This window comes from Taudactylus pleione, unplaced genomic scaffold (genome assembly GCF_031769625.1).
Source record: "Taudactylus pleione unplaced genomic scaffold, aTauple2 ptg000040l, whole genome shotgun sequence".
In the NCBI taxonomy this organism is placed as follows: domain Eukaryota; kingdom Metazoa; phylum Chordata; class Amphibia; order Anura; family Myobatrachidae; genus Taudactylus; species Taudactylus pleione.
In genome coordinates, this window is record NW_028284442.1 from 25,290,876 (window position 1) to 25,867,591 (window position 576,716).

Consider the following 576,716-nt stretch of genomic DNA (forward strand, 5'->3'; position numbering starts at 1 on the left):
TCTGCTGTGTTGGAGAAAGTGATGATTTCTTCAATTGATGATCCAGCCGTGCTTTTGTAAGCAGGCTATGGTCAGTTGAAGATGGTTTTGTAAAACAACCGGAGTCTGCGCCAATATCAGTTCATCCAGATATGGCAGAATTCTGACTCCCTGATGCCTGAGGTAGGCTGTGACTGCCATTATTTTGGTAAATACCCGGTGAGCCGTAGATAGGCCAAAGGGTAGAGCCTGAAATTGGAAAGCAAACTGTAAAAATTGCTGGTGGGATGGTGTGACTGGATGGCTTCCAGCCCGGGCTCCCGATCACAGGTTGAGGCTTGCGATCCCCACTTGACCTTGGGGTATCAGGGATTCCCGCTTACCATCAGTAACCGCCTATCACCGACTCCGCCAACTGCACTGTGGGCATAACGATGTTGCCGCCACCACCACTTTAACATCGGCGTTTGGAACCGCTTCTTAGTTACACTCAGGCTCCTACCACCGGCGCCTGGAACCGCTCTGCTGCATATGCGTCAACTGGCTGCAGCTACACCTCCTGTTTGGTGTCGGCTGTTCCTGCCTGATCCCTCGCAATTAACCAGGCTCCTGCTGCGTAGCTGGCAGGGGGCTTGAGCTTCGGAGACACTTGGTTCAACCCAGAACAGTAAGAGAACGGAATAGCATTTGGCGCAATTCTGTTGGTCGCAGGGTACAGATGTAGTTTAATTAAAGGCAAAAGGTGTTTATTGCTCAAAGTCTTAAAAAAAGACTTTCCTTCAAGTTGAAGGGGAATAATCTGCATACAAGAAATCTTATCCAACAGCAGTTCTTCTCCACAAAGGATTTTCAGAGATGTACAATTTTACCAGGCACAAAGCCTTCTTTTATGCTACTTTAATACACATTACCACAGGGGGTAAGTTCGCTCTGTGGTTTCCAACCAATCTCCTTAAGTGCATGTGCTGGTCACATGCACATTTAACATTGTCCCCTATGGACAGGGGGGAGTGGACACTCCCCTGAGCCTGAGACTACCTGGTGTTTTGGTCGCCACCCAGGAGTCGGCTCGTCTAGGGCCAGGGGAGGTTTCCCTCCAAAACCCTACTTCCAGGAATTTGCTAAGGGACCAGGCCAGCCACCTCTGCCTGAATCTGAGCTTCAGAGGTGGGCAAGCAGGATCCCCGGGCAAGGTTTCCTGGCAATGGAAAGGAAGCTATTTTGAAGCTCCCTGAGACAGTTAGCTGGCTGCCTTAGCCAGCTTTCTATGCACCTCCTCATACCACTTCCAGGCATGAGGTTGCATAGGACATTTTATTTCTTCTGGAAGGGGCTGGAGAGATCCAGCAGCCCACTGAGGACTCTGGATCCCCTAGCTATCCAGAGCATCACAGGTAAGTGCATTCTCTTTAAATTATACACTTAAAATCATACATTAAACACATACATTTTATGTTTTTACATATACACAAAGCCTGTGCCCTGCATCAGGCTATTACACACTGCAGCACTGTAGCCCAGGACCTGCTGTCCTGGCTCAGTGCTGCATAAACCATTTTGAATATATTTATTTGTTACCGTGCCCAGCGCTCAGCTCCCTTATCCCTGCAGTCCCGGACTGCTGGGGCTCCACCAGGGGTTAATCCTTCTGAGCTCCGCAGCACAGAACTCTAGCTGCGAGCGCTCCATACTGCCCCTCTCAGCGCTGGGGATTCGGAGAGCCAATGCTCCCTGTCCCCCCAGCGGGCGGCCACGCTACCCTAGACAGCCTCGCTGCTGCGCTGCACTGGGAGCCGGCTTCTCCGGTCTCCTACTGGGTGGCCTCTCCTCTATGCTGGGGTATCGGGAGCCAGAGCTCCCGCCCCCAGCCATCACCGTTCTCCCCTCTGCGCAGCGCACCAAGGGTTAACTGCTGGCTACGTTGTGCTGTGGAGCTGGGGGCGCAGGGAACAATGCTCCCAGTCCCCAGCGGTCACTGGGGCTTAACCAGCGCCACACAAGCAGCCAGCTAGCCTGGTCCCCCCTTCATGTGGTGCTTAGCCCTGCTGTCCGGGAAACTTGTCCCGGCGGCAGCGGCTTCCTGTTGGCCTGGAGAACTTGGGCGCCGGGAGCACTGCTCCCGGTCCCCAGGAGCCAGCACTTAGCTCTACCGTTTCCAGAGGATGCCTGGGGGCTGTAGCACAACACACAGCCCCCGGCCCTCCGATGCAGAGCACCTCACTGGGTAGCTGGGGCGCCGGGAGCTGAGTTCCCAGCCCCCAGCGGTCGGCGTCCCACCCTGCCCTCCGCTGCCTGGCTGCAGTAAGCAGCCGGCACGTAGGACCAGCGGCATCCCTCTGGAGCTGGGACGCCGGGAGTCACAGAGCGGCTCCCTGCACTCCATTCTTCCCCGGTGTGGCACACCGGGGGTTACCTCATCCCTGCCGCAGCCGCCAAAGCGGGGCTGGACCGTGGCAGAGATATCTACTTTTAAAACATTTAATCAAAGCACTCGGCGCCTAGCGCCGCTAGTACATTTTAAATATGGCGCCTAGCGCCCATTGTCCCTTTGGTAAATGGCGCTGCAGCACAGGGGTTAACCCCTTCAGTGCTGCAGCAGCCATTAACCCCGTGTGGCTTCCCTCCGGCCACAGATGGTATAATAGGAACATGCAGATATACATCCTGAATGTCCAGGGAAACCATGTAATCCCCCGGCTACAATGCCAAAATAATTGATGGGAGAGTTTCCATACAAAACTTGGGTACATGGATAAACCTGTTGAGGGTTTTTAGATTTAGTATAGGGCGATAAGCCCTTTTCGGTTTCTGAACCAGAAATAGATTGGAATAATAACCACTTCCCTGTTGCGACACAGGAACCGGGATTATTACCCCCGCCTGCAGCAGTGAGTGAATCCTGAAGGGCCAAAGCCTTGACTGCATCTGATGGAGGATCTGTGCAAAAAACTTCTGGGAAGAATGCCTCCTGAAAGTGTGGGCTTACCCACTTCTTGGACCCAGTCATCTGTTGTTATTTGACAGCAAAGAATCTGCAAACTGAAGAAGTCGGCCTTCGACCCTGGGATCCCCCAGGAGGAGGCCCGCTCCATCAGGCCAGGGATTTGTCATCCAGTTTAGAAGCTGGATGTCGTGCCGGGCCAGACCTCCCTTAGTTTGTCGCCTTGACATTTTGCGAAAACTAGACGTCTTAGAGGAAGGCTATTCCCTTGCTCGTCCCTGAGGACGGAAGGAACGAAAAGAAACCTGTCTACACTTTATATTCGCTGTAGATGGCAGACCTGCTGAATTTGAAGCTACCAGAGTAGCTATTATGTTATCAAACTCTGCTCCAAAAAGTACTTTTCCATAGAAAGGTAAGACTTCTAGGGTCTTCTTTGATCCTGTATCAGCTTTCCAGCATCTTAACCAAAGGGCCCTGTGTGCCACTAATGAGGCTGCTGATGCTTCAGCATCTACAGCAGCTCCTCAAAGATAGAAAGCCACTTCTTGTATGTGGGAGATATACATAATCTGTTCTCCGGTAGCATTTGGTAGAGAATCTTCCAATGCTCCCATCCATTCTTCAACAGCTTTGGCTTCCCAGGCTCCAGCCATAGCTGGATGAGTAACAGCTCCAGATGATGAAAATATTGTTTTAAGACATGCTTCAATTTTTCTATCCGTGGAATCCTTCAGGGAAGATGCTGACGGAATAGGCAATGTAGCATTACTGATTAAATGCGCACATGAGCATCCACAGTAGGAGGTACCTCCCGCTTAGTACATACAGAAGCCAGGAAAAGATACAACAATGTTATTCTCTTATTCACATAAAAACGTTTGTCAGGGTTACCCCATACCTCATCCATAAGCTCAGTGAGCTGTTCAGATACAGGAAACTGTTTTGACTACCTTCCGGTGGTGATTAAATGCTGGAGCCTTCTTACCATGAGCTGGTTCATCATCCTGATCTAGGGTTGATTTAACCGCCTTCATCAAAGAAGGAACATCCACTGTGGACAGATGGTCCTCCTCCGAGCTAGACCCTGGAGGGGAACCTTGCACATCAACTGATTCCTCTGATGATGTGTCTGAATCTATATGTTGAGCAGACTGATAAAGAGATAATTTGCGCTTAGGCGCCTTAGTAACTACCGGTCGGCTATCAACATTAGATGGAGCCATACTTAGACTAGAATGGCCATAAAATTCCTTCCAGGAAGGATACATAGGAGGTGCAAACATGGCATGCTGTGGACACCCCCTTCATTACCTGGGACAAAGAGGATACCCAAGATGGCTCTTGTCCAGGGACAGGTAAACTGGACTGGTAAGGTGTCTCTTTATAACAGACAACACACAAACCATCCTTAATGTCCTGAGGGGACAAATAGGCCATACATGATTTACATGAAACCAGCACAGAGGGCTCCCCCTCCTGTATTCCTTTATCTTTTGACCTGTTCAATAAAGGAAATAATTGCAATGTTATTTGACAGCCTTCACAAAATCTTAATGAATGTGAAGTACTCAGAGAAAAACCTCCACCGTGTATGGCCAGCTTTAGGGGCATAAGTATCAAAGCTTGATGTGAGATATATATCGCCAACCAATCAGCCCCAAACTATAATTTCTTAAACACGGCCTGCAAAATGTAAGTTAGAAGCTGATTGTTTGGTGATATATATCTCACATCAAGCTTTGATACATATGCCCCTTAGTCTTCAATTTGTCATTCATACCATTAACTGTAGCACAGTGGTTCTCAAACTCGGTTCTCATGACCCCACATACAATAGGTCACATTTTGCAGGTCACCTAGCAGGTGCACAGGTGTAATCATTACTCACTGACACATTTTTAAAGATCTACAAATGGAGCTAATTATTACATTTGTGATTCTGTGAGGACACCTGAAAAACATGAGGACCGAGTTTGAGAACCTGTGCTGTAGCAGAATCTCAGGTACTTCGCAAAGGACTGGGGGCCTGATTCAGAGACGGACGCTCTGAATGAGCGCTCGCTCTGAATCAGGGCGTTTTTTTTTTGTTCGGCCTCATGGCCGCTCGCATAGCTGTGGGTGACCACCCACAGCTATTGCGAGCGGCCAGGTTGATGGTCGTGATGGTCAAGACCATCGGTCTTGCGCCGAGACCCTTGTGGTAGGGTCTCGTGGCCGCATGCCCCAGAGAGCTTCTGGCTCTAATAGAGCCGGAAGCTCTCCCACTGACATCAATGGTGATGTCAGTGGGGCCACCCCCAAACGGCAGGCGTTCCTTCGGTAACGCCTCCGTTTGGCCAGTCACCCCCCCTGCTCGCCTACCAAATGCGACAACCTGTCAATCACCATCGACAGCTCAACCCCTTTGGTGCGAGACGGGAGCGACGGAGCACCCGTCGCTAGCTGGGTCTCTCACATGCGCACGATGGAGCCGGCTCCATCATGCGCATGCCCAGTGGGCAAACATCGACCCGGCTGCGAGCGCTCAGCGCTTGCGACCGGGTCTGAATCAGGTCCTGAGTTTTGTACCTACTAACAGATTGGAACCATTCCTGTGGAAGATAGAGTATTTCAAACTCCACAGACAATTTAACATTAAAGAATTTTTTTCAAAACCAAGTAGGTTCTAAGCTTCCGATTGTGGATGGTAAAATCCCAAAACAATTGAATAAATTACAGCCTAAGTCAAAATATGACCCAAAAGCAATAAAAACTTTTTCACGTATGCTAGAAACATCCGTGTGCACAGCAGAGAAACCACAATCTAAAACACATAACTTATCTTTTGAGGAACGCAAGGCACTACAGAATTGGAGACAACTGGCATATATCATGACAAGAAATGTCAATAAAGGGGGTTAAGTAGTGGTACAGGATTTAACTATGTAGAAGAAGAAAATTGACCGCCAATTAAGCGATGAATTAACCATTAAACCTTAACTATTGATCTTTCTTGAGAGTATAAGAAGGAACTTAGGGCCTAATTCAGACCCGCTCGCGAGCGCTGAGCTCTCGCAAGCGGGTCGATGTTAGCCCAGTGCGCATGACGGAGGCGGCTCCGTTGTGCGCATGCGTGAGACCCGGATAGCGACGGGCAAGCCGTCGCTATGGGTCTCGCTACAAAGGGGGCATGCTGTCGATGGTAAGTGACAGCATGCCCCCTTTGGTGGGCGTACCTTCCCAGACGGAGGCGTTCCCATGGGAACGCCTACCGTCTGGGGCCGGCCCCACTGATGTCAGTGGGAGTGCTTTTGGCTGATAGAGCTGAAAACACTCCAGGGCTTGCGGCAACGAGATCCTACCACAAGGGTCTCGCCGCAAGCCCGATGGTTGCGATGGTCTTGACCATCGCGACCATCTTTTTGGCCGCTTGCTATAGCTGTGGGTGGTCACCCACAGCTATGCGAGCGGCCAGGAGGCCGCTCTAAAATTAAGGAGGGCACCGATTCAGAGCGAGTGCTCTGAAAGAGCGTCCGGCTCTGAATCAGGTCCTTACATCAATAGTAAGGAAAATATTGCAAACACTACTAAAATAAAGAGTTGTGGAATATCTCAAATCCAGCAATCAACAGGATCCCACACAGCATGAATGTACTGAGGGGAGAATATGCCAAACAAATCATATTGACTTTTTTGACTGGGTGACTAAAATGATAAATCAAGGGGGGCTGTACATGTAGCTTATCTAGACTGTAGTAATGCTTTTAAAACAGTCTCACATTGCAAACTGTTAAATAAACTTGAAAGCATGGGATTGGAATAGGGATGGACATCGATGGTTACTTTTTGTTCTGATGGTAGTGTTTTTACCATTCCATGGTGGCCTTCCGATATTTGCTACCAGAGAATGGTAATCATTTGATGGTATTCTGATGGTGGCTTGTTTTTTTTTAAATCCTAATAGCTATGCCTCCCCTGGCTGCTGTGTGCCTGGTCTGCATCAGAGAATCTTCATACTGGGTTCGTTGGAGGCTGTCTCTCAATGCCTCAGAGACGTGACCCTCAGTCCCTCCTTCCCCTCTCTAGGCTGCTGCTAGGCAACAGGGCATATTGCTAGCTCTGATTGGCTCTCAGTGTCTCAGAGAGCCAATCAGTGTGCAGCCCTCGCCCTGCAGTAGCAGCACTTTACAGTATAGGATATTATAATATGTTTCTGTGGCTAAGCTCTGTGTTGTTGATGTCCTCGTTCCGTCCTCCGAATCCTGGGTGCTGCACTGTCAGTGTTAGCTGTGACACAGCACAGTGTCTCTCTCTCTCTCTCTCCTCCAAGTACTCACTGCCTGGCTCAGCTGGCTGTAACACAGACACTGACTGAACCCATTTCAGCAGCGAACAGCCTCCCCAGCACCTGTGCCACGCATGCTAGACTGAAGCCGGACTATCACTATACATATTACTATGTATATGAAAGTGTACCCGCCGTCCAGTCTCCGCACGCAGCACAGTGCGCAGGACCACTGCTACATACAGTCACTCTCACTGTCAGTGACAGCAGTATGTATGCTTGTTGTTGCTCCGTCTCCAGGCTCCGCCCCTAGTTGCACCCTCGATCCTGTGCCAGCCGCGCTGCAGAGGTTTTTGCGTATACGCACATCATATAGTTTTTACCATCAATTTCTTTTGATGCAATGGTTATTTACCACTGCATCGAAAGTTTCAATGGTGAAAGTCCAGCCGTCAGTTGATGGTGGGCTTCCGATGTCCATCTCTAGATTGGATTCTAAGACGGTTAAATGGATAATGGTTCTAGGACAGGAAACAGAGAGTTGTAGTAATTGGAGTACAGTCACATGAGGGAAAGAAGAGTTCCCCAGGGATCTGTTTTTCGACTAGTGCTTTTAAATCTTTGTTGGTGATATTGCAAATGGTGTGAAGGGAATGTATGACTTTTTGCACATGACATAAAAATATGCAGGGTAGACACACCAGGAGGGGTGAAACAAATGATTGAGGATCTAGGTAGACTAGAGGAATGGTGAAGAACGTGGCAACTACAGATTAATGCTAAAAAAAATTCAAAATCATGCACTTGGCTCTCAAAAACTTAAAGGAAATATATATTATCTAGGGTACTATAATGGAAATTAATGGTCAGGTATTCTCAGCGGCACCGTAGTTTACAAGAAAAAATAAGATTTTTACTCACCGTAAAATCTCTTCCTTGGAGTCCTTGCCTTACATCTAGGTTATGCATAATGAAGGATGGAGTCGGACACTAAGTAGTTGAAAACTGACTCCCACTCCCTATATAACACCTTTCCTTCCACCGTAATGCTCAGTCTAATGTTTAACAAAGCCAGAGGAGACCCACGGAAAGAACTAAGAAAACCAGAGACCACGGGTATCTAGTATGAAAACCAAACTAGGGAGGGTCCTTGACATCCCTCAGATGGATTCAAAGGAAAAGATTCTACGGTGAGTAAAAATCGTATTTCCTTTTTCATCCATCTGGGGAATGCCTTACTAAATTTTGGGAAAGTGTGTGTACGGATGACCAGGTAGCTGCTTTGCAGAGCTGCTTAATCAAGGCAACATGCCGCACAGCCCAAGAGGTTCCAACAGCACGAGTCAAGTGAGCCCGAATTGAGTCCGGAACCGTCACATTCGAGGACAAATATGCCTTCCTAATGGTAGAAGTGACCCATCTAGTGATGGACCCTTTTGAGGCAGGCCAACCTCTTTTTGGTGCATCAATCAATACCAACAGGGTGTCCTCAAACACCTCAAAGACGCAGTACGGTCCAGGTTAATGCATAACGCACGTACCACATCCAACAGTGCTAAGGAAAAAGCTTCACTAGTCACTGAATTCTAGGGAAAAGCCAGAAGGACAATGTCTTGGTTAATGTGAAAAGCCGATACCACCTTTGGCAGAAAGGAAGGTTTAGTGCGTAACACTACCCTATCCTCATGAAAAATAATAAGCAGAGCTTTACAGGAAAGAGCCGCTAATTCAGATACCCTTCTGGCTGAGGCAATGGCCAAAAGAAAAACACCCTTCAGAGTGAGATATCGCAATTCAACGATTCCAAAGGCTCGAGTGCCTCCAACTACTAAATTCAAGTCCCAAGGAGGAACTGGTGGGACATAAGGAGGCTGTATGCGAAAAAACCCCCGCAAGACGGTCTGAACTTCTGGAATGGTGGCCAATTTCATTTGAAACAGGATCGATAAGGCTGAAATTTGTCCCTTAAGAGAGGACAATCTCAGACCCTTAACCAACCCCTCTTGCAGAAAAGACAAGAGGCGAGACACTAGGAACCTTTCAGGTTTGAACTTGTGTTGTTCACACCAGGAAATATATATATATATTCCATATCCAATGATAAACCTGAGAAGTATCTGGTTTGCGTGCCAGTATCAAGGTTTTCACCACAGATTCTGAAAACCCTTTGGCCCTCAAAATATTAAGTTTAAAAACCATGCCGTCAAAGCCAAGCGAGGCAAACTGGGGTGACGGCATGGACCCTGAAGCAACAGATCTGGACAAAGAGGCAGACGATATGGGATGTCTGCCAATATGGTCCGAAGAATTGCGTACCAATGATGGCACGACCAGTCTTTTGCCACCAGAATGACCGGCCGTGCCACAAGTTGAATCCGCTGAATTACCCTTGGTAACATTACCAGAGGAGAAAAGATGCAACCCAGCTGGAACACCCAAGCTGCTGTCATGGCATCCACCAGAGATGCCTGAGGATCCCGGGAATGAGATCCGTACCTTGGAAGATTCTTGTTGAGACTAGAGGCCATTAGATCTGTGTCTGGAAATCCCCATCTGGCAACTATTTCTGCATGATGAGTAATTTCCATTCCCCTGGGTGCACACTGTGGCGACTTAAGAAGTCTGCCTCCCAGTTGTCCACCCCCGGAATGTAAATTGCTGAAATAGCTGGAATCCAGTTCTCTCCCAAATGAAGAATGTAAGAAACTTCCCTCATTGCTAGTCAGCTGCGTGCGTCATCTTGCTTGTTTATGTAAGCAACTGCTGTGGCATTATCTGATTGGATTCATACTGGTAAATTCTTTAGATAACATTGAGCCTGAATCAATGTATATCAAATTGCCCTTTATTGCAATATATTGATAGGAAGAGTGGCTTCCTGGATAGACTAAAGACCCTGTAAGTGTCTGTCCGGAACCACCCCCCCCCCCAACCTATTAGGCTGGCATCTGGAGAGACTGCCGGGTCTGCAGTGATAATCTGAACATCTGCCTGTTTAGTTGAGAATCTGGTTTTATCCAACAATGAAGCAATTGGTTTTCTAGAGGTAGAGCGTGAAATCTGGTAAAAGGAACCGCTTCGAATGAAGCTACCATTTTTCCCATTATCTGCACAGCCCTTGGAACAGAGATATGGGATATCAGTTAAATGGCCCTTATTCTGGATTGAAGATCCGGAATCTCTGCCTGTGGAAGAAACACTCTGTGACACTGAGTGTCAAAGAGAAGACCCAAAAATACCATCCTCTGAGACGGAATTAAATTTGATTTGGGAAAGTTGATGATCCAGCCGAATCTCTGGAGCATGTATAAGGTGATCTGAAAATGTTGGTGCAATAGAGCTTTTGAGGGAGCACTTAGAAACAAATCGTCCAGATAAGCCAACACATTTATCCCCCCCACTCCTGAGTAGGGAGATCATGTGTGCCATAATCTTTGTAAATACTCTGGGAGTGGTGGTCAAACCGAATGGCAGAGCCTGAAACTGAAAATGCCGATGCCCCACTACAAACCGCAGAAGATGCTGGACCCCTCCATATAGGAATATGGAGGTAGGCATCCTTGATATCTATGGAAGCCAGAAAATCCTTTTTCCATTGAACAAATGACTGACTTTATTGACTCCATCTTGAATTTTTCCAAGTGAAGAAAGGCATTTAACCCCCTGAGGTTGAGAATGGGACTAAACGACCCATCAGGTTTGTCAACTAAGAAAAGACTGGAGTAGAACCCCAGGCCTTGCTGTAGTACCGGAACCGGATTACTTCGGAGTTGGAAAGCGCAGAAACTGCCTGCCTGAGAGCCGCCTTTCTGCAACCCTCCATAGGGAGAGGAGTGGAAAAAAATCTTTCTGGAACAGGAACCTCTGAATCCAAAATGTAACCCCTGGTTACTATTTGATTTACCCAAAAATCCAGATTGGAAAGAATCCAATTTTCCCTGAACCTGAGTAAACGACCTCCCACCAGAGACCTTTGACAATCATGTGGATTGACCTGCTAGCTTCGAAGCAGGGCAACTGGTGCCGGGGATACCTCGCCCCTAAAGGTCCCTCTTCGGGAACCCTTTGGCACACCTTGGAAAGCCTGAAAGCTTCCTCTGCCTTGAGTTCGAAAGGAATAAAACCTATGAGATTTTGTTTAAGGTGTAGTTACAGGAAGGTAAGGACTTTTTCCTCCTGTAACCTGACTAATAATTTTTGTTAACTCTAAACCAAAGAACCTCCTTCAAAATGCAATGCCTCTAAAGCATTGTTTTAAGACATAGCGAATGCCTGGCAGAAACAGCCAAGTCTGAAATATGAGACTGTACCTGAATAGCATCTATTAAAGCGTCACCTATATAGGCTAGAGCTTCCGAAATCTGATCAGCTAAGGAGTTAGCTTCAGACTCATCCCAACTGCAGAGTTTCCCTCACCATATCTATCAACATAGAAACTCCTGAATCCGAATGGGAGTCACCTTTCCAGTATGAGGTGTCCTCCCAGTCATAATCCAATTCTCCTTCTTCCTGGGAAGAGGTAGCTGAAGCCTCTTCTCCAGGAACTACTGAGGAATGTCCTGAATGTCTTTTAACGACTGTGGCCCCCCGGTATTATTTTATTTAGGGACGTCACCATCTGAGTGAGACATCGTCCCATATCCTGGGCCCTTCTGGGCTCTACCAAGGGATCAGTCAAAGGAGGAGCTTAAGCACAAGGTATCTCATAATTTTCCTGAAAGTGACGTAATTCACCTATGGCCTCAACCATAGACCTGGCCCAATCAGGTGTCACCGACTGTTCAGCCAAAAATCCCTGTAATGAATCCCCCTGTGAACAACCAGCAGAGAGTGAACCTGGGTCCGTACCTTTTGGTATTTTTTTCTCACATTTTGTACAAGTATAAATAGTGACTGATCCTTGTCTTTTGGAACCCGTGTCTGGCTTATCCATGCTGAAAGGAAAGACAAGTCTACTCAAAACAGCTACCTAAATTCCCATAGAAAAAGTGTAGCACTGAATGAATAGAAAGAAAAGAGGTTTAATCAAAACTCTTATTCACCCATCTGTTAATGCAAAAGAAACCCTGGCTCTAAAAAGATCAAATTCTTTGCCAAAAACCAAAGATAAATAAATGTCACACACATGTATGTTACTGCCTAAATTTCAGAGAAAACAGTGCAGTAAAATGTTTATAATCTATAAACCCAGAAACACCAGGTTAAATACATAACAGTAATAATCCCAGTTCACTGCTTCATCTTGTCAGCCTCCATCCCCCAGTTTCTGCTGTGAGTTCCACAGATTTCAAGCGCTGTGGCTTTGCAGCCAGCTTGAGTGAACTGAAAATAAATACCTGGAGGGGTAGAGGCTTAGCCAGCTGCGGACACCTGTTTACATTAGTCTCCAGCCTCCCCCCGGAGACTACCCGTGGCCCAGCCTGATTACGTCACTGCTGCTCGATTACATGTGCAGCGATGTGCTACTCACTCAGGCCACTTGTTTACCATAGCCTCCAGCGCTCCCCGGAGACTACCCACGGCCCTGCCTGATGTCACCGCTACGCGACTACACATGCAGTGGCGACCTGGAACACAGCAAGCCCCTCTCTCCTTAAAGGCAGCAGCATGCTGCTGCTCTGTAACCCCTCCAATGGCCCAGAAGAAACCACTGGGGACTGAAAGCAGTGTGCTGCTGTGCAACCTGGGGTGGTGTGAGACAAGCCGGCTGACAATCTGCTCAAAAGCAGTGTGCCGGTAAGCAGTATATAATGGCAATAAGGCCTTGACACTTTGTAACAAGTCTTACCTTTTCTTTTGCCTACGGCCCCATCAGATGTGTCTGCCATGGAGAGAGACCCAGGGACTATTAGTTTGGTGACTCTCTCAGGGGCTGTCTTTAGAGTGGGATACAGGTTCACACAGACCTCCAATCTATCTAACTCCCACTCTGTTTGTGCTTATCGTCTGTCTCCGGAAACTAAGCACCCAAATAAAAACATCAAAATAAAGTAAAACTTAACTAAAACCTAGCCAGTGCCTTACTCCAAAGGCACTAAAAACAAGACTGAGTTTACGGTGGAAGGTGAGGGGTTATATAGGGGATGGGAGCCAGTTTTCAACTAGTGTCTGACTCCACCCTTCACTATGCATAACCCAGATGTAAGGCATCCCCCCAGATGGGTGAAAAATGGAAAAAAAAATCTAGGGCTAGCAGTGCCGATAATGACAGGGACACATAGTGCCCCTGTCATTCTGATCACTTCCCTGCATTATTACATGCAAGGCAGCAGTAACCGCAGCACTTAACGTGCACTGTAACTGATTTTACTTACATCGCCCCATCATACATCTCCCAAACAGTGCACAAAGTACATAAAAATATGGTGGAACACCAGGCCATCTCCTGGGGTTCCCTATATCAACCAGTGTCCACATACTTAGATGATTTTTTACAACTGTGCATTAAGGATACCCCTATTTTTCTCAAAGATACTAGTTCCTTATTAACAAAACTAGCTAGGAAATATTCCTACATCTTGCCTCCTATGTTATATTGATGTCACTAGCTTCTATATGGTGATCCCCAGTGCTGCAGGGAGAACAGTGCGGCCGCGGTGCCACCACATAGGGCGGGATGCCCTGGGGACAGACCCTGCCATACTCCCTAGCAGCTGCAGCCTGTCTTGCTCTGTCTCAAGGCTCCAACACTATGTGGGTAGGGACTCCTATAGTGCCGTGTGGGACCAGTGCAGCTGCTTGTAACATCTTTTTGGAGGTTTCTAAGGGTAAGGTTTTACAAATCCCCAGGGCAGTTACTGCCAACGGAAAAAAAATCTACTATAGTGTGGACCAACTCTTTTACCACAGCAAGTACCACCATATCATATACTGGTACGGATATGTGGGTTTAAGACATGATTTTGATCACAAAATCACACTTGCCTACTTTTGAAGAAGCATTACAGGGAGATTGTGAAAGCAACCCCTATGCATGTGGCACTGAAGATTGCCTCTTCTACTCCACCTGTAAAGCGTTCCCTAAAATTCACTTGTGTAAATGAGCCCCAAAGCAGTTACAGAATTAGGTGTATATATGACTGGTAGATAATGGGGGTAAGGTGCAAATGTGATTGCAGGCTGTGCTTTGTACCATGTGTTTAAGTTTTGCAAACCAGGCACATGTCACAATAAAGAACAATCTGCTATAGTCACAGAAAGAACCTCCACACTCTTTAGCCCATGAACCCAATAACGTGAGACGTTTTACCATAGGCGTGACTGTGCATTAAAAATATGCTGTACTATACTATTTTCTAGCATCTTAAATTAAATAAGTCTCTCACTTCCTCCAGGTTCATTTAAATCCTCACATATCCCCTGTAATTCATTACACATCTATGAGCACACAGCCACTCCTGTAGCCATCAGTGTTCTGGATGGGATGCAGTCACTATGTAGAGTTATTTAGACATTGTTGAAATATCATTTGCAGAATGTTGACCCATAGCGGAAGGTTAGGGTCAATGTCGATATGATGAATGCTGACAAAATACGTTTACCGAACACTGCTGGTAATTTTCTCGTAGCACACATCCTCATTCTTTTTTCTCCTCAGCGTTTCCTCCATGGTGGGTGTAGAGTGATGCCATCAGTGTGTTGTGCACAGCCTCAGGGGGATTACTAGACACATCAGGGAGATCACTTATATTATAGGGAAAGACAAAAAGCATGTGTAAGGTATGGACGAAGCGACAGGGGGTGCTGGGACACTGCAAAGAGACTCACAACATAGTGAGTGGTAGTTGGGGGGAGGGGAGCAGGGAAGGGGGCATGGCTGTCACATCTCCGACATGCACCACCTGTCCAATGGCTGCCGCTGCTTCAAAGACGGTACAGACCTAGCCGGAGAGGAGGGGCACCCACTGGGAACGGGGTAAGTATGGGAGTGGGGGTGGCACAGAGAGGGTGCACAAGTGGATAGTGGGGGCGGGGCAGAGCAGGGGTTGGGAGGGGCGGTGAAGGGGCCAGACTAAAGTGGCCTGGCATATGCCCAGTCCCTATATTAGTATATATATATTCCCTATGTTTTATCTTAGTGATTGGTGTAAACCTGTTCTCGCCCCATTATTCATTTAGCACATGGATGTTTTTGGAGTAAGGAGTTCAACCATTATTGAGTCCCACACTTACTTAGTCTTTTTAGATTTCTTCCATAACTGAGAAACTATGTGGGGCAGGACTGCCCCACTTTTTGTCAGCTGGGGTATGCATTCAATATGTCAACATTGATTATGTTGACACCAAAATGTTGAATGTTACGATGTCAACATAGACAAAATGTTGAAATGTTTTATTTAGACATTAGAGATGTGGACATTATAGCAGTATCGATATAGTGCATGTCAACATGTACTGTGTCGACATACAGTATATTGACATTATCGCTGGCATAACGTGTGTTCTCTCCAGATGGTTTGCCAGCCAAGTGGGGGCCTTTGCAATAATGAAATGTTGAAATCCTGACCTTATAGTGATTTAAACTGAAGATTAACATTTTATATGTAAATTCTTATCTTTTTCTTAGAACCCCAGTAATCTGCAGCTTTTTCATAATCAAAATCTGTGGGATCTATTCATGTAGCAGTGAAAAGCTCTTTATCAGTGATAATAGACCTTTTTTTTTTACTGCTTCTCCTTATTCATAGGGTTTACCGTGGACAAATCTCAGATTTCTCCAGTAGTGCCCGATTAGTATAGACCAAAGGTTCTCAAACTCTGTCCTCAGGACCCCAAACAGTGCACGTTTTCCAGGTCTCCTCACAGAATCACAGGTGAAATAATTAGCTTCATCTGTGGATCTTTTAAAATGTGTCAAGTGAGTAATGAACACACCTGTGCTCCTGCTAGGTTACCTTCAAAACATGACCTGTGTGAGGACTGAGTTTGAGAGCCTCTGGTATAGACATTGCTTCCCCATACAGTATTATGGGGAGAGCCATTAATAAAAGCACAGAAAGCTCAGCTTTCCGTTTCGCTTCTAAAAAAAAAATCTTTTCTCCAACTCAGGATAGCGTAGACAGCCTCCTGAGAGGAGAAAAGAAGGGAAGACAACTGTCTGCCCGCAACCTTCCCTGACACCGGCCAATCAGCCGTGCCCAGGGAGAAAGACTCCCCTTCTCCCTGTGTGTTACCGGGACTGTAGACATTCTGTCAGCCCCTGCCCCAGATCGGCCGAGGTAATTCCTTTGTTCGGTTCCCCTCTTTCCCTGTACTGCCAAGCGCATGCACACTACAAATCCTGGATTCAACACTGCGGGCTCCAAGGACCGCAGCAGCTGAAGACTGGATCACCGGTGCCCCAGATTTTGCGTTGCTTCTCAGGAAAGGTAAGTATATATGAATTGCTGCTTAACTCAACTATATAATTTAAGATTATTGTTGTACTATTTCAATTTTTACTCATGATGGACAACAGCTGACCCTAAACAGATATAATTTTTAAGAGAATCCTAGATACAGCCCACTTTCTAATAGGACACAAATATAATTGTAGCCACTTAACTGGCTAATATTTCCAAAAATGTCCCCAAAATTGCCTTTTTTTTATTATTAGATTATGTAGATAATCACTATTTAAGCCAGATTCAGTATAATTTTATTAAGAAATATGCAGATTTGTTAATAAAATTATACTGAATAAGTGTTAATAGCTATTTACATAAATTGACCATTTTTAAAAAGTTTTATATTTAAAAAAAAACCCAAACAAAACACACTTTACAGTGTAAGTCTATCAGGAACGCCCATCAATGCCGCCCCCCAGCAGCACTTGTAACCAGGGGAGGGGAAGAAATATGCAGCTTTCCTAATTCTTCCCCCCCCCCCCCCCCCCCCCCCTTCCCCAGCTCAGGCTGCAGGAAGACTGTAGCCGCGAGTAGCTTCTGAGCACAGCCAGCAGGAGGGGGCTGAGATGTTGCGGCGGTAATCGAGGGGCCACCGCGTGGGCTGAAACCGGCAACTGCTGGAAGATTAGCAGCTGTCAGGAGGCTCCTCTAAAGATGTCCACACACTAAACTATTATCTGCACAATTTGCATGCATCGTAACCGTAAATTGTTAACATTTTTGCAAATCATGAAGTTTTCACTGAGCTATAACGCAACAATGCAAGGTCCCGCAGGGCGTTAATCGTATCTTTAGATCTTACCTACTGCAGGTAAGATCTGGCAATCTCTTTAACAAAGCACTGGAAATCGTTATGGGCGCACGATAGGTCGTTAGTAGTTTGTCAAAATGAACAGTTTATGCACTATATCATTTGTCCGGGACTGCCAGGGAGCTCAAGGATAATCGTTAAGGAGTCATTTAATGTGTGGACACTTTTAACACAGTTGCATGATATCAGGCAAGTAGTTAAAAAGTGACCCAGGTAATGCCCACTTGCTGGATTGACTCAAATATAAGTTTAAAGTGTGGCCCAGAAAATGCCCACTTGCGGATCGAACAGAGATTATTTGGAATAGGCCAGATACTGCACACTTGCTGTTTGGACACAAATAGAATTTTAGAGAGCAGCCCAGATACTGCCCCCACTTGCTGGCTAGACAGGCAGATAGCCAGCGCTGCCCAGATACTGCCCCACTTGCTGGCTAGACAGGCAGATAGCCATGGTTGGTAATCACAAAATTAACCCTGGCGCCTATTAACAGGGTTGCCCTGATACTGCCTGGACAGATTACAATACACACCCTTAAGAGACACGCGGCCGTTATAACATACAGTGTGTGACCGCAACTAATCGCTTTTCTGACAGCGGAAGGGCGGTCTGTGCTAACTGCGCCCTTCCTTTTATAATGGGCGAGATCTGCTCCGCCCTCCAGTCTGACGCCTCCCGGCACGGTGATGCGGCCAATAGGTGGGGCAACCATGACGTTTCCGAAACGTCAGGGCAGCGCGACCTCCGGGTGCGTCAGAGTGCCGGGCGGGCCGGGGGAGGAGTCCTCTGGTGTGTATGTACTATGTAGTACAGAGAGAGAGAGAATATGAACATAGGAACAGTCAGCTGGTTGCCCGGTCCAGTCTATCACCTCATTTGCATCGATTTGTGAGTTTAGCTATCCCGGGATAATTTGAGCTTTGCACCATCTAGTCTAACATATAAGGGTATTACATGCACCATCTAGTATAGCATATAAGGGTATTACATGCACCATCTAGTCTAACATATAAGGGTATTACATGCACCATCTACTCTAACATATAAGGGTATTACATGCACCATCTAGTCCAGTGGTTCTCAAACTCTGTTCTCAGGACCCCATACAGTTTACTTTTTCTAGGTCTCCTGACAGGTCCACAGATGTATTAATTACTCCCTGACACATTTTTCAGGTTGAGCTAATTATTTCACTTGTGATTCTGTGAGGAGACCTGGAAAACATGTACTGAGGACCGAGTTTGAGAACCTGTGATCTAGTCTTAAGGCCCCCATACATCCGCAATTGATTGCGGCAATCGTGCAATTTGCAATCGATTGTGTATAAAAATCTTTCCCTTTTTCAATCGATTGTGGTATCTCTGCAATCGATTGTTTATAAAAATCTTTCCCTTTTTTCAATCGATTGCACGATTGCTGCAATCAATTGCTGATGTATGGGGGCCATGCTATTACATGCACTTACATGCACCATCTAGTCTAACATATAAGGGTTCCATGACCAGATAAATGTTTTTAGAAAGGGTCACTGAATTCTAAAGTGACTGCTAGTGTCCTTTTTATCCTGCAATTAGGGGTACATTATGCCTTATGCTGCATAAACTTTAGTGTGTACCAGAGCAAACCTGCGTCATGAGCCGGTCCTCATACCCGGGAGAGCTTCAGTGACAGATGAAGAAGAACTTTAGGTGACATCACTACTGCCGTGTTTCCCCGATAATAAGACACTGTCTTATTTTTTTGTTTGTTAAAAAAAACACCATAGGGCTTATTTTCAGGGTAGGTCTTATTTTAAATAACATTGACAGCAGTGCCCCTTCTGCAGGCCCCCTTGTAGAAGTGCCCCTTACGAAGGCCCCCCCCCTGTAGCAGTGTCCCTTATGCAGCCTCCCTTATTGCAGTGCAAGTCCCCCTGTAAGTGATCCCCCACCCACCAGTACGGTACTTACCTGACTCGCCGCCGTCCGGGATGTCGCTCTCACTTGCGCGCTGACTGGTTCTAACATGATCCAACAGGCGTGGCCTCACAGGATCCTCAGCGCGCGGGTGACATCACCCACGCACTGCATGACTGGGAACGCTGGTCTCTGCAGCGTTCCCAGCTCAAAATGAGATTTTGGTAGGTCTTATTTTCGGGGTAGGGCTTAATTTGGACCGGGTTACAAAAGTAAGGGTAGGGCTTATTTTCGGGGTAGGTCTTATTATCGGGGAAACACGGTAGTACTCTATGAACATGAGTTACACAGGAGTGATGTCACTACTCTCCTTCTGATGAGCTCACTAATTGACAATATAGATGTACACAACCAACTTGAATATATGTTGAATATGTACATTCATTTGTGTCCTGATGTTTCAATGATCATGATTGAGAGCATGATACTTTTTGGTACGTTTTTATTTCCTTTGTTATTTGCTGTGAGGGCAGTGCTTACTGTGCAGTCTTATATGTGGTATCCTTCTCGTATTTCACCATACAGGAAATGTCTGTATTGTCAGACATCCTCATGTGATTTCTAATCCGTTTCACATGATTCAGCATGTTGAGCCTTATGAGTGATAAGCACGTGTACTTTATTTTTTTTTCTTGTTTTTTGGTTGCGGTATATAAATAAATATATTCTTTTTATTTTGTAGTGTGCAGATATTACAATGTGACACCGGGAAAAAAACCCAATGTAATCCTGGCCAATGATGGAGTGGTTGACCAATTCTGTTAAGAGAGAACTTCACATTGACAAAAACCAGCTTGCTGTTTCTGAGGTGGGAAGTCATGTGATCGCGCTTGTGTCTCAAAAATGGCTTTTGAACCTGAAAGAGCGCAGAGCTGTTCCCGTGCAGTGCCCAAAGCTGGAAGGATTCAGCAGTGTGGAGATAAAGACATTTTTGCAGCGATCTGTGCAGAAATTACCAGTTGGCTGGACAAGGGTAGAAATTCATGGCCTGAAGAAAAGTAGGCTGGCCTACACCGTCACATTAAACAATGGTTTTCTGCAAGAACAAAATGGTGATTCTGAGTCGTTGATCAGGTTTATGCAAAATGTTACTCAGCAGAATTATAAAAACATGTGGAACAAAGCTTACAGGACTTATGTACAGCCCTATGAAAGTTTAACTAAAGTACCAAGCATGCAGGCCTTGGATGCTCTGAAGATGTCTCTTCAGAAAGTCTATGGTTGCTCCTTTATTCTAATTAATAAGGCAACTACAAGTCTATCTCCATCTAAAGAGAGTGCCAGTTTTGTTTTAGGAGCCCCTTCCTGCTCTAATATTGTTCCAGCTGAAGCTCTGTTAGAATCCTCTGACATGTTGTTCATTATATTACCTTATGTGCAGTACTCCTTGTATGATGCTGTCACTTTTAGCCCAGCAAAACTTGCAAATAGCCATGCCAAAGTACTTTTTATCCTGTATAATGTACTCCAGGCCATGAAGGCCTGTCACCAGGCAGGCCTGTCAAGTGGAGCTATTTCCTTATGCAATGTAGCAGTTGATGAGAAACTTTGCAGCCAATTAGTGCCAAACTTTATTGATTATGAAAGGCCATTTGACAGCACGTTGTACTGTAGTAACGATTCAGGAGACATTACAGAGCAAGAGAAACCATCTGGTAGACTATGTACTAATTGCAACAATGAGCTGAAGGAGAGAGTTCTAGGCTGGATTAATGGAAGAATTAGCAACTTTGATTATCTTATGTATCTAAACAAGCTGGCTGGTAGAAGAGAAGGGGATCCAAATTACCACCCAGTCTTACCCTGGGTTGTAGATTTTACTACCAAGAATGGCAGATTTAGGGACTTGAAAAAATCCAAATTTCGTCTGAACAAAGGAGACAAACAACTGGAATTCACATATGAAATGACAAAACAGGCTTTTGTAGCAGGAGGAAGCAGCTCAGAACAGCTGCATGTTCCTCATCATATCTCTGATGTACTATCTGACATCACATACTATGTATATAAGGCTCGGAGGACACCCAAAGCTGTACTGTGTAATCATGTACGCTCTCAGTGGGAACCCAATGAATACCCTGCAAGCATGGAGCGTATGCAAGGATGGACACCAGATGAGTGTATTCCAGAATTTTATACAGACCCCACCATTTTCAAGTCCATTCATTCAGACATGTTAGATCTTGACATTCCATCTTGGTGTAGCTCTTATGAAGACTTCATTCATGTTCATCGAGCACTCCTAGAAAGCAGGGATGTTTCTCAGGATCTTCATCACTGGATTGACCTCACTTTTGGGTACAAATTGACAGGGAAAAATGCAGTCAAAGAAAAAAATGTCTGCCTCCATCTGGTGGATAATCATACAAACTTGACATGTTATGGAGTTGTGCAGTTGTTTGATCAACCACATCCTAAACGACTTCTGGGCCCTGGATATTCTCTCTATGAAGCTCCTACTATAGTTCCATCTCGGCATAACATTGTTGAGATGACTGTGTGTGATGACAAACACACTGTCAATGGCCTTGTACTAGAAGCCATGCCTTGTGACAGTCTTTGGATCAGTGAGAAAGCATGCACTGCAGATGAAGAACTAGAACAAGGGACAGAGGCTCTGGATGCCTTAGGAACTGCTGGAAAGAGCAGTGATCCAGCCCCCGTACCCACTCTCCAAATTACCAGTGCCAGTACCTTCTCAGGTGAAAGCAGAGCACTACCTGGTAAGTCAAGCAGACAATATAAGGGTGCAGCTGATGAAAGTGTGGGCAAACTATCACTCCCTGAAGGTTTTAACCCTATACAAGCTTTGGAAGAACTAGAGAAACTGGATAACTTTTTAGTTCAAGGTTTGTATAGCACCATTCTTCCTGTGAATGATGCTCCAAAGAAGCTTCCACTAAGCCTTCTGGATTTTTTTCAGAGAGATATCCAGGCTCTGGGTGTGATGATGGCAGAGATTATTTTTGCATCGTCAATTCACGCTACAGCCCCCAAAGCTTCTCTGATGGAGCGCTACGTTTTAGTCCGTAATCTCAGTAGACACCATGTTAAAGAGATTCCAACTCCACTCTTGCAAATGCTAGAGTTCTTGTTGCAGCTGCACACCCCAGATGACGTGCTCTTCAGTGACGTGGACATGGAGGGAGAAGTCAAGTTGTTTGAATTTCCGCACATTTCTAACGGGCTTCCCCTGCCCAGTCCCTCACAGCTTCTCAGTCCTTTTTGCTCAACCATTCCTTTCCCGAAGTACTTTCCAAATCTGCATAAATTTATCTTAACTTACCAGTCACGAAGAACAGAAGATGACAGCCAAGGTCGTGAGCTTGTGTTCCAGTTGTGGCAGCAAATAGATGGTATACTTTGCGACATCACCCCCGAAGGGTTAGAGATCATTCTTCCGTTTGTACTGTCGTTAATGACAGAAGAAAGCACAGCTGTGTATGCTGCCTGGTATCTTTTTGAGCCTGTGGCCAAAGCTTTAGGACCTAAAAATGCAAACAAGTATTTACTGAAGCCACTTATTGGTGCGTATGAAAATCCTTCATATCTTCATGGAAGATTTTACCTCTATACAGATTGCTTTGTGGCCCAGTTAATAGTGCGTTTAGGCTTGCAAGCGTTTCTTTCTAATTTACTCAGTCATGTCTTTCAAATCCTTATTGGCGTAGAGAGCTCCAGTGATGAAGGAAAGCTACTGTCAGGAGCTGCTGAGGATGAGGAAAGTGGAGGGGAAAGCCCAGTCTCCGGTGAATTTGGTGAAGGTAGACAGAACAGTGTAGATCACAGTGCCTCTACCCATGAACTCTTAGACTATACTTCTGGAGTAAGCTTCCATGATCAAGTTTACCTGGCAGAAAATGAAGACTTTCAAGGTGGTCTTTATGTCAGTGACCCTCTTCAGCCACCAGAGCCAGAGTCTCTCAGCCTTGGTAGGTTGAGTGACAAAAGTAGTGCAAGTGAAGTTTCTCTAGGGGATGAAAAAGTCACAGATTGCGAATCCCCTCGGGAGAAGGGCAGCATGAAATCTGGGGACAGTAGCCAGGATTTAAAGCAGAGTGAGGAATCTGAAGAGGAGGATGAGCGGGATTCTTCCCCAGGTCTCTCAGAGCTAACTCTGTCTGTCGCCACTGACGCTTCTGCCGATACAATTCTAGCCAGTGATCATGCAGAACTGGATGAAGATGAGCCTGATTTAAATAATCAAACGGAAGAAAAAGAACAAAAGATATTAATAGGTAAGGCATGGATTATTTATTCCTTTTATACATATGGAAAAACGGTCCTTTTATTTCTGAATATTAAAGTGAAATATATTTGATAGTGCATTTTTTCATCCTAAAGATTTATCAGACCTTCTAAAGAGCAACAACTCTACTTGTCCTCCTTTAGGAGGCTTGTAAAATCTCTACCTAATGCTGATCCATTTGAAATGTCCTTTACAAGCTAGCATTAGCCTTTCAAATGTCCAGGTGCTAGTTACTGCATTCTACGCATATGATTGGCACTGTGATAAGAGCAGCTGTAATTGCCACTTATATTCATGAAAACTGGTGCTATAGAATAAAGGTGCTGTATCTGTAAATTAACCAGTCAGATGTTTGTATCCATGTTTCTGCTGCTACAGCTTTCTGGTTAATATACCTAAAGTGGATACGAGCAGAAACTTTGGGGTGAATTTGAATCATTCTTACGTCAGTGCGCATTAGTTTTCTGAAATTGCTATGTATATGGTTGGGTGGGCGTATAATTTAACACTGTAACTATAGAAGTACCATGGCATTCTCTTCTCCTTTTGACTTTCTGACTTTACAACTATTGGAAAACGTATTGAAAAGCTACTCCAGGGTCACTGAGTTTGTGTTAGCGAACTCCTAAACCTAAAAAACAGGATGCCTTATAGAAAAATTAATATGGAAGTATTATTCAAAAATATAGTTAGTGCTAAGCATTTAAAAAAAATTAAAACACGATAAATTAGGGCAAGTCCTTGATCCACACATACCACTCCCACTTTTTGAAAATTTCCTGCAAAATTGGGTTTAAAAATAAATAATAATAATTAAAAAATATATATACAGGTTGAGTCTCCCATATCCAAATATTCCGAAATACGGATTTTTTTGGCATGACTGAGATAATCAAACCTTTGATTTTTGATGGTTCAATGTACACAAACTTTGTCTAAGGCACAAATTATTAAAATATTGTATAAAATGACCTTCAGGCTGTGTGTATAAGGTGTATATGAAACATAAATGAATTTCATTTCTGTACACAAACTTTTGAGCCACAAAATTATTGAATATATTGCATAAAATTACCTGCAGGCTATGTGTATAAGGTGTATATAACGCACACATGCATTCTGTGTGTATATTGTGGTCCCATCCCCAAGATATTTCATTATGGTATGCAATTATTCCAAAAAATGGAATATTCCGTTATCCAAAACACCCCTGGTCCCAAGTGTTTTTGAATTTGAGAGACTCAACCTGTGTATATGTGTGTGTGTGTGTGTGTGTATGTATATATATATATATATATATATATATTTGTTGTGCGTGTGTGTATGTATATATCTCCCCCCACCTACAAATGCATAGAATAATTTTAATCATGCTTGTTGTCTGAAGGATCTACAGCTAGCTATTCTGAGGACCATTCAATTCAGCGCGATGTTGAATAGTTCTGGGAAGAAGTTCCCGGAGCTATTCAATTGACTGCCGTAAGCTACTGACTAGAGGATTTCGACTTAAGTGCCGGCCACGATGCTGTTTCCTAACTTAGGGCGGCGGTAACGGCATTGTCCAACTTAAGTGGTTCTAGTCGGGCTTAAAAGCGTGGTGAATTGAACTCCTTCTTGGGGCTATTCAACATTAACTCTGGAAGTCTAAAAATGGCTAATATTGGTAAACAATAAATCAATTGTACACTTTAATTGCTTATTTTACATTTTATATTTACCTTTGTATAAATTTCCCTCCTGGGCCAGGGGAAGCATTTTCGGGCTGAGGCATAGTCAATACGAGAACAATAAAAACAGCCATAAATACTAGTGGTAAGTTATCCAAGCAATTAGTAACTTGCCCATGATTATTTATTTTACTTTAATGTGTACTCCATTTTGGAATTTGCTGACAGTCGGTCTGAATTCTGATGTTACTTCTGGGATAGTCCCCCCACCCCCCTCCTACGCACCCGACAGGAGCTATACAGTTGTTGCCCCTGTCGAGCGTGATCAGCTTCTGGCGCACCATTTCAGCACGCACCTCCCAGGGGGTGCGAGCTGAAATGGGCGGAAAGTGACCTGTTTGGGTGCCAAAACGGCTTTTCGTGATTGCACCCAGCACTTTGGTTGGGGGTAGCCGTTTCACATGGCTAATTCCGACCACTATGGTAGCAATCGGGGCGAAAATCGGCAACAATTGAATAGCGCCCCGCAATCTCACGTCACTTTAGATGGGAGATCAGGCGCGCTGTAATGAATACCACCCATAGTCTCCAAACACATCTGTTAGTTCCCATACTTAACTCATCACAACACCTCATCATGAAGACCATGGCACTCCTGAAAATAAATCAATAACAATATCATAACATTATCCACAAATATGAATGTATAAATAACCATACACACACAGGCCACACACAGAAAGTAAAATAAACACTCTATAGGATGTCCTCGCCTTTTCTCCTCTATAAAGTACAGTAGTAAAAAGGAAAAAGGTATATATAATAAAATCAAGTGCTGATAAAAGAACTAAAGGGATGCGGGGAAAAAGAGATGCAGTAAGAGGATAAGAAAAAGTGGGGAGGCCTAAGGAGGAGGAAAGAGAGAGAGAAAAAGACCCAGACAGTGCTGGGGGACCACATCCAGTCAGCTTATAAATCTATATTAAGTGGGAGGGATAATCAATAAAATTACTGCTCCCCTCATCCTAGCCTTGATTTTATCCTGTGCTTGGTTGTTTGTCTCGCTGCCCTATCCTTAGACTGTGCAATGCTGCGGAGGGCAGTGTAGCTGCATGATGTACAGTAGGACCTTTTTAAAAAAATTCTTACTTAGATTTATTGAGTCTTATTTTGTGTATACTGAGTGTTTATGAAGCTGTGTGTTTTGTTTTGCAGATACTGCTTGTAAAATGGTGAGATGGCTCTCGGCCAAGCTAGGCCCAACTGTGACCTCCCGCTGTATTGCAAGGAATCTGCTGAGGTTGCTGGTGTCCTGTTATGTTGGTAATTGTTTGTCTCTTGTCTTGAGGAATGTCTGGGTAATGGAGCTGTGGGTTTTTGACAGACTAGAAACTAATTATTTTTGCTGATTTGTATTTCGCCACAGTACTCTGCAGCACCAGGGGGCAGGGTGGGGGTCAGGACTATACTTAAAACGTGGACATGCAAGGTACACAGAATAAATGCAGGCATGAAAAACTCCTTTAGTGTAATAGGGTAACTAATCAGTCTATATTTATAGTTTGTACTTTTGTTCCCCCATTGAGCACCTTTTGTTGCATAGTATATAGCTACAGGCAGGAAGTTCATGTGGTAGCCATTTTTGTTCTCCCTGTGAATAGAAGCTCACTATTGAAGATTGTTCTACGCCAAGTCTCCTATTTTCTATTCAGTATTATATGTAATACAACTTTATAATTCCTAGGTACAAGTAGGTTATAGGATGACCTATGAAAGTGGGGATTAGGAAAGTTATAAGATCTTAGTACAGATGTGTCCTCACACTCTATTGTTGCAGTCGCGCCAAACAGCCCTTCATGACGCGCCAGGTCCCGTCTGTCTGAAGCCGAGTTTGCGACTAAGAAAATTTGTCTTAGTCACAAAGAAATGCGACAAAACCGCTTCCGAGACTGCACTGATTAATTTGGTATGCAACACTTGTATATCTGTGTGCGACTGAGTCTGTATACGAAGTGCTAGAATGCTGCAGCTTTTTTCCATGCTTAGGTCCATGGTGCTTCGCATACAGACTCGGTCGCACATAGATATACAAGTGTTGTTTATCATATTAATCAGCGCAGCCTCAGGAAGTTTTATACCAATATATAACAGACTTTGAAGATTATGAATATAGCTAGGTACATTTGACTAGCACCTGTGTTTTGTCTTTTAAAACTGGATACATGTATGGTTGTGTAGTATATGATGTGGTGTCAATAAATATTTTGACAGTACCCAAATTAAATTGTTAATGGCAACATACAGTATTTCATCTGTTATCTTCTGTGTATCCATAGGTGGTAAGCCTGATGTGGGACAGGGTTGGCTGGTTTGAACCATTGCTTAAACCAAATGGTTTAAAGAAAAAAAAAAAAAAACACTTTTTTTTGTTTTTTTTTTGTTTATTATGCTGTGACTACAGGCACAATGCTGTGACTGGTATTATTCCACATTTTTGTTGCTTGTGGTCTTTATCTGAGTAAGCTGAACCATTGCAGTAAATCACACACACTACAAAGATATAGGGAGGATGAACCAGATAAGAGAAGTGCTAAATCTGCCTTACATCAAGCTAAGACTTTTCCCCCATCAATCCCATAGGGCAGGAAAAAACACAGCTAACATTCTCAATCTTAAAGAGTAAACACCAACACATAAAACAGGCAATATACAGAGAAACACCTCATGGTTTAATCTCCATGTTTACCTTTGTATTTCAATTCAAAACCTTCAATCCTATTGAGATGAGTGCTAGAAAGAAAGACAGCCTCTGTGGTGTCACAAGTATCATCTTGGTGGATGAGCAAAAAAAAAAGCGCAATTGAAAAAAATTTACCTCAATGTATTTCCCATTATTTAACAACTTCTGACTATCTTCAGCTAGTGTAGAGAGAATTTTTTCTTCTTTCAGTTTAGTTCATTCAAAGTTTCGAAACAGACTGGGAACTGAAAAGGTCTCTTAACTAGTGTTTTCATTCAAAATGTTTAATGTCAGTGACATTTCCAGCTCTAATGCTTAACTCCTTTTTATGTGTTTGTGTTTCTCTGAAAAGTGCTTTTACATGTTTTAATTATGTTTAGTCTAAAATTGGTTTTATTGAAAGATGTCAAATAAATCATATCAAACTCTAATAACTTTGGATTGTTAATGTTAGAAAGCATTAAAACATGATTGATCAAGGTTTCTAATACATAGCAAGATTCTTTTGTTCTTCACTTAAACATTAATGCAAAAAAACTGGTTTAAACCTAAAAAAACCAGGGTTTATTTTTTTTTCATAACCCTGGTAAGGGAATAGGGGCCTGATTCAGACCCACTCGCGAGCGCATAGCGCTCGCAAGCGGGTCGATGGTGGGCCAGTGCGCACGTGTAGCGTGCGCAAGCCCCGTAGCGAGTGAGAAATCGCTCCAGGGCTCGCAACAAAATGGGGCGGCTGTCGATGTTGATCGACAGCTCGCCCCGTTTTGTAGGCGGGGAGGGGGGGGGCTGTCAGTAGTGGACTTCCTGCTCCATTAGAGCAGGAAGTCCACTTGGGCTTGCGAGACCTGAGACCCTACCGTAGGGTCTCCTTGCAAGCATGATGGTCGCAATAATCTCCACCATCTCCTGCCCGCTTGCACTAGCTGTGGGTGGGCACCCACAGCTTTGCGAGCGGTCAAGAAAAAAAAATTCCTCCCCGCCCTGATTCAGAGCGTGCGCTCGTATATAGCGAGCGCCTCTGAATCAGGCCCTAGACCAACATGTAACCAATATGAGAATCTAATAACACTATGTAACCATTTTTTGTCCTTGGTAGGAAGTGCTATTTCTTAATTGCTTATGTCTCAACAGTACAGAAAATACCATTTATTCCCCTCAAACTTTGCTTTTGTGACCAGGACATTTTTATTTTTTTATATGTATTTTTTTTCAGATGAAAGAAGGGGCGAATTTGCATTTTCTTTTACACAATGTGAGAAAAAAGCAACGTATGTATGAAAATTAACATATAAAATTGTACAAAAATGACCACAAAAGAATTAGAAGTGAGTAGCTTTTCTGGATTTAGGATTATACAGTACATCACTTTTACGAATCAGCTCCCAGATGTAGTCTTCCATCATGTTCTTGATATACTGTACTTTGTAGCGGCGTTCAAACTCCAGTATATACTGGTGGAAGCGTTCACCTTGCTCCTCCGAGTACGTTCCCATGTTCTCCTTGAATTCCTCAAGATGAGCATCAAGAATATTGACTCTGAGGGACATCCTGCACCCCATTGTGCAGAATTTCTTCACCAAATTCTCAACCCAACTCAACGTAGCTTTCGGCCTTGCGATTGCTTTGTACACCTCACACATCTTAAGAGATGCTTGGACTGAATACTTTTTTGCTCTTGTCTTGATATATTTGCCGCAGACATATCAAAATGCATCTGCAGGATGCTAGCAGCCTCAATGCCATCTCTGAGAAATGCAGTTATGTATCCACTTTGGAAACTGGAGGTGAACTGAACTGGTGGGCTTATACTATAGTAGTTTATATTAGTAGAAAGTTCTAAAATTTACTTCCAGTAATTTACGGTCAGCTCCCATTGGCTAGCTGACAGTGACACAGGAGTCTGGGGGCGGGGATATACAGCAGGGATGCGGCTGAATGTTCTGTCCTGGTGGCGGCTGTGATATGCACCCAGCTGATCCCCCGGTGAGCTTACCATTCCCGCAGACCTGACAATTTGAAGCAGCGTTTGGAGGTACAGTCAGTGTTACTGGGCTCCTTTCTGGCCGAGTTGGACTGCTCTGCATCTCCTATGTTGCAACCGCACTGAAGTATCAGAAATGTCCTGGAAAATAAGAACATTTCAAAATATCTCTGACGAGGGGGTCTATTCACTAATGGTGCATACACACGGTCAGATTGTCCTTCAGATCTGTACAGTAACGATTTTAAAAATAGTTCATATCTGAAGGAAAATCTGACATGTTTGTCGATGAACGATGCGCGTTCCCACTTGTCAGATAACGATATCTGACATCTGATGTGTTTTGTAGTCAGATTTGGATGATTCCATTCATTTTAATACAGGCAAAAATCGTTCAATCGTTCATCTGACATATCTGACCGTGTGTATGCACCTTAAGCCTTGGATAGAGATAAATGGAGGAAGAGCCCCAGCCAATCAGCTCCTAACTGTCATGTTACAGGCTGTGTTTGAAAAATTACAGGAGCTGATTGGCTGGGACTTATCTTTCTCCATTGTATCTCTCTCCAAGTCCTAGTGAATAGACCCCCAGGTCACAAAAGCATAGTTTGTGAGGAGAAATTAGCATTTTCTACTCTCTTGGGGCATAGGCAATTAGGAAATAACACTTCAAACAAAAGGACAAACGAAGAAATAATTTGTTACATAGTGTAATTAACACCTGCAGGGATTGGTTATAGGTCTGTCTGGTGTAAGAAGATTATGGTATCAAATACACCTCTATATTACAAAGGAAAATGTAATAAATCCATCTTGTTTGTTATTTTACCCAGGGCACCAGAGACATCAGTTTCTGACTACAGTGGAGGAGAATAGCCCACTGAATGTCAAGAGGCCTGTATGTGGGGATCAGGTGTCCAAGCCGGTGCTGGATTGTCTGATGCATATGGCTCATCTGTATGGAGAACCTTTTCTAACCTATCAGTACCTGCCTTACATCAGCTACTTGGTAAGTTAAGCTCATCGTCTAAACCAGTGGTTCTCAACGCCACACCTTGTGTACCTACAACCTGTCATGCTTTATTTCTTCGTGCACATGTGAGGTCATCTATTTTAATATCCCACCTGTTTCCACTGACAGAAATACCGAAAACTTGACCTGTTGGGTTTACTTAAGGACTTGATTTGAGAACCATTGGTCTGAAGCAAAGACCTCTTATGTCCCAATACAGGCCTGTAAAGTATTGGCTAAAAGTCAGTGGCACAGTGATTACAGAGGCTTGGAAGTGATTGTACCTCTACATAAAGCTGGCCATACACAAATATATACCCGGGTCTTTGTCGCATCGCATTGCGACGTAGACACATCATCTGCAAAAAAAAGTAGCCCGACGCTAGAAGAGCTGCACAGGACCTGCCGGCTCACTCGCGCCCTCTATGTAAAATCAGATTTAACCTTAATGTTAAAAGAGTACCTGTAGTTTCTGTGCCAAGGAGAGGTTGCTTGTGCCATGCACACCTATAAAGTAGGTAAATAAAACTGAAGTGAATACAGGAACATGTACTTCTTGTGTAAGTTACTGATTCCCAAGGCCATTAATAAATAGACTCTGCGCCATGTTAATAAAGAAGCAATGCCTGTGTATGACAATTGTAATGTGAGACACTGCGTTTCCTTTCTCCTGGATATTTATATCCACCACTTTATCACCATAGATTAATAGTGGCATTTGTGCTGTCGCTTCATGAAACTGGCCTTTAGTAGCAGGACTTTCTTTTCCTCTTGAATACAGTACTTTTGTTATATTTAGCCCTTTTTCTAGAACTGCTGCAAGGAACTAGCAGGAGTGTGGAGCCAGCAAGGAAACGGGAAGTACAGAATTCCTGCCTCCCTGCTTGCAGTTTAGCCAGTGTATCAGTCCTGACATGAAATTCTATTTTTTCCATTTCCCATACTTGTTTGTTCATCTTTCCCTATGATTTACTGTGCTTTTTTTTTATGGTTATTTATTAAAAAATGTTAATATTGAATTTTATCTGGCGATTGTTTGTTTTATTGTATATATGCAAATGTACAGATACTTTACAATGTGTAGCAAATATGCAGCAATCCTGAGGGGCCCCAGCCCCAGTATTTTATTTATCATTTCATAGATTATTTATTTTGCCATTTTTTTTTTTTCTACTCAGGTGGCCCCCAGCAGTGGGTGCAGACTTAACAGCCGCAAAGAAGCTGGTCTCCTAGCCGCTGTCACCCTGACTCAGAAGATCATCATTTACCTTTCAGACACCACCCTCATGGACATCTTACCCAAAATCAACCAAGACGTTCTGCTACCAGTGCTGACTTTCCTGACCTCCACCACTGTTGGGTAATGTTTGCATCTGTGTATTAGTTGCTTCACTTCACGAGAATTGCCGTTCTGGTAACTTTTAATATCCTCATATACCAGGTTAGCTGGATGACCGTAGAACAGCCTGGCTTAGCCCCCTTTTGAAGCAAGCTAGTTAGAGCAAACAATGTGTTTAGTAAAAGTTGCAAGAAGGTATTTACAATTCAGCTAATGTCAATTAAAGTAATCTAGGTGGAAAATTCCTTTAATGTGGCCCTCACACACTGCAATACTGCAAGCAATATTGGTTAGTAACTAGCTCAATGCTAATAATAATCCTCTTGACAGCCATAGGATCATTACAGGGCAAGTTGGCAAATGTAGTGAGAAGATTACTGCTATTGGCCTATGTATATGGTCGTCTACCAAACCATCTAATAGGCCCCAGTGATGCATAAAGTGATTGGCTTAATTGCAGAATAACCAGGTCTCTTCCAATGTGTCCACTCAGTCCAGCAAAATTACAATGTCTCTTTAGTAATATTTACTTCCAAAATTCAATAGGATTTGTCTACCTTTTATACTATGTGATCATAAATCCACCTAATTATATACCTATAATCTGTGTATATTTATTACATGTGCACCTTAATCTGAGTAAATTTATCTCCAGTCTTTTCTTGTGCATTTAAATGTTGTGAAAATGCCCCTTCTGATTTTAGTTTAGTATATTTTGTTTTTTAATAAATGTAGTAACATTGGCTCCAGCTAAACTATAAACAATACTAACAGCTATTTGGAAGCAAAATGCTACAGATTATTTTGCAACATGTAGTGTCAGGCAATTTAGATTTAGGGCCATATTCAATTAGCGGCGAAAACGGACGTTTTTTTCACCATTGGCGAAAACGGACGTTTTAGCAAACAAACAGGCGAAAACGGCTAACAGACGAAAATGGAGAAAAAAAACTGGAGAAAAGTTTTCTCCATCCCAGACCCACCCAAATGATAAATTACCAGGAAAAAAAATTGTAAGTTTCGTACTTTGGCAAAAAAACGGTCGCGCAAATTTTTGACTGAAAAAAACAATAGTTTTCAACGTATTGGGTCTGATTTTTCGGGGGTTGGTATGGATGCGTCAAGTGTTTTAAACATTGCACGCGAGCACAGCAGAAAATATACTTGCACCCATTTTCACATACCAACAATTTACGTGGAACAGTAATTTCCTGGGAAAAAAAAAAAAACGCTTTCTATTATTTTCAACAATTTATTTATTTTGTTCTCCCCAAAATTTGCACGGTCGTTTTTTCGCCAAAGTACGCAACTTACAATTTTTATTCCGTAATTTATCATTAGGGGGGTTGTCCAAAGGGGTCTGAAAGAAATCCCCACATTTTTTGCCAAAAATAGGGATTTTGCATGTTTTTTTTTTCCTGGTCTGGGATGGAGAAAACTTTTCTCCTGTTTTTCTTTCTCCTTTTTCGCCTGTTTGCAGTTTCCGCCACTAATTGAATATGGCCCTTAGGCAGAACAGATGCAGGGAAGAGAACATTTCCTCCAGTGACAAAATTATGGCAATGGTGACTATTTGGCATATACTGTAGTTTATAGAACACATTTACAATTTTGACCTTCTCAATGATATTTTTTAAGCAAAACAATGACACCCAATGTTCATGGTAGCATACATTTATTTGTGCAAAATGTTATCTATACAAAACAGATATAGCTACACCCATCAAATTTGAAATGTACTATCGGTACATTTTTTGGGTGGAACCAGAAGAAAACAAACGGTGTAACGTTCCAGCATGCTCTGATTGCCACTTGTTTCCGTTACACAACAGTTAGAGCCTCGGGTGTCTCACTACTGTAACACTTCAAGGCAGCATCATAGTTTAGCATAGTGATAATGGCTACTGTACATTTACCTGTGGAAACCAAATCTGATCATTTGTACAACCAAATATATCTTTCCACCCTTGCTAAGTGTTAAATTGTTTTGCAGAGCAGATAAAAGCAAAAGGGGATTTCCTTCCCTGCTCTGCAGATTGACTCATTGTCTTTTTTTGTCACTGTCTAACCGCAGACTACTGGTATTGTGGAAGTAAATACCATAACTACATGAAGTCAAATAAATGTAAATATAGAAAGTCGTCCTGTTACAATGTAGAAAAGTCACTAAAGCTGGGTACACACTTAGGACGTGTGTACCCAGGGACGGAACGACGTGATGCAATGATACATGTGCGCGCAGTACACACTGCACAATCCGATGTATGATGGTGAGATATACTATCACATGCTGTATGTAGCAGCAAGGCGCCATTCATGGCATCGTCACATCTGCTGGATGGGTGTGCACACTGCATGATCCGTCCTATACATCGTTCCGCAACAAAACGATACATCGTACTATGGATCGTAAAGTTTGTACCAAGCTTAAGCCTCATTCAGTATCAATGCATGGTAAGTTTGACAATGGAAGTAAATGTCTGGTTGCTGCTGTTGTTGTTTTTTTTTTATTCTTGATTTAAGTAATAATTATAACTTTTTTCCAAACACGTTTTTTTTAATACAAAAGAGAGACACTAACAGAAAAAAACCATACATAAGATGTCAAGTTGAAATACATTTAGGGGTTGATTCAATTGGCTCACCCCCGCATGCGAGTGGGGGGGGGGGGGGGTAGGCAAGTTGCTGCTGCAATGGCGTAGAAACGCTGTCAACAGCAGTTGAAGTTGCCCACTCGCGGCCCGCTCTTACCCTGGAATCGCTTTTTTTTTGTGTGCGCATTTCTATGGGGCTGCAAACAAAAATCAGCGATTCCGGACTTACCTTAAGTGCAGCATATAGCCGCACTTACACTCGGACGTGTGATGATCGCGCCTAATTGAATCAACCCCAGACAGTACAAATGTATGCTAACAGTGAATAGTAACAAGGTGTCAGCCAGGTGGACTCAGCGAAAGGAAGGCACATAACCGTGTCATCCAGGTATACATATATACTCGAATAAAAAGGAAAAGGTAACAAGAACTTTCAATGACTGTCACGGTCAACTCCTCTTACACCAAAACAGGAATGGCACCAGCGCTCCCAAAGTTTGTGACACTTGTGAATAACTTTCCTACTGGTGTATGTGTAACGTTTATGATTGGCTGTGCTGTCATCCAGAGCTTCAGGGGAAATCGTGGGGGCAGTAGTCCTAATATTGCCAGAAGCTCCACATATGGGGTAATCAGCATCAGCACGGACGCCTATTCACTTGCACTGTAAGCTGAAGCACAGTTGGCTGCGTTTGCATCCCATGCGACCACGTCATTAAAGTGGTTAAGAAATAAAGTGGCACTAGTATATATAGAACGGGTAACCTTTCATACTGTTTCGGAACTACACTCTGATGATGATGCCTTGGAAAGAGATAAAGTACCTACCAATCAGCTCCCAACTGGCACTTCAAAGCTGACAGGTAGGGGCTGATTGGTTGGAACTTTCTCTCTTTCCAAGGCTTAGTACATAGACCCCTATAAATCATGGGAACTATAGTCATACTGTGCCCCAGCTGGATTGGCGATGGCCTCCCATCTGTGGCTGATGAACTGTCCCCTAGAAGTACTTAGAGAAGGCTCTGTATGCATTTCATTACCCTATTCATCTATATCATTTGTCAGAAGGGAAGTCTGAGACTTGAATAAATATTTGTACAAAATAACAGCTTTAATCAGCCGCGGGTATTCAGCCACAATGAGCTTTTGCTTCATACCCTTTGTTTCTACTAATCCTTCGGGTCAACACTGGTTTCATTCAGACACAATACTGTATTGTACTTGCAGTAAAAAATATTGTAATACTTGTGATGCAGTTAGTACATAGTAACATGGCATATATTGTTGTAAGGAGGCAGCAGTTTACAGAGCTGACATTGTCTACTGTGTACACTTTCGTTGATGTTTATATGAAGCTAGTTGTCAAGGTTGATGTGATACATAAGGTATAGGTTTGTGGAGATTTGACAAAGATAAGGACAGCAATGAATATTAACCAGAACATAGGGTACACAGGATGGGGAAGAGTAGGCTAATCAATGTGGTCTATAGACGAGCAGTTTTTTGGAGTTTGATGCAGACTGTCTCTGTAGAAGAGTAGTAGTGTGTGAGGTAAGGATGACGACCATGCTACATAAAGAGATTCATGGGGGATGCCATTACAATGTTGGAAAATTTAGAAGCCGGTATCGAAGACCAGCACCAGTAGCGGGTTAAGATCACCTTAGGTTGGTTTATTTTAAGCCATAGCTGCCCATTTCTTCACCTACTGTTACCCTACCCTAGTTGATCTCCAAGCTGCACTTGCATTCCCAGCTCATCACCCAAGTTCTTCAGGCACGTTCGTCCCCTCTTAGCTGTCCTTAGCTGTGGAGCACTGCCTGCAGCTACTACATGTAGATGATCGGGATGGGTTGGGTATGAAACACCCAATGCAATCCCGACAGTCGGGATCCCGGCAGTCAGAATCCCGATGCCGGGATCCCGACAGGGTTAACTTACCAACACTTGTTGGTCGGTATGCTAACCCTCCCCCTCTCCCTACCCTAACCCTCCCTCTTTGGTGCCTGAACCTAACCTCCCCGCATCCTAAACCTAACCCTTCCCCTAACCCCGCTACTTACCTTCGTGTTTCCGGAGCTGGTAATGTAAGCGTTTGGCATACCAACCAACGGGATGCCGAAATGCCGAACGCATCCTGGTTGGGTAGGAAATGCCAACAGTCTGGATCAAACCCGTTCGGGATAATGTTGTACACAAGCCAAGGTTCATAGATGGGGTGAGACGGTGGGTAAAAGTAACACTGTTACTGGTGTAGTCTACTTAGCGATGCGAGAATTCATAATATGGTGGAAAATAGCAGTCTGTAAGTTGTGCAAATATTGTGTGAAATATAATAATAAATAACAGTGGATTAATAGGAAGTTTTGTGAGTGTTTGCAGAAATGATGCAGATAATACAAATGCTTAGTCATATGTATGTGTCTGAGATACACTGAGGGAGTGTGACGGCTTCAAATGGGTATGCAGTATGAGCTAAAGGGAGGGGTTGCCTTAGGGAAAAATAGAATAGAAAGTGGTGGGTGCGTCAGGTAGTAGGAAGTGGGAGGGTACAGAGGATGACCGAAAGTGGGCGGGTGTAGAAGAAGATCATAGGGGTCGATCCTATTAGTCGCGATGATTTCGCCGGCGCGAGTCATCGTGGCAATGGGCGCACATTATGGCAGCCTGCATTTCCGGAAATTTGTTTGCAGCCCCGCAGGGCTGCAAGCAAACTTCCGCCACTTCGGGCTCAGAGCGGGCCGCAAAAGGTGCGAGGTGCCGGTCCGTTGCCGCCGTTTTAACGCCGTTGCAGCGGCAACTAGATCCCTTTGCAGCTAATTGGATTGATCCCTAAGAATAAAGGTAATGGGGGATAAACTGATTTGGAGATCAGACCTACATGTGGGTTTGGGAGGAGCAGAGGGAATAAATGATCTGACAAGGACAGGAATGGGAGGTGGTGTGTAGAAGGCAGGGGGATATAAATGTGGTGTCAGGCAAGTGAGGAGAAGGAGGTAATGAGGAGAAGTAAAATTGACAAGACAGATAAATACTGTAAGTATTAGTCAGGATCATGAAATGGCACAATAAATATATCAAAAATTACGCCAAATATGATAAATCAATATAAATAAGAAATGTGCAAAATAAGGGCTTGATTCAGAGATGGCCACAATACTGATTTTTATGCAGATTGAGTGACTGATAGCCATTGCACATGCGTGTCAATCACACTGCGCAGCAGTTGTTTTGCAATTACGCCCACACAGAGAATCCATTTGCAAAGTGAGTGACAGGTATTGAGCGTTTGGGGGAGGTACCGTGGGGTAGTTAGAATAATGCAGGTCTGTCTGGCCGTTTAAATGCCGTACCATGGGCGTTGTGATCTCCTATGCAGCATTAGAGCCCTCTGCGTGTCTTGGGAGACTCTGAGCCAGACCCTAAGTGTGAAAGTCGACATCATATTTGCATAAGCCAATCTTATACTGGTTACCCTTCTCTAATATAAACTATTTTTCTTGAACAGGTTTCCAAATGGTGCCCAAGCTCGTACAGCTCTCTGTGTAAAGTGCAGCAGCCTCCTGTCACTTATCTGCCTCAGGATAGGGAGAGAAATGGTCCAGCAGCATCTTGGTGATGCTCTCAGAATCTTCTTCAGCAACTTCACGGTATTGCATGAAGTACATCAGCAGGTATGTCGGTATCCCTGCCATTGTACCCCTCAATGCTTGCTACTTTACTGCCATCATCTGTTTGGCAGTGCATGAAACCTGTGGACTGCAGTCAGCATGTACACTCACTCAGATTATTATTTTAATTCGTCATTAGGTAAACGCTATAGGCCATTGTGTGCAATCTCCTGCCAATTACACCATTAAAGAATTATGCCAGCCACTTGCCGCAAAATGGAAACTTATTTTCCTTTTTCAATTTGTGTCCTTCACTTTAGAGGTGGTCCAGAAGCACCGTAGGATGAAGATCTGAGTCCTGTGCCTCAGTGGGTGTCAATATAATACTCCAGCTAGATTAGGACTGTCACTGCCCGGCTCTGTACCTACTCCTAGACACAACACTGAAACAAATGAAAGCATAGACATGATATTAGTAATACACAGTATTCCCAAAGTGCAGAAGAAGAATGCAAACATTGAGGTTGTTAGAGAGACCTGTCATTGTGACATTACCAGTGACCGCCCCCGGATCATATTAGAGAGGGGTACCCTGCAGAGCAGCAGTAAGAGATTGCGTGTAATAGTAATGGCTGACATCTTGCATAGTGATCTGAAAACAGAAGAGATTTGGAGGAGGTCCCTCTGCTAAAAAAAAGTTGCCCTGAATTTCTGCGTCACTGCCATAAAACTTTGTGGGTGTAATTCATGTATATATAGATACAGAGCAGCCAAACTACTAAACTGTATGCTTCCACTACTGACCACATTTTACCTCCCCATAAAGACTTCTGCACACACATGTGCTGTCCCTGCTTATCTTCTGTTGAAAACTGTTTTTTTTAAATGAAACTATAAGGCTATGTTTCTAATATCTTTGATAACTAGCTTCTGTAAAGTACACAATCTGGATTCCCAATATACAAGCTAGATATATCTTTGTATACATTGTGTGAGTGTGAGGATTTTTTTTTCTCCTTTCATTTATTCTACAAATTAGGAAGATGTTTACAAATCTTTGCTGCCCTGTCTATACCCACCACCATCTAAAATTGTTAATCCTCAATGGCTACTTATGGCTCTTTTCTGTTCTGATATGGTTGTTCCTTTCTGTTCTGTTATAAGCTTGTGTAAAGTTGTTTTTTTTTTTTTTTCATGCATCTGTGTTAACTAATGGTTAAAAAAGAACTTACCCTATGAAATTGGCGCAGGTTTTTTTTATTTTCAAATACAAATCTAAAATACACTGGCCATTAAGGGGTCTACATTTCTGTCATTTTGACTACAAAGCAACGTTCAACTTGAAAACTGCTACAGATGTGTCCTCATGCACTATTGCTGCAATCATGCCAAACACAACCTCTCAATGCGCCAGGTCAAAAAACTGCGCCTTCATTGTGATGCAATTAAGACGCACCAGGAGATTGCTCTGATTAATTTGATATGCGGCACTTGTATATCTGTGTGTGACTGAGTCTGAATCGTATAGGAAGTGCTGTGATGGAGGAGCCACAGTTCCGTTGAGCTTCGTATACAGACTCAGTCGTACGCAGATATACAAGTGTCACATAGCAAATGAATCAGTGCAGTCTCCTGTGTGTCTTAGTCACATCACACTGCGACTAAGACGCATTTTCAAGGGTAAAATATTTTAAAAAGTTGCTCAGCGCTAGTAGAGTCACACAGGCAGCTAAGTACAAAATACAGTATCTCTATAATTCTATATAATGGCTCTTAAAGACCTATATCTTGTCGGCTGGTGGTTGCTGACACGTTTGTAATGTTCTTTCAAGCATTTTAACCATGTCTGCATTATAACTTTAAACATGATATTTAAGCAGTGTTTAAAGTTATAATACCAACACTGTCACAGTGCATTAAATAACATTACAACAGTGTTGGCATTGTCAGTCAATATAATGCTGTCGACATAACAACGTACCTTTTAAAGACCCCCGTTGCAAAACAATGCTAATTTGAGAATGGATAAAACCTTGTACTTTAGCACACTGTTTAAGCAAGGACAGACGTGTGTTTTATCAACTCATCAAAAAGCTTTCCTGTAGCATAGTATAGCGTTCCTGCTAGGCTTCCTTTGCGGGGCCCGCACCCTGCCCCTTTTTTAAAAGTGAAAATGTGCCCTGCCCTTTTTCCAGCTCCCTGCTGGGATCGCCACGCTGACAGCCTGCAGGGATGTCTCAGCTCTCTCCGGTTGTCATCTCTTTCCGGCTGCATGGCTCCCCCAGCGAGTGAATAGAGACCGCACGGCATCTATTCACACTGCGGACGAGCTTGGGGGCAGCCCGGCATCTCCGTGAGAGCTGGTCATGCCCCCTACAGTGGTGAAAAGGGGGCGCGTCTGAAGGACACCCTTTTCTAATGACCACGCCCCTTTTCGGGTGCAGCAAAGTGCCCCTGACTGAGAGCCATCCTGGCCACTCTAGAAGGAACACCAATAATGTACTGTATACAGTACTTATTCAACATTCCCATAGAACTCCATTGCTACAGCTGACCACGCCACAGTGCAAACGTATTTTGGCACGTGTGTGTTCTGGTCCATTTGCTTACTTAATTTTTTTATTGACTGTTGAAGTCAAAGCAAGTTTAGTAACCGGATTGTGTGTGAGGCCATAGAGCTGCGCTATCACCTAGAATAAATAGTTCCCTCTGCTTTCTCCCTTGGTCAGAGCTTCAGGGGGTGCTGCATTCAGCTGTTTGTCTCAGAGGCTCTTTTACAACCTCAGGTAGGCAACACTGGGTGAGATTGTGGCTAGGTGAGGAGGGGGACCCCATGCACTACCACCTTAATAAGTGGGAGTGCGGCTTTAAGGTGACATTTAGTCATATACAGCTGAAACCTATTCATTCAATATAAGCACAACTCTTATTGGTCTGATAAACAAGTCTTCTTTTCAGACTTAAAATCTTAATTCAGAAGATACTGGAGTCTCTGATAACAGCATGTTTTCCTAGCTGATATTAACGTTCTCTTCCCAAGAGTGTTCTTTTGTCTAACACACAAATACAGTTCCAGGCAGACATTATTCATCGAGCACACTAATGCGTGGGAAGATCTAGCAGGCAGGGAATCTAAGCAAAGAGTTAGAAAGTATCAAGGCCACGTTACTGTATGAGCCATTGTGTCATCTCCCTCCTCTTATCCCATTTACAGGGTCTGATTTCAGAGGCTCAGAATACAATGGAGGCATCGGTACAGAGTGTCAGATGTTCAGACGGAAGAACACTACTTGTGGACTTGGCTCTGATTGAGGAGCTGGAGAAGGTGTACAATGCGGAAATGGCGTATGCCACATTCATCCCATTTTCTTGTCTCATAGGTAAGCACCTATCATATCTCTCTGCAATACGTGCACCAATCCAAATTACTATATCCAAGTTAGCTTGGTTTGGCTGATACACAGTTCATTACCATAAACTTAGGAGCTGATGTAGAGAAAGACCTACAATGTGAATAGAAAGGAGGGAAAGGGGGTAAACTTGGTAAGGCAAGACATGGACAAATTTGTTGGCACCCTTGCAGCTAATTGAAACAATGCTTCATTTCTCCTAAAAAGTGATGAAATTAAATGCTATGGTCTCATGTATACCTGTATGCCTTTACTATATCATAGTATAAAGTAGAGAAACTGTGAAACAAGATACATTTTTGTTTATTCTCCAAAGATCTTCTAAAATGGCCTGGACAGATTTGTTGGTTCCCCGTAGAAAAGGTAATGAATAATTGGATTGTAGTGATTTTTCAACTAATTGCTTTCTTGAATTAGTATCAGACATCTCTGCAATCTTCTACTCAGTCATTCATCCTATCTAATTATAGAGAAGTAGTCACTCTGCCGTTTAGTATCATTGTGTGCACTACTGTGATCATGGACCAGAGATAGCAAAGGAGAGAATTGTCTGAGGAGATCAGTAAGAACATTATAGACAAGCATGTTAAAGGTAAAGGCTGTAAGACCATCTCCAAGCAGCTTGATGTTCCTCAGACTACAGTTGTAAAGATTATTAAGAAATGTAAAGTCCATGGGACTGTAGCCTACCTACCTGGATGCGGACGCAAGAAGAAAATCTACTCCAGCATAAACAAAAGGATAGTGAGATTGGTAGAAAAAGAGCCAAGGGAAAGGTCCAAAGAGATACAAGCTGAACTCCAAGGTCATGGTACATCAGTGTCTGATTCCACCATCCAATGCTTTTTGAGTGACAGCGCGCCTCATGGAAGAAAACCCAGGAGGACTCCAATTTGAAAAAAACAATGCAAAAAAGCCAGACTGGAATTTGTCAGAATGCATATTGACTAGCCGCAATGCTTCTGGGAGAATGTCCTTTGGACAGAGGAGTCAAAATTGGAGCTCTTTGGCAAGTCACATCACTTCTATGTTCACAGACTAAGGCTGGGTACACATAAGGCGATATATTGGACCATATGTTGTTTTCAGGCAAATTGGAACGACCTATCTTTCACATCGCATAGTGTTTGCGCTTAATCGTGCTTTCACGTGCGTCAGCGGGGTTGTCCCATCTGATGTGCTGCACATCAGATGGGCCGACCACGTTGGCGATTGCATACGGATGAATACGGGATGGAAGGATATATTGCGCGGCCATGCACCGGATCGTGCAGTGTGTACGGCTGCCCGATATGTCTGGTCAGCTGGGATACACATCGTTCCGATGTGTATCCCAGCTTTTAAATGAAATTAAACTTTCAAATAAAAGAACACCGTACCTGCTGTGATAGATGGATGTGGCCTGGTTATGTTTTGGGGCTGCTTTGCTACATCTGGCACAAGGTGCCTCAAATCTGTACAGGACACAATGAAATATCGAGGCATTCTGCAGTGAAACATACTGCCTAGTGTCAGAAGGATCTGAGTCCGTCGCAAGTCATGGGTCCTCCAACAGGTTAATGACCCAAAACACACAGCTAAGAGCCCACAGTAATGGATAAAGCAAAACATTGGACTGTTCTGAAGTGGCTTTCTATGATCCCTTATCTGCTTTCTATAGAACATCTATGGAAAGAGCTGAAACATGCAGTCTGGAGACGGCACCCATCAAACCTGAGGCAGCTGGAGCAGTTTGCTCAGGAAAAGTGACCAGTGGCCAAACTACCTGTTGTCAGGTGCAGAAGTCTCATTGAGAGCTACAGCAATCGCTTGATTGGAGTTATTGCCTCTTTATAGGTTGTGCAACAAATTATTAGGTTAATGGTCCCATTGTTTTTGTTGGTTGACATTTTCATTTGTTTGAAATCCTCTGTTGCATCAAAAATCAAATGCAAAGTCTGATTTTATATAAAATATGGAATAAACAATGATGGATGCCACTTAGTCTCGTCAAATTCAAGTTATTTCAGCGAAAAATAGAGGGTCTTCTTATTTTCATGGAAGATTACCAAGTTTAACCACGTCTGTATAGAGTCCTATTTCAGTTTAATTTTATTTTTTCTAAAGATATAATATTAAAAGATAGATGTCTTTCACCAAAAGGTGATAAGAAAAAGAAAACTGATTAAAACCAAATGGTTGGCGACTTTGTACAATAGGGGGGTATATTTTCTAAGTGTAGGTTTTTAGAAGTGGAGTTGTTGCAACCAATCAGACTCTACTTTTCATTTATCTAGCACCTTCTAGAAGATAATAGCTAGAATCTGGTTGGTTGCTATAGGCAACATCCCGCACTTTAGTAAATATACCACTGAATGACAATATGATATTCAGGTTAGTTACTCTGGTCCGCTCAGTAATTATAATAAATTTCTCAACTCACTCTTATGATCCATAATATTCTGCCACATTGGCCGTGCTATATCCTGTTGATGAGCAAATTGTGGATTGAGTGCTGACACTTCATATCACATCTAATCTATTCACACACTGTTTATTTACCTGATATTGTCTAAATAGATACATTAGTATAGCCCAGTGTGTACGCTTTCCATTCGACTGCTCCATGTGTGTGTATGTATGTGTGCGCACTTTCCGTGATAATGGTCATGCTGGTCAGTATCTTAACCTATATGGGATACATTAAGAATCCAATTCAGAAGACAGATTTGACGTCTATAAGCAGGTCTTATACATACCTTCAATGCTCCATAGATAATCCGGGATGACCATATCATGTCAATTTTGCATACAACCACACAGGTTTTCTATAATGTGAAAAGTATGTGATGCTGTCGTTCTTCTAGTTTATCACAGTTGAATATCGCATATTGTGAGTGTAACCTTTCACTGATATTATTTTTTAGACCCCAGCAGCTAACGCCATCTGCAGATAGCGTTAGCCGTTGTGTCCTATGGGCACTTACCGCATTTGAGCCGGCGGAGGGATCTTCCAGATCCCTCCGCCGGCAATGGGCGCCGCTCATGTGCAGTCCGCGGGACTGCGCATGCGCAGCAGCCCGGAATGCGCTCCGGCCACATCGCAGGGACGGGATCTTTTCGGAGCCAGTCTCCGTGCATGTGCCGGGTCATACATTCGGCCGGTATGATCGCATTTTGCAATACGATCATGGGCGATACTGCATGCCCTGATCGCATTGCAAAATGCGATCCTTAATAAATGGGCCCCCAGGTGTATTGAAGAGAGGAAGGACTATGTGGTGTGATGATTTGTATAGGGTTCTTATTGCACCTTAGAACTATCCCAGTGTTGGGCAGAACATAATTATCTATCTCACTTATCACTATTAGCCACAGCGTGCCCTGCTGCCTTTCCCAGTGTTAATGTAAATTCCAGTCTGTATAGATGGCACTCGGGGTCTCAGTGATGTTAATAAAACATAGTCAAAAATAGCCAACGTTTCAGAGCTGTGCAATTACGCACGCAGACGGCCGACTGTTGCATTCTGTGCATGCGTACGCATCACTGTGCACGAAGGTCTCATTGCGATCGGACTGCGATTGCAGTGACTGCGCAGAGCCATCGCAGAGTGATTGATAGGAAGTGACCGTTCGGGGGATGGTCGGTGAAACGCAGGTGTGTTGGTGTGTTTGAATGCCATTACAGCGGCGTGCATAAATTAGCCACTATGATGCTATACGCAGCTTGGGCTTTCACTGCGTGCGCTGAGGTCAGGCCTTGTGCAAGCGTGCATGAGGCCCCGATGGTACTCGATGTTGCCGATGTTCTCGCACACTTGCAAGGTATTATGGATGTGTGTATGGGGAAGTAGGCATCCTTATGTAGTGCTGCGACAGCATAGCAATCGCAGACATTAGCATATTTTCGCAGCAGAACTGCGTGCATAATCGCAGTTGCGATCCGTAATGAGTCGGGCCCTCAATGTCTTGATAAGAGCTCACAGCAATGCCACCTGCAGATGTTAATGGGTATTACACCATTACACCAATATACTCTCATGCTTGCTCCAAGACGTCCGCCTCTTGTGGTTGATCTTCCCTGCCTGCAAGCACTGAGGAGCTGTAGGAGAGCTTGGCTGAAAACTTCCTTCAAAATACACTTTATCTGCAATATGGCCTTATTATTGTGTAGCTTTTTGAATGGTGCTTCCAAGCAGAGGAGACCTCTGTAATGGCTATGTCATATTTGGCGTTTTCATGGTCAATGACTTGGCATTGGTGCTCGTCCACTTAAACAAACATCCTTCTATCGGCTGGTACATGGGAAATTTAGTGAACGGCGTGTTTTCTCCCAGGAATGTAGCTGTATATGCATTTTGGCCAGATTGTCTAGTGCGTTCCTACCCATGCATTTCCGCAGACGCATGGAAGATAAACATGGGAAGCGCTTTGTTATTCCTTCCTGGAAAACACCATGTAATGACAGCCATATGTTTAGCCTTAAAACAAAATAAAAAATGTAAGCAAGTCCTCACAGAGTATGTCTAACCTCAGTGTAGGCTTTGAGGCCACAATACCATCAGTCTGTCTCGTCTACATTATGTCTATGCTAGTGAGCTTATATATACAGTGAGGTACTGTACATGAGGAAAGCGGTTCTGGAGTAAGTTAGGCTGCATCTTATGGTTTGGATGTAATCTCCAGGTTATTTAGTAATTAGAATGTTTTACCGCAATAGCGTTAACCTGTCTATGCTAATTCTGTAACTGCACATCAGCATTTTAATTGGCTAATTACATATTTTCACATTTTTCCCAACCAAACAAGCTTTTGCAACAGTAGTGAAAGTAGACAAGCCAGTAATTTTTTTTTTTTTTCCTTAGGTGATGGAATTGGTCAATTGGTGCCAAACAATGAGTTAATATGGAAATTAACAATGGTCTATCAAGAAGCCGTACTTCCGAAGGAAATTGATAGCCGAACACAACCCTTTGAGTATAGAGGAAGAATAAATTCTGCTATCTACAACTCGGAGGAAGACACCCAGTCAGGCACTTTTGGTAGCGTCCTGGTTGGCAACCGAATCCAAGTGCCAAAAGACAACCAGCAGCCAACACCAAGGTCATCCTTCCGTATACCCATTTTGGAGAACATCCATTCTGATGAAAATATTTTTAAGCAGGACCTTCAAAAGAGTGCCCACGGACTGTGCGGTAACTGGCTGGCGTACTGGCAGTATGAGATTGGTGTGAGCCAACAGGAACCTCACTTTTACTTCCACCAGATCAAGCTCCAAAGCTTTGCCGGGCACACTGGTGCAATAAAATGTGTTAAACCGTTAAGTGGAGAAGATTTCTTTCTTAGTGGCAGTAAGGACAAAACTGTCCGTTTGTGGCCTTTGTATAATTCTGGCGATGGGACCAGAGAAATCGAGTCGCGCCTCACATACGCCGAGCACAAGAAGACAGTGTTTTACGTGGGCCAGCTGGAGTCGGTGCAGCAGATAGTGAGCTGTGATGGAGGGGTCTGTATATGGGACCAATTTACAGGTATGGACAAAAGCTTGGCAAAAGCAAACCACCACACTGACGGTCTTTTCGTGCTGGCACAGCAATATTCCTATTATGGTGACTAAAAATTGTGACCATGATTTGTTTGTGGGCTATCCACACGTCATGTAGTGCTTCACATGCAGTCTAATTGTTCCACATGCCTATATTTTGGGATATGGTTAGATTTTTGTTTTTCAAAATATATTTTAAATACTGTTACTTAACAGCAACTGACTGCCATCATTCATACATAAAAGTCTTGCCCTCTGCACACATTAATATGATTCATCTAATACCTTGGCTAGAAATATAGCTATATATTTAGCTACATTGTTAGGGATGACCTATGAAATTCATCCTCTAATAGAAGTGCACTCAATTGCCACGCCATAATTTACACAAGTAACAACCCTCCCCCCCATTATCAGCTACATATAGTATGGTGCACTGCCTTGTACCATAGAGGAAACATGTCCGTCCGGTAAACATTTTTTTTTAATCATGTGATCACGTAATTCATAAATGCTTGGTACACGTTTGGCTTGTTTGTTTTATTATTGCAGCCCCCAGTATGTAAGCATGGCCCTTGAAGGATATTCCAAAGTGCATCTTAACTTTTAAATGCAGTTTTGTTCGTTAAACTGAAGAAGACGCATTGTTCTATTAAAAGTGATCAGTGCAGCAGAATCTGTGAAAAAGTCTTTCTCTGTCATCAAGATGGTGATGCCATTCGTCCCTGAAGGATTGGGCTGCAATCTCGCCCGTGTTGGTTTCTAGTGTATTGATATGCTTATGTAGTGCTGCGACAGCATAGCAATCGCAGACATTAGCATATTTTCGCAGCGGGACTGCGTGCGTAATCGCAGTTGCGATCCGTAATGAGTCAGGCCTTCAATGTCTTGATAAGAGCTCACAGCAATGCCACCTGCAGACGTTAATGGGTATTACACCATTACACCAATATAGCCTCATGCTTGCTCCAAGATGTCTGCCTCTTGTGTTTGAGATTCCCTGCCTGCAAGCACTGAGGAGCTGTAGGAGAGCTTGGCTGAAAGCCTCATTCAAAATACGCTTTATCTTCAATATGGCCTTATTATTGTGTAGCTTTTTGAATGGTGCTTCCAAGTAGAAGAGACCTCTGTAATGGCTGTGCCATATTTGGCGTTTTCATGGTCAGTGACTTGGCATTGGTGGTCGTCCACTTAAACAAACATCCTTTTATCGGTTGATACATGGGAAATTTAGTGAACGGTGTGTTTTCTCCCAGGAATGCAGCTGTATATGCATTTTGGCCAGATTGTCTAGTGCTTTCCTACTGTTATTGGTACCTAGTGTATTGATAGGCTACATTTTCACCAGTATTGGTTCCTAGTGAGTTGATAGGCTCCATTCTCACCGGTATTGATTCTTAGTGAGTTGATGGGCTGCATTCTCACCAGTATTGGTTCCTAGTGAGTTGATGGGCTGCATTCTCACCAGTATTGGTTCCTAGTGAGTTGATGGGCTGCATTCTCACCAGTATTGGTTCCTAGTGAGTTGATGGGCTGCATTCTCACCGGTATTGGTTCCTAGTGAGTTGATGGGCTGCATTCTCACCGGTATTGGTTGTTCGTGTATCGATAGGCAGCAAGTGAATTGATAGGCTGTATTGTCACTGGCATTGGTTCCTAGTGAATTGATAGGCTGTATTGTCACTGGTATTGGTTCCTAGTGAATTGATAGGCTGTATTGTCACTGGTATTGGTTCTTAGTGAATTGATAGGCTGTATTGTCACTGGTATTGGTTCCTAGTAAGTTGATGGGCTGCATTCTCACCAGTATTGGTTCCTAGTGAGTTGATGAGCTGCATTCTCATCGGTATTGGTTCCTAGTGAGTTGATGGGCTGCATGCTCACCGGTATTGGTTGTTCGTGTATCGATAGGCAGCAAGTGAATTGATAGGCTGTATTGTCACTGGCATTGGTTCCTAGTAAATTGATAGGCTGTATTGTCACTGGTATTGGTTCCTAGTGAATTGATAGGCTGTATTGTCACTGGTATTGGTTCCTAGTGAATTGATAGGCTGTATTGTCACTGGTATTGGTTCTTAGTGAATTGATAGGCTGTATTGTCACTGGTATTGGTTCCTAGTGAATTGATGGGCTGCATTCTCACCGGTATTGGTTCCTAGTGAGTTGATGGGCTGCATTCTCACCAGTATTGGTTCCTAGTGTGTTGATGGGCTGCATTCTCACCGGTATTGGTTGTTCGTGTATCGATAGGCAGCAAGTGAATTGATAGGCTGTATTGTCACTGGTATTGGTTCCTAGTGAATTGATAGGCTGTATTGTCACTGGTATTGGTTCCTAGTGAATTGATAGGTTGTATTGTCACTGGTATTGGTTCCTAGTGAATTTATTTGTTTGGAACACTACATGTAAGAAACAGATGCACTTTAATGTTAGTAAAAACAGTAGCTGTATGCTTATGTAGTCATTTTCCTTTAAATTTTTCCTGAAGTCAATATAATAATGTTGTTTTAAAACATTGTACTTGGTGTAAACAGTTATTTTTAAGCCCTATAATTGGAAATGTGACATAAGTACAGTTTTAGGTTATATTTCGAACATGGAATGTTCTAATAGAATTCCTGTTCTGCCATCTAGTGGAACATTCTGGTATTGGTTCTTCTCTAAACTTCTGAACCACTGATTTAAATTTACACACACGAGAACCTGTCACTACTTTGTTCTTTTCTCATTGTGCCCTTTGTGTCCCTCCTTCTGGCATAGAGCATAAAAAAACAGCACCCAACTCTATTCAAATGCCCAAATTTGGCCTGAGAGTCATAATTGTATTGCATTATGCCTGCTCCTAAGTTGACTGCGGGTAAATATGCAGGTGAGGTGGGACCCCCACTACTTATACATGGGACAGATGACCTAATTAATACAATAAGCCCTAGAGCTGGAGTTGTCTATTTTAAGCTAAATATGGAAAGATTGTCAATAATTTAGCTACCTTGTATTAAGTAGTTTTTCTTTTCCAGGGAATAATGTGGTCCAATCTATAACAGAACAGGCCATATCAGGATGTCACAGCTAGTAACATGCATCTAGGCCAGGGGTGGGCCATAAGCGGCCCTCCAGCTGCTGTTGAACTACACATTCCAGCATCCTTGCAAGAGTATTAGCATGGCCATGTGGCAGGGCATGCTGGTATGTGTAGTTCTGCAGTAACTGGAGGGCAGTTTATTGCCTCCCCCCTGATCTAGGCCGTACCCCGTGCAAAGCCATCGTGTGTATCTGATATTGGTGTGCCAGTATAAGTGGGACATTTATTAAGCAGTTCAGGTATCATTTTTTTTTACTTTAAAATGGTAATTGGAAAACTGTGTACACGTTATCTTTTTAGTTTGTAGTGTAGTTGTTTGCTGCACACATCTTTGTCATCATTTTGTAGTCATCCTGTTTGTGTGTTATATTTTCTAATGATCCATATAAATCGGTAAAGAAATTAAATCAGCCCGTCCTTATATATTTTTTCTTTACTAATGCAGTTACATAATACATACATTTTGTTTTTGATAGGTACAACCATTCGGACCTACGAGGCTGGCGATACTAAAGTGCCCATAACAGCCGTGGCCACGATGCCGCCTCCGTATTGCAGTGTGATTTTTGGAAGCTCTGACTCAATGCTTCGTTTCATTGACCCCCGGAAGCCAGGGCTTCAGGTATCTGATATCTGCTGATAATGCTTCTTCCCTAACTATCACCTTTCCTGTTTGTCTATCTCTGTTCGTTCTGATGTAAGCTGTGATGCCCAGTGTACCTGGGATGGTCCTCCTGTCTAAAAGCATGTATCTGCTGTCTGTTTCAATGGACGACACGACTCGCAGAGCGCTTTTTCCGATAATGTGTCTCAATCACCAGCAATGCGTAATATGTAACTAACCAAAGGCCCCTTACTGTTGGGTATACCTTTTAAAGACTTGTGAACAACATGAGAAAGAAACTATTAAGTCACTTTACTCCTCTTATACAGTGGAAGCAGGCCCTTAGTAACTATGGTAGAACATGATGATTGCGTTAGTCCTGGAGATCATTTAATAGTGGTGTTGGGAACCGATTTATATGAAGCGCATTGATGCTTCTCGCCTCCGCTCTTGCCAACCAATTGTAGGGATATTTTTTAATATGATCTGTCCACACAAATACTGTCTCTTCACGTTCTTTTAACACATACTCTTTCTCATGGCGCATTTTGATAATGATTAAATGCACTGTATGATCTTTCGATGTAATGTGAGCGCAAAATTAGGCAGAAGAATGCACATTTTTTCCCTCTTCCTCAAATGCAATTTAAAGCGGTCATGGGCTCTGCTCAGGAGTCCTGCACAGCTACAGATAATAACAAATTGCCAAGCGGGAGGGTATTACCTATTGGTGTAGAACCTGGGTGATAACAATAGGTACATGTGGAATGTGAAATGGAGGTTAGTCCACACATTGGTAACAGCGGTAACACACACCGTGATGACAGTGGTGACTATATCAGCGTTAATGCAGGTTATATACACCAGTAATCTGTCTCACCTCTGAGGAGCTAAGTACCGCACAGCTGTGCAGCACCGTTACACTCAAAAGACTGGGTACACACTAGACGATATGTCGTCCAATCCTGCATATTGAGTACATCGTCTAATGTTAGCGACCTCCCCCATCGGCCCTACAGCACGGGGTGGGAAGCTCCATGCTGCATTCTGCAGCATGGCATCGTTGGCGACATCTCCCCGTCTGACCTGGCATGTGTGTATGCACTTGCCGCATGCCGGGTCTCGTCGCCCGCAACCTCAAGCTTGGGTACACATCGTCTGATGTGTTACCCAGCTTAACGCGCAGGGTCATGCATGTGCCATGATGTCATTACACTGCGGTCACCGCACAGAGGGGACAGCACAGGAGCACACTCCTCTCCAACATTACCTTTGTATGGTACAGTATGGCGATGCTGAATGTTTGGTATAGTGATACCTCATAGGTCTGTAATGCTGTAAAAATTACAGAGGCCTTGGTAAAGAAAAGAGAGAGTTATTTCAATATGAGGACCAACATTTATGTTAGGAGAGCATTCGCTCCCCGTGCTCCCACCCTGGCTGTGCCACTGCACAGCGGCTGGAATGCTCTCTCTTACTACCATGCATCTCATGCTTCCTACTTTGGGGAGAGCAGAGCATCAAAGAAGATGAATGACAGAGCGCCTGGCTAATGTAAGCACCAGCATTTTGCATTGTAGTGTGGGGTTCCCTGGTGAGGAATACCCATTATAGTACTGATAAGGGGATTTATAAGCTTGATATTGAAATGAAATACCCCATTTTGAATGTTGCAAAGTAATCCTCTAGTACTCCTGTCTTTTATTTGTACCTTAGCATGAATTCAGGCTGGCTGGCAATGTGAATGCAGGACTTATCCGCTACCTAGCAGTCAGCCCAAATGGACGCAGCGTTGTTGCAGGATATTCATCTGGGTTCATTATACTGCTGGACACCAGGACAGGCCTGATTCTGAGAAGTTGGCCGGCTCATGAGGGTGACATCCTTCAGATGAAGGTAATATACATTCCAGGAATGTATTTATAAAACCTCAGTCACCCTGAGATCTCTTTATCCCAATGTTGTATCTCGTGGTAGCTACTGTTGATGATTTTTATCACTTTCCCAAGCCTGTTACATTTGTGATTATTACACACGTACGACTGCTCTGTGCCCCCAATCCATACATTGTGCTATTAAGTCTCTTCCAGCAAAGCGGTTTATGCCTGCGAGGAGATCCCCGGCTGCAGCAATATGTATTGGGATATTCTAATATGCAGGTCTTGGTTATCAGCAATTTCTGTCTTGTGGCAATCACTTTGGGCCTGATTCAGCGGCGGACGCAAATGCAACTGCAGTCGCTCACAGATCACCATTGCTAAAATATGACTTGCTAAAATATGCTAATGCCTTCTAAAGCCTAGCCGACATAAAAACGCCCACTGCTGCCTTCTCATACCCATCCAGTGTCACACTCCTGCGTAAACATTGGTACCATCGATGCACATCAAGCAGTCACACAGCATGTACGGCAGGTCTGACCAGCCACATACACTGCAGCTCTCCTTACACGCAGAGCGTTCTCATGCTGCCAATGTAATCGCTACAGCTAATTTATGCACTCCCATGAAACTGCGTTGAAGCAGTCAGACACGTCTGCTTTTACTGAACCCCCCCCTCCGTTACCACTTTCAAATGCTGAACACATGACACTCACTCTGCGAATGGATCCTCTGTGCGGACGTAATCGCGATGCACGCATGCGCAGTGGCAGATAATCGCTCGAGCTGCGTAAACTTTGACATTGCGTCCGCTGCTGAATCAGGCCCTTTATCCATAAGGGTAGAAGTCACTAATGCTTCTTGGCAAAAAAACAAAAAATGGAGCGTTATTCAGGAATACCGTCTGACTTTTATCATTCATCTGTAGTAAAAATGTATTACAACCCCAGTGACCACTTATTTTATATTTTTATTTGCAAGTATTACATGCATTGTTATAAACTCAAATAGTTTGGGCCTTGAGAAAACCCCACAGTATAATGGCAAATAATCTGTTTAATTACTGTATATACTTGAGTATAAGTCGACACAAATATAAGCCGAGGTACCTACTTTTATCACAAAAAACTGGGAAAACGTATTGACTCGAGTATAAGCCTAGGGTGGGAAATGGCAGCAGCTGGTAGTGCCCCCAGTAGTAATTCTCTCTGGTTGTGCCCCCTGTAGTAATCCCCCCTGGTAGTGCCCCCAGTGGTAATCCCCCCTTTTAGTGCCCCCAGTAGTAATCCCCCCCTGGTTGTTCCCCCAGTGGTAATCCCCCCTTTTAGTGCCCCAGTAGTAATCCCCTCCTGGCAGTACACCCAGTGGTAATGCCCCCTGTAGTAATGCCCCCCTGGCAGTGCCCCCAGTAGTCGTCCCCCCCCCAGTAGAGAGAGACGTAATAAAAAATTAAAAAAGAATCACTTACCTGAAACCCCCGCTCCTGGTCCCGCCGCTAACAGCTCCTCCGGCCACTTTGCATGGGAGAGACGTCATTATTCATGACGTCTCTCCCATTACCCACTGCGGGAGCCGGAAGATGGCTCCGGCGGCTGTGTGTTTGTGCTGTGTAGCGCTGACCGAACTCCGTCCGGTCAGCGCTACACACTTCACTCGAGTATAACTCGAGGGGGTACTTTTTCAGCACAAAAAATGTGCTGAAAAACTCGGCTTATCCTCGAGTATATACGGTATATCTGTTTGAAAATGAAACTAAACTGACCTTAATTTCTAGTCCCAAATAATGGTAGTCACATTGCACATCAACTTCCTCATCAGCAATATCATCGATTATCGTGGGTGAGCGAGATTGAAGCTGTCAGACCAGTTTCTCTGCTACGTAACTTCAGTTTTAGATTTTACAAAGAGGGAAAAAATATTTTAGATTTCACTTTAGGTTTCTATTAGTTGAACATTTATTTGGCACCTTTTCATGTATTTTACCTTGTACAGCGCCATGTTTTCCCCTATAAACAGATTTTAGAACTACATTTTTTTTTTTTTAACAGAATCCTTTTCCTTATGCATTTTTTTATTATTATTATTAATTAACTTCAGCTGCAGACAGCACTGAATAAGGAAACCTTAATTATTTTATACACCAGGTAGTCTTTGGGAGTATAGTCGGGTCACGATATGCCGATGCGCACATTCCTGTCATGTGATGTTAACCTAATATCACTGATGTTTCTGCACACCTTTATGGGGTGTGAGGTAAAATTATCGATGTCGGTGATCACAATGTGCCGTTCCCAAACGCACATCACACAATTGAATTGCCTCCTTTAAATCCAGGGTATATAAACTTTTAGTTGTGTAGTTTGTTCTGTGTAGAGTTTTAGGCTGCTTTACTCAATTGTTTGATTGATTGTATTTTTTTTTGCATTAATTGACACTTTTCTGTACATGGAACCCCAATAGTGTCATTCCATTGTTCACCATGTCTATCTCATATTCACATTTCATTTTAACATTGTTAAACTCCTCTGATAATTATAATTGTTGATACAGTAGATTTTAAATTATCCATTGTCACATCTCCTAGCACTCCTGCTCCTCATCCTCCTCATCCTCTTCCCAATTCATGTCTTGGGAATCTGGAACTTTTTTGCAAATGGGCTCATCCAAACGGAATATTGGGACATCGTTTGATTCTAAATGATAAAAGTGTGCATAATTGAACATGAATTATGCACGGTTCCTGCAATGTGATCTAGTTCCCATAATGGCTGCCTCTAAGCAGGTGGCCCAGTTAAAGGCTTTTAAGCTGGGTACACACGGTACGATCGGTATGATCTGCACAACCAACAATATTGCTGAACGATTTCCCGTGAACTTTTCTGTAGTGTAGGACAAACGATATTGAGTGTACACGCTGAAAGATATCTATAATAAATATCTTTCAGTGAAGTCATCCTGCCACATCTCTTAACATGAAAATCGTGATGAAATCGTCCAAGTTAGCCTGCATGTACGAACGACCATAGATGATATTATCGTCCATCGTTTGCTGCTTAAAAATGAACGATTTATCGTTATCGTTCATAAAAATCGGACCGTATGTACGCACCATTAGAGGTCAATCCAATTAGGTGCGAGTAGCGAGTTTGTTTCATGAAACTCGCAGGCTTCACACGAATGCGAGCTCCCGAGAATACTCCAATCCAATTAAAAGTGTCTATTCCGCGGTACTCGCAGCTGAGGTTTGCGAATTTACTGCAAAATGTGATGTGATGGAAGTGCATGTAAAAGTGGGGAGACCATCCTGGACCCCCAAAATTTGATAATTTCATTACCAGGACCGTATAGAAGGTAGTTTGTGGGCATTAGGAAAGTACTGAAGGTTTTTTAAATGGTGTCAAATAGCTGATAAGTGATTATTTTAAAAAATTAAAAAAAAAAAAAACTAACTTTTTAATTTACTCTCAAACGAATTAAACGAAAAATGCAAAAAAATAAGTAGGAAAAAGAGATTTTGGGGTACTTTTGGAAAATTGTGAAATAAACTGATAAAAAAATACAGTCATTAAATTTGGGGTGCTTAAACTAATTGGAAACTTTCTATTGTCTAATTAGTCATTAGGGAAGGGGTTGAGCTTGATGTGGGGGGGGGGGGGGGGGTCGCACCGCTGGCCAGTGATGAGCCACAGCCGGCCAGTAACACCAGGGACAGGGCCACACAGAAGGCCAGTTACACCAGGGCCACACAGATTGGCCAGTTACACCAGGGCCACACAGATTGGCCAGTTACACCAGGGCCAGGGCCACACGGATGGCCAGTTACACCAGCGCCACACGGATGGCCAATAACACTAGTGACAGGGGCCACAGCAGGCCAGTGACATTAGCGACGGGGACCACACAGCCGGCCAGGGCGGGGACCTCACCTTTCAGGGCGCTCCACTCCACCAGTGCCACAAAAGGTCATCGTTCTTCACCTCAAGACAGAGCTGCCTCAAGGGAGGCCGGTGCGTCACCGCCATCATCCAGCAGCGGCAGTAGCTTTCGGATGTTTTTCTGTAGGGCAGACAGGCCCGCAACGTTCTGCAGCAAGTCCGTCCCCTCCAAGCCGGTGCTGCCGTCATCTCCCCCATCCTTATCCGATATCACAACAGAGGCAGGAGCAGAGGGGGCGTGAGTGAGCTGGGAGCGTGGGGAGAGTGACTGAAGTCGGAGGGAGCGGCTGCTGTAAAAGGCGGTCCTGGGGATTCTGGGAGATGTAGTACTACTCGCGTCCATCTCCGGCCGGTCTGTGCCCAAGCGGGGGAGGAGACACTGCCAGCAGCTATACGTTGAGAATCTGCCGGTGGCGATTGGTTGAGAAGACACCGCCGGCGGTGATTGGCTGCTGCGGTGTTACACGGGTCCTAGAGGACCCACTCTGTTTTAAAATCCTGTGTATTTTGCGAACAGTATAATTGGATTGTGAGCTCGTTTGGGTAGATTAATATTATTATTATCCTTTATTTATGGAACAGAACCTTTTGCTGCCAGAATAAAGAGAGCACTCCGGTATGAATATTTAAATATATCCATCATGTGGCGAAGGATGCGTCTCCTCTATCCTTTGTAGACTTGCCACCCGCATTGCATATATGTCAGTGTGTTTCCCTTGCTGAAGCACACAAAGCTTTGCAGGATACATAATTGCATCATTCAAATGAAGATCTCTGGACCTCTGCAGAATCCTCAGGTTATACAAAGACTTTAATGCTCACATTACAGAACTCTCTTCTCACACGCCAGCTGATAGATGTTGGGCCTGTTATAGTGTTGGAAACCAATCAGATGTATGTTTCTGAAAAGTAGCATGTTGAAAATAAAATGCATTTATTCTCTATTAAGCAGAGTTTTATCTGCACGTGCGCCTGGTCAGCATCATGCGGACTTGTATATACCCTATACTGCAAACATATGCTTCCAATTCAGCGCCATTTCTCTTACACCTATATCTGCATGGGATGCATTGTGATCTCGCCCTCTCTGAAGTTTGCCTATGTAAGAATGCTCCTTTACACCCCAGTTCAGCCTCTTCTATCGTAACTGTAGATGTAACTGAAATGTGTATGTTTCTGCATCGCCCATCCATGCGTGCGGCCATTTCTGAGCACGTGCAGCACAAGATGCGCATCCACCTTCTACAAGTATAACATACTTCTGACCTCTTCATTAGCCGAAATCGAAGTACACTGCATGTTACCTACTCTCTTCTCAGTCGCCTACGTGCTGTCCCTCTTTCTTGTCAATGGGCTCTGGCGAAGATCAGGTCAGTTTAATAACTATTAGAACATATGACCGCAAATAGCTGATGACACAGTTTGCAGCTGCTGATTGGAGAAGGGATGGTCCACAGCCTGTAATATGTTTGGCCCAAGAGTCACCATGCTGGCCACTGCGTCTGCCATGACACACTGCTCGGTGTTTCTTATTAGGCATAGCTAAGCCCCAGGGTGTGGTATATTTAGTTGACAGTCATCATTTTGACATTGATAAAAATGTCGACATGATTATAATGTTGACAAAACGTCCCTGGTGTTCTAGTGGTGACTTACTTGTTATGATGGGTTCAGCAGCTCCAGTGGTGTCTACCGGTTATGGCGTTCTTGTCCTGATGACTTCCGGCGGTGAGTATGGCTAACCCCTAACCCTCACCATCCAGTGCCTAAGCACCCCTCACGCAGCCTAACCTTAATCCGCTGATGGCTTGTGCATTTCACGTGTCGACATTTCACATGTTAACATTCTGCAGATGTCGACATTTCAACAATGTTAACATCCTAACAAGACATTTTGACAGCATCCCAGAAACAGCGGGTGAGATTAGCTAGCCCCTAAACTACATAAAGGAGTAAATAGATCATGCATGGAGAAGTGCTGGATTTTGAGGCGATGTTTAGTTTTGAGGGGCTTCAGCTAGATGTGCCTGCATTGCGTGAATGGCCGGTGGTTCAAATCCCGACAGCGACAGCCCGGCAAGGGTGAGAATCCCGATCGTTAATTAAGGTAAGTACCGCTAACCTTTCTCGAAACACCCTCCCTTAGGGGTGCCTAACCCTTATCTTCCCCCCCCCGCCCCCCAAGTGCCTAAACCTAACCCCCCTTCCCTGCAGCCTAAACCTAAGTATGTCACAGTGAATAAAATTATCACCAATATTAGAGACCACCTTGGATTTCTGTAACCTGTGTTAAAAATATCAAATAAGAAAAAAAAAAACATTCAAAGAAACATGGACAGTTTTTTATAGATGCCTCTCGTAGACTGTTTGTGGCAATGCTGGGTATTGTTTTAGAATGCTACAGATCTGGTTGTATTAGTGGTTTGGGGGTTGGGGTATTAATTGTGCAATTAACCCCAGGACTATAAGCACATTTTAAAAATACAAAACCTTGTAAAAACTATTCTGATATAAAATTAGTAGCATATTTTCCTACTAATTATATATTTATTTCACCTTTCTTTAACTTTTATGTGTTAGCATTGCAGGTTGAAGGCCAACATGTGTGGGTTGTAAAATCAATATGTACAGTAGGTAGTATTTGTCACTCTGTCAAGTTACCATTGGCTATATCTTCCCTAGTTTTTGCTGCACTTTATATTTTAGAATTGATTATTTATGGTTAAGTTTGGATCATTACACCACCATAATATAATATAATGGAGGCAGCAATTTTATAGGAGCATATGGTATTCCCTTGAGTATAGACTAGTCGCCTATGACGACATTTTAATTGTGTGTTTTGAAGCAGTTTTCTTGCATGCTTTTTATAATGTATTTTATACTTTGAGTAGCTGTTAAAATGGGTAGATAATGATTTATAGCCCAGAACTATATATTTCTCATGGGCCTGTGAGATTTGCAAGATATTAGCCCAGCTCCCAGACACCATCCCTGCACCTCATCCCTTTATTGATATGGCCACTGCTGCACCGCGCATAATAGCCTTCGGTGACCTGTGTGCATCAAACAAAACCGTTTTGTGGGGTGCAGGAATGCCGTGGTTCTGCTAGTTTAGAGGGGGCGTCTGTGAAGGTTTATGGGCCTATATATCAGTCTGTTACATAAAATTATGCAGAACCTGCAGTTTGCATAATTTTATGTATTGTAGCTGTGTAATAAAAGCACAATGCAGGAGATTTCACAGAAATCAGCGGCAAAGTGCTAATTATAATAATTGTATTTATGTCTCCTGCAGGACTATGGTGACTATGATCTGACTCCTATATATTAAACTCCAAAAAGCAAAGCTTTTCAGAGTTTAGCCCCATTAGTTTGTAACCCCCTTTACTCTCTAACAGGGACACCAGGTTACTAACTTCCTTGTGGTTTAGTGTACCCACTTATTTCCTTCGCTAAATATTGAAAATCCTTTAGTTTTATCAGTGCCTCCACCCAAGTATTGGTTGTATGGATGGGCCTACTTGGGAAAACCCATAGCTATATTGTTCAGACTTGCTTGGTTAAGCCAATCAATGTAATTATGTAACCTGATGGTATTATATATGCGGTATACTAATTACACTTTTTAAAAATAAAATACCTTCCTTCTCTCCTCGTTAACGTCCAGGTCCTTTCAATAATGGTGAACCGGTGGAACATACACACGTAATTGTTCATTTATTCCAATTAAGAAACATAACAATTATTTGGACAATACACTATGCCCAACAACCTAGAATATATCAATATACCTTATATACATATACTTCTGCATGTCATACAACAAAAAAAGTATAATATGGAAAAACAATGAACTCTGTAACACTTGGGTATTTTTGGTCCCTTATAAACACTGCAGTGCATTGGGGCACCCTGGGTCTCTTATATCTGATCAATTGAAAAAGTCTTTGAATTGGCTAAGTTGACTTAAGCTGCCCATCCACTAGGCGATGCGGGGGATGACGGCACAATTACGACGCCACTATCGATTCCTACCTATCTATACACTCTAAAATTGTCACTATTTAGCGTTATGAGTCGCACAATAAATTATTGCTTTCAGACTTTGATTGTGGTTCCAAAGCACAAAAAGTTATTATTCACCATAAAAACAGATAGTTACACGCTGTGATCTAAATACAATTAGCGCAAACAAATTAAACAGTCACAAGGTACAGTCGTTACATACGCACGCGCTCTGGACCCAGATCCCGGCATCAATGATGAAACCTCCGTCAACAGCAAAGCAAGAAGACTAGGCTCTAGTTTCAGAGAGTCTGCATATATACTCTTACAGAGATAGGCAATACAATAGAACAGGTTGGCATGATTCCATTGGTTCCTCTTCCTGGTTCTTCTGTTACAGTACAGTTCATAGGTCAATTCATATGGTCACAGTCCAGCCTCCAACAGCTCTTTGTGTCCATTTTCCCGCTGCATAATAAATCTAAACTGGCTGCATTACAGGATACATTTCAATACCTAACTTTCTCTGATCCATAACTTGCAGACACATGTTGCTATTTCTTCCCCGATGCAACCGGAAAACTGCAAAGACACAGTGGTTTAGAATGACATCAAACACGGTCTGCTTATCATGCACTAAACCTTAAATATCAAATAACATGTATTTCACAACATTACTGATAATGAATAAAACCTTAAATATTAACCTTAATGCTAGGGGACCTTTTTATGTAAGTGTGCAGTGTGTAAGTATTGGGGTATTGAGAAAAGACGCTAGTTAGCGTTGTGCGACTACGTGTTTTGTGGATTACACCGTGGTATGTGTTTTGCAGGGTTGATCATATTATATGATTTAGTAACTGTCTGTATTTATATAATGAGGACTTTTAACATCTTTCTATTGCGTGGGAATCGCACAACGCTAAATTATAGCATCGCCGTATGTACTTATAATGTGTGAGATTCGCTAAAATGGCATTGTGCAGATTTAATTTTAAACAGATTCGGTCTCAGCCAATTATCCGGCTTCGACACCGTCGTCTCCCGCTGGGTGAACTGCATGCACTTAACGTTCAGACGTTCAGTGTGTGCAGATCAATCATCCCCGAACATGGCAACCTGACGGCAGTCCTCAGGTTGACCGTCATGTTCGGGCAATGATTGATGTTAAAAACGACCAGTGGGCGCGCGCATCGCTGGTCGTTTTTAACCTTTTACTGCCGAATTTGCGGCCGATTACCAAGCGATGGAGCGATAACAACCGTCGTTATTACTCCATCGCTAGGTACAATCGCCTAGTGGATGGGTAGCATAAGGCTCCTGTGTCCTTTATTAAAAAGGTAGTTGTCAGTACTTCTATAGTGTCATCTGTAGAGTCTATTGCTGATAGATTAGAACATCCTTAGCTTAGTTTTCTTACTCCTGCTACACTAGAGAGATGATTTGTATCCTATAGATATATTTTCTCTTCTCCATTCTGCTACAAATATTGGATAAGCTGCAATATGCAGAGATACTGTCCTTTCTTTAGTGATACTGTATCAACCAGAGCTCAGACACTAACAGTATCTCTCTCATCAGCAGTAATGCAGTACTTTGTAGGACTGACATATAGTTAGAAGGTTTCAATGGTAGCATTATAGTCTCTGGGCAGCTTAGTGCGAAGGCTTAAATAATGTCTGTATAAATGCCACTGCAGAGCCCAATATAGTAGTGTAGTGTCTGTCCTAATCAGCTGATCAATCTCCTCCTTTCAGCCCTCTTAAGGGGCCTATCCATTAGCAGATCTTTCTCTACGATGAAAGAGAAAAGATTTATCTTTTGAAAATTCCTGGGGCTGCTGTGACAGATATCTGTCATGTACATGACAGATTTTTTGCGAACAATAAACAATATTGCATGACATCATCCAGGGAGTGGATTTTTTTTAATGTTTCTGTTAATTTTCATTAAAAATATCGTTCGTTGTTTACTGCTTATAAACTGACAGATATTTCTAATATCTGGCAGCAATAAGCGATAATTGACCAACATGTTGGAGAGATGAAAGACACAATTTGTCGGCTGCGGGAGTGCGCATCTATCATCATTCAGGGCCTATCCATGACAGATAAATTGAACGACATATCATTCAAGTTTATCTGCTAATGGATAGGCCCCCTTACAAATAAGTGACGCTGTTCTAAATATAGGAGGCGCTCTGCCGCTGTGACTCCTTCACATATATGTGAAGCCGTATGCTGCATAATAAGGTCTCTATACTGGGATATGTGCCGTGCAGCTAGATAATTGTGTGAAGGCTCATCACACTTACACTGTTCAGCGCCACTGTCTCCAAATCATATCCTGCTTTCTAGTGCTGGCCGATCAACGTATGCTGATGCTCACTGCCAGCTGGCCGCTGCTGCTCACTCACCCCAGGGAAAGATTCTAGAAGCCACTGCCACTAACTACTTCACTTGTCAGCCACAGTTGCTCTCCCACAGCTCCCGCTGTGACAGGCTTCCTCTCCGGCTCCACCCCCTTGTGCCTAGCAGGCACAGGGGGGTTGAGCACCCAAGGAAGGGAACACCAGACTAACTTAATGCTGCTGCTAACAGCTGTTATAGCACCTCCCTCTCACCGGATCCTCTTTTTCTGACTTTAACCAATTCACTCCTACATGTATCACTCCGCTTATGTTAAACAGGGGCCACCTGATAGCAGCTTCTGCCTGCCAGTTCTGGCACTTTCTTGTATAGTGCACACTACTTAAACATATACATAAACATGTACAGTAGGAATTTAATGTACCTTGATATCTCCACACATATATGCCTTATTTATTTAAGCACTTACAGACTTAAATTACCTCAGAATGCTATGAAGTGTATGTCAAAAGTATACATTTAAATGTTTTTTCTTTAACCCTAAACCAGGGTTACAAGTTTACACCATCTTCAGCCTATGGATGCTCCCGGTGCAGTAAAGAGATCTTTAGATCTGTCTCTCGCAGCCCCTGACCAGTTCCGGAAGCTGCCGCTGTGCGCATGCGCAGTTTCTGCTTACTTCTGTGAAAGACTTCTCCAAAATGCTGGGGATATAACTAACAGGGACAACGGTTACCGCAACCACTGTCCCAGCGAGTTCTTCCCCTTTGTGCGTAGTGGGGATATTTTCATAAAAAATAAAAATATCCTCTGCGATTTGGATACATAATCACACCAGTACCGCGATTATTAGTACATAGACCCTTTAATCTTATATGAAGTTGTCCTTCTATATGGGAGCTATATAGTGTATTTACATGGATTGTATTTATCAGTTTGTTTAAATAAGAGTGTTTTTGTATTTTACCCAAGCCTCAGTAATGAGTAACTCTTCTTTATATTTACCTACCCTAGTGCTCGCTGTGATAGTTTGTTTAACCTTTTCTGTGTCAAGGTGAAATAATGTCCATTCCATCAGAACATTGTTTATTATTTTAAGGAGATGGTCCCTTTATTTAAAACTTGTCTTTGGATATAAGAAGTGTCACTAGCACTCACTTTACCAACATCAGTTACCAAGTGGAGCACTTCGGGGGGGGGGGACACATCTGCTATCATATTGGGGTTTTCGATACAGTTGATCTTTTTGTCAGTTAGAACTGTCTCTCATTTTTTATACATAGTATATGTGAATGTACAATTATATTATTTATTTATTGTGCATATTGACTTAAGGTGCCTATACACGTAGCGATATTTTACACGATTTGCCCGATGCCAATGCATCGTGGCAACAAATGTCCACTCACGATGCCAATGCGCGTCCCCGCAAGTCGTACATCGCATCTTCAGATCTGCCGTGCTGTAGGGCAGATCTGACAATCTCAGTCACGATGCACTGGAATAGTTAGGAGGCACGATAGATCGTTTGTCACATTGGACAGTTTTTAACACCAAATCGTGCCCACGACTGCCGGGGAGTGGCTGGGGAGAGTTCAGGGGGAAATCGGACACAATGTTGAATCGTGAGCACATCGCCAAGTCCTAATTGAATCAGATTCTAGAAGGGTGATTCAGTTCATTGCAATTTGAATAGCGCCGTTGTCCCCATTGTGTCCTACTCTTAAGTCAGGAGATGCAGGTTATTGTGCCTTAAGCAGGGTGTTCAGTCCGCGGTAACCTGCATTCTCTGACTTAAGTGCCGGGCAAGGTGCTTTTAGAGCATGTGCTAAGCTCAAAAACAGCATTGTGGCACTAGTTTAGCCCGATTTCTGCTCACACCTCAGGAGGGTGCAAGCAAAATTCCTGTAGTCGTTGTTAACAGCGCGATCAATTGAATAGCTCCGGGAATTAATTTGCAGCACTATTCAACATCGCACTGAATTGAATAACCCCTTATGTTTAGTAGGAAGCACGAGAGAACTAAGGGCCTGATTCAGCTTCAGACGGAATAGCTAAGCTGCTCACAAGCAGCTTAGCTATTCCATCTGCGCTGATATGGTAATGCAGCAGGAGGCATCACTCCCCCTGCTGCATTACGTATCCGAGCTGCATTGTCCAACGCAGCATTGGATAGTCTGCGGACCATCTGCCGGCTAAGGTGACCCATGGGGTCACGCAGCCAGCCGTCGCAGCTGCAAGGAAGAGGCCAGGAAATTTCCGTCAGCCGATGGAGATCCTGGCCTCTTCCCTCCCCCCAACAGCAGCGACACGCCTCAGTTTCAGGAAACTGAGGCCATCGCCGCCCCCTCCCCACCCCCAAACGCCAGCAGACTGTCAATCATTGACAGTCTGTTGCCACCTTACGTGCGGGCTCACAGACCCGTTCTGCACATGCGCAGAACGGGTCTGGCGCCTCCGCAGATTTCCGAACATCTGGAATCTGCGGTCAGCTGTACACTAACGTGCACTGCTGAATTAGGCCTTGAATTGGGTACCCGGATGTCCTTACATGTAGCTGCCTGTGTGAACATTTTCATATATTTATAAGCCCTAAAACATTTTGAAGCTGCATTGTTGATGTGTCTGTTGGCATAAGGATGGAGAAATGTAAATTCGATATTGCAAAGTCTTGTCCATATAAGCGCATTTCATCATCACATGATCTTTTGTGTATATCGCTTATTGTGCTTCTACTCCCATTTCCAGGGATCGCTGCTCAATTTCTTTTTTACACTCTGCCTATTGAGGTGGGTCTATGTCAGTACTGTCAGTCATCTAGCATGGGCTGCGCACACAGCCCCTCCCCCTCCTACATCAGAGGAACTCCTTCCACCAATGAGAAGTAAGCCCTAGCCTTTCCCACTCTTATTACGCATGAGTATCCGGTTAGGAAAGTGAGAGCATGCTTATTGTTGGTGGAAGGAAATCCTTTAGCTGTAATGGTGCGTACACACTACACAATATGCTCCCTGAGCGATATCATGTAGTGTGTCCCCGGCAGGCTGTGCTCAATGTCGTTCATGACATTGAGCACAGCCGCTGAACGATATCATTAACGATATCGTTCAGCGCTGGGCTCTCTCCCCCATTCCCCAAAATGCAGCAACCTGACGAGATCGTCAGGTTGGCCTGCATGTCAGCCCGATGAACGCGCGTCGTCGTTATCGTTCATTGTTTTGGGGTTAAAAATGGACGATAAAGTGGACGGCTGAACGATAACGATATCGTTCAGTCGTCCACTTTATCGCCCAGTGCGTACACACCTTTAGGGAGGAAGAGGTACTGTGTGACCCAAGCATGACTTACGGCCTTGACATGGACCCGTCTCAACAGAGGTTCTATGGAATGTCAGATTGCTAATGACATTAGAACATAGTGCTGGAAAGGGGAGGTGCAATATAGGAAATTATATATATATATATATATATATATATATATATATATATATACTACACACAAGATTTCATGGTGTTGCAAAGGCAAATTTACATTGCAGTCAATTGGCCTAAACATTACAGTTTCTGGATATAATTATCTTCCTTACCCTAAAAGTTTGTTTTATTATCCAGTGCACTGATGACTTCTCTATCCTGTAGGCCGCAGATGGAAACATTGTGGTGAGTTCATCCTCTGACCATTCCCTGGCTGTCTGGAAGGAGTTGGGGCCGAAGCCTTTACATCAGTTCAAATCCAATTCTGACCCAATTCATGCTCTTGACTTGTATGGCAATGAGATTATAACCGGCACTGTGGCAAACAAGATTGGCATATACTCTCTCCTCGATTCTTCCTCACAGCCAAACAGCACAACCAAACTCAGCTCCGAGAACTTCAAGGGGACCTTAACCAACCTGGCTATCCTACCTACCAAGAGACTGCTGCTGCTGGGCTCCGACAATGGGGTTGTCCGTCTTCTAGCATAATGGACATTGCTATAATTTTGGCGGAAAACACTGAGTACATCATAAATGTGATATTGCTTAACTGCATTTAAAAGATAGCCATAAGCCTGTTACAATCCAGTATTAATATATACCCCTTAGCAAGACCAGCCAGCATTTTGCCGTGTATGGAAAGAATGTAGGATCAGGTGACAGTCCGATCTGCAAAACGTTCATCAGGAGATTTCATATTCATGCTGCAAGCTATGCTCAGATATAGACTGGGTAATTTATGAGTTCAGTCTAAGTTCATTATTTTGCACTGCTAATTAGTAAACTTACAGTCGGCAGAAGATTTGTAGGAAGATAGGTTAATTCTACTCTAAACGAGAGCAGCGTGGTATTGTTTCTCGAAGAGAAGTGAAAGTGCCCCCTCCTCTATATTTGTTTCGTTTGCACTTTAAAATGGCTCCTCCTCAATAATGACATCTACATTATGGGGGGAATTCAATTAGACCCAATAACTTTGTGTAAGGGTTCCCCAAACTCATTCCTCAGGGAGCACTAACAGTGCATGGCTTCCATTTGTCCTAGTTGGCGCACAGGTGTATTCATTACTGCTTGATACAATTTAAAAGTTCCACAGGTAGAGCTAATTATTTCACTTGTGATTCTCTGAGGAGACATGGAAAACATGCACTGTTTGTGCTCCCTGAGCAATGAGTTTGGGAAACACTGATCTATGTAAATTTGCATGTCTTGCTTATGACCAGAATCATTTCAAACGCTCCATTCCTGTTTATTATTTGGAATTCACATAGCATATGAAATACAAGCAATCATGCCATGAAATAAAGTCTAGTTATATAGTATAGTTTCTTACATAAGATGTACTTAGTACATATTGAGATCTCTTATTTTTGAGGGATTTGCAGTAAGAATTGAATATTTACATGTATTTTTCTTTGGACCATAATGAAAATGTAAAGTTTAGAAATCTAAACCTGGGCATCTCAGGAAATATTATAATATACTAATCTCAGGCTGCATTGACTCCACTGTATAATGTTCAGCAATAATTTTTGTTTCACTTTTTTTTTTTCCTACTGATTTAAGTGGCCTAGTTGCATCAACATAGAGATTTTCCAAAAAGCAGAAGTATTAAAGTGGCAAAGCACTTGTGTGTGGCTCATGTCCTGTCTCATACGTTTCTATACTGATAGCTGTTGTTGGATTACAGAGGCAACAAAATCACTGATGTTTGGAGTTCATTTAATTCCAGCTGAAGTGTCCTGGTTGAGAGGAAAAACCTCTCATTGCATTGTAATATGGATAACCGTGAACATATTATTGGCAATTATGATAAATGTTCATGCTTCTATGTAATCTGCATGTGAAATTATTTGATCTTTTACAAGTGCATCATTATTATTATTCTAAATGCACATACTTCCTGTTGATGCACATTCTTATACCTCTCATGAGCTCTGTAATTGACCCTAAACCTGCCTAGATCAAGTAAGGATGAAGTTGCATTAAGTTTGTCTTTTTCATCTTAATGAATGTGGCTTTTATGAGTCATTTCAATAAACAAAAACAATCCGTTTTTAAATAGTGTCTGCAAGTATTTTTTTTTATATTTTTATTACTGTCTCTAACAATTTTTTCCCCATAATTACACTACTCCAAAAAAATTTCCGCATCTGGCATGTGTTTTCACCTAATTTAAGGATGCTGAATTCAGAGGGGGAAAAAAAAATGATTTTCTCTATCACGTCACATTTATTACATGTATTCAAATAAAAGAAGCTATAATAGTTATATCTGAAAAAAAAGATGAGTAAAATTTTCTCGATAGAATTTAAATATTTTTATTGTATTAATTTACAAAATAATAAAACTACAGAAATGCTCACAGTCTGCAGAAACTAAACTTCAGATCTTAAAAATCCAAATTAGACGTAATGTAATTGTTAAAATGTAAAATCACTTTGCTTTAGGGAAATAGGATGTTGACGAGGATATCTGTTTGTACAGTGTCTCATTGGTCCCTCGAAAAAGGAACCAGGAGTAGTCTCCCATCATTGCAGGGTCCCAGCGTCCTTGGTAGCAATGCTCCATTGTCAGAATGTCTTGGTGAAAACGTTCCCCCTGTTCATCATTTACACTACCCAGGTTGTCAGGGAAAAAGTCTAGATGGGAATGTAAAAAGTTAATTTTAAGTGACCTTCTATAACCCTTATTTTTGTAATTGTCTAATAGTTAATTCATGACCAACACATATTTGGCCTCTTTTCTGTTCCATCTGGGGCGTGGGGGGCTTTGGACTGCACACCCCAATTCTAAACCTAATGAGAGGTGCTTCCATGCTGAGACTTGTAGTTCTACAAATATAAAAGAGTAAATGCAAGTGCACACTCCAAATATTAAACACTGCCTATCAGAATAATTATAATAAACACTGCAATATAATAGAGTAAGTTTGAGATGCTTAGCATAATTTTGCCCAAAAATATGGGCCCACCTACCTCATCCAGGTGACATCAAGTGAGTTCCTTACACTATAGGTGTGTACACATTAGACGACGGCAGATTTGATGGACGATTCAGCCAATGGCAGATGCAACAGACGACACATCGTGCGGTTGTACACGCCACACGATTTTGTGAATGACCGCATGATATGTCGTTCCCCTACCGCATCCACATGTATGGCATCATCAGTCGCATCTTCAGATTGAGCTGCATGTAGGGCCAACCTGAAGATGTGACGAACGACGCGGGAGCGTGCATAGTACGTACACACATGATGATCTGAACGATTTTTCTATCCGATCCTTTGTAATCTTGCAAATCGTGAAAAAAAATCGTCTGTGTACCCAGCTTAAAGTTCATGTCCGGGGTATGGGAACCCCCAGCCATCACAAGCCAACCGCCCCAAGGCATCTCGAGGTTTAAGTGGTAAAAGGTGTTAAATTAGTAAGAAGCAGCAAAAGTGTATACCGGCGCTGAATTAAGTTGCTGTATATGATTAAAACACATATGTATCATGACACTGTGATATTAGATATATCGTTACCAATGTATATTTTATCGGTAGATGGTCATGTTACACTATTATACTCATTAATTTCCTTTGATCTCATTTTTATTTATTTTTGTTCTGAGGTTGATGCTAAACCTTAATAGTGTTATAGATTAAGAACTATGATATGCACTGGGTTAATACCAATTTCACCAATTATGCCATATTGGTGATTTTGTATATATAATTATATTCTTTAAAACATTTGAATGTATGCATTACACTATGTTTATACATATATGAATGTTTATAAAATATGATACTCGTGAATCAAAGAAGTATATACTTAGTAAGATCAAATGTAATAAGTCAATGATTGAGAATAATGGCTAATAATATCACTAGGTATTGGGTGGGTTGCTTAGCAACAGGTGATACTAATAGATGATTGGTTACAATGCATCATCTGGTTTACTTCCGTATCATGTGATGGTCACGTGATCGGGTGAATCCAAGGGCTGTATGACATCAAACTTAGTATAGATCAATCAATGTTGGAGCGTTGCTTAGCAGCATCATATACAGAATGTAGATGAGTCAGTATACCACCTGATCCGCTCGTGGGTCACGTGGCAGTCACATGATCGGATGAAACCAGGAAGTGCATGGGAATAAGGTATACTCGATCTAAATGAGTTTTCATTGTTGTAATAGATAAATTTTTGGTTCTAAACATACTTAGGATTGCCTTCATTAATGTAAGTTTAAACTGTGATTATATTTTTTACAATAACGGACGTGTGTGCAATTGATTGTTTTAATTGATATGCAGCTGTTTGCCCTAATTGATAAGGAACAGGGTATTTAAGGAGCCTGAGTAACACATTGGAGATATGCTTCTGAAGAAGCTGGATATACATTTGCCAGCGAAACGCGTTAAGCTTCATTTCTATCGCCTATCGTTTTGGGGACAATGCTAATTTACGATCTTGGACGCTTTGACACATGAATATTGGGACAATGGCTACTATCACCGAAGGGAAGCAGCTACAAGTGGGTCCTATCCAGTCTACATTTGGACACAGGAGATATCATCTGGACTGAGTAATCAGGACATTCCACTTGGTAAATATTTGCTGGACCCTGCATATGGAATATCAACTAGTCATCACATTAGTGTCATATCAATTGGATTAAACAGTCCCCCAATAGCAATTCCATTGGACATTGAATTTTATGCTCCCAAGATATAGGGTATTTTTATATGCTATGTTTTTTTATATTTTATGTTCAACAATAATATGAAATAAATTTGATATAAATTGCACACATCTGTGTTTTAATCATATACAGCAACTTAATTCAGCGCTGGTATACACTTTTGTACATATTCTATATTTCGTTGGGGCAACCCCTACTGGCTGCTTTAAATAACAGCGCATTGGATAATTTTTTATATTTCTATTTATAGTAAGAAGCAGCAGCTATGTGTTGAGATTGTTACATAGGTGAGAGGTAATAGTATAATAAAAAAATGTAACATTAAATTTAGGACCCTTTTGGCACCCAAATTGAGTCTTGATGAGCACTTACTGTGAATAAATACTTAAATTTTTTTGATATCCAATTCCTCATGATATATTTGGATTATACGCACAACATTACCAGAAATTAATATATATCAGTGGTTGCCAACCGTAATTGGGATATGAGCTACTCGAGAAAAATTAAACCTCCTGAAGAGCTACTAACATTTTAAAAAAAAAGTAAAAAAATCTGGCTCATAACCAAAAAATTAAAGATCATTTTAATGAAAAAAAATGTTTTCTATAAAACAACAATGCATTTAATTAATACAGTGATATTGTTGCACACTTTTAATTACCGGCTCCAAGGAGAGGAGCAAAAGATATAGGCAGGACTGCTGTGTGATTTTCGGCAGGGCTGGGCAGAAATCACTCACCCCAAATGCAGTCGACTCCTATGATGTCCAGATAGTTAGGCCTAGAACGAGGTGGTATACTGGACCTCTGATGTCACAACCACGTGACCCGTGGCAAAAGGGGAAAGGCTAGGTTCAGAACAGGGGCCGAAAGTGTCCCCTCGCAGGATCGCTTCGCTCGCCATAGGTTTATACAACACAGGGAAACCAATACAAGGTCAGCACAATAGTATAACTTAACCTGGACAACCACCAAGCACAGAGTAAAACAGAATAGGTAACTTGCATGCACTGTCCCAGCAGTATGATGGAATGAAAACCGCAGCTGTACTTGCCGGCTCTGCACTGAGGTGTAGTAACTTGGTATTCAGCGTGGAAGCTGCCACGCTGATAGGTGACAATACACGGTAGCAGATGGAAGGCAGTATACTTGCTGGCTGAGACAAAGTGGTTGGAGCAGGTCTGTATACAGCGTGGGAGCTGCGGCACTGACCAGTAACGGAACACAGCGGCAGATGGTAAATAGTGAGAATCCACGAAGTAGCAGATAGTCACAGAGAATACGATCACAGGATAGGAGGAGTAAACCTGGGGCCTAGACATGCTAAGACCCAGATTCATGACAGTGGGTACAGGAAGGGAGGAAACCACAATCTCCTGGTTTGTATGGAATTTGGAAACCACTTTAGGAAGGTAACCAAGCTGGGTACGGGGAATCGCCCGGTTTCAGTGAAAAATTAGATACAGAGATCGATGAGACAAACCACTCAAGTCAGACACCCATCAAGCTGAAACTATTACCAACAGAAATACAGTTTTACATGTGAGCCAGCGAGAGTCCACGGATTCCAAGGGCTCAAAAGGATGAGACTGAAGAGCCCGCAACACAAGTGTCAAATCTCATGGTGCCACCAGGGCAATGAATGGAGGCTGAATATGCAGAACTCCCTGTAAAAAAGGGGTCACCTTTTGTTGAAAAAGGGCAGAGTGTGCCAATACCTGAACCTTTAGGGAGGAGAATCGAAGACCCATTTCCCAAACCACCTGTAACTTGGGGCAGATGGAAAACCCTTGGATCCAGAAATTGGACAGAACACCAGTCAAAATAGGCCCCCCACATTCAATGATAAACCCTTGCGGAAGAGGGTTTCCTGCCACAAAGCATGGTTTGTATTATGAACTCAGAGAATCCTTTTGCTCTTAGGATGGATGTCTCAATAGCTACCCTGTGAAAGCTAGACATGCTAGATCTGGGTGAAGACAAGGGCAGTGAAGCAGAGGTCTGGCCTGAGTGGGACATGCCACACATGGCTGCTAATTGACTGTGAAGGTCCATGTACCAGGAAAGGCACGGCCAGTCTGGAATGATCAGAATGGCAGTGTCTGTCTCCAAATTTCAGTTTACAAAGGACTCGAGGAAGCATTGAAATTGAAGGGAAGAGGTAAATTATTGGAAACATCCATGACACCATGAGGGTGTCTACCAGAAGAGCACCTGGGGTCTCTGTTGCGGATGCAGTACAGCAGAAGTTTGTTGTGCCGGGAGGCCATCCTGCAGATGTGTGGAAGGCCCTAACGGTGTATCAACATCTGGAGACTTCGAGGGTAGAGAGACTATTTGCCGGTGTGAACGTCCTGACTACTGAAGTCTGCTTCCCAGTTTTGGGTTACGCCGGAACGTAGATTGCAGAGAGAGCGGACAGAAAACGCTCTGCCCAATGCAGAATGTGGCTTACTTCCCTCATGGCCCCTTTACTGCAGATGCCCCCATTGATACTTGATGGAAGCATACATGACCGCATTCTCCAATTGAGCCATCGCAGCTCTACCCTGAAGAAACGCCTTTGCTTGACACAGAGCCCCGGTACACAGTCTAAATCTTCACAATGTTGATTGGGAGGAGATACTCCCACACTGACCAACAACCCTGCAAGGTGTGTTGGGAAGTTACCATGGCCCACCCCCTGAGGCTTGCATCCTCGGTGAGAAGCACCCAATCCAGAATCGGGACGGGTCGACCCTTGTACAAATGGGAGGACTGGAGTCACCACAATAAGGAGTGATGAACCTCCTGGGAAAGGGTTAACATCTGAAACCTGGGATGAAGGTGGGAGCGGTTCAAAGTGAACAGAAGCACCAACTGCAGGGGTCTGGAGGGAAACTGGGCATAGTCCACCATATTGAAAGTGGAAACTAACTTGCCCAGCACCCCCGCATACACAAGTGTATAAACACCTAACACATCTGAAGCAGGGATCGAACCAGGTTCTGCAAGGACACTCGCTTGTCCCTGGGAAGGAAAACCCGCTGAACCTTGGAGTCCAGCAGAGCCCCCTATGAAGCGAAGAAGAAAGGCTGGATTTGTGTCAAGTTATCAGTCCCCCATGATTCTGTAGAACCTTCATGGTAAGAAGTAGATGTTCCTGAAGGGTAGCCGGTGATTAAGCCAAGATCAGGAGTTTGTCCAGATATGGAAGGATGTGGATCCCATGAAGCAGAAGGCCAGCCACCATCACTGACATTACTTTTGTGAAAACACAAGAAACCGTTGAAAGACCAAATGACAAAGCCTGAAATTGGAAATGCTCCGCTTGCATAGCAAACCAGAGGAACCGCTGTTGGTCTTACCAAATGGGGAATATGCAAATAGGTGTCCTGAATATCTAGAGGTGCCATTAAGTCCCCTGGTTCTAAGGCCTGAATGATAAACCAAAGAGGTTTCATCTTGAATCTTGGAACGCTGAGGAATACATTGAGAGATTTCAGGTTGACAATTGGACGGAAAGAGCAGTCTGGCTTCTGAACTAGAAACAGGTTTGTACAAAAGAATGTTCCTCTCTTGGGGTGAGAACTGGGATTATGACATCGGAGGCCAGAAGAGACTCCTTTAAGGCTTCTGCCTTCCTGAGGTCTACAGGAAGATCTGTAGGAAAGTACCTTACTCAGGAATCGGAAGTTGTACGTATCCAGACCTCAGCGCAAGACAGAAGACAGCCTTCCATGCTGGAAACTCCCGGGTGGGAGATCGTCCTGTGATGTCGCTGGTTTATCCGACAGTTTGGTCACCTGACAGTCACTGGACCAAGTCTGTCTGGTTCTGGACTTAGTACTTCTTGACGTGGGAACTTGGGACCTGGATGAAAGTTGACCCCTTGACTTTCGCTAAGGGCAAAAGGTAAAAACCTTCGGTTTTGGAGGCTGCCATTGTAGCAATGATTAGCGTACTTACAGTGCCCATTTTACAATAAGTGTCTATGGTTGTCTAGTGGAGGTGCTGAGAAGAACGGGATTCCACTGCCAACACCACTGGTGGCCTCCCTGGCGGCGGTGAACAGCCAGGGTAAACAGCAGCTGGGCCCCCGCTGTGTGGTCAGGGACCAGCCGGTGTCACTGACCCAGTCGCCAGTGCGCCGGCCACCAGAATGGGGATCTGTTGGAATGGTCAGTTGGAGCGCATGTGCTGCTGACCGCTCTGGGAGTAAGAGAAAAAAATTAAGTAAAAAATGCTGCATAATAGCAGATAGGAAAAAATGTACCCAGCTCCTTGGGCACTCAAAAAAACTGACTGCTGTAGGCAGAGGCTGGGGTATAGGGGAGCAGGAGCCTGTGCTGTCTGCAATAAATTAACTATTTGGTGCCCAGACTCCTCTGGCTCACCCTATACCCATTGCTCCATTGTTCCCCATGGAAGAAAGAGAAAGCTATTTAAAATGTTTCCAACACATTATATATATATATATATATATATATATATATATATATATATATATTTTTTTTAAATACAGTATAAATTGGCATTTTAATTACATTGAACGTTAAAACTTTCAATTATATATATATATATATATATATTGTGTGTGTATATAGATATACTGTATATATATATATATATATATATATATATATGTATATGTATGTATATATATATATATATATATATATATATATATATATAATTAGTAACAGTTCTGTGAGAAACCGCCCACCCCACTCCCCAGCAGTGTCAACCATTGCTGTTGCTAGGGAAATGGGGATAGGAGTAGGTGCTACACTGCAGTGAGCACTGTCTGCATGCAACAGATGGATCTAAACACTGAACTGAAGATCAGCATCTATAAGTGCAATCAGTAAGTCTGGGTACACATTAGACCACCAGCAATCTCGCAGATACACATTACCCGATGTAATGAACAAAGGAACGATACCTCGCTCAGTCCTTCATTTCACTGCTCAGCCCCGCATACAATTTTGTGTGATTGGCCGTGCAGTATGGCTAACCAACCACATCGCATGCGATCCGTGGGAGCGCACAAATGCGGGTACACATTAGAAGATGTGCCCGATATATCGTTCTGATCTGCCTCAAAACGATATTTTGGACGAGATGTCATCTAATGTGTACCCAGGGTAACATTGCACTGCTGTTTTGACTGTGGGAGAGCATGGCTGCAGTGAGCCCTGTGAACTCCTGCAGCAGTTGGTGTGCGTTCAGTAGTAAGTTGAGGGCAACCGAGAGGTCTTTGCTAGAGAGGAGCAGAGATGTCAGGGGAGACACTGCTGCAGTAAGCTCTGAGCTCCTGCAGCTATGGGTGTGCAGGATCACTGTGGCAGGGCTTTAGGCAATGATTGATCACAGTTACCTGTAGCTGGGGGTGGGAGGCGGAGACTAGAGGTGGAGCCAGGTCTGCAGGGAGTCGTACTGAGCTGTGTGAGTCCAGCAGCAGCCGGCGGGCACTTCTGACTGGCGCATGACGTGACCGTGTCAGGGAAAGCCCAGGCAAATGCTTAATATGGAGGGGGAGGATGTTACAGTACACAGACCAGACAAGCTCAGAGGACATGCTCACTGCATCAGGTTCCATGTGACTCAGGATTCCATGCTAGTCCTTATAATACTTTGAAAAAGATGGAGAATTATAAATCATTAATAGCACTCTGAAGAAACAAACCAAGTTAAAAAAAAATTGTCTTCATTGTGGGACAGTATTGCTGTGAAAAAAGGGCACAACATGCAATGGCATTGGGTGTATATCAGTGAGATCTCATTCTGAGAGTTGCTGGCTATTCATTATTACCTAAATAACAGATTTACAAGTTAAAATAACGTAAAGACCCAATTTAGTACTGGGACAAGAGTAATCCCTGACAATTGCTGATTTGCTTTTTGTTTTTTTCTAATACGAAAAATCAAAAAAGTGCAGTGTGCCAACGATTAGCCTCTGCATGTACTATTTTGTTTGTGTATTGCTGTTCCTTTTAATTTAACTCTTAAGTAAAAAATAAAACAATACACACACAAACACAAGTGTATAAAATGCGTATTAATTCAGGTACTTTATACTTCATCATTTAGGGGAAAAACTATTTTCAGAATTTCATTGGTTAATGAGACTTGTTTTGCCACTTATCCCTTATCTGCAAAGTAAAGTTTTGTTTTTGAAAACTAAATGTCAAAGTAAAGGATAAAGTAATACTGAGGGGAAAAGCAGCCTAGGTCGTCTCTTAAGGTGGGTACACACCAGGCAGATCTCTCTGGCAACCCGCACTAGCGCCGACAGAGAAGCCGATTAGGTAAGCTATATACACTTACCGATTGACGTGTTGGTGCTGACATCACAACTGTGTGGGCATGTGAATTTGCCCGCTCAGCTGAGCTGTCAATCACCAGTGGTCCCTTCATCATGAGTATGGGCGGTCGGCCCATACACATGTTGTTCACAGACATATCAGGGGTATACAATCGCTGATGCGCTCTCGACATTTCGGCCGTTCGATTGAACAGCCAATATATCGCCCAGCGTGTACCCAGCTTTAAGCATGTCTACCCATACTTGCCTAGGTGGGCAGCGATGGGGGGCGGGGCCTGACGGTTTGTGTCATTAATCCCCGCACCCTCGCTGCGAATAGCGCATGATTAAATAGGGGGAGGGGCCAAATGATGTAATTTTTGAAGAATTGAGTCATTAAGTCCCATCCTCTACTCGGGGACCCCGATCTCCATGGAAATGTCCCCATTCTGCCCACTTCACTAGGACGTGGGATGGAATGTGGGAGAAGTGCCTACTCTACCAGGGTTGTGGGGGGTTACCCAAAAAATTGGGTGCCTCCCGTGATTTCCAGGAGAGTAGGCATGTTTTTATCTACCTATCCAGCATCACAAATACTACCAAATATTAAAATTAGGCCTGCTTCTTGGTTACCTGGGAGGAACTTCCCCAGTGAACATTTCTCTTAATCTGAGGCCTTATTTATTTTGTTCCATCACTCATAGACAAAGCAGCACTTTGTTACCTCAAAAATTATTGGAGAAATGTACTTGAACTGAGACAAAATCACTGTTTGTTCCAATTCTGACATCTACAGTGTTTAAAGCAGAGGTGGAACTCCCGGAGGCTGTGGAGTTACTTGCATCTAGGCGCCTGCTGTCAGGGGGGCACACAAATAAATACACATATAACTGCTGCCAGCGGCATAGGCGGCGGTTATAGATGGAGCTAATTGTGGGATCCGGGAAGCCGCTGTTTTGTATTCAGGCACCACCGGCGCTGGCTGGTGCAATAAAGGTTTTCTGTTTATTGCACCAACTGCCAGCGGTTCCTGAAGATATGCGATGCGGCAGTCAGAGGACCAAGGCATGTAGAGGAGTTGGCATATACAGCCAGAAGAAACGGTGAGTGGCGCAAGAGTGATGCGGGGGCAGGAGCTGGAGTGACACTGCAAGGCTGGCAGGAGAAACAATGGGGGGTAACTGGAGAGACAGAAGAAGGCTGCCCCTGGAGAGACAATGCGGGCTGGCAGGAGAGACAGTGAGGGCTGACTGGAGAGACAGGGGTTTGCTTGAAATACAATGGGGGTTGACTGTAGATACAGATGGGGGCTGGCTAGAGAGACACCGGGGGTGTTGGCTGGATACACACTGGGGGCTGGCAGAAGGGAGAGACATTGGAAGATGGCAGTAGAGAAAGAGGAGGGCTGGCATGAGAGACAGTGGGGGCTAGCTATAGAGACAGAGGGGGGCTGGCTGGATAGATAGTGGAGGCTTGCTGTAGAGACAGAAAGGGACTGACTAGAGCTAGAGAGACACTGGGGGTCTGGAGCAAACAGGAGCCACCAGAGGGAGGGGGGGCACCACCATCTATTTTGCCTCTGGCATGAACTTACACCCCTGGTTGAAGAGGACCTGAACCCAAACAGATTGCTACTATAAAAGGTGCTCCTCATAACTGGCATTATTTTACTTCATACACTGCTACTATGTGTTCTATTATGGAACTCTTCCAAACCCACTTAATTCATGTTGGTGTAGTACTAATGGGCAGAAGGGTATGAAAGCATGTCCTGGCTTGGCAAAGCACACCGAAAAAAAAAAATAATAATAATAATAATAAAGAAAATAAAACATTTTATATTAAAACTCCATATACGAGACATCTAGTGCTATGTATAAAGATATAAATGGTGATATATACTTACCTTAAATGCAATCTTAATCTTATGGTGGCTGTGGAAACTGACTCAGCAAGGAACGCAGTTGCTAATACGCACGCAATCGGCCGATTGTTGCGTACTGCGCATGCATCGCAGTGCGTGTGCTCGAACTAGCCATTGCGATCGGGACTGAATTCGCAGTGACTACGTAGACCCATCGCTGAGTGATTGACAGGAAGTGCCATTTGTGGGAGGTGACGGGGGGGGGGGGGGGGGTCGGCTGAACGCAGGCGTGCCAGTGCATTTGAATGCTGTTGCAGGGGCGTGCATAAATTATCCACAGCGATGCCATACGCAGCCTGAGGCCTGATAGTGTGCAACGAAGTTAGCAATTTCTGAGTAAGGTCAGGGCTTGTGCAAGTGTGTGAGGCTGCGATGGTACTCGATTGTACCGATGTTTTCGCAGTCTTGCTAAACATTACAGATGTGTGTAAGGTAAAGTGGGCGTCCTTATGTAGTGCAGCGACAGCATTGCGATTGCAATGAATTAGCATATTATCGCAGTTAAACTGTGTGCGTAATCGCTATTGCATCCTCAGCTGTGTTCCGTAGTGAATCAGGCCCTGTGGCCTGCTGTGATGGCATTTGTCATAGTGGGAGCTGCTGCGCTGTATGTTCTCATAGAGGCCACTATCTGCTAATAATATGCTACTTTAGTTTTTTTTTTGTTATTGACTTAGAATATGGGACAGACTTTCGCAAAAATATGACAGCATGCAGTGAGCATCTTCTGTCTCATTTTTACCTTCCTTTACAAAAGATCACTATATTTGTATTCTGGTAAAGGTCCACTTTAAGGACTCATTATTTGATGTTAAATTTGTTTGGAAATGAAAATCTTTTCTGATTAAGACATACTGCTGACCCTTAAAGAATAGAAAGTCTAAATAATATTCAGAATTATTTAATACCTCCGTATCAAAGCACAGAACTTACATATGTAACTGTGAAATCAAGGTCGCTTGAGTCATGAGTTGTTGACCGTAAATACACTAGGAATATGGTTATTTTTTTGTATTTAAGAACACGTTGGCCTGTATAATTATCTCCTATGTGCAAAACACATTGTACTGAGGGAAATTTGAAAGAACAAAAAAAGGAGGGGGGCATGCAGTTGTATGGATTAGGAATGCAATAAATAATGGATTTATTTAAACCACAGGTTCTCAAACTCGGTCCTCAGGACCCCAAACAGTGCATGTTTTCCAGATCTCCTCACAGAATCGCAAGTGAAATAATTAGCTCCACCTGCGGATCTTTTAAAATGTGTCAGTGAGTAATGAGTACACCTGTGCACCTGCTGGGTGACCTGAAAAACATGAACTGTTTGGGGTCCTGAGGACCCAGTTTGAGACCCACTGATTTAGGCTGTTGATTATACATTTGCACATTTCATAGATAAGATAAGATGTATACAGTATACTTAATAAATATCTTATAACGTATTTCTAGTCTTTTTTTCCCTATGGTATCAACATTATAATTTTGCATGCTACAAGCACAAGTTACAAAACACTCAAAATAATATCCATAGTACATGGATAATGTATATTTATTTATAATTATGACTGTGGGCATTCTATGGCTGTATAGGGCAGCACAAGGGCTCAGTAGGCCTTTGTAGAACTTTCGTTGTGAAACTATGATGTTACCAATCACAATTGTTGATGAATGTTATTACTTCTACAGCGGAGAGAGTCGTCACTGGCCGATGAATTCCAGCTCCCATTAACATACTGATAGTTCAGGCTGTAGTCTACTTTATGTGTGACCAGTACATCGTACAATGAGAAGCATCTCCCCAGTTACTATTGTAGAGACATAGTGGACTTGCACAGACAGTGATTCAGCATCACTAAAACAGATGAAAATATTGTAAAATTGATGATGAGACAAATATCCAACATTTACACAAGCACAAAACCCAGACTTCATGATTGTTCCTATGACTTCCCAGCCATTGCCATGACATTCAGGTGATATAATTATTATAACTTGCCAACATGCTTTAGACAACACTATACAATTAAAATATTAGTATAATTAGTTTCATCATTAAAATTGTTTTTGCTTTTATGATTTTGTCTTCCTTATGGCTTTAGGTTTTGCTTGTATCTCCCGTCTTTCAGTTTTCTTCCCTTATGCTGGGTATACACTAAAGGACGCGTACCCAGGGATGCGCCAGACAACCCCCCCAACATATTGGGTGGCCCGTACACACTGGACGATCCAGTTGCTTGACCGCCTGATATGTCGGCCCCCGCCGCAAACTGCTGCAAAAGATCAGACGATGCGAATGATGACTACACAGGAGCGCGCACTGCACACTATGGCCCGTATTCGATTTGAAGAGTTAAGTCCGGATCTGCGTTAAGTTACCGTCGATGATGTCATTATCGCCTGTTTTGGTTTTCCCCTGTATTCAATTTGAAAGCCTTTCCGCCTAGGCCAGTGTTGGCTAACCTTGACACTCCAGCTGTTGTGGAACTATATATCCCAGCGTGCCCTGCCACAGTTTTAGCATGCCCTAATAGCAAAACTGTAGCAGTGCATGCTGGGTTATGTAGTTCCATAACAGCTGGAGTGTCAAGGTTAGCCAACACTGGCTTAGGCGGAAAGTCAATGCAATGTAATAGGTGGTAAAGTATCGCCTATGAATGGCAGGCGGAAAAAAGTGCAGAATTGGAGTTTTGGGGTGCAACATTTCGGGAACCCCCATGCAGCCTTCAGACAGTCCCCCAAAGGTAATCTGTATAAAAAAAAAAAAGTTAAGGACACCCCAAAATTTTACTTTGAAAAAGGGGGTGAAAAAAAAAATGTTGGGGTACAAACTTAAAAACTAGCGAACTTGACTCTGGAGGGGTCCCCAAGTATGCCCCAGGTGTTTTTTTGATTGCAGGTGTTTGCGGCAGGTGGATTTTCACGATTTTGTCAAGTTCACTTTTACAACTTTAAATATGCTGACCCCCATTTTCAAGTACCCCAAATTTGCTGGGATAACTTATTTTCTGGAAAAAATACTCCTAAATACTATTCTGCATCAGGTATAGAAAAACGTAATTTAGCAGCTATTGAGCCTATTTAAAAACACCAAATACCTTCAGCGAGCCAAATCGGGGGGTACCATAATGAACCCCCATGTCAGAGCATCATTTAGGGAGTGACAGGCTGATTTCCCCAAAAATGACAGTACTTTCCGCTAGTTACAGTATCGCCGGGTGCTGTTTACGCGTACTTTGAAATTGAATACGGGGTAAAGCGTGCACGCGCGCTATACTTTAACTCCTACAAAACAGGCGAAGTCGGGGCCACGTTACCTTAACGCGGCTCGGCTCAAATTGAATACGGCTCTATAGTGCATACACATTGCGCGATTTTAACCGTTTTGTTGTTCTAATGCGTTGGAATTGGCCAAATCGTTAACAAAATCGTGTAGTGTGTAGGGACCTTTACACATCTAGAGTACCAGGCTAATGGCATTTGACACTAAAGTGGCAGGAGCTAGTCTAGGCCTGGCCAACCTGTGGCTCTCCTCTCCAGCTGATGTGAAACTACACATCCCAGCATGCCCTGTCACAGTTTTAGCATTCCCTAATAGCCAAACTGAGACAGGGCATGCTGGGACTTGTAGTTTCACAACAGCCGGAGTGCCACAGGTTGGCCAGGCCTGACTGCTACTCTATACTGTGGCACGAACACATTACTGGTTGGATATTTCAGTTCATACTCTAGCAACAGTTACCCTCCAATAGAAAGCTGAGCTCTATACATGTTTAATTCCCTTATTCAGATCAGTCTATTTCAATTTCAGGATCTGAAGCAACAAAACGAGAAATATCTGTTAGGGGTGGAATACATTTCGAGGACACTGCGCATCCATAGTTACCTAGAACCAGCAACGGTAGCTTGGGATGAGGATGGCTTCATAATTGCTATTATCCGGAGACTCCGAAAGGAAACTTTTCATAGGATTTGTTTTGTAACAGCCAGCGTACAACAGCTCTTGTCATTTCAGCACATTCTAGCTGACTGGCTGAATTCATAAGTGAAAAACATATCTGTGTTGCATGTTTCTGTGTATGCTGGTTACGTGGTTTCACCAGCCTGTGAGGCAATGTTTGTCTGCATACTATTATATTGTCAGTCCCTTGAACAGTACGTTTGGAGAATTCAGTACTTCCTACCCTCCAACATGATCCGTTCCATTAGGTACAAAACACTGCTCCTGAACTTCCCACCTAGTGATGATTGCAGTCACCTGTGTTGAACTAGGTAATTGATGAGACAGGTGTTTCAGCACAGGTGTCTGCAATCATAAATTAAGAGGGAAGTCCTGGAGCAGAGCATTTTGTACCTAATGGAACTGATCATGTTGGAGGGTCTGGTACTTATGTAGTTCATTTTCAGTCAAGAAATGTTCATTGTTGCGAGAAAAATCTTCTCTCCAGGGAGTTTATCAATAAGTAGGCTCAGCCGAGTGATATTCCGATGCCTGGTGACACTGGCTGGCAGCAGTAAGGCTGGGTACACATGTAAAGATTTTCTGTCCAACCATCCAACTAGTTGGTTGGTTGGAATGAAAATCTGGTAACGTATGGGAGTAACTGATGATCAGCAATTTGCTCCTAAATGCCAGAAACCAGATGAAAATGGACGGTCAGACAAGTTTGTTAAATCTTTGATCTAAACAATTTGTTCAAACAACAGTTTTTGTCCATTTTCCGGCGTTTGGGAGCAAATTGCTGATTGTCATTTGCTTTCATACCTTACCAGATTTTCATTCCAACCAATCAACTTGTTGGATGGTTGGACAGAAAATCTTTACGTGTATATGCACTTTTAGAGTAATCCTTGATAAATAAAAGGCTGCACTTGATAAATAGATAGAAAGCTTAGCAGGAATACCCCGATGAAGGCTATTTCCTGAAACAACTTTCCCCAGCAGGGGAGCTTTGTAAAAACCTGCAAAGACATCCCCCATTTTGCATCATTTGACTATGAAAAATAGACCATTTGGTACATTTACCAGATTTTCATTCCAACCAAGCATCTAGTTGGCTGGTTGGACAGATAATCTTTAGATGTGTGGCCAGCTTAAGCTGGCCACACACTAGACCAACTTACATCCAACCATCCATCTAGTTGATTGGTTGGAATGAAAATCTGTTAAGGATTGAAAGCAAATGACAATCAGCAATTTGCTCCCAAATGCCGGAAAATGGACAAAAACTGTTGTTTGAACAACTTGTTTAAATCAAACATTTAACAAACTTTTCTGATGACCATTTTCATCTGTTTTCTGAAATTTAGGAGCAAATTGCTGATCACCATTTACTTCCATACGTTACCAGATTTTCATTCCAACCAATCAACTAGTTGGATGGTTGGATGAAAGTTGGTCTAGTGTGTGGCCAGCTGTAGTGATGACCATCGAAGACTGTACCATTAATGCGTAATGGTTATTAGCGACCAGTAGAAAACCATTGATGGATTAGACATCGATGCCTGAGTGCTGTGCATGCGCAGAAACCCGTCATCAGACCAGTGCATCTGATGTTTTTTTTTTCAACATCGGATGCTGCCATCGATGAAGTGGCATCGGTACCATATCATCGATGTAAAAACTCTCTTGCCATTGGCCAAATAACATTGATAGTTGCAAACAATTGATGGACAATGCCATCCCTAGAGAGCCTTTATGTTGTGGGCATAAAAAAGCAGAGTCGAAAGGGTCATAGCTCCCAACTTCAGGGCAAATTGGGACAATGCAGTTCCAATCATGACGGCAGAACAAAGCCCTCAAGACTTGTCTGCCCACATAAATTCGGGACATTTGGGAGGTAAAGCTGTGTTCAATTAAGTGCTAGACTTATGCTGCATACACATGGGACGATTTTCCTGAACGATATGAATGATAACGATATCGTTGAACGATATATCATTCATTTTTAGGCAGTGAACGATCGACCAACGACCAATGATGCGCGTTCCTGCATGGACGATAAAGATTTCTTTCATCGTCCATGCATGCAGGCCAACTTGGACGATATTGTCAATTTTCCTTTTTCAGAGATGTGGTAGGATGACTCACTGACACATATCTTTGAAAGATCTATGAACTATATCTATGAACGATATCTTTGAAAAATATCTTTCAAGTCGTTGGTGGTACAGATTGTTCCGTGTGTATGCACCTTAATAAAAACTAAAGCCTGACTGGTTTTCACTGATGTAACCCGCACACATGGATGCCAAAAACTTTGATGATATCCCTAGTGTCATTCACTAGGGATAATGGGCCATATTCAATTTGAAGCGAAAAGGCCATCATCGGCGATAATTTTCGCCTATTTTCATTATCCCCATATTCAATTTCAAAGACTCTTCGCCGGTGCGAAAAGTCTTGGAAAGAAAACCGGGGATAACTTTTCACCACTGAATAGGTGGCGAAAAAAAATGCAGAATTCGTGTTTAGGGGTGCAGGCTTAAAAAAAAAAATAGCCTGCACCCCTGGGAGAGTCCCCTAAAAAAGATCTGTGTCAAAAAAAAGTTTTTTAAAAATCAGGACAGCCCAAAAAACATAGTTTAAATTTGGGGTGAAAAAATAAATAAGGGGAGCAAGTTTGAACCTAACGAAATTAATTCAGGGGGGGTTCCCAAGGATGTGGCAGGTGTTTTCTTCATTGCGGGTAGTAGTGGCAGGTGCATTTTTGAAGATTTTTAAAAATGTACCTTAGGGACTTAAAAATATGCTTGCACCCATTTTCATGTACCCCAAATTTCATGCACCTAGTTTTTTTTCTAAAAAAAAAAAAAAAAAGCTAAGTGCTCTTCTTCACCCCTTCTTCCCTGTCGGAAAAAAACACCTGCCGCTGCTATTTAAAAACCATACTTACCTTCCGCAGGCCAAAACGGGAGTACCCATAATGATCCCCCATGTCAGGACATCATTAGGGGGGGTCCCCGGATGCTTTCCCGAAAATTGCCGAATTTTTCCCGATACCTTTACGCCGGGTCCCGTTTTTGCAGCTTTCAAATTGAATAAGGAGATAAAGCGGGCACGCGCCCAATACTTTATGCCTGTCAAACTTCCGATATGGAGCGAAAGGTCCAGCACAGACTTTTCGCTCACATATTGAATACCCTCCATTGTCCTCATGTACTGTATATTGTGGTTCTTAGTGAATTGTTAAGATGGATTCCCATAAATGTTGGTTCTGCCCCCAGAACGGTAGCTTTCACTGTGTGCTGGCAGCAGATTGCCTTTATATAAGCCATTAGAATATCTGGCTGTGTGAAACCTGCTAAAATACTTCCTGAATGTATAACTTTTAATTCTATGCAACTTTTCAAAACTTGTTTTTAATAATCAGAAACCACAGAACATATTATTCCATTAGAAGGTCTCCTAGAAAGGCATTTAAAGCAGCATAATGCTTGTAAATTAATATACACTTACAAGGTATGATTTTCTACTGATATTTCCCATACTCCTCCATGTGCTCAATGCCACAGATGAATAGGCTGCTGATTAGGTGCAGTTATTTAATTACACCCCATGATCCAGGTGTGTGCCACAGAACCTCCAGTATAATCATGCCTGTTATATTATCAACACGTGTCAGTACAGAATATTCTGCTGTGTGATTCTCAACTTGAGGGGAGATCTGACAGGCTGGAGAACTTTCCCCTGTTTTATGATAGTGCACAGAACATTTTAGGTAATTGGCAGCTGCCTGATTCAGAGCCGGACGCTCTAACAGAGCGCTCGCTCTGAATCAGGGCCGGTCTTTTTTTTTTTAGAACGGCCTCCTGGCCGCTCGCATAGCTGAGGGTGACCACCCTAGCGAGCGGCCAGGAAGATGGTCGAGATGGTCAAGACCATCGCGACCATCAGGCTTGCGACGAGACCCTTGTGGTAGGGTCTCATTGCCACAAGCCCCAGAGAGCTTTTGGCTCAAACAGAGCCAAACGCTCTCCCACTGACATGCTCGTAAAGAGATAAAAGTACCAACCAGTCAGCTCCTAACTGTCACTTTGCAGTCTGTGTATGAAAAATGACTGGAGTTGATTGGTTGGTACTTTGGGCCCGATTCAGACCCGGTCGCTAGGCTGCGTTCGCACGTAGCCTGCCAATGTTTGCACTGTGCGCATGCGTATAAATCGCAGTGCATGTACTAGTCCATGCGATCGGGAAGCATTCACTCGCTGTGCATAGCCAGCTCTCTAGAATGAGTGACAGGACAAGCCGTTCATGGGTGGTGACAGGGGATGGTGAATGAAAACGGGAGTGTGGTGGTGCGGTGCGAACGCAGGTGTGTCTAAGCGTCTTAATGTCATTTTAGAGGCGTGCATAATTAAGACGCAGCGTCATAGTACATGTCACATGGTTGATTTACACATTGAAGCACTTGCAGTGCTTGCGGTAGGGTATGGTCAGCCACAAGTGCTGCGTTCGCTTCCGATGGTACTCGATTTTACCGATTGTTGCATACACATCCTGGAGATGACGTGTATAAGTGGGCGTCTTCAGACAGGCTGGTGGGCATCTAAATACATACCGCGATCGCACACCAAGACATAGTGGGCGCGCTAGTGCCTTGCCGTGCGATCGCTGGATCTGCATACTTTGGCTGCGTGCTAATGCATCTAGCGAGCGGGTCTGAATCGGGCCCTTTATCTTCATCTACTTTATCTCTCTCCAAGGCTTAGTACATCTACCCCGTAACCTTCTTACCAGTGATACCTGCAGCCTCAATTGTGCTTCTCTTCTCCAGAATATGGATGTATTAAGAGGACATGTATCAAGCCTTGGAGTGAGATAAAGTGGAGAAGTTGACCAAATAAGCCAATCAGCTTCTGTCATATATCTAGCACGGTCTATGAAATGACATAATCTGATTGGTTGTTGTGGGCAACTTCTTTTTAGCACTTAAAGGTTTGATACATTGCCCTCTTAATCTGCTTTAGTGTTTGTCCTGACTTTGACTACATTTCTGTCTTCTCCTTTTGTACTTTGCTTATGCTGGGCATACACTATACAATTATCTGTCCAATCTGGCTGGTTGGAATGAAAACCTGGTAATGTATGGGACCAAGGGCTCTATTTATTAACATTATTTTTACTAAAATAAAGTGAAAAGGGGTAATATCACACTACAATCTGCATTCAATATGTGGATTGTAGTAAATAGAGCCCCAAATGACAATCAAACAGTTGTTCACAAACACTATGTGACCAGTTTTTATGAGTTGTTCACAAACACTGGAAAACAGACAAAAATGGACGGGGGTCTCTAAGCACTAGATGGCAAGTGGGTCATTAGCATATTTTCATATTAGCGATCCGCATACTTACCGACAATCAGCTCCCTCCTTCCGGGAGGGAGCTGATTGTCGGCTAACAGCAGGGGGTGTGGCCGGTCATTGACATCACATTGGTGGCGGGGCCGCACGATCGCGTCATCGAGGCCCCGCCCCCTCTTCACAATGCCTTTATTTTCGGCATTGTGAAGCAGGGGGCGGGGCCACAATGACGCGATTCAGCGCGAATCGCATCACCACCCCCCCTGCCGTGGGGGTTTCAGGTTTATTCTGGGGGGTGGTCGGGAGGGCTGGGAGATGCCGGGAGGCTTGCCTGCCTTTCCAGGGGTCGGGAGCGGCACCCGAAAATCGGGAGGGTCCCGGCCAAATCGGGAGGGTAGGCAAGCCTGGCGATCCGTGAGAGATCGCACCTGCAATGGCATTAGCGTACATCTCTCTGACTCTGCCCATTGTCTGTTTGTATTAATTTTACAACACAAATTATTTTTCTTTAGCTTACTGTATGGAGCCATCTGTAGCTCGATCTAATGCCGGGTACACACGGAACGATACGCTCCATGAGCACATGGGAAGCAGGATTCTGCTGGAAATATTTTTAGTGCAAAAAGTCACAGATAGAAGGAATATGACGCTTTACAATATGAAAATGGACAGATAAATGAATAACAAGACTAAACTGTAATAAAGGATTACCTTTATTGTGTTACACCAGAGGTTCTCAAACTCGGTCCTCAGGACCCCACACAGTTCACATTTTCCAGGTCACCCAGGTGTATTCATTACTCACTGACACATTTTAAAAGATCCACAGGTGGAGCTAACTTTTTCCCTTTTGATTCTATGAGGAAACCTGGAAAACATGCCCTGTTTGTAGTCCCGAGGACCGAGTTTGAAAACCTGTGTTACACGAATGATAATACAGCAATAAAACATTTGTACATCATAGTAGAATCCGGTACCCCAAAATCGACAATTTAACTGCTTCTCTCGATGGAGTGCATGGGAAAACTGATGTTGTTTGTGGCAAAGTGCTACTCTTCTGGTCATCCCGATGGCACGCAGAAGAATAACCTCCTTTATGTCAGTGTTGTAAAATGATGATGCTCACAGTGAGCTTCATCTAGAGCACAGGTTCTCAAATTCGGTCCTCAGGACCCCAAACAGTGCATGTTTTCCATGTCTCCACACTGAATCAAGTGAAATAATTAGCTCCACCTGTGGACCTTTTAAAATGTGTCAGTGAGTAATAATCACACCTGTGCACCTGCTGGGTGACCTGCAAAACGTGAACTGTTTGGGGTCCTGAGGACCAAGTTTGAGAACCACTGATCTAGAGATTAGAAGCTATCATTAAAATGTAATCTGAATGGGCAGTTGTCAGCATGAGTGAATAGGTCCTCAGCAATTCCTGCAACTCATCATGCACGTTAGCTCCTTGTAAACAGCAGGTGTAGGCTTTACGCTTGATGACTGTTATGGTGGGAAGTGTGGGTGAGATCTAGACATAATAAAGCAAATATTGCTAATTTCTACATTTCCTAAGTAATTTATGTCTTCATGCCCACAGCTGAGTGAAGCAGCAGGAAATTACACCAGCAGTGCAGCAACCTTTGGACTGTTAGTACACAATTAACACCAGAGTTTTCTCTTCTGAGCTGAATAAAACTCTGGCAGATCTGGGGGGTGAGGTTGTTAAAATTGGAATTGAGCAATACTCTTGTGAATCTTGGTTTGTTTAAACACCAACAAAATCTGGATGTAGCAGAGCAGCTAACATCTGTCCCGGAATTAGGAAATGTTTCTCGTAGGTCCAATTTCCTAACCATTGGGACAGTGGTGTAAGTTCATCCGAGAGGCAAGGTATAATTTGGTGCCCCATCTTCCCCCTCACAGCCGCTGACACTGTAATGTAGCAATTTGCATGCAGACAGGCTATAGATAGATGAAGGCAGCAGCTGATGGTCTGATATGGAGCTCTCCATTAGTGTATGGTGGCTTCTCAGGTGCCGGGAAGGGGAGCCATGTATTGGGCGGCCGTGGTGGTACACTCCACGTACATAGTTGCTGCCCAAAGTGGAGTGAATATATTGTGGACAATGGAGGAGGTGCTCCTTCAGAGCTGGTGCCCGGCGGCAGGCACCTCCATTGTCTCCCATAGTTCTGCCCCTGTATTGGGAACTACGATCCAGGCACCGACCTGGATTTGCATTATCTGCTCCCATGCTGTAGGTGACATTTGCTATGCCACCTTCTCCCATCCCAGACCGACATGGCTCAAAGAATTATGCGTATCTAATGAACAATTACAAGCGACCAAGGCACAGCAGTCCCATCACCTCCCCATTTATAGCACAATTATAGGTACATACTGAATAATATAAATAAGATAGCCACTAGCCTGCCATGGTCACCTCTGCAGTTTTGGCTCTCTAGACCCGTTCTTACGGGTGAAGCAGGGACTGATGCACCAGTATGTATATTTTAAACCAAAGACTCCTCATAGAGATTCCCAATAAATAAAATGAACCTTGAAGTGGTCATATCTTCAGAGATATTACCATGAATATGGGACAATTGATGCAATATTGCAGCAAGTGTTACCTTAAAACAACTATGATGCCAAATAATGATCTTACTGGAATCTATAGGACAGTTGTTGAGCATGGAGTACAATATATGGCTGGAAGATGACCGATATCGTTCTGAGTGTGGTCATCTCCTCCTCTAACTGGGTGCTAGGAAGCCGTAAATGATTTTGACACTCGGCCCGAGGGACAGATCTCATCCAAATTGGACACCCAAATTCAATTTCAAAGTCATTTTGAGCAATGGTCTTTATTATACCCCTTTTACACCAGAGCAAAAACCTGGGTTATTGCTGGGTCTACCCGGGTCGCAGCTCAGTGTAAAAAGGTCCCAGTAAAAATAACCCAGGTTAAGTGACCCAGCAATCCAACCCAGGTAGCTACCAGGGTTGGACCCAGGATGGACCCGGGTAATGGTGCAGTGTAAACGGTGCAACCCGGGTTATCTGACCTGGGTCATGCCTAAAATGAGCTGATTGGTGGTTGTGGAGCATTCACCTCCCACTTTTTATGACCTCACAGGTTTAGCAGGGCAGACCTGAGTTCAGTGTGAACAGGGCTGACCTGGGAGTAACCCAGATCGAAGGTGCAGTGTAAATGGGTCTGACCTGGGTCTGACCAGGATTGGAACCATGTCCAAAAACCCAGCTCGGACCTGGGTTTTTGGTGGAAAAGAGGTATAACTGATTGATGCTTTAAATTTACAGGCAAACGCACCAAAATAATCGGAACGTATTGCATAACTCCCATACTAACTCTATCCTGCTTGTGTGCTATTCACATTGAAAATTATGGTATTGTTATCAAAATAAAACAACCAAGTACCAAAGAACACACTGAATTCCTTAGGGACTGCTTTCGGTGAAGGGTTCGCCACGATCGATTTATAATTGTATGAGTTTTGGAAACATTTTCAGAGTGGCTGATATATTCTTCTGTCTTTTCACCTTTAATGTTATTAGAGGTCTTAAGCAGGGTACATACTATGCGACGTACCCGGCGGGGGTGCCGGCATCGGCAACTACGAACGACGGCGGGGGGGGGCATGCTGCATTCGGCGGCATGGCATCACTAACGATATCCCCAGATTGCACTGCATGTACAGATGACTGGGGAGATCATTAACGACCCGCAGGAGCGCGCATTGTTCGACGGTAAGTGCATACACACTGGGCGATTTGAGCGATATATCGTTGAAAGATATCGTTATTGTTCATGTTCAAATAAATCGTCCAGTGTGTACCGGGCTTTATTCCTTCTGCTTCATTTCTAGGGATACATATTACTTATTCTAAAACACTAAGGATAAGAGTATCACCTTTTAAATAAATGTCTATCATTTTTGAGGATGTAATAGAAAAATGATAAACAGAATCTGATTGGTTGCTTTGGACAATACCACCACATTTTCAGAAACTTTAGTAAATCTATCCCTCATAGTAAGAGGCTATCATATACCTGCTTCAGGCTTCTAGATTTATCAACATACATTTTGCCTTATTTGTTGTTTCCCGGACTTGTTTTATTCAGTGTTTAAGGTCTAAGAAAATTAAACATTAAATCATAGCAGCACCCAGAGGTGTATTAGCACACAGATAGGCAGTAAGCAGGAATCAGGCAGCTCTTTTGTATGGAAGGACAGTTACAATGTGGTGGAGACTGCATATCCCTCCTCATCTGATCTCAGATGTGCTGCTGGTGCAAGAGGTGGTCATATAATGCAGAAATTGGCTGTGCCAGGCAAGTAAAATCACATTCAGTGTTATTGTCTGTTTTATGACTTGCAGAGCTTCGCCTGCAGCCCCATTTTTAAATAGAAGCTGGATCTGTGGGTAAAGCTAAGCAGGGCAGAAAACAGAATAAAAGCTTAGGCTGGGGAGATACTGGAGACTAAAGCATGGGTGGTACTGGAGACTAAAGCATGGGAGGTACTGGAGAGTAATGCATGGGAGGTACTGGAGAGTAATGCATGGGAGGTACTGGAGAGTAATGCATGGAAGGAACTGGAGAGTAATGCATCAGAGGTACTCTAGATTAAAGCATAGGAGGTTCTGGAGAGTAATTTAAGGGAGGTACTGGAGAGTAAAGCATGAGACATACTGGAAAATAAAGCATGGGACAAAGTAGAGAATAAAGCATGGGAGGTACTGGAGAATAAAGCATGGGAGGTATTGGACAGTAAAGCATGGGAGGTACTGGAGAGCAATGCATGGGAGGTACTGGAGAGTAATGCATGGGAGGTACTGGAGAGTAATGCATGGGAGGTACTGGAGAGTAATGCATCAGAGGTACTCTAGATTAAAGCATAGGAGGTTCTGGAGAGTAATTTAAGGGAAGTACTGGAGAGTAAAGCATGAGACATACTGGAAAATAAAGCATGGGACATAGTAGAGAATAAAGCATGGGAGGTACTGGAGAGTAATGCATGGGAGGTACTGGAGAATAAAGCATGGGAGGTACTGGAAAGTAAATCATGGGTGGTACTGGAGACTAAAGCAAGGGAGGTACTAGAGAGCAAAGCATGGGAGGTATTGGAGAGTAAAGCATGGGATGTACTGGAGAGTAAAGCATGGGAGGTACTGCAGAATAAAGCATGGGAGGTACTGGGGAGTAAAGCATGGGAGGTACTGGGGAGTAAAGCATGGGAGGTACTGGAGAATAAAATATGGGAGGTACTGGAGAGTAAAGCATGGGTGGTACTGGAGAGTAAAGCATGGGATGTACTGGAGAATAAAGCATGGGATGTACTGGAGAATAAAGCATGGGAGGTACTGGAAAGTAAATCATGGGTGGTACTGGAGACTAAAGCATGGGAGGTACTGGAGAATAAAGCATGGGAGGTACTGGAGAGTAAAGCATGGGTGGTACTGGAGAGTAAAGCATGGGATGTACTGGAGAATAAAGCATGGGTGGTACTGGAGAATAAAGCATGGGAGGTACTGGAGAGTAAAGCAAGGGAGGTACTGGAGAGCAAAGCAAGGGAGGTACTGGAGAGCAAAGCAAGGGAGGTACTAGAGAGCAAAGCAAGGGAGGTACTAGAGAGCAAAGCATGGGAGGTACTGCAGAATAAAGCATGGGGTGTACTGGAGACTAAAGCAAGGGAGGTACTAGAGAGCAAAGCATGGGAGGTATTGGAGAGTAAAGCATGGGATGTACTGGAGAGTAAAGCATGGGAGGTACTGCAGAATAAAGCATGGGAGGTACTGGGGAGTAAAGCATGGGAGGTACTGGGGAGTAAAGCATGGGAGGTACTGGAGAATAAAATATGGGAGGTACTGGAGAGTAAAGCATGGGTGGTACTGGAGAGTAAAGCATGGGATGTACTGGAGAATAAAGCATGGGATGTACTGGAGAATAAAGCATGGGAGGTACTGGAAAGTAAATCATGGGTGGTACTGGAGACTAAAGCATGGGAGGTACTGGAGAATAAAGCATGGGAGGTACTGGAGAGTAAAGCATGGGTGGTACTGGAGAGTAAAGCATGGGATGTACTGGAGAATAAAGCATGGGTGGTACTGGAGAATAAAGCATGGGAGGTACTGGAGAGTAAAGCAAGGGAGGTACTGGAGAGCAAAGCAAGGGAGGTACTGGAGAGCAAAGCAAGGGAGGTACTAGAGAGCAAAGCAAGGGAGGTACTAGAGAGCAAAGCATGGGAGGTACTGCAGAATAAAGCATGGGGTGTACTGGAGAGTAAAGCATGGGAGGTACTGGGGAGTAAAGCATGGGTAGTACTGGAGAGTAAAGCATGGGAGGTACTGGAGAATAAAGCATGGGAGGTACTGGAGAGTAAAGCATGGGTGGTACTGGAGAGTAAAGCATGGGATGTACTGGAGAATAAAGCATGGGTGGTACTGGAGAGTAAAGCATGGGATGTACTGGAGAGCAAAGCAAGGGAGGTACTAGAGAGCAAAGCAAGGGAGGTACTAGAGAGCAAAGCAAGGGAGGTACTAGAGAGCAAAGCATGGGAGGTACTGCAGAATAAAGCATGGGGTGTACTGGAGACTAAAGCATGGGAGGTACTCGAGAATAAAGCATTTGGTGTACTGGAGAATAAAGCATGGGAGGTACTGGAGAGCAAAGCAAGGGAGGTACTAGAGAGCAAAGCATGGGAGGTACTGGGGAGTAAAGCATGGGTGGTACTGGAGACTAAAGCATGGGAGGTACTGGAGAATAAAGCATGGGAGGTACTGGAGAGTAAAGCATGGGTGGTACTGGAGAGTAAAGCATGGGAGGTACTGGAGAATAAAACATGGGAGGTACTGGAGAATAAAGCATGGGAGGTACTGGAGAGTAAAGCAAGGGAGGTACTGGAGAGCAAAGCAAGGGAGGTACTAGAGAGCAAAGCAAGGGAGGTACTAGAGAGCAAAGCAAGGGAGGTACTAGAGAGCAAAGCATGGGAGGTACTGCAGAATAAAGCATGGGGTGTACTGGAGAATAAAGCATGGGAGGTACTGGGGAGTAAAGCATGGGTAGTACTGGAGAGTAAAGCATGGGATGTACTGGAGAATAAAGCATGGGTGGTACTGGAGAATAAAGCATGGGAGGTACTAGAGAGCAAAGCAAGGGAGGTACTAGAGAGCAAAGCAAGGGAGGTACTAGAGAGCAAAGCATGGGAGGTACTGCAGAATAAAGCATGGGGTGTACTGGAGAGTAAAGCATGGGAGGTACTGGGGAGTAAAGCATGGGTAGTACTGGAGAGTAAAGCATGGGATGTACTGGAGAATAAAGCATGGGTGGTACTGGAGAATAAAGCATGGGAGGTACTGGAGAGCAAAGCAAGGGAGGTACTAGAGAGCAAAGCAAGGGAGGTACTAGAGAGCAAAGCAAGGGAGGTTCTAGAGAGTAAAGCATGGGGTGTACTGGAGACTAAAGCATGGGAGGTACTCGAGAATAAAGCATTTGGTGTACTGGAGAATAAAGCATGGGAGGTACTGGAGAGCAAAGCAAGGGAGGTACTAGAGAGCAAAGCATGGGAGGTACTGGGGAGTAAAGCATGGGTGGTACTGGAGACTAAAGCATGGGAGGTACTGGAGAATAAAGCATGGGAGGTACTGGAGAGTAAAGCATGGGTGGTACTGGAGAGTAAAGCATGGGTGGTACTGGAGACTAAAGCATGGGAGGTACTGGAGAATAAAACATGGGAGGTACTGGAGAGTAAAGCATGGGTGGTACTGGAGAGTAAAGCATGGGATGTACTGGAGAGCAAAGCAAGGGAGGTACTAGAGAGCAAAGCAAGGGAGGTACTAGAGAGCAAAGCAAGGGAGGTACTAGAGAGCAAAGCATGGGAGGTACTGCAGAATAAAGCATGGGGTGTACTGGAGACTAAAGCATGGGAGGTACTCGAGAATAAAGCATTTGGTGTACTGGAGAATAAAGCATGGGAGGTACTGGAGAGCAAAGCAAGGGAGGTACTAGAGAGCAAAGCATGGGAGGTACTGGGGAGTAAAGCATGGGTGGTACTGGAGACTAAAGCATGGGAGGTACTGGAGAATAAAGCATGGGAGGTACTGGAGAGTAAAGCATGGGTGGTACTGGAGAGTAAAGCATGGGTGGTACTGGAGAGTAAAGCATGGGAGGTACTGGAGAATAAAACATGGGAGGTACTGGAGAATAAAGCATGGGAGGTACTGGAGAGTAAAGCAAGGGAGGTACTGGAGAGCAAAGCAAGGGAGGTACTAGAGAGCAAAGCAAGGGAGGTACTAGAGAGCAAAGCAAGGGAGGTACTAGAGAGCAAAGCATGGGAGGTACTGCAGAATAAAGCATGGGGTGTACTGGAGAATAAAGCATGGGAGGTACTGGGGAGTAAAGCATGGGTAGTACTGGAGAGTAAAGCATGGGATGTACTGGAGAATAAAGCATGGGTGGTACTGGAGAATAAAGCATGGGAGGTACTGGAGAGCAAAGCAAGGGAGGTACTAGAGAGCAAAGCAAGGGAGGTACTAGAGAGCAAAGCAAGGGAGGTTCTAGAGAGTAAAGCATGGGGTGTACTGGAGACTAAAGCATGGGAGGTACTCGAGAATAAAGCATTTGGTGTACTGGAGAATAAAGCATGGGAGGTACTGGAGAGCAAAGCAAGGGAGGTACTAGAGAGCAAAGCATGGGAGGTACTGGGGAGTAAAGCATGGGTGGTACTGGAGACTAAAGCATGGGAGGTACTGGAGAATAAAGCATGGGAGGTACTGGAGAGTAAAGCATGGGTGGTACTGGAGAGTAAAGCATGGGTGGTACTGGAGACTAAAGCATGGGAGGTACTGGAGAATAAAACATGGGAGGTACTGGAGAGTAAAGCATGGGTGGTACTGGAGAGTAAAGCATGGGATGTACTGGAGAATAAAGCATGGGATGTACTGGAGAATAAAGCATGGGAGGTACTGGAAAGTAAATCATGGGTGGTACTGGAGACTAAAGCATGGGAGGTACTGGAGAATAAAGCATGGGAGGTACTGGAGAGTAAAGCATGGGATGTACTGGAGAATAAAGCATGGGTGGTACTGGAGAATAAAGCATGGGAGGTACTGGAGAGTAAAGCAAGGGAGGTACTAGAGAGCAAAGCAAGGGAGGTACTAGAGAGCAAAGCAAGGGAGGTACTAGAGAGCAAAGCAAGGGAGGTACTAGAGAGCAAAGCATGGGAGGTACTAGAGAGTAAAGCATGGGGTGTACTGGAGACTAAAGCATGGGAGGTACTCGAGAATAAAGCATTTGGTGTACTGGAGAATAAAGCATGGGTGGTACTGGAGAGTAAAGCATGGGGTGTACTGGAGAGTAAAGCATGGGAGGTACTGGAAAGTAAATCATGGGTGGTACTGGAGACTAAAGCATGGGAGGTACTGCAGAATAAAGCATGGGAGGTACTGGAGAGTAAAGCATGGGAGGTACTGGAGAGTAAAGCATGGGAGGTACTGAAGAATAAAGCAAGGGAGGTACTAGAGAGCAAAGCATGGGAGGTACTAGAGAGCAAAGCATGGGGTGTACTGGAGACTAAAGCATGGGTGGTACTGGAGAGTAAAGCATGGGATGTACTGGAGAGTAAAGCATGGGAGGTACTGGAGAGTAAAGCATGGGAGGTACTGCAGAATAAAGTATGGGGTGTACTGGAGAGCAAAGCATGGGAGGTACTGGAGAATAAAGCATGGGAGGTACTGGAGAGTAAAGCATGGGAGGTACTGGAGAGTAAAGCATGGGAGGTACTGGAGAGTAAAGCATGGGAGGTACTGGAGAGTAAAGCATGGGAGTGTTGAAGCTGAATAATTGGCTGAGACAAGTTCAGTTTAAAATGTAATCGCGGCGACGCCATCTTGCGAATGGCCGCAAGACTCCATTTTGGAAATGAGATCGCAAGACACCTTTTTTGTGGTCAGCGTCAATTCAAGTTATAACTCAGGAGCTAAGAACAGATGGCAATGTTTTTGTTAACCTACCAAGGGCAACTGGAAAAACAAGCTTTCTGAGTAAAAGTAAATAAGAAGAGACAATGGGTATTTTTACATACAAATTGGGAATCCCTGGATGCAGATAAAGTATAGTTGTGGCAATTGTAATATAATATCTACACAATTGGATTTGTCTGAATCCTAGACAGGATGGCCCCAAAATTCCACAGCTTAAGGTGGTAATACATTTGCATTTCACACAAGAGTCTGTGAGAACAAAAGAGGTTTTGTTTTCCTTTGAACACACAACAGGTGGGGGCCTGCTGACAGAGGGCATGTAGAACTACAACCCTCAGCCATCCACACTGCTGGATGTTCACTTCGTGTATGAGAAATTATGCACTTAAATCTCACCCATTAATAACTAGCGTCCTTATATCAAACCCTGAATACTCACACACTACATATTCGCACACAAGGTTCCATTAGCATCAAATTGTATGATTCAAGTTGGTTAAGTTAGTTTAAATGCTAAGAAATAGGTTTTTGATATCTAAGGTATTATACATGATAAGCAAGGTGTGTTTGGTTTCGTTCTGATGCGTACGCTTTTTACAGAATCCCGGTGTTATCGGTGGAGAGATTGCATCATGCAAACTCAAGTTACGGATCGCAGAACTTACAAGCAACAAAATGTTTAGTTGATGGAATGTTACAGGAGGCGTTACCAGAAAGACTCCGGCTGTTAGAGGCAGGGAAAGTCTATTTGAAACAACCTGTTAAATGTGTCGTTACATATGCTTCTCCTCTGGGAACCAATGAGATCAGCAGGAAGTTCCCCCTTTGTCCTGTTTCAGTCTGGGGGGGAATAAATACATGTGTCCGAACACTGGTTTGCCAGTTCATGCTGAATTTTGGGTGAACTGAGGATATCTAGTCAGAAGTCTATCTCTGGGTCCAGAGGTGCAGCGTATGTATAACCGTACTTGGGTCTGTATTATTTCCTTTTACGCCTAACTTGTGTATGTATAGATTGCGTGTAACTGACTGTACTTTTACCTGAATAATACTTGTGCGTTGGAAACACAGATTCCACTCCTGTCCTTATTTGCGGTTAAACTGCGTACGCAATTAGCGTTCTGTTTAGAGGTTTTAGGCAGGGTTTTGTCTTAGAGGTTCTAGGCAGGTGAATCTTAGAGGTTTATAGGAAGGAATATATTAAAAGGTTTATTGACGAATTCAACAGGAGGTACTGGAGAGTAAAGCATGGGAGGTACTGGAGAGTAATGCATGGATGGTATCAGGGTTAGAACCACTGCCTAACATATCACAGTGTAACATTGAAACTAATTAGGCTACGTCCCTATTATGTACACACAACATATATTGCAGGATTGTTTGGGCACATTTTCCTGTTACCTTTTCCTACCAATAGAAATTGTGATTTACCAGTAGTTGGGTTTTGTAGTTGTAACTACTACTGAATTAACAGATGAGAAGGATGTTTTTAACATAAGTTAATTAATAACAGATAAATGCATTATTAAACTGGTAAAAAATTTTGAACCAGGTGGAAGGTGACATGTTGGAGCCTCTATTTTGCGACACCTAGTTCTGTTATACAAATGTGTACTAATCTTAAATATTCCCTTAGCCCAGAGGTTCCCAAACGCGGTCCTCAAGGCTGTGCCAACATTTCAGGTTTTAGAAATATCCATGGTTGACCACAGGTGACTTAATTAGTACCTCAGTCAATTTGCTTTAACCACCTGTGCTCAACCATGGATATCTATAAAAACTTAAGCATTAGGATGTCGTTTGGGAAACTCTGCCGCCACTTCATGTTGGGAGGTAATGAGTTCATTCTGATTGGCAATATTACACCAAAACACTACTAGAGGAAGGAGTTCTGTCAGGAAATGTGACTTGTCCTTAATAAATCACTGATGCTGAGAGACCTATCATTTTAAAGTGTGATAGTTTACGAAAAACATTTGATACACAATTTTATAATATATGTAAAACATATTCCTTTGCTTCAGAATAAACCAGATTATTGCAATGAGAAAATAAATGTTTAGAACACAAGTTCTCAAACCCGGTCCTCAGGACCCCAAACAGTGCATGTTTTCTACGTCTCCCCACAGAATCACAAGTGAAATAATTAGCTCCACCTGTGGATCTTTTAAAATGTGTCAGTGAGTAATGAATACACCTGTGCACGAGCTAGGTGGTCTGGAAAATGTGAACTATTATTAGTAGCTCTCGAGGACCGAGGTTGGCTAACCCTGGCTTAGAGGATTCCCCTAGGCAGGTATGCAAATCAGTCCAGGCATCAGCTGCTACAACTTTCATCATGGATTATGATTGGCTTGTGGATTCCTGCTGTACTGCAATATACACTTCAATGCTACCACAACTTATCAGGAAGCACAATAATAGATGAATAATTGAACAATAAATAAACAAGACATTTAAAAATAGATTTCAGCCAAAATACATTAAATGTTATGTCTGCTAGCGATCCCTAGCAGACATAACAGCCACAGATTGAGCACCTGTAAGAAAAGTAGTGATTAATAGGATTCTGCAGATGTGTCAAAGCACTTTCTCCTGATTCGGTCTGTGCTCATACAAGACAAGCTGTGCTGTAGCACTGTGTGTCTGTACTGATGGGTGCTTAGCTGATTGCAGAGCTCAATATTTGTTGAAGTCCTTAAATAGTGGATGTGGAAATAGTGGAAGCCTCATCCAGTGACCTCATGAATGGGCTGAGCTTGCGTTTAAGTCCAGAGAGCCCTCAGTTCATCCTTTTCCTGTGAATGATTCTGCAGACACCGCAGGACATCAGAGGCAGGTGGGTGGTGGGTCATTTGGGAGTTTCATTCTGTCCCAATGAAAAGTTACTCTGTTAAAACTGTTCTATTTTTCTCTCCTCTAAACTATTTTATATTGTGTTAGATAAATGAAACCAGACTAACCTGTAATTATATGGGCGTACTGTAACTGTTGCCTACCCTCCAACATGACCCCTTCCACCCGGTACAAAACCCTCTGCTCCTGGACTTCCCATCTAATGTATGATTGCAGCCACCTGTGCTGAGCTAGGTAATAGATGAGACAGGTGTTTCAGCACAGGTGGCTGCAATCATCAATTAAGAAAGGAGTCCAGGAGTAGAGCATTGTGTACCTAATGGAACGGGTCATGTTGGAGGATCTGCTGTTGTTTCTTTGCTGTTAATGCCATTTTCTAGGGACTGATGATCCCTTCCACTTGGGACTATTATTGGTTATTATTATTATTATTAGTCTTATTGATTTATTATAGAAACATATTATACAGGTTGAGTCTCCAATATCCAAAATGCTTGGGATCAGGGGTATTTTGGATAATGGAATATTCCGTATTTTGGAATATTTGCATTTAATAATGAAATATCTTGGGAATGGGACCCAAATATACACACAGAATGCATTTATGTTTTATATACACCTTATACACACAGCCTGCAGGTAATTTTCTACAATATTTTCAATAATTTGTGCCTTAGACAAAATTTTTGTACATTGAACCATCTACAATCAAAGGTTTCATTATCTCAGTTATGCCAAAAAAATCCATATTTTGGAATATTTGGATATGGGAGACTCAACCTGTAATACACCCCTATGCTTATTGCTGACCCTAATACTCCAGATTTTAAGGATATCCATACTTAAGCGCAGGTGATTTAAATAGTGTCTCAGTCAGCTTGATTAGACCTGTGCACAAGCATAGATATTCTTAAAACCTGGACTGTTGGGGTCAGCCATAATCATAGGGCACAGGTTCTCAAACTCTGTCCTCAGGACCCCAAACAGTGCATGTTTTCCAGGTCTTCTCACAGAATAACAAGTAAAATAATTAGCTTCACCTGTAGATTGTTTTTATAAAATGTGTCGGTGAGTAAAGGCCCCCATACATCAGAGATTGATTGCAGCAATCATGCAATATGCAATCGATTGTGTATAAAAATATTTTCCTTTTTCAATCGATTGTGGCAATTCTGCAATCGATTTGAAAAAGGGAAAGCTTTTTATACACAATCGATTGCATATTGCACGATTGCTGCAATCAATCTCTGATGTATGGGGGCCTTTAGGAATACACCTGTGCACCCGCTGGGTGATCTGTGTGGGGTACTGAGGACCGAGTTTGAGAACCATAGGGGCTGTGAGAATTGTATTATATAATATTTTGCTATGAGTCAATGGGCCGAATTCAAATCAGTGCAATGTTGAATAGCCACGGGAGGGAACTCCCGCAGCTTTTCAATTCAACGCTGTCTGGTCGGGAAGCAGGTATGTCTGAGAATGCCGATTCTCGTGACTTAAACTAGGTGTTAAGGCACGGTATCCGGCATTCTCCAACTAAAGTGCCGGGCGCACGACTGTTAGCGCCGCACTAAGCTGGCAAACAGCTGCGCGCCCGGCACTTTTGTCGGATTCCTCCTTGCATCCCCAGGGGGTGTCAGAAGAAATCCTTTAGCCGCCCAAACAGTGCTGTGTATTGATTAGCTGCGGGAGCTCCCTCCTGCGGCTATTCAACATCGCACTGAATTGAATTTGCCCCAATAAGATATGAATTCAAATTATTATTTTATATGGTGCCACAAAGGTTATCTATAGTTGTGTTTATTCTCTGCTGCATTCATAATATAACATTAAATTTCTACTTTCTGCAGAATGGATACAGTGGTGTTATGCATCATTGTCTTGGCTGGAGTATGCTGTTCATCAGCTGTAAGTATTCTTATTTTTTTATTAAAACTGACGCACAATGTAAAGGTAATACAGCAAACCAATTATATTCTACAGTATTTTTTTTTTTCCCTAAACTAATGTTTATAAAATAAGTCTTTGGCTAAGATCCAGTCTCGCATGCGATCACTGTGGGATATTTGGTAGGAAAAAATTGTATATTTTGCTTGTGCCCCACTGAAAATTGACCAAGATATAAGCAAGGTTTTACCAACCATAATAAATGGAAATGTATTGAAGGACAAATACAGTATATGAGCGCTCCCCTTTTTTTTTTTTTTTATTTTTTTATTTGACTCCAATCCACAAGTAACTAACATGCCATGTTTGCAGGATTTTTGTCTGTGGAAACAGGTAGGATAATTAATGACTCTGCAAAATACATTAACTTACCTGTGCATGATTAAATGATATCCAGGAAAACATGACCTGTTGGGAGTACTTGAGGAATAGAATTGTAAACAATATACCTTTTGGAAAAAAAATTGAATAGCTTTTCATCAACACACAAAAAATAGATCTGATTTTCTCTTGATATACTGTGTACTATGCTGGGGATTTTATTATTTATTTATTTTTTAATTATTTGTGTATTCGACCAAATTGTATCTTCACTGATTTGTTAACTTGGACAAAAGTCCTTTCTTTGCTTGTATTGCAAGTCATTGATTTGGGTAATGATAATCTGAGAGTAAAGTTGGTTCTATGTAGGCTTCAAGATGAATGCAAATATTTGCATGTTTCCCAGAAAATGTACTGAAACGCCAGAGACTAAAGGGCACTGATACCAGAGAGGCCAGCTTAGGCTGGATTTGTAAGCAAATATACCAAATTAACTGCAAAAAAAAAAAAAATGTTCTCTATTAATGCTGAAATACCTGAGATGGCATCGCTTTAGCGCATGCTTAGTAAGACGCTAAATGAGCTTCATGCCGTATAAGCCCCCGGCAGGGAACGTGGTAGAAGAAACCAGCGGCAACTTCGTCTAACATTTCCCATCAGGTCACATTTACTTCTGTGAACATGATATTTGCATTTTAAATATGCCTCTTTACAAAAATATGAAATAAAAATAAGCATTGTAACAGACATAAAAGATACATTTTGTGTAATTAGTTAGTACAGGTTGAGTCTCCCATATCCAAATATTCCGAAATACAGAATTTTTTTGGAATGATTGAGATAATGAAACCTTTGATTTTTGATGGTTCAATGTACACAAACTTTGTCTAAGGCACAAATTATTAAAAATATTGTATAAAATTACCTTCAGGCTGTGTGTATATGAAACATAAATTAATTTCATTTCTGTACACAAATTTAGTTTGAGCCACATAATAATTGAAAATATTGTATAAAATGACCTGCAGGCTGTGTGTAAAAGGTGTATATAATACATAAATGCATTCTGTCTGTATATTTGGGTTCTATTCCATAGATATTTCATTATGGAATGCAATTATTCCAAAATATGGAATATTCCGTTATCCAAAATACTCTTGGTCCCAAGCATTTTGGATATGGGAGACTCAACCTGTACTAAAAAATAGGGACATTTCCATGGACCCATTTTGTAAAACCTACATCTGTCACTTGGCAGCTGTGCATTACTGGCATTGGCATCTCGGCATCATTAATAACTACTGTGTGACAAGTATGCATTACAGGTTGAGTCTCCTATATCCAAAATGTTTGGGACCAAGGGTATTTTGGATATCGGAATATTCCGTAGTTTGGAATAATTGCATACCATATTGAAATGTCTTAGGAACAGGGCCCAAATCTAAACACAGAACGCATCTATGTGTTATATACACCTTATACACACAGCCTGCAGGTCATTTTATACAATATTTTCAATCATTTTGTATCTCAAACAAAGTTTGTGTATATACATGAAATTTATTTGTTTCATATACACCTTATACACACAGCCTATAGGTCATTTTATACTTTATTTTTAATAATTGTGTGTCTTAATAAAGTTTGTGTACATTGAACCATCAAAAATCAAAAGTTTCACTATCTCAGTCATGCTAAAAACATTCCGTATTTCGGAATATTCGGATATGGGAGACTCAACCTGTACTAGCCATATAAGTATATTTTGGTTAGATCACCCCAGTAAATCAACCCAGAAAAGGAGTGTAAAGGTGCCCATCCACTAGACTATTTAATTGAGCGATAACGATATCGTTTGAAAATCGTTTGCAGATTGTTTAAAAAATATCTAAAATAGCCAGCGATGCGCGTGCCTGCTGGTCGTTTAGACATCTATCATCTTCCAAACATGCTGCTCAACCTGACCCTAATGTCATGTTAAGCATGTTTGCAGATGATGAGCCTGCACTGAATGACTGCTGATCAGACTGACAAACGACTGCACGATTACAATGTCTTAATCGTGCAGTCGTTTTGAGGTCTGCTAGTGGATGGGCACCTTTAGCCTGTCTAGGTAACGGTACAAAGTCACATGGATGCAGACTGGTTAGCCACTCACATCTAATGGAGTGAAACCCTATGAGGCACTCCTCTCCTAAACATTTCCAGCCAGTCCCTATAGAAAGCAATGAACTGCATTTGAATCATGTTGGGGTTGTACAGCCTTTAGGGAAGAACTATGGACCTGATTCAGACCCGCTCGCTAGGATGCGCTCGCTCGTAGCTGGGCGATTTTTGCATTCTGTGCATGCATCGCAGTCTGCAAACTAGTGCGATAGATCTGGAAGTGATAGCTCGCTGCACATAGACAGCCCAGCAGAGTGAGTGACAGGAGAAGCCGTTTGTGGGTGGTAACAGGGGTTGGTAATTCAAAACGGGGGAGTGGAGGTGCGAACGCAAGCCTGCCTGAGAGTCTCAACGCCGTTTCAGAGGCGTGCATGATTAACAGGCAGCGTCATAGTACACGTCATCTGGTTGTATTTCACACTGAAGTGCTCGCAGTGCTCGCGGTAGGGTATAGTCGATCTCAAGTGCTGTGATCGCTTCCAATGGTACCTGATATACCGATGGTTGCATACACTTCCTGGAGATGACGTGCGCAAGTGGGCGTCTTAAGACAGGCTGGTGGGCATCTGCATACACAAAGCGATCTCTCGCCAAGACATAGTGGGCGTGCTAATGCCTTGCCGTGCGATCGACTGCCTTGCTGTTGGTTGGCCGGATTTGCATACGGTAAGTGCGAGCGTACACATCTAGTGAGCAGGTCTGAATCAGGTTCTATGTTCCTCTGTTCCCATAAGATAAATGCATTTAATCGATAATTGTCTGAATTAAGTAGGCCACACAGCATAAATCTTTTTTTTACACCATTCTTGCTTACTATCCTGTTTGATGTGGATAATGCTCATGTGAACCCAGAATTGCAGTGAGTGTGTAATTTTCCTCAGACCATGCAAGACTCCTTCATGCTATCTGTCACTATAGTGGTCTGTAAAAAGTAACTTTGTTGTTCTAGGTGTAATGGCTTGCATTATATTGTTGAGTAGAATAGACTGCTTATATTGGTGAATTGCCATGAGATGTTTTGCAATGTTGTGAATTTTGGCAACAGGTTACTGTAAGTGTATTTGTATCTAAGGTCTGTAGAAGTAGGTATATACTTGCCGATATTAAGCTGTCCCCTACGGGAGAGGCAGATTGGAGAGGACCAGAGGGGGTATGTCTTTTGGTGAGGTCAGAGATTTAGTAAGAGTCAATAAGGGAAGTTTTAATGGAATTCTGGAGGAAACATTGAGACAGTTTAGCAATTTGCAGAGTGGTTCCGCACGTGCAAAGCTGTGACATTTATAATGGATTGTAGAGGGGAATTGCCATATAGTTGGAGATTGCAGTGGTCACGATAATGAATGGATTAACCCTTTTGATAACATCTTAAATTAAATGAGAGAGGGCGTACTATGGTAATATTTCAAAGGCAGACAAAAGACCACTGAAGTACTGGAGATGTGCATGGAAACAGAGGAAATTGTAACATTGTAGAGACAGTAGAAAAGGGGGGTGGGTGTACACTATTTTGAACACTTTGGGACATTGAGATGGAAATGGCACAGTCAGTTTAAAATTTGGGATCAAAGACAAATATTTGCCATAGGATTCAATTTGTGTTTTGTCTGCATATTGTAGATGGTCTAAGAGGCCAAAGGAAACATATTGGTTTCTTGACAGAAGAGGTATAATGAAAAAACAGTAGGTTAGAACGGAGCATTAAGTAATAACAAGGGAAGGGGATCATTTGTCATTCGAGACCCTCAGTGAGTGGTGGTTAGAAAGGTAGGAGCTGAATCTGGAGAGAACTGCTGTGAAGTGGTTGGTTGACTTAACTAAAGTTGACATTTTCTACTTTCAATAAGGCACTCCCTGTGGAGTATAGTGGACAGAATGCTGATGGCAAAGGGTCAAGAAGAGCATGGATAAATATTGGTGGTTTTATCAGTTGCTCAAGTAGTTTGCAAGCAGAAGAGAGGTAGAGATGGTCCTTGGAGGAAGGAGAGCTGAGCTCATGTTTGAAAAGTGCCGGTGGAGAAAGACAGGTTGAACAGGTGAGATTGGTGGAAGAGTTGGGAGTGGATGGGATTGACTTGGCAGGTTGAGGTTGAAGAAGAGTGTGACTACCTTGTCTTCCATAGTATGAGAGAAAGAAGTGAGCAGAGGAAAAGGTAGACCAATGAATATGGTGAGCAATTTCTTGACCGATGGTTTTGAGGTTTATGGTTCGAAATAGGAGGTAAAGATATGAGCAGTGAGGGGAGTATGGTGGACAGTGAAGGAAATTGAGTGTGGTATAGTGGCAGCTGTTAGTCGACTGGGTAGAAATTAGGGATCTAAAATAGGTTTCGGATGAAGGAAGGTGAACCGCTCTCACTGGTATAACTGTGGGGGTGGATTGGGGAGGGGGGGGAGAGAGGTAGGGAGAGGGAATGTGCATGTCTCTGGAGGTATGGAGGTTGGGAGTATGAGAGTGCTGCGCCTATGGTAGGAGTACCTGTTCCTACCTTGGTTAAAGACTGGTAGAATATGGGTAAGGCGCGCTCTTGATTAGATGGGGCGGTGTATAGTGTGCATAGGTAAGAGTAAACTGTTTGACAGAGAGACTTAGATGGTAGTGTTGGGTCAAAGGTTTTATTAAGTAGGCACAATGCTGCTTGAGGACAAATTACCCAGGGGCAGTGGGGGGTAGAGCAGGATGGATGCACGGGGGGGAAGGTGGGTGGACCCTTTTAGGGGGCTCCTTACCGTGCAGTTCTGGACCAGCACGTTGTCCCTGCTGGACCTTTGGTCAACAGTCTTATCGCCCGGCAAAGTAATGGTGGAAGGCTGTTAGGGGTGGATGGTGTGGCGGCGTCCCGCAAAAAGTACAACTTACCTACTGGTAGGTGCCTTGGTAGGCGTTGCGATATGGGAATGGTGATCGGCAGTCTCTAGTGGTGTGTAGCGCCAGATCAGCTGGCCATTCTTTGTGTGCTGCGGCTCCTGGTGCGGCTGTGCCTCGTGCTGCTGACACCGGCGATCTTGTTTGTGCTGGCAGACTAGGAGGTGTCGCAGACTGAGTCAGCGTGGTGACTGGACCCGGGCTGGGTAAGCTGACTGCGACGGTCTGGCGGCTCCGTGATGTGGGATGCGCGCCGAGGGTGGATGTCCGGATGTGGGATGCCGTCTGCTGGCGGTGTTGAATGGCTCCTCGTGGTTCCTGCGGCTGAGGTCACCAAGTGTTGGGCGAGGGTGAGAGGGCTTGGTGCCGGAAGTGCTGCGGTCACAAGGCGAGGGTGCCGCTCGCCGGAGGTGCTGGCGGCTCCTTGTGATCAGCGGTCACTGTGCGCGGCAGGGGGGGTCTCTTTGCCTGCAGCATTCGGCCACTACAGGGTAGTCATAGGATGTAGCAATGGCTCAAGTGAGGCAGGGAAGAGGATTAGATCAATGCCATATTAGGTGTTCGTGTGTAAGTGTATGGATTTGGGTGCAGGAAACAAACTAGTGTAGGAGGAAATATTATTGTGGTCAGAGAGCAGGAAGCTGGAGATGGTACAGAAGGGGTGATTCATAGTTGGATGCATAACACATCGCTGCTGTGTCTTTGAACGCAGGAAGCATCTGTAGGAAATAGACTCCTCCTTCTGGTATCTGAGTGATGCCTGCTAAGACGCAGCATCGGATCACCGCTGATGGCAATGGCTGCAGTAATAGCCCATCTGAGTCAGCCTGAAGTATAGATCCTACGCATGCACTGATCTTCTAACATCGGAGATGTATGCAAACCATAGGGCTTGCGTACATCTGTGAACGAGGCTCATAGACGTAAGAAAAATTATGTACAGGTATTGTCCATCGTGACATATGGGAGATAATGTGCACTTGGAGGAATCACCGTAGGAAGTAAACTTGAGGAGGTTAAAGATAGCAGTTCCAGAAGGGTTGTTGATGGGGATGTTGAAACTTTTAGAATAAAAGTGGGTAAGTTAGTAGAATGAAAGTAACAAAACCAGGAGCAGAAGTTCTCAGGCATTGGTACATTGGACCTGGGGAGCGATAGAATTTGGAAATGGAGGTGAGAGAAGAGACTTATTTAAATGGATTTCAAAGGAGAAAAGGGAGAGTTCAGGGGGATGACATGGAAGTTGCAACCAGGAAACAGTAGGAAGCAGTCAGAAGAGCGTTTTTGAGCAATTGCAAGGAGACTGATAGGGAGATGTACTAAGTCTTGGAGAGTGATAAAGTACCAACCAATCAGCTCCTGTAATTTTTTAAACTCAGCCTGTAATGTGACAGGAGCTGATTGGTTGGTACTTTAGCGCTCTGCAAGGCTTAGTACATGTCCCCCTCAATGAAAAAAGAATAGGTCATAATATGATGCAGGGAGGTGAAAAGTGGAAATGAAAATGTGGCTGGGTTAAAGGAACATTGTGAATGGGAACAGTTGTGGAGGAAGAAGGAACTAGAGTGATTCTGTGATGGGAGAAATGTCACCAGCTACTAGGAGGAGAAGGTGGATGGGAAACTGGAACAAGATATATGGGTGAGCGAGTAGTACCAGATAGTGTGGGCTAGACGTGAGATGCGTGAGTGTGCAGGGAGCAGAGCATTTGAAGATTGAAGCAAGGGAAGTAATAAAGAAGGGTAGAGTTTAGATGGTAGAGAGAGGGAAGGTGGAGATAACTAGGAGGAGGGCAAAGTAATGTGCTCATGGAGTGGTGGTGAAAAAGAACAAATGTTGTTTGGGGGATGAGAGTAGATTATTAGCATAGTAATGTGTGACAGTTCTCTGGTCTTATATCCTATTGGCAGAGTATACAAGTCTGGAGATCTGTGCACTGAGCCTATGACCTGTCAGCGTAGTACCTGCTTCAGTAAATTGAAGGACTGGTTAATCTGTACCATGCGTGAACTGAGTTACATATTCAATGCCACATGTACCTTAGCCATGCATAGCAATTTGTCTGGAGGACTAATGTACCCAGCACATCAGTTTCCTCCAGACAAGTTGCTATACCAGGGTACATGTGACATTGAATATGTAACTTAGTTGATTATGCTGGTGGCGGTCAGTTCACGCATGGTACAGACAAACCAGTCCTTTGATTTATTGAAGCTGGTAGAAAAGCAAATAGCATAATGGATGTAACCATGCTTATGGGGTTGCTGGGCACTGTAGTGATAGCGGGAAATACACGGACGGATAGTAGCACTATTGACTCCCACTATAGTGGTGGTGATGTAGTATCCAGTGTGGGCTCTGTATGGCTCTGCAGCTGTGTGTATCCTGGGTCCGTTCACTCTCCTGGAACAACAGGGAGGAAAGACGTGTGGAGACTCCGCACATCCGCAATAGCGCATGTCGGTGGTCAGGCCTGTCTGGCTGAGCTCCGGCAGGTCTTAGTGACCGCCGAGTCAGCTTTCCTTACAGGACACTGGATAGGAGGCAGTGCCGGAGCCCACTTCTTCCAACCTAGATGAATTGGTTAAAAGTTACTGAGTCTGCCAGAATGGGGCAAAGCAAATAAAGAGATGTGGTGGCAGATGGAGTAGGTGATAATAACTAAGAGCATATTTGATTAAGGGAAAATGATGTCAGTAAACCATGGTAAATGAGCACATAGGAGGGGGTGCAAGGTAGTTTAGGTGAAAGTGAGGTCACAAATAGTTTCTTCACAAATCTTTTTTTTTTTTTTTTTTTTTTAGTACTGTTTTAGGAAGCATGTTCATTAGACTGTGTCCAGACATTCCCCAAAGATGGTGCATGAGGTGGAAGGTAACAGGAACTCGCATGAGAATGTTGTCCTCCTGTACCAGTGTGTTCCGTATTTTTTGGGCTAAATGCACAGTACCACTCATGGTGTCATGTCATTTGGTGATTTTAATCAATGTTTGTATTTTAATTCTTCTACATATCAATAAATGGTTTTATCAACCATTGTGCTCAGAGGTGGTTTAAGACAGGAGGGGGGCCCATGTGCAAACTTTCCATGGGCCCCCAACCCTTTGAAATACGGCGCCAGTGCTGCACATGTACAGAAGTCAGCAGACATGGCCACCATCATCTTTGAAAGTATGATGCGGCATTTCTTAAGGAATTGCCGGAATCATGGGTAAGGAACTGTAATGGGTGCAAAATAATAAGACACTATATACAGAACTAAAGGATATATTTAGTCCACACGAAAGTTTGTTAAATATATGGATGAGAACATCACTGCCGTGTCTGACTTTACCAATACAGAACAAAACAATATTGCTATAAAATATATCTTCATTCACCTGTTGATCAAACTGCACTTATACCGTGGTAGATGGATATAGTTTATATATTTTTGTTTTTTTGCAGGAAGTGAATTTGAAAGAGTTGCGTGGAAGTACGACCCCTATTGCTACCACTACTCCCAGGACAACAGCCCCCGCAGACACCGTAGACTCTACCTCTGACAGTTGGTTAGATTTCAATCCTTGGGCATCAACCGAGTTAGCGAAAACTACTCCATCCACCTCAACACCGATACAAAGTACTGAGACTCCTGAGCATAAAGAACACTCTGCTGAAGAGTTTCAAGATGACAAAGACGCCTCCTCATCGTCTGAGAGTGACTGCGGTGGAGACGTATCCCATGCAGAAATGCAAGAATTGTCAATGGCAATGATGGGGTTTAGCAAGGACCTCCTGAAACAAGTCCACCTGGAGTCTAACACCCCAAATATAGTTGTGTCGCCTTTGAGCATTGCTCTTGGGCTCTTACAATTGACGTTAGGTAAAAGGTCTTTAACTGAATAGTTTGCTCACATAGAAGGCCAATAAATTGTTTTTGCACAGCGATTTCCCATCACTTTAGACAGGGCGATATTCAACTGTTTTGTGCCAGTGGAAGCGCATTTTACATTTTCACGCATGGCGCATCCAAATGCACCAGGTTTAGCCACGTAAAATCTAAGTGAGAGCCCAGACTGTCTGGGCACCCAAAACATGGACTTTTCAACTATTTCTACTTGCCATCTTAGACTGGTGCTGCCAGAAATATGTGGGCCCATGGCATTCGTGCCCGTCTGCAGCAACAATTGGAAGCGCTGCGGGAGCTGCACCTGCACTAAAACAATTGAACATCCCCCATTAAGCTGTCATTTATTCCTCTGCTACATGTAGCAAAATATTTTTAGGAAAATTACTTTAGGATGAAACCATCCAGTTACAGTATTTGTGGTTTGTTTGTGCCAGGTAGAAAGTCACACAGAAATGTAGGTTTATGTAATAGCAAAGAGCATCTCAGAAACCAGCCTGATGCTAGATAATTATGTTCTACAATATCTGTGACTGGTGCAGTCATTTGTATTGTTGTGCTACTTGGGACAGCAAGTCTGCAAGATTTTCTTCTAGTTTAATATCAAGCTTTATGAAAATAATTCGCACCAGCCCATAGTGTATGCCAATGTAATCATCAAGACATTGGTGCTTATGTAATTGGGTGCGAGCTTGTGCCTCTGCAGGAATACATGCGTCCGTGTGTTCCCGTATTTGTAAAGCAGCAATCTTTTTAAATGCAAAACCAGCTTGGTTTTGCCTTTTTAAAATGATTGCCACTTTAAAAAGACTGGAACACAAGCATGTATTCCCGCAGGGGCAAAAGCTCGCACCCAATTACATAAGCCCCTATAGGGCCTTTTTATCAATTAATACTTGTGACTACCTGCAAATATCCCCTGAATGTACAGATATCTGCTGCCACCCCCCTTTTTCGCACCCAGTAGCAGGTTTCTATGGAGGCTGCTTTTATGGTAAATGGATATAGATTATATTTTTGTGTATGCAGGTGAACTGCAAATGGTTACATGAAGTGCGACAGTAGATGGCACATGAGCAGTAGTGCGCCCGGCTCCCGAATGAGAAGTGAAGTGATCGCATCTAGCATACCTCAGGAAAGGGCCCCTGGCCCCCCCCAGGTTTATTTATTTTGAATATATCCAGGCAGTGGCGGAGGGGCTGTGAGGCTGCAGGCCCCCAGTAAAATCCTCCACCTTAGTGTAGTCCTTGCAGTCCCTGACTGCACTCTACACTGTGACTGGCAGTGGCTTCCTACTGGAAGCACCATCTGCCAGGCAGATACACAACAGGCAGTCTCAGGGGGAGGTGTCTCCTCCCCCTTGGACTGCCAGTCCGGGCTAGTATTGCAGAGTTTGTCTTCCAGCCAGCCCTACCCGGCTCCTAGGGGCTGCAGACAATGCAGCCCTTTTGGAAGCCGGTGAAAATGCGCATGCGGTGCTCCCCGCCGCTAGTGCACATGCATCGGTATTGGCACATGGCCAGTAGCTACTACTAGGAGCCAGGCGATCATTAATTTCTTATTGCCACGAAAAGCGTTGATAAGAGGTTAGTCATCAGATTGCCAAACCTGATGATCCTTATTGACTCTATTGGCAGTTATGAGACTTGGGGGAAGATGTAGCAAGCCGTGTAAAGAGTGCATTCTATAAAATTAAAGGTAGAACCTGACTGGTTGCAATGGTCAACTTCTCCACTCTTATCACTGCTTGATACATCTCCCCTTAATATTGGGCCAATTTACCATTCTTAGGGGAGTATTAATCAAAGACTGGAGAGAGAAAATTGTGAGCGATAAAGCACTAACCAATCAGCTTCTAACTTACAATTTGCAAGCTGTGTTTCAAAAATGATAGTTAGGAGCTGATTGGTTAATACTTTATTCTCTCACAATTTTATCTATCATCAAGCTTTGATACATAGGCCCCTTAATGCGGGACAGCTACTGTACTGTGATAAACAGTTGTCCGAATGATTACTCTTCTGGCTTCCTGCCCAACTTGCCCACTGGATCAATCAGTCTCTGAAAAGCAAGGTTGGGCTGAGCAGTGACATATTGCAAACATTTATTTATTACCAGTTATTTATATAGCGCACACATATTCTGCAGCGCTTTACAGAGAATATTTGTCCATTCACATCAGTCTCTGCCCCAGTTTAGCTTACAATCTATATCGCCTACCACATGCTGACACACACACGAGCCCACAACCTCAGTGCTGTGAGGCAGTAATGCTAACCATTGCACAGTCTGTGCTGAGTATAAACATGGTAGTATAATTGGAATTAACCCTTCTTATCTAATAGTACTGAAGTGTTTGTAAACCTGTCTGAAATTTTGGGGCCCTAGTTACATTTTATGTTTTTTTTTTTTTTTATAATAACTCTGAGGTTGGAGCAGACATGAACGTGTGTGAAACATGATGGCATTTTTTTTATTACCACTTGAATTTTCTAGCATTATCTTTTCTTACCTTTTTACTGTTGTACTTTAGGGGTGTCCTCTCCGTTTCTCCACTATAGTGTGTGTGTTTGGTTTTATTTTTCTCTTTTCCTGCATGCCAGTTTTTTTTTTTTTTTTTTTCTTATACTGTTACACATTTTTGTTGGTTTTTCAGCAATGTCTGTGTATTCATCCTGAGGTGGTATGTGATGAGTAAGTATTGGAAATAACATGTGTTTAGAAACTGTAGATGTGTGTAATGTTGGGACTTTCTGGAAGTGACATCACTGACACTGGTGGGAGGGGTCAGAGGTCATACCAAGTGTGAGTTTTAATCAGTATACAATTTTATTATATAGATTAAGCAGCTGGCATTATTCTAACCAACAGGTTTAGGCTAGAGCGAGTTGTTACTGCAAAAAAGCAATTTAATGGGAGACTAGACGCTCTTCAGATATAACATGCTACAGAAGAGCATGGCCACAAAATTGTATGGGGTAGACTTACTAAATCATTTAAAAATGAAAAGTAGAGGGTATTGCTCATAGCAACCAATCGAATTCTAGCTGTCCTTCTCTAAAACGTACTATAATAAATAATCGCTAGATACTGGTTGCTATTGGCAACATCTCCACTTTTCCTTTACAGAAGTTTTAAGTGCAATCAAAATTCAGCATATTTCTAATGAAATAGGTTACAATATTCAGTTGGCATCAAGGGCGAATTAAGAGAGGAGGGGACCTGTGTAAAGTCTCTCTCTGTGTGGGTCTGCTCCTCTCTATCGTCTGGCGCAGGTGAGTAAACTCTGGCACTGTCCTCCAGAGGCTATTGCACATGCGCAGGTCTCCATGAACATGGTATCCGCGTATGTTCCTGGTGGCTTGTGCAGTGTTGATGATGTGCAACTCTGGAGAGGCTAGTATTAAACATGGGTTCAGGGTTTGCAGTGTGGGTCCTTGGACTCATGTGAGAAAGTGTACTGCACACCCTGCCCCCATTATAGACCCAACACTTGAGAACTTGTGGTTGTAATTCACCCTTAACCATGTCAGGGAAGGATGTTTATATAGTGTGCATTTTTTTTTTTTTTTCTTTTGTATACCATCTTGTATGGAGTCTGGGATGTGAAATCTGAACTGATCCCTGTATTCAATATTCAGGTGCAGAGAATGAAACGGAAAAGAAGTTGCTGGAGACACTTCATGTGGAATCACTGCAATGTCTGCACGAGAAGTTGCATAAAGTCACAAAGCGGCTTACGCAGACAGCCCTGAGCATAGCTGCTCGCATGTATGTCAAGAAAGGTGCGTGTAGTACTTGGAGACTGAGTTAGGTTTATATAACTCTGCATTGCTTATAGCAGATCTTCTTCTATTCTGAAAAATGCTGATATGAAATGAGTTTCTAAAATAACTAAATACTGTTCCGCAATGGTACACTTCATATGTAGGAAGGTCTGCCAAATGAACGTTGCCCACAACTACAGTAACAGCCCTGAGGAAGGAAATGGAGCGATGGGGACAGTCCTGTAGTAGTAGTGTTTGATTTACCTTTATTAGGGAAGAATATATATATATATTTTTTTTGCATTAATAGTTTTTATAGAATTTTTCAAAGAACAAAAAAACAAACAAAATGGAAGGTACAGCAGAAAAGGAATAGAGAAGGGGGTTAGTGTACCACAGACCATATCTACAGATTTTTGTGATGACAAAACAATAAGTATACAGTAGCATATAAAATACAGTGAGAAGCAAAACAAACAGCATCAAAAACTGGTACAACAGAACTCGAAATAGGGGCTCTCGGCATGATGAACCATTTCTGACAGAGGTGCGTCGCTAAGCAGAAATTCCGCACCCTCCCTGTTGGTTGCATGTTCATGGCATCTAAACCATAGCATTAGTGGTGAGGAAGCAGGCACAGAAAATGGATTATCAACAGTTTCCATCAGTAAGGCAAATTGAGCCTTACGAATGACCTTTTAGAAAGAAGGTGGGGCAGGATTTCTCAAAAATTGCCCCATAGCCATTTTGGTTGCAATTAGAATGTGTCCCAATATATAGCAGTCATTTTTAGCTAGACCTGGATGGTAGACATGGGCTAGGGCCAAGGAGGGGGCGACTGAATGCCAAATCAATACATCTCGCCACAAGACCTGAGGGCACCCCCAAAAAATTTGAAATAAGTTTCCCGCAATTGTACATTACTGCCAGCAATATTTTGTCAGAGCTGGCCACGTAATGTGTAACCGAACAAGAGTGCAGTATGAACCATGGAGCATCTTATATTGCAACTCTGAGTGGTTGGGAACATTTTGACAACCTGTGAGCAGCTAGGTAAATAGATTCCCATTGCTGGGACGAGAGATTCCTGGAGATCAGTTTCCCATGGAATTTGAGCCTTGGATGTCTGACTTTTAAAAAGTTTAATTTTACAACCTCTTGTAGGTTTAGGGAAGGGGATATAAAAGAAGGAAACCGGAAAAAGGTAGCAAGTGGTAACCAGTGAAGTAATGCAAGTTACAACAGTAAAGATCATAACATTGCATCAGGGCATGTCAGAAACTCTGAATGTACATATATATATCTATGTATGTGACCTAAACATGTATATAGACATGCAAATCTGAAGATACAGATGTGCCCAGCTAGTTGTTTGTGCATGGCGCTCCGTTCAGGGCTCTGTGTCACGCCATGGAACGTTACATGATGACTGGACTTGTAGCGTACCGTGGTATTCTTCAACTAAGGATACACTACGGCATGTAATACGGCGCTTACCCGCTGGGTGGCTAGTGCTCCACTGTTGTAATTTGTACTGAATACCATACTGTTAAATTGGATGGATATCTCATTCACGCACTGTACAGTATTTGCATGTTTGCACAATTTTTTATATCATACAGTACATACAGTAAGCTCTTAGAGCGGGACGCAAACCAGTACACATATTGTACATAACTGTATAGTAGTGTAGTTGCCTAAGTTGTTATCACACTATAACTGATACTGTAGATTAATGAGATGCACACACAGCTTACAATGAGATGGGGTGAATTATGCTCTAATGGTGGGGTACTCTATATATACAGTATGTACTAGTACTGTATAATATCTGGAATAGAAGACAATTCTTTTAATTAAAAACCGCAGCGGGTGAGTGGAGTGCCCAAGGATGAGCCCGCTACAGTATGTGCTGTTCTTTATATACTGTAGCTGGCTTGTGGGCTAGTGGTTAGGTGATCGCTTTGCTACAATGATTGTCCCGGGTTCAAGCCCTGCAAAAGTGTGTGTGTATATATGTGTGTATATATGTGTATATATATATATATATATATATATATATATATTTATTTTATAATACAGTTTTTTTTGGGCTCTGTCTGCTCTGGACACTATAGTGAAACTACTGTAGTAGTGGGCTGTTTAAAAGTAAGGCATTACAAACTGTGCGTTTAAAAAGTGCAAACTTGCGTCAATGTCTGCGCTGTGGTGGCTGTCAGCTCCGAGGGGTTACAATGGGATCTGTGGCAAATGCCCAGTGGAGCCAAGCCATACACCATGTAGCGCTATGCCATGGCGTATGGAAGATCATTGCACTGGGCATGCCCAGTTGTCTGTATTACTATGCGGTTGAATTTTCACACTTGCGCCACTCTCTGCTCTGTTCCAGACTTTGACACTATAGTCATTTCATGAGTTCAGTAACTTGTAGTGGATTCTGGGCCTGATTCAGAACCGGACGCTCTGACAGAGCGCTCACTCTGAATCAGGGCCGGCCCTCTGGTTTTGCAGAATGGCCTCCTGGCCACTCTCATAGCTGTCGGTGACCACCCACAGCTATAGCGAGCGGCCATGATGATGGTCGTGATGGTCAAGACCATCATGACTATCGGGCTTGCGATGAGACCCTTGTGGTAGGGTCTCATTGCCGCAAGCCCAAGAGTGCTTTCGGCTCAAACAGAGCCGAAAGCACTCCCACTGACATCACTTGTGATGTCAGTGGGGCCGGCCCCAGATGGTAGGCGTTCTCATGGAAACGCCTCCATCTGGGCAGCCACGCCAAAGGGGGCGTGCTGTCACTCAACATCGACAGCACTCCCCCTTTGGTACGAGACCTGGAGCAACGGTTTGCCAGTCGCTATCCGGGTCTCGCGCATGCGCACGACAGAGCCAGCTCCATTGTGCACATACGCACTAGGCCACCATCGACCCGCTTGTGAGCGCAAAGCACTCGTGAGCGGGTCTGAATCAGGCCCTCTGTTTGAGAGAGAGGTCTCTGTATTTCAAACTGACTGTGCGTTTAAAGCGCAAACTTGCATCAATGTTGATGCTGTCCCAGACTATACACTATAGGGTTTTCATGACTTCAGTAACTGGTAGTGGGCTCTGTTTGAAAGAGCTCTCTGTGTTACAAACTGACTGTGCATTTAAAGCGCAAACTTGCGTCAATGTCTGCACAGTTGGTGCTGTGGTGGCTGTCAGCCAGCTCTGAGGGGTTACAAATGTGATCTCTGGTGCATGCCCAGTGGAGGGGTTGCAATGGGATTTCTGGCACATGCCCAGTGGAGCCAAGCCATACAGTACGCCATGTTGCACTACTGTATGCCATGGTGTATGGAAGATAACAGCACTGCGCATGCCCAGTGGGTCGGGATAGATCACTAAAGCTGCTTAGGTGGATTCAAAAAGGTTTGAATGAAAGCCTTGGGCTACATTGCTTTTTATAGATTCCGTTAGGGGGTAGTATCTAGGAACTGGTACGCTATCATTATTTACAACATGTACAGTGATCTTTTTGGTGTATTCATTCAGGTCCTTCAAATTAGCCACAGATATAAACAGATGTGGCTGGTATTATTAGATTGTATGATTTAAAACATCTGCCTTAGTGCAACCACTATCCTAGAGTCCCTCTGCAAGGCAGCTCCTGTTTTTAGGTTTCTAGATCACAGCCCAGCTGACATGGATAATCATACAAGCTTGGAAAAGAGTGTTCAACCGAGGAAGTAATGAAGAGTTTTTGGAGAGGGAAGACAATTTTTCAAGTGTAAAGTCCAAGAGCAAGTTGGAGTGTGAATTATGCCCCAGCTCTACACAGGAGATTGCTGCTACCACGACCAGCAAACTGTCAAAAAAGGCGTCTCTTAAGATCCAAAACAAAACTGGCAAAGAGAAGAAAGTGGTGAATACAAAATTCAACAATATCCAGACTGACCCATCATTTGATGTGAAGTCTGATTGACTGAAGATTCGAGGAACATTCAAAGGCTGGATGAAGCTTTGGTGCATCCTAAGACCAGGAGTGCTGATTCTGTATGTCCCCAAATTTACAGCAGTGGGTTGGCACCATCCACCTGACACCGTGTGATATTAGTGACTGGCCATCACACAAGAGAGGCTTCGAACTGCCTACATTCGTTGATGAAGGCTGGATAAAATACACAGTGATGGTGTGTTTTTTACTGGGTGGTGAAGATTAAAAGAACTATGCAATAGAAAAACTGAAATCAAGGAGCAGTGCCTTCATTTGATTGGGGTGTGTGTATATGTGTGTGTATGTATATGTGTGTGTGTGTGTGTATATATGTATATATGTGTGTGTGTATATATATATATATATATATATATATATATACATGTGTGTGTGTGTGTGTATATATATATATATATATATATATATATATATATATATATATACCGAGCCTGCACATCCCTAATATATATAGTTTCTGTTTCACCCCTTTAATTTGGGAAACATGTGAATTACACAGGTTCTTTGGCTGATTAAAACTAGGTGAAATGGAAAGTGCCAGCCAGCTATTAAGTTTGTGTAATTCATGTCTGTCCCAAATTAAAGGGATGATAGACAGGATTATATACATTGAAGTGCCAAGTTATGGGACAGGTACCTAGTATCGTGTAGGACCACCTCTAGCCTGGCGAAGTGCAGCAACTCTATTAGGCATTGATTTCACAAGTGATCGAAAGACCACTGGAGAGATGTTGGCCCATGCTTCCAATAGCTCCCTGATATTTGTAGGTGGAGGCTATTGGATGCGAAAGGACCTCTCCATCATTTCCCATACATGATTGATCGGGTTCATGTTGGGTGAACACGGTGGCGACACCATTCAACGGATCTCTCCAGTATGCTCATCGAACCTATTCTGGACAACTTGGGACTGATGACACGCTGCATTATCCTACTAGAATATTCCATCGTTGTGGGGGTACATGAAGGGCTGCAAATGGTCATCAAGAAATGTAACATAGTGGTTACCGGTCTGTGATGTTCAGGCAGACCAGAAGACCCAACCCATGCCACTTGAACACACCCCACAGCATTATGGTACCACCACCAGCCTGCACAATGCCTTGTTGACAACTGGGGTCCATGGCCTCATTAGTTCTGCGCTAAACCTTACCATCAGCCCAAAACAAATGGAACTGTGGCTCATAGGACCATGCTACATGTTGCCAGTCCTCCAGAGTTTAATTAGCGATGTCACAAGCTGAGGCAATGTGTCCGGTGACTGTGTTAACGGGCACTCTGGTGGATCTTCTGCTCCCATATCCTCTGCAAGCTAAAGAATGCTACACTGACCTGCTGGATATGAATCTGGCACCTCCTGCATTGGATGTGATTTGAGCTAGTATCGCTTGTCTGTTGCCACAGACAATTCTGGCCGAATGTCGCTGGTCACGATCATGCACCCGTGGTTGGCCACTGCGCTGTCTGTTGTATGTGCAGTGATGCGCAGTGAGGTAAATGGCTGGGGAGCCACTGGCTAGTATCAGAGATAGATATATAGATATAGATATATATATACACACACACACATACAGTCAGGTCCATAAATATTGGGACATTGACAGAATTTTCATATTTTGTACTCTATTCACCACCACAATGGCTTTGAAATGAAACAAACAAGATGTGATTTAACTGCAGACTTTCAGATTTAATTTGAGGGTAATTACATCCAAATCATGTGAACGGTGTAGGAATATGTGCCTCACACTTTTTAAGGGGCCAAAAGTAATGGGACAAACTAAACAATCCTAAATCTAACTTTCACTTTTTAATACTTTGTTGCAAATCCTTTGCAGGCAATTACAGCCTGAAGTCTGGAACGCATAGATATCACCAGACGCTGGGTTTCATCCCTGGTGATGCTCTGCCAGGCCTCTACTGCAAATGTCTTCAGTTCCTGCTTGTTCTTGGGGCATTTTCCCTTCAGTTTTGTCTTCATCAAGTGAAATGCATGCTCAATCGGATTCAGGTCAGGGGATTGACTTGGCAATTGCATTACATTCCACTTTTTAGCCTTGAAAAACTCTTTGGTTGCTTTTGCAGTATGCTTTGGGTCATTGTCCATCTGCACTGTGAAGCTCCGTCCAATGAGTTCTGAAGCATTTGACTGAATATGAGCATATAATATTGCCTGAAACACTTCAGAATTCATTCTGCTGCTTTTGTCAGCAGTCACATCATCAATAAATACAAGGGAACCAGTTCCATTGGCAGCCATACATGCCCACGCCATGACACTACCACCACCATGCTTCACTAATTAGGTGTTTTTTTTTGTATGAGCAGTTCCTTTCCTTCTCCATACTCTTCTGTTCCCATCACTCTGGTACAAGTTGATCTTTGTCTCATCTGTCAATAGGATGTTGTTCCAGAACTGTAATGGCTTTTTTCGATGTTGTTTGGCAAACTCTAATCTGGTCTTCCTGTTTTTGGGGCTCACCAATGGTTTGCATCTTGTGCTGAACCCTCTATATTCACTCTTGTGAAGTCTTCTCTTGATTGTTGACTTTGACACATATACATCTACCTCCTGGAGGGTGTTCTTGATTTGGCCAACTGTTGTGAAGGGGTTTTTCTTCACCAGGGAAATAATTATTTTGTCATCCACCACAGTTTTTTTCCATGGTCTTCCGGGTCTTTTGGTATTGCTGAGCTCTCCGGTGCGTTCTTTCTTTTTAAGAATGTTCCAAACAGTTGATTTGGCCACACCTAATGTTTTTGCTATCTCTCTGATGGGTTTGTTTTGATTTTTCAGCCTAATGATGGCTTGCTTCACTGATAGTGACAGCTCTTTGGATCTCATAGTGAGAGTTGACAGCAACTGATTCCAAATGCAAATGTCACACCTAGAATCAACTCCAGACCTTTTACCTGCTTAATTGATAATGAAATAACGAGGGAATAGCCCACACCTGTCCATGAAATAGCTTTTGAGTTGATAGTCCCATTACTTTTGGCCCCTTAAAAAGTGGGAGGCACATATTGAAACTGTTGTAATTCCTACACCGTTCACCCGATTTGGATGTAATTACCCTCAAATTAAATCTGAAAGTCTGCAGTTAAAGCACATCTTGTTTGTTTCATTTCAAAACCATTGTGGTGGTGAATAGAGGCCAAAATCTGAAAATTCTGTCAATGTCCCAATATTTATGGACCTGACTGTATATAACTAGATATGAGCGGTTCGGATTCTGTGGAATCCGAACATAGGGGATCCGAGTCCACCCCCCTTTTTTTAAATGTGTGTATGGGGGCCTGCTAATGGGGGGGTTACTACAGGGGGCCTGCTATTGGGGGGTCTACTACTGGAGGGGCATACTATGGGGGGCCTACTACTGGAGGGGCATACTATGGGGGGTCTGCTACTGGGGGGCATACTACAGGAGGAGCATACTACAGGGGGCCTGCTACTACTGGGGGCACTGCATAGGGGGCCTTACTACTGAGTGGACTGCATAAGGGGCACCACTACTGGGGGCATTGTGTAAGGGACACTATTGCTGTAGGCATTGTGTAAGGGACACTATTGCTGTGGGCATTGTATAAGGGGCATTACTACTGTGAGCATTGTGTAAAAGGGGTCACTACTTTGGGCATTGTGTAAAAGGGGCACTACTGTGTCGTAATATAAATAAGAGACACTACTTTATGGTGTAATGTGAATCAGGGGCACTATGTACGGTGTAATGTGAATAAGATTCTGCACTGTGACTCCTAGGGCCGTAGCCCACTTTGTAAACAAGTACTGTGATTCTGCTGGCCGTACCCCACTGGGTGGGTGCACTATTTTTCATTTCTGCCACTGCTGTGTGGCAATGTGTCATAGATGTGCTTTATACTGTGGTGTCTGTGTCGTTGTGCCGCTGCTTTGTCGCTTAGTAACCAGTCAGCTCACTGCAACCTTTGGCCAATAATGTTAAAAACAATATTATAAGCTGTGAGGTGTTCTAAATTGACTGGAAATTAATGTTATTGAGGTTAATAATACTCTAGGAAGAAAAAAAAAAAGACCAATTTATGTGATTTTTGCTTTTTTTTTTTTGGTCAATTTTAGTACAAAAATCCAAAGCCACTCACCACACACACACACACACACACACACACCCGTCAATCTGATGTATCAATATACATTTATTTATGGAAATAGTAATCCACCCAGTGAATCCGCACTGACTTTTCATAAATTTGATCAGCATATCAGAAATTATATGCTGATCAAATTTATGAAATGTCAGTGTTTTAAATCAGTGCGGATTCACTGGGTGGATTGCTATTTCCATAAATAAATGTATATTGATACATCAGATTGACATGAATATTTTGGAGTGCGCCCGTCTTTGGACTGTGTGTGCTTGGTCGCCATATTTATTATGGTGGACCTTTGTGGTAGCACCCCACAAGTTTCTTTATGATGGTGGAGTGCCTATAGAAAATATATATATATATATATTTATTATATTTTCGACTGTTCATGTAGGCATTATACAAAGGTGCAGCAGGAAATTTGGTGAGTTTTGATCACGGATGTGTTGAAAAGGTAGACACGGGAGGCAGTGCCTCACCCGCCATACACTTTTTACTCCAGAGTTTTTACTATAAAAATGATTAGAATAATACAAAGAAGATATTTATATTTCTTTCATTTTCTTATTTTTATAGTCAAAACTTTGGAGTATACCTAAATATGACAGGAAAGGCTCTGCTAACCTGCCTCACCTGACCGCACATTACTGGTATGTGGTAAGGCCTTCCATGAGGTATTCCCAGTACACGTGACATTGTAAATTGAGAACTGTTGAATGTCCACATAACTTAGGAAGTGGAATGTCCCATCTGTCAGGCACCCACTATCGTGCCCCATTCGATTTCCGATAACTCGCGTCACCTTGCCAAGAGCAGCCTACCGCTGTTAATACTGACTCTCGAGATGTGCAGCCGGTGCCTTGCATTGGGGCTCGCTGAGGTGCAGGGGCCCATAGCTGCCTGCGTCTAACGGCATCGCTGCACCCGCCGCCACTGTCCCCCCGGGCCCCACAGTATTTAATTATAATGCGTATCTCAGTGAGAGCGCTCCACACTACACTGTAACAAACACGCCGCCGGCAGCAACGGCTGTGTGTGTTATGGCCACCAATAAGAAACACTCTCTCATTGGCTGCTGCGTCCATAGAGGGAGTGGGGCTGGAGCTCACTCATGAGCTCCGCCTTCCGGCTCCCGCAGTGGGTGATGGGAGAGAGGTCATGATGTCTCTCCCATTGTGCAGAGTGGGGGGACAGAGAAGCTGACGGCGGCAGGAGCGGGGATATGGGTGTTTTTTTGTGTGTTTCTTATATATGTTAGGGGGGGCACTACTAGGGGCATTGTATAAGTGGCACTGCATAGGTGGGAACCACTACTGGGGGCACTGCATAGGTGGGAACCACTACTGGGGGCACTGCATAGGTGGGAACCACTACTGGGGGCACTGCATAGGTGGGAACCACTACTGGGGGCACTGCATAGTTGGGGGGGGACTACCATTGGGGGCACTGCATAGGGGGGGAGGACTACCATTGGGGGCACTGCATAGGGGGGAAGGACTACCATTGGGGGCACTGCATAGGGGGGAAGAACTACCATTGGGGGCACTGCATAGGGGGGAAGGACTACCATTGGGGGCACTGCATAGGGGGGAAGGACTACCATTGGGGGCACTGCATAAGGGGGGGAGGACTACCATTGGGGGCACTGTATAGGGGGGGAGGACTACCATTGGGGGCACTGCATAAGGGGGCCCAACGCATATTCGTGCACCTGGGCTCACCACTCTAGTTCCGCTACTACTGGGTCTGGGAATGTATAATAGTACTCCAACGTAAATTGCATCAACTCTGTTTCATATACAGATTACCCTTTCTTAAGTAATGATTGCAAATTATTTAGAAGTACTGTTCTTCACATCTGACTTTTATTAATTCTTCTGGCACCCACCACTGTAATATTTTTAGAGTGTTCCCTTTCTTCCTCCCCCCCCCCTTCCCTTTTTGTTGTGCGTGTGTGCTAGTATTGCTGTATAAATAAACTGTTTTACTTACTATTATGTTGTGTTCATCTCATAGATTTTCATATTAAAAAAAACTTCAAAAAAAGGTCTGAGAAGCTGTATGGATCAAAGCCTGTGAATCTCGGGCCAAATATGAGGCAGAACCTGGATTCCATTAACAAGTGGGTCAGTGCCGCAACAAATGGCAAGATCCCAAACTTTCTCTCAAACATCCCAGCAAACGTTGTATTAATGCTCCTCAATGCTATACACTTCAAAGGTAAAGTAAACTTTGCTTTCACCTGCTTATTATTTTCTCCATATTGTGTCTGTATAGATGTGTTTCACCCTAAATAATCTGGTGTTCTCAATACAATCCTTGAACAGCCAGATGTACTGGAAGCAAAGGTGTGTACTATTACAGATATATATGATAATATGGAAGATCTGCTAAGTGTAATTGAATCTCATGTTACATACCTCATGCAGTGAGGTCAATGGCTGGGGAGGCACATGTATAAAAACAGTTTTTATATCAAAACTCTGGTATATGACTGGGAATGAAAGAGGAGGCTCCGCCAACCCTGACTGAATGTCCCGGCCTGATCTCATGGTGTCACATTAGTATACCTGTGTGTAGTGCTGGTTTAATACAGGGAGTGTTTAGGACATAAGAGGAGCAGAAACTGTACATTCAAGCTACAATATGTGATCACTTTGTCTCATCACAGGGGCGTATCTATAATGGGTGCGGGGAACACTGGCCCGACACCACACACACCCTGCACCCATAATATTACTGACATCTTGAGTCCCACGTCTGCGCGGGGGTCCAGCACTGTAAAACGACTAGAAAATGGCCGCGGCGGCCATTTTCCCGTCGTATGCGCAGTACAGGGAAAATGGCCACCACGGCCATTTTCTCGGTGACCTGTGCATACATTCTAGACTCTGGGCACACTCTAGTGCCCAGAGTCTATAACTCCAGCTCTGGCCACGCACAGCTCAGTGCGCCGTCGGACGGAGGAGGGGGCCCGTGTCGGAGACTGCACACTGGCCCCCCTCCTCTCTAGAAATGCCCCTGTCTCAGCACAGTAGCCTATCTATAATGGGTGCAGTGTGTTCAGTACACATGGGCCCCAGGGTGAAGGGGGGCTCACAGCACACACCTTTCACCCATTTCAGTTACTTACCTTCTGCACATCCTGCCGTCCACCACGCCTTTATACTGTTAACCTCTTCGGCAATATGTCACTGGCGCCATCTTTCTGAAGTAATGTGAAGACCATGAAAGATACAGCATGGGCCTGTAGTCCTTTTTGTAGTGAAGCATTTGTTTTTCTATCAGGCGTGAGCTTTTATTTATAAAATCTTTGCTTCAGCATTTTGTGATTCCCTAAAAAGCTCCTCTCTGTGTGTGCAGGTGTTTGGAAAAATAAGTTTGATCCGTCTAAGACTAGCAAAGATTTTTTTTACGTGAGTGAGAATGAGACTATGTTGGTGGATATGATGCACGCATCAAAGTATCCTCTGAGCTATGTTGTGCTTGAGAAGCTGGATAGTCAGGTGAGTGCAAACCGCTGACTGTATTCTATTGACGGGTAGGACCTATTATTGATGTATTTTAATGTAAATGTTCAATTGATCTGTAATTCTGAAATATTCATTATACTTTCTGGTGAAAAATGTAAATATTAACTTTGAAATGTACAAAGTAGAAATAATCAACACGTTCTGAAATGTCAATTTATATTCAAGTATAATCTATAAAGTACTGTGTGTTTTGATTAGAAGTATCTATGTATATGTGTGTATCGTGTACGCCTGCTCGCCCGGAAGAGTCAGCAAGTCTTCCACATGGACTTTGCTGCTGCCCACTTCCTAGTGGCTTCATGTCACAATTCGTCCAGCATTGTGCCATCGTGGCCCTGCTTTACAGTGCTAGGAATGTCTTTCCACTTCCCACCTGGCTGCCTCCTCCCAGAGTGGACAGCCAGGGATGTTGGTAAGGATTTTATGTATGTATATGTACACACATTACATATATAGGGCCTGATTCAAATCCACACACAAATGCCGATGTTTACACAGATTGAGCGATTGTTAGCCATTCCGCATGCACAAAAGCTACACTGCACACACGCAGCGATTGAATTGCGTTGATGTTTTCAGTGGGCGTCGCTAAGCACTGGACAGCAAGCGAGTCACTGGCATATTTTCACAATTGTGATGTTGGAGATCGCAGCTGCGCTGGCATTTGTGTATGGATCTGAATCCGCCCCATAATCTGTATAGACTTTCCATGTGCTGAAGCTTAAATTACTGTCCATAAAAAGCATTAATGGCACCACCTTTTTAAACCTGCAATTTGGATATTATCGAAAGTGCAGTGTTGTGTGCAGCTGCACTTTGTACCATAGTAAGCGATTGATTTGTTATACAATGACACATAGGGCCGGATTCAATTAGAAGCAAAAAGCCGTTATCCGCTGAAAAGTATCGCTGATCGGAGCTTTTCGCGTGGTCCGAACTTATCTCAATTCAATTCCAGCAGCTTTTCGCCTATGCGGAAAATCAATGCAATGTAATAGGTGAAAAAGATACGCCTAAGAATAGCAGCAGAAAAGTGCAATTTTTTTATTTTGGGGTGCAAACATTGGGAAACCACTCAGAACCCTTGGGACAGCCCCCAAAGGATAACTGCGTCAAACAATCCCTGGGAAAAAAACATAAGAACACCCCAAAAAAACTTTCATTTTGAGGGCGAAAAAGTACAAAGTGGAGGGACAAGCATAAAACTAGTGAAATAGACTTCTTAGGGTGCTGTAAGGAGGGGTGGGTCAAGTGGTTTTGGGATTGCAGGTAAATGTATGAGGGTGGTTGTTCACATTTTTTAAAAGTTCACTTTAGAGACCTATAAAAATATGCTAGCACCCATTTTCAAGTACCCAAATTTGACTGGACTACTTATTTTTACCCCAAAATACTGCTTAATGCCATTCTTCACCACTTGTGCAGAGACGCTAATAATAAGCTATTGAAAGAACTTAAGTACCCCAAACAGTTTTATTAGTGCTATTCGGACACATTTACATAGATCACCAATGCTGGTGCATCTTTTTGGGGATTCAGGCCTATTTCCCCCAATTCTGACAGCACTTTCCGCCTGTTCTGAATTTGCCGCTTGCCGTTTTCGCGTGGTTTGTAATTGAATTAGGGGTGAGCGGGTTCGGATTTCTGAAATCCGAACCCCCCCGATCCGAGTCCGATCCGAGTCAGGCTCGACTTTTCCCGCCTGACTCGGATTCTGAAATCGAGGCAAAACGTCATCTTCCCGCCTTCCGAGTCTCGCGGGTTTTGGATCCTATATAAGGTACCCACGTCGGCGCCATTTTCTCACTCGGCTGTGGACAGTGAAGAGGGAGGGTGGGAGTTAGGGCTGTGTAGTGTAGTGTAGTGTAGTGCTGCTGTTGTCCACTACTTCAAAGTCCATAGGGGCTGGCTGTGTTGTGCTGTGCTGCTGTTGTTAATAGGGGCTGTGTCCACTACTTCAAAGTCCATAGGGGCTGGCTGGACTGTGTTGTGCAGTCAGTTCTCCATAGGGGCTGTGTCCACTCCAAAGTCCTGTGCAGTGTCCCAGTCCTAAAGAGGTGCTGTAGTGTTGTCCAGGGGGTGCTCTGTCCATCAGGGGTGCTCCCCCCAAGTGCTAAAAATATAATATATTTTCTGTGTTTGTGAATTGTGTGCGCAGTAGCCGCACGTGCATCAACAAAGTAGTGCCAAGCGTGCGCCTGTGTCATAAGTAAAGGGCCGGCTGGCTTGACCGTTAAAGGGTGCTGTAACCCCCGAAAGTACACTCCAGTCCAAACCAAAAAAAAATTATTTTCTGTGTTTGTGAATTGTGTGCGCAGTAGCCGCACGTGCATCAACAAAGTAGTGCCAAGCGTGCGCCTGTGTCATAAGTAAAGGGCCGGCTGGCTTGAACGTTAAGGGTGCTGTAACCCCCGAAAGTACACTCCAGTCCAAACCAAAAAAAAATTATTTTCTGTGTTTGTGAATTGTGTGCGCAGTAGCCGCACGTGCATCAACAAAGTAGTGCCAAGCGTGCGCCTGTGTCATAAGTAAAGGGCCGGCTGGCTTGACCGTTAAAGGGTGCTGTAACCCCCAAAGTACACTCCAGTCCAAACCAAAAAAAAAATTATTTTCTGTGTTTGTGAATTGTGTGCGCAGTAGCCGCACGTGCATCAACAAAGTAGTGCCAAGCGTGCGCCTGTGTCATAAGTAAAGGGCCGGCTGGCTTGACCGTTAAAGGGTGCTGTAACCCCCGAAAGTACACTCCAGTCCAAACCAAAAAAAAATTATTTTCTGTGTTTGTGAATTGTGTGCGCAGTAGCCGCACGTGCATCAACAAAGTAGTGCCAAGCGTGCGCCTGTGTCATAAGTAAAGGGCCGGCTGGCTTGACCGTTAAGGGTGCTGTAACCCCCGAAAGTACACTCCAGTCCAAACCAAAAAAAAAATTATTTTCTGTGTTTGTGAATTGTGTGCGCAGTAGCCGCACGTGCATCAACAAAGTAGTGCCAAGCGTGCGCCTGTGTCATAAGTAAAGGGCCGGCTGGCTTGACCGTTAAAGGGTGCTGTAACCCCCGAAAGTACACTCCAGTCCAAACCAAAAAAAAATTATTTTCTGTGTTTGTGAATTGTGTGCGCAGTAGCCGCACGTGCATCAACAAAGTAGTGCCAAGCGTGCGCCTGTGTCATAAGTAAAGGGCCGGCTGGCTTGACCGTTAAGGGTGCTGTAACCCCCGAAAGTACACTCCAGTCCAAACCAAAAAAAATAATATATTTTCTGTGTTTGTGAATTGTGTGCGCAGTAGCCGCACGTGCATCAACAAAGTAGTGCCAAGCGTGCGCCTGTGTCATAAGTAAAGGGCCGGCTGGCTTGACCGTTAAAGGGTGCTGTAACCCCCGAAAGTACACTCCAGTCCAAACCAAAAAAAAATTATTTTCTGTGTTTGTGAATTGTGTGCGCAGTAGCCGCACGTGCATCAACAAAGTAGTGCCAAGCGTGCGCCTGTGTCATAAGTAAAGGGCCGGCTGGCTTGACCGTTAAGGGTGCTGTAACCCCCGAAAGTACACTCCAGTCCAAACCAAAAAAAATAATATATTTTCTGTGTTTGTGAATTGTGTGCGCAGTAGCCGCACGTGCATCAACAAAGTAGTGCCAAGCGTGCGCCTGTGTCATAAGTAAAGGGCCGGCTGGCTTGACCGTTAAAGGGTGCTGTAACCCCCGAAAGTACACTCCAGTCCAAACCAAAAAAAAATTATTTTCTGTGTTTGTGAATTGTGTGCGCAGTAGCCGCACGTGCATCAACAAAGTAGTGCCAAGCGTGCGCCTGTGTCATAAGTAAAGGGCCGGCTGGCTTGACCGTTAAAGGGTGCTGTAACCCACAAAGTACACTCCAGTCCAAACCCCCAAAAAAATTATTTTCTGTGTTTAGCCGCACGTATATATCAAATCGATATAACATAAATGGAGGACCAAACTTTCTCCGATAAAAATAAAATAGAGAAAGATCAAGAACCACTTCCTCCTAGTGCTGAAGCTGCTGCCACTAGTCATGACATAGACGATAACATGCCATCAACGTCGTCTGCCAAGGCCGATGCCCAATGTCATAGTAGAGGGCACATACAATCCCAAATGGCAAAGTTCAGGAAAATGACCTTGAAAAAGACATTTAAATCAGCTGAAGAGAAACGTAAACTTGCCAATATGCCATTTACGACACGGAGTGGCAAGGAACGGCTAAGGTCGATCCCTAGTATGTTCATGACTAGTGGTTCAGCTTCACATGACGATGGAAGCCCTCCTCCCACTAAAAAAATCAAAAGAGTTAAGCTGGCAAAAGCACAGCGAAGAACTGTGCTTTCTAAGAAGATATCACAAATCCCCAAGGAGAGTCCAAGTGTGGTGGTGGTTGCGATGCCTGACCTTCCCAGCACTGGACGGGAAGAGGTGGCTCTTTCCACCATTTGCACGCCCTCTGCAAGTGCTGAAAGGAGCACCCACAGTCCACTTGCTGATATGCAAATTGAAGATGTCACTGTTGAAGTACAACAGGATGAGGATACTGGTGTAGCTGGCGCTGAGGAGGAAGTTGGTGAGGAGGATTCTGATGGTGATGTGGTTTGTTTAAATCAGGCTCCGGGGGAGACAGTTGTTGTCCGTGGGATGAAAAAGCCCATCACGGTCATGCCTGGGCAGAAGACCAAACATTCCACCTCTTTGGTCTGGCAATATTTCTATCCAAATCCGGACAACAACTGTCTTGCCATATGTACCATATGTAAAGGTGAAATAAGTAGGGGTAGGGACGTCAACCACCTAGGAACATCCTCCCTTATACGGCACCTGCAGCGCGTTCATAAAAAGTTACTGTCAAGTTCAGAAACTTTGGCTAAGACCGTAAGCAGTCCAGGGACACCTAAATCCCGTTGTCCTGTTGTATCCAAGCGCCTGCAAACCACACCGTCAACTCCCTCCTCGTCAATTTCCTCCTTAGTTAGGATCGGAAGTAGTCCTGCAGGCCATGTCACTGGCATGACTGACTCTCCTATCCGGGATTCCTCCGGAGGATCCTGCATTGCTACGCCTACTGCTGCCGCTGCTGCTGTTGCTGCTGCTGGGAGTCGTTCATCATCCCAGAGAGGAAGTAGGAACACCACTACTTTTACTAAACAATTGACCCTCCAACAGTCCTTAGCGAGGAGGATGAAGTACGACAGCAGTCATCCTGAAGCAAAACGTATAACTGAGGCCTTGACTGCTATGTTGGTGTTAGACGTGCGTCCGGTATCCGCCATTAGTGCAGTGGGATTTAGACAACTGATGGAGGTAGTGTGTCCCCGGTTCCAAATCCCGTCTAGATTCCACTTCACTAGGCAGGCGATACCGAGACTGTACAGAAACGTCAGAAAAAGTGTCCTCAGTGTCCTGAAAAATGCCGTTGTACACAATGTCCACTTAACCATGGACATGTGGACAAGTGGAACAGGGCAGACTAAGGACTATATGACTGTGACAGCCCACTGGGTAGATGTATCACCTTACGCAGCAACAGCAGCAGCGTCACCAGTAGCAGCATCTCAGAAATGCCAGCTCGTTACAAGGCAGGCTACGCTGTGTATCACCGGTTTCAGTAAGAGGCACACCGCCGACAACCTCTTAGAGAAACTGAGGGAAATCATCACCCAGTGGCTTACCCCACTTAGACTCTCCTGGGGATTTGTGATATCTGACAACGCCACCAATATTGTGCGGGCATTACATCTGGGCAAATTCCAGCACGTCCCATGTTTTGCTCACACAATAAACTTGGTGGTGCAGAATTTTCTGAAAAGCGACAGGGGCGTGCAGGAGACGCTTTGGGTGGCCCGAAAAATTTCTGGCCACTTTCGCCATTCAGCGACTGCGTGCCGAAGACTGGAGCGCCAGCAAACACTCTTGAACCTGCCCCGCCATCACCTGAAGCAAGAGGTTGTGACGCGGTGGAACTCAACCCTCTATATGCTTCAGAGGATGGAGGAGCAGCAAAAGGCCATACAAGCCTATACATCCACCTATGACATAGGCAAAGGAGGGGGTATGCACCTGACTCAAGCGCAGTGGAGAATGATTTCCGTGTTGTGCAAGGTTCTCCAGCCCTTCGAACTTGCCACACGTGAAGTCAGTTCAGACACTGCCAGCTTGAGTCAGGTCATTCCCCTCATCAGGCTTTTGCAGAAGCAGCTGGAGAAAGTGAAGGAGGAGCTAAGACGGAGCGATTCCGCTCGGCATGTGGGACTTGTGGATGAAGCCCTTCATTCGCTTTGCCAGGATTCCAGGGTGGTCAATCTGTTGAAATCAGACCACTACGTTTTGGCCACCGTGCTCGATCCTAGGTTTAAAGCCTATGTGGTGTCTCTCTTTCCGGCCGACACAAGCCTGCAGAGGTGCAAAGACCTGCTGGTGAACACACTGTCAGCTGAAGCGGAACGTGACACGTCAACGGCTCCTTCTTCATTTTCTCCTGCAACTGGGGCTGCCAGGAAAAAACTTAGGTATCCTAAGCAACCCGCTGGCGGTGATGCAGGGCAGGCAGGACCAAGTTTGGACATCTGGTCCGGACTGAAGGACCTGGCAACAATTTCTGACATGTCTACTGTCACTGCATATGATACTGTCACCATTGACAGAATGGTGGAGGATTACATCGGTGACAGCATCCAAGTAGGCATGGCAGACAGTCCATACCTGTACTGGCAGGAAAAAGAGGCAATTTGGAGGCCCCTGTACAAACTGGCTCTATTTTACCTGAGTTGCCCCCCCTCCAGTGTGTACTCCGAAAGAGTGTTTAGTGCAGCCGGGAACCTTGTCAGCGAAAGGCGTAGGAGGTTGCTTCCACAGAATGTGGAGAAGATGATGTTCATCAAAATGAATTATCAGCTCTTCCAGGGAGACCAGCCTCCAGAAGGTACAGAGGGACCTGTGGTGGTGGATTCAAGTGGGGACGAGTTAATACTTTGTGAGGATGAGGATGTACACACTGAAGAGGGTGAGGAATCGGTGGATGAGGAGGATGAGGATGACATCTTGCCTCCATAGAGCCAGTTTGTGCAGGGACACATTAATTGCCAGCTTGTTTTGTGGGGGCCCAAACGAACCAATCATTTCAGCCACAGTTGTGTGGCAGACCCTGGCGCTGAAATGATTGGTTTGTTAAAGTGTGCATGTCCTGTTTATACAACATAAGGGTGGGTGGGAGGGCCCAAGGACAATTCCATCTTGCACCTCTTTTTTTTCTTTGCATTATGTACAGTTTGGGGCCTAGTTTTTCAAACTGCCATCCTGTCTGCCACTGCAGTTTCACGCCTAGATGGGTCACGTGTTTGTGCCGCCCACTCGTGTCTCTTAGCATAGTCATCCAGCTACCTCGGTGCAACGTTTTGGACATAAAAACACTATTGTGAGGTGTGAGGTGTTCAGAATAGACTGGAAATGAGTGGAAATTAAGGTTATTGAGGTTAATAATAGCATAGGAGCAGAAAAACCTACAAATTCTGTGATTTTAGCTGTTTTTATGCTTTTTTTAAAAAAAATACAGATCCAAAACACAAAACCCAGAACCCAAAACACGGAAGGGTGGTTTTGGCAAAACCAATCCAGATCCAAAACACGAAGAAAGATCCAGATCCAAAACCAAAACACAAAACACGAAAAGTGGCCGGTGCACACCCCTAAATTGAATATGGCAAATACCGGGGATGCACATAAGTTTCTGCATCCAAAACACGCGATGTCGGTGAAAAGTCCGGCAGGCGAAACCTTTTCCGCGGGTGCAAAACTAAATGAATACCGCCCATAGTGGTTGAAATATGAACCTCATCAACAGCCCTTGTTGCCATTGTTTCCACAAGAGGCAGCACTCATCCAGTTGGTTAACTTGCCAGAGGAGGCATGTAGCCTCAAGATAAGTAAACACGAGCAGGAAAAAGCAAACTTCCTCACAGACCCAAATAAAGGTGGCATTTATCCATTCTTCAAGTTAGGACATAAAGTGAAACCAGTGAATTCTAATGTAACATTTATTGGTATTAGCTTTCCGGTGGCCGAGGGCTTTAATTTGGGACATAGAAAAACTCGCTGCTGCATCAGATGTAGCGGCTCTGATTCGGAAACATTAAGTTCCAAATTCCACCAGGGACAAGTAGACCACAAAATGCAATGTTTGAAAACCCAACCAAATGGGTAATGAGTCATGGGTGAGCCATGCAAATGTATCAACCAAACCCTTCTGACAGAGTACCGGTGCAATAAATAGAGCCGATCAAGAGACACCGGATAAATCTGGGTATCACTGCAAGCTGGCAATGACACCCAACAACCCGTCCCCAATTGGTTGATTTTTGGATCGCTGTATCATCCGCAAAAATATCTAAAAGGGATAAAGTAAAAAGAGGCTTGGTGTAAGTAGTGTCAAATTAATAATGTGTGGATCAGGAAATGGGGTATAGAAAATGTAATTTAAAAACGCTTATTTTAAAACCGTTGGTGAAAAGTAAAATACATATATTTAAATTACCACCTTCAGCAATGTGTATAAAAGGTCAATAATGGTATAAAAGCTACTTGGGTAGCAAACCAAACATATATCCTTTATATCAAAATTAAATTTTAAAGATATTTTTTCTGTTCTGGGGTAAATTTACTAAGATGGGAATTCTATTTAAGAAGTGATGTTGCCCATAGCAACCAATCAGATTCTACTTCTCATTTATCTAGCACCTTCTAGAAGATAATGCCTGGAATCTGATTGGTTGCTATGGGCAACATCACTTCTTAATAGAACTCCAATCTTAGTAAATTTACCCCCTGGAGTCATGTTGACTCCCTCACTGCTGGTTTCCTAGAGTAAATTTGCTTTCAATGTATCATTCAAATAAGTTGTCAACATGGTAAAATAATAGTTCCGGTCTCTGTACAGAGTAGGTGAAATAAGATGGCAATCTTCCTTCCTTCCCTTCAATCCTTCCTTCTTCCCACTGTCCAATGGTCTGGGTGTAATGGTGCTGCACCTTCCGTTGCACTTGTGCTGGTATGCGGAATACTGGATGCCATGGGCGGATGGTCAAGTCACCTTGTATGGCGGGCAGTTTGGCACTGTCCTTCTGCATTTTTTTCATGGCTGTCTCTCGTATACTCCTGGCAGCAGCTTACTCCTCACTTTCGGGATGTAGACGACTGGCTTCACTCCAGCAAGTTTATATGCCAACGCGTTTAACCCGTCTAGCGGGCTTAGTCAGGGCTAAATTTTTAAAAAGGCTCTGTATCTCATACTTGCCTACCCTCCCGGGACCTGCGAGAGGCTCCAGATGTTTTTCGGGTAACCCCCCCCAGGGAAAGTAAGCACTTCTCCCGCATTCTATCCACTTTCTAGAGAAATGGACAGAATGTGGAAAAAATTTCTTGCGGGTCAGCGAGTAGGGGGCGGGGCCTAATGATGCGAGTCTGAGAATCGAATTTAGCCACGCCCCTTCAAATATGCAAGACTCACTGAATTTACCATGAAGGGGCGGGGCTTAATGGTGCTGTTTGTCTGGCCTCACCGCCACCCACCTGCATCTCCTCTCTGGTTAGCAGAGAGGATTAACCTGGATGTCGGCAAGTATGCTCTGTGTATATATAGAGCCTGGGTGGATTGTTTTAATTGATCAATAAGTCTTTCAATTATATGATTAAAAGTTACCTTACATAACTTGTTTTTATGTCCTATAAAATACAATTGTGATCCTTCTATATGTACCTGTGTGTATAAATAGTTGGTCATAGATGTTGCTTAATTTGGTTACATTCTTTAAAGTACTTTCAATCTGGGCTTTACTTTAGCCTGAATTGGGAAGATAGACCCTATACCAATCTGTAATTTGTATCATTTGTAGTGATGAAACTTAATTATGTTCCTGTTCTCTACAGTGGCGTAAATTCATCCCAGACGCCCGGAGGCAAGTTATAATTTGGTGCCGCCCGTCACAGCCACTAACACTGTAATTTAGCAATTTGCATGCAGACAGGCTATAGATATACGAAGGCAGCATCTGATGTTCTGACATGGAGCTCTCCACGAGTGTATGGTGGCTTCTCAGGTGCCGGGAAGAGGTGCCATGTATTGGGCGGCCGTGACGGTACACTCCAGGTACATTGTTACAGCCCTAAGTGGGGTGAATATGTTGTGGATAATGGAGGAGGTGCCCCTTCAGAGCTGGAGCCCAGCGGCAGGCGCCTCCATTGTCTCCCATAGTTCTGCCCCTGGTTCTCTATCCTTTCAGAACAAGTAAGTACTTTGGTACGGAATCTATCTCTGAAAAAAATATAAATGTATCAAATATGTGAACAAATTTATATAAATGGATGATAAAGTGCTGAATATATTGTAAGTTATAAAACTGTGTATGTCTAAGGTGCAGCATATACTTACCGCACACTCCTTTGATGAAATTCTAAAACCCAAAATGTATGGCTAAAAAAGTGTGGTTTGCGGTATATTGCACCCGCATTCATATGGTTAACGAGGTGTGTTTTTCTATATTGTGCTATTCGGGCACATGCATCTGTCTTGATATTGTAAAAATATATTATTTTCTTTTTTTTTTCTTCCCCTTTTACAAATCTTCCAAAAAGGTCCCTAGGTCAAAATCTATATTCATACCTTTCGGGGTCCTGGTATCCAGCAGACATATCCACTTTGCCTGTTCTTTAGAGATGGAGGCTATGAATTCACCTCTCCTCCAGTTTTCTGTCACTTTCTTAATGGCTTTGAACTTCAATGATGAAGCAACGCTTTGATGAAATCTTTTGAAATGGGCAGATAAGCTGTGTGTGTCTACTCCTTTCCTTTTTCATCCATCTGGGGAATGCCGTTACCTCTGGGTTATGTATAGTGAGCTGTGGAGTCAGGCACTAACTAAGACTGATTTTACGGTGATTAAAAATCTTATTTTTTAATATTGCGAATGTGCTCCGATGTTCTACTTTTTAAAGGCCTTATTGTTCTGCCTAAATACTGAATTTTGCAAGGGCATTCCAACAAGTAGACTCTCCCCCTTTGGTGTCACATGTCTTCCTTTCTTTGATCTTCACTTTCCCTTTTACAGGTGGAGTCTCCCATATCCAAAATGCTTGGGACCAGGTGTATTTTGGATATCGGAATATTCTGTATTTTGGAATATTTGTATACCATAATGAAATATCTTAGGAATGGGACCCAACTCTAAACACCGAATATTGGTTTTATGTACACCTTATACACACAGCCTGCAGGTAGTTTTATGTAATTTTTTTTTCAATAAATTGTGCTCAAACAGTTTGTGTACATACATGAAATTCATTTGTTTCATATACACCTTATACACAGAGCCTGAAGGTAATTTTCTACAATAATTTTAATAACTGTCATGCTAACAATATTCCATATTTTGGAATATTTGGATATGGGAGACTCAACCTGTACTATAAGATTTGAATGTGTCCTTTCCTTTTAGGTGTTTCTGCTATTAGTTATTTTGCAGCCAAGTTTCATTTTACCTTTTCGCTTGCATTTTTTCGGTGGAATAGCACTGTGAATGAGTCTTGTTCTAAGGTTCTTTGTTTTTTTGTATATCGCATTTGGTTTGTCAGGTAAAATTTGCACCAGTTTCTCATCCTTCAGTACGACTGACCAGTGTCTCTGTAGGATTTTTTTAAAATTTTCTTACGTTCTTATTAAATCTGGTGATAAAAGATAAATCCTTGTGGCTTTCCTTTTTCTACTTTGGGTGTAGTAGTGTAGAGCGGTCTATCTGAGATACTTCCACAAGCTCTTTCGTAAGTTCAACCTCATCATACCCTTTTTCCAGAAATCTTTGTTTCAGTTCTGTTGCTTGTTTATTGACGTTTTCTCTCTTAGAACAATTCCTATATATTCTTTTAAATTGTCCTTTGGGGATGCCCTTAAGCCGCAGGTTCTCAAACTCGGTCTTCAGGACCGCAAACAGTGTATGTTTTCCAGGTCTCCTCACAGAATCACAAATGAAATTATTAGCTCCACCTGTGGATCTTTTAATGCATCAGTGGATAACTAGTACACCTGTGCACCTGTTGGGTGACCTGGAAAATGTGAACTGTGTGGGGTCCTGAGGACTGAGTTTGAGAACCACTGCCTTAAGCCATCTTGGATGGTGATTGCTGTTTCTATCGATTAAAGTATTACAATCTACTTCTTTAGTATGTGTTCTGGTCTCCAAGTCGTCTTTAATGTAGATTTCTAAATCCAGAATGGTTATTTGTGTTCTAACTGTTGATTTGAAAACCAAGCTCAAATCATTGCTATTTATATGGATGATATTCTGTAATTCTGCCTCTGATCCAGACCATATAAACAGGACATGATTGATATATCTATTCCATGCGTATAGATTGCTGATTTATGGGTTATTATTCCAGATGCTGCTATATTCCCATTCCGATACAGATTAACATATCCTGTGGCAAATTTTGTACCCATTGCGGTTCCCCTTACTTGCCTAGAAAATGTTCCTTCAAACCAGAAGAAGTTGTGGGTTACTATGTATTCCATGCTGTTTTAAAATTAAATTAATTTGGCTGGTGGGTATGTCTGTCTTCCACTAAAAAAAAAAATTCATGTATTCACAGTCTTTTTGGTGGTCAATGATGCTGTAGAGTTAGGTGATATCACATGTTACCAGAATGACGTTTTCTTCCCACTTTACATTTTCCAAGACTTCTAGGATATGCATCGTGTCTCTAAGATGGCTTTTTCGTTTAGATACCAATGGTTGTAAAAATTTATTGATCTACTCTGGCAACTTGGAAGACACTAACTTTATTCCCACAATTATAAGTCTTCCTGGTGGGTTTGTGTGTGCCTTTTAGGGAGTTAATAGAAAACAGGTACAGATGGATGTTTAAGTGCCAGGTAATCCTTTTTTCCTTTCTATTCATTATTCCAGACGTGGCTGCTTCATTCAAAAAGTTGTCTTTCTTTTATATATTGTAGTTGTTTGTTGGTTCTGTGGGAAGCTTCTCATACATGGTGGATTCATCCAGGAGTCTGTTGACCTCCTTTTTAGGTAGTCTTCTTTGTTCAGTAAAACTACCCCTCCCCCTTTATTCACTGGTTTAATTATTACATTTTTCATCTTTTCCAGTTTACTCAATGCCCTTTTTTTTATTTTTTATTTATTTTATTTTTTTCTTAAGTTTGGTTGGTAGATTTTGGTGGACATTTTGTTAAGGTCATTTTCCACCATTCATTGAAAAGTCTCTATGAACCCTTTAGGTGGTTAGGATAAAAGGTGGAGCTACTCTGAAGATCTGTATAAATAAATATATGCTCTTTCTTTTTTTTCTATTTCTGATGTTGGTTTTTGGTTACATTTATGGAGATTAATGTAGGTATCAAACTTATTCAGTTTGTCATCGGGTGCGTATTTTGGACATTTCAGTATTTGAATTTGTGTGTTAATTTGATGTTACTTAGATTGACTATAGCTCTTCGTTGTATTTCCTTATTTTTGGTTTTGTTCCTAGCAGTTCTTCCACCTTTTGGTCTTAATCGTTTTATACCTGTTGTGCTCTCTGTATAGGTACAATATCTTTTCTGTTGTTCATATGTCTTCCTAGTGGTGAGGTAAGGTTTTTTGCCATTTCTAAAAAAAACTTTCCATATACTCTTCTTGATTGACTTCTTCATCTGGAATTTCTTGGTCATTGTTAAATAAATTATCTACAAGCAACAAAGTTATTTTTGATGAGTATATTCCTCTGCTGTTCTTATGTCTCTTCTAAAGCTTGTTTCTGCTTCTGTTATGAAGCACTTTCTTTTTGTATCCTCTTCTCTCCAATTGCAGTTTGTTTGGCTTTCTGTCCTTTTCTTAAACCTTTCCTTCTTGTGTTCTCTGGTTCATAGATGGCTTTATCTTTGTGGTATCCATTGCTGGTGTTGCTATCTCTTTGTATCCATCCAGGGTTGAAACGTGGGTAGTTTCTATGTTCTTTGGTTCTGTTTTGGTAATAAAGGGAAACTTGTCTAAATTCTTGATGTACTACTGGTATTGAACCCCTGTTGGTATTTTTCGTCTTATTCCAAACTCTGAGATTGGATTTATCTGTAGTAATCTAGTAAAAGAAACATGGCTGCAAGAAAGCAAGAACTGTACCAAATGTCAAGTTTGCAAAATAACAAATAGCAGAAACTCCAAAGGAGAGGACACATTCAAATCTTATAGTAACGGGAAAGCATTTAAGATCAGAGAGAGGATGACATGTGACACCAAGGGGGTAATCTACTTGTTGGGATGCAAAATTCAGTATATAGGCAGAACAATGGGGCAATTAAAAATGAGAATATCGGAGCACTTTTGCAATTTTAAAAAAAGGAATAGACACACAGAGTATCTGCCCATTTCAAAAGAATTCATCAAAGCGTTGCTTCATCATTGAAGTTCAAAGCCATTAAGAAAGTGACAGAAAACTGGAGGTGACTTCATAGTCTTCATCTCTAAAGAAAAGGCGAAGTGGATATATCTGCTGGATACCAGGGCTCCGAAAGGTATGAATATAGATTTTGATCTAAGGACCTTTTGGAAGATTCGTTAAAAGGGAAAAAAAATAATAAAAAAATATATATATATATATTATTGTAAAATAAATTATTAAGACAGATGCATGTGCCCGAATAGCCCAAAACCGCAAAACACACCTTTTTACCCATACATTTTGTGCTTTTATAATTTCACCAAAAGAGTGTGCGGTAATTATTTGCTCCACCTTGGACATACACAATTTTATAACTTACAATATATTCAGAACTTTATCATTTATATAATTTGTTTACATATTTGATACATTTGTAGTATTTTTTTCAGAGATTGACTTGGAGCTGGTTCATATGATTCTGTACCAAAGTGCTTATTTTAACCTTATACTGGTTTAAATGATAGACAATAGGAATATAATTACGTTTCATCACTACAAATTGATGCAATTACATATTGGTATAGGGCAGGGCTTGACAAATTTTTCTAAAATCTAGGAGCCAGGATGAAATTATAGGAGCCAAACCACCGCCCACCCAAAAAAACTACAGGAGTGAGTAAGGAGCACAGCTCTATGTGTTATGCAACTGTTATACACACTATAGTAGTCCACAAAATGGTCACAGTTGAATGGATACAGTAAAATGGAGGCTCCTTCACTGCTCTGCACAGCTCCCCTGCTCCACCCTCCAGTAATAACGAACCACATTTAACATAAAACAATGGGGCCAGAAAGTACAACAAAACTCCTCTCCCCTCATGGTCACACCACTATCCCTCTGAAGCCGCTTCGCAATCCCTGGCCACACATAGACCCTACTACCGGAGAGTTCTATGCAGCCGGAGATGGGGGACAGCAGACAGCCAGTACATACAGGAGGATCAGTGTTGACTGGGACAGACCACAGGGATCAGAGCAGGTCAGGATTGAGAGGAGTCGTCAGCGCAGGCCGGGACGGACACAGGCACAGCAGTCACCGCAGGCGACACTCAGCACATGCACTCCCATGCATGATATGAACACCGCAATACTATAGGCACGAATCTCTGCCAGAGCTGATGAGGATCTGCTTCCTCCCTCACTGTAAAATCTGGTAGCCATGGCGACCTGGCCAATGGAATTTGTCGAGCCCTGGTATAGAGTCTAGCTTGCCCATTTGGGCTAAAGTAAAGCCCATGTTGAAAGAATGTAACCATATAAAGTAACTTCTATGGCTTACTATTTCTTTACAATCTACATTTATACACACAAGTACATATAAGGATCACATTTGGATTTTATATGACATAAAACAAGTTATGTAAGGTAGCGATTAACTTTTGAGCATATAATTGAAAGATTTATTGATCAATTCGAACAATCCATGCAGGCTCTACATATGGAGCCCTTTGAACTGTTATAATTTTAGCCCTGGCGAAGCCCGCTAGATAGTAACTGCCAGGAGTGAAGCCAGTCGTCCACATCCCGGAAGTGAGGTGTAAGCTGCTGCCAGGAGTACAGTGAGACTGAGCCGTGAAAAAACATGTATGGCACTGTCCATCTAAGGGGACTTGGCCATCTGCCCACGGCATCCAGTACACCGCATACTGGCACAAGTGCAATGGAAGGCGCAGTACTAACACACCCGGACAATGAGACGGAGGGAAGAAAGATCGGGCTTCACACAGCCAGGCTGACAACTTATTTGAATGATACAACATTGAAAGCAGTTTTACTCTAGGAAACTTGTAGGAAAGAAGTTTATTATGACTCCAGAACAGAAAAATCTTTATTTTGATATAACGATATATGTTTGGTTTGCTATGGATTTTTTTCCATTATTGACCTTTCTTGATACATATCGCTGAAAGTGGTAATTTAAATGTGTTTTTACTTTTCACTAATTGATTTTAAATAAATGTGGTTTTAAATCATCCTGCCTACACCCCATTTTGTGATCCACACACAAGTTATTAATTTGACACACTACTTGCACCAAGAATCTTTTTTACTTTTCTTGATTTAACATTTATAAAGCAGGGAAACTTTATTTGGAGTAGAGATGTGCGGGTTCGATTTTACTCTGTCGTGTTCGAATCTCAAAAACTGCATCTCATTGGCTATCTGCTATCACGTGTTTTGGATAGCCAATAAAATAAATCCGAACTTGCGATTTAATTTTGGCAAAAAGAACAGAGTAAAACCGAACGCGCACATCTCTAATTTTGAGTCTGACAAGGCTGCATCTTGGTGTGTCATATAAACATCACATGCGCAGGTGACAGAAAATCTATTAAAAGGGATAAAGAAGGGAGGGCCCTTCTAGAAAGAGCCACCTACTCTGAGACTTGGAAAGCTTCATGAAAGACCGTAACATAGGCCAAACTGAAAAACAAAACCTCATCATCGACGCTACAAAATTAATTCGGAGCCTGAATCAAATGAGTAAGAAGTTGGTAAGGTCCTCCAAACCCTTGCCCCTGTAAAAATGAAATGAGAGAGCCCGGACGACAAAATTCTAGAAGCTACTGTCCTGATCTACCAGTCTCATACAAAACTTAAAGGCGAGAATCAAATGATGAATTCTCTAACCTCTATGTTGCTATTCTCCAATACGCTGCCATTCCAACCAGGCGGACTGATAGCTCTAAAAAGTCCCAGGTCCCAGGGCTGGTGCACTAGCCCCTCCATGTCTGTTCGAATAAAAACCTGTCCGACATAAGAAGGGCGCAACTCTACAACCCGATTTGGCAGATGGGGCCAACTCCCAAAAATGCACCCAATCAAAATCAAACCAAGCTACAGCAATGTCCTTCTGAACATCAGGAATATGATGGGCCTGAAATAAAATGTTAAATGAATTGCATGCACCACGGTTATCGCACCAGAAAACCACACTACTATTCTGCCAAAGGCAAAGCCAGAGTTCAAGAAAAACCATAATAGAAAAGTGTTCGAGAAGAAGATTCCTTGTCAAACCTTCAGTCACCAACTCATCTGGACAGGGAGGCGCACACCAGCTCACATTGTAATATGCTCCAACACCAGATGAGCCTGCCGCATAAGTAAACAATTGAACACAATTGGGCGTCGTAGGGGCAACCCAAATGCATGTTCCATTAATGCAACAAGATTTCTTCCTAAAATTTGAGGTCTCTCCTTGATTTCTGCTTAAAGGCGAATATAATGTGGACTGTGAGTCCTCACCATAGCCGTTCTAATAAATGGCAAAAACCTAATAATTAGAATAACCTGACAGGTGAAATTTAAGAGACCCAGCAACTATTGCATCTGACCTAAAGTAAATTTACCATATTCCATCTGATAAGGTGCTCTGGCTTAGTGAGGCGTTGTCTAAGGCTTTGGCATCTGGTAAAGACCTTCCAAGGTATTCATCTTGATACCCAAAAAGAACAGCACAGAAGATGGCCCTTTAGTTTTATTATGGGTGATGGGAACACTGAACTCCGCAAACAATGCTATGACATCCAAAAAAAGCATGCAGAGCGAGGGGAATATGGAGGGCCACCCAATAAAAAATCATCGAAATAATGAGCCACCGCCTTTTTCCCCCATGTGTTTGGTTATGCACCAGTATAAAAAAAAGTGCTTAATCTCTAGAAGCACGCACCTGATATTGTGCAGCCCATGGGTCGGAACCCATCCTTATAGAATCCATCTTCCATCTGAAAGCCCATGAATCAGAAAGAGTCAAGGAGCAAGGGTAACAGCCGAAACGTGAACTTCACCTCTTTCTTACCCATGAGGGCCCTGAACCTGAAAGATCTCGCCATATCTAAAGCACTGTTAAAAGACTGATCAGTCGCTCTTCAAAGATCTTCATGGATCGCATTAACAGAGAAGCCCTTGGGATAAGCCAGATGTTGAATTAATTTCTGTGGAGCGTTCTTGGGGATCACCCACATGAAAGACCAATCTAATTCTGGAAAAGATGGCTTCGTAAACTGACTAACTATCCTCCCAATTGCACTTCTTGACTTTCTCCTTGACCACATGTAACCTTTCGCCATTTTATATGATTCTATGTCAATTGGTAAGTATACTGAGACTTGATATTATAATAAAATATAGAAATAGAATTTATTGGTTTAACTATGTCCTTTTAATATCTGCAAATCTGAGGGAAATCAGTCATCACATGATGGTCAGACACATTGCTGAAGGACTAAGCGCAGATGTTCAGGTTTCCCTGCTGATTTCCAAATCGTACAGAAGAAGCCCTTGTAACCTATTATAGTTTCTGCTTACAAAGCTGTATTTCTGCTGTTTGAAACAACTCCCTGTAACCTGGTTCTAACTGGCAATTGGGCCATAATACTTTTCTACTCTTCAAGCTCTGTTTGCAATTCTGTTACAAAAACAAGGACTGTGTAAAGGGCCTCAGGTACTAAAACTGCAAGGCATATGAAAAATTTTAACCATTTTAATACACACTTGAAACCACTGCAGAGAAATTGACAGCAAATTGCAAATTCCTGGGAGACCTCACCTGCACCTCCTCCTTCTATGGCCGGGTGAAAACTACGAATGAAACCATCCCTCAATACGGCTGCATCGGCGCGACATGGGAACATGCCAAGTCACTGAGACATGGCAACTATATCCTACTTTGAACCTGGATCCCCAGGCTGTTTTTCTTTGGCTTGATTAGGACCCCTGCATTGGTTGCCAAAATCGACATTTCGACCCAAAGAGACACTGGTCATTGTTGTACGCAAAATCTTTTCCCTTTAGCCTGAGAGACTGGCGCACACTTAACAGCCATTGGCACGCTTAGGTAAAATTTCCAAACCCTGCGTGACCTCCAACCAAACCTTGAAATCTTTACAGCCAAAGACAATAGTGGCTAAGCCATGCTACTTCCGACAGAGCTTATTATTATTATTATTATTATTATTATTATTATTATCATTATCAGTTATTTATATAGCGCATACATATTCCGCAGCGCTTTACAGAGAATATCTTACACATCTGTCCCAGCCCCAGTGGAGCTTACAATCTATATTACCTATGACATACACACTATGGTCAATTTTTTGTGGGGAGCCAATTAACCTACCAGTATATTTTTGGAGTGTTGGAGGAAACCGGAGTACCCGGAGGAAACGCCCGCAAGCACAGGGAGAATATACAAACTCTGCACAGTTAGGGCCATAGTGGGAATCGAACCAATGACCTCAGTGCTGTGAGGCAGTAACGCTAACCATTACACTGTCTGTGCTGCCCATGTGCCACACTTTACCCTTAGTCAATATGAATAAGGTTTGTTACTTACATTTAATACACAGCCTGTTCCATTCAGCTAAGTCATTTCCACCTATTGAGGGTGGTGGGGGAGGGGGGGTGCTAGCACAGATATTACGCAAACAGGCCAGCGCTGGAGCACGGCGATGCACAGTATAAGTAAAAAAGGAGAAGGCGTCCGAAAGAAACTTATTACAGCAGGAAGGAAATTTTGAGAAGGCAGAAAAGAGATGAAGGGGGAAGAAAAGTTAATTGAAAAGAAATGAGCTAAAACCTAAACTATAAAGACCCTAACACTAGGGGACCCACTCTATCAACTCCAAAATGGCACCTTAAAAAACCCACCCCTTACCAAGCCATAGGCTAACAAACCAGCCAAGACTAACAAACCAGACAACACTAAAGCACACCTACACCAAGGTATAACACTTACATGACCGAAGCAGTTCAACCCAGACTTTGGGTATAATTTCTGGCATGCATATAAAATGCATTCTGTCTCCCTTCTCTCCAATAAAATAGATTAAATGTGTGTAATTACCTCTTTAATTTCCTATGGAAAAACATTGCAAACATTTAAGGCTACAGCTCGCAATTGCATGTGTACAGTATAAATAACCTGCTGTTTTCTTTTATGAAGGTGGCCAGGTTGCCTTTTAAAGGAAACATGAGTTTTGTGGTAGTAATGCCGCTCCACATGGATTGGAACCTCTCTAAGACACTGGACAAGCTAAATAAGACTGAACTTTATGGTCGATTACAGAAGGTGAAGCCAACGAGTTTAAGAGTTCCGAAGTTAAGTCTGAACTTTAAACTGGAACTTAGCCACGTCCTCAGCACCCTTGGTAAGAGATTTTTTATTATTATTATTATTATTATTTCACCTATGCACAACCACAGTTTCATAAACAGACTATGGGGTAAATGTAGGAATCAGTTAGTTCCGTGGAAGGCTGCCCATTGTTTTAAAGTAGCAGTCATTTAAAAGGCAAAACCAGGTTGATTTTTGCCTTTTAAATGACTATTACTTTGAAACATCGGGCAGCCTTGCATGGAAATTGTCGATGCCTGCAGTGCGCAGGCTATTACATTTACACCTACTGTATATATAAAACCGGGTACATGTATAGGGAGTTAGAGCTGTATGGCTTATTACAAAGTGATCACATTATGGTTAGTGTTATGAATGCCTGCCATGAACCTGAACCTGCAGAAACCACTTGCTCAGTACTTGACATAACCCCCTTTTCCGAAACTACTATCGTTCACTGGTACTTTGCTGCCTTTAGGACTCTAAAGTAGGGATGTGCGCCGGACCATTTTTTGCTGGATTTGGAATTGGCTCTGATTCGTCGTCCGGCTATGGATTTGGATTTGCCAAACTTGTCATGACCTGGCTTTGGATTTGGGCTTTTTTTTTTTTTTTGTTCCTAGAGTATTCTTAACCTCAATAACCTTAATTTCCAGTCAATTTACACCACCTCACAGCTTATAATATTGTTTTCACCATTACTGGCCAACTGTTGCAGTGAGCTGACTGGTTACTAAGCGATAGATCAGCAACGCAGCCACCAGCGTCATAGTGCTTGTATACACAGAGGGCTAAGGCCCACAAAGTCACAGTGCTTGTATTTTATACACAGAGGGCTAAGGCCCGCAAAGTCACGGTGCTTGTATACATAGTGGGGTTCAGCAGAAATTTTTTTTTTTTTTTTTTTTTTTTTTACACACAGCCACTTGTGAGTCTTTGGACACAGCATATAATCAGCAGAGTACAGAATAGCGCAGCTTACATCAGCGTGCATGGTCCCCCATTAAACAGTCACTTTTGCCAGCCCAGCCACTTGCGAGTCTCTGGACACAGCACTTAATCAGCAGAGTATAGCGCAGCATCAGCGTGCAGTGTACCCCTATACAACCACTTGTCCCACTTAGCCAGCCAGTGATCATCATGTCCCCTATACAGCCACTTGTCCCACTCAATCAGCCAGCCCAGTAGCAAAACCGTGCGCAGTCCGGAGCGTGCAGGAAAAATGGCGCCGAGTCGCGGGACTCTGCGCCTTTTGTAGAGGCGAACTCTCACGAGGATCCAATGTCGGGACACTGATGTTCGGCTTGCAGTGGGGATCTGAGTCGGCGGGAACACCAGGTGGGACTCAGATCCCCATGTTCGGAGCCGTTCGGATTCCACAGAATCCGAACCGCTCATATCTACTCTGAAGCTGGGTACACAGTGACTGCACAATTCCACGGCCCAATACATTGAGCCATCCACATGCACCTCAGGATGCAGTGGACTACAGCGCGATGTGTAGTTCCATGCTGCCTTTAGCAGCATGACGTTGTTTATTGCTTTGTCCCAACTGCTGTGCTGCACAGCAGATGGGACGATGTGATGAATGACCAGCAGACGTGGACGATCAGGCGAACACTTTGCCATGTATAGTTCCAAATTGCGTCTTAACAAATATATTGTGAAAAGGATTGTGCAGTGTACCTAGCTTATGTAGTGCATGCTCCAGATCAGACACCCATATTTAAGAGGAACAGGAAACTTATAACATGACTAAATGGCATAAAAAAACTAAGAACACTATCTAAAAGTACGTACCATTAAACTAAATGGCACTAGCTAAATATGCCAACTTAAACAGGAATAATAGTTTATCCTAAACTTTTATATAGAAAACAGCTAACCAGATCTTCAGAATAGCTCTGGTAATTACACTGAAGAATAGGCTAGTAGGTTTTCTGCATAGCACCGATAATTGCACTGTAGAGGAATGCTGGCCAGCTCTTCCAAGTAGAACAGGTAATTTACACAGTGAAGGAATGCTGAACAAATCTTTCTAGTAGCACAAGTAATTTGCACAGTAGGGAGATGCAGGTTTTCTGCCTAGCACAGATAAATGCACAGTGGAGTAATGTTGGATATATCTTCCAAATAGCACAGATTATTACTCTATCTGATCTGCCTCCTTTACATTGTAAAGAGATCTTCTGAATAACCCAGAGTAATTTTACTGTAGAGACATACTAACAGGACTCTGAACTCCTAAATAGCACAGCTGATTTAATTAGAGAGACACTGGGCAGATCTTCTGCACTATCCAGCTTGATTTTCACTATGAAGAAATGCTCAGATTTTCCAAATCGCACAGCTAAAAGTGCTCCACAAAGCAACATAGAGCATGAATGCAAAACCAGGACTGACAGTATCAGACTGATTTCAACCCTCACAGGAGTCAAAGGTGAATCCCTAAAAAGGCTGAACAGCTAATCCTCACAGTTCCAGAAAACAGCAGTGAACTCTGTTACAGGAATCAAGATTCAGAACCTATCCAGGTACAATGACTCCTGGGGGTAAATTTACGAAAGTGAGAGTTTTTGGATGTGGAGATGTTGCCCATAGCAACCAGTCAGATTCTATTAACTTCTAGAAAATGCTAGTTAAATGTTAAGTATAATCTGATTGGTTGCTATGGGCAACATCTCCACTTCTAAAAACTCTCACTTTTGTAAATTTACCCCCCTGGTCTCCACAGCTGACTGGTGGCCAAAGACTGATTAAAGTCACTAGAGCTAACCTCACCAGGAGCTGCTGAACTGTGCTGCCTCTGGATTCTAGCACTTGGTGTAACTGCAAAAAGCAAATTGTTCTTGGTGCTAAAATATTAAAATATAAATAATATAAAAAATTACTACTTGCTGCTATCTTTTATACCATGTTTGCTTCTACGCTGATTTAGAAGCTGCTGCCATTGGGGATTTTCAGTATTACTGCATATATTATAATTGTAATAGAGTGGAAGCATTGAAGCATTTAAGATGCATTTTATAAGTAATATATTTCCACAGAGATCTACTAAATGTCGGGGTGTGTGTGTGTGTATGTAAAGAGTTTCAGCAAGTATAGTATAATGGTACTAAGCAGTAATAAATACATATATATTAAAGAGTAATTATAAATCTTATCTGGAAACCATTCTGGAGCCCTAGAGAAAAGGTGCTGGTATACCCTCTGCCTTTGGGAATGCCCATTACCTAGCAGATGGCATCCTTTGTGACCCATGTGTCTATGTTCTGTGCATCCCTCAAGACATTAATTAATTTGTATTTAAATAGTACTACTATTTTAATATGAATTCATGTCTGGAGGGATGAACAAATGTTGTATTTTATTAACTCAAATGTAATTTATGGTTCTGCCTTTGCTTGTTTTGTAGGACTTGGCCAGTTATTCGTTAATCCAAATTTAAAGGGGATCTCCGATGAGGCCTTGTTTGTTTCCAGTGTTGAACACCAGTCCACATTGGAGCTCAATGAAGAGGGAGTAGAAGCTGCTGCGGCCACATCAGTCATCACGTCCCGCTCATTCTCCACTTTTAGCATCAACCGCCCATTCTTATACTTCCTGTTTGATGACCTCACAGGATTGCCTCTATTCCTGGGGTATGTCCGTGAGCCCATCCCTGGGCAGGAAAAAAAAGAACCACCCTTCACCTTGGATTTCAAGCTCCTGCCAGAGAGCTTCATTCCAAAATAGGATGTGTTAGCTCTTAACTAAGGTAACACAATCACCTCTTGTAGGGTCATTTGGTCTGACCCATTGAGTGCTCTAGATTTGGAAGGACTGAAATGCATGTGATGGTCTGTATTGAGTCCTTTGTGTGTTCCCATACGTCATGTGTTGAAGAGCCATACTTCTCACCATACAGGACTTTGTTAAAACCATTTCTCCTTTATGAAGATGCTTTGTTTGGTTTTTGTGTTCTAGTCTACATAAATGTTGCTGTATCCCTTCAGATGAGGCACATAACTTCACTTTGGAAATACTGATATTTATCCTTTTTGTGTGTGACCAGCTGACGTCCATGTTTACCTGTTTAATAAAACTTTAAAAGTTTATATTTATATTCACCTTGACACTGCAATGCTTTTTATAGGAGAATTTGGTGTTGTAAAAATTCCACTGCACACTAAATGCTTCTAAAATTATATTCTAACACCAGTGATTTACTATACAGAAGTGTATAGACAATTGCCACATATTTAAAATTGTATTGTGATCCCACTACCCAGTTTAAGAACAAGCTACAGTAGATGCTTTATTAAGGCCCCCATACACGGTGCGATTCAAAGTTTGTAAGATGTGTTGTACGATTGCCCTTGAAATTCTTCCCTTGAAATTCTTCATACGATGTGGTCAAGTGGTGTACGATTGATTGTTCCGATCATAAGATAAGATGCATAGAAGTGTATCACATTGTACTCAAAAGATCGTAGATCTCTGTGCAAAACCATCTGATCTGTGATCCAACTAGAGGACAGTGAGGACGCGCAGCTGGGTCGCAGAATACACAAACTCCTATTTATTTTCATACGATTGGTCTGTACAACCTGTCAAAACTGTCCATAGCGGGTAAAAAATCGTACAGTGTATGGGCACCATTAGATCTAGCTCTGGGCAACAACTGAATTGAACAGTCAACGTACAACTTTTTGAAAATAGATTATCCCATCTGCTCCATTTTGTACCTATTGCCGAAGATACACAAGACCCTAGATAACCCACCGGGCAGGCCTATAATATCAGCACGTGAGTCACTGTTTGTCCCTGTTGCGCGCTATCTGGATAGTTTTCGTCAACCCTGTGTGAGGAAGATTGACAGTTACAGTACCTAATGGACACCACTGATTTTTATAGTTGGATATCTCATCCTTATATACTGTTATCCCACACAACGATGGTATCGCTGAAGTCAGATTAGCTCTCAGAGTCAGATTTTAAGGCTCCACCCATTGAGTTTCTGATAGAATTGCTTGAATTAAAGCTTACGTGTAACAACTTCAAATTTGGGAAGCAGTATTCTCTCCAGACTGTGGGGATTGCAATGGGCAGTAATATCGCACTGTCGTACGCAAATTTGTACATGAATGCCTACGAGAAGAAATTTATCTTCCCGCAGTTTGGAGATGATGATGTACACTATCATCGAATTTTATTTTTTTGTCTGGAGGGGGACATCTGATGCATTGGAACATATGATAGCACATCTCAATGGGTTGCACACTACGATTAGGTTCACCTTGAAATCACACCCTCACTTTATTGATTTTCTGGATGTTAGTTTTCACTACAGACATAGGGTATGGTCACAAACTGTACATAAAGGACACAGTTCGGAACACTGTTGTTTTTTGATACCCATCACCCACAATCTTTGAAAATAAATCTGCCAATTAAACAATTCATAATGCTGGGCATACACTATACAATTATCTGTCAGATATCTCTCCAATCTGGCTGGTTGGAAAGAAAACCTGGTAATGTATGGGAGCAAATGACAGTTGATCATACGGTCTTAAACACTGGCAAACCGACAAAAAACAATTGTTCAAATTGGTCAAAATTTGTGTGTTTTAACCAATTTGTCTAATGACCATTTTGTCTGTCTTCCAGTGTTTGAGCAAATGGTAAATTGTCAATTGCTCCCATACATTATTAGATTTTTATTTCAACCAGCCAGATTGGACAGAGGAATTTACAAAAAATATTTAACTCATTCACATCAGTCTTTGCCCCAGAAGAATCCTTGAGAGCCGAGCCATGCCTGCTGCTGGAAGTGGATTTTCTCATCCCAGAAGGGGACCAGGAAGTCTTCCTAGTAGTGCTTTCCACATGAAAAAGCATTTCCCAACCTGTACAGGGACATTAAAAAAAAAAAAAAAAAGTTAATGGCCTCCAAACTGCCACTTAACCAGCACAAAGATTATTAAGGGGTAAATTTAATTTACTAAAGTGAGCGTTTTTAGAAGTGATGTTGCCCATAACAACCAATCAGATTCTACTTAACATCACTAATAGCTAGAATCTGATTATTTTCTATGGGCAAGCAACATCACTTCTAAAACCTCACTGCTTTCCAAAACAATTGACTGTGAAATAATCCTTTGCAAAGCTTCCACATTGAACATTTCCCAACCTGTACAGGGACATAAAAAAACCCATAGTTAGTGGCCTCAAAGTGCCATTTAACCAGCACAGATATGTGGACAAGCATAAGATCTATGATTTAAGGCAGGGGTAGCCAACCCTGGTCCTTGAGAGCTACCAACAGTGCAGGTTTTCCAGGTCTCTTCACAGAATCACAGCTGTAATAATTAACTCCACTTGTGGTCTTTTAAAACAGGGACATTAAAAAAAAACAACTTAGTGGCCTTGAGTTCAGACTGCTGTTGTACCCACTGTCCACTTAACCAGAGCAGATATTGTGGACAAGCAGAACAGAGTAGCAAATGCAACATTTATTGTTTAAGTCTTACGTTGTGTCTTGAGCACCATGCCTGCTGCTGGGAGTGGATTTTCATCCCAGAAGGGATGAAGACATTGTTTTTTCTTCCCAACAGACACAGGGCCTGATTTAGACGCGCTCGTGAGCGCTATGCGCTCGCAAGCTGGTCAATGGTGGCCCAGTGCGCATGCGCACGACGGAGGCAGCTCCGTCGTGCGCATGCTCAAGAGCTCCGTCATGCACATGCGTGAGACCCGGATAGCGACGGGCAAACCGTTGCTCCGGATCTCGTACCAAAGGGGGCGTGCTGTTGATGTTGAGTGACAGCGCGCCCCCTTTGGTGGGCGGGCCGGGGGAGTGGCTGCCCAAACGGAGGCATTCCCATGTGAACTCCTCCGTTTGGGGCGGCCCCACTGACATCACGAGTGATGTCAGTGGGAGAGATTTTGACTCTGTGACAGCCGAAATCTCTCTGGGGCTTGCGGCAACGAGACCCTACCACAAGGGTCTCATCGCAAGCCCAATGGTCGCAATGGTCTTGACCACCGCGACTATCTTCCTGGCCGCTCGCTATAGCTGTGAGCGGCCAGGAGTCAGCTCTAAATAACAAGAAGGCTGGCCCTGATTCAGAGCGTCCGGCTCTGAATCAGGCCCACAGATCTGAACAGATGTAAATAACTACCGACAGGAAAAAAGGCAATTTGGAGGCCCTTACACAAAACTGCCTTTGCTTTACTTGAGCTGCTCACCTTCCAGTGTGTACTCAGAATTTTCAGCACAGCCGGGAACCTTGTCAGTGATCGGCATGAGACTATTGTACTTCCCCAAAATGTGGAAAAGATGATGCCCATCAAAATGAACTACAAATTCTACGAGGCACCTGTAATGGTGGATTCCAGCAGGGACAAATTTAATATTGTGTGAAGAGGTTGATGTATACATCACCCCAGATTATACCATCACCCAAGCCTATATTGTCATCTCATCCTGTGTTGTGTATAAATTACAGCTGCGCTCCCTGTTAGAGTGGGGATTCATTGTCCACTTTAGGGGATGTGCGCTCCATTTTAGTCCATATCTTCACCACACCCCCTACACATCTTCTGACCTGTGCTACAGGAGGAGCAGCTGCACCCTGGAATACGGTTGCATGGATTTGCCCCTCTGCCTCGCTGAAATTCAGTTAGAGGAGTCATGGGTAGGGACTGGGAGTAGGGACACTATAATCAGACAACGCAGCTTTAGCTGCTTTATTCCATTTTTTTTTAAACCATATCCTCTAATTTCACCTTGGAAAATGTTGTTTATGCAAATTTCAGCAGAGGCGTTTTGTGATGCCATGGCTAACTAGAGATGAGCGGGTTAGGATCTCAGAGATCTGAACCCACCCGAATTTCGGGCATCGGGGGAGATCCAAGCCAAGCTCGGATCTCCCTGCCTGCTCTGGATCCCTCACCCGAATCGGGTCGCAAGGTTTTGTATTGAACAGGCTTAACGCTTATTGGCTGAGAGAGCCGTCTGTCATGGCTCTCAGCCAATCAGCGTTAAGCCCATTGAAAATGCACACAAAAGAAAAAGAATGGTGCCCGCCATCCCCCGGCACCCCCCCGCTGCCAACACCGTTGGCACCCCCACTGGCAGTATCCCCCTCTGCCGACACCACTTCTGCCGACACTGCCGGCACCGCTGCCCCACGTACTCAGGACACCGTCAGCGACTCCCACACTGAGGACACCACTAGCACCCCTGCACTGGCGACACTGTCAGCACACATGCACTGAGGACACCGCTGGCACCCCCGCTCTGCCGACCCCCTGCACTGAGGACACCGCCGGCACCATGCATTGAGAACACCCCTGCACTGCTGACAGTCAGCAAACCTGCACTGAGGACACCGCTGGCACCCCCGCTCTGCCGACCCCCTGCACTGAGGACACCGACGGCACCATGCATTGAGAACACCCCTGCACTGCTGACAGTCAGCAAACCTGCACTGAGGACACCACTGGCACCCCCACTCTGCTGACACCGCCGGTACCATTCACTGAGGACACTCCCAGCACCGCAGCACTGCCATTCCATGTACTGAGGACACTGTCAGCAACCCCGCTCTGCCTACACTGCTGTTACAGTAAGTGCACTATTGGTGTATCCAACCCACACTGTATCCGTGTTGGAAATTAGAAGCTAAACTGCCACGTTAGTGCCACCCACTGTGTCACTTAGCTTAGTCAGCCAGCTAGCTGGATGCAACCTTTTGGCCTTAATTAGATGAAGCAAATAATATTGTGAGGTGGTCAAAATTGATTGGAAATGACTGGAAATAAATATTATTGAGGTTAATTATACTGTAGGAACAAAAACAGGCCCATTTTATATGATTTTAGCTGTTTTTATGATTTTTTTAAAGAGAAAATCCAGAACCAAAACACGAAAACAAAAAAATCCAGATCCAAAACAAAAAAACGAGCGTCGGGGCACATCTCTATGGCTAACGCACGAGCACACACACACAAAAAAGCCCAGATTGAATTAATATTTTGGGGCACTTGGGAGGGAGAGCACCCGAATGAGACAGCAGCCTCTTGATAAACACTGATAAATGTGGCTAACGCGCACACACCTGCATAGCGCTGCATGGGATCGTACTTCGCATCCCCAGATCAAGTGAACATGAAGTAAGCTCTGGAGGTGTGAAGTACGACCCCACGGGAGTGCGCACTGTCCGATGATATGCCCATACACTGTACGATTATAGCAGCAATGATATACCAATCCGTCGGATCGGCTGCTATATCGCACCGTGTTTGGGCACCTTAAGATCATTAGTGATCTCAGTAAGGGCCACTTCTGTGCAGTGGAGGAACACACTTTTAATGGGAGCATAAGAACATTGATAAAGAAAAGGTGCTAGATTCATGGGACAGTCTCACAGAAGTTGTGGGGGAGCTTGCACAGAATTTATTTTTTTAACATGAGCAGGGGTTATCTTTTATTTATTTACTGTGTAGAAAAGTGATATGGTTGGAGACAGTAGTCTACTACTTAGCGCTTATGAGAGACCTAGTTAATTACCTGATATAAAGCTGTTCCAGCATCCCTGCACCACTTTCCGCAAGCAGAATACCCTCACCAGCTGGCGAGCTGCACAAAATCCTGCTCTGCTCTATCACCAATGTGCATGTAACAGTGAGTACTGCTGTTCTTACTGTTACTTAATCAGTGGTCTTAGTTTATTGATATTGTAACTGGGCTGTTCATAGTGTCAGCCATCTGCTGGTGTGTGCCTACACAACTCTGTAATAGCAACACCTGCACACACATCATTTCCAACAAAATAACCACATCTTGGTTAAGTGAAATCCAGAAGTTGTAAGTAATTTAAAAAATAGATACTTCTCACCACAGGGGCCAGTGTTTAAATTTTTGTTAAAAACAAAAAATGTTTTTGAGTCTACGTAATCTCAGACTTTCCACCTTTTTAATGAACTGAAAACTTAATTGACAGACAGTGGGCCACGAGCTGAAGGTTGCCTACCCCTTTCACTCTTATTGGGATGACCTGGATTATTCCCGAGTCGTCACCCTTCACACCAGACCCGGGTCTTGTAGTGACCTGGGTCTTCCAGCATTCAGTGGGCACTTGGAGATGATCTCATCTCCAAGCGCCAATGTCCCCGGTTATGAATTAGTTTTAGGCATGACCTGGGTCATCAAGACCCAGGTCGCACCTTTTCCACTTGAGCCGGGTGGTAGACCCGGGTTGCAAGACCTGGGACAAACACTGCAGGGGCGCTTCTAGAGAGGTGGCCCCTGTGCAGTCACCGCCACAGGCCCCCTCCTCTCTGGCCGGCAGCGCACTGAGCAGTGTGCACTAATAGACTCTGGGCACTAGAGTTTGCCCAAAGTCTATAGCGCATGCGCAGGTTACCGGGAAAATGGCCACAGCGGCCATTTTTCCTATACTGCGCATGTGCAAACGACGGAAAAATAGCTGCTGCATCCATTTTCCAGACATTTTTTACAGTTCAGACACCTGCGCTGACATGGGACTCCGGAGAGGTAAGTATAATATGGGTGCAGGGTGTGCAGTGCGGGCCCCCCTGTACCCAGGGGCCCATGTGTCCCGCACACCCTGCACCCATTATAAATACGCCCCTGCCGGGACAGTCAACCCAGGTTGCACCTTTCAGACATACGCCAGACCTGGGTTGATGCACGTTCACGCGCAAAAACCTTGGTTTTAGGCATAAGTCTGAAAGGGATATTAGATAGTTTAATATAATATTTGTGCTGAGAGATGCAATCTTCAATATTCTGTGTTATTTCATCCACTGAAGATGGTCTCCACAGTGGGACCAATATCCATGAATTTTAAAAGGGCTCCTTGTATTTGAACTGCCAACTATGTCACCTACAATCACAATTATTTTACATAACCCAAACAGCAATAAGTGCTGGAACATTAAGGATGTAAACGTGAGCAGCTATCCTAGTAGTTGATTTGATACCAGCCCAAACCTGACTTGAAATACAATAAGGCAATATGGGAACATGTAATTGAGATACTTGGGGATAAGCAAAAATTCCAACATTTATGTAGGGTCTTGGGAATAAATGAACTATAGTGTGTTACAGGTAGAAACAAATGGTATCTGTTCTAAGGATTTTATTTGTTCTCCTATTATTCTTTTTGGTTATAGTAAAATCTTGTCGTCTAGTTTATCTTAACTGAAAGTACTGTGCAGGGCTGCATTGCCCACAACCTGAAGTCCAGTTATTCCGCTGTAGAACAACTTCCATGTAGGGTTCAGCTGAGGAGACAGATGGCCTAATCTTTAACATTTTGTCCCGGACATTATTCTCCTCTGAAATTACTGATCGTTCCACGGGATTGAACACCAGTCCCTCTAATTATTTTGATTCATTACTGTTTAAGATTGTTTCATGGACCTTTTCTTTTTCTGCATTATATTTTGAAAGTACATTTTCCATTACATTCTGATACTATGCCAATGGGTATGTCTAATTGTAAGTAATATGTTGGTATTATCCTTATTCAATTTGAAATAAAGCAGTACTGCATTACCAAACGAAGATTCTGTGATCTTCTTTGAGAGTGTCCTTGCTCCTCTAGCGTGCACTACTAAATCTAGAGTCTGATCGTGAGTAGCACGTAATCTTCTGCTCATATTCATCGGTGCAAACACACTTGCCCCACTGCTCTGTCCACAACAGTGGTCGTCATCACCTCTTCCACCTACCCCATACAAGGTGCAGCAGATCAGTCTGTATTTGGTATACACAAAGCGCATGAATGGCTCAGAATAGTTAGTAATTTTGGGTACACCTATACACATTGCGCTCCGCTAAACAATTCTCTTGTGTGTTCACATAGTTGCCACTCCGACACACCCATTTAGCGGCCTCAAAAGAAACTGCTAAGATTAGGGCCGGATCAAGGGCCATGTGGGCATCTACACCCCATATACCATCATACCCAATGTCTCCCTAAGGGCGAGATGTACTAAGCATCGCATGCGCATTATCTGGTACATTCCGGCAATAATATCGCCGGTATGTACCTAGAAAATCACAGAGGTCAACTCTCCCAGCAAGAGCTGTCCTTTGCGTAAGAGGGACTTGGTAGGGATCCCATTGAATCCCTCTCAGGGGGCATCCCGAAAAGAAGCCCATAGGCTTCTATTGAGTAAGACCATCTAAATATCTTCGCACATATGAGAAATGCGGTAAAACCCCCAGAAAACTGCATTTTTCAGGGTTTTACCATATTTCTGCCATTAGTACATCCCGCCCCTAAATAAGTAATATTATAAAAATTGCAATATTTTGTGAGGAAAATAGAAATACATTTTTACTGTATGGCCAACCGTGTGGCCAGCTAGACTGCTGATCATCATCATGCTATCATGATGATGGGCCTATTTTTATGTGGAGGCCTGGAGCTGTAGCTCCATCCATCCCATTGTTAATCTGGCCCTGGGTTACGTACCAATGTGAATCGTGTACATTCGCAAAGTTGTGTATGCGCGGGACATATGTGGTATATAAAGTTGAGTGTGACTAATGTTAAGAACAGTTCTGATTTCATGCATAACTTGTCAAGCAGGTCATTATTACAGAACTACTTTGTGGTCTGTACACATGCAAAAATGCTATTGCAGACACATACACAATAACAGTATTAGTCTGTAACACAATGATTTCTTATTGCAAAACCAATTTTTAAGACTCTCATGGCGTACCACTGGAGCCTGCAGTATTGCCCCCTCATAAACACACATAGCCCATGTGAAGAACTGCTACCATGTGATTATTTTGCCAGGCCTTGTATTGCCTGGTGGAGAAATATTTAGGATATGTTTTACAAAACTCCAGGGTGACATTGAGTCCTTCAGTATAAAGATTTCCTAAATCGATTGTACAATCCCTTAAAGGTACTGCTACACACAGTAAATTGAAACTAGCGTAAGCTTTCTTCATACTATGGTGAAATTAACAGAGCAGATTTTCCAAACACTTAGTAAACCTACATATCACAATATTCAGTTATAGTTTGAAGGTCTTGACTACTCGCAAGCCTAAGGTGTCCATGTACTAATACTCCACTTACCGTGAAGAAAAAGGTTCTTCTGCTTTGTCTGTTATCACTGCAAAGGGGGAGGCAGCTACAGCGATGTTCACTAAAAATATCCCCACTGAGGAGAATGAACGCTAAGTCACCCCGTTGGCGGTGATAGCAGAGACTCATTCTGATGCCTCCTGACTGCACTGGGTGGACTCACTCACCTCTCTGCCAGTCGTGCAGCTGCAGCAGTGAGTTTTTCTTTCCAAAACTCTGACAAGCAGCCAAAATGACAAAAAGCTCTCTTCCTGCTTCTCCAGTGAGGAGAGGCAGGTAACGGCAACTAGAGGTAACAAAGCCGACACTGGAGAAGACAGCTGATGGCAAGTGACCTCTCACCTTAGTAACAGCTAGGTCACTTAGCACTGCCATGGTTGCCTATGGCAGTGCAATTTGCTAGCCTACTCTTTACAAAACCATTTAATACATATCGAGAAATGGTATGTAAAGGGATTTCCTCTAGTTTTGTTTAGTTTAGCCCCCTTATTTCCACTTAGTACATGGACCCCTTAATTTATAATCCATAGATCAGTGTTTCCCAACTCCAGTCCTCAGGGACCCTTAAAGCTGGCCACACACTAGACCAACTTACATCCAACCAGCCAACTAGTTGATTGGTTGGAATGAAAATCTGGTAAGGTATGAAAGCAAATGACAATCAGCAATTTGCTCCCAAACGCCGGAAAATGGACAAAAACTGTTGTTTGAACAAATTGTCTAGATCAAACATTTAACAAACTTGTCTGAACGATCATTTTCATCTGTTTTCTGGCATTTAGGATCAAATTGCTGATCATCAGTTACTCCCATACGTTACCAGCTTTTCATTCCAACCAGACAACTAGTGGATGAAAGTTGGTCTAGTGTGTGGTCAGCTTAACAGTGCATGTTTTACAGATCTTCTCAGTATCACAAGTGAAATAATTAGCACCACCTGTGGATCTTTAATGATGTCAGTCAGTAATAATAAGTACACAAGTGCACCAACTAGGAAATATGTAAAACATGCATAGGTAGGGGTCCCTGAGGACTGAAGTTGGGACACCCTGTACTATAGCATTCTTTCTGTCTTTTCATTAATGTCTGGGAGAGTCAAACATTTTTGGGAATTCTCCCACTCTTGGGACAGTAGACCATCCTCCTGCACAGTACCCCATGAAAGCACATGGCCTGGGGGCTTGATGATGCAAATAATAGACTCACCCCCCCCACCCCCCCCCCCCCCACCCCTGTTACTGACAGCTCTATCTTCACTCCTGGGATCTCCTAGGGGGAAAGCATTTTAAAGTAGGTAAGTGCACTCTGTAGCCAGTTTCTAAGCATACAAGGCATTTGGGGTTTTCTATCATGGCAACCTTGTTATATATTTTCAATGCAATACACTGCTTAGCATTCCTGTGCCCATATTGGCTACAGTAGTTGTGGTACACCTGATATTCAAAGATTTCCTGTGCTCCTGTATGGGGTGCGAAGAATAACTTGTGATGTTATTGGATGCGACGTTCCATTTTGAAGTGGAACACCATGTCTATCACAGTAAATTTGCTTCATGGACTAAAACAGGGTACACACTACACGACATCGCAGGCAACGAGAACCTGCATGCGGCAAGTGCATACACACTTGCTGATGCCGGGTTCGACAGGAGGAATTAACGTGTCATTCTGCAGCACGGAATTGTTAGCGACATCCCCCGTTGGCCCTGCAGCAGTGTAATAATAAAGCTGTCCAGCAATATTGGGCTACATGCAAAAGCAGTCAGTATTTAGCCTACATGCAAAAAAAAACTTTATATATTGCATCCCTTCCATTGCAACATGGTTTGTCCAGACACACAATTACTTGCTCTATCTTACTCTATTCCCAAATCTCTTCTGTTGCTCTACATATATCTTTTTGTATTTGTGGTAGTAAACAAGCCCGCATTAGCTTTGATACTTTGTGTAGGCCTCGGAGTGAGGGTGGCTTGGCGGTCCTGGATATGCAGTTATATTATTTGGTTACTCAGCTTGTTCATCTTGGAGAATGGGTTAGTGCAGCAAAATATGGGGATCACATTTGGTTTTGTTTGAATGAGCTGGTGTGTATTTTACTCGTCTCCCGTTTTTGCTGGCTGAAACACCAGTCTGGGGTTGCTCCCCTCTTCTAGTGTAGGCTCGTAAGGTTTGGCCAATTAGCTGTACAGCTTCTTTGTGGTCCTCAGATTGACCCGTGTCATGGCATACTGGGATGTGTTGTTCCATAGCAGCTGAGGTGTCACTGAAATAGTATAGGAGGTATTGACTACAGGCCACTTAGACTTACATACCACAGTAAAATTCAGTAAGTATGGATTTTCATCTTCTCAACACCATGTTTTACAGGTATTTGTAACTTCAATATGCTCTCTGTGCACAGTGTAGGAGGAATTCTCCAATTTCAGTGTCACCAGTCTGCACCTTGACCTCCCGCTCTCCTCGTAAAAGCATCTCTCAACTCTACTCATGTTTGCGCCAGTCTACTCATGTGACTGGCCCACAGGTGTGCAGGGAAAATTCCTGGTGGGCCTTAGTGCCTGTGAGGTCCCTATGCCTCCTCTAGGGGTCAGCATTTTGGTGGAGCTGGATCATGGATGAACTTGGTGTAGTTTCTATGAAAACTACACTAATATTAGCCCTGCTGCCTATCAAAATGGGTGATCCTGACACACCCATTTCTTCCTTTATAACGGGGCTCTGTTCTTTGCATGTCCTCTCTAATGGTTGGCCAAGTCCCTCTGTGTTGTATGGCCACAAACCCTTTAGTGGCTTGACACACCCCTTAAGCCTAGGGCCCTTACTATTGCATTCCCTGGTGGGCCCTTAATGTTCCAGTCCAACACTGTACCTGAATGTACATGATGGCGGACTGGACTTTCATTTTGAGTTCTTCATGGAAGGCTACTGTACATCACATGCCCGATATCAGCTCTATATTTTACACAGGGTATATTGGGCATTGGTAAAGCTTATTAAATTGGGCCACACAGAAGCTACCTTCTGCCCAAAATTTGGTGCACTACACGCTGGTTTCTGACACTTATTGTGGTCATGATCCATGGTTGCTGCGTTCTGGTCTCAGGATGTACATTGTGTAAGTAAAACTGGTATCCCTATTCCCCCTTATGGGATCCTGGGACATGTATAATTCTTCTCTGTATTGGATCTATACCCTCAGTTGTATGTTAAAAACCTTCTGGTATTGGCCTGAGTTTCAATTGTTAGATGGTGGTTCTGTAGACTCCTGTCTTCCCATGTTGGCTGTGTCTGGTTAATTCTACCGTTGTTTATGAATGATTTATGTACACTGGGTGCATCTTTTAAAATGAGACATAACCCCTTTAGCAATTGCTAAAGGGCTATGTCCTCCTTTCAGTAGTTTACCGCTGTTTGGGCTCTATTTACTACAATCCGCATATTGAATGCAGATTGTAGTGTGATATTACCGAGTGAATTCGCATTGCGAATTCAGGCAATATCACAGGCATTTACTACAAATCCCTTACAGGGACAGAGCTTGCGATAAAGCTCTGTCCCTGCAAATCCCCTTCGGAGTCTTATCACAGTATTTTTGCAAAAAATACTGTGAATAAGTGCACGCGCATGCGCCGACCGGTCGCCGCTGCTACCCCCCCGGTGCTAAGCCACTCCGCCGCAATCACGGACCCCCCCGCGACCCCCCCTCCTCCCCCCGCAACCCCCCTCTCCCTTAATTACACTTACCTGCATGTTCCGGGCCTCCGGTGATGTTCTCCATTCCTCCAGTCAGGTGATCTCCCATACTGCACTGGGGCCCAATCAGCTGATGACCAGGCTGCAGTGCACTATGGGAGACCAGCTGACCGGAGGAGAGACATCACCGGAGGCCCGATCACCGGTCCCTGGTCAGGTAAGTAAATTTTTTTTTTTTACTATTTTTTCTTTTTTTACAGTAATCAGCTTGGTGTCTGTTTAGACCACACAGCTGATTACTGGGACCGACTCCCGGCTCAGCTCTCCCCGTTAGAGCAGGACAGGAGGCCGGTAACCGGGGGAGACCCTGGATAACGCCAGGTGGTGTTATTATCAAAGGGCTTTCCCCGATATTTTTTCACATTTTATTTTTAGTAACTCTGGTCAGATCACATTTCACCTTACAATTATGGGAAATACGATCTGATTACTAAAAATAAGTGATACTTAGGGGTTGGAGTAGAATTTTACGAATTCTACTCCAATTGCCCTGCAATAACTATAGGTGATACTAAAATAATGTGAAAAGGGTGTGAAAGCACCCTTTTTCACTTTATTTTAGTCACTGTACCTATTGCACCATCTATAGATGGCGAGAGTGATACGGTCCTCATGTGGACCCAGCAACAGCCTTTCTTGCTTCAGTAAAGTCTTCCATGGATTGCCCAATCCCCGTCAGGTGAAAGTGTAATGCACATGTGTATCCTGGCCGTCCCGCATGACACAACAGGTATAGGCTGCCAGCAACAGCATGGAGAATGCCATCGAACGGGGGCCGTCGCTGACCTCACCGGAGGGGTAAGTAATGTTAAATACCAATAGCAGATACGTTAGGATCGCTGTGATACTAAACGAAATACAGTATGCCGCTGGTAATAAGGATTGTTTTTAAATGGGGCCCTAAGAGGAAATGCCCGTTAAAATTTGCTAGGGTCAAGTCCTTTGGCAGGCCTCTAAATATGCCTTGAAGCAAGAGTGTTCTTCTGCCTATGGAGTATGTACCATGGATGCAGTGGCGTTTCTAGAGATGAGGGGGCCCATGTGCAGTTTCCGACACGGGCCCCCTCCGACGTGGGACTCCGGAGAGGTAAGTAATATTATGGGTGCAGGGTGTGCGGTGCGGGGTCCCCCCGGACCCAGGGGCCCGTGTTCCCCGCACACCCTGCACCCATTATAGATATGTCCCTGCATGGATGCCTGTGCTCGTTCAACTAACTCAATTTGTTTTATGATTATTAATTCTGATCTCCTATACACTCTATGTCAACTTACAAATATTCCTGTCTTTTTATACAGTACATTAGCTGAACTGCGAGCTCTCGGCATCTTCAATCTTTGCTCTCTTTGCAGTGACTTGCTGTTTTGCTTCTTTATTGTCTACATTATGATTATATTGTCTATGTTTTGTATGTGGATTTTCAAACTTTTTTAAGAAAAATACACAATTTAAAAGAAAAATGTCAGGATTATTTTTTTTGTATAGGTTAAAAACAGAAGGATTGAGATCACATCTTTTGGTTCAAAACATCTATTATCTGAACTCTGACAAACTAGCAAAACACTGCATTGAGTAATCACATATAGCCATGTAAGTTTCCCAGCTATTGAACTTAAAGGTAAATTAGGGAAAAGTGGTGATTATGTGGAATCAAAAAAGATTTTATTATCAAACTCTGTTCTCTAAAACACGTAATATGGATTTTGATCTGTATCTATTGTGCTTGTATTTAAATGCGCATTTCCCATTCACTTTTTATTTTTGTTCTAGATTTGATGGAATTCAATCTCTGCCCACTGGAAGAATGTGCTGAATTACTTTTATTATATACTGTTTCCATGGTGATTTACCTTTTAACCTGAATATGATTTTACTTATGCATTGTGACATGATTCCTTAATATTAGTTCATTCTTTATTAATATCTGTTATATACAGTTGTATGTAATGTTCTGTGATTAGCTTTAACAAAGGATTCCCCAATGTCAAAATAACGTGGCTCCGAACCAGGGCAGGACTGGCCTTCAGGCAGTTTTGGCAAATGCCAGAAGCGCCGATGGCCAGATGACGCAGTCCGGCCAGGGTAGCCGAGGGGGGTGAGGGATTAGCATGAACTTAGTGGGCATGCAGTTACAGCCCTTTAAATACAACGCAGCCTTCATTATAATCTGGCTCTAGTCGCGAGCCAATCAGAGCTTGCGTGCCGGTAGCCAATCAACAGCTCCTGCCAGTCTGCGAGCTACAATTGGCTCGCGTACAGCACCAGATTTGAATGACAGCGGCGCTGTCTCCCATGGCTGCGTCTGGGCTCTGCATGCTGGGGAGCTGGCGGGTGGCCCGGCAACTGGCCGCCTGTTGATCTAGCACACAAGGGGAGGCTGCAGGCGGGACATCGGGGGAGGTGGAGTGGCATAATGTTACTTTGTGGGATAATGTTATAAGAGGCATTACTATGCATGGCTTAAATAGAATGGGGCTTTACTGTGTGGCATAATGTGTTGAAGGGGCATTAATGTGGCTGGCATAAGGTGTTAGAAGGAACATTATTGTTAAGCATAATGTGTTAGAAGAAGCATTAACGTTTGAGGCATAATGTGTTAGAAGGGGCATTACTGTGTGGCATAATGTGTTAGAAGGGATACTACTCTCTGTGGCATAATGGAGTACTACTGTGTGGCATAAACTGAATGGGCTGTGTGGCATAACGTGAATGGGCTCTACTGTGTGGTGTAATGTGAATAAAGGGCACTACTGTGTGTCGTAATGTAAATAAGGGACACTACTTTGTGGTGTAATGTGACAAAGGGGCACTGCTGTGTGGCATCATTTGAATTGGTGGTACTATTGTGTGGTCATGCCCCTTCCCAGCGAGACCACACCTGTTTTTTTCAGCGCACACAAAGGGGTGCGCTCTCCCTGCTACACTTATGGCTGGCGGCACCAAAATGTGTAGTTACGGCTCTGCTTTGGTGAGCACAGATGTGTTCTCTGTGTTCAGCACCCCCTGCCCTAAAAAATCTAATCCTCTATAACTGCTAAGCCAGGGCTTGGTCATTTGGAAAAATGCCTTCCCTTTTTTCTGTGTGTGACCTACACCAATGAAGTGCCAGCTTTACCTAACAGAACCAACCAAATACCAATGTCTGACTATGGCACATGCATGAATCCCCTGCAGGATGTGTGTTGTGTGTATTTTAATGCAGAGAATGATGTACACTTGTATGTTGCTCTAATGTTAATTATATTTGTAAGAGCATAGACTAAAAAGTGGGAGGGGTCATGAATAGTAAGGAGAGGAGTCTATGCCAGGAGCCAGATGCTGACATGAGGTGGGCTTGTGTGTTTTAAATGTCAGGGCCTGCTCTGAACCAATATAAAAGAATGATAAAGCTTATCTGACATTTCAGGATGACTCCCAAAGTTGGGTACACACCAGGTCACACTTACCAATTGTCTGCCCGATGTGCCTGGCTTGCCACCTCAACTGGGCAATCTTAAATTGCCCAGCCAGTTGAGCTGTCAATCACTGCCGTGTTCCTGCTGCATCGGCGGGTCGCCCATGCACACCAGCAGATGACCGATATATCTTTCAGAGAATACATACGATTGAACGTCGGTTTGGATGCCGGCGGTCAGAAGACCAACAATGGCATCCCGATGTTCAGGATCCTGACAGTGGCCGGTAAGTAGCCTAACCCTCCCCCTCCCCCCCCCGACATGCCTGACCCTAACCTCTCCCTGTAGTGCCTAAACCTAACCCCCCCTCTCCGCAGTCTAGCAGTCTATCCCTAACCTACCCCGGAGGTCCTAAACCTAACTGCCGGCAGATGGGATGCCAACATTGGTATCTTGAGCTGTTCAGGATGGTGTTGTCGGCATTCTGGCGGCATCCCATCTTTCAGATGTGATTTAGTCAGCATTCCGGCGTGCGGGATGCCAACGGTTGATATACCAGCGCCAGAATCCCGACAGCGTAAGTATTGGGGGTGAGGGGAGATTTAGGCACTAGGGGAGGGTTAGGCACTAAGGGGGGAGGTTAGGGCTAGACATCACAAAGGGAGGGTTAGGGTTGGGACAGGGGGAGAGTTAGTATACCGACCAACAAGTGCCTGTATGTTAGCCCCGTCAGGATCCCAGCATCGGGATTGTGACCACTGGGATCCCGACTGCCGGGAACCCATACCCAAACGCTTTCAGATATATCTGCCATCTGCTGTGCTGCACAGCTGATCGGAGATGTCTGTGAACGACGTTGTTCACCGACATATCCGCTATACACACCTGACGGTGCATTATAGATATAACATATGCTCAATGGAACGTGTGATGTATCCATCAGTGTTTACCTAGCTTTATCTTCCATGTAACAATTGTTCTTTAATAAGGCTCAAGAGAATACAAACATAAAAACACACAAAGTGTAATAGAGACACAGAGGGGCTGGAGATGGAGAGATGTAAGGGGGCTGGAGATAGAGACACAGGGGTGCCTAGAGAGACAAAATGGGGCCTGGAGATGGAGAGACACAGGAGGGCCTGGAGAGACAAAATAGGGCCTGGAGATGGAGAGATGCAGGAGGGCCTGGAGATGGAGAGACACAGGAAGGCCTGGAGATGGAGAGACACATGGGTGCCTGGAGATTAAGAGAAATGAGGGCCTAGAGAGATTCAGAGGGGATGGAGAGACACAGGGGGCCTTGAGAGACACAGATGGGCTTGCAGATGGAGAGACACAGGAGAGCCTGGGGATGGAGAGACACAGGATACCTGGAGATGGAGAAACACAGGGGGCCTGGAAATGTTGGGGAGAAGGATAGACAAAGGGGGCCTGAGGATGGAGAGACACAGGGGGGCCTGCAAAGAGACATTGAAGCCTGGGGAAATAGAGGAGGCCTGGAGAAACTCAGGGGACCTGTAAAGGTGCAGGGTGCCTGGAGATGGAGAGACACTGGGGGCCTGGAGAGGAACAAAGGAGTCTGGAGATGGAGAGATGCAGGGGGCCCTGGAGAGATGCAGGAGAGACAGGGGGCCTGGAGATTGAGAGATTCAGGGAGGGCCTGGAGATGGAGAGATACAGGGGACCCATGAGAGAGAGTGGGCCTGGCTACATCTAGACATAGACTGAGACATGAATCATATGGATGTAGAAGCACCGGGGAGCTGGATAGTGCTGGAGAGGCACCGGGGGGATAAATGCTGAAGAGACACAGTGGGTTATTGTGCTGGAGGTGCACAGGAGAGGGGTAGGGCTGGAGAACAGTAATATTATTTAATACAATAGTTCACCACAATGATTATATTTCTACGTAAGCAAGCATCTTCCAGACAATGCAATCTCCTACATGAAAAGCGAAAACCGGCAGTGTCCAGTGATGCTAAAATTCTTCAGAGTTTCCCCAATTGCAGAGAAACCACCATATTAGGTAAGAAAAGAGTTTTGAGCCAACTGGCCTGTACCTAGTGTAGAGGGATGGTGGGATATCTATTGCCGGCCCTGTTCCCCTCAGTGGCTAGCCACAGCCCCTCTAGGCTCAATGAGGAGGGAGTATCATTCCCCCCTCCACAGACCTGCCCCCTCAACAGACCCACCCCACTAGGGCTGCTTTCTGGTCTGGATTTCCATTCCAATCCGCCCCTGGGTGGGTTGCTGTGAAGTGGACATTGAACTTAGGGAGGTGTGCTCTGAGGTGGACAGTGAAGGTGGGAGTGCTATAAGGTGGACATGGAAAGGGGCAGTCAATGATGATAGGTGACTAGTGTGGGTGTGAGAATAATGAATAGTGTAATAGCTTATGAAAATAAATATGTGAAATATATATATAAATTAGTTCATAACAATAAGAACTTATACAGTAGCCTATATGAGCCCCAAAAAGCTGTAATAAAAAAAACATTTACAGTATGCTGGTATTACCGCATCATAAGTCCCTTATGAGGATTAAATGCAGTCAATAGCTGGACTGCCCCCGGCTCTCTCCCTGCACTGAATGGATGTCGCGCAAATGCGCACAGCATCCATTCTTCTACCCAGGGGCCGGGACTGTTGCACAGCTGCGGCGCTGGAGGTGCCCAACATCCCGACCGCCCGCGGGGACTGTCCCGCTGATATCGGGAATGGCTGGGACGGAAGCGCCCCCTATGGGGTGACGCCCCTGTTCCACCGCACTGGTCGAACATGCCTCGAGCCGGCCCTGAATAATATGCACACAATCTTAAAACTGGAAAAAAATCACTTGTGGAACTACAAGTTCCAAATAAGATAAGTGGATAATATACACACAGTCTTAGTACTGGAGAAAATCGATTGTGGAACTACAAGTCTCAAATCGGGCAGTCGTATAAATAACTGGGTGTAGTTTGTTGTAATTACCAGATGTTCCGGCTTAGAGAAAATATCCCAGATCTGACAGGCATGCAAATTAGCCACCCAGTGGCTAATACATGGGGTGAAAGTGTTGCCACCGGTAAGTACGGCTCCGGGTAAGCAGTGGGGGAACTTGTAGATGGATATTAAGGGGCTGAATAGGATTGCGGAGTCTAGCAGAAAACACCTCTGAAGTGTTTCACATCCCCCCTCAAATGGAGGCTTTATCAAAGAGAATCTAGGCAGCTAGTCAACATCATGTGCAATGAGGATGGGCCCATTTTAATGTGGGTACCTGGAGCTGTAGCTCCATCCGTCTCACTGTTAATATGTCCCTCTGAACAGTAAATGTTTGGAAATGCGTCATGTGGTCTGACAAATAACGTTGTCAATTCCACCATGCAGATGGCAGGGTACTTATATGGAGACAACAACACAAGAGCATGGATCCTTCTTGCATCATCATGACTCTTCAAGCTGGTTTTTCCCAATGGAGATGGATGCTTCCAGAAAGATTCTCCATGTCATAGGGCTCACATTGAGTGGAAATGGTTTGTAGAGCATGACAATGACTTTTCTCTGCTGCAGTGGCCTCCTCAATCCCCAGATCTTCTGAATATTTGTGAGATGCAGTTGAAAGGAAGATCTGACAAATGGATCAGCAAAGATCAAACCATGGAATTGGAAGATGCAGATCATCGCATTTGGGCTACTTTTCCCCACGAAACACACTGACAGTTAGTAGAATCTATGCTTAGAAAAATTCAAACCATATTAAGAGCATAAGGTGGCTAACCTGATTGTCATAATATTGGGCCACTCAGTGTATATAAATAAAATCTCTTCTGGAGCATAACTGTTCCAGCTTGTTACTGTATGTTGATAGAGGGGTATGTGTACATGTATAGATAGTATCTTACCCTGGTCTGTGGTAATTAGTTTTTACTACTTTTTTTTTTTTTTTAAAAACTACTTCTCACATTTATAAAAGGATAATGTTGATGGCATTTTGAAAAAGAACAAGGATAGGGATAGATAACACTAATCTCACTATTGTTACGGTGGGCAAGAAAGTGATGAAGTAGATTGTACACAGGATTATTTTTCTGGAAAAATAGGGTCAGGAACGGTGGGTAGAGTAGAGCTATAGAAAAACAATTCTATATATATGTAGCCCTATATATAATTTGAGTAATATTATATTAGTAAGTATTGTTTACCAGATAAGTGGGAATTAAATAAAGAAAGGGTTGCTAACTCAATGTAAATATATGTACACATATATGTGCTGTGTACAAGGTGAATCACATTCCCATAGAGGGTGATTTATACCATCTCATTCAATCAACTATAGAGCATTCAGGAAGGGACGCATGAGGTAGTTGGATGGGCCCCGCATGGACAGAGCAGGAAAAAAATACCATTACAGGGGAGGTAACTGTCAACTTCCTGATCCACTTACAGTGCTGGCTGTTTTCCGATGCCCCAGGGATCACTAAGGATCAAAATAATTGGTGGTGGCAGGGACCGGCTGATACCTGAAATGGTCCAGGATCTGTTGCGATGGCGACGGCATTAGTGTGTGTGCTCCAGCAGCCGACGTCACCCTTGGATCCGGGGGCAGTCTGACTCAAAAGACGCTGTGTGTCTGACAGGGCAGTACCTTCAGTGAAGCTGGCCTTCTTATGGAGATAGAGCTGGTTATGTGAAGGGAGATGGGCATCTCAGTGAGGAGGGCGATTCCACTGGAGCGTGAGCTCCAGGCGCTTTAATTACCAGAGGCCGCCCTGGCCTGCAGTCGGACTCCGGGCAGCTGTCAAGTAGCTGACAGCCTGTGCCGGGTCCGCAGCAGCAACAGCAGCTCCTGTACTGCCTTCCTGCTCCTGGTCAGTAGAGGAGCTTGTGCTGAGCCCTGATTGGTGGAGCTCAGCACATGTTCATCTGACCCCAGCAAGGGGCGTGGCTACAGCAGCATGTGTGTTTGTATGTGTGACCCTTCCTGCCTTTATGTACTGTATGTGTCCCTTCCTGCCTGTATGTATGTATGTATGTATGTACTGTATGTGTGACCCTTCCTGCCTGTATGTGGTTGTATGTGTGTATGTATGTGACCTTTCCTGTATGTGTGTGTCTATGTACTGTATGTATGAATGTGTGACCCTGCCTGCATGGGTGTGTGTGTATGTATGTATGTATGTGACCCTGCCTGCATGTGTATGTATGTATGTGACCCTGCCTATATGTGTGTGCCTAGGTATGTATGAATGTGTGACTCTGCCTGCATGTGTATGTATGTATGTATGAACGTGTGACCCTGCCTGTATGTATGTGTGACCATTCCTGTATATGTATATGTTTGTATGTATGTGTGACCCTGCCATGTATGTATGTGTATATATGTAGCGGTTATATTTTATAGCACACACTTTTTTTTGTGGGGTGGGGGGGCACGGTAGCACACTTGTGCTCTGGGCTCCCTGGCCACATGCTACACCTCTGGATATACTGTACCAGAGATTGAGTGGATATCCATGGAAGTGGAACCAGGTAGACAGAGTTAGGGTTATAGATAAAATTTATTAAAAGAAGGAAGAGTTTTGAACCCTCCCCTTGTCATAACATAGCAGAGACTATTATAGTGATTTGGGGGAGCATCTGAAGTTAGAGTCTGTGGTCCATATTCAATTTGCTGCTGGACTTTTCGCCTCCATCGCCTGTTTTCCAGCCGGAAAAGTATCGCGCACGTGCCCGCTATTCCCTGTATTCAATTCGGGAATCGGGAACAGGCGAAATTTTGATCGGCGAAAAAATACGGGAAATTTCTGGAAATAATTGTAGGACCCCCCTAAAGATGTCCAGACATGGGGGATCACTATGGTACCCCCATTTTTGTCTGCAGAAGAAAGTCAGGTTTTTTAAATAGCCGTGGCAGGTGCATAAAAGCAGCTTTGAAGAAGGTGATGTAGAAGAGCATTTAGAAGTTTTTTTGGGGAAAAATTACTATGCCCATCAAATTTGGGGTACTTGAAAATGGGTGTAAGCATATTTTTAAGTCCCAAAAAAGATTCTTTTAAATTCTGCAAAAATGCACCTGCCGCTACTCCCGCAATGAAGAAAACACCTGCCGCATATAAGGGAACCCCTCTGGACTCCATTCCCCTAATTTAGAAGTATGTTCCCTATTTATTTTTTTTTAACCCCAACATTTTAAAAAAAAATTTGGGGTGTCCCTATTTTTTATTTTATTTTTTAACTTTTTTAACACTTATTTTTAGGGACCATTCCCATAGGTGTAGGCTATTTTTTTTAAGCCTGCACCTCTAAACCCCAATTCTGCACTTTTCTTCGCCTACTAAAGGCAAGCGAAAAATGATCCCCATTTTTTTTACATTGACTTTTCGCGCCGGCAAAAAGTCAATGTAATTGAATACCGAGATAATTGTAGTAGGCGAAAATGACCTCATCAGCGATAAATTATCGCCGATTTCAACATTTCGCCTCAAATTGAATACGGACCTTTATTGTTATCATTGTTACACTAACCATATCCTGGGACTGGGATCCACCTTTAGAAGAAAGATAAAATTGTGTTCACATGGATGCTGTTCAGGCAACACTATAATCATATTGAGTCAGTTTTAAAATTATATTATTTACAGCTCTATTTACTACAATCCGCATATTGAATGCGGATTGTAGTGTGATATTACCGAGTGAATTCGCATTGCGAATTCAGGCAATATCACAGGGATTTACTATAAATCCCTTGCAGGGACAGAGCTTGCGATAAAGCTCTGTCCCTGCGGATCCCATCCGCACTCTAGTCGCCGTATTTTCGGAAAAAATACCGCGACTAAGAGCCCGCACATGCGCCGACCGACCACCGCCACTACCCCCCCACCGACGCTAAGCCCCGCCCCCGGCGCTAAGCCCCGCACCCCGCGATCGCGGACCCCCGCGACCCCCCCTCCTTTCATTACACTTACCTGCATCCTCCTGGCCTCCGGTGATCTTCTCCGGGCTTCCCGATCAGGTGATCTCCCATACTGCACTAGGGCCCGATCACCTGATGACCGGGCCCCAGTGTACTATGGGAGACCAGCTGACCGGAGAGGAGCCATCACCGGAGGCCCGATCACCGGTCCCTGGATTCAGGTAAGTGAAAAAAAAATGTTTAATTTTTTTTTTCTTTTTTTTACAGCAATCAGCTTGCGGTCTGCTTAGACCACATAGCTGATTACTGGTACCGGCTCCCGCCTCTGCTCTCCCCGATAGAGCAGAGTGGGAGCCCGGTAACCGGGGGAGACCCTGGGTAACGCCACCTCCAGGTGGCGTTATTATCACAGGGCTTCCCCCGGTATTTTTTTACAATTTATTTTTAGTAACTGTGGTCGGATCACATTTCCCATTACAATTATGGGAAATGCTATCTACTTTACTAAAAATAAGTGATACTAGGGGTTGGAGTAGAATTTTACTAATTCTACTCCAATTGCCCTGTAATAACTACAGGTGAAACTAAAATAATGTGAAAAGGGTGTGAAAACACCCTTTTTCACTTTATTTTAGTAAAAATAATGTTAATAAATAGAGCCCCTAGTCACTTTGCATTTGCAACTGTAACCGCAAACTCCATTAGGAAAAAAAATAATATTAAATCAGATTATTTGTTATACTACCACAGGTCTAGCACGAGATACTTACCAGCTCCTGATGAGGAATTATCTACCGCTCATCCATTCTACTTCCTAGAAGAGCACAAAATATAAAGCACGCAAATAAGCGAGACTAGACCTACAGTATAAAGATAAATGCAGTTATTGACTCACACATGGAAGTACATTCCTATAGCCAAAGAGAGGATTGGATCATAATTTATTTGTAATTAATATATTACTTTTAAAAGGATACAAGCCGACTACCATCTGGAATCTTTTATCAAACTAAAACTGGTGCAGGGCTGCTACTGATTGTTATACTGTATTTAAACTTCACTCGTTATACTTTGTAATAATCTTATGTTGGAACAGAGGAAATATGTTAAGTTAATATTATTGCTTTAGGAAAGAGGTTAGTTGAGTAATATGTTGGTTTATATATGTGATGCTATGCAGCAATCATATAAATAAATACTGAATTTTATTATTCGTCACTTTAAGATATTTAGAAGCACTTCAAATTGTCAAAGGGAACTACCATGTTAATGTAATAAACTTATCGCATCCATTTATTACCTAAAGTATATCTATTTAATTCTATGTCACTTACCTGATGGTTAAGGATCGATAGTGAAACGAAAGACCTGTAAGGAAAGTAATATAAATTAGACCTCATCTCTTTTAAGTTAAATAATATTACATCTGGCAGACGTATTTGGGTCTTCCCAAGCAGGCCCAAACCACAGTTTACTACCATATTTAGTTTGGGTGGAGGCACTGAAGTAAATACTTACCCTACTCAGAAAGCGGTTCTTGCCAGTGTTGTTACCAGTGGTCCCGTGCACAACAGCACAGTTTTGTGTCCACTTAGGGTAACACTTGTGTCGTTGGGGTTTTTGCACTTTTTGCTCATGTGCAGTAGCAAATAATCATTCCGTCACATGAACATCAACTTTGCGTGCAGTTAGCAAGCATCAATTAGGCCCTAAGGATGAGTACTGCATAAATACAGACCCTAATGAGTAGTAGTGTAAATGATTTGCAAGGTACTTTTGTCATGGGGATGCTGAAACGTGGTCGCAGTGTTTGACTGTGAAGTCCTACAATTGCTGGACTTGCAGGCCTGATGCATACTTGCGACTATCTGGCTGCCCCTTCCAGGAGGGAGCAGCCAGATCGGTAAGACTGGGGGGGCGTGGCCAGCAAACGGGGGCGGTCAGATGATGAGTGTTTTGCGGGCGGGGCAGGGGCGGAGCCGCGCAATCGCGTCATTTTGGCCTTTCCCCCGCTACACACTGCCGATATTACAGGCAGTGTGAAGCATGGGGCGGGGCCAAAATGACGCGATTCACCGCCGTCCCCGCTGTGGGGGCTTTACATGTAATTGCGGGGGGATAGGAGGGGTCACCGCTGGGAGGCTTGCTTGCCTTCCCGGGAGGTAGGGAGCGGCACCCGATTTTCGGGATGCTCCCGACCAAATCGGGAGGGTAGGCAAGTATGGCCTGATGCCCTCAGTCCCGGTTAGTCTAGGCACCTGACACCAGCTTTACTCTATCAGGTACATTTTATAGTTCTCTTTCCAAAACAGCAAGTAGAAAGGAACAGAAGGACTCTTGTCGCTGAGGAGGGTAAATCCCTATGGCTAGGAGGGGGTTATGCTTATGAGCAATAAAGACACTACAAGAACAAAGAAAAAAACACAGTGCTAGTGAATTACAATAAGCAGGATACAATGGGTTGATTAAAAACAATTTAATTACAATAGACACATAATATCACATATACAATAGGCAAAAATCAGTATACATTTCAAAAGATAAATTAGAAACTCAATTCTGGCACAAATGTATCACTCGGGTATGCCGTGGGATGTGGTGGTGTGTTGGTTACAGGTGTTGGAATCTGTTTGCACTGTAATAAACATGTTTTCTTTTACCTGTTGATTTGGATCTCCGTACTCGCTTCAGGTTCTTTCGCCTCTTTCAGAGCGGTAAGGAAGATAGATCCACAGCAAGGGTTAATCAGAAAGCTGCCTCCGCAGAGAACTGCTTAAAAGGTCAGAAGGTAGTTACTGTATTTCTGAACACAAGCAAATGGAAATATACTACCACAACAAATGTTAATACGATAGTTCACATAAATCTTAAATACTCAATTTTCAGCAAATACGGTAAGCTTGTAAATACCATGTTATGTTTCTGTATGATGAACAATTACTATAACGATCAATACTACACTACACAATGCGTAAGCAATTATGAATTTATGATTCAGTTGAAATACTTTTTGCATCTAATAACTGGCAGTGAACCCAATGTCCCCACTTAGTGCATCCTGGAATGTGCATAATCTGCGCTGATCAGCACGATGGAACTCATATGTGGATATACCCGGGTATAATGTGTAAATGGTTCTCTTGAAGTCACTTTAGAAATGATTTAGAAACAAAATATGGATGTTCTTGCAATTCTGGTTCCTATCACCAGGTGGCGGTGTGGAAGCAGACCAGTGTATAATAGCTATTATACTGGAAAGTTAACTTCACTTCAGAAAACTGATAGGCTCAAGGTATTTTATCCACAATAGTGTCTGTGAGTGATGAGAGCAGGGGCAGAACTATGGGAGACAATGGAGGCGCCTGCCGCCGGGCACCAGCTCTGAAGGGGCACCTCCTCCATTGTACATAACATACACACACCCCACTTAGAGCTGTAACTATGTACCCGGAGTGTACCATCATGGCCGCCCAATACACGGCACCCCTTCCCGGCACCTGAGAAGCCACCATACACTAGTGGAGAGCTCCATGTCAGACCATCAGCTGCTGCCTTCATCTATCTATAGCCTGTCTGCATGTGAATTGTTACATTACAGTATTAGCTGCTGTGATGGAGGGGGCACCAAATTATAACTTGCCTCCGGGCGTCTGGGATGAACTTACGCCACTGGATGAGAGTATAGCACAATGTCACAGATTCAAGACTCACCACTTCTCTGGAGATCTGTGGGTTACTGTTGATTAGGATAGTGTCAATAGCTGTAACAGCAGGATGGATTTTCACTGCTGGGGCTGCTGCAGATTTGGGTGCATTGTGTAACAGTGCACCTCCCGTAGCTGTTGCTGGAGTTGGGTCCAAATCACTTTTACTCTTTATTGGGGGGGGGGTTCAGGTCTCCACTCTCTACTTCGACCCAGGTATTTACTAGGGTTTTTCCCGGGTCTTACACGGGTTGGCAGCTGTCTGAAAGGTGCCGACCCGGGTTTTTCTACTCCGGGCATAGTAAGCAGCGCTTATTGGCTGAGATGGCGTTGCACGGGCTGCACTATTCATGACCTCATCTCTGTGTGCCATAAAAGCAGTCCATTTATTATGACACACTGTATATTGCAGGGATAATCTGTGTTCTGTGTGAAAGGGGATTAGGAGCAAATTCCAGGGTCCTTCCCGGATTGAAAGATATGGGAAAAACCCAGGTTTTAGGGATTTTTCTGTCTGAAAGTGGTTTAAATTACATTGAAGCAAGCCAGATCCATATAAAATACATTGAAACAAACAGAGCCGAAAGCACTCCCACTGACATCACTTGTGAAATCACTGGCATAAGTCAACAGGATCTGTAGACCATTCTGGAGAGCAAAAGAATACCATTCCAGTGAACAATAATCACATGGGAGAGGCCATCGTACATTTTCTGTTCAATAGACTTTGCCAGCACTTGGCAGTGTGGCATTCTGCCTCTGACCTCACTCTTTTATACATCACAACTAGCAGGTCTGAGTCACATACTGTATGTACAGAACAAATACAATCAGTGTTCGTATGTGAGCCGATATACAGATTCATTCCATTACAATAACTAATACAATATCAATAATACAATACAATGTTCAAAAAACATTGTATAAAAACATTATATACTAATATTAAAAATAAAAATCAATCCTAAATACATATACAATGCAATGTATAAATGCTTCTTTTTACATAATGACCTAAGATTCAGAATGTACAGCTCCGTCAAACAGTGGGGATCATTCAGACCCGTTCGCGAGCGCAGGACGCTCGCAAGCGGGTCGATGTTCCCCCACTGCGCATGCGCACGACGGAGGGAGCTCCGTCGTGCGCATGCACGAGACCCGGCGAGCGACGGGCTCTCCATCGCTCCGGGTCTCGCTCCAAAGGGGGCGTGCTGTCGATGTTGATTGACAGCACGCCCCCTTTGGTGGGCGTGCCGGGGGCATGCCTGCCAGAAGGAGGCGTTCCCATGGGAACGCCTACCATCTGAAGCCGGCCCCACTGACATCACTAGTGATGTCAGTGGGAGTGATTTTGGCTCTGATAGAGCCAAAATCACTCCTGGGCTTGCGGCAGCGAGACCCTACCTCCGTCTCCTTCACAAGTCCATCATCATGGACGCTCACATAAGCTGTGGGTGGTCACCCACAGCTATGCGAGCGGCCAGGAGGCAGCTTCATTTTCATGGAGGAGGGCCCTGATTCAGAGCGAGCGCTCTGGTCAGAGCATTCGGCTCTGAATCAGGCCCAGTGCCCACACAAACTATACCTTTTGTTCTGAAGACATTGCAATTTCAGAAACCAATAGCATTTTTGCTCCTTCCAAAGAGTCAAATGACATTTAACCAAAAATGTTTTTCTTTGATATTTTTGCCATCTTAATTATAGACGCTTACTACTGTATGTGTAATAATAATATGGCAGCCCAACAAGGCCAACCATTTTTCAAACTAGAAAATCTACCGCATTAAATGAGGGGGAGCCCTCTTTTTTATTTGACACAAGATAAGGGAGATCTGGGCTTAAGATTCCCCCCATTTGTAAAAAATAGGTTTGTTTTTTTATTACACTGTTTAAGTCATTGTCTTATGACCACCAAACACCTACTAAGGGGGCACATAATTTGAAAGATGGAACTCCCATCTTTTAAACAAGGGCATCACCACATGTGCTTGGGCCAATATAGATGAGATAAGACACAATGTGCCCTCCCCAATCTATGAAAAACATAATTTTTCCCTAGCAAAGGTTGATACTGGGCCTGATTCATGTTGGAAATTACGTGTGTGCAGGTGTTGATATTGAAGAAGACTGTAGACACACACCAGCGGATGACTCAAACAGCCCAGTTACTTAACCAGTGATATTGGTTTATTGATAGATACAGCAGGTACATTTGTTCTGTTACATGCACACTGGTGATGGAGAAGAGCGGAGTTCCATACAGTTCACCAGCCATTAAGTATATGCTGCTTGCAGGTAGCAGTGCAGGATAGCTGGAACAGCTTTAAATTCAGGTATTAATTGGGTCTCTCATATAAGAGCTAAGCTGGAGACTTCTATCTCCTAAAATGCCACTCTACACGGTTTAGACATGCTCAGTAGTGATCTCGGTAGCCATCTTGGAACAGGGCATGAAGCCTCCCTGGAGGGACAGAAAGACTGGAGTCTGGCGCACTTCTCTTTTAACAATTCAGAGGTGGACACAATGCCCATCACTCTGCGATCCTGTGAGAAAATATGCAAATGTCGCCACCAAATGTAGCCACCAGGTTATATATTGAGACGTCCATTAGCGTACAAAGAATCACCATTGGTCACAGCATTGGAAACCCTATAGTAGCTCAGAATGTCCATTGCAAGTAAGACACTGGAGCCTTAACCATTGTGTACAAATTTGTGTCGTGACATTTGGAAGAGGGGACTCCCACCATGCTTTCCCATTCACACTGTATCTCTACAAATCAATTCTCCTTTATTCCACATCTGCTAACTTGTGTGTATGTTACCATACACGCCTACCTTCCCGGTTTCCGCGGGAGGCTCACGATTTTTCGGGTAACCCCCCGCACCCCGGGAAGGATAGGCACTTCTCCCGCATTCTGCCCACTTCCTAGTGAAGTGGTCAGAATGGGGAGAATTTCCACACCTTGTGCCTACCAATTCACCACTGTGGCTGCCCATACTGCGGCCCCCTCCCTATATTCATCCGTTGGTACCATATTTACAGTAGTACATTCATAATGATGGCTCTGCACAGGATCAGTTCTCTTGTGCGCATGCTACAGCTTTTTAAATATATAATTGGAAAGGTAGCGATGCTGGGAACACTCCTGACGAATACCCAGTATACCTACATATATTGGTAACATTAAATGAAAACAGTTTACATAGACCTCAGACCTGCTGGAAATCCAGATACTGTAAGATCACAGAATGAGCTCATTGCATTATTGTGTAGCTGCTTTGCTGTCTTTGAACACACAAATTAAAATGAGCTGGTAAGATATAGGAAACAGACAGTGTCTGGGAGACCCCATATACCAATGTGAGACAGACATCATATGCAATATGGCTACTCCACAAAATCAGGTAATTATTAAGGGAACAAATAATTCAGCAGCTGTTACTGCAGTTTGGCAAAGTTGTTAAACCATTATTTTTTTACAAATGTTCTGCAGTCACATTTTAGTCATAATGTTTAAGTTAATTGTTTAAAATAGCTCCCAAAAGAAAAATATTCCATAAACTCAAATCGGCTAAATTAACAATGATGGCAAGGGAGTGAAAGGGCAAAATACATTACTTAAAAGGTCATAATTTATTATGTTAATGATTATTTTAAAAATAATCATTAAAATCTAAATGCCAAGAGGGGTTACCATAGATGGAAAAATAAATGAGCCTGCGCTTAATAACCGAACTTCATAAACTTGCAGGAAGCAATTGATGTTAATTTATGCAATTATCACAAGTATAATTATGATTTTAGTGCGAGTAAGATACCTGATTGCTTCAGATAAGGCAGAACTAAAATGTGTGTGGCGATATTTGTGCATTGACTATTTTACCATTTTAAAACCAGACTTCTCCCAGGCACAACAATTTCTTACAACACAGGAGCTTAACTTAAAATACCAGATCAGTTATACACCTTTTTATACCACCGCTAAAACGTGGGTTGCTGTTATGTGTAAAAGGGGCAAGGGTTGGATTCCAACCCAGATAACTTGCAAGGTTTAGCACGGGAACGACCCGTGAAATCCTGCAGTGTAGACAGGTAACCCGGGTTGTCCGACCCAGGTCCCGTTTACAGCATGGGGACTTCCAGGTTTCTCGGTGCCTGGAGATGATATCATGCCCAAGCATCGGGAGAAGTGTTCCACTGCACCCGTGTGCAGTAAGAACGGCACCGATCCGAGAATAACCCGGATCAGCACCGCAGTGGAAAAGGAGTCTGACCCGTTTTGGAACCGTGTACAAAATCTCGGGTCAGATCCGGGACATAGGTGGAAAAACAGTATTATTTGCAAAGGGACTAATTCATAGATGTACGCTAATGCAATCACATCTGCGATTTTGCAAAGGACACTGCTGAAAATATATAAGAGTTCTGGTAGACTTACCATTGATAACTCTTTTTCTTCGAGGTCCATAAGGTCCACAAGGATACCATGTTAGAGCTTTCAGCTCCCAGGATGCCTCGGGTCCTCCTCCATATATACCCCGCCCCCCGCCACAGGCCTTCAGTTTTTGTAAACAAGCCTCAAGGCAGGAGAAGGAAAGAGGAGAAAGAAAAACAATTGTACACCAGAAGCACTCTCACATAAGATGAGGGAATCCGTGACCGAAAGAAAAAATGCCCAATGCAGCCAGGTGCGTCAGGGTGGGTGCCCTGGTACGAAGAACAGCCCTATACTGGTGAAAAATCAAAAATGGGGAGCGACAAGAAAGCGCTGCCAAATCAGAGACTCTGTGTGCAGAAGAGATAGCGAGGAGTCCAGAGGTTCAAATGTGGGATCTTGATAGCACCTTAAGAACCAAAGACAGGTTCCACAGTGCCACTGGTGGGACAAAAGGAGGCTGAACTCACAGAACTCTAACATCTGGTAATGAAAATGTTATGAATCCCATTGCCTGATCCATGTGAGACCCCTAGAACCTGGCTAGCGAGATCTTCACCAATAACAACCGCCCGTTGTTCCCTTAAACTATGATACGTTCACCGGTACTTAGGCGGCTGCTTGGACTTACGCTCGGGGTAGTAGGTTCTGATGAGTTGGCAATTGCATCGATGATATGGCAATGATACCGTTGGTGTGGCAAGTGTGTCGAAGGTGCAGCAATTGTGCCAATGTTGCGGCGATGGTGCCGATGTTGCGGCAATAGCCGTAGATAAACAGTCTAGGGTTAGCAAATGGCTTTGAGAGCTGATGGTGTGGCAAGTGTGCCGATGTTGCAGCAATGGTGCCAATGTTGTGGCAATTGCCGTAGATAAACAGTCTAGGGTTAGCAAATGACTTTGAGAGCCGATAGTGCGGCAAGTGTGCCGATGTTGCGGCATGGGAGCTGCTTGGAGCAGCTAAGAAGCCAAATGAAGAATGGTGGTAGCACGGGAGCTACTTGGTGCGGCTAGGAAGCCGTGTGGTGAACGTTGGCAGCACGGGAGCTGCTAAATGTGGCTAGGAAGCCATTTGGAGATTCATGGAGAGAACAAAAGTTGCCTGTGCAGCTAAGCTGATGAAATCCACAGACACGCTATAGTTGGCACAGGTGCAATAGTTCAGTGAGTATAAATAGGCTGCAGCACTTAATCAAGCTGCACCTGTGGATGAGACATCACTTCCTGAGGTGTGCTGATCGCTAAGCAACAGGAGCAACAGGAGTAACCCCGTCTTGCCTGGGAAAGCTGTGAGAAAGGGTCAATCCGTGACTGCACTTGTAACAGAAGCAATCTTTCTCTGGAACCAGACTTACAATGCAGAATCCTGCACTCTCAAAGTGGCCAGGCGGAGACCAAGTTCTAACCCAGCCTGGAGAAAAGCCAGTACCCGGGAAACCCTAAACACCTTAGGGTCATACTTTCTGTGGGAACACCACTGACCAAAAGAATGCCAAACCCTGTAATAGATGCAGGCAGAGCTGGAGAAACCTTTAGCTATTAAGATGGAAGATTCAAGAGCAATGCCGTCAAAGCCAGACAAAGTAAATCCGGAGGCAGGCAGGGACCCTGCGTTAACAGATCCTGCCATAGAGGAAGAGGATATGGACTGTCTATGGATAGATTCTGTAAAGTATGTCAGTGAACCAATGACGTCTGGGCCAAGCCGAAGCCACTAGTATTACTGTTCCACCTTCCTGCTTGAATTTCCTGAGGACTCTTGGGAGGAGGGAAATTGGAAGAAAGAGATACCCCAGCTTGAAGTCCCATCTTACTGCCAGTTCATCCACGAATGCTGCTGATGGGTTTCTGGACCTGGACCCGCACCTGGGGACCTTGTGGTTGTGACGTGATGCCATAAGGTCTATGTCTGGTAGACCCCATTTGTCCACCAAGAGCTGAAACACTCCCGGGTGGAGAGACCACTCTCTGTCGTGTATGTCCTGATGACTTAGGAAGTCTGCTTCCCAATTGAGGACTCCCGGTATGAATATTGCCAAGATGGCTGGAAGATGACGTTCTGCCCAAATCAGAACCTTTGTCACTTCCTTCATGGCTGCATGACTTTGCGTACCTACCTGATGATTGAGATAGGCCACTGTAGTTGTGTTGTTGGACTGGATTTGGAGCAGGTCCTGTGCTTTGTATACTGCTCGCTGTTCCAGAATGTTTATTGGCAGAGGACTTTCCTGATTTGTCCTCCTTCCCTGAAAGGTGTAATGACCTGTCACAGCCCCCCATCTGCGAAGACTTGCATCCGTGGTGAGAAGCACCCAATTTGGAATCCAGAATGGGCACCCTTTGTCCAGATGATCCTTTTTCAGCTACCACAGGAGGGAGAGACGAACCTTTGGAGTGAGAAGGATCCTCTGGGACCTTATTAGCTGATACTGTCCGTTCCACCTGGAGAAAATCAATCTTTGCAGAAGCCTGGAATGAAACTGAGCATACCCAACCATGTCGAAGGTGGATACCATTGATTCCAGGACCTGCATGAATGTATACCCTTCGCTTGGGTACCAGTTTGTGTACTCGCAATGATAGGGCGGCAATCTTGTCCTCTGGTAGAAACACCCTTTGTACCTGAGAATCCAGAAGTGCTCCCAGATGTATCATCTGCTGTGTTGGTGAAAGTGAGGATTTCTTCCAATTGATGATCCAGGCATGCTTTTGTAGGCAGGCTATGGTCAGTTGAAAATGGTGTTGTAAAACAACTGGAGTTTGCGCCAATATCAGAAGATCATCCAGATATGGTAGTATTCTGATTCCCTGACACCTGAGATAGGCCGCCATGACTGCCATTATCTTGGTAAATACCCGGGAGGCCATTGATTATCCAAAGGGCAGTGTCTGAAATTGGTAATGTTGTTGTAGGATAACAAACTGTAGAAATTGTCGGTGGGATGACGTAATAGGAACATGCAGATACGCATCCTGAATGTCCAGGGAAACCATAAAATCCCCAGGCTCCATTGCCAAAATAATTGACTGGAGAGTTTCCATACAGAACTTGGGTACATGGATAAACCTGTTGAGAACTTTTTTGGTTTAAAATAGGGTGATGAGACCCATTTGGTTTCTGAACCAAAAATAGAATACAATAATAACCCCTTCCTTGTTGCAACACAGGAACTGGGATTATTTCCCCTGCCTGCAGCAGGGAGTGAATGGCCACCTTAGCCAAGGCCTTGACCGCACCTGATGGAGTATCTGTGCAAAAAAAACTTCTGGGGAGGATGCCTCCAGAAAGTGATGGCATACCCCTGAGAAACCACTTCTCAGACCCAGGCGTCTGTTGTTGTTTGATGCCAGTAATCCGCAAACTGAAGAAGTCAGCCTCCCACCCTGAGATCCCCCAGGAAGAGGCCCGTCCCATCAAGCTAAGGGTATGTCGTCCGGCTTAGAAGCAGGACGTCTGGCCGGCCCAGACCTCTTAGTTTGTCGCCTGGTTGTCCTGCAAAAACTAGACTGCTTGGAGGAAGATTGTTCCTTTACTGAGGACGAAAGGACCGAAAAGAAAACTGCCTAGATTTTATTGTACTCGTAGATGGCAGACCTGTAGACTTTGAAGCTGCCAGAGTAATTATCATCTTATCTAACTCTGCTCCAAAAAGTATATTTCCATAGAAAGGTAAGGTTGCCAGAGCCTTCTTAGATCCAGTATCAGCTTTCCAGGATCTTAACCAAAGGACCCTGTGCGCCACTACTGAAGCTGCTGATGCTTTAGAAGCTAAAATTCCAGCATCTACTGCAGCTCCTCTCTAATAGGAGGCCGCTTCCCGTATGTGGGAGATATACATCATCTGTTCTTTGGTAGCATCTGGTAGAGTCTTCCAATGCCCATGTCCATTCTTCAACAGCTTTGGCTGCCCTGGCTTGAGCCATAGCTGGACGAGTAACAATTCCCGATGATGAAAATATTGCCTTAAGACATGTTTCAATTTTCCTATCTGTAGAATCCTTCAGAGAAGATCCTGAAGGAATAGGCAACGTAGCATTTCTGACTAAGGGCCTGATTCAGAGCCGAACGATCTGACCAGAGCGCTCGCTCTGAATCAGGGCCCTCCTCCATGAAAATGGAGTGGCCTCCTGGCCGCTCGTATAGCTGTGGGTGACCACCCACAGCATATGCGAGCGGCCAAAAAGATGGTCGCGATATCGCGACCATCGGACTTGCGATGGAGACCCTGTGGTAGGGTCTGCCACAAGCCCTGGAGTGATTTTGGCTCTATCAGAGCCAAAATCACTCCCTCTGACATCACTAGTGATGTCAGTGGGGCCGGCTTCAGACGGTAGGCGTTCCCATGGGAACGCCTCCGTCTGGCCGGCACGCCCACCAAAGGGGGCGTGCTGTCAATCAACATCGACAGCACGCCCCCTTTGGTGCGAGACCCGGAGCGATGGAAAGCCCATCGCTCCCCGGGTCTCGTGCATGCGCACGACGGAGCTCCCTCCGTCGTGCGCATGCGCAGTGGGGAACATTGACCCACTTGCGAGCGTACTGCCGCTCGCGAGTGGGTCTGTATGACCCCCTAAGTGCATCACGTGAGCATCCACAGAAGGAGGTACCTCCCACTTAGTACATTCAGAAGCTGGGAAAGGATACAACAATGTTAATCTTTTATTCACATAAAACCGTTTATCCGTGTTACGCCATGCCTCTACCATAAGCTCAGTGAGCTGCTCAGATTTAGGAATCTCTGTTTTGCCACCTTCCGATGTTTAAACACTGGAGCCTTCTTACTAGGGGCTGGTTCATCATCCTGAATATCTAGGATTGATTTAACCGCCCTAACCAAAGAAGGAACATCCACTGTGGACGGATGGTCCTCCTCTCCCGAGCTAGACCCTGGAGAAGAATCCTGCACATCATCTGATTCCCCTGAAGATGCGTCTGAATCCATATGCTGAACAGACCGATAAAAAGATAACTTTCACTTAGGCGCCTTACCGGTCTGCTTGCAACAGCTCAATGAGCCATACTCCAGGGGAGCGCCTAACTCCCCTAAGCTGCATCAACTGGCTGGGTACACTGGCCTCATGGCAGCAAAAGCATCTGCTGATGATCCCCGGCGTCAGATGATAAGGCCCTGGTGGTCTAGTGAGGACGCGAACTCTCCGGGCCCTGACTGCAGAGGCTTCCGGTGCGTCTTCTGCACCGGAAGCAAGGACTGCCACGCGTAATTCCCCGTAAGTGAGGAATCGCCTTACCTGACATCTGCGCGCGTCCGGTTGCAGTCCGGGTCCCAGCATTGTTGCTAGCAAGCTCAGCCGAGACCCGCCGAAATCACCAGCCCTGTTTATTGTGTTGTGGCCCGGCGGAGGCAGATGGAGTTGCAGTACATGCGGCTTAATTCAGACGCTCAGTACTGCCAACCCGAAAAACATATAAAATAAAACATAAAATAAAAGGTTAGGACTGCCTGAGCAGTCCCCTGTTACAAAGGTGGGTCTGAATCCTGCTGCACCAAACGAACAACTAAAGGCCTGTGGCTGGGGGCGGGGTATATATGGAGGAGGCATCCTGGGAGCTGAAAGTTTTAACTGATTGGTGCATGGATCTCTCCAACCACATTACCCCATGGTATCCTTGTGGATCCCTATGGACCCCGAAGAAAAAACTAATGTTTCCAAAGTTTACCCGAGCCTAGGGACGCCCACTGCTGCCTTTTCATATCCATCCGATGTCACGCACCAACGTAAACATCGGTAACATCGACACAGATCGGGCAGCCATGCAGCATATGTGGCAAGTCTGACAAGCTGCAAACACTGCAGCTCTCCAGACACACAGAGAGCTTTCATGCTGTAAAGCATAGGGCCTGATTCAGACCCGCTCGCGAGCGCTAAGCGCTCGCAAGCGGGTCGATGTTGGCCAAGTGCGTATGCGCACGAGGGAGCAGACTCCGTCGTGCGCATGCGCGAGACCCGCATAGCGACGGCCAAGCCGTCGCTATGGGTCTCGCTACAAAGGGGGCGTGCTGTCGATGTTGAGTGACAGCACGCCCCCTTTGGTGTGGGCGTGCCGGGGGCGTTGCTGCCCAGACGGAGGCGTTCCCATGGGAACGCTTACTGTCTGGGGCCGGCCCCGCTGACATCACAAATGATGTCAGTGGGAGTGCCAAAAGCACACCAGGGCTTGCGGCAGACGAGACCCTACCACAAGGGTCTCGTCGCAAGCCCGATGGTCGCGATGGTCTTGACCATCGCGACCATCTTTTTGGCTGCTCGCTATAGCTGTGGGTGGTCACCCACAGCTATGCGAGCGGCCAGGAGGCCGCTCTAAAAAAAGAGAGGGCCCTGATTCAGAGCGAGCGCTCTGAAAGAGCGTCTCAGGCCCAGATTTCAATAGCTAATTTATGCATACCCATGAAACGGTCAGACATGCCTGCATTTGCCTAGCCACCCCCTGTTACATCCCCCAAACGCTGACTACCAATCACTCACTTTGCGAGTGATTCCACTGTGTGGGCGTAATTGCAAGACAATTGCTGCACGTGCACAGTGTGGCTTACACATATGCGCAATGGCAAATAACCGCTTAATCTGCATAATTATCGGCATTGCGCACATCTCTGAATTAAGCCCAAAGACAGGTGAACTAGAGTGTCTGGGCACAACCTTAACCCTACTTTCGCCTGCATTGCAGAGTTTTGAAGGGGAGAATGGTAGATGCTAATACAATAATGTACTGGGCAAAGGGGGCCAGGCAGAACTAAATGAAAGTCATTCATAATTAGACCTGCATTACATGTATGGATAAAAATGGGGATATTCACCAGTTTGTAGAGTTGTGCGTATTTATGTGACCACACTGCGACAGATGCAACTGATCTGCATGACTCTGAATTGCCCGTAGGTACGTGGCCCTAGCTGCAGAGAAGGTACAGCATGAAAAATTGCAAAATACATCTGCAAAACTGACTTGAGTTCAACACTGCATTAATCCCAGAACGAGCATATGTTGAGGCGGGGATTGGTATGCATGACCCGACGCCGGAAGTCCGGCACCAGTGAAGAATCCGATGGGTAAGTAAACTAACTATACCTAACCCTCCCCCCCCCTAACCCTCCCTTAGGGGTGCCTAACCCAAACCTCCCCCCCTCGTGCCTAACCCTAATCCCCCCCGTAAGTGCCTAAACCTATCACCCCCTTCCCGTATCCTGAACCTAACCTCCGGGGATGCCTAACCCTCACCCTCCCTTAGGGGTGCGTAACCCTAACCTCCCCCCTAGTGCCTAACCCTAATCCCCCCCTTTAATGCCTAAACCTATCTCCCCCTTCCTGTACCCTAAACCTAACCCTCCCAGGGGGGGGGTGTCTAACCCTAACCCCCCCTTCCCCTAGCTTAACCCTCACCCTCCCAGGGGGGTTTCTAAGTCCCCCCAAGAGCTCAAAACCTATGCGGCTGTCCGCGACCGCCGCCCGGCTTACCCTTGTTCGGTTTGCCGGGCGTCGGGCTCCCGGCGTAAGGATAATGCTAGGCATCGGAAATTCACCGCCTTTCATTAGTCCCCTGTCGGGATTGCACAGTTGGGAAGCCGGCGGTAGGCATTTTGACCGTTGGCTTCCTGACTGCATACCGTTGAGGTGATGTATTCCCTATACTTAATTATAAATGAATAATAATTGTGTTCTGGACTTGATCACGAGAGGCAATCCCACCAAGACTCTTGGGAATAGAGGAATTTTGCTGTATATAATCATATGAGCATACTGTATATTCGCTGCAGTATTAATATGGGCAGTTCTGCTTCTGTATAATTAGGTGGGCGGTACAGATATAATATGGGCATATTTGCTGCTATACTATAGACACGTATATTAACACATTAACAATTATTTCCTTGGGCTATGGGCCTGATTCAGCAAGAAATGCAGTTGCTAATACGCACGCAATCGGGCGATTGTTGCGTTCTGCGCATGCATCGCAGTGCCATGCGTGAACTAGCAATTGCGATCGGAACTGCGATTGCAGAGGCTACACAGACCCAGAGCAGAGTGATTGACAGAAAGTGCCGTTTGTGGGTGGTGAAAGGGGGGTGGTCGGGCGAATGCAGGCATGCCAGTGCGTTTCAACGACGTTGCAGGGGCGTGCATAAATTATCCACTGCCTGGCCATAAGCAGCCATAGTGTGGGTGGCTGGTAGCAATTTCTGAGTAAGGTCAGGGCTTGTGCAAGTGTACTTATGGGTCCGATGTTACTCGACGTTACTGATTGTTTTGCTATGTTGCCCTAGTATACAGATGTGAGTAAGGAGAAGTGGGCGTCCTTATGTCAGGCTGCGATCTCAATGTGAATGCAAACATTTAAATAGCACCACTGATATTAGCAACTGGGGTGCGTGCGTATAAGCAGATTTGCGAACCGTAGTGAATCAGGCCCTGTATCTGCAGTATCTATATGTTACAAAGCTAAAATTGACCTTCACCCAGCCAGATAATATAGTCTTAGGCAAAAACACCCACAAAGGAGAAAAAATCATGAACTCGCACAGTTTATTTTTCATGTCAGTTTAGAGAAATCATTGACTATTGGGGAGACAGTGGGCCTGATTCAGATATGGACGCAATGTCGATGTAAGATTCAGTGGAGCAATTCGCATGCATCAAAGCCGCACTGTGCACGCACGGCGATGGATTAGCCATGGCGGTCGCAGAGGGGAGTTATTCACAAATTGAGTGACAGGTAGTCAGCTTTGGGGGAGGTAATGGAGGGTGGTTAGGAAAATGCAGGCATGTCGGGACCGTTTTCAGGGTGTGCAGCTTGAAAGGCTCTGGCGTTTTACTAGGGCAGCTTTGTCTGAGATAGCATAAGCTTACTCAGAAGTTCGATGTGCGACTAATGTCTCTGCTTTTGTATGTAAGCGGCGGATGTGAGACTCCGGAGGTGGGTATCTCAGGGGGGGATTCAGCTTAGGACGGTATGACACCCCGTGCTGCATTTGCAATCCCAGCACTGCGACCGAGATCACAGGCTGAAGATCAACATTGGCGCCGTGCCGCCGGCCACTTGAGTAAGCAGTTTAAAGTACATCTATAAAACATTGCCACACAACAGTGACAGAAATGAAAGATAGTGCAAGATGGAATTGTACTTGGGCCCTTCCACCCACCCTTATGTTGGTTACTAAAAAGGGCATGCACACTTTCTGTGACAGGGAATGCCACTTTTGTGAACACTATGAACACGCAGTGGGCTACGGCCCAAGGAGTCACAGTGTTTGTATACACAGTGGGGTACAGCCCAAGGAGTCACAGTGCTTGTATACACTGTGGTGTACGGCCCAAGGAGTCACAGTGCTTGTATACACAGTGGTGTACGACCCAAGGAGTCACAGTGCTTGTATACACAGTGGGGTACAGCAAACAGACTCACAGTACTTGCACACACCATGGAGTACGGCCTAAGGAGTCACAGTGCTTTGATACACAGTGGGCTAGAGCCCAAGGAGTCACAGTGCTTGTATACACAGTGGGGTTAGGCGCAAGGAGTCACAGTGCTTGTATACACAGTGTGGTAAAGCTAAAAAAATAAGTTTTTTTAAAAAAATATTATTTTACATCTTACATTTACATCTTTTTTACCCTAAAATGCATCTTATTACACTGGAACAGATGGGCATGAGTACAGTGCAACATACATCAGCATATCTTGTACACATAGCCACTTGTGAGTCTGGACACAGCCACTTTAATCAGCAGAGTATAACGCAGCATACATCAGCGTGCAGTGTGCCCCCTTTACCCAGTCACTTTATCAGCACAGCCACTTGTGAGTCTCTAGAAACAGACACTTAATCAGCAGAGTATAGCGCAGCATACATCAGTGTGTAGTCAGTGCCCTCTATACAGTCACCTTACCAGCACAGCCACTTGCGAGTCTCAGCAGAGCAAAGCACAGCGTGCGAGTGAGAGTGAAATGGCGCCGAGTCCCGAGTCTAAAGGAGGCCATACACGGTGCGATGCGTCACCGCCGGCAATCGTGCGGTTCAGACTGCCCAATATGCTGGCTTCCCCCTCCTTCATCTGAATGGGATCGTACATTGCATCCCAGGTCAGATGGTTTTACAGGAAGACCTGGGGATGCGACGTACGACCCCGCGGGAGCACGCAGCACGATATCAGGTACGATATCGTGCCCATGCACGGCACAATATAGTACCTATACCGTGCCGATCCGCATATCGTGCCGTGTATGGGGGCCTTCCTTACCTCTCATTAAAAGGATGACGCTCGGCCTCGAAGTGGGGTCAGCTTGGGTGTTCCCACCTGACTCGGATCCCACTTCGACTTGGATCCCCGGTGTTTGGAGTGGTTCGGATTCCACAGAATCCAAACCGCTCATCCCTAATATATACAGTATATATATATATATATATATATATATATTTAAATATATATATACAGTCAGGTCCATAAATATTGGGACATTGACAGAATTTTCATATTTTGGCCTCTATTCACCACCACAATGGCTTTGAAATGAAACAAACAAGATGTGATTTAACTGCAGACTTTCAGATTTAATTTGAGGGTAATTACATCCAAATCAGGTGAACGGTGTAGGAATTACACCGGTTTCTGTATGTGCCTCCCACTTTTTAAGGGGCCAAAAGTAATGGGACAAACTAAACAATCCTAAATCTAACCTTCACTTTTTAATACTTGTTGCAAATCCTTTGCAGGCCATTACAGCCTGAAGTCTGGAACGCATAGACATCACCAGACGCTGGGTTTCATCCCTGGTGATGCTCTGCCAGGCCTCTACTGCAAATGTCTTCAGTTCCTGCTTGTTCTTGGGGCATTTTCCCTTCAGTTTTGTCTTCATCAAGTGAAATGCATGCTCAATCGGATTCAGGTCAGGGGATTGACTTGGCCATTGCATAACATTCCACTTTTTAGCCTTCAAAAACTCTTTGGTTGCTTTTGCAGTATGCTTCGGGTCATTGTCCATCTGCACTGTGAAGCGCCGTCCTATGAGTTCTGAAGCATTTGACTGAATATGAGCTTATAATATTGCCCGAAACACTTCAGAACTCATTCTGCTGCTTTTGTCAGCAGTCACATCATCAATAAATACAAGGGAACCAGTTCCATTGGCAGCCATACATGCCCACGCCATGACACTACCACAACCATGCTTCACTGATGAGGTGGTATGTTTCGGATCATGAGCAGTTCCTTTCCTTCTCCGTACTCTTCTCTTCCCATCACTCTGGTACAAGTTGATCTTTGTCTCATCTGTCCATAGGATGTTGTTCCAGAACTGTAATGGCTTTTTAGATGTTGTTTGGCAAACTCTAATCTGGTCTTCCTGTTTTTGTGGCTCACCAATGGTTTGCATCTTGTGGTGAACTCTCTATATTCACTCTTGTGAAGTCTTCTCTTGATTGTTGACTTTGACACATATACACCTACCTCCTGGAGAGTGTTCTTGATTTGGCCAACTGTTGTGAAGGGGTTTTTCTTCACCAGGGAAATAATTCTTCTGTCATCCACCACAGTTGTTTTCCGTGCTCTTCCGGGTCTTTTGGTGTTGCTGAGCTCTCCGGTTCTTTGTTTTTAAGAATGTTCCAAACAGTTGATTTGGCCACACCTAATGTTTTTTCTATCTCTCTGATGGGTTTGTTTTGATTTTTCAGCCTAATGATGGCTTGCTTGACTGATAGTGACAGCTCTTTGGATCTCATATTGAGAGTCGACAGCAACTGATTCCAAATGCAAATGTCACACCTAGAATCAACTCCAGACCTTTTACCTGCTTAATTGATAATGAAATAACGAGGGAATAGCCCACACCTGTCCATGAAATAGCTTTTGAATTGATAGTCCCATTACTTTTGGCCCCTTAAAAAGTGGGAGGCACATATTGAAACCGTTGTAATTCCTACACCGTTCACCCGATTTGGATGTAATTACCCTCAAACTAAATCTGAAAGTCTGCAGTTAAAGCACATCTTGTTTGTTTCATTTCAAATCCATTGTGGTGGAGAATAGAGGCCAAAATCTGAAAATTCTGTCAATGTCCCAATATTTATGGACCTGACTGTATATATATCTATATATATATATATATATAAATATAATATATATATATATATACACACACACACATACACACACACACTTTCACTTACTTTGGGATCCTGAGATGCTGCAGTAGGGATGGCCATCAATCATCGATGAATCAAAATCGATGGTTTATGGATGATGTCGCATAATCTTACCATTGATGGCAGCGTTGTCCCGCCCCTGTTTTGATTGGCCCACAGCCCGCCGTTCCCCACCGCACCAGTGGCCATCGAGGGATGCAAACCATCGATGATAACAACTGATGAACCCATCAATTGTAACCATTGATGGACACCCCTCCGATGGCCATCCTGGTGCTGCAGCGAGTTGTTGAAGGGGGTTGATAGAGTCTAATAATTTTGGCTCCGCCCCCTCACCTTAGACATGCGAAGGGGGCGGGGCAATGACCATGGCTAAAAAAACATTTGGTCCTTCAGGGGGGGTTTCTGAGTACTCAGAAACCCCCATGCGTGCACTACCGGTACTGATACCATGGGCAGGGTGGAGGGAGGAGCATGGAAGTGATAATAGAGGGGAAGTAAACGCACTCACTCATGTATCTATGTGTATATGTCCAGGCACGTATTTATAATGGGTCAGAGTGTGCGGTGCACACGGGCCCCTGGGTCCAGAGGGGGCCCACATCACACACCTTGCACCCATATTATACTTAACTCTCTGGACTCCCACGTTGGCGCCGGTGTCAGCACTGTAAAATGTCTGGAAAATGGGCATCGCGGCCATTTTCCCATCGTTTTGCGCATGCGCAGTACAGGGAAAAATGGCTGCTTTGGCCATTTTCTTCTTGCCCTGCGCATGCTCTATAGACTCTGGGCACACACTAGTGCTCAGAGTCTATCAGTGCAGCGCTGGCAGTGATGCGTTCAGTGCACTGTCGGCCCCAGCCGGACTGAGAGGTGGGGGCCTGTGACAGAGACTGCATATGGGCCCCCTCCTTTCTAGAAACGCCACACAGAGGGAGGCCCCAGCAGGAGCGCATGAGCCTGAAAGTGAGGGACACAGGGCCTGATTCAGAGCCGGACGCTATTTGCGGACGGTCGTTCCAAAAAAGGGGCCGGCTATTTAAATTGAGCGCTCGCTCATTGTGATTAGTTGACGCCTCTATGTCTGAGCGAGCGAACGAAAAATGCGCTCGCTATTTTGTAAAGACGCCCTTTGCCGTTCGCATCGCACGTCATCTTCGGTATTTATTTGATCTGGTACATCGAAAGGCATCAGAACTGCTCGCAGTACTTGTGGTAGGTTTTTCTTACCGCTATCTCTGCGAGCAGTTCAGGCTAAAAGACAACCAAGTGACGTGGTAGATGACTCCCCTTTACTAATTATGCACTCCCATTAAACGCCCTTTTGACCGTTAGGCACGCCTGCGTTTGGATCTCCACTCCCCCATTTTCAAGCACCTTCCCCTGTTACCACCCACAAACGGTACATTCTGTCAATCAAATTAGCAGCCCCTCGCTATTTTGTGAGCGCACGATTTCCGACCGCAATGACTGGTTTGCGCATGCGCATTAAGACCCATACGCATGCGCAGTTGTGCGAACATCGCTCATAGCGAACGAGCGGCTCTGAATCAGGCCCACAGTTTGCTGACATTAGCCCAGAGCTGCTTCCCTTGCTACTGCCCAGAGCCCCTGTCACGCCGCTGCTCCTCTGACATTACTGTAATCCCTGTGACCTAGTCAGGAGAAGTGCATTGTGCCCGGACACAGGAGCAGTATGGTGAGGAGTGGAGCGGGAGGCAGGACCATCGACCAGCAGCACTGCCACTTAGTGTTTGTGACGGCACCTGGACCATGATGACGCTGCGCAGTATCTGTGCATACCTTCTAGCCTGCCTCAGGCTGTAAAATAAAGAAGAATGCATATGAGTGTACTATGACCTGTGTTTTTTCCTATTTTATTTTAGGCAAACGGTTTTGCCTATATATTTCTGTATGTCACTTTGTGATCACTATTATTTATTAAACAAGCATTTTGTCTTTCTATTATACTAAACTCAGCTTAGTAATGTTCTGTCTTTGTGTTTTAAATAATGTATATGTTAGGCTTGGTTTTTAGAATGAGAAGTGAAAATGACTTGCGCCAATGAAAAAGTTTCAATGGAGGTTAGGAATATGCAACTCAAATTTTTGGAACTCAACCAGTAAGTTCCTGGAAGATATTGGGATCAAATGGGGTTGTTCCAGTGCTTCTCCAACCTTTAGTCTCAATATGTGTGGATTATATTTACCAAAAAAAGAGGAAAACAAATATAGGGCCTGATTCAGACCCGGTTGCTAGATGCGTACGCTCGCTCCCAGCTTATGCAAATTCGGAACACACCCAGGAAGGCAGGCGATCGCGTGGCAAGGCATAAGCACACCCACTATGTCTTGGCGTGCAATCACTTTGTGTATGCAGATGCCCACTTGCGCACGTCATCTCCAGGAAGTGTATGCAACCATCAGTACATCAGGTACCATCGGATGCTATCGCAATGCTTGTGGTTGCCTTTACCCTACCGCAAGCACTGCGAGCACTTCAGTGTAAAAAACAGCCAGTTAGGGACCATTTGTGAATGGTAACAGGTGCTAATGAAGGGGTGGTTAGAAAAACGCGGGCGTGTCACACCCATTTCATAGGCATGTTGGAACCAGTGACTACGTCTTTATATGCAGTCACACTGGTTAAGGTGTCTTAGTTCTGTCGGCCATTCTGAGTAGCCATAGGATTACTCAGAAGGTGAATGGCCGTCTGATCTGCAAATGATGGTGCATCTTTGTACACAGATGCTATGACTTTATACAATTAAATACCGATGCCGGAAGCCCGACTGTTGAAGATCCCGACTACGGCTGGTAAGTACCTTAACCCTCCCCCTCTCCCCCCTCTAACCCTCCCTTGGTGGTGCCTAACCCTAACTTCCCTGGGGGGTGCCTAACCCCCCTTCCCGTATCCTAAACCTAACCCTCCTGGGGGGGGTGCCTAACCCTAACCTCCCTCCTGATGGTGCCTAACCCTAACCCCCCCTCCCCTCCCCGTAGCCTAACACTAACCGCCGGGTATTTACCTTCGGGATGGCGGTGGTCGGGATGCTGACGCCAGTATCTTCATCCTCTTCGGGATGCCGGAGTTGGGATCTTGGTCCTGACGAGATTTCGGCGTCAGAATATCGGCGGTCAGCATCCCGTCCGCTGGAGTCCTGACTACATCCCCTTTCTGAGTACCCTGAGGAACACCTACCAGTAAGTTCATGACAAATTGGAATCGACTAACAACTCAATAGAGGTTTTTCACAATACAATATTTTTGTTAAAGTGTACTGGTGAGAGGGTCTGTAACTAAACTATTGTATCTAAATTCACATCAATAATACAATGGGAATGGATGACTCATGATAACTGGCAGACTTTACCTGATGAATGTTTTTTGTTTTATTTGACAACTAAATTTTAAACCTTTGATATGTATTTATTTATATATTATTGAAATATATATTTCTATAACATTTCAGTACTTTGCTTGTTTCTCACAAATTGCAATGTGCCAACCACACTAACAATGGTTATTTACGACTTGCCAAACCGCATAAGGTTTTAAAGGATCCATCTGGAAAAGTCATTAAATATACTTTATAACCTGCATTTATGTTCCAAAAGGCATCATTTTCTTCAGTATACTGCGCATATATCATTACTACTAAGCATTAAAGTAGCGAAATTGCTGATATTTACCCCAGGATCAATCTTTTTAGACATGTATTGTGGAAAGTTATGGAGTTATTTAGCAAAATAAATATGTGATGCTTGAAGTGAAGGTTACAAGTTTTGAGCTTAATGGAGCCAAGGCAGAGTTGAATGCTAGTTGGTCATAATTGCTCCAAAATTTTGTGCACAGAACTAAGGGCCTGATTCAGACCCGCTCGCTAGGCTGTGTTCGCATGTAGCCTGTCGATGTTTGCAATGTGCGCATGCGTATAAGACAAAGTGTGCGAACTACTCAAAGCGACCGGGAACCGTTCACACCCTGTATATAGACTCCTCGCTAGAATGAGTGACAGGATGAGCCGTTTGTGGGTGGTGACAGGGGTTGGTCGATGGATCGAGGGAGTGGTTGTGCGAACGCAGACTTGTCTGAGCGTCTTAACGCTGTTTCAGAGGCGTGCATAATTAAGATGCAGCGTCACAATACACGTCACATGGCTAACTTACACACTGAAGCACTCGCAAGGATTGCGATAGGGTATACTCAGCCACACACTGCAATCGCACACCAAGACATAGTGGGCGTACTAATGCTTTGCGATCGCGGGATTTGCATACTTTAGCAGCTGAAGGCTGCGTGCGAACGCATCTAGCGAGCGGGTATGAATTGGGCCCTAAATGCTAATATTCATCCATATGCAGAGCTGTATCCTTCTCTGTGGCCAGACAGCCCCTGTACGTACGTTTGCTTTCATAGCTGTCATTATTATCGGTGTGCACTTGCATCAATCCTGTATGTATTAGGTGCAAATGACGTACTTATGCATGCACACATCTCTGCATAGACTGCAATTATTTTGGCGCGTCTTCTCAGAACTTGCCTACATGAGAACCCCCGTTATTACCACCCAGTTACCCCTCTACAGCTGCAAATGGAGTTGCGTACAAATCTGCATCGCCCGTACTTGGGACATGCGCAGCGCGAAAACACACGTTCTGTGTGCAAAACAAACTTGTGGACCCATGGAAGTGGGTTTACTGAATTTAATTTAAATACTGTATTGTAGCTTACATTCATAGACCCCAATTCACAATAACATGATTAACAAGCATTTTGAGACATTTTTCTCATACTTACCGACTTTAAGCAACTCAAGTCACCTGTGATGGGGGAAGGGCCAGACTATTTGCATAATTAGGCCCTGCCCCTTGCAACAAAATGCAGTGAATGCATCTGTGAAAAGGGAGCAGGGCTTAAATGACACAATTATCATAGAAGCACATCATATTGGCCCCGCCCCTCCCCATGGACCGTGATTCCTGGTATTATTCTCGCCATCCTACATACTTCACTAGGAATGTCCCACCTAGTCACACTTACTAATATATCTGAGACCTCTGACAATCTCATTTGCCACTGCTGGATTCTCTTAGTAATGGGAAAGGTTTGATACAATTCCTCTAATTGAAAGCACTATGACATTGCTGCAACACTGTAAAGTAACATCAGTCTTGGCTGACTGCTAATTTGGGTTGTAGTAAATAAAGGAAAGAGAGTAGTTCTATTTACTATCTTTTTATATTGATTTCATATATGCAAGTAGACTGTTCAGCATTATTTCTCCAGAAATGAATGACAGACCCTTCTGTGACGTTCCCTTTAAAAATGGACATATCCCTAGACCCAGTGGCCATTTTCTTTTTGGCTTTAACCTATTGTCAGCCTACAAGTTCTCTAGGATGCAGTGACGACAGCAATAAGGCACAAAGTACCTCACACCTCACTGATGTCATTAGTTTACAGTTGCCTTATCTCCTTGAATGTCCTGAAGAATCCCTGATTACTGGGCCGGCTCCAGGGGTCAGAGAACCCTGTGCCGGCTCTTAACAAGGCGCCCTTACACCGAAATTGGGGGCGTGACCTAATAATCACAGGCCACGCCCCCTATGTGGCGTTATTTGGAGGCGTGTCCGCATGGCACGCCTCCAAATAACGTCAGGCTGGGGGGTAAAGCCCACCCCTCCGTCACTAGGCTGGGCTTCCCCCAGCCCTCTTCTGTCAGTGAATGGATGCCGCGCGCATGCACGCGGCATCCATTCAAACTCCAGGGTCCGGCACTGCCGCACAGCTGCGATGGTGGGGGTCCCCAACTTCCCGATTTGACCACCCGCGGGCCACTTCAGCCCATGGATGGAACAGCGGGACAGTATTATCCCTCTGAAATCGGGATGCTGGGGAGGGGTGCGCCCTCTATGGGTGGCGCCCCTGTGCAAACGCACTGGTCGAACACCCCTACAGCCGGCACTGCCTGATTAGGATGATACCTCCAAAACTGTAAGGGGTTCATGCACAGGGAGGTCTACGCTAATTTGTGTAGTGGATAGTATATAAACAAGCTCTGCACATGCCCAATATAACAGGTTGGATGCACATGCACGCATTAGGATTTGTGAGAGTCTGGCACTCGTATGTGCCTGGATAGATGGGCAAGGGATGGAAGGGGAGGACTAATGCAAGCCGACTATAGTAAGGCTTATAGATGCACATGCAGCTGGATCAAATGGAGTGAAGGAGGGGGGTTCCCAGCACTTTTCCAACCTTTAGTCTCAAGATTTGTGGGTTATTTTTAAGAAAAAAAGAGGAAAAAAATAGAGTCCAAAAACATACACTGAATATGATAAACTGTATGCTCACCAATCTTTGAATGTAATTGAGCCTTGGGTAATATTGCAATGTTTCCCGCCAGTGATTGCAGAGATTGCACTTAGATAGGTTTACAGAAAAAACATCATAGTGTCTACTGTCGCGTATGGTGAATCGGAGCAAATAAAACCATTAAGACCATACTCACCCTTTCTAAATGTGCTATTCACCTTGGACATCCATTTATAATCCTGATGTCCGTAGGTTTAATAATAGTAATGGAATAAGGTCCTGTTATCCCATTACAGAGAGCTATAAGGGGTCAAATAATCTAGTGTACTAGGGTGATCCTAGAAATAAATATTGCCTTCTTAGGGATGGTCCTCCCAATATAAGAAGACACAATCGATATATAAAAAAATACTATTTATTCAAAGGTGAAGATACTTCAACCTTAAAGCATAAAACATTAAATTATTGCAATTTAAATACATTTTATAATTAAAATATAAGTATTAAAATAAGGACACAAAATACTAAAAGCAAAAAGTTAAATATTATGAGACAGAAAATAAGAAATACAAGGGTGAATGGGGAAATAGTAACCTCAAAAGAGCTGCAACGCTGTGTTGCCTACCCTCCTGCATCCTGTGGAGACTCCCGATTCCCTGTAGAGTCCTCCCTGCCCCGGAGAGTTCAAGATAACCCCTGGTTTCCCCACTGCCCGTTTAGTAGCCGAACTGCACATGTGATGGGAGTGGGGTCTGGATGGGGGGTAAAGAGGGGAAGCTGTGCTAGGTGACAGAGGGGGAACTGTGCTGGGTGACAGAGGGGGAGCTGTGCTAGGTGACAGAGGGGGAACTGTGCTGGGTGACAGAGGGGGAGCTGTGCTAGGTGACAGAGGGTTAGCTGTGCTGGGTGACAGAGAGGGTGCTGTGTGACAGAGGGGGTTCTGTGCTGGAGGACACAGAGGGGGTGCTGGGTGACAGAAGGGGAGCTGTGCTGGGGAACACAGAGGAGATGCTACAAGATAGCAGCTCCGATAGCCTGGGCCATGTATGAACGGTCATATTGCCTGACCGTTCGACCCGCTGTAGCTGTCGCTGCCCTAACCCCACAGCAGGGACAGTGTTGTCCATGCTGTGGCAGCTGCCGGCTCCAGGCTGCGCGTGGGGATCTCGGCTGATGCGCTGTGGTCTCTAGCGGGTAGCACCAGAGGGGGGAGTTAACGCTCCCCCTCTCCGGCCGATGAGATGTTCATACATCTCATCGATAGTGCTTCCTGCTTCGTCTCGGTAGAGAGGCGAAGCGGGAAGCGTTATAGCGGCACATTAAGTGCTGCTATAATACATCTACCCCAAGTTGTTGTAACAAAAGTGTCAGGGACCGGGTGTGGATGTTTTATACCCACTTGAGTAATATAGCTATTGATATTGATGTTTCCCATTTATTTTTGTGCCACGCTTTTTGCTGTCTGCAGTATGAATGTTTTGTCCTGTGTTACTGCATGCACCTATCTGCACTGTTGAGCCTTTTCACATGGCTTGTTACAATACGTTCCTGTCATGCATTCAGCATAGAACGCCCTCGTCCTCCTCCTAACGCTTAAAATGAGGGCGTGGAGATTGCACAACACTGTAAGTATTGGGGTACACCCTCTGGTCCTCCACTGGGGGAGGGCATTGGAGGATTTTTAAACATGAATAATAATAACACTGTGTCTGACTACTGAATTAGTCATTTGTTCTCATGAAACATTTTATGGTCACACAGAATATTTTATAACTTGTTTTAGGTTTTGAAAGCCAAACCAGCTTCATCATACAACATTCATTAAGATACTCCATTCTAACATTTACACAAAACACTGTTTACCGGGGATGAAATTAAATATAATGAAGTAGGACTGTCCCAGAGATAAATCAGAGCTCTAACAACAGCTTGTTCACCCTTTAAGCACTCTGTAGTAGCAGTAGATCAATGCAAGAAACAAAAAATAATGTAAACTGGTAATATATTTCAATGCACTCAACCATCCAGAACCCATTCAGAATCTCACCGAGTACGGTATATTTGAAAGGGTTGGGTACGGGATGCCGGCTCTCAGGATCCCGGAGGTCAGAATCCTGATGCCTGCGTTAAGTATCCTAACCCTACCCCTATCTCTACTCCTAAACCCAACCCTCCCTCCCTGCTGCCTAAAGTTAACCCTCCCCCTGCAACCTAAACCTAACCCTCCCCCCGCAGCCTAAACCTAACCTCCACCCCTAGTGCCTAACCCTAACCCTCCTCCTAGTGCCTAACCCTAACCCTCCCCCCCTAGTGCCTAACCCTAAGCTTCCTGCCGCCTAAACCTAACCTCCCCCTAGTGCCTAAACCTAACCCTCCCCCCCGCAGCCTAAACCTAACCTCCCCCCCAGTGCCTAAACCTAACCCTCCTCCTAGTGCCTAACCCTAACCCTCCTCCTAGTGCCTAGCCCTAACCTCCCCCCCTAGTGCCTAACCCTAACCCTTCTCCTAGTGCCTAACCCTAACTCTCCCCCTAACTCCACTACTTACCGTGGGGATTCTGACTGGTGTCTGGATTCCGGCGATGGCATTCTGAGCATCGGTATCGTGACAGCCGGGATTTAAACGACATCCCACTTTAAACATGGCAATATTAAAAACCGGTAAACAGGCAGAATATGTTGAAAGATCCTAATATGCCTACAAGCCTACCTGTTATCTAATAAATCTTATTCATAAATTATCTGCAGATGTTTATATCATCGATGTATCATGTTTTACAGAATTTATTATCCGTGTTGCCTTTCAACACACATGAGTCTCTGGTGTATTGCAAATAACAGTCCAACTTTCTCTGATAAAGCTTATTATTTTTAACTGTGGAAATTTTTAAATCTGTCTAAGTGTTAGGGCAGAGCTCTGTTTAGTCTCCCGGGCTGATTTAGGGTTGCACCCAAGTCCATTTTGCATTCAGAAGATCTTGCAAGTACGCACTTTTAAGCAACTATGGGTGTTTCAGAGTCGTGCGCAACTGGTTGGCATCTTGGCGCTCACACGTGGCTAAGTATTTAGAGGGCATGTAATGAACGTGTAGACATAACTGCATACAATTCAGATATGAGCATATGCAAAGATCCATCTGATTTCAGACAGACCTCTTACACCAAGGATATTGCTTGTGCACTGTTAGTGATGACGGACGTTTTCAGAAGCTGATACATAGGGGTATATTTACTAAAGTGCAGGTTTCTAGAAGTGGAGATATTGCCAGTAGCAACCAATCAGATTATAGCTATTATCTTCTAGAAAGTGCTACATAAATGATAAGTAGAATCTGATTGGTTGGTGTGGGCAATACCTCCACTCTTATAAACCCACACTTTAGTAAATATACCACATAGCGTCGATGAGGCTGCATAAATTGGACTAATTCTAAATACAGACGGTGATCCACATTTATTCCAAAGCATGCAATGCGGCTGACTTGCATTCGACTTTAATTCAGCTGCTTTGTCTTTTAAACCCAATAAATAGGAATAACATAATTATCACAAACGTTCAATATGGTAAAAGTAATGGATGAGGATTTTTGGGGAGGGTTTTTTGTTATAGCTTTATTTTTCACTTAACTGCTAAAATAAAGATCTCAGAGACAGGTAAAATTGCCAGATCAAAGTTACACATTTTAACGAAATAAAATTCAAAAACATGCATGGATTGCTGCAATAGCACTTAGGGGTAGGTGTACTAAGCCTTGGAGAGAGTTAAAGTGGAGAGAGATAAAGTACTAACCAATCAGCTCCCAAAATTCAGAGGCTTGCCTGCCATCTGCAAGCCTCCATCTTAAACATGTCTTGTGAAGAATGTCTTTGAAACATGGGCACGATTCTATTCAACGCGAAGTGAATAGCGCCGGGGATGAGGTCCCGAGCTATTCAATCCATCGCGCTGCTAAGTCCGACTAAGGATTTCATCTCGCATCCCTCCGGGGATGCAAGCAGAAATCCAACAAAAGTCCAGGTGCGATGCTGTTTTCTGCCCTTAGCGCCGGGATAACAGCATCACATCGGGAATTTTAGTCAGAGAATGCCCGTTTTCGTGCCTAAACACCCTGTTTAAGGCGTGAGAACGAGCCTTCCCCGACCTAACATCGTGATGGATTGAATAGCTCCAGGAGCTCATTCCCAGCGCTATTCACTTCGCTTTTAATTGAATCGTGCCCATGGAGTTATAATTGGAGTTTGAACTGGATTTGGACTTTGGCCTACTCTCCAATCTCAAAAACTGCAGCTCAGGAACATTATGTGGTATTACAATTTTTTTCTTATGTCACCATGGTTATTATTGTGTTGTTCCCATATACTTCAGAGACTGGGTTCAGGACAGTCTCGTGCCACAGCCCAGTCACACTCAACAAACTGCTGGATGCGACAAGACAGCACACTCGAGCAAGGGAGATGCTAGACTCAGACCATTATTTTTAGTTTAACTTTACCCTAGTTTTTATAGTGCTGTCGCCATTGTTTTAATACTACTGTTTTATGCCTTTGCATTTTTTTCTCACCACCTAGATTTTATACTTATGCTAATTGCACACTCTGCCAGAGGTAACCCACGCAGTGCACCCCAGATGGCTGCCTTAGATAATTCTTTATGGGCAGGATAAACAACACGTTGATCTCTGCATGCAGTACATATCATTTTACACACGTTTCAGTCACCCGTATATGTCTTAGTTTCTTGTATGGTTTATCTGGAATCGGTATGAATTACCGCCGGTTCAAATCCCGACAGCGGCTGCCCGACATGGGTGAAAATCCTGATTGTCCCCAGGTAAATATTTCCTAACCTAACCTCCCCCCTAACCCTCCTTAGGGGTGCCTAACCCTAACCTTCCCCCCAGTGCCTAACCCTAATCCCCCCTTCCCCGCCGCCTAGACCTAAGTCCCCCGGGGTGGTGCCTAACCCTAAGTCCCCCCTGGGGGTGCCTAACCCTAACCCTCCCTCCCCTAGCCTGACCCTAACCTCCTGGGGGGTGCCTAACCCTAAGTTCCCCACGGGAGCCCTAAACCTAACCCTCCCCCCCCGCGACTGTCCGCAGCGGCACCCGGCATAACTACGATCAGGATGCCGGGCGCCGGTCTCCCGCCATCTGTAAAATTACAGGCATCTAGATTTAGACGCCTGTCATTTAACCCTTGCCGGGATAAAGCAGTTGGGAAGCCGACCGTCGGGATTACGTCCGCCGCCTTCCTGACTGCATACCGTTTATCTCACACATATTAACCTTTGTAGTGCACCCAAGATGGCTGCCTTGTCTGCTATACCCGTGGGTGAAATGGAAAATATTTGGAACTGATGGTTATGTATGTGAGGTTCTGGTTTTGTTGTGGGCCCGGGGTGGTAATAGGAGCAGACACTGAAGCAGCTTTAAAAATAAACGTGGAGTTTTTAATGAGTGGCTTAACAGACATGAATGTGACAAAACAAAAGTCCAGGTAGAGCACTAAAGTGCACTTGGGAACTGTAGTGAGGCAATGGGAAAGAGTCCAACTAGTGATAACAGAAGGCAGTCCAGTATTCCGGGTTTTGTGAGACTGAAATGAAAGTGCAGGCTGAAGAAAATAATGTCCAGAGGAAATGCAAGTGGAGGCAAGGTGCAGGGTAACAGCTGACACAGGCACTCAGGCAAGGGAGAGGTAATGGAGGAGGCAGGAGAATCCAGCGGGCTGGAACAGGCAGGGTGAAGCAGGCTAGGTAATGATCCCAACAGACAGGTGAATGAGCACAGGAACTCTCTCTCAGCTCTCGCTGAGAAACAGGTTGCACTGGCAATGAAAGGAAGCTCTGCACTCCCTTAAATACCCAGTGCCGTACTGTGACAGGCTAGAGAGAGTATGTGACACACCAGGATAGGGCAACTAGGTCACATATCCGGAGGCAAGATGGCGGCGCCCATGCCAGAACGGAATGGAAACACCACCAAGCCTAACCAGACCAGAGTGACAGTATGCCCGCACAGGACTACGCGCAGCCAATGCACCCCGCCAGACACCAGCGCCACCGACCAGACGCTCCTCGCCATAGCATCCTCACAGGTATTACCTGCCGGCTGGCATGCCGAGAGACCCTGGTCGTGACAATGTAAGGGCTCTGCTTTTAGCTTTTGTGCTTTACAACTTCCCCATTTTGTGTCATCTCTTCTAAGCGTTGCCAATTCCACCCAGGGTAACCAATGTAATGCTCCCAAAATGGCTAACTCGCCTGGAACTTTTCATGGGTGGGTTATGTAACTTTATTACCCAAAATGGCTGAACAAACACTACATTAAATTCATTGTGCCCATTGTGTTTACTATGTTCATTGTTTCTGGGTTTGTTTTCTTCTTGCTGTAACATTAAACCTCTGTGCTATGTTTTTGAGGAGAGAGTGTACTTTATGTACAGGAACAAGCTTAAACCCCTAGGGATTTGTGTGCACAGATAGGAATCAGAGACCCTCCAACATGACCCCTTCCATCTGGTACAAAATGCTCTGCTCCTGGACTTCCTTCTTAATTGATGATTGCCTACACCTGTGGTGAAACACCTGTCTCATCTATTAACTAGTTCAACACAGGTGTCCCTCATTATCTATTTTGAAAGATGGCATGAAAGAGCGTCAGGAAAATGGCTAATTTCACTGCAATTATTTATGGGTGCAATTTGCACCAATACACGGCTGATTTTACCCTACTGGGGTCAGCTGCACTGGCTTACTGGCCAGGCCTTTTCATGAGAGTGTTGGTGCCAGATTTGGAGACCCTAAAGGTTACTTGCTTAAAGGGCAATTGGCCCTGCAGGTATGGTGGAGGATAGTGGAATTGCTTGAAGTGAATTTTGACCATTGGTCTTATGACGCTCTTTTCTTTCTGTCACCAGTATTTTTGGCTTTTTAATGCGAGTAGCATTAAAAGGTGCGAGTTTTAGAGAAGCCCTACTTGTTTTGTCCCCTGATTTTGCAAAACCAGCACTGGCTCTGCAAAGCCCTGTACTGGTTCTTAATATAGAGGGTCCCCCTACGCATTTTGGGCCCTGTATTTTTAGAACCAGGAAAGGCTTTATAATGCCCGGGGCTGGTTATGCTTTTGGGGAGGGGGTGCACGTCATTTTTTTATAATTTAAAACCTTTTACATAACAGTACACACAGAAACATGCACGTACTGTATCTCATGGATATGTGCATGTTTCAGTGTTAATCTGACCTGCTCAGGATGTACTCGCTAGCCTGAAGCAGGTCTATTATTTGGGTAATTTTGGTTATCTTTTTTTTGCGAGTCTAAAACAGACACTATTACATTGGGCGAGTTGATTGTTTTCAATGTGAAAACACCTGGATGCGAGTTGGGGATTTTTAGTAACTCCGAAAAATGCGAGTTTTAGTGAACTGACACCCTATTACATTGGAGAGTTGGGAAAAATTGCAAGTTTAGCACAAACCTCGCAATTTACCAATACTGACACCCTATTACATTTGGCCCCACGTGTCAGAACAGCAGGACGGAGCCGGAGGCGCTGCAGCGGGCAGGTAAGTGCGGGGACAGGGGGGAGGTATGCGGAGGGGGGAGGGGGACACAAAATTACCGCATCTGTAGGCAGTGCTGTGCATGCGCTGGTTTTACAAATGTAATAGCACATGCACAGCATGGATTCCAGCTGCGGTAAGTTAGTGTAGAGAGGGAAACCTATCTTTTTCCCTAAAAGCTGTCATCACAAAAATGACAGCTTTTCGGAATAGATACTTATGGAGAGGAGGAATGATGAATTCCTCCGGTAATTAGGTAGAACTCCATGCAAGTTCTAAACCTAATTATCTCATAGACATGTTGTAGCAGGAAGGCATATGGTGTCATTGCACAGTACTGTATATGAAACTACTAGTACAAGGAGTGAATGAATAAATGGGATTTTATCATTATGTTACAGGGAGCACAGGATCTGGATGTATGGGGAGCAGTTACCCCTCTATGTCCTACTGACACTAAAAATAGAAAAAATAAGTATTACTATTTTTATTTAATTTTTTTTGCTCAGGAGAGATCAATGCGAAACTAAAAACATATGGCCTGATTCAGAGCCGCTCGCTTCTGGCGAGCACTCGCTCTGAATCAGGGCGTTTTTTTTTAGTTTTGTTTTTTTTCTTCAGGCCGCTCGCTAAGCTGTGGGTGACTGACCACCCACAGCTTTTGCGAGCGGCCTGGAGCCCGCCGCGATTATCGCGACCATCAGGCTTGCAAGGAGACCCTGCGGTAGGGTCTCAGCTCTCGCAAACCCGAGTGGACTCCCTGCTCTAATAGACTAGTGATGTCAGTAGGGCCGCCCACAAACGCCAGGCATTCCTAAGGGAATGCCTGCGTTCGTGCAGCCACCCCCCCTCCCCGCCTACAAAACGGGGCGAGCTGTCAATCAACATCAACAGCCGCCCCATCTTGTAGCGAGGCCCGTAGCGACGGAGCAGCCATTGCTGGACGGGTCTCGCGCATGCACACGCCGGAGGCGGCGCATGTGCAGTGGGGAACCATCAACCCACTTGCGAGCGCTGTGCGCTTGAGAGCGGGTCTGAATCAGGCCCATAGCTCCTTAGGGATTACCCTGTAACAAAAACATTCATAAGTAATAATGCCGTAGCATGAATAATAAAAGACCTTCCCTAACACTTAGACATATTTAAATACTCCCACAGTTGCAAAAAAAAAATCTTTATCAGAGCCAATTGGATTATTATTTGCATTGCATTACAGACCCCCTGTGGGTTTCAAAGAGATTTTTTACATCCAAATACTTAGAAAACAATGCCAGGTTTCCTTCTCGGTATAGGCACAATTATTAAGAGAAACAGAAGAAAGGAATAATGGCCCCAGACACGAAAGGAATGTTACTGTACATGCTGCCAAGAAGTCAATTGAAGTAAGGTTCCATTTACAGAACATATGAAAATTATAATCATGGAACCTAAACACAACTCAGAAAAAAAATAAATAATAGTTACTATCCATTTCACAATTACAGTCATTTTCTTGGTCAGGACTTGGAGTGATTTCACTATCTTTATCCCAGAACATTATATTTCCGGGCAGTTGTCTTTATAATACAAACCTAACATCCAAATTTCTCTCAAAGATACATTAATGACAATGAGTCACAGTGACAAGTCTTAAATGAAAGGTTCAAAATCACATTAATTGGCTTAACTTTCAGAGTTCAGATGGCTTAAACTGAACACACACATAGTGACTCAGCCATTTTGGTTGCTTTATGGTGGGTACACACGGTACGATCAGTCACGGTACGATAACAATATCGCTGACTGATCTCCTGCACCCTCCAGGAGTGCTAGATGATCAATATCGATCATCCAGCACACGGCCAAAGACCCGCGATCAATGATCGCGGGGCCCTATATGGATATTGACCAGGTTGGCCTGCATGCACGGGCGATGGACGATATCATTATCGTCCATACGTTCCCACGCATCGCAGGTCGTTGGTGGGTTGGAAGGGACCAAAAAATGCATGATATGAATGATAACGATATGATTGCTATCCTTATCGTTCATATTGAGCATTTTAATCGTCCCGCCTGTACGCACCATTAAACTGGCCCCAAATTGCTTGGTGTTGGGGTCTGAAATTATATAATTCCTCATCGATATCAGTCCTCTACCTAAGACTGGCAGACAGTTACTGTCTGTATCCCACTGAATTGTAGAAATGGTTTGCAAGGTTACTCACATCGTGAGTGCTACAAATTCTGCAGTTCTTGTGGTCATTCCAGATTCTGAATGCAGTCCCCAACCATGATGAGCTCTGACAGCTCGACTTCTGATTCTCTCCATGAGGCTGTATGCTGTAAAATCTGGTCGGTCTAGGTACTGGCCACCCTCTTGCCACTTAATACTGGAGAAGACCCTTTAGATAATTCAACAGGGCATCCACTGGCCACTGATTGACACCAACTCTCCTCTACCTCGAATCTGTAGACACTCTCTCCAAGATGGTGTCCAGTCACACTTATCTCTTTTATCACTGATTTGCCCCCCACTATCTGACATCTTTTCCATTTCTTATGTCTACTTATGCCCTTCTGGAAACCTGGGTGTGTGCTTCTCATTCATTACCTTCGTTGGTTCTCATGTAATGTCAGAATTTGTCAATGGAGGAGGGGGGGGGACACCTATATGGGAGGTATCTGCTATGGTCCCCCATTTTCAAATGCAAAAGCAGCCCCATAGGTTTCTATGGGGCCTGCTAATCTGTCAAATTTTAAAAGCAAAGCAATCTGGAGCTTGGCCTCATTATCTAACACCAACTTCAGATGGTGTTAGCCATTGTAGCCCATGGGTACACTTCACAAAGTTTCCTGTGAGAGGGATTAGAAGGATCCCTCTCTGATACTCTCCTTTCAGTCATGTACAGTCAGCAGACGGCACTTGTGCAGTAGCATGGCCGGGGTCCAAACCTGGAAGTAAAGTGATAGCAATTTACCAGTAACTATAAAATATTCCCACTATACCATACCCTATTCCATTTCAGTGAAGTGTGGATAGGTAAAACATATGCAGATTGCTCCTGTAAGCAGAGACAAAGCATGGCAGAGCAAGTGAATGCTACACCCCCCTGGTAACGAACAGTGCCATGGGGTGCATTGGAAGCATGTGGGGCATGTGGGAAAACCCCCCCCACACAAAAAAAATTGAATTACGAAAATTAGACAAAAATGCCTGTTATATATGTTGGAAATGATGTGCATACAAGGGTTGTTATTGCAGAGTTATGTAGGCACAGGGCTGGCTCCAGCCCTAGCCGCGCCCTGTACGGCGAGGGACTCCTACTCCCCAACTCGACCGCACTGGTCGAACATGCCTCGAGCCAGCCCTGTGTAGGCACACACCAGTGGTTGACTCAAACTATAACCCAAATACTTAACCAGTGATGTTGGTTTATTGATAGATAACAGATACAGCCGTACTCACTGTTACATGCACATTGGTAATGAAGCGGAGCAGGATGACATACAGCTTACCAGCCGGTGAATGCAGGGATGCTGGAACAGCTTTATATCAGGTAATTAACCGGGTCTCTCACAGGAGTCAGTCGGAGACTATGGTCTCCCACCATATCACTCTACACAATAAAAATGGCTGCAGCCACATGTACAGTAGCACATCAGATTGGAGGTCGGACATCCCTGCAGACTCTGGGTCCTAGTGCCTAGCATGTATACATAGTGAAGACTCGGAAACAGTGCAGAAGCACATTGCTTTTTAACATTGTAAACGCTATGCTGACAATATGAAGCAAAGACAACATGCACCTGTTCCATACTAGGCTTAACCTGTACATGTCCAGCACAGTATGATACTTTAGTGTCCTACCTGTAAATAAAGCTTTCAGTTTACTTAAAAGAAAATATCCTTATCTTTAACAACTGAACAGAAGCTACTGGTTCATCGGTGGCAGCAGAGCTGTGCCAAAGTATTAAGCAGAGAACATAGGTTAGGCAATCACTCTCACATGTTGAAAACACAGACTTTGCAGGAGACAGCCACATATGTAGGTAATCCTATAAAGGCCTCAGCTATAACATAAAAGCTAAAAACTTATATCTATGATTTGGAGAAAACATGGAGGAGCATGGTGGAGCAGTCAGTAACTGATTATACTAAGTGTAGCGGGCAGAGCAGAGGATGGCACAGCATGTGAAGAGGAAGAGCTGTGCTCTCCCTGTGAAAAAATATGGGTCGCCTGCTGCCTCTATGTGGCAGTAGGCAGCATGAGACTATGCACAATAGCAGGCGCGCTTCTCCCAACATCTCAACAATGGTCTCCCTCCTGGGATAAGGTGTATGTAGGAATGGCCATCGACCATCAATGTTTTCAAATCATCGATGGTGGCTGGCCGATGTTAACTAGTTTTGCCATCAATGGCAGACAACCAATGGTTCTCTGCCATTGAAGTATTTGTGGGAGCCTATGTTTTTTTTCCCCCTTGACAGGATGGAGCTTAGCCCCGCCCCTGGATGCTAAGCCCCACCCACATTTTTGATTGGCCTGCGGCTCAGTATGCCTCAGCAGCGGTGGCCATTGAGGGGAAGCAAGCCATCGATGGTTCACCATAGATGGTTTTTGTGCCATCGATGGTAATCTTCTCCTTGCAGTGCCCAATGTGTCTGGCGGTGCCCGGAGCACAGACTCCGACCAAGCTACACCCCTGCCTTTAAGCTGTTCTATGAGGTAAACATCATAGCTCATGCCTGGTTATATTATTATTGTAAACTGCCAATCGTCAAATAAGGGTTTATAACCAAATAATGAAAATAATTAAAAGGGCAGTGGAGGGTGGTCATTACTGTTGTGCCAATGAGTGCCCTAATCCCTAATTGTGCCACTGGTTCCATGTTACTTCAAAATCCAACCTACTAATACTTCAGGTCCATCAGCTGGTTATACATACATTTTAGTTTGTATTTATTTATTTTTATCTAATTCTATAATTCCTGCACACCTTAGATAAATGTCTTAAATAAAGTACTAAAGTGAGTGGACATATAAAATGTCATTGCTAGAGGCGGTTCCTACCTCTAATTCCCAGGGGGGGGGGCTTGCTGGCCTGATATATGTTCATGCACGGGATTGCAATCACGAACAGGCGCACATCGGCTGCAGCCCTTAGAAGCCAGATAGGCAGTGGCGTCACTAGGGGGGTGCGGGGGGTGCGGCCCGCATCGGGTGTCACCCTTCAAGGGGGTGACACCTTACCTTACCAAGAGCAAGAAGAGCAACACCGCACCGCACATCACACCCACGGCACCACCGCGCACCGCCGACCATGAGCTGCTGCTGGAGGCGGAGTCTGACACCTTCACTGTATAGCTGGCTGGTCCGTCCTGCAGTGCCACTTGCTTGTCCTCCTCTGCTCTGCCCGGCGCCGCACATTCTCTCACCGCGGCCGGCGTCCAGAGCCACACACAGGCACAGAGAATCTCTGTGCCTGTGTGTGGTTCTGGACGCCGGCCGCGATGACGTCATTGCGCACGCCGGCTCCGCTCAGCCTGATGGAGGAGGAGGGAACCCGGCCTGAGCGCGCTGTGTGCCATGAAGGACTGCGCACCGTACCCCACCCAGAAAGACAGAGTGCTGGCCTGCAGGTAATGAAGAGAGAGGAGACGAGGTAAGTACTGACCGCGCAGCACAGGGGAGGGGGCACAGCATAAGGGGGATTACTGGGGGCTGGAGCCACTGCATAAGTAGCGCTTCTGGAAGCACAGTTTAAGGGGCATTGCTGGGGGCATTGTATAAGGGCACTAATGGGGGCACAGCTTAAGGGGCATTGCTGGGGGCATTGTATAAGGGCACTAATGGGGGCACAGCTTAAGGGGGACTGTATAAGGGCACTAATGGGGGCACAGCTTAAGGGGCACTGCATAAGAGGTGCTACTGGGGACACAGTTTAAGGGGCATTGCTGGGGGCACTGCATAAGAGAGGCAATACTGGGGGCACTGTATAAGGGCACTACTGGGGGCACAGCTTAAGGGGCATTGCTGGGCCACTGCATAAGGGGTGCTACAGGGGGCACAGCATAAGGGGCATTGCTGGGGGCACTGCATAAGGGGTGCTATAGGGTGCACAACATAAGGGTCATTGCTGTGGGCACTGCATAAGACATGCAATACTGGGGACACTGTATAAGGGCACTACTAGGGGCACAGCTTAAGGGGCATTGCTGGGCCACTGCATAAGAGGCATTACTGGGCGAACTGCATAAGGAGCGCTACTGGGGGTACAGCATATGGGGCTCTAATAAAGGGGACCTTGCATAATGCGCTCTAGTACAGGGGGCATTGTATATTGGGCACATTACTTATGTAAATGTCACTATGTTTTACCTGTGATATTGTATTTTAAAGGTATAATGTTAGTTTTGTTAGCTGTTTATTTTCTTACTATTACCATTGCATATAGCGATAGTCCAAAAACAGTACTAAGGATTCTGTGTGTTGCGATATAAGGCCCATGTGGGGGGGGGGGGTGACACCATGAGCTACCACACCGGGTGACACCAACTCTAGTGACGCCTCTGCAGATAGGGCTGCTGTTATAGCAGGAAATTGGCTTCCCATTGGATGAGCTCTCTCTGCTAATTTGGTATGGACTGGCAGTGTCAGGGAGTGAAAACATCTCCCCCTGGGACAGCCTGTCTAGCTGTGATTAGCAGGGAGCGCTAGGCAGTCCCTGTGTGTGGTGGATTTCACTGGGGGGGGGGGCTGCATCTCTGTAGCCCCTAGGTAAAATCCACCACTGTTCATTACTACATGTGTTTGAAGCTTATTATTGCATTGACCGAGCGTATGGTGCAAAATGCTTTTAAAAAACTTAGATCTGCTCTTCAGCACTTCAGATGGGTTACAAAAAGTATTTTGGTATAGAGGAACATGTCTTCAAGTTATGGAGCACTTGTGTAAATGGGCTTCTACTTTAAATAATTCCTTCCTGCAAAATGAAAACTTTTTGAACTTAGGGCCGGATTCAATTAGCCGCAAAAAGCCGAGATCGGCAAAAAGTGCAATGTTTTCGCCTCATTTGCGTGTTTTGAGGCAAAGTTTTCGCTTGCTTACACAATGCTCACTCCCGCTTTTCACCCTATTCAATTGTAAAACAGGCAAAAACGCATATGGGTGACTGCAGCGAATAGTGGAACTGGCGAAAAGGTCAGGTTTCTTTTGGGGAAAACAGTCTGTACCCTTGTACCCTCAATAAAGCCTAACTCACCCAGGTAATCAATATAGAAGTGTATTATTAGCCAAAATAAAAGTAATTAGGGATCTTACTTTGAGTCTAAGGACTGTTATATGCATATATGCATAAGTGTGGACAAATTATATTAAGTAATGTTTTTCATGAAAAATAATTGCTGTAGTTAAATTGGGGGTACATGTAAATGGATACTGGTATATTTTGGGGGTTGTAAAGTGCAGAATATATATATTTTTTAAATATACACCTGTTGCAGCCTCCTGCAATCCTAAAAACACCCATCCATAGAGCACCCCAAAATGCCTATCCCAGTCCCTTAACCGAAAATTCAGGCACTTTTTGCATTTTCACCCCAAAAATGACATGCCTTTTTTGGGGTGAATTAAGATAATTTTTTTTTTGCCTAATTAGTCATTGGGGAAGGGGGGTCCAAAGGGTTCAGAACCAAGTTCCCCCATTTTTTACCCCAAAATATGGATTTTGCACAACTTTTTAGTCTGATTTTGCCTATAGAGTTTTCGCTTAGGCGAAAACGTTCTAGAATTGATTAGATCGATGCATCAGAAACAGACTAAAAACCACACAGCAGCGAAAACTTTTCGCCGATAATTGAGTATGGGCCTCTGGCACAAAAGTAGGCAGAAACCTATTGGGATTTCAGCTAAATGTTCACTTAGCAAGGAACACCCCCAATCTATGGTAACTTCCATATTCCAGTGAAAACATTTTCACTGCTGTAGACTCACCATCTTGGAAAGTTCATGCGCTTCATCATAAAAAGGAGTGAAATTGCGTGAAAGTCTCTTGATGTTACAAAATGCCATTTATACTTCAGTTCTGTAGTTCATATTTGACCTATAGTGATATTGGTATAGAAACCTCTATTGTACTACAGAATTTTCAGTTCAACCTATTGGATGCATGAAAACCTTAGTTTTATACTGGTTAAAAGACTGTCTGAACAGATGCGTGAGAGAAACTTTATCAGCACAAATGTAGTATGACAGCCAGAGTACAAAACTCCCAGTCTAATCAATAATTCAATCTGACATATCCCAGTTGGTAGAGAAACTTGAAAAACAGACAAGCAGGTAATAATTATTTCTGAACACAAACACTCCAAGAAATAAATATATATGGAATCTAGTTTAGATGATACATATTAATTATTCAGAAGAATACTAATGGTTGCGGTATAATATTTAATCTTAAAAATATTCATGACAATTTGAAGTGCTATGATATCTTAAGGTGATGAAAACAAAAAAAATGATTCAGTATATGTTCCAAAACAAGGCAAGTCATTAACATGCTTGTGATATCTCCAAGATACCGAACGGACAATACAATTACACATATATTTATGCTTAATTACTTGTCTTCCAGATATTTGCATAACTGCACTCTGGATATTTCTTAGAAAATAAAAAGCCAATCTGAGAAAATATGTTGAAGTAAAGAAACGGTGCAGTCTCCATATTGGTTCCTTTAGGGAGGCTTCAATCCCTAACCAAGATGGCCACCTTCTTCTGTGCATGCACGGTACCATCTTATCACTGTGTTAGAGCACTACAGTGGAACACAGACGTGTTCCACTTAGATCGGTGAGACCCGCCATTTACTGCTTGACCCACAATACTGATACCGCTAGTAAACTGCATCGCTACCAACATACAGTTACAGGCTGGTGGTCTGGATACTCCGCTAAAGCTCCGGTCCATGCTGAGAGTCTGTTACATGCATAACTGTGAGTATGCTGTACATTCAGATTACTGCTGAATAAATCACTTCACTGGTTAAGTACTGGACTGTTCACTGACTTCAGGGGATCCATTGGTGTGTGCCATTACTCTCCACAATGAGCTCTGTGTCAGCAGCAAGGGTGATGAAGTGCGGTCATCAGACAAAATCAGCCGACAATAAGCTCCGTGTTCAGCGGCACAAGTATTACTGTAGTGACTCCTGTAGTGTTCATAGACTGAGTGGCAGTGACTGACGCGTTTCCCCGTGGTTCCACCCACAGCTTCATCAGAGGCATAACTACATCAATCTGATTGGTGGCTATGGGCAACAACTTCACTTCCGAAAAACCACACTTTAGTAAATTGACACCTTGGAGTGAGAAGCTCAGAAAATTCAAGCACAAATGTTATACATGTCACAAAATAGGTCACAAAGCCCTTGAATGTAATGCTATGCAGAATAAGAAATGCAACAGGAAAGATGAGTTTGCTTTGAGTGTCACAGACAGCCGTAGAAAAGATTGCTGGTATATCGATCCAGGTGCTACCAGGTATTTTAGCTGCAATGAAGAGTGGTTCACTACATAACAATCAAAGGAAGTGGGAATGAAGTGCTTACAGCAACAAAAGTTGTTCTGGGCACTACCTGCCTGAAAATGGGGACTAAAACTAATATCACAGAAATCCAACATGAGCTTTATGTTGAACTATTCTCATAGCCAGCAAAGTAGTCATAGGGGTATATTTACTAAAGTGAGAGATTTTAGAAATGGATGTTGCCCATAGCAACCAATCAGATTCTAGCTATATCCAATTACCAGAGAGTTTGTCAAGTCAAGAGATGTCATATTTAGAAACAACAGAAACGCAGGACAAGTATGTGTCACTGGATGTGCCAGCAGCTGGAGGCATATCTGAACCAGAAGCTATCAGCGTCGACAACCAACAACAGAAAAGAACATCTGCGAGAACAAATACCGGAAAACCACTAAACAGATTCGATGGAGGAGTTTGCAAATATTATGTTCAGTGAACCTCTAAATATCCAGAAACCAAAGTCAAATGCCGACTGGTGTGTGTCAGGAATTGTGTTTACCCTCGGGATTATGCTGTTCTGTCTTGGTGGGGGTACTGGCCTGGGGGCTGTCAGAGTGTGCTGTCAGCGGGTTCCCAGCATGGTGGTGGTCCCAGGGGCCCAAAGCTCTGGAGGCGTTCCCTCTGGCTCCGGACACTGGGCACAGCCATGGTGGCTCCTGACCAGCCAAGTGATTTGCTGTTGGGTTCCCAGTGTGGTGGTGGTCTCATGGGGCTCTGTCGGCATTCCCGCTGCTCCGAACACTGGGCACTGCCATATTGGTCCCGGTAGCTACCGCTAAGTCTCCAGTGATAGCCAGGCCAGCATACACCTGACTGCATCAGCCAATCCCTGTGCATCATAGGGTATATATTCCTGGTTCTGACAGTATTCAGTGCCTGAGCTTCGTCACTGTTGGATGTCCAAGGCTCCAGCTCCTTGGCTTGTTAGCTATAGTCTCCTTGCCTACTCCAGCAGTGATTCTACTATGACTGCAGTTGATAAAGTCCGGTCCCACTCTGGCTTCAAGTACTAGTCTGCTTCCATTCCAACTCTAGTTACAATGTCCAGTCCAATCCAGCTGCAGTTGCTAAGGCTGATTCCACTCCGGTTGCAGTTGCTAAAGTCAGGTCCCAATCCAGCTCCAGTTGCTAAGTCTGATTCTACTCTGACTCCAGTTGCTAAGTCTGAGTCCGGTCCCATTCCGGCTGCAGTCTCCTGTTGCTATAGTCTGGTCCCACTCCAGTTGTACTACCATCTAGTACAGGCCAGGCCAACCTGTGGCTCTCCAGCTGTTGTGAAGCTACAAGTCCCATCATTCCCTGACACAGTTTTAGCATTCCCTAACAGCAAGGCATGCTGGGACTGTAGTTTCTCAACAGCTGGAGAGCCACAGGTTGGCCTGGCCTGATCTAGTATATGACCCAGAGATGTTCTGTTCTCCAGTGCCCTGCTCCCTACAGTACTGTTCTCACACTTATACGAGTTATCTTGCACATCTATGAGGAAGTGTTATATTCGTTCCTCATTACTCCAAACTAGGGATGGACATCGATGGTCGATGTTTGCCAACCATCAATGTTTTTCTTGTGATGTTAGTGTTTTCACCACTTGATGACAGCATTCCAATGTTTGCCGCCATTGATTGGTAATCATTTGATGGTGTTCCAATGGTGGCTTCTTTTCTTTAAATCCTAACAGCTATGCCTCCCCTGGCTGCTGTGTGCTGTGTCTCTGCATGAGAAAATGTCCATGGCTCATGCTGCTGGGATCTTTGGAGGCTGTCTCTCACTGCCTCAGACATGACCCATTAGTCCCTCCCTTCCTCCCCTCTCTGCTAGCTCTAACTGGCTCTCTGAGACAGTGAGAGCCAATCAGTGCGCAGCCCTGGCCCTGCAGCAGTCACTCAGAGACACACACAGACAGGTGTGTGGATTATTAGGTCTACAATAAAAAGGTAAACAATGTTTAGGTAGGCAATATTAGTTAGACAGGCAATAGGTCGACAGGGTCTGAAGGTCAACACACTAAATGTCGACTGGTAAAAAGGTCGGCAGGGACAGAAGGTCAACAGGGTTATTAGGTCAACACACAAATGGTCTACTATTGTTGTTGTTTTTAGCCTTAATCTACACTGTAATCCTAACCCTTCCTCCTGGTGCCTAACCCTAACCGTCGGGGTAGGTGCCTGACCCTAACGGTCCCTTCTAGTGCCTAACCCTAACCCTCCGGTAAGTGCCTAACCCTAAACCTCCCTCCTGGTGCCTAACCCTAACCATCGGGGTAAGTGCCAAACCTAATTTTAAAAAATGTGTCGACCATTTGTGTGTCAACCTAATGACCCTGTTGACCTTACCTTCTGTCCCTGTCAACCTTTAGTGTGTCGACCTTCAGACCCTGTCGACCTATTGCCTGTCTAACTTGTATTGTCTACCTACACATTGTCTACCTTTGTATTATAGACCTAATGACCAGATACCCTCAGACAGCTACCAACGTTTACACCAGCACAGATGGTAAGTAATTCTCTGCTGGTGCTGTAAGAGGTTTGTATTACCGATCCTGACTATCTACTGAACATGCCCGTCCTTTGATAAAGCTGCACAGGATAGCAGCAAAACGTGTCACGTATCCACCCCCATACTTTCTAAGAACCCCATAGTGAACCCCTATAGCGAGCGGCCAGGAAGATGGTCGCGATGGTCAAGACCATCGCGACCATCGGGCTTGCGACGAGACCCTTGTGGTAGGGTCTCGTTGCCGCAAGCCCTAGAGTGCTTTCGACTCAAACAGAGCTGAAAGCACTCCCATTGACATCACTGACATCACTTGTGATGTCAGTGGGGCCGGCCCCAGACAGTAGGCGCTCCCATGGGAACGCCTCCATCTGGGCAACAAATGTAGATAAAAAACATATGGTGTGAAATAGGCACTATTTGAAAGAAACTGGACAATCAATATAGGCTCTATTTTAACATACCTCTGATGAACACAGATAAAAATGGTTACACTCCCTCCTTGAGGGAAGTTCCAGCAGCTATTTCCGCTACTGATTCTCCTCCAGGACTCCCCCTTCAGTCAGTCACCTCAGTCTCTCCTCATAACAGTCTGCAGTTGGCTCTATGTAAGCACAGTCCTCACGCTGCTTGCATTTTCCTGCTCACATCACAAGCTAGTGCTAGGGATGGTCATTGACCATTGATGGCTTGCAACCATCTATGGTCTATGGCTGATGTCAATTGCTTTTTTTTCATCAATAGTGCAAGACCGACGCCACACAATCGATGGTGATGTCTGATGCTGGAAATACATCGATGGTGCTGGCTCGATGGTCAAGGTCTACACATGCACAGCACTCAGCCATCTTTGGCTCAACCATCAATAGTTTTCGAACAATGGTGTAAAACCATTGACTATCGATGGCCATCACTACTAGAGCCTGCATTCCTCTTTAGCTGCTACAGAGCTCTTTCACTGGTCACCTGGCCCTGATCCATCCAGTTGCTATAGCTACCCTTCTCCCATGGCTGTCCTGTACACTGTGTAAAAACAGCCAGAATGCCTCAATACCAGGGACTTATCCTTCTATATTACACCAAAATTGAACCCAGTAACTGCTGAATTCTCAGCATAGGCAGCGCAAACTTGACTACATTAAGTATCTCCTCTGCGAGAGAAGCTCATGTGGCCAGTGAAGGGAGCGGGTCCGGACTATTTGTGTTATTAGGCCCCACCCCCTAACTGTAAAATTGCATGACTCGTGCGTATAGGAATAGGGTTGGGCCAAATGATGTGATTAGCATAAAATTGCATCACTAGGGCCCTCCCCGCTCTTCACAGACCATAATTCCAGGTATTATTCTCACCATCCTGTCCAATTCACTAGGAAGTGGGAGGGATGCGAGAGGAGTACATTGTCTTATGGGAGCCCAGGGGACTACCTAAAAAATCAAGAGTCTCCTGCTGGTTCTGGGAGAGTAGATAATTATGGGCAGCAGTGGGGTTACATTATTATCCTTTATTTATAGGGGCCACAAAGTGTCTGTAGCATCGTACAAGAATAACAATAGGATAAATAACAATACAAAAGGGATCACATAGACATTACAGGGGCAATAACCAAACAGAGAAATAATAATACAACAAAGTGAGATACAATTCTTAAGAGGAGTAGTTGGTGACCCCGTCCCTGGGTAGGACAGACAGATGGGCTCAAAGTCACAGATTGTAACTCTGAGGACATACAGATCACAGTGATAGAGTGGGGTGAGAAGCTAGAGGTAGGAGGGACCAGTTTGTCAGCGTTTCCAGTCTATGAGCCGTAGTCAATTTGAGCGGACCAGCAATACTTTTCCGCCTCCCAGACTTTTCACCTACTTTGCCTGTTTTGCAGGCAGAAAAATATCACGCGCATGCCCGCGTATCCCCGTATTCAATTTGAAAGTAGGCGAAAATGGGACCCGGCGAAACTTAAACCATCGGAAAATCATGTCAGATTTGGGGAAATCAGCCTGACACCCCCCAAAAGATCCTCTGACATGGGGGTTAGCTCTAATTACCCCCGATTTGGCTTGCTGAAGGTATTTGGTGTTTTTAAACGGGCTCAATAGCTGCTAAATAGCGTTTTTGTATAAGTGGTGAAGAAGAGTATTCAGGAGGTTTTTTTGCAGAAAATAACTTATCCCAGCAAATTTGGGGTACTTGAAAATGGGGGTCAGCATATTTTAAAGTTGCTAAAGTTAAGTTTAAAAAATCGTGAAAAATCCACCTGCCGCAAGCATCTGCAATGAAAAAAACACCTGGGACATACTTGGGGACCCCCCTGGAGTCTAGTTCGCTAGTTTTAAACTTTGTCCCCAACTTTTTCTTTTTTCGCCCCCAAATTGAAAGTAGTTTTTTGGGGTGTTCTTAAGTGTTTTTTATTTTTTTTTGACACAGTCTACCATTGGGGGACTGTGTGAAGGTTGCACGGGGGTTCCCACAACGTTGCACCCCAAAACCCCAATTCAGCACTTTTTTCCGCCTGCTATTCATAGTCAAAACTTTTCTGCCTATTACATTGCATTGACTTTCCGCCTAGAAACTTGAACCCTCAAGGTAGCCAGGCACAGACCGAAGTCTGACCCGGCCTGCAGAAAAGCAAGTACTCTTGTTTGGGAACACCAACTAAAATATGAATGCCAAATCCTCTGATAGATGCGGGCTGAAGCAGGCTTCCTTGCCCTCATCATCGTCAGAAGCAGAGAAACCTTTGGCCTTTAAGGTGGAAGCCTAAATAGCCACGCCATCAAAGCCAGCCGAGGTAAATCCGGATATAGGCAGGGTCCCTGCACTAGCAAATCCGGTCGTAGAAGCAGTGGAAGTGGCCTGTCTACCAATGTCTCCTGGCCATGCAGGAGCTATTAGTATTAACCTGCCGCCTTCCTGCTTGAACTTTATGACTCTTGGGAGGAGGGATATCGGCGGAAACAGGTATGCCAACCTGAATATCCACCTCACTGCCAGAGCGTCCACGAAGGCGGCTGAGGGGTCCCTCATTCTGGAGCCATACCTGGGGACCTTGTGGTTGTGGCGTGATGCCATGAGATCTACATCTGGTAGTCCCCACCTATCCACCAGGAGTTGAAAGACATCCGGATGAAGAGCGCATTCTCCGGCGTGTACGTCCTGACAACTAAGGAAGTCCGCTTCCCATTTGAGGACTCCTGGGATGAATATTGCTGAGATTGCTGGAAGATGGCATTCTGCCCACTGCAGAATGTTTGCCACTTCCCTCATGGCTGCCGGACTTTGTGTGCCTTCCTGATGGTTGATGTAAGCCACTGTGGTCGTGTTGTCAGACTGAATCTGGACAGGCCTGCCATGAAGAAGGTCCTGTGCTATACTGAGTGCTCTGTGCACTGCATGAAGCTCCAAGATATTTATCGGTAGATGTCTTCCTAGTCCGTCCACCTTCCCTGAAAGGTGTGATGACCTGTCACCGCTCCCCATCCTCGCGTCGATGGTGAGGACTACCCAATCTGGGACCCACAATGGGCAACCCTTGTCTAAATGTCTAAATCTGCAGCTACCAAGTGAGGGAGAGCCGAACCTCTGGCGAGATGCGTATCATCTGAGACTTTATCCGATGATACTGACCATCTCACTGAGACAGAATCCATTGCTGCAGGGACCTGGAGTGGAACTGGGCATATGTCACCATATCGAATGTGGACACCATGGAGCCCAGCACCTGCATTGCCAGGTGAACTGACACACTTTGTTTGCAAAGTAGACTGCGCCCACGAGACTGTAGTGCCGCAATCTTGTCCTCTGGTAGGAGAATTCTCTGGCCCAGAGAATCCAGCAGAGCCCCCAAGTGCACCATCCGCTGAGTTGGAGAAAGAGAGGACTTTTTCCAATTTATTATCCAGCCGTGCTCTTGTAAGCAGACAATGGTCATCTGAAGATGACACTGTAATAATTCCTGTGATTGTGCTGATATCAGGAGGTAGTCCATATATGGCAGTATCCTGACCCTTTGTCGTCTGAGATGAGCCGTCATCACTGCATTATTTTGGTAAATACCCGAGCGGCTGTGGTCAGCCCAAATGGTAGAGCCTGAAATTGGTAATGTTGCTTATGTACAACCAATCTCAGAAATTTTTGGTGGGATCGTGAAATCGGAACATGCAGATATGCATCCTGTATGTCCAGTGAGACCATAAAATCTCCAGGCTCCATTGCCAGCATAATTGACCGTAGGGTTTCCATGTGGAATTTGGGCACATGAATTAATCTGTTGAGAGACTTCAGATTCAGGATAGGGCGATGTGACCCATTTGGTTTCTGATTCAAAAACAAATTTTAATAATAACCCCTTCCCTGTTGCATCACAGGAATGGGGATAATGACTCCTGACTTCAGGAAGGCCCCAATAGACTCCCGGAATGCCAAGGACCTGACCGGGTCTAAAGGCCCACCCCATAAGGCAGTGGGCTTACCATCCAGTTTGGAAGCAGGATGCTTGGCTGACCGAGATTTCTTGATCTGCCATGTCTTGTGGGAATTTTCCTGTCTAGAGGACTGTCCCTTTGCCCTACCATGTGGGCGAAAGGACCGAGCTGATGACTGCCTATACTTAGGGGTAGTTGTAGATGGCAACCCGGCAGATTTATATTTTGCCAAAGAAGACATTATGTCATCCAACTCTGGTCCAAACAGTACCTTCCCTCCAATTGGCAAGGATTCCATGGCTTTCTTGGAACCTGTATCTGTCTTCCAGGTTTTTAGCCAAAAGATCCTTTGAGCTGCAACTGAAGCTGCTGATACCCTAGAAGCTAAGATACCTGCGTCGATGACCGCTTCCCCCATATACATAGCTGCTTCTCGTATCTGACAAAGGGAAGACAGCTGTTCTCTGGTAGCATTAGGCATGCTATCCTCCAGTGGCTTTGTCCATTCTTCCATAGCCTTGGCCTGATAATAGCTCCAGATAATGAAAACACTGATTTTAAACAGTTATCAAGTTTTCTATCTGTAGCCTCCTTCAACGAGGATGCCGCAGGAATGGGTAACGTAGAGCTCTTGATCAATCTAGTCACATGAGCATCTACTGATGGGGGAACTTCCCTTTTGCTACATTCACCCTGAGCAAATGGATATCGAGAGGTCAAATTCCTTGTAGTATGGAAATGCTTATTTGGAATAGACCATGCTTCAGACATGAGATTCGTCAGTTGCTCAGACTGAGGAAAATAATCTCTAGCCACCTTTTTGACGCCTAAAGACCGGAGTCTTAGCTTTCGGCGGCACCTTCTAATCCTCTATACTGAGGATAGATCTAACCGCTCTCACCAGAGAGGGGACATCCACAGAGGATGAGTATCAGTTCAATGAGTAGGGTGGGTCAGAATCCTGAGGTAATGTCTGAAGAGAACCTCTCTTATGCCCCTGCCTCTTTACTGCCACTGGTCTATCCACCTTCTGCTTAGGGGCTATAGATGGCAGCATACTCTGACTAGTGTGAGCAGAAGAATCAAACCAACAAGGATTCATAGGGGACAAGTACATAGAAGGATGCAACTGCTGTGGGTATCCCACAGTAGGAGGCAATATCGTGGTAGGAGCACATGACACTGAAACCTTATCCACCATATGCGACAAAACCTGCGACCAAGACCCCACTCAAGATGGGTCTTGTGTAGGTGCAGGTGTACCAGATAGGAAAGGTGGCTGTTTACAACAGGCACTAAACAATCCATCCTGCACAAAATCCTGTTCAGACAAGCCTGCCAAATAGGATTTACATGACTTAAGCACCGGAGGCTCACCCTTCTCACCTTTACCCTCAGACATGCCAAATTTGTGATCGGTATAAGGTGTACAGTATAAATGCAATGTGACCCACTTCACATATGAAAAACCCCACACACCTTTTCAGAGGGATGAGGAGAAACACAGTGATAGATATAACTGACAGTTTTGAAAACAAAAGGCAGTATATATACAACAGCTAGCATGAAAGTCACATACAATGCATAAATACAAACACTGCTATTGCAAATTGACTCTGAATCAACTGACCAGCCCTGCCGGGGTATTGGCAGGATATAGAGCACTATATAGACCCAGAGGAGAGTTATACAGGGAGACAGCAGTAGCATAACTACTGCAGTAGCCTGCAGCAGTACGCATAACTGTGAACTGCGAGCGTCTCACATACGAGGGGGTCAGAAGTAGCAACCTAGAGGTGGGAATCCGTAACCGGAAGTTGTGTCTGGGTCGGTGAAGGAGCTGCCGGGGGAACGCCTATCACCCATAAGCTGCAATTTTGACAGCATGGGTACGCTGGCCTCACAGTAGTAGACGTAAACCAGTGCGCTCTAGTGCGTCTACTACCCATCCCCGGCGACAGACGATTTGGCCCCGGCCACCTTAGTTAGCACACGTTACACGATGCCTTCACCCGCAGCCGTCTCTGGTGCGTCTCCTACACTGGAGGCCTGGACTATGTCATGCATGATTCCCCTCAGGAGGAATCGCTTACCTGCCATCTCCGTGAACCTGATCGCAGTCCGCACCCCAGCGACGCTGCTAGCTAAGCCTCGCTGAGGCCCACCAAAATCCCCTGGTATTTCGGCATCGGCAGAGGTAGATGGAGTCGCAGTATCTGCGTCCTATTCAGCGCCTAATACTGCTGAACTCAGAAGTTCAAAAAACTAAGGTAAATCATAAAAAGAAAAACCTGCCACTGCCTAGGCAGTCCTGCTGTTAAACAGGTGCGTCTGGATACTTGCCGCGCACCAAACAAAAAAACTGAATGCCTGTGGCTGGAGGCGGGGTATATAGGGAGGAGGACCAATGCATGCTGGGAGCTTTAAAGCGGTAGCTGTTTGGTGCAATGGATCTCTCCAACTACATACCCCAAAGTAGATTCTGTGGATCCTATGGACCCTGAAGAAGAAATGGGGGCTGTGAAGGTCGGCAGCTAATGCCATATTCAGATGATGGTAGCTATAGCCTATGGGCTACATTTCACAAAGCTTACCAAGTAAGGGTTCCTCCAAAGCCCTGGACCGCGCAAAAGAGGAGTGAAGTGACAGCTGATGCAATCACTTCACTCCAAACACATCACAGAAAGCCTTTGTCCCTGCATGTGTATATGAATACATTCTGCCGGGATATCATTTCTTATTGCCGCGAATAGCAGCAACAAGAAATAACACTTATCGGGTCTAAAACGCGATAATTGATAGATATGCCTCTAAATGAAAATAGATATCAATATAGCTTGCATTTAGTTGCAGAGCAATTATCAGCACAATGTATATATTTACATACCATAAACATTTTTTGTGTTTTTTTTTCATCTCTTTAGCACAGCAATTTGTAATTTAAAGGTTTACTAATCATAATGAAGGAAAGAACTTCTATCACCAAATCTGCAGCCAGGACATCAGTGGTCATGTATAACTGCTCCACTGCATCCTGTAGCTACGATTCGCAAATTTGCAGGGAGAAGGGTCCACCTTTAGTAGACCACGCATGCCCATGAGTACCAATAAAGGAGTGGAGAGACTGCTGATGTAGTCACTTCACTCCGAGCACATCGCAGGGGTGGGCGGCATGATCACAAACTGCAATGCGATATTGTACACTAATATCGCGCCCAGATCGCAATGAATATGTGATTATTGATAAATGGGCCCCTCAATCACTTATATCAGCATTTTTCAACTGCTGTTGAGCGGATGTCAAGTGTGCTGCGGCGGCGTGACATCATAGGTCACGAATGCCGCGTTCAGCGCCCACCAGCCAGCTAGCCAGCCCACCCACCCGTATGCTGCTCACAGCTCTGCACTTAGTGCTGTCCTGTCACTGATTGTGGCTGAGCAAGAGGAACACCAACCAGACAGACTGGACAGGAACGTCAGTGAACCTTCTCTACTACTGACAGGTAAGGGCCAATGAGTGTAATTTTTTTTTTCTTTTTTTTTTTTTTTTTTTTTTTTTTAGAGCTAATTTTTTTTGTGTGGGGAGCAAAGTGTCTTGATTTGTTTTTTTTTTCTGCGTGGGGCCAGTCAACTGCTTTTTTTTAACATGGGGAGCAATGTGTTTTTTTTCAGTGGAGTCCAGCCAATCTTATTTTTTTCTGTAGGGAGAAATGTGTTTTTTTTTGTGTGGGGACCAATGTGATTATTTTTTTTTGGGGGGGGGGGGTGCAATGTGTTTTTTTTTTCGGAAGGAGCCAGCCAATCTGATTGTTTTTTTTGTGGTTGCCAGCCAATGTGACTGTTTTTTTCTGTGGGTCCAATGTATGTGTGTATAATTCCTGTGGGGGCTAATATATGTGTGTATAATTCCTGTGGGGGCTAATGTATGTGTGTATAATTCCTGTGGGGTCCAATGTAGTGTGTTTTATTCCCGAGCAGGGGTGTATCTAGGGATTCGACCGTCCCTGCTAATGTACTGGACTGGCGCCCCCCTCCCCCAATACTTATTAAATAATTACACTATACATTAAATAAGTAGTTAAAATGTTTCCCCCGCTATCCCCCTTCTGCCAGCCAGTAGTAGCCCCCCTATGCAATATCCCCAGTAGTAATCCCCCCTATGCCGCATTGCCCCCAGTAGTAGTCCCCCTCTGTACAGTGCCCCCAGCAGTAATCCCCCCCTATGCTGCATTGCCCCCAGTAGGGCCCCCCTATACAGTGCCCCCAGTCAGGGGCACCGAGAGGGGGGGAGCGAGTACACTTTGCCCGGGTTCCAGAGGGACCCGGCGGGGGCCTGGTTCTGGCGCCGCCCCCCCTCCCACCTCCCTCCCTCGCAGCAGCCCAGCAGGTGGGAGACTGCTAGCGGCTGCTAAGCAGCAGCCACAGCAATCTCCTCTGCCTGAGGGGGGTGCGATCACACTGATCGTGCCCCCCTCTGGCTTGGCGCCGGGCTGAGGGGCTCACAGCACCCCCTCCACGGCGCTGCAAAAATGTTTTTTTTTTCATCTTCTTCAAGGGGGCGTGGTCACACCTCCCTTGATTATGCCATGCCCCCTCTTTACCGGGGCCCGGCGGCGCTCTCTACGGCCCTTCCCCCAGTGGTGGCCACCCCCCCAGTAAAGTGCCCACTGTAGCGGCCACTACCTAGACAGTGCCCCCTAGTAGCCACACCCCGCCTGTGCCATTCTTACACACACACGCTCCTCCCGGCCCGCTCTGCACTATGGGAGAGACGTCATGATGTCTCTCCCATCACCCGCTGCGGGGGAAGCCGGAAGGCGGAGCTCATGAACTGGTGGCTGTGTGTTTGTTACTGTGTAGGGCAGACTGCTCTCACTGCGGTCTGCCTTACACTTGTGAGACCCGGGGGACTAGCGGTGGCTGCACCGCCGCTAGTTCCGGTCCTGGTAGTCCTGACCTGTTTCCACCCCTTGGCTGCTGGTGGCACTGCCGGACGTCACCCCCCTTTGGCCAGCGCCCCTGTCGATTACCATCCTGGCCAATGGATAGATATGCCACTGTTCCTGAGGAGGCCAAAGTAGTGTGCTTTATTCCCGAGGAGGCCAATGTAGTGTGTTTTATTCCCGAGGAGGCCAATGTAGTGTGCTTTATTCCCGAGGAGGCCAATGTAGTGTGCTTTATTCCCGAGGAGGCCAATGTAGTGTGTTTTATTCCCGAGGAGGCCAATGTAGTGTGTTTTATTCCCGAGGAGGCCAATGTAGTGTGCTTTATTCCTGAGGAGGCAAATGTAGTGTGCTTTATTCCCGAGGAGGCCAATGTAGTGTGCTTTATTCCCGAGGAGGCCAATGTAGTGTATTTTATTACCGAGGAGGCCAATGTAGTGTATTTTATTACCGAGGAGGCCAATGTAGCGTGCTTTATTCCTGAGGAGGCAAATGTAGTGTGCTTTATTCCCGAGGAGGCCAATGTAGTGTGCTTTATTCCTGAGGAGGCCAATGTAGTGTGCTTTATTCCCGAGGAGGCCAATGTAGTGTATTTTATTACCGAGGAGGCCAATGTAGTGTGCTTTATTCCCGAGGAGGCCAATGTAGTGTGCTTTATTCCTGAGGAGGCCAATGTAGTATGCTTTATTCCCGAGGAGGCCAATGTAGCGTGTTTTATTACCGAGGAGGCCAATGTAGTGTGTTTTATTCCAGAGGAGGCCAATGTGTGTGTATTTTTATTTGGGGGCCAATGTGTAGGTTTTTTCATTGGTCAGGAATGCCGCATCCACATATAGTGTGCCTTGGCAGTTTTTATATCTTGTGTAGTGTGCCTCAGATTGAAAAAATTGAAAATCACTGACTGCATTTAAAGTAATAACATATCATGTATAACTAGTAGGTACACTGTCAGAAGCTGAGATGCACATTACCCCTTGTTATCACATAATAGCCATTCTTCAGTCAGTGTATGTTATTTATAATGGCTGAGTGTATATACAAGTAGTATGTGATAGATCATCCCAGCAGCTTGCACATCTGTGTGCTGGCTTTGTGCTACCCTGTATTGAGCTCAATGGAATGCCACATAATAAGATGAGAAACAGGAATCACTCCCTCCCATCCCTGGAGGTTTCAGTCCAGCTGTGCTCCCTTTCCGAGCCGCCCTTGGCTCCACCTCATGTACTCATTGATCTGTAGCCCAGATAAAGAGGCTGCTAAGGGTCTTCCCCAGTTCCAGATCCTCAGAGCAGCCACCGGGGGGTGGGAGGCAGCCACAGGCGTCCTGTCTCAGGAGACAGCACACGTTGGTAACAGGAGTCATCCTTTCTAAGGTATGAGCCCAATGCAAAAGAAAAAAAAGTTTTTATTTTCACCTGCATGAGCTGAACAAAAGTTTAGACACAGTTGGCGCATGGTATAGAGCCCACATTCTGTAAATGAGGATTGTGCAGCAAGTGATTGGGCATGTTAGTATCTCAGGAATACCTTTTAAAAAGTTAGTCTTATCTTTAAAAGTAATGATTGATACACATCACCGTTGTGGCATCTGTTGAGGTGTTTCTGTATCTGGCAATATTGTAAGTGTCACTGTTATGGCTCCTTAATGTATTATGCCTATTACCTACATAACAAAGCAACTCATCATATTAGGCAGCTTCACTGTTTATATATTTAGATACTTTTTATTGTCGTTGTTATCATTAAGTTACTATTTACTAGTTAGTGCTGCTTTAACTGGCATCTTACGTTTTTCCTCCAGCATTCTCTGGTAATCCCCCTCCACAGGAAATGATGGTACTTGTAATTCCATCAACAAGAATATGATAGTCACCTTTCCCACTTGTGCTTTATCTGTTGCACTTACTAAACTAGTGTCTGCCACGTATCTGTCTCCTCTCCTCCGCCTCCCGCAGTGAAATGGATCAGTTTGACAGACTTATGTTCCAAACATTTGTAAATACATGTGACGTTACCTATACATTATGCACATTACATTGTAACGTTATACTAGCAGCTGGGAACCTGAGCGCTCCGTGCCAAATGTCAGCTACAGTATGTCACCCCCTTCAGCCCTTACAATGCCAGTGTTATAATAAATCTGTCTCTCGCATCTCAAAGTAACAAATCTCTTTGGGTGTCATGTGAAAGCTTTTCTCATTTAAAAATAGACGACTGCCTGCTGGGCTTACAAAATATAGGGAATATGTGGGTGTTTTCTTTTGTACCCAGCAGAAGCCTATCACACTGGGATAGAAGCACTGTTATTGTCATTAGGACAGAGCTGGACTTTTATTATATGGTCTGTCTAGTTTTGCAGCTCTGGGGTGGGGTATGTATTGTATTATTAACTACAAACTTGTGATGCATATTCATTTCTCATCAGCTTTCAGACATTAAAAAGTGGTCTCTAGCCAGGTACTAGAGCAATGTGTTAGATGTCTGGAAGACAGATGTAATTGGTATGTACTAGGAACAGAACATCCTTTGTACCACACACAACACAGCTGAGACTGCAGTTTTTTCATGCACCATTAGGTATTACATATAATGGTGTCACTTTTTTTTCTTTTTACACATTTATTTTTTTGCTCACATCTTTTTTTAATACAATAATAAACAGAAGAGAGTTTCGGTCTAGGAGCATGAACATTTTTTCCATTTAAGCTCCGTTGCGCCTAGTCACTTGACAGTATGGACAGAACTGTGTTAATAGAAGGGATGACTGATCCATATTTTATGTCTGCACATTGTCTTCCTTTACGAAAGGATGCTGAATAAAAATAGGACATAGTTTATTCCAGTGGTTCCCAAACTGTGCACCGTGGCACCCTGGGGTGCCTCAGGACACTTGCAGGGGTGCCTCAGGTTGGTGGTCCAGCACTAAATCATATTATTAATGGTCAATGTAATGTAAATATCTGGACAAACAGAAGCTGAAACCTGTCCAACACCACATAACTGAACCTAAGGATGACAGGTCAGCAGTTTACTTCACTTTATTACTTTACTACATTTTTTTTAAAATTTCTCAATAGCAAACATTTGGCTTAGGGGTGCCATGAAAACAATGCTGTTACTCAAGAGCACCGTGATTCAAAAAAGTTTGGGAACATCTGGTTTAGTCTATTTAGCATTAACAGGAAAATAAGACACATACTAAATTGAATACAACAATCACTCCTATTCACTCCTGCTGGCAGAGCTGTAGAAGGGTTAATGGATTCCCGATCTATAGGTCCCCATACATCTGCGACAGATCATCGCGATGTAGCGATGGGATCAGAAATGCCGATCTGCCGGTCGGAAATGCCGACCGGAGGCCATCGATGTTCTGCGATCCATCACAGGATCGGTAAAATTCTACATGTTAAATTTCACCGATCTGCCAAACACGATAATGTTTTTATCGTGATCGGCATATCTGTGAAATTCAACATGTTGGATTTCAGCGATCCTGCGATGACAGGTTGCAGGATCGCCACATCGTGACGATCCGTCGCAGAAGTATGGGGGCTTTATCCCACCCCTCCGTAGTGGCTAATTCTCATTTCAGAATGTACAACTTAGTTCTGGAATTTTATTGCCACACCACAACTAAAAAAAATGCGTTTTCAACTTATGGCTAAAACGTGTTCTGTGCGCTCTTTGAATAGTGGGGCTACTTACTGTTGTCATTGGATAACTTTAATCTGTCAGTTACTCAACACAGCAATAAATAAATCAAACTAAAGGGTCTATTTAATCAATCAGCTCCTAACTGCCATGCCACAAGCTGTGTTTAAAAAATGAACGTTAGGAGCTGATTGGCTGGTACTTTATCTCTGTTCACTTTAACTTCATCCAAGGCTTAGTATATAGGGAATCAGTTTGAATGAATGACGGCCCTATGGCTGGCGGTTCAATTCCCGACGCCGGAAAACTGTCAGTAGTGAAGATCCTGATAGGGGATTTAGGTAAGTATAACTAACCCTACTCCCCCCTAACCCTCCCTTAGGGGTGCCTAACCCTAACCTCCCCCACTAGTGCCTAGCACTAACCCCCCCAAGTGCCTAAATCTAACCCCCCCCATCCTCGCAGCCTAAACCTAAGTCTCCCGGGGGGGGTACCTAACCCTACCCTCCCTTCCCCTAGCCTAACCCTCCCGGGGGGGTGCCTAACCCTAAGTCCCCCCCGGGAGCCCCTAACCTAACCTTTCCCCCCCGCGCGGCTGTCCGCACCCGCCACCCGGCTCACCTTCATTTGGGATGCCGGGCATCGGGCTCCCGGCGTAGGTATAATGGGTGGGCTGGCAGCAGGTGTGAACCATCTATGGGCAGGGCTAGTGCATGAATACTAGCAGTGGTAGAAAACATAATTGTTAGGCCCCATAGGTAAATATGTTGTTGGGCTTGGCCATTCTGGATCACCCTTGTGAGGCCTGATCTGCTGTTTTGAGAATGAGTTATAAAAGCCTATTACTAAGTACAGGCACCCAAGGTACACACCCTCTCAGTTCTGTGTCGGATGCGGTATGAACAGGGCAAGGAATGGGCATGTGAGGCCTGAAAACCACACGGCTGGCCATACAACTTAATCCCCATCAAATTAACACAGAAATTAATGCAATGCCCCACTGATAGGTTTGCAGAGCAGAATGAATTGGAACATACCTTGCACCTGCACCCAAGTCAGTTATGCTTCTAATAAAACTAGCTGCAGTTACTTGTTCCAAAGGCTCTGGACTGGTGTACTACTACTTGGTTGCTGCATGACAAGTGCAACCGTTTACCCAAGGAGACGGCATCTATAAAATATATGTATATAATTTATTTTTTTCAAAAATTTAAAAAAAGCACTCATCAGTCTTCTTATGCAATTCACCGTGTTTATTAGTCACCGCATGTAGGTCAGCATATTGCAATAGGTCGATGTTTCGGTCCACACAGGATCTTTTTCAAGACCTCCTCACTGTTCAGCAGCAATTCTAATAGCACATGCTACTGATACAGAGCTGAATGCGTTTTGCAGTATGTGCACCTCAGCATATGGATATACATAAAATATTTTTACAGGCTGCTTTTTAAATATAAATTATGTCCAAAATGCGTCCAACTCAGCATCAGACCCCAAGAGGGTTATGTAACAGGTTCCAACTTCACAGAACGTAGGATTTCAGTGAGATTGCTGCTGAAATGAAAGCAGCTTTCAGTTATAAGGCTGGTTCAGTCTTATAACCAAAAGTCACTTTATATGTAGCAGCACTCTCACTGAAATCACCCCTGGTTCCGTGAAATCGGAACCTGATACATAACCCCCATAGGGTCTGATGCTGATAAGTCTATTGGTGAATACACACGGTAGGATTTTTTTGAACTATTTGTCGTTAACGACAAATCATTAAAAATATCGTTCAGTTTCTGAGGTATAATGATGAACGAAAACTACAAATGCGCGCTCCCGTTTGTAGTTTGTAGTTCATCGTCCCAACGATAATGTCAGGTTGAACATGTTCGGGGATGAGGGAGGGAGCCCAGCACTGAACAAAATCGTTATTGATTTTGTTCAGTGTTGTGCTCAGTGTTGTTAACAATTCATTTGGGGAGAAAATCGTCCCGTGTGTACGCACCTTAATGTATTAGTACAGAAGTTGGTCACTCCTTGTGTAGAAAGCTCTGCTGGTGTAATTTTGTAGCATTGTTGATTATTTAATCATGTGATTGATATCATGGGGTCAGGTACAGCTGGCATAATCATGTATGTGCCACTGCTTATATAGTGTGTGGTGGCCATTGGCTAGTTTTGGCCAAAGTGAGATGGCCGACACTGGAGTCTGGGGCGGGTAATCAGGCATGCCTGTCAATCACACAGAGAGCCACCTGATCCCCGGTGAGTTTACTGATTCCTGGCAGCAGCATTTGGAGCTGAGTAGACTTCATTTTATTGTTTAAACGACACCCCCTACTGGAAGTTTTGGACTGTGCAGCAGCTTCCACCTTGCAACCACCACTGTTTGGGAGGTATGGTGTAAATGCGACTGAATTACACGCATAGGCCTGTCAGGAGGCAAATATTTTGTTGGTATATAATCATCAACATTGAGTATATGTATGTGTATATGTATTCAATGTTAATGATTATTAGCAGCACCAATGTCATAAGAACAGGGTTTTGGGGCCTATTCAAGATGCTAATTATCGAGGTCCGAACGGACCCCGATAATTAACACACTGTCTCGCCGCGGATGCCGGAGCAATTCATCTTGGTTCCAGCGCTGAGACAGCTGATTCGAAAATCAGCTGTCCCAGCGAGTGGCTTCATAGCTCCTTTCGGAGCAGTGAATTTTTCACTGCTCGCGAGAGCAGTGCGCATGCGTGACCTACAGCTACAGGTCATGCATGCGCACAAGAGCTCTGATGTCCAGCAGAAGGAGCCGGACAGGGGTGGAGGGATCCGAAAGGATCCCTGTTCGCGACCCGAGACTCCTTCCCATAGGGAAGGAGCGGGTAGCGGTAGCAAACGCCATCTGAAGATGGCGAATGCTCCCGCAATCAAGCTCCGAAAAAATTATATTTTCGGAGCTTGATGAATTATGTCCCCATACTAGTGTATGGGGACAGCGGGCCATTCCACAAAAGGAAGGTAAGTAAGAGGTATCTGTGATATCTCCTGCTTTACCTTCGTGATGAATGGCCCGAACACTTAATTTTTACACTTGCAGGTGAAAATGTGTATTTTCACATGCTTTTGTAAATATTAACTGATGATGAATAGGCCCCTTTGTATTTAATTCTGTTTTATATGGTGTGATTTTCACATTTATTATTAACACTTTCCAGGCATTTTTCTCTCTTTTGTATACGACACTTCATTATATTGTGTACAAATAGGGCAATGTAACCAGGGCCGGCTCTAGGGGTGTTCGACCTGAGCAGTCGCACAGGGGCGCCAACCATAGAGGGCGCACCCCTACCCAACATCCCGATTTCAGATTTCATTACTGTCCCGCTGTTCCACCCAAGGGCCGAAGTGGCCCGCGGGTGCTTAAATCGGGAGGTTGGGTACCCCCCCCTGCCGCAGCTCTGCGGCGGTGCCGGACCACAGAGACTCTGAATGGATGCTGCGCGCATGCGCGCGGTATCCATTCAGTGATGGGAGGGGGCTGGGGGAAACCCAGCTAGTGAGGCTCCCCCCGGCCTGACCTTATTTGGAGGCGGACACGCCTCCTAATAACGTCACGCAGGGGGCATGGCCTATGGTAATTAGGACACGCCCCAATTTTTGGTCGCGCACGAAGATAGGGCGCGCTGGAGGGGGCCGGCTCAGGGAACTCCGACCCCTGGAGCCGGCCCTGAATGTAACTAACCTCATCTCTGCACTTTTCTACACTATCGTGGGGCATACTGTAACTGTACACAATTGCTACACCTGACATACACCTGGCGCAAATGAAACTGGGTTTGAGCCACACACACATGAGATGGGTCCAATAAAACAAAGACTCGTAAATTACCCTTTTTATGTGTATTTTTTCCAAATAGATTAAAAGCACAAATGCATTAAATTCTAAATGAGCCCCATATAGAGATAAAAGACTTATTATGAGAGACTAAATATTCCCTTTATATATCTGCTGCTATTGTCTGCATTTTGTTTTCTACCATGAACAAACCTAAACTAGTTCATATAGAGCTAGACAAGATTAATTATTTTTAAGAGCGTGATCTCATTAAGGGCTTTGGGGTAAACTGCAGGGTAATTTTTCATTATAATTAGCAAAATAATCTTTGGTCTAATTATAGCTTTTTTAATATGACAAAGGTGACACCCAAAATAAGGGATGTGATGAATGCAAATGGGTTATATCTACATCTATGCAGCCCCATACATACATAATATATACATACAGATAGCCAATTCATTATCCAGTAAGACTACCGGTTTTAACTATGTATTGACCAAGGATTACTAATACTTCTTAAATTTCTTCGTCATTTTTGATCTGTATACTAGAGTCGTCAGACTCATCCTTAGAACTGAAGCAACAAAATTTTGGGAGATATATGCTTGGCCACGCCTCCTCCCCAATGTGCAAAGAGTACTATGTGCGGCGCCGGGAAGGGGCCCGATTTGTCCCTCTCGGCCAGGGGGCAGATCCAGGAGGGTTCGAACAGTGAGGCTTCCCCCCCCCCCCCCCCCCGTAACAGTTGCAGGGAGAGAGAGAGGGGACAGTCTAACAATATAACAGTTCAAAAGTAAACCAGTATCTTACATAGATATTTTCATCATCTTTTCCACATACATCCAGGGGCGCTGAGAGGGAGGGGGAGAGGTTACTACTTACCCGGGTCAGTTGGAGGGGCTCGGGTCTGTAGCACATCGGGCAGGGAGAGAGAAGTGACTGCTGCTGCTCAGTTGCAGCAGCCTTCCTGGACCCCCCGTGGCCCAGCACAAAGCAGTGTGGAGAGAGATTGATGCTGCTGAGCAGCAGCAGTCTCATCTCTCACCCTGCCCGATATGCTACAGACCCAGTCCCCTCCAAACATCCCGGGCCCGGGTAAGTAGTACTTGCTTCTCTTCCCTATTGGTGCCCAGGATATGTGTGAGAAAAAGATTATGAAGATATGTTAGATACTGGTTAATTTTGGGCTGTTAGAAGAATATTATGGGCATACTTGCCAACTCTCCCTGAATGTCAGGGAGACTCCCTGAAACAGTAGCAATCTCCTTGATTCCCTGGAGAGTCTAGCAGTCTCCCTGATTGCACCTGTCAGTGTTGCTGTGTATGTGTGAACTGAGGTAGTGCATGTGCATAACAAGAAACTGAAGAATCCGATCACAATTCACAACTTGGACCTCTTTCTGATAAGAAGGAATGGGGCTCAGCGGATGTCAACACCCGCAGTCAAGATCTGAAAAATGTCAGTTTTCAGAGCTTGATGAATGGACAGCAGCCACATCGGGACAGCAATGATGAATGGTTCTGTTATATAAAACATGCAGAAACCATGCATGTATAACGGACCCATTTACTTTGAGGAATAGGCCCATATGGGTTGGTTACAGGATGCCGGCGGTCGGGATCCCGGCGGTCAGAATCCCGACGGCAGCATTCTGACCAGGTTACAATCCTGATGTGGAGAGATGAGTATCCTAACCCTACCCCTCCCGACAGCGGCTGCCCGACATGGGTGAAAATCCCGATCGTCCCTAAAGTATGTATTCACTAACATAATTCCCTCCCCTAACCCTAACCCTCCTTAGGGGTGCCTAACCCTAACCTTCCCCCCAGTGCCTAACCCTAATCCCCCCTAACCCTCCCCCTAAGCCCACTGCTTACATTCGTGATGCCGGAACCGTGATTCTGACAGGTGTCGGGATTACAGCAACGGTATTCTAAGCGCTGGCACCCCGCAAGTCGGGATACTAAACGTATCCCACCCATTTAGCTGAACATTAAGGCATTGGAAGTTTGAAGGGGCTCATACACATGGGAGTTGAAAAGCAACACCTGTTAAAAGCACAGACGAAACCTTGTACTGTAGATCTTCCCTGCAGCATAGTATACAATGTACTGATCACATCTATAGAACTACATTGTATTTTACAGAGGGTTAACTTTTGAAATCTGCAGGCAACACTGAGATTGTTGAAAAGTAAATCAAACTCTTGTCAGAAAGTGTGTGTTTACATTTGCTTACATTATTTTTGGACTGTCAGCGATATTAAATAGGCTTTAATGTATGTGCGCTCAATGCATAATAATTAAGGCCCCTGTATACTAGCTCTAAGGAAGGTTAAATGATAGCACTAAGCCAACAGCTTTGGCTCAGTCTAGTTTTCTCAAACACTGAGATTTGTCTTTTGGCAAATTGTATTCTGGCAGTATTAGAGAAATATGTGATTAAATGCAATGCTATCTAGTCACTAGCATTGCAGATCTTTGTCTGACATGTCTTTCATTATCACAGAAATAGTTTCAACTATCCAACATGTTTTTTTTTTTTCATGGTACCAGCAGAACAATTTCCCTTAACTTGCATTTCTGAGTGGAAAAGTCTTGAAGAGCTGTCTTTTCCTGTGTGGTTTGGACCAACTCTAGTGTACTTTTTAATGCACAGAATTTTTGGAAATGGAAAACTTGGGAGTAGAATAGTAGATTCCAGTATTCTCATTGCAGTAGATTCATTGGTATAATCTATTTGTGTAAATTTATGGCAGTAACTCTGTTCCAGAGTGTGTGTGTGTGTGTGTGTGTGTGTGTGTGTGTGTGTGTGTGTGTGTGTGTGTGTGTGTGTGTATATATTAGGGGTGAGCGGGTTCGGATTTCTGAAATCCGAACCCCCCCGAGCCCCCCCGATCCGAGTCCGATCCGAGTCAGGCTCGACTTTTCCCGCCTGACTCGGATCTGAAATCGAGGCAAAACGTCATCTTCCCGCCTTCCGAGTCTCGCGGGTTTTGGATCCTATATAAGGTACACACGTCGGCGCCATTTTCTCACTCGGCTGTGGACAGTGAAGAGGGAGGGTGGGAGTTAGGGCTGTGTAGTGTAGTGTAGTGTAGTGCTGCTGTTGTCCACTACTTCAAAGTCCATAGGGGCTGGCTGTGTTGTGCTGTGCTGCTGTTGTTAATAGGGGCTGTGTCCACTACTTCAAAGTCCATAGGGGCTGGCTGGACTGTGTTGTGCAGTCAGTTCTCCATAGGGGCTGTGTCCACTCCAAAGTCCTGTGCAGTGTCCCAGTCCTAAAGGAGTGCTGTAGTGTTGTCCAGGGGGTGCTCTGTCCATCAGGGGTGCTCCCCCCAAGTGCTAAAAAAATAATATATTTTCTGTGTTTGTGAATTGTGTGCGCAGTAGCCGCACGTGCATCAACAAAGTAGTGCCAAGCGTGCGCCTGTGTCATAAGTAAAGGGCCGGCTGGCTTGACCGTTAAGGGTGCTGTAACCCCCGAAAGTACACTCCAGTCCAAACCAAAAAAAAAATTATTTTCTGTGTTTGTGAATTGTGTGCGCAGTAGCCGCACGTGCATCAACAAAGTAGTGCCAAGCGTGCGCCTGTGTCATAAGTAAAGGGCCGGCTGGCTTGACCGTTAAGGGTGCTGTAACCCCCGAAAGTACACTCCAGTCCAAACCAAAAAAAAAATTATTTTCTGTGTTTGTGAATTGTGTGCGCAGTAGCCGCACGTGCATCAACAAAGTAGTGCCAAGCGTGCGCCTGTGTCATAAGTAAAGGGCCGGCTGGCTTGACCGTTAAGGGTGCTGTAACCCCCGAAAGTACACTCCAGTCCAAACCAAAAAAAATATTATTTTCTGTGTTTGTGAATTGTGTGCGCAGTAGTCGCACGTGCATCAACAAAGTAGTGCCAAGCGTGCGCCTGTGTCATAAGTAAAGGGCCGGCTGGCTTGACCGTTAAGGGTGCTGTAACCCCCGAAAGTACACTCCAGTCCAAACCAAAAAAAAAATTATTTTCTGTGTTTGTGAATTGTGTGCGCAGTAGCCGCACGTGCATCAACAAAGTAGTGCCAAGCGTGCGCCTGTGTCATAAGTAAAGGGCCGGCTGGCTTGACCGTTAAGGGTGCTGTAACCCCCGAAAGTACACTCCAGTCCAAACCAAAAAAAATATTATTTTCTGTGTTTGTGAATTGTGTGCGCAGTAGTCGCACGTGCATCAACAAAGTAGTGCCAAGCGTGCGCCTGTGTCATAAGTAAAGGGCCGGCTGGCTTGACCGTTAAAGGGTGCTGTAACCCCCAAGTACACTCCAGTCCAAACCAAAAAAAAAATTATTTTCTGTGTTTGTGAATTGTGTGCGCAGTAGCCGCACGTGCATCAACAAAGTAGTGCCAAGCGTGCGCCTGTGTCATAAGTAAAGGGCCGGCTGGCTTGACCGTTAAGGGTGCTGTAACCCCCGAAAGTACACTCCAGTCCAAACCAAAAAAAAAATTATTTTCTGTGTTTGTGAATTGTGTGCGCAGTAGCCGCACGTGCATCAACAAAGTAGTGCCAAGCGTGCGCCTGTGTCATAAGTAAAGGGCCGGCTGGCTTGACCGTTAAAGGGTGCTGTAACCCCCGAAAGTACACTCCAGTCCTAACCAAAAAAAAATTATTTTCTGTGTTTGTGAATTGTGTGCGCAGTAGCCGCACGTGCATCAACAAAGTAGTGCCAAGCGTGCGCCTGTGTCATAAGTAAAGGGCCGGCTGGCTTGACCGTTAAGGGTGCTGTAACCCCCGAAAGTACACTCCAGTCCAAACCAAAAAAAAAATTATTTTCTGTGTTTGTGAATTGTGTGCGCAGTAGCCGCACGTGCATCAACAAAGTAGTGCCAAGCGTGCGCCTGTGTCATAAGTAAAGGGCCGGCTGGCTTGACCGTTAAGGGTGCTGTAACCCCCGAAAGTACACTCCAGTCCAAACCAAAAAAAATATTATTTTCTGTGTTTGTGAATTGTGTGCGCAGTAGTCGCACGTGCATCAACAAAGTAGTGCCAAGCGTGCGCCTGTGTCATAAGTAAAGGGCCGGCTGGCTTGACCGTTAAGGGTGCTGTAACCCCCGAAAGTACACTCCAGTCCAAACCTAAAAAAAAATTATTTTCTGTGTTTGTGAATTGTGTGCGCAGTAGCCGCACGTGCATCAACAAAGTAGTGCCAAACGTGCGCCTGTGTCATAAGTAAAGGGCCGGCTGGCTTGACCGTTAAGGGTGCTGTAACCCCCGAAAGTACACTCCAGTCCAAACCCAAAAAAAAATTATTTTCTGTGTTTGTGAATTGTGTGCGCAGTAGCCGCACGTGCATCAACAAAGTAGTGCCAAGCGTGCGCCTGTGTCATAAGTAAAGGGCCGGCTGGCTTGACCGTTAAGGGTGCTGTAACCCCCGAAAGTACACTCCAGTCCAAACCAAAAAAAAAATTATTTTCTGTGTTTGTGAATTGTGTGCGCAGTAGCCGCACGTGCATCAACAAAGTAGTGCCAAGCGTGCGCCTGTGTCATAAGTAAAGGGCCGGCTGGCTTGACCGTTAAGGGTGCTGTAACCCCCGAAAGTACACTCCAGTCCAAACCTAAAAAAAAATTATTTTCTGTGTTTGTGAATTGTGTGCGCAGTAGCCGCATGTGCATCAACAAAGTAGTGCCAAGCGTGCGCCTGTGTCATAAGTAAAGGGCCAGCTGGCTTGACCGTTAAAGGGTGCTGTAACCCCCGAAAGTACACTCCAGTCCAAACCAAAAAAAAATTATTTTCTGTGTTTGTGAATTGTGTGCGCAGTAGCCGCACGTGCATCAACAAAGTAGTGCCAAGCGTGCGCCTGTGTCATAAGTAAAGGGCCGGCTGGCTTGACCGTTAAGGGTGCTGTAACCCCCGAAAGTACACTCCAGTCCAAACCTAAAAAAAAATTATTTTCTGTGTTTGTGAATTGTGTGCGCAGTAGCCGCACGTGCATCAACAAAGTAGTGCCAAGCGTGCGCCTGTGTCATAAGTAAAGGGCCGGCTGGCTTGACCGTTAAAGGGTGCTGTAACCCCCGAAAGTACACTCCAGTCCAAACCAAAAAAAAATTATTTTCTGTGTTTGTGAATTGTGTGCGCAGTAGCCGCACGTGCATCAACAAAGTAGTGCCAAGCGTGCGCCTGTGTCATAAGTAAAGGGCCGGCTGGCTTGACCGTTAAAGGGTGCTGTAACCCCCAAAGTACACTCCAGTCCAAACCAAAAAAAAATTATTTTCTGTGTTTGTGAATTGTGTGCGCAGTAGCCGCACGTGCATCAACAAAGTAGTGCCAAGAGTGCGCCTGTGTCATAAGTAAAGGGCCGGCTGGCTTGACCGTTAAAGGGTGCTGTAACCCACAAAGTACACTCCAGTCCAAACCAAAAAAAAAATTATTTTCTGTGTTTAGCCGCACGTATATATCAAATCGATATAACATAAATGGAGGACCAAACTTTCTCCGATAAAAATAAAATAGAGAAAGATCAAGAACCACTTCCTCCTAGTGCTGAAGCTGCTGCCACTAGTCATGACATAGACGATAACATGCCATCAACGTCGTCTGCCAAGGCCGATGCCCAATGTCATAGTAGAGGGCACATACAATCCCAAATGGCAAAGTTCAGGAAAATGACCTTGAAAAAGACATTTAAATCAGCTGAAGAGAAACGTAAACTTGCCAATATGCCATTTACGACACGGAGTGGCAAGGAACGGCTAAGGTCGATCCCTAGTATGTTCATGACTAGTGGTTCAGCTTCACATGACGATGGAAGCACTCCTCCCACTAAAAAAATCAAAAGAGTTAAGCTGGCAAAAGCACAGCGAAGAACTGTGCTTTCTAAGAAGATATCACAAATCCCCAAGGAGAGTCCAAGTGTGGTGGTGGTTGCGATGCCTGACCTTCCCAGCACTGGACGGGAAGAGGTGGCTCTTTCCACCATTTGCACGCCCCCTGCAAGTGCTGAAAGGAGCACCCACAGTCCACTTGCTGATATGCAAATTGAAGATGTCACTGTTGAAGTACAACAGGATGAGGATACTGGTGTAGCTGGCGCTGAGGAGGAAGTTGGCGAGGAGGATTCTGATGGTGATGTGGTTTGTTTAAATCAGGCTCCGGGGGAGACAGTTGTTGTCCGTGGGATGAAAAAGCCCATCACGGTCATGCCTGGGCAGAAGACCAAACATTCCACCTCTTTGGTCTGGCAATATTTCTATCCAAATCCGGACAACAACTGTCTTGCCATATGTACCATATGTAAAGGTGAAATAAGTAGGGGTAGGGACGTCAACCACCTAGGAACATCCTCCCTTATACGGCACCTGCAGCGCGTTCATAAAAAGTTACTGTCAAGTTCAGAAACTTTGGCTCAGACCGTAAGCAGTCCAGGGACACCTAAATCCCGTTGTCCTGTTGTATCCAAGCGCCTGCAAACCACACCGTCAACTCCCTCCTCGTCAATTTCCTCCTTAGTCAGGATCGGAAGTAGTCCTGCAGGCCATATCACTGGCATGACTGACTCTCCTATCCGGGATTCCTCCGGAGGATCCTGCATTGCTACGCCTACTGCTGCCGCTGCTGCTGTTGCTGCTGCTGCTGGGAGTCGTTCATCATCCCAGAGAGGAAGTAGGAACACCACTACTTTTACTAAACAATTGACCCTCCAACAGTCCTTAGCGAGGAGGATGAAGTACGACAGCAGTCATCCTGAAGCAAAACGTATAACTGAGGCCTTGACTGCTATGTTGGTGTTAGACGTGCGTCCGGTATCCGCCATTAGTGCAGTGGGATTTAGACAATTGATGGAGGTAGTGTGTCCCCGGTTCCAAATCCCGTCTAGATTCCACTTCACTAGGCAGGCGATACCGAGACTGTACAGAAACGTCAGAAAAAGTGTCCTCAGTGTCCTGAAAAATGCCGTTGTACACAATGTCCACTTAACCACGGACATGTGGACAAGTGGAACAGGGCAGACTAAGGACTATATGACTGTGACAGCCCACTGGGTAGATGTATCACCTTACGCAGCAACAGCAGCAGCGTCACCAGTAGCAGCATCTCAGAAACGCCAGCTCGTTACAAGGCAGGCTACGCTGTGTATCACCGGTTTCAGTAAGAGGCACACCGCCGACAACCTCTTAGAGAAACTGAGGGAAATCATCGCCCAGTGGCTTACCCCACTTAGACTCTCCTGGGGATTTGTGATATCTGACAACGCCACCAATATTGTGCGGGCATTACATCTGGGCAAATTCCAGCACGTCCCATGTTTTGCTCACACAATAAACTTGGTGGTGCAGAATTTTCTGAAAAGCGACAGGGGCGTGCAGGAGACGCTTTGGGTGGCCCGAAAAATTTCTGGCCACTTTCGCCATTCAGCGACTGCGTGCCGAAGACTGGAGCGCCAGCAAACACTCTTGAACCTGCCCCGCCATCACCTGAAGCAAGAGGTTGTGACGCGGTGGAACTCAACCCTCTATATGCTTCAGAGGATGGAGGAGCAGCAAAAGGCCATACAAGCCTATACATCCACCTATGACATAGGCAAAGGAGGGGGTATGCACCTGACTCAAGCGCAGTGGAGAATGATTTCCGTGTTGTGCAAGGTTCTTCAGCCCTTCGAACTTGCCACACGTGAAGTCAGTTCAGACACTGCCAGCTTGAGTCAGGTCATTCCCCTCATCAGGCTTTTGCAGAAGCAGCTGGAGAAAGTGAAGGAGGAGCTAAGACGGAGCGATTCCGCTCGGCATGTGGGACTTGTGGATGAAGCCCTTCATTCGCTTTGCCAGGATTCCAGGGTGGTCAATCTGTTGAAATCAGACCACTACATTTTGGCCACCGTGCTCGATCCTAGGTTTAAAGCCTATGTGGTGTCTCTCTTTCCGGCCGACACAAGCCTGCAGAGGTGCAAAGACCTGCTGGTGAACACACTGTCAGCTGAAGCGGAACGTGACACGTCAACGGCTCCTTCTTCATTTTCTCCCGCAACTGGGGCTGCCAGGAAAAAACTTAGGTATCCTAAGCAACCCGCTGGCGGTGATGCAGGGCAGGCAGGACCAAGTTTGGACATCTGGTCCGGACTGAAGGACCTGGCAACAATTTCTGACATGTCTACTGTCACTGCATATGATACTGTCACCATTGACAGAATGGTGGAGGATTACATCGGTGACAGCATCCAAGTAGGCATGTCAGACAGTCCATACCTGTACTGGCAGGAAAAAGAGGCAATTTGGAGGCCCCTGTACAAACTGGCTCTATTTTACCTGAGTTGCCCCCCCTCCAGTGTGTACTCCGAAAGAGTGTTTAGTGCAGCCGGGAACCTTGTCAGCGAAAGGCGTAGGAGGTTGCTTCCACAGAATGTGGAGAAGATGATGTTCATCAAAATGAATTATCAGCTCTTCCAGGGAGACCAGCCTCCAGAACGTACAGAGGGACCTGTGGTGGTGGATTCAAGTGGGGACGAGTTAATACTTTGTGAGGATGAGGATGTACACACTGAAGAGGGTGAGGAATCGGTGGATGAGGAGGATGAGGATGACATCTTGCCTCCGTAGAGCCAGTTTGTGCAGGGACACATTAATTGCCAGCTTGTTTTGTGGGGGCCCAAACGAACCAATCATTTCAGCCACAGTTGTGTGGCAGACCCTGGCGCTGAAATGATTGATTTGTTAAAGTGTGCATGTCCTGTTTATACAACATAAGGGTGGGTGGGAGGGCCCAAGGACAATTCCATCTTGCACCTCTTTTTTTCTTTGCATTATGTACAGTTTGGGGCCTAGTTTTTCTAACTGCCATCCTGTCTGCCACTGCAGTGTCACTCCTAGATGGGTCACGTGTTTGTGCCGCCCACTCGTGTCGCTTAGCATAGTCATCCAGCTACCTCGGTGCAACCTTTTGGACATAAAAACACTATTGTGAGGTGTGAGGTGTTCAGAATAGACTGGAAATGAGTGGAAATTAAGGTTATTGAGGTTAATAATAGCATAGGAGCAGAAAAACCTACAAATTCTGTGATTTTAGCTGTTTTTATGCTTTTTTTCAAAAAAATACAGATCCAAAACACAAAACCCAGAACCCAAAACACGGAAGGGTGGTTTTGGCAAAACCAATCCAGATCCAAAACACGAAGAAAGATCCAGATCCAAAACCAAAACACAAAACACGAAAAGTGGCCGGTGCACACCCCTAGTATATATATATATATATGGGTACATTATAATAATACAATCATCAGAGAATATAGATGCACCAAACATATAGCAATCATGCAGGTTTTGAGTGATTGTTTTTTTTCTCTTTTGTGGTACTTCATATTGTCTTAGGTAGTAATGTAGAACTACATGCAGGCACCTATACCTCCTCAAGCGCCAGCATACCTAGAAAGCCAACGACTGCCAGGCTTTGCTAAAACTTGCAGTTGCACCACAGTGCTAATCACAGGACTGACAGTGACTGCAGATACTTTTTTGTGGCAACAATTTCCCTAAGGAAAGTCCTGTGAATTATTCAGAGGCGTAGGGGATGTAGCCAAGCCTAACAACAGTGGCGTCACTAGGGGAGAGCGGGCCACACCGAGTGACACCATCCGAGGGGGTAATAGCAAAATAGCAGATCTCCTCTGCTATTTTGGTGCCATCCCATCGGATGGCGTCACTGAGCGATGAGCAGCGGTGATTGATGACGCAACCATGCATGTGTCATCGATTGTGCTGGGAGAGAGGCAGGAGGCTGCACAGAGTACTAGGCAAGTCTCCAGCATGATGAGAATGGGGGTGTGACACTTGGCTACACCCCACAAAAATTTTGAATCGGGGGCTTGGCTTTGTTGTCACAAGGCCACGCCCCCTTTGCAAAAGCTTGCAGGAGGGGTGACGGGGTAAGTACAGTACACTGGATGTCACCAATCCCAGTGACACCACTGCCTAACAATTCTGCATCACCTTATGGTACTCAATTTGCATACTCCTAATTCACCTCTCCAGGTATAAAGGGTTGTAAGTGCAAGTTATTCAAAGCTGTAAAAGCGGCCAAATGTTACTGTACATACCCGTAGGCTCCTCGATCAGTGCACACTTAGAACAGGGACAGCCCTAGAGCTGCACTAAAGGATACTACAACACACTCAAGAAGAGAACTTAAACTGAAAGCAGTCGCAGAGCTCCAGCCAGAGAGAACATACATGCAGTAGCCCTGGGAATTACAAATCACAGACCACAGAAGATCCAGCCACCATCTTGGACACCAAATGATATCCATTAAAGCATTTAAAGAACACATGCACTTATATAACAAATGATTAAGTAGTATTATTTTACTTCATCTCCATGCGGACTCTGGGCCTGATTCCGAGATTCATGTTAATGCATTGCAAACGCAACTGAATTCACACAGTTGCTAAAATATGCTAATGCCTTCCAAAGCATAGCCGAGCATAGGGACGCCCACTGCTGCCTTCTAATATCTGTCCATCGACATGTAACAGCGTAAACATCGGTAACAGTAACGCACATCGGGCAGTCACGCAGCAGGTAAGTCAAGTCTGACCAGGCGCAAACACTGCAGCTCTTCTGACACACAGAGAGCTCTCATGCTGCGACGGAGATCACAATAGCTAATTTATGCACGCCCATGACACGGCATTTAAACGGTCACACATGCCTGCGTTTTTCTAACCACTTCTCCCGAACGCTGACTGCTACGCCTGTGCAGTGCGTCTTTTGCGCAATTGCAAACAATAGTTTGATCTACGTAAATATCGGCTTTGCGAAAATCTCTGAAAAATAAATCTCTGACTCAGGCACTCTGATCATACAACTGTGAACTTGTGGCAGCAAAGGTTTGTAGGGAGAAGCCTCACAGTGAAAGTCTGTAGAGAAAAGAAGTCTTCATAAAATATTTGCTCCTCCCCTGAGTGCTGTGCCCTGCTGTGGTCTCACAATCCTGCTGGACTTGGATACAAACTCCTGTCTGGTGACTTAAAGCCTACAAGTTAGTATCAACAGTGGGGTCAAGAGTGGAAAAATATTTGGCATAACCCAGCCAATCAGCTCATCCACCCATGACATAGGATCAAACATTGAAATTTCATTTACCTTGCAGAAATCTAATCAAAAGTAGTACAATTGGGCTTCCGCATTCGATAGTAGATTCTTCTATTCATCTTAGTTGTACCATATGTTGTACATCTTTCAGTACCTGTTGTTTTCCCACAGGGAGTCTGTACAGCCTTTGATGGACCCCAACTCCAGAAGGAGTCAGAATGTCATGCCTGACCAAATTAGTCCTCTCCAAGCTATCTGAGAATATATATGAAAATTCATCTGCCAGGGCCTCTAACCGGCCTTTCAGTTCAACAGTTGCATGAGGACCAAAAACTAACGTTAACTCTAACAGGGTGTACAAATAAGTTTACTGCTCTCTCCAATCATTAAACAGGTTTTTATGATAAATCTGTTTACCCTTCTGGGTGTCAGGCCGAGATACTGTATCTCATAATTAACGACCCCCTACTTTATGGGTAACTTCAAAGAGGCAATTTTGTCAACAGTTTACTCCCATGCAGGGGTAGCAACAGCAAAACCAAAGACACGAGATTCTCATTTGGAAAATTGGCCAACTGGATCCAAGTGATTGTGCATTTCTACTTCAGGGTCCATAGGGTATCCACAGGATACCTTGGGGTATAGGTGTGATGTCAGTCGCAGGGCACCAAAGAGTTAAGCTTTCAGCCTCCCAGGATGCACTAGGTCCCCCTCCTATACCCCGCCCCCGAGCCAAGGCATCTCAGTTTAGTTTGGTGCCCGGCCGGAGTCGGGTGCACCTGTTGGAGTGGGGGCTAGAAGAGCCCCTGAAGCTTTTTCTTCATGCAGCTGTGGCTGCACATCTGGATGAACAGCATGGACAGTCAGTCCTGACGTCCATGCTGTCTTCCCTACACCCCGCCGGTACCAGAATGCCGGTACTGATCCGGGGATGCTGGTGGGCATCTGGGGTCACAGCTAGCGGTGACCCCAGATGTTCCGGACCATGGCCGGATTCAAGGGGGACAGAGGTAAGCAGCGCTGATCACATGGTCCTAAGACCCCAGGCAGGGGGCTCCCTGGGGACTGGCTGCTGCGTGGAGCCAGGCGACCAACCTGCGCTTCCACTACCCCCTGGGACAGCGGACCGCAGCAGAGCGGTAGCGCTGCGGCGTCCCAGGGGTTAAATGCATGCCAGGGGAGCGCGCCTTCCCTGTCTCACAGCCGGCGCCTACCCCGCTGCACACAGCCCTCTCTGCACTGTGCTGACTGGCCCTGTGTCAGCGCTCCTCCCCCAGGCCAGCCTTCTCTCTGCTTCTCGGCGGCCATCTTTTCAGAAGCATGGTGAACGCTGCTGGAAGCCTGCATTGGAAGCGTCGTGGTCTGGGTCCCCCCGCATACCTCTCCTCCGCTGTGGTCAGGTCTGTGTACGCAGCGCTGTGTCCTACCAGGCCCTGTGTCTGTGTAGTTGAGTGATCAGCGCTGTTAGTGCAGGAATTGATTTTCTTTGCATTGTATGTGACTGTGCGAGCGCTGCTGCCTGTAACTTTTCTTCTCAAGACTGTCAGCTTTATTACTGTCCCTGTTCTTTCTGCTAAGCCCTTGCGGTGCGGTGCTGCAGGGTGGTCTCTCACCTATTTAATATATAATTGGTGAGAGGGGTCACATACGTGGTGCCATCATGTCTGAAAGTGATTTTCCCCTTCGGCTATAGTGTACCACGTGTAAAGTACCGTTAGCGGAGGGGGAGGGTAGCGTGGAGGGCCTTTGCCGGCAGTGTTTGTCCATGGCGCGGCCTCTTACGGTTACAGCACCGGTACAGGAGCCGCCCTGGGCTTGTTTCGCTCAGGCGCTAGCAGCTTTAGTGGGCCAGTTAGTTCCGCAGCCCGCGTTTACTCCGATGGGTTTGTCCCAGCAGTCTGTGGTGTCGTCACCCATGCAGGGTTTCCCACGACAATTGGTGGTACCCCACAGTCTCCCTATTTCCCCGCTCCCGGTTTCTCAGGAGCCAGCGTGGGTTAACTCCCTGACGAGTTCTGTACAGCACTTGTCGGATGTGTTGCAAGGGGAGTCTGTGATGCGGCCTCATAAACGGCCGGTGGCGTCTCTGTCCGCTCCTTATGAGGATGACGAAGGGACGTCTGATGATGGGGAGATTCTGGATCCTTACGATCAGGAACCTCTCCATACTAAGGACGCTGATGCTAAGTCCAAAGTATATATTCCTGGACTTATTCGGGCGGTCCGCACAGCCTTGGTGATTGAGGACGAAGTTCCCCCAGCGGCTAAGTCTAAGTATGCCTTTTTCAAAGACGTGAAGGGCGATGCCACAGTCTTTCCTCTTTCGGGTCAGTTGGTGGACCATTTTGAGGAGGCGTGGAAACAGCCTGGCAAAAGATACCAGCCGCAGAGACGCCTGGCGGTGGCTTATCCGTTCGCGGATAATTATTTTGCTAAGTGGGAATCCCCTCCACAGGTGGATTCTCACGTGACCCGTCTTGTCCGTAGTGCCACATTGCCGATGCCATCCATGTCCTCCCTTAAGGATGCTACGGACCGCAAGGTGGAAATCTGCCTGAAGTCCGCTTATTCCCTTGCGGGGGGGGCAGCACGGCCGGCTATGGCCATTTGCTGGGTTGCCAGAGCGATGGAGCGCTGGGCGGATTCATTAGAGGCTTCTTTTGATTCCGACTGTCCGGCCGAACAGGCGGAGTTGATTGGCAATCTCCGTGATTCGGCCACCTACATCAACGAGGCGGCTCTAGACATTAGTACTCTGGTGTCTAGAATTTCTTCAGCAGCGGTAGCTGCTCGTCGCACCTTGTGGCTGCGATCCTGGAAGGCGGACGCAGATTCCAAGAAGGGTCTGGAAGCGTTGCCGTTTACCGGAGAAGTTCTCTTCGGTCCGGATCTGAATAAGATTGTGGCCACGCTGGCGGCAGCCAAATCGGCTTGTCTCCCGTCGGCCGCTGCTCCTTCTGGTTCTGGACCATCGTCCTTTCGGTCATCTAGGGCCCAGGGCAGGCCCAAACCACAGTCGTTTCCTCGTCAGGCTGGCCCTAGGAAATCGGTCAAGCCCCGGAAGCAGGCATGGAGTACCAGACGCCCGGCCCCCAAGCCAGATGACAAGCCTGCGGCCTGACGGTCCGGGCCTCCCTTTGGGGGATCCCAGGGCGTTAGGCCGCCTGCTGCAGTTTGCCCAGTGTTGATCGGTCACTACGACAGACACTTGGGTTCTGGAGGTGGTCTCCCACGGGTACGCCCTCTCCTTCCGGCACAGACCCCCGGCTCGATTCTTCACCACGGGTCTACCATCAGACCAGAACAAGGCTACGGAGCTGCGGAAGGTATTGCACACTATGCTCCAGGCTGGAGTTATAGTGCCTGTTCCATTCTCCCAGAGGGGCCAGGTTTTCTATTCAAATCTTTTTTTGGTACAGAAACCCAATGGGTCGTATCGTCTGATTCTCAACCTCAAAGCACTCAACAAGTCTTTGCGGGTACCGAAGTTTCGGATGGAGACTCTACGGTCCATCATTCTGGCGCTGGAACCTGGGGACTACATGGTGTCATTGGACATACAGGACGCTTACCTGCATGTCCCTATTCTTTTGCGCCATCAACAGTTCCTCAGGTTTGCAATCCGCAGCGACCACTTCCAGTTTCGGGCGTTACCTTTTGGCCTGGCGACAGCACCACGTGTTTTCACCAAGGTGATGGCGGTCATGGCGGCTTCTCTGCGGCTGCAGGGAGTCCGAATGTTGCCGTACTTGGACGACCTGTTATTGGTGGCGGGATCTCCAGAGCTCCTGTTACGCCACTTGGACCTGACCATTGCCCTGCTGCAACGGCACGGCTGGCTAATCAACTGGCAGAAGTCCACTCTAATCCCGTCTCGGAGGATTCTGCATCTTGGAGCCTTATTGGACTCGGGACAGCAAAAGATCTTCATGACGGAGGAAAAGATCTCTGCTTTACAGTCAAGGGTGCGCAGTTGTCTGCACAGCCGCCGGGTGTCTCTACACTCGGCGATGAGGTTACTGGGCTCCATGGTGTCGGTGTTCGACATGGTGGAATATGCCCAGTTTCACTCCAGACCTCTGCAGCACCTGATCCTGTCAAAGTGGAACGGGCTGCCTCAGTCTCTGAAGTCCCAGACGATTGTGTTCACCCCGGAGGTTCGCCTGTCCCTTGCTTGGTGGTTACAGATGACCCACCTCAGCGAGGGACGTCCGTTCTGGGTTCCAAATTGGGTCCTGTTGACAACGGACGCCAGTCTTCGGGGCTGGGGAGCAGTTTCGGGTCCACATCTGTTCCAGGACAGGTGGACGCCGACAGAAGCGGAGCTTCCAATCAATATCTTGGAACTCCGTGCGGTCTTCAATGCTCTCCAGCAGGCACATCGGTTTCTCCAGGGTCACCCGGTACAGGTCCAGTCGGACAACGCTACCACCGTGGCCTACATAAACAGGCAAGGAGGAACCCGAAGCCGGGCGGCTCTCGTAGAGGTGTTTCGGATCCTGGTTTGGGCGGAGCGCAATCTTCCGGCCATATCAGCGGTCTTCATCCCGGGAGTGCTCAATTGGGAGGCGGACTTTCTAAGTCGCCAGGACGTTCATCCGGGGGAATGGTCCCTGCACCTGGACGTTTTTCAACTACTGGTGGACAGATGGGGTCTTCCAGAGATCGACCTCATGGCGTCCCGGCACAACAACAAGTTGCCGGTGTACAGGTCTCGCACAAGAGACAAAGGGGCGTTTCTGGTGGATGCTCTGTCCGTCCGGTGGACGTTCCGGTTCGCATACCTGTTCCCTCCGGTCTCCCTTCTTCCACGGGTAATCCGGAAATTCAAACAGGAAGGAGGGACTCTCCTGTTGATAGCTCCCGCGTGGCCCAGACGGCACTGGTTCTCAGACCTTCAGGGTCTGTCCGTGGACAGTCCTCTGCGGTTGCCGCTACGACCGGACCTCCTGTCTCAGGGTCCTTGTCGTCACCCAGACCTGACTCGGCTGTCTTTGACGGCGTGGCTGTTGAGACGGCCATGCTGAGGTCCCGGGGGTTTTCCAGCTCTGTGGTGCGTACCATGTTGCGAGCTCGGAAACCGTCTTCCGCGAGGATATACCATCGCGTGTGGCATACGTTCTTCCAGTGGTGTCGACCGAGAGGTTATGCACCGCGGGAGTTTCGTCTGTTTCGGATTCTCGCCTTCCTGCAAGCGGGACTAGATCATGGGCTTCGCCTTGCTTCTTTGAAGGTACAGGTTTCGGCCCTGTCTGTCTGGTTTCACCGTAGGATTGCTACGATCCCGGATGTGCGCACCTTTATGCAAGGTGTTGTCCGCATTCAGCCGCCCTTTGTTCCACCTGTGGCGCCTTGGGATTTGGCTGTGGTCCTGAGGGCTCTCCAAGGACCGCCGTTTGAACCACTGGGATCAGTGGATCTTAAATGGCTAACAGCTAAGACTGTTTTCCTTCTGGCTATTGCTTCGGCCAGACGTGTTTCTGAGTTAGGGGCTCTATCTTGTAGACCCCCTTTCTTGGTTTTTCATGGGAACAGGGCAGTACTCCGCACTCGGCCCGAGTTTCTTCCCAAAGTTGTTTCCCAGTTTCATGTTAACGAGGAAATCGTTGTTCCGGCCTTTAACTCACCGGGTCTTTCCGTGGGTGAGGCCTCTTTGGATGTTGTGCGGGCCTTAAGGACTTATGTTGACCGCACTTCTTCGTTTAGGAAGTCGGACGCTTTGTTTGTCCTCTATGGCTTCCGTAAAAAGGGTTGGCCTGCTTCAAAGCAAACTTTGGCAGCCTGGATCCGTATGGCTATTTCTGAAGCTTATCTTCATGAAGGCCTGCCGGTTCCTCCTTCTGTGAAGGCTCATTCCACTAGGTCTGTGGGTCCTTCGTGGGCAGCTCAACGTGGTACCTCTGCAGTCCAGATCTGCAAGGCTGCTACGTGGTCCTCTGTCCATACCTTCGTGAGGTATTACAGGTTTGACACCTTCGCCTCTCAGGATGCTTCCTTCAGGCGGCAGATTCTCCTTTCAGCACAGGAGCGTCCCCACCCTTAAAGGATACTGCTTTGGGACATCCCCAAGGTATCCTGTGGATACCCTATGGACCCTGAAGTAGAAAATATGAGATATGGTAAGAACTTACCCTTGTTATCTCTATTTCTACGAAGTCCATAGGGTTCCACAGGACTCCCGCCCTGTCGCACCTGTGCTGCAGATGGGCTTTGCTCTGGTCACCGGTTTTCCGTCTCCCTCTGGTGAGAATGTGATTCTTGTATGTGTCCAGATCTTTGTTCTCTCTCTTCCTTCTCCTCCTCCGGCCTATGGCTTGGTAACTAACTGAGATGCCTTGGCTCGGGGGCGGGGTATAGGAGGGGGACCTAGTGCATCCTGGGAGGCTGAAAGCTTAACTCTTTGGTGCCCTGCGACTGACGTCACACCTATACCCCAAGGTATCCTGTGGAACCCTATGGACTTCGTAGAAATAGAGATAACAAGGGTAAGTTCTTACCATATCTCATATTATTAATAATCTTTCTTCCCCTCTACCGGCTGTTCTTCCAAGGACTCCTGAAGAAGGCCAAGGATGACCTAAGGCTTTCTCCCATGAAGGAGCTCAGATAGCAAAAAGCCAGTAGAAGCCTGTGGCAACTTATGAACAGTGATCAACAGTTAGGTTAATCATGCAGTTTTATCAGTTTGAATAAAATGTCTTAACATTGATTTTAGAGGGTGTATGAATGGTTTGATTTGATACTCCTTCTGCAGATAGATCACCTTCAAGAGCTTCAGGATCTCTTGTAGCAATTGGGAAATAAAATTAGTATTAAGAGTGCATAATAAAACACATCTATGCAAAGTACACAGGACAGGAGTGATGGAGAGCCAGGATGGAAACTTCTCCTGGTTGCCTTCAGAAGTTTCTCTTGTTTCCTAAGATGATATTTGGAGATGATATAGAATCCTACCTTCAAATGGATCGCCAATGCTCAGAATTACCCTAAAGACCCCTGGACTTTATAGTTTGCTCCTCTAATAATTGGAGAAGCCCAAGCAACATATGTGGTATTGTCCGCCAAGGACACTACCAACTATGAAATGGTAATGTCAGCTATCTGTAATGCTCTCAACCTTGATTCAGAGACTTACTGACAGTGATTTTGATCAAAGCATTGTAACCCTGCTGTTAGACTCTGGGCCTTGGTGCAGAAACTTGCAGACTCTGCAGTCAGGTGGCTCTGCCAGGAGCTCCATATGGCTGACCAGGTAGTGGAAACTATAATATAGGACTTGGCTTATTAGGTCCGGATTCATTGATTCATGACTTTCCTGGTGGTTATTTTAACAGATAACAGGAGGCCCTTATATTTGTTGGCCGACTTTGAGAGAAACTGGCATAAGAGATAGAAGGGCTAGAATTCCATTGCCCGGCTCACCAGTCCTATTCATCTCACTTACCTGTACAACAGGACTTCCACTGGGCTACGTCTGGATCAGTTGGGAGGTGTCTGGCCAGCATTTTTCAGAGTCCATTGCTGCCCAGCCATTGATCAGTCCTCTGGACCCAATTTGCTTGTCCTTTAGATGATGATGGTGCAGTGGTTCCACAAATGGACAATTCCTTTCATAGGAGTTAACAATAGCTCATGTTAGTCCACGCTTGTTGGGGATTCAGGCAATGGAGCAAATTGAAATTAAAGTAGTTAATGGCATTTTAGTCTCTAGCAATCTGCTAGTTATAAAGGGCTTACTTCCACCTGAGAGAGTCTCTCATTATTAGTTATGTCCGGAATTATCCAACTGCCCTAGTTTCCCTAACCATCATGGGAGGGTGGGAGATTGCCCATATTTACCAGCTTCTATTTTATTGGCACAAGACTGGCTGAGGTTCTTACACTCTGCGGAGATGATAGGGCAAGGGTTATAGTTGATGTGACAAAGGGCCTGATTCAGACCCGCTCGCAAGTGCATTGCGCTCGCAAGCGGGTCAATGGTGGCCCAGTGCGCACACGCGGTGTGTGCACTGCGTGTGCGCGAGCCCCGGAGCGAGCGCAAAAAGTAACTGCGATCCGTAGGCGATTGCAGTTGTGATTACATTTGCGTCCACTACGGCATCAGACCCATTGTGCTTAAAAGGGCTTTTGAAAATATTTGGCTATTGGTCAACTTTTGCAAAATGTGAAAGAACTAATTTAATTTAGCAGAATATTTTGTTACATAATGGACTGTGATGGGCCTGAGATGGGTCTGCGTAGTCACTGTGATCGCAGTCCCGATCGCAGTGGAGTCTGCACGCACGCGCACTTCGATGCATGCGCAGGCTGCAACAATCGCAGGTTTGAGCAGTAATGATTCAGGGTCTATGACACTATACTATGATTAGACATACCCTTACTCAGCCCTATAGGGAGAGCTAATGTGTAGATTGAGGGCCAGATTCAGACCCGGTTGCAAGCGCTGAACGCTCGCAACCGGGTCGATGGTGGCCCTGAGCGCATGCGCACAACGGAGCCGGCTCCATCGTGTGCATGCGTGAGACCCGGATAGCGGTGGGCAATCCTTCGCTCTGGGTCTCGCACCAAAGGGGGCGTGCTGTCGATGTTGAGTGACGGGCACGCCCCCTTTGGTGGGCGGGCCGGGGGGTGGCTGCCCAGACGGAGGCGTTCCCATGAGAACGCCTACCGTTTGGGGGCGGCCCCACTGACATCACAAGTGATGTCAGTGGGAGAGCTTTCGGCTCTGTTTGAGCCGAAAGATCTCTGGGGCTTGCGGCCATGAGACCCTACCACAAGGGTCTCGTCGCAAGCCCGATGTCGCGATGGTCTTGACCATCGCGACCATCATCCTGGCCGCTCGCATTAGCTGTGGGTGGCAACCCACAGCAATGCGAGCGGCCAGGAGGCCACTCCATAAAGAAAAAAAAAAAGACGCCCTGATTCAGAGCGAGCGCTCTGAATCAGGGCCTCAGTACGGATCGCAACTGTGATTGCAATAGCGATTACGCATGCAGTCTGGCACGGGACTCACCAATGTCTCAGAGCCGCAGCCTATTACATTTACCCCAATGTTTCCATACCTGGCCTTTTCCACTGCCTATAGCCATCCATAAAGTATAAGTGCTTACTGAGGAATATTGACAGGTGGAAGATACTTTGCGATCACTAATAGATGTTATTATATCTATAGATGAGTCTGTGGGTCACTTGTTTAAAATAATATATTTATTGAAATTAATCAGTTTACATTTAAATGTAGAAATATACTTGTTTAAATTATCAACCCAGTCAACTGTTGTATCTGTTACTAGCAGCGATTCACATTGTTCTGTGGGGTTGGGTATCCTGATGGCTGGAATTCTTGAAGAAGTCTGCTGTTGACGAAACGCGTTGGGTGCCTGCACCCCACCTGACTATATCCTCCATATATATGAAATAAGATAAGCTCTTCATTTTTTTACAAAGCTCTGTATTTATCTCTACATTTTATTTATTATTTTTATAGTATATATATTTTTTAAATAGTGTCATTCATGTCTTCCCATTCATGTTTTTATGTTGGTTGTTTCTATTAAATTTGTATTTTTATAACCTAATTTTTATGGTCTAGATCTATTTGTTAGACATATTTCTCACTTTATCTATTTAATCAGCGATTTTTGCACATTTTCTGCACTACAAAGCACTTTAAGGCGCTCTGACCTAACCAGGTTGAGCTGACACCCCGTTTGTGTGGGGGATAGGCTTTGATTCAATTGTATCATTCATTTATTGTAATTTAAGGTACATCACATACCGCTGGCGCTGTAAAAACCTTATAGACACATATCTGTATTTGAATTCATACTGTCATCTGGGATACAGGTGAAGAAAAGCAGGGCCGGATTCATGTTTGTGGGTGTGGAAGACCCTGTCCACCCCATTTTTCTCAAAACCACAGCAGTTAAAGTATAATTCAGCAATAATTCAGCAGTGGCCAATGTCCCCACCACCCACCCTGTCTCCAGCTCAGGGGCGCCGAGAGTGGAGGGAATGGGTACTAATCACCCAGGCCCGGGCTTGTTTGAGGGGCCCAGATCCGCTGCTGCCACACACTTCCTCTTACCTGTCAGTAGTGGGTCCAAGGAGACTGCTGCCACTAAGCCAATGGGGGGGGGCGGGGGGGTTCACTGCACCTCCCTTGTCGGCACGCAGCGTTGCAAAGGGTTTTCTCTAACCATGCCCCCCGAGTATAATTAGGCCGGGGCCGGCTCTCTACGGCCCTGCTCCAACTCAGGCAGCATTCTGCAATTTGAAGTATTCCAACTTACTGTCTCTCCACTACTAATTGCTATGTGATCCTGTGTCCTCCTAACCTGAAGGTAAAGGGCTGTCGCCCCCGAGGTGCTGGTACTATGTGTGGGGAAGCCCTGTGCGTGGGCCCCATGGCCAACTTCCCTGCTGCCCCATCAGTAATGCGGCAATGAAGTTCCCCCATACAAAACACCATGTGCAGAATGCAAAACACGGTGCTCCATTTGGCTGGCTTTGCAAAATGACACTACCCATCAGTATAAAAACAATTGTAAGCAAAATAAGCTGCAACATCTAACACTGGTGGCAAATAGTATAATAACTATAGATAAATGAGTCAGGGCTGACTCTAGGTGAAGCAGCGCTCTGTGCCAGTATCAGTCTTAACACCCTAGACCACAGGTTCTCAAACTCTGTCCTCAGGACCCCAAACAGTGCATGTTTTCCAAGTCTCCTCACAGAATCACAAGTGATATGATTAGGTCCACCTTTGGATCTTGTCAAATGTGTCAGTGAGTAATGAACACACCTGTGCACCTGCTGGGTGACCTTGAAAACATGAACTGTGTTGGGTCCTGAGGATAGAGTCTGAGAACCACTGCCCTAGACCATAGACCATGCCCCCTAGATGACATCATTTGAGGCTTTCCCGTAAGGCACACCTTCCGTTTTACATCATGCTGGGGGTGAATCCAGCACTCCGTCAGCAGCTGGGTTGCCCCCACCCGTCTCTCTGCACTGAATAGACGCCGTGCGCACGCGCAAGGCATCTATTCAGCTTCACCGGCACCGCTGCTCTCTGCTTAGCAAAGCAGAGCTGCGGTTGTGTGTCCTCCCGACCGCCCGCGGGACACTTCGGCCCGCTGGTGGAACAGCAGGACAGTGCTTGCTGAAATCGGTATGGTTTGTCAGGACTTGCGTCCTCTCTGGGGTGAACCCCTGTTCTACCGCACTGGTCGAACACCCCTGGAGCCGACCTGGAAACAAAAACTGTAAATTTGATGCCTTCAGATAAATGTATGTATATATAAATGTATATCTAAACCTAGCCAGATCTGTGCAGTAAACAAAATCACCATAATATAAACATATATATTTGAAAAAGTGAATAAATTTTTTTCCAATTCTTGACGGTTTAAATTATTCTTCGATCCTAAGAAAACACATCGTTTCCAAGCACAGTGTACTAGATCACTGTACAGAATTTAAGCAAATTCATGATCTACCACAGCTCTGGTGTGATAAATGTCCAACCACAGTCCTCTAAGGACTTAGCCCATAAAATATCCATCTATCCTTGGGCGGCCTTATGTCTGGTTCTAACCATGCTATTTTATGGACATAGGAGAAGGTCAGAGGAAGCAAGGGAGACATTTTAATGCTTGAGCGAGATTAAACAAAATAACAGCTGGAGGCACAGCAAAGAGAAGACTTGGACAGAGAGAGATGAAGCTGTTTTTCAAACTTAAGTTCCAAACACAAAGATGTATTGGGGTTGCAAGGAGGTGAAACCACCCGCCATCTGTGCATTTCTTCCCAAAGCTTGGTTGCTATTTTGATGATAGTCTTAATAGCATTTATATTTTGTTCAATGACCCATAATGGAAAGAGATAGAAGCATGTACACTGCAAAAGCGACCCCGCAGAATGATCTCCTTCACAGATAATTCCAGGCAGGTATTGAACCAGAGGGCGAACAACTAGCTCATTAATTAAAAGAATGGTACAATTTATTGCTTTAACACTAAATCTAGCAATGGCTTGTTACAACAATAGGTGGCAAGAACCCATGGCCCTTAATGGGCTGCCTGCTCTTTAACAGGGAGAAAAAGCAAGCTGCAACAGTGTGCTCAGAGTGGATTTATAAATCACCTATGAAAGCATCACTGTTTTTAATGAGCCCCACTGATAGGAAAAAATTTGCATAGGTCTTGAATATATGATTAGGAAGTATGTGTTCAGCATGTTAAAGGGAAGTGGTGCAAAGCACAAGGTGACTGTTGTTTGATGTTGATTTCCCAGCATGAATAGGTTTTGTTGTTTTTTTTTTTTCCCCGTTTTTAACCAGATTATTCATAAGAGACACACAGATCACAAATCTCTACACCTGCTGTTAGAATCACTGAGATAGGTTGCCGGCAGGCCCCAAGGAATTCTACAAGATTGCATATATTAAATATTTTATTTGTGTTGTAACATTTACCATTGCTTAGCAGGAAACTTTATAAAGAAGAATGACTCTTACCTGCAGAATAGCTTGCAGCAAATAACATGTTTTGTTGCTAATTTCTTTTTTTTTTGTGCAAAGTTGTGTATTGCTGCACTAATCCTGAAACTAAAACAAAAGAAAGAACTGTAGATTCATGATACACTTAATATTAGTATATAATCTGATTTTTTAAAGTGTTACTTTTGAAACTGTTTATCTAAGTATATAGCATAACATTTCCCATCATTCAATGGTTTCAGGGATGTGCTACCAAACTGTAGCCTCTTCTTCTTTACCTACTGTATCCAAAATGTACTTCAAGAAATTATTTGAATACTCCATATAATATACAATACATGTGCACCACTGATTTTCCAGCAATTTATGGTCCGGCACCTCTTTTAATCCGGCAAATTTTCCGCGTGTGGCCACAGGTGGTGCTGAGTCGGTGCTTACAGTTATTATCCCTAGTTTTGGCTTCCAAGTACAGTGCAAATGTCTGTGGTGGTGTAAAGCACAAACACAAGTCCATAGCGATGCAGGAAAATTTTGAAAAGTTGATAAAATGTGACCGCGGTGTTTCGGTGCAGAAGCTGTGTGATACGTATGGTATTGGTTCATCAACTGTGTATATCATTTAACGTGACCACTGTGAGTCCTGCAAATCTGAATCCGGCACAGTTCTGTAACCAAGGGTGCCGGAAAATCGGTGGAGTACCAGCATTAAATAAAGGTTGTGGTATGATATGTCGACAGTCATAATATCAACATTCATCAAGTTGACATTCATCATGTAGACGGTGATGAAATGTTTACATATCATCCCTAGTGGCCCAGCGGTGACTTCTGCAGCAAGTCCAGTGTGGTTTCCGAGTGTCGGTGGTCATGTGAGTGTGACTTCAGGGTTAGAGCTGTGATCCTCTGGCATTACGATGAGTATTTCTACCCTATACCTAATTCCTACTCCTCCCTCTAGTGCCTAATCCTAAAAAACCCTGCAGTCTAATCCTAACCTCCCCTGCAGCCTAATCCTGACCTTCGTGTCCGTAAGCCTAACCCTAATAACAACATTGTCTAATATCAACATTCTGACAATGTCGACATTTCACATGTCGACATTCTGAGAATGTCAAACATTGCCTGACATTATTATAACAATGTTAAAATCATAACTGTCAACATTGTCATTGTCGGCCTTTTGACTACATCCCTTAAATTATTCTCACTAAGTAGACAAGATTTAAGGTTGCAGCTGTGTTGGTGCACTTTACATTTGTTTCCTTCAGGACAGTGGCGTTTCTAGAGAGGAGGGGGCCCGTGTGCAGTCTCCAACACGGGCCCCCTCCTCTACACCTGGCTGCGCACTGAGCTGTGCACGGCCAGCGCCGTAGTTATAGACTCTGGGCACTAGAGTGTGCCCAGGGTCTATAATGTATGCACAGGTCACCGGGAAAATGGCCACGGCAGCCATTTTCCCTGTACTGTGCATGCGCAAATGATGGGAAAATGGGCGCCGCTGCCATTTTCCAGTCGTTTTACATCGCCGGATCCCGGTAACATCGCAGCCTCACGCACACTTGCACAAGCACTGACCTTACTGAGGAATTGCTAACCTCATCGCACGCTGAGTACACAAGCTGCGTATATGACATTGCAGAGGATAATTTATGCACGCCCCTACAACGGCGTTCAACACACTGACGCACCTGCATTTCACCGACCCCCCCCCAATCACCACCCCCAAATGGAACTTCCTGTCAATCACTCTGTGATAGCATTGGGGTGTTCGCGCACTGTGATGCATATGCAGATAGCAACAATCGCCCAATTGCGTGCGTAATCGCAGTTGCGATCATTCCTGAATCAGGCCCTATATGCTGATCTCCTAATCAAATTAATAAATCCCTGTATCCTTCTTTGGTCTCTTTTTAATTTATATTTTAAGGCAAACAAGTAAAGCTCTGTGTTGAGGAGTTTCTGTAGGGAAGCTGGCTCAGAGGTAAATAAAATAAACCAATATCATGCAAACTGTCTCTGTAGTGGAGGCTGGCTCTACATTAACTTTTGACATGGTATTTTCCTATGTGTGCTGTTCATGAATGGATGGAAATTGGCATTCAATAATGCAGGCACCCACAGCTCCGGCAGCCTTTCCAAATCCTCCCCCGCTGGGTGACGAGATCTCCTAACCCTGTCCCTCCAAACTACAGCCATGGGCTATCTTTTCTGCAGGGACTGGACAGCGAGTATACACTACTGCATATACATAGTAACATATTTATACAGTGATAGTCTCGAGTCAGTCCAGTCAGGACTCATAGGAGAGTGACACTGCCACTGCTGCTGCTGTGTCACAGCTGACACTGATAGTGAAGCAGCGACACGTGTGTGTCTGTGCTGCTGTGTGAGTGGTCGCTGCTGCTGCAGGATGAGGGCTGCACACTTATTGGCCTAGAGAGTTGAGGGAGTTAGTAACCATCGATGTGAAATGTCCATCCCTACTTCTACTAGCTGGGTCAGGGTTGCCATGATAATCTCCCCTGTCTTCTGCTGCAGCTCCTCTGCGGCTGTAGCTTGGGAAGCAGGGGCACCACTGTGTGATACAGCACAACGGAGGGGTATCACAGATGACTACACGCAGGGCCGGTGCTACCATTAGGCAGCTTTAGGCAGCTGTATAAGGGCACCGGCCCCTGGAGGGCACCACTGAATCAATCAGGAAACTGAAGGATGTCTCTGTATGAGACATCCCCCTTTACAGTGCACTGGCGGCAGCTGCTGGTCTGATCAGTGGTCAAAGTGGGGCGGTATACCGCAGAAGAGAATGTACCAGTGCTGGGATCGAGTATGGGATCCCAGCGCTGGAACAGCAGCGGCATTGTGTATAGATGTGTCCCACTGGAAACACATCTCAATTGGGGGCGTCGTTGGCACATAGCTGGGACGTAGCATCGGGTCCCAGCTACACTGCAGTTTAAAGTAAGCACTGGACCGAAGCCAATCGCAGCTTGTGGACCGCCAGCCAATGAGAAGCTGCCAAGTGGCAGCTTCTCATTGGCTTGCGGCCGGCGCTGGATTTAAAAAGCCTTCCCTTTTTTAATTGGCAGTCTGAGCCGGTCCGTGAGCCAGGATTGGCTATCGGTCAGTCCTGTCTGTAAACTGCAGTGCAGCAGCAATTAGGAGTAGGACCCAATGCTCCCGCTGACTCCATTCCAGGTCAGAGAGACAGGTCAGAGGGAATTAGAGAGAGGTGTGAGAGAGGTAATAGAGAGAGGGGCAGATAGAGTGAAGGAATCATTTAGTGGTGTAGAGGGCAAGAGTGTGAAGGAATCAGCTAGTGAGAAGGGCTGGGGGTGAGAGAGGGTAGCATATATAGTAGTATATACACACACACACACACACACACACACACACACACACACACACACACACACACACACACACACACGTGACCACCTCTATCCCCCTCTGGGAGTGGGGGTGCTAGGCTGAAGCTTTGCATAGGGTGCCAACAGACCTTGCACCGGCCCTGACTACACGTCTGTTCTTTTACTAATCTGTTTTGAATAGTATTGCCGGGCACCAGCCTCGATCTCTGCATGTTCAAGTAATCCTTGTCTGTCACTTGTACTGACCTTTGCTTGTTACTGTTTATCCTTGCTGCCACCTGCCTTGACCTTAATGTATGACCCGTATGATTCTGTTAACCATCAGCCCTGACTTTGAATAGTACCTTTACTCCTTGCCATTGTGTGTTCTTTGTCTTACTTCCTGTATACCTGGCCATATACCACCATTTACTACACAGGGTAAATTTTCTTCATAAATACCAGTATTTTTATAAATCTATACTATTGTACATAAGACATGGAGGTAATTGAGCACCGGTGAGTACATAGCGCTCTTTGGGAAATAGCAGCATCTATAGGTGAATACCAGATGCAAGTTTATATGTTTACTAGAATATGGTGACAAACATTACACTACCATCCCAGTTCCCGGACCATCACTTTGGATATGGACTTTGCTAATCCCTGGATACAGACATTTCTTGCTACATCTCTGATCTTGTTCCTCACGATTGCTATCATTCAGGCCAAGATTCCCTTGTATGCAGGTAGTATCTGACAAAATATATGACCATAATGGTTTTCTCAGGAGCAATGGCCAATGCCCCCAATGCTTATCCTATTCTGCAGGACATACAGGAAATAAAAGCAGAGATGTCCACAATGCAGCTTCAATTTAATCATCTAAAGACTGCAAGGAACATTACCATGCCAACTGTCTAGGCACCATCTCCACCTGCTGCATCCATGCTATGTTCTATTTTGTATCCAGAAACATTGGTGGTAATGCTCTAAAACCAATGCCATAAATTCCTGATTTAATGTGGGAATGATTCTGAAACTGCTAAAAGGAAATGCTCTTACTAAGGTCACCCAATGCTTGGAACATAGAGATCCCATCTTGAACTCTCTGCCCTCTTTTCTACAGGCATTAGCTTGTTCATTTGATACCCCTCATTTTGTGTGCACTGCAGAGCTCACTATATGACACACCACAATGTAATTGTTCTGTATCTGTATTTTGTTGATGGATGGACGGTATTTACTGGAATGTGACCACTTGTCATCAAGAGTTTTGTTGCAGTCTGCAAGACGATATCAACCAAACTAGGCACGGGTGGATCCAAACGTGCACTACCATTGATAGTCAAACTTTATCCATTCACCAGTTATGTTTTGACAGAACATTATTATTTATATCCTAACAACAAGGGCTAATTACTGAATGAACTTTGGGTCACAAATTCCAATAAGGGGACGACAGCTTATATTGTAGTAGTATTAGTAATCTCCTCCAGGAGTGTGCCCTTCATAAAAGATCCAGAAAGTCAGCAGTAAACAAGCAGACCCAAGCTTTATATAGGGTGGATGTCAAGGTCACTCTAATACTTCCCCTTCAAGGGTACTTAGTCTGATTTCTGCTGCACCCATAGCCAACGTTTATGTCTCATTACCTCTACAGATTAAAGTACTTAATAAAATCTTCAACATGCCAGCTCTGATAAAATTGTTGGAAATGTTGTGTATGAGGTCTCTGGACACATTACTATCCAATGGACTTTTAACAGCAAGCAAATACTGTTTGTCCAAATGTATGTTCTGTTGTTATCAGAATTGAAACTATTAAGAAAATAATTGGATATATATCTTAAAAAAATTGGTTTTATTTGGCATTCCAACTCTCCCGGAGGAGTTACTATATATTTTGTGGGCAAGAAAGATGGCTCCCACGACTTTATATTAACTATAGTGCTTAAACTAAAACACATATGCAACCAATATCATTCCACAATTAATTGACAAATTATACACCGCTATTTTAACAAAACAAGACTCTGGAAAGGCATATAATCTGATCAGTGTAAGGTAGGACGATGAGTGGAAGCCTGCATTTATAACCTGATATGGGCGTTTTGAATATGTAGTTATGTCTATTGGTCTTTTTGATGTTCAAGTCATCTTCCAACATTGCATCAATGATGTGTTTAAAGATTTAATATATCAAATTTGTGTATGTCTACAAAAGTGAGATTAGGATATATCCCAAAGAGTTACAAACATACACAGCGCTTCTCTGTACTCTGATTATTTGTGCATAACCTTGGCTATCCCTTACTATAAAAATAGTATTTTTGTGACTGTGACAATATTATATTTATAATGGGTATTTATCAACTCTTGAAGAGAGTTAAAATTGTGAGAGATAGGAGGGTTATGTAATAGGTGCCGATTTCATGGCGTCGTCTTTTCTGCGAGATTATGGCTAAATTTAAAGAAGCAATCACTTGCAAGACTGGTTCAGCCTTTTTAACTGATTGCTTCTTTAAATGTAGCTGCAATCTTGCAAAAAAAAGCTGGCTCTATGAAATCGGCACCTATTACATAACCCCCATAAAGTATCAACCAATCAGCTCCTGTCATTTTTCAAACACAGGCTGTAATATGACAAAAGCTGATTGTGAGATATAAAGTACTAATTAATTTTATCTCTCTCCAAGTTTTGATAAATACCCCTCATGTGTGGTATGGAATTAAACTATAAGCTCCAATGGGGGTTCCAGTAGGGACTGATTTCCATTATTGCATATTGCGCTGTGTAATACAGTGATGTTATGTAAGTAAACAATATAATAATAATTTAACTCCACTGAAACAAATTTGGAGTTTTTTGGGGGCACATGTCCTTTAACTTATTGAACACCACTCACCTGGTCAGTACCACATACGTCAGTATCCCCTTCAGGTCTGTTTTAAATTCCTCAGTAATGAAAATCAACTCAAGTGGTGACTTCTAATTCTCTCATCTCATTTGTCCAGTATAAGCAGGCAACCAAATGTTAAACCTTGGTGAATAGAAAACTGGGCGACAGTTTATAACATCTTGCAAATAAGGTGTGGAATAGGATTTATTTCAAATCAGGCGAACTCGTAAAAGTTCTCTTAGCTAATAGTGCCAAGTATCAGGATGCAGATGATGCTTGGGTTTTAGCTGGATGTTTATCAAGCAGTGATAACCCCTCCAATTTACCTGCTGGTCGGAAGCACAAAGGTAGAGGAGACCAGCACCATGGAAGGGGAGGGCGGTACCATCCGGGAGAAGTAGGCAGTGCAGGGGCTATGCACATTATAGCAATAGGCTGCACTGCAACAGCCCCTGCACTGCAGAGGAGTAATGTGTGGTCTTTTTACTTAAAGACAGCACATTACACCTTCTCCTCCTACAGGGGCTGTGCAGCCTATTGTTATAATACATAGTCCCTGACTGTCCGCAGCCGCTTCTCCATTGGCGCCTCTCAAATGTTTTGGAGGGGGTGAGCCGCCCCCTTGCCCCCCTGTTCCGACACCTATGGCGATGTTTAAACTATATGTTTAAGCCAATTCTTTCACAATTTTAGATGAAAACAATGCCATCTCAGGAATAAGTTATATATACCTACCAGTCCCGCGGCTATTTGTGAACTTCAAAATATGCACTCGTGTACCACTTTCCACCTCATACACATGCAGTATAGAATTCAGTTGAAATAATTATTGGGCATGTGCTGCCCTATCGGCCCAGGCATGCACAGTACCACTTAAATTACATGGCATGCGAGGCCTTACTGGCTGGCACATGCATGGCCTTCTGGGCTGCATATGCAGAGTAGGGTGATTACCATGGAGCCTTTAGCTAATGGTCTACTCTCCTGGTGAAGGCTCTTTTATGGCCTCCAATATGTGTAGTGTCTTTATTTACTTAGGTTAAGATGTTGATACCTGAAAGGCATTATAAGAGTTTAGTGATGACCTAGGCACAAGGTAAGCCATCATACTTAAGCAGCTAATAACCTGTGACTTGCTATAATCTTTGATATTTTATCAAATCAGCAGCAAGGCAACACTTGGCCGGCTTGCATATCTTTCTCTCACTACTTAGGGTAACAGGGAGACAATACTTCCTTGTACAGTTTTTCCTCTACACTTTATTTCAGGGAAATATGTTGGTGCAATTAATCTACTATGCATTGGGAAATTGCACAAGACAGCAATGTGTAATTCAATGCTGTATACCTATTTGATGTCAGACACATGATAAACATAAATATGTCGATTTCACAGAGATGAAGCAGAGCATGAAGGATATCCATGGGTCATTGCCATTCTCAGTTCCCTGGAGACAACTAATGTCCTATAGTATTAGTACAGAAGTCAAACACTAGCATGTACTGTTTAAGAGTATTTTCTGCTACCGGGTTCATTAATTTCTACAGGGCTTATTTTTCTCAATTTTTACTTTTTTCATCTGAAAGTGCAAACATTTAAAAATGGTCCCTGTGAAATACAGCTACATCTGCTCACTGACGTATACCCCAAAGGAAGAGAATAGAGGCAGATATTGAGATATGTGTTACGCACTGTCAGTCACCCATTATTCTATATATAGCTTCATTATTTAGACATATCAGTAACTTTCTTCAAAGTATTCACCCCATGACAATTTTGACAGCATCAACCTAATAAATAACCAATATCAGCTCATATGATCACATTTCTGCTCACTTAGGGAAACATTAGTGAAATGGTGATATTTTACTCCTTGTTTCTGGAGGCTGAAAAAAAATCCATGGTTGAATTATCTGAATAGTACTAAACTAAATTATTTTAGAAAATACTCATTATAATACAACCCCAGAAATGAAACATTTGCCAATACACCCTCTAGCATGCGGTGATGAGATGCATCACTCTGAAATGAGTATTGATCTCGCCTCACAAAAATATTTAGGCTTTTCTATGTTAACCACATTCATCCAACATTCACAGACCTTGTTGGAAAAAGGAAATTTAAATACCTCCAAATCCAACTGTTTTGAAGTTGAACCCAAAAGGGGTGTGACAAGGGCCAAATTTACATAATTATAGCCTGTATTGTAGGCATGCAAAGTGTCCAGGAGATACTGTAGTTTGGAGTGTGATAACTGGGCTGGATCACCCCAAAACTATCATCTGGAGCCTTTCTATAGCAACATTCGGGTTGAATCCATTTTTCTGGACAATGAATATAATACTTACTGGGACATACACCCTGCTTTCCTCTTTGTTTAGGAGATAGATACCACTAAGAGAGCTTTTCAATAAATGGACTCTTTCTTACTATAAGGAACCAGCTATTTGGATTTATCTTCTGTGTTACAACCCAATGTCAATAAGGAAACTGTGATATTGTGAAGGACTGCTATTCCCGGCATAATAAAGCGGGGGACAGGGCCGCAATGAGATGATTCAACCACAATCACAAGATCAATTCTCATGGACCACCCACTTGACACAGGAGTGGGCAGTGTGCAGGAGACTGACCTACAATAACTGGAGTCTGGGAGAGTCAACCAAAATTCAGGAGTCTCCCGGAGTAGGCAAGTAAGCTGTAGTCTCTCCACATATCATGATGCTGCCCCTATCCACATGTACACAATAAGATCAGTAAACCTGTCTCCTGAACTTACCTCCTGAAATAATATGTGCTGCTGTCAGGGCTGCCATCAGAAATTGTGGGGCCCAGTGCTGACAAAGTAGACAGGGCCCCCCTGGGGAGTGGGAGGGGATGGATTTATATATATATATATATATATAGTGAAGTTGTGTTTAGGGACAGCGCACAAATGTAGTGGTTCCCTCAATGGGATGTGTATAGAGGTGATATAAGTGTAGTGAAAATATGGGGTATGAAATACAAGTCACTGATCCTTCATTAAAGGGGCCAGCAGTCTTCTTAGTGTTCCATTATAGCGTAGTAATATACTACGCTATATTACTTTCTCTTTCCCTGGCTTGAACGAGCCCTCTTCAAAGGTGTTCCAGTAGATGACATCCCATTTACCCATCCACATTTGAATCATATCACTGGAACCCAGATAAGCTTTAAAGTTCTTTCGCTTGGTACGCACATTCATTTTGAGCACCAATTATCACTATACCGAATATACTACACTATCAGGTGCATGTCTTTTTTAACCCCCTTTTTCATATGTGTATATATATATATATATATATATAAATAAGCCAGATGAAAGTAAAGTAGATGAAAGTAAAGTAGGGAGAAGCACAAGAGGGTAGAGGGCCCTGCTCATAAAAGCTTACACTTCCGCATCTCTTTTCATTTGCTGCACTTAAAACCTTTATTTATGCTAATATAAACGTCTCACAAATTCATGTGCTCCCATACATAAAGAGGGAGAGCATTGGTTTGTGATTTTCACGCAGAATAAAAGATAAGTATATATCTCTTCTATTATTTAGCTGAAACCACACACTTAGGCCCTCATTCAGACCTGCTCGCAAGCGGGTCGATGGTGGGGCACTGCGCACGCGCAAGCCCCAGAGCGAGAGAGAAATTCACTCGCTCCGGGGCTTGCTACAAACGGGGTGGCTGTCGATGTTCATCGACAGCTCACCCCGTTTTGTAGGCGGGGAGGGGGAGTGGCTGGACAAACAGAGGCATTCCTGAAGGAACGCCGGCCGTTTGTGGGCGGCCCTACTGACATCACTCGTGATGTCAGTAGTGAGCTTCCTGCTCTATTATAGCAGGAAGCTCACTGGGGCTTGCGGCAGATGGGACTCTACCACAAGGGTCTCGTCGGAAGCCCGATGGTCGCGACCATCACCTGGCCGCTCGCAAAAGCTGTGGGTGGTCACCCATAGCTCAGTGAGCGGCCAGGAGGCCGGCTAAAAAAAAAAAGCGTCCACCTTCACTCAGAGCGGCCACCCTCATTCAGAGCGAGCGCTCGCTTTTTGCGAGTGGCTCTAAATGAGGTCCTTACTCTTTCCGTATTTCCTTGTCTATGGAATATCTGTGTTCTCATATCAAACATTGTGTTGGTTTTATTCAATTGGTTTTGTGCTTTTCTTGGCTGTTTACACTACTCATTTCCTGCAGGAAATAAAAGATCAATGTATCTTTCTTTTCACCTCTGCGAAGCTGCCAAACCGTTCAGACTAATTCCTCTGCTATCACATTACCAAAGCGTAGCATTCAGACAGAGCAAAATGTTCCAGTGCGAGAGTAAAATCTCAATTTGAAACTTCAAAAAATTTATATAACTCTGGTCCATGTTTCCTGTACTCACATGCCCATCACACTCCTATTAAAGTAAAACATTACCACTCTCACAACCAGTAACAGTGTCTCTGTGACTGGTTTGGAGTGCCTGGGATTTCTATGTCTGACTATTGGGGAGTAAATATTTCCCAAACCAAAGGAGCTTGCAGTTTTACCACTACATTAGATTTGGAAGAAGGGATAAATATTTTTCATAGAATAGTCATTTAAAAAATAAAAAACCTCCCTCCTTCCACATTATCATGGTTTTCAAAATGTCTGCATTAAACAGATCCCGGCATCCAGCCTTTCATTTTGCTTTCTATGACAGCTACAGTATCTAATCCAAGCAATTAGGATTTATATAATGACTACAATTAGTTACTTAAGCTGGGTACACCCTGGAGCGATGTCGGGCCGATATGCCATTTCGTAACACCATATCGCCTACATCAGTGACGTGCGATGAGGTTAATAGCTGGGGAGGCACACATGCATAACAACAGTTTTTATATCAAAACTCTTGAGCACGACAGGGAGTATGACAGGGGTGGGAGTATGATAGGGGAGGCTCTGCTTCCCCTGGCCGCACCCCCCTGGCCTACATCGCCCAGTGTATAAGTGTGTACGCATGATTGCGTGCTCCTGGTGCAATCGCTAGCAATTTTGGGCCTATCTTGCAGTGTGCACGGCAAACCAGACGACAAACGATATGTCGGATCGATTTGACATCACCTTCATCCTAATGACGGTTGTTCTATTGTGTACAGGAGAAACGATAATTCACTAGCGACCAATCTATAAGATATATTGTTTGGTCATTCACAAGATTGCAGTGTGTGTACACTCAATATCGCTTATTCTGAGCTCAAGGGAAATCGTCTGTAAAGTCTGAACGACTGCTGATCGCTCCATTGTGTACGCAGCCTTAGGGTAATGTATTTGTGATGAAGAGGGCCAGTGAAAGGAAATGAAGAGGTACAGCAAAGACTACAAACCTGACTAAGATTGATCACATTCTGTTTGTGCTTGTTTATTATTGCAAGGTCTCTAAACACTTTCTACTTTTAATGTTTTAACAGGTCTCACTATGAAAAAGTACTTAGTTGTCATTCTTGCCGCAGCTATTTTCTCCATCACCAGCTCTCAAGATGCTGCAGAGGAGGAGGTGAGATACTCACATCTCCAACCAATAAATATTTTCTATCTCAGGATTGTAAACAAAGAGATATCAGTGAATGTGTAAGAAATCACAGATGTGTGCAGGGGGAGAGGGGGTGTCACATGAGTGCTATTAATGCTAAGAGAAAAATGCAGAACTGTACAGCTATTTGACACTTGGTTTCTTAAAAAGGGTCTCAAAACTCTCAATTTTTTTTAATTCAATAAAAAAAAAAAAAAATAGAGTGTTCGGGTCAAGGTCACAAATTAGACATTTGAAACACCTCTAAATTTGAAGTTTTATCTTTTAAGCTATGTACGCACTAGACCAGGGCTTCCCAACCACGGTCCTAGGATAGCCATAGTTGAGCACATGTGACTTAATCAGTACCTCATTTATTTTGATTTAACCATTTGTGCTTTAGCATGGATTTCACTAATACCAGGACTGCTCATGAGCCTCGAGGACCGAGGATGGGAATCACTGCACTAGACGATATATTGGTCAATTTGTCATTTTGAGGCAATTTGGAACGATGATTTGTCCAGTGTGTATGCACTTTAGCGCACATCTGTGCGTTGTTCGGCGCATCTTAAGATCCGGCGACCGACACAATGGTTCTGGATACGGCGGGTGAACAATATATTGGGCAGTCATGCACCTGACCGTGCAGTGAGTACGGACCGCCCATTATATCGTGCCTTCACATCTGCAGTCACTGGGTACACACATACCCCGAGCCGGAAAGTGTGTAACTATCCGGCATTAGTCTAACTAGAAAATACAAGGTGCTAAATATATGATGTACAAAGCTAAAATGGTGCAACAAATACTGCAAAAAGAATGCAAAAATGTAGAGTATGTACCAGGTGGTGAATAAATTAGTGGTGGGATATGTGGACTAATCTGGTTTACGACAAAGATAAAAAAAAACAGCGAGGACCTGCAAGTTAACAAGTGTATAAATGTCAAAACAGACTGCTTATTACTGGTCAACAAGTGATCAAGCATCTAACCAGTATACTGTCCATAAAATAACCAGGTAAAAAAAAAAAAGATTCAAATAAAAAACAAGGCATGCTTTAGTTTTCTACTCCATGTGCTGTTTTTGTAATTGGTCTAAAAATAAACTTCTGCCAACATTCTCCTTTCCTAATATAGAAGCTTAAAGTACAACATACAAAGTGATTTGCCTGGAATTTTATGTTCTCTCCTGTGTTTTTCCTTAGGTCCCCACCACTGCTGTAGAAGAAGAGGACCCATTCTACAAGAGTCCACTAAACAAGCTCGCATCCTCTGCATCCAACTTTGGCTATGACCTTTTCCGTGCGCAAGCAAACAAGTATCCAACCAGCAATATTTTTTTGTCACCACTGACCATCGCCACTGCTCTCTCCAGTCTTTCCTTGGGTGAGTATGTAGAGAAACTCTTAGCTTTACGGGTTGGGAGTGAGTTCATCTTAATCATATTGCCAGCATAATGGCCAGGAATCCCTCTTCATATACACATAATATACATATATAACCTAAACTCAAACATAGGTTTTATTTATGTATTTAGAAGGTTTGATATATCTCATTGTAAACAACAAGATAGAGAGAAAGGGGTTGTCATATCATGGCACCCAAATAAAACACAACTTTTAATAAATAGTTTACAAACATTGGGACGTAGGCACAGTGCCACTTGGATGCATGCGCACAACTTCAAACATCGGTCAACTGCGTTATTAATGGAATTGCGTTCAGTTAGCGTGCACCTTTGAATTGGGTTCTTTATGTATTGTTTTACCTTTCTGTAAATGTCATAACAAGTCTGGTTTTTGAGAAGAAGTAGATTACACTTTATGGGGCCTATTGATAAAAAATATGAACAGATTTGCGATAATTAACAAACGATATCACATGTCGTTAGTTAACATTATTGTTTGAATGTATCATTAAAACTAGCACATGGCGAAAACCTGCAGCCCAAGCAACTTTTTACATTGCATTATCTGTCATGTATCACAGATATTAACTTACATATTAGGATTGTATGTCTTGCTTTTTATTAGTATACGATCAAAAATGTTCTCCTCTACTACAAGTTTCTTTCCTTCACATTTACACACACAAGGATGAGTAGTAACCACTGTAAAGGTGCCCACATACATACCGATGTACTCACGATACGATTTTATGGCCAATTTCCTCATGAACTTTCACGGGAGCTCCCTTGCCGTCGTGATCACGATTTGGAGTTAAAAATGTCCAATCTGACTAAAGATCTATCTTGCAGCCAATGCATTGTATCCCAGATTGGCTAATCTGCCCTGCAGCACGGCAGATCAGAAGATGCGATGTACGACGAGCGGGGACGCACATCGGCATCGTGCTCGTGAGTATAAACTCACGATTTGAACTTTTTTTACCCGATTCGTCGTCACGATTCGACGAAATCGGCCAAATCGTTTAAAATGTCGCTATGTGTGTGGGCACCTTGAGAGGAAAATCTGAAACATCTTCCTACCCAGCAAAAGATAGCTAAAGCATGCTAATAACACAAGCCATAGATGACGCTGGTCAACACACACAATCTTAGAATATGATGACGTTTTTGTAACACAATAAATTGCAATAATATACGATTACCATTCATTTTATTAGCAAATCGTTATTCTACGATGGTTTTTTTTTCAGGAGAGAGTCTTCATCAATAGCAAAAATACTTATTTTTATTAAAATATTGAGCTAGATTTAATTTTCGCAATATTTTGACGTTAAGCAACAGACCTATATGTCATATTTATACATTTGGTAAATATTTTGTTCTCGTTTCAAACAGAAAGATGTTTAACAATGTATTTATTTAAAAAAAAAAAACATGTTTACAATGAAATGTCATAGAAATGAAGGGCACCACTTTTCTTCTTATTTAATCAAATTTCTTGTGGAAATTCAAAATGTTAAACTTTAATTTGATCAATTTCACTATAATCAGCTATGTACAACGACCATGATTTGGAAGTACATTTTAGGCCCAAAATCTGCCAAGTCCTGCATCAAACAATTGTTTTTTTCATAACTGTTTATAACTATATAATAATTTATGTTTTTGTAATGTCTGCAGGTAGTGGACAGAGGACTGAATCGTTAATACATCGTACCCTCTACTATGACCTGTTAAATAACCCAGAGGTCCATGCCACTTATAAAGAGCTGCTAGCAAGCCTTTCTTCACAAGACAAAGGACTCAAAAGCGCATCTCGAATCATACTGGAGAGAAGTAAACTGTTAATTCCCGTTTCACAAATCCGTATTCTAACAATAGCAGCCCATGAACTGTGAACACATTCACTGGCTAATAGAATAGAAAGGGTTGCTATCATCACTCAATTTACTGACAGTCAGATATAAGACAATTGGGCTCTATTTACTACAATCCGCATATTGAATGCAGATTGTAGTGTGATATTATCGACTGAATTCGCATTACGAATTCAGGCAATATCACAGGGATTTACTACAAATCCCTTGCAGGGACAGAGCTTGCAAGAAAGCTGTGACCCTGCGAATCCCCTCCACACACTAGTCACGGTATTTTCGCAAAAAAATATTGTGACAAAGTGCCCACGCATGCGCCGACCCCCCTCCCTTAATTACACTTACCTGCATGATCCGGGCCTCCGATGATGTCCTCCGGTCAGGTGATATCCCATACTGCACTGGGACCCGATCAAATGATGACCGGGCCGCAGTGCTGCATGGGAGTTCAGCTGACCGGAGGGAGGACATCACCCGGAGCCCCGACCACCGGTCCCTGGAGTCAGGTAAGCGAATTTTTTCTTTTACAAATTTTTTTTTTACACGGTATCAGCTTGCGGTCTGTTTAGACCACACAGCTGATCACTGGGACCGGATCCGGGCTCTGCTCTACCTTTTAGAGCAGAGTAGGAGTCTGGTAACCGGGGGAGACCCTGGATAACGCCACCTCCCAGGGGCGTATCTACCCATTGGCCAGGATGGCACTCGCCAGGGGCGCCGACCAAAGGGGGGGGGCGCCACCCGGCAGTGCCACCAGTAGCCAAGGGGTGGAGAAGTCCCTCGGCCCCACAAGTGTAGGGCAGACCGCAGTGAGAGCGGACTACCCTACACAGTTTACAAACACACATCTGCCAGCGGCGGCTGTGTGTTTGTAATAGCAGCCAGCTAATGAGAGTCTGCCTGACTCTCATTAGCTGCTGCGTCGTCCGCGGAGGGAGCCGGCTGGAGATCACTAATGGGCTCCGTCTTCCAGCTCCCTCTGCAGGCATGTGATGGGAGAGACGTCATGACGTATGATGTCTCTCCCATGCAAGAGAAGAGCGGGCGGGACTGAGCGGACAGCGGCGGTCGCGTCAGGAGCGAGGATCAGGTAAGTGTAACCTTTACACCACTGTATTATAAATAAAGGAGAGGTTCCAAAAGAAATTTGGGCGACACTAAAAGTATGTGAACCTGTATTGTATTGGTATAAACTCTGATCCACCTTCTACACATACTTGCAGACTTACTGGTTGCCTGGTCAGCACAGTAGGGGGTGCAACAGCTGCATAGGTGGGAGGCGCGGTAGGGGGCCCGATTGCGTCATCGTGGCCCCATCCCCTGCTATACAAGGCCAATATTAGGCAATGTACAGCAAGGGAGGGGGCAACAGTGATACTATTCAGCATGGATTGCATCATCAGCCCCCCCACTTGTGCCTGGTAAGTGGACGGCTACTATTGGGGGGGGGGGGGGGGGAGTGAGGGTGACTTGTTCACTCTTCCAAGGGGCCAGGAGTGCCACCTGATTTTCGGGAGCCTCCCACAGCCTTTCCAGGAGAGTAGGCAGGTATGCCTTCTACAGAAATAAAAGACAGTGTCAATACAGCAGCTAGCAAACAGTCACATACTGTACAATGCATATGTAATAATATTGTGTAACTGTTGCTTTCAGTTTAGAAGCAGTTATGGTTTAATACTATCAGTAAAGAAAGTGATAGCTGCCAGTAAAACTTTGTAAAAATGTCAGCACAAATTGTTATTTGGAGAGGTTCCTTCTTCTACATGTTCCTAACCGATCCGGGGTATGCCTATGTTTTCCAAGATAAGCTTATCTCACCTCACTAGCGTCCCCCGTTCTGCACATGGGATACATTAAAAAAATACATATTAATGTACAGTGACACATGGGGAGGGGGGCATTAATAAAGTGGGGGGTTATTGACACTGGGGTGGGTGTCCCACTAGGATCTATTACCACTAGGAAGGTGAAGGTGATAGTGCAGGGGATCTTTTGCCATTGGGGGCGGCGCCATTTCTGAAGAGGGGTGGGAGGTGACTTTACAATGGGGTCCTTTGGACACAGGGCATGGAAAACGCCCCCTAGGTGTGTGTGTGTTTTTTTTTGTAAATAATATATTTAAATATATTTTTTTTAAAATACATTCCAAACTTTGTTAAATAAGAAAAAAAATTACAATTTCTGACAATTTTTTTGGGAAAACAATTTCTCAGCTAAGTAGTTAAAACAGATTAATCATGTAGATGTTAACTAACAAAACGCAAATAATTACCTAGTGTACATAAAGACAAAATTGACAATATATGGGCTTCATATTCGCCTTTTAGCATTGCTTTGTTATTACATTCATGCACAGGAAAAACTACTGTTCCTACAATTGCATCTCTACGTTATAGTCTTTGTAAATAACTTAAAACCTGATAGATAAAAATTATTTGTTCACTATAATAACCTCTTATATGGGGGAGATGTACTAAGCCTTGGAGAGTGATAAGGTGGAGAAAGATAAAGGGGCCCATTTATCAATGAGTTTTATCATATGCAACGAGTTTTAAAACTCATTGCGTATGATTATGGTGCTCCATTCAATCAGCTCCTAACTGTCATCTGCTTGAAAAATGATAGTGGAGAGCTGATTGGCTTGAGTACCATTTATCATGCACCACAAGTTTTAAAACTCATTGCTTACCAACCAATCAGCTCCTGTCATGTTACAGGCTGTTTGAAAAATGGAGCTTAGGAGCTGATTGGTTGGTACAGACATCCGGCATACCGAGTGTAGGTAAGCCGGGCGTCTGGAGCTGTTAGCCGCGGGGGGGGGGGGGTTTAGGTTCAGGGACTCCTGGGGGGACTCAGGCACCTCACCCAGGAGAGATAGACTAGGGGAAGGGGGGTAGCGTCAAGCACCCCCGGGGGGAGGTTAGGCACCCCTCGGGAAGGTTAGGTTTAGGGTGCAGGGAGGTGAAGTTAGGTTTAGGCACCCCTGGGGGGAAGTTAGCCTTAGGCACTAGGGTGCGAGGTTAGGGTTAGGCACCACTAAGGGAGGGTTAGGGGGGGAGGGAGGGGTAGGGATAGGGTTAATATTTACCCTGTCAGGATTTCCATCTGCCGGTCTTCCAGCGTCTGTATTTCATCCGCCAAGCTTAGATCCGGCGGTATAACATACTGATTCCCCACAAACTGCTTCATTAGGCTACCCAAGAAGGCTCTTGTCAAGGAACAGGTAAACTGGACTGGTGAGGTGGCTCTTTATAACAGACAACACACAAACTATCCTTAATGTCCTGAGGGGACAAATAGGCCATACATGATTTACATGAAACCAGCATAGAGGGCTCCCTCTCCTGTATCCCTTTATCTTTTGACATGTTCAATAAAGGCAATAATTGCAATGTTATGTGACAGCCTTCACAAATCTAAATGAATGTGAAGTACTCAGAGAAATACCTCCACCCCTAGAGGATGGAGAGAAAAAACAGAGATAGTTATAATTGACAGACTGAAATAAAAGACAGTGTCAATACAGCAGCTAGCAAACAGTCACATACTGTACAATGCATATGTAAAATAATATTACAATCGACTCTAAATCAACTACACAAACACAAAGGAATAATAGGATATAGAGCACTATATACCTACCTTGACCAAGGGGGAGGTGTATAGGGAGACTGACACAACCCCTCCTGAGACCAATAGCTACAGCCGGGGAAGCTGGCCTCGTGGCAGCAGAAGCATCTGCTGCTGATCCCCGGCGTCAGGTGATAAGGCCTCGGTGGTGTAGTGAGGACATGGACAATCCCGGGCCCTGACAGCAGCGGCTTCTGGTGCGTCTTTGACACCAGAAGCAAGGACTGCCACACGCGATTCCCCGTAAGCGAGGAATCAGCTTACCTGACATCTCCGTGCATCTGGTTGCAGTCTAGGTCGCAGCATAGCGGCTAGCAAGCTTAGCCCCGACCCACCGAAACCACCAGCCCAGTTACTGGTGTTGCGGCCCGGCGGAGGTAGATGGAGTCACAGTACATGCGTCTTAATTCAGACGCTCAGTACTGCCAACCCAAAAAACATATAAAATAAAACATAATATAAAAGCTTAGGACTGCCTGAGCAGTCCCCTGTTACAAAGGTGCGTCTGAATCCTGCTGCACCAAACGAACAACTAAAGGCCTGTGGCTGGGGGCGGGGTATATATGGAGGAGGACCCGAGGCATCCTGGGAGCTGAAGCTTTAACTGTTTGCTGCCTGGTCTCCAACCATAATATTCCCCACGGTATTCCTGTGGATCCATATGGACCCTGAAGAAACCTTAATTTTGTTTATTTTGAGCTATTCAGAGATGGACTTGTTCTTTGGATTGTTGTCTTAAGCTGGGTACACACTGGAGCAATGTCAGCGCGATATGTTGTTTTCGGCTGATACGACATAGCCGCATCACGCTCCCACAGACGCTTGCGACATCGTCTGGTCGGATGTGCATGACCAACCGGATGATATCGCAAGTGGTCCCGTTGCAGGTAATGAAGGATACGAGGTATTGTTCCGTCGTTCATTACCTCATTCTGATGTGTACCCAGGATCTGATATGTCGGGCAGACATATCAGCTGGGCACGCATCGCTCAGTGTGTACGCAGCCTAACTGCATAACCCAATTGTGCTTGAGATCACGGACTGCTGACCGGAGATTCTCCCTCAGAATGTACTGGTAGAGAGCAGAGCTAATGATTTTATCAATTATAGCAAGTCACCCAGGTCCTTAAGCAGCAAAGCATCCCCTCACCATCACATTACCACCACGTTTGACTGTTGGTATGATGTTCTTATTGTGGAATGCTATTAGTTTCCGTCAGACATAAGTAACATATTTGACTCATCAGTCCACAGAACATTAGCCCAAAAGGCTTGGGGGTTATCAATGTGTTTTGGTTTTTTTTGGGCAAATGTGAAACAAACTGTTCCTCTTGGTTAGCAGCAGTGGGTTTTTGCATTTCAATTCTTCCATGGATACCATTTTTGTTTTTGTCTCTTTCTTATGGTGGAATCATGAACATTGACATTAACTGCAGTTCCTTAGATGTTCATCTGGGTTCTTTGGTGACTTCCTGGAGGAGTCGTGAGGTGCTCTTAGAGGAATATTGGTAGGCCAGTCTCTCTTGGGAAAATTCACAGATGTTCCAAGTTTTCTCCATTTGGAGATAATAGCTCTCACTGTGGTTCACTGTAGTCCTGGAACCACAGAAATGACTTTGTAACTCTTTCCAGACAGATATATGTCAAATACTTTTTCTTTCTCATTTCTTCTGGAATTTATTTTGATTTCGGCATACTGTGCTGTTTCTTGAGACAATTTAGCCAACTTCACATTGCTGGAAAGGTTCTACTTAAATGATGTTTAGATTTAACAGGGCTGGCAGGAATGAAGCCTGATGGTGTCTACTCCTATTAGATTCAGAAAAACAAAACAGAAATCTATAACCAATGGCGTTGAAAAATGGAACACTAAGAAATCTTATTAGTATTAATAAGTGTTTACACAGCTCTTTTAAGGTTGCAAGCCAAAAGGAAAAACAAAAAAACAATGAACAGCGCTGTGTAACACCCAAAGCCTAAATCAAGAAAGATAGAAAATTAAATAAAAAATTGTGCCAGAAGAAATAAAAAATAATAAATCATAAAAGATACTTGAATATATAAAAAAATGCAAATTTAATAATATGAAACAGACATCATTGGCCAATGTAACAAATATATATAGACCTATAAAAAATAGTTGGTGCTGGATAACATTTTTCCTTCAATAAATGAACTGATCATTTAAAAAACTGCATTTTGTGTTTACTCAGGTTGTCTGTGTAAAATTTAGGCCCTCATTCAGACCCGCTCACAAGTTGGTCGATGGTGGGGCACTGCGCACACCCGTGCGCAAGCCCCGGAGCGAGTGAGAAATTCACTCGCTCCGGGGCTTGCTACAAACGGGGCGGCTGTCGATGTTGATCGACAGCTCGCCCCGTTTTGTAGGCGGGGAGGGGGGGTGGCGCCTGCCATTTGTGGGCGGCCCTACTGACATCACTTGTGATGTCAGTAGTGAGCTTCCTGCTCTATTAGAGCAGGAAGCTCACTGGGGCTTGCGGCTGACGAGACAAGGGTCTCGTCGCAAGCCCGATGGTCGCGACCATCACCTGGCTGCTTGCAAAAGCTGTGGGTGGTCACCCACAGCTTAGCGAGTGGCCAGGAGGCCAGCTGAAAAAAAAAAAAGCAGCCACCCTCATTCAGAGCGAGCGCTCGCTTTTTGCGAGCGGCTCTGAATGAGGTCCTTAGGTTGAAGATCTGAAACAATTAAGTGTGACAAATGTACAAAAATAAATCATCAAAGGGGCAAAAAGTTTTTCATGCCACTGTAAATGTATTTTACCATTTGTTCCACAAAATCATCACCCTATACTATATAGGTTTTACTTGGGCTAAATGGCAAATCTGTGTCTGATGTATACAGTACAATATTGAGGACATTCCCAACATCATGACTGATGTGTATCAGCCTGTGTGTGGTCATTGGCCAAGCAAGAAGTATGGAGCACATCATTTCATTTACCCAGATGCCAAACACCCAGACTTGTGTCGAAGTCAGACACACATCTGGTTAACGATGGGGATTAATGCTAGTACCTGTTTTCATGTACCCCAAATTTGACCTCGGTACTTATTATTCCCAAATAGATAATGTTAGTGCAGCTTTTTCTGGGGTACAGACTGATTTCCCCAAAATCTTAGGGACTTTTCGCTAGTGTCACTTTCTGCTGATTTTGCCTGTTTACCTTTTCACGTCTTTGGAATTGAATACAGAGATAAGCAGGAGCAGGCAGGGATACAGTTTTGCCTCATAACAGACGAAGGCGGCGAAAACATCGCAGCTCGTCTTTTCGCGGCTAATTGAATTCGGCCCTGTGTCAATTTATATCCACCTGCATGTCTATAACAGTTATATTATCATTGCCAGGACTGAGAATTCGGATGGATTTTGCGACAGAAATGGAAAAGTTCTACGGGAACAAGCCCAAGGTTTTGTCAGGAAGTACCCGCGGTGACCTGTCTGAAGCCAATGACTTTGTACAGAAGAAAACTGATGGCAAAGTAATGCGGTTCTTTAAGGAAGTGCCGTCAGGCATTAGTGTCCTCCTGCTCGGAGCAGCTTACTTCAAAGGTAAATACAAAGAAAAGCAATAAGCAAATGTAAAATAGAGTAATAAAAACAGTGCGTCTACTGCTTATGTATAACTAGTTAACCAATGCACATTTTATATTGGGTGTGTTTGTATATTTCTGCATATATATAATCTGCAACTTTATATACATTTTTATTTAAAATGTTTTTCATATTTTTATTACTTTTATTTTTAAGTTACAGAAAATCTGATTGATCGATCTCCCCTTTAACAAGCAGTAAAAAAAATAAAAAAAAATCATTGTAGAGTGGATATATTAGAGCTGCCTGCAGTAGATGCAGTGTACTTGGATTTGACAGCACTAGCAGGCTATGGGACCTTGTACATGTTTTTTTTTGTGCTGCCCCCTGCAGAGTGAAACTGAGTAAGCATCACATAGTCACACAGCGTACATTGTCAAACTGTTCTTGGCACCCTCTCTGAAGACAGAGAATCTCCAACGCTATCATCTAAAAAGGGCTGATCAGTATCCTACAGATGTGGACACATTTGTTGGGACCCTTCCACAAAAAAAGAACACCCCATATTTTTCTCTGAAATAACTTGGACATAATTGGCACCCATCATTGTTTATTTGGTATTTAATAGAAATCAGACTTTGCATTTGATTTAACAGAGTATCTATATAATAATCAAGAAAGCTTATTTGTCTGTCTGTTTGTCCTTTATGCATGGCCAGAGTCTTGGACCTAGCTCCACCAAATTTGTCATGGTGGTGTAGTGTGACTAGGGATTTTGCCTAGTTTTGAACATCGTCAAGGTCACTCACTGTCACACAATTCATAAATATGTGGACACTCTTAAATTACACAGGTTCCGGCGGAAATTTGCAGTGTGCCGAAAACCTGTGTGAAAGCTACAAAAGTATCCTTTTAATCTCACAGGCTGAGCAAGTGTTAAACTTTATGACTCAAGCAAGTTCATATTAAATCCAGAGTTAGTCCTTTTTAAATTGACCATATATATTAGTCCAGAGGTTCCCAAACGTGGTCCTCAAGGCTCCCCGACAGTTCAGGTTTTAGAGATATCCATGGTTGAGCACAGGTGACTTAATTAGTACCTCAGTCAATCTGATTTAACCACCTCTGCTCAGCCATGGACATCTCTAAAATCTGAACTGTTGGGGAGCCTTGAGGACCGCATTTGGGAACCTCTGTATTAGTCAGTAAAAAAAAACCCCACATACATTTGCCCACACACAGAGGCCATTCAGGTTATCCCACACAGTAGCACCCCTTGTACACATTATGTCATTCAGTAGTAATGCCCCTTAAACATTGTCACACAGTAATGCCACGTACACATTATGCCACACAGTAATGCTTGTTCAAGATGATCTTGCGCGCTTAATCAATTAATTAGCAGCTGTCCTATTGAGTGTAATCAGACACCTGATGGTAATCTGACACCTGATTGACACTCTATTATTGGAAATAGGGGGGTTCTGGACGCGCTATTTATATTTGAAGTGGGATAAAAAAAGGGGGTTATAAAATGAACAAAACAGTTGTGTACAGATGTATCAAAGGTTGTAAATCTATGAGACCGGCAATTGCTGAGTAAGCAGAGGGCTAAAAACGACACATAGAAACAAAAGGATGTTAATAGCTCTTTCATTGACAAATGTGTGTGTTGGAAGAGTAGTAAGTATGTTGCGGTAGTCCCGTGTCTTGCACGCTGAGAGTGGAGCAGCGGTATAGTACTCACCCTATCTTACCCTATTGACGGCGCAGACTGAAGTCTGCTGACGACTTGTGGGAACGGGTTGTATCGGCAGTGTGCTCTGTGTTAAGGCCGTCCTGATGCAGATTCTCCAGGCTGTGTTTATTCTGGCTCTGAGATGCGAGCCGAAGTCCAGGGTTTCTGCTGCCGCTTGTGCTCCTGCTCTCTCCTGCTGTCCTGGTATTAGAGCAGAAATTCTTTATTGGTTTAGTGCTGATTGCTCCGGTGTCTTTGCATGCTTTACAATTTAAGCAAAAATGAAATCCTTTTTGTATGTTGGAAAATGATGTTCTGTCAGCTGGAATGCAACTAGCAGTCAGCATGCTCTGGAGTGTTTCTGCTCTTTTGTATACAATTCTTGGTTTATTCTGAATAAGATCTTTAATTTCTGAGTCTCAGAAATGAAAGATCTTATTCAGAATAAACCAATTTAAACCAATTTCTGCTCTAAAACCAAAAATATGGAATTCCAGATTAAACAGAACCTCAATTGCAATACGGAGGGTGTGATTTATTTACTGGAATGTCCTTGCGGACTCCAGTACATTGGCCGCACCATTAGAAAATTAAAAACTAGAGTGGGAGAACATATAAACAATATTAAAAAAGGCTTCACAGCACATAGTGTTTCAAACCATTTTTTATTACACCATCAAAAGAACCCGAGGGGGTTGAAATTCACAGCAATAAATAAAGTGGAAAAAAATTGGAGAGGAGGACAGTATGTGGATAAAATTTCTAAATCTGAAACGGAATGGATTTACAAAATGGGCACTCTCCAACCTAGGGGTCTGAACATCGATTTTGATTTAGGAGCGTTTTTAAGGATTTAATTAATTATTACATCTCACAAATCATTTCTAAATATTATTTTATATATCATTACATACAGTCTTTTATATAACTCATTTTTTTCAGTCTTTTAACATTCACAATTTTTAATTAAATACCAATTTGAGGACCTGGCAAACACCTGAGCAACATTGATGTGCTTAATCAGTACTGTCAACAAAGGAACATATGTAGCTCTTTTTATTGAACGCAATTCCAAGTAATTTTTAAATATTTTAAACCCCACAAATATTTTAAACCCCACATGTATTTTAACCATTAAAGATTGCTGCATTTATTATTTTTATTCACATAACCATTATATCAGTAAGGCCACAGAGTAATAAGATAATCCAGCCGCTAATTAAGAAAGAACCAATGAGAACACCCCAATGGGTATTTAAGGAGGCTGGAATCCTTTTGACAGACACCTTGAAAAAGTCTTTGAATGACGAAACGCGTTGGTGTTAGGAACAACCCGTAGCAAGATCACAGAGAGACAGCAGGAGCACAAGCGGCAGCAGAAACCCCGGACTTCGGCTCGCATCTCAGAGCCAGAATAAACACAGCCCGGAGAATCTGCATCAGGATGGCCTTAACACAGAGCACACTGCCGATACAACCCGTTCCCACAAGTCGTCAGCGGACTTCAGTCTGCACCGTTAATAGGGTAAGATAGGGTGAGTACTATACCGCTGCTCCACTCTCAGCGTGCAAGACACGGGACTACCGCAACATACTTACTACTCTTCCAACACACATATTTGTCAATGAAAGAGCTATTAACATCCTTTTGTTTCTAAGTGTCGTTTTTAGCCCTCTGCTTACTCAGCAATTGCCGGTCTCATAGATTTACAACCTTTGATACATCTGTACACAACTGTTTTGTTCATTTTATAACCCCCTTTTTTTATCCCACTTCAAATATAAATAGCGCGTCCAGAACCCCCCTATTTCCACACAGTAATGCCCCTTATAACATTATGCCACACAGTAATGCCCTTAACACATTATGCCCCCCACCCAGCAACTCACCCCCGTGTCCCTCAAGCAGCCTCTCACCTCCCCCTGTGTGCCATCAGCAACCAGAAGGTGTGGATTTGGTGTCGGGCTGCTAGCTAATTACAGCTGGTGCAGTGGCAGACATAGACAGAAAGCGGTGGTACAATTTGAATGTCGCCGGTTACGAACCGGCAGCCAATCAGAAGCGGCTAATTGCCTTGCGACCGATGGCGCTGTCACTCCATGTCTGCCTGCCGGTGTGCCATCTGTAATCAGCTTGCACCAAATCAACTGCTGACACCGGGGCCCCACTCGGCAGTCCTGACTGGACTGGCCCACCTTGCGTGGCTGGGTGCAGAGAGAGTGGTGGGCCACAGAGGCAGCTCGGGCACCATAGCAGCAGCACCCATTGCACCAACGGTAGTTATGCCACTGTTTGCATGCATGTTAGCAAACAGTGTGGTCCTTTTCAGGATCAATGGAATGGGGTTATAGGCGAGGACAATGTAAGTGTACTTAAACAATAAAACACTTGAAAATGTCATGGACTAAAATGATGGGACCTTAACCTAATATTTTGTTGCACAATCTAAAGTGATTTCTGTAGCTCTCAATGAGACTTCTGCACCTGACAACAGGTAGTTTGGCCCATTCTTCCTGAGTAAACTGCAACAGCTGTCTTAGGTTTTATGGGTGCCTTCTCCAGACTGCATGTTTCAGCTCTTTCCATACAATGTTCTATAGGATTCAGATCAGGGCTCATAGAAGGCCACTTTTAGCTGTGTGTTTGATGGTCCTTATCCTGTTGGAGAACCTGTGACTGAGACAGAACTTTCTGACACTGGGCAGTATATTTTGCTCCAGAATGCATTCATTTTTTTCAAAGAGCTGTAAAGGTATCAACAAAGTCGTCCACATATCTACTGTACATATAATTTCCAAATAAGGAACATAACAAATGTGCTATATTAAAAGCAAGTGTTTCCACACAAGTATGGGCACTAAGCTAAATAAACAAGTGGCAATCTTTCATGTTTAGGATTATGTTAAAAACTGGTGGTAATATCTACCGTGGTTACAGGAAAGGACCTCAGTGACTTTAGGAAAAAGATATCTGTTACATATCTAGCGTGAGCTACAGCGATGACAACTGCTCAACATGCTGATATTTCTCATAGAACAGTGAGTAAGGGGATGATATAAAAGTCTTAAGCTGCATACACACACAACGATTTTGTTACCAACGATTTTCTGAACGATTTTCTGCCAGATTATCTGTCATATTTTTTAAAGTGTAGTGAACGATTTTTTGAACTACAAACGATTTTTGTAACGTCCCTTAATGAAAATCAGGAATGCGCATCGTTCATCGTTACAACTCAGAAACTGAACGATTTTTTCAATGACTGAACGATAACGACGTCGTTATAGTTAAATCGTTCAAAAAATCGTTACGTGTGTATGCACCTTTAGAAGAAGATATAATCAACTTAGGATGCTGAGGATTGAAGTGCCTGATCTTTAACCTTGATATTCGTTTGACCATACAAAATACAACAGTACACCCTATAAGATGCAATGTGTCAATGTTTGGTTTCTTTTCATACTTACCTGTACATTCTGGCCATGCTGTTGGCCATTACGGAGAACAGATATGTGATTAACCAAGACAAACACAGGCTAAGCGGACACATGGAAACAACTATATTTATACTTTGAAAAGAAATAGTAAAAAAAAAAAATGAACAATATATGCCGTACTGAAAAGTTACATTCCTACACTGTGGTTACAATGACATAAGTCATGACAGCACAATAATCCTATACCTGTTAACATGTATAAAAGTATTAATAGTATGTGTCAATGTATTTCAGCCATTTTTATATGGAGAAATAGAAGTTTGATTACTTTAGTTACATGTGTAAGAGAAGGTTATTACAGCTACATCTCTCAGCTAGCTCCTGCCCGATAGAAACTCAAAAAGTGTAGCAAGATGCAGCGACATCAACAGGATCAACCAGGAGAAAACAAACAAACAGTATAGCATTTCCAGTCTGACCAGTGTAGGTTGATGATGACTGTCCACAGAGGCCTATTTACTGAGCCTTGGATGGAGATAAAATGAACTGAGATAAAGTACCAACCAACCAGCTCCTGTCATTTTTCAAACAAAGCCTGTGACATGGCAGTTAGAAGCTGATTGGCTGGTACGTTAACTCTGTTCACTTTATCTCCATTCAAGGTTTAGTAAATAAATCCCAGTGGGATCACTTAGCTGATAAGTCTTATTTGCCAAGTATCCAGGTTGGTTTCAGAGATCGTCTCTAAGAACTGTAACTGGCAGTGATCTAAATGTACATATTATTTGTGGTCTTCTTTTGGGAAGTAGTTAGTCAACATTTACACTGTTGGCAGTCAAAATGTCAACAGCATAATGTTGACCTGAGAATGACGACATTATAATGTTACTTAAAGCACTGTAGACATATCAGCATTATAACTTTAAGCATGATGCTTTACCAATTTGTTTAAAGTTTTAATGCCGACACACAGTTGCAATGCTTTAAGTAACATTACTACCACGATGGCATTATCAGATCGACATTGCGCTGTTGACATTTTGACTGTCGACAGCGCTAGTGTTGACATATTATACAAAACCTATTCTTTTTGGTGCGAATGGCTTTAACATGTTGTGGAATTTATGACAGGTCAGTGGGTACACAAATTTAATCCACGTGAAACAGTCATGCGCCAATTCTACACAGAAGAGCAGACGTCTGTCTCGGTACCAATGATGTCAGCCAACAATGTCCCAGTGAAATATGGCCTAGACCCCGATTTTAACTGCAAGGTGAGAAAAGTACCTTCTCAGGCTTTTAAAATTGAATCAAAGAGTAATGTGCCAAATACTAGCTCTGCTTCAGCTTCTTTCCTGTGAATCATGCTTTTAGATTAATGTGCACACTAGACCGGCTAGCATTATATCCTGCACACCAGGCAGGCATACAAGCATGTATGTATATAATGTGTATTTGATGATTTTGCCTAGGAAGTCAGTGACAAAGATGAGGGTAATGAGTGAAAGGTTGTGTCCACAGAAGTGAGCTAAAGGTGGCAGAGAGACATTGGGGGATGGTAGACTGGGAGGATATAAAGGACTTACAGTATGTTTCCTTTGTGGGGGAGCGAGAGGCACAGTAATAAGGATACATTTCAAGCGGTGAAAATCAAAGTTGGAGACTTTCTCAATTGATGCGCGGTGGCATGGAAGCATTATTATAGGTCGTTAATGTGCCTGCAGTGCCAGGGTTGGGGTTTGGATTGCTGTAAAAATGGAGTGTGGCAAAAAGATACTGCAGCGTTAGGCAGCAGAGAGGCATGGTATAAGTGAGGCTGAGATGAGGATGGGGTCATGGACATGTAGGGTTCGCTGTGAACGTATAGAGATTGTGGTCTGAGTGGAAAGCTGGAGTAGTCTTAGATGAAAGAGAATATGAGAGCTAGGAAAGTCCATCGCGATGGATGGGAGATGACATCCACTGATACCTACAACAGATGTTCCCAAACTCACTCCTCAAGGCACCCTCACAGTCCAGGTTTTAAGGAAATCCATGCTTGACCACAGGTGACTTAATTAGTACCTTCGTCAATTTGATTTAATCACCTGTGCTCAACCATGGATAGCTCTAAAACCTGAACTGTTGGGGGTGCCTTAAGGACCGCATTTGGGAACCTCTTGCCTAATAGAACAGTGCCAGTCCGTATTACACTATTACAATGTTAATGAATCTTCTCCCTTTCATGGCCATCCTATTGGAAGTGTCAGCAGTGGACACATAAAAAAACAGACGACATATGGAGCTTGATTCCGAGGTGACGCTAACTGCACGCACTATCGATGTTGGAATGACTGCGCATGCACAGGAGTTGCACTCCGCATGTGTCCTGATGGTTACCGCAGGGACACGCAGAACTTACTTGGACGCAGTAACTGGGGATATCAGTGGGCTTTCCTGGGAGGGGGTTGGTTAGGCAGACGAAGCCATGTCGCTGACAGAGACTAAAGATGCAGTAGAGCTGACACAGACACCATGTTCAGATGGAGAAATTGCACCTACTACAGAGCTCGTGCAAGCTTGGATGGTGTGTCCGATGGTGCAATGTCTTAGTATGCACTGCAACGGGATAGCGGGAAAAGACCCAGCCGCATTAGCATGCACCTCTTAATCAGGCCCATAATTATTTGTTGTTTGATACAGAAAGACCAACATTTAAGTTGTTTTATACACTTTAGTAAGAAAACATTAATACAAACATGCCCTAAATAAATAGTAGTGCATCCTACACTGCCCAACGCCACTCTGTGGTTTAGCACAAGATGTTACCTTTCTAAGTATATACAACATTATAATATAGAAACTCTGATAAGGTGTAATGTAATGGAAACAGCACAATACAAAAAGGATAAACCCCATTAAGAACAACAAAAAAATAATTCCAGAGTTTGGGAATCCAATAAATGCGGAGGGTAGGAAAAGAAATGAGCATGCAGAACTGAAAGTAAACCCAGGGAGGGAAACAGGGATTAGGATTAAATGGAATCTAGACGGTTGTTAACGCTCGGAGAGGTGTTAGTCAGTATCTGATGGCCAGCTATTGGGTGTTTCAGAGGCCACCATGCTGACATGTTAGTTCCTGCTGGCAATAAGAGAGGGATTTATATTGCCGGCAATTTAATAATTGCACACACTTGTCAAACTGGTGACAAAATGACTTGTAAAATAAAAACTATTTATCTGTAGCTAGGCACTTTGTCCAGAAAAAGCCCACAAAAATGAAGATGTACTTTCTATATAGTTATTTCCAACAAAATTGTTGCATCATAGGAAGTGAAATTTACTTAAGTCATGACTTGGGATGAACACTGTCTGATTATAAGGCAGTTATTGTATCCTGAAGCAAACAATGACCGGATAGCGTTGTGTCATGTATACACTGCCTTCATTCTGTACAGCAAGAACACTATTAGAATTGGGAGCAGCTCACCATGAATGTCTTCTCTTTGTGTCTGGTACAGTTTGACACTTGTTATAGTTTTCTTGTTACACATTGATAACTAACAGTCTTCAATTCTAAAGTGCATACTAGTCAGACTGGCTGGGGGAAAGAACGAAAACACAAAAGAAGAATTGGTAATATTGCTGATAATTGTCAAATTGAAGAGCTAAAATTTAAATAACTAAAATAAAATGTATATTGAATGATTGGTGGCCATGTAAGCCCCAAGGTTTAGGGCTCTCGATAGGTTTAAAAAAAATGTATCCCTAATTGTAGATGGTGTTTCAGCACTAATTAGTAAAATACAATACAATATTCAGTGATGCAATGCCAGTCCACTCACATTATATATTATATACATACAATAAATAATAGTAGACACACACACACTGAACAAGTACATAGGGTTATATCCAGTATGCTATAATACAGAACAGCAAGTTAACAACAGAGCCATCTCCCATCTTAAATAACCCCTTCTGTTCTCCCCCTAGCACTAACCATGTCACCAGAGTTCCACTCCCTCGTTTTCTGCTTTCATATCAGCAACTCAGTTTACACACTCATAGGTTGGGTACATAATCGATGACTTCTGAAGTAACCCTCTACTACTGCAACTAACCACTGCATGCTCCTTCTAACAATATGAAGTTGTCCTACCCTTGCCTGTTACTTGTGCTACCCAGTTGTGGTGTAAAAGTAATGTTATGTACGGTACTTATCCTATGCATTTACAGTAGTGTTAGCTGTTGTCTTTTGTACTTATGCTAACGCTTTACATTGTTTTATGCTTATTTCCCTTGTACGGCGGATGTGGGCACTTAGTGACGCCATATAAATAAAAGATAATGATATACCAACATAGTAATTTGGTGCCAGTTACTGTATATAGAAAATAAAAGGTAAGATTTGCAGTGGACTATTATACAGCATTTAAAAAGTACAAGAACTGTACAATTTAAATAAAAGGTGAAAAGAAAGTAAGCACAAATACAAAACTAAAACAAAAAGGGTACAAAGCAGTGATTCCCAAACTTGGCAATCAAGGCACCCTAATGGTCCAGGTTTTCAGGATATCCATGCACAAATGGCTTAATTAGTACACCAGTCAGTTTGATGGCGCCATCTGTGCTCAAGCATGGATATCTTTAAAACATGGACTGTTGGGGGGTCAGTGATTCTCAAACCGCGTTTGAGAATCACTGGTATATTGAAACTGTTTAAAAAGCTACTTTTACAGGTATAAAAGAGTTCATGACACAGACTATCCTGTCCTGCTCAAGGAACTGAACTTAGAATGCTCCATCACACTGCAATGATTACAGTATGTTATAAAGACCCAGCATGCAGTGTTTTCTAATTTGTCAGTGTGGGGTAGTCCAGCTATATGAATTCTAGTAATTTTCTAGCTGGAAAATTGGCTGATAGCATCCTTTAAAAAAATCTACAGTAAACAAGAAAATCTCCTCTACAGTATGGTATGTACTACAGGTTGAGTCTCCCATATCCAAATATTCCGAAATACGGAATATTTTTAGCTTGACTGAGATAGTGAAACCTTTGATTTTTGATGGTTCAAAATACACAAACTTTGTTTAAGGCACAAAATTATGAAAAATAAAGTATAAAATTACCTATAGGCTGTGTGTATAAGGTGTATATGAAACAAATACATTTTATGTATGCACACAAACTTTGTTTGAGCCACAAAATTATTGAAAATATTGTATTATATTACCTTCAGGCTGTGTGTATAAGGTGCATATGAATCACACATCCATTCTGTGTTCAGATTTCGGCCCTATTCCTAAGACATTTCAATGTGGTATGCAAATATTCCAAACTACAGAATGATCCGATATCCAAAATACCCCTGGTCCCAAGCATTTTGGATATGGGAGCCTGTATTTCTGCCCAAGTTTATAGGTGCAAAGCTAGGTATGTTTTAATAATAATAAAAATAAATAGTAATAATAATAATAAGGCCCCTACAACAATCTTGGACCTATGGCAGCATCTCAAATTGTCCTCAACAAACTACATCAAAGGGATTATTGAAAAGATAAAATAGCACTCTATAATAACAACCACACAAAGGGATTAATAGTAGACTCGTGGACAAATTCCTCCATGCTTGTTTTTTTTTTAAAGATCCCAAGTATAAAAATGGCTTAAAATTAGAGATGACCAATTCAGATCTGAAAAACTGCATCTTATGGGCTCTCTCACATAGTTTGGATAGCCAATAAGATAAATTCGAACTTGCTCTACTTTAGCGAAAAGAACAGAGTAGAACCAAACCACTCATCTCTACTTAAAATATAATTTCTATCTCAAGTAACTGGTTTTCCTGCCAATTATGCACTGAATACAATAGACAAAAAATAAACAATAAGTTCTGTTAGTTTTCTGTCTATTGTAACCACTTTCTGGGAATCAGCAAATTTCTTTATCTCAACTAAACTGTAGTTAGTCAAATTACATTTTATACTATGGCACATATTGGGTCATTATTTGTATTTACTTAGCTCCTGATTTATTTTTTAATTATGTACTGGGTGTGATTAGTGTGTCTCTTTCTAGATTGTCCAGCTGCCGCTCACTGGAGGTGTCAGCATCATGTTTTTCCTGCCTCTGACAGTCACTCAGAACCTAACCTTAATTGAAGAGGGTCTCACATCCGAGTTTATTCATGACATAGATCAGGCATTGCAGTCCGTCAACATAAAACTAAGCATGCCAAAGCTGAAGGTGAACTACGAGGCTAACATGGACAGCACTCTACAGGACATGAGTATGTTTTTTTCATTTTGTATTGTATATTCTGACACACTATGTCATATTGGCGTTTTGAATGCTAACAAGATAAAGCAATAATATTCAGGTATATTACATTTATATGGGCCTGATTCAGAGTTGTACACTAAACCCATCGCGACTTATTACGCGGATATTGTGAGTTAATATGCAAATGTAGCATCCAACTGTGTACAAAGATGCAGTCGCTGGATCCTACATGAATATGAAACTGTTGCGACACTCCCGCATTTTTCTAACCACCCCTCCATTACTACGAGTTATCACCCACAAACCGTTCATGTCAATCACTCTGCGTCTAAATCCTCACAGCGAGCAACATCGCTGAGACACCGGGGCGCATGCGTCGTGCGACACACGTGCTATAATAAATGTTTCGGCCAACTGTGTAGATATCCATATAACGTACATCTGTGAATCAGGCCCGTGTTAGGTATGTTTCATTAGAGTGTAAGCAATTTTTTTTTTTTGTCTCTGGATGTATGTTACTTTGGAGTATGAACCAGCATGTAGCCACTGAAAGCTTACAGCTAGCCACAATGAGTGACATTTGGTTGGCCAATCAGATTCATTTTGAGAACCACTGAACTGTGTTCAGTATCGAAAACAAGACTATAGAATAGAAAAACAGGTGATAAAAGTAGCTTGCCAAGAGTTCAATGACTTGATATGTCATAATTCACGTACATATCAAGTTCTATTGTCTTTCATCCATGTTACATTCCGTCTTCACTGTGAACACTTGTATGTACTTTTGTAACTTCCTTCCAAGATCCATATTTGCAGTGCTACCATGGGTTCTCATACCTCCTGTGTACTGTCTTTTCAGATTCCATCCACCCTGAATAAGTAACACACTGCCATAAAAATAATAATATAACAAAACACAGTAGATGAGTATTACACGTCTGTAAATGGAACCTGATGCATATATCTATTTAGTTGAAACATTAAATGTAATTTTGCATATTTTCCTGCAATATTTGCTAAATACCACAATGCAAATACTCTTTGTTGTTCCTGATAATTTGCACAGTGATATTCTTAAAATTGCGGCTACATCTCAAATGAGCAAACCTGTACAGAACCAGTGTTCTCTGGGCCTGATGCAGACCCGGTCGCAAGCGGGTCGATGGTGGCCCAGAGTGCATGCACATGACGGAGCCGGCTCTGTCGTGCGCATGCGCGGACCCGGATAGAGACGGGCAATCCATCGCTCTGAGTCTCGCACCAAAGGGGGCGTGCTGTCGATGTTGAGTGACAGCACGCCCCCTTTGGTGGGCAGGCCGGGGGTGGCTGCCAAGATGGAGGCGTTCCCGTGAGAACGCCTACCATCTGGGGGCGGCCCCACTGACATCACAAGTGATGTCAGTGGGAGAGCTTTCGGCTCTGTTTGAGCCGAAAGCTCTCTGGGGCTTGCGGCCACGAGACCCTACCACAAGGGTCTCGTCGCAAGCACGATGGTCGCGATGGTCTTGACCATCGCAATCATTATCCTGGCCGCTCGCATTAGCTGTGGGTGGCAACCCACAGCAATGCGAGCGGCCAGGAGGCCGCTCCATAAAAAAAAAAAAAAAAAAGACGCCCTGATTCAGAGCGAGCGCTCTGTCAGAGTGTCCGGCTCTGAATCAGGGCCTCTGTGCAATATGTTTTATTTATTAACACTGAAGCTGGGTACACACTGAGTGATGAGTACCCAGCCGATATGTCGACAAACCGGAACGATGTAATGAACGACGGAACAATTACATTCCGTTCTTCATTACAATGCATGGCACCACATCCAATATCATCAGGTTTGGTGTGGAGCACATCAAACCTGATGTCGCCTGCGATTGCGGGAGCGCGTGTATTGTGCATACACACTGCACGATTTGTCTTTCCGATTAAGCCAAATCGGAACGACATCGCTCCAGTGTGTACCCAGCTTTATTTATATAGCGCACACGGATTCTGCAGCTCTTTTACAGAGAATATTTGGCCATTTACATCAGTCCCTTCAACAATTAACCTACCAGTATATATTTGGATTGTGGAATGAAACCCACGCAATCACAGAGAGAATATACAAACTCCACACAGTTAGGACCGTGATGGAACCTAAGGCCTCAGTGCTGTGAAGCAGTAATGCTAACTATTACACCAACCATGCTGCCCATGTTTTACTGAACATATTTGGAGAGTTGTAAGTGAAAATTAAACTTTTCTTTAGAAAAAAGTTATATTCTGCCTTTTAGAGGATAAAATCAGTTCATAATCCAAACAAATACGTTTCTAAGAATAGATGACGAATTCCCTTTTAAGACCCACTGAAAATTGGCCTTCATAGGGATTTAGCACTTGAACTACTTATTTCATTTCTCCTTCACAATTGTTCGATGTTCTAACAAGTGTTAGGTTCTTACAGAAGGTGATAATAGTTTGTTGAAGGCCCTACATAGAAGCTGTCAGTAATGGCTGAACACATGCAAGGCTTGTTGAGCACGTATAATAAATGATTACTGGAGATTACAGTGCAGGCTGACATCTGTGCCACCTATGTAACAGTCTTATATATTGCTATAGACTATTAGTACAAATGGCCTTTTATTTGCTCAAAGAACTGGTCATGTATTTATAAGGCTGTTTTATTAAGGGTGCCTTCAGTCCTTGATGCCTAATGCCCTTCTCCTGAACTTGTTTTATAAGCCGAGTAACGGAGGTGAGCATTAAACCTTATGGGGTAGTTTCACGTAACTGCAAGGTTCCATTGTAGCCACACATAAGGCATCTCTGCAGGATATTACTGGTACGAAAGTTCTCTTCTTTTTGAGGTGCGAATAAAAATAAGAGTGTTTCTGGGGTTGGGTATGGGACGCCGTCGCTCGGGATCCCGACTGTCAGAATCCCTACGCTGGCAACCCGACAGGGCTAGGATAATGACAAATGTTCAGTATCCCTACTCCTCCAGTACCCTAAACCTAACCTCTGCCCATAGTGCTTATACCTAACCCTTCCTCCCTAGAGCCTAACCCTAACAATTTCCTTAGTGCCTAACACCTAACCCTCTGCCTAACACCACAACTTACCGTTGGGATGCTGGCGTCGGCATTCTGAGCACAGGCATCCCGACAGCCTGGATAATAACTACATCCTGCTTTCTGTACCGTAATAAAAGAAAAAAAGGTGCGCCAATCAACACAATACTTCCAAACTGGCAGCTCCTAGCAAGCAGGATCTGCTACCTGCTGAAAAAGGATCTGAAACAAATGGGTGGGTAGGAGCACTTGTTTGTGAAGAAACACAGTGGGTATATTAAAACACACAAATATTTAATAGGCAACAATACAATGTAAATCAATAATTCATGTAATAAATGAGCAAAGCACTCTATACATAGATCCCAGGACGTACGTTACTGTGCACTGTTATATACAATGCACTAGTATAAAAGCATTGTCCATTCTGTGTGTGAATACTGGGCCTGATTCAGACCTGCTCGCGAGCGCTATGCGCTCGCAAGCGTGTCAATGGTGGCCCAATGCGCACGATGGAGCCGGCTCCGTCGTGCGCATGCGCGAGACCCGGATAGTGATGGGCAAACTGTCGCTCTGGGTCTCATACCAAAGGGGGCGTGCTGTCGATGTTGAGTGACAGCACGCCCCCTTTGGTGGGCGGGCCCATGTGAACGCACCGTTTGGGGTCGGCCCCACTGACATCACAAGTGATGTCAGTGGGAGAGATTTCGGCTCTATGAGAGCCGAAATCTCTCTGGGGCTTGCGGGAAAGAGACCCTACCACAAAGGTCTTGTCGCAAGCCCGATGGTCACAATGGTCTTGACTATCGCGACCATCTTCCTGGCTGCTCGCTATAGCTGTGGGTGGTCAGGAGGCCACTCTAAAAAACAAGAAGGCCGGCCCTGATTCAGAGCGAGCACTCTGTCAGACCATCCGGCTCTGAATCAGGCCCACTGTTCCAAGTGAATGAAGGAAAAAACTGCTATTTTCATAAGGAATGAGAACAATGTATCCTCTTTGTATAATGTTAGTATAACTTAGTACCTGGCGTCATTTGATCTAGCATCGAGCTCCTGCCGACCAGAAGTGGAGCACTACTGTCCTCCTGAGACTTTTCCACACTATCTCCAAGTGTGGGCACTGGTCACCGGAGAGTAAGAACCACTGATGAGCGGTGGAGCATAACTGTTCTTTAGAGATTTCACTACGCTGTCTCCAAGTGCGGACATCAGTGACCAGAGAGAGAGAGACGGTAATTATACCCACACATTGCAGGTCTCTTACTCCCGCTATTGAGAGGTAGTTTCAACTCCCTTAACCAATACTTGGGGCCAGTGTGCACTGGACAGATACTTTGTTCCCATCACATCCAGCAGCAGCCATTCCATTACTGCTATTTTTTGTTGCACAATGTTATACTAACAATACAAAAAGGCAGGGGCGTATCTTCCTATTGGCCTGGATGGCCCTCGCGCGGGGCGCGCCGTTGCCACCCGACATAATTAACAAATGATCACTGGTCTCCTGTTTGCTCTGCGCAGTGTGCCACAGTAAATGTGGTATTTAACATTAGTAAATGATCCCTGGTCTCCTTCTGTCTCCTCTGCTCTTATCAGTGTCCCCCATTGATTGTTAATGTGTATCAGGCTTATTATATGTCCCTTTATATCAGAAACATTTAAAATTAGAGAGACTAATTTTTTATTTTTTTTTCTAATATATCTCTTCTCCCACAATACCCACTACATACCAATCACCACTCACTAATTCCCATATGTCAACCTTGCAAGAAAATAGTGTAAGCACCACATCAACCACAATGCTCTAATCGCAAGATAATTTGCACCTTGTTTGTTATTGATGCCCTCTTTTCCTGTGTTGTTGACATATAGAAATTAATAAACAGTGCTTGCATGTAGTAAGTGTTATAACTGAAAAAAAAAAAAATAATAATAAAAAAAAAAATATATATATATATATATATATTTTGTCTCCCTATTTCTACAGGTGTGTAAGTTGAACTACCCCCAGTGTAAGTACTAATACATTTATCTTTTCCTCAGTATGGGGAATTGACCATGATCTTTATAGATCGTGGATACTCAGGTGTCAGGATTAAGATATAGTCCTTATGGGCTGTTTTATTATTGTGAGTGAGATAGCAATGGACCCATGTGGGTGGTTTTACCAGTGAATTATATGGCAGAGGTAAAAAAGCATAATGCAGTGTACAGTCCAATTTGAATATATGTAAATTATTTTACCCCTAATGCATGTTTGTTTTTGATGCTATGTTTTCAAGCTTTTCCTGTGTATTTTGGCATTAGTAAATAGTGGTTTGCAATAGAGTAAGTTCTGTAAAAGATATATATATATATATATATATATATATATATATATATATATTAAGAAGAGAAAAAAAAATATTCTCCCTATTTCTACAGGTGTCTGAATTAAACTACCCCCAGTGTGTGTTATTTTATTTTTTCAAGTAGAAGCAGTCATTGGAGGGGGGCGCCAGTCCCTTAGTTTGCCAGGGGCGCTCGGACCCCAAGATACACCCCTGCAAAAAGGATACATTGTTCTCATTCCTTTTGAAAATAGCAGTTTTTACCTTCATTCACTTGAAACAGTATTCACACACGGAATGGACAATGCTTTTAGTACATTGTATATAACAGAGCACAGTAAAGTATGTCCTGGGATCTATGTATAGAGTGCATTGCTCATTTATTACATGCATTATTGATTTACATTGTATTGTTGCCTATTAAATATTTGTGTGTTTTAATATACCCACTGTGCTTCTTCACAAACAAGCGCTCCTTCCCACCCATTTGTTTCTGTACCGTAATACCTGGAAGTGTGCAGAGTGGGACATTGCGCTTAACTGCATGTACATGGGTGGGTGGGTGTGACCTCATGGATCAATAAGCTGCATGACGAGAGCTTGCAATGGATCTCGCATCGCATTTACAAAGACTGAACCTGCTTTTGATAAATGCCCTGTTAATATTGTGAATTATACTCTATGAGAGTAAAAAAAATAACCAAAAAAAATCTTCTCTATGCCTTGAACAGTTGCTGTTATGATGTTGTAAAAGTTCACATACTGTATTAAAATTGTGCGACTTTGCTAGTGCCGGGCATTTTAGGCGGTATTTTATTTTGCAGAGAATGAGGGGTATATTTAGTAAAGTGAGAGTTTTTAGAAGTGGAGATGTTGCCCATAGCAACCAATCCGATTCTAGCTATTATTTTATTTATTTATTAACAGATTCTTATATAACGCAGCATATTCCGTTGTGCTTTACAATTGTAAAATTAATAGAACACTGGGTAATAACAGACAGATATATAGGTAAGAAGGCCCTGCTTGCAAGCTTACAATCTATAGGGAAATAGGCATTGATACACAAGGATAGGTGCTATATATTGCATTTTGGTCCAACCAGAATGCAGTTTCTTGGTTGGCTACATGATCCAGTCACATAGGAATGTAGACCAAATGTCATGAGGATGTGAGAGAAAGACAATGTGTGAGATTGTGTGTGGACTGTAAAAGGGGATGTAATTAGATATGGAAGCTATGAAGGTTATGTGGGAGGTTCTGTTATCTTCTAGAAGCTGCTAGTTAAATCATACTTGCCTACTTTTGGAAAAGCATTTCAGGGAGATTGTGAAAGCAGCACCTATGAGCGCAGCGGTAAAGTGGGCGTGTACTGCTACATCTGAGAGGCGTGTCATAAAATTGATTTACTTCCACATATAAATGCGCCCCAAAGCAGTTAGTAAGATCTACTTGTTGATGAAAACACACTGATACTTCTCAGAAAATACATGTAACCATAGGGATCATTGTGCCTTATAACCAATGCAGGGAAATTATACTAATGATCCCATTTAAATGCATATATCTCTGTTTTTTCTTTTATACAACAGCTACATAATGGGGGTAAGGTGAAATGAGGGAGATTGGTAGACTCTTCAGGGAGACAGGGAGATTGCTGCTATTTCAGGGAGTCTCCCTGACAATGAGGGAGAGTTGGCAAGTATGAGTTAAATGTTAAGTAGAAACTGATTGGTTGCTATGGGCAACATCTCCACTCCTATAAACTCTCACTTTAGTAAATATACCAGAGTCTTAGTCGCAATACAATGTACAATGTACTAGGGCGCACCACTAGACTGTGTGTGACAGAGTCTGTATATGAAGCAGAACAAAACTTGTTGTGGGAAAAAGTCGCGTCCACTGTATCATGGCACTTTGTATATAGAATCAGAGACTCAGTTTCACACAGATAATATACAAGTGTTGCATATCAAATTAATCAGCACAGTCTCCTGGTGCGTACTTGTTGAATTGTATTGCTGATTGGAGTGACTACAGCAGTAATGTATGAGAACACGTCTGTATGTCTAATATATAAGCCCTGATTAGAAAAAGGGTGGAGGAGAAAGTGTAATATAGGTAACAGCAGATGGGATTATGAGCATTTGTGTAACTCAAAAATGTGGCTACTGTAGGCAGAGAATTTTTTGAACAAGAACAATCTATAGACTTCCAGGAAGAAAACGAGGGATTGGATAGATCAGTAAATCGAAATCACTGTGAATAGATAATTATAGGTGATTTTAATATGTCTGTATGGATTTGAATCTGTCAATTGCTAATTTAGCCAGGAATAGTGACGTTCTGGGATGATGCTATGGAGCATCTCTCAAGTAATTAGTTATGGAACCATTATGAAAAGAAGCTATTCTAGATTTTCTCCTCACAATTTGAGACATAGGATAAGATTTATCGAAGGTCAATTTTGACCAAATCTTCTATTGTTTTAGTGACTTGCATGGTAATTTGCCATGTAGTCTCAAAAAACATAAATAATCTCAAATATGCAGCCATATACTGTACATTACACTCCCAGACATCATCGATTTCAGATATGCCCTACCTAAATACCGTCCAGATTGCCTAAACATGCTTGTGATAAGTAGAATTTCCTATTTAATTCAATGGACAGGTGAAGAAAGCCAATGAATGTCAAAACATGGAGTAAGTTAAATTTCTATACAGATTTAACATTATTGTTTAACTGCAACTCCCAGCAAACCATCGCAGTCACTGACTGTTTGGACATGCTGGCACTTATATGCCAGAATGCCTTAGTGGCTAAGGTATCGTGGAACAGGTGCACTATATTATTTGTTTTCAATGGGGATTGAGATCAGTACCAGCTTCGCCAATCACATGCGACCAGCATGTATGCATTGCTTATGACTGGAAGAGATTTTCCCATTCATTTAAATTTACTATGTATAAGCTCTGCAGAGTAAAATCAAATGATTTTATATAAATTGCCATTTTATAGATTAGTTTTTATGTGGAATTATTGCTTTTTTTTTAACTTCTTATCAAAATTGGCCATTGATCTCTCCAAAAATATTATATGTCTACAGTAGAACTGTACTACAGACATCAGTAATCAGGACTCACTATTGTCATATGCGGATTCATTATGTGAATCTGACACTGTCGGAATTGATACGTGGAGAGTAGCGACAGTGGAATAAGCTAAAATATAAATTATTACATGCAACAGAACTTTGTGCCAAATAAGTTCATAACGAAATAAAAAGCTAATGTGGTTCTCCGAGGAAGTTGTAGTTGTAACAAGTTCTAAGAAAACTGCATTTAGGAAATATAAATAGAACCATTTACAGCAGGCTAAAAAAAAAAATCAGTCAAAGCTAGTCTCATTAGGGGGCGATTCAATTCAGCGCGCTGTTTAGTCCGACTAATGACTACTTCTCACGCCCTCCTGAGGGTGAGAGGAGAAATCCAACTAAAGTGCCAGCAGCGAGGCTATTTTCTGGCTTAGCGCAGTGTTAACAGCCTCGCGGCCGGCACTTTAGTCTAAGAATGCCAGTTCTCGTGACTAAACACCAAGGTTAAGCTGCGAGAACCACCATTCTCCGACTTAACTGCTTCCCATCGGAGTAGACATTGTGATGAATTGAATAGCTCTTGGATCTCCTTCCCGGTGCTATTCAACTCCCGCTGTACTGAATCTACCCCAAAGAGATGTTATGCTAATGCTAGCATTAGCCCTTACCCTGGTGTACAAGTGTGCGTCTAAACGTGCACAGACAGACGCTCGCTTTGTGCGTGTTTAGATGCAATAATCCTGCTGGGTACGTCTTTAGACATGACTATCAGATATATCATAGAAACCAGCCATATGCCAGGTGCAGAGTATGGCCTCCAATGTAAGCAATTAAGCATCTGCCCACTTCTGCAACCCTCCAGTGATACTCCCATAAGACCGCGCATTTCCGTGCATAACAATAGCCACCACTCAGTCATGCTGATAGGTGTAAATGAATTGGATTAGCGAATGGCTGCAATCACATCAATAACACAGAGATTAATGTGATCACTTATAAAAACAAAAAAAGCAAGCAACAAAATCCAAGGCATCATGTATCTGCTGCTGGGAGATCATGACTAACAAATCGAGTGGTTATTCTGAATCCGTTACTAGTATTGAGACATCAGGGCGAATCAGTAGATATTGCTTATTTAGATTGTAGCAAGGCATTTTATGTGGCATGCTACAAAAAGCCAACATCCTCGGATTTGACTGTAATATAGTGATAAGGATTTGGCCAAAGAACTGGAAACAGAGTGTTGTAGTCAATGGCATAGGATCCAATGAAGAAGCGGTAACCATCCAATCTAAACTGAAATTGGTTTTCGGCCATCAAAATCTATGTTTCTATCTTTCAGAACTCCAACCTCTCTTCTCCGGCCCCGACTTCAGTAAAATCTCTTCTAAGTCACTGAAGCTCACGCACGTTGTGCACAAGGCTGCCCTGGAGCTAAACGAAGACGGAGTGGACAGTGCACCAAAAGTGGACCCCGTCTCTCGCCATCATTTCCCACTGGAGTTTCACTTAGACCACCCATTCCTGTTTGTTCTTCGTGCGGATGATAATGGTGCCCTTCTGATGATTGGAAAAGTAATGAACCCTAAGGAAGTTTCTCGTTAACCCACTATGTAAATCATTTGTTCTTTGGCTGTCACAGAACTGAAATAATTTGTCTTAAAATGAATTTTGGATTCCGGTGACAGCCAAGGTGGTTACTCTTTCTTGCCCATTGCCCATTTATTTGAAACAATCAGTTTTTTTAATTTTTTTTCCAAAACCCTAGGACAGCAAAATCAGGTTTACATATCCCCAGCATTGTTCATATAAGTCGGAATGGATATGGTAAACATAGACAGGATGTAATATATGTTCATTTTAAAGGCTTACCCATTATATGCTGCATATGGCAGATACAGCTACTGTATGATTACATTTAAAGCAGTCATTGTGCATGTGTACTAAATGGATGTCATAGTTTTATAGATATCAATGTTTAAAAGAGAGCGCAAAATGACCAACACCTTACTAGACCACGTTTTCAGCTTGGTGGGGAAAATTAGTGAAACTTACAATAATTTACCTGTGTGTATAATTAATAAACATTCCCAAATATGACCCTGCGTTCAAGATATATTTGAAAAAAAATATGTACTTGAAAACTCATTGTAATTTTAGCTCTAAACCATTTTATTGAGAGCTTGATATTCATCTAGCAAGAATAAAAAAAGAAAAAAAAAAGAGAATATTACTACGTGCATCCCTCCAGCCGTACCTGGTGTTCCATTCTGCTGTTCTACTAATTCAAAGAGACGAGGTCTCAACTGAGCTCTTTTCTTCTGCTATATGATGGAACAGTCCAATGCAATGAAGTCTGTTTTACTTATTGCTCAGTAATCTGTCTCTCCCAAATCACTGACTGCAAAACTAAACCCAGTCATCAGTCTTGGAGTGGCCGAGTTTGTTCATGCAAAGGGAATACCGCCTTCTATAGAAAGTGTAACAAGTCTAATTAGTCAAGAATGTTCTTCGCAGTTGCTCTATAGTGGTATATTAATTGCAACGGTGTCCTGGGAGTTCCTAAGTGCGGACAGAGGCAGACATACTGTATAAAAGTACTGATTTTTTTTCTAGGAACATAATGCAAAAAGACACGAAATCTGTATTTAGTTCATTCATGTCCACAGCTATAGTTACACTCCATACAATTGCAGAATTACTTCTCCAGAGCAGCCCCCATCCACGGGAGCTGCAGCAGACATGTCTTCATCTCCTGCAGCTCTTGCAGTAGGCTATGATCAGGTACATAGTGCAGAGAGAGAATTTGCTGGGCTCTTAGAATAATGTCCATGGCATCAGCTACCTCCCGCCTACAGCAGAGAAAATGTAGAGTGACTTTGAATTATACATTCACTTGATTGACATTGCACAATTACATGATCGATGTCATCCCACTAACCAAGATACTGTTAACACTTACTATATTAGTCCCTCTTACCCATTGAATAAAATCTGTGCCAGTTTGAAGAGTTCGTGTCCAAGTTCTAAGCTGGAAGAACCATAACGCTGTCTCACAAGGTGAATGCTGCTTCTAAGATATCCTGTTGCTGCAGCCCAGTCACCTACAAAGCCCAGCACACAGCAAGTGAGATTTGAAACACAAGGGAATAATTCACTTCTGCTTCCACAAAAGATTGTACCTTTTGATGCTTCAGCCTGAGCCAGCTGATCAAAGATCTCTCCGAACAGCATGTGATTCTGAGAGAGAAATTGCCTGCCTTCCGATAAACACGACAACAGCATTCTTCTAGCTACATCTGAAGACAGAAAAATAATGGGGCACATGTATGAAGTGATATTGGGCAGAACTGGCCTAGACAGGTCAGCTTCAATAAAATTACTTGGATTTTTACAGTTTACAGGTCTCCTAGTCCCATGTCCATCCTGCTACTTAACATCGCCATTTCCATGACTGTTTTGCTGCCTTAAAAGTTTTGCAATCAGGCTGCTTCTTTTCCAATGCATCTCACATTACCACCAATAACCCCATACCCTAAGTCAGGGGTCTTAAATCTTGGCCCTCCAGCTGCTGTGGAACTACACATCCCAGCATGCACTGTCATAGTTTTAGCATGCTGTTATATCAAAAAGGTGGCAGTGCATGCTGGGATGTGTAGTTCCACAGCAACTGGAGGGCCAAGGTTGAAGACCCCTGCCCTAAGTAATGTATGTCTCTTGATCATGTTCGGGTTGTGTATGTGGTCATGCCAGGGAGAATACTGTATGGTACACACATGTCAATGCAGGGTAAAGCCTCTGACTATTTTCTTGCGGTGTGATAATGTGTAAATGAGTCCTAAGACTTGACAAGGCAAAATTATTTCATTTACATCACAGGATTTAAAAATATAGGACTTAAAGCTTTGTTCTCACTGCAAGCATTGTTTTTGTTTAGAGAATGCTAGCACTGAGACTGCTGGAGTACATTATACTAATTATACTACAATTAACCCACCATGACTTCACATGGATTTTTTTTTATTTTTTTTTTAAATATAGTAAATTAAATCTCCATTACTCCCAGTCACCAATATAAAATATAGCAACTATTATTTTTGATCACCCAATTAATGTTAATATGTGCTGTAATGTTACCTGAGCTGTCACCAGAGCGGTTGTCCTGTAGCTGTTCTCGAGCTAGGCGAACAACATGCTGAAGATTCTGCAAGCGGAGCACAGCTTGGTCCCTTCTCAAGGAATGACCGCAGGAGCCAATGACACAGTGCAGTTCATCTTCTCCCTTAGGGGAAAAAAAAAAAGACAACCCCTCCATATTACATACATATTATACCACTCTATTCTATATGCCTCCCTTTAGATACAATACTTGTAAAGGATATACCTGTATCACCTCTAGTGTGGCCCTGCACTTTGGGCAACAGAAATCACAGTGGGTGTTGTCTTTGGATCCTTGCTCTTGTTTACAAGCTTCACACTCGCACACAAAGAAATATTGATCCTTTAGTAACTTCTGTCTTTCATCAAAGTCCATTCGCAATTTGTGTGGTCCTAGTAGAAAGTAAAAATGCTTAGGTGACATATTTAAAATAAATAAATAGATAAATATTGTGGCAACCAACTTTTGTAAGAGAATAATCAAAGTATACCTGGGTGTATTATTCAACTATCTTACATTTATGTCTGAGCAGTAATGTAGTGGAAACGGAGAAAATAATATGAGATATGGTAAGAACTTACCCTTGTTATCTCTATTTCTACGAAGTCCATAGGGTTCCACAGGATACCTTGGGGTATAGGTGTGACGTCAGTCATCGGGCACCATAGAGTTAAGCTTTCAGCCTCCCTGGATGCACTAGGGTCCCCCTCCTATACCCCGCCCCCGAGCCAAGGCACCTCAGTTAGTTACCAAGCCATAGGCCGGAGGAGGATAAGGAAGAGAGAGAAAAAAGATCTGGACACACACAAGAATCACATTCTCACCAGAGGGAGATGGAAAAACCGGTGACCAGAGCAAAGCCCATCTGCAGCACAGGTGCGACAGGGCGGGAGTCCTGTGGAACCCTATGGACTTCGTAGAAATAGAGATAACAAGGGTAAGTTCTTACCATATCTCATATTTTCTACTTCAGGGTCCATAGGGTATCCACAGGATACCTTGGGGATGTCCCAAAGCAGTATCCTTTAAGGGTGGGGACGCTCCTGTGCAGAAAGGAGAATCCGCCGCCCGAAGGAAGCATCCTGAGAGGCGAAGGTGTCAAACCTGTAATACCTCACGAAGGTATGGACAGAGGACCACGTAGCAGCCTTGCAGATCTGGACTGCAGAGGCACCACGTTGAGCTGCCCACGAAGGACCCACAGACCTAGTGGAATGAGCCTTCACAGAAGGAGGAACCGGCAGGCCTTCATGAAGATAAGCTTCAGAAATAGCCATACGGATCCAGGCTGCCAAAGTTTGCTTTGAAGCAGACCAACCCTTTTTACGGAAGCCATAGAGGACAAACAAGGCGTCCGACTTCCTAAACGAAGAAGTGCGGTCAACATAAGTCCTTAAGGCCCGCACAACATCCAAAGAGGCCTCACCCACGGAAAGACCAGGTGAGTTAAAGGCCGGAACAACGATTTCCTCGTTAACATGAAACTGGGAAACAACTTTGGGAAGAAACTCGGGCCGAGTGCGGAGCACAGCCCTGTTCCCATGAAAAACCAAGAAAGGGGGTCTACAAGAAAGAGCCCCTAAATCAGAAACACGTCTGGCCGAAGCAATAGCCAGAAGGAAAACAGTCTTAGCTGTTAGCCATTTAAGATCCACTGAGCCCAGAGGTTCAAACGGCGGTCCCTGGAGAGCCCTCAGGACCACAGCCAAATCCCAAGGCGCCACAGGTGGAACAAAGGGTGGCTGAATGCGTAGAACACCTTGCATAAAGGTGCGCACATCCGGGATTGTAGCAATCCTACGATGGAACCAGACAGACAGGGCCGAAACCTGTACCTTCAAAGAAGCAAGGCGAAGCCCATGATCTAGTCCCGCTTGTAGGAAGGCGAGTATCCGAGACAGACGAAACTCCAGCGGTGCATAACCTCTCGGTCGACACCACTGGAAGAACGTATGCCACACGCGATGGTATATCCTCGTGGAAGACGGTTTCCGAGCTCGTAACATGGTACGCACTACAGAACTGGAAAACCCCCTGGACCTCAGTATGGCTGTCTCAACAGCCACGCCGTCAAAGACAGCCGAGTCAGGTCCGGGTGAAGACAAGGACCTTGTGACAGAAGGTCCGGTCGTAGCGGCAACCGCAGAGGACTGTCCACGGACAGACCCTGAAGGTCTGAGAACCAGTGCCGTCTGGGCCACGCGGGAGCTATCAACAGGAGCGTCCCTCCTTCCTGTTTGAATTTCCGGATTACCCGTGGAAGAAGGGAGACCGGAGGAAACAGGTATGCGAACCGGAACGTCCACCGGACGGACAGAGCATCCACCAGAGACGCCCCTTCATCTCTTGTGCGAGACCCGTACACCGGCAACTTGTTGTTGTGCCGGGACGCCATGAGGTCGATCTCTGGAAGACCCCATCTGTCCACCAGCAGTTGAAAAACGTCCGGGTGCAGGGACCATTCCCCCCGGATGAACGTCCTGGCGACTTAGAAAGTCCGCCTCCCAATTTAGGACTCCCGGGATGAAGACCACTGATATGGCCGGAAGATTGCGCTCCGCCCATACCAGGATCCGAGAGACCTCCACGAGAGCCGCCCGACTTCGGGTTCCTCCTTGCCTGTTTATGTAGGCCACGGTGGTAGCGTTGTCCGACTGGACCTGTACCGGACGACCCTGGAGAACCTGATGTGCCTACTGGAGAGCATTGAATACCGCACAGAGTTCCAAGATATTGATTGGAAGCTCCGCTTCTGTCGGCGTCCACCTGCCCTGGAACAAGTGTGGACCCGAAACTGCTCCCCAGCCCCGAAGACTGGCGTCCGTTGTCAACAGGACCCAATTTGGAACCCAGAACGGACGTCCCTTGCTGAGATGGGTCATCTGTAACCACCAGGCAAGGGACAGGCGAACCTCCGGGGTGAGCACAATCGTCTGGGACTTCAGAGACTGAGGCAGCCTGTTCCACCTGGACAGGATCAGGTGCTGCAGAGGTCTGGAGTGAAACTGGGCATATTCCACCATGTCGAACACCGACACCATGGAGCCCAGTAACCTCATCGCCGAGTGTAGAGACACCCGGCGGCTGTGCAGACAACTGCGCACCCTCGACTGTAAAGCAGAGATCTTTTCCCCCGTCACGAAGATCCTTTGCTGTTCCGAGTCCAATAAGGCTCCGAGGTGCAGAATCCGCCGAGACGGGATTAGAGTGGACTTCTGCCAGTTGATTAGCCAGCCGTGCCGTTGCAGTAGCGCAATGGTCATGTCCAAGTGGCGTAGAAGGAGCTCTGGAGATCCTGCCACCAATAAAAGGTCGTCCAAGTACGGCAACATGCGGACTCCCTGCAGCCGCAGAGAAGTTGCCATGACCGCCATCACCTTGGTGAACACACGTGGTGCTGTCGCCAGGCCAAAAGGTAACGCCCGAAACTGGAAGTGGTCGCTGCGGATTGCAAACCTGAGGAACTGTTGATGGCGCAAAAGAATAGGGACATGCAGGTAAGCGTCCTGTATGTCCAATGACACCATGTAGTCCCCAGGTTCCAGCGCCAGAATGATGGACCGTAGGGTCTCCAGCCGAAACTTCGGTACCCGCAAAGACTTGTTGAGAGCTTTGAGGTTGAGAATCGGATGATACGACCCATTGGGTTTCTGTACCAAAAAAAGGATTTGAATAGAAACCCTGGCCCCTCTGGGAGAATGGAACAGGCACTATAACTTCAGCCTGGAGCATAGTGTGCAATACCTTCCGCAGCTCCGTAGCCTTGTTCCGGTCTGATGGTAGACCCGTGGTGAAGAATCGAGCCGGGGGTCTGTGCCGGAAAGAGAGGGCGTACCCGTGGGAGACCACCTCGAGAACCCAAGTGTCTGTCGTAGTGACCGACCAACACTGGGCGAACTGCAGCAGGCGGCCTCCCACTTTGGGATCCCCCAAAGGGAGGCCCGGACCGTCAGGCCGCAGGCTTGTCATCTGGCTTAGGGGCCGGACGTCTGGTACTCCATGCCTGCTTCCGAGGCTTGGCCGATTTCTTAGGGCCAGCCTGTCGAGGAAAAGACTGTGGTTTGGGCCTGCCCTGGGCCCTATAAGACCGAAAGGACGATGGTCCAGAACCAGAAGGAGCAGCGGCCGACGGGAGACAAGCCGATTTGGCTTGCGCCAGCGTGGCCACAATCTTGTCCAGATCCGGACCGAAGAGAACTTCTCCGGTAAATGGCAACGCCTCCAAACCCTTTTTGGAATCTGCGACCGCCTTCCAGGATCGCAGCCACAAGGTGCGACGAGCAGCCACCGCTGCTGAAGAAATTCTAGACACCAGAGTACTAATGTCTAAGGCCGCCTCGTTGATATAAGTGGCCGAATCACGGAGATTACCAATCAACTCCGCGTGTTCGGCCGGACAGTCGGAATCAAAAGACGCCTCTAATGAATCCGCCCAGCGCTCCATCGCTCTGGCAACCCAGCAAATGGCCATAGCCGGCCGTGCTGCCCCCCCCGCAAGGGAATAAGCGGACTTCAGGCAGATCTCCACCTTGCAGTCCGTAGCATCCTTAAGGGAGGACATGGATGGCATCGGCAATGTGGCACTACGGACAAGACGGGTCACGTGAGAATCCACCTGTGGAGGGGATTCCCACTTTGCAAAATAATTGTCCGCGAACGGATAAGCCACTGCCAGGCGCCTCTGCGGCTGGTATCTTTTGCCAGGTTGTTTCCACGCCTCCTCTAAATGGTCCACTAACTGACCCGAAAGAGGAAAGACTGTGGCATCGCCCTTCACATCTTTAAAAAAGGCATACTTGGATTTAGCCGCTGGGGGAACTTCGTCCTCAATCACCAAGGCTGTGCGGACTGCCCGAATAAGTCCAGGAATATATACCTTGGACTTAGCGTCAGCGTCCTTAGTATGGAGAGGTTCCTGATCGTAAGGATCCAGAATCTCCCCATCATCAGACGTCCCCTCGTCATCCTCAGAAGGAACCGACAGAGACGCCACCGGCCGTTTATGTGGCCGCATCACAGACTCCCCTTGCAACACATCCGACAAGTGCTGTACAGAACTAGTCAGGGAGTTAACCCACGCCGGCTCCTGAGAAACCGGGAGCGGGGAAATAGGGAGACTGTGGGGTACCAGCAATTGCCATGGGAAACCCTGCATGGGTGACGACACCACTGACTGCTGGGACAAACCCATCTGCGTAAACGCGGGCTGCGGAGCTAACTGGCCCACTAAGGTTGTAAGCGCCTGAGCGAAACAAGCCCAGGGCGGCTCCTGTACCGGTGCTGTAACCGTAATAGGCCGCGCCATAGACAAACACTGCCGGCAGAGGCCCTCCGTGCTACCCTCCCCCTCCGCTAACGGTACTTTACACGTAGTACACTGTAGCCGGAGAGGAAAATCACTTTCAGACATGATGGCACCAAGTATGTGACCCCTCTCACCAATTATATATTAAATAGGCGAGAGACCACCCTGCAGCACCGCACCGCAAGGGCTTAGCAGAAAGGACAGGGACAGTAATAAAGCTGACAGTTAGAAGAAAAGTTACAGGCAGCAGCGCTAGCACAGTCACATACAATGCAAAGAAAAATCAATTCCTGCACTAACAGCGCTGATCACTCAACTACGCAGACACAGGGCCTGGTAGGACACAGCGCAGCATACACAGACCTGACCCAAATCGGAGAGGTATGCGGGGGGACCCAGACCACGATGCTTCCGTCCAGTGCTTCCAGCAGCGTTCACCATGCGTTGGAAAGATGGCCGCCGAGGAGCAGAGAGGAGGCTGGCCTGGGGGAGGAGCGCTGCTACAGGACCAGTCGGCAGTGTGCAGAGAGGGCTGTGTGCAGCGGGGGAGGCGCCGGCTGTGAGACAGGGAAGGCGCGCTCCCCTGGCATGCATTTAACCCCCGGGACGCCGCAGCGCTACCGCTCTGTTGCGGTCCGCTGTCCCAGGGGGTAGTGGAAGCGCAGGTTCATACCTGGCTCCACGCTGCAGTCAGTCCCCAGGGAGCCCCCTGCGTGGGGACTCAGGACCATGTAACAGCGGGGACCCACCGCGGGACCCCGCTGCTTACCTTGCTGTCCCCCTTGAATCCGGCCATGGTCTGGAACATCTGGGGTCACCGCTAGCTGTGACCCCAGATGCTCACCAGCATCCCCGGATCGGTACCGGCATTCTGGTATCGGCGGGGGTGTAGGGAAGACAGCATGGACGTCAGGACTGACTGTCCATGCTGTTCATCCAGATGTGCAGCCACAGCTGCATGAAGAAAAAGCTTCAGGGGCTTTTCTAGCCCCCACTCCAACAGGTGCACCCGACTCCGGCCGGGCACCAAATGAAACTGAGGTGCCTTGGCTCGGGGGCGGGGTATAGGAGGGGGACCCTAGTGCATCCTGGGAGGCTGAAAGCTTAACTCTATGGTGCCCGATGACTGACGTCACACCTATACCCCAAGGTATCCTGTGGATACCCTATGGACCCTGAAGTAGAAAAATCTGTATTATACAAAAAGCATAATGCAGTAGAGAGTAGGGTCTCGCAGCTCACCGGAGTAGGCGCTAATGCCTTAGGGACTGCTGCAAAGCTAGCACTACGTAAATTGGCTTGGCACATGTTATGCAAGTTTGCCCTGCATATAGCCTGGACAGTGGGCACACGCATATTGCACATAAAATAAATGTTTCTGCATATGGGGGAAATACGCACATTTTTTTGTGTGCTTTTTTTTCTGAAGAGTGATTTACACCCATTTTACATTCCAATCTGCATTAGCCCCTTAGTCTGTAACTGCAGGCTGGCATGAAGCCTGGGTCATGAGCTCTTTAGTACAGCAGACTGGCAGCAGGAAAGTATTATCTCCGGTATTGCATCACATGTGCATGTGAGTAGTAACAGTATTGTTTTTTAAATCTATTCTATTCCTTTAGCAAAGTAAGCATGTCAGGGTAATAATGGTGGGGTGTGGGGCAGTATAATGCTGAGAGACAGTAACAGCTTAATGTCCACATCCTTTGTCTTTGGCCATTCCTAAGGCTTCTAATTATCCAAGCCCAGTGGTGCAACCCCCATGTCATGTCTAGTGATAGCACCAAGTGCCACTGGGGCAGGGCTGGTAGCTAGGAGACAACTGGCACAATAAATTGTATTTACGTATCATTGATTTGTAGACACAATTGGGCATCACTACTACAGCTGATACTTTCAACAAATGCATCTCTATTATTCACTTCTTATTTATATTGCATTAAAAAGGAGTGTGGCTGCCTCCTATCATAATGTTACTTAATGATTATACAAAAAGGTAATGTGCTGCACATTGGAAGGACCAGAGACCAGAGGTGAGGGTCCTGAAATATAGCATATTGTCTGCTACCAATCTGAGCCTAGTACTTCATAACCTTTTTTGGAAATGTCTTAATGTCTAATTGTCACACAGTGAGGTGGGCAGGGTTACTGTGGAGCAAACCCGAGGGTCTTCAGCAACCTGGGAGACTGCAGGTCACACATAGGTATAAGCTCCATCTCTAGATGCCGCAAGATACATTTTAAAACTAAAACAAAATTAATTTACAATGAAATATATACTTCACATATAATCCCCACTGCATACCTTGCACTTATTTATCAGTTTTTACAATTTGCATTGATTCCTGTGACACTCCTGCCTGGATATGTAATGTGTCTTGCCTGAAGTCACTGGATACATTTGCTGAAGTCCCATTAGTCCAGGCTAAACTAATAAGATGTTACCAATGAAGCAGTCATGGCTGACTATACCTTGGTCATACTGTAATTATTAGTTAATATGTAGCTCTAATATCTACACATCAAGAGAGTCATCAGCACAGGCACCTGCAGGCCTCAGCAGGAAAGCATACCGTAGCAGTGGGCCACCTCTTCTCCTTTCCTGATTGGTCTGCTAGCTTTAACCATAGCACATCTGCCCTGGAAAGACACGCTGGTGTTTGGGTCACATGAGTGATTTAGAAGGCTTAGCACTGGGAACAGCGCGGTGGCAAGACGAACGCACTTGTTGCTTTCCACCAGTGAGGTAGTGGACTCTATAAACATAGAAAAGCACATTTCACCGGCTGCATATTGTCTAATATTCTGTCAGTGGGTTTCATTTACAGAGCAAAAAACAGCACAACAGTGTATCATTTACATAGTAATCAGAACTGCAAATAGAATGGAACCTACTACCCCGGCATCCAGAACAAGGGAAGGGACACTATAGATTTGTCACTATATACAGAATAAAAACCAGGACTGGATCACCAAAATGTTGGTCTCTTTCAATGATTGATCCCAGCTGCACCCTGTCAGCCAGGACTGTTGATTAGTCCAACGTGACTCATTCCACCAGGTATAAAGTGCTCTGCACCGGAATATGCTGCGCTATATAAAAAATGGTTAATAAATAAATTATAATGATAAAAAAAATGTCCTTTATTTAGGATTGCAGCCACCTGTGCTAAAATAAAAATACATATTTTCATCAATTAACTAGTCCATAGGAACATAGCATTTTGTACATGGTGGAAAAGGATCTGGTACAGCATTGGCCAACTTGTCACACAAATCTATGCAAAACAGGCTCAGTAATAATAGTAATGTGACATCACAATTTTATACAAAGGTAATAGCAAATTAATTAAATGTTCTATAAACAGTGAGTACAACAACAAAACAAAGTCCATTTGCGCAAACAGTACCATGGTGTAAAGATGCTCTTTCGCCCTTACTGTATCCTACAGAATATCCTTTATAGTGAAGCATTAAGCAAAGATAGTAATACATGTTTTGTAATATTGTTTAAAAAGTTGTCCAATGCCACTGTGTGTGAATAATAAAACAATAATTACCTTCATATTCTTCATCTTCACAAATGTCCGTCACTGCCTGGGCATTACAGTGGAGCTGAAGCATGTGCAGCAGTATTGCCGAACCAATCAACTGCAAGTTTTGGGGCTTGTCTAGTTCTGCATGACCATCCATTCCCACATCTGGCAATGCTTTCCTACTTCTCAGCTGATCAATGCATAGTTTCTTGCATAATACTGCACTAGTGAGTGCGCAGAGAAACTTGCTCTCCTCTTTGTGATGTTCAAGGTGAGCCAGCAGGTTAATTAAAGATTTATAGTCACTGTAATAATGCTCATTAGAAACATTTTTCAAAGCACAGCTTGGAGTTTTATCCCTGGTATTTGATGTTTGAGAGAAGACCTCTGACACCTGTCTGTAGCCAGCCAGCAGGACTGCCCTTAGTGCAGTTTGGCAGAAAATGCCAAAACAGAGTAGAAGGCTACCCAATGAGCACTCAACATAGTGATACTTTTCCCAGGCCTCCTCCATGCATTTGCCACTACAGTATCTTGCAAAACTGCAATGCCGACAGGGTAGAGATGCTAAGGTTCTCTGTAGGCAATGGTGACAATAAAGATCGCAGTTACTAACGGAAACATCCCATGCTCTTTGACCGCTCAATTTCTTTCTGTTAGGAATTATTACACTGACATAAGCTGCTTCACATATCAAAAGATCTCCCTGTGCAATATCTTCAGAAGCCACTAAGTGGCGCCCTTTGGAACTGCTAAATTGTAGAGTCAGAGAGCTAGAAGCATTGGTTAGCTGCAGGTTTCTGTTTAACTTCAGCTCCTGTTGTTTGTCACTCACTGAATATTTAGCACGCTCCCCTGTGGCCTCAGTCAGCCTATCTCCTTCTGTCCTGGATGATTTAGTGTTGGAGGAGACAGATTGTCTTAGCTTTTGCAAACACACTGTCTGTCGTTGAAGGATTTTGCTCTTTAGCCGTTCCGGATACCCATGCTCTTGTGCACGATTAATGTCCTCCAAGCAAACCTAATAGAGAATTTCCCATGGGTAAAAAAACAAAAACAAATGGACACATTATAGACTAGTTTCTGTGGTTTCACCTCTCACTGAGAGTATAGACTGAGTGTTCATTCTATTTGGAGCAGATAGTGCTCCCTGTTAGAGCTCAGCAGTCTAAAGGCCCCTACACATGGAACGATATTGCTAACGATCCGACACATCAGAACGATAAATCAGCAATATCATTCCGTGTGTATGCACTATATCGTGCACTGCGCGCTCCTGTGGGGTCATCAGACGCATTGTCTGATCTTTTGTACATGCAGAAAGATCAGGCGATGCGGCTGACGATCCCATGCAGCGCTATGCGACGGGGCCGGCATATAGGGAGGTCGGGCACCGGATCGCCCCGTGTGTAGGGACCGCCCGATATGTTGGCCCTGGGATCGTGGGTCGTATCGGCGGGTACACATCGTACCGTGTGTACCCACCTTAACTATTGACATATATTTTGCAAAGATGACGCAAAGTGATCGGATAGTACAAACTCTGTATAATCTAGGGATGTCTGGGCTCGGCTTAGTTCGCCAAATATCGGGTCTCAGAAAGAGGCAAAACGTCATCTTTCATGGACTTTTTTCCAGGAATGATGTAATTTGTCCATGAAAGATTACGTTTTGCCTCTTTCTGAGACCCGATTTTTGGCGGGAAAAAAAATAATCTGAATTTGTCGGGGAAAATCCGAACTAATCCAAGCCCACACATCCCTAGTATAATCCACTCTTATAAGGTCACAAAAACAATCAAGCAACTGTTTCACCTACAAAAATAAAAGCAAATGGGTAATTAAGAGATAAAAGAGGACCTGCCACTTACAAACAGTACAGAACTCCATTCTGTAGGCAGACCTGATACAAAAGAAATCAGCTGATCAATTGACTATGAACTAGCACCTAGGTGAATACGACGCCGCTCAGTTGAAGTTAAATTGACAGGCTGCAGACTTATTAATAAAGGTTCGGCACGCAAAAATACTGCCACACGTCATATGTAGAATAGACTGTCATCAAAGACGGGAATCACAAACTCCCCAGAAGCTTCTTACAAGTAAAAAAAATATTGCACTCAATGTGGCTGCAAGAAAAATACATACAGATCTCTATACATTAAAGTTCTATCAAACTACTGACAACCTTACTTGCTGTAAAATAATAATAGTTATAACATGAACTTCCACAAAGAGAAAAATGGTTGCAATAGCTTTTATTTAAATGGGAGATATAATATTTGCGTGCTGCATTCTGGGTATCTAAAAAGCTGAATTGCACAAAAGTACCCCAAGCTGTTAGAGATTAAATTTAGCAGCTAATGTGTTTGGGAAGTGGTACTGTACATTATCCACAATTAAGCACAACATGCAGGAAAAGTAGCTAAGTGACTATTAAACTGTCCAGTTTGTCATGGGAACTGCACCTTTAAGTTGAAAAGTTCTGTGGCAAAATAATTCAATTACAGTGCTACCTGCAGCTTGTGAACAAGCTATTTATACCCTTCTGAAAGTGTTCATAATTAAAAAATAGTTAGAGGACTGAAAGGCTCGGCTGGTGAAATGACAGATGAATGAGGGAGACATCGCGGAGCACAACAGCATGTGTGTGAAAGGAAATAAGAAAAATGACAGGGCTAAGAAAAACTGAGATCTACAGCATGTGGTTCATCGAAGTGATGATTTACATTGAAATCTTGTGCAGGAACAAACCTGCAGAATGACAGGAGAGATGTAAACAATACTTACTGAGTAATGGCCAAGGTGAAAGAGAACTGCTGATCGATTGGCAAAGCACACTGCAATCTCCTCCGTGCCAGGGCCGGCATGTGAGATAGCCTGCAGGAAAGACACTTGTAGACTCTACAAAAGTTTGCCAAGTACAGGTAAACACATTGAAGTCTGATTATCATCTGCAATACAAGCCCAGAATCAGATTTATAGAGATGCGTCCACATACATCTAGCCACCTTGCATGTTAAACAGCCCTTCTCGTCGCATCCTGCTATGGCGCGATTCGGTAGTGGCGAGCGGATTTTTGTGCAACTTATTCCTCACACAGAATATAGGCATGCAGCATATCATTCTAATTAGCATAAGCTGCTTGTGCGTTTGCATCGCTTTGCGAATAAGACGCATTTTATGGGTAGTCGCACATCGCTACCGAGTCGCCAGGTGCTCACACGTTATGTGTAACGCAACTTGTAGCGCATGGAGGATATATGTATGTGGACACATCTGTACTTCCTGCTTTCTACACCCAAGGAAACAGTGGTACAAATTTCTATTCAAAAGTTTACTTTTGTTTTAACTGATCATAAAAAATAAAAAAAAAAAAAAAAAAAATGGAGGAATGAACCTATAAACCAGGTCTACTTGGTAGAGATACTCCTGCACTGTGTCCATGTATTGAATCTGCAATTCACCTAAACCAGCTGGAGAGCTACAGATTGCCTGTGCCTGAGACAGAACATCACTGCGTTTCTGAAAGTGAGATGACACCTCAGCAGTAAATATAGCACACCGTGTAGTCATCAAAACAAACAAACATTTCATTAGTAACATATTAATTAAAACAACACAATATCAATACACATATAAACAACAGAACAAGCTGTGGAGAAAGAATATTAGTGCAAATGTTCAGATTGTAGGTAGACGCAAATAGACTTGGAGCTTCCCTGAACCCGCTGGCACATTCTCATTTCATCCCACAAATAAAGATGAAGTACACTATCTACACTCTTTTTAGGGGCCTATTCTACTACCTATCCTCTTGATCAGATACACTGAAAAAAAAAGTAGAGCACTATTTCCTGTGATCATCCCAACCTTAACCAAAATCTCTCTACTGGTATCTATCCATCACAGGGCCTGATTCACTACGGATCGCAATCCTGGTTATATGCACGCACCGCAGACGCTAATATCAGCGGTGCTATATAAGTGTTTGCATTCACATTGTGAATGCAGCCTGACATAAGGACGCCCACTTCCCTTTACTCACATCCGTATACAAAGGGAATATAGCGAAACCATCTGTAACCGAGTAACATCGGACCCATAAGTACACTTGCACAAGCCCTGACCTTACTCAGAAATTGCTAACATCCACGCATGCTATCAGTGCTGTGGCAGCTTATGGCCACACAGTGGATAATTTATGCAACGCACTGGCATGCCTGCGCTCGCCCGACCACCTCCCCCATCACCACCCACAAACGGCACTTTCTGTCAATCACTCTGCTCTGGGTCTGTGTAGCCTCTGCAATTGCAATTCTGTTTGCAATTGCTAGTTCGCGCACTGCGATGCATGCGCAGAACGCAACAATCGACCGATTGCGTGAGTCTTTGTAACTGTGAACCAAGACGAATTAGGCCTACTGTCCATTATATCAGTGATTACTCAAATTCTAAAAAACAAAATTCTGACCCAAACTCTCTCTCAAATTACCGTCCCATCTCCCAGCTCCCATGCCCCTTCAAGCTACTTGAGAGACTTGCCTATACTCACCTCACACACTTTCTTCACTCACATAAGCTTTCATTGCCAACACTCTACAGAAACAGCACTGACTAAGGTAGTGAATGATCTGGTCACTGCCAAGGCTAGAGGCAATTACTGACTACTTATTCTAGATCTCTCTTCTCATATAAACACTACAAGCCGTAGGTCATCAGGACACAGCTCTATCCTGGTTCTCATCCTACGTATCTAATCGCTCTTTCACTGTTCGTTTCTCTGAATCCACCTCCTCTTAGCTTTATCTATCAGTTGGAGCACCCCAGGGCTCAGTCTTAGGTCCTCTGCTTTTCTCAATTTAGACCAGATCTATTGGCAAACTTATCAGCATCTTTGTATTTTAGTATCATCTATATGTTGTTTGCTACTCAAATCTCCTCAGATTTGTCATCATCTGTATTGGTCCGCATTACTGAATGGCAGCACAGACGGTGTAATGGTAGCATTACTGCCTCACAGCACTGAGGTCATGGGTTCAATTCCCACCACGGCCCTAACTGTGTGGAGTTTGTATATTCTCCCTGTGCTTGCGTGGGTTTCCTTCGGGTACTCCGGTTTCCTCCCACATTCCAAAAATATACTGGTAGGTTAATTTGCTCCCAACAAAAATTAACCCTAGTGTGTGTGTGTGTGCATGTGATAGGGAACATAGAGTGTAAGCTCCACTGGGGCAGGGACTGATGTGAATGGCCAACTATTCTCTGTAAAGCGCTGAGGAATATGTGTGCGCTATATAAATAACTGGCAATAAATAAATAATAAATAATGTCATCTTGGATGTCATCTCACCACCTCAAGCTTAACATTTCCAAAATAGAATTAATAATATTTCCACCAGCCAATAGTAGTTACCAACCTGATATCTCTATCGCGGTTGATAACCAGACTGTCAAGCCCACCCCATAAGTGCCGGGCACGCCCCAAAGATTGATGAAAAGGGACCCCTTTTATCACGGCCACGCCCCTTTCGGACGCAAGTGTGCCTTTTCTAGGTCCAGCACTCTGCCCTACGCCGGACCTAGAGGGGTTCCCTTTCTAGGTCCAGCACCCTGCCCTGCGCCGGACCTAGAGGGAACACTACAATATGTCTCCAAATCATGTTACATACATCTAAAAAACATCCAGAGAATGACCATATCTTGCAGAAGACACTGCAAACATCATTCATGCACTCATTATCCCCCACATTGATTATTGCAACAGTCTCCTTATTGGTCTTCCCCAAAACAGACTCTCACCACTAGAAACCAATGTGAATGCAGCTGCGATGCAAATCTTTCTTGCTAAACGCTCATCGTCTGCTGCGCTCTGTCAGTTCCTCCATTGGTTACCTGTTTTCTACCAAATTCAATATAAAATAATTTTACTTACACATAAGGCTATTAGACAAACTACACCAACATACATCTCTTCACTCATCTCAAAATATCTCCCAACCTGACCTCTCCACTCTACACAAGATCTGCGCCTCTCATCCACATGCATTACTTGCTCCCATTCACAAGTTACAGAACTTTTTTTTCAGGCTGCACCCAATCTGTGGAATGCCCTCCCATGCACAATAAAACTTTCCTCTAGTCTCCAAACCTTTAAGCGTTCACTGAAAACTCACCTCTTCAGACAAGCTTATCAGATTCCGGAACCACCTACATAACATTCATAATCTATCCTGCCCAATTATATCCCCACTATACAGTCCACACATACAGTAACTTTACATATTTTCACTTTCATAAATAGGTAGCACCTATCCTTGTGTATCAATGCCTATTTCTCTGTAGATTGTAAGCTTGCGCGCAGGGCCCTCTTACCTCTATGTCTGTCTGTTACTACCCAGTCTTGTTTTATTACTGTCTGTTCCCATTTGTAAAGTGCAACAGAATATGCTCCCCTTTATTATTATTACTATTACTTCTTATTAACAGTTACTTATAAACTACTACAATAGCTATAGACCTAATTCCTTTGGCCCAGGGCAAGAAAATAGGCACAGTCTCTGCTCCTTGGTGGAATCAGAGTTAACAAGTAGGTGGAATTGGTTCTTTATATGTCCCTGTAGCCTCTGGTTGAGGAATTATAGGATTAATGCAATTTGATGTATTTGAAGCTAACCACTAAGGTTAATTTTTACCTGTACAGTAGCATTAGGAATGCTTAGTGATCTTTTACTATTTTTTTTTTATTACTATAAGGTGTGCTATATATACTAATGAGGTGTCATCACGCATTTAGATCTACCACAATTCTCTATTGTTTGCCATTTTTGAGGACACAGCCCCAGGCAGCGGCAATCAGTGACTACACCATATGACAATTATATACTTATTGTATTGTGCCTTGCACTAAGTGGAATGTTTTGTCTGCTCTTGGTTTATCGCGGCATTACTGTTTTCCAGCAGTTCACATTCTCACACAACCAAGTAGAGGAGGTTCAGGAGACTTTACGGTGATATGTAAGAATTAAACATTTCCAATTAGGAAAATACAATTTACTGTAAATTCATTTGTTGTATCATTCAGTACAGAACTACTGTACATTCACAGAGTAGCAGAAGTTGTTCTGCATTCATCATTAATAACACTATCTTTTAGGAGATATAGATATCTGAGATCACCTGTATGACAATGCAAGCATGCAGCTTGGTACATTGTATGCATTGGTGTCTTGTTGTATCCATATCATCTAGAAGCACCATTACTCACTGTACCTAAGTACTAAAGCAGAGACTGCAGATTTGTGCTATTGTTAGAACTCTGCTTTGCCCTGTCCCACTGCAGTATAATTCCCTGCCACCAGGGGTCACCAGGCCTCTGGTTATGTGATCTGCAGTACTGGTCCTTACCAGAGGTGCTGCTCTTTGGACTCTGTTTTGTGCCCAAGTGTCAGGTAACTCAATTACCAGCATGCACTACAACGGCTATTTAGTCTGTATGAGCCCAGCAGTCATTGCTGGATCATTAATCATTCATAACAGAAAAACTTTTGCTATCGGCGCTAACAATAATATACTGCAAATTTATGTGTGTGCAGCAAATAAAACAAAGGGGATTTTGTCATGATTTTATCAAAGCATTTAAGCCTGCAGCCCAGCATCAAGGGACCCCATTTTTCTGCAGGTCCCTAACACTAGCATATATGCCTAGCACATCATTACATTGCAGTTAAATGTACTCACCTCCTAGATACAGAGGGACACATCTATACAGGGGCTGGCTGTTAGCCACACCAAACTAGGCCTTTTATAGCCTTAATTGAAAGTTTTTCTGTTTTGTATACATATATGGCATTAATATTGCCATGCTGCCGGTACCATGTATGATATGGGTAAAACCGAGCGCGGGCATATTTCTTTTCCATTAATCATTCATGTTTGGTTTCTGCATCTCCCTGTTTTGCTGTCCGCTAGAACTTTGGATTCCAGGGCCTGTTTTGTTCCTGCAAGCTCCTGTTTCTGTTAAGCAAAAGAACTTCTGCCATTATCAGGTTACCATTCTGCTGTGTGTTTCTGGATGCTCTATGCTTCTGCCATTCACCACATTGTCATCCTGCTATTGTTTCTGGACTCTGTTTGCTTCTATCATTTATTGCAAGACTCCTATGTACCAGCATTCAATATTCCTGCATTATCAAGCTTGCCTGTACTCGTCTGCTATTGAATCATCCCTCAATAAATATCTTCATACAGTATGTTTCACCATACTCTGTGACTTGTGGTTTACTGCACCCAGGGGTTCATAACAGCTATAGCGTCTTTTATCCTGAAATTGCTGCCTAGAACTCACTCTTAGGAAATGAGCGAGGCCCACAGGACGCAATATGATCCACGTCGCAGCCAGTCACTACAGTGCCTTCCCAGCCAATCCCTACCCACAGCACTGCCTGCCCCTAACCCACTCCTTTCCTCCAAGTACCGCCCCAGCAGCTACCTACCTTTGCCCCCTTCCTACCACCAGCACTGCCTGCCCCGAACCCCCTCCTTGCCCCCAGTACTGTCCCAGCTGATATCTACCCTAACCCTCTCACTGCTCCAGTACTGCTATCTACCCTTATCCCCCTTCCTACCCCAACTGCAACATGCTCTTACCCCCATCTACCCCTTCCATGCCTCAGCCCCCAGCTCTATACTAACTGCTGCCTGCCCTTAACCCCCTCTTTTCCCTGCTACCTGACCTCTCTCCTAGCACTGTCCTTGCCCTGCACCTGTTGGCTATCTGAAATCAAGGCAATGTATTTATAAGCATTATCCGTATTGAAAATATGAGTGTGACTTCCCCTGGTATATGTGTAGGGCATGTGGGGTGGTCTGATGCTATGTTGGTAGGCATATGGAGAGCTCAAACACATAATTTGTGATGGGATCCAGAAACAGTGGAGTAGGACCCCAATTTTCTAAAGTGAGGGGTCCCTGGGACCCACATATATTTTCACTTAGCGCGATCACTGCTAAAGGCTAAAAATATTCCTCACACTTTTCAAAAGCTTTGTAAAATGTTTCTTCACAAGTGATTTATGACCTTTTAAATGATAACATTGATTTCGCAACAATTCAAAAAGGAAACCTACTGCAATTACAAACTGTAGACTTTGAATGATACAATAAATCTGTATTCATGCACCACAGGACTGCTAGTAGTAATATAAGGAAAATGACCTAAACCTGGCGCTTGTCTATATAAACACAAGTTCCCCCATAGAAGTCTATAAAGCGCCTGGGTTGACTCTTCCTGTTTAATAACGCTGCACACTGTAGTCTGGTATCAAATGGCATAACAATGAAGAAAAGAGATTTTGCTTTTCCCAAATGGCTGCTGAGTGTACCTTGGAATATAAAGCTGCGGCAGCTGTATACTGCTTTCTTCCAAACCTTTTATTTCCCTCCTCTTTGTAGAATAGCACAGCACGAGGCTCTTTCTCCACACTTAGATCACTGCACAAACTAGCCAATACCTCCTCTTCTTCCTGCCTGTGGAGAGAAATTAAAAACAGGTGCTTGTATGGTGTGCATACACATGTTTTGTCCCCCAGTACTTGCAAGCCCAATCCCCTCCGCTTGACTTTCACATAAGCATTACCACTTGCAAAACCTGTGCTTCACACCATCTAAAAATGTTCCTTCCCCACTGTGTGCTGAAAAGGAGAGAACACTTTACAGTACTTAAGACACAGCTGATTTTGGCCTTGATCTATTTGTGACAGATCAAAATGAATCTGAACTCGGCATGGAAATGTACTGACCAGTAAAAGGTAACGACCAATACATTTACAATATAAATGCTGTCGCTCTAAACCGTAACACATAGCAGTCAATAGCATTCATCTACAGTATATGGGAATGTGTCACTTGCTGCCAGGCTACAGAAATCATCTCATACTCCTGCACAGAACACAAACCTGCCACAAGTACTTAATCTGTACCACCGCCATGTCTGTAACAGGAACTTCAGATACCAGCCATTAGAGATGATGTTACATTATTTCATTTATCTCAGTAGTGGGAAAAGTGGCCCGACGGACGCTAGCGGCCCAGTGACTCTTCATCTACAGCAACCAGGTCTGTGCCCGGTTCTGACTTATTCTCTACTTTCTCGTAACAAGAATAAGAATGGACGGGAGCAGATAACATCCACATAATAAGACTTCCTTTGCACACTGCAGGGAGGTAACACAGCACATCCGATTGTAGGAGGTGGTAGGAGTGCAGTATATTATGTACCACACACTCAGGGCCTGATTCAGAGCCGGACGCTATTTGCGGACGCTCGTTCAGAAAAAGGGGCTGGCTATTTAAATTAAGCGCTCGCAGTTTGCGGTCTGTTGACGCCTCTATGTCTGAACGAGCAAACAAAACATGTGCTCACTATTTTGGAAAAAACGCCCCCTGGCTGCTCGCATCATACGTCATCTCCGCTATTTATTTGATTAATCGGGTACATCGTAAGGCGTATGAACTGCTCGCAGTGCTTGTGGTAGCATTTTCCTACCACAATCATGCGAGCAGTTCAGGCTAAAAGACAACCAAGTGACGTGGTCGATGACGCTGCTTTGTTAATTATGCACACCCTTAAAATGCCCGTTTTGACCGTTTGGCACGCCTGCGTTCGGATCTCCACTCCCCGTTTTCAAGCAACTTCCCCTGTTACCACCCACAAACGCCTCAATCTGTCACTCAAATTAGCAGGCATTCGCTATTTTGCGAGCACACGATTTTTGACCGCACTGACTGGTTCGCGCATGCGTACTAAAACCCATACGCATGCGTAGATGTGCGAACATCGCCTGGAGCGAACGAGCGGCTGCTTACGAGCGGCTCTGAATCAGGCCCTCAGATCCAGACTATATGTCAGAATTATTTTCCCTAAAGGTTGCTAAATTAGCTGGTGAGTGGGGACAATGTAGGAATGGCATTTGGGGAGGTCTTGGGGCCATGTGGTTTGGTCTGGGTGGTATGTGGATGGCATTTGCAGTTGGCTTGGACTGAGATAAGGAGGAACTGACTAAAATTAATCTCACATGGCTGTTCAGATGTATGGCCTTTAATGAGCTAAAGGTGTTTGTAATTTTTAGAATTTATGTATGTATATATATATATATATATATATAAATAATAGGGGCACAGTCGTGTCCTTATATTAAGGCTGTATCTAAAAAAACGGACTTCTACATAGAGAATTCTGAGGGGGGGAGGCAGGGTGTTTAAGGGGCTACACCTCAAAAGCTATAGGAGGTACAGAGTTGAAATTTGGTAGGGGGCGGGTAGATCTGTCGCACGGTGCTGCATGCCAAATTGTAGGGCATAAACATAAAAAATGAGGATTTGGGAGTAATATAAAGCTCCAACTGTCACATTTTTCTGACATTCTCAGTTAGGACCACTTTTTTGCTATAGTCTATGGGGGTTCGTTGGGAAGGCAAAACTCAGGGTAGGTGGCGGATTTAGACTTGGGGCTTGTTTCATTAGGTAGGGTTTGTGCCCGGGTATGTGATTTTGGGGTTCAGGTAAATTAGAAAGTTACAGTTTTTAAACTATTGCCTCAAGAATGCGCCATTGTAGAGCTAGGACTTTCAACTTGTTGCGCAGCCTCAGTAGGAGCCTCCAGCAGGTGTAGTCATAGTGGCTTCACTTGGGTGCAGCAAAATGGCCGTCATTTGCGGGGGGTAGGAAGCTGGCGTTTGCTGCATCCGGGATGCGTGGGAGAGTGGGTATGGGGTTAGCGGGCATTAGCTGCGGCCAGGTACCGGGGATGGTAGCGGCGGCGGTGGTGCAGGCGTTGGGACCCGGGGGAGGTAGCAGCACACAGATGCAGGATCGGATCTCAATGGTGAGAACCGAGCGTGCCCTTTTCAAAAATGGCCACCGCAAGCCACTCACAGCTCGTGACATTATCGCCCCGCCCCCTGGACTGGCTTAAATACTGCGGGGCGGCTGCAGAGAAGAGCTGCCGAAGACAGATGCCGCGGAAGCCCTGGATGGGCAATGGCCAGGAAAAAGAGCTTAAAGGCCGTCGCCCTCCAGGTGAAGACGCCATAGAAGTCCTGGGGGAGCGGGCAGCCATGTAAAAGAGCTTAAGGCTGCCGCACCCCAGGTGAAGGTCCCGCTAAATAAAATATTTTAAAAAACGGTGTCTTTTTTATTTAAAAATTTATTTTGCAGGGGTACTATAGGTACCAGCAGGCCCCGCTGGTCTCCAAGTGCCATTATGCGGGGGATGCCTGCTGGGACCTGTAGTACTACTGCGTCAGCCTTAATGATCGTAATTTCACTGCTTTTTGGAGTTTGAGTGGCAGAAAATCAATTGGTTTTGTGAATTTTCAAATCATGTCTAAGCAGCCTTAATGGGACATGTGAAACAGTAAGGTTTTTTGTCTATGGAATGTATATATACAGTCATGTGTATAAATATTGGGACATTGACAGAATATTCATATTTTGGCCTCTATTCACCACCACAATGGCTTTGAAATGAAACAAACTAGATGTGCTTTAACTGCAGACTTTCAGATTTAATTTAAGGGTAATTACATCCAAATCAGGTGAACGGTGTAAGAATTACAATGGTTTCTATATGTGCCTCCCACTTTTTAAGGGGCCAAAAGTAATAGGACAAACTAAACAATCCTAAATCTAACTTTCACTTTTTAATACTTTGTTGCAAATCCTCTGCAGGCAAATACAGCCTGAAGTCTGGAACGCATAGACATCACCAGACGCTGGGTTTCATCCCTGGTGATGCTCTGCCAGGCCTCTACTGCAAATGTCTTCAGTTCCTGCTTGTTCTTGGGGCATTTTCCCTTCAGATTTGTCTTCGTCAAGTGAAATGCATGCTCAGTCGGATTCAGGTCAGGGGATTGACTTGGCCATTGCATAACATTCCACTTTTTAGCCTTGAAAAACTCTTTGGTTGCTTTTGCAGTATGCTTCGGGTCATTGTCCATCTGCACTGTGAAGCGCCGTCCAATGAGTTCTGAAGCATTTGACTGAATATGAGCATATAATATTGCCCGAAGCACTTCAGAATTCATTCTGCTGCTTTTGTCAGCAGTCACATCATCAATAAATACAAGGGAACCAGTTCCATTGGCAGCCATACATGCCCACGCCATGACACTACCACCACCATGCTTCACTAATGAGGTGGTATGTTTTGGATCATGAGCAGTTCCTTTCCTTCTCCATACTCTTCTCTTCCCATCACTCTGGTACAAGTTGATCTTTGTCTCATCTATCCATAGGATGTTGTTCCAGAACTGTAATGGCTTTTTTAGATGTTGTTTGGCAAACTCTAATCTGGTCTTCCTGTTTTTGAGGCTCACCAATGGTTTACATCTTGTGGTGAACCCTCTATATTCACTCTTGTGAAGTCTTCTCTTGATTGTTGACTTTGACACATATACACCTACCTCCTGGAGAGTGTTCTTGATTTGGCCAACTGTTGTGAAGGGTTTTTCTTCACCAGGGAAATAATTCTTCTGTCATCCACCACAGTTCTTTTCCGTGGTCTTCTGGGTCTTTTGGTGTTGCTGAGCTCTCCGGTGCGTTCTTTGTTTTTAAGAATGTTCCAAACAGTTGATTTGGCCACACCTAATGTTTTTGCTATCTCTTTGATGGGTTTGTTTTGATTTTTAAGCCTAATGATGGCTTGCTTCACTGATAGTGACAGCTCTTTGGATCTCATATTGAGAGTCGACAGCAACTGATTCCAAATCAAATGTCACACCAAGAATCAACTCCAGACCTTTTACCTGCTTAATTGATAATGAAATAACGAGGGAATAGCCCACACCTGTCCATGAAATCGCTTTTCAATTGATAGCCCCATTACTTTTGGCCCCTTAAAAAGTGGGAGGCACATATAGAAACCATTGTAATTCCTACACCGTTCACCTGATTTGGATGTAATTACCCTCAAATTAAATTTGAAAGTCTGCAGTTAAAGCACAACTTGTTTGTTTCATTTCAAAGCCATTGTGGTGGTGAACAGAGGCCAAAATATGAAAATTCTGTCAATATCCCAATATTTATGCACCTGACATATATATATATATATATATATATATATATATTCAGTCTCTAAAAGATACATTTACCAATGTTAACAGTCCTTGATAAAAGTATTTTTTAGAAACTGAAACGTTTTTTATTTGTGTCGGATTGCATAAGTGACAATCATTCCATACAGGTGTTCTAATACTGGACTGGTTTATAAGGAGGTGAATCCTCTCATTCTTTATACCCCTCTGAAGAAATCCCCTATGGGGAGAAACGCGTTCGGGCATAATGAACTGATATATCCCTGCACCTGACCGTCTGCACAGCTTGGATACTTTCCGGAGAAATCAACTCCGCCGCTAAAGCTGCATTCTGCTAGCCGCTTGCCATCTATAACAACTAGAGGCTGTCTCTGTTTTGAGAAGGAGATCCGGAATTCCCTGGGAACCGTGGAGCTGGTGATTATTATTTTCCGCTACCTACACTGGTGACTTGCCTTGATTCTCTATGTAACCACGGGCGCTGGCTTCTGAGACAGAGCCGACGCCTCATAGGAGACGCTGCACCTGACAGCGGGCAGCAACAGCCAGATAAGATCCGTAGCTACTTATAAGTAACGGACAACAGCGGCAGTGCTGTTCTATACAGAGCGGAGGTTTGCATTTATTATATCTGTTTTGCATTTATTTAAATTCAATGTATTGATACTTCACTATAGGATACACTTTCTCATAAGTGATTTTAGTGAGTGGACAAATTAGCTCACAACTGGATTGAAATCAAATCACTGCAGCTGGACATGGTTCTGTGAAGTTCCTTACTGACCCAGACATGTGAATGCTGGCTGAATCAACTTTATCATTTTCTTATATGTGTTTGGGATATACAAGCTTTTTATACAGATTATTCCTGTCTAATTTCTAGTGGATATACAAGTTTTTTTTATACAAATTATTTCTGTCTAATTTATAGTGGATATATCACTACAACAAATATAATTGCGATATTTTATATATACTATATTTGATACAATTTACATTATTGTGTTACAGATGCATCTGTTTATATATGTAATAAATTTTATATTTTTTTGGGCACATTTGCAGTTTCTTAACATTCTCTCATCCACAGCTCTGTTCTTGTATTCTTTGTAGTTTTCTCTGTTGGTTAGCAACCATTGTTACAGCTGCGGAGAAAAATTAATTGAAGTACATTTGTATGTTTTAGATTTGGATTATTATCTCCACCTAGTGCCTAAAACTACTAGATTTTTGTGTTTTTGAAACGTTGCAGTAAAGGATCAGTTTTATATAGCTACCTACAGATGCTTACATAATATACATTCACTCCCACCCCCTCAGCTTCAGCTCTCATGCTGCTTGCTCCCACCTTGCTCAACTATTAAACCTTTCCCACTCTGCTGGTGCGGCCCCCTCCTCCTTCAAACATGTCCTTTTCTCAACCATACTTAAGAAACCCTGTCATCTCTGACTTTCGCTGTTCTCCCCTTTGTATACAAGCTCCTTGATAGGATCGTCTACCTTTGCTTTACCACATTTCTGTCTGCCCAGTCTGTTCTCAACCCTCTTCATTCTGGTTTCAGCTCCCTCCACACTAGCAAAACAGCTCTCACCATGGTCATCAATGACCTTCTCACCACTAGAAATCAAAGGGTCATTTTTCTTACCTCACCCTCCTTGCTCTGGCTTCGACGCTGTTCACCAATCTCTCCTCCTTCACAACCACCATTCTAACATTTTCTGCGACTCTGTCCCATATTAGTTCTCCTCTTACCTCTCCAACTTTCTGTCTCACTCCCTAACTCCACCTCCCTCTCATTCTCTCTACCTGCTGGTGTCCACAAGGGTCTGTAAATGACCCCCATCTCTTCTCTCTATATGCCTTCTTACAGTACAAAACATTGCAGGACAAGGAGATGGTTTATAAACGTTGCTGCAACAGCGGTCATAATACTCAAACAGCAGAGCGACAGAAATCATTGTTATAGGGAGTATAGAATAGAAGATAGTAAAAGTATGATGAGGAAAATAACATGAGGAGCTATTTCAGTCTCCAATACAGTCTTTATGCTGATGACAAATCTTCCTCTCCTCCACTGACCTCTCTAGGTCCTCATTCACATCTCTCTATCCTAGATGTCCGAGCACTTCCTGAAACATGACATGACTCATTACTTTCTCACCTGTTTCCCGACAACTCCACCATCTCTCTCCATTGACACTACTCTCTCTTCTGTCCCCTGCCGTCTCTGTGTTTTCCTCGATTCCACTATCTCCTTCATTCCCCACATCCAAGCCATCTCTCAGTCCTGCCATTTCCACCTCCATAATATTTATTATTTCTGCCTTATCCCTCTGCAAATCTCCAACCTATGCCATAAGCTCCACGAAGGCCGAATTTCTTAGTGCCCAAGTGACCCTGGTGTCCAAATCAACTGCTTTCTACAGACAGATAGAGTTACTCAGATTTGCCTCAGAGTTAGACTCTGGAATCTAGAAGCTGTACCTGATCCTCTTTTAAAGGGCAAAGAGAAGACCAGTACGGAGAACAAATACACAAACGTTGCAGAGATCTTGTAGTATGGCAGCTACAATTGTTTTTGAACTTCACTTCCTACATCAGTACATTCTTTTACAGCAGAAAAGTGCTGATTACTCAGATAATAAAGCAAGCACACTATATAATTTGAAAGTTCCTACAGTGAAGGTAATAATAAATATGCTCAGCAATTTAAAATTGAATATCTTCAACCATATTTCCAACTAAAACTTTCCACATTCCAGAACCCGTTTAAAGCAGTAATCTACCGCCAGAGAGCTGTAAAAGATGGTGCCATGCTATTTTTTTTTAATAAGAATTTCACAGGAGATGCCCCAAACCCCCCTCCCCCTCCAAATAATAAAATAAAATAAAAACTATGCGTGGTGGAGCAAGAGGTGGAACTCATAACACTGCTGAAGTTGCACCTTTTTTTAATTTAAATTAAAAAAATTCCAAGAAATGTATATGGGTCAAATGATGCTGCATTATAGAAAGGACATGCATATTATTACTGTATAGAAACAGCTGTGGTATAATGGAGAAGGGTAGTTTTTCTAGAGATGTATTGTTTGCTTAACGCTAGAACGCGCTCCTGCCTGCATGTATCATTGTTCTGCATCGCAAAAAAAAGCTTTAAACTGCTAGAGCTGCTCTGGGTAGAAACGCATTAGCACTTGCCGTATTTAAACGCTCCCATACTGATGCCACAAAGTGAAGAGGGTGAACGCCCCCCATCATGCATCCTCAATTACGCTCTGAAAATGCTGCATCTGTCAATTATGTCCAACTCACACCACACAATGGACTGATAATTTGAATGCATCCCTCTCACATACAGTTAGTGTATTACAGATAACGGTGCAGCATGTTAAATAATGTTTTGTTGCAATAAAGTCAAATACACAGAGCTAGTTACAGGTAAAATCATCAGAGAAATAATATAGCATAGTACAGTATCAATGATATTCACTGCAACAAACTCTATGAACTTTTAAACACTTGGACACTCACACCCCATGCTGCTCTCATAGTTCTGCTGCAAAATGTGTTCCCAATCCAAGCATCATTGAGTCAGTTTAATTGATTTTTCACTCCTTGTGTGATTGCAAAAAAATATTACTGTTCTTTTTCAACATTTCAGTATCATGAAATATGAGTTGATGTTTGCTTCTCGCTAGGATTCTTGAAGTAAATTCTTCAATCTTGCAATCCCTATAAGGATTCCAAACCCATGATCCTGAATGTTTTGAGTCCTAACAATAACCAGGAATATAATTATTAAATCCCGAGTATTAAAAAATTCAAAATACACTATAGATTTGGTCAGGGAGCAGTGGGATGAGACTTACCTTCTCACAGTTCTGGATGTATTATCCGGTCCTCAAGCTCTCCCTAGGCCTAGTAGAGGACCGGACAATGCACCGTCCATCAAGAGAAGCCTGTTCTGAGAGCATCTGTATGTGAATAAGGTAAGTGAAAGGTGAGCGGGGAGAGGGATGACAGAGGGGAACGAGGTAGAAGAAAAGCAGGGGGAGAGATGGATAGCAGAGAGAGGAGGAGGGAGAGATGGATGGCAGAGAGGACTGGAAGGGGGAGATGGATGGCAGAGAGGACAGGAAGGGGGAGATGGATGGCAGAGAGGACAGGAAAGGGGAGATGGATGGCAGAGAGGACAGGAAAGGGGAGATGGATGGCAGAGAGGACAGGAAGGGGGTGATGGATGGCAGAGAGGACAGGAAGGGGGTGATGGATGGCAGAGAGGACAGGAAGGGGGTGATGGATGGCAGAGTGGACAGGAAGGGGGAGATGGATGGCAGAGAGGACAGGAAAGGGGAGATGGATGGCAGAGAGGACAGGAAAGGGGAGATGGATGGCAGAGAGGACAGGAAAGGGAAGATGGATGGCAGAGAGGACAGGAAGGGGGTGATGGATGGCAGAGAGGACAGGAAGGGGGTGATGGATGGCAGAGAGGACAGGAAGGGGGTGATGGATGGCAGAGAGGACAGGAAGGGGGTGATGGATGGCAGAGAGGACAGGAAGGGGGTGATGGATGGCAGAGAGGACAGGAAGGGGGTGATGGATGGCAGAGAGGACAGGAAGGGGGTGATGGATGGCAGAGAGGACAGGAAGGGGGTGATGGATGGCAGAGAGGACAGGAAGGGGGTGATGGATAGCAAGGAGAGGACAGGAAAGGGGAGATGGATGGCAGAGAGGACAGGAAAGGGGAGATGGATGGCAGAGAGGACAGGAAAGGGAAGATGGATGGCAGAGAGGACAGGAAGAGGGGTGATGGATGGCATAGAGGACAGGAGGGGGAGATGGATGGCAGAAAGGACAGGAGGGGTGGAGATGGATGGCAGAGAGGGCAGAAGGGAGAGATGGATGGCAGAGAGGGCAGGTACTCTTCCACCATGCAATACCATCGGGGAGGCCTCATGCAGAGGACCTGGTGGGCGTTTTGGGGTTAGGGGGGGGGGCAGACTGCGTGATAGCCCTGGCACCACTCTAATTAAACAGAGTTTAATGAGGTCAGTACAGTGCCAGAGATGGCTGCTAGGGAATTAGCATAGCCACTCCCAGCTGGTGACATCATTAATTTATTCACTGAAGAAGCTAAGTGGGGGCATCCTGAGTTCACTTCACTAGCATATCAGCAGCACTATAACGTTTGCACCATCCACCAGTTGCCTGTACCTTGATCTTCATTTAGGAGCCCATTTATCATTGTATATTTGAGGTATAATCCCTGAAAACACCCATTTGGGTGTTAATCACAAATATTAAGTTTCACCCAGATGTATGAAGGAGGGACAACAGCAAGTATCTCCGATACCTGCTGTGATCACTCCATTCCCGCAAAGCAGCCGCACCCCCCATAGGTTTCTATGGGAGATGAAATGCTGCCAAATTTACCAACATCCGGAATGCGATCGCACATCACAGGGATGGGCTCCTTTCGGAGCCTGTGTCCCTGCATGTGCTTGATGATGCATCCGGGCGCTATGATCGCATATTGCAATGCGAAAATGGGTGGTAATGTCATGCCAAGATAGCATTGCAGTAGCGATCATTAATAAATAGGGGCCTTAGAGCTGTGGCCTGTTAAAAAGAGCAACCCGTGCTAGGTGACCTCGGTCACTAAAATTCCCTCACAGCCTACCGAGCCGCCAGTGCAAACACACGTCACTGACACTCTGAGTGCCAATATTGCTGTTCTCGGACCACAAGATCTATTACCTGTCAAAAAAAAAAAGAAAAGGAAAAAAGAACCTGCACCATGCAGTGGGTCTAGCACTCACCTGTCTATAGGAGTGGACTTCATAATAGAAGCATGTCAATCATGTCCTGTATGCACTGTAGGCAACCGGGCAAATTCCTCTCTGGAATCTGGACATGGGGCACTTTAGGATGATGTTCTCAGGCAAACCGTTCTCAAACCATGCTCCTCATCCGGAGTAGGTTCTTCCAGCTGCCACAAGATGGCTCTACTAACCCCCGGGCCCTCTACCAGCTTGGCAAGCTCTGGTAGGACCATCTCAGTCATGCTGATCCTGCTGCCCCTTTACAGAGTTCCCCTTTCCCATTACCTTCACAGTGTCCCCCAACCATCCCTCTCACTGGTCTCCCACCATAGTAGCACCCCCTACAGTGCCCGGCCCCTAAGTTAGATAAGCACTGCCCAACTAGACCACCAGAGATTTCGGCCCGTAGTTCTGAAAGACAATGCCCCCCTAGACCACCAGGGATTCAGGCCTGCCAAGTCCCAATAGGCCACCAGGGATTCTGACCTGTAGGACCATACCCACTGCCTACTAGACCACCAGGAATTAGAGCCCGGAGGTCTACAAGCACTGACCTACAAGGCTCCCGCGGATTTGGGCCCTTAGGTTCGAAGGCACTGCCTCACTCGATAACCAGGGTTTTGGGCCTTTAGTTCTGTAGGCACTACCTCCCTAGGCCACCAGGTATCCGGGACCGTAGGTCCATGGCCACTGCCCACTACACCATCAGGGATTCGGGCCCTTAGGTCCAAAGGCACTGCCCCACTAATCCACCAGGGATTTGGGCCTGTAGGTCTGCAGGCACTGCCCCACTAGACCACCAGGGATTTTGCCCTGTAGGTTCACATCCAATGCCCACTAGGGATTTCTGGCCCGTAGGTCCACAGGTTTTATAGGCCCTATACTTTATATCGACGGTCCCAGGGTTTTTACAGGTCAAACGTGGGAGCCGCTATTGTAAAGTATAGGCAATGTTAAAGTTAAGAAAATAGTATCAGCCCTCACAGCAGTATCTATTTATCCTGTTTAACCATGTTTTGGTTTATTCTGATTTTATTTTTACAGGTGTCCTAGTGAAGCTGAAGGGGACTAATTCAGGAAAAAGAGAACAGGTAAGTATGAAATAAAACATAGCTGAAATTAAAATGTTTTGTCATTATTAAAATGTTTTGACATTAACTTGTGTGCACGCATTGATTTGCTTTCTTCTTTGTAGAATTACAGGTGCCATCTGACCCTAATGCCAGGGCATGCTGGCACTTCTGGTTCAAAAGTTTTTTCGGGTCTGACTTCCCAGGGAAAACCAGCTCTAGTACCAAATGGCTCGGGGCTGTCTGCCACATACCACCCCACTATCACCACCCCTTTTACAGAAAAGTCCCATTATTATCTGACCCGTTATTTGGAACATGTTTGCAACTCAGATTAGACCCCGGACAGACACTTTTTACATTGCGGCGCCAACCGGGGTGAACGCTTGGAGATGATGTAATCTCCAAGCGCTACTGAAGTCGGCCAATCAGGTAGCATGCGGTACGACCCGAGTCATCGTGACCCGGATCGTGCCATTTACACTACAGGGTGACACGGGAACGACCCAGGGCCAACCCTGCAAGTTGGATCCCCCAAGTCACTGGACCCGGGTGGATCCGTTTACACTGAAAAAAGTCCTGGGTTGATGCGCGTTCATGTGCAACAACCTGGGATTTTCAGGTCAGTATAAAAGGGGTATTTGAGGGCAGCCCTTGAAAACTCGAAGTGGAAGCCTGACACTCCAGTTCAATTCTTGATAAAATAATCCGCATTAAGATAAAGTCATCCAAGCCTGTGGTGGACTTACAAAAATAAAAATTCAAAAAACGTCTGGAGTCTTGGATTCCCATCTTTCATGGAATGTAACCACTTCAAGGAAGCATGTTCCGAGACCACTACAAACCACTCTTGATAAGTAATACCGAAGTCTCTAAAGCTCATTTTATAGCAAGACATTTAATCATGGAACAACTAAACTTCCCGAAGAAAGAGTTTCTGACTAGAATATAAATTATCTGATGCTGTACCCCCCTCAAATTCCTGACATAGTACAACTCCCAAACAAACATCAGAAGCAATCACTGTAAAATTAATTGTTTAGATAAATCAGGAGCTTTCAATGCTGGGCTGTCACAGAGCAATTGTTTGACAGAAGTAAATAACACAATTGTTTCTTTGTTGTGGGCCATGCACTATTCCTTACAGGCTGCTGTTGTAATCCAAGTATTAGGTCTCTTTTTTTTTCCACGAGGCACATTTTTTAATGTTAGCAGTTAAGCCTGCTTTCCGTAATGACTGGAGCACATCCCAAATAGTGTTTAAATGTGCCATCAAAAGAGTACTGTAAATAACTACATTACCCAAATAGGCAGCAGCATAAGTTTTAGGAGGATGAAGAACCTCATCCATAAATCACTGAAAGGAAGCAGGGGCCCCATGAAGCACAAAATGCATAACAACCCATTGGAATAAAACCATGTGAGTAGAAAAGGCAATTTTTTTCCCTAAACTCCTCAGTCAAATCGATCTGCCGGTATGTAGTCAGGAAGCAGGCGGACCTAATCCCGACAGCCGGCTTCCCGACTGATTTAACCCGGCGAGGGTTAAATGACAGGCGTCTAAATCTAGACGCCTGTTATTTTACCGACACCGGGAGACAGGCGTCCGGCATCCTGATCGAAGGGACACCGGGGGGGGGGGGGGGCTTATGGCGCGGGGAGGGTTAGGTTTAGGGCTCCCGGGAGGACTTAGGGCTAGGCACCCCCCGGGAGGTTAGGGTTAGACTAGGGGGAGGGAGGGTTGGGGTTAGGCACCCCTGGGGGGGACTCAGGTTTCGGCAGCCCCCAAGGTGAATTAGGTTTAGGTTAAATTTAGGCACTTAGAGGGAGGATTAGGGTTAGGCACTGGGGGGAAGGTTAGGGTTAGGCACCCCTAAAGAAAGGTTAGGGTTAGGGGAGGGAATTAGGTTAGTCTATACTTACCTTAGGGACGATCGTGATTTTCACCCATGTCGGGCAGCCGCTGTCGGGATTCCAACCGCCGGAATCATACCGATTCCGATCTGCCAATACCCTTTTGTGAGACCAAGGGTTGAAATATACTTAATTTGTCTGAAACTAAACGATCGAGTTCATGGGATATTCTTCTTTCAAGTGTTCATTGTAGCTTCTTGATCGGGCAGGTCACCAATCAAAAAGGGGGAAAGGGCGTGGCCTCACGGCACATCCCTTTCCATCACTCTAGGGAGCGTATTCAACACTCAAGGTGATGCTGGGCTGCCTGTAAGCTGTCCCCGCATTGTGAATAGATGCACATCTAGTCCCCCTCTGCTCAAGGCCCCCTGCCCCACTTTTCCCCATCTGCAAGACACCGTGGCCTGCAAGGGAGAATAACAGCGACAGGAAGAGAAACAGAACAATTATATATTGTATCAAATTCGTTCTTCTTGGGAGTATACCTGAAAATACATTCGGGAAAGTCAGCCACTAGGGGTTTTAGAGAACTTTTCTGTTTTAAGTTTAATGAAGAGTCACCCACAATCTGCGCCCTTGGCAAAACATTCATGGATACATCACTTCCACCCTCAACATGATTAGAAAAGGTTATCTCCTGTTCTTTCCAAATTTTCAATAGTCACATAATAAATTTGTGGTTGGGAAATTTCATAATTTACGTCTCCTACTCAATAATTTACTACACAAGGACACTACCAAAACAAACCAGCACCCTTTTGAAAATGGCTCAAGGGCACCCACCAAATCAACCTCAATCTTTGGAAAAGGCATATTTACAATTGGCAAAGTTACTAATGGGGCAGAACTAAGTCGCCTTTCAGAAGTACGCTGACAATCTAGACAAGCGGAACAATATTTAGCTACTGTACTTGAGCATACATTCCCAGCCAAAGAACCTGCCAGTAAATCTCTCTATCATTTTGTCTCACCCCAAATGGCAACTCCAAGGAATTGTATGGACAAAAGACAACAAATGCTAACAAAAAGAGATGTGAACTATTATTAGCTGAAACGTTTCATCTGTTTTTCTATATTGATCTTCTCTATACAAAATATCATTCTATAAAAAAACAGTGCTATTTAATTTCTAAAAGACAGAGCCTTACTTGTAGTGGGGTAATTTCAAGTACAGTCTTGACAGTCATAAACAATCAGGTACTTTATTAACTAGTCACAGCAGCACAGTAGCATTTCAGCATTAACAAGGCAGTGTTACACCATCATCTAAGCAGTATCATAGTATAGCAATATTGCAGCATAGTATTATAATAGCATAGCAGGATTACTGCTTGCCGCACGTAGGTTCAGAGGGATAGGTCCTACCTCCATCACAGAACAAACACAATTCAATTACCAGGCTTTTAATAGGCCTTGAATTAACCAGGTGTGAGGGGGGGTGGAGTCACCACCTGAATCCCAGGAGGGTAAATCTTTCTCTGCATGAGACAGTCTGTCACTCTGCTACATAGGGCTTGATTCAGAGATGAATGATAGTGCCACCGCTGCTGTGAATTTGTACGCAGTGGCTGTGCGAAAATAGGTAAATGTTGCAGCCACCGGGATTTGTATTAAGACAATATGGGGTATATTTACTAAGCAGTGTTAGGAGACAGAGTGAAAAGTGAGAAGAAAGTGATAAGGTGCCAGGCAATCAACTCCTAACAGCCATCTCACAGGCTGTGTTTGAAAAATGACAGTTGGAAGCTGATTGGCTGGCACCTTATCACTTTTCACTCCTTAGTAAATAGACCCCTATGTCTGTTTAACATCTCCATGGAGGTATGAAGATCTGATTAGGAGAAACACACTGTGGAGGATATATGGATTGATATGCCTCTGTTACATTGGAGTCTAGTAAGTGTACAGCAAACAGGGGGCGCACTGCTCCTATATCCATTAAAGAGAAGGGAATCACGTCACTTATTACTTGCATCATGTGTGGAGGTGGGTCAGTGATTTGTATTAAATACACTAAACTACACTATATGACCCTTATTTCTATTTTTCCATGTGCAGAGAAAATATCTATCAAGTGGAATGGATTTGAGAAACTACAGTGCTAATCACATTTATAATTTGGATTGATTATTGGGACTTTCCTTATTGGTAGAAGGTGAAAGATTTCAGCACCGGGATAAGGCTTTCTATTTTTCCTGCTCATAATTGAAAAAGTCACCATCATAAATCACCTCAAGAGCTACCTAAAATCTACCTTAGAAAGCAATATACCAATTCATTTTAAAATGCATGTTTCCTATTAAAAATAGAAATTTGAAGGTATAAAATACTTTGTTACCTGTATACAATAGTGGACTTTGAATCTGCCGCTGGGACAAGTCAATAGACGTGTCCTACTAATGCCGTACAGTGCATATAATGTATGTAGCGATTTGTTAGTGTTCATTCTAGCACCCTGCACCTGTCACAACCTATGCAGTTCCTCTTTCCAGCCTGGAGTGTCACTCTCTGCTCTGGTGCTTCTAGCACACTCTGGTCTGTATCTTAGCAGTTTGTTGAACCAGTTGAGTGTGCTAGAAGCACTGAAGCAGAGAGCGACAGGAAAGAGGAACTGCATGGGTTGTGACAGGTGCAGGGTTCTAGGATGAACATCACATTGTGTGCTCATAAAAATAAGAGTTTCAACTTTTTGCCGATCCTATGTGTTTTTTGGTCGTAACTAGCAGGGTTTAATTGGATACCAAGGAAAAAAAAAATATGCAAGCAAACCCTGGTTCTTCTTCAGGGTCATAGAGATCCACAGGGATAATGTGGTTGTAGTGATGCAGGCACCAAACAGATAAGCTTTTAGCTCCCAGTATGCCCCTGGTCCTCCCCCACATATACCCCATCCACAAGCATTCATTTTTGTAAACAAGCCCAAGGCAGGAGAAGAAAAGAGGACACAGAAGAACAATTGTACACCAAAAACACTCATAGAATAAAAGGAAACCTGTGAGCGAAAAAAAAATTACCCAATGCAGCTAGGTGCGTCAGGGTGGGTGCACTTCGAAGAAAAAGAGTTAACAAAAGGTAAGTCTACCATAACTCTTGTTTTCTTCTTCAGGGTCCATAGGGATCCAAAGGGATATCATGGGGATGTCCTAAAGCAGTTCCCCTAAGGGTGGGGACGCTCCTGAGCACAAAGGAGAACCGCCGTCCAAATGAAGCATCCTGAGAGACAAAAGTATCAAAGGCGTAGAACCTTAGAAAAGTGTGGAGAGAAGACCACGTGGCTGTCTAGCACAATTGCTCAGCAAAGGCACCACGACGAAACGCCCACGATGGTCCCACAGACTGGGTGGAATGTGCTGTCGCCATGTTTGGAACAGGGAGATCAGCCTGCGTGTAAGTCTGAGAGATAGTCATCGAGCCAGAATTTGTTTGTTAGCTGGCCATTCTCGTTTGTGAAAACCATATTAACACAAAAAGAGCATCTGATTTTCTAAGAGTCTGTACGATCCACATAGATACGGTGAATACGAACCACATCCAGGGAGGCTTCACCTACAGAAAGGTCTGACGACTGAAAAGCTGGAACCACAATCTCTTCATTCACATGAAAACGGGACAATACATTAGGAAGGTAACCCGCCCCGTGTACGGAGAACAGCTCTATCCTGGTGAAAAAGCAAAAAAAGGGGGAGCAACAAGAGATCGCTGCCAAATCAGGGACTTTGCATGTAGAAGAGATAGCAAGGGGTCCCTGGTCCTGGACCCGAACCTGGGGATCTTGTGATTGTGACGTGAGGCCATGAGGTCTACCTCTGTTAGGCCCCATTTGTTCACCAGGAGTTGAAAAAAAAACCCAGGTGGAGAGCCCACTCTCCGGCGTGTATGTCCTGACGACTTAGGAAATCCGGTTCCCAGTTGAGGACTCCAGGGATTAATATTGGAGAGATAGCTGGAAGATTATGTTCTGCCCAGATCAGAATGTTTGTCATTTCCATCATGGCTGCATGACTTTGCGTGCCTCCTTGATGATTGAGATAGGCTACTGTGGTCACGTTGTTGGACTGGATCTGGACCGGACTGTCCTGGAACAGGTCCTGTGCCGCGATAAGTGCTTTGTATACTGCTCGAAGCTCCAGAATGTTTATGGGAACTTTCCTGATTTGTCCATCTTCTCTGAAAGGTGTGATGACCTGTCATTGCCCCCCCCATCCACAAAGACTGGCGTCCGTGGTGAGAAGCACCCACATTTGGAATCCAGAATGGGCTACCTTTGTCCAGATGATTATTTTGTAGCCACCACGAGAGAGAGAATCAAACCTCCAGAGCGAGAAGGATCCTCTGAGACCATATTAGATGATACTGTCTGTTCCAATGGGAGAGAATCAATTGCTGCAAAGGCCTGGAGTGGAACTGAGCATATTCCACCATGTCGAAGGTGGATAGCATTGACCCCAAGACCTGCATTGCTGATAGAATGGATACACTTTGATTACGTAGCAATTTGCGTACTTGATAGGGCGGCAATCTTGTCCCCTGGCAGAAGCACCCTTTGTGCCTCAGAATCCAGAAGTGCCCATAGATGTACCATCTGCGGTGTTGGAGGAAGAGAGGATTTCTTCCAATTGATGACCCAGCCGTGCGTCTTTAGGCAGGCAATGGTCATTTGGAGATAGGTGTTGTAAAACAGCTGGAGACTGTGCAAATATGAGAAGGTCATCCAGGTATGGAAGTATTCTGATTCCCTGACGCCTGAGGTAGGCCGTCATAATTGCCATTATTTTGGTGAAGACCCGAGGGGCCGTTGATAGATCAAAGGGCAGTGCCTGAAATTGGTAATGTTGTTGCAGGACAGACAACAGTAGAAATTTTTGGTAGGATAGCGTAATAGGTACATGCAGATACACATCCTTAATGTTCAGGGAAGCCATAAAATACTCAGGTTCCATTGCCAAAATAACTGATTGAAGAGTCTCCATACGTGACATGGGTACACGGATAAACTTGTTGAGGTTTTTGCAGATTTAGAATAGGGCGACGAGACCCATTTGGTTACTGAACCAAAAATAGATTGGAATAATAACCCTTTCCTTGTTGAACCACAGGAACCAGGATTATCACCCCGGCCCGCAGCAGGGAGTAAATGGCCTCCTGGAGGGCCAAGGCGTTGATAGAAACTGATGGGGGAGTTGTGCAAAAAAACTACTGGGGAGAACGCCTCCAGGAAAAAGTGAAGGCATACCCCTAAGAGACCACTTCTCGGACCCAGGCGTCTGTTGTTGTTTGATGCCAGTAATCCGCAAATTGAAGAAGTTGGCCTCCCATCCTGGGATCCCCCAGGAGGAGGACTGCCCCATCAGGCAGTGGGTTTGATGTCCTGCTTAGAAGCTGGACCTGGCCGGCCAGGGCCTACTAGTTTGCTGCAAGGTGGCCCTACGAGAACTAGACGCTCTGGAGGAAGACTGTTGTTTTGCTCGTCCCTGAGGATGGAAGGACCAAAAAGAAGATTGCCTAGACTTTAATGTAGCTGTTGATGGCAGACCTGCAGATTTAGAAGCTGTAGGAGTAGCCACTATCTAATTCTGTAGAGTATCTTCCCCGTCCATTCTTCAACAGCCTTGGATACCCAAGCCCCAGCCATAGCTGGTCGAGTAAGCTCCAGACATTGAAAATACTGCTTTAAGACATGTTTACATTTTTCTAACTGTAGGATCTTTAAGAGAAGATGCTGACAGAATAGGCAACATAGCACTCCTGACTAAATGTGTCACATCAGAATCCACAGTAGGAGGGATTTCCCACTTAGTACATTCAGTTGCTGGGAAAGGATATCAAAGAAGCTAATCTTTTCGCAATATGGAACAGTTTATCCGGGTTACTCCATGCCTCTTCCGCAAGTTCAGTGAGCTGCTCAGATTTAGGAATCTTAGCTTTTACCACCTTCTGGTGTTTAAACACTGGAGCCTTCTGTCTAGGAGCTGGCTCATCATCCTGTATATTTAGGATTGATTTGACTGCCCTCACCAAAGAAGGGACATTCACTGTAAAAGGATGGTCCTCTTCAACTGAGATAGACCCTGGAGAAGAACCTGGCACATCATCTGATTCCGCCGATGATGCGTCTGAATCTACATGCTAAGCAGACTGATAAACAGATAACGTCCGCTTAGGCACCTTAGTGACTACCGGTCTGTTCGCCACAACCGACTAAGCCATACTCTGACTTGAGTGGGCATAAACATTCATCCAAGAAGGATGTATAGGGGGGCAAACATAGCATGCTGAAACTGCTGTGGGTATCCCGCTAAAGGAGGCAGCGTGGGAGTAGCCAAACGATCCACTAGCTGCGTCATCACCTGAAACAAGGAGGACGCCCAAGATGACTCCCGTAAAGGGGCGGGTAGACTGGACTGGAGAGGTGGTTCTTTATAACAGACAGCAAACAAACTGTTCTGTATAAAGTCCTGAGGGGACAAGCCCGCCAAACAGGATTTACATAAATCCAGCACAGAGGCCTCAACCTCCTGTCTTTGTTTACTTTAATTCTAAAGGTAATCATGCAATGTAATGTGACAGCCTTCACAAATAACTAGTAAATGTGACGTACAGAGAACAAAAAAACCCCCACCCACCTGTAACAGAGGGATGAGGAGAAAAACAGTGAGTTATAATTGACAGTCAGAAATAAAAGGCAGTATCAACACAGTAGCTAGCAAAAAAAGTCACATACAATGTACAGTATATGTAAATTAGTTGCAATGGACCCTGAATCAACTACTCAAACTTGTTAGGATATAGAGCACTATATACCTGACCCAAAGGAGAGGTATAAAGGGAGACTGACTCAAAACCTCCTGAGACCAAACCGCTTCAGCAGAGCACCGATAGTGGACTGTGAGCATCTCATATACACGAGGAGGGTAGGATGAGCGACCCAGACACAGGAAAACCTTTGATGGATCTGCGTCTGGGTCGGAGCTGCCGGGGGAGAACCTACCTCCCCTAGCTGTGTCAACCGGCCGGGTACGCTGGCCTCATGGCAGTAGAAGCGCCTTCTGCTGATCCCCGAGGTCAGACAATAAGGCCCGGGTGGTCTAGTGAGGGAGCGGACGGCCCCGGTCCCTCTCTGCAGCGGCTGTCGGTGCGTCTCCATCGTCAGAAGCAAGGTTTGCCGCGCGCGATTCCCCGTAAGCGAGGAATCGCCTTACCTGACATCTCCATGCGTCCGGTAGCAGTCCGGGCCCCAGTGTCGCCGCTAGCAAGCTCTGCCATGACCCGCCGAAATCACCAGACCTGTTACTGGTGTTGAAGCCCGGCGGAGGTAGACGGAGTCGCAGTGCAGGTGTCTATTAAGACATTCAGCACTGCTAACTCTAAAACATAGAAATAAAAAATAAAACATAAAATTAAAGCTTGGGACTGCCTAAGCAGTCCCCCTGTTTCAAAGGTGCGTCTGAATCCTGCCGCACCAAACGAAAAACTGAATGCCTGTGGCCGGGGTATATGTGGGAGTGAACCAGGGGCATCCTGGGAGCTAAAAGCTTAACTGTTTGGTCCCAGGATCACCAGAACCACATTATCCGCATGGTGTCCCTGTGGATTCCTATGGACCCCGAAGAAGAAAGTAAGTTTTGCTGAATTGAGATGGCAGGTGGGTCCACTCAACGCCACAACAAGCATGTTATGTATAAGGCATAATAAGAACATACAAAAGTATCCTCATACACTTAGGCCCCGATTCAGAGCCGGACGCTCTGACCAGAGCGCTCGCTCTGAATCAGGGCCCACCTCCATTAATATGGAGCGTCCTCCTGGACGCTCGTATAGCTGTGGGTCACCACCCACAGCATATACGAGCGCGCAGGATGGTCGCGATGGTCTTGACCATCGCGACCATCGAAACTGCGAGCAAAAGCCTGCGGTTGAGTTTTTCAACCGCAAGGCCAGGAGTGATTTTGGCTCTATCCTTGGGAACGCCTCCGTCTGGCAGGCACGCCCACCAAAGGGGGCGTGCTGTCAGTCAACATCGACAGCACGCCCCCTTTGATGAGACACTCCGAGCGAAGGAAAGTCCTTCGCTCGTCGCGTCTCGCGCATGCGCACGACGGAGCTCCCTCACTCGTGCGCATGCGCAGTGCAGTCCATCGACCCACTTGCTAGCGGACAGCCGCTCGCGAGTGGGTCTGAATGAGGGCCTTAGCTTTAATGCGCCATGTGGCGAGTCAGGTCTTGTGCATCTTTTTTGCATGAGCATGCGTCTTAGTCGCAAACGGATGCGATAAACGGCTTCACGAGACTGTTCTGAATAATTTGATATGCGACACTTGTATATCTGTGTGCGAATGAATCTGTTTATGAAGCACAACGGACCTTGGTGTGGAAAGGAGCAGTGACTGCTGCATCATAGCGTTTCTTATACAGATTCAGACTTAGTCACACACAGATATACAAGTGTAGCATATTTCATTGCAGTAAAGTGAAGCGGTGTAAGCAGAGTCAGGCAAAACCTGGCACGCCGAGAAGAGCTGTTTAGCAATAATGTATGAGGACACATCTGTACCTGCCTTTGTGAAGGTTTAATAAAAACATACAGTATTGCAGGAGTTAATAATCCTTTATGTGGGGATAAGTAGCATTTCAATCAGTGCAGTGCATCTTGGAGCATAAAATTGTCTGAAACTAGCAAAATTCTCCCTTTAAATTTTTTATGAGCTTTAATGATCAGCAAACTAGAATTTGAAAATAAATGCCCACCTCCTACTTAGGGCACTGCCTCGTTTCTTAAGCCCTCTCTAAAATCTGTTCAGCAAATCTGCTACCAACCTCTCTCAGGACTGTTTCCAGGCTGCCTGCTGGACACATAGTGGTTTTTCTGGGTTCTCCTCCAGGTGCTGGCCTGCAAAATGCAGGTTTGTATTGGGGCCCCAGAAAGTTATCTTACTCCACCTTTTAAGTCTTGTGGGGTAGGATCTTACATTCCCAGGCTGAACAAGTGGCAATCTAGCGCCACCTAGCCTGTTATCATCACACTATGTATTTTCATTCAATATCATACAGTTACTTACTGAAGCTGTGACCAACAAGCCATGAAGCTCTCCTTAAGATCTGAGTTTGTAGAAAATTTTGCTTTTTCACATGAATTAAGCTGTGACCACTTCTTCCCTGCATAGTCCTGCCAGTCCAACATTGGAAGCTCCATCAGGAACTGAGTGACATCTGTAGCTGTATATGAGGAAACATTTAAATGCAAGAAAGAAATGTTCAACTCAATACCGGTAAATTATACATAAAAAACATTAAAAACTGTCCTATATGAAATAATTGTAATTCTTTGCTGTCATCCCCCCATTTAAGATACACTGATTCATCGGCCCGTACATGCTAATGATGACTTATTGGGGATTGCCTAAAGTACAGACGGAGAGATGCAGATCATTTCTGACTTCACCCAGAAGCTAATCAGCAGTCTGCACTGTAAAAGGACAGACTGAAATCTAACTTTCACTTAGTCTCTGAAAAGAAAGTGAAAAGCTGGATTATTAATAACAAAATGTTCTCCAACATTTATATATGTAATGAAATCAGCCTATTGTGAAGAGCAGTGAGCTGTGCTTCCAGGCTACTTACTTCATTTATGTCAGCGTTAAGATTTCCTAATCACCAGCCTTCCTACCAGAAATTATAGCGGAAAAAGTGAGAGAAAAGCTGGCCATACACCAGAATGATATTGTTCCAACCAGTCAACTGATTGATTGGTTGGAATGATAATAAGGCAGTATGTGGGAGCAAAGGATAATCGTTCGCTTGCTCCCAAACAGCATAAAATTATCAGTTCAACTAGTTGGAAATATAGAACATGCTTGATATTTCCCAACTACTTTGGCGACTATCGTTTCAGTGTACCGGGTAAGTTGGATACTTTCCCCAACTGAGCGATTTTTACAAAAGTAGACGGACACTCTGTCTACACAGTTGCCGGCTCTTCCCGATGGAGGGATGCGGTGAATTGTCCAATGGCCGTGATCCCGATCAGTGTGGGAAGACCGGCGATGGAATCCCGACATGGCTGGAGATGCAGATGCCAGAATCCCGACCGTCGGCATCCCAATCGTAAGTACAGCGGGGCCGAGTAGCTGTTAGCCACGGGTGGGGGGGGGGGGGAGGGTTAGGTTTAGGCGCACCGTGGGGACTTAGGCTGTGGGAGGGGGAGGTTAAGGTTAGGTTCTAGACAGGGGGGGTTAGGCACCACCGGGGGAGGTTATGGTTAGGCACCCAGGGGGGAGGGTTATTGTGAGGGTGCAGGAACAGAGGGTTAGGGTGAAGATAGGACAGGGGAACACTACTTACTGTTCCCCTGTCAGATTTGTAGCCATCAGGATGCCGCTGTCAGTGTTTTAACAGCCGGCATTCTACACATCGGTATTATTATTATCCTTTATTTATATGGCGCCACAAGGGTTCCGCAGCGCCTTACAAAGTACAGAAACAAATGAGCACACAAGACAACAGCTATTAACAGTACAGACAATGCAGTGCAAGTACATGATTTATAAACAATGCTGCATAACACCTAAATAAGCAGCAGGGTGTCAGTAAGCAGTTTTAGGTGCCATTGTGAATGAAAGTAAAAGTATGGCAAGAAGAAGCACGTGAGGAAAGAGGGCCCTGCTCGCGAGAGCTTACATTCTGAGGGTATGGACTCTCTGCCTGGTCACCTGCTAGCGTGCGGTCCTTGCCCGGTCCTTCCCTTTCCGCTGCCAGCTCATCCTCCGGCGGGGACGAGATGGTTTGTGGCTGGTATTCCCTTGGCTTGTTGTAGCATGATAAAGTGGCAATATAGATCGATATAATGGTACTGCACTAGTTACATTATTTTATTGTTGTCATGGAAGAAATTGTTTCATTCAAGCAATCAAGAAACGTATAATAAGATTATTGAATATTAAACATTTAATAACAAGACTATACAAACATGTAATACATACGCAGTACTGTGAAAAAAATCACATAGGAACATGAATCCTAACGGATAAACATGATCCTAAAATCCAGTAGATAACAACAAATCAAAATCAAAGTGCTGCTCTTTCAGCTCTGCATCATGTGCAGACTTATTACTGCCTACATTACAGTCCAGGCAATAGAAATTAGCTTGAGTTCTAAACGTCATGATAATGTTGCAGATCCAAATAAAACGATTGTGAAGGAATCCTATTTACCAGCACATGGTTGGCGTTTCTTAATGAGGATTCGTATAGGTGCAGCTGGAAGCAGTCCCACTGGGTGGTGGTGCAGCTAAACAGTGGAAATGTTCTAGTATTGCAAATCAGCACCTGAATATTTTGTAGTTTTTTTGAAAAAGTGACAATGAAAACACAGGTGCTGTGATGTAGCAGTGAGGCTTCCCCAGCCATTTCTATATCACTGTGATACCAGGGATGACTAGGGGGCAGAGATGGCTAAAGTACCCCATTTTACTGAAATAATTACAATATTTATATATATATTTATTCAAAACATGTAGAAGTAGGCAGACACTGTCCGACTATTTATATGACATCACAAGTTGGGGAGAAGTTGGCTGATCTAATGAAAACATTGGTCTGATTAAAAAGTTGAAGCACTGTTTTAGTTGGACAGACAAGTTGGTTGATAGGAGGAAAATTGGTCTTGTGTATGGCCAGCATAACTGCTACATACTGTCAAACAGTTCTTGAATTAAAAATGCACTAAAAAGGTGTATAATTGTATACAAACACACTATTCCTTCTGTATGTGAATGTCTGCCTGTTCTTGTGTATAAGTAGTAATATTATCTGTGATTTATATAGTGTATACATATTCTGCAGCACTTGACAGAGAATATTAGGACATTCACATCAGTCCCTTCCCCAGTGTAGATTATAATCTATATTCCTTACCTGATGTACACACACTAGGATTATTTTTTGTCAGGAGACAATTAACCTACTAGTATATTTTGGATTGTGGAGAAAACCTGAACACCCAGAGGAAACCCACAAAAACCAGGGAGGACATACAAACTCCACACAGTTAGGGTTGTGGTGGGGATCTATCCCAAGACATTACACCAACCGTGTTGCCCCTAATTATTTTACTTATAAAGACACAACAAGGGTTCTGTAGCTCCGTCAAAGGCGTATAAAGCTGTCAAGATACATAAATACAGGCGCATCTATCTTAGTATTTTTTCCCATAAGGTGAAACTGTAGCAGGGATAAGGTAGCTTGCCCTCTAAAACAACATGCAGAGTGCCATCCCCACCCACAGGCTGCAATGGTCCGCAGGTGGGAAAACTAGCGGTGCAGAGATCACCCTTCCTGTGAATAGATGCCGTGCGCATGCGCCACGTAAAACAAAGGTGTGATTTCATTTTAAAGGTCTCAGTAATCAGATCAAGATTAAATCTAACAGTCTTGAGGCGTACGGGACACAAACCTAGATATTTAAAACAATTGGTCCACTACAAAGAAGTGAGCAGGAGCCACCATCACCAGGGACAAACCTTTGAGGGATAAAATATTCAAATTAATCTTAAGGCCTGAGTAAAGTCCAAATGTACCTGCTCACTCACATCTGCTGGAAACAAAAGCATGCTGTCTGCATACAATGCAATGGTATCAACCATTGTGAAGGTTTTTAGTGTTCCCATCCCTGGTTTTAATTTGGGGGCTTCAAGTAGTGTAAAGGTGCGTACACACTAGATGATATTATGCACAATCTGGCCAATTTTGACGCATCGGAATGACAGATTGTGCATAATATGTGCAAATCGTTAGTGTCGTGATAACTATGCCGATGCGTGTACCCATGGGTCGTCTGTCGTATCTTCAGATCTTGCCTACAGCAGGCAAGATCTGTCAATCTCGTACATGATCTGGCGGCTTATCGTTCAGTGTTTATGTCTGAACAATATGTTGTTTGGACACGCATATGTTGCTGACGCCACTTGCATGCTCGGTTCTCTCAGCCATTGAGCGCCCAGCACTGGGATTTCTATAGTGAAATCCTGCCGCTGAGCCATCATTCGGGTAGTACAGTCCTTAGAGGATGGTACAGTGGACCTGATTCAGACCCGATTGCTAGGATGCGTTTGCTCGTAGCCAGCCAATGTTTGCATTGTGCGCTTGCGTACGCATCGCAGTGCGCGAACCAGTGTGAGAGACCAGGAAGCGTTCGCTCGCTGCACATAGACTGCCCAGCAGAATGAGTAACAGGAGAAGCCATTTGTGGGTGGTGACAGGGGCTGGCCATTAAAAATGGGGGAGTGGAGGTGCGAACGCAGGGGTGCCTGAGCGTCTCAACGCCATTTCAGAGGCGTGCATAATTTAGAGGCAGCGTCATAGTACACGTAACCTGGCTGGTTTTTACACTGAAGTGCTTGCGGTAGGGTACGGTCAGCCACAAGCGCTGCGATCGCATCCGATGTTACTGATGGTTGTATACACTTCCTGGAGATGACGTGCGCAAGTGGGCGTCTTAAGACAGGCTGGTGGGCGTCTGCATACACAGAGCGATCGCACACCAAGACATAGTGGGCGTGCTAATGCCTTTTCGGAGAAGAAATCCTTAGCAGCGCGCTGAATTAAATAGCTCCGGGAGCTATTTAATTCAGAATTATTTGGTCTGGCCCTCTGAGCTTTTTTCTGCTAGCCTCATCTGGCTAGCAGGTGCCTAGAATGGCAGCCTGCAGCCAGAATCTATACAGCAGGGCTGCCTGGAGAATCCTTAGGACGCTTGACGGTTACACTGCTGCCCTTACAGCTTTGCTGTAATCACCGGCAATTGTGGACTCACCACCATGTGATGTCACATGGAGGGGCATGGCCTGCACCGGGCCCACAAATAATGTTATATATATATATATCAAAATGTCCCTTGGCAGAAAAAAGGTTCCCCACCCCTGCCAAGTTACTTTTCTATAATGAAAGCAGTGGTGGGGAAAAAGAGCAGTGTTACTGTGATCAGTGTCAAGCTGATGCCTGTAGGGGTGCACAACGGCCACTTATGATATATCATCAGGGTACACACTGCAGGACCCGCTGTATGACATGCAGTGAATCAGACAGGACAATATAATGAACGATGTATGTAAACGACAGTCTGGAAGTACACACTACACGACGGTCATGCAGAGTGGTCACAGGTACCATGATTGCAGGACATACCATGTAGGGTGTAACCAGCTTTTGCAGTACATGGACAGTCTAGTAGGAAATAACAGTGAATCTCATCATGATGCAGTAGGCAATTTGGACCTTCTTAATTTTCACTGTTTGTCCTACTGGGTCCTGGGGTTATATTAATGAAGTGGCAGCACTAACATTCAGTGCAATGCCCAGAGTGCTTTACACTGAATGTGACTGTTGCTTTAAATTTCCCGCTCCAACCCACCCAGAAGTGGCGACTTCATAAATATAGCCGCTAGTCTGCAGGCCGTGCTGTCTAATATATAATCCAGCGGTTGCCGATTTACTGACGAATGGCAGGTATCACTGCATTTCAAGTATCCTCAGCCCACATGAACACCCCAAGTTTCTGCATATGTACTGACTAGCACAATCTGGAGTGGAAAGCTGGGCACACACTATACGATACATCATTCAGACACGGATCTGAGCAATATATCGTATACATCATATAAGGTGTACGTCCGAACCGTTGTTAACGACGATCATATCACATTGTTCCATCTGAGCAGTACAATGCAATAAAAGACGCTGTGCTGTTACATGCAGCATGTAATGACACACTGCACCACCGTAAACCGGATTGTGCAGTTTGGATGGCATTGTGACAACGTATAGTGTGTACCCAGCTTAACTCTGCAACAGCTAAGGTACCTACCTACACACTTCGCAATTTTTGACACGATTTGCCTGATTCCGACAAATCGTGTCAAATATGCCCAAATCGTGAGATTCTACTCACAATCACAATGCGCGTACCTGCTGGTCGTACATCGCATCTTCAGATCTGCTGTGCTGTAGGGAAGATTTGCCGATCTCAGTCACGATGCACTGGAATAGTTAGGAGGCACGATAGATTGTTTGTCAGATTGGACAGTTTTTAACACCAAATCGTGCCCACGACTGCCGGGGAGCTGCTGGGAAGAGTTCAGGGGGAAATTGGACACAATGACGGATCGTGAGCACATCGCCAAGTGTGTAGGAACCTTAAGACTAGTGCCTCAATTTGATCAAGACTGGTCTCATGCCATTAAACCTGTCCTGGCAACATTAAACACCAATTGTGAATATTAGACATATATAATCCACGGCACATTGGCTTTACAGTAATTTCTGACACCAAACTTTCTGAATATCATAATATCTGTCACATCATGTAAATAAGATGAGACTTCTAATATTAGCACCACCTTACTGCCCACTGAGAAAAACGTCCTTAATGTAGATGCCACCCTGACCCATCTGTGTTTAAAACACATAACTTAGTAACAAGTATCTGTACTAACATCACACATCTTCTACGCATATTTGTAGTCACACAGCCACCCTCATGTCACCCCTGCAGCCGCAGGGCACAGCCACCCTCATGTCACCCATATCACCCCTGCAGCCGCAGGGCACAGCCACACTCACGTCACCCATGCAACAGCAGAGCACAGACACTCACATTTCACAACATCGCTCTGGTGGCAGCTGGTATCACGTGACGTTGATTGGCGCATCATGACGCCTCCGGTGCAGCGGGCTTCGGATTGCCCTCACATCACAGTCAGAGAGTGCAGCAGACAACACAGTCCGAGTGCCCAGCAGTCATGCTGCCAGGCAAATGGTACAAAATATCTGTCCATGTACATGAACTTCCGTCGGGAAACGTTGTCTTGTACACTACGCTGTGCAATAATAACATCGCTGTCCGTTCTACCCGAAACAAAGATGGCGGACACGGTTTACACAGCCCTGACTGACGTCACCTTGCTGTTTAGCAGCGTGCCCAGACGTGGGATTTGGCGCCAGGCGACAGTTGGAGGGAGCTGAGTGCGCCAAGTACGGTAGTTAGTGGTAGGCACTAGGCAGCTGTTGTGTGGGTACAGCGCGGGCATACTGGTAGTACTTACCTGCACTGCACCTGCTGCTACAGGGCACTCTGTCAGGATGGCGATGCCGAAGCTGAGTGAGGGCTCCATACCGGTGAGTGGCTGCTCAGAGTTTCTAATATCGAAGCCTTAAAGCACTTATGTAATCTGTGAGACATGTGGCACTATGGGTGATGGGGGCTTATTTTCTAGGGGCCAAGGGTGCTGGGTATATGTTACAGTATATGAGCACATAACAGGGATGTATTTATCCACTGGCATCCTGCAAGGATATTTTAAAAACTGATCTGATGCTTTATCCCTCAAGTTCAATCTATATTCAGCTTCATTTCATATATATATTGCGTAAAGCACAATTACAGATGTGTCCTCATACGTCTAGCCTCAGTATGCCATGTGGTGCGAGAAACCTGGCGCAAGGGATCCCCCAGGTCTCGTGCCACTCTGCTAGCGATGGGTGTCTTTGCGTACACGATGAAATTGTACTGATTATTTTGATATGCAACACTTGTATTTCTGTGTGCGACTGAGTCTGTATATGAAGCACAATGGAACTTGCCGTGGAAAAAAGCTGTGGCCGCTGCAATAGCATTTCTTACACAGATTTAAGAAGCACACAGATATACAAGTGTTGCATATCACATTAATCAGCACAGTCTCCTGGTGCATCCTAGTGACATCACATTGTGACTAGAGCCGTCCATACACTGTGCGATATGCACCTTGCAACGCGATGGGGGATCCGACGGCCGACACATCGGGCGGTCCCCACACAGAGCCATCAGGTGACCGACCACCCAATATGCTGGCAAAAATAAACTGTTGATCCACTCCAAGTAAGTAGAATATGAGATTAAGGCTCCTTAGAACCACCAAGAGGTACAATATCACAGGTGAAGTTAGCCTCCTACCAGAATCCGGTCAAATAGATGCATACAATGACTGAGGAGATGTTTCTAACCCGGGTAACCTCAGCTACTGATCCTCATCCGTCTCACACAGGCTCTGGGAAAAGGTCTTATGATGTCCCTCTACCTCCAATGCGTTTCAACCAGTTCAAGGTCTTTATCAAGGCTGTTCCTGTATTTTAGCCTAACATTGTGCATTTTCTTATTTATTTCTTAACCAGTTCTTTATATAGTGCACTTATATTCCATAGAGCTTTACAAATAATATTTGCCCATTCATATCAGTCCTTGCCCCAGTGGAGCTTACAATCTGTATTTCCTACCAAATGATCACACGCATACACACTAGGGTTACTTTTTGTTGGGAGCCAATTAACCTACCTGTATTTGGAGTGTGGGAGGAATTTCACTTCCACACTCCAATTTACCAACCTGTTTTGGAGTGTCGGAGGAAACTGGAGTACGCTGATGAAACCCACGCAAGCACACGGAGAATATACAAACTCCACATGGTTAGGGCAGTAGTGGGAATGGAACCGACGACCTCAGTGCTGTGAGGTAGTAATGCCAACTATTACACCGTCTGTGTAGTGTAGGCTGCCGTCATTTACACACTGTCCTCCTAAGGTGTAAAGCCACTGCATCACATTTAATTGATTTGTCCCAATACTTGCCTTGTTTTCTGGAATGCCCAGGAGACTCTTGACTTTTGTGGACTTCTACTTGGAGAATAGAGCACCCTTCTGGATCCTGTTAATTTTTTTTAATGTAAAAGGTGGTCGGGGAGGCAATTACACAATTTATGTAATCATGGCCCTGCTGTGCAATGCAGTGAAATTAGCGTTCCCACGAGGCTGTTTTAGCGGGGCTGCATGCCCGGTTTCAAAAGGGCAGAATGCTCCCTGCCCCTTTTGGTTGCACCCCGCTAAACAGCCTGCTGGGTGTCGTCCCCTCCCGCGGTACGCAGTGTCCCGCTGGTGGGGAAAATTGCGGTGTAGCGATCACCCTCGGCATCTATCCACAGAAAAGGGAAAGCTTTGGGGCAGCCCGGCATGTCCGTAAGTGCCGGGCACGCCTACAAGAGTGATGAAAAGGGGGTGCATCTTAGTCATGCCTACTTTTGTCATGACCGCGCCCCCTTTTTGGGTGCGTGCCCTACTTGGGTGACGAGCAAAAATGGGCGATAAGTCTGTTGTTTGGGTGCGCTAACCAGGACTTTAGATGGTTTAGCCATTTTACACCACTAAATTCGGTCTATTTGGGAGCGACATGTGCTATAAGGCATGGGCGCCCAAAAACAATTGAGTATCGCACCCCAATCTCCTGTCACTTTAGACGGCAGATTAGATGCAATAAAACAATTGAATCATCCAGTCAATATGCTTGCCCAATTATATGCTACATTTTATTTGAATTGTGGTTGCAATTACAGTGTAAAAGTATAGGGGGTCAAGTTTATTAGGAGCTATGTGCAGCTGAAGATCACTGCAACTAAGGCTGCGCATATATTTGCCCATTCAGTTAGCCACATCATTGCTGATTTTCCTACGAAACTCTATGGCTTCAAGACAAATTCGGTGATGTAGGGGTCCCATGAAGTGCCGTTCCATAATGTGATGCACGGCACATCACAGCTAATTAAATTGATCCTTTAAATTAGCATGCTCAGTTACATGTTAGTGATGGGGATGTGACCGGACAGACCAATAGGAAACAGCAACACCACCTGCCAATCATAGCTGGGTACACACTAGACCAGGAGTGGCTAACCAGTCAGTCAGTGCCCAAAAATATCTGTAGGTATGTCAAAGAGCCGAGATCATGCGCACACTGTAGGTGCACTTGCAAAAAGGGGTGTGACCTTGTGCCAGCTAGGCCATACCCCTGGTATGATTTTTGTAGGAGCATGTAAAAGTGCATGCACACAATCACCATGGAGGTAACTATTAAAGGGAAAGAAAAAGCCAGAACAATATAAAAAACATTAAATAAAACAGATCCACATAAAATACACGGAAATAAGCCAGATCCAACAAAAATACACTGAAAGAGCACATCCTAAATAATACAATGAAAAAGCCACATCCACAAAAAAATACATTGAAAAAAAACAGATTCACATAATACAAACCAACCCACCCCCCCATGTGTCACTCCACCAGTCCCCCCATGTGTCACTAGAGCCACTCTGGTCCAGAACCTTCCCCCCACACTCCCTCCCACTCCATGGGCCACTCCAGCCCCTCACATGTCACAAATAAAAGGAAAAAAAGAATAAAAAAACCCTCAGCTCTTGTTGCGGACTGTCTGTGTCACGTAGGTAGGCTCTTGCGTCTGCGACCTCTTCGTGGCTACAGGTTCAGTCCCAAGTTGAACTCCACCTCCTGTTTGTGGAGTCATGTCACCCTTACATACTTCTGGAGTGGAGCAGACTGCTGCAACAAAGGACGAGTCTCCTCTGAACAGCTGGGCGCCCATCAGAGGAGGCAGTCTGTGTCAGTCAGGCGAGCCGCATCAAGACAATGGAACAGCCTCATGTGGCTCAAGAGCCACAGGTTGGCCACCACTGCACTAGATGATATGTCGACATATCGGACACATCGTCTAGTGCAGTGGTTCTCAAACTCGGTCCTCAGGACTCCACACAGTTCACTTTTTCCAGGTCACCCAGCAGGTGCACAAGTGTATTCATTACTCACTGACACATTTTAAAAGATCTACAGGTGCAGATAACTATTTCACTAGTAATTATGTGAGGAGACCTGCAAAACATGCACTGTTTGGGGTCCTGAGGACCGAGTTTGAGAACCTGTGGTCTAGTGTGTGCCCGCTATGTCGCTGACAATGCGTGCTCCTGCTGGTCGTCGGCGTCATCCTCTGTCGGCCTTACTTGCAGGGTATGTCCTTTGCAAGGGCCATGCTGCCGAATGCAGCATGTCCCCCCACTGTCGCTGCCCACATCGGCCGTGTCCCGCAAATGTCGGGCTGGGTACACATAGCCTAGTGTGTATACCCAGCAGTATTCAGCTTGCTAACATTTAACTAGTTCCGCTACAGTGAAGTGTTTTTCACTTAAAAGGTAACTTCTAAATGGGAGTGCTCCTGTTAAGTTGAGTCAGTTCAGCATTTCAATAAATAGCTTTTCTTTGTAAATGGCTAAATTATAGTAATGTGGTAAATTTTTTAAGTATTATATATTTTGGTCTAGTTATTTTTTATTTTTTTTCAATTCTACTCGTGAGCCTTCTATTACTGTGCGACTGAACTTTTGTTTTTATTGCAGGCTATTTTGCAAGGAGATTCGTCATGCAAGCCTATTTTGCAAGTCATTGTAAGTATCTGAGTTAATTTAGACAGTTGAAGTATTAGCTTCAAACCTGCTATATCAATGTAAAGGTACTTACAGGTGGCAACTACATATTTTATATTATTGTGTATGTAGGATAATTATGAAAGTCTGTATTAATTACTGTTTTATTTTCATTTTAGAATATTCGTCCAATCAATACTGCTAACGGCCCCCCTCGCTATCGGTTGCTGATGAGTGATGGTTTACACACACTTTCTTGTAGGTATTTTTAAATAAAATTTTAGTACAAAATACATGCTTGTAACCACAGATTTCTGGCTTGTCTATTTTAATAGCAATATTAGAGATGAGTTTATTACTAGTTGACCTAGCTTTTGCTGAATTTATACATTTGTAGGGGGCAATTCAATTGTCGGCAACTGTACCTCCCATCTAAAGTGACTAAAGGTATTCAATTGATTGTGCGACCAGCCCAGTGCTGGTCGCCAAGACCAGATTCTAATGCTTAAACTGCACAGGATTAGCCATGTAAAGCGGCTTCTCCCATGCTATGTGCAGCAGTTAAGGTGCACCTGATACTCGCGCCCAGCCCCAAAGCCCTCCTTTAGGCGGATTTCTGCTTGCACCTCGGGAGAGTGCAAGAGAAATCCGCAATAAGTGCAGCCTTTGTGCAGGGTGCCCAAAACAATTTAATATCTGCCAGTCACTTTAGACAGGAGATACAGATGTGTTCTCATTAGGGATGTGCAGGCTCGGATAGGTTCGAGTTTGCACGTCGAGTTCGGATTTTTCCCTCAAAAAAAACGGAACTCAGAAAGAGGCAAAACGTCATCTTGCATGGACAAACCTTATCATTCCTGGACAAAGATGTTTGTCCATGCAAGATGACGTTTTGCCTCTTTCTGAGTTCCGTTTTTTTGGAGGGAAAAATCCGAACTTGACGTGCAAACTCGAACCTATCCGAGCCTGCACATCCCTAGTTCTCATACATGTAGCCTCAATACGCCATGCAGCTCGACTTGCCTGGTGTGAGTGAGCCGCACAATGCAATGTGATTAGGACACACCAATAGCTATGCCAATTACTTTGATATATGAAACTTGTATATCAGTGCGTGACTGAGACTGTAAATAGAACTTGGAGAGGGAAAAATGCCGTGCCCGCTGCATCGTAGCATTTCGCATACTGATTGAGAAAACACAGATATACAAATGTCAGATATCAAATTAATCAGCATAGTCTCATGGTGCGTCCTAGTCGCATTGCGACTTAGATGCACTTTCGGTAAAAAAGACGCCCAGCGCTAGCTGAGTCTCACGGGACCTTGGCACACCAAGAAGGGCTGTTTGGCACGACTGCAGCAAAGATGTGTAAGGACACATCTGTGCTCTCGCCAATTGAATTGTCCCCTTTTGAATATTTTGTGTTTTGTAATCTGCTTTTAATGTGTACTTGTTATGACTTGACACATTCAAATGTATCAGCCACACAATGGTTTTGTGTTCAAAAACTCAATGCGATGCGAGAACCAACCGTTTATTAGTGCAGCGGCCTATTGAACTCACTTCCACAAGGACAGATATTCAGCCATGGCCAAAAGTTTTGAGAATGACACAAGTATTGTTTTTCACAAAGTTTGCTGCTTCAGTGTTTTTAGACCTTTTTGTCAGATGTTACTATGGTATACTGAAGTAAAATTACAACAATTTCATAAGTGTCAAAAGCTTTTATTGACAATTACATTAAGTTTCTACAAAGAGTCAATATTTGCATGTTGATCCTTCTTTTTCAAGACCTCTGCAATTCGCCCTGACATGCTGTCAATCAACTTCTGGGCCACATACTGACGGATGGCCGCCCATTCTTGCCTAATCAATGCTTGGAGTGTGTCTGAATTTGTGGGTTTTTGTTTACAGACCTGCCTGTTACGAATTGACCACAAGTTCTCTGTGGGATTAAGGTCTGGGGAGTTTCCTGTCCATGGACTCAAAATTTGATGTTTTGTTCCCCGAGCCAGTTAGTTATCACTTTTGCCTTATGGCAAGGTGCTCCATCATGCTGGAAATGGCATTGTTCATCACCAAACTGTTCTTGGATGGTTGGGAGAAGTTGCTCCTGGAGGGTGTATTTATACCATTCTTTATTCGATGGCACCATGAGTGATGACCATCAATGTTACAATAACAATCTGTGATGAACAATCAATGGTTTGCACCACTCGATGGCCACCGCTGCCAGGTATCTAACAAGCCACTGGCTAATAAAAACACGGGATCGGGCTTAGGTGGTGGGACTTAGTGGACAGCCAAGGGCCAGGGCTAAGCTCTGTCATGAGCTGAAAGAAATCTATCGGGTTCCACTTTGTCATCTATGGCGAAAAATAATTGGCTTTGCCATCGATAGTAAACAATCGATATTTGTAAACCTCGGTCGTAGCGCTGGGATCACGCAGATGCAGCAAGGAGGTGTCTGACACCGCCTTCTGCATTTTAAATGGATGGAATCGTACATCCACTTGTGTGCGGCTGTGCAATTCTGTCCATCTCTGAATCAGGCCCACAGTTTATCAGTGAATAGTGGTAGTTTGATCAAGAGCGTGACAAATGAATAAAAAGTACATTAAGATTCAGTGCTGCAACCAATTTGATATTAAAGGACACAGCAGCAGTAGCAAACATTTATCAGGTAAAGGTTCCTCTGCTGGAATATTGAATATATCCTTTTTTTTTTTTTATAACTTTTGCAGTTTTTACAGCTTTCCTTTTGCAATAGTTTTCTTCTTTCATTCTTTTCCTCTTGATAGGTGATGCTCCCGCACTGCTTAAACTGCAAAGCTGTTTCAGTCCTGCATGTTGCCACTTCTGCACTTTCCTCATCAACTGATGTGCTTGGTCCTTCCTCAGCTGTTAAAGAATCCCTTTTAATTTGTTTCCTGCAGTTATCACAATAATTTGATCACTATTGCCATGTGGCTGTATTTTAATCTTCCATTGTAGCACCTTCCTCAATTGTTTTCTACTGCTGCTATGTCCTTTTAATATCAAATGGGTCGCAGCACTGGCCACGCTCCCAGCTCCGTTTCTAATGCCGGGTATCACTGAGGGCTAAAAATTTTGCATATGAAAGTTACTTTATGCCGTCTATCATCCTACCAAATTTCATGAAAATCTTAGATGGTCGGGTTGGAAGCTGTGATGGTTTGGCATGGCCCAGCAATGAAATAGTGTTACTTCTTCAGGGTCCATGGGGAGTCCACAGGGATACCATGGGGAAATGTGGTTGGAGTGATCCAGACACCAAACAGTTAAGCTTTCAGCTCCCAGGATGCCTCTGGTCCTCCTCCACATATACCCCGCCCCTAGCCACAGGCATTCAGTTTTTCGTTTGGTGCTGCAGGATTCAGACGCACCTTTAAAACAGGGGGACTGTTCAGGCAGTCTCAAGCTTTTATTTTAGATTTTTATTTTATTTGTTTTTACTACAGAGTTGTTGCTGCGCCGCCCCCTGGCGCGGCAACAACAGTAACCGGACTGGTGATTTGGATGGGCATCAGTGGAGCTTGGCTAGCAGCTGGGACCTGGGACTGCAGCCGGAAGCACGGGGACGCAGGTAAGGTGGTTCCCCGTGGCAGTTGGAGACCTGCTGGAGGTTGCTGTAGTGGCGCTCCCCCACTGGACCACTGAGGCAAGTGAGTCTGGCGCCGGGGACAGTGGCGATGGCCATATTTCTAAAGCCAGCACTCACAGGGGGTTAATACGGCATAGGAGAGGTAGGCTCTCCCCAGCAGCTCCTCCCCCAGCTCAGACGCCAATCCAGCTGAGGTTTTCCCATGTCTGGGTTCTCCTCCTACCCTCCTGTATATGAGACGCCTAGCTGCCACTATCAGTTACCTGCTGAAGCTGCTAGTCTCAGGAGGTTTTGGGTCTAGTATCCCTGTATATCTCTCTCCCAAGAGGCCAGCTTATACAGCGCTCAAATCCTACCAAACCTTGTGTTTTCAGTAGTTGATTCAGAGCCATATGCAAGTATATTGTATATGCATTGTATGTGACTTTGCTACATCTGCTGTATTGATATACTGCCTTTTACTTTCTGTACTGTCAGTTATAACTATCACTGCCATTTCTCCTTAACCCTTTGCTACAGGTGTGTGGGGAATTCTCCGCCCCCCCCCCCCCCCCCCTCTATTTTACTTCACATTGATACTTGTGAAGGCAGTCACATTTACACTTATTTGTTATGTCTAAAGGTAAGAATAAACTGGAGGCTGAGTCCCCGGTGCTGGTTTCATGTAAAAGCTGTTTGGCGGGCTTGTCCCCTCAGGATTTTATACAGGATGGTTTGTGCGCTATTTGTTATAAAGAACCACCTCACCAGTCCAGTCTACCAGCCCCTGTACAGCCACTGTGGGTGTCGTCCTTGTCTTAGGTTATGACGTAGCTAGTGGACCGTTTGGCTGCTCCCAAGCTGCCTCCCATAATGGGATACCCACAGCAGTTCCAGCCTGCTCTGTTTGCCCCCCCCCCCCTATACATCCTCCCTGGTTAGATGTTAATGCCCATGCTAGTCTGAGTTTGGCTCAGTCAGCTGCTGCGCTTCAGCATATGTTGCAGGCAAACAGACCGGTAGCCATTAAAGCGCCTAAGCGGACTATTTCATTTTGTCACAGCATGTAAATTCAGACGCATCATTGGGGGAGTCATGATGCGCTGGGTTCTTCTTCAGGGTCTATCTCAGGAGAAGAGAACCATCCTTCTACAGCGAATGTCCCTTCTTTGGTGAGGGCGGTCAAATCAATAATAAATATAGAGGATGACGAGCCAGTTCTTAGACCTAAGGCTCCAGTGTTTAAACACCAGAAGGTAGTAAAAGCTGAGTTTCCGAAGTCTGAGCGGCTCACTGAACTTATGGGAGAACCATGGAGTACTCGGGATAAACTGTTCCATGTTACAATAAGATTAGCATCTTTGTAACCTTTCCCACCTACCGAATTGAAAAAAAGTGGGAAGTCCCTCCTATTGTGGATGCTCATGTGATGCATTTAGTCAGGAGTGCTACGTTGCCTATACCGTCCGCATCTTCCCTTAAAGATCCGACAGAAAACTTGAAACATGTCTTAAATCAGTGTTTTCATTGTCTGGATCTCTTACCCGGTGGGCTATGGCTGCGGCCTGGGTATCCAAGGCTGTTTAAGAATGGACGGGGGAATTGGAAGACACTCTGTTAGCATTTGGTAGAGAACAGCTGACCTATATCTCTCACATACGGGGGAGATGGGGCGAGGCTCTTCCTGGGGGATCCCAGGGTGGGAGGCCGACTTCTTCATTATGCGGACTCCTGGCATCAAACAGACGCCTGCATTTTATGGCTTCCCTGGACATTGAGGATGCGTATCTGCATGTACCGATTATGACATTCCACCAACAATTTCTATGGTTTACTGTCCTGCAACAACATTACCAATTCCAGGCATTGCCCTTTGGTCTGTCAACGGCCCCTTGGGTCTTCACCAAAATAATGGTTGTAAAGGCCCACCACAGGTGTCAGGGAGTCAGCCATACTTGGACCACCTCCTGATAATAGTACAGTCTCCATCTGTTTTACAACACCATCTCCAGTTGACTATTGCCTGCCTACAGACGCATGGCTAGATCATCAATTGGAAGAAGTTTTCCTTTTATCCAATACAGCAGATGCTACATCTGGGAGCACTTCTGGATTCTCAGGCACAAAGGGTGTTTCTGCCAGGGAACAAGATTTCGGCCCTATTATTGCGAGTGCGCAAATTGCTTCGCAAGTGAAGGGTTTCCATTCTATCAGAGAAGCAGGTCCTGAGGTCAATGATATCCACCTTCGACTTGGTGGAATATGCTCAGTTCCACTCCTGGCTTCTTCCACAATTGATTCTCTCCCGGTGGAACGGGCAGTATCATCTAATGCAGTCCCAGAGGATCCTTCTCACTCCGGAGGCTCTTCTCTCTCATACTGGCTAAAAAGGTCTCATCTGGACAAGGGTTGCCCATTGGGTGCTTCTCACCACTGACACCAGTCTTCGTGGATGGTGGGCGGTGACAGGGCATCATACCTTTCAGGGAAGATGAACAAATCAGGAAAGTCACCTGCCTGTAAACATCCTGGTGCTTCGTGCAGTATCCAAAGTGCTCATCCTGTCACAGGACCTCCAAGGCATTCCAGATCCAGTCCGACAACGCAGCCACCGTAGCCTAACTCAATCATCAGGGAGGTATGCGAAGTCAGGCAGCCATGAGGGAAGTGGCAAACATTCTGATCTGGGCAGAACGTCCTCTTTCGGCTAACTCAGCAATATTAATTTCGGGAGTCCTCAACTGGGAAGCGGACTTCCTAAGTCGTCGGGACATACACTCCAGAGAGTCTAAAGAGCCAAAGCTTTCTCCAGCTCTGTGATTCAGACGATGCTTAGGGCACCTGGGAGTTTCTCAACTCCTAGTGAGCAATTTGGGTCTACCAGACTTGGCCTCAAGTCACAACCACAAAGTCCCCAGGTACGGGTCCAGGACCAGAGATCCCTCAGCCGCTTTCATGGACGCGCTGGCGATGAGGTGGTACTTCAAGATGGCGTACCTCTTTCCTCCAATTTCCCTCTTCCCAATGGTCCTCAGGAAATTCAAGCAGGAAGGCGGCACAGTAAAACTGGTAGCTCCTGCTTGGCCCAGGCGCCATTGGCTCACCGACATACGGAATCTATCCATACACACTGTTTCCTCTTTCCCTATGGCCACATCTGTTAGCGCAGGGTCCTGCTTGCATCCGGACCTACCTCGTCTGTCTCTGACGGTTTTTTAGACGATGCTTAGGGTACAAAAACCCTTCCTCTGCCCGCATTTATTAGAGTTTGGCACTCCTTTGATCAATGGGGAACTCCTTTAGGACATCCCCCATGGTATTCCTGTGGACGCTGAAGAAGAAAATAAGAATTATGGTAGACTTGCCTTTAACACTTTTTTTTTTTTTTTTTTTTCTTCGTCTTTGAGGTCCTCAGGGCACCCACCCTGACGCTCCTGGCTGCATTGGGTAATTTTTCTCTCGGTCACGGATTCCCTCATCTTCTGTAAGTGTTTCTGGTGTACATAGTCTTTCCTTCTCCTGCCATCAACCACGAGGGAAGAAGAAACAACTCCCTTGCAACGGCCAAAACCGGAGAGATCATGCATTGAACAACACTTAAGGTATAGCATTGTCAGCAGTGTTACATTCCAGGGGTGGCGAACTTGGAGGCAGATTTTCCGGACAGGTTATATACTGGTTTGAGACTGTTTTAATGTCCAGATCAGCGCTTTTTCTGTCTGTTTTATTTCTCCCCAGAAGAAGATGGCAGTTTACCAGAAGTGCAGACTTTCTTGCTGGGAATTAAGCACATACAAGATATATACATCCCTCCTTTGTTTTTAGATTGAATTTTAATTGAGACAAGTTCACATAAAGAGGGATACTTTCAATTTCTGCACATTCACTTTTATATGCTCAGTGCTTTTGCGACAGAAGTTGCTGTGTCCTGCAACTCCTGGATGTACCCACATGTAAGGGCAGCTTTGGGTACTCCCCTGCCTTGGTGTCCACCATGGGATGTAAGAGACTATGGGATATTTGTATTTGATTCTTTTCTGTGAATTAGTTTGGGGACACTGCAACTTATTGTCTCAAATCGAAATATGTATAATTATTCAATTATGAAATGTATGTCTTTCTTATGAAGGCTCAAAGTACTTCACAGAGTTCTGCATCTGAAATAAATATGAATTTTTTTTTCGGCTTTACCTTTTAATGTGCTTGGTTTAGTTTCTTGACTTTTGTGCCTAATTCTTCTACATAAACATTTAAAACTAAAGCGGGGTACACACTGGAGCGATGCCGTCCTGATTTGGCCAAATTGGAATGACAAATCATGCGTTTTGTGCAGCGTGTATGCACGATATGTGCGCTCCCGTCACATGCAACGTGAGGTTTGATGTTCTGCACATCAACCTGACTATATCGCATTTGGCGCCATGCAGTGTAATGAAGGACTGAACAAGTCATCCGTTCCATCTTTAATTACATCGTTCTGATGTGTATCCAGTGTCTGATAATGCGGCCGGTACAGTGTGTACCCAGCTTTAAATGAATAGTTAGTTTTTTATACTGCCATTTCCAGCTGCCTTTTTTTGTCCATGTGGTACTGTTTTTTATTAGAGACTGAGTAAGGAAAGCTGCAGTAAATAAAGTCAGCATTATACAGGTGTCCACATCTTTCCTCCGTGCACTACAAGTCGCATTACACATAACATAAATATAGGCATGCCACATTTTAATCGGCATAAGCTGCTTGTGTGTCCTATACGCATCACTTTGCTAACGAGATGCATTTTAAGGGGAAAAGTTGCACTAAAAGACTCGGCACAGCATGGCATGACTAGAACGGCTTGTTTAACGAGCAAGGAGGCTAGATGTATGTGGACACATCTGTACCTAAACTTTATAATTTTTTTTTCTGAATGTTTGCTTTAAACAAACTGACCTTTATCAATTACATACATTCCTAATAAAAATAAATTTTAGAGCCAGAGATGCTTGTATACGATGCTAGATGGCACTACGGTTTAACAACAAATACACCTGCCCACAATATTGTAATGTAATAATTATAGTACTGGATTAGCATTCATACGCTCTGCATCTCTACTGCTCTGCTTAAAATACCATTGTTTTATTAGGAACTTGAAAATGAGTCTGGGAAGCCTGCTCTCACACAATTCCACTTTTCCAATGTGCTATACTATGGCTTCTAATAACATACAATTAGGTCCATCTATATTTGGACACTGACAAAATTTTCATAATTTTGTCTCTTTAGGCCACCACAGTGTATTTGAGATTAAACAATGGAGATACAATTTAAGTGTGGACTATCCGCTTTAATTCAAGGGTTGAACAAAAGTATTACATTTTAGGAATTGCAACCAGTTTTATACATAGTCCCCTATTTTCAGGGGTTCAAATGTGATACTATTAAAAATTAACATTTTAAGATTTTGTCGAGAATCCTTTGCAGACAATGGGCGGTATCTAATTAGCGCTAAAGTAGCAATGCTAATTGATTGCGGCAGGGCCAACCTATTAGCCCTGATGTTCCGCCCGATGTCTGCACTTATTGTGGATATTTTTCGGGACCTGATGTGTCTCGATAAAAAATCCACAATAAGTGCCTTTTTTTTTTCGACCCAAAAAATGGCGAAAATACATAGGTCTGCGAGCTTATCGCGCACCCAATGTGTTTTCGTGAGCTATATCCTATTATTTAGCTCAAAATAATAGGATAGGGCGAAAAAAATTAAAAATAATCCTCAAAAAACGGGGATAATCGGCAAAAAATCCACGTTTTTCGCTGATCACAGTGATCAATCGGTGCCCGAACAATGTTCGGGGCTAATTGGATACTGCTAAATGGGGTTAATCCATCGTCTACAAAGGACAATCCAATTAGGTTCGAGTTGCTGTTTTCTTAATTTTGCAGTCCAATTACAGGTTGTCTCCCATTTCCAAATATTCCAAAATACAGAATTTTTTTTAGCATGACTGAGTGAAACTATTGCTTTTTGTGTGTTCAACGTACACAAACTGTTTGAGCCACAGCATTGAGAGTATTGTCTAAAATGACCTGCAGACTGTGTGTATAAATATAAATGCATTCTGTGTTTTAGATTTGGGTTCCATTCCCAAGATATTTCATTATGGTATGCAAATATTCCAAATTACGAAATATTCCGATATCCAAAATACCCCTGGTCCCAGCATTTTGGATATAGGAGACTCTGTACCATCTCCATTCACACCTTTCTGAGGGTAAGAGTTGGTAGGGAAACTCTTTATTTTAAGGTTAACATGTCAGGACACCATGCAGAACCCCTTGGACCCCCCCCAATAACTAATTAGGCAGTTAAATAATTACATGTCATTTCTACTTCAGGATCCATAGGGGGTCCACAGGGTTGACCTTGGGGTATAGCTGGATCTGGAACCACGGGCACCACGTAGTTTAAAGTTGATGCCCGGCCGGAGTTGGGTCACCCTGCGCAGGGGGGGCTGCAGGAGCAGCCCCCAAAAGCTTTTTTATTTACAAAAAAAAGAGCCTGTTAGGGTTTTGTTTTTTTTAACGGCTCTTTAGTGGCAGCGAAGGGCTGTCTACACAGACGCCCATGCTGCCGCTCTTATTCAACGCCGGCGCTGCGACGCCAGTATCGCACTGGGGATCGCGGCGGGAGGCCAGAGTACGTACTAGCCGGACTCTGGGGACCTCTCTGGACTGCTGGCGGGGACAAGGTAAGCTGCGAGTCGCCGATTAGCGGCGGCTCGCGGGTCTTGCCAGAAATGCAGTCCTTTGCCCCCGGTTCTAGGGGACAGACCGGGGGCTGCTAGCGGTGGCGGCGGGCTCCCCCTCTGCGGAGGAATACCCCGTGAGACCACTAGACCACCAAGGATTTCAATGGCATGCGGGAAGCCGGCAGCCCTGGGGTTAATTGCTAGCCAGGGGAGGAAGCCTTCCCTGTTTAGCGGCTCCTCAGCTCAGCGCGCCTTTCAGTACGTTGTCTGGCGTCGCTGAGCTGCAGTTACTCGCCCACTCCTCCTCTGAGGTCTCTGGGGGCCATTTTCTTGTGGCAGCGCAGATACTCTCAGGGAGCACGCGGACCGGTCCCCCTGTGTACCTCTCCCCCGATCAAGGACAGTGTACACAGCGCTATAGCCCTCCCAGACACTGAATCTGGGAGGTTGATTGTAGTGGAAAGGTGCAGTGAGTCTATCTTCATGTGCCCATAGCATCGGCACACCAGAGGTATCTGAGGTTTGCTATCCTGCAACATCACTACCAGTTTCGGGTGTTGCCTTTTGGCCTTTCCACGGCTCCGAGGGTGTTCACCAAGGTGATGGCAATTATGGCTGCCCACCTTCGGTCCAGGGCATACGGCTGCTGCCGTATCTGGACGATCTTCTACTGCTGGCGGGCTCCCCGGAGGTACTTCTTCGACATCTCCACCTGACCATTGCTTGTCTTCAGGCACACGGGTGGTTGATAAATTGGAAGAAGTCTTCTCTGATCCCATCACAACAGATGGTTCATTTGGGAGCCCTTCTGGATTCTCGTCAACAAAGGATTTTCCTGACTCCGGAAAAGGTGTCTTCCCTACAACTGCGGATACACAGTTGCCTGAGCAGTGCCAGGGTGTCTGTACACTCGGCCATGAGAGTCCTAGGGTCCATGGTGTCAGCATTCGACATGGTTCCAGTTCCATTCCAGGCCCCTGCAGGGGCAGATTCTATCGGAGTGGAACGGGTTGCCTCACCGGATCCGATCCCAGACACTGGTCTTGTCCTCTGAAGTGCGCCAGTCTCTAGCTTGGTGGCTTCAGCCAGCTTATCTCATCGAGGGTCGCCCCTTTTGGATCCCGGACTGGGTTCTGCTCACAACAGATGCCAGTCTCCGGGGTTGGGGGGCAGTGACCGGCTCGTTGTCTCTTCAGGGCCGTTGGTCTGCGGAGGAAGCAGTTCTTCCCATAAACATGCTGGAGCTGCGGGCCGTGTACAGGGCTCTGCTGTCATCAGGCACCGCTCTTCACGGAAGGGCAGTGCAGGTGCAATCCGACAACGCCACCACGGTGGCGTACATCAATCACCAGGGAGGAACTCGCAGCCGAGCTGCGATGTCAGAGGTGTCTCAGATCCTGCCTTTGGCGGACCGCCACCTTCCAGCGATCTCGGCAGTCTTCATCCCGGGAGTCCTCAATTGGGAGGCAGACTTCCTCAGCCGTCGAGACGTGCATCCCGGGGAATGGACGCTTCACCCAGAGGAGTTTCAACTTCTCGTGGACAGATTGGGACTGCTGGAGTTGGACCTGATGGCCTCTCGTCACAATTACAAATTACCAGTGTACGGCTCAAGGACAAGGGACGCAGGCGCAAGCCTGGTGGACTCGCTGTCGGTGAAATGGACATTTCACCTAGCGTATCTGTTCCCTCCGATCTCCCTGCTCCCTCGGGTACTAAGAAAAATCAAACAGGACGGGGGCACGTTTCTGCTGGTGGCTCCAGCGTGGCCCAGACGGCCTTGGTACTCCGATCTCAGGAGCTTGTCTGTCGACGCTCCGTTCCTACTACCTCAGCGTCGGGACCTGCTGTTTCAGGGGCCTTGCCTTTACCCAGATCTGGGTCGGCTGTCTTTGACAGCCGTCTTAATGTCCCGGGCCTTTTCAAGCTCTGTCATCAGTACCATGCTGAGGGCGCGTAAACCGGCCTCTGCACAGATTTGGCACAGGGTGTGGCACACTTATTTTCAGTGGTGTGAGTCCAGAAACTTTGATCCTCAGGTGTTCAGGGTTTCTAGGATTTTGGCATTTCTGCAGTCAGGTCTTGACCTGGGCTTACGTCTTGCTTCCCTGAAGGTTCATGTATCGGCTCTGTCTGTGTGGTTCCAACGTAGAATCGCTACACTGCCTGATGTTCATACCTTTTTCCAGGGTGTTTCTAGAATCCAGCCTCCCTTTGTGCCTCCGTGGGACTTGGCGGTGGTTCTTCGGGTCCTGCAGGGACCTCCTTTTGAACCTCCTTGAGTCGGTTGACCTCAAGTGGTTAACACTTAAGACTGTGTTTCTCCTGGCAATTGCTTCGGCCAGGAGAGTATCCGAGTTGGGGACACTTTCCTGTAGTCCCCCCCCTTCTTAATTTTTCACCAGGACAGAGCAGTGCTTCGCACTCGTCCTGAGTTTTTGCCTAAAGTTGTGTCTAAGTTCCACATCAATCAGGAACTGGTGGTGCCAGCTTTTCAGTCCCCTGATCTTACAGCTGGCGAGGCTTCGTTGGACGTTGTCCGTGCTCTAAGAATTTGTTGACTGCTTCTGTTAGACGGTCCGATTCGTTGTTTGTCCTCTTTGGTTTTCATAAGAGGGGTTGGCCTGCCAACAAACAAACCTTAGCCCGTTGGCTTTGTTCTGTTATTAGGGAGGCTTATATACAGGAAGGTTTACCTGTTCCAGTCTCTGTTAAGGCTCATTTCACTCGGTCTGTGGGTCCTTCTTGGGCTGCTAGACGTTGTGCCTCCGCTGTTCAGCTGTGCAAGGCAGCCACTTGGTCTTCCATTCAGACGTTTTTGAGGTTTTATGTGTTTGACACCTTTGCCTCTCAGGATGCATCCTTTGGGCGCAGGATTCTCCTTTCTGCACAGGAGCGTCCCCACCCTTAGTTGAACTGCTTTGCGACATCCCCCAAGGTCAACCCTGTGGACCCCTATGGACCCTGAAGTAGAAAACAAGAGATATGGTAAGAACTTACCTTTGTTATCTCTGTTTCTACGAAGTCCATAGGGTCCACAGGGCGCCCGCCCTGACGCACCTGGCTTCAAAAGGGCTGTGTTGCTGGTCACCGGTTTTCCGTCTCCCTTTTCTGTGAGTATGGTTTTCTTGTGTTCCAGTCTTCCTTCTCTCTGTTTAGTCTCCTCCGGCCTGTACTGCTTACCAGCTGAGATGCCTGTGGCTCGGGGGCGGGGTATAGAGGAGGATGGACCCAAGTGCATCCTGGGAGCAGCTAAAGCTTTAACTGCATGGTGCCCGTGGATCCAGATCCAGCTATACTCCAAGGTCAACCCTGTGGACCCTATGGACTTTGTAGAAACAGAGATAACAAAGGTAAGTTCTTACCATATCTCTTATTTTTTTGGTTCTTAATACCAAAAAAGGCCACAAATTACCCCCAAATAAACTTTAATTTGGGGTACAAAAAGCAACAAAATAGTTTATTTTTTATACTTCTTTTTTTTTTTGTCGCCTGAAAGAACCCCAAAAGTATTTTTTGCACAAATCAGCCATTTAACACCGTTTAATTACTTCTAGTACTTTTCTTATACCCACTAACAGCCTTCTGTATGATTCAGCAAAGAAAACTGTCAGTTTGGTGTCCAGGAAGGTCACCCCACTTTTTCATGCACTTCCATCGCATCACATTTGGCTGACAATTCGCGAACCCCTGCTGCGAGTACCGCCAATAGACCTTTTTCTACTTCAGGGTTCGTAGGGTATCCACAGGATACATTGGGGGGTATAGGCGATGGGCACCTCAGAGTTAGTTTTCAGTTTCCAGGTTGCCCTGGGGTCCCTCTCCTATACCCCGCCTCCGAGCCAAGGCAAATCAGTTTCGTAGGTGCCCGGCTTGGAGTCGGATCACCATATTCAGAGGGGGGCTGTTACAGCCCCTGAAGTTTATTTTCAAGCAGCTTTGCTGCAGAAGATGAGCTGTACAGCATAGACAGTCAGCCAAACGTCTATACTGTCGCTCCTTCACCCCGCCGGACCAGAACGCCGGTACTGATCCGGGGATGCTGGTGGGTGTCTGGGGTCGCAGCTAGCATTGACCCCAGAATATCCCTGACTGTGGCCGGATTCAAGGGGGTCAGGTAAGTGGCGGTGATTCCGATTCAGTCATTTGGTCCTCAGGCAGGGGACTCAGGCTGGGGACAGGCTGCGCGCGGAGCCAGGTACTGATCCTGCGCTTTCGACTAGACCACCAGGGACAGCTGGCTACAGCAGTGTGGATATGCTCCAGCGTCCCAGGGGTTAATACCATGCCAGAGGAGCGCGCCTTCCCTGTCTCGCAGCCGGTGCCTCCCCCACTGCACAGTGCCTTTCCACAGCAGTCTGGTGAGCTGTGTCAGCGTTCCTCCCCCGGGCCTGCCTCCTCAGCTCCTCGGCGACCATGTTCTAGGAAGTGTGCAAATACTGTTGGAGTTTTATACAGGTGGAATCACGGTCCGGGTCCCCCCACATACCTCTCATGATGAGGTCAGAATGTGCAGCGCTGTTTACTACCAGGCTCTGGTCTGTGTAGTTGATTACAGTGCTTGTAGTGCAGGTTTATTTAATTATTTCTGCATTGTATGTGACTTAATGCTAGCGCTGTCTGACTGTACTTTCACTTCTGACTGTCAGCCATTTTGCTATCCCTGTTCTTCCTTTGCTAAAGCCCGTGCGGTGTTGAAGGGTGTTCATTGCCTCAGTATAAAAACAAAGTGTTTTTCTGTGTGGGGAGTCACATACGCTCCATTTACACATATCTGGGAGTGAACGTGAATATCCTCTTCAGCTAAAATGTACCACATGTAATATACTGTTAGCGGAAGGAGATGTGAACGCTGAGGGTTTATGCAGGGCATGTTATCTCATATCACGCCCGATTTCTGTCACCTCACCTGTACAGGAACCGCCCTGGGCTTGTTTTGCTAAGGCACTTACAACGCTTGTGGGCCAGTTGGCGATGTCCCCTGCGTTTCCACAGATGGGGTTATCGCAGCAGACTGTAGTCTCATCACCCATGCAGGGGTTCCCCAGACAGTTGATACCTCAGGGTCTCCCGGTTTCCCCCCCCCAGGTCTAACAGGAGCCTGTGTGGATGAATTCATTGTCCACTACAGTACAGCACCTGATGGACGTTTTACAGGGGGAGTCACCATTGTGGCCTTTGTCTCAGACGGCTCAGTATGATAATGACGACATGATGTCTGATTACTGTGAAATTGACTTTTCAGACCAAGAACCCCTTTGTGCAAAGGAGGCGGAGTCTAAATCTAAAATCTATATACCTGGACTAAAGCGGGCAGTCCATGCGGCCTTGGTTATTGAGGATGAGGATCCCCCCATGGCCAAATCTAAATACGCCTTCTTTAAGGATGTTAAGGGTAACTTGGAGGCGTCTCTGGACACTGACTCTTCCCCTGAGCAGGTGGAGTTAGTGGGCAATCTCAGAGACTCAGCCATGTACATCAATGAGGCAGCCTTAGATAGGTCTCCTCACTTCCAGAATCTCCTCGGCAGCAGTAGCGGCTCGCCACTCCCTGTGGTTGTGCTATTGGAAAGCGGATGCAGATTCCAAGAAGGGATTGGAATGCTTGCCCTTTAATGGACAGGTCCTGTTTGGTCCTGATGTGGACAAAATTGTGGCCACGCAGGCAGCAGCTAAATCTGCGTGTGCCATCGGCTACAGTCCTATCAGGGTCTGGTACTTCGTCCTTTTGGCCTTATAGGGCCCAGGGTAAGTTTAAGATACAGTCCTTTCCTAGACAGTCGGGTAACAGGAAATCTGCCAAGCCAAAGAAGCAGGCTTGGAGTACAAGACGTCCTACTCCCAAGTCGGACGTTAAGCATTCAGCCTGACTGGACGAGCCTCCCCTTGGGGGCCGCCTGCTTCAGTTCGCCCAGTGCTGGTACCTGACTACCAAGGACACATGGGTACAAGAGGTGGTCTCTAGGGGATATGCCCTCTCCTTCCGGCAAAGGCCTCCCAGCCGGTTTATCTCCACAGGCCTTCCGTCAGATCAGGACAAAGCCTTGGCATTACACAAAGTGTTGCACTCTATGCTCCCGGCTGGAGTTATAGTGCCTATTCTGTTACCCCAGAGGGGCATGGGATTCTATTCCAATCTCTTTCTGGTGCAGAAACCCACTGGGTATTACCGTCTCATCTTCAACCTCAAATCCCTCAACAAGTCCTTGAGGGTCCCTTGGTTCAGGATGGAGACCCTGCGTTCCATTATTCTGGCAATGGAGCCTGGGCATTTCATGGTGTCGTTGGACATTCAGGACGCTTACCTGCATGTCCATATTATCTTAGCACACCAGCAATTCCTCAGGTTTGCAGTGCTCGGCCAACATTTCCAGTTCCAGGCACTGCCCTTTGGTCTGGCCACAGCGCCTCAAGTCTTTACCAAGGTCATGGCAGCCCACCTGCGGATGCAGGGGGTCCGCTTGTTGCCTTATCTGGACGACCTTCTTCTGTTAGCAGGGTCTCCAGAGATCCCACAGCGCCAATTGCAACTGACACTGTTGCAGAATCACGGCTGGTTGATGAACTGGAAAAAGTCCACCCTGGTTCCCTCGCAGAGGATGCTCCATCTTGGGGCCCTGTTGGACTCTCAACAACAGAGGATCTTTGTGACGGAACAAAAGATATCTGCATTACAGGCAAAGGTACGCAGTTGCCTTCAGAGCCGCCGAGTGTCTGTCCTCTCGGCGATGAGGTTACTGGGCTCCATGGTGTCACTGTTCGACATGGTGGAATATGCACAGTTTCACTCCAGACCTCTGCAGAAATTGATCCTCTCCAGATGGAATGGGTTGCCCCATCGGATAAAGACACAGACCATGGTGCTTTCAACGGAGGTACGTCTGTCTCTGGCCTGGTGGCTGCAGACGTCTCACCTGAACAGGAGATGCCCCTTTTGGGTGGCGAACTGGGTCATTCTGACGTGGTCTTCTGTCCATACCTTTGTGAGGTGTTATGCATTTGACACCTTCGCCTCTCAGGATGCTTCCTTCGGGCGGCGGGTTCTCCTTTCAGCACAGGAGCGTCCCCACCCTTAAAGGATAATGCTTTGGGACATCCCCATGGTAACCTGTGGATACCTTATGGACCCTGAAGTAGAAAATGAGATATGGTAAGAACTTACCCTTGTTATCTCTATATCTACGAAGTCCATCATAGGGTTCCACAGGACTCGTGCTCTGTCGCACCTGTACTGCAGATGGGCTTTGTTCTGGTCACCTGTTTTTCCGTCTCCTTCTGGTGAGATTCTTGTGTGTTCCAGACTTTCTTCTCTCTTTTTTTTTTTTCTCCTCCTTCTTATGGCTTGTTACGTAACTGATTTGCCTTTGCTTGGGAGTGGGGTATAGGAGAGGTACCCCAGTGCATCCTGGGAGGCTGAAACCTTTAACTCTGAGGTGCCCGACGTCTGCCGCCATCGCCTATACCCCCCAAGGTATCCTGTTGAACCCTATGGACTTCGTAGAAATAGAGATAACTGGTAAGTTCTTACCATATCTCCTATTATAATCGGGTGTGCTCGTTCGTGCAAAGTCTGCGAGTTTTCAGACTGGCAACTCGCACCTAATTGGATTGACCCCAATGGCTGCCTGAAGTCTGGAACCCCAAATGCTGGGTTTCCTCCTTTGTAATTCTTTACTGCAGTTGTCTTTAGTTGGTGTTTGTTAATGGGTATTTCTGCCTCTTAGTTTTGTCTTCAGCAAGTGAAATACATATTCAGTGGGTTGAGATAGTGACTGATTCGACCATTGCAGAATATTCCACTTCTTTGCCTTACAAACCTCCTGGGTTGCTTTTGCATTGTATTTTCGGTCACTGTCAATCTGTAATGTGAAGTGCCGTCCAATCAACTTTGATGACTTTGCTAAATCTGAGCAGACAGTATAACTATACACTAAAGAATTTATCTGGCTGCTTCCGTCACATAAATAAACACTAGTGACCCAGTGCCATTGGAAGCCGTACATGCCCATGCCATCACATTGCCTCTACTGTGTTACAGATGATGTGGTATGCTTCGGATCAAGAGCCATTCCAAGCCGTCTCCATAAGTTTGTGTTCCCATCATTCTGGTACAGTTTGATCTTGGTGTCATCTGTCCACGGAATGCAGTTCCAAAACGTGTCTTGTTTGTTTAGATTATTATTTTTTTTTTTTTTGTCTAATCCGGCCTTTCTATTCTTGAGGCTTGTGAACGATTTGCACCTTGTGGTGAACCCTCTGTATTTGCTTTTGTGAAATCTTTCCTTTATGGTAGACTTGGATCAGGTTATGCCTACCTCTTGGAGTGTGTTCTTCACTCGGCTGGATGTTGAGGAAAGGTTTTTCTTTACCATGGAAAGCATCCTGCGATCATCCACCACTGTTATGGGATTAGGCTGCTGTTAGGGGGGGGGTTGAGGTTAGGCTGCCAGACAGAGGGTTAGGATACTTACAATATTCTGTCGGGATTCTGACTGCCGGGATCCCATACCCAACCTCCTCTGAAATAGATAGATGGACATATATATATCTTTATATCTCTATCTAACTGTATATAATTTTTTTTATAGCAGTTATGCTTTTTTGTGATTTATTGAAAGTGTCTTGAGCATTTGTCTCATTTAGCACACACCTTTTAGTTTGTGGTGTCTGATCCAAAGGAAAGTTGAATCCTTTATTGCTGCATGTTTTGAGATCATGTTTAAATGCACATTGTAATCTGGTTGCGGAATGCTCAGAACGGTGCAGTTTTGCTTGCCATTTGATAACCAGATTGCAGTGTATAGTTCAAGCTATCTTTCAAAAGATGCCAATGTGGTATTGAAACAAATGCGTTCACATGTTTGTGTTCCCAGATAGCTGGATATGGGTTAGATTATAGTGCTGTGGCAAACTTGAGTAATTATCATTCCAGTACAGAGGTCTGACTTTTCATACGCAGGGAAGAGCAGACATTGTGTTTAGGATTCCTTTAAAATTCTTTATGTACAGGAATAATTAGTAGTATCTGAGGAATTACGAGTAAGCTATAAGAGCTTATGCATTCTCTTAAGTGAAGGATTGCCAAATATGCAGGATAAAATAATGACAATGTTTTTAAGCCAGGGAAAATTAATTTTTTTTTTCTCAATGTAATTTATACTTTCATTCCTTTATAAATTGTAACAAGTAACCATGTGGTTTGAGATATTGCACAAGGTTTGACTTTTTTTTTGTCTTCTGTATCTTCTGCGTTTATCTAAAAACAAAGTTCTAATTTGTCAATGAGCTGTGATAGGGGTGATTTTTGTAAGACTACACATCTCTGCCATTTACTGCTTTTGTTTTTACTCGTTTAGCTTTTATGTTGGCTACCCAGCTGAATTCTCTTATGGATGGGAATCTCCTTGCAACGAACTGTATCTGTCAGGTCTCACGGTACATTGTAAACAACTTGAAGGATGGAAGGTATTTATCCCCATGCTCTGTCTGTATCTGTACATTGCCATGCGCTGCAGTTTATCCCCTACCTTCTTTTCACCCATTTCTAGCTGTACAGGTTTGCACTCATGTGTATTGCTCTCCAAGGTAATTGCTGAAGTGCATTGTATTTTGCTGGTTATTAATATTATATGTGATGTTGGACACCTCGTGGTGTTTGTTGATAGTCTACATGATTCCTTATTTAATAATAATTTACAATAAAACCCTCTTTAGAGTTGTTTTGGGTTCAGCTGAATGAAAAGGCTGTTAACCTACTAGTGTTAACTAGTCAAATGCTGGGCTCACACCTGGAAGAGTTATCTGCTGACTAGATTGGCCATTTGATGTGTGTGCAATGACATCATTGCTAAACGGGCTTTCAATTTGCCCACCCATTTGAAATACCAATCACCATCAGTCCCTGCAGCCATTGTATAGATGGTCGGTGGGTTGCACACAGAAAGATGAGCCGATATATTGGGCATCGCCTGTGCTTCAGGGCCGATGTGATATGTCCGTGAACGATGTCGTACACACCCGCCGATCCGCAAACGATATGTCGTTCGGTAGAATTGGCGATATCGTCCAGTGCGTACCCAGCTTAAGACTTCAAAATTGTAAGCTAGTGCTCTTAAAATAAACTGTTCAGCAATATACAGCTGTGTCCTCACTCGTCTTTGCAGTCGCTTCAAACAGCCCCTTTTGGTGCGCCTGGTCCCGTGAGACTGTTTGTGCTGGGCGTCTTTTTTTTTTTTTTTGACGAAAAAATACCAAGATGGCATATTAAATTATTTGATTTTATGATGAGCAAGAGCAACAACTCAGGTTCATAGTTTAAGCCAGCAAAAATGATAGATATGAGCTGCCAAGTTGCAGGGTATAAAATTTACCCCATTGTAACCTTGAGAGCAGAATCCGATGCAATCAGCAGGCATTGTTACTCCACTCTTCCACAGTATTCCAGTATTATATTGCACTAGGTTACTTAGTATATATTTATATTATAGCCCCATTACCATTTCTATAAGAATTTCTTACATTGTAGATTTGAATGTATTACTCATGAAATTTAACCATTTGTAACAGACTATCCTGTCAAACAAAACCAATATAATGGTTTTATTAAATCCTAACAAAACGATAATAACTGATTACATATACATTCACACCATTTTTTGTAAGACACCTAAATAATCAGATGCTTCAGTTGTTGCATAATTAAGTGCAGTCCACTTGTGTTACATTACTGTTTATGGATGTGTTTGCTATAACAGCTCTTTTTCCTCCCTATGTTTCGTTTATGTAGGAGAGTGATTATTGTAATGGAGATGGAAGTGCTGAAGTCAGCTGACTCTGTCATGGGAAAGATTGGGAATCCACAACCATACGTTGATGGTAAATAACTGGTGTTTATATGTGTGCGCATTTGTAATTTTTTCTTTTTTTTTTTAATGTGTGTATTTAATCATGTGCCTGTTTGGCCGCTAAGCAGGGATGGGTATTGAATGATTTTTGGTTCCGATGGCCAACCCTGCAATGGTAAGGATCCAATGTTTCCTCACCATAGCAAGTTTTTATTTTCTATGTTCTACCAATCTATGAGGGTGCGAGCAGGCAGCATCCTACATGATATATGTGCTTCAGTTACATCTCCCTGTAATTAAAACACACATTGCCCAGTTCATTCTTGCACCCTGCACCTGTCACAACCCGTGCAGTTCCTCTTTCCTGCCTGGGGTGTCCCTCTGTTCTGTTGCTTCTAGAAGACTCAGCTAATGCAACAAACCTCTGGGATACAAACTAGTGTGTGCTAGAAGCACCAGAGCAGAGAGCAACACCACAGGCAGGAAAGAGAAATTGCACGGGTTGCGTCAGCTGCAGGGTGCTAGGATGATAGATATCTATGTCCCTTTTTACTATGAAAATTTAGTCATAGATTAACTTGGTTGAATGTCAGCCACAACTTACTGGTCTTTTTTTATCCAAACCCTTAAGAAAAAAAAAAAATGGTATAATTTGCAGGAATGTATGCCAGTGTTTCAGTATTACCCAGTTTTAGAGAGACTTCACCAGTAAAACACTGTTTCGTGCCTGATTTGCGCTCTAAAGTGGTGGAGCTATATTTAATTGTTTGTGCCAGCAGGTGCAAGTAACTGGGCGCCCATTACATATCGCACGTGTCGTGCCCAAATGCACCGGCTAAAAGTGGCCAAATGCGTCTAAAGTCCAGAGCGCCCAAAAGCTGGAGTTTTCACAGATTTCTGCTCGCCGTCTCAGAAATGAGTACCCGAAAGCACTCACGCCCATTGGCAGAAACAATTGAAAAGCTCCCGTTTGGCGCCTAAAGAACAATTGAAACCCCCCAACTCCATTGAGTGACATGAGGTGTTAAGGTGCCTACACACTTGGCGATGTGGTCATGATCCGACATTGTGTCCTATTTCCCCCTGAACTCTCCCCAGCAACTCCCTGGCAGTCGTGGGCACGATTTGGTGTTAAAAACTGTCCAATGTGACAAACGATCTATCGTGCCCCCCAACTATTCCAGTGCATCGTCACTGAGAATGTCAGATCTGCCCTACAGCACGGCAGATCTGAAGATGCGATGTACGACCTTCGGGGGCGCGCATCGTGATCGTGAGTGGACACTCCCGATTTGGGCATATTTTACACGATTTGTCGTCACGACGCGTCTGAATCGGGCAAATCGTGTAAAATATCGCTAAGTGTGTAGGCACCATTAAAGTGCTTGCTTTTATTCAGAATCCATTCTTCTACTGCATTGCACTTGTTTGCAATTGTGTGTTGTACTGTATATATCTGTAATGTGAATATTTCTATATAAAGATCTTTTATGAGCCATATAGGTCTGTTTTGTTTTTTCCCTGCACTCTGAATCAGTGCTTTCTTCAGAGATAAAACTACCCACCCGCAAGCATGTAGTGACTCAAGATATTTGCCACCTGTTCAGAAAAATGATTAGGCCCATTAACCTCATTTACAAGTTTGATAGAATAGTCAGCTACGTGCGGTGAGTTTTATTTGTTTACCCTTCAGTATTCCTGCTACGGTTCCTGGCAGTTTAACGGATGTGATTATGTATTGATTCTGAACCCCACGATAATTCATGTGCGATTGTGCTGTCTACGTATTGCTACATCTGTTGCTCACTGCCATCTGCTCAAATGAGGAATTGTTAGAAATATATAATTTTCATTTGCTTTTGAAATAGAAAGTGACGTTATTTGGTGACGTGATATGTACACACACTGGGTTAAATAATTTCTGCTTTCTCTACTATATTTTTAGTTTTTGATTTTGCTGTTTTTTTTTTTTTTTTGTTAGCTGACTTTTATAAACTGACCCAGTATGCTGAGCTTTTCAATCACCCAGTATACTCCAATCAGTTTGCTATGGGACCCCTGACACCAACTTTGAATATGGCCTCATGTTTGTTTTGTAGTGAGCTCATAGGCTATTTTCTTAAAAATAGTTGGCTTTCAACATGGCTGTTTTCATTGTGTGTAGGTGACCAGTTAATTTTAGTGCACATTGTAGGGGAAAATAACTGCAATATCATCTCCTGTGGGCATATAATTTGTATAACACATTCTCAGGGTAACCTTCCTATAATATTAGGAACATACACCGATCAGCCATAACATTAAAACCAATTGCCTAATATTGTGTAGGTACCCATCATGCTGCCAAAAACAGCTCTGGCCCATCGCGGCATGTACTCCACAAGACCTCTGAAGGTGTACTGTGGTATCTGGCACCAAGACGTTGGCACCAGATCCTTTAAATCCTGTAAGTTGTGAGGTGAGGCCAACATGGCTTAGACTTTTTTTTCTAGCACATCCCGCATATGCTCATTCAGTTTGAGATCTGGGGAATTTGGAGGCCAAGTCAACACCTTGACCAATTTTTGCAGTGTGGCATTTTCCTGCTAAAAGAGGCCACTGCCATCAGGGAATTCCAGTGCCATAAAGCAGTGTTGGTCTGCAACCATGTTTAGGTATGTGTGGTACATGTCAAAGTAACATTCACATGAATGCTTAGAGCACAAGGTTCCTAGCAAAACATTGCCCAGAGCATCACACTGCCTCTTGTCGACTTGCCTTCTTCCCATAGTGCGTCCTGGTGCTAGCTGTTCCCTATGCACACACATCTTGCCATCCACATGATGTAAAAGACAACGTGATTCATCAGACCAGGCCACCTTCTTCCATTGCTCCATGGTCCAGTTATGGCGCTCACCTGTACATTGTGTAGGCGATTTTGGCGGTGGACAGGGGTCAGCATGTGCACTGTTCTGACACCTTTCTATTGTAGCCAGCATTAACTTTTTCAGCAGTTTGTGCTACAGTAGCTCTTCTGTGCCATCGAACCAGATGTGCTAGCTCTTTATGTGGGATAGGACCAGACGGGCTAGCCTTCTAACCCCATGTTAATCAATGAGCCTTGGTTGCCCATGACCCTATTGTCCTTCCTTGGACCACTTCTGATAGGCACTAACAACTGCATACTGGGAACTCCCCACAATACCTGCCATTTTGGAGATGCTCTGACCCAGTTGTCTAGCCATTACAATTTTGGACCTAGTCAAAGACTCTCAGATCCTTACTCTTGCCCATTTTTCCAGCTACGAACACATTAATTTCAAGAACTGACTGTTCACTTGCTGCCTAATATATATCCCACACCTTGACAAGTACCAGGTTGTTCTCTTCATCAGTCAGTGGTTTTAATGTTATGGCTATTTGTTGTGTATAATTACAGTATGTCCTTCATTGTACATAGTGGTAAACACTAAATGCCCAAGAAGATTCTGATCTTGTTATGCTGTAATCAGGTGAAAATTGCTGAAAAATTTTTAAGCTTATGGATTTGTTCTATAAGCGGTTTCCATTGTTAATGTGTGTAATGGCAACCACTGTGGTCCGCTTATGCTGAATTGTCTTAATGTTTTCCAGGACAAGTAACTCCCCAACCAACTGCTCCTGCTCTAGCAGCACCACCGCAAAGCAAGCCAGTGTACAACTCTGGTGAGATTCCTAACATTTTGTTGGACATATGTCTCTATTTAAAATAAGATGATTGTATGTTAAGTTAGATACACACTAAACGATCTGCAAACAATGCAATGTCGTCACCAATTTCCATTGAACTCCTGGGCAAACTATCTAGTGCATACACACTGCAATCTAACAAATGACCAAACGAGATATCTTGCATCGTTAGGTGGTTAGATCATTAACTATATAATGTAAAAATATCGCCTGGTAGAGTGTACACACTGCACGTTTTGCGGGGAATCATTAACGAGATTGAGAGACAAATTGAGACCTACGCCAAGACCCAATTTCTAGCGCATACATATCCATTGACCACACTCTGATCCCCATTCCCTTTCTTTCTACTGCAGGGTCCATAGGGTATCCACAGAATACCTTTGGGTATAGGCGATGGCGAACGTCATCGAGCACTAAACAGTTAATTTTCATCTCCCAGGATGCACCGGGGCCCCTCTCCTATAACCCGTCCCCAGGCCAAGGCAACTTCAGTTTCGTCGGTGCCCGGCCGGAGTTGGGTCACTGAACACAGTGGGGGCTGCAAGCAACCCCTGAAGATTACTTATTGGTAGTGGACAGTGCTGGCAGTCCGGTCGGACGCCAGTGCTGTTGCTCCTCCACCCTGTCGGCGCCGAGACTCCAGTACAGATTCGAGGATCTCGGTGGGACCTCCGGAGTCTTGGCTTGCAAGTACTCCGGAGGATCCCTGGCCTGTGGCCGGGCGCGATGGGGAGCAAGGTAAGACGGCGGGTCACCACGGCGGTGATCCGCTGTACACAGTACAATGCCTCCAGGGTTGGGGACTACCTGGGGATGACAGTGGTGGAGCCAGGCATGGTACCTGCGCTTCCACAAGCCCACCGGGAACAGCAGCTGGTAGGTGCAAGGGTACCTTAGGAGCTACGGTGTCACGGGGGTTAATCACTGGCCAGGGGAAGCTGATTTTCCTGGTTTACAGGAAGCTCCTCCCCGCTGCACAGCGCGCCTTCCACTGCGGTCTGGCGGGCTGTTGCAGATCTCCTCCTTCGGTCCCACCACCTCTGAGGTCTCTGGCAGCCATTTTATTTGAGCTGCATCGCAGATCTTTCCAGGAAGGTGCGGAGTCTGGGTCCTCCTGCATATCTCTCCCTCCAGGGTCAGCGTATGTAGTACTATTTCCCACCAGACACTGAGTCTGGGTGGTTGATTTATAGTACCAATTGTGCAGGAGTTTTTCTCTCTGCGTTGTATGTGACTGTATGCTAGCGCTGCCTGCCTCTCTTTACTCTCTCTGTCAGCCATATTACTTTCCCTGTACCTTTTTTTCTGGTTCATAAAGCTCCTTTCAGTACAACTGCTGTCAGGGTGGAATATTACCAACAGTTTTATTTTACTGTGTGGTGGGTCACATACGGTGTACTATATCCCCGCTGTTATCACAATGTCAGATATTGAGGGGGAAGTGCAAGCTGCTCCTTTTCTCCTTTCCTGCATAAAATGTAAGGCAGGAATAGGGCAGGGTGAATTAGTCCAGGAGGTATTATGTGGGCCATGCTTTACTATGGCTGGCCCCTCTGTTGATGTGGATGTGTCTCAAACGACTGTCTACAGGAGCCACCTTGGACTGGTTTTTGCACAAGTTCTGACTTCTATTGCAGACAGTTTGGTAGCTCCTGTGTTTTCCCAGGTAGGGTTCCCACAGCAGGCAGTCACGCCAGCTCCTCTGCAAGGTTTTCCAGGGCAGTTAATGGTGGCACAGAATAGCCCACAGCCGCCGGCTCAGAAGGCATCGTGCACAGTATGGGTGGACTCTCTTCTACAGTGAAAACTCTGAGAGAGTTTACAAGGGGAATCCTCACCTAGACCAGTTAAGAGACTGTGGCGATCATCTGCGTCGACTAATTATAATGACGATGATAGGATGACCGATGATGGAGAGATACAGGATGACCTCTCTGATTCCGAGCCCTCCTCGCGTGAGGCGGAGTCTAAGTCCAAGGTCTATATTCCCGACCTTATACGGGCGGTCCGTTTGGCCATGGTTGTAGAGGAAGATTAGACTCCTCCGACCAAAGGCAAGTATGCCTACTTCAGGGATGTGAAAGCTTCAGCAGCAATTTTTCCCTTGTCCAACCAACTAGTGGACCATGTGGAGGAGGCATGGAAATCGCCTGGTAAGCGTTTCCAGCCCCAGAGGTGTCTGGCTTATGCTCATCCTTTGAAGAGAATTATTTCTCTAAATGGAAAACACACCCACAGGTGGACTCTTGTTACGAAATTGGTGAACAGTGCGACCCTGCCTATGACGTCCATGTCTTCTCTGAAAGATACTACGGACAGGAAAGTAAAGATTTGTTTTAAGTCCATATATTCCCTGTCGGGGACAGCGACCAGACCGGCCATGGCCATCTGCTGGGTGGCTAGAACTATGGAATGCTGGGCGGACTCTTTGAGAGAGTCGTTTGCTTCGGATGCTACCAAGGAACAGGTGATCCAAGTGGGAAATCGCTGAGATTTGGCTACCTACTTAAATGAGGCAGCTTTGGATGTCTGTCTCAACTGTTCCTGGATTTGAGTTCTGTTTGGTCTGGATTTGGACAAGTTTACGGACACGTTGGCAGCGGAAAAATCTGGGAGCCAGATCTTTGTCCTTTTGGCCCTACAGGCCACAGGGCAAGTCCAAGCCACAGGCTTTTCCTAGGCAGTTCGCCAATAAAAAGCCCAGCAAGTCCAAGAAACAGGCTTGGAGTGCTAGACGTCCGGCCGCCAAGTCGCATGACAAATCCTCAGCCTGACGGGATGGGCCTCCCCTTGGGGTGCCCCAAGGTGGGAGACCGACTTCTTCAGTTCGCCCAGTCCTGGTACCAGACGTCCACGGACAACTGGGTAGAAGTGGTCTCTCAAACATCAGTTTTTAAGCACAGACCTTCAGTCAACTAGGACAAGGCCTTCCAAATCCAGAAAGTGGTACGCTGTATGCTCCAAGTAGGGGTCATAGTGCCTGTCCCGTTACCCCAGAAGGGAACGGGTTATTGTTCAAGCCTCTTTCTGGTTCAAAAACCGAACTGTTCATATCGGTCAACCACAAGTCCCTGAACAAATTCCTCAAGGTGCCTCGGTTCAAAATGGAAACCCTACGGTCAATTATACTGGCTATGGAACCTAGGTTTTTTTATGGTGTCTCTGGATATCCAGGATGCATATCTGCATTATCCAATTGCTTCGACTCGCCAACGTTTTCTCAGGTTTGCTGTACTGCAGCAACATTTTCAGTTTCAGGCCCTGCCGTTTGGCCTTACGACTGCACCTCGCGTGCTTAACAAAGTTATGGCAGTAATGGCGGCTCATCTGCGGCTGCAGGGGGTCCGCCTGTTGCCCTACCTGGACAACCTTCTGCTGCTTGCCGAGTCTCCAGTGGTACTTCACCACCACCTGCAGCTAATCTCTGTGCTGCAGACTTACGGCTGGCTGATCAACTGGAAGAAGTACTCCGACTCCCTCCCAGAGGATGCTCCATCTCGGGGCACTGTTGGAGTCTCAACAGCAGAGAATCTTTCTGACCGCAGACAAGATCTCCAATTTGCAGACACAAGTATGCAGATACCTGCACAGTTGCCGAGTGTCATGTCACTCAGCAGTGAGATTACTGGGCTCCATGGTGTCGACATTCGACATTCTTGAGCATTGGTGGGGAATCTTTTTTTTTTTTTTTCTGCCGAGGGCCATTTTGATAAATATAACATTTACGGGCCCGGTGCAGGCCACACCCACTTCATGTGATGTCACATGGGGGTGGGACCACAATCGTCGGTGATTACAGCAATGTCTGGAGTATCTTGAGGATGCTCCGGGAGCTGTAAGGGCAGCTGTGTGGTCGTCTAGAGTGTCCTAAGGACTCCACAGGTGGCACTGCTGCATAGATTCTGGCTGCAGGGTGCCATCCTAGGCACCATGGTAGCCAGATGAGGCTAGTAGAAAAATGCTCCGAGGGCCAGGCCAAATGATTCCGGGGGCCTTATACAGCCCCCAGGGCCTGAGGTTCCCCATCTCTGTGGTAGAATATGCTCAGTTTCATTCCCGGCCTCTACTGAAATTGATTTCTCTCCAGGTGGGATGGATCTTCACATCGGATAAGGACACAAACAATGGTGCTCTCTCTGGAGGTGTCTGTCTCTGACTTGGTGGCTTCAGACTGGTCACCTCACCAAGGGGCGCCCCTTTTGGATGCCGGACTGGGTCCTCCTGACGACGGACGCATGTCTCCTGGGTTGGGGCGCAGTGACAGGTCCACACTTCTTTCAGGGAAGGGGGACTGCAGAGGAGTCTGCCCTACCAATAAACATATTGGAACTTCGGGCGGTCTTCAGGGCCCTACAGCAAGCCAGCCTTATACTTCACGGAAATCCCGTGCAGGTTCAGTCCGACAACGCCACGACGGAGGCTTACATCAACCGGCAAGGAGGAACTCTAAGTCAGGCAGCGCTGCCAGAGGTGTCGCGCATTCTGAAATGGGCAGAAAATAATCTTCCTGCCATATTGTTCATACCAGGAGTACTCAACTGGGAAGTGAACTTACTCAGCCATTACGACGTGCATCCAGGGGAATGGTCTCTTCACCGGGAAGTGTTTCAGCTCCTAGTTGACAAGTGGGGTCTTCCAGAGATGGACCTCATGGAAACCCGACACAATCACAAACTGCCAGTGTTCGGATCCAGAACGGGAGACGCTGACGCTCTTCTTGTGGATGCTCTGTCGGTCAAGTGGACCTTCTAGTTTGCATACTTGTTTCCTCCATTCTCCCTTCTTCCTCGGGTGCTTCGGATGTTCAAAGAAGGAGTCATGATCCTGCTGGTGGCTCCAGTGTGGCCCAGACGTCATTGGTACTCAGATCTTCAGAGTCTCTCCATCGACACTCCGTTGCTGTTGCCTCAACGTCCGGACCTGTTGTCACAGGGTCCTCGCCTTTACATGGACCTGCGTAGTCTGTCTTTGACTGCGTGGCTCTTGAGACATCCCTTTTGAGGTGCAAAGGTTTTTCTAGCTCCGTGGTTAACACCATGCTCAGAGCACGTAAGCCTGCCTCTGACAGGATTTATCACCGGGTGTGGCATGTGGCATTTTGATTGGTGTCGTCCAAGAGGGTGCGGCCCCCAGGTGTTTCGGATATCCATAGTTTTGGCTTCCCTGCAGGCAGGTTTGTACCTTGGTCTCTGCCTTGCTTCACTGAAGGTGCATGTCTCTGCCCTTTCTGTGTGGTTCCAGCGAAGGATTGCTCCTCTTCCTGATATCCGCACTTTCCCCAAGGGGGTCCTTCGCATTCAGCCTCCCTTTATCCCTCCTGTGGCTACTTGGGATTTGTCTGTGGTGCTTGTGGCTCCTCAGTGCCCTCCCTTTGAACCTCTGGGCTCAGTGGACCTCAAGTGGCTTACGGCTAAGACTGTGTCCTTCTGGCTATTGCTTCTGCCAGAAGTGTGTTAGATTTGGGGGCTCTCTTGTCACCTTCAGTTTCTGATTTTTCACCAGGACAGGGCAGTGATTCGGACTCTCCCTGGGTTCCTCCTAAGGTAGTGTCTAGTTTCCACATTAATGAGGAAATTATAGTTCCGGGCTTTAACTCTCCAGACCTCTCGGCAGCTGAGGCCTCGTTGGTTGTGGTACGTGCTTTCAGGATATATGTGGACCGTACCAGTTCCCTTCGGAAGTCAGACTCCTTGTTTGTCCTCTATGGTTTCCACAAGAAGGGTTGGCCAGCCAATAAGCAAACTTTGGCTAGGTGGATTCGTATGACTATCTCTGAGGCTTACACTCTTGAGGGTCTTCCAGTGCCCTCTGTTACTGCTCATTCTGCTCGGTCTGTGGGTCCTTCATGGGCAGCTCGACGTGGCACCTCGGCTGTGCAGCTTTGTAAGGCGGCCACGTGGTCTTTTGTGAGGTATTATGCATATGATACCTTCGCCTCTCAGGATTCTTCCTTTGGGCGGCGGATTCTCCTTTCTGCACAGGAGCGCCCCACCCTTAAAGGGACTGCTTTGGGACATCCCCAAGGTATCCTGTGGATAGCCTATGGACCCTGCAGTAAAAAATGAGATGGTTGGAACTTACCTTTTTGTTATCTCTATTTCTACGAAGTCCATAGGGTCCACAGCACTCCCACCCTGTCGCACCTATGCTTCAGATGGGCTTTGCTCTGGTCACCGGTTTTCCGTCTCCTTCTGTGTTAGAATGTGATCCTTGTGTGTTACAGACTTTCTTCTTTTTTTTTTTTTTTTCTCCTCCTCCGGCCACTGACTTGTTATGTAACTGAAGGTGCCTTGGCCTGGGGGGCGGGGTATAGGATAGGGGCCCCCGGTGCATCCTGGGAGATGAAAATTAACTGTGTGGTAGCCGATGACTTCCGCCATCTCCTATACCCCAAGGTGGACCCTATGAACTTCGTAGAAATAGAGATAACAAAGGTAAGTTATTAACATATCTCTTATTTTCCCCGCTAACGTTCCTTAGAGGCACATTTAAAACCCAGTTTGGATCAATCGCCTTTACTATTGCATACTGTTTATTGCAAACTGATTTGGTTATTCATTTAACTTTTCCTTTATAGTTTTGCTGGCTAAAAAAATAGTGTGCATCTTGTAGCATTACCTGTTCTTTGTTTAGGGCTTTTTTACATGTTCTTTGATATGCGGTGTTCTTTGTTTTTTGGTTTAATTTTCATCCGTTTTTAACTAGGATTTTCATCCATATAAGCTTGTATTTACACTTTATCAAATATTCAGCTATTTTTAGGTATCTTTTGTGTTTAGAGAGCACGTATCTGCCTGCTATTTTAGCCCAAGTATTGTTTAAGTCTGTGACTAAAAATAAACTTAACTAGTGACATCACTGATACCATGCTGACCCTAGAAAACCTAAACCGGTTATTTCTACAATAGTGCTTTGGGATGTACCACATATGGTTATGAGCGACCAGGTAACATCGATCTGGAAACCAGCTATAACAATAATCAAAGGGGAAAAAGCTATCATAAAAATAATAAATATTACTTTAGAAAACAGAACATGACGTGTAACATGGTGATGCATTTGGAGTGAAACAGGGAAAAAGGTTTTCTGTGACTGATGGTCAGGTCTAAAAAGGAAACTCTTGAGCCGCTTCAACCACTGAGGACGCTGCAGAATAGGAGCAAAATACGTTGGTTTACTTTCATTCAAGATTTTCATACCCCTTGCTGCAGGACACAGAACTTGACCCAAGGAGACAACCTTTGGAAGGAGTAGCTATAACAAAGGAAATTCAATCACTACTCCATTATAACTGGAATAGAAGAAGTAGGATTAAAGGGCTATGGCTAATATTAACATTTAAAAATGAGCTCTGTATGGGACAAAAATCTGTACAGATATGTCCAAATAATGGTTTGAACAAATGGAATTGATATGTTGGTAATGGTTTCCACAGTAGAATAAGCATTTTTAATTACTTTATAAGTTTTAAAAAAAAAAAGTGGGGAAAAGAAAGCTAGAAAAACAAAGATATTTTCTGGTGTCCTTCAAAAACATCTTTAGCTATGTAATGGTGACCATGTGTTTTTAGGTGAATTGCCTGATATTGCAGAAAGCAGTCTTCTTCCTCCCAGGAATTGCAGCAGAGAGAGAAACTCGCTTAATCCTCTTCATAGATCCCCTTTAGAGCTTTCCATTGGTTTTCTTTTTTAATACCAGAATTCTACAATCACTGTGGGAGGCAATTAAGACTTTACTCTCTACTGAGGTCATCTTTACAGGGTCAGTAGATCCAATGGATTTAGGCTATTTGTGGTTCAAAAAAACAAATGGTTTTCTTTGATCAATACTGTACCGAAAAAGTCTTGTTCAGGCGGACAAATTCAAGATTGAGTTGTTCATCTGCTATTATAAGCATGGAACATGATGAATTTATGGTGCACATGGACATCAAGAAACCTACTTGCATGTCCCAATTTACTAGGGACACCGATGCCTTTTCAGATCTGTTGTCTGGTCTCACGGTTTCCATTTTTTAACTCTTCAGTTTACAAGTTTATGGCTGTCATGTCCTCACTGCTGGGAACAGTGGGCTAAATGGTTATTCTAATCCTGATTGACTTTTTTTTAAAGTTGTGTGGTCCCTGTCCTTGCTTTAGACACCCTTCTGAGAAGCAGCTTGGATATTAGACTCCCACGTTTGGATCATCAGTTATCAGAAGTTCACTATAATACCCTTCCAGAAGTTGGTATGTCTGGGGATGTTGTTGGACAAGTGTGTTACTTTCTAGGTGACCAAGTAGATTCCCTTTAAATTTTGTTAAGAGATCTATTAGCTCTCAGATGTACATCAGTTCTGTTTTGATGTTCTCGGGAGCATGTTCATAACTTGAGACCATGCAGTTTGATAGTTTCTCTACAGGCATATTCCAGATACTTACTTTGGGAGTGGGACTAGTACAATCATCATTTGACTTCTAAACCGATATCTGTCCCTGAGAACACATTTCTTGCTCCTTTGTTGGTTGAAGTCTTATTATCTCAAAATAAACGTACTTTTGCCATTTGTGGTTCATCACCATGTTCAGGGCATATGATATTTGACAGAAGCCATATTTCTAATCAATGTCTAGAGTTATGGGCAGTCTTAAATGTTCTAATTTAGGTACCTTCTCTTCATTTGGAGAAGCCCATAAACATTGTCAGACAATGCCACAGCGGTGGCATACATCAACCATCATGGAGACACAAGGAGAGCTCTTGCTGTGAATGACACCAGCAGAATCATGGGCTGGTCAGAATACAATGTTTTGGCGATTGACAGTGTTCATACCGGGGTGGAAAACATGAAGGCTGATTAACCCAGCAAGCATAATCTACATCCAGGAGAGCAATCTCTACATCTGAACATCTTTTAGCAGATTGTGGACAAATATGAGGAGTCAGAAATTTGCATGGTTTCATAAGGCCAGGATGGAGGGGAGAGAGGGCACTTCTAGTGTCATTTACTTGGCTTTTCTAGTATTTCTGTAGTGCAGGATGTTATGATATAGTGATGTGAGTTGGGTGCTCCTCTATTCCACATGAGGGTTCCTTTGATTTTATTAAAGACAAGGTAGTGGGCGATCATTCACTGATCCCTGGACTTAATAATGATTTATGTAGTATCGGTCATTACATTGATCACCCAGACAATAATCACAAAGAAGGCTTTCCTTACTATGGGGTCTATGTACATAGGGTCTCTCCAAGGTCTAAGCCTTGTAAACCTACTAAGCGTGCTGTGTTATCCCAATCCACCCAGCTATCAGATTCTGATTCATCATCTGGGGAGGCAAAAGATGCAGACCTCTCTCACTCTGACTCCCTTCTGGGAGACTAGGAACACCCCTCTAAATTGAATATACTTGCACTTGTAAGGCAAAACAGCCATCCTTTAAACAACAAAAGGTAATTTTACCAGAATTTCCACACTCGGATCAGCTATCTAATCATATAAGTGAGGCATGAAATATGCCTAGTAAAAGATTTCAGCTGCCTAAGTGTTTAAGTTCCCTTTACCCTCTTCCCGCTACTGATTGTAATGGGAAGTTCCCCCCGTTGTGGATTCGCATGTGACACGTCTGGTCAAAAATACTACCTTACCTATCCATACTGCAACCTCCTTGAAGGAGACTATGGATAGAAGGATGGAAGCTTGTCTAAAATCTATATACTGTCTTACAGGAGCTATTACTCATCCTGCTAGGGCTACGGCCTGGGTGGCTAAGGCCGTGGGCAGTGGCCCTAGAAGAAACCATTCCCTCTGATGCTTCGAGGGAACAGCTGTCTTACATATCTCACATTAGAGATGCAGCCTCCTATCTGGGTGAAGCAGTTATGGATATGGCTTTCGTAGCCTCCAAGGCATCTGCCACTTCTGTAGTAGCCCGACGTATTGTTTGGCTCCGCTCATGGAGGGCAGATGCGCATTGTTGCCAAGTGTCAATTCACTCTGCAATGCAGACCTTGGGAACCATGGCGTCCACCTTCGACATGGTGGAGTTCGCTCAATTTTACTCCAGGCCACTACAACACTTGATTTTCTCTATGTGGGTCTGGCTGCCTCAACTGATCAGATCCCAGATGATGAGTCTCTCCCCGAAGGTTTGCCTGTCCTTAGCCTGGTGGCTACAGATGTCACGCGTGGACAAGGGACTCCCCTTTAGGATCCCGGACTAGGTACTCCTAACCACAACCACAAACACAAATCCAGACGGATGTGGCGCGGTGACCGGCCAGCATTCCTTCCAGGGCCGCTGGACTCCAGCCGAGGTGGTCTTGCCAATCAATGTCCTAAAACTCCAAGCCATCTACAGAGCTCTCACTCTGGCTCAGGATATCCTTCAGAGCAGGCCAGTACAAGTACAGTCTGAGAACGCCACGGCAGTGGCCTACCTCAATCACCATGGAGGGACTCTAAGTCGGGCATCAATGGCAGAAGTGTCCCACATTCTCAAATGGGCCAAATGCCATCTCCGCCATGTTCATCCCAGGAATTCTGAATTGGGAAGCAGATTTCCTAAGCCGTCACGACGTGCATGCAGGAGAGTGGTCTCCAGGTCTCTTTCAGCTTCTGGTGAAAAAATGGGGTCTTCCAGATGTGGATCTCATGGCCTCAAGACACAACCACAAACTTCTAGTGTATGGAGCCAGGACAAGGGATCCCAATGCAGCCTTCGTGGATGCATTATCTGTTAGGTGGACCTTCCAGTTGGCATATTTCTTCCCTCCAATATCTCTTTGAGTTCTTCGAAAGGTCAAACAGCAAGAAGGCACGGTCCTGTTGGTAGCTCCAGCTTGGCCCAGACGCCATTGGTACTCCGACCTTCAAAATCTCTCCATAGGCGTTCCTCTTCAACTTCCTCTACAACCAGACCTCTTGTCTCAGGATCCCTGTCTACATCTGGATCTGGCCTACCTGTCTTTAACGATTGGCTCTTGAGACATCCCTCCTAAGGTCTAAGGGATTTTCTAGCTCTGTGGTCCAGACCATGATCAGAGCTCTGCCAGGATTTATCACTGGGTATGGCATACATATTTCTCGTGGTGTGCCCCTAGAAACTATGAGCCTCCAGTTTTTAAGGTTTCTAGAATACTTGCCTTACTTCAGACTGGATTGGATCTGGTTCCAGCGCAGAATTGCTCCTCTACGAGATGTTCATACTTCCTGCAAGGTGTTCTCCGTATACAACCTCCCTTTGTCCCTCCTGTGGCTCTGTGACATTTGGCGGCAGTTACTTCACGAACTTCAAGAACCTCCATTTCGAACCCTTGGAATCAGTGGATGTCAAGTGGCTCACTTCGGAGACTGTTTCTTCCTCCTATACCATCTGCCCGTAGAGTATCAAATTTAGGGGCGCTTTCATGTCGCTCTCCCTTTTTGATTTTTCATCAGGACAGGGCTAAGAACGCGCCCGGGCTTCCTTCCCAAAGTGGTTTCTTGCTTCCACATTAATGAGGAAATTGTGGTTCTGGCCTTTCAATCACCAGACCTCTCGGCAGATGAGGCCTCTTTGGATGTTATCCGTGCTCTAAAGATCTATGTGGACCGCACTAGTTCCATCAGGAAATCGGACTCCCACTTAAACTTAGATGGATTCCATAAGAAGGGATGGCCAGCTAACAAACACTCTGGCCAGATGGATTCGTGTCACTATCTCACAGGCTTACGCGCAGACAGACCCTCCTGTGCCAGCTACAGTATCTGCTTGCTTTGTGGGTCCCTCGTGGGCAGCCTATCGTGGTGCCTCAGCTGATCAACTATGCAAGGCGGCTACATGGTCTTCTGTCCACACCTTTCTTAGCTTCTATGCCTTTGATATTTGTTTCACAGGATGCTTCCTTCGGACGCAGGGTTCTCTTCTCAGCTCAGGCGCGTCCCCGCCCTTGACTGCTTTAGGACATCCCCATTGTCTCCCTGTGGAGCCCTATGGACCCTGAAGAAGAAAAGGAGACATATGGTAAAACTTACTCTTGTTAACTTTCTTCGAAGTACATAGGGTCCACAGGGCACCCGCCCTGGCGCACCTGGCTTTTATGGGTTTCTTCTCTTGATCACTTGTTTCTTTCTCTGTGTGATTCCTCAGTGTACCAGTCTTCCTTCTCTCCTATCCTGCTCTTACCTTGGGCTTGTTAACAAAACTGCATTGCCCTCAGGCTGTGGGTGGGGTATAGGGGGAATGACCGGAGCATCCTGGGATTGAAAAGCTTTGCCGTTGGTGTCCGGTCCTCCAAGTCCCACCTACACCCCCATCCCCATTGTCTCCATGTGGACCATATGCACCTGCCCGTGGTTTCCTTGTCCATCTGTGAGAGAATCACTGGATATTTGAATTTACAGTAAATCCTTTTCTCTGAATCCATTGCATTTCCCTTTTATACTCTGGTTATATGCCTGCCTTCTTGTTGGGGAAAGTTTACATGTCCTTTTAGTTTTGTGTCTGGTACTTTTTCTATGTGGCTTTTTCATAGCAATAATAGAGCACCTGCGGTATCTGGTACACAGGGAAGGGATGTGCTTGAGAAATGTGTATTAATTTAAAATGCCAGTGTCCAGGAAGAGGCTCTGTATTGCCAGGTTTCAAAGAAAAGGATTTGGCGTTGGTACAGCAGCTGACCCCAATTTAAACTATGAATTTTTTAAATATGATGTCTTCTAGAAAATGGAATCTTATGTACTAGTTTCACTTCTTTTGTTCTCATTGCTATACATAGTGCAGGTGCATTTATTGATGTATAGAAAATGTAGTGACTTGCGTATAAAAAATAGTTTTGGCTGAATCCACCATGATTCATATTGGACTCTGAGTAGAGTGTGTATCATCTGATGTCATTGTTCTTCCTGTAATACTGTTTTAGGTAGATAGAGGTTAATTTAATGCTGGCCCTCACAGGGCACATGATGCTGGTTCTTTGAATGTTGAGTAATATCTGCATTGCGGACAGTGCTATATAGAGTAGAATCTAATCTTTCCTCTAGACCAGACCCCTTAAAGGCTCTTGAATTTATTTGCACAATTCCTCCTGGGTCTTGTGGGTTACATAGTTATTTTCTACTTCTTTGTATTATGAGGGCTTAAAAGCTTATGTGGTTACTGACTTAGAGGTTGAACACTGCGCTCACTCACATCTGCCTATGTGTCTGATAATTCAGCATATTTAAGTGTGTTTTTATTTTGTCGTCATCCTTAAGAGATTTCTATGGATTTTCCCTCCCCACAGCCCCTCCCTCTTCTACGAACAGAGTATTATCTAAAACATTTGGAGGAGGGGGTGTACACAATACCCCTGGTGGTTCTCAGTCTAAGGTGGTGCCAATTGCAAGTCTCAACCCATACCAGTCAAAGTAAGTGACTTCACTACTCTCACTAAATTTCCAGTTCGAAACAAAAATATTATGTTGTGATTGTCGTAGATCTATTCAGTGTCTGCCAAAAATGTGTTCTAAGACCGCACGGAAATTAGAAGATAAACGGTTACATCCCAACCCTTTCGGTATTAGGAAGTGATTATCGTAACATGAAGGTATATGCATTAAAAATTGTTTTAGGCTTAATGCCTCATTTTACACAATCATAAGATTACAGTCTCAATCCATCTGTAGTATAATTATCGCACATACACATGTTCATACTTCATTGTCTGATTACTATATCATCAATAGGTGGAAGGAAGTCCTTTTTCCTTCAGTCACACTATCGTACTACACTTTCAGTTAGTTTATAAAAAGCCCAAATATGCGTAGATTGCTATAGGAGAGCTTGCTGTATCATTCATTGTCGGGCTGAGCACCCCCATTTGTAACTACTTCCAATTTCCTCAGCACACTCTATGCTGTCTGCAGTCTGAGTGACCTCTCCTGCCCACTACTTTCCCAGCATAAACATTAATATAGCACGTATTATCTGCACATTTGCCCATTTCCACTGTGATAGTTTGAGTGTAAACCTTGTCTGGAATATTGAATTTTCTCTCGGCACACGGGCTGTGTGGGTGCTTCAGTAAAGGGAGTGTGTTTCAGCTACTGGCAATTGATTAGATTTGTTGGCTGTGCTAAAAGCTTCCTGTGGTACCACATACTTACTGTCCCTGCTTCTAAATGCTCATCTCTGCCCCATCATTAGGCTTATTATACCAGCCAGTCTCTTTCCTTTTTACGTATGTCTGCTGGAGTTTTTTGCTTTTCTGGGGTGGGGGTTGATTGACTTTTCTTCTGTGTTTTTGTTGACCCCACTGATCCAGCTACGTTGATGATCCCATTCTTAGAGGGTTTTATCTTATAATCTTCAGTAGCTGAGTGACGGTGTCTCATGGAATGACTATAACCTACCAAACACGGGTATCTGACTTTATTTCCAGGTGGACGATACGTGCTCGAGTTACCAACAAAGGTCAGATTCGTACGTGGAGCAACTCCCGCGGGGAAGGGAAGCTATTTTCAATTGAAATGGTGGATGAGAGTGTAAGCAGACCCATGCTCAATTATTTCTTAAACACATGTGAGAGGTGTTGTAAATTCTATCTCGCTACTGGCAGATAATTGTCATTTGGGAGAAGCAATAAGGATTATACTGTAAAGCACCATTGGAATCCCAGTGGCCAAGTTCTGCTGGTGCTTTAACAGTGTCTGCACAGTGTTCTACAAGGAGCCATCTTTGCATCTGTCAATGTTGCAGTCTGTTGATTTCTTAGACCTAATTCTGCACAACTGTTTTAATTGCAACTACTAAACATAGGTATGCTGCTTAGAGCCGTATTCAATTAGTGGCGGAAAAAAAAACGGCTATATTTTTGCCAAAAAACAAGCGAAAATGGTAACAGGCGATAAAAAACTTGAGAAGTTTTTCAGACCAGGCAAATAAAAAAATGGAAAATTCCTATTTTTGGCTAAAAGTGTGGGGATTTCTTTCAGAACTCTTTCGGCACCACCCCCACAAATTACCGGATAAAATATTTGTAAGTTGCGTACTTTGGCAAAAAACGACGGCACAAATTTTGGGTGAAAAAAAAATAGTTGCAAATGGTTTTACCGTATTGGGTCTGATTTTTCGATGGGCGGTATGGTATGGATGCATCAAGTGTTTTAAACATCGCACGCGGTCGCAGCAGGCGTTTTTTAACGTTTTTTTTAAATTGTGTTTTTACGACACAATTATATTTGCACCCATTGTAACGTACCCCCAATTTACGTGGAACATTAATTTCCTGGAAAAAAAAATAGCTTGCTATCTTTTTTTTTTTTTTTTTTTTTCAATGTGTTTGTTTTTTTCCGCCGAAGTACGCAGCTTACGATATTTTTAGCCAAAATTAGGGATTTTGCTTTTTTTTCCCGCCTGTTCTGGGATGGAGAACTGTTCTCCGTTTTTTTTTTTTTCCCCGTCTGTTTTTTGGTGAAAATTTTGCAGGGTTTTTTTCCCCCCAGAAAACGGTGGTTTTCGGCGCTAATTGAATACGACCCTTAGCCTGAAAACTTGACATATGACCATCTCTTAGGCCTTCTGACGATGACGACGGTTTGTACCAACACCTTATCTAAACACACTTCCGATTGCTCTGCACTCTTACTAGGCATATGGGTTACAAGCTGTTTTGCAGAGCAGCATTGCTCTATTTTTTTAAATGGTCTGTATTTTTGATTAAGCCTAGCAAGTACCCAGAGCCAAGTCCTTAAGCACCTGGACACAAGGAATGCTTAACACAGATCTTTAACCCAGTCATGTAGTTGCCTACATAGTTGTACAGATTAGGTAAACTTGAGTGCACATTTTCTGCAGCCTGTAGATGTAAGACCCAGTCTTCATTTCCAAATGTAAAAAAAAAAAATCTATATTATACACCCATTTTACATTCCCTTGTGACACATCCAATAGTCCTTTTGTCCTCTAATGCATTTCATTTGGCCGTTACCCAGATGCGGCCCCAAATTTTGCACAACCCTAAACTTTTAACTGGAACTTTTGGTACTAATCAGTGTACAGAAACCTAAATTACATTTAAGAGTTTCTCAGTAAATAGTCACTTGTCCTTTTGCACTACATTACATTTTTTTGCATCCAGCCATTTCTATATAATTTTTAAATAAAGACAATATGATGATCTTTAATTTGAAGTTTAGTGCGAACATATTTGTAAAATATTTACTGCTTTAGATAAAATGTCAGTAATAGTGAAACGAAGAACTAGTTATTTTATTCGGGTCTATAGTGGTAGAAGACTTGGTGGAAAATTGCTTTCCACTATAAAGTGCCGTATCTAGCTAATACCATGGGATGCTGTGGCTGTAATGTAGACGGTGGCTTGCTTTTGTATTTGCCCTCCTAACCTCCTTTTGAGTAGTACAGTTTGTCATGCTTCTATTCACGGTCAGTCGGAGAAAAACACAGTAGCTAAAATTTGTTTTTATGTGCAGATGTTGTTTCTCTAATGCACGAACAAAAATCTGTTATCAAATAATTAGCTCTACTTGCCCTGGGTACCGAGGGGGTGGATGAGTCATCCCAGAGCCTGGGCAGCAATTTCAAGTGCTGACATCTTTGTCATCAGTTAGGAACAAAGTACTCTAGCCCACACATCACGTGGTTTCATAAGCTAATTAGTTAATCATCTTGATTATCACTAACTAGAGGCATATTGTTTTAAGCGTATTTACAAATAGATGTTTCCAAGTCAAGAGCTCTGTTACCATGATAGCTTTTAAAATCAGTAGATGTGTTTCTGGCAGACCGGAAGTGTAACAGGGTCACAGAAACATCAGACAAAAAGCATTCCCATACGTGTTCTGCGCAAGATAATGAATGCTAGTAGACTTCACATTCTCTCGCTGCTGCCCATTTCTCTTTGCATGCCTAGCTCCACTGTAAAGTATACACTGATGCTTCATCATTTGTATTTCAACAGGGTGAGATCCGGGCTACTGCTTTCAACGAACAGGCTGACAAATTTTTCTCTCTTATTGAAGTGAATAAGGTATGTTGCTATGTCTATTTTTGTTTTCTTCCAATAGTTGAAAACTGTCATGTTTGGTGTCTGTCTGTTTTGTAATGTCCTTGCAATCTCCATCTGCTAGGTCTATTACTTCTCCAAAGGAACTTTAAAGATTGCTAACAAGCAGTATTCAGCTGTAAAGAACGACTACGAGATGACTTTCAATAGCGAGACCTCTGTTATCCCTTGTGATGACTCTTCTGATGTCCCCACGGTGCAATTTGATTTTGTTCCTATTTCTGAGCTTGAAAACAAGAACAAAGACACACTATTAGGTTGGTAAACTTTTGGTCTGTGCCAGGTAGGTTCTGGCTATGTAGACTCTTCATTATCTTCCTGTTGTCTTCTTTGCAGATGTCATAGGAATTTGTAAGAGTTTTGAAGATGTCACGAAGGTGACTATAAAATCAAGCAACCGAGAGGTATCAAAACGAAATATTAATTTAATGGATTCATCCGGCAAAGTGGTTGCAACAACTCTGTGGGGTGAAGATGTAAGTTGTAGTGCACACGATTATTAAAGAAATGTAATGTTTTATCTTTTTGTAATTGTGTAATAAAAACTAAAATGCAAGCATTCGTACTGTTGCATTTACAAAGATTTCTACAGCTTCTACTTTAAGTTTCTCTTGCCCTACAATGCTACCCTTTTTGTCTTTGTCCAATGACCTAATTTCCTCCAAATGATGACAATCGAACAACCAGGGGAATGGAACTATAACAGGAACTGCCGTTTTCGATGGGTGTTTACGAAAGATTCCCCCCCAAAAAGCAGGGGCCTATTAAAGAGCTCCTCACCGGGGTTTCCTTGGCCAATATGTTGAGGACTTGATTAGCGATTAGCTAATCCTCCCTCTCATTCATTATACTTTAATACACTGGTGGAGATGTAAGAAGAGGTGGTAAGTGTCAAATGCACTATAACCAGTGCTATTTGACACTTTCAATGAACATCGGTATGTTACTTTACATTATCTGCAAACGTATAATGATTTTGTGATCACCATAATATTGTATGGCAACCAAAAATCATTCAGATGTTAAAAAGAAACGATAAGATCACTTTTGTGGCTTATAGTTTCTTTTAACATGTATATAATAACTTGCAGTGGCTTCTGTGAGGTCTGGCTGCGCGCAAGATCTCGCAATGTGTGGAAGGTCTTGCGCATGGGCAGTGTGACCAGCCAGGATGTAAGACTCAGCGCATCAGCACTAGGCTGATGCGCTGTGGGTATTGCATGGGTTATCGGAATGGGAGAGTTTTCTCTGCGTTATTGCTTTTCTATTGTAACATCTTGGCATTATTGCTTCCTGCTTCGCCTTGATAAAAGCCGAAGCAGAAAGAGCTGAAGTGGCACGATAAGTACTTCTCCCCCACTGAGCTGTGAGATGAGGATTTGTGACACAGGGTTTTGCGGCTGTTGCTCATGTAGTCTGACCAATCAGTGGTCGCCCTTGTATCCTCAAGGTTGATTCTGACATTCGCTTGCATGGCATTGTCTTATGCCCCAAAAATGACATCTGTCAAAAGGTAGACTGAAAAAGCTCTCCCAAGTTTTCTTTTCTCACTTCTTATAAGCTAATATGTCTAATGTGCATTCCTCGATGCAATGTTTAACAAGAAAGATTTTGAGTGACTTTATAGCTTCTGATTTTGTAATCTGGAATCTGTTTCTCAATTGCATTATCTGGAAGTCACACCTATTTAAGGCATCACATAGCCCTGCAACTATTGGCTCCTCTTTTTATTTGCTGGAATTGTAACAACTATTGTGTGCCTCTAGGCAGGTGCGGCAAACCCCTCTTGGTTTGTCAGGAGGCCCTGCGGCACCTTCTTTGCCAGGTCCTTCAGAAGAACCATTTTCCAAAGTGTCAGCTCAGTCAAACAGGTCCTCTGTCTTCACAGCCCCTTGAGCCACCTTGGGCTCAGGGCTTGGCCTGTTCGGTTCAAGGCTTGGTAAAGGTTTCTTCCTCTCTGGAGAAACTGATGGATTTTTCCTCCAGAGGCACAGATGAGTCAACAAGATGGACCGCTCCTTGGAAGCTTCATGCTAATCTTGAGCAGTGTTCTCCCCATGCTTTATTTGTCGGGCGGTCCGCCCAGTAAAAATCCCCCACCGCCCGGAACTGTAACTTCGGCGGTGCAGCCGGTGCATTGCAGCGGGGCCGCACCTGCCGTTAGTGTCCCACAAGTGTAGGGCAGACCGCAGTGAGTAGCGGTCTGCCCTACACAGAAACAAACACACAGCTGCCAGCAGCAGCTGTGTGTTTGTCATAGCAGCGCAGCCAGCCAGCCAACGAGAGTCATACATACTCTGGCTGCTGCTGCCACGAGGGAGCCGGCTGGAGCTCACTCATGAGCTCCCATTCCGGCTCCCCCTGCAGCGGTTGATGGGAGAGACGTCATGACGTCTTTCCCATAGTGCAGAGCGGGCCGGGAGCAGCCGACAGTGGCGGTCGTCGGCTGGAGCGGGGTTCAGGTAAGTTGTCTATTTTTTTTTTTCTCTTGTGAGTATGCGTTACTGTATAAAGGGGGCTGCTACTGGGGGCACTGTATAGGGGGGCTGCTACTGGGGGCACTGTATAGGGGGGCTGCTACTGGGGGCACTGTATAGGGGGGCTGCTACTGGGGGCACTGTATAGGGGGGCTGCTACTAGGGGCACTGTATAGGGGGGCTGCTACTGGGGGCACTGTATAGGGGGGCTGCTACTGGGGGCACTGTATAGGGGGGCTGCTACTGGGGGCACTGTATAGGGGGGCTGCTACTGGGGGCACTGTATAGGGGGGCTGCTACTGGGGGCACTGTATAGGGGGGCTGCTACTGGGGGCACTGTATAGGGGACTGCCACTGGGGGCACTGCATAAGGGGCTCTAGTTAAGCCTGTGGGTACAGCATAAGGGGCCAGTCTGGGGCACTACTTTAGCCTGGGGGCACTGCATAAGGGCAAAGCTAAACTACAGGGGGCACTGCATAAAGGGCACAAATACAGGGGGCACTGCATAATGGGCACTTTTGACTGAGAGCCAGTGGGGGAGCAGCTTGAGACCTGTCGGGCTGGATTGGTAAGTGTGATGCCCCTTTTTCCGGCGCGAGCATAATTACGAAGGCCCCCACCCGGCTACTTTTTGATGCCACCCGGCTGGAAAAATTTCTGTGGAGAACACCGTTGAGTCATGGGAAGAATTCTGAGCTTTCATCTCAAGGGGAAGAAGAACCTCTAGAAGTCATAACTTCGAATTTTCTTTAGTGCCAGAAGACGACACAGCAGACTCACAGGGCGTAGAAACTTTAATTATAAGGCAGTACACCAGGTATAGAACGTCTCTGACACTGACTCTTCAGAGTCTCAAGAAGTGTCCCTACAAGGGCATCCGTTGAATGTCCAGTCAAACAATGACATGGCAGTGGCATCCATCAATCATCAAATTTGCATGAGGAATAACTTAGCTATGAAGGAGATGTTCCGCATTCTCAGGTGGGTGAAAAAACATGTACCAGCCAATAGCAGCTGTTATCATTCCCAGAGTCAACAATTTTGAGGCAGATTACCTCAGTCGTCGGGACCTTCACCCCGGATGTTTTTCAAGCTCTGGCAAAAAGGTGGGGGTTGCCAGATGTCAATCTCATGTCATCTCTGCTCAACCACAAAATGCCTCTTTATTGCTCCAGAACAAGAGATCCAGGGCCTCTGGCTATGTAGGCTCTGTCCATTCTGTGGACATTTCACCTGATAGACCTCTCTCTACCATTCCCACTTCTTCCTCGGGTCCTCAAATGCATCAAACAGATATGAGCAATCTGTGGCCTATTAATTTTTTCCCATGCCTCCTTCAATAAGTTCCTTTCATTCACCCTTCCTTACTTTGGCTTTATTTAACGGCGTGGCTGCTGAGGCCTCTATCCTAAAGGCAAAAAGTATCCCAGAGGCAGACATTCCAACTATGCTGCGGGCTTGAAGCAAGTTTGTGGCTTGGTGTGAGAAATTAGTTTCACTCTTCTTCTTTTCGGGTCTCTCTGCTTCTTCTGTTTCTCCAGACATGTCTGGATGTGGGTTTCTGCCTGGGATCTTTTAAAGGTGCATGTTTCAACTCTTTTTGATTTGCTCCCAGAGCTGCAGACATTTATGCATGGGGTCCTCCATCTCCAGCCTCCATTCCTTCCTCTATTATTCCTCCCACGGCCTCGTGGGGCTTGAATCTGGTCTTACAATTTTTACAGTTGGATCTTTTTGAGTTGCTTGATTCTGTGGACTTGAAGTATCACTCTTAGAAGTCGGCCTTCCTCCTGGCGATTGCCCTCTGCCAGGATAGTTTCTTAACATGGTGTTTTGTCTTGTAGCTCTCCTTTTTTGGAGTTTCATACCGACCGGGCAGAACTCCATGCAAAACTTTCTTGTTAGTAGATTTCACATCAACCAACCTATTGTGCTACCTGTTCTTCCCAGCAAGGATTCTTCAAAGCATTCCTTGGCTGTGATTCGGGCCCTGCATTTGTTTACTATACTTTTTTTTTTTTTCCATCATCTATGCTTCCCACAAACCGCAATGGTCAGCTTCCATACAAACACTATCTTGTTGGATCTGAGCTGTTATCCGACATGCTTACATATCTTCAGGTCGGCCTGTGTCCTCCAGACTTTCAACTCATTCCACTAGGTGAGTGGGCGCCTATTGGGCTACACAGAATGGGGCTCAGCTGTACGCACTGCCACCTGGTATACCATGCATACTTTGCCAAATTTTATCGTTTTGACACATTCACGTCCAAGAAAGCTAGTTTTGAAGGATTTTTGTACTTTCCAGTAAAATCCATTTCCACAATTCCATAGGGGACACTGGATGCCCTCCCTACACTGTTGTGTTTGTTTGGCTGCTGTGTTTTGATTGTTTTCTGTTATTGTGTTAGACTATTGTGTGTTGCCTTTTGTTTTCTGTGAGGTTTGGGCACTTTGTTATGGGGGATTTCTCCCCTCTTTACTTTAACTCCCTCCCCTCCATCTCCTAAAATTAAGCTAAAATTTAAAGTGCCGGGTTCCACACACCACCATCTATATTCCAGTGTAATGCCATTGTCCCCAATGGAATTGGAAAAATGGATTTTACTGAGAAGTAAAAAATTCATGTTTAGAAGTACACAATTGGCAACTTCACACTAATGACTGTAGCCAGTTCCAAAATGGGGCAGAAGGCGCATGGCAAGCTTTTCTTTTTGGTGCAGTCTGTAGTTTCTAGCATATTATGTATGTTGTTTGTTTTTGTTTTTTTTATAGTATTAAAAAGAACCTAAAAATATGTATTTATAATATTTATTCTCATTTGTGCTGTTATTTTACCAAACTATTCATTTATAGGCTATATATTTCTGGTTTCTTGTCTCCTTCTAAACAGGCAGATAAATTTGACGGCTCTAGACAACCTGTTGTAGCAGTCAAAGGAGCACGACTTTCTGATTTTGGAGGGCGGTCTCTGTCAGTCTTGTCATCCAGCACTGTCATGATAAATCCAGATATTCCTGAGGCATTCAAGCTCAGAGGATGGTAGGGAATAGATTGTGATGTTGCAGTCAAGTGTGTTTAACAAAGCTTAAAGCCATATCAAAGTATCCCTACTACACCAGTTCCCTCAGAAGACAGTTCCAAGTTTAAACACTAGTGGGCATTATTACAATGTCAGATATTTTGATTATTGCATTTTCAAGTTTTTAACCCGTTTACTACTAGAGTGATGTCTATCATTTCCCAAAACTGACACATCAAGTACTTTGCTGGAAGTAAAAATTCAAGTCTTGCTTTTTGGAAGCTCAGAACAGAAGCGTACAATACTATTCCTAGGAGCTCCCTAACTTGGGTTCTGTAAAACCTATCTGTAAGGACACCTTTATGTTATGTAGTACCATGGGATGGCTAGAGATCTTGTACTGTTTCTTAAATGCAACAGTAAAGATAAAAGTACTGTAACGAGAAGTCTCTCTCTCGCGCTCTCTGTTTTTGTGCCGGTCTCTAATGTTTTACACAAAGAAACTCATGCCCAAGAAAAAGTAGCCCAAACAGAAATCGCAAAGTTTGGTCAATTATTACTCTCTGGCATAAAGTAAAATACAGTGTATAAATGCAATATATAGGTATTCACTTTTTTTTTTTATTTCTGTTTAGCATTATGGGGTACATTAAAAATAACACCTGTGATTTATTATAAACATTTTTTGTTTATACACAAATTGTTTTATATGGCTGGCCCAGCACTTTTTTTTTTTTTGTTTTTATTTGAACTTTAATCTGTACTACATTGTAGTTTATTTTGTGTAACTTTTTTGGTCTGAGCCCTTATTTGTGCATTACTAGCTTTAGTCAGCACCTATCAGTATCCCATGTAGGCTTGAGAGTGTTTGAGGCTTTTAGTTTGAAGGAGGATCTTTTTTTTCTCCATCAATGTGCTTGTCTGCATTTTTTAAAAGACCATTTTTCTCATTCTGCAGTTTTTTATTCAGTGCTGAGATGCTAAAATTAATAGACAAACAGAACCAAAATGTGGTTTAACAAGCAGCCATTACACCATAGCATACAAGTGACCACACAGCCGTGACACCTTAGCCATTCTAAATATTGATTAAAATCCATACAGTTCAAGTCAAACAGAGCAGATCATAAAACACTCAGTTAAGTCGTCACTTTTTATATTTATTAGAGAATATGACTAGAAATGCAGGTACATCCTTAAATGCTAGACAGTACTGTGGAAGAAGGGATGGCCAGGCAGCATTGAAATTGAATAAATGCAAAGCTTTCAAGGGAATTTCATAATTTCTGCTGATTTGTAAACCTGAGTTCATTTGAGACACCAATGTCAGACCATAAAATAAAAACATGTTTCAGACCTGTTTTTTAATGTTATAAGCTCCTTAACATAGGGTCTGATTCACTATGGAACACAACTGCGAATGCAATAGTGATTACGCACGAAGTTCAACTGCGATAGTATGCTAATCCATTGCGATCGCAATGCCATACGCAGCACTACATAAGGACGCCTATGTTACACATCCGTAATGTTTAGCAAGACTGCAAAACCATCGGTAAAATAGAGTACCATCGCAGCCTCACGCACACTTGCAGAGATCCAGAATTTGCTAAGTTCCACGCACGCTATCAGGCCTCAGGCTGTGAAGGCCATCGCAGTGGATAATTTATGCACACCCCTGCAACGGCATTAAAACACACTGGCACGCCTGCGTTTGTCCAACACCCCCCCCCCCCCCCCTGTGGTCACCACCCACAAACAGCACCACCTGTTAATCACTCTGCTATGGGTCAGTAGTCTGTGTGATCGCAGTCCCAATCACAATGACTAGTACGCGCACTGCGATGCATGCGCAGTACGCAACAACCAGCCGATTGCGTGCGTAATCACAGTTGTGTACGGTCGTGAATCAGGCCCATAGTGTAGTATACACCATTATAGCTTTGTATGTGTACATGAATGGAAACTTTCTTTACCAGGTTTGATTTAGAGGGCCAGGTACTGGAAGGTACATCTATCTCTGAGTCTCGCGGAGGTACGGGAGGGAACACAAACTGGAAGTCGTTGCTGGAAGTGAAGAATGAGAACCTGGGTCATGGGGACAAAGTAAGTTTCCAAATGTAGTTAGCTGTATGTGTTGCGTTTCTTCTGCTTAATCTGTATTTATGTTCAAACAGATCAGAATTCTTTCACATACAGAATAAGCTCCTGCAAGTGCTGTGCCAGTAGGTGGGCACTTTGTTGTGTTATGTGCTCCAAGTATGGGTATAGAAGTATTGGACATTTCAGAGACCCGACACTGGGGAACATTTCTTAAGCGAATTGCACTACAGTACCACATTATCATTAGTGGCCACTGTAGATTGATGCCACGTTGAGGGGCTTGCAGATTTGCAATTCTGTTACTGGTGCAATGAAAAGTCCAATTCACTTTGGGATTGTGCATAGCCTCTTCACTTTTCCAACTTTAGAAGGGACAAATTTGGGGGGGGGAGAATGTTGAAACTGTATTCTTTTGTACTTCCCTCTGGTTGTGTGTTTAACCTAGAAGTGTCAAACAACTTCTCTACCAAATAAAGTGTATCTTTGAGTTGTACCTTTTACATCACTGTTTCTAAAGGGGCCTATCCATTAGCAGATAAATTGAACGATAGCAGATAAATTGAATGATATATCGTTCTATCATTCAATTTATCTGCTATGGATAGGCCCGGAACGATGACAGATGCACACTCCCGCGGCCGATAAATTGAATCTATCATCTCTACAACGTGCTGGTCAATTATCGCATATCGCTGCCAGATATTATAGAGCTATCTGGCAGTTTATATGCGGTGAAGGACGAAAGAGATTAACAGCAGCTACAGAGAAAAAAAAATCCACTCCCTGAAGGATGTCATGCCAAAATCTGTCATGTACATGACCGATATCGTTCAGCACAGCCACCTGCATTTTCAAGGGATATCTTGTCTTTCATCGCCCAGAAAAACATCTGCTAATGGATAGGCCGACTGATCTTTGCAAACATCCATTTTGCAGGACATTTAGTATGGAAATAGAGCTGGTATAACGGTCAGTTAATATTGTTAGGGTAGGACTCTCAACATTTTAAAGCAGAATGTAGACTGAGACAAATATTTTGCAGAACAGTTTTGCAAATGTCAGCAGCAGAGGCTTTTCAGTACCACTGGTTCGGCCCTTAAAACTGGCTTTTGCCAGGGTGGCATACGAGATGGTGGATCAAACTAAGAGGATTTTCAGGATCGAAAGGCACAGAGTAACTATTCCACAGTTTGCACTTTGTCCATAATGCAGCAATCTATTGTGATGTTTCAGCAACAGATTCAGGGCGATAAATGTGCCACTTGACTGACAACACATTGTTCTTCAAAGGGCATTTATACTCTGGGGAGAGAGATCATTACAGAATTTCTAGCACCTCTAATTTAATTTTTTTGAACGACCCTCTTCATTCCAGAATTTATCCTTCTGAGGACAAACATTTTTAAGATCAGCATGTTTTTCTGGTTTGTTACAGACCATGAACCAAACAGTTGGGGAAAACTGATTTATCTGACTACCAGCAGATCCCCAGTGGTAGAAGAAAGGTGGGCCATATCCTAAACTGGGTTCTCAACTTTTTTTACTCCAGGATACAATATATCTCTTTGTGTTACCCCTGTATTGAGTGATCTAGAGATTCAAAAAAACTCAGGCTTTCTGAAACACTGTGTACGTTATTCTGGAATAAGGAGTTATATGTCCGATTCCTGAGCTGCCAACTTTTTATCTTTTTGGGGTTTTTTTTGTCTTGGTCCGAAACATATTTATTTCATATGACTGATTCAGAAAGGAGTATCTCAAACCTGTTATCCAGTGGATGTGCGTAAAAGAATTTCTTCTTCAAGGAATCCACAGGGATACCATGGGGATAATGTGGTTCTCTGTACTTCACATTTACTTGTTATTTGTGAAGGCTGTCACATTACATCGCATTGTTATCTTTTATAATTGCCATGTCAAAAAGTAAAGGGAGACAGGAGGTGGAGGCCAATGTGCTGGTTTCATGTAAATCCTGTTTGGTGGGGTTGTCCCCTCAGGACTTTATTAAGGATGGTTTGTGTGCTGTCTATTTATAAAGAATCACCTCACCAGTCCAGTCTACTAGCCTCTGTACAGGAGCCATCTTGGGTGTCCTCTTTACCTCAGGTGATGACGTAGCTAGTGGATCGTTTGGCTATGCCCACCCTGCCTCCTTTAATGGGATACTCACAGCATGCTAGGTTTGCTTCTCCTATACATCCTTCCTGGGTGGATGTTTATGCCCACTCAAGTCAGAGTATGGCTCAGTCAGCTGTTGCAAACAGACCTGTAGTCACTAAGGAGCCTAAGCGGAGGTTTATCTTTTATTGGTTTGCTTCGCATATAGATTCAGACGCATCATCGGAGGAATCAGATGATGCCCCGGGTTTTTCTCCAGGGTCTAGTTCAGAAGAGGAGGACAGTCCTTCTGCAGTGGATGTTCCTTCCTTAGTGAGGGCTGTTAAATCAATCCTAAATATACAGGATGATGAATCTGTTCCTAGAAAGAAGGCTCCAGTGTTAAAACACCAGGTGGTAAAAGCTGAGTTTCCTAAATCTGAGCAGCTCACTGAGGTTATGGAAGAGGCATGGTATAACCCGGATAAATTGTTCCATGCTACGAAAAGATTAGCATTGTTGTATCCTTTCCCAGCTTCTGAATGTAATAAATGGGAAATCCCTCATCTGTGGATGCTCATGTGACGCGTTTAGTCAGGAATGCTATGTTGCCTTTTCCGTGAGCGTTTTCTCTTAAAGATTCTACAGATAGAAGAATTGAAACATGTCTTAAGGCAGTGTTTTCATCATTAGGAGCTGTTACTCGGCCAGCTATGGCTGGGACTTGGGTAGCCAAGGCTGTTGAAGAATGGACGGGGGCATTGGAAGGGTAAGCAGTTGGGAAGCCTGCGGACCTAATCCCGACAGCCGGGTTCCCGACTGCTTAATCCCGGCGAGGGATAAATGACAGACGTCTAAATCTATACACCTGTCGTTTTACCGACTCCGGGAGACTGGCACCCGGCATCCCGATCCAAGGGGCGCGGATAGCCGTGGGGAGGGTTAGGTTAGGTTTAGGCTAGTGGTGGGGGGTTAGGTTTAGGTACCCCCGGGAGGGGTTAGGTTTAGGCACTTAGAAGAGGGATTAGGGTTAGGCACTGGGGGAGGAATGTTAGGGTTAGGCACCCCTAAAGGAGGGTTAGGGGGTAGAATTAGGTTAGAGAATACTTACCTTGAACGATCAGGATTTCCTCCTCTGCCGGGATGCCAACCGCCGGGCGTGGGTCCGGCGGTAAATCATACCTATTTCATTGGAAGAGCCTCTACCAAATGCTACCAGAGAACAGCTGACCTATATCTCCCACATACGGGAAGCGGTCTCCTATTTGGGAGAAGCTGCAATAGTTGCTGGGCTCCTAGCTTCTAATGCATCAGCAGCCTCAGTTGTGGCTCGTAGAATCCTTTTGGTTAAGGTCCTGGAAAGCAGATAGAGGGTCAAATAAGGCTCTGGAATCCTTACCTTTTTTTGGGAATATGCTTTTTGGAGCAGAGTTAGATAAGATGATAGATACTCTGGCAGCTTAAAAATCTGCAGGTCTGCCATCAACATCTAAGTTGAAGTCTAGGCAGTCTTTTCGGTCCTTTCGCACTCAGGGATGAGCGAAAGGACAGTCTTCCTCCAGACCATCTAGTTCTCGCAGGACAACCAAGCAGTAAACGAAGAGGTCCTGGGCAGCCAGACGTCCAGCTTCTAAGCCGGACGGCAAATCCTCTGCCTGATAGGGCGGACCTCCTCCTGGGGGGATCCCAGGGTAGGGGGCAGACTGCTCCTGTTTGTGGAGTGCTGGCATAAAACAAACGCCTGGGTTCGAGAAGTGGTCACTTGGGGCTATGCCCTCAATTTCTGTAGGCGTCCTCCCCAGAAGTGTTTTTGCACAACTCTTCCAGCAGATTCTATCAAGGCTTTGGCCCTCCTGGCGTTTATTTGCTTCCTCCTGCAATTCAGGGTGATCCCAGTTCCTGTGGGTCAGCAAGGAAGGGGTTATTATTCCAATTTATATTTGGTTCAGAAACCGAATGGGTCTCATTGCCCTATTCTAAATGTGAAAACACTCAACAAGTTCATCCGTGTACCCAAGTTCCGTATGGAGACTCTTCTGTCAATTATTTTGGCAATGGAACCTGGGGATGTTTATGGCTTCCCTGGACGTTCAGGATGCGTATCTGCATGTGCCTATTACACCATCCCATCAACAGTTTCTACGGTTTGCTGTCCTGCAATAGCATTACCAATTTCAGACACTGCCCTTTGGGCTAACAACTGCCCCTAGGGTTTTCACCAAAATAATGGCAGTTATGACTGCCTACCTCAAGCATCAGAGAATCAGAATACTACCATATCTGGACGACCTTCTGATATTGGCAGTCTCCAGCTGTTCTACAACACCATCTCCAACTGACCATGGCCTGTCTACAGACGCACAGCTGGATCATCAATTGGCAGAAATCCTCTTTCTCCAACACAGCTGATGGTACATCTGGGAGCTTTTCTGGGTTCATAGGCACAGAGTGTTTCTGCCAGAGGACAAGATTGCGGCCCTATCAGTGCGAATTCGAAAAATGCTACGCAATTGAAGTGTATCCATTCTATCAGCAATGCAGGTCCTGGGGTCAATGGTATCCACCTTTGAAATGGTGGAATATGCTCCGTTCCACTCCAGGCCTCTGCAGAAATTGATTCTCTCCCGGTGGAACGGACAGTATCATCTAATAAAGTCCTAGAGGATCCTTCTCACTACGGAGGTTCCTCTTTCTCCTGGTGGCTACAAAAGGATCATCTGGACAAAGGTCACCCATTCTGGATTCCAAATTGGGTGCTTCTCACCACGGACGCCAGTCTTCGCGGAATGGGAAGGGGGGGAGGTGAGTGGGTTATGGTAGACTTACCATTGATAACTTTCTTCTAATTCCATAGGGTCCACTTATCTCCGCTTTCCTGAAGCCTCATCAATTTACTTTTTGGGACTGGATAGTTGATAGGTGAATTTCTTTAGTTGCTTTACTTGGACTCTGGCAAATGTTTTTTACACCCCTGAAGTCTTCCAGAATATCATGGCTTTTTAGGGTTCATTGGAGATTTGTTTGCATCCCGCATGAGCTGCAAGCTTTCTATGTGCTGTTAGGCCTCGCTTTCAAAGTGCCGGAGTCACAAATAGTTGCAGATAGTTTCATTACCTTATTTTCATTGGAAAAAAGGTGCAAAGGATTCGGGCATTATTAATCGCTATTGATTAGTCTGCACTGGTTCCCTTGTCAGTCCAGCAAGTTTGGCATTTGCCACTCTGGATTGTTCATCATTCACAAAGGCATTTCTTCCATCATGCTGTAGGGAATCTAACTTAAGTTGTGTAGTAATTTGAAGACCTGACATGTTGAATTGCCTTGGTAATTAAAACTATGTAACTGGTAAGGCCTGGATTAGGGTGCGATTATGACTTCTATCAGTACATGTTTCTTATGTCAGAAATTAAGGTCTAATTGTATTTTATCTTCCTGATGTAGGCTTATGTTCCCCTATTAAACCTTAATCTTGTACTACGGACGTTGCAGAATACGGTTTAAATCGCTCTTCTCGCTTCCAGTCCCCTTCTTGGCCTGGGTGGTAACGGTGATTTAAGATTGGGGTCACTTGTTGCTGCTTTCTTTCTGTATGAGCACTTTTCTTTACGTTCCAATTGGGAAAGGACCGTGCCATTCTTACAACCTATAGTTTGTCTTGGTTTGTCATTTTTCCTAGGAGTTGGTTAGTGACTGTCTCATACTCTGGTAGTGGTAAGCTGTTTTTGGTTTTGCTTCAAAAATTCAGGTTGTCCATAGAGCAGTGATTGCATCAAACTCCTAATTATATGGGTTCCAGGGACCCATCATTGAAAATATTTGGGGTCCTACTTATTATTTCCTGATCCCATCATAATTTATCGTTGTGAAATTTAAAATCTATATTCCTTCAGACCTTCCCTTCGGGTCCTAAATGTCTTAGGTTCCTTTGAAGCAGAGGGGAGGGTGGGAGAGCACTCTGGAGCATCAGATTGATTGGCAGCTGAGGACAGCGCTGCTGATTGGCCGAAGTGAGCCCTTTGGCACTCGCACTTACTGCCATGCAGCTGACTCTGAAATTGATATTCTAAATGTTAGATATTCTTATCCAAACTTGAAATGATATGAAGATCATCCCACCCAAGAATACTGGTATAGTGTCCTCTGCAGCTGTTTCTATGGTCTTGGCCATCCTTGCTTCCCTATGTGTAAGCTCGGGAGGGGTGAAGCTACAAAAGGATGTTCTATGAGAAGGGTGGTCTGAATGCTTTTGTTCATCTAGTTACCGATCTCCTAGATTTTTCCTAATACATGGGGGGGACTTGGATTATTGGCAAGCACAAAAATCTCGAGGTTTAGAAAATTGATATATATTTTTTTTATGAATGATGTAATATAGCTTACAACGTTAGTGTATGATAGAATCCCTTTCCTTGGTCAGGTTCCTTAAATAAAATTCAAGTTGTACTTTATAGCACAAAATATTTCCCTCCAGAGCAAGAAGGAAGCAAATCCATTCAGCATTTGCTGGCAGACTCTGTTTAGTCTGAGAAAGTGATGCAATTAGTTGCTGAGAAATGGTCCGCTCTGCTCGCTCATTTGTGTTAATGGAGCCTGGGAGCAGTGTCTGGAGTGGGTGTATACATGGGTAGGGATATAAACAGGTTTAAAAGTAGCAAGTTGTTTTTGCCTTTTGTTATGTACATGTAAATTTTGCACATTTAAAATATCTTCAAACTATGAATTTGGAATGTGTCTTCCCCTTGTTTCAGGCTGATTATTTCAGCAGCGTGGCTACAATTGTGTATCTACGGAAGGAGAACTGCATGTATCAGGCCTGCCCTTCCCAGGATTGCAATAAAAAGGTGATAGACCAGCAGAACGGTCTGTTCCGCTGCGAGAAGTGTGACAAGGAATTTCCCAACTTCAAATACCGCCTCATTCTTTCAGTGAGTATTAAATGGTCATGATTAAATTATATTTAATGTTAAGCGTCATCTTTAAGGTACAGAGCTGGTAGAGCATATTAGTGTCCGGAAACATGGTGTTAATCAGACTCTTTTGTGCTTGACGGATGAAATGCTTACAAGTGATGTATACCTCAAAGGCTTTGTATTACTGAGCTGAGTAATATAAATACTCCACTTATTTCATGAATATTAAATAATGCCTGCCATGCTTTCATTTCTTTATTTCACTCATCTGCTGCAGGTTGCCATGTTACTGCATTTCTCTAGCTGAACTAGTAGTATGTTTGCACAAATGCCTTCTGAATTGGATAATACATACTGTATATAGGGGCAGGGTTAGTGATGTAGCAGCACTCAGTCTTTGCTTTTAGCTCTGCACTAAAGTTATCAGGGAAACTGCAGCAGTCAGTACTTGAGTGAGTGTTTTTCTTTACTGCATGCTATATAGACTCATTTCTGGATAACGCTGAACAGCATATTTTACCAGTTAATCATATCTGAAAATGTTGTGGTGTAATAAGTTGTTGGTAACAGTGCATTGTTATTGCTCCCTATGCCATTTTGAAGACCCCAAACTTGCATCCTGCTTTCAAAAGAGAAGTTCCATAGTCTTGACCTTGTGTGCTACATGGGGGTAACGCTGCATCCAGGGTTATACATTATTTCCATGTTAGCCGTCCTCATCAAAATACTTTTAATGCAGCTTGAGAGTACATGTGCAGATTGCTTGTCAAGAATTAAAGTACTGTTCCAAAATGTGTGTATTGCAGAAACCTCTGTAGCATTGCTAATGTGTGTGTGGCATGCTTGCGTAGTCTCCATAACTGCTGTGGGACTTGCAGTTAACTGAAATTCCATTCTCATTCCAGTGCAAAGTAACTGCTCAACGATCTTGTATAAATACAGCTTACTCGCTGTCATTGATCCAAAATCAGAGATAGAGAGCTCAAATCTCCTGCCAAGTTTTTTCTTTGAGATGCCTCTGTACTTGTGTAAAGACCACAAACATGAATCTGCATTGTAAGTGCAGATGTCCATGCTGTGTGTCCTTTGTGTGGCTCAATTATCAAACAGATTGTTTGAGGCACAAGCACCGTCATTTGTAACTGTTTATTTTGGTTGCTAAACTCTAGCAACTTGCTGTTTTCGCTGAGATCATTGTATTACAAGAGGTAGTGTATCCATTCTTGCTGGCTTATTCTGATCGCAGAGAGAAACGGAGCATTGCATTGAAGATTTAACATGTTTGTATAAATATGAAATTGCTTTTAGAACTGGGGCCTAGATTCTGTCCTCTCAGGAGCTATACCCTGCACCTACTACATTAGTGGTGCCAGCTTCACAGAGACTGCCTCTTTCTGCCTGTGAGATGAATTTGTCAGAGTGCGGAGATAATATTAGCTCATGCATAAGGCTGCCAGCTCTCCACATGCGGCCTCACCACTTTCATACAAGTGCTCGTTGGCCCCGACCCGGTAAGGAGAGCGCGATTCTTTCTTCTCTCTGGCTCATTATATTCATCAGCCCTCGGCAGCTGTGACGACTTGCAATCAAGCTGTTTAATGCCGGTCTAAATACCAAGTAGTCTAAAATGGCAGGAGGATGTTGTGAAACGTATAAATAAGAGGCTGTTGGTGAACTAAAGTCTAATTTTCCCCTGGATTCTCCTTGCCCTGCTTTTGAGCTTTTCCAACCGTAATGCTTAAGGACCCTCTTCTGTTAACCTGATTTGGGATGTGACAGATGAGATGCTTTAGATCCGCTTCTCTCAATAGTCAGTGATGTCAAAAGCTATATTTAAAAATCCATGTCATGCAGGTTGCAGTTTTCCGTTGTGCAGTTCTGCTCAGTTTTAGGGGGGAGACTAAGATGTTTTTTTTCTTTCCACCCTCAAGAATTTTGCTATCTAGCATTTGTCATTTTCTGATGTTTTCTTGAAGGCATGTAATGATACCACTGTAGAAACTGGGTTTTACATCAAATTGCACATTAGAAATCTACTCATTATCCCATCAGAAATATTCCTTATGGTAATGAGTTGTCTGTATAATAAAAATAGGTGTGTGTGAAATGGTTAACAAGGAAATACTAATCATGGCGTTAGTGTTAAACTGTTTCTGATTAAATGACTCTGAAGATTCTCAGCTTGTGGCATGGACTCTTTCAGGCCAACATTGCAGATTACGGGGAGAATCAGTGGATTACGTGTTTCCAGGAGTCAGCGGAAGCCATTCTTGGGCAGAATGCAGCATATCTTGGAGAACTGAAAGAAAAGGTATTCTACCATCCACCAATTACACACTTGTGTGTTAGTCTCTTACTACCGTTCTCATATTTAGATTTTCACGTATTGCATATTGTTAATGCTATATTAAGGACAAAGCCTATCTCGGCATCTTCCTCGCGTATAACAAACGAGTGCTATTTGACTGAAAGTGGCTTAGTCTTTTCTGGTCCTCTATTTATTTGTTTCCATTATATATGAATGCAGCAATCCCTCCCTCATCTCTACAAAAGGTAAAACAGTGCTCTCTGTTGCTTTTCATTTAAAAGTAGTCACTGGGTGGCCATAGTTGAATAAATCCCCACTGAGAAAATAGAAAAGGCCATTTTCTGATAACTGCTGAGGTATTTCTAAGCAAGTGTGTAGGTGCAATATGTTCCTGGAAACAAGGGAGCCTCTTCTAAGAGATGTGTGTGTTTCCCTGAGCATTGCTGTGTTCTTGTCGCAGAATGAACAAGCGTTTGAGGAGGTATTTCAGCATGCCAACTTCCGATCTTACACCTTTAGAGTTCGGGTCAAGATGGAGACGTACAATGTAAGTACCCAACTTTCCTATTGTTTCCCCCCCCCTCTGTTCACAACTTTTCAATAATGATACTTTGCTGTTCTACTAAATTGTAAAGCAAAAATTGTAAAAATTTTGCTCTTAGCGCAGTCTATTCTCTTCAAGTCTCTCTTACCCTGTATCAATAGTAGTTAGTTTAATCTGCACTTGCACCTTGTAAGCTGAACAAATATTCACAAGATTGCATCCAGCCCATTCACTAGTTCCTAATAAATTGGTAATCTACATTGTCCTGTTGAAATTCAAACAACGACTTCACACCAGGTGTAGTTGGCAGGTACGCTTTAAACTTTACACCGATTTTACATTTCCCTAAATTCTAGGTTATACATTTGAAGCTTCTACTTGGCATTTTTGTTAATTGATGAAGAAAAATATCTGCACCCTATCACTGAAGGAGTTGGGTGAATCTAATGGTAGTGGTTGCTGCTATTTTTAAAGGATGGAGAAGGCTCCAGAACCTCTTGTGGTTACATTGGAATAGGGATGGTCCTTCTTTGGCAAAGGATCTTCCAATAGAAAGAGTACAGTAAATACCACTTCATATAAATGGTTTCAAGTTCATTTAAGAGTTAATTTCAGTTGGTTCAAACACCCCATAATTGGCAGGGAAAACAATGTTTGGAAGATGAATAGCATAAACTGGTTAAGTGTTTCCTGGGTTTGCTGCCTGCTTAGATTTGTTTATGCCAATTTTTCTCAAGTTTTCTTATAGTGCAGTGAAGGGAGCTGTGAGATCTGAGCAGATTCAATTGTTGAAAGCTGGGGGGGGGGACATTTCGTATCGCAGCCTCCTGAGGTGCAAGAAGAAATGGGTGTAAAGGCTGTTTTCTTCTTCAGGGTCCATAGGGATCCACAGGGATACCATGAGAATATTATGGTTGAAAGACCAGGCACCAAACAGTTAACGCTTCTGCTCCCAGAATGCCCTGGGTTCTTCACCATATATACCCCACCCCTAGCCATAGGTCTTCAGTTGTTCGTTTGGTGTAGCAGGATCAAGATGCACCTTTGTAACAGGGACTGCTCGGAGCAGTCCTAAGCATTTATTTTGTTTTCTGAGTTGGCAGTACCAAGCGTTTGAATTAAGAGACACGTACTGCGATTCCATCTACCTCTGCCGGGTCGCGGCTGAGCTTAGCTAGCAGCAATGCTGCGACCTGGACTGCATCGGATCCTCGGAGATGTCAGTTAAGGTGGTTCCTCGCTTACGAGGAACTGCGCGTGGCGGTCCTTGCTTTTGGTCTCAGAGATGCACCAGGAGCCGCTGCTGTCAGAGCCTGGGATTGTCCGCGTCCTCACTACAGCATCCGGGGCGTTATCGTCTGACGCCAGGGATCGGCAGAATACGCTATCTGCTACCACGAGGCCAGCGTACCCGGCTGGTTAACGCAGCTTAGGGGAGGTAGACTCTCCTCCAGTAACTCCTCCCCTGACACATACGCAGTCCTTACGAAGGGTTTTGCACGTCTGGGTTGCTCCACCTACCCTCCAAGTGTATATGAGACACTCACGGTCCACGCTCAGTGCGCCCTGTAGCTGTTGGTCTCAGGAGGGTCTGGGACAGTCTCCCTGTATACCTCTCCCTTAAGGTATACGGTGCTCTATGTCCTACCATTCCTTTGCCTTTATTGTAGTGTATTTAGAGACGATTGTAATTATATTACATATGCATTGTATGTGACTGTTTGCTAGCTGCTATATTGACACGGTCTTTCATTTCTGTCTGTCAGCTATCACTATTTTCTCTCCATCTTGGGGTGGGGGTTTCTTTCTGAGTACTTCACATTCATTAAGATATTTGTGAAGGTGGTCACATTGCATTGTTACCTTTTATACGCTAAGCGTAAAGGGAAACAGGAGTTCAGGCAGGTTTTATTTATGACTGTCAGTTATAGCTATCACTGCTATTGCTCTATTTGACCCTCAACTACCTGGATGTATAGGTGTTACTTCACATTTACTTGTGAAGACTGAGCTGCCCATCCCCCTCTCTCCTAATTAATTGGAGACGCTCAGCTGCAATTGATCACGGAAATGTTTGCTGAGGGACGGGTGGCCAACCAGTCGGAGGCAAAGAGCCAAAAAATATATGTAGTCAAGTGAAATAGACGATAGCAGGCGCGCGGACAAAAATGGGGTGTGGCCTAGCTGTCACAAGGCCGTGCCCCATTTTTGTGCGCACGCCTTTGGTAAGACATGTGCAGGAGCATGACCTTGTGTCACACCCCCGTTTTTAGTCAAGCTGGTGGCAAGTCCAGGACATTGAAGATACACATTTTACATCTTCCCAATATACATTTTTCACTGTTGAAGTGAAAGAAAGAAAAAGCCAGAGCAATATAGAAAACATTGAAATAGCCACGTTCACATAAAATACACAAAAATAAGCCAGATCCACATAAAATACACAAAAATAAGCCAGATCCACATAAAATACATATTGAAATACAGAACCACATAAAATACATTGAGAATGCCAGTGCCCATTATGTGGTGCCCTCCTGTAGTTGTGCCCGTTAAGCAATGCCCCTAGTAGTTGTGGCCATTATGCAGTGCCCCCATTAGTTGTGGCCCCTTATGCAATACCCCCTTGGAGCTGTGTCCATTATGCAATACCCCCTTGGAGCTGTATCCATTATGCAATGCCCCCTTGGAGCTGTATCCATTATGCAATGCCCCCTTGGAGCTGTGTCCATTATGCAATGCCCCCTTGGAGCTGTGTCCATTATGCAATGCCCCCTTGGAGCTGTGTCCATTATGCAATGCCCCCTTGGAGCTGTGTCCATTATGCAATGCCCCCTTGGAGCTGTGTCCATTATGCAATGCCCCCTTGGAGCTGTGTCCATTATGCAATGCCCCCTTGGAGCTGTGTCCATTATGCAATGCCCCCTTGGAGCTGTGTCCATTATGCAATGCCCCCTTGGAGCTGTGTCCATTATGCAATGCCCCCTTGGAGCTGTGTCCATTATGCAATGCCCCCTTGGAGCTGTGTCCATTATGCAATGCCCCCTTGGAGCTGTGTCCATTATGCAATGCCCCCTTGGAGCTGTGTCCATTATGCAATGCCCCCTTGGAGCTGTGTCCATTATGCAATGCCCCCTTGGAGCTGTGTCCATTATGCAATGCCCCCTTGGAGCTGTGTCCATTATGCAATGCCCCCTTGGAGCTGTGTCCATTATGCAATGCCCCCTTGGAGCTGTGTCCATTATGCAATGCCCCCTTGGAGCTGTGTCCATTATGCAATGCCCCCTTGGAGCTGTGTCCATTATGCAATGCCCCCTTGGAGCTGTGTCCATTATGCAATGCCCCCTTGGAGCTGTGTCCATTATGCAATGCCCCCTTGGAGCTGTGTCCATTATGCAATGCCCCCTTGGAGCTGTGTCCATTATGCAATGCCCCCTTGGAGCTGTGTCCATTATGCAATGCCCCCTTGGAGCTGTGTCCATTATGCAATGCCCCCTTGGAGCTGTGTCCATTATGCAATGCCCCCTTGGAGCTGTGTCCATTATGCAATGCCCCCTTGGAGCTGTGTCCATTATGCAATGCCCCCTTGGAGCTGTGTCCATTATGCAATGCCCCCTTGGAGCTGTGTCCATTATGCAATGCCCCCTTGGAGCTGTGTCCATTATGCAATGCCCCCTTGGAGCTGTGTCCATTATGCAATGCCCCCTTGGAGCTGTGTCCATTATGCAATGCCCCCTTGGAGCTGTGTCCATTATGCAATGCCCCCTTGGAGCTGTGTCCATTATGCAATGCCCCCTTGGAGCTGTGTCCATTATGCAATGCCCCCTTGGAGCTGTGTCCATTATGCAATGCCCCCTTGGAGCTGTGTCCATTATGCAATGCCCCCTTGGAGCTGTGTCCATTATGCAATGCCCCCTTGGAGCTGTGTCCATTATGCAATGCCCCCTTGGAGCTGTGTCCATTATGCAATGCCCCCTTGGAGCTGTGTCCATTATGCAATGCCCCCTTGGAGCTGTGCCCCTTCTGCAATGCCCCCTTGGAGCTGTGCCCCTTCTGCAATTCCTCCAGCAGTTGTGCCCCTTCTGCATTGTCACTTGTAGCTGTGTCCATTAAGCAATTCCCCCTCTAGTTGTTCTCCTCCTGCAATATACCTGTAGTCGTGCCCCCAGCACTAACTCCCCCTCCCCGTCCACACCCCTGTGAAGAAACTTACATTCATGTTGGCATCGCTCCATGCCGTCAGGGCTCCCGAGTTCCACCGTCGCTGCTACTTCCGCCGCCTGCTGGATCGTCGTGACGTCACCCGCGCACTGCATTACTGGGAACGCTGGCCTCTGAAGCAATCAGAGGCTTCTTTAGTGTCTGATGGTTCAGAGACCAGTATTCTCAGTAATAATGGGGGTCTGCCGAGCCGGGAGACGCATTAGAAGCTGAAAAGAGCCTCATGCGGCTCGAGAGCCACGGGTTGGCCACCTCTGTCCTAGGACCAAGGTATATAGCACTGGAATCATACCAATTTTTTTGCTTGTATAAGTTGATTGTGTCGATTTGTAAGTATATTTGTATGCATTGCACTTATATCCTACAAATGTGTTTACGATTTAGTGCCCATTTTCAAATATATTTATATGCATGTAGATCCTACCAAACTTATGTGTTTAGGTAGTTGGTTTTAATGCCCTTTAGCAAATCTATGCATTTGATGTGACTTATGATAACTCTGCCATAAAAAAAAAATATATATTTTTTTTTTTCATAACCCTCAACTACCTGGTGTATAGGGGTTAGAGAGTACTTCACATTTATTTTTATCTGTGAAATGGTCACATTGCATTGTTAACCCTAAACTGGTTGTAGGTTGCTTGCAAGTATTTCTCATGTCTCAGGACAAGGGTAAACAGGAGGCTGTTGTCCCTGTGATGGTTTCATGTAAATCCTGTGCAGTTGGCCTCTCAAGATTTCATACAGGATGGACTGTGTTTTGATTTATACACCACAACAGTCCACCTCGCCAGCACCTGTTCAGGGGTCACCTTGAATGTCCTCCTGGTCTCAGGTTATGGCGCAGTTAGTGAATCGCTTATCAGCCCCCACACTGCCTCCCACTTATGATTATCCACATTGATTACAGCCTGCTATGTTTCCTCTTCCCATACATCCTTCCAGGATGGAGGGTTATGTCCACTCAGTCCAGAATCTGGCTTTTAGATCTACCTATCTGCAGATGTTACAGGCGAATAAGGCATCAGCCGTCTTAGCATATACTGCATCATCCTCTCAGTCCACCCTGCTTTCAGATTATGATATATCATCTGAGGAGGCAGAGGATATACAGATTTCTCCCTCGAGCCTATCTCGGAGAGGAGGAGCGTCATTTATCAGTGGATGTTCCTTTCTAGCAGGGGCGGTTAATTCAATCCTCATTATAGAAGATGAAGTACCAGCTCCTAAAGCCTAGTGTTCAGACACCAGAAGGTGATTTAGGCTGGATTCCCTCAATCTGAACAGCTCACTGAGTTTATGGAGGAAGCATGGAACACTCCAGGTAAACTGTTCCAGATTCCAAAAAGACATGGAGAGTGCATTTGGTGGGAAATTCCCATCCCTACTAGGGATTCTTACGTGATACCTTTCTAAAGGGTTACTCCACAGAAGGTTGTTTGCACAACTCCCCCATCAGATCCTATTGAGGCCATTCATGCCCTGCTAAATTCAGGGGGGGATAATCCCGGATTCCTTTAGCTAACAAGGAAGGTGTTATTACTCAGATTTGTTTTTGATTCATGAGCTAAATGGGTCTCATTGCTCTATTCTGAATCTGAAAACTCTACAGGTTCATCCATGTGCCCAAGTTCCATATGGAGACTCGACAGTCAATTATGCTGGCAATGGAATATGGGGTTTTCATGGTTCCCTGGACATACAGGATGCATATCTGCATGTGCCTATTGCACTATTCCACTAAGGGTTTCTGAATTTTGCTGTTCGTAAGCAACATTACCATTACCCTTTGGTCTGTCCACAGCCCCTTGGGTGTTTACCAAGATAATGGTGGTCATGACTGCTCATCACAGGAGGAGTCAGGATACTAATATTTGGACGACGACCTGATATTGACAGTCTATGGAGGTTTTGCAATATCATCTCCAGCTGACCACTTCCTGTCTACAGGAGCAGGGCTGGATAATCCATTGAAAAAAAGTCTTCCCTTTCTCCAACACAGCAGATGGTACATTTGGGGGCGCTACTGGATTCCATGGCACAAAGGATCTTTCTACCAGTGGAGAAGTTTTCGGCTCTACAATTGCGGGTGCGCAAATTGCTCTGCAATCAGAGGGTATCCATTCACTCAGCAATGCAGGTCCTTGGTGTCCACCTTCAACATAGTGGAATATGCCCAGTTCCCTTCCAGGTCTCTACAAAAATTCTCCAGGTGGAACGGACAGCATCATCTTATAAGGTCTCAGAGGATCCATCTCACTCCCCCTCCTGTGGTGGGTGAAAAAGGATCATCTAAACTAAGGGCGCCCATTCTGGATTCCCAAATTGTGTGCTTCTCACCACGAACGCCAGCCTTCGTGGATGGGGGGCCGTGATGGGTCTTCACACCTTCCAGGGAAGATGGGCAAATCAAGAAAGTAATCTGCCAATAAACATTCTGGAACTGCTAGCAGTATACAGAGCACTGATCATGGCACAGGACCTGCTCCAGGGCAGGCCGGCCCAGATCCAGTCCGACAGTGCGACTACAGTGGCCTACCTCAATCATCAGGGAGGCATAAGCAGTTATGCAGCCATGAAAGAAGTGACAGATTCTGATTTGGGCAGAACGTCATCTTACGGCCATCTCTGCAATATTCATACTGGGAATGCTAAATTGGGAAACAGACTTCCAAAGTCACCAGGACATACACGCCGGAGAGTGGTCTCTCCATCCGGTAGTGTTTCAGCTTCTGGTAAACAAATGGGGTTTACCGGAGATGGATCTCATGGCATCACGCCACAACCACAAGGTTCCCAAGTACAGATCCAGGTCCAGAGACCCATCGGCAGCATTCGGGGATGCACTGGCAGTAAGATGGGACTTCAAGCTGGCGTATCTTTCCTCCGATCTCCTTCCTCCCAACAATACTGGTGGCTCCGGCTTGGCCCAGACATCATTGGTTCACCGACATACAGAATCTGTCCATAGACAGTCCTTATCCTCTTCCTCTATGGAAGTTCTCAATCTCTGTCCTCAGGGCCCCAAACAGTGCATGTTTTCCAGTTCTCCTCACAGGAGACTTGGAAAACATAATTAGAAATAATTAGTTCCACCTGTGGATCTTTTAAAATGTCAGCCAGTAATGAATACACCTGTGCTCCTGCCTGGTGACCTGTAAAACGTGAACTGTGTGGGGTCCTGAGGACAGAGTTTGAGAACCTCTGCTCTGTGACAGGATCTGCTAACGCAGGGTCTTTGCCGAAATCCGGACTTGCCTATTCTGGCTCTGATGGTATGGGTCTTTAATCTTCCATCCTAAGAGCAAAAGGGTTTTTCAGCTCTGTAATTCAAATGATGCTTAGGGCACGGAAGCCTGCCTCTGTCCACATCTATTAGAGTTTGGTATTCCTTTGGTCAGTGGTGTCCCCATAGGAAATTTGAACCTAAGATATTCAGGATTTCCAGGGTACTGTCTTTTCTTCAGGTGGGATTAGACAAAGGTCTATGAATGTACAATTTGCGAGTGCAGGTTTCTGAACGCAGTCTGGTTTCAGAAGAAGATTGCTTCATTACTAGATGTTATGAATTTTTTCCAAGGAGTTTTCCCGAATTCAGCCTCCTTTTGTTCCACTGGTAGCACCGTGGGATTTGTCTTTTGGTTCTTAAGGGACTACAAACTTCCCCAATTGAACCTTTGGACTCTGTGGATTTGAAGTGGTTAACAGCAAAGACTCTTTTTCTTGCTATTTCTTCACTGCCAAATCAGAGACTCTGCAAGCATCTCTCTTTTCGCTCTCCATTTTTGATTTTTCACCAGGATAAAGCTGTTCTTCGTAAAAGGGAGGGTTACCTTCCAATGGTAGTGTCCCGTTTTCATGTGAATTAAGAAATTGTTGCTCCAGACCTTTGTGTAGGTGAAGCCTCCTTGGATGTAGTTCGTGCTCTCTCCATATCTATGTGGAGCGTACAAACTCTGTTAGAAAATCCAATGCTATTATATGGTTTTCACAAACGAGGATGGCCAGCTAATAAGCAGATTCTGGCGAGATGGCTACGTATGACTCTCTCTCAGGTGTACACACAGCTTGATCTCCCTATCCCAAGCACTGTGACAGCACATTCTGCTCGGTCTGATAGGGCGCGGACAATTAGTCGTGGTGCCTCCGCTGAACAGTTGTGTAAGGCAGCCACGTGGTCTTCTGTCCACACTTTTCTTAGGTTTTATGCCTTTGATACTTTTGCCTCTCAGGATGCTTCCTTTGGGCGACGAGTTCTCCCTTCTGCTCAGGAGCGTCTCTCGCCCTATGGGAACTGCTTTAGGACATCCCCATGGTATCCTTGTGGATCCCTATGGACCCCGAAGAAGAAAATTAGAGTTATGGTAGACTTGCCTAGATAACGCCTCTTCTTCGAGGTCCACAGGGCACCCACCCTGGCTGTAGGAGTAAGTTTTTCTTTTGATCACGGATTCCCTCATCTTGTGTAAGTGTGTTTCTGGTGTACGATTGTTCTTCCTTCTCCTCGTTCCTGCTCCTGCCTTGAGGTGTGTTAACTAAACTGAAGTCCTATGGCTAGGGGCGGGGTATATATGGGGAAGGACCTGGGGCATTCTGGGAGCAGAAGCTTTAACTGTTTGGTGCCTGGTCTTCCAACCATAATATGGACCTTGAAGAAAAGGAGTTATCTAGGTAAGTCTACCATAACTGTTTATTTTTTTGGGGTACCATAACCACTATGAGACTTGTTTAGCTACCTTGCGTGGCTAAACCCAGTGCTTGTAGCCGCACTAAGTACTAATGGGCGCCTGAACGGAGAAACAATTTAATTGCTCTATCGGGCGCCTATTTGTACAGAAGACCAGCAGGGCCTGCGAGAAACATTTGAATCACCCCTTAGGTCGGTATGCATTAGCTGCGGCTAATTACCTTGTCCGACTTTTTGCAGATCCTATGTTTTCGTGAGAAAACGTTTTCGGCTGTAATTAACTCGGTTTAACTGGATACCAAGGAAAAAAAAAATATGCAAGCAAACCCTGTTTCTTCAGGGTCATAGAAATCCACAGGGATACCATAGGGATAATGTGTTGGAGCGATCCAGGCAAAAAACAGTTAAGCTTTCAATTCCCAGGATGGCCCAGGTCCTCCTCCACATGTGCCCCTGGCCACAGGCATTCAGTTGTTCGTTTGGTGCAGCAGGATTCAGAAGCACCTTTGTAACAGGGGACTGCTCAGGTAGTCCAAAACTTTTATTTTAAGTTTGTTTTATTTTATTTCTATGTTTTTGAGTTAGCAGTGCTGAGCGTCTGAATTAAGACTCCTGCACTGCGACTCAGTCTACCTCCGCCGTGCCGCACCAGTGACGTCTCCTGATTTTGGTGGGTCACGGCAGAGCTTCCTAGCAGTGATTCTACGGTCTGGACTTCAACCGGAAGCACCGAGATGTTAGGGAAGACGATTCTTCGCTTACAGGGAATGTCGCGCGGCAGTCGTTGCTTCTGTCACTGGAGACGCGCCGAAAGCCGCTGCAGTGAGGGCCCGTGGCCGTCTGCTCCCTCACTAGACCACCGGGGCCTTATCGTCTGACGTCGGCAGCAGACTCTTCTCCTGCCATGAGGCCAGCGTACCCGGTCAGTTTACGCAGCTTAGGGCAGGTAGGCTCTCCCACGGCAGCTTCTTCCCCGACCCAGTCGCAGATCCATCAAAGGTTTTTCTTCGTCTGGGTCGCTCCTTCTACCCTCCTCGTGCATATGAGACTCACAGTCCACTATCTGTGCTCTGCTGAAGCTGTTTGGTCTCAGGAGGTTTTGGGTCAGTCTCCCTGTATACCTCTCCTCTGGGTCAGGTATATAGTGCTCTATATGATACCAAGACTTGTGTTTCAGTAGTTGATTCAGTCTATTGCAACTAAATTACATATGCATTGTATGTGACGGTGTTTGCTAGCTGCTGGGTGATACTGCCTTTTATTTTTAACTGTCAGTTATAACTATCACTGTTTTTCTACTTCAGGGTCCATAGGGGTCCACAGGGTGACCTTGGGGTATAGCTGGATCCTCGGGCACCACGGAGTTAAAGCTTTTAGCTGCTCCCAGGATGCACTTGGGTCCAACCTCCCCTATACCCCGCCCCCGAGCCACAGGCACCTCAGTTTAAGATGGTGCCCGGCCGGAGTCGGGTCACCCTGCGGGGGGGGTCTGCAGGAGCAGCCCCCTAAAGCTTTTTTAACTTAGTTAAATTTATTTATTTTTTGACTACAGTTTTTTCTTTTTCTCCAGAGCGGCAGCGATGTGCTGTCTGTACAGACGCCCACGCTGCCGCTCCTTCTCCCTGCTGGCGCCGCGACGCCAGCACTGAACTGGGGATCGCGGCGGGGGAAGCCAGAGTCTGTACTAGCCGGACTCTGGCTTCCCCCGGGACTGCTGCCGGAAGACGCCGGGGAGATCAGGTAAGCCGCGCACCGCTGATTAGCGGCGGTGCGCGGGTAATGCCTTTCATATGCAGTCCCATGCCCCCGGTCTAGGGGACGGACCGGGGGCGGTGGCGGCGGGCCCCCCCTCCATCGGAGGCATACCCCGCCAGACCACTAGACCACCAGGGTAATTAAGCGGCAAGCGGGATGCCGCAACCTTGGGGGTTAAATATGCTAGCCAGGGGAGGAAGCCTTCCCTGTCAGCGGCTCCTCCCCTCAGCTCAGCGCGCCTTTCAGCTCGGAGTCTGGCGTCGCTGAGCTGCAGCTACTCGGGCCACTCCTCCTCTGAGGTCTCCAGCGGCCATTTTCTTACTGGCAGCGTGGATACTCTCAGGGAGCACGCGGACCGGTCCCCCTGTGTACCTCTCCCCCGACAAGGACAGTGTACACAGCGCTATAGCCCTCCCAGACACTGAATCTGGGAGGTTGATTGTAGTGGAAAGGTGCAGTGAGTATATCTTCCTGCATGGTATGTGACTTTTGCTAGTGCTGCCTGTCCTGTGTCTTTTTTCTACTTACTGTCAGCCTGTACCTATCCCTTTCCTTCTCCTACAAGCCCTACAGGTGTGCGGGGGAAGGGTGTTTCTACTGACCTCACCTATATAGATCACGTATTTGTGAGGTCCGTCACATACAGTTGTGTGCTACACGGTGCCATATTGTGGGCTGTTGTTCAGCACACTGGTGAGTGCGCACGTTTTCTTCCTAAGTCATGTCTGAGGAGGAGATTGAGCACTCCGGGGCTCCAGCATTGTTCTCCTGCAGGCGCTGTTCTGCAGGAGTGGATAGGGAGGATTTGTCACAGGACGGCCTGTGCGGACGGTGCCAGGCGGTCCCTGGTACGTCGAAACCTCCCATTTCGCAGGAGCCACCATGGGCGATGTTTTCCCAGGTGCTGGTGTCCATCGCGGACCGTCTGTCGGTCCCGACTGCCGCCCCTACTAGGGCGTTGGCCCAGCCTGCCATCCCCCATTCCCCGGGTGTCCCACAATTATTGCTGACTCCCCCGGGGTCTCAGCCTGTTGGTCCCTATGCGGGGTTGCCAATGTATATTCAGTCCACCCCTGTGGCACAGCCGGCTGTGGTGCCGTTTCAGGCTCCTGTGACAGCTCCTCCACCCTGGGTGGATGCGCTTTCCCACACTGTCCAAGATTTGGCGGCAGCATCTTCGGCTTTTCAGTCGATGTTGCGCAGTGACGTGCCCTCCAGGGCGTCTAAACGCTCAGTCATGGCACAGGCTGCGCATCTTTCGGATTCTGAGGGGTTCTCGGATGATGGTGAGGTACAGGATGACTCAGCCTCAGATGCCTCAGTCCAGGAGGTAGACACTAAGTCTTCCATCAATGTGCGGGCTCTGGTTAAGGCGGTGCGGGCTATTCTTCTGATTGAGGATGAGGCACCCGCTCCCAAGTCAAGGTATCCTAGTTTTAAAAAAGCTAAGGTTACTTCTACAGCGTTCCCCTTGTCTGATCAGTTGACTGATCACATGGCGGTGGCCTGGCAGACGCCCAGTAAGCGTTTCCTGCCACAGAAACGCTTGGCGTCCAATTATCCATTCCCGGAAGCGCATTGTAAGAAATGGGAAACTCCGCCTGCAGTCGATTCCCATGTAACACGCCTCATCAGGAGTGCTACTTTGCCATTGCCGTCTATATCCTCGCTGAAGGATCCTATGGACAGGAAGGTGGAGACTTGTCTAAAGTCTATTTATTCTCTGTCGGGCTGTAGCCCGGCCGTCCATGGCCATCTCCTGGGTGGCCAAGGCCATTGAGGGGTGGGCCAACGCCTTGGAGGACACGTTTACGGATGAATCTCCGGACGTCCAGAGGGCGTTGTTAGGACAGATGAGAGATGCCGCCTCCTACATTGGAGAAGCATCTTTGGATGCTAGCCTGTTGACCTCTAGGGTTTCGGCGGCAGCAGTGTCTGCTCGTAGATCCTTGTGGTTGCGGTCTTGGAGAGCAGACGCGGATTCAAAGAAAGGCTTGGAGGCCTTACCTTTTAATGGGGAATTACTATTTGGTCCGGACCTGGATACCCTGGCAAAATCCAAGTCAGCCTTCCTCCCTTCAGCTACTACACCTGCTAAGGTCCGGAGCTCGGCGCTTCGTTCCTTTCGGGTTCAGGGCAAGGCAAAGGGTCAGTCCTTCCCGAGGCAGTCCGCACCCAAGACCGCCTCAAAGCCAAAGAAGCAAGCCTGGAGTGCTAGGCGCCCTTCTTCCAAGCCAGAAGATAAGCCTTCTGCGTGATGGGACGGGCCTCCCTCTGGGGGACCCCAGAGTGGGAGGCCGACTTCTTCAATTCGCCCAGTGTTGGCACAATACCACCACGGATGCCTGGGTGCGAGAAGTGGTCTCCCAGGGGTACGCCCTGTCTTTTCGGCACAGGCCGCCTTGCCAGTTTTTTTGCACAAGTCCTTCTCAGGACAAAACCAAGGCCTTGCAGGTTCAGGAAGCCATAGAGGCCTTGCTGACGGCGGGGGTCATTATACCCGTACCACAGTCTCAACGTGGGATGGGGTATTACTCTACGCTGTTTCTGGTGCAGAAACCCAATGGCTCTCATCGCCCCATCCTCAATTTGAAGTCCCTGAACAGGTTTCTCAGGGTTCCCAAATTCAGGATGGAAACTTTGCGTTCCATAATACTGGCGATGGAACCGGGGGATTATATGGTCTCCCTGGATATCCAGGACGCCTACCTCCATGTGCCTATAGCAACATCGCACCAACGGTTTCTGCGGTTTGCTATTCTCCACAACCACTACCAATTCAGGGCTCTACCCTTTGGTCTCTCCACGGCACCAAGGGTATTTACCAAGGTGATGGCGGTCATGGCGGCTCACCTTCGGAGCCAGGGGATACGGTTGCTACCGTATCTAGACGACCTCCTCTTGCTGGCAAGCTCCCCGGAGGTACTGATCCAGCATCTCCACCTGACGGTCGCTTGTCTACAGGCGCACGGCTGGTTGATCAACTGGAAGAAATCCTCCCTCATCCCATCACAACGGATGGTTCATTTGGGGGCCCTGCTGGACTCTCGTCAGCAACGAATTTTTCTGACTCCAGAGAAGGTCTCCTCCTTACAGCTGCGGATTCACAGTTGTCTGAGCAGTGGCAGAGTGTCTGTGCACTCTGCGATGAGGGTTTTGGGGTCCATGGTGTCGGCATTCGACATGGTGGAGTTTGCCCAGTTCCATTCCAGGCCCCTGCAGGGGCTGATTCTTTCAGAATGGAACGGATTGCCACACAGGATCCGCTCTCAGATGCTGGTGTTGTCCTCGGAGGTGCGTCTGTCCCTAGCCTGGTGGCTGCAGACAGCGCATCTCCTGGAGGGGCGCCCCTTTTGTCTCCCGGAATGGGTTCTGCTCACGACAGATGCCAGTCTCCGGGGTTGGGGTGCGGTGACAGGCTCCTTGTCACTTCAGGGTCGTTGGTCGGCGGAGGAAGCGATTCTTCCCATCAACATCCTGGAACTGCGGGCAGTATACAGAGCCCTGCAGTCGTCCGGCACCGCTCTTCACAGAAGGGCCGTTCAGGTGCAGTCAGACAACGCCACCACGGTGGCGTACATCAATCACCAGGGAGGGACTCGCAGTCGAGCTGCGATGTCGGAGGTGTCCCGCGTCCTGGCTTGGGCGGAGCGCTATCTTCCAGCTCTCTCGGCAGTTTTCATCCCAGGAGTCCTCAATTGGGAGGCAGACTTCCTCAGCCGTTACGATGTGCATCCCGGGGAATGGTCGCTTCATCCAGAGGTATTCCAACTACTCGTGGACAAGTGGGGGCTGCCAGAGCTGGACCTGATGGCGTCCCGTTACAATCACAAGCTGCCTGTGTACGGGTCAAGGACAAGGGACGCAGGCGCAAGTCTGATAGACGCGCTGTCGGTGAAATGGCTGTTTCAACTGGCTTACTTGTTCCATCCGATATCTCTGCTGCCTCGGGTCCTGCGCAAGTTCAAACAGGACGGAGGCACACTGATCCTGGTGACCCCAGCGTGGCCCAGAAGGCCGTGGTACTCCGATCTGCGGAGCCTGTCCATCGACGCTCCATACCTCCTACCTCAACGGTGGGACCTGTTGTCTCAGGGGCCCTGTCTTCACCCGGATCTGGGTCGACTATCTTTGACGGCGTGGCTCTTGAGACGGCCGTCCTGAGGTCTCGGGGCTTTTCTAGCTCCGTTATTACCACCATGCTGAGGGCGCGCAAGCCTGCTTCCGCGAGGATCTATCACAGAGTGTGGCACACTTACTTTCAGTGGTGCGAGGCCAGAAACTATGATCCCCAGGTGTTCCGAGTTTCGCGTATTCTGGCTTTCCTTCAGTCCGGTTTGGACTTAGGATTACGTCTTTCTTCACTGAAGGTACACGTGTCTGGTCTGTCGGTGTGGTTCCAGCGCAGGATCGCTGCTATGCCGGACGTACACACCTTTTTCCAGGGTGTTTTGAGAATCCAGCCTCCCTTTGTGCCACCTGTGGCCCCGTGGGATTTGGCGGTGGTTCTTAGGGCCTTACAGGGTCCTCCTTTTGAGCCCTTGGAGTCAGTGGAGCTCAAGTGGCTAACTTTTAAAACTGTTTTCCTCTTGGCAATTGCTTCTGCCAGGAGGGTTTCAGATTTGGGGGCGCTTTCTTGTCGTCCCCCTTTTCTGATTTTTCATCAGGACAGAGCGGTGCTTCGCACTCGTCCTGATTTCCTGCCTAAGGTGGTTTCCAGGTTCCACATTAATCAGGAAATTGTTGTACCAGCCTTTCAGTCACCTGATCTTTCGGCTGGGGAGACTTCCTTAGACGTTGTTAGGGCACTCCAGGTTTATGTGGACCGGACTAGTTCTGTGAGGAAGTCGGATTCTTTGTTTATCCTCTTTGGTTTTCACAAGAGTGGTTGGCCTGCCAACAAACAGACTCTAGCCCGTTGGCTTCGTTCTGTTATTATTGAGGCTTATATGCAGGAGGGTTTACCTGTTCCAGCCTCTGTTAAGGCTCATTCCACTCGGACCGTGGGCCCTTCTTGGGCTGCTAGCCGTGGCGCCTCTGCTGTTCAGCTCTGTAAGGCGGCCACCTGGTCGTCCATTCAGACCTTTTTGAGGTTCTATGCGTTTGACACCTTTGCCTCTCAGGATGCATCCTTTGGGCGCCGGGTTCTCCTATCAGCACAGGAGCGTCCCCGCCCTTAGTTGGACTGCTTTGGGACATCCCCAAGGTCACCCTGTGGACCCCTATGGACCCTGAAGTAGAAAACAAGAGATATGGTAAGAACTTACCTTTGTTATCTCTGTTTCTACGAAGTCCATAGGGTCCACAGGGCACCCGCCCTGACGCACCTGGTTTCATATGGGCTCTGTGACTGGTCACCGGTTTTCCGTCTCCCATTTCTGTGAGTATGGTTCTTGTGTGTTCCAGTCTTCCTTCTCTCTTTCGTCTCCTCCTCCAGCCTGGGCTGCTTACCAACTGAGGTGCCTGTGGCTCGGGGGCGGGGTATAGGGGAGGTTGGACCCAAGTGCATCCTGGGAGCAGCTAAAAGCTTTAACTCCGTGGTGCCCGAGGATCCAGGATCCAGCTATACCCCAAGGTCACCCTGTGGACCCTATGGACTTCGTAGAAACAGAGATAACAAAGGTAAGTTCTTACCATATCTCTTGTTTTTTCTCTTCATCCCTCTGTTACAGGTGAGTGGGATTTTTTCTACATCAGGGTCCATAGGGTATCCACAGGATACCTTGGGGTATAGGTGATGACGTCAGGTATCGGGCACCATAGAGTTAAGTTTTCAGCCTCCCAGGATGCACTAGGGTCCCCCTCCTATACCCCGCCCCCGAGCAAAGGCATATCAGTTTCGTTGGTGCCCAGCTCGGAGTCGAAGCACCTGTTTAGAGGGGGGCTAAGGATTAGCCCCTGAAGTTTTCTTCAAGGCAGCTATGGCTGCCCATCTGGAAGTACAGCATGGACAGTCACTACTGACGTCCATGCTGTCTTCCCTACACCCCCGCCGGTACCAGAACGCCGGTACTGATCCGGGGATGCTGGTAAGCATCTGGGGTCATAGCTAGCAGTGACCCCAGATGTTTTGGACCATGGTCGGATTCAAGGGGGGCAGCAGGTAAGCAGCGGGGTCCCGCTGTGGGTCCCCGCTGAAACATGGTCCTGAGTCCCCAGGCAGGGGGCTCCTAGGACTGGCTGCAGCGTGGAGCCAGGCAACAAACCTGCGCTTCCACTACCCCCCTGGGACAGCGGACCGCAGCTGAGCGGTAGCGCTGCGGCGTCCCATGGGTTAATTGCATGCCAGGGGACCGCGCCTTCCCTGTACACAGTCAAGACCATCGCGACCATCGGGCTTGCGACGAGACCCTGCGGTAGGGTCTTGCTGCCGCAAGCCCTGGAGTGATTTTGGCTCTATCAGAGCCAAAATCACTCCCACTGACATCACTACTGATGTCAGTGGGGCTGGCTCCAGACGGAAGGTGTTCCCATGGGAACGCCTCCATCTGGCAGCCACGCCCACCAAAGGGGGCGTGCTGTCAGTCACCATCGACAGCACGCCCCCTTTGGTGCGAGACCACGAGCGACAGCTTGGCTGTCGCTATGCGGGTCTCGCGCATGCGCACGACGGAGCTCTCTCCGTCGTGCGCATTAGGGCACCATCGACCCGCTTGCGAGTGTCCTGCGCTCGTGAGCGGGTCTGAATTAGGCTGTCTGTGTAGTCGAGGATCAGCGCTGATAGTGCAGGGATTAATTTCTTTGCATTCTATGTGACTGCTGCTAGCTTCTGCTGCCTGTACTTTCACTTTCTACTGTCAGCCTTTTCACTGTCCCTGCTCTTCTTCTGCTAAAGCCCTTGCGGTGCGGTGATTGCAGGGCGGTTCTCCCACTATAATGAGTATCAGTGAGAGGGGTCACATACTTGCCATCATGTCTGAGAGTGATTTTCCTCTCCAGCTTCTGTGTACTACGTGCAAGGTACCTATAGCGGAGGGGAAGGGTAGCGCGGAGGGGCTATGTCGGCAGTGTTTTTTATTGGCGTGACCAATTACTGTCACGGCTCCGGTACGGGAGCCGCCCTGGGCTTGTTTCGCCAAAGCGCTTACAACCCTAGTGGGCCAGTTAGCTCCGCAACCTGAGTTCTCTGATGGGATTGTCCCAGCAGTCGGTGGTGTCGTCACCCATGCAGGGGTTCCCGAGACAACTGATGGTACCCCACAGTCTCCCTATTTTCCCTCCTCAGGTCTCTCAGGAGCCTGCATGGGTTAATTCGCTGACAAGCTCTGTACAGCATTTGTCGGACGTGTTACAAGGGGAGTCTGTGTTGCGGCCGGTGGCGTTTCCGACTGCTCCTTATGAGGATGACGACGGGACGTCCGATGATGGGGAGATTCTGGATCTTTCTGACCAAGAACCTCCCCGTACTAAAGAGTCGGACGCTAAGTCTAAGGTTTATATTCCTGGCCTTTAGTTATTGAGGTTGATGATCCTCCGATGTCAAAGTCCAAATATGCCTTTTTCAAGGATATTAAGGGTGACGCCACAGTGTTTCCTCTTTCGGGTCAGTTAGTAGACCATTTAGAGGAGGCGTGGAAACATCCTGGCAAACGGTATCAGCCTCAAAGACGTTTAGCGGTGGCTTATCCGTTTGCGGACAATAATTTTCTAAGTGGGAATCCCCTCCTCAGGTGGATTCTCATGTGACACGCCTAGTCCGAAGTGCCACATTGCCCATGCCCTCCTTGAAGGATGCTACAGACCGTAAGGTGGAGATCTGCCTGAAGTCCATTTATTCCCTTGCGGGGGGGCATCCAGACCGGCTATGGCATTATGTTGGGTACCCAGAGCTATGGAGCGCTGGGCCGATAGTTTGGAGGCGTCTTTGGATTCCGACTGTTCGGCTGAACAGAGTTGATAGGCAATCTCCGGGATTCGGCCACTTACATCAATGAAGCGGCCTTGTATATTAGTACCCTCACTTCTCGCATTTCCTCGGCAGCTGTGGCTGCTCGTCGCACCTTATGGTTGCGATCCTGGAAGGCGGACGCCGATTCCAAAAAGGGATTGGAAGCTTCGCCATTTAATGGAGAAGTCCTCTTTGGTCCGGATCTGGACAAAATTGTGTCCACGCTGGCGGCAGCCAAGTCTGCACGTCTCCCGTCTGCTGCGGTCCCTTCCAGTTTGGGTACGTCGTCCTTTCGGCCTTATAGGGCCCAGGGTAGGCCTAAGGCACAGTCCTTTCCCAGACAGGCTGGGCCCAAGAGATCGGCCAAGCCCAGGAAACAGGCCTGGAGTACCAGACGTCCGGCCCCTAAGTCTGATGACAAGCCTGCGGCCTGACGGTCCGGGCCTCCCTTTGGGGGGATCCCAAAGTGGGAGGCTGCCTGCTGCAGTTCGCCCAGTATTGGTCGGCAACTACGACAGACACTTGGGTTCACGAGGTGGTTTCTCACGGGTACGCCCTCTCCTTTCGGCACAGGCCCCCATCCCGATTCTTCACCACGGGTCTGCCCTTAGACCTGACCAAAGCCATGGAACTGCGGAAGGTTTTGCACACTATGCTCCAGGCTGGAGTTATAGTGCCTGTTCCATTCTCCCAGAGGGGCCAGGGTTTCTATTCCAATCTATTTTTGGTGCAGAAACCCAATGGGTCGTACCGTCCGATTCTCAACCTCAAGGCCCTCAACAAGTCCTTGCGGGTGCCGCGGTTTCGGATGGAGACCCTACAGTCCATTATTCTGGCGCTGGAACCTGGGGATTACATGGTGTCGCTGGACATACAGGACGCTTACCTGCATGTCCCTTTTCTTTTGCGTCACCAACAGTTCCGCAGGTTTGCGATCACTTTCAGTTCCGGGCGTTACCTTTTGGCCTGGCAACAGCACCACGTGTATTCACCAAGGTTATGGCGGTCATGGCGGCATCCCTGCGGCTGCAGGGAGTCCGCTTGCTGCCGTACCTAGACGACCGTTTGTTGGTAGCAGGGTCTCCAGAGCTCCTTCTACGCCACTTGGATCTGATGATTGCAGTACTGCAACGCCACGGCTGGTTGATAAACTGGCAAAAGTCCACCCTGATCCCGTCTCAGAGGATTCTGCACATCAGAGCCTTATTGGACTCCAGTCAGCAAAGGATCTTTGTGACGGGGGAAAAGATCTCTGCCTTGCAGTTGAGGGTGCGCAGTTGTTTGCAGAGTCACTGTGTGTCTCTACACTCGGCGATGAGGTTACTGGGCTCCATGGTGTCAGTATTCGACATGGTGGAATATGCCCAGTTTCACTTCAGACCTCTGCAGCAATTGATCCTGTCCAAATGGAATGGACTGCCTCAGAATCTAAAATCCCAGACGATGCTGCTCACTCCGGAGGTTCGCCTGTCCCTTGCCTGGTGGTCGTCCGTTTTGGGTGGAGAACTGGGTCCTATTGACTACGGACGCTAGTCTCCGGGACTGGAGAGCGGTCACGGGTCCACACTTGTTCCAGGGCAGATGGACTCAGGCGGAAACGGAGCTTCTTGGAACTCCCCGCCATTTTCAATGCTTTCCAGCAGGCACAGCGGGTTCTCCAAGGTCACCCCGTGCAGGTCCAGTCGGACAACGCCACAACCGTGGCCTACATAAATTGTCAAGGAGGAACCCGAAGTCAGGCGGCACTCGTAGAGGTGTCCTGCATTCTGGTCTGGGCGGAGCGCAATCTCCCGGCCATATCAGCAGTATTCATTCCGGGAGTTCTCAACTGGGAAGCGGCCTTTCTCAGTCGCCAGGATGTTCATCCGGGGGAGTGGTCCCTGCACCAGGACGTCTTTCAACTTCTGGTGGACAGGTGGGGTCTTCCAGAGATCGACCTCATGGCGTCTCGGCACAACAACAAGTTGCCGGTGTACGGGTCTCGCACAAGAGACGAAAAGGCGTCTCTGGTGGATGCTCTGTCCGTCCAGTGGACGTTCCGGTTTGCTTATCTATTTCCTCCGTTTTCCCTTCTTCCTCGGGTAATCAGGAAGGAGGAACGCTCCTGTTGATGCCTCCCGCGTGGCCCAGGAGGCACTGGTTCTCAGACCTTCAGGGTCTGTCAGTGGACAGTCCTCAGCGGTTGCTGCTGCGACCGGACCTACTGTCTCAGGGTCCTTATCTTCACCCGGACCTGACTCTGCTGTCTTTGACGGCGTGGCTGTTGAGACGGCCATGTTAAGGACCAGGGGGTTTTCCAGCTCTGTAGTACGAACTATGCTAAGAGCTCGGAAGCCGGCCTTTTGCAAGAATATACCATCGTGTGTGGCATACGTTCTTCCAGTGGTGTCGGCTGAGAGGTTATGCACCTCGGGAGTTCCATTTGTCTAGAGTGTTGGCTTTCCTACAGGCGGGACTAGACCATGGGCTTCGCCTTGCTTCTCTGAAGGTGCAGGTGTCTGCCCTGTCCTTCTGGTTCCATCGTAGGATTGCTGCAATCCCTGATGTGCGCACCTTTATGCAAGGTGTTCTTCGAAATCAGCCGCCTTTTGTTCCACCGGTGGCGCCTTGGGATTTAGCTGTGGTCCTGAGGGCTCTCCAGGGACCGCCGTTTGAACCACTGGGCTCAGTGGACCTTAAATGGCTGACAGCTAAAACAATTTTCCTTCTGGCCATCGCTTCGGCCAGACGTGTTTCTGACTTAGGGGCTCTATCCTGTAGACCCCCTTTCCTGATTTTTCATGGGAACAGGGCAGTGCTGCGAACTCGTCCTGAATTTCTTCCCAAAGTTGTATCGCGTTTCCATATCAACGATGAAATCGTTGTGCCGGCTTTTAACTCACCCGACCTTTCAGTGGGTGAGGCCACTTTGGACGTTGTGCAGGCCTTAAGGATTTAAGTTGACCGCACTTCCTCGTTTCGGAAGTCGGACGCCTTGTTTGTTCTCTGACTTCCGTAAAAAGGGTTGGCCTGCTTCAAAGCAAACTTTGGCAGGTTGGATTCGTATGGCAATTTTAGAAGCTTATCTTCATGAAGGCCATCTCTGTGAGGGCTCCTTCCACTAGGTCTGTGGGTCCTTCGTGGTTAGTTCGAGGTGGTGCCTCTGCAGTCCAGATCTGCAAGGCTGCCACGTGGTCCTCTGTCCATACCTTTGTGAGGTATTGCGCGTTTGACACCTTTGCCTCTCAGGATGCTTCCTTCGGGCGGCGGATTCTCCTTTCAGCACAGGAGCGTCCCCACCCTTGGGGATGTCCCAAAGCAGTATCCTTCAAGGTATCCTGTGGATACCCTATGGACCCTGATGTAGAAAATATGAGATATGGTAAGAACTTACCTTTGTTATCTCTATTTCTATGAAGTCCATAGGGTTCCACAGGACTCCCGCCCTGTCGCACCTGTGCTGCAGATGGGCTTTACTCTGGTCACCGGTTTTTCAGTCTCCCTCTGGTGAGAATGTGATTCTTGTGTGTGTGTCCAGATCTTTTTTCTCTCTCTTCCTTCTCCTCCTCCGGCCTATGGCTTGGTACGCAACTGTGAGATGCCTTGGCTCGGGGGCGGGGTATAGGAGGGGGACCTTAGTGCATCCTGGGAGGCTGAAAACTTAACTCTATGGTGCCCAATGCCTGACGTCATCACCTATACCCCAAGGTATCCTGTGGAACCCTATGGACTTCGTAGAAATAGAGATAACAAAGGTAAGTTCTTACCATATCTCATATTTTCTTTTGTACTTCACTTTTATTAGTTATTTGTGAAAGCTGTCACATTACATTGTTACCTTTTTTTAATTGATATGTCAAAAGGTAAAGGGAAACATGAGATTTGAGGCCTCTGCTGGTTTTATGTAAATCCTGTTTGGCGGGCTTGTCCCCTCAGGACTTTATACAAGATGGTCGTGTGCTGTCTGTTATGAAGAATCACCTCACCAGTCCAGTTTACCAGCCCCCGTACAGGAGCCATCTTGGGTGTTCTCCTTGTCTCAGGTGATGATGCAGCTAGTGGATAGTTTGGCTACTCCCACGCTGCCTACTTTAATGGGATGCTCACAGCATGCTATGTTTGTCCCTATACATCCGTTCCAAAAATTCCCTCTGCTAATATGATACAAGTTTTAGTGTCTAAGTTGACCAATGCACGAAGATGTATTGTACTTCTCTAATATGATAAAAGGCCGTTCCCAAAGTGCGTTAAAAAAATAAATAAAAATAAAAAAACACTTTATACCAAACGCTAGCACTGTTCCGAAGAACAGCATTGTGTAAGTTTTGTCTCTGTGTATTAAAATGGTTAAGCCAACAACAAATTTCCAGGAAAGGGCACCTAGCATTGGCAGACTCTTCCAGCTCCACATTTCTGGTACATGTGTGGGCTGAGTGTAATGTTCCAGATTGCTGCAAGTTACAAATGTGTGTGTCAATTTTACCCAGTTGTTTTTATCTCTGCAGCTTCCAAGATTTATTTTAATTGCTTTAATCAGAAGTACCACCTACTCTATTAGTTTAATAGAAATTCATTAGGTGACATCATATGAGCTACCACTTTTGGCTTGTCTACATAGTAATGACTAGATTTTGGCTTTCCTCCGCTCAAGAACTTTCTTTTGTATATCATGGCAATTTACCAATGTAATAAAAGCATGTTCAGATTTTTCTTTCAGTTTAATATATTGATAGTTCATAGGGTGAATTTTGCAGGTATAATATAAATGTCCGTATAATAATTTTATTTATATAACGCTTTTCTCCAAAAGGATGCAAAATCCTTTACAGAAATCATAATACAGAGATTTAGCTTTGCAGAAAATACAGAAACTATGAACAGAAACCATGATCATTAAACAAAGAAAGAGTTGCAAACAATACAGAACCTATTACGGAGATGAGGCAGCCATTTTGTTTAATAAATTCCAAGGATTATTCATCCTATCCACAAAGATACCAGGCGATGCTGCCATCTCTTGTGTACTACATAGGGTATACCGGGTGGAATAGGCAATGCCTGGAAGAGATCACATATAAAGGGGGTAGCTACTAAAGCAATATACATGATCCTTACAAAATAATCAGAGCCACGCGATTTTCATTCTACCCATCTTTGGCTCACTGTATAGGTTACAATGTACGAGATAAGCAATACATGGAAGGTAAGACATACAAGGGGAAAATGGAAAATGACTAACAAGATACCCACTGAATAAACTGTTCCACTTCTTCATCCTGCCCATGAAAATTCAAGGCAAAGCAGCCATCTGGGGAGCACTACATGGGTTACAGTGGGCAGGATGACCAATTTGTAGAAGTGTAATATACAGTGTGGGAATCACAGAACAAGTTATACATTACTAGGTGAAATTGCAGGAGGGCGGAGTAGTAGCATGCATGGGGTGCAGTGCTTGAGGAATTGTTTAATTTAAGGTGGAGTGTGGGCCAAAGTCCACTCCAAATCCAGTTATATAACTCCACATGCTTTAGTTGGCATGCTTAAGCTACAGGCTTGAAGATGGCAGCCCTTTAAAAGTTAAGGACTTTTAGGAGACATCAAGTGTAGGGAGTATTTCATCAGTTTGTTCAACAAGCTTAATAGATGAGATGTTGCAGGAAGAAACTGTCACATTTGACTTACTTGAGGGAAGGAAGCAATCGGGAAGCCGACAGACTGAGTCCTGACCGCCGACTTCCCCCAACCGCCGACTTCCCGGCTGTCTAATCCCAGCAAGGTTAAATGACAGGCGTCAAGATCCAGACACCTGTCATTTTACCTACGTCGGGAGCCCGGCATCCCGACCGAAAGTAAGCCGGGTGCGGAGGACAGCCGCTGGGGGGGGAAGGTTAGGTTAGGGTCTCCCGGGGGGCAACTTAGGGTTAGGCAGCCCTCCCGGGAGGGTTAGGCTAGGGGAAGGGGGGGTTAGGGTTAGGCACCCCCGGGCGGAGGTTAGGGTTTGGCACCCTCCCAGGAGACTTAGATTTACGCAGCGGGGAAGGGGGGGGTTAGGCACCCCTAAGGGAGGGTTAGGGGGGCGGGTGCTAGGTTAGTTTATACTTACCTTTAGCGCAGTCGAGATCTTCACCTCTGCCAGCCTTCCGCTGTCGGGATTTAATCTTTATACCTTTGCCAGAAACTTAAGTTGGTTACACAATATGTAATTATTGCAACAATCAGCTGATAATTGTATAGTGTGTACGTGTGAGCACCAATTATCTGATCGGATGACTGACTCTTCCAGCCTGCCTAAAATATGCGATTAACATTGTACCGATATTGTGGCCATTTTGCAGTGTGTATGCGGGTCCATTAATCTGTACGACATTGTAGAAGCGTGTACGCAGTCAAATGAGAGACATTATCAATTGTATCTTAAAGATAATTTAGTATGTATAATCCAAATCTGATATTCTCAAGATCGTTTCTTCGCTCAAAAAAGTGTCTGTCAGAGATGTATTAGGCTCTGGAAAGTGATAAATTGGAGAGTAATGAACTACCAACCAATCAGCTCCTGTCATGTTACAGGCTGTGTTTGAAAAATGACAATTAGGAGCTGATTGGTTGGTAGTTTATCACTTTCCAGTTTATCACTTTCCAGAGCCTAATGCATCTCTAACAGACACATTTTGAGCAAAATCTTTCAGGTGTGTACCCATCTTATAGACCAAAAGGGTGGAAGGTAAAATACATTTTCTATTTAGTAGCACATTCGGATACATGGGTGATCTATATTGAATGCTGTCCTGGATAGATCTACTGGGTAAATAACTGTCTGGTGGACAAAGGCTTTGTACACCATGACGCACTGATGTGTCCTTTTGCATAAAGATCTACAGTGATCGCACCAAGTGCATAATTATGTGGGCCCCAGGGTCCATCATTTAAAATTTTGGCGGTTTTACTTCACTGTTTCTGGTTCCCATCATAATTTGTTTTGCCCTCCCAACATGCCTTCAGACTTCCACATTTGTCCCTTAAATGCCCATCATACTGCTCCACATGCCTTTTATATAGCCATCAGTTTTCCCACGTACCTCTTATATGACAAAAATCCTTCACGTTCCTCAGTACACTGGGATACTAGATTAATTGATATTCTCCCTGAGGAAAGCTCCACACAAACAGCAATTTGTATAATTAAAGAAGCACTGACCTTAAAACATCCCACAGCAGGACACTTTAGAATAATTGAACCATTGCGTGCACAAGAACAGACTGACTAAACAGCATTCTGCAGTGGAACATACTGAGCATTAATGCAGCTCCAGTTGCAGCGTATCTGTATACTCGCTCAGATCATAGGTACAGTGCTGAAAATTGGGTCTCATGGAATAGACGATAGGGAGGCACTTGGGAGAATTCACTTTCCTTAGTCTCCTCATCTCCTGCTTGGCTAACCCACGTCATAAGTATGTATATGGCAGCCATGAAGATGCAATGATTCGCTGGACCTGTCACAGCTGTTTTAGTGTGAAGGACACTACAGCTCCTAAAAGCGAACACTTGCTCTGAACTATCAGGATCAGTTGTATAAGTAGAACTGCCCACACACATAGCGATATTTTACACAATCTGGCCGATTCCGACACATCGGAACGACAGATCGTGTCAAATATGGCCAAATCACGAGTCCCCACTCATGATCACGATGCGATGTGCGTCCCCGCAGGTCGCACATCGCATCGTCAGATCTGCCGTGCAGTAGGGCAGATCTGACAATCTAGGACACGATGCACTGTGAAAGTCTGGATGCAGGAGAGATGGTATGAAGAGTGGACGCCAAATCGTGTGCAGAGCTACCGGGGAGAGTTTCAAGGGAAATCGTACACATCGGCTCATCGTGTGCACATCGCTATGTCTGTGGGCACCTTAAGACGGCTTCATTATCATTGGTCGTGTTTCATTATTCTTGAAATGGCACAAAAAATAGACATCTACCAATGTGTCCACATACATCTTACTTCTAGGTGCGCCATGCCTTATCGGTAGCACAGAGCGTCTTTTCGTGCGACTTTTTACCTTCAAATGTGTATCTGCATGCGAAATGCGACGTTAGTCTCACAGCCGCTAACACTGTGTAACTTAGCATTTTGCATGCAGATACCCCTGCAGTAGCACACATGTAGCATTTCATTTTAATCAGCAGAAGTTGCTTGCATGTCCTATTCACATCGCTTTGCAAATAAGATGCATTTGAAGGTAAAAAGTTGCACGAAAAGACTCTTGGCGCTACTGAGTTGCACGGCTCTCGCGCGTTACCATGACTTGCAGCGCATGGAGGTAAGATGCATGTGGACACATCTGTATACCTGTTTGCACTACTGTGTCTGGAAGGTACAGTAAGCCCCTCTGCCACTTATGTTCTATTTCCCCGTTCAGTATTATGTGGCCTTAGGAGAGCTGAATATTTTGCCCATTGCTTTTAATTCACGTGTTCACCATTATTGAAGGTTTATGTGAGGCAATTTGTGCTCACTATAGGATTACATTACAAAATGGGACACGTGACTCTTAAAACACTGTAATATAATAAAATAGGGCCGTGTTATACATCAATTATTCCTACTCAAACTGCGTTTGTACAACTCCCAAGTGCTGACACAAAAGACATTATTTTATAACATGCCAACTAGTTATCGGGCTCCCACTGCTCTCTTGTTAAGTCTGCAAAACAAAGTGCCTCTCAACTGCACATTAAATGTGAATAATCTGGGCTTCTACTTGTTTTATGTAATGTTTTCTTTTTTTGTGTATAGTTCCAAATTAATTTGCTTTGCTAATCTCTAAAGCTGATTATTGAATATTTTCTATATGAATATAACGTTAAAAGAGCAATCTGGCAACCTGAAGAGCAAGTGAAGTATAATTCCCCCTATTAACATCTGACCCATATAAAGTTTAGATTGACCTGAATCTATATAATGTATGCTGCTTATACCTCCTGGTGCACAGCCTGACTCCATCCTGCACTTTTATTTGTTGTCTCATGTAGCACCATTATTCTCTCATCTCTGTGCAGACGTGATCAGTGCATGTTCCACACCATTAGAAGAACCGGTACATGTGCCTTGCCGAAGTGTAGATTGGTGTCAGGCATATAATCCTTGTTCATTGCAGTTTCTCTTTATCGTGTCCGTAAGCACCGCTGCACAAGTATCTGAAGCATTTATATGGGCTGTTGTGACTAGCTTACATCCTGCTATATATTGCAGAGAGTGTTGCAGGCTTCCAATCAGTTGGTCCATTATTGGCAAATATAGGAAAAGACATTTAGCTGGAGCTCTATAAATCCTTTTCTGAATGTGTTCATCAAGTGCTCTACATTGTTTTGAAGGATTGGGTACAGGATGCCGGTGGTCAGAATCCCGACCTGCAGGTAAGTATTCTAACCTCTCTCCCCAACCCTCCCCCCTATCCCCAATACTTACCAACGAGATGCTGGCGCCAGGATGTCTGATGTGTCGATATTCTGAGCGCCGGCATCCCAACAGCCGGACTATAAACTACATCCTATTTTGAAGAGTTTTCGGTATGGATATAATTGGTTCATGAATTAGATGACTTTACATGAGCAGGTACTCTGAAAACATAACCATTATTGGGCAGTTGACAAGGTGATTGAGAATATATCCGGCTTAAGATCAGTGACACAAACATGACAGAGTGAGAAGCCAGCAGGATCTAGGATAATAAATGTATAGACATGTTACTTAGTGAGTAGATATTTATGTTGGGCAGATATTTGGTGCACACATATAGAGTATTGTGTTCTAGTGACGATGTTAATTTAGTTCATTGATATATCTTTTAAGAGGATATTCTGCTTCTCCCAGACAACTAGAGGTTCCTGTCTGCTGCACAATTCGGTGGTGCCTGAGCTGCACTAATTCATTGCTTCTGGAAAGCACAAAAGGCCATGACATGTAAAGTGATATTTTGCTAAAATGCACCCTGTGATATAGTGTAGCATCCAAAGTGGTTGAAGCAAATACAGTTGTAGTATTCACTGTTTAGGGTTACTGGGTGGTTTTGTTTTTTTAGCAATATTTAGTCAAATCAGGTTGGCACATCGATAGCCATCCAGTGAAATGCTGTGATCACAAATATAACACAGAGCTACAGGTCCCTAATAAAAAGTGACTTTTTTCTTTTTGTTTTTCTTTCCCCCCTACTGAAGGATGAATCCCGTATCAAGGCAACAGCTATGGATGTGAAACCAGTTGATCACAAAGAATACTCCAGACGTATTATCATGAATATAAGAAAACTTGCCGCTCAAGGAGTCTAATGTACGGACAATAGAACCATCACTCCCAAGAACAGATCTGGAGAAAATAAAACAGCAAATAGATTTATGATAATGGTTGAGACTTCCCTAAGCTGCATCAGCTCATATCTAAAACCTGTTAACATTAACATTTCTATCTATATTTCCAGGGGAACAATTCTAACTATATGAAGCAATATATATGTAATTTTTTTTAGAGGTCCTGCTGCAGTTATTAGCTCATTTCTTCCTTCAGTATGGCAGACACAAGCCATGGTCTCATGCAGCACAAGTCACGTGCTTCTATACATATTGGTACTGCAGACACTAGTTAGGAAAGCACTTGTAATGTGACATTTGAACCTTCGCCTGCAACTTTTGTAAATATGTTTATCTAATTAAAGCTCTCATTCTTGCCTTCCTGAGATTTTTCTTCTCGTGTTAATTTACAAGAAAGCTTAATTACATTTAAACGGGACTTAATTAGCATCCATGGAAGTAATTGGGCACTGCTGAGCAATTGGATGCCCACTCACACCCTCTCTCACCCCCTCTGGAAGGTTCCATAAGCTTATAGTTGCTCAGTGGCTGCCAGGCCTCTTGTGAAGTCCGGGGGCTCATTGACTTCGCTGCGTGCCATCGTTTGCAGTGGGGAGATGTGCAATACAGTTTGCAAATGCCTGGAATAACAATATGGAGAATTATTAATCAAAGACCTATCTTTTCTATCTGAAGACTTTCCTTCGGGGTTTAATAGACTGAGTCAGATGGTCCTGATACTAATCAAAATTGTCTCTTCTGAGAAGCTCTGATAAGCATTGACTCTCTGGCCCCTGGGGAAATCTGGCCAACTACAAAGCTTTGCTTTATTTTTTTCATTTAAATTAATATTGTGCTTTTTTACTCTACTCGTTGACAGTATGTAATTGCAGAAGTTTTCTGTCTGTACATTCAGAACATTTACCTATATTTTGAGCTGCTGTATATTTTATTTTTTTTTCTCTTCCGCCCTCTCTTTGTAATGGAATTAATCAACACCGTTATGTCAGTGGAAAATGTACCTTTTTATTCTCTGAGCTGAATAAAAAGTTTAGTTTTTTGCATGTGTGTTTGCTTTGTTGATGAAATTGGTTTATAAAAAGCAATCAATTTTCTCTTAAAAGGTGCAAGCAAAATGAGGCAGGCAAAGCTGACATTTCCCAGGCTTATTACCATTTCCTGCTGTAAGATAGGATTTTCAGCTTCCACTGTCATAAATAGCTGAGGCAGCATCATTTTATGCTTTTATTGACGTGCACAGCCCTCCGAAACCAAGCAGGATTTAGAATTTGCCTGGAAAACTGTAATTCTGCTAGTGGGATGCTTCAATTGATGTTAGTAGCTTGTGTGGGGCCTTCATTATATTCACGTCTTTTGCCACCACAAACCTACTTGGCCATAGCAGTCTTGAGTGCAACAAAAACAGCCCCTTTGTTACAGATTACTTACATTGTATATTGGGCAGTACAACAGAGCAGATACCACCGACATTGCTATCACTGAGCAGCCTGCTGTCTTGTATCTATAACAAGGCACCATTCTGTAGTACTCATGTATCATTACAGCTTTTAAGGTTAAAATGTGTATATGAAGGTATCTATATAGCCACGTGAATGTATTTCACACAAGATTTATCAGTAGAATAATAGTAAATGCTAAGAATAAACAACTCCATGGTTTGTACAGATGTGTCCCTATATTATTGCCGCTGTCACGCCAAGCAGCTGTTTTTTGCGCAGCAGGTCCAGTGCCACTCTGTGCCAGGTGTCTCACGCTCGAATATGCATCTTAGTCTCGATGTGATGCAACAAAACTGCTTTATCGTGATTATGCTGATTGTTTTAATATACGACACTTGTACATCGGTATGCGAAGAAGTCAATCTAAATGAAGTGCTATGATGCAGTGACCTTGACTTTTTTTCACGCCAAGTATTGTGCTTCATCTGCGACTTAGTACATACCTAGAACTAATTCCTATACAGTTAAACTCACAGCCCGGTGTCTCTGGTGCAGATTGAGTGCATCTTTGGTGTGAATAGGATGCACATTTAGAGACCATGGCTAGGTTACACCTGTAGTGTGGCTCATTCACGCCAGGCATCTCGCACTGCATGGCGTATTGAGGCTTGGTTTATGAGGACACGGCTGTAGATCCGGCCCAAAGTGCTTAGTCTAGAAATGAGGCATATGCGCTAGAGGAGTTTGTATATTGAGTGTAAAAGAACAGTCACGGCAAAGTCATAACTCTTTTCTACTTCAGGTGGTGACGAAGACATCCGGGCACTATACAGTAAAAATTTTTCACCCAGGATGCAGCGGTGCCTCCCTCTATACCCCACCCCCGGGCTGGAGGCTCCTCCATTTCGTTTGGTGCCTGGCCGGTATCTGGTCACTGTATTGCAGTGAGGCTGTTACGAACAGCCCTGAAAATGTCAAGCTTTTTCTAAGTGCGGTCAGCGTGAACAGTCCAGTGGAGGTTCGCACGGCCGCATCATCACCCCGCTGGTGCTGAGACGCCGGTACAGATCCGTGCCTCTCGGTGGGCCTCAGGGGTCTTGGCTAGCAGGGACCCCTGAGGATTCCTAGGCTGTGGCTGGACACTATGGGATGCAGGTAAGCGACACGCACCGCGGTAGTGCGTGCCGAGACGCAGTCTTTCCTACAGGGTTGGAGGACGCCCTGGGGATGACAGCAAGTGTGGCCAGGCACTGAATCCTGTGTCCACACTAAGCCACCTGTACTTGGCCTGGAGTTCTGTGGAACACTCCAGCTTCCCAGGGGTTAAACGCTGGCCAGGGGAGGCATCCTTCCCTGTCTAACAGCCGGCTCCTCCACACTGCAGAACACGCCTTTCCACTGTGGTCTGGCTAGATCTATGACAGCTTCCGGTTTCCGGCTCCGCCTCCCCATGAGTTCTTTGGTCATTCTCATGGCTGTGTCGCTGATCTCCACAGGCATTGCTGAGTATGGGTCCCCCTACATACCTCTCCTCTGGTTGGTGGTCAGTGTATGTAGCACTTTTGTCCTACTAGACGCCAAGTCTCTGTAGTTGACTTAAGGAAGTGCCATTAAATGCAGGCATTGTTTTCTGCATTTGTTTGCGACTGTATGCTAGCACTGTCTGTTTTCTTTGCTAAAAACGATCATTCTTTTGTTGCTATCCCTGTACCTATTCTGCTATTCTGGGCTATAAGCACGGGCGTGGCACAAGTCGCTGCTGAGACTCAGTCTCTGTTAAGTCATCCTCTTTAAAATGTACAGCGGTGTTAGGGACATAGCCTCTGAGGAGTTATGTTTCCGGTGTTACACTGCCCCGGGTCCTTCCGAGGCTTATGCCGTTCAGCAGGGGCCACCATGGGAGTGCTTTGCAAAAGTACTAACAACCATTGCAGGACGTTTAACAGGCCCTCCTATGTGTCAACAGTTCAGTTTTAAACAACCGCACCTTTTGCCACCGCAAAACCTGCAACCTCCTACACCAGGGGTTCCCAACCACGGTCCTCAAGGCACACTAACAGTCCAGGTTTTAAGGATAGCCATACTTGAACACAGGTGACTTAATTAGTACCTCAGTTACTTTGATTGAACCATCTGCTTAAGCATGGATATCACTAATACCAGGACTATTGGTGTGCCTTGAGGACCGAGGTTGGGAATCACTGTCCTACACCTTCACAGGTGTCGCCACCTCAGTGGGTTAATACAGTCCCTGCTATATTGCAGGGTGTGACTGAGATTTGTCAGCAGGATGCACCTATCGGCAGACCAGCTAAAACGGTCTTGCTATCGTCGCAATCGACTGTATGGAACGATGTGTCATCTGATGATGGACTGCTGCTGGATGAGTCTGACTCTGAGCTACCTCTGGAGGCGGTGGTGAAGTCTAAAATATCTTAAAAAATGGTCCTACTTCAATGCGCTTCTCAACTGCAGCTTCTATGCACAATTTAACACACAACCCCTGTGTCTAATCCTTTTAAAACACAATAAAAGTGCAACAGTGTGAAGCGCTGTTGATATATAGTTCAGCTTCCAATTACAGATAATACACAAAATGACAGAAGTCCAAATTACATCCCTTGATGGAATGTTAGAATTTCTCAAAGATGGATAACGTAAGTTCATTCCTCTAGAAACAAAAAAAAGGAAGAGGGGGGAACAGTGTGAAGAACTATATTCCTAAATCAAAATAACATGAAATATATAGCACAGTCTCTTTCTTCACTTTTAAAACAAGATTTTACACAGTCCCATATGAAATTCCAATATACAATCAAAACGCAAATGTCCTATAGATTGGTCCCGTATGTAGTTCTCTTTAAATATGTGATTCACCCGACAGAAAAAACTTTGTATTCAAAAAAGCAACGTTTTTATTAATCCAATACTCAAAAAAAAAAAAAAAATCCTTTAAAATGCCACAAAATGTAGCAAACATGAGTAAAACATAACAATAGATAACCAGGGAGCACACCGGATCCACGGAGGCAAAAAAAACCGCTGTGTAGATTTCTCTTAAGGGCTAATTTCTTCCCCACAGCTACCGTTCCTTATTCTTGGGTTACTGGCTATCCCGTGCTCAGTTATCTCAGCTGACTTGTATGTTCTTAAGGGGCGTCTCACCGATGGAGCCTTGACAAAGATTCATTATTGGATCGAAACCCGTTGGCAGCAGGACGATCCGGGATTTGCTTTAAAGATTTTTTATTCCTTTAAAAAGAAAAGCCGAGTGTGTGACTTTCTTTGGAGGATAAGCACACTATTATTGAGAGTAGGAGAAAGCTGCAAGTTACATATAGAGAAAGATCTGCCGGGGCTTACCCATGTCTCTATAATAAGATCGGTGAGACGCCCCTTAAGAACATACAAGTCAGCTGAGATAACCGAGCACGTGATAGCCAGTAACCCAAGAATAAGGAACGGTAGCTATGGGGAAGAAATTAGCCCTTAAGAGAAATCTACACAGCGTTTTTTGCCTCCGTGGGTCTGGTGAGCTCCCTGGTTATCTATTGTTTCTTTTTACTCTCATGTTTGCTACATTTTGTGACATTTTAAAGGATTTTATTTTTTGAGGTTTGTAATAAAAACTTTGCTTTTTTTTAATACAATTTTTTTTTCTGTCTGGTGAATCACATATTTAAAGAGAACTACATACGGGACTGATCTATAGGACATTTGCGTTTTGATTTTTTAGTTGGAATTTCGTATGGGACTGTGTAAAATCTAGTTTTAAAAGTGAAGAAAGAAACTGTGCCATATATTTCACGTTATTTTGATTTAGGAATAGAGTTCTTCAGACTGTTCCCCGATCTTCCTTTTTTTTTTGTTTCTAGAGGAAGGAACTTGCGTTATCCATCTTTGAGAAATTCAAACATTCCATTAAGGAATGTAATTTGGACTTCTGTCATTTTGTGTATTATTTGGAATTGGAAGCTGAACTATATATTAACAGCGCTTCACTGTTGCACTTTTATTGTGTTTTAAAAGTCTAAAATATATATTCCAGGGCTAATACAAGCTGTAAAAGTCCTGATCATTGAGGAGGATGAGCCTCCTGCTCCTAAATCTAGGCATTCAGATTTAATGGAAGAAAAGGTGACTGAGGCTACATTCCCATTGTCTGACCAGTTGGTAAAACACTTGAAGGTAGCTTGGAAAATGCCTGGAAAGCGGTATCAACCGAGCGTCTAGTCTCTGCTTACCCTTTTGCTGAGAATTATTTTTCCAAATGTGAGACTCCACCGGTGGTAGATTCCCATGTCACACGCTTGGTAAGAAGAGCAACGCTTCCTATGCCTTTCTTGTCGTCCCTGAAGGATGTTACAACTAGGTAGAGGTATGCCTTAAATCTGTTTATTCCCTTTCGGGGGTGCGTGCAGACCAGCTATGGCCATTTGCTGGGAGGCTCGGGCAATGGAATGTTGGGCTAATAGCCTTGAAACATACTTAGCCTCTAATGCTACCAGGGAACAGCTGAATCTGGTGGGAAATCTGAGATTCGGCTACCTATATAAATGAGGCAGCTTTGGATATTGGCCTACTAAATTCCAGGGTTTCTTCGGTGGCCATTGTGACTCGCCGTTCTCTGTGGCTCCTTTCTTGGAGAGCTGATGCGGAATCCAAGAAGGGGTTGGAACGTTTGCCTTATGACGGTAAAATGTTGTTTGACCCTGATCTGGACAAGATTGTGAATACCTTAGCAGCAGCTAAGACTGTTTGTCTGCCTTCTGCTCCGGCCTCTTCGGGGGTTCGGACTCCGTCCTTTCGGACCTATCAGGCCACAGGTAAGGCTAGAACTCAGTCCTTTCCCAGGCCATCCACCACCAAGAAATCTGCCAGGCCAAAGAAGCAGCCTCGGAGAACCAGACGTCCGGCTGCCAAGCCTGATGACAAGACCTAGGCTTGACGGGACGGGCTCCTGTGGGAGGCCGACTTCTTCAGTTCGCACAGTACTGGTGTCAAACTACATGGATTCCTAGTTGAAGGAAGTGGTCTCTCTGGGGTATGCCTTCTTCCGCAGAAGGCCTCCCCATCAATTCTTTTGCACAGGTCTTATTAAAAGCGCTGACAAGGCTTTGGCTATTCAACAGGTGGTACAATCCATGGTACAAGCAGAAGTCATTGTACCGGTCCCGATGTCCCAAAGAGGAACAGGGTGGTATTCCAACCTTTTTCTAGTCCAGAAGCTAAATGGTTCTTAACGTCCTGTTCTTAATCTCAGGTCCCTGAACAAATTCCTCAGGGTCCCCAGGTTCAGAATGGAGAACCTACGCTCATTTATACTGGCTATGGAACCTGGGGATTTTAGAGTATCCCTGGATATTCAGAATGCATACTTGCATATTCCGATTGTTTCAGCTCACCAATGTTTTCTCAGGTTCGCTGTGTCGCAACATTTCCAGTTTCAGGCTCTGCCGTTTGGCCTTGCAACTGCACCTCGGGTATTTACAAAGGTCGTGGTGGTAATGGCAGCCAATCTGCGGCTGCAGGGGATCCGCCTGTTACCATACTTGGACAACCTCTTGCTACTTGCAGGGTCCTCAGAGGTACTTCACCACCACCTGCAGATAACGATATTTGTGCTCCAGGTACACGGGTGGTGATAAATTGGAAAAAGTCCTCACTGATTCCGTCTCAAAGGATGCTCCATCTGGGGGCCCTGTTGAATTCACAACAGCAAAGGATTTTTCTGACCGCAGAAAAGATCTCCAATTTGCAGACGCGTGTACGCAGATGCCTTCACAATTGCCGAGTGTCAGTCCACTCAACAATGCAGTTACTAGGATCCATGGTGTCGACATTTGACATGGAGTATGCTCAGTTTCGTTCCCGGTCTCTGCAGCTATTGATCCTTTCCAAGTGGGATGGATTTTCCCATCATATACGTAATCAAATGATGGTGCACTCTCCGGAGGTATGCCTGTCGCTGACGTGGTGGCTACAGACGGCTCACCTCACCAAGGGCCGTCCCTTTTGGATCTCGAACTGGGTCCTTCTGACGACTGACGCCAGTCTTCGGGGCTGGGGTGCAGTGATGGGTCCACACTCCTTTCAGGGAAGGTGGACCGCAGAGGAATCTGCGCTTCCAATCAATATATTGGAACTGCGGGCAGTCTTCATGGCTTTGCTTCACAGAAAACCCGTGCAAGACAATGACACGACAGTGGCTTATCTAAACAGTCAAGGAGGAACTCGAAGTCAGGCGGCAATGACAGAGGTGTCACACTTTCTGACATGGGCGGAAGGCCATCTACCAGCCATATCAGCGGTGTTCATTCCAGGAGTGCTGAATTGGGAAGCTGACTTCCTCAGCCGTCACGACGTGCATCCAGGGGATGGTCTCTTCACCAGTAAGTGTTTTCAACTTCTAGTGGACAGGTGGGGCCTTCCAGATGTGGACCTCATGGCCTCTCGACTAAATCACAAGCTGCTTCAGTACGGGTCTAGGACAAGAGACGCCAGTGCGGCATACCTATTTTCAGTGGTGTAGCACAAGAAATTACGACTCAGGTATTTCGTATTTCTAGGATTTTGGCATTCCTTCAAGCTGGTTTGGACCTCTGCCTATGCCTGGCCTTGTTAAAAGTGCATGTCTCTGCCCTTTCAGTGTGGTTCCAGTGAAGGATTGCTCCCCTCTCTATCTGCACTGTCCTTCAAGGGGTCCTTCGCATTCTGCCTCCCTTTGTCCCTCCTGTGGCGCATTGGGATTTGGCTGTTGTTCTTTGGGCCCTTTATTTGAACCCCTGGACTCAGATCTCAAATGGCTTACTGCTAAGACAGTTTTTCTTGTGGCTATTGCTTCTGCCAGAAGAGTGTCAGATTTGGGGGCTCTCTCTTGTCATTCCCCATTTCTGTTTTTTCACCTGGACAGGGCTGTGCTTCAGACTCGCCCTGGTTTCCTTCCTAAGGTGGTCTCTAGTTTCCACATTCATGAGGAAATTATTGTGCCGGCCTTTAATTCCCCAGACCTCTCGGCAGGTGAGGCCTCTTTCGATGTGGTACGTGCCCTCAAGATTTATGTGGACCGTACCAGTTCCCTTCGGAAGTCAGACTCCTTGTTTGTCCTTTTATGGTTTTCACAAGAAGGAATGGCCAGCCAATACACAAACTTTTTGGCTTTGCATGGCTATCTCTGAGGCTTTCGTTCATGAGGGCCTGCCAGTGCCACCCTCTGTTATTGCTCATTCTGCTCGGTCTGTGGGTCCTTCGTGGGCAGCTCGCCGTGGCGCCTCGGCTGTTCAGCTTTGTAAGGTGGCCACGTGGTCTTCTGTCCAGACCTTTTTTAAGTATTATGCTTTTGATACCTTTGCCTCTCAGGATACATCCTTCGGGCAGCGGATTCTCCTCTCTGCACAGGAGTGCCCCCACACTTGAAGGTACTTCTTTGGGACATCCCCAAGGTGACCTTGTGGACCCCCTATGGACCTTGAAGTAGAAAATGATAGATATGGTAAGAACTTACCTTTGTTATCTTTCTATGAAGTCCATAGGATTCCCCAGGGCACCCACCCTGTTGCACCTGTGCTTCAGAAGAGCTTCTTTCTATTTTATCCTCCTCCTGCTTTTGGCTTGCTACGAAACTGAGGTGCCTCTGGTCCGGGGGTGAGGTATAAAGAGAAACCCAAGTGCATCCTGGGAGAAAAAATTTACTGCGTAAGGTGCCTGGATGACTCTGCATCACCTATACCCCAAGGTCACCCTGTGGACCCTATGGACTTCGTAGAAAGAGATAACAAATGTAAGTTCTTACCATATCTAATTTTTTTTATATTCCATATGCTGACAAAACATCCATTCAGTGGAGAGTACTTGGGAAACAGCTGTCAAATTCATGATTTGGATATTGGGACTTTACTCATTGGTGAGTTTCTCAGCACCTGGATAAGGCTTCATATTTTTTTCCTGTTCATATTGTATATAGGGGTAAGGGTGACAGGTTTGCCTTGTCCCAGCTGCTCTGTTGTGCCAATTGTGGTGTCCTATATATTCTGTACAAGTATAAAGCAAGAACGATAACTGGCCGTTTTGTTGAAGCCAAAGTTTATTACAATAATAAAAATTGAGATTGCAGACAAAGTTTTATAGATAATGTAATAAATGCAATAACTGTCCTTCAAACCCACTCAACTGTCATTAAATTGGGGGGGGGGTGTTTCTGAGCAATCTATATTTGCCCAGTTGAGGCTTACAAAGTCTTAAGTTGATTCTATCCATTTCCATTACCGTTGCCACACAGCAGTGAGCAACAGTGTGACCCATAACTAAAGCTTATATTCAGTCCGCCTATGCCACTGGTTTTCAAATGCCGCCCTCAAGTCAGCCTAACAGTCCAGGTTTCAAGGATATCCATGGTTGAGCATAGATGGATAAATCAAATTAACTGTTACCTGTGCTCAAGCATGGATAGCCTTAACCTGGACTGTTAGGGTGCCTTGTGGACATCGTTTGGAAACCTCTGATCTATGCTATTTCCCCTGTAAAGCGATATACTGTATCTGCAGATGGTCGTTCATACACACTGAACGACCATCATCTGCATGCTGTAGGGGGCGGAAGGTGTGGCCATGCCCCCTTCAAAAAAAACAGAAAAATATTCACTGCGCTCTGGGGAGGGGGGCGCTGTGTGCCCCTCAGCCCGGCGCACAGCCAATGGGGACGCGATCAGTGTTATTGCTCCCCCCTCTATGGCATAGGAGACTGCTCCGGCTGCTGTGGTCACGATTAGGTCTAAAAAGCTTCCAATTTGATTCACAATCTGTCGTGCAACGTGTCAGAAGTCCAAATCGTGAGATCGTGCACGATAGATCGTGAGTTTACCAAACAACACATGAGGATCCTCACGATAGGATGGAAATTTAAATAATTTAACCCTGTGCACATTCTGTTCTGCTACTAGTGAGGCTAGGTGTATACCTGCTGAACACCGTACATTGCTACTGTGCTCTGCTTTGTATTTGGCTTGGCTTTTACAAAGTGTGTTCTACCTGCAAGTGTGTGCTACCTACTTGTATTCTATTCTGTTCCTGAATTCTATACTGATGGAGCCCTATCGGTATAGAGTGATGGTCACCTATGCTTGGCTCAAGGTGATGAAGGAGAGTGCCCAGCGAAGGAGGAGAGCGTGCTGGACTAAGGAGTGGCTGCTGCAAAGGGATACTTGCTCTAACACTTCCCTGCTGATGGAGATCACGGAGAACAACCGGACGACTACCGCAACTACCTACGCATGGATGACGACACTTTCCAGGAGTAGCTGAGTATGGTGACCCCCCCACATCCGGAGGCAGGACACAAGGCTGCGAAGGGCAATCCCTGCTGAAGAGAGGCTGGTGACGTTTACCTGAGGTACCTGGCTGCAGGAAGGTCACTGGAAGACCTGAAGTTTGGGACCCTCATCTCCCCTCAGTCCTTGGGCATAAGGATACTGACTTTATACCTCTATATGCTCCTGCCTATACCTTCTAAAATTGACGCTATTTGCGTACGCAGTCATACAGTAAAATAAAGACTTCAGACCTTGAACATGTGTTTCCAAAGCACAAAGTATTATTCAAGCAAAGTACTGATAGTTACACGCTGTGATCTAAGTACAACTTAGCGCAAAGAAATTATACAGACCCAAGATACAGTTATACATACGCACGCGCTCTGGGACCAGATTCCGGCATCAGCAAGAAACCTCCATCATCAGCATGAAGACTGGGGTCAGAACACACACATATTTATACTCCTACAGAAATAGACTACACAATAGAGAGGTTCATTGCGATCCCATTGGTTCCCCATCACGGTGCTTCTGTTACAGGACATTTAACAGGTTGATTCAAATGGACACAGACCAGCCTCCGACAGCTGGTTATCTCCGTTTTCCCGCCTCATGCAAATCTAGGCTGTTGGTTTTACAAAGTACATTTTGGTGCTTTAACTTTCTACGTCCATAAGTTGAGAATGCATGTTGCGATCTTCACACCGATGATACCGGGAAGCTGTTGAGAAAGTGCAGATCAATATAACACCAAACACGGCTTACTTATCATGTATTAAACCTTAGATACCAAATAGCCTTTATTTCACAGCATTTGTAATAAATGAATAAAACGTGGATCTTATACTTTAAAGCTATGAGACCTTTTATGTGAGTGTGCATTATGTAAGTATTAGGGGTTTGGGAAAGACGCTTGTTAACTTGGGGCAGGTGCGTACGTACAAAAATAATAAACAGCGTTCGCATGCGGGGTATTATGCATTCGCTAATGTGCGACATGTTAACAGCGCAACTGTGTGTATTAATGTGTGTATGGGATATGGTAAAATATGCGATCGCCTGATGCTAATAATTGCATCGCCATATGTAAAAAAGTGTGAGTTTAGCTAAAATGGCGCTGGGCGGCCATTCGCAAAATGGCGTCTTGCAGATCTCATTTTGAAGATGGTGTCTTGCGGCCATTCGCAAGATGGCGTCGTTTCAATTTAATTTTAAGCTAATCTTGTCTCAGCCAATTATCCAGCTTCGACAGGTGTCATCATACCGGAGACCTGCAAGGCTATAGTTAAAGTGCTGCAGTACCAATATTGCAAGGTAAGAAAAAAAACACACACTACACATTTGTTTCTTCTGAAAGAAAACGTTTTTTTATTTTTTTAATTTCCTTTTTTAACTCTTTATATAACTGTATTGTCAGCCAATAAGGCTGCATTAACAACAATGTGCAAACAACACTGCACAGTAGTAAATAAAAAAAAATTTTTATTTAGTTTTTTTTTTTTTTAATATATAAATTTTAAATTATGCATATAAAATGTAGAAAACAGCATTATCACCAAATGTTATCACTCCCAATAGCTAGGCTGCTGTATGCTATACGGTGAGTCAGATGCCAGATTGAACAGGCCAATACACACATGCCACAAGTACAGATTGTGGCCCCGGCTTCCATCAATCTGTACTTGCGCCATGTGTGTAGTGACCTTGTCCAATCAGCATCATCACCACTGTATACCATACAGTACCTATTGGGAGTGATAACATTTGGTGATAGTACAGGCAACAATAATACAAAAAAAATACTTTACGTTTTCTAATAATGGGGCAAATCATCCTCTGCCTCCAGCAGAGCAGTATAAATAGCCTGGCTTGTGGATGGGGTACTGGGTGGGGGAGTAGCCTCCAACTGGGCTGGAGGGCCTCACAGAGGTGTTTGGGGCAGGTGAGTACAGAAGTGGGTCTGCTATGTATGTTGACCCATGCAAATTTGAATTTAGAGACCTTATTAAGAGCTCATACACCAGCCTCTGAAACTCCCTCTTTGTTTGGCCATTCATTTTACGCATTGTGCTATTTATATGTGCCGTGAAGTCATCTATGTCGTCTGGCTGTTTTTGCAGGAACCGTTGAATGGTCGGTGGGCATGGGGATGAAGTATCCACCTAGCTGTCCCCGATCAGACTGATGTCTGGATTTGAGGACATATCAGACTCTTGGGTGGGAGTCTATATAGGAAAAAAACTGGATAAAAAAAATAGTCCCGTTTTAACATTGTGGAAAATGCGCTTGGAATACTGAGTAACCGGTTCCGCATTTTCCACACCACCATAAACCTACGTGTGGACAAGATCGACTGGGTCGTGATGCTGTGCTGTGTGGTGCATAACCTTTTGCGAAGGAAAACGACACAGCGGGAACCAGTCACAGCTAGACCAGAAGATGCAGGACATCCAGAGAAGATTGCCCAGTTTACATCAGTGTCTGCACCTCTAATTCCAACAGCATCGACCGCACGTGCCAAAGTAGTGAGGGAGGAGTATATGGCCTATTTCAATGGACCAGGTGGGGTGCCATGGCAGGAGGACTGTCTGTGAGATAACTGACTAATGTGGACATTTAGAATTATTCTAAAATGTTTTGTTTAATAAAAAAGTTTTTGGTGTATGAACTGTCTCTACTTACCAAAACTTCCTCAGACGGTCCACTCACTTCTGCCGCCTCTTCTCCCTCTCGCTCGGAGATCAGGACAACAGACTGGTGTTGTGGCTCCTGATCACTGATGAAGCTGATCATGTTATAGTACAACAGCGTTGGATGATAGAGGTCATCGATGCCCGCTCCGGACTGCTTGGAATCATCCACTTTCTTCTTCTCCTTGATATACACCGTACACAAGTTCTGGATTTTCTGCCAGACTGTTTTCAGGGTAGCATTCGAAACAAACTATTTGGTGTACTCCCACAACAACTCCAACGCTGCCAATTTTTGGGACGACTTATGGTATTGTCTACAACTTATCTGCCATAGACATTCTTTGGACTACATGTTGGTAGCTGCTCAATCACTTCAGTAATATCACTCAGGTGCATGTAAGGGAGGGGTTAGTCTATACAAGAAACAAAAAAAAGTAATCCCCCAGCACTCAGAATGAAATCAGCAATAAGATTTGAAAAACTACATGGTGGTAGATATTTCAGAGATCTCCGTTGCATATATTTGCAAAAATATGGCTAAGCCTCCGGGCCACGTCACGGCGTCTCTGATACCTGAGGTCCCTATCACTTGGTCAGAGTCTGGGATGCAGAATATATATATATATATATTTAATTTTTTTATTTTTTTGTATCACCCATTGGGATGCAATCGGGAAACCGGCTGACGTGATCCTGACAGCCAGCTTCCCGACTGCTTTATCCTATCGTGGGTTAAATGACAGGCATCTATATCTAGACGCCTGTCTTTTTCAGAACGCCGGGAGATATGCGCCCGGCATCCCGATCGAAGGGATGCCTGGCGTCGCGAGTGGACAGCCGTCGGGGGGGAAGGGTTAGGTTTAGCGCACCCGTGGTGGACTTAGGGTCAGGCACCCCCCTGGCAGTGTTAGGATTAGGCTAGGGGAAGGGGGGGTTAGGGTTAGGCACCCCTAAGGAGGGTTAGGATTAGGGGGGTTAGGCTAGTGATAACTTACCTGAGGACGATTGGGTTTTCAGCGCTGTCGGGCTGCCGCTGCCGGGATCTGTTCAGCTGTCGGGCTGCCACTGCTGGGAATCGAACCGCCGGCCATGCGGCTGCCGGTATTTCATACCGATTCCCACCCATTAACACATAGTTTTTGCTTTATTCTTATTAACATATACTAACACTTTAGTCTCTCACTGGTGTGCTTCACTGGGGTGGCTGGCCTTCGCTGGCTTTTCTGGTGTTCTGCACCCCAGACTCTGACCAAGCGATAGGGACCTCCGGTATCAGAGATGCCGTGACGTGGCCCGGAGGCTTAGCCATATTTTTGCAAATATATGCAACTGCGATCCATCTAGTTTTTCAAATCTTATTGCCGATTTCTTTCTGAGTGCTGGAGGATCTCAAGGAATCCTATGACAAATTCTCGCTCGCTATCCATAGACATTCCTAAGAAGGAGAAAAATATGGACATATAAAGTTTTAGCAATAATTGTAAATAGTTTTGTTTTTTAATGTTGATTTTTTTAATTTTTAGGTACATTTTAAGTGTTTATTCATGTTATGTTTTTTTTTTTTTTTCTTCTTACAGGATTTTAATACGTTTGTTATGGTATTTTAATGTGTTTTTCTTACAGGATTTTAATGTTTGTTATGGTATTTTAATATGTTTTTTTCCAAGATTTTAATATGTTTGTTTATGGTGTTGTAATATATATGTTTATGTTGTTGTAATATATATGTTTAAGTTGCTGTAATATATTTGTTTATGGTGTTTTAATAAGTTTGGTCTTCATTTTTTCTAGGTATTAGGTGGGCCATGACATTGGTGGGTGGCGCACATTGGTGGGCATGAGAGTATAATGCATGACCCTGCCTCCGCCCACCTCATATAGGCAGGCGGTGGCTGGGTCATGCATTTATAGGTGGGTGGCGCAAATTGGTGGGTAGGTGGGAGTATAAAGCATGACCCAGCAAATGCCCGCCTCATATAGGTGGGCGGTGGCTGGGCCATGCATTTATAGGTGGGTGATTGACATTAGTGGGCAGTGGGGTTGCATCAATATAGTAGCAAGCAATATACTCAACAAAGCAAGAGTCCAGACATCAGGTGTGCAGGCAATCGCGTCCTCCTCCAACATACGATGCTGCAAAAGATGGCGATTGGGCGTGTACAGGGTCCTGTCAGTCGAATTCCACGACGTACGATGAATCGTGCAATAGATTGTGAGTAAAAAGTACTCACGATCGGCATCGTATTGTGTCCCAGATTGGCAAATCTGTCCTGCACAGCAGATCTGAATATGCGATGAGCGGGTACGTGCATCGGCATCGTGATAATGAGTGGAAACTCACAATTTGCCCATATTTTACACGATTTGTCGTCATGATTCGTTGAAATCGGGCAAATGGTGTAAACATCGCCAAGTGTGTAGGCACCTTAACATTTGAAGGTATTCCTACTTTTCTTTCTCCCTAGTTCTGATACTATTCACTTCATATAAATTTACTTTTTAGAACACAAGTTGAAGTTTGAATAAAGTATTCATTTATTTGTACAGTATGAAACAGACTAAACAGAGGGTTGCTGAGCAATATGCCATCTTGTAGTGTTGTTTTTGTTGTAATAAAGAAAGAAATGCTGTGAAACAACACAAGCATCGAAATGATTCCAGTCAAAGGTCAGAAATAATTTTAAAGACAACAGCAGATGGAAGCTGCAAATATGGTTGAGTTTCATGAGCTTTAACAGTATCTCAAAATGAATTGATTTAACAAATACTAGGTTAAGCCAACTGGGTCTACAATGTTTTATTGTTGTATTAATTGTTTTCTTTTAGTTCTTCTAAAAGTGTTTATAGAGTGGGAGGGGTTTATGGAAATCGTTGCTAACTAAACATGCATCCAAACTAATTTGAATGATTTAATATTTGCTTAGAGATCTACAGGCGATTTACTGAGCATATATCAACATAATTCCCTTTTTCATCAGCCTGTGGTTTGTGTAAGTAATTGAAAATGCTTTCAAGTCAGACATATTATTTTATACTATACTAAATGTTATGTAAATGTTTGCTAGACCATTGGTCAGCATGATGAATAGAATAGGAAGCGACGTGGATTTAATGTAACAAATTATTCCTCCCCTCATTGTCCTTGTTTACAAAATATTTAAATAAAGCTATAGGATCTGTTTGTAACAAATTCAAACACCAGCGATGTTGAGGTGGAACCTTGTACAGTGTGCTGATACACACACATTGGGCTATTATAGAAGCTATAACTTGCTTTTATCGCTCGTGCAAACAAACAAACAAGGACACCCTGGCCATGTAACTTGCATAGTATTGTGCAAGAAGTTCCGACGGACCCTCACAGCTAATTAAATCTGCCTTTCGGTGTCTAATATGTGCCAAACTTAACCAATTTGTGATCACTTTATAGTACAAACAACGTTATAATATTTGCCTTTATAAATTATTATTATTATTATATATATATATATATATATATATATATATATATTTTTTTTTTTTTTTACCAGTGCCCCATCAAGTTAATACCTGGCCAAAACCTGCAGAATGTAAAAAGTATGTCAATATGTAGAATATACCCAGAGTATTTCCCCAGCATGGCTGATGTGCTGAAACTGGGATCATAGGCACAATTAAGTCTCAGGTGTCCGTGTTCACCAGTAGAACCCTTACAGTAGCTTGAGGATTAATTTTTCAGAGTACTACTTTAAAGATCTGCTGTCGTGTGTATATAGTACATATGTTATTCATGAGCATTTAGTCCAGACTCCTCAACAATTATCTGAGTGCTATGAAAATGATGTGAACAAACTATTAATTGAATTAGATTTGGGGTGAGAGGCAAAACGCAATCCATTCTCTTGTACATAAAAGTGGATGACCTCACTTTAAATTGGCTTTAATGGCCAAAGTGATTGTCCTTTTCTAAATCCTTTTTGTTTAGTGTTTCAATTTATGTCTATAGCATCCAGATTAATCCATTATCTACACCTTGCTTTTCAGTACAGTGGCAAATAGCTCATCTCATGGTTTGAAGTGCAAAGTAAGCAAACCTACGGACATCGACTTTATCTTATCAGTCTGTCAGTTCTAAGAGTATAAGGTGTGGATTTAATGTCCACAAATCTTTTCTGAACATGTACAAGCAAAAAATAATAATTGAAATGTCACTATACCTTGCACATTTCATTAAACTTGACATATGTAACACCTTAGAAATCTCATTTGAGAGGTACTGACTGACTTCTGTCTGCAAAGTTTTGAAAATATCTGGGGGCCCAAGATTGTGTTATACCTGAAACAAAGTGGGGTATTCATATAGTACGGCAATATAATAGTATTCCCGTATTAGCAAGGATTCCTATACTAAAACCAGTGAGAAAACTACAAAATAACATACATACAATAACAAAAGTAATTGTACTAACTGACCCTGCAGAATTACATCTTTGCAAATTATTAATCCCATAAAAATTTACATTGTGTATTTGTGAGCTAAATTCTAGATTGAAATGACTAAATATATCGAGCATACTGTCTGTTCTATCCTTTTCACAACACAACCACTGCTTAGGAGGGTGGTGCTTCTTTGTCTTGCAGCAATGCAAAACAAGAGCTTGTGACACTGGCTAGCAGATCTCCACTGTGCAGAAATGCTGGTTGGTGAATTATTTACAACAGCAGGGTCAGTGCTATCACACAAAGTGAAATGTTTCTCACTTTAAGCTTTTTGTGTTGCATTAAATTAACTGAAAGCGTCGGATAGATGGTAGGAAGGCTTGCACCTTCCTTTGGGCGTCTTGTTTCTGAGATGGGGCTGGTGGATGCTTGGCGACACAGATATACTATGGTGCACTGTTACTCATGCTTCTTCTATCATCATTTTTCTCGCATAGACGTGGGCTCCCTGACCAGTTCTATACTCCCTGCTTTAGTTGATGGCTTATTTGCTCCATGGTATTTTGGATAATTCCTCACTGCTGTCGACTCTTGCTTTTTGTTTTCCTAGGGAAGCCTCCTTTTGGAGATTTAACCCTTTCTGATTGATACAGATGGGGGCAGCCTCTGAATTGCTAGTTACTTAGGATGTTTTTTTTCCCAAAAAACTAATTCAGGTAACCCCCCTTTCCTCGCCCCACTGCCCTTACTTTGGGATACCTTTAAGGCCTTCCTTCTGGACTTAAATTTCACAGGTGACTCAGCTTAAGATTTTTCATAGGAAAAAGGAGGTGTAAATGGAGCAGAGGAGTTGGACTTTGGAACGGCAATATCGTGCCAGCCGCCTTCCTGTTCGGTTGGCATGGCTTGTTTATTAAGAATGGACTGATTTTTTCTTGACAAGTCTAGGTGTAGACTCTTCTACGCACATGACCACTAGATACAGGCTGATATGACTCGCAATGGGTCCATACTTCCCACTGTGCATACTTTGGGACTGATACTGTTACTTATACTACCACACAATGTAATGCTGGAGTATGTTGTGATTTTCTTCTTCAGGGTCCATAGGGATCCACAGGGAAACCATGGGGAAATGTGGTTGGAGAGATTCAGGCACCAAACAGTTAAGCTTTCAGCTCCCAGGATGCCTCGGGTCCTCCTCCATATTTATCCCAGCCACAGGCCTTCAGTTGTTCGTTTGGTGCGGCAGGATCAAGACGCACCTTTGTAACGGGACTGCTCAGGCAGTCCTAAGCTTTTATTTTGTTATTTTATTTTTATGTATTTGAGTTGGCAGTACTAGGCGTCTGAATTAAGATGCATATACTGCGACTCCATCTACCTCCGCTGGGCCGCAACACCAGTAATAGGGCTGGTTACTCCGGCGGCTCTTGGCTGAGCGTGCTAGCAGCGATGCTGGGACCTGTACTGCAACCGGACACACGGGGATGTCAGGTAAGGCAATTACTCACTTATGAGGAATTGCGCGTGGCAGTCCTTGCTTCCGGCATTGGAGATGCATCAGAAGTTGCTGCAGTCAGGACCTGGGAGCGTCCGTGTCCTCACTAGACCACCAGGGCCTTATCGTCTGATGCCGGGATTCGGTAGCAGATGCAAACCTACGGCCATGAGGCCAGCGTCCCCGGCTGGTTGATGCAGCTTAGGAGAGGTAGGCGCTCCCCCGGCAGCTCCTCCCCCGACCCAGACGCAGTCCCTACACATTGTTTCACGCGTCTGGGTTGTTCCACCTACCCTCCAGTATATGAGATGCTCACGGTCCACTAAAGCGCGCTGCTATCGGTCTCAGGAGGGTTTGGGTCAGTCTTCCTGTATACCTCTCCCTTGGTTAAGGTATATAGTGCTCTATGTCCTACCATTCCTGGTGTTTGTGTATATGCATTGTATGTGACTGTCTGCTAGCTGCTGCATTGATACTGTCCTTTATTTCTGTCTGCCAAATATAGCTGTCACTGTTTTTTCTCTCCATACCTGTGGGGTGGAGGCTTTCTTTGGGTACTTCACATTCACTAAGTATTTGTGAAGGCTGTTGCATAACATTGCATTTATTGTCTTCATTTTGAACATGTCAAAAGATAGAGGTAAACAGGAGGGGGGCAGTGAGGCTCCTGTGGTGGTTTCATGTAAATCCTGTATGGCCTGTTTGTCCCCTCAGGACATAAAGGATGGTTTGTGTGTTGTCTGTTATAAAGAGCCACCTCACCAGTCCAGATTACCTGTCCCTGGACAAAAGCCTTCTTGGGTATCCTCTTTGTCCCAGGTTATGAAGCAGTTTGTGGATCGTATGGCTGCTCCCACTTTGCCTCCTTGGATGGGGTGTCCACAGCATGCCATGTTTGCACATCCTATGCATCCTTACAGGAAGGATGTTTATGGCCATTCTACTCAGAGCATGGCTCCATCTAATGTTGATAGCAGACCGGTAGTTACAAAGGCAACTAAGTGCAAATTATCTCTATCAGTCTGCTCAACATATGGATTCAGACGCATCATCAGAGGAATCAGATGATGCAGGGGGTTCCTCTCCTCGATCTAGTCCGGGGGAGCAGGACCATCTGTCCACAGTGGATGTTCCTTCTTTGGTTAGCGTGGTTAAATCAATCCTAGATATTCAGGATGATGAACCAGCTCCTAGCAAGAAGTCTCCAGTGTTGAAACACCACCGGAAGGTAGCCAAAACGGAGTTTCTCATATCTGAACAGCTCACTTATGAGCTTATGAAGAATGCAAGGGGTAACCCTGACAAATGGTTTTATGTGAATAAAAGAATAACATCATTGTATCCTTTCCCAGCTTCTGTATGTACTAAGTGGGAGGTATCCCCTACTGTGGATGCTCATGTGACACATTTAATCAGAAATGCTACGTTGTCTATTCCGTCAGCATCTTCTCTGAAGGTTTCTATGGATAGAAAAATTGAAGCATGTCTTAAGACAATATTTTCATCATCTGGAACGGTTACTCTTCCAGCTATGGCTGGAGGCTGGGTAGCCAAAGCTGTTGAATAATGGATAGGGGCTTTGGAAGATTCTGTACCAAATGCTAACAGAGAACAGATGATGTACATATCCCACTTACGGGAAGCGGCTTCCTATCTGGGAGGAGCTGCAGAAGATGCTGGAATTTTTGCTTCTAAGACATCAGCAGCTTCAATAGTGGCACGCAGGGCTCTTTGGTTAAGATCCTGGAAAGCTGATACAGGTTCAAAAAAGGCCCTGGAGGTCTTTCCTTTCTATGGAAAGGTGCTTTTTGGTGCAGAATTTGATAAAATAATAGCTGCTCTGGCGGTTTCAAAGTCAGCAGGTCTGCCATCTATGGCTACAATAAAGTCTAGGCAAGTTTCTTTTCGGTCCTTCCGTCCTGTGGGACGGACAGGGGAACAGTCTTCCTCTAGGCTGTCTAGTTTTTGCAAGACAACAAGGCTAAAAGGTCTGGGTCGGCAAGACGTCCAGCTTCTAAACTGAACAATAGACCCTTGGCCTGATGGGGCGGGCATCCTCCTGGGGGATCCCAGTGTCGGGGGGGGCGACTTCTTCAGTTTGCGGATTTCTGGTTTCAAACAACAGATGCCTGGGTCCAAGAAGTGGCCTCTCAGGGTTATGCTCTCACTTTAAGGAGGCATCCTCCCCAGAAGTTTTTCTGCATAGCTGCCAAATCAAATACCGACAGCGGAACTCCGACGGACCTAATTCCCGACTGGGCCTGGTAAGTAACCTAGCCCTCTCCTCTCCCCCGCCCTAACCCTCCCTTAGTGGTGCCTAGCCCTAACCTCCCCCCTAGTGCCTAACCCTAACCTCTCCCCCATTAGTGCCTAAACCTAACCCCCCCCTTCCCGCACCCTAAACCTAACCCTCCCAGGGGAGGAGCCTAACCATAACCCCCCCTAGTGGTACCTAACCCCCACTTTCCCTTCTCTAACCCACCCCCCCTAGGCCACACGGCTTACCTTCGTCCGGTATGTCTTGTGTCAGTATTTTGTAGTGGGGCTAATGATAGGCGTCGGGATGTCTATCTTTAGTCCCCTGTCGGGATCTTGACTGCATCCCCTACAAAACATATCTCCTGCACTTATTCCTCTTAACTGTCAGTCGTGGGTCAGGGTGATTTGCCAGTATTGATATCTGAATTGTAGACAGGCTTGGGTCACTTTATGGTTGATGACTGGAGCATTGTTTTTGCAATGGTATTTACCAGATTTCAGTAGATACACTTATATATACTTCATATGTAGGCTTGGTGGTCCTAAGTGTAGGGTGTCTGCTGCTGATTTGTGGCATCCACTTTAGTCCTGTCCTTTAATTGTTAATTCTGGTCAAAAGTTCAAGGATGTGTGGCTAATTTTGGGTTTGAACTATGCCTGGCAGACCCCAAAATTTGTTTAAGTCCTTAACCATTATCTGCAAACATATGTAAATATTGCATTTACACTACCTAAAGTGTATATTGCCAGAAATGGGATAATTCAATTGTTTTACGTGAATGATTTATATATGCAAAGCAGAAGTGTCCATTAAAATTTGATAGGATGTGGTCCCTGTGGAAGTCCACCAGTTACAGTGGTGTGAAAAGTATTTGCCCCCTTCCTAATTACTTCTACTTTTGCATATTTGTCACTTGTTTTCAGTTGATAAAAAGGATCACACCGCTGGTATCAGTATTGAATAAATTGAAAACATACTGAAACAAACGTGCAATAAAGTAACAATTTATTACAAGTAACGATTCATATATTAAAAAGTAGCCACTAGGCTGTGTAGATCTGCAAATATCGGGCACAGTTACAAACCATTTGTATTTTTATGTAATGGTAACAAAACCACAATATAAGTACCGCAGTTCAATAGAAGAAAAGTGCCGTTAATAGGTAAAATTTCTCTAAATGATCTCCACACATTGATGGTTCCACAGTGATGTAATGTGCTTTAGAGATCCTTGATGGAAGTAGCACAGATATCCTGGATGACTGGCCAGTGCTTAGATAATACAGGTCTGGCTGTAGCAAACATCCAGGGCTGTTTGCTCTGGACGGGAGCCTGTGATCTGTGAAATGATCCCCCGTTCACCACTGTGAATGGGTCCAGCTGTTATGTCTCCTCAGACATCTGCGGCAGGCAGTGTGAAGTGTGGAGGTGTGGAGCAGCAGGGAGCATAATCTGCATATGCTCGCAGCTACATACATACTGTATATAGGGGTCTATTTACTAAGCAGCGTTAGGAGACAGAGTGAAAAGTGATAAGGTGCCAGCCAATCAGCTCCCAACTGTCATTTTTCAAACACAGTCTGTGAGATGACAGTTGGGAGCTGATTGGCTGGCACCTTATCACAGACTTATCACTTTTCACTCTGTCTCCTAACACTGCTTAGTAAATAGACCCCATGATGTTGATCACAACAATGATTGCATCTCTATGTGACACTGTAGCGGTTACACCAATGACGGTGGTTCTTTGACAGATTATACCGTTTATTGGCCATGTGAGAAATTTTTACATAACTGCTTTCACACCTTCCTCTGTTTCCTTCCCTGGCTTTGATTAATTTAGCAGGTCATGTGATCTTATACGCACGTGCTTTTCACAGATGTACAATTCTATTAATTACCAATTAGTTTGTGTAACCACAAAATCACACTTTTTCAATGTGCATGCTTAGATTATCAGTGTCACATACAATATTGAAAAATTATTTCTCATTATAAGGTATTTGCAATGATTCAATGACATACTGTACGTGGAGGAATAATAAGAATATGTACAGGCATACCCCCACATCAAGCAAACTACATACAATGCCCAATATCATTCTTGGGTTATATATCTGCAAATTTTCCTTGTTGAAAAAATAGAGCAGCTTTAATGCCATTTTAAATTGTTAAAAAATTAGATGTATCAACAAAATTTTAAATAAGGTGCTTGTATGGAAAAGAGGTGCAAATCTGCGTCACTGCACAATAATCCTTCCAGGGACTTTAGGTAGCACTTAAGCAGGGGTGGGCAATGAGCAGCCCACCAGCTGTTGTTGAGCTACAAATCCCAGCATGCCTTGCAACAGTTTTAGCATGGCCAAATGGCAAAACTGCGGGCAGGGCATGCTGGGATGTGTAGTTCTTCAACGGCTAGGGACCGCTTATTGCCGACCCTTAACTTAAAGGCTGCAACATATTTGAGCAAATATGATTATGGCTATGATGTCAAACCCTTGTTTTAGATGGTAGTTCGGGGGTAGAAAATGTCACAGGACAGTTGGTGCAGAAGAGAAACAACTAAATAGATAATGTGTATGCCCAAGGCCTTTATTTTAATGGAGCATGAGCTGGAAACTCCTGACATCCTGCAGTCCTTGCATAGATGGTCCAATCATTTATTCATTGGGCTTGTACAAAATTTTATGTTCAACTGAACACTGGTGAAAGTTGGCAGAGCAGCAATTTAGGAGATGGCTATCACCAATGTACGTCTTTGCTATGAACTGTATAATTAATTTTTCTTAAATATTGGTTGTAAAATGAATCTGCATACATTTCCATATGGTATCACCTCTCCAGTGTGAATGGGGTAGAGGTGAGAATGAGGAAAAGAGGAGGGAGTCTTTAGGTTTGGGACACTTTTTTTTTTTTTTTTTTTTTTATTGAAGAATGGAATTATAAATTGGCAAGAAAAGAAAACAGTAATCACAAGGGAGGGAGTAAGACCAAGAAGAAGAGGGCATAGGTACATCTCTTAAGCAAGTATTTAAAATCACAGGGACTCGCTATAATTTCAACTTTTTTTTTAATTCAAATTACCCAATTTATTCTGCTGTTAGCTCCAGCAAGTTCCAAAGTAGATGTTATACTTTTGCAATGGTAAAGATAAAACAGCTAAGCCTGTCAGTCACGAACACCTCTCCTAAGGCATAAGCACCTCTAAGAATCTCCTCTTATAGCTGCCTTAGACAAATCTTGCCATTGATGTACAGTAACTCATTATTATTTCAATTTAGTTATAAGTTTCAGACAGTGTCTGAGTAACAGCTTATGTTCCCTACTAGTGTGTGCTCCTTGTGTATATATCCCTGTCTGACTCTCTGGGTAAAGTCCTGACTTGTTTTCACAATGTTTGTCTTCCAATAACCCTAATATTAGCTTTGTTTTGACTGCTGGTCCTATGCTGCTAGCCTGACCTCGGTTTGCTACCTGACCACCCTCATATTAGTCAGCAGATGACTATCAGGACTGGTTTGGAGGCCACAATGTTTGGGTTCTACACAGATAAGTCAATCTCACTTAGAAGAGCCAATAAAAATCATAATTGGTTATTAGATAATTCTAATTATTCCTTGTACCATTGTCCATTGTCTTGTATGACATTATTCCATAGGCAGTCTCTACTGATTGCAACATTTGTCCCAGTGAGAAGCCTCTGAGTATCGCTTGCAGTGTATCTTTTACTAGGTCTATACCACAATTTAGCAAACCCAGAAGTATTAGCGACAAATAATCTAAGTATGGACAAATTCCTCAGTTCCTTTTTTTCAGTTATTATGAACACAATGCAAGACTTACAAATAACCCATTTACATTGCAAGATAACTCAAGATTATATAGACAATATGTAAAGCAATTACATACAGTACACATATAATGAAGGGGATCCAGTCAAGATGTCGGACGTCAGGATACCGATGCCGGAATCCCGATGCCCGTCAGAATGCTGACACCGGCATCCTGAAGAGATTACAATACCAATGTCGGTATCCCTAAGGTAAGTATGCGGGTTAGGCCGGGGATGGGTGGGGGTTAGGTTTAGGCACTTGCCAGGATGGGTTAGGGTTAGGCTCCGGGGAGGGGGGGTTAGTGTTAGGCACTGACTGGGGAGGTTTTGGGTTAGGCACCACCCGGGAAGGGTTAAGTTTAGGGTGCAGGAAGGAGGGATTAGTGTTAGGCACCACCGGCGTAGGGGTAGGGTTGGGGTTGGGGAGGGAGAGGGGGAGTGTTAGGCTACTTATCGGCCCCTGTCTGGATGTTCACCATCGGGATGCCACTGTCGGTCTTCTGACCGCCGGCATCCCATCTGCCGGTATATGAAACTGATTCCCAGTACAAACATAATGCAGTACACACATAATACAGTGGGTTGGGTATGAAATCCCGGCTGTCGGGAAGCCGCTGTTCAGAATATGGACAGCAGCATCGCAAAAGCCAGAATCCCGACACCCATAGAGAAGATAGGTAAGTATTTTTCTAACATTCCCTCCCCGTTGCCTAACCCTAAACTTAACCTCCCCCTCCGCGCACCCGAAACTTGACACCCCCTCCCCGGTGCCTAAACCTAACCTCCCCCCTAGTGCCTAAACCTAACCTGTATAATACTGTACTTTACTTGGGTATTCTTTTGTATCTTGCAATGCCATCCATCACCAGCTTCTCATTAAGGCAAATAGGCCCCATTTCTTGCAGTTACTTGTCAGATGCAGACTGGTATAATCAAATAATATTATGAATAATTAATTATTCAATTTGGCTAGTCTGTTACTCTGCCTTAAATCCTAAGGGCTCAATCTCGTTGGAATTTTGGATGCTTGTTTTTTAGTAGTATTTTCCATTTCTTCGAAATACTTTTTTTATAGTTCATTTATTAACACTAATCAATCAATCTCATTTGAGTTCTTATTTATGTTTTTTCCTTTTATATTTTTTTTATTCAGTTATATTCTATATACAATCAATCTCATTTGGATTCTTGTTTTTTAATGATTTGTTCCATTTATCAAATTATTTTTACTTTATAGTTGTATTCTGTAATCAATCAGCCAACCTCATTTGGATTTTGGATGCTTGTTTTGTATAAGTGCTTTCCATTTCTCTGATTTACATTTTTGTTAAATTATTAACATCAATCAATCATTCCTTTACCTGGCTTCCACTAAATAGTACCTCCATTTATCTGTGCTGGTTTCTGATCTACAGTAGTTCTTGATCAATGAAAACATTCTATAGCATTGTTTAGTTTATATTAAACTGCCATCCTGTCTACCACTGCAGTGCCACTATGTTTCCTAAATGTGCTACTGTATATTTTACTTAAACTGCTATGTGTTTATGCTGCTGCTCTGTCACTTATACCCCTTTTACACCGCTACATTGTATCTACTGATGTAACCACAAGGTTAAACACAATTAACCTTGTGGTTACATCAATGATACGATGTAGCGGGTACCAGCATAGACTTCAATGGAGATTTCTCTCCATTGATGTCTATGGGGAGACACGCTGACCGTATACAGCCAAACAGTGAGCTGCTCCAACAGAGATGCCCGCTGATTGGCTGGCGGCTCCTTCAATGATGGGGCACATGTGTGCCCCGGTCATTTGCGTGGAGTAAAGGTAGAGGTGTACGCACACATATCTTTACTCAGTCTGCTTGGATTTGTGAACATTCGTGTTTTTATTTTAAACCTTTGGATGCCTACTTGGAGAAGAGGATGTGAACTACGCATAGGAGAGGTGAGTATGGAATTTTTATTTATAGGTATCCCTATGGATTACTTTGGATATTAGGTGAGTATGTGTGATAGTGTGAGTGTGCATGGATGTATGTTATAATAAAATTTTACTTTCACGGTGTATGTTGTGTTTTACGTATTGCTTTGGTTGTGGAACTACAAGTACCAGTGGGCCAGTAATGCCCCGCATGCTGGTATTTGTGGTTCTCCAAATACCAGCATGTGGGGGAGGCTTGCTGGTACGTGTAGTTCCACAACTAAAGACAATATTTAACCGTTTAGTTTACACTACACACTAATACTATTAACCCACCACCCAGGGGTGGCAGGGATAGCCCCAGGCTATCAGACTAGGCCATGGGTGCCCTGGAGAGGGAGACCTCTTTATTGGAGGGGTCCCTAACTCCCCAGGGATCCCTGGCCTGGGCTGACTAGCGGTCAGGGCTGATGCTGCAGCTGGTGGTCTTGGTGAAAGGGCTCCCCTGGCTGTGGCATCAGTCCCCTGCTAGAAAGGGTCCAGAGCTGGTTTTAAATATATGGTGAACCTCATGCAAATTTTTTCTCCATGTATTTAAAACCAGGTCTGGCCCTGCTGCCTGGTGCTGGTTCTTATATTACAGTGAGACCCTACACATTTTTTCCCTGTAATTTTAAGAACCAGGACAGGCTGACAAGTCCGGGGCTGGTTAGTCTTTTTGTGGGGGACCTCACGTAATTTTTTTAAAAATAATTAAAAATAATTTAACAAGTTAAAAAAAGAAACATAACAAATCACAATGATTTCTGTATGTTTCATCCAAACTTGCAGCTCTGGAGGTGAGTGTTTAAAACGTCAATTTGGCAGAGAGTTTGCAGACATCTCACCGGAGATTGTCATCCCAATTCTTGGTAAATTTGCGAGCTGTATCTTTTATGTGAAAAGTACTTCAGAGTTTGGCGGATGGTGAGAAGATTCGAGTTTGCTAGCTCTCCCGAGTTTTGCGAGTGAGATGAGAGAAATCTCTCTGTAACTCACCTGACTTTGCCTTTAGTAAATTTGCGATTTGAAAAACATGCCTAATCTCACCCGAGATTGCAATGTCACCCAAACTCGATGCTTAGTAAATTTACCCCCAGGTGTGCTGATATGTAGCCTGGTGTTCTGACATATGTGTAGTGTTAGTATAGCATTCTTCCCGAAACCTGTCGAATCTGTTAAATCCATACTGATTGGGATGACATGCAATTGTTTACAGCAATGTAATAGATATGTGGCATTATCCATGGCTACATGGCTACATGTGGATCTTCATGGCTACATGTGGATTGGGAACACGACATGCAAGTGTTTACAGCAATGTAGTGGATATGTGGCATTATCCAATCTCTATGGCTACTTGTATGTTAGTCTGCTCTGATATTCTTTGATAATCTGGGTGGTTATACTAGCAGTGGGAGCTAATTATGACGTGCATGTTATGCAGTATGGGTAAGAATGAAGGTGGAGGGCTTTCATACACTCTATGATTTGTGTGGAAAGTGAGTGCAGGTTGTTGTTATATGTATGGTCCATGGTCTATATTTTCTGCTGGTGTTCCAAGTGTTCTTGCAGCTGCCAACTTTCAGACCATGGACCCGGAATTCACACTTTCTTTGCTTTGTGTACCAGTAATAGCATAATGCAGTTATTGTGTCATATAATTAAGCCTTCTGTGAATGAAGAAGAGGCTGTCCAGCGCACATGCGCCAATTATCGTTTAGTCAAAAATGATCGATCCCCCTGTCGATAATTACACTATATTGATATGCAAGTAATAATACCAGATCAATAAAAATAAATGAAAAATAAAAAGCGTGGATCCTTCCATCATGAATATAAATTTAATTATTAACTGTAGTCTGATTCCACAATGGAATATTGCCAGCCCTTTACAAGATATGTATTGTTCTCCAGGCTTGTTACTGCACTTCCAGCAAGCTTTCCTATGGTTTGTTTGAAAAGCTATTAAATATAAATGAAATAATAAAGCTACCTCTATAATGGCAGAGATGTTATTGCAAGGCTAAGTGCTTTCACTTAATTACAATCCCAATATATGTTGCTATGTGTGACAGGACATTAAAGCTTTGATGGGGTAAATATAATCTTTGTATATCTGATTGAGATGAGCTTTGAACAGTGTGTTCTAGGGGATATCATGTCTGATGTTCAGAGAAGAGATTTGGCTTTCTTCTCTCTGCAGTTCACAGAGCGGCGTCTGAGGTCGAAGCTGTACTTTAGCAAACTCCCAGCATCTCTTTTAGCTTCTTTTGAAACGGCATCTCTCCGCGTCCATTTTTTCCTCCTATTTAGAAAGCACTGAGAGTTGCAAGCTGTGCCTTCTTCCCCCTCAGCTGATGTCTTGCTGGGAAGTCGCCTATTCTGACCTTGCTTAGAAGTGCATACTGCACAACCATCCTCAGCACTCTGCAAGATTGACAAATTATAGGGTGAAAAGCAGTGATCAGTCTTTCTGTTGTACTAACCCACCTTTTTATTCCTAATGTTTCCAACCTCCAATTTACAGAAGTGGCAGCAAGCAAAGTGTCACTCTGACAGCTTTCTTTCCTGACTACTCCAGCACCATCCTAGGAAATAGATAGCATGTTTTGTGTGTGCTTATCCAAGGGCACCATTCAGATCTGTGATACAGAAACCCTGCAATAAATCAGTGAGAACTCCTTCTATTTGTTTTTTGCCAAGTGATAGCTGCATCTGTTGTTATGTCCTATTGGTGTAAAACAATAGGGACCAGCGGAATGTAAAATGGAGTTTAGGCCACACAGTTTAACCTTAAGCAGGTTTAGAGTAGAGATGTGCGCCGACCCTTGTGGTCTGGATTTGGATCTGAATCTGGTTTTGGATTTATGTCCTTGGTGTTTTGTTTTTCGCTTTTGGATCTGTTTTTTTTAAAAAATATAAAAACAGCTAAAATCACATAAAATGGGCCTGTTTTTGTTCCTACAGTATTATTAACCTCAATAACCTTTATTTCCACTCATTTCCAATCAATTTTGACCACCTCACAAAATTATTTTTTTAATCTAGTTAAGGCCAAAAGGTTGCATCCAGCTAGCTGGCTGGCTAAGCCAGGTGACACAGTGGGCGGCACTAACATGTGGCAGTTCAGCTTCCAATTTCCAACATGGATACAGTGTGTAATACAGTGTGGGTTGGATACACCAATAGTGCACTTACTGTGACAGCAGCTTTGGCAGAGCAGGGTTGCTGACGGTGTCCTCGGTACATTGAATGGGAGTGCTGTGGTGCTGGCAGTGTCCTCAGTGCAGGGTACCGGTGATGTCAGTAGAGTGGGGGTGCCAGCGGTGTCTTCAGTGCAGGTTTGCTGGCTGTGTCGGCAGTGAAGAGGTTGCTGACGGCGCCTTCAGTACATTGAATGACAGTGCTGCAGTGCTGGCAGTGTCCTCAGTGAAGAGTACCGGCGATGTCGGTAGTGCCAGTGGTGTCTCTAGTGCAGGTTTGCTGGCTATGTCGTCAGTGCGGGGGTCGCTGCCGGTGTCCTGAGTACATGGAATGGCAGTGCTGTGGGGCTGGCAATGTCCGCAGTGCGGGAGTGCCAGCGGTGTTTTTAGTGCAAGTTTGCTGGCTGTGTCAGCAGTGCAGGGGTCACTGACAGTGTCCTCAGTACGCGGAATGGCAGTGCTGTGGTGCTGGCAGTGCCCTCAGTGAAGGGTACCGGCGATGTTGGCAGTACGGGGGTGCCAGCAGTGTCCTCAGTGCAGGTTTGCTGGCAGTGTCAGCAGTACATGGGTGCTGGTGGTGTCCTCAGTGTGGGAGTGTTGGCAGTGTGAGGGTCGTTGACGGTGTCCTCAGTATGTGGGACAGCAGTGCAGGGGTGCTGGCAGTGTCGGCAGTGGGGGATGCTGCCAGTGGGGGTGCTGGCGGTGTTGGCAGCGAGGGGTGCCGGCGGTGTCAGGCAGCGGGGGATGGCGGGCGCCATTTTCTTTTGCTTCCTGTTTGCATATTAAATGGGCTTAATGCTGATTGGCTGAGAGCCGTGACAGACAGCTCTCTCAGCCAATCAGCGTTAAACACGCTCAATACAAAACCTTGCGACCCGACAGCGGGATCGCAAGGTTTTGCCTCGGGTGAGGGAGCCGGGGCAGGCAGGGAGATCCGAGCTTGGCTCGGATTGCCCCAGATCCCCGAAATTTGGGTGTGTTCAGTTCTCTGAGATCCGAACCCACTCATCCGTAGTTTAGAGGTTTATTCAGTATAGCAGTGGTTGTCAGCGGTAACACGATTTAATACAGGGTAAGCGCTTATGTCACTAGAGGTCGTGGTAGCTGTAATATCTGTGGTAGTACCTTCCTGGAGTAACGTGCTGCAAAGTCACATAGAGATACTCTAAGATGTTGTGGGGTTGGGTGTGTGCAGTAGGGGTTTGCGGGCTGCTATTTTGGTAAAGGTAACTGTCTGGCTTCAATACAGGAACAGGAGTTAGCTCTGGAGTGCACTCCTCTTTTACACCCCTGCCCTTCGTCGCTACAGTCTGTCCCCAGTTACTATAAATATAATTACCTCATTTCATGGTAAATTACCTGTAGCTGAAACAGGTGTTATGCATCAAAAACATAAAACAGTGAAAACATATCAACATGTTGAATACTTTTCTGTCCACATTTCCCTATGAACATGTTTAGTAAATGTGATGTTAGTCCCTTTGTGAGCATATCAGCAGGATTATCTTCACTTGCTACAAAGGTAACACACACTAGCTCCACTCTCCACTAGCTCATGGATGAAGTGGTGTCTAACTGCAATGTGATTGGACTGTCTGTGGTGCTTGGTGCTGTAAGATAGATCAATTACACCTGTGTTGTCACATACTAAATTAATGGTTTCATCTTGATCCAAAAGAGTTAATTCGCTCTTTTTATGAATAGTTCTTTACTTAGCTGCTTCTGTATATGCCATGTACTCTACCTCAGCGGAGGATAGGGCTACAGTGGGTGGCTTTCTACTTCTCCAGCTTTTGGCTGTGCCTGATTACACAAATAGATAGTGTATAGGAAAGATTCATGGACTGCACACCCTGAATATATATAATGGGAGGTGCTACCTGTTGAGACTTTATTGCAGGCACAAAAACAGACAAATCACAAGTGCACAACTCCAAATTACTGATTATATATAAATATATATACATTATGCAATACAATTTTGTAATCAATAGAGGTTTTTAGCATAATCATGGCCAAGGTTATGGGCCTTGTTACCATATCCAGGTAACCTCGGTAGGGTAGGTCCCTAACATACTAGGGTTCAAATATAGAGTACAGGACACCCCGAAATCGGCACTGCCGAGCCATCCCAGGGCATCGCTATAATGAGAAATGTGAAGTGTGAAATAAGAAAGGTAAGAGCAGCTGTGGCTGCATAGAAAGGTAAAACTGAGTGAATGGTGGTTGTTTTACAGTGTTTATAGGACTCATTCATTGGAATCAGAATACTCTGACATCAGTGCAGCACTTATTATCACCTACTGTGCTGTGAGAGTGTTTGGGGAGTTCCAGCCCTGAGTAATGCAGCATTACCCTCTGTTATGTTCTGTACAAGATCCATGCTTGGCACTTTATGAATCCTAAATTCTGCCCGCAGAGTTGTCATACCTCCTTATTAAACTACATTTTACTTAGTTTGATATTTAGGGGCATATTTATGACAATCTGCATTATGTGATAAATACAGCATTTTGCATCTAAATTCACAATGTGAAAATGGAAATTATAATGCAAACGTAGCATTACATTATTGCTGGGAGGTGTAATCTGACAAGAGCCCATCCCAGCGAAGAGCTGGAAGCAGAAAGATAGCTTATGCAATCACTCTGCTTCCTGATTCTGGTCCTCGCATACTATGCAAGCGTGGTCCCAGATACAGAAGTAGTCTATAGGCCAAACTCCTGAATGCTTCACATTCGGTACTTTGGTAAATCCGACTGCATAGCAGCCCCCATAGAAACCTATGGGGGCTTCTCAGCGGTAGGAAAATAGAGGTATTGCTGCATATACAGTATTAGAGATATCTGCTGTGGTCCCTCCATTTTATACCCTGGGGATCCTTTAGGCATGTTTTTGGCCAATACCCTGCAAATATCTATTTATAAATACCGGTATGTCAGTTTTTGTGCTTCCTGTCAAACCTGCAGTGTAAGAGGGCATTTTATTAAAATATTTATTGCGGAAGATCTTTCATTTGTACCTTAACTGGAAAAGTCAAGCCCCATTTAATTATTTTAAATTGTACTTATGTGATTCAGAGTACTGAGAAGCATCTGTATATGTGATGGCAGTGTGTCTTTTTAGAAAGTAGGATCAATTTAGTTCTTTCCTTTCTGGCATGTGAATAAAAGCTTTTGCTTTATAAACGGAATGGGTATGTAATGCCAGCTGTCGGGATGCCTCCTGTCACAATACCAATAGCGGCACCCTGATGGTTGGAATCCGGATATGGGTCGGGTAAGTATACTTACCCTCCCACCCTAATCCTCCCTTCCTGTAGCCTAACCCTCCCCATTAGTTCCTGAACCTAAGTCCCCCTCCTTCATGCCTAAACCTAACTCCCCCCCTAGGGGTGCCTAACCCTAATCTCCCCCTCAAAAAAAACTATCGCTAACCCTGCTAACTGCACCCCGGGCTAACAGGACAGGCGCCCCAGACTTACCTCGTATGCGCACGTTTCCGCTTGGATTCTGGCGTCGGGATTAAGATAGGCGTCGGTATTTTGATGCCTATCTTAACTCCCTTGACGGTATTTCAGCGTTGGCATACAGACATGTGTTACTAGTGTTTTGGACCCATCATTCGCTGAGTCAATAGCTATTGTGTCCAACATTGCAGGTGTCTTCTCTCCTCTTTCTTCCCCCACCTTGCCATCATTCACCCCCTCTTCCCCATCTCTCTCCCCGATTTTATCTCATTTGCATCCTGCTTCTTCCTTTTTCCATCTTTCCCATATTTTTGCCCCTTATATCACCTGTCTCACTCTATGCCCCCCTCTACTGCTCGTTCCCCCCATCTTTTCACATTTCAGTTTCTCTCTCCCCTCTGTCTCTCACTACTACTCTTTTTGCGCCCTGTTACCCTGCCTTTTGCTATGTCCCTCCCACTCTTGTACCTGTTGTGCTCTCCACTTCTTTTGTCTCTCACCCCCACGTCGGCTTCCGCAGCACCAGGTGGGGAGTTGCTCTACCATGAGTGGGGAGTGTGCAATGGATCTAATGGTTTATATGAAGCTTAGCATATCACATAACATTTTTTTATACATTTCATTGGCTGTGTAAACCACCCTCACATGAGACAAACAATGCTTGCACATTTTTTGTCCCACCCAATTTTCTACAGCACCGTGCTAGTAGAAAAGACAAGGTCACATCCTTGTGTTTGCCGCCCAGGCTAAAAGTGGTCAGCCAGCCCCTTCCATGAGGCCCCTAAAGAATGAGGTGAATAGTTTAAACAGGATGTAGTCGGCATCCCAGTGAGCGCATGCCGACGGTCTTGATACCGATGTCGAAATCCTGACAAGTCAGGCTCCCGGTACCAGTATCCCGCTCCTTGGTATCCCAAAGGTAAATATCAGGGTGCAGGGGGAGGGTAGCATTAGCTAGCTGAGTTTAGAGTTAGGCATTACGGGGAGGGTTAGGCACCTGGGAGGCACGGTTAGTGTAGGGGTTAGGGTAGGGGTTAAAATGTACATACCTTAGAGTACTATAGGTGTCGGTATTCAGGCTGTCGGGATGCCACTGTCGGTATTACGACCAGCAGTATCCCGACAGCCGGGATATCATACCCAACCCGTTTTAACACCACATTGGTAAATGTTATTTAATTTTACATTTTTTTACAATTTTTATCCTGTAGGCCCATACTGCTAGCAGCTGTGTTTATGCCATGTTGTTTTAGAAATGTTATTTCTATATTATTTTGTTTCTTGCTATACAGCAAAAATACTGATTCAGTGTTAGCACTTATGGCTACTGCGCATCTTTTACATACAAATGAGGACAGGGGCTTAAAAAAAAAGACCTGGGTCCTGCAGGACACACTCCTTTTGGGCAGAGTGTGCTGGATCCAGAACGAAGCAATTGGAGCAATCATCACAGTGAGGCCTTGTTCACCCCTCCACCTGCCCAATAGCAGTGCGGCCACAGTCGTAAATTTCCTGCTATTGTCGGTACTTTGTCATCACATTTATTTCCCATCATGGCTCCTGCAAAGAGTGCAGAAGTACTCCAGGGATCGAGGTGACGTAGACCTATGCGGCAGGTGAGATCTTCTGGCTGATTTTCCTGTCCCTTGTTGAAGCGGGTGATAGATTAATAAATGCTAACTATTTTTCTTTTTTAGTAGCCTAGCATTTGAATCTCAGCTGGTAACAGGACTGTTAAAAAGCACCTGAAATTAATTTCACACTATCCAAATCCCTAATGATTCTGGGGGGTATATTTACTAAAGTGAGAGTTTTTAGAAGTGGAGTTGTTTCCCATAGCAACCAATCAGATTCTACTTATCATTTAACTAGCACCTTCTACAAGATAATAGCTAGAATCTGGTTACTATGGGCAACATCTCCACTTCTAAAAACTCACTTTAGTAAATACACTCCTAGGAGTCTAGGCAGTCTTGCAGTTCACTTTAACTTTCCATATCATCACTTATTCCCACTTCGACCACTGTTTATAACTATCATTTAATTTAGTTTATTCTACATCACAATTATGCGTAGATATGTGTAATTATAGGAAACAGTCAGGTGATGTGCTGCAGAGAAGCGCAACAGTATATTTTTATTAGGTCACGATTAGGAGGTGCTCGCCATTTGCACAAGTTCTAGTGAGGGGTTGGAATTTGGACCACCCATTACCAAATGTCTAATTTCGCCAATGCTTATAAACCTTGTTATCTAGTATGATTGCTTATGAATAATTCTACAAGGGGACCCTTCCAGTACATCACTAGCCCTGCCATTATTACAAATAAAGGAACTTTTTATTTTATATTTGCAATGTTGTTTTTTTTCTCTCTCTTATTGTATTTACCCACACACATATAATATATATAAATATGTATATATGTATGCGTGTGCTTATATTAAGGCTGCATCTAAAAAAATGGATTTCTCCATAGAAAATTCCGGAGGGGGGCAGGATGTTCAAGGTGCTACACTTCAAAAGCTATTAGAGGTACGGATGTGCCAGGATATGTGCTTTTGGGGTTCAGGTAAATTAGAAGAGACTGCATGTGTGTATTTCAATGAGCACACAGTTCTGTGAATTAGCAGCTCCACCATTTTGTGAGTGACAGCAATCTCATTCTGTGAGAGTGCTGAATCTGCAGTTAACCACAGGTGTGATGGCATACCATATCTGATTTGCGCAAGGAAAACATCCATTAAGACGTCAGCCTTAATGATCGTAATTTCATTGCTTTTTGAAGTTTGAGTGGCAGAAAATCAATAAGTTTTGTGAATTTTCAGATCATGTCTAAGCAGCCTTATGGGACATGTGAAACCGTAAGGTTTTTTGTCTATGGAATGTATATATATTTATATATAATCAGTAATTTGGAGTTGTGCACTTGTGATTTGTCTATTTTTGTGCCAACACATAGATATCCTGTGTAGGACCGACAGTCTTTCTCATCTAAACCGTACTTGGCGCCACAGAAAAATTTCAAAGCGGAATTCCCAGATTATTAAATTCTAGCTTTAAAGAAGATGAACCTTTCCAATATCTTAAGAATCTTTTAACTGTTGTCCAATGTTGGTTTCCCTGGGTTTATAGCAAATTGGCTCATCCGGCTCACAGCATGTGTGATGTCTGGACAAGTTGCTACACTGGCAGACATTAAACTTCCAGTAGTGCATCTCTCATGTCCTCTAACTCTTCTTTAGATGTGGGTGGCATGGCTTTGGTTTGTTTAGTCCTCTTGTCAGGGGTGCCGAGAGGTGTTGAGCAGGTACTAATTACCCAGGCTTGTTGTGGGGGCCTGGGTCCAACGCTGCCCCCCTGACTCTTATGCTGTTGTGTTCTGGGCTACAGTGGGGAAATTGCTCACTGCGCTGCAAATAGTTTTTTTTTTTTCTTTTTTTCCCTAAGTGGCATAGCCATGCCTCTCACAATTAGGTCACGTCCCCCTTCCCCCGGCCTGGCTCTCTACGGCACTGGTTCCATGTAAATTTCTTTAGCAATTTAAGAAAGCTGAGTCAAAGTCTAAACGGTATAGGAATAAGTCATACATGATAGGTATAGCAATGACTAAACAAAACATACTCTACCTTGCCACTGGAGAGCAGATCTCATCGTTATCCATCCCAGATTCTGTATATATAGCTTTGTGGCTAGTTGGGCTTTATAATGGGCAATGGTTCCATCTGCATTGAGCTTTTTACAGAAGATCCATTTATTTTAGACTTTTTTTCTATGACTTGGCCTACTGACTACAGTCCTTGTACTGTTTTCATTTAAGGAAGCCATCCCTTTGTCTGCCACTGATTTCCATTCTTCCCAATCGTTGCATGACTTTGCTTTCTGAATATTTTGAGTTTCACAAAATTGTGATGTTTGCAAACTCCTCAGAATACCTTTTGGGTGGTTTTCCTTTGACGTTTTCTCATATCTTTCCTGTCAGCTTTTAGTTCAGACACTCTTTCTGCTGTTGGCATATCCAACGTAATAAACTTTTGTGGTTCCTGTTTTAGCTAATTCTGCAGGGTGTGATCCATGTTAAGTGCATGAAAGAGTCAGGAAATCATTCTGAACCCCCCCAGAGAAGTGTAAAATAAGATCACAAGTTGCCATAAGGACAGTGTAGGAAGCTGCTAGTGGCTCTAAGCAAAGTATAGGAGGCTGTTATAAGGTTTCATAGGGTAGAACTTAGCAATTTTTATTAATGAATGAAAAATGATAACCAGCATGTGTAATTCTGTAGACAAGTGCTTAGAGTATTTTAGGGTACATTGTCTTTCTAGTGATTATAATTTTGTATGTACAAGTTGTAAAATATTGATCAAAAAACACTTGCACCTCCCATCTATCTGCATGTTAAAAAAAAACCCCTGTTCTATCCCTATAATACACGTCCCAGACTCCCACATCGTTAAACCCATCTCTGGTTTTCAGAAAAAATGACACTGAAAATTAATTGCCGTTATTAGCAATATTTTACCAAACACTTTTAAAGTTGAAACACAATGTTATTTATAAGCAGCGGTGTACAGGGGGGATGTAGTTAATATACCGACATGCGGCATCCCGGCTAAAGAAAGCCTGGCGCTGGAATGCCACTACCGGCTAGAAGATTAGCCCCGGAATACCGTCAGGAGGCGAACACAGCCAGGATGCCGAACTTAAGTATATCGGGGCTGGTTAGGACTAAGCGTCATGGGGTGGGGGGAGCTAGGGTTAGGCTAGGGGAGGGGGTGGTTACGGTTAGGTACCCCAGGGGTGGGTTAGGGTTAGGCACCACTGGGGGGGTTAGGGTGAGCAGTGGGGCGGGTTAGTGTTAAGATGTAGAAACAGAGGGTTAGAGTTAGGGGGAGAAGGTAAGTATACTTACCCAAGCATCGGGACTGCCGGGATTTCATACCCATTCCATGCACAGGAGATAATATACTTTATCCTGGTATTTTTACATTAAAATAAGGACTTTTGTGCTCGCTTCGGCAGCACATATACTAAAATTGGAACAATACAGAGAACATTATCATGACCCATGCGCAAGGATGACACGCAAATTCGTGAAGCATTCCATATTTTTGAAAGAGAAGGGTGTTACTGCGATTCGTGAAATTTTTGACCCTGGAGGCAACCTTTATTCATTTCAACAGCGAAGAGATAAATGCGATATCCCACATTCCCAATTCTTACTTTATTTGCAGGCCAGGCACTATGCATGCAGTAAATTGACACAGCATTCCCATTGTTTGCCTATGTTTCCATGCCCCTTACATTCTTGCCCTTTCCAATTTAACTACTACTGTAAATTCAGACTCTGTTTTCTTTACTCTGATTTGATACCCAGCAATGTTGATTGCCTTTGGCCCACAGTCTGGTCTTCATGGACTAAGGACTTCCCGGATTTTAACTCAGCAGATCGATTTGAACTCTTTCCCAGCTACTGTAAGATGAAAAGATTTGGGTTCCGCAAAATTTCAGGAGATCCATATAACATTTTTAAACAGGGCCCAGGGATCATGGCCTGATTGAAGTGTGGCTGTGGTCGCAAAAAAAAGACACAGAAAATATTAATTTTGCTGCCTGGACTGCACTGTGTGCCAGGGCTGGGAGGGCTTTTGCCAGGGGGAGGGAAGCCATTTGCCCATTGGGAGGCAGACGGGTCTCGGCCCCATGCTGCTGCTTGTTCTGGAGTTGTGCTGCTGCTGCTCCATGTCCGTCCTCTTCTCACAGCGGTACTCCCAGAATGCCATGCGCAACGTCACGCCCAGAACTGACATTCTGGAAGACTGGGAACAGCATAGTTTGTAAATATAGTGGTGGCGGCGGGCCAGAGCAGACTGACGCCAGTGGGACTGACAGTGTCCCTGACCCCAATAGCCCTGCTTGCCCGCCCCTAGAACCGTCACTGCTTGCAATGTGTGTGCAGGGTCGTAGCTAGGGTAGTGCAGCCGGTGCCATCGCACAGGGCACCACAGATCAGGGGGCACTGTTTGGGCCTGTCAAATTTCAGTTTATTATCATTCTTGCTTGTAGCTTCCACCTATTTCATCCCCAGCATCTCCTGGCCTCTCCTATCTCTTGGGAGGGGCTGGGCTGCACATCCTAATATTAAACATGATAATAGGTGCTACCATGCTGAGACCAGTACTTCTACAGCAAAAAGTGGAGGGGTGGGGGAGAAGCAGGTGCACACTATAAGCACTAAGAATACAAATGATCAAAATATCTATAATAGACTGCAATAATTAACATGGTTTTAGATGTAAGGTTTCTTAGTACATGTTTGGCCAAAGATGTTTGCCCACCTACCACGTCACGGTGGTACATTACAACATGATGATTTTGAATATTTATATGCTAGTGAATGGTAGCTAAATTACCTTAATAATAAAGTGTATAGAGTGCATGAAAGTGCCCACCCATTAATTTAAAATATCTTTAGTGCAGATCAACTAGGAAATTTTTTTTTTTTAAACCAATGTGACATATAGGCCCTGATTCAGAGCCGCTCGTTGCGTTCCGATGTTGCCTAACCGCACATGCGTCGGTGTTACACTGCGCATGTGCGTACGGCAGATTGCGAGCATTTTTGTCTCGTTCGTCAAATAGCGTACAGGAAGTGACATGTCAAATGTGATTGACAGAACAGGGCGTTTTTGGGTGTTGACGGGGGAGGAGATGGAAAAACGCAGGCGTGGCGAGGCGTTTTTTGGGCGTACATACATTAACAAATGCGAACGTCAAATGTGTTCGTACCAACTCTTACGTCACTGGATGATCCTCTTTCCCTTCAAAATGCTCGCACAGCTTAGGGGCTGGATAACTCGACCACAGTGGCGATGGCCTTCTCCTCCGTCCCGGCACTCTACGATGTAGCATCGATTAATCACGGCTTGTCAGAAAATCAATTAGTGTTGGATTGAAAACCGGCTTGGTATGTGTTTGGAAAGCAGTTTTTTTGGATAGCACAAAACCGAACGCCGGTGGAAATCATAGCTGCTAATGTTTGGATTACACAATCAATTAGCGTACATTTGTGGGGGTGTATTTTGGCCGCAATGTGTTCTTTTTGGACTATTGTAACAATAATGTCATCATGTTTAAATACTTACCGCCAGACTGTTGTCCATTGTTTCCCTGGTCTGTAGCCATGTCTTAGCTCCAAACAAGAAATACACCAGAATGTTTGTTTTGGCTCGTGACGTATTTATACATGCGACCTTATTTTTCGGCCGCATCATTGATTGTGCGTTCCTATGATCCCTCCTTAATTTGTGCGGGAAACTAAACACTATTTATGGCTTGGTGCGTCTCGAGTCGAGGTGGCGTTTTTTGAATGTTGGAGGTTACGTTGGTTGGAGTTGATTGTTGGCTGGTGTAGGAGTTTTCGTGTTTGGAAGTTTTTTTTTTGGATATCTTCGTTTTTTTAGTTCCGTTCGCTTTTTTCAGTTTCTCCTTTTTTTGGCGGTTTCCAGTTTGGGTAGGTTTTGGGAAGTAAAACTTTGGTTCAATTTGTGTCTCCTTCTGTTTATGATTTTTCTAAATTTGTTTTGGCGTAATTTCATATCTCTTAGGTTTTATTTTGGCTCTGCCCCAAAGACCTTTTGATCCGGATTCTTATATATTATCTCTTGGTAAGTTCATTTGTTAAATTGTTTTGTAAATGTTCTTGTTTGTCTTTACGCAACTTTGGCTGGCCTTACACATGTAACCTTTGTTTTTCAAAATCCGAATTTTTTTTTTTTTTTTTAGTTTTTATGTGCGTTTTTCTAACTTCTATTTGCGAACTAATTAGCGCATTTTTACTACTTACTATTGTGACTTGTATTTGCAAACTAATTAGCGCATTTTTACTACTTACTATTGTGACTTGTATTTGCGAACTAATTAGCGCATTTTTACTACTTACTATTGTGACTTGTATTTGCGAACTAATTAGCGCATTTTTACTACTTACTATTGTGACTTGTATTTGCGAACTAATTAGCGCATTTTTACTACTTACTATTGGGACTTGTATTTGCGAACTAATTAGCGCATTTTTACTACTTACTATTGTGACTTGTATTTGCGAACTAATTAGTGCATTTTTACTACTTACTATTGTGACTTGTATTTGCGAACTAATTAGCGCATTTTTACTACTTACTATTGGGACTTGTATTTGCGAACTAATTAGCGCTTTGTGAAATGCTTATTCATCCCTTAAAATTGTTTGTGTTTTCTCGGTAGCATTTGTTGCTTACATTTGGCCTCAATTTGACGTAGTGTGCGCAACATCATTTTGCTCTTTGCCCAAATGTGTGTGTGTCCCCTTTTATGTTTTGTCTTGCTTAAATTTTGGAAACAGACATGGCCAGCATAAAATTATGTATATTTATGTTGTGATTATTTCCAGTTTCAACATATCATGACAATACCCCGGCATGTAAGGATCAATGGATGGGATCTTCAAGCTAAGTAAAAATGTTTATTTTTGGGTGGGGTAAAAAGCCTGACATTCCAATCTTGCCATTTCAGGTTGATATGGGTCGGATTGTTCTGGCCCTGCTCCCGGAAGCCGACCAACCTCAATCTCGTCCCAGGCGTAGGCATCGTAGGCGTGCAAGGCCCCAGATATTTCAAACACGTGTCACCCTTTTTGGAATGCCCGATGATGAGGTTTTAAGACGCTACCGTCTTCCTCCAAAAATCATCATAGACACTCTCTCATTAATAGAGAGTGATCTTGAGCGGCAAATTGACAGTCCTACAGCAATACTACCACTTACGCAATTTATGGCGGTGTTACATTTCTGTGCCTCAGGATCGTTCCAAACAATGGTGGGAATAGTGGCGGGCATCTCACAATCCTCCTTTTCCCGGATCCTGAGGGCAGTGATGGAGGCACTTTTCAAGCACCTCCATCATTTTATTCAAATGCCTTTGGATATGAGTGCCCTTAGTGTGGCCAAGGCCAATTTTTACCAAATAGCTGGCTTCCCACACATCATAGGGGTTGTGGATGGTACTCACATACCACTTCAGCCTCCAGCACGGCTGTAGGCAATATTTAGAAACCGGAAACACTATCACTCCCTCAATGTAATGGTGGTATGTGATGCCTCCCTCCAGATCCTGTCCCTGAATGCAAAATTACCAGGAAGTGCACATGACTCCTTCGTCATCCGGCAATCAGGGATATGGCACAAATTAACCAACCTACAAGCTGGTGATGCGTGGCTTCTGGGTAAGTGGAGACCTTTAGTACATAACAATGTTAAGCTTCATACAGAGTGAGCCTAATGTTGACTATTCTTTTTCACAGGAGACAGTGGCTACCCTTGCACGCCCTGGCTGCTCACTCCTTATTTGGCTCCCACACCAGGGCCACAAAGTGAGTATAATTCCGCACTTACAGCCACCAGGCAAGTGGTGGAGCGCTGTATCGGCCTTTTAAAAGGCCGATTCAGATGCCTCTACCGCTCTGGTGGCGAGCTCATGTATTTGCCAGATATGGTTTCGAAAATTGTGGTCCTGTGTGGGATATTTCACAACATCGCCATAAGGAGTGGTGTCCCAATGCAGCCAGAGGATGCCTTACCTGAGGATGGCCACCCCGAGGTTGGTCGGAGGTCAGTATGTGGGGGGGCCATACGCGATGATGTGGTGGCCAGATTTTTTAGGTAATTATTGACAAAACAACAGTGTTTATACCTAATGTGGTCGGGTTTGTTTGAGAACATCTAATTATTTATTTTTAGTTTCTCCATCTTCTGTTTTTTCACATAATCTTTGGCACTCCAACGATGACTACTTCCTGCTACCCTTACAAAACCTGTATGTGGACATATTGGGGATATATTCTGGAACCCATATTGCAACGCCATATTTGTGGAATCATGTTGGCATGGTCCTTTGTCAACCAGTTCTTGATTTGTTGTTTTTTTATTTGGTTTTGTTGGTATGTGTTGTATTTGTGATTATCACTGTGTGTTTTGTTTGTGAGTGACCACTTAGATTTTTCAGTTATGTTGTGAATAAATGTTTTGAGAGTGAAATGTTGTACCTTTTTTGGAACGTTACAAGCAAGTGTAACCAGGTTCACACACGTTACATTTGACTAAGGGGTAATCCAGTACTGACGCCAGTTGAGCTAAAATGTAATCTGTTTTCAGGGTCCAAACCAACACCCAAAGGAAGCCTGTACAATCATTTGGCTTCGTAAGATTGGCCTAAGCAGCTTGCACACCAACTAGGAACCTGTAAAATGTAGAAATATCTAATTGTGACTACACCAAAAAAGGGAAATGAGATTGTTACTGTTAGGTGTTTCTTGTGGCTGTTTTACATAAAAATACAACACACAATCTTAGTGTCAAAAAATGGAAATCCTTGCAGGAACAGTCTACTTATGTCAGGGTAAACAATCTGTGATTTTGAAAAAACGAATGAGCCAGAACGTTACTTCGAAAATAACACTTTATTTTGATAATGGGCAAAAAAAACCAAAACTAATCCCTAAGGAGGACCGACATACGGTCAAGGACCACCAGCACCCCGATTATATTGTGGTGCATCCGGGCCACACAGGCGGATAATTCTGCCCGACGCCTCTGTTCCTTTGTGGGTGAGAAAAGTGTGGGGATTAATACAACAATACTGAAACCACATTAAAAAACAAGCCGAAACCAAACCCAACAAAAAAAACAAAACAAAAAAAAAACATAAATACAGCATTAAAACACATCAAACTAAAATGGTGTAGGCCAAAAATACAAGGCCAATGTACAAATTCCGACAGGTGTGATATGTGTATGTTGAAATCAGCAGTAACAGGTAAAGGCAATCGCCCAAATCCCCAAAAGTGTAGCCAAAATCCCCAAAAAAAGGAACCACACATGATTACATACAGTTTGTGTCGATAAAAAACCGCAAAGAAAAACATACCGGAAGATCCAACGCCAGCTCCGGAAGGCCCTCCATCGTCCTCCTCGGAGGTGCCTCCATTCCCCAAAGATCGGGGCGGGGTAATGACCGACTCCGGGGAGGGGGTAATTCTAAGAGGGGTGGTTGGAGGAGAGGGGGAATTGGGACGGAGGGGAAGGAGGCCCGAAATTTCAGCCTGAGGGTCTAGGAAGGCTGGGGAGGAGTGGGGAATAGGGGAATTACTGTTAGTGGAGTGTTGGCTGGGGGTTGGGGAGAGTGGCCGTGAGCGCCGTCTGGCCGGACGATGATGGCGTAGTCTTCGCTGGGCCCCTAAAAGATGTGAAACAAATTGTGGTTAGTTTCAACACAAATCCGCGCAAAAAAACATTTTCTAATCCCCCCCCCAAAAAAAGAAACATGCAGATATGAGGACAATGAATAAATATGAAATACATGGAAAACATGGCCATGCAGATATGAGGATAATGAATAAATATGAAATACAGGGAAAACATGGCCATGCAGATATGAGGATAATGAATAAATATGAAATACAGGGAAAACATGGCCATGCAGATATGAGGACAATGAATAAATATGAAATACAGGGAAAACATGGCCATGCAGATATGAGGACAATGAATAAATATGAAATACATGGAAAACATGGCCATGCAGATATGAAGATAATGAATAAATATGAAATACATGGAAAACATGGCCATGCAGATATGAGGATAATGAATAAATATGAAATACAGGGAAAACATGGCCATGCAGATATGAGGATAATGAATAAATATGAAATACAGGGAAAACATGGCCATGCAGATATGAGGATAATGAATAAATATGAAATACAGGGAAAACATGGCCATGCAGATATGAGGATAATGAATAAATATGAAATACAGGGAAAACATGCACACGCAGTTAGGGCCACAAAGACAAACATGAAAACCACAATCCATAAAACTTACTTTCTGCGATCTGCATGCGAAAGCATGCCAGCAAGCGGGGCGTCCGCCGTTGCAGGTCCGACCACCTGCGCTCCAGCTGCCCGATCTGGCGGCATGAGCCGAAGGAGCGCAGGCGGGCCCGTACCTCCGTATATGCGGAACGCTTCTCGCGGTTGGTGATCGGTGGAGGCTGGCTGATGATCCGCCTATCCATCACCTCCGTAAGCACCAGCAGCTCGTGCCTGGTGAATGCGGAGGCTCTCATGATGGCAATGGTGTTTTTCTTAAAAATCATTTTTGATAAAGTGCACCAAAATTTTATGATTGGCTAATGTATTTGGGTAATTAACAGGACCAATTCTATTGGTTAGTGTATGAGTCATGTGTTCGACAGGGCCAGAAATCTCTTGAGACTTATGATAGGCTTGATGCAGTGACATGCGTAAGCAAATTTAAATAAAGAAATGAACTCCGGAAAATATGCGGGCTGAAAAACAAATAGAACAATTATTTCATTGAGGCTAACATGTATTTTGACAATTAAAAGCGAATGTTTAAGCCGTACGTATTCTGCGGGTAAACACAAACACGGACATGAATAAAGTTTATTGCATTGTGTTAAAAAAAAAAAAAAAAACAATTTAGCGAATTGATATATTGATTGGCATGATTGAGGGAGGTAGGCAGAATAAACGAGCAGTTAATCGAAATCTGACAGTCCAACTTCCGGGTAGTACTAGTGCGTGCGTTCCCTTCAAGCCACTTCGGGGATGTACGCTCGCTATATTCGTTAGTTAGAGGAGAGTTAGTTAGAGGAGGGGTCGCTTGAGTTTGGGGACCATCGCGGCCATCGGGCTTTCAACGAGACCCTTGTGGTAGGGTCTCGTTGCCGCAAGCCCCAAAGAGATTTCGGCTCTAACAGCCGAAATCTCTCCCACTGACATCACTCGTGATGTCAGTGGGGCTGGCCCCAAACGGAGGCGTTCACATGGGAACGCCTCCGTTTGGGCAGCCACTCCCCCGGCCCGTCCACCAAAGGGGGCGTGCTGTCACTCAACATCCACAGCACGCCCCCTTTGGTACGAGACCAGGAGCGACGGATTGCCCGTGCGCACTGGCCCACCATCGACCTGGTTGCGAGCGCACAGCGTTTGCGACTGGGTCAGAATCAGGCCCTTTTTTCATAATATTATGTAGAATCTTCAGTTTCTGCATCATTTTATGTTTTCCCCAGAAATCTCCTGCAAAAGGCTAATTAGTGCTGTTGACCGCAGTCGGAACTACAGTCTGACCACTATGTACCAATATAGTTTGGCCCTGTTGGTTTACGCCATAAACAGATGGTGTAAAACACTTTAAGCCTACGTAAGCATTCGCTGTCCCCGAAAACGGGGCCACATGCGCAGCATCGAATCCTCAGGAGTAGTCCTTCATCAATGTGAAAGACTTCTCCGATATACCAGGAATGTAACCACAACCGCTCTCCTTCCGAGTTACATTTACAACATAGAGGGGATATTTTTGTTAAAAATGTAAAAGTCTGTCGCGATACAGACTTATAATAATGGCGGCAGTGCCCCTAAATTAGGTAGTGAGATTTTCAGCTAATATACCAAATGCAATTCCTTCTAAGCATGAAAAACAGGGACATGTTAAGAAATGTAAAAAGCTGCACATAAACCTGTGAGTTTCCCTGGAAATTAGACCCAGCTAGTAATTATGTATTATGAGGGATCTCCATCTTATGACCTTATATACCTGTCATTCGAGCAAATCGACCTTTTAAACTTTAAGTTTTGACTACGGCCACCATTTAAATGAGCAATTCCTGCCATGAGCTACTGACAATGAAAAGACGGGTTACTACAATGCAAAGACAAATCTCCGCTTTTCAGCTTCCGTGAAGAAGCTTGTTCTGATTGACTACAATAATCTCAGCGAATGCCCTTTACAGTATTGTCTCAGCAGATAACACCAATATACATTAACTCCAGCTGTCTGTGTTCGCTTCTCAATATTCAGATGGGAAAGCTCTTTGTTGCTGGGAGCTAGGCTCAAAATTCTTCTTGTCTTTCCGCTGCCAGTGTTTTATCAACGTCACCCCACATTCTGATTATATGTGTGGCTGGGTCTACAAAGCAGTTTCAACATGATTAGCGGCGTATGAGACAATAATATGGCAATTAAAAATAAAGTGTGATCACTGTGCCTTTTATGTTGAGTGTTGATCTCCCTCCTGCCTCATCCTGGCAAATGATAGAGGAGAAAGTACCTAATCTGGTATCTGTCCGGGATTGAAATGTTGTATGCTTCCTATTACAACTCTGCCTGTCTCACATGCATGGCATTGACTTCTTGAACTGCCGGGGCAAAAATCCTTTTCTTTCCATCGATGGAGCCTGTCTTCACAAAGTATAAATATTATTGATCCCGGTGTCTAATACACTAATGAAAGCCACCGATATTGACTTTGTAATTAATTTGCTGTCTCAAAGTAAAGTTTGTCAGGAAGCGAAGCATGAAAGCAGTTCAGCTTTTGTGTTCTGCCCATTTTGTTACACAAAAGATTTGCTGTTCAGTACCGAAGTGGACTTGTCGCTTCTTAGCTTGTTGGGGAAAGACACTTCCATTGCTCTCAGCAGACGGATTGTATGATACGTGCTCAATTCCTTAACTTTAGCCTGAGCCGTGTTTCCTTGTGTCTTTTCCAAAGAACCCCCCACAAACAAACGTGTGATTTTGTACTGATCTGTAGACTAGAGAACAGGAAACACTTCTATAATTTATATTTTATTCCTGATCGCTTACTGGAGAAGAGGGTGTCATGGATTTTTATTTAGGATAAAGATGCTGTATTGTGCTTTATTATAGTTTAATAAAACTTTTTATTTGGTAGAAATTGTTGCATTTTCTTATACTGTAAATGTGTTTTTGTAATGATGAAATATGTGCTTAGTGGTGGTGTCAAAGGCATAACTAGCGATTGGGGACCCTATTGTAAAATTTTAATGAGGCCTCTAAAGTCAGTAGGGAAGGACCTCTCACTTGTCTTCCAGTCTCTTCCTCCACTGCGTTGCTCCCCTTCATATACTGCTCAGAGAGGACGGAGGGTCCCTTCTCTCAGAACAGACTTGTGGAGCTCTATGCTGCTACCTGGGGCTCCAAATACTGCACAAGACATGAAGCTTATGCATGTTAAGCTTCCTATCAATGGCAGAACAAAAACCATTGCTGCATCCTGAACAATGGCCACAGGAGGATGAACTAATATCCTGCTCTGTGGACTACAGGCAATGCACTATTCTCCTATAAGTGTAGTGCTCAGAGCTGAGCAGGGCCTGGAGTAGTATGGCTGGTGGTGACATGGGGCAAGGCTGCTGAGGGGCCTTGATGGGGTCTCTTAACTTCCGAGATGTTATATGCAGTGGAGGCTCTAGAGGTGGGACTAGCGCAGTCCAAAATTCAAATAGGGGAGACACACCAACTGCCTTTCCGAACGCTGCCAGACATTACCGGCCAGGACTCACTGGGAGTTGGTGTGGCTCCTCTATTTGAATTTTGGAATGTGCTACAGCTCCACCTCTTGTGCCACCACTGGTTATATGTTATTTTGGAGTAAACATAGGGCCTGATTCAGAGCTGAACGCTCTGACCAGAGCGCTCGCTCTGAATCAGGGCCCTCCTACCTTTTTTTGGAGCGGCCTCATGGACGCTCGCATAGCTGTGTGTTACCACCCACAGCTTTAGCGAGCGACCATGATGATGGTCACGATGGTCTTGACCATCGCAACCATCGGGCTTGCGACGGAGACCCTGCGGAAGGGTCTCGCTGCCGCAAGCCCTGGAGTGATTTTGGCTCTATCAGAGCCAAAATCACTCCCACTGACATCACTAGTGATGTCAGTGGGGCCGGATTGAGACGGTAGGCGTTCCCATGGGAATGCCTCCGTCTGGCAGGCACGCCCCCGGCACGCCCACCAAAGGGGGCGTGCAGTCAATCAACATCGACAGCATGCCCCCTTTGGTGCGAGACCCGGAGCGATGGAGAGCCCGTCGCTCTCCGGGTCTCGCGCATGCGCACGACGGAGCTCCCTCCGTCGTGCGCATGCGCAGTGGGGGACATCGACCCGCTTGCGAGCGTACTGCCGCTCACGAGCGGGTCTGAATAACCCCCATAATGACATCTCAGGATGTCATTATGCTTACTTTATTGGCGGTGTGCTGAATCCTCTTGCAATGTACTGCATGCATGGATAATACAACAATCAGGGAATTGTTTTTGCTGGGCAGGCCGAAAAGTGGGGAAAAGTTTGCTGCTCACTCATTGGCTGTCCACCCTTTGCATAGGATTGTTTTACAATGTCACTGCCACAAACTCTTGCATCGTATAGGGAGCATGTCTTCATCTGCTTACATATTCAGTTAGTGCTACATTATGCTACTACATAAATAGACCCCATAGGGAGGCATAAAGCCATATATCCTGCAAAAATGTGACAATTAAAAACTGGACCTGGAATCTTTTTACTTGATGATCAGGAAGTAGGTCTTGCAGCAGAATAGCCAACAGGCTATCTCAGGTCTGGGATATAGAAGGTAGAGTAATTATTGTTACAGGCCTAGGACAGGATAGTAGAGAGCAAAATGGATGAGGACATTAGCTCAGGTCAAGGTTTGGAGAAAACAGGGTGGTCAAAGGACAAAGTTCAGCAACAAAAGCCTAAAGGCAAATGAGTCTTCACAGCTAGTGCTCAGTACTAATACATTGGTCAGGCAAGAATTTGCTGAGAACAGATGCCTTAAATGGGTGCAATAGATAAGGAACAATCCAGCTCCATAAACTCACAGAGTAACGGCTGTGAATATTACTACATGACATCACTGCATATTGATGTGTCCGAAATCTATCTCTGGGACTTACAACGATGACGTGCTGCAGCTCAGACTAGTACATGTGTCAGGTAAGGTAAATATTGTTACAAGAGGGTTAATATTTGCCAAATTGCATAATTAGCTAAACTGCTTTCATCATAGATGATGTACTGTATGTTTATTCCCATTTCCACATGTCGTGGTCTCCCTGGAAGCTTACACACAGAATACTGTTTCTGAAGTTTGCAAAGTTTGTTTTTCTCCATTGAGTGTTAAAGTGTCTCACAATATTTAAACATGATACCAGTGCATAATTTGATATATGCTTGTTTCATCAAAATTAGCATGAATTGGGTATGAGTTGTTCTAAAATAATGATATAAAAGTTAACTATTCCATATATATGGTATTATACGAACACTAAAATATGAGATATAGTGCTATAAACTAGACAGTGTTATCATGGCACAAAAATCCATATATAGTCCAACCTGTCTTGTGGGTGTTATATTGATGATATATTTGCTGGAAAGAGAAGTACCATACAAGCTACACAATGTAGAGAATATGGAGAAGGGCCCTAGACTGCACATCCTGAATATAAATAATGGGTGGTGCTACCTATTGAGACTAATATTGCAGACACAAAAGGAAAAGTGCACAACATTACTAATTACATACTGTATATAATACATTTTGCAATAAATAGAGGTTCTAGCATAATCATGGCCAAGGATATGGACCTCCCTACCACATCCAGGTAACCTCTTAGGGTAGGTCCCTAACATATTGGGGTTAAAATCCAGGGCGCGGAACACCCCCACACCAGCCCAGCTCAGACACCCCAGGGCGTCACTCTAGTGAGAAAGGTGAAGTGTAAAAGAGTGTTAGATAGATACTGCATATGTTAAGGTGTGTACACACGTAATGATTTTTTGAACGATTGGTCATTAACGATATCGTTATCATTCAGTCGTTCAAAAAATCGTCCAGTTTCAGGGGCAAAACGATGAATGATAATTACCAATGCGCGCTCCCGTTTGTAGTTGGCAGTTATCATTCATCGCCCATTCTGACTGTCCTACATGACGATTTCAGCTAAGCACAGCCATCATCGTTGATGAAATCGTGGTGAATATCGTTCATTTCATGACATAAATTCGTTCTATTTTTCAAGTGAAAAATCTGAACGGAAATCGTAAACGAAAATCGTTAACTACACAAAATGTTGCGTGTGTACGCATCTTTAGAAGTGAGGTGAAAAATAATGTGTGAAAATGTTACATATATAATAAACAAACAATAATGGTGCTAAAAGAGCAAAAAAGGAAAAATGTGTTATAATACGATGCCCTGAAGCAGCCCAACCAAAGCAATCCAGGGGACCACACCTCAAAAAGTCACCCCATAGCTGCACTATATACATTCATAGGACTTACCTAAATTGTGCCTTGTTCAAAAGTGCAGTCAAACATGCCAGGATCCCTACTTAAAACCAATGCGGGGACAGGTGGGGAGTGATGCTAGTTTAGGTTGAAGAAGTCTCATGCCTTCAAGTGTGCATATGAGCAAACTAAATAGAGTATACGGAGAAGGGCCCTAGACTGCACACCCTGAATATAAATAATGGGAGGTCCTACCTGTTGAGACTAATATTGCAGACACAATATTGCAGATATATATATATATATATATATATATATATACTGTATATATATCTATATATATATATATATATATATATACATACCTTATTGCAATAAATAGAGGTTTTAGCATAATCATGGCCAAGGTTATGGGCTTACCCCCCACATCCAGGTAACCTCTTAGGCAGGGGCGTCTTAAGAGTGGAGGGGGCCCGTGTGCACTCCCTGTGCGGGAACCCCTCCTCTCTCCCCGATGGCCAGCAGCCTACTGACGCGGCTAGCCAGCCACCAGAGCCTTAGTAGCGGTACCCGGAGTCTACTGCTCATGCGCAGAACACCAGAAAATGGCCGTGGCGGCCATGTTTCTGTGTTCTGAGCAGCGCAGACACCCGACGTGGGACCACGGACAGGTAAGTCTAAAATAATATGGGTGCAGTGTGTGCAGTGCGGGGCCCCCCTGTAACCAGGGAGCCCGTGTGCCCTGCACACACTGCACCCATAATAGATACGCCACTGCTCTTAGGGTAGGTCCCTAACATACTGGGGTTAATAGATTTCCGAACTCTAAAATTATTATTGTTCTCTGCCTCCTGATTGCATCTTATCCCAAACATGTGCAATAATTTAGACATGCTTAGTACTTATATGTAAATGTGCTTATTTATTGCCCTCGTGTATGTCAAAATGACACTTTTGGGAAAAGCTCCCTTAACTTTACTCTACGCATATGTTTGTGAGAATGGAAAAAACATCACTAAAACGTCCATCCTACTGCTTAGGACCATTCATTAAATCATTAAGTTGTAGATATTTTCTAAAATGCTCATTTGAGCTCACTGGATAAGGCTCCTACATATTTAAATATATTTTCCTGCAGACACCAAAACAACTCAGACACTGAGATAAGATAATTGAATGCTTTCACATTCTTAGACAATGTTGTACTAGATATAAAATGGCAAGATAAATACAGATCAGATTAAAGTGACATACAAGATCATTTTGAAATAGACTAATATTATTCTTTGTTTTTCTGTATAAACAATATAGCTGAAAATGCAAATATTAGTTGTATTGTTACTGTACACTTGAATCTGTCTAAAGCCAATATTAAGTCACAATTAGTGCTATGAGACTTGGGAAAACTATATAAGGACAACAAAGTTAGATATTAGTTGGAAGCCGATTAGTGGATGAAGACTATGAGACCTATTTGTCATTAAATATTTGCAGATACCCGCAAATATTAAGTATCCCCAAGATGTACTATGGAGAGATCGCATCAAATATCTCCAATATCTGCTGCGATTCCTCCATTTCTGACAGCAGCCGAAGCCCCCATAGGTTTCTATGGGGGATGCGATGCTCTCAGATTTGCATTCCAGAGTTTGGTCCCCGCAGTTTATGCCAACTTAAGATAACATTGTGCTGCTGTAGTGTATGAGCTACACTTTGCAAAATTTACTGGGAGAAGGTTCCTCCAGAACCGTCGCCAGCAGTGGCTGCTGTACATGTGTGGTCTGTAGACCATGCATGCGCAGGAATCCTCCTGGAGGAGTAAAGAGACCGCTGATATGGTCACTTCTCTCCGAGCACGCCGCAGGGATGGGCCCCTTTTAAAAACGCTGTCCCTGCGTGTGCTATTTCATTCATTCCCGTGGCATTATCGTATACTACAATGCGATCATTGCCACTAATATCACGCCCATATCGCATTTAGTATGCGATTATTTATAAATGGGCCCCATAATGTGATAGTCTCCATGATGAGACGATTGATGCATGTCAATCTCAAAAAATCCAAAGGCTAAAAAAAGGGTCTCAAAAATCCAAAGGCTAAATATAGTATTAATGGCACTATACTGGAAAGTACTGAAGAGGAAAGGGATCTAGGAGTCACTATTTCAGATGACTTAAAGGCAAGCAAACATTGTAACAAAGCAATGAGGAAGGCAAGTCAGATGCTTGCTTGCATAGGGAGAGGAATCAGTAGCAGTAAGAAAGAAGTGATAATACCACTGTATAGGTCATTGGTACGTCCTCATCTCGAATACTGTGTTCAGTTCTGGAGGCCATATCTCCAGAAGGATATTAATACATTAGAGATTGTACAAAGAAGGGCAAATAAAATGGTGCAAGGTCTACACCACAAAATGTACCAGGAAAGACTAAAAGATCTTAATATGTATAGTTTGGAGCAGAGAAGGGAAAGGGGGGACATGATAGAATCGTTCAAATATATAAAGGGTTTTAACAAGGTAAAGGAAGGAGACATTCTTCAAAGAAAGAGAAGTATTAGAACAAGAGGACATGTTCTAAAGCTGGTGGGTGGTAGGTTCAGGGGAAATTTGAGGAAAAATTACTTCACAGAAAGGGTAGTGGACAAGTGGAATAGCCTCCCATCAGAGGTGGTAGTGGCTAAGACAGTAGAGCAATTTAAATATGCATGAGATAGACATAAGGATATCCTTCAGAAGAAGAAAGGATCCATAAGGGTTGAGGTAACAGTATGTTTAAAAATGGGGCAGACTAGATGGGCCAAGTGGTTCTTATCTGCCGTCAAATTCTATGTTTCTATGTTTGTTTCTTTCAACCTACAGGACTGCATAGATGATGGGGATCCCCATGATAATTTGGTAAATCTTTGTAAGTTAACCTTTATCGACGCTAAGTAAAACATGTACTACATACTGTATTTTTTCATTATACCTTTTTTTCAGTCTTTCTTTCTGCTAGTATTTTAGGATTGTAAGCTCAGTAACCAATTACTTGTGCAAACAATAGGTTCATGATATCACAAACTGGCATATATATCCTGCAGAGGCTCATGCATGCACATTCATAAACTTATATTTCCACAAGATTTCAGTGGAGTACTATAAAGATTTGGAGAAAGTTGAATATTTTGATTGCCCATTTTTCTCATACTTGGTCCTCAGGAACCCACACAGTTCATGTTTTCCAGGTCACCCAGCAGTTGCACAGGTGTATTCATTATTCACTGACACATTTTAAAAGATCCACAGGTGGAGCTAATTATTTCACTTGTGATTCTGTGAGAAGACATGGAAAATATGGACTGTTTGGGGTCCTGAGGACTGAGGGCCTGATTCAGACCCGCTCGCAAGCGCATCGATGGCCAGGCAGTGCGCACGCGAGCCCCGGAGCAAGCGAGAAATCACTCGCTCTGGGGCTCGCAGCAAAACGGGGCGGCTGTCGATGTTGACTGACAGCTTGCCCCGTTTTGTAGGCGGGGAGGGGGGGTTGCTGGCCAAACGGAGGCGTTTCCGAAGGAACACTTGCCGTTTGAGGGCGGCCCTACTGACATCACTCGTGATGTCAGTAGTGAGCTTCCTGCTCTATTAGAGCAGGAAGCTCACTGGGGCTTGCGGGAACGAGACCCTACCACAAGGGTCTCGTCGCAAGCCCGATGGTCGCGACCATCATCTGGCCACTTGCAAAAGCCAGGAGGCCGGTTTTTAAAAATAAAGCTGCCGCCCTGATTCAGAGCGAGCGCTCGCTTTTTGCGAGCGGCTCTGAATCAAGGCCTGAGTTTGAGAACCAGGTGGGGCAGATGTAGAATGTGCAGAGAGATTTATATTTGGGAGGGGTGTGTCCAGACTGAAATCTAAATTGCAGTGTAAAAATAAATATGTCCAGCATTTGTGGGCTACATGCAAATGCAGCCAGTATTTACCCCTCATGCAAAATATTTGTATGTATTTGCGGTTTGTCCAGGTACAGAGTTACTTGGTATTTCTTACTCTATTCCCAATTCCGAATCAGGCCCTAAATGAAGACTACCTCAGTGAGTTATTTTTTAAGTACACCATATAAAAGTGGTTGAGGTAAGTGTGAACACCTTTTATAAACAACGGGGAAAGATAAACTTATTTTTGAAAACCTCTCACATTACCAGTCATTAAAGATATTATATTTCAGTAAAGTGTCCATGATAGAACATGTTCTTCCATATCAGCAACAGATAAAAATGATACTTCACATTTGTTCATATGCTCTGATTGAACAAAACTTGCTGCCCCTCTTTCATTTCAAAGCTTTCTGGCACAGCTGTCTTAATTAGAAACAGCTTTAATGAATCACAATAGGCTTCTACAATGTCACTTCTTTTATAGAGACCTTCTACCAGCATGGACCTACCTCACATCACTTTATTTCCCGATGTTTAGCCCAGGTATCAGAGCCGTAACTAGACTGTTTGGTGTCCTGTGCTAGAAAGAGCATTGGCACCCCCCATTTATCAAAAAGGGACATAATGCACCCAAAAAAGGGGAATAACCTCATAGGGAAGGGCCAGGGAAGAGATAGTGGAGGCCAGAAGATGCTGGGGTTGAAATAAGAGGAAGCTACAAGTGAGAATGATAATAAACAGAAAATTGACAGGCCTGAACAGTGCCCCCTGCCCTGCGGTACCCTGTGCCATGGCACAGGCGCACTACCCTAGTTACGGCCCCGCCCGGTATTATAACTGCCACAAACTAGGGTTGAAGAAAGTCCCTGCTCTTGAAGAAAGTACCTAGAATGGTAACATTATCATGATGCCAACAGTCACGATGCCAGCAGATGGGATGCCGGATGACGATATTCCGATGCCGGAATCCCAAAGAGGATGAAGATGCCGATGCTGCTAACCCAAACAGGATGAAGATGCCGACGCCGCTATCCCAAACAGGATGAAGATACCGACGTCGGCATCCCGAAGGTAAGTTGGCTAGTGTGTGGCCAGCTTTCATTCAACTATTCAACTAGTTGATTGGTTGGAATGAAAATCTGGTAACATTTGGGAGTAAATGATGATCAGCAATTTGCTCCTAAATGCCCGAAAACAGATGAAAATGGCCGTTCAGACAAGTTTGTTAAATGTTTGATCTAAACAATTTGTTAAAAAAACAATTTTTGCCCATTTTCCGGCGTTTGGGAGCAAATTGCTGATTGTCATTTGCTTTCATATCTTACCAGATTTTCATTCCAACCAATCAACTAGTTGGATGGTTGGACGTAAGTTGGTCTAGTGTGTGGCCAGCTTTAGCGGGGATGGCGGGCATTAGGGTTAGGCACCCCCGGGAGAGGTTAGGGTTAGGCTATGGGGAGGGGGGGAGGGTAAGTATACTTACCGGCTCCTGTCGGGATTTTACAGATCAGGATGACGCTGTCTTCTGACCGCTGCCATCCCGTCCGCCGGTCATCCATACCCATTCCTGACGCCCTCACAGTGGGACATTTGGGAGTTCACAAAACACGCAAATGTTTAATGGCTTGTCTTGCTTGTGCTTGCATGAAAACGCTAATACAACACCTACATGTTCCTTCTGGATATGGAGTTCATCTCAATGGACATTACTGAATTAACTAATTTTAAGAGACATTATACTATTTTTGTGGTTGTTGATCACTTTTCCAAACTAGCACACTTTGGCCCTCATTCGGTCTGAATGAGGGCGGCCGCTTTTTTTTAAAAAGCTGGCCTCCTGGCCGCTCGCTAAGCTGTGGGTGACCACCCACAGCTTTTGCGAGCGGCCAGGTGATGGTCGCGACCATCGGGCTTGCGACGAGACCCTTGTGGTAGGGTCTCGTCTGCCGCAAGCCCCAGTGAGCTTCCGGCTCTAATAGAGCAGGAAGCTCACTACTGACATCACCGGAGATGTCAGTAGGGCCGCCCACAAATGGCAGGCGTTCCTTCAAGAACGCCTCCATTTGTCTAGCCACCGTCCCACCCCGCCTACAAAACGGGGCGAGCTGTCGATCAACATCGACAGCCACCCCGTTTGTAGCGAGCCCCGGAGTGAGTGAATTTCTCACTCGCTGTGGGGCTCGCGCACGCGCAGTGCGCATGCCGTCCCTGCTCACTGCTCAGCCATCGACCCGCTTGCGAGCGGGTCAGAATCAGGCCCTTTGTTCCCTCTCAAGGCTTATCCATGATAGTTCTGCAAACTGCCCACAAAAATAGATATATTGATAGCATAGATGTCCAGAGGACATTATCTCCACCAAAGAAGACCAGCTTCCCCTTTGGGATATTCTGTAAATCTGAGAGAATTGCTCTTTATCTGTTTTTCTTTTTTGCCTCTCATTATCAATCTAATGAGTAGACAGTGAGTGTTAATCAGACTCCGGAACAGTACTTGAGAACTTTGGTAACAACAAGACAGATGGATACAGTTATTACCAACAACTGAATTTGTGCATAATAATTCCATTCACAGACCCAGCTAACTGTCTTTTCTTCACCAATTATCACACACACATTTAAGAAATGTGTAAGGGTAGTGTGAAGATAGTTAATAAGTAACTTGTTTCTCCTCAGACTGATAGATCATCTGTGTTTAATCGGATAATAAGCCAAGCGATATACAGTAAACCACCTAGGATATCAGAAAAAAATGGCAGTGGTGCTTCCCAGAGTCAAAAATCAACATGTAAGATAACCTGGAATGAAAAAAGGCAAAATTACTCTTTTTGGGGGCACACTTATGGAGAAACATCTAGGATAAATCCATTTAAATATAAATAGTCAATAAATTATTACTTAACCTTTATTGAATATAATAAAAATACTATTGAAAGGGAAACCTATAAAAAAAAAAATCATATTTAGCTTTTATTGAGTATATAATAAAATACTTGTTGAGGTATAAGTCATAGTGATTTAAATGGGTTAAAAAGACAAAACATGCCGATAGCGACAGGCTACAAAACTAAATATACCTTGGAGAGCTGTCTTGGGAATCTTTGTGTGTACACAGAGACACTTTGGATGCAGATACTAGATACTGGTGACTGCCAGTAGCTGAGAGCATTACACTACATATCAGAATACATCCTCCGTTCCACTGAGGCAACGGCGATTGCTGGAATTGAGAGATCCAATTTTGACAAGCAGCAGATCCCTACAAAGTAGCCAGCGGTAAACGGCTTTCAAAAGAACTAGTGTGCACACCATTATAGACAGCTTTTTACCTTTATGTGACAGCGGTGGAGAACAAGCAAAATTTATGGTTACATATATTGGGATGCTATTCTGAGGATCCAGGACTCTGTTGTTAACACGACAAGAAAACATCTATTTAAGTACAAGAGCTTCTCCATAGGTTTTTTTTCCCCAACCGTTATCTAACAGGAGGGTCGGAAGAGATATACATTAAACATCAGTTATCCTGTTTCTTTTCCACAGATGATACTTAGGGCTCTATTTATTAACATTATTTTGACTAAAATAAAGCGAAAAAGGGTGTATTCACACCCTTTTCACATTATTTTAGTATCATCTATAGTTATTACAGGGCAATTGGAGTAGAATTCGTAAAAATTCTACTCCAACCCCTCAATATCACTTATTTTTAGTAAAGCAGATCGCATTTCCCATAACTGTAATGGGAAATGTGATCCGAACAGAGTTACTAAAAATAAAATGTGAAAAAATATCGGGGAAAGCCCTGTGATAATAACGCCACCTGGAGGTGGCATTATCCAGGGTCTCCCCCAGTTACCGGTCTCCTTCTCTGCTCTAACGGGGAGAGCAGAGCCGGGAGTCGGTCCCAGTAATCAGCTGTGTGGTCTAAACAGACCGCAAGCTGATTACTGTAAAAAAAAAGAAAAAAAAATTGTCAAAATTTTTTTTACTTACCTGACTCCAGGGACCGGTGATCGGGCCTCCGGTCATGACTACCCTCCGGTCAGCTGGTCTCCCATAGTGCACTACTGCCCGGTCATCAGGTGATCGGGTCCCAGTGCAGTATGGGAGATCACCTGACCGGAGGCATGGAGAACATCACCGGAGGCCCGGATCATGCAGGTAAGTGTAATTAAGGGCGGGGGGCGTCGCGGAGGGGGGTCCGCGATTGTGGGGGGCGGAGTATAGCGCCGGGGGGTAGCAGCGGCGGCCGGTCGGCGCATGTGCGGGCACTTAGTCACGGTATTTTTTGCGAAAAATACCGTGATAAGGCTCCGAAGGGGATTCGCAGGGACACAGCTTTATCGCAAGCTCTGTCCCTGCAAGGGATTTGTAGTAAATCCCTGTGATATTGCCTGAATTCGCAATGCAAATTCAGTCGTTAATATCACACTACAATCTGCATTCAATATGCGGATTGTAGTAAATAGAGCCCTATATCCCTATTTGTGGACACCTACTGCAGAAGGATTAGAGGGCCTGATTCAGAGCCGGACGCTCTGACCAGAGCGCTCACTCTGAATCAGGGCCCTCCTCCCTCAACTTGGAGCGGCCTCATGGACGTTCGCATAGCTGTGGGTTACCACCCACAGCTATAGCGAGCGTCCATGATGATGGTCGCGATGGTCAAGACCATCGCGACCATCGGGCTTGCGACGAGACCCTGCGGTAGGGTCTCGGTGACCGCAAGCCCTGGAGTGATTTTGGCTCTATCAGAGCCAAAATCACTCCCACTGACATCACTACTGATGTCAGTGGGGCCGGACTCAGACGGTAGGCGTTCCCATGGGAACACCTCCGTCTGGCAGCCACGCCCCCGGTACACCCACCAAAGGGGGCGTGCTGTCACTCACCATCGACAGCATGCCCTTTGGTGCGAGACCCATAACGACGGCTTGGCCGTCGTTATTCGGGTCTCGCGCATGCACAATTCGGCACCATCGACCCGCTTGCGAGCGGGTCTGAATGACCCCCAGAGTTCCAAAATTAGGAGATTTTATCAATATGTTTGTGGTCATTAAGCCATATGTGGATTGATGTGGATGATGATTTATTTAATATTTTTGATGTTTTGAGCCTGTCCTGATGAACTTGACTGTTTATTAATTTTATTGCTTGCTTTTATATAGTCATTGTGTGTGGTGTTCAGATGTAATAAATTTATATCTATATATATATAAAACACTTCTTCTAAATCGGTTAATTATAATTTATTTTCCATACTTGTCTATTTAGAGTTACTACCTACTAACTATATTAACGTGATTTAGTTTTTCCACGTATATAATATGTAATGGAGGACCTGATATGCATCTTAACTGTAGACAGCTTTAATACATTGTGAAATGGCAGAGCTTTGGGCTGGATGAATTAGGGATGGCCATCGACCATTGAAAACTAACAAACATCGATGGTTAGCTACCTGTGGTTGATGGTTTTGCCAATGGCAGAGTAGGACCCGATGCTTCTTTTTCTTTTTTTCATCGGCTTGGAGCTTAGCCCTGCCCATAGCACCCGCTAAGACCTGCCCCTATTCTGATTGGCCCATGGCCCTCCAAGCCCCCCAGCAGCGGTGACCATCAAGGGTTGCAAACCACTGATGGTTCCTAATAGATAGTTTAGTGCCATCATTAGTAAGCACCAATGGAACCATTGATGGTAACTATCGATGGACAGCCCACCGATGGCCATCCTTAGGATGAATGTTCCTGGGGACCCGTTGTTAGAAATGACAATGGGCAGTTGGCACTTGGTAATAAAACTTGGAATATCTGTCATTTCTGTTTGAGCCACAGCACCGATTGACAGGAAAACCTCACCAGCAACCTCCTCTGATTAGAGCTGTGTTACGAATTCCACTGCCTGCTCCATGTGAGACCCCTAGAACCTGGCTAGCGAGATCTTCTGCCAATAACAACCGCCCGTTGTTCCCTTAGAACTGGGATACGTTCACTGGTACTTAGGCGGCCGTCTGGACTTGGGGTAGTAGCGGCTCACATGGAGATACAGGGGAATTCAACAGGTAAAGAATGTACAGTTAGTACTGACACAGTTGTTGATTTAAGGATATCGATGGTAAAGATGTTGTGAGAGTACAGTTTGTTTTTTTGGGCAATAGCTTGGGAGTCAATGGTGTGGCAGCTGTGCCGATGGTGCAGCAATGGTGCTGATGGTGCGGCAGTGATGCCGATGGTGCGGCAATTAGGCCGATGGTGCGGCAATGGTGCCGATGGTGCAGCAGTGATGCCGATGGTCTGGCAATTATACCAGTGGTGCGGCAATAGCCGTAGATAAACAGTCTAGGGTTAGTAAATGGCTCTGAGAGCCGATGGTGCAGCAACTGTGCCGATGTTGCAGCGATGGTGCCGATGTTGGGGCAGTTGCCGTAGATAAGTAGTTTATGGTTTGATAATGGCTGTGAGAGCCGACGGTGCGGCAAGTGTGCCGATGTTGCAGCGATGGTGCCGATGTTGAGGCAGTTGCCGTAGACAAGCAGTCTATGGTTTAATATTGGCTTTGAGAGCTGATGGTGCGGCAAGTGTGCCGATGTTGCAGTGATGGTGCGGATGTTGGGGCAATTGCCGTGGATAGACCGTCTATGGTTTGATGATGGCTTTGAGAGCTGATGGTGCGGCAAGTGTGCCGATGTTGGCAGCGATGGTGACGATGTTGGGGTAATTGCCGTAGGATGAACGTTGGCAGCACGGGAGCTGCTGGATATGGCTAGGAAGCCGTTTGGAGATTGGTGGTAGCACGGAAGCTACTTGGAGCAGATAAGAAGCCGCATGGTGAACGATGGCAGTACGGGAGCAGGGAAGCTACTTGGAGCGGCCTGGAAGCCGTATGGTGAATGATGGCAGTACGGGAGCTGCTGGATATGACTAGGAAGCTGTTTGGAGATTGGTGGTAGCACGGAAGCTACTTGGAGCGGCTAAGAAGCTGTATGGTGAACGATGACAGCACGGGAGCTGCTAGATGCGACCAGGAAGCTGTTTGGAGATAGGTGGTAGCACGGAAGCTACTTGGAGCGGTTAGGAAGCCGTGTGGGAGTTCAGTAAACTGGAGAACAGGAACAACCTGACTCTGCAGCCAGGCTGAGGGAACTCACAGACACTCTATACTCAGCACAGGTGCAATAGATCAGTGAGTATAAATAGGCTGAAGTCCAAATCAGGTTTGCACTAGTGGAAAACACATCACTTCCTGAGGCATGCCAATCTCCTAGCAACAGGAAGAACTAGAGTAACCCCGTCCTGTCTGGGCATACTGTCAGAAAGTGTCAATTCGTGACCGCGACTTGTAACAAGCTGCTCCTCATTCTCCAGGTGTAGTGTACTGTGCAGGCTGTTAGTGCCATTAGTGCATCTATAATGGGTGTGGAGTGTGTGGTGCCCACATCATACACTCTGCACCTAATACTTTATTTATCTTGCACCCTCCTGCTGGCAGGCCACATATTGTTTCCATCATTATCTTAGGAAATATGGTTGGTCTGCTTCAGGGCATCGCATTATAATACATTTCCCTTTTGTGCAATTTTAACACTCTTACTGTTTGTTTATTATATATGTATACATGCAGCTGTAGCTGCTCTTATCTATCTTACTTTCACTTCACCTTTCTTATTAGAGCGATGCTCTGGGGTGTTTCGGCTGAGCTGGTTTAGGGGTGTCCTGCACCCTGGATTTGAACCCTAGTATGTTAGGGCCCTACTCTACAGAGGTTACCTGGATATGGTGGGTAGGCCCATAACCTTGGCCATGATTATGCTAAAAACCTTTATTTATTGCAAAATGTATTTATATATATAATTAGTAATTGGAGTTGTGCATCTGTGATTTGTTTTTTTGTGTCTGCATTAACAGTCTCAACAGGTAGCACCTCCTATTATATATATTCAGGGTGTGCAGTCTAGGACCCCTTTCCCATATATTCTAATTAACTGTAGTCTGGCCACTGCTAGTGCCATTCCAACACTCTAGGAGCTAAATTTACTAAGAATCGTGTTTTGGCCGAGTTTAAAGAGGATTAACATTGCTGGAATTTGTGAGAGTTTTTCAAGATCATACACTCAAATTTACTAAGAATTGTGTTTTCCGATGATGCAGCAATCATGTTCAATCGTCTTTTTCTCCCTCTTGTTGTCTCTGTCTGACCGGGGTCAAACACTCCCGAACATGAAACCTGCAGAGATCAATGAATTCCGTGCAGGCTTCTGTGTGTGTATAGTGTAAAAATAAGTGTAAAAAGATTTTAAAAAATGGTGTTGGATCCCTCTCCAAAGAATAACCAGCACAGGCCTTTTTGAGCCGCTCCTGGTTCAGGCAATGCATGGGGAAAATGGTATGGGAGTCCCCTGTATTTTAATTAACCAGCACCGGGCTTCTAAGCCGCTCCTGGTTGAGGAATTACAGAGAAAAATATGCGCAGGGTTCCCTCATATTTTCTTTAACCAGTACAAGCTCTTACTAGCAGTGGGGTAATGCCACAGCCCGGGGAAACACTTGACGGGGCCGCCCGGCCAAAGGATTGACCCCTCTAGTCAGCCCAGGCTTGGGGATTCCTGGGAAAGTGGGGACCCCCAATAAAGTGGTCCCTCCTCTCCAGGTAACCCCAGGCCAGCGCTGAATTCTGGGGCTTTCCACTGCACCCCTGGACGGTAGATGCGAGGTTGATAGTGGTAAAAAAATAGATTAAAAGTAATATTGTCTTTTACATTACGACTACAGTTCCCAGCAAGTCTACCCCAAAAGCCAATACATAGAGAACCACAAGTACCAGCATGCAGGGCATTAAGGGCCCACTGGTGCCTGTAGTCCCCCTGTAAAAGAAATATTAAAATAAAGTCAGTACACACACTGTAGAAAGTAAAAATGTAACACATACTCACAATCACACTATACATCCCTGGTGTGATCCCAGTATTTCCTCAACCAGTGTGAAGAGTGCAATCTGTTTGGGGCCCGCACAGGATAAAATCAGGTGTAGTATGAGGTCCCTATTATAGATGGGATGGTAGAGTACAAATTATGGAAACCAACTTACAGATATAATTATACACAAATTGTGAGAAAAAATAGTTATGAGTTGGTGGTGGTCCCCTGAGTCAGTAGATACAAATACTATGGCAGGAGAAAAGAAGACTCTTTGTTGGGGGCACTCAATTGGTAAATACGGTAATTGTGTGAAAAAGTAGATTTAATTAAAAATTAACCTTTAATCTTAGTCACATTAAAATAATGAACATTACACACTACAACACATAAGACTTACAAGACAAGAAAGTTCCTAGTCGGCAATAAATTGTTAATTAAATGTGCCAATAGGTGGAAGAAAATTGTGCACAATACACTCAGTCACATAATTGTGCAAGCCGCATCAAAACAGATGAGTGTGTTAACCATTTGTGATGGCGAATAATATTGAGTAAGCGCGGGCCTCAATACTGTGAGCTACCCAGATAGCATGAAAAAATTACAGAATAATGAGTAAGTAAACGTGACTCCAATCCTTGCCTTTACATAGTAAAAGGACTTCATCAGATGCAAAGTATACAATATATAGTAAGTATGTATGTTTTAGGAGGCCAAACGATATATCAGATTGCAGAATTCTGAGTTTAGAAAGCAACAGCTGATAATAGTGTAGAGATCATAAGATACACTTGAAAACTGCCTAGAAATCAAAATGCAATATACGAGCATTGGGTATTCCAACTACATGAAAGGTGGATAGTAACACATGGAAAAATGCACATCTGCTGAAGAGTATTCGTAGATAGTATATATGTGTATATATATATACACACCACAGTGTCACCTACAAAGAAGAAAAGGTAAGTAAATAACATCAGATATGAGTCCAGACAACCCGATGAGCAAAATTAAATAATATTCACGTAGATACATGCAATAAAGAAAACCACAGAATAGTTAAAGGTTGGCCCAGATATTGTCTCCCCCGTTTTTGCTGTCTCTGCATCTTGTATTCAACAGAGGACACAGGATGAGAGAACGGGGTAGATGGCTCATTGGAAGAAAGGTAAAGAGCACCTCTGCTGTCGGTGCGCTCAAACCGCGTCTATCCTGGTGTCAGAGACATTGCAGTCTAGGTGCGTTAGGTACACCGATGAGAGGGTGCAGAAAAATTGTCTGCATGAGAGTATTGGCAACATAAATCATTAAGCCAACATATCAGAAAACATATACATATATAACAAGTCTGTCACAATGTAAATTTATGACAGAAGATATAGACACATTGGTTAAGAATTTAAGCAAGACAATTCCAGCAGTTGAAAATTCCAACAGTATCTATACCAACCACAGATGTCAATACATAGTAAATGGACTAATTCATATGTCAAACCACGTTTATGTGAACTAGCCTCGTTCTGGGCGAAACGTATGTCATCGTTATCGCACCACGTGATATGACCGGCCGGGCACCATCCCGCTGACTCGTGGAAGGGATTTCCCCGACTGTTTGCAGCTGTTCACATACTCATACCATCTGTCAGCATGTGATGTGATTGTCAGGGCACCATCCCGTTAACAGCCTGGAGAGAGTCCTTCTGCCAGCATGTAACTGCTGGCTTACGTAACTACCCTGTCAAATAGCTCTGTCTCCTTCCCTTTTTCTCACTGCCGCCGGAGGTGGCCCAGTATAGCCTCTTATCTAGGCACTAACAGATACCTTGCCTTTGTTGAGACTTAGAATGCACTTAGTAGCATTACCCTATGATCAGCCTAGCTGATTGATACTTAGTATATTTGGCAATCTGATCTTCTTGCAACATATTATCCACATTATATGCCAGCACACAGCAATGTGGTTTGACATATGAATTAGTCCATTTACTATATATTGACATCTGTGGTTGGTATAGATACTGTTGGAATTTTCAACTGCTGGAATTGTCTTGCTTAAATTCTTAACCAATGTGTCTATATCTTCTGTCATAAATTTACATTGTGACAGACTTGTTATATATGTATATGTTTTCTGATATGTTGCCAATACTCTCATGCAGACAATTTTTCTGCACCCTCTCATCGGTGTACCTAACGCACCTAGACTGCAATGTCTCTGACACCAGGATAGACGCGGTTTGAGCGCACCGACAGCAGAGGTGCTCTTTACCTTTCTTCCAACGAGCCATCTACCCCGTTCTCTCATCCTGTGTCCTCTGTTGAATACAAGATGCAGAGACAGCAAAAACGGGGGAGACAATATCTGGGCCAACCTTTAACTATTCTGTGGTTTTCTTTATTGCATGTATCTACGTGAATATTATTTAATTTTGCTCATCGGGTTGTCTGGACTCATATCTGATGTTATTTACTTACCTTTTCTTCTTTGTAGGTGACACTGTGGTGTGTATATATATATATATATATATATACACATATATACTATCTACGAATACTCTTCAGCAGATGTGCATTTTTCCATGTGTTACTATCCACCTTTCATGTAGTTGGAATACCCAATGCTCGTATATTGCATTTTGAGCCCTGATTTCTAGGCAGTTTTCAAGTGTATCTTATGATCTCTACATTATTATCAGCTGTTGCTTTCTAAACTCAGAATTCTGCAATCTGATATATCTTTTGGCCTCCTAAAACATACATACTTACTATATATTGTATACTTTGCATCTGATGAAGTCCTTTTACTATGTAAAGGCAAGGATTGGAGACACGTTTACTTACTCATTATTCTGTCATTTTTTCATGCTATCTGGGTAGCTCATAGTATTGAGGCCCGCGCTTACTCAATATTATTCGCCATCACAAATGGTTAACACACTCATCTGTTTTGATGCGGCTTGCACAATTATGTGACTGAGTGTATTGTGCACAATTTTCTTCCACCTATTGGCACATTTAATTAACAATTTATTGCCGACTAGGAACTTTCTTGTCTTGTAAATCTTATGTGTTGTAGTGTGTAATGTTCATTATTTTAATGTGACTAAGATTAAAGGTTAATTTTTAATTAAATCTACTTTTTCACACAATTACCGTATTTACCAATTGAGTGCCCCCAACAAAGAGTCTTCTTTTCTCCTGCCATAGTATTTCCTCAACCAGGCCTGGCTGGGGGATCCCCGCACCGTACATTTTTGTGCAGTGTAAAAGAGGTAAAGCCTCAGGGTGTGGTATTATGGTCTAGTATATGTTGCATTAAGCTCACCCACCTCTTAATGAATAATTGGCCATAAACATCAATGAATCTCAGAACCAATTCCTCCAAGTCCCCAGATGTGGTCTTTCGCACAGCTTGGCATATAATTACACAGATTTGATTTACTGAGAGCAGGTTATGTTTACAGATTATTCATTATAGAAATATTTTAGAGATGCATTGCTAATACAAAATGTAATATCCTAATTTCATTCCACAATTTTTTTCACTTTCAAAACAGAACTCATGTTTATCATACTACGGTATGGCTCACAATTTTGAAGTTAAACAGCTAAAAATAGAGCTAGATATTTACAAAGGCAGCATATGGTGATTGAGTATACTTTGAATCCGTTTACCTAGAGCACCAGCTTCATATTTTAATAACTGCTAATTCGATTGTCACATAGCACCAAAAAATTCACAAAAAAAATGTTTAATAAACAGGAAGATTAAATTGCGTTGGGAAGTTTGACATTTTGTTACCTATCAAAACTGTGCACGTATTTTATTTAAAATACAAATTGCAACAGATGAATTAATGGAATAAAATATACATGGAAAATGGAATTTATGCTGACATTCTATTTAATACTTGATTATTGCTTAGATGAGCAATATGAATATATAAGGCAATATTATTTTACACAGAGTTGATATTATGTAATCAGCAGCAGCATAACACAAACTTCCCAATGTCACCGGTATGTTATGTAACTGTATTAGCATTCCACTTGTTTATTTTTAGAAGTCTGTGAAAGTATTTAGATTATCTGCAAGAAAACCAAAGAAACACGTTTAGGATAATTATTTACATAATATCTACTGCATTATATATATATATGTAGAAAAATCTACGCTCCCTCCACTTGGGGCAGAGAACTGTGAAAAGCATTGCACACTGGGCCTGATTACGAGCTGAACGCTATTCTGATGTTTATGCAGTTGATCAGTGGTTTGCCCATGCATCACAGACGCATTGCGCAATGAGTAGCAAATGAATTGCGCTCACTGCAAGGATTCACTCGCAATTGATTGACAGGAAGAGAACATTTTGTGGTCTCTTCTTGTTCCCCGGGCACCGCCAGCAGCAGGATCCAGTAACAACCACAACTAACACACAGACTACACAATTAAGCTAGATCAGTGGGACGCCACAGTCTACTTATATGACAATATGACAAACATTATACACGGATAATAGTGTATACAAGTGCACCTCGAATACATCTTTAACCATAGAAAAATGAGACCTATTTATACTACGACTTATTAATGATTTACACAGTGGTGTATACAGAAATCTTGGGGCCCGGTACACTGATGACTCGGGAGCCCTCCCCCATGGAACCTCCACTGACACCATCCCCCTCGGCCTAAAAACCCTGAAACCCCACACCGCAAGGCATATGTATTAGATAGACATACATTTCAAGTTGATGGATCTTGCTTTGTTTTGTTTACTGCTGTACCCTGTTGCTTTGATTTGAAACATCTTGACATAGTCATAGACATAACACTTTTACCCTATGAATTAGCTTGAGCACACTCAGTTGAGCCCACAGCCCACTTCCTGTCTCTAGCCAATCCCCTACATTATGGCTGTTTACAAATCTGGAAGTCGATGGCAAAAACTGCCAAATTCTTAGATGAAATATAATGTTTCTCTGACTCCTGAGTTGACATTTCATGTATGACCACAGCTACCCCTGATGTCGACTTTAGTTTATGTGAGTCTAACTATATATATCTATATCTATCTATCTATCTATCTATCTATCTATCTATCTATCTATCTATCTATCTATCTATATATATATGTATAGGATGTGTAGAATGGCGCTCTGGTTCAAGTCACAAGTGATATTGCACCGTAGTGCAAAAATAAAGTCCAGTTAGTGCTAACAGGTGTGACACTTAAATCCCTCTGGTGAAGGTGGCAGCAGTCTTCCCGTATTCCTGAATGGCAGTCAGGGTGAATGTGATCTGGAAATAGGGTATGGAAAGAACATGCGCCTAATAAAGTACTAAGTCGCCTCTTCAAACTCCTATAATGGCCCCAGCATTAGCATGTGCAGGTGGAGTAGGTCAGCCTGAATAATCAGTAGTGTGGAGAGGAGCTGGAACAGGGGACCCCTTAAAAAGTGGGAGGCACATATAGAAACCGTTGTAATTCCTACACCGTTCACCTGATTTGGATGTAATTACCCTCAAATTAAATCTGAAAGTCTGCAGTTAAAGTACATCTTGTTAGTTTCATTTCAAAGCCATTGTGGTGGTGAATAGAGACCAAAATATGAAAATTCTGTCAATGTCCCAATATTTATGCACCTGACTGTATATATATTATATATAGAGAACACGCGGTCTGGCACTCTGCGCCTGATTCAGACCCGCAAGCGGGTCGAGGGAGCTCCGTCGTGCGCATGCGCGAGACCCGCATAGCAACAGCCAAGCTGTCGCTCAGGGTCTTGCACCAAAGGGGGCTTGCTGTCGATGGTGAGTGACAGCACGCCCCCTTTGGTGGGTGTGCTGGGGGCGTGGCTGCCAGACGGAGGCGTGGGTCCGACCGTCTGGGTCCGACCCCACTGACATCACTAGTGATGTCAGTGTGAGTGATTTTGCCTCTGATAGAGCCAAAATCACTCCAGGGCTTGCGGTCACCGAGACCCTACCGCAGGGTTTCGTCGCAAACCCGATGGTCGCGATGGTCTTGACCATCGCGACCATCATCATGGACGCTCGCATAAGCTGTGGGTGGTAACCCACAGCTATGTGAGCGTCCAGGAGGATGCACCAAAAAAAAAAAAAAAAAAGCCCTAATTCAGAGCGGGCGCTCGTTCAGAGCGTCCGGCTCTGAATCAGGCCCTCTGTCCCTCCAGTCATAACCTTGACAAAAGGACTGTATATGCCCTGAAACATTGGAGTAAATACTTTCTATTTGCATTTAAAACATCCAGTGCCGCCTATTTTCTTGCTGTGTGTATATATATATATATATATATATATATATATATATATATATATATATGGATTTCATTAGAACAGGAATTAATTAAAAATAAAGTAAAAATCCACATATCACAAGACTGTTGTTACAATGCTGAGGCTGCCTATGGGCTGTGGTGGGTGTCTGTAGCCACTGTTACTGGAGCGGAGTATGATCGCCACCTCCACCTCCTCATAGGAGGCTGCTGTGGCAAGGAGGGAGGGAGGAAGGGATAAGGCCAGGACAGTGCGGGCGCAACGTAATACATAATGACGTGGCAGCGTCATTCATTAGTATGGAGCATGCGCAATGCACAGCGCTCTCCAGCCGGGGAAGGGGTCACCAGGGAGATTACCCTGACGGTTACTTGTTTATTTGTCCAGTTGCATTATGCCGGCCTGGACAAACGGCGCAGTCTCTATGTGTTGTTAATAAAGTTTAGCAGCCACGGCCCCTTGGGGCCCCTCTGAACCTCAGAACCCGGGACGGGGGTACTCTTTGTACCCCCCTGTTGCCGGGCCTGGGTGTTGCCAATGAAGTTTAGCAGCCACGGCCCCTCGGGGAGCCTCTGAACCTCGGGGTCTGGGTTAGGGGTACCCTTTGTACCCCTCTGTCGCCGGGCCTGAGTGTATAGTCTACTGGTATCACTAGTGCATCTATTATGTCTACTATATTTGTTAAGAAGTCAATACCTAATCAAGTTCATACCAATAATACCTTGTATCTGACATCTCACCATGTTTGATTGATACTATAGTGCATGAAAATATGATTGATAATCTATATACTGGCTCTGCACATTCCTCACACGTATACCATATAGAGTAAGAACCATCATCCAATTGTCCGTTAGTGTCCTTACATAGAGTATCTTTGCTGCAGTCAAGCTAAAAAGCCCCTCTCGGTGCGCCAGGTCCCTTGAGACTCTGCTATCACCAGGCGTCTTTTTGTGTTTTTTTTGTTGATGAAATTACATCTAAGTTGCAATGCGACTATGCTGATTAATTTGATATGTGACACTTGTATATCTGAGTGCGACTGAGTCTCTGAATCTGTACACTAAGGTCCTGATTCAGACCCGGTCGCAAGCGCTGAGCGCTCGCAACTGGGTCGATGGTGGCCCAGAGCGCAGGCGCACACCGTCATGTGCATGCGAGAGACCCGGATAGCGACGGGCAATCCGTCGCTCCGGGTCTCGCACCAAAGGGGGCGTGCTGTCGATGTTGAGTGACAGCACGCCCCCTTTGGTGGGCAGGCCGGGGGGGGGTGGCAGCCCAGACGGAGGAGTTCCCATGAGAACGCCTACCGTCTGGGGGTGGCCCCACTGACATCACAAGTGATGTCAGTGGGAGAGCTTTCGGCTCTGTTTGAGCCGAAAGCTCTCTGGGGCTTGCGGCCACGAGATCCTACCACAATGGTCTCGTCGCAAGCCTAAGTGCTATGATGTAGCGACCGCAGCTTTTTTAACTCCAAGAACCGTTGTGCTTCATATACAGACTCGGGTGCAAACATATATACAAGTGTCTCATATCAAATTAATCAGCACAGTCTGCTGGTGCGTTATAGTCACATCACATTGCCACTGAGAAGCATTTTCAGAAAAAAAGACGTCCGACGCTAGCAGAGTTGCACGGGGACCTGACGGCTCACTCACGCCAGGCAAGTCGCGCTGTGTGGTGTATTGAGGCTAGACGTATAAGGACACATCTGTAAGCGCACTAGGCATTATGTAAACAAGTAGAAATACAAAAGGTTACAAGTGTTCTTTAGTTTAAATGATCTGAAAGGGCAGAGATTGTACATATATATGAAGTGTTTCTTGCAAGACCTTCGAGCTGTGCAAATGACCATGATGGTAGTAAAAATCAGTACTTGTTCAATCACTTTTGTGCCAGAAGCAGGCTTCCCTTAGCCTCAAAATAGCATGGATCTCTGGCTACACGCCTTCAACAATCCGATGACACTCCCATGAGACAGATTCCTTGCGTTCGTCAGCAACATTCCCGCACATTTTTACTTAAGTAGAGATCCAGCCTACACCTATCTGACTCAGAATTGCCCAGATATATGCAAATGTGCAGAAATTCGCTAGTTTGTTAAAATTCGCTATTTGCGGCTGTATATGGAGCTCTTCCATTAGTCATTCATCGCCACCAAACCGATTTCATATGGAACGGTCATTCAGTGGTAAATATGTGGAAGGTTCTTTCAGTCATTCAGGCCTTTCATTCCTCAGGGACTCCAGGTGTCAGTATTATCCAGTCCCGAGACATGGAGAAGGAATTTGACCTGGTCACCTGGGGTCACCTTTTTGGGTCTCTTAAGTGCTTTGGTTTCCTGGAAGAATTCCAACGGCTTTAGATACCCTATGTTATACTAGTAGGGAAAGGTTACTGCACTGGTTCCACAAAAAATATATGTGAATCAGTATGTAAAGAAAATTAAATGATATTGTTTCACAACAAATAATTACAGAAATCCCTGTGCTGAGTACAGAATTAAATAGAGCAAATTGCTGATGACCAGTATTCCTCCTCTAGAGTCATAACAATGAAGCAATTGAAAGGAGAAAAGTGAAAACGTAACTTTTATTAATAATATCCTAAAAACACTAACAAAAACAAACTACATATGAACCTATTAAAACGTGTGTGTAGAGAGTAAATGGAAATGTCAATATTATATAACACAGTGTTCAATTTGGGTATGTATATTCCCAGATATGGATACAAAACATCAAAAACTGTTTATGAGTTATTCTGAAAGATATAATAAGATACAATATAATGTACATCAGTCAATAATTACAAATTAGATAGGGAGCCTAAGTTAGACTTTTTATTATAGGTAAGGACTAAGTATATATGTATGGTACTGTAATGGAATGTAGAAAAGGTGAAAAAAAATGGGATCGGTATGAAATACCGCCGGACGTTGGAAGACTGGCAGTGAAGATCAGGTAAGTATTTCTACTATTACTAACCTAACCCCCCCTAACCCTAACCCTCCCTTACGGGTGCCTAACCCTAACCCCCCCTGTAAGTGCCAAAACCTAACCCCCCCTTCCCTGCAGCTTAAACCTAAGTCTCCCGGGTGGGGGTGCCTAACCATAACCTCCCCCCCAGGGGTGCCAAACCCTAACCCCCCCTTTCCCTAGCCTAACCCTCCCGGGGGGTGCCTATCCCTAAGTCCCCCCCGGGAGCCCCTAACCTAACCCTCCCCCCCCCTTCGATCGGTATGCCGGGCTCCCGGTGTAGGTAAAATGACAGGCGTCATGATCTCGATGCCTGTCATTAGACCCCTGCCGGGATTAGACAGTTGGGAAGCCGGCGGTCGGCATTTCGACTGTCGGCTTCCTGACTGCATCCCATAAAAAAAAGTGATAGGTTGCTACTGTTGTATCCTCTTAGGTTGGGAATGTATATTAAAACTCTAGCATGTGACTCTAAAAGTATATTGGCAAAAATATTGTCAATATTTTTCAATAATTAGAACAAAATTGTAAACACATAGGGGTATATTTACTAAAGTGCGGGTTTTTAGAAGTGGAGATGTTGCTCATAGCAACCAATCAGATTCTACTTAACATTTATCTAGCACCCTGCTAAAAGATAATAGCTAGAATCTGATTGGTTGCTATGGGCAAAATCTCCACTTACAAAAACCCGCACTTTACATCCTAATAAAGGCAAACACAGTCTTAGTTAATCAAGTGTGGAGATGAAAGGAACCTCCTTTAATGCAGTGGGGTTCTACTTTTAAACATGTGCTGTATGGCAGTGAATGATCAATGAGAGGTCCTAGGTGCATAGACCCGAGGTAAAGCTGCATCTGCATTAGGGAACGAGGTAAGATGCCCTTGGTAAGGGTTTCCTTCCCTAGCTGATGAGAGTTCAGTGAAAGTAGATAGTGTATGTGTAGTTATCGATGTCTGAGGATAGTAGGAGCTGAAGATGCAGGGGGACCCCGGTGTGCGCACAGCATGAAGATCCTTGTGTCCACCTGATGTGTGTTTCGCTGGCTGGCTTGTTCACAGAGTCAGTTCCGGGTATATCATAATGATAATTATAAGTTAATTTCAAAGAGTATATAAGGCATTAACAACAGCCAACAGAGGTTGTTGATCAGAATGAGGTAAGCATCAGAATATAGGGGGCATGTTCTAAGGACATCAAGCCATCAGATTGAAAGCTAATCTATCCACCCATTGTGTTCCGAGGTTGCCACAGTAACTGACACTGTGTTAAAGAATCAATTAGCTACCACCTGCGCTATGGAGTGTTCCTGCTGCTGAATCCACTACAAGTGTACACCAACACCGCAATTCAAATGTATAAAAAACCAAAGTAGTGGACGCTAGTGCTGAATTCCAAAATGACACAATAAAAGTATATTAATAATACAAAAAAACAACACTGTATATCAATCAGTGGAAATGGGTACTGTATGTAATGCCGGCTGTCGGGATGCCTCCTGTCAGAATACTGACAGAGGCATCCCGATGGCTGGTATCCCGACAAGTGTCGGGTAAGTATACTTACCCACCCCCCTTCCCCCCCTAAGCCTCCCTTCTTGTAGCCTAACCCTCCCCACCCCACACCCTAACCCGCTCCGTTAGTGTCTAAACCTAACCCTCCCCCCTTCGTGTCTAAACCTAACTCTCCCCCTTTAGTGCCTAACCCTAACCCCCAATACCTAGCCCTAACCCCACTATGCTCCCTAACCCTAACCCTCCCCCCCGCAGCTAACACTAAGGGCGCCATGGACTTACCTCGTTCGGGCTGGTATCGTTCGGCATTCCGGTGTCGGGATTAAGATAGGTGTCGGTATTTCTATGCCTATCTTAAGTCCCTTGTCGGGATTTCCCTGACGGTATTGAGACCAGCGGCATCGCGGCCACTGGTTTCATAACTACATGCCCAATCAGTGACACCGCTCATTCTTGTCACAGTCCTGATATGATTGCTTATTATTATACCAGTTGTGATGGTTGTTGCCTTATGTGATATGTGTTGATCTCCAGTTATTCAAGGAAACCGCAGTATATAAACTCCCTATGGGAGGACACTTACATTCAGCAAGCTTGGTTTGTTCACATAAAGGGGCATATTCAATTGTGTGCGAGGTTAAAAAAAAACACGCACCTGCGATGTTTTTTCTGCAGGTGCGGGTTTTTCGCTCTTCTCTTTTTTAAAAACTCGCTCCAGGAGAATTTTTTTTCACACACCCCCTGAGCAAGCGTGATTTTTCCTAAAATCGATGAGAGGGGAAGGCACTGGGAATCGCGGAGACCCCCTGCCAGGTAGGTGCTTTTTTTTTTTTTATATTACGCGGCACAGGGTTTTCAGAGCTGAAAACCCTGCGACCACTATTTTATGAATTGAATACCGCGGGTAGCGGGAGCGCGCATACCTGCGTTGTTCCGGAATTGGGTGCGAGGTGCGCGAGGTTTTTAACTCGCTAAACCTCGCGCCCAAGTGTATATGCCCGAGCAGTCTAAACCTAAGTCCCCCCGGGGGGTGCCTAACCCTAACCTCCCCCTGGGGGTGCCTAACCCTAACCCCCCCTTCCCCTAGCCTAAACCTAACCCTCCCGGGGGGGTGCCTAACCCTGAGTCCCCCCGTGAGCCCTAAACATAGCCCTCCCCCCCGCGGCTGTCCGCGCCCGGCTTACCTTCGTCGGTATGCTGGGCGCCGGTCTTCCGGCGTCTGGTTAATGTCAGCCGTCATTATCCAGACCACGCCATCCACGCCAGGATTAGAAAGTCTGCAAGCCGGCGGTCGGCATTTAGACCGTTGGCTTCCAAACTACATCCCCTTTCATGCACCTATGAAAGACCATTAAGTTGATCTGAGCAGACACCATTATATATTACTGTTCTGAGAGGCTTGGATGGGACCAGCATTTGGAGGGTGTGCTGGTTCCTGTAGTACTATTTGGAGGATTTGGGGGTACCTCCAGTTAAGTTGGCTCTGAACTTAGATATATTAATATATGTACTATTTTCATGTGGCATAACAGTATGCAATTATATGACCCAAAGTGGGTGACAAAATATCATTTAGCGTAAGGGACCACCGGCATAGAGAAGCCTTGATGCGGCCTGGATAGCTTAAACATATCTTGCAAATATATGCAACAAAGATCTCTGGATTTCTATTATCATGTAGATTCATCTTATTGCTGGTCTATTGTAGTGGGGGAACATTTTTCCTTATTTTCTTGCCTAGATTAAACCCCTACCTTTTCATGCACCTATGAAAGACAATTATGTTGATCTGAGCAGCCACCATTTTATACTACTTGTCTGACCATGTACAAGACACTACAGGTATATGTCTGCAGCTACTTGTGTCAGTGATACAGAAACAAAGACCATGTCAATGCAACTATACTGTATGCCCGTTGTGGGGGTGAATAGTGTGTGAAATCTTTTGCTGTTGGCTTCCTGGGTTGCCATATGTCATGTAGATTATACAGCATTAACTGTAGTCATGAGTGACACAGGATATTGGGAGCAGGACATGGGGGGCTTTATCCAGAGTAGGATCCAGCACTAGCTTAAAATCTACACCACTAATTAGGTGGTCTTCTACCCAATTTGACCATTTTTCTAACATATAGATTTTTCCCTTTCTCAAAATATCTCCCATCTCCAACCCCACGCTGTGCCCTGCACCTCTCATCTCATCAAGTTCTTCAGCTACCTTCTTAACTCTACAGTAGTATGCTATTCTTCCTGATTACTACCCCTACACACCGTTCCACCAAAATATATATTTATTCTCTTTCTATACTCAAACAACCTACTGACCAAACCAGCATTGCTGTGTGCCTGGCACATACAACATGAAGAACTATTTCACATTGCAATTTGTCTGGACCAACGTGCAATATTTTCCTTATTGTCTGTTTCTTAGTAACAGTCTAGTTTTACTACAGGTTTTTTTTTTTTTTAAATACTCAGCAATCTATTGCAATCAGTTGTATTGTCAACGGGTGTAGTGCAAAATTGCTTGTGGGTGAGTACCACAGACCAGAGAACTGTGCACTAGCAGGTTCAGAAAGTGGCTTCTGTATGCAAAAGCCTACAATGCCTATCAGGGCTGTAGCAAGTTGATTCACCACCACCTGAACATCTGACATCATGATGTCATGCCAAGTAGACAGAGCCTACAGGATAGTCCTCAGAATACTCCAGGTGGTTCTGTGACGGACCACCTGTAGCCTTCTTGGGGCCTTATTTATAAACGAGTTTTATCATATATATATAATACTCGTTGCGTATGGTAAATGGTGCTCCAGCAATCCGCTCCCAACTGTCATTTTTCAAACAGATGACAGTTGGGAGCTGATTGGCTGGAGCACCATTTATCATACACAGCGAGTTTTATCACTCATTGTGAATGATAACACTTGTTGATAAATACAGCCCTTAGTGGTGGCTTTGTAGCAGGTTTCTAGGCTGCACGGTGTCATTCCAGTCACCCTGCAAGGCAAAGGCAGGTGCCATGGGGAGCGATAGTTTCACTTCCTGGCTTCTGTGCCAAGGGCGGCAGCAGCACCGCTCACCCACCCCTAATAACAGCCCTGATGTTTATTAGTGAATCAAAACCAGAACATATAACAGTCAGTTGGCCCTTGCCATGAGATTGTCTAGTTAGAAGTTGAGATCCATTGGTTTATAAAGCTTAGGTTTTGCATTAATATTCCTGTTAGTAGTGGTGGAGTTAACATTGTATTTTGCATTCCACTGTGGTTTTAATTTGTTTAGTTTTACATTGTCGAACATTATTACATAACGAGTTATTTACATCCTATATTCTGCTGCTATTAATATCCTTTTTCCGGTTTTTCTTACTTTGAGGCAGTTTATCATAATTCCTCTTCTCCCTAGTGTATCTGCGCGGTAATTGGAGGAGCGTCTGTTACCATTAAAATGACAGCTTTCACAGATAACATAACTGATGCTCAGAAGAGTTTGTTACAACATCGACAAATTAAACCGCAGCTGCATTTCACACGTCTTATTATTTTTTAGCCTAATTTTAAATATCACCATCTCTCCTGTGGAGAAGTAAAATGTAACAAATGAAAATAATATTTTTCACTACATAACACAACAGAGTACAAAGCACTTTAACAGAAGAACTACTCAGACACATGTCCACTGACTGCAGTGACTTTTAGCATCCAGAGTCAGAAGCACCTAACAATGGCCCTGATTCAGAGCCGGACGCTCTGACCAGAGCGCTCGCTCTGAATCAGGGCCCTCCTCCATTAAAATGGAGCGTCCTCCTGGACGCTCGTATAGCTGTGGGTCACCATCCACAGCATATACGAGCGTCTAACAAGATGGTCGCGATGGTCTTGACCATTGCGACCATCGGATTTGCGAGTGAAACCCTGTGGTCGGGTTTCTCAACCACAAGCCCTGGAGTGATTTTGGCTCTATCAGAGCCAAAATCACTCCCACTGACATCACTAGTGATGTCAGTGGGGCCGGCTTCAGACGGTAGGCGTTCCCATGGGAACGCCTCCGTCTGGCAGGCACGCCCCCGGCACGCCCACCAAAGGGGGCGTGCTGTCAATTAACATCGACCGCACGCCCCCTTTGGTGCAAGACCCGGAGCGATGGAAAGTCCTTCGCTTGCCGGGTCTCGCGCACGACAGAGCTCCCTCTGTCGTGCGCATGTGCAGTGGGGACCATCGACCCACTTGCGAGCGTACTGCTGCTCGCGAGTGGGTCTGAATGACCCCCTATATTCCCAATATGTAACCAAACAATGTCTTTTTGGACAATGGGCCTGATTCAGAGCCGGAAGCTCTGACAGAGCGCTCGCTCTGAATCCGGGCAGGGCATTTGTTTTTTCAGAACGGCCTCCTGGCCGCTCGCATAGCTGTGGGTGACCACCCACAGCTATAGCGTGCGGCCATGATGATGGTTGCGATGGGCAAGACCATCGCGCCATCGGGTTTGCGACGAGACCCTTGTGGTAGGGTCTCGTGGCCGCAAGCCCCAGAGAGCTTTCTGCTCAAACAGAGCAGTGATGTCAGTGGGGGCGGCCCCAGACGGTAGGCGTTCCCATGGGAACGCCTCCATCTGGGCAGCCACGCCCTCAGCTCACCCACCAAAGGTGGGCGTGCTGTCACTCAACATCGACAGCACGCCCCCTTTGGTACGAGACCCGGAGCGACGGTTTGCCCGTTGCTATCCGGGTCTCGCGCATGCGCACGACGGAGCCGGCTCCGTCGTGCGCATGCGCACTGGGCCACCATCGACCCGTTTGCGAGCGCGTAGGCCCACTGTACACAGTATTTCATGAATAATAAAACACCCTCTAATTGCAATATTTTTTATTTGAAAAAATGAAGCCATATACAGATAAAATCAGGAGTCAGATAGAAGGGCGAGCCTTATAAAAAATATGATTGAACTTTGTGAACATTTCATGAGAAAATCCTAAAAAAAATAAATAAATATCTGAAGCAATAATAATCCATTATTGGGCACTGGCCCGCCATCCCGCACTTCGAAGTGTTCCGCAGTGAGGGAAGGGTTTGGGAGGCATGCACGCTGCGTCTATTCCGTGGAGACAGGGTCTTGCCGGGGCATGTCTAGCGACTTTCAGAGCACAGGATATGCCCCCAGTGTGACAACAAAGGGGGAGTGACTCACAGGGACGACATTTCCTGCAAGGCCACACCTCTGTCATGAGGCCACTACCTCTTTTTGCTGGCGCGTCAGGGTCCTGATTACCATTTAAAAGAAGTTGGGGGGTACAGTATGTATAGATGTGAGTGTAGGTAATTGCAAATACTTAGGACTCTTGCCTTTGGATTGTGAGCCTAAAGGGGCCTATTCATCAACACTAAAATAATGGTTTTAAGGAAATTTTCCTTAATTACCATTTTTTTAGTATTCATGAACACACTTAACACAGGAGATATCACTGATATCTCCTGGTTAAGTCCGCCTGCGTTCATTTACACACTCCCCATACATTAGTATGGGGATGTAGAAATTAGGCTATTCATAAAATTCCAAAAATGATGTATTTTTGGAATTTGATGGAGTTACTATACGCCACTCTGAGGTTTTAGGTAGGAGGGCCCTGATTCAGAGCGAGCGCTCTTGTCAGAGCGTCCGGCTCTGAATCAGGCCCTGTGTTCTCCCGGTAGAACATAGTAAAGTTTAGAAGAAAAAAAACAATTTATTTTTATCTCAAAACTTTACTGTGTTCTCCCGTGGAACACAGTGTCAGAGCAGCAGTCGGAGCAAGAGGCCGCTACAGCGGCCAGGTGGGGGGCGTCGGGGGAACATAATTATTGCTGCTGTAGGCAGTGCTACACATGCGCTGCTTTTACGGATGTAACACCGCATGCGCAGCACTGATTGCGGCTGCGGAGTAGATAGGGAAAAGTATCTATTTCCCGAGCAGCTGTCATCGCAAAAATGACATTTTTTTCGGATTAGATACTTATGGAGAGGAGGAATGATGAATTCCTCCGGTAATTAGGTAGAACGCCATGTGAGTTCTAAACCTAATTATCTCCATCGAGATTTTAGTAATGATGAATAGGCCCCTAAATGTCTTAATCAATATGTGAGCCAATAACAAAATATTTCTATGTAGAGGTATATTTACTAAAGTGTGGGTTTTTAGAAGTGGAGATGTTGCCCATAGCAACCAGTCAGATTCTACTTAACATTTAACTAGCACTTTCTAGAAGATAATAGCTACAATCTGATTGGTTGCTATGGGCAACATCTTCACTTCTAAAAACTCTCACTTTAGTAAATGTACCCTTTAGTCTTTATTTACATTCATATAGTGCCTTAAATATGCTCTTAATGGACTACATGCCCCATGATGAAGATGGGCTAGAGGAGCAGCCTCCAAGACATGCAAAGCTAAAGGGGCCTGCGCCCATGTGCAGAAGCGCTGTAAGTAGTACTTCAGCATTGTCTTTTGGATTATGATTATATGGAAGAGTTTAGCATATATAAAGTATATATAGAGCATATATAAAGTATATATATAGAGCATATATAAAGAGTTAGCTTGATTGTGAAGTGCCAATATTTTTGACTGTGTTGTTAATTGTACCATGTCAATAATAGCTGATATTTACAGCAGATTTATTATATGTGTGAAAGTATTGATATTTATATATGTGATGACCTTGATTTGATGCTACATTGGACTACAGCTGTGTCCTTATACATCTTTGCTGCAGTCGCACTAAGAAGCCCCTCTCAGCACACCAGGTCCCATGAGACTCTGATAGCTTTATTGATTCTTATTTCCACTGAAAATGCGACTAGGATGCACCAACAGACTGTACTGATTAATTTGATATGAGACACTAGTATATATGAGTGCGACTTTGGGCCTGATTCAGAGACTAACGCAACTGCAAATCGCACCCAGATAGTGCGAGTATTTACTATTGCGCATGTATATGCATCGCCGTGCGCATGCGCAAAGGCAGCAGTGCGATTGCCCTGCATTCATGCAGACCACGGAGGCCCATTGCACATTGATTGACAGGAAATTACCGTTTGGGGGTGTGGCCAGGGAGTGGTTAGCGAATCGCAGGCATGCCTAGCCGTTTGAACGCTGTTATGTGGGCGTGCATAAATTAGCCACTACAATTGCATACGCTGCTCTGCGTGGCAGTAGAGCTCCCTGGCCTGCGTCAGGTCAGACCTTCCGCAAGGGTGAAATGGCTGCCGATGTACTTCGATGGTACCGATGTTTAAGTTGGTATGCGTAGTTGTACGCAGGTGTGAAGGCAGTAGTGGGCGTCTTTATGCTCGGGTGATATTTGCTAATATTAGCATATTTTTGCAACTGCATTGCGTACGGAGACGCAGTTGCGGTCGCATTAGCGTCTGTCTCTGAATCAGGCCCTTAGTCTCTGAATCTGTATACGAAGTGCTACAATGTTGCAGCCGCAGCATTTTTCATTCCAATTTCCATTGTGGTTCATATACAGATTCAGGTGCACACAGATATACAAGTGTTGCATATCAATTTAATCAGCACTGTCTGCTGGTGCATCCTTATAGCATCGCATCGTGACTTAGATGTATTTTCGGTGAAAAAAAGATGCAAAAAAGATGACTGGCGTTAGCAGAGCTTCACGAGGCCTTGCAGCTCAATCATCCCAAGCAAGTCGCGCTGTGTGGTGTTCTGAGGCTAGATGTATGAGGACACATCTGTATGTGTTATTATATTATCTATTCTTGCTATTGCACCGTAACCAATTTTTCATACTCTAGGTTGCTGAATAAATACTGTTATTCTTTTATGCAAAGCCCTTTCTCCATTTTATTTGTGCCTGTCTGGGGAACCCTAGCCTCTCTGCCGGGGTGTGGTAAAGCGAAGAGCTGCTGTTGAAGAAGGATTGCTAGAGCCATCCTTCACCAAGGTAATTCCAACTTGTAGCCACGCCACACAGCAGACATCATTACCAAACCAGGGTCCCACGTATAGCTCTGTCACTGCTTATCCTTTCCTAACCCAAAAAGGTAATGTCCCGGTGTTGCATAGTCTTATAACTTTAATTCTGTACATCTGCAATTAGGCCATACAATTGTTTTCCAAAGTCAAAGCTGATTTTTAACTGCCCTGTATACAGCAGCCCAATAGCCAGTCCCTCCTGGAGCACCCACAGCCTGTCCATTTGCCCCATAGCCAGCGCAGCCTGCACAGCAGCACCCAGCAGTATTTTACTATAAGGATCCACTGGTCTGAAGCTTCCCTTGCCCTTGTGGCCAGCGCAGCCTGTAGCATGGGTCCGTAGCTCACCTTGCAATTGCAGCCGCTGTGTCTTCACCCCCTCCAGCTCCACAGGGTGGTTAGAGTAGAGGTCATGGCTGCCGGAGCTCAGAGATCGCCCCAGCTCTACCAGCATCGGCAGGACACACACACTGACCAAGGGCCACTCTCACACTGACCAGGGACCACTCACACCCTGTCACACTGATCAGGAGGAGGTGGTGCTTGGGGGCACAGATAATTGATGGCATTGGGTGCACATAGGGGGTTGACACTGGGGGCACAGAGGATATCGTCCTGGGGCAAAAGGAGATGGCCCTGGGGCAAAGAGAAGCTGGAGCTGGACAGTGGGATGTATTAGGGAGACCCAAATGGATGGTATTGGGAAGTGACAGGGTGATGGTGCTGGTGAGATACAGGGGGATGGTACTGGGGAGAACCTCTGTTGCATGATGATGATGTTGGCTTTACTCCTAGGCTAGCAGGCGGCTTCCGAACCATGTGATCTCATGCATGAATATTGAAAACCGACTCAAGACACTGCCTGTCCAGGGAAGAGCAATTCCTTCAGAGGTTCCTTGTTGCAGAGAAATCATATAGATAAGAAAATACTTATTGACTTGCTTGCTGTGTTTATTCACTAGAGAGAGGGACTGGGGGCATATCCATCAGCTCCTGGAGTGGTGGGCATGCTCCCAGCATGATGAAAACAATGGCTTGCTGGCATAGCATTTCACAAGTTACCACACCCCTTGCTGCAAGGCCACACCCATTTTTTCAGGCACATAGGGCCACTTTCAGGATTTTTTCCAGGGCCACTTTAAATTTCTAATCCACCCCTGAATTGGTGACCATTAGGATTAGGCTACCAAAGAGTTAGAGAGGTGTGGGTTAGGGGAAGGGTTAGGGTTAGAATACTCACCAAATGCATCGGGATTTTGACCGTCGAGATTCTGCAGTCAGCTTTGTGACCATTAGGATTCTGACCGACGGTATACCGTACCCAACCCATTATTATTATTAGTCATTAAAACCGCAATGACATACAGTACAGTGGAGATGCATATTTAATAATAATTAGATTTCCAACCAACCCAGACATTAAATGAATATAATTTATGTTGCATAATTAGGCCTCCTTTTCCCTAAGATACACAAACACGAAATGAATAGCATTTATGTTTAATAAATATGCTTATCAACTCCAATTCAATCCCGACAATGGACCTGATTCTGTTGCATTTTTCTGTTGCATTCTTCTGCAGCCACTTTTTCCTATGGCTGCAGTGTTGTACTCACTTTCTTATGCTAATGCGACAATCGGACGAACTAACTTCTCCAATAAGTCACAAATCTGTGTGTCTGGAAGCACAAACCAATCTTGCCTATTGTTTTAGTGTCCACAGGGGCAGCAGTCATCATTAGTATTGGCCAGCCTAATACATCATTAGTATTGGCCTACAGCTAAGGGAAGGCTGATTCAGACAGATCTCTTGCACATAGCAAGAGATCTGTCTGAATCAGCCTTCCCTTAGCTGTAGGCACGGCTCAGAATCGCATAGAGCTATGACACATCCATGGCACGTAGACACCACTTCTTGTATTCCCTATTGCTGATGTTCTAAGGCCTCACAACATTAAAAGGTTTTTTTAACGCCTTAATAGCGCACGTGAAGAGCAAAATATCTCACTCAGTTAACACAACAAGTAGGTTGTGGGTTAAAAACAAAGCAGCTGCTTAGGAGAGGGTGACTCCTTTAACTGCTAACGGCAGAATAAACAATAAAAAATGTGTGAAGCAGCGCTAAGCAGATATAAACTCATTTAGCAATATTATGTATCCTTTTGAAAGTCAATTAACAAAGATAATCATATGAACCGTAGCAACATAAAAACATTACACATTTATTTTTACATATATATAAAAGAAAAGGGAATTCCCAAGATAATAATAAACATCATCACATCTCAATATTAATTCAGGCAACCCATAAGTGAGATGGAGTCCTCTCCTAACAAATTTACAAGTGATCATTCATCTCCAATGTCTGTTGCAAAAAATGAGCCAAGCGAGAGCACTAGTTCCAAATGTTATGTTTACCACTCAGGGGCGTATCTACCCATTGGCCAGGATGGCACTCGCCAGGGGCGCCGGCCAAGGGGGGTGCCATCCGGTGGTGCCACCCATGGACAAGGGGTAAATGTTTAGGGCCCCTTCTGCTCCCCCACACCAGCCAGCCCCCGCAGCCACACAGATACTTACCGTATGGCTGCAGCAGGCTCCTCAGTAAGAGCAGCAATGTCTTGTGTAAAAAAAGCTTTATGAATCATTTGCTCGTACCACTGGCAGGCGCTGGCCATCACCAGCAGCTGCCAGTGGTACGAGCAAATGATTCACAAAGTTTTTTTACACAAGGCGCGCGTGACGTCATGACGTCACGTGTGCCACATTGCTGCTCTTACTGAGGAGCCTGCCGCAGCCTCACAATGGCGGGAAGATACAGTGGTGCATCGGGAGCCAGCCGGAGAGGTAGCCAGTGTGGTGATGAGGTAAGTACTTGCGCGGGGGGGCACTGCATAATGAGCACTACTTTAAGGGGCCATGCGTATGGGGCACTGCATAAGGGGCACTACTACTTTAGGGGACCTGCATATGGGTCAAAACAACAGGGGCATTGCATAAGGGGCGCTGTATATGTGGCAAAACTACTGGGGGCACTACTTTAAGGGGCACTGCATAAGGGGCACTACTTTAGGGGGACCTGCATATGGGTCAAAACGACAGGGGGCACTATATAAGGGGCGCTGTATATGGGGCAAAACTACTGGGGGCACTACTTTAGGGGCACTACTTTAGGGGGACCTGCATATGGGTCAAAATGACAGGGGGCACTACATAAGGGGCACTGTGTATGGGGCAAAACTACTGGGGGCACTACTTTAGGGGCACTGCATAAGGGGCACTACTTTAGAGGGAACTGCATATGGGTCAAAACTACAGGGGGCACTACATGAGGGGCGCTGCATATGGGGCACAACTACTGGGGGCACTACTTTAGGGACACTGCATATGGGGCATAAATATATATATATGTGTGTATGTATATATAGAGAGGGAGAGAGATATTTGGAACCCCCTCCCCTAAAAATCCTGCGTTTGCCCCTGCCCTAATGACTGGGGAGGCAGAAGGGGGATGGCTGGGGAGACAGAAGGGGGGTGGCTGGGAAGACAGAATGTAATTATTCAGAAATATGGAGGGAGGGGGGCGCCAGTCCATTACTTTGCCAGGGGCGCACATACCCCTGGATACACCCCTGTTACCACTCCAACGTAGAAGGAGTCCATGGTATGGGCAGGGTGCTTGCAAAGTGCCGGTTCCCAGATGTTTTTGCCTTTGCTGTATTTCTTTAATATAACAATTTCGGCATCAGCAGTGCTCTCCCAAGTAAAATAGGTGCTATATCAATTCTTCCTGAGACATTAACTTATGTACTTCTCCTTTATCAGAGACCCTCTCAGCCACATCTCTCCAATGCTGTCCTCTCATCTCTCTCTAATCCTCTCCACCTTCCTCTAACCTTCTCACACTCTTTTTTGCAGCCCCTACTCCATGTTATCTCCCACTGTCTTTCTCCTTCTGCCCATGTGACTCTACATCCTAGGACCAGGACTAAGGGGTAAATTTACTTTCGAGATGGTCCCGATTTTCAAAGTGATTTATCTCGCTGGTACTCGCCAAAATTCGGGTAATTTAATTCCTTTTTTTTTTGCAAATTTACCAACAGGCGATTTGAGGCTAAACGAGTTTGCCGATGGTGAAGCAGAACGAGATATCTCTCCCGAGTAACTAGTTTTGCAGGAGATTACTCACCCGAGATTGCAGTGTTTTCTCTCTGCAAATCTCTCCCGAGCTAGCAGCCAGCAGATATCAGTGAGATATGTAGTTGCTGCTTGTGTGTTAAGACTTGTTAAAATTCGGGTGATTTAATTCCTTTTTTTTTGCAAATTTACCAACAGGCAATTTGAGGCTAAACGAGTTTGCCGATGGTGAAGCAGAACGAGATATCTCTCCCGAGTAACTCGTTTTGCAGGAGATTACTCACCCGAGATTGCAGTGTTTTCTCTCTGCAAATCTCTCCCGAGCTAGCAGCCAGCAGATATCAGTGAGATATGTAGTTGCTGCTTGTGTGTTAAGACTTGTAAAAAATATAATTTTTTTTTTTTACAAAATGACGTGAGGTCCCCCCCAGAAACACTAACCAGCCCCGAGCTTGCCAGCCTGTCCTGGTTCTTAATTTACAAGGAAAAAAATGTGTAGGGTTCCACTGTAAATTACGAACCAGCAACAGGCAGCAGGGACAGAACTGGTTTTAAATATACGGAGGAAAAAATTGACGTGAGGTCCCCCGTATATTTAAAACAGCCTTGGATCCTTTCTAACGGGGGATTGATGCCACAGCCAGGGGAGCCCTTTCACCAGGCCCCCCAGCCGCAGCATCAGCCCTGACCATTAGTCAGCCCAGGCCAGGGATCCCCCCAATAAAGGGGTCACCCTCTCCAGGGTATCCCTGGCCTAGGCTGATAGCCCGGGGCTATCCCCGCCACCCCTGGGTGGTTGGTGGTGGGTTGATAGTGTTAGGTGTAATGTAAAAATTTGATTTTTCATCATTGTCTTTACAGAGGAACTACAGGGACATAAAGGTGAGTATTGGATCTTTTTTTCCAGGTAATTCGATGGGATACTTTATGTTGACAAGGGGACATGAACATCTGGAAACAGGTGAGTATGTGTAAGTGTGTTTATGGATGCAATAAAGCTTTATTTTCACGGTGTGTTGTGTGTTTTATTAACCATTTCTTTACAGGCGAACTACAGGTACCAGTGGGCCCTTAATGCCCCGCATGCTGGTACTTCTGGTTCTCCAAGTACCAGCATGTGAGGGAGGCTTGCTGGGACCTGTAGTTCCACTGTAAAGACAATGATGAAAAATCTAATTTTGACACTACACCTAACACTATCAATCCCAGGGGAGGCGGGGATAGCCCCGGGCTATCAGCCTAGGCCAGGGGTGCTCTGTAGAGGGTGACCCCTTTATTGGGGAGGTCCCCAACTCCCCAGGGATCCCTTGCCTGGGCTGAGGCTGTGGCTGAGGTGCCTGGTGAAAGGGCACCCCTGGCCCGTTAGAAAGGGTCCAGGGCTGGTTTTAAATATACGGGGGACCTCATGTCATTTTATTTTACAAATTAACCCTATTTAACCATTTACAGAAATAAACGTACACAAATCACAATGATTTTCTGACCATCTCGCAGCTCAGGGGGTTGAGAGTATGAAAAGTTATTTTGACAGAGAGTTTGCTCCTATCTCACCCGAGCTTGTCATCCCAATTTTAGGTAAATTTGAGAGATGTATGTTTTAGGTGAAAAGTACAGTACTTCCGATTTGGCCCGATGGTGATTTGATTCGAGATTGCTATCTCACCCGAGTTTTACAAGGGAGATGAGAGAAATCTCTCTCTAACTCACCCGACTTTACCTTTAGTAAATTTGCAAGCAGGAAAAAAATCAATAAATCACCCGAGATGGTCATCTCGACCTATCTCGAATCTTAGTAAATTTACCCCTAAATATCCATCCATCCATCCATCCATCCATCCATCCCTGGAGCTGCTTTTCATTTGCAGTATGTTTGAAATACACCGAATAATATTTTTCCAAAGGCCTCATATAGGATATAGGCTTTTATGTTATGAGCTAAATATTGTGTGTAAAACTGCATATGTCTAGCTGGCTTTGTGAAAGTCTCTAGATACTTCCAGTAAACATCTCTGAATCCTGGGTGCTTATGTACTTAGGCATTGAGAGAAACACAGACAAATATTCAAATAGTGTCATCTAGCAGATAATAAAAATCATGTAAAAAAAAAAAAGACATCTTTCATAGAAACATTAGATTATAGTATCAGAAAGCATTAAGATGCAGCATTTCAATGATTAACAAAGGCTTTGAAACGCTGCAGAGAGAGATACATATGAGAAGACATTGAGACATTTGTTTTCTCACAAATTAAAAACAGGAATTACATCGCATTATACAATTCAGTACAATGAATGAACCTACTACTTAGCACACATACACAATTTAAAGGAAAGAAAGGTTCAAATAGAGTTGGCCTAAAAATGTGTAGGAATGGGGCACAGTCTAGTATCCGATCTCTGCTCAATTCTTCCTCTGTAAGGATGTGGACTGGGGCTTATTGTGTATCCCTACAACTGTCACTTATAGTTCGAGAATCGTGTTATACTCTCCTTTCTCACTTATCAATAGTTCATTCATATACACATATACTGTACAATCAGTGCCCCCCCCCCTTTTTACTGGGCAATCCTGCTTTTACCTTGTTGCAAGGACAGCATAATGTCGAGAGCTGGGGGCATGGCAATATCTATAATGTGGGCAGGGAAGAGGGGCACACTGCATACCGCAAACCCTACACCCGTGCACAGTACTTACATCTCTGTTGGCGATGCAGATATCCCCCGGAAACATGGTGCAGGCTCCATTTTTCCGGAGATCTGCATATGACCTGCATATGTGCACAAGTGCAATTTTTCCAAAGATCGGCGCATGCACAATAGACTCTGGAAAGTGCCAGAATCTACTGCAGAAATCTTCCCGTGAGGGGGGAAGGGGGAGCGCACGAAGGCTGTACACTTGCCACCCCTCTCTTGATCCACAGCCCTGGCTGGGAGCTACACAAAAAAGTGAGGATAAAGTTGTTCCTTAGACACATGTACTATGAAATATCCATATGTCTTCTGCTGAGTGCATCCATTAAAAAGACTGGGGTAAGGGGACGGAGTTTTATCTAAACTTGGAGAGAGATAAAGTACCAACCAATCAACTTTTTAAACACAACACAGTTAGGAGCTGATTTTTTGGTGCCTTATCTCTCTCCAAGCTTTGATAAATCTCCCCCATGGTCCCTTACCATAAAGCTCTGTGTGTAGAAAAATCCGTAGATTTCTGTAATGTTTAATGTATACATAACAATGTACTTAATTAGATGTTTGCACTCAAAATTATTTCAACGATGCATTTGTTAGTAGCATTTAAAAGAAAACTGAAAAGGTTAAAATACCGCCAACTGCTTCAGAGAAGACCAATGAAAACAGCAATGTAAATGCATTCAGCAGAAAGTAACAAAGAAACCCCGTAGCATGAATTTTTTATACTTATCCTCTTTTAACGCTTCCATTCCCAAGGTGCAAAATGTAGAACAATAACTTCTAGACTGGAGCTTGGAGCTGCTATTTGTAGCTCCTCTCAAGCATGTGTAAAAGCCATATTCCTTGGCTCAAAGCCTCAAAGCAACTTCACAACCACGTCCTAATGCAAGACTAGAATTAAGTAGCAGTATCAGGCCGCCGTTCTTCATCGGCTAATGACAGAGAAGACACTTGAACTAAGTGGCCCACGCTATCTAATGCTTCATATGAAAGCAAAAATGTGAAAGGGACAAAATCTTTCCAAGTACAAAACTAGAAAAAAAAATCTTCCACCTTCTAATTGAGACAATTTATTCTAATTACTTCTCTTAATGTCAAGGAGGTTTCGCTAGGGATGTTCTTGATTAAATATAAAATGGCCTATTGCATAGAATGGTTGTAATTTGTCTAAGACAACATTAAGAAGCCTGGTCTCAGCTGTCAGTAGAAGCAAGGATACTACAGCTTAGTTCATTGGTTTCTGAATGTTTAATGATAATAATTAGACAAAAAATGTTGAACGCAAGCTGACTTTTCGAACGTATCCTGTGTGTTTTCACAATGCACATGTTTCGGAATTTAGCACACTAAAGTAGGGTAGATGCTGATTCATACGAAATCCAGTCACATGTCCACTTGCGGCTGAAGGAGTGTACCTGGATAGTATGTAACTGGGCGTTGCCACATAAACAGGGCCAGATTAACAATGCAGCAGATAGAGCTACAACACCAAGCCTCCACATTAAATAGGCCCATCATCAGCATGATGATGACCAGCTGCCTAGCTGGTCACACAGTCAGCCGAAAAAGTATTACAATTGTTTTTCTAGTTTTCTCACAAAATTATATATTTTTTTCTATTTTTATGTATTTAGGGAGACAGTGGGGCTGGTAGTGTATGGTGTGTACACCTGGACTTGGCTCTGGTCACACCCACACAGCACTGGTTACAGCTCCTCCCCTTCTCAGTATAGGCCCTTGAACATTTTCAGCCCCAGGCCCATGTGGCCCTTAATCCAGCCCTGCACCTAAACTGTGGGCCTGATTCAGACCCGCTCGCAAGCGGGTCGACGGTGCCCAAGTGTACATGCGCACGACGGAGGAGGGTCCGTTGTGCGCATGTGTGAGACCACGATGGCCAAGCCGTCGTTATGGGTCTCGTACCAAAGGGGGCGTGCTGTCGATGTTGATTGACAGCACGCCCCCTTTGGTGGGCGTGCCGGAGGCGTGGCTGCCCAGATGGAGGCGCTTCCATGGGAACGCCTACCGTCTGGGTCCGGCCCCACTGACATCACTAGCCAAAAGCACTCCTGGGCTTGCGGCAGCGAGACCATACCGCAGGGTCTCGTCGCAAGCGCGATGGTTGCGATGGTCTTGACCATCGCGACCATCATTTTGGCCGCTCGCTATAGCTGTGGGTGGTCACCCGCTATGCGAGCGGCCAGGAGGCCGCTCCAAAAAGGAGCAGGGACGGCCCTGATTCAGAGCGAGCGCTCTGTCAGAGGCGTGATGACTCCTGTGCATTACCATATCTGCAAAGATCACAATTGCAAAGCTGCCTGCGTGCATACATCATATATCTATAGCCTGCATGCATACATCATATATCTATAGCCTGTGTGCATGCATCATATATCTATAGCCTGCGTGCATACATCATATATCTATAGCCTGCGTGCATACATCATATATCTATAGCCTGCATGCATACATCATATATCTATAGCCTGCGTGCATACATCATATATCTATAGCCTGCGTGCAGCTTTGCAATTACGATCCTTACAGAATAAGGCCCTTAGTTTGGTGTACACCGACTTGCTTTCATTAGCATTAAGGCTGTGGATATTTTGCCAATTTTTTATTTTTCAGATTGTGCATCGACATTAGATGTACAACACTAACTGGCGTGCATTTGTTTGCAGTGGAGCACAAACACAGTATAAGTAAGTTAAGATTGAAATACAAGGAACATTCATAAAAAAAGAGTCTATTTTTTTGCACATAGTTTAAAGGAGAATTATCCTACCATGATCCAATGTGTCTTCACCCCCCTTGTATAGCTGTGAGGGACTTGTGCCTTGGTTTCACAACTCCACCTGCGTCTATATTTGATACCTTGTTCACATTGACTGTTGGTAGGTTTGATAATAAACAGGCATATACAGTTTCCCATTCAATAAAGAAAACACAATAGGAGTGAATCATTTCATTAATTTAGACAACAGCACCATTGCTTTGTTTATAGATTATGTTATGTGGCTGCTGTCAAAATAAGGTGATAGTATTAGTAATTGCCCCTGGCTGCAGATTAAAGGGCATATTTATTACAGTTATACTGTATTGTGTAAAATCCCCTGAAGGACCCTCACAAACCCTAAGCATCCCCAGGGTGTAACATGGAATGACAGCAGTAGATATATTACCAATAGCTGATGTGGTCCCTACATTTCCAACCACAAAAGCAGCTCCCATAACTAAACTGTTGGATTTATCAAGTTCTGGGATGTGAAGATGGTCGTAGGCTAACATATCCACACACCACCGAGCGTGATGGCTACTCCACTGCACTATCTTCTGAGAGGTATCTGTAGGATCCCTCTCCATCGGCCTCCACGGATACATGCACAGGCTGACGGCTGTAGCTATCACTTTGCTTCTAGGCATTCGCCAGGAACAGGGCTTTTTCAGAAGCTATGTCCTGGCACGTCAGCTTTAATAAATGCATGCAGTAATTTTCATTACTGCATTCTGAGTTGGGGTGTAATTATCACATGCCAACTGCATTCGAATAACATTGCGGTTGGTGATAAATATGCCCCTAAAAGAACTGCATTTTGGGCAGCATAGAAAAAGTTTTAAAAAGTGAAGTAGACTCACAAGGCTTAAGTGGTTGTATAAGGGCTGGTGTAAATATATGTGATGATAATGGTGATGGTTGCTAGTACTAGCTAACAGCTTCAGATTGGCTGATTGTATATTCACCCATAAAGCAGATAGATGCTTTCTTCATTGCTCGCACATATATTATGAAGTAATATATATATAATGAAGTACATGGCATTGCCCGGGTTTAAATCTTCAAGTTATTAAGTTAGGCATCCCAGACTAATTGAAATCCCTCTGTGAAGTTTTCATCCAAATCCATTCAGTGGAAGGCTCAGAACAGACTCCCCAGGACAAAGTTCTGCCCAGTGTACACCGAAGGGAGGTCTGACTGGGACCCTAACCCCCTAAAACCTGGCCAGGATCCAAATTGACCACCTCACATTGGTTTCACCTCTGTGAAGTTTCATCTAAATCCATCCAGTGGAAGGCCCAGAACAGGCTCCCCGGGTCAAAGTTCTGCCCAGCGTACACCAATGAGAGGTCCAACTAGTACCTCAACCCCCTTGTATGTCTTCGTCTGGGATCCAATGCTACCACTCTGTGAAGTTTTTGTCCAAATCCATCCAGTAGAAGGCCCAGAACAGGCTCCCTGGGTCAAAGTTCTGCCCAGCATATACTAATGGGAGGTCCGACCAGGACCTCAACCCTCTAGTATGTCTTCTGGGATCCAATGTTACCACTCTGTGAAGTTTTCATCCAAATCCATCCAGTGGAAGTATCTGAACAGGCTCCCCGGGTCAAAGTTCTGCCCAGCGTACACCAACGGGAGGTCTCACCGGATCCTTAACCCCTCTTAAACCTGGCCAGGATCCAACTGGACCACATTGGTGTCCGAATGCATAACCAGACAGACAAATAAACAAACAAACAGACTAATGAATTTTATATATAAGATTCATTTGTGGGCATATTTTAGAATTAATATTTTGCTACATTGATATGCACACAAGAAGAAAGATCATACCTGCTGTGTTCTAGAATTTTCATTTTGTTTAAATTAGGGATGTGCAGGCTCGGATAGGTTCGAGTTTGCACGTGGAGTTTGGATTTTTCCCTCCAAAAAAACGGAACTCAGAACGAGGCAAAACGTCATCTTACATGGACGAACATCATCATTCCTGGTCTTTTGTCCAGGAATGATGATGTTCGTCCATGTAAGATGACGTTTTGCCTCGTTCTGAGTTCCGTTTTTTTGGAGGGAAAAATCCGAACTCCACGTGCAAACTCGAACCTATCCGAGCCTGCACATCCCTAGTTTAAATCCAACCTAGCACCAAAGGCATTTTTGCTATCAAAACAAATGTTGAGATGCATGTAATTCAGCATCTTGGCGTAAATACGTAATTTTTAGAGCTTTTTTGGATGCATATGTGTAATACTAAAATTGAGCCCCAGAATGATTGTAGAGAAAAGATACGTTAGAATACAAAATAATGAAAAAATTATACTTGCATGTATCCGTTCAGTTGGAAGTGGAACCATCTTAAGATGCATCCAGCACAAAACAAATGGTCTCCCTATTAAAACTTGATGGCACAAGAATTACCCAGGGACAAACGGTAAGTTTTGTGGGCCTATTGTAAAAAGTCAAGATACTTTTGCAGAATTCTCACATTTGTTTATAGAATTAATTTGTGGTATTTTTTTTTATTTACTTATTTTTTTTCAATTCTTTTTCTTAGGAGAGTTACGGGGCCTATCCATTAGCAGATGTATTTCTGAGCGATGAAAGACAAAAGATATCCCTTGAAAATTCCAGTGGCTGTGCTGAACGATACCTGTCTTGTATTTGACAGATTTTGGCAAACGATGAACGATATCGCATGAAATCATTCAGGGAGTGGATTTTTTCTCTGCAGCGCTGCACGATCGTAATATCGTACAGCTATATGTGATAATTGACCAACATGTTGGAGAGATGATAGATGTGATTTATTGGCCGCGGGAGTGCGCATCTGTCATTGTTCAGGGCCTATCCATTAGCAGATAAAATGAACGATTGAACTATATATCATTCAATCGTTCATTTTATCTGCTAATGGATAGGCCCCTTAATAGTACTAAAATAATAATATTTTTTATACTGGAAAGACTTTGAGGGAAATGTAAAGGACCCATTTTAAAAGTCTCGTGCTGAAAAATGCAGGAAACCGGCGACTTGGATAAATTGAGGTTCATTATACTTCCACCCACTGTTTGCTGTTTTAAATAGGCAAAATTTGGTAGGTGGTTTTATGGGGATGTAGTCAGCATCCCGCCGTGCAGGATGCAGACGTGCGAAATACCGGCGCCAAAGTCCCAACAGCATCTGGATTCCGGCACCAGAATCCGGTCCGCCAGGAAATATCCCGAAGGTAAGTATCAGGCGTTTTGGGGAGGGTTAGGGTGCGGGGTCTGGGTTAGGCATTAGGGGGAGGGTTAGGGTTAGGCACTAGGGGGGAGGGTTAGGTTTAGGGTGCGGGGAGGTTAGGTTTAGGCACTAGGGGGGGAGAATAACTTTAGGCACCGGAGAGGGAGTGTTAGGTTTAGGGTGCAGAAAGGGGGAGGTTAGGTTTAGGCTCTGGGGGAGGTTAGGGCTAGGCATCGAGGATGGAGGGTTAGGGGTAAGGGGATAGTCTTACCTTCTTTCCTTATGGGTGTCAGGATTCTGACTGTCAGGATGCCGCTGTCGGTATTCTGACCAGTGGCATCCCGCATGCCTGGATCTCACACCCAACCCAGTTTTATGTACTATAACCAGCGAATAGAATGAAAGCAAAAACTTCAATCCAGGGACCTTCATAAATACTGTAGGCACTCTAATCTACTGAGGTCTACTGTCAAGCATAGGAAAAACATTTTGTATTGTCTCCCTGTAACAATCATGCTCTAATCGCTGAATGAGTCTGACTTGATTGAAAGATTCTTGTTATGTACAGAATTAATTTTAGCATTACATGATGCCCTATTCTCTGCACTGCATGCAGTTCCTTAGCCCATTAATAACAGTTTTTATTATATAAAACAATTCAAGATAGATCTGTCTGAATGAATTCTATTTATGTATCTATTAACATTTTCTCTTTGTCGCAGAGGTCTGGAAGTGATGTTTCTATTATAATAGTCCAGTGAACTGTGACATCACTCACTACAACATGTATTTTTCTTCTATACAATTAAATTAGAGAAGGTTGAAGAGGAGACAGTAATCACTATATTAGTGCATCCATTATCCCAGAGTTCACATCACAGAACACCCTGATTACTTCTGTATCTGTAGACAGTGGGCTTAATGTTAGTGCTAAGCATGCACACAGTACAGAAAGGAACAGGATGTATATTCCAGGCTAATCCTGATTCTGTAGACTACATGCAGGAGATTTACTAGTCAAAGGTCAAATATAAATATGTAATAGCAAACTAATAATGGGCCCCAAGGCACAATTGCTATTTTGTGATATCGTGCTTATTTTTGCACATATTCACCCAGTCATATGGGAAGCTCAGGCTTTTTCACATCAAGATAGCAGCATCTATGGAGGTGATGGGAGGCGCTGAGTGGATTGGGCTTGTTCCCAGAGAAATGAGGACTCATACTGCTTTTATACCGAAATTCCGGGTCTGACCCGGAGGTTGGGACAGGTTTCCAATCCAGATCAGACCAGGAATTTTCCCAGTGCCGACACAGGATATTCCCGAGTCAGCGCCGTTCACACCGGAGCCGGGTCTGCAGAGACCCGGCTTTTCTGGCGTTGAAGTGAACGCTTGGAGATGACGTCATCTCCAAGGCATGCGGCATGATCCAGGTCACCCTGACCCAGATCGCGCCGTTTACACTGAAGGGTTTCAGTGGTTACTCCTGTGTTGAACCCTGCAAGTTACCTGGGTTGGATTGCCGGGTCACTCCACCCGACAATCCAACCCTTTCCCCTTTTACACCAAGGAGCTACCTGGGTTAACCCTGCAATAACCTGGGTTTTAGCTCTGGTGTAAAAGGGGTATAAGTGGACTCGTACCTTTCATTGTAGATATTTATATTGAAGAGACATATTTATATTGATTGAATACAGTGCAATCTTATTCCACCAGCAAAGGGACTGGTGTTATTACAGGTGCTCAAGAGATGCTAGAAAGATTATTTTAATTGTATCATACAGGTGTACATGATGTATACAATTGCCCAAGTAATATAAACACAAAGGTGACACGTTATGAAGTCAGTGCTGATGTTCCCTAACTCTCTTGAATGATTTAAGACTGGGGGGGGTTATTCAATTAGGTGCGAGTTTTCAAAAGGCGTTAAGTTTGCACACTTTGCCATCATGCGCGCACCCGAAATACGTACAATTCAATTAGAAATACCAATTTGCATTATTTGCAGTGAGAGTGTGCGAATTTAGAATTAGCACTTAACCAGCTTTAATATGCGTTATACAAAGTGTATTGTGTGTCATAATTCCAGCATATAAAGGGCCAGCGATCATAATAAGCCATTAAATGCAGCAGTATGGCTATCCTGCCTAACCTGAACGTTTTCATTTTAGATGTGGGCACCATTCCAGAGTATTAGAGCAAGTCCGGAAGTCTGGGATTAACCTAGCACTGCCCTGGACATATATGTACATATTAGGCTCTATAGCAGCACATCCATAACAGTGAATGTTTTCCAGATCTCCTAGTTGATGCACAGGTTATATTATTACTAGCTGATACATGTTAAAAGATCCACAGGTGGTGCTAATTATTTCATTTGTGATAGTGAGAATAACATGCAACACTTGTAAAATTCTATTATATTACTATTTCTATTGTAATCATGGTGTGGGCTGGGGAGGGGGGTTTCCAGGCAGATGGAAACCACCCCTGCATTTGCCTATGCGTACAGAGTGAAAGATAAGAGGGTGTGCACCTTTAGCACCTCTATGTGTGCTGGACATTACAGACCTGACCTACATGATCGCTGTGCTCCTGGGAATGATGCACTCCTGTGAATGCTGTTGTTAGTAAGCTGTACTTGATGTTCCTGAATTGACGATGGTACCTCTGTATAAGTAGCCATTACACATGCTGTGACCTTTATATAGTGGCCATAGAGGACCAGGTTCGAAGCAGCCCATATAGAGATTTGCGAAACTAGGCGTGATGCTGGTCCCCATGGCTATCCCCAGTGCCTGTAAATAATATGTGGACTCAAACATAAAATAATTGTGAGTCAAAATAAACATAATTGCATCTAGTACAAGATCATGTCGCTGATAAGAGCCATCAATATTACATCTTAGATAGGTATGTATGGCTTCCACATTTGTTCTTTGAAATATGCATACTGTACATAATGCTTGTACATTAATGGTTAAAGATACCCATCCTTGTTTCCAAGTTATCCCTAAGGTTTTTTTGTAAGATATGAGTAGTGTCTTTGATATAACACTTCAGATTTGCTACATGATTCTGCAGATGGTTGTCAACAAAATAAGATAAATTAGAATTGAGTGAATACCAGAAATAATAGGTCTCCCTGGGGGTGTTACCTGTGATTTGGCGATTTTTTAGAGGTTATAATAAATTGCTGTGACAGGGTAAGAAGGAAACAAAAATTGTGATTCTTCCCTGGATATGGCCCCCTCTATCAGTGCTTTTTCCACTAGGACCTTAAGCTCCAATTGGTAGGTTGTGGTAGGATGATTGTGGGACAATAAGTCAAGAGTCTGGGCAGATATCCCTTGACCCTGCACACATTGCTGTATATGCTACTGGTCATGCCAACATTGTGCTGTATTTTTCCCATTCCTGTTAATGGGCTTTCTAGTAGCCCATTCATTCCAAAAGAGAAGTGTGCTACACAAAGAAACTCCATTAAAATCAATAGGAAATTAAAATGAATGGGGAATTGACATGAATGGCCCTTCATAGCATTGCTAATTGTTTTTTTCCCATGATAGCAGATATTCAGTTAATCTGTACTGATGTTTGATTAAAGCAGGGAATACCCATGACTCACCTCACAGTCTGTCAATCACAGCAACTAGTGTAGGAAACCACTTTCATTGGCTGAGTGGCCACGTCATAGTAATTCTGTGGAGAGCAGAGCTGTTTGTGTTTTCTATTGTTTCTTTTATTTCTTGAGGCTTACACATTATGAAGAGTTCCAATGGATTACAAGAAAAAATCAATTTGACTACCAATTGAAAACATTTTCCTGAAAATAAAGACATTTAATTTTCCTTAAACATTAAAAATATCCCAGTGGATGACAAATTAAAAAGATTTTCCATATACAGTATTACACAATCCCATTGGTTAAAACATCTACTTTTTTATTACATAACTGAAACTATGACCGCTTAAACTTTGCCATTACATTTTGAGCTTTATGTTACAACTTTTTGTTGTATTTTGGTTACAGTTTGCCTTTCATTGCTGTTATTTATTGAGGATTCTCACTATTGTTAAACCATACATGTTTAATTCTTCCTATGAATAGTTGATCTACAACTTTAATTGATTTCCCTTTAGATCATGGCTACAGCTTGTGGTAGTGCACATTGTGTCATTCATCTGGAATGTGCACATGGAGGGAGATGAAAAGTTCCACTTGAGCTGAGGCAGTCCATTCTCCACTAACACCATCGCCCACTATTAAATAAACATCTTACCAATTAAACATCATTTGTGATTTTAGTGGTTTCAATTCATTTAATTTCACAATCAAATGTTATTGTATCCTTATTTTAGTGCATTCTTGTTATGTACCATTATTCTTAGATCTTATAAGGTTTATTTTAGGGAAGTACCAGTAGAGAGGTGATGAGACCTTTAGAACATCTTCTAGAGTTCTTTAGCAAGTTGTCTTTCCCTTAATGCAAGATCTGCTTATGCTCTGGGGGATCATACGGATTATATTTCCCACCACACACACACACACACACTAGATTTTTTAGACTGTGAGAGGAAGTCAAGGCAACTGGATTAAACCACACAAACATGGGGAGAACATATACACCACACATACATAGAGCTCTTGTTGAAATAGAACCCGTGTCCCAGGCACTGTGAGGCAGTAGTGCTAACCATTGTATATTCATGAGAAGGAAGTTGTTAATTTACCAGTAACAAGTGACATCACAGAGGCATAAGGCACTGGTTCTTGGTGAATACACAGACTCAATTATCATTAATATGAACTGAGACAGGTTCACTGTAAATAACAGCACAGAAGACATGTAATGCTCAACCCCTTGTTATAAGCTCTACTGTTAATTCAGCAACCCCTGTCAGAGAATTTACAGCATAGTGAATGAGCTGAAATGTCATACTGTACATTTTCCAGTTAGGGCAGTTGTACCATTAAAAGCTTGTTAGTGATATGTCTTCTGTCACAGTACCTAATTCTGAGTATATTATACATACTCCTCCCTTATAGGAAATTCTCAAGGCTGATTATTGCTTTAAGAAAGCAAAATTCAATGTATTTTCATATTAACCTTTGCGCTGGGGATATTACCCAGATGTGCTGCGCTGTGACTTGTAAGTGATATAATTCATATGTTTACCAGATTTTTGCCAGAGTCACATTTGCAGTTTTTTTATTAGTATCATTTTTTTTTAATATACTGTAGCACCAGAATATCCTTGTTTTCTTTACAATTGGGAACAAAACAGTAATAAAACGAGACTGGGTAACAAGTAACAACAGACAGAGAGGGAGGTAAGAGGGCCCTGCTAACCAGTTTACAATCTAAAGGGAAATAGGTGTGTAATATAGTACATGAATATAGTATTGCTTATGGTCCAGCCATATTGCAGAGGTTCTTGGTGGGCGATATGATCCAGTCACACAGAAATGTTGGCCTGAGGGCCTAATTCAGACCCGCTCGTGAGCGCAGGATGCTCGCAAGCGGGTCGATGGTGCCCTAATGCGCATGCGCACGACGGAGGGAGCTCCATCGTGCGCATGCGCGAGACCCGCATAGCGACAGCCAAGCTGTCGCTATGGGTCTTGCACAAAAGGGGGCATGCTGTCGATGGTGACTGACAGCACGCCCTCTTTGGTGGGCGTGCCGGGGGCGTGGCTGCCAGACGGAGGCATTCCCGTGGGGACACCTACCGTCTGGGTCCGGCCCCACTGACATCACTAGTGATGTCAGTGGGAGTGATTTTGGCTCTGATAGAGCCAAAATCACTCCAGGGCCTGCGGCAGCGAGACCCTACCACAGGGTATCGTCGCAAGCCCGATGGTCACGATGGTCTTGACCATCGCGACCATCATCATGGACGCTCGCTATAGCTGTGGGTGGTAACCCACAGCTATGCGAGCATCCATGAGGCCGCTCCAAGTTGAGGTAGGAGGGCCCTGATTCAGAGCGAGCGCTCTAGTCAGAGCGTCCGGCTCTGAATCAAGCCCTGAGTTCAGTGGGTTGTGTGATTGTAGAAAGAGAACACATGTAAGTATTGTGTCAACTGTGTTGAGGGGAGGTAATTGGGTAGAATAGCTTATGGAGGTTATGTGGTTTTGAAAAGCTGTTTGAAGAGGATAATTTACAGGGGACGCTTGAAGGTTCGGAGACTAGAAAACGGGGATGTTGTGCAAGATAGGAAATTCCACAGCAGAGATGTGCAGTCAGGGTAGGCAGGGAAGGCGGAGCCTCCTCTGTCATACTCCTGAGATTTGATATAAAAATTATTAGAATAATACAAAGAAAATATTTATAACTTATAAACATCTTCTTTGTTTATAGTAATCATTTTTATAGTTAACGCTCACCAACTTTGTGGAGCTCCCTGGGACTGCAGGGAGATGAGAGAAGAGGCAGAAACAGCTCAGCCTCGCTTGTGTATGTCAGACACTGCTTGCAGACCTTGGGGCAGGGCCACACCACGGGCAGTAAGCTGCACAGAAAGGGAGCTAATACAGACAAGCCTTCGAATATCTGGGGCGTGCCTAGTACACTGATGGACATCTTGGATGTGCAATGTGACCAGTGAACTGCTGTATTTAGAGATCGGATCTCAGTCAGCATCAGCAAGAGAAGACACAGTGATGCAGGTAGGAGAATCAATGGACACTGAAGCTTAGTGTAGTGAGGGGAGAGTTACAGTGGGTAGGGGGTAAAACAGGCTACCAGCACTCAGAAACATCTCCATGTGTGTCTTCCCAGCCATTGACCTCACTGCACGTCACTGTTCCACAGAGTCTGTGCAGCCTGAAAATAGTCCTGTATTGGTGAATGGGAGCAGCTATTGAGTGTGGATGAGAGACATATATCTTATGCAGCGTAAAGGGGCTGAACTGGGAGGTATTTTGACTAGAGATGAGCGGGTTCGGATCTAAGAGAGCCGAACCCACCCGAAGTAAGGGGAGCTGAGTCGGATCCAAGCTGGCTCAGATGTTCCCACCTTACTCGGATCTCTGACATCGAGGCAAAACCATAGAGACGAAACCTCGTGGCTCGCGAGCTTTTGTCTCTCTATATATATATTTCAGTGCGGCTGTGGAGACGGAACAGGGAGGGTGGGTAGTGTAGGGCTGGGGAGCGGTGCTGTGCAGTTCTGTCTGCTGTGTCCTGGGCTGGTACTGATCCATTCTGAGCTGGTGTGCTGTCTGCTGTGTCCATCTGGGCTGGTGCTGTCTGCTGTGTCCATCTGGGTCCAAGTTCTGGACCCAAATAAAGTGTATTTTTTTGTGTAATATATATTTGTCTGTGTGTGTGTTAGGCTTAACCGCACAAAATCCAGCAAGTCAGCAATGCAAGCTAGTGCTGCCCGACTCCAGTCGTCATCAATCTGTGCTATGCGCCCAAGAAATTTTTTTAAAAATCTTGTCTTTTTTTTCCTAATAATTGTCTGTGTATGTTAGGCTTAGCCGCACAAGATCTAGCAAGTTGGCAATGCAAGCTAGTGCTGCCCAACTCCAGACGTCATCAATCTGTGCTCTGGGCCCAAAGTTCTGGAGCTGATAAAAAAAAAAATTTTTTTTTCTGTCTGTCTGTGCGTGTTAGGCTTAGCCGCACAAGATCTAGCAAGTCGGCAACGCAACCTAGTGCTGCCCGACTCCAGTCATCACCAATCTGTGCTCTGAGCCCAAGTTCTAGAGCTAAATTTTTTTTGTTAAAATTTTCTTTTTATTGTCTAATAAATAATTGTCCTTGTGTGTTAGGTTTAGCCGCACAAGATCTAGCAAGTCGGCAATGCAACCTAGTGCTGCCCAACTCTAGTCGTCATCAATCTGTGCTCTGGACCCAAGTTCTGGACCTGAAAAAAAAACACAAAAAAATAGTGTCTTATGTCTATTAATTTTCTGTGTGCGTGTACGTGTTAGGCTTAGCCACACAAGATACAGCAACGCAAGCCAGTGCTGCCCGACTCCAGTCGTCACCAATCTGTACTCTGGGCCTAAGTTCTGGATCCGAAAACAAAAAAAATAGTGTCTTTTGTATATGTTTTTTCTGTGTGCGCATGACTGCACGTGTGTGAATTTTGTAACCGCACCTTGGCTACACTATTGTTGCTTGTGACTGCTTCAAGACCGCAGAAAATATGGAGGGCTGTCACATGACAGGAGAGCAAGGCCAAGAGCCACATGTTGTAGCTGCCGCCAGCAGTCATCATGATAATGTAAGGCCGTCAACTTCCTTGTCCTCTATGAAGGCCCATGCCTTCAATCCTCAACGGTATCCCAACCATCATCTTTGCACAGTCCTCAACTCTATTAATAACTATATCAATCAGTTTTGATCCAGCAAGCTGGATGCAACCTTTTGGCCCTTTAACTAGATGAAAACAATCATTATTGTGAGCTGTTGAGTTAACCAAAATTGACTGTAAATGAGTGGAAATAAATGTTATTGAGGTTATTAATACTGTAGGAACAAAAAAAGGCACATTTTATTTGATTTTAGCTGTTTTTTTGATTTTTTTAAGAAAAAATCCAGATCCAAAACCAAAACACGGAGGTGAAGTTTTGGCAAAACAAATCCAGATCCAAAACCAAGGGAGATCCAGATCCAAAACCAAACACAAAACCAAAACACGGGGGTCGGCGCACATCTCTAATTTTGACATAAGAGAAAATATGTATGATGGTGTGGTGTTGTTTATAGCTTTGTATGTTAGTAGAAGTATTTTATATAGGATTCAATAGGATACTGGCAGCCAGTGTAAGGAATGACAGAGCAGAGACTTTGAGGGAGGATAGAGGGCCCTACCTTTAAGGGCTTACAGTACACCCTTTTTTTCTGCAGGGAATAGAGTAGCAAGGCAGTACAGCATTGAGGGGTGTCCTCCCGATTGAGCAAGATAAATAGGTGGGAACACAAATCTTGTAGGATGAGGAACAATAGCGGATGTTGGGGCTGATTCAGATATGTACGCCAATGCAATAGCAGCTGTTATCCCGTATGCAGCTACCGTGCGAAAATGTGCTAATGTTGTAGCCGCCTGGAAATGTATTGAGACGCTAACCGGCAGCTTCGCAGATCCAAGCAAGTGCACACAAACATGCAATGGTGGTCACAGATCCTTCGATAATCGACCATCTGAGTAACCCTATGGTCGCTCAGAATGGCCGCGAGAACTAAGACACTGGTGCCAAGTTTTCTGCGTACGGTATCGCAGTAGTATGCTGAGACACGCCCCCAAAATAGCCGCAACACGCCTGTGTTTTGTCACCACGCCCCGTAACCACCCCCAATTGGTCCCTGAATGTGAATCACTTTGTAAAGAAATCCTCACTGCAAGCGGCAGTACTAAGGTATCTTGGGGCGTGGTCAGTGTGACCACGATGCATGTGCAGTCAGCCGGTAATCGCTCAAAATGCGTAAATATCGGCATTGTGTTCACAATCAGACCCGTTATCTGGAGTGAGTAATGCTGGCCATACACTAGTGCGACCAGCATAAGATCAGATTCATTATACGATTTCTCTTGAATTCCCCGGAGCAGCCCGGCAGTCCTGACCACATGATTTTGTGCGATCTGTCATACGATCACGCGTCACTTTATATGACGGATTGTGATAGGGTTGATCGTGTGCCTCACCCAAAAACGTGCAATCATGCAATAGATTGGCACCAAATTGAAATAGAGGGCTGGGGTTCACTGGGGGATATAAAAAATGCCTGCCTCTTCAGCTCTGTGCACTCCTGTTTGCTCTGTGACTAGTGAGGCTTGGTTTTTACCCTGCTGAACGCTCCACATTGCTAGCTACAGTGCATTGCTTTGTATTGGCTGGCTTTAGAAAGTGCTTTATCTTGCTCTATTTCCTGTGGTCTATATCCTGCTTTTTTGTGGTGATGGATCCCTGCCATTATAGAGCACTGCTGTCCTATGCTGTGGTCAAGCTGAGTGAGGAGAGGGATAGGGCCCAACTTAGGAGGAGGATCTGGTCCTGCTGGACCAAGGATTGGCTGCTGGAGAGGGAGAGTCAACCCTATATGTCCATGCTGATGGAGATGAGGGAGAACAATTGGGACGACTACCGCAACTTCCTGCAGATGGATGACACCACCTTCCAGGAATTGTTGCATCTGGTGACCCCCTATATCCGGAAGCAGGACACCAAATTTCGGATGCCCATCATGGCCGAGGAGAGGCTCGTGGCTAAGCTGAGGTACCTGGCTACGGGATGCTCCTTTGAGGACCTAAAGTTTGAGACCCGCATCTCGGTTCAAGCTTTGGGGCGCATTATCCCAGAGACGTGCAAGGCTATCGTGAAGGTTCTGCAGTTACGTTATTGTAAGGCAAGATAAAACACACACCATAGTCAAACCAGAGAAATGTTTTATTTAAACTTTCTATAGTTTGTTAGTTATGTGAAATATTAAATACAAAAATAAGACTGTTTTGGGGGTTTTGTGCAAGTTATGCTGCCAACATGGCCTATAAAATGTTTAATATATATATATATATATATATATATATATTTCTAAAATGCTAAAAGTATCACATGCAGAAAAGGGCAAAGTCTGTGTGAATAGTAGGTGGGTGTTGCCGTGGTGAGTGTAGGGGGAGGTTGGAACTACTGGCGGGGTAATAATGGTGGTATCCAATGTCAGTAGACATTGCCTTGCTTTAAATATGAGGTTGGACATCAGTCTTTCAAATTGTATTCTTTGGTCCTGGATCATTGCTCGCACCGCTGTAATGACATAGGCCGTAAAGTTGTCATATTCATCCGGTGGTTTCAATAAGGCCTCTCTGGCCTGGCAAAGTAGTAGGTCTTCTTCATTTTTTTTATTTTTGGTATTCCGCCTTTGTTTTTTGGAAATTGGTGGGGTGGGGTTTGGAGTCGCAACACTATCAACACTATCTTCTCCACTGTGTAGGTCTGGGTTGCTGGGGATATCTGAAGTCTGTAAATAGAAAACATTTTTTAAAATTTCATATTTTAATTTTGTTTTCAATTTCTTTCACAGTTCCCTACTAGTACGGAAGATTGGGTAGCCATTGGGCATGAGTTTGAGAGCCATTGGCAGTTCCCTGACAGCGGAGGAGCTGTTGATGGCTAGTATATTAGGATTAACCCACCTGCCAACACTGGGTCCCGCTACTACAACTATAAGGGGTACTTCAGTGTTGTTCTGATGGCTGTGGTGTACGCAAACTACGAGTTCCTGTTTGTAGATGTGGGTAAGAATGGCCGTTCTTCCGACGGTGGCTCCTTTCAGAAGAAGGCATTCTACGAGAGGCTCACCACTAACATCCTTCATTTGCCGTTCAGAGAGGCTACGAAACATGGGCTGAATTTCGTTTTTGTGGCTGACGAGGCTTTCGCCCTTCATGAAAATGTATTGAAGCCATTCCCACAGAGGGCCTTGACTCATGAAAAGAGGGTGTTCAATTACACAAATTGTTCAATTACCTATCTCGTGCAAGGCGTATTGTGGAGAACGCCTTCTTTGAGATCATGAGCAACCAATTCCGGATTTTGCATACCCCAATAAATTTAGGTGGAGAAGATTGACTGGGTGGTCATGGCTTGCTGTATCCTGCACAACTTCATGCACAAGAAAGCTACCCAGCCAAGGTTATTGGGCACACCTGCAGTTGAAGACCCTGAAAATCTGGAAGAAGTTGCTCCGTTCCCCTCATTGGTGGCACCCGCGGTTAGGGAAACCAGGACTTCTCTGGCCAAAAAGGTCAGAGAGGAATATATGGCCTATTTTAATGGGGACGGTGCAGTGCCGTGGCAAGAGGATTTAATCTGAAAATGCTGGAATTTACCACTGATGTCTCTGATTCCAGGAAATCATCTTCCAGCAGGCTGCACTACCCTGACTCAGCCATCAACTGTACAGAAGGTCTCACGGGATCCTGCTGCACCAGGAACATCATCAGGTCATAATACCATAGCGTGGATTTGAATATGCTGTCGGTCCCGGCTCCCGAACGTTTTGAATCCTCCACCTTTTTGTGCTGTTGATGAAGGTTGTACACATATTCTGTATCTTATTGAGCACCCACAATAGGGACGATGCATTATCGTGATATGGCTTACTATACTCTGACAACTCGAGTAAGGCCTTGTTACGCTTCTGTCTGTTGCTGTACATATTTGACTTGGTACGCCAAAGACAGTCATGGTGCCTGTATAGCTTGATAAAGCCAGGATGGGGTGGCCGAAGGGCATTGGTTCAAAAACATAGGTGGACGGTAGGCACATAGGTGGGCAATAAGCATTGCTGGCCAAACAGTGGTGGTCAGTGTGTGCAGGGCTCAAGCAATGCCCGCTATGCATATGCAAAACATTGGTGCCAGTGTTGGGGAAACAATAGGTAGATGGTGGCCATTGCTGGGCACATAGGTGGTCAATGTGCATTGCTGGGCAAACAGAGATGGTCAGTGTGTGCAGGGCTTCAAAGCAACGGCCACTATGCATATGAAAAACATTGGTGGCCAGTGGGCTTTGTATGAGAAACAAGTGGCCAGCAAATACTATACAATACCTGCACAATCGTGTCGGCTAATCATGCTGCTGCTCCTCTCTGCTCGGGCGCTGTCTGTAGTGGGCATAAACAGGAACTTCTCACTCAAGTGATGGGGCTCGGATGTTCGGACGCACGATGCATCGCATGCTGAAAAACACGGCATGATCAGCATGCGATTACGATGGATAATATGTGTTGCATATCTGATCATACGATCCAATTTAGGAGATGCGGGAGCACGCATCGGATCGTATCCAAGATACAAAATGCACGATTTGTACAGGATTGATTGTAGGACGCGTCGAAAATCGTGGAATCGGGGACAAATCGCGTAGGTGTATGGCCAGCATAAGGGAAATAGTGTGAGTTCAAGCAGGAGGGGAATTGGAGAAGGTGTGCAACTCATATCTGGCGAGGACAGGCATATTAAAGCAGAAGGTGCACTCAAATACCCCTCCTTCCAGAAGCATGTGTGGAGGTACAGTAACACCACCTAGCCTACCCTAGACAGATGAGTTGATTGGGGAAGATGGATGTTGTTTTATTTATAGTGACAATTCTGGTGATAAGATTACTAAAAAAAAGAAGAAATAAAATGTGGATGTTCTGTTACAAAACATAAAATAAAAATAATGAGTTAAAAAAAGACAATAGAATGAGATCATTTAATAAATAAAAGGAGGAAATGGAAAGGAAATAATACATGACAATAATAAGATGGAGATATTGTTCTTGATGTTTTGCCACAGTTGGACGCCCAGTCGGAATATGATTTCTTTCTGTTCCCTGTGGATACATAATACCAATTATAGACACAAGTGGAGCAGGTAAAATAATAAGGTGCTAAAATAATAAGCGGTGCACAGGTATATGATTACCACGTGTGAAATAAGGATTATTATAGCCAATATGAGAAGAGGTTGTGATTCAGCACTAGGATTGGTAAGCCTACTGAAGGTGACACAGGGATTTGTTTATACTAGCACACCACTAAACCTAAGAGATTTACTTTAATTCAAGATAATAAAGTCCCACACATATGTATATATCCTTTGCATCAGAATAATTTACTCTAATAAACACCACTCTCGCCAATATAAAGATACTGTCTCTGTTATAGTCCTTTTCCTCTGTCTCTGACACTTTCTCTCCTTTTATGTCTCCTTTCTCACTCCCATACTGACTGACCTCTCTGACTGAAATAACTGCTGTGCTGTCACTTACTCACTGCACTGACTGACATAACAGCTCACTACTGATTAATCCCGGCATCTCGTCTCCCCTCTAAATTTTCCTTCAACTACTTATTCTCTTTCCCGGTCAGAAGATGAATATGGCCACTGTTTTTTTTATCACAGGACTCTGAGGGAACTCTGACATATTTTTCCTCAGAGATACTGTAACTTAAATCTTCTTTCACATTATTCCCAGTGGCAGGTTCCAGCAGCTATCTCCTCCACTGTCTTAAATCTCCTCCAAAGCCCCCCCCCCCTTCAGTCAGTCACCTCAGTTATTCCTCATAACTGTCTGCAGCTGCCTATATCTAAGCTCAGCACTCGTACTGCTTCCATTTTCCCACTTACCTCAGGAGCTTGTCCCTGCATTCCCTTTAAGCTAGGGAGGGCCATCGACTTTCGATGCTTACAAAACAGCCATGGTTAACAGCCGGTGTCATATAATTTTGCCATCGATGGCAGAGAGCCCCTGCTGTTTTTTTAAATTTAATACCAGGACACAGAGCCTAGCTCCACTTCCCGACGCACCCCTGAAGCCCTGCTCCTTGTTTCTTATTGGCCGGCAGCCCAGTATGTCATAGAGCAAGGATGACCATCGGTGGTTGAAACCATTGATGGTTTCCCATTGAATGGTTTATTCCATTGATGATAACCACATATTGTACCATAGATGGTTACCCACTGATGGCATCCCTACCTTTAGCTGCTCCAGAGCTCTTTCACTGATCTCCTGGTCTGTAGCCATCGACCCCGGTGGGGGCCCAGGCATCAGTAAGTGCATACACACGATGTCGCCCGTAGGACCTACATAGTTTGGGAACCTCTGGTATATGGTGTAGGAGCATATCTGGTGGAAGGGCTGAGTCAGACATGTCATGTTCCTTCTGATGGGCTTTCGTAATGGAAATCTTGCCTATCGCTGTTCTCCAGGAGTCAAACTACCCCCATGCAACAATTCTTCAATAAGCTCAATCTGCAAATAAAGCAACATTTTTGATGACTTTTGGTCCACAGAAGAAATATACATGTCAGCAAAAGTTAAAACGCCACCTAAATTTACAGGCAAAGCACTGTGCCACAGCGTATCACAGAGTTGGCACCATAGGTTCGATTCAGACCACATGTCCCCCTGTATAGAGTTTGTATATTCTCCCCCATGTTTGCATTAGTTTTCTCCAAAAATCCAAATCATCCTGGTAGGTTAAGTGGCTCCTGACAAAAAATAGCAAATGGGGAACAGATTGGACAATATTCCAGGTGCACCCTTCACAGGTGGTGTAAACTGGAAATCACTGGCACAAACTAATGTAAAAAAAATGTCTATCGTCCCATTACCCCCAAGTTATAACGTAAGAAAGGAAATCATGATGGTTAAAGACAGAGAAAGAACAAGTATATTTTAAAGAACTGAAGGTGTATTCCAATAGTTATTTAAGGGCCAAACCACTTAACTGTCTATAGAGTGAAGAGCATGGTGGGTTGACGGGCCCTGGAGAGACAAGGATTATGGATTAACTTTTAGCATCTACCTAAAGCGCTAGAAATGCTTACATGTGAAAAGCTCTTTATGGGTAAAAGTCTGTACACGTCTCACTTATCTGTAAGTGGAAAGCAAAAGAATCACAGTAAATTGGACATCATAGCCCAGGTTTTTACTGATGTAAAAATACACTAAAATGGGAAAGATTAAGGGGGTCATTCAGACCCGCTCGCGAGCGCAGGATGCTCGCAAGCGGGTCGATGGTGCCGAATTGCGCATGCGTACGACGGAGGGAGCTCCGTCGTGCGCATGCGCGAGACCCGAATAACGACGGCCAAGCCGTCGTTATGGGTCTCGCACCAAAGGGGACGTGCTGTTGATGGTGAGTGACAGCGCGCCCCCTTTGGTGGGCGTGCCGGGGGCGTGGCTGCCAGACGGAGGCGTTCCCATGGGAACGCCTACCGTCTGAGTCCGGCCCCACTGACATCACTAGTGATGTCAGTGGGAGTGATTTTGGCTCTGATAGAGCCAAAATCACTCCAGGGCTTGCGGTCACCAAGACCCTACCGCAGGATCTCGTCGCAAGCCCGATGGTCGCGATGGTCTTGACCATCGCGACCATCATCATGGACGCTCGCTATAGCTGTGGGTGGTAACCCACAGCTATGCGAGCGTCCATGAGGCCGCTCCAAGTTGAGGGAGGAGGGCCCTGATTCAGAGCGAGCGCTGTGGTCAGAGCGTCCGGCTCTGAATCAGGCCCTGAGTTTCTTTTAATACATACATTACATTTTATATTACTGTATTTTTGTTTGCTGAATGTGCTGTTCTTAAGAAGTCAAAACAATGTGTTCTCTAGATCACCAATCAGCAGGTTTATATGCTAATCCTACGTCAATTACTTGCTGACCATTAATTGCACAATGCATAAACCCCAAGGTACTGTATTGCTGCTATAGATCAACATCTAAAACAGTTGACTGTTGATCATGTCCCGATCATGTGTAGGTACCATAATTGTCTAAGTATACTAATTCTGTTCTACAGGATCCAGTTTTTCAAAATTGGGTCAAGTGGGCAGATCTGCTTGTGGATGGGCTCCTTAGAGCAGTGATGCCAGAAGGTAGTCATTGGCACTTGGCAGTAGTCTTGGCACTACCCTCCCTGACTCTCCACCTCATTTCATTCATGTTTTGTGGTGATCTCTCGCTGAAATTCTATTACTTAACATTTTAGGATTCAACATTTTCATTAAATCAGTGATTTTTTACTTTATCCAAAGTATTATATTTCTGCCAAAGACTTAGGACCTCATTCAGATGCGGCCGCTCGCTCCCAGCATATGGAAATTTTGCAAAGTGACTCCAAGGCAGCCGCTCGCTCGACAAGGCATAACCACACCCAGTATGTCTCGGCGAGCGATCAGTTTGTGTTTACAGACGCCCACTAGCCTGTGTTTAGCCACCCACTAGCGTACGTCATCTCCAGGAAGTATATTAAACTATCGGTACATCGGGTTACATTGGATCTGACCGCATCTCTTGCGGTTGACTGTACCCTACAGCAAGCACTGCGAGCACACTTCAGAGTATTTTTCAACCAGGTGACGTGTACTATGACACTGCCTGTTAATTGTGCACACCCCAGAAACGGCGTGAAAACACTCTGGCACGCCTGCGTTCGCAACTCCACTCCCCCGTTACTACTGGCCTGCCCCTGTTACCACCCACAAACGGCCTCTCCTGTCACTCATTCCGCTGGGCTGTCATGGCAGGGCGAGCGAGCAAAATCCGATTGTTCGTACTAATTTGCACACGCATACTGCGAACTACACGCATGCGCACAATAGCAAACATTCTCTGCAACGAGCCGGTCTCCTGGAACATGGCGCCCATGCCATGCTCTGGTGACTTCTCTACTGTGCATGCGCAAATCACTGGGAAGATGGCCTCCTCACCTTTTCCCAGTGATTTCTGCTGCTGCTTCAGCAGCCAACACAAGGCTCCGGAGAGGTGAGTACAATTGTACTCGTGCAGGGTGTGCGGTGTGGGAGGACAGGGGCCCGTGTGCACCTCACACCCTACACCTATTGTAGATACGCCAGTGATGAGTAAGACATAACATTATATTGTAAGCATTGATATAACATTATATAAGCAGGGGTGTAACTAGCAAAACTGTATAAAAGTCCCATATACTGCCCAAGAGTGAAAAAACACCTATGCACACTAAGGTTGACAAGAAAGTTGGTCCCTCTAACAGCTGCTTCCCTTGGTACTATAGTAATTAGAGATGTGCAGTTCTCCAGAAATCTGAATCTACCTGAATTTCGTGAATCTGGACAGGTCTGATTTGCAGTTCTGATCTCCAGGGGTGCCGAGAGGGGGGGGACTGGGTACAAATTACCCAGGCCCGGGTCAGGCACAGCCCCCCCCCTCTTACATCACAGCAGCCCAGCACACGCTGCTGTGTGCTGGGCTGCACTGGGAGACTGCTCGCAGCTGCTAAGAAGCAGCCACAGCAGTCTCCTATGCCTGTGGGGAGAGCGATCAAGCTGATTGCGCCCCCCACTGGTTATGTGCCGGGCTGAGGGTGCTCCTAAATAGATCCGAGTCGCCGTTCTGATCTTCCCGCTGTTCGAAATTCGGATTTTAAATTCGAATTTTGGGGTTTAACAATTTGTGAAAATTACATGATTTTAGCTGTTTTAAAAAACATTTTAGCATTTTTTTTTTTTTAAAAACCCAGATCCAAAACCAAAACATGTGAGGGTGGTTATGCAAAACCAAAATGCGAAGATGAATCCAGATCCAAAACCAAAACACGAGAGTCAGTGCACATCTCTAACAGTAATCGCCTGTGACTGTAAGGGAGCAGCAGTGTCTAGCGTTTATTTACTGTATAACTGTCCTAAATGGTGCTGGTTATACTTCTCTTCTGTAACTTTTAGCACTCCAGAGTTTTAAGGAAAGTTGAAGCACTTTGACAATAAATAACTGTAATGATATCTCATATAGCGTACTGCTGCCAATATCTATGATGCTGAACACATAGTTTTCCAGGCCTCCATAGTCCTTTTCACCAAGAGATTATGGTCTAATGATTATGGTGCCTGAAGCATAGGAACATAAAATGATTTGACCAAAACCACATAGGAGCTGGCAGTGGAAAGTAATCAGCGTAAACCTATGTTGGTGTCAGGGGCATCACACTCTTAAAACCTTTTTTGCTGATAGAAATGTCTTCAAAAGGGAAAGTGAGTGAGAAAGAGAGACATGGGGCACCTAACCAGCTATCAGGGAAGTGATAGGAAATGACAAAGATCAACTCCCTGGATGATCAGCGGTGCTAAGAGTAAATGGATCACTGCAGAAGGCAAGTATCCCCAGGGAACAGTAGCCATGGTGCTGTGGATGGAGGGTTTAAGTGTGCAGGTCTCACGCTAATCTGTTGTTTGCTGCTTTTGTGTTCGGTTCCCAGGTGACGGGAAGAATGCTGTACCAAAAGCAGATATCAAAGTAGCTCCGCTAAAACATGGAGCATTAATCTTATTTTGTATCATTTAATTTAACTCAGCATGTTTATTAATGCACTGGGTCTTTTTAAGTCTCTGACTACATCTTTGTTTTCAGCTCCAAATTAATAATTGCCCTTTAATGCTGCTGTATGACATCCCCTTAATGGTAATTTGTCTTTCTTTTTCTTTTTTTGGTTACTTTTTCTATCCTAGTCAGTGATCACAGTGTCCAAGTACAACATTATTTATTTGAAATACTGTTTGAAAGCATCTAGTGCTGTTTTTCGTTAATAGCATGGCTACTGTGTTTTCCAGTATGTCAGGCAGATAGAAAAGACCCCTAAAGGTGAAAAACCAGTAACAATGCCAGCTGTCCAATCTTGAAATTTTGAAGGGGGCGGTATACTAGGCATCGGGGTTTGTATACTGGGCATCGGGGGTTGTATACTGGGCATATAAGCGGTATCTTAGTCACAGTAGAAATGCATTGAGCCTGAAGTAGGGTGATGCAGAGTCATACACAGTGGTGTGTCTATAAAGGGTGCAGGGTGTATAGTGCACACGGGCCCGAAGGTCAAAGAGGGACCTGTGCTGCACACTCTGCATGGCAGCCACCCCCTATACTTGCTCATGTGATCTTTCCGGCAATGTATTCAGAAGGATGGCACCCAGGGCCGTCCTAAGCTATTTATTTTTGGTGAGCTGATATAGATTTTGGCACCCCTTAGTGGATCTAAATCTCAGCTCAATCATTCCACTCCCATGGAGCCCATCACAGCCTAGCACCCCTCATCACAGCCCAGCACTTCTCATCACAGCCCCTCACAGCTCCCCACATCACAGCCCCTAACTCAGGGGCTGTGATGACACCTCATCCCTTTAAAGCTGGACACATATGAATTATACAGATTCTAGGGCTGGCTGACTTCAAGTGTCCATTTTACCTGGTTTTAAACTGCCATAGAACTTGTGAAATTCACATGTGTCCAGCTTTAAAGGGATGAGGTGGCAACCCTCACAGCCCCCTCATAACAGCCCCTCACAGCATCCCTCATCACAGCCCCTCACAGCCCCCCTCATCACAACCCCTAACAGCACCCCTCATCATAGCCCAACACTCTCATCACAGCCCCTCACAGCATCCCTCATAGCCCCTCACAGCCCCCCTAATCACAGCCCCTCACAGCATCCCTCATCATAGCCCAACACCCTCATCACAGCCCCTCACAGCACCTCTCATCATAGCCCAACACCCTCATTACAGCCCCTCACAGCATCCCTCATCATAGTCCCTCACAGCCTCCCTCATCACAGCCCCACACAGCACCCCTCATTACAGCACCTCTCATCACAGCCCCTTGCAGCACCCCTCCTCACAGTTCCTCACAATACCCCTCATCACAAATCTCCTCATCACAGCTCAGCACCCCTCATCATAGCCCCTCACAGCACCCCTTATCACACCCAGCATCCCTCAACACAGCCACTCACAGCACCCCTCATCAAAGTCCCTCACACCACCCATCACAGCACCCCTTATCACAGCCCCACTCATCCAGCCCCTCACAGCACCCCTCATCACAGCCCCTCACAGCACCCCTATTCACAGTCTCTCACAGCACCCCTCATCACAGAACTCCTCATCACATCACAGCACCCCTCATCACAGCCCGTCTTGGTACCCCTCATCATAGCCCCTCACAGCATCCCTCATTACAGACCAGCACTCCTCAACACAGACCCTCACAGCACCCCTCATCATATTCCCTCACACCACCCCCATCACAGCCACCTAATCACAGCCCCTCTTATTACCCTCATCACATCCTTTCACAGCCTTTCTCATCACAACCCTTTATCACAGCCCCCCTCATCACAGCACCGCCCATCACAGCCCCTTGCAACACCCTTCTTCACAGTCCCTCACAGCACCCCTCATCATAGAACTCCTCATCACAGCCCCACACAGCACCCCTCACAGCACCCCTCATCACAGCCCCTCACAGCACCACTCATCATAGTCCCTCACACCACCCATTACAGCCCCCTTCATCCAGCCCCTTACAGCACCCCTCTTCACAGTCCTTCACAGCACCCCTCATCACAGAACTCATCACATCACAGCACTCCTCATCACAGCCCATCACAGCACCCCTCATCACAGCCCCTCTTGGTACCCCTCATCATAGCCCCTCACAGCACCCCTACTCACAGACCAGCACCCCTCAGCACAGCCCCTCACAGCAACCCTCATCATAGTCCCTCACACCACCCCCATTCCAGCCCTTCTCATCCCCCTCATCACAGCCCCTCACAGCACCCCTCATCACAGCCCCTCTCATCACCAGCTCCCCTCATCACAGCCACTATTATCACAGCCCCTTATCCATCTCATCTCAGCCTCCCACAGCCCCTTATCACAGCCCCCTACACTACAGACTCTCATCACAGCTCCCTCCGTCACAGCCCCCTTCATTACAGCCCTTCACAGTCACCTGCCAGCTCCTGTCCTGAACAGTGGCAGCAGAGGACTGGCTGCAGGGAATTTGTCTGGCGGTGATGGCGCCCTCCCTCACAGTGATACAGTCTGCCCGAGGCCGCTGAGTACTTTCTAATTTGTATGTCATTGGCGTGGCTGAGCCAGGGTGTCCTCCTCTATGTGGCACCCTACTCGGCCGCGTAGGTAAAACTGGCTCTAATGGCACCAGCATAGCAGAAAGCAAAAACTCTGGTGCTGTGCTCTCCTCTGTGCATATGCCACCTTTATGAGTAGATTGAAAATAAGATGGCCACGCATCCAGGAGCATGTTACAGCTGAGCAGCAAAAAAAGGGTAGTGGTCTCAAAAGAAAGGGGCGTGGTCTCAAAAGAAAGGGGTGTGGTCACACAATAGTATTCCCAATTCAAATTACACCACACAGTAGCACAATCTTGATTCACCAGATTCACATTACACCACATAGTAGTGTCCCTTATTCATGAATGACACACAACAGTGCCCTTTTTACACAATGCCCACATTTGTGCCCCTTATACAAAATGCCCACAGCAGTAGTGCCCCTTATGCAAATGCAATGCCCGTTGTAGTGGTGCCCATAATGCAGTGCCGCCAGTAGTGGTGCCCATTATCCAGTGCCCACAGTAGTGGCGCCCTTATGCAGTGCCCCCAGTAGTGGTAGTGCCCCATTTGGAGTGGCCCCAGTAGTGGTAATGCCCCTTATGCAGTGACTCAGTAGTAGCTCCTCCAGTAGTGGTGCCCCCAGTAGTGGTGCCCCTTATGCAGTGCCTCTAGTAGTGGTGCCCCTTATGCAGTGCACTTTATTTAGTGCCTCCAGTAGTGGTGCCCTTTATGCAGAGCCCACAGTAGTGGCAGTGCCCCTTATTCAGTTCCCCCAGGAGTGGTGCCTCTTATGCAGTGGCTCCAGGAGTGGTGGCTCTTGTAGTAATGCCCCCAAAAGTAATGCCCCCTGTAGTAATGCCCCCAGTAGTAGTAATGCCCCCCGTATTAATGCCCCCTGTAGTAATGCCCCCCAGTAGTAGTGCCCCCTGTGTAATGCCCCCAGTAGTAAAGCTCCCTGTGTAATGCCCTTAGCAGTAGTGCCCCCTGTGTAATGCCCCCAGTAGGAGTGCCCCCTGTGTAATGCCCCCTGTGTAATGAGCTTAACAGTGAGCTCCAGCCTCCAGCTACCGCTAACGCTGCGGGGAAGGAGCCGTTCGCCCGCTGGTAACAAAATCTCAGCGGGCGCCCAGCAAATGAAGTCTCCCTGCGGCGCCAGTCTAAGGTGGGTCGAAGGAGGCGGAACTGGTTCCGTATCCAAATAGAAGTGACGGAACGCAGTTCCGCCCCGTTCGGCCCACTTTAACCCCTGGTGATGACTAATAGCAAACCAAGAGCACGACTAGGGCTGGGTGCATCGCAAGATATGTGCAACTCTGCATACACATGTATTGCCCCAAATGTAAGCCCACAATTTTTCCGACGGGATATATATTACATTTGGCAAGTGCCAATAAATTTGTTTTTGCCTTTAAACTAATTGCCACTTTAAATTTAGTGACTATCTCACTGTAGTCGCACCGGCTCTGGCAAATCACAGGTTATTACATTTGGCTGAATATGTGCATGTTTGTGCATATATGCAGTGTGAGAGCACATACGTGAGATGGGCAGAAGACATGCAAGACGTGGTGTGTTATCTAGTGGCATAGAGCTAGTAACTGGCAGCTCGTTATACTGGAAGAAGATCTGTTCTGCCATATATCCTTTATTAGTAAAGAACAGATAAATTGCATGGGGGCTTAAGAAGCACAGAGCGTGAAACCTGTATAGTTAATTTTCCTTAAAACAAACTATAATGCTGCTAAATTGATTTTCAAAATAGCAAATTTACTGGTGAAAAAAAATAGCTGTGAATCTTTTGGTAAGGACACTGATCTCATTATATACACATAAAAGATACTTGCTGCTCTACTTTATTTGTCAGCTCAATACTTTATATAAAAATAAAAGTTGCACGCAGAACATTTTTTTTAGTTTGGGAATATTGTTCTGTGAAATTGTAAATCTTATATTGTCACTGTCAGACATGCATTAAGAAAGGAGAAGTACAGTGGTGTTTGAATATAGACATTGATTAGGAGATTGGATAGTGTAGAGCGTTGGAGAATAAATGGAATAAATTCTGACAGTCATTTAACTAGTGCATTGGGAGACAGAAATTACACGTGAGCAGCTGCAGTCTGTAAGGGAACATTTGAAGATTCCTGGAGAATGAAACCCAGGAAAAGGTGCCTGGGAATGCTGCTATTTATTTATGGAGGTCAGGTTGTGTATCAGAATCGTGTATATACTCAGATGGTTTGCATCATGGGATTGTGCCTTCCCTTTTTTTATATTTCTTATATGTTCATTCATTCGTGTTTTTAAAGCTCTTGATGTTCTCCCAATATACATAAGTCCACATGAACACTCTATTAGATAAATCACATTTACAGAGTGACAAGTTAAAAAATTGGTGATTCGAAATTATTTTTGTTTATTAGAGAAAGTGAGTATTCTTGCTTCTTTGCTTTTTACTGTTTTGCACATATTACAAAGTCCGCAGTGATAAAATCCTTTCGTTCTAATTTTCGTTGTCTTCTCCATATCTAATGCACTTCTGACTAATTTATTTTTCAAGTTATCAGCTTTTCTATAAATTAATTTTGGTTGTGTTGGTAAAATAGATTTCAGAATATTGTCTTTTTTTAAAATATGCCAATGGCGTTTAAAAGAAGTCTCTAAAAGTTTATGATGAGATCCATATTTTGTGATAAAAGCAAAGTCCAAATTGGCTGTAGTTTTTTTCTGTTTTGGTATTAATAGTGTACTTCTATTTATTTCAATAGTTTCCTCCTTAATTTTTTCCAGTGCTTTCGAGTCATAGCCTCTGGCGAGAAAGTTACTACTCATATCTTCTAAATGATCTTTGCAAATTTGTTCTTCTGTACAATTCCATTTGACTCGTAAAAATTGACTTTTGGGAACTCCTTCAAGCGATCTTGTTAAATGTTCACTAGTTTTGTCAATATAACTGTTTGTATCTGTGGCTTTACGATAACATTTCGTCTGTATTGTTCCATCTTTGATATAAATGTTCAGATCTAAAAAATTGATTTCTTGGTTACTAATATTACAAGTCAATATGATATTCAAAGAATTGTTATTCAGATATGAACAAAAATCATCAAGTTCTTCTTTGTTGCCTTTCCAAAAAAAGATGATGTTGTCTATGTATCTGTGCCAGGACACCAGGTTCTTATCCCAAGCTGGATGATGCCAGATGGTATCCTCCTCCAATTTAGCCAGAAATAGGTTGTCATAGCTTGGGGCGAACCTGGTGCCCATAGCAGTGCCAATTTCCTGGACATAGTAGTTGTTTAAAAAGAAAAAAATATTATTTGACAAGATGAAATGTATTCCATCTTCCAAAAATTTTCTTTATTGTGGTTCTAAATTATTTTTTTCCAAAAAGCTTTTTGTTGCTTCTAGACCTTTATTGTGATCTATGATGGTGTATAATGAAGATACATCAGCTGTCACCATAAGCATATTTTCTGTCCATTAAATTTTCCCTATTTTGTTTAGAGTGTCAGTGGTGTCTTTAAGATATGATGGATTGGAGACCACAATCGGCTGCAGATGAAAATCAATAAATGAAGACAGATTGCTGGTAATACTATTTATGCCCGAAATGATCGGTCGACCAGGAGGATTTTTTTCATCCTTGTGTACTTTGGGCAATAAATAAATAGTTGGACAGCGGAAACTGGAAGTTAAGAAGCACGCACTTCAGGACCACTTTCCCTATAGCCGGCATCTTCTAAGAAAACCAGAAGTCACGGGGTGCGCACTTCCGGCAAACACGCTGGACCATGTGGAGCCGGTATCTTCTAAGAAAAACCGGAAGTCACAAGGTACGCACTTCCGGCAACACGCGGGACCATGTGGAGGCCAAACAGGAAGTGAATGGTCACGAACTTCCTGTTTTAAACCCGCCCCCATTTAGTAGGGGTATATTAGGAGGACAACAAGCATTTACAGATCCACACCTTGACAAAGAGCTCAGGAGCAGCTCGAAACAAGTTGGCTGGACTGTGCATGCTGCATCTCATCTATTGGAGCAACCCTTTTCTGTTTTGGGACTAAGATCTTTTTGGAGCCTATACAGGGTAGTCCGGACTTACCCTGTATATCAGGTCCAGTGGCTCCATCCCCCTAATCGGGTAGGACCTACTGACTTTGTGCTTCAATTCAATAGTTAGCACCTTATATCTAATATATTTTCTGTCTCATTATGCTTCTTTATTCTGTAATTTTACGTTTTTTATCACAATATATTGAGACTTACACTATCTATTGTGTTTTGAGCGCCAAGAGGTTACCACTACTGTTTATTTTCATTATATGTTATATTTGGAAGTTTGGGAACTTCCTACAGTGATTAACCTCTAGGGCAGACTCTACATATTTTTGTGCCTACAAAGGGTTTTCTATCACTTTTCATACAATTCAAAAGAACTGTTTGTTGAGCCTCAATAAGCTATAAGTTAACCAACAATAGCAAGTGTACAGTACATTTATATCATTGGACTATTTTCTGTATTGGTACTTTTCTGGAAGAAATGCAGAATTTTGTGCTTATAAAATGTTCAAACATCCTGTAGATGTTATGCAGCTGGCGGAGCGCCTTGCTCTTTGTCTCAGAAGTTACCTGGCAGCCATATTACTGTAGTCTTTGCGATGTTAACTTTCTTGCAGTAAAGACGTGTCTCACACAGGGGGCTAGATGTTCTAAGCCTTGGAGAGAGAGATAATGTACCAACCAATCAGCTAATAATGTCATTTTACAGGCTGTGTTTGAAAATTGACAGGAGCTGATTGGCTGGTACGTTATCGCTCTTCACTTTTTCTCTCTCCAAGGCTCTATACATCTCCCCCAACTGTTATTCTTCAGTGATTCAGCATCATCTACATGGTGTCAAAAGAGTGGCAGTAATGGCTCAGGGTCTTCGCCCAACTGATCCTCTGGTTTTCGACAACCACATTTCGGACTTTTGGTTGAAGTTCTGCAAGGAGTGGCATGCGACTGGTGGACAAGCCAAGGAAGGTACAATCATACACTCTCCTGAATTTGGCTGGTGCTGAGGAGGCAGATAAAAGCCGATACCTTTGGGTTTAGCGAAGGGGAGGACAGAGAGGATGCTGAGGTACTATCAGGGGCGCCGAGAGGTGGGGGAGCGGGTACACTTTACCCGGGCCCGGGCTTCCAGAGGGGCCCAGCGGGGGCCCGGGTCTGGTGCTGCCCCCCCTTCCTTCCTCCCGCATCACTCCCTCGCAGCAGCCCAGCACATGGGAGATTGCTAGCGGCTGCTAAACAGCAGCCATAGCAATCTCATCTGCCAGAGGGGGGGAGCGATCACACTGATCGCGCCCCTCTCTGGCTTTGCGCTGGGCTGAGGGGCTCACAGCGCCCCCTCGGCGCTGCAAAAATGTTTTTGTTTTTTCAGTCTTCTTCAAGGGAGCGTGGCCACACCTCCCGCGATTAGGCCATGCCACGCCCCCTCTTTACCGGGGCCCGGCGGCGCTCTCTACTGCCCTGGGTACTATTAACTAAATTTGATCTGTCTCCCTGTTGAAAACGTAATCATGGATAGACACGCATAATACCATGTTACAGGACCATGCTCAATGCATTCAATCATATGTGGCAAGGCTAAAATTATTAGCATAAAAATGTGATTAATGGTGCACTCTACAATGAGCTTATAAGGGAGAGACTAGTATGTGGCATATCTAACATCACACTCATGCACCTGTTATAGGAAAAGGGAAACCGCTATTCATTTCGCCAGGCTGCATGATCAATCCAACAAAAATGTGCAAGAATTCAAAAAGGAGACTAAAGTATGCAGCATCCTACATCAAGCACAGCCACAACAATGTTGTGGTAATTGTGGTGGCCACCATTATTCTGAGTGCTCCGAATGTTCCACGTACAATAAGCACTGCAATGCTTGTGGCAAGTTCTACTACTGTACTTTGTAATGTGGTGCAGGTCAAAGCCGAGACAGGATAACAAATGTGCTCTGTGACCAAACAGTCTCACGCACAGAATTAACAAAATTAAATCCACGGCAGACACCTCCTCTGTCAAGGACTTCCATTACAAAGTTCGGATCTCAGAGCTGAGAAGGGTGAAATATTCACCACCCTAACTGACATAGAGATCTGTACATGCTATCAATATCAAAACTGACATAGGTGCCAGGTGCAACATAGTGTGAGACCTCCTGCATCACACTAACCCAAATGCTGTAATTGATGTCTGCAACCAGGGGAGTAGCGAGGGTGGTTCCAGTGGAGCACGAGCTCCGGCCGCCAAAATGGACAGAGGGCACCATTCAGGTTTCCGGAATTCATGGCGCGCTGCACAGTATGACGGCCACCTGTTCGTTTTATCTCGGTTTATTTGTTCTATATCCTCAATAAGTTACGGATCTGAGATCCGTTTCTACATTTCACGCTCCCTCAAGCTGCCTAGATTGCCTCCCCTCTGGCCCTCCCTCCTCTGCGATCATCTTCTGTCACCACCCCATTCCTGTCAGATTGATTACATTCACTTCTCACCTCTTTAATTCCCTCCCCTATCTACCATGTGATCTGCTCTTTGCCCCTGTCCACTCCTTTCTTTTTGGCTTCTGTCACCACCCCTCTCCTCTCCTTTTCTTATTGGCAGGTATGAGTTTAATAAAAAGCACTGCTTTTTTTTACATAGCACTGCTTTGCTATGTAAAGTAATGAGGTGTTCCCTGGCATAGCCACAAAGTGTTATTTGAAAGGTCTTTTAAAAAATACTGTATTAGGAGACATGAAATAATGGTGGTAGACAGAACATGATTAGTAGTACTCACATTAATATAGGTGCAATCAGTGGCATTCCTCCCCACGTTGTCACCAGGTGCTGGGAGGGATTGTGACGCCACTGGGTGCAATATATATTTGCGAAGTAGGAGCATAGCTGAGAAAGGAACTTCCCATAGGTGTTCCTACTCCAGTGGAAGCTGTTTGGGGCCGGAGTTGCATTCATAACCTGTGCACCCTCAGGAATCTCACTCTAGCACATTTATTCTGTCAATATAAGTTAAATGATCAGAATATATAAGACAATCTGCTCTATTGACTAATAACAATGATTCAAATGAGATAAAAGTCAGATCCTAGGTGCTATACATAAATAAAGCAGTGCCAAAGGCACTACCCCTTAATGTCAGACAGTGCATCACCGAAGCATTCTATTCCCCCAATGGGATCTCAATGCCCAGCATGATACTGCCACTTTTTGCAGTTTTTCTCTTCATTGCAGTATTCCCCCGCAGGCTGATCATACCCCACTGGCACAGTTCAGTTCAGTACAGGGGGGGGGGCGCTACGGCATGCACTTTCTCCGGGCGCCATGGTTCCTCGCTACTCCTCTGTCTGCAACTTGGTGAACATTATTGCCTATGGTGGTCAGGTGAACAAAGCACGTGCAGCCACAATCAATGCCACCACCTGTCCTTTAACCTTTCATATTGTTGAAGGTGGCATCGAAGCGCTACTGGGACAGCCGGCAAGCATCAGGTTAGGTCTGAGGGCCTGATTTAGCAAGGATCGCAGTTACTAATACGCATGCAATCGGCCGATTGTTGCATTCTGCACATACACATATGCATTGCATTGCGCATGCGCGAACTAGCTATGGCGATCAGGATTGAGATCTCAGGGGCTGGGGAGACCCCTCTCAGAGTGATTGACAGGAAGCACCGTTTGTGGGTGGTGATGGGGGGCGGTCAGGGAAATGCAGGCGTGCGAGTGCGTTCGCACGCTGTTGCAGGGGTGTGCATAAATTAGCCACTGCGATTCCATACGCAGTGTGAGGTCTCATAGCGTACATGGTTGTTAGCAATTTCTGAGTAAGGTTAGGGCTTGTGCAAGTGTAGTGAATCACGCCCTGATAACATTAGATACTGATGTACATGTTGTTCTGAGGCTTTGCTGACTTATTTGACAATAATTCTATTTACAAACTGCCATCATTTGGTATTGTTGTTCTAGCACCACATGAGATTTACCTCCTAAAGGTGTCTACAGATGTATCCACATGGAATTGTGTCACAGTTATCTGAACATGC

General features: G+C 44.6%; 5 protein-coding genes, 1 long non-coding RNA gene and 1 other non-coding gene across 15 annotated transcripts; 5 read left to right on the plus strand and 2 right to left on the minus strand.

Moving 5' to 3' along the window:
* The first annotated feature begins 18,094 nt into the window (after positions 1-18,094).
* On the plus strand, positions 18,095-68,866 carry WDR81 (WD repeat domain 81). Of its 2 annotated transcripts, none has more exons than XM_088454877.1 (11): positions 18,095-18,173; positions 20,022-23,577; positions 26,471-26,578; positions 30,810-30,985; positions 32,167-32,348; positions 38,430-38,595; positions 41,747-41,912; positions 46,787-47,452; positions 51,025-51,170; positions 52,869-53,048; positions 66,983-68,866. In XM_088454877.1, exons 2-11 carry the CDS (start codon positions 20,076-20,078, stop codon positions 67,307-67,309), a joined length of 5,619 nt encoding a protein of 1,872 aa, XP_088311003.1. In that variant the 5' UTR covers positions 18,095-18,173; positions 20,022-20,075; the 3' UTR covers positions 67,310-68,866. The 2 variants fall into 2 exon arrangements, with proteins under 2 accessions (XP_088311003.1, XP_088310999.1); XM_088454873.1 differs by having other exon boundaries at positions 18,144-18,272.
* A 32,768-nt stretch (positions 68,867-101,634) lies between these two features.
* SERPINF2 (serpin family F member 2) lies at positions 101,635-153,180 on the plus strand. 2 transcript variants are annotated; one of them, XM_088453853.1, is made up of 8 exons: positions 101,635-101,858; positions 103,726-103,783; positions 112,620-113,037; positions 116,703-116,846; positions 126,961-127,164; positions 128,308-128,450; positions 148,905-149,109; positions 152,491-153,180. In XM_088453853.1, the coding sequence occupies exons 1-8, from the start codon at positions 101,824-101,826 to the stop codon at positions 152,808-152,810; spliced, it is 1,527 nt and encodes a 508-aa protein (XP_088309979.1). In that variant the 5' UTR covers positions 101,635-101,823; the 3' UTR covers positions 152,811-153,180. The 2 variants fall into 2 exon arrangements, with proteins under 2 accessions (XP_088309979.1, XP_088309980.1); XM_088453854.1 differs by lacking the exon at positions 101,635-101,858 and adding an exon at positions 102,157-102,290.
* A 1,554-nt stretch (positions 153,181-154,734) lies between these two features.
* On the minus strand, positions 154,735-233,799 carry LOC148538447 (uncharacterized). Of its 3 annotated transcripts, XR_015871994.1 has the most exons (6): positions 233,642-233,706; positions 178,909-179,017; positions 177,583-177,616; positions 177,019-177,062; positions 175,858-175,880; positions 154,735-154,966 (listed from the first exon to the last, which is right to left on the minus strand). It is a non-coding gene; the product is annotated as an uncharacterized LOC148538447 (long non-coding RNA). The 3 variants fall into 3 exon arrangements; XR_015871997.1 differs by lacking the exons at positions 175,858-175,880; positions 233,642-233,706 and adding an exon at positions 233,760-233,799; XR_015871996.1 differs by lacking the exon at positions 175,858-175,880.
* Positions 233,099-308,181, plus strand: SERPINF1 (serpin family F member 1). Its single transcript, XM_088454934.1, has 8 exons — positions 233,099-233,226; positions 275,593-275,678; positions 276,902-277,082; positions 278,785-278,940; positions 285,977-286,180; positions 292,470-292,612; positions 297,403-297,613; positions 307,424-308,181. The coding sequence occupies exons 2-8, from the start codon at positions 275,601-275,603 to the stop codon at positions 307,684-307,686; spliced, it is 1,236 nt and encodes a 411-aa protein (XP_088311060.1). The 5' UTR covers positions 233,099-233,226; positions 275,593-275,600; the 3' UTR covers positions 307,687-308,181.
* A 46-nt stretch (positions 308,182-308,227) lies between these two features.
* On the minus strand, positions 308,228-357,815 carry SMYD4 (SET and MYND domain containing 4). Of its 5 annotated transcripts, none has more exons than XM_088454915.1 (11): positions 357,468-357,595; positions 356,941-357,012; positions 351,037-351,193; positions 328,464-328,608; positions 321,871-321,960; positions 319,106-320,102; positions 318,119-318,301; positions 310,466-310,632; positions 310,219-310,363; positions 309,062-309,380; positions 308,228-308,933 (listed from the first exon to the last, which is right to left on the minus strand). In XM_088454915.1, exons 3-11 carry the CDS (start codon positions 351,168-351,170, stop codon positions 308,780-308,782), a joined length of 2,334 nt encoding a protein of 777 aa, XP_088311041.1. In that variant the 5' UTR covers positions 351,171-351,193; positions 356,941-357,012; positions 357,468-357,595; the 3' UTR covers positions 308,228-308,779. The 5 variants fall into 5 exon arrangements, with proteins under 5 accessions (XP_088311041.1, XP_088311014.1, XP_088311034.1 ...); XM_088454899.1 differs by lacking the exons at positions 356,941-357,012; positions 357,468-357,595 and adding an exon at positions 357,629-357,813 and having other exon boundaries at positions 308,230-308,933; positions 309,062-309,185; positions 309,264-309,380; XM_088454888.1 differs by lacking the exons at positions 356,941-357,012; positions 357,468-357,595 and adding an exon at positions 357,629-357,815.
* Positions 357,816-357,931: 116 nt separating this feature from the next.
* RPA1 (replication protein A1) lies at positions 357,932-451,592 on the plus strand. Its single transcript, XM_088454948.1, has 17 exons — positions 357,932-358,149; positions 362,247-362,294; positions 362,453-362,531; positions 381,968-382,076; positions 383,398-383,486; positions 387,068-387,139; positions 400,409-400,532; positions 401,546-401,648; positions 404,084-404,152; positions 404,253-404,445; positions 404,525-404,664; positions 409,560-409,708; positions 411,668-411,794; positions 418,637-418,813; positions 421,002-421,109; positions 421,567-421,653; positions 450,400-451,592. Exons 1-17 carry the CDS (start codon positions 358,114-358,116, stop codon positions 450,508-450,510), a joined length of 1,821 nt encoding a protein of 606 aa, XP_088311074.1. The 5' UTR covers positions 357,932-358,113; the 3' UTR covers positions 450,511-451,592.
* A 38,052-nt stretch (positions 451,593-489,644) lies between these two features.
* Positions 489,645-489,751, plus strand: LOC148538451 (U6 spliceosomal RNA). The gene has a single exon (XR_015872433.1). It is a non-coding gene; the product is annotated as a U6 spliceosomal RNA (small nuclear RNA).
* Positions 489,752-576,716: the final 86,965 nt, after the last annotated feature.

Bases quoted from the DNA above. Each gene is read 5' to 3' on its own strand.
- SERPINF1 (XM_088454934.1), top strand. From the start codon at position 275,601: ATGAAAAAGTACTTAGTTGTCATTCTTGCCGCAGCTATTTTCTCCATC. The intron at 286,181-292,469 runs GTAAATACAAAG...AATTTATGACAG, and splicing joins CGGAGCAGCTTACTTCAAAG to GTCAGTGGGTACACAAATTT. The intron at 292,613-297,402 runs GTGAGAAAAGTA...GTCTCTTTCTAG, and splicing joins ACCCCGATTTTAACTGCAAG to ATTGTCCAGCTGCCGCTCAC.
- WDR81 (XM_088454877.1), top strand. From the start codon at position 20,076: ATGATGGAGTGGTTGACCAATTCTGTTAAGAGAGAACTTCACATTGAC. The intron at 41,913-46,786 runs GTAAGCACCTAT...TTTTTTCCTTAG, and splicing joins CCCATTTTCTTGTCTCATAG to GTGATGGAATTGGTCAATTG. The intron at 47,453-51,024 runs GTATGGACAAAA...TGTTTTTGATAG, and splicing joins TATATGGGACCAATTTACAG to GTACAACCATTCGGACCTAC.
- SMYD4 (XM_088454888.1), bottom strand. From the start codon at position 357,686: ATGATGCGCCAATCAACGTCACGTGATACCAGCTGCCACCAGAGCGAT. The intron at 321,961-328,463 runs GTACACTCAGCA...TCTTTCCTGCAG, and splicing joins CCGCAGCTTTATATTCCAAG to GCTATCTCACATGCCGGCCC. The intron at 308,934-309,061 runs GTAAGAGGGACT...TCTCTGCTGTAG, and splicing joins GCACAGATTTTATTCAATGG to GCGGGAGGTAGCTGATGCCA.
- RPA1 (XM_088454948.1), top strand. From the start codon at position 358,114: ATGGCGATGCCGAAGCTGAGTGAGGGCTCCATACCG. The intron at 409,709-411,667 runs GTAGGGAATAGA...TTTCTTTACCAG, and splicing joins GCATTCAAGCTCAGAGGATG to GTTTGATTTAGAGGGCCAGG. The intron at 418,814-421,001 runs GTGAGTATTAAA...GGACTCTTTCAG, and splicing joins AATACCGCCTCATTCTTTCA to GCCAACATTGCAGATTACGG.
- SERPINF2 (XM_088453853.1), top strand. From the start codon at position 101,824: ATGATTCTGCAGACACCGCAGGACATCAGAGGCAG. The intron at 103,784-112,619 runs GTAAGTATTCTT...GTTTTTTTGCAG, and splicing joins GAGTATGCTGTTCATCAGCT to GAAGTGAATTTGAAAGAGTT. The intron at 149,110-152,490 runs GTAAGAGATTTT...CTTGTTTTGTAG, and splicing joins CCACGTCCTCAGCACCCTTG to GACTTGGCCAGTTATTCGTT.